At 36.8% G+C, this 515,893-nt stretch overlaps 4 protein-coding genes across 30 annotated transcripts; 2 read left to right on the top strand and 2 right to left on the bottom strand.

Annotated features, from left to right (window-relative positions):
- Positions 1-5,107: 5,107 nt before the first annotated feature.
- RBL2 (RB transcriptional corepressor like 2) lies at positions 5,108-29,453 on the top strand. 4 transcript variants are annotated; one of them, XM_072871771.1, is made up of 22 exons: positions 5,108-5,392; positions 7,130-7,260; positions 8,458-8,658; positions 11,276-11,340; positions 15,329-15,457; positions 16,368-16,528; positions 16,634-16,698; positions 17,434-17,620; positions 19,562-19,728; positions 20,397-20,506; positions 21,445-21,548; positions 21,904-22,041; positions 22,544-22,708; positions 23,263-23,374; positions 24,011-24,283; positions 24,802-25,076; positions 25,640-25,816; positions 25,991-26,062; positions 26,467-26,584; positions 27,692-27,894; positions 28,334-28,501; positions 29,283-29,453. In XM_072871771.1, exons 1-22 carry the CDS (start codon positions 5,198-5,200, stop codon positions 29,451-29,453), a joined length of 3,387 nt encoding a protein of 1,128 aa, XP_072727872.1. In that variant the 5' UTR covers positions 5,108-5,197. The 4 variants fall into 4 exon arrangements, with proteins under 4 accessions (XP_072727872.1, XP_072727870.1, XP_072727873.1 ...); XM_072871769.1 differs by having other exon boundaries at positions 11,192-11,340; XM_072871772.1 differs by having other exon boundaries at positions 5,109-5,392; positions 28,337-28,501.
- An 8,267-nt stretch (positions 29,454-37,720) lies between these two features.
- AKTIP (AKT interacting protein) lies at positions 37,721-52,177 on the bottom strand. 2 transcript variants are annotated; one of them, XM_072871773.1, is made up of 10 exons: positions 52,073-52,177; positions 47,340-47,455; positions 45,800-46,005; positions 43,723-43,787; positions 43,532-43,632; positions 42,126-42,214; positions 41,956-42,054; positions 41,627-41,734; positions 40,874-40,934; positions 37,721-38,648 (listed from the first exon to the last, which is right to left on the bottom strand). In XM_072871773.1, exons 2-10 carry the CDS (start codon positions 47,379-47,381, stop codon positions 38,538-38,540), a joined length of 882 nt encoding a protein of 293 aa, XP_072727874.1. In that variant the 5' UTR covers positions 47,382-47,455; positions 52,073-52,177; the 3' UTR covers positions 37,721-38,537. The 2 variants fall into 2 exon arrangements, with proteins under 2 accessions (XP_072727874.1, XP_072727875.1); XM_072871774.1 differs by having other exon boundaries at positions 37,721-38,645.
- A 46,972-nt stretch (positions 52,178-99,149) lies between these two features.
- On the bottom strand, positions 99,150-181,372 carry RPGRIP1L (RPGRIP1 like). Of its 16 annotated transcripts, none has more exons than XM_072871889.1 (28): positions 180,460-180,581; positions 177,791-177,977; positions 177,015-177,065; positions 176,045-176,136; positions 175,124-175,268; positions 172,506-172,804; positions 169,517-169,616; positions 167,191-167,334; positions 160,780-160,885; positions 156,887-157,033; positions 155,602-155,675; positions 151,369-151,508; positions 146,104-146,210; positions 145,822-145,872; positions 144,425-144,604; positions 143,671-143,788; positions 142,162-142,614; positions 140,406-140,557; positions 137,717-138,083; positions 133,978-134,192; positions 132,702-132,785; positions 130,889-130,960; positions 129,097-129,274; positions 127,882-127,976; positions 118,096-118,279; positions 112,063-112,147; positions 105,240-105,373; positions 99,150-101,367 (listed from the first exon to the last, which is right to left on the bottom strand). In XM_072871889.1, the coding sequence occupies exons 4-28, from the start codon at positions 176,127-176,129 to the stop codon at positions 101,264-101,266; spliced, it is 3,819 nt and encodes a 1,272-aa protein (XP_072727990.1). In that variant the 5' UTR covers positions 176,130-176,136; positions 177,015-177,065; positions 177,791-177,977; positions 180,460-180,581; the 3' UTR covers positions 99,150-101,263. The 16 variants fall into 16 exon arrangements, with proteins under 16 accessions (XP_072727990.1, XP_072727991.1, XP_072727994.1 ...); XM_072871890.1 differs by lacking the exon at positions 177,015-177,065 and adding an exon at positions 176,687-176,807; XM_072871893.1 differs by lacking the exon at positions 177,015-177,065 and having other exon boundaries at positions 142,180-142,614; positions 180,460-180,582.
- Positions 180,672-447,831, top strand: FTO (FTO alpha-ketoglutarate dependent dioxygenase). Of its 8 annotated transcripts, XM_072871906.1 has the most exons (11): positions 180,793-180,835; positions 218,953-219,026; positions 219,667-219,765; positions 232,341-232,418; positions 237,922-238,582; positions 246,975-247,118; positions 256,499-256,578; positions 258,365-258,508; positions 265,796-265,915; positions 300,618-300,742; positions 440,976-441,175. In XM_072871906.1, the coding sequence occupies exons 5-11, from the start codon at positions 237,988-237,990 to the stop codon at positions 441,124-441,126; spliced, it is 1,359 nt and encodes a 452-aa protein (XP_072728007.1). In that variant the 5' UTR covers positions 180,793-180,835; positions 218,953-219,026; positions 219,667-219,765; positions 232,341-232,418; positions 237,922-237,987; the 3' UTR covers positions 441,127-441,175. The 8 variants fall into 8 exon arrangements, with proteins under 8 accessions (XP_072728003.1, XP_072728002.1, XP_072728006.1 ...); XM_072871902.1 differs by lacking the exons at positions 218,953-219,026; positions 219,667-219,765 and adding an exon at positions 445,282-447,831 and having other exon boundaries at positions 180,672-180,835; positions 440,976-441,129; XM_072871903.1 differs by lacking the exon at positions 219,667-219,765 and having other exon boundaries at positions 180,705-180,835.
- The last annotated feature ends 68,062 nt before the right edge of the window (positions 447,832-515,893 follow it).

Here is a 515,893-nt window from a genome sequence, read left to right as displayed (position 1 = left end):
CTTCTTGGTTTAACCTGTCATTGCACTTGAATGATTCGGTGGTACCCTTATGTATTCCAGTCTGAATTTTGTCTTCAGATCATGATCATCCTTTCTGAGCTTCTGCTTTCTCAGATCTGTACACAGGTGATAAAAATGCACATATGCATATGAGCTCTGTTCTCATGTTCGCCCTTCTTTTTTCCTTGGAAGTCCTGCAGAATCCCTAATAGTATTTTTTAAATTTATTTTTAGCAGGTCTATTAGAAAACTGTCACAGATTTAAAAAAAGAAAAAAAAAAGGGAAAAAATGTCTTGTAATTTTACAATCCAATCCTCTTAGTCTGTAAATTAAAATAGATCTATTTTTCAATGAAACTATTTCCATGGAACAGATATTTAGGCACAGTATTGGTGTTTAATTTTTGCACTCCTTTGAACTTTTTTGAAACAGTAATCTGGATATGATGATTAGGTATCCCAGGCAAATTTCTCTCCTATTTGTTCTATCTTGCCTCTGAGAAAATTATTTCTGCCATGTTCTTTAGTAATATATTTTTCATGTATTGCTCTGTATGACAGTACTGATACACCATCAAAATGAATGTTTACTTCTTAATGCCTGCCTTTAAGCTGTAGTGAGATGAAGGGTGCTTGGTGTACACGGTTAATATAAAGGGATCTGCAGTGTAGCATTACATGAAATTATTTGTGGTGTGACAGTTACTAACAGTTGTATAAACAGTTTCTGATCTAGTTCTAGTACACCTATAATTATCTTCAACATAAGCAAGCTGTATCAGTGTATTTACACTGTATCAGGGATTTACACTGCTGTAGTTGACCAACACTTCAAATTTTACTTCTGTACATTGTTGGGACATCAGGGTTATGCTGGTGTCTGCAGAGGAGACTAATTATACTAGTGTAGCCACGGGAGTTTACAAAATAACTCTCCTGGCTTATCTAAATGGCCCTAATGTTATACAGACAGGCAGTATCATTTCTTTGTCACATTTAGAGGAAAAGGAAATAAAGATAATAGCTTTCCATAACTCAACAGTAAGAAAATCCTGATCACTTTATTTTTAACTAATGATTTGTAAAATGAAATTTTTCTGTTAAAAGATACAGCAAGGGCTTCTGATGGTTAAGTGTCTCTGCTGTCAAAGGTAAGTTTCAGTTAACATTTCCCTGAGGAAAACTGTTCTTTTAGGAGAAAACCTGTTCTAGCTTTTAGTAATTAAGTACATGTGAGATAAGTCTTTGAAAATATTGACAATATACACAGAGGAACGATGTTGAAATGCATTGTAACTCTAGTGGTGTCAGTAAATTACATCATTCACTACTGCTAAAAGTTCCAGCTTGCCAGAAATGATAAACAATATTTTGATTGTTATATTTCAATTTTTAACCCAGCATTTTAGGAACTCTGTTCACTGAGAAATAAATAAAAAGAATTAGGGATGATTTTCCACAAAACAGCGTGGGCTGATGTCTTGAAATGGAGAAGTACATACAGTATATTCAGAATAGTTATGACCGCAAAACACTTTGACTTGCATAATTTGAATTTTAGCTTCAATTTACAATATTTTATACTCTAGCTAGCTAACATTCAGATTGCTTTAAAAAAAAAAAACAAAAAACAAAAAACCCCAAACTACTTAGCATTAATCAAACCCTAGCATTTCTCTACTTAAAAGGAGCCAGGGACATTTTCAAATTAGACAAATTAAGGCTATGATTATTTTTTTTTAATACTGCCTCCTTTCAGGTTCTCACACAGGGAAGGAAAGTGCCATTCCCAAGATCCTGGTGTAAAGTTTCTCTGCAAAATGAGGACCTCTTTCTCCTGCCTCTTGTCTGCTTCAACCATGAACGGGACCTAAGAGTGCAAAATTCTCATTGGTGTTCAGGTAAGGTCTCTTGTGCCTAACCCTTTTACAGTCTCTTCTGCATATAAGGGAGGCTGGTTGGGGAAATTCTGGGGATCCTAATGTCAGATATGGTATCATCTCTCTTTTTCACCAGTGCTCACCAAAACTGATGGTATGTCCTCAAGCTCTTTTCTGTTCTCAGAACAGCTTTTGATTTGGGAACTACTGTGTCTGCTCCTCTGCCTCCTGCTGTTTGATCTCTGCTCAGGTTCTCAAAGCAGGTGGTAGGAGCTTGGCTTTTTGCTCCTGTGAGGCAGAGTTTTTAACTCCTAGTCCCTAAATAAGGTAAGTGTACACTGCTTCATTTTTTTAATGCAGCAGCAATTCTAACCTAAATAAACTGATTTTTTTTTTTTTTTGCTTTTTAGTATTATGAATGTTTCTCAGAGTCTTGAGATGAAGAAACATTCTCCTTTTCAAAAGACAGGTGAAATCTTCATGTAATTATTGGTCTTCATCAGCTGAGGCTTAAGGTAAAATACCAGATGTTGGAAGATTCCTGATGAAGTCATGCACATTGACAAAATAGCATCAGAAGTATCAGAAGACTGGCTGTGTTGGGAAGGTTCCAGGGAGAATACTGAAGAAAGGTTTCTGTGGTATGTTTTTATCTTTACACAAATACTTCCAAGAGTTGGTCACCTTGGACTTTCCTTATTAGGAGATCAGACTTTACCTGGTATGTAGCTGGCCTTACCTAGGAGGCCACTTGATTTCCCTGCAGGTAGACAACATTAACCACCATTTCAAAAATTTGTCAGTCCGTCTTCACTGCTTGGGGCCAGTACAGTCAGGGCCTGTGCTATGACTGTGCAGTATTTGTTTGGCCTCAAGATTTGGTACCTGTTTCTTGTATTTTGCAAGGAAACTACAGTTTATTATCAAAGTCACCAGGACAGAAAGAATTTGAGGCCATTTGCCTTATTTTTGTGCAACCATATTTTGAAAAGGTTCACTAGTTGTTCTGTGAGCTACCAACAGTACCTGTGTCTCTGGAGTGCCACCTGCCTGAAGAGCTCAGCTTGCCATGGCTGTGTTCCCCACTGTGACATGGGGGGGGGGGGGGGCACAAAACAGAGAAATACGTATGCCTGAAGCCCTTTGCTCTGAGTACCATCTGTAGTTCATGCAGAAGTCCATTTCATAGCACATTCATAACCTAAGTTTCTGAAACTTCAAAACAGTAAAAAATGTATTTTATTGTAGGATAGCCTAGCAGCTGTCAAGGGCCCAGAGTGACAACAATGTGTGTGGTTATCCCCATTAGAGTTTTGCATTGGTGGTAACACCTAGTGGCTGTAACTTATTCTTACGATATTGGTAGATACAATACGGAATCCACTAGTGGAAATTATTCAAGTAATTAACATGCCAAATGAGGATATCTCTTTGTTTCAGTGTTCATGGTGAACATTGCTATTTTCTTGAATAAAGTTCTTGCTTCTTTGTAAGGGGAAAAAAGGGGGAGAAGCAAAGTGGAGGAACAAGTGAAGATAAGTCCTCAGGGATGAAAAAGATTTCAGTGTGTGCATTGTGTCTAAAATGTTTCTTTTCTAAGTTTTCAGTAGACCATTAAATTAAAAATGATGTTTTTTAAAGTCTTCTACACAAGAGCAGTCAAGTTAAACCATTTATTTACAAAGTGAAAGCTTAAAAACATTGGGAAGTATGCAGGTGTAATCACAGCATAATAACCCTACCTTTAATGTAGGCTTTGTTTATCTTTTAATACTGTGGTGGGTTTGTTACTATTTTTTTTTTTAATCCAAAGGATTTTGAAAGAGTAGATTAATGTTCTCAGTAAAAAGTAAAATACTGTAATAAGTTATTGCTGCTTTCTGCTTTAACAAATACTGTAAATCTAGCTTAACGGAAAAGCCATACAGTATTATATACAGACTTCTGGGTGGCAGAGAGCATCCCATCAATGCCCTGTATACCTCAAAGCAGCTGCTGCCTCAGGGCAAAGTTCACAGCTCCTCCGTGTTAAAAAAAGAGGTGTAAGACATTAGATACAGCTTAGCCATTACTTTTTAATGTTACAGTGAAATGGGCAAGTCCCCCAAGTTGTCTTGGCAGGCTGGGGGGCCGCAGGCGCGGGGAGACCCCGCTGCCATTGCCATCTTCCAGCACCAGCTCGGGCTTTCTGCTGCTGCTGGTGCTCTCACCGCTGGGTAAAAATGCATGCTCATGTCCTGGAAAACATCTCACGTTAGCCAAATCATCTTTTCTTGACATTTCTTTTTTCCCCTGAAGCTTTCATTGTTGTTAGCTTTGAAATGTTAGTAGTACAAAAGCAAACAGGCACAGCCAATAAATCTCGTTTAATAAAGTACAGTCTGTTCTATTGATCTCTTAATTCATATGTACCCCCTCTAGGACTGACCTCTCCTTGAGGCTTATCTTTGGGAGTCCCTTTGCAATAGGAGCTCTCGCTGTAGCTTTCCAAGGCGTTGCTGTTTATCCTTTGAAAATTGAAATTACCTGACTCACTTCCAGTTATTGGGACAGCCATTTAAAAGTTTTGACTTAAAAGTGAATCTTTGTTATTTTGTGGCCTTGAAGTTGGTTTTTTCCTCATAATCGTCTAGAACTCTTTGGATGAAGAGCTGTATGTCACTGTTTGTACTTGGTTGTATAAAAGCTCTGCACAGCTGCCTTTAACCGAATTCGAGTTCATTGTCGTTTGGGTTTGTTTAACCGTCTCTTTAATGGTAGTTAATCGGTAATCTTTTTGTTTTGCTCATGAAGATCTCACGCTCTTTTGTGTAATGATTCTGCACTAGCATCAGAGAGACCATCATCAGTTACGCATTGCCACGGACGCAAGGCAGGCGCTTCTACCCCTGCCCCTGTGGGCGAACCCTCCTCCCTCCTGGCCTTCCACCGCCACGTAACACCGCCCCGGGCCTTCCTGCTGTGTAATGGGGGGGCCGGGGCGCTGCTGCCCGTGACGTGTACGCGGTGACGACAGCGAGCGCGCAGTGTTCCCTCCCGCTGCATTCTGGGAGCAGGGGCAGGGCGCGCTGCCGCCCTGCGTGGTGGGAGGGGAAGGCTGTGGCGGCGCCGGGGCGCGGAGCGCCTGCGCACAGCGAGGACGCGGACGGGTAGGAGGCTCGCCCGCCGCCCAATGAGAGGCCGCGGCGCGGCGGAGGGCGGGGGCGGGGCCCGGCGCCGGGGCGTTTGGATTCGAATGCGCGTCGCGACCCCGAGGGGCGGCGGCGCAAGCGCAGTGTGCGGCAGGGCGGCGCTGCCCCCTAGCGCCGGGGTGCGGGATGCCGGGCGAGGAGGAGGACGACGCCGAGTCGGGGGCCGGGGCGGGCGCCGCCGCCGCCCCCTCCCCGCCGGCCGAGGAGGGGGACACCCGGCAGCGCTACGAGGAGCTTTGCAGCAGCCTCAACATGGACGAGCGCGCCCGCTCCGAGGCCTGGCTCAGCTACCAGAGCATGAAGCGCAACTACACCCTGGAGGTGGGGGGCGACAGGGCCGGAGGGCCGCGCTGAGGCGGCGGGTGGGGGGGAGCGGCCGCGCTGAGGCCTCCGGCCCTGGGCGGACAGCCCGGCGGGAGGGAGAGGGTTAAGTGGGGGGGGAGGGAAGGGGACGGCCCTTGAGGCGCGACGGCCTCTCCCTCACACCGCCCGGCGCCGAGGCGCCGCCCGGGCTTTAGCTCGCAGCCGAGCGAGGGCACATTCCGCCCCCCTCCGCCCACGCAGCGCGGCCTCGGCCCGTCCCGTCAGCCCTCGACGCGCTCGGGGATCGCGCCTCAGCCGCGGGAAGCGCCGCTGAGGGACATGCCCCCCGCGCCCCCCGCGACGTGATCGCGGCCTCGGCCCTCACGCCCGCCAGGGAGCGGGGCTGCCGCCGGCCGCGGGCCCAGCCCGCCGTCGCGCACAGAGGGCGCCCGCTGCCGGGGGTGCGCCGGCGAGCGGCCGCGCAGCCGTGCTCTCCAGCTCTAAAATGGGAAAAAACATCATAATCCCGGGTCATAGCAGTGAAAAGGCGTTAAAAATAAAAGCGATCGTATCGCTCTAGTCTTTCTACTTTCAGCTGTGTAGATGACAAACGTAATATAGTTATCTCGGTGAACGTTTATCAGTAGCTGTGCAATTGCCCGTGTAGATGCTTTCAGCGCGATTATAATAAATCAGGTTTTGCGTGAACATGGCACAAAACTTCGTGGATGGTTAAAGGCGTGCAGGTTTTGTAACACCGTTCTTTAAAACGGTAACATAAAGTGACGCACCCGCTTTGTTTGGGATATGCCTTTTACTGGGTGGCTTTTAAAAAATAAAGGTGGCGCTTATGAGAAAAGCATGTCTGTCTAGAGTTGTTCGGAATTCTTCAGGGCTTCCCTTTCCATAACCAGGCAGCTCTCAGTGCAGAGCTAAAGGCGGCTTCGCACACGTGGAAGGTGGTTAGTCCTGCGGTGCCTGGAGCTGTGCGCGTCTGCCGGAGGAAGGAAGTGTTCTGGTCTGAAAGCACCTCTGTCACACACGCTGCTTGTCACCCCCAGAAACGGGCTGAGAAGCTCAAAAAGAAAACTTGCGTTTTCCCCGACGGTGTGTGCTCATCTGGCCCCATGATACCATGTAGCCCAAGAAACCCACAGCATCGAATTCAGTGTTCTGTGCCCCTTTTTTTCCCACTTTTTTTCCCATTAAAATGTTATTTTTTAATTGAAGAGGAAGAATAAGATTTGACAGGTTTTCCTTGGAATTAATTTCTGTCTTTAGATACCAGATTGAGTAATTGTTCTGTTGCGTAATACAGAGAAAAATGGAAACTATGTTTTTCTGTTCCCACTGTCTTTCAGGGCAGGAGTGTTCTGGTAGCAAGGAACTGTAGCTTTTATATTTTTTTCATCACACCAAGGCAGTACAAAATGTTATTATAGGAAAAGAGTAACACTAAAAATATATTGCTAAACTTTGGGTCAAATGTGACATTTATAAAAGTAACTATTAACAATGTAATTTTAGTTTTGACACAGTTCAATGTTAAGTATCTCTTTAACACCTGTTTTTCGGTAGTTAAAAACACAAAGTAGCTCAACAGAACTTTGAAACAATGGATCATCTTTGTCGTTGGTTGAACTTCCTGAGTTTAGGACACAGTTCTATCCTTTTTCTTGATGTTGGGTACGTAGCTGAAAAGTATGTTTTTCTTTTCAATGAAGTCTTTTAGATGCCTTATGTTTTAATTCACAGGGAAATGATCTGCATTGGCTAGCATGTGCCTTGTATGTGGCTTGCAGAAAAGCAGTTCCAACTGTGAGCAGAGGGACAGCTGAGGGAAATTATGTATCCTTAACCAGAATTTTGCGCTGTTCAGAACAAAGGTAACTTTTATTTTTGCTAATTTTAAACACAAAATCTCAATGACTGCTTATCAGCTTGTGAAATTTAGAAATTGAGAACAAAGGCTAAACATCTTTCTTGTTTCCTGCTTTTAAAGATAGAATTTATATCATCAGAATCTTTGTGTTATAGCTCCTTGTTACAGAAGTAGGACAGTTCTGTTTGGTCATTACTATGTTGTAAAAACACTGGTTTTCAAAATCAGAGATTGCCTTCCGTCCCTTCAAAGGAGAAAGAAAACAGTCCCTGAAGAATAGTCTATTTTTGAAGAGTGTGCAAAGTGTGAACTTCTCACATGAGAAACCATTTTTAATTGGCTCTGAAAATATTCACACAATTTATCTTCTTTTTTTGGTAAGAAGACTTCACTTTTCACATGTTCTTGCTTTATGAAACCAAAGTGATGTCAGAATCTGATAAACAAATTTGCATCAAATGTTTATGTCCATAAAGCAATGAAGAAAAACTTCCTGAAACAATTGACTTACTTTATTAGTGATCTGATTGTTTTGTAACAATTTAGAAGATTGGGGGAAAAAAAAAAGAATGTTCTTATGCACTTTTTCTCCCTATCTCCTTTACTGTTGGAGCATTGCTATTGGTTTAAACAATACAAAAGTGATCCTTTAAAAACTATTTTTTTTTTTTAATCAGACATTCAGGGAATTGAATGTGGATAAATTGTTTCTGTGATCTGGACCATCAAAGACTAATAACATTGAAAAAGTAGGTACAGATAAAGGAGTGAAAAATAAATGAAAGCCAAATTTATGAAGTGAAATTTATTGAAACGTAGGGTTTTTTCATACTTTGTATAATCTTCTTAACATTGTAGAACTCAGAGTTTGTTTTATGTAAGTTAATAAATTATTCAGAAAAATGAGAGAAATCTGATTTTAGAGTAATCTGACTGTTGGATCTGATTGTGTCTTTGTGAGGAAAAGACAAGAACTGTGAATATATAGTTAACATGGTCATCAACCAAGGATATATTTGCAAACTGTCTGAGCTCATCCTTGTTTATGGGTGAAGGACTGGCTCTGAGTACGTTGTCATGTTTGCAATTCCACCATTTTATCAGTAGTTTGGGAAGTAGAAATTGCACTTTTGTTGAAAATGTATAGTATATTTCTGAAAAAAAACCCTACTTTCAGACCTAACTCGTTTGGTATTTTCAGCTTGATAGAGTTTTTTAACAAGATGAAAAAGTGGGAAGACATGGCAAATCTACCCTCCCAATTCAGAGAACGAACTGAGAGATTAGAGAGAAACTTTACAGTTTCGGCAGTAATTTTTAAGAAGTATGAGCCCATTTTTCAGGATATTTTCAGATATCCTCAAGAAGATCAACCCCGTCAACAGAGAGGAAGAAAACAGAGGTATGTTTCTGCTATTTCCAGACTGATTTTAGAGCATTACTCTTACAGAAATATAATGAAGTTGCTCAGTTGTTTTAGTTGTCTTTTTGACTGCATTTTCATAGTAGTTCTTTATAATATCGGAGTTGGTCTGTCTGTCCTTGCTCACAGTAATTTTTTAATCTTTTTTTCAGTTTGTTGGATCTGACAGGGTGCAGGAAATCCCAAAGCTACTAAGTTTTTATGATTTGGGGGGCAGGGGAAAGGGTAGAGATTAAAATCAGTCGTAGACAAGAGAAGTATTAGTATTTCTAAGATGGGAAAGGCTGAAAGATCATTGTACAATCTGTATAGCCTCCATAGCTCATAGACCAACTCAGCCTGTTTCACTGCCTGGTAATTCCCATAGTTTTCTTCATAGATGCAGATCTTCTGGATGTTTTACTTTATAGTAGAAGCTTTATTTCTTTGTTACTGTTTGTATTAGGAGAGCTGTGAAAATTAAGTGCTAGCCTTCTTTTTTGGTTATTCTGATCTTAACAAGATTTTATCTGTTTGTGCCAGCACTTAGCATGACCTGTGATTTCACCTGGTAGTTAGCAGAGATTGATTTATTCCCTTTCATTATTTCTTTCATCTTCACTATTGTGAAGTGCCATTGTTTGGTTGCTTTTAGAGGGGGTAAGGAGGTGGGGTTTAATTTTCTTTTACTTTTTCTAATATTTACAGGCTATTTCTCAGTTGGGGTTTGGGGCGCCTTTTTTTTCCCCCTTGATATTCTTTTGAGCATCACTTAGTGGCATTTGTAACCAAATGTATTTCAATCTATAAAAAAAGACAGGATTGTGCCTAAATTATTTTGTTGGAGAATGTAAAAGGTGAGTAAATGGGAATTGGACTACAGATGGAATAGAGTTATGTGAGATTAATATTTGCATAAAATATTTAAATTAAAATATACTGCATATATAATTCTATGATTAGAAGAGTAAACCCTGCTAGTTGGTTAGCTTGGATGGCAAGGTGTGAAGTAATTTTGAAGATTAAGTTGGAAGATGATACTTAGTAATTTTTGTGTGAAATGTATGTTAATTTTGACGTTTAAAACCAGTCTTTACATAACATGATGGAATAACTAAATAAGAAAACAAAAGATTAAGGCTGAACAAACTACTGGAGAAATGGAAAAGAATGTGGCCTCACCAATTAATTTGGCCTGAATGAAAGAATTTCCAACTTAAATACATAATACCGAATGAAATAAATAACATTAAATACAGCCTTACAGAGCAAGCAATGCTTCTAGAAATAGAGAAAACCTGGTAAAGACTATTTACATTGTGCAAATACTGCTTGGTTTTCAGACTCATGTGCCTATTTTACAATCTAAATTACACAACTATACTTAAAAAAAAACCTAGAAGGGATGTGATAATATTGGACAAAGCATATCTCTATGCCACCTTCTTTGCTGCTCTAATGTTCTGTCCTGGGGATGAGCTGCAATATATGAAATAGCACTTCCAGTGCTATGCTATATGAAAACAAGGAATGATGCTGTGGAGTTATAAAAGTTGGTGTGTGGGGAGGTTGCTGGGTTTGGTTTTGTTTGTTTTTTTTTGTGTTTTTTTTTTTTTAATCCACACAGTAAATACTTTATCATAGTTTCTGATTTGGGAGGGGGGGGTTATAAAAAAATTTGGATGAGTTGATTCCTTTGTCAAGACTTTTATGTTACCAAGAACACAAACTGAACTTACTAGCCAGAAATGTGAAAGTAGGAAGGAGATTTAGGAAAACTGTCCAGTATGGTACATGTGGCAGTATTAAGAAATAACAAATCCTCAATAGCTGCAAAACTTTTGATTTAAGAAGGGGCCTCATGAATGAGTTATATTTTGTTTGGAAGCATTTTAAACAAAGACCATCAGAGGAACTTGGTTCTGATAAACATTTAATATATTTCAAAATTCTGTATAATATATAGAATCCTATACAAAATGCTTTACATTAGTACATAGATGACACTCTTGTGAACACACAGTTCTGAAAGTCTTGCCTGTCCTGAGTATATTAATATCAACATGCTGTGTAATGTGTTCCTCCAAGAACATGTATACATGCTTATATTGCTCAGAATGCTTATGAAGAAGGAATTTCAGCTCTGGCTCTCAAATTATTTCAATTGACTGTATGTACGATTTGTTGTATGAAAAAGCAGAAATAACATTTTCTGTAGATTTTAAATTCAGATATTTACCTGTTCGTTGGAACTAAGATCATAATTTTGCCTTAAAAGAAAACATTTAGGCCAGCCATGTTTAACATTAAATTTACAGTGATTTTCTGCTCAAGTCTTGGCCTATTTGTAAAGGAATCTGCTGTGTTGGACTGCCATAGTGACATTGGAATCATTACATGCAGACTGAGACTGGTGTTCCACTTGTGTCTGCACTAAACCAGTGTGCGCCTTGCTTTATTTCCTTTAGTCAGGTTTTTGTGGGAAGGGTTTAAGATTTTGGCCACACTATAGTAAAGCTTCATTTTCTTTTAGAATGACTGAATGTTGTATGATGTTCTATCAGTCTGCATTCATTGAGCTTATTGGGTGTCTTCTTGCTGTATTTTTCCCCAAAAGACGACAACCATGTACTGTGACTGAAGTTTTCCAGTTTTGTTGGGTGCTGTTTGTTCATGCAAAAGGTAAGAGATTGGAAAGGGATTAAATACTGCAAACCTGTTTTTTGTAGTCATTATGTTATATCAGTTCTTGAACACTGAATAGGTGCAGGCATTTCTGAATTCAGAATACATATGTTTATATACATATGTTTACTAGGAACAAAGAATATTTAAATTCCTCCTAAGTTTCCCGCAACACTGAAAATAATTTATGAATAATTTAATGATTTTTTTCCTACAACCTAGTAAAAATTTTTCTAGGCATGACTATTTTCACGCTAGTATCACAGATAGCTTTCTAATTCTTTTGATAGCCTTTTTGCCCCCCTACCGTTTTAAAAAATGAGCACACAGCCAACTGTATCAAATAACCATATGCATTACTAAATAGGTCTGCATATGCCTGTCTTGCAAGGGTGACTTTCTCTTGCATTTTGGACATAGCAGTGTATATATATAAACAGCTGACAGTCTTGAAGACTCAGCTTCCTTTGGAACGTGTAAGGGGATCCTGTGTTAACATGCATCTGTAGAAATAATGCAATGAACAGACAATATATTGCAATGTATATATAACCTTTATCATAAGAGCAGCCTTAAAGCTAATAAGAATAGCAGAGGATTTCAGCAGTTTTTCTTGGTAATAACTGATGTTATCAAGAGCCACAGGAGGGAACAGGATTAAATCCTTATTTTAGGCTTAAGTTGTTCAGTCATATCACATATAGTCTAAAGTCTTTCCTCACCAAACCTGCATCTTAAAGAATTTCTGCATACCTAGGGCTTTATTCAAGCACTGCTTGGATGAGTGTTCACTGAGAATTCTCTATAAGTAAGACAGTGTTTTCAGGAAAATAAAGACAAGATTTATATTCCTCACTGAAAGAACATCTTTGTAGATTCAGGTCCATTGATAATTTCCAGAGACTTTTTATATTTTTTCAGAAGATAATTTCTAGTAGAAGAAAACTAATAGTTTAATTTCTACAAGGAAAGGGATAAAATTAATTTTGTTTTGTTTTGGGGGTGTGTGGTGGGGTAGTTTTTTCCAATTTAAAAGTGAATCAGTGTTAAGATTCCTGCAGCATGCTGTGATTTCCTTAATTGGCTGCTTTTGAGGATAGGACAGAGTAGGCTGTCACAATATTGAATTATATGGCACTAATTTTGTTCAATACAGATTAGCCTTTCTTTCTACACTGTGCCACACTGCAGAGGGTTGACAGCAGCTCCCTTTTGGAAAAGTTACTGGCAATATTACTGGACCCTCACCATCACTCCTTTGTACAAAGATCAAGAAGGGTGTGGTATTGCACGAGTGCTGTACTGAACACTGTATCTTATGTAGAAGATGCCTTTTTCCAATAGGCTGCAAATTCCACTTTGCTGGGGAACAGAAATTTTCCCTAAACAAGTACGTTGCTTGCAACCCTGAAACACAGTATGATTTTCATCTTTTTTTTTTTTCAGTCCAGAATAGCTCTCTCAAGTAGTAAGAAACACCTATTCATAGTCCGCTGAGTCCAGAGGAGAGTTAGTACTGTACTCAGTCACTCAGGACTTTGCTTCTTTAGCACAGTTAGGCAGCTGAGAGAGTAAGCAGGTCAGTCTGAAAAATCACAGATTTTTCTTTTCTCTTCTATAAAATCCCCACTTCTGTGGGTAGATTGGACAAGTTGACAAGGTGCAAAGGGACTTTGTGAGTCTTCCTGTTGCTAAATTATTGGTTAATATGTTTGAGTAACTACATCATCAATTAACTACATGTTAATTAGCGAGCAGTTTCAGACATACAAATTAACTTCGTAGAGAATACCATCTTGATAACAGAGCCAATTAAATTTTACAAGAAAAAGAAAAATGTACAGTAATTATAAACTGTAAAATTAGTAAGTGACTAGCGGTAAGTTTATTAAAGTGTGGCAGCACAAAAATGAAAACTAAATGTTGACCATTTAAGGCATTAAATATTCATGTTAAGTTTTGTTCACTGTGTTTTGAGGGTTGGCAGTAATCCTTATCATGGCAACCGCACATCAGTGGCAAGTTCAGGCTTGTCTCTGTGATATTTCTGCAAGCCTGAAGATCATTGCGTTCAGTTTCACAGATGCAGAAAGTACAGGTCTTGTTCGTACCTTTGGTATACACTGCAAAGTAAGATAGCGACTTTGTTTAGTGATACTGCAATTCTTGCGTACTATTTGTAATAATTTATCTTTAAACTCTCTATGTTGACTTTTTTTCTTTCTTTAAAATGGAAATGAAAAAATATATCTGCTGCACTGAGATAACTTTCTTATTATTTGGTACTAGGTTGTGAAAGGAAGTAGTAAGCTATTGTTTGAAATGTCATTGACAAATCATTTGTATGAAACTACTGGTACTGTAAAATTAGATTTATTTTTGACTATGCTGACAGTAATGATTGCCATGCTAGACTTCATGGTTATGAAAGTGAACCTATGTTACAAGAGTTACTTCTTTAAGATTTTTATTGATTAACATTTTGCTATTGTATTTAGGACTTTCATTGTTTTGCTGTGAACCTTTAATGATTTGGAAACAACTGATAAATGTGTACAGTTAATTCAAATTTCATGTAGGCTTCATTATTTTACATAGTTCCAGTTATCTGCGTTGAAATTATTTTTCTTTTAACAAACATGGAATCAGAAAATTGAATATAAATTTGAACAAACTGGTATGTTACTGGTAGAAAAGTAACAGCACAATTTAAATAAATACCTTAATCATATATACATTTTGATGTGTTCTAAGTGAGTTTATTACTATATGATAGATTTCTTCAAGGATTTAAACCTGTTCTTCATGGTGGGCTCAGCTAAGTGGTTTGGAGCTTACCTGAAAAAAATAAGAGTAGAAGAGTTATTAGTATTGAAAGAGTGATTGAAAATCATGCTGTGCATATAAATTAATGGAATTGTAAATTATGGTATTAGTCAATGGTATAGTTTATTTTACAAGACTGTTTTTAGCTATGGCTATTCCTCTAAAGGATCATCATAACCCTAAATGAGTTCAGTAGAGAGTAATGAATCTGAATATAATCTTTGTGAAAGGTGATAAAAGAGTGAAGAGGTTACAAGGATTATTTTCTACAGGAAGATGATAAATAAAAAATACTTTAGAGATATATGAAATAAAGCTACATTGTAAACCAGATCAGAGATACACATTTTAACTCTTTTGCAAAGCACAAGAGAAATAAAGTTAAATTTATTACTATTTATAATGATCATGCCCCCAACAAAATTTTTGTGAAGAAAACAGATTGGTAAAGAAAAATAATCTCCTGACTTTGAGTTGAATATAGATTCATTCTGGAGAATGGGGGGGAATGGAAGGAGGGGGCGGTGCTTGCTTTTTCTAGGACATCTGAACATTTGGGTCTAGCCTAGCAAAAGCTACAGTTCTTTGCAACACTTTACAGCAATGCAAAATTGGGGGAAAGGACAGTCTCAGTCAGAACCCATTCTTCCCCCTTATACGCCTTTAGAACAAGATTCTGCTTCAGGCAGACGGAGTAAGAATCTGTTGAAGGACGTAACACTGCCAGACAGTGGGGCTTGTGTTGCCAGAGTTAGGGTAACAAATTCTTCTTTCTTGAGGCAGCTTGCATTATACAGTTCATGCTGCTTCAAGTTATTTATGCACTGATTAATCAGATTACTGTGAATGAGGGAGCTTGCAATATCATGTTTATCAACATTTTGGTAAGGTTTGTTTTCAAAACAGCACAACATATTTGAGTTCCTACACAATTGCTGCTGTTCCTGAAACCATATTTTACTATTATATTTGCTATATTTTATTAAGTGTGTGTCTGTTTTACTACCTGCATTTCTAACCAGATATTTATCGTCACCAAAGTCTGTGTTTCTAAGACTCCATTATTGATTGTAATACCAATTTCAACAGTTTATTGGTTAAAAGAATTTTAAATCAATGCTAATTTTAATTAATGTCTTATGTCTTTCTAATATTGAAGGTAATTTTCCTATGATCAGCGATGACTTGGTCAATTCCTACCATCTCTTGTTATGTGCTTTGGATCTAGTGTATGGAAATGCTCTCCAGTGTCCTAACCGTAAAGAACTTCTGAATCCTAATTTTAAAGGTATGTTGAAAAAAAAAATCTATCTTTATCCAAAATCTGCAAGAATTTCTAAGGCTATTGAAACCAGTATGAGTCTATGTGGCAGAGAATAAGTTGGATAATATTGATTTGAAATATGTGGGAATTAGTATTTTCTGTATCTGGCTACACAGTTAGATTTCTATTGATGTAGTATGTAATAACAGACTACTGAATTTTGTCAATAACATAAGTAAGTCAAGAATTTAATTTACTCTGGAAATACCATTGAAGGAAGTTCCAAAGTAAAGATTTAAGTTAATGACATTTTAATGTCAGTGAAAGTGCATAGTGACCAGTCGTTATTGGACACAGTCAGACTGGAGAGTTCCCGTGAGGCAGCAGTTTGGAAAGATCCAGTGCTCAAATATGAGAGTGGCAACTTGATTGTTTCTCTCTCATTCCTGGGTTGCTGCTGTTCTCCTGAAGAAATTCAGTTCAAATTCAGTTCAGAAGAAATTCTGTTCTTCAGAAATGGAAGCTTCTATTGAATTTCTGATGTAATGCTTTTCAGACTTACACTTCATTTTCAGTGCTGTACAGTATTCGCATTTACTTTGTAGTGGTTTGGATGTGAACTGGGACCATTATCTCAAATTTGAATGAGTATTGTAGTTCACAAGTGTTTGATCAATTTTCTATTAATTAGAACTGATATTTTTAATTTTTATCACTCAATATCTAATTTTTTTAAACCTCTGACTCAAAATTGACTTTTAATAACATTATCAAATTGAGTGGGCATTATATAATTAGTCGTCCTTTCACGGGCACTAATTAGTTTACCCTTTTAATTTCACACTACCTAGACTACACAGCATAGAACTTAAGTTTAATAAGAAAACAGGATATGGATTTGCAAAATGAAATAATATAGTATTCTTAATTGTAGGTTTACCTGAAGACTTTCTTAGTAAGGATTATAAAGTATCATCTGATCCTCCCTGCATCATTGAAAAACTGTGTTCATTACATTATGGATTAGTTTTAGAAGCAAAAGGCATAAAGGAACATTTTTGGAAGCCATATATTCGGAAACTTTTTGACAAAAAGGTTGGTCAATAAACTTGTAATGTAGAAAAATTTCTCCTTACTCATTGTTTTCAAAACCTTTTTAAGAACAAAAATGTCCATCCTTTGTTCTTAACTGTCTTACAGCTTTTAAAAGGAAAAGATGAAAATCTGACCGGATTTCTAGATCCTGGGAACTTTGGAGATAGCTTGTGAGTCACTGTATTCGTGGTTTGGTTTGCATTAGTATCCCTCTCTAATACAATTGCACTTGCATTATTATCTGTATCTTAACAGTAATACTAGCTAGTTGACCTGCGTATTTAGTAAAGTTTATACATTACATTGTGTTTCAGTTCCTTTTCTTTGAGGTCTGAGGCATATTTGAAAGAGGAATGATTCTTCAGGATGGTGTTATTTGATGTCTGCTTTTATTCTTATGTTTCTATGTTTCCTCAATTTTTTTTTTTGGTAGATAACTAAAAGTATTAGTATGAAAAAGATGTGGGAGCACATTGAATGAGTGGGAAGTGGGAGGGGAAAATGGGGTTTGGTGGTATTTTCTTTATAATCCTTGAGATGCTTATGAGTAGGACTTACTTTCTTTTAAATGGTATGAAAATGGTAAGCGTAGTTTATGATGATGTGATGCTGCATAAGTTTTGGGGAGTTTCCAGCTAAATATGAGTTCTCAGTGTTTTATTATGTCCCTTCCGCAGCTATACTAAATGGCAAGCCATCCGATATAATGGAACAATAATGCCCTTGCCAGTGTCATGTTTAAGATATTGTAGATTTTAAAGGAGCTCCAATGCTGGAGCCGGGGTTAAAAGAAGTTCTGAAGTAGACTTCCAACAGGCCAGAACTGTGTTCATTCAGTAAGCAGGTGAACAAAGCACTGTCTGAATAAAGGGGGTTTTGTATCTGTCTTTTCCTTTCTGCTGTAGCAAAGCCATCAACAAGGCCTACGAAGAGTATGTTTTGTCAGTAGGAAATCTTGATGAGCGAATATTTCTTGGGGAGGACGCAGATGAAGAAATTGGAACTCTCACAAGGTGCTTGAATACAACTTCAGGAATGGAAACAGCTGAAAGAGTACAAGTGAAGCATAATTTGCAGCAGCACTTTGACAGGGTGAGTATGACATGGTCTCTGTTGCTGTTTTTATATGGAGAATGTGTTGAGTTAGTCTATGTCTGACGAAGAGAAGCAGCTACTAAAAAATTACCATCTTTATTGTTTAAGGTGATCTGGGAGTGTACACAGCATAGCTGAGTTAGATTTTGTAATTGATTAGATATATTGTTTACTTTTGGGGTTTTTGGACAGAATTTCTCCATGCATTTGGGTTTTCTTTGATTAAATAAATCCAGTGTAGAGAATATTTAGGTAATTACCTGAAGAGGTATCTTTAGGTAGAGATTTTCAAGCACAACAGAACAGGCAATTCTCCGTGGTTGTTTGGCAGGTGTTGAATTGTCCTGCAGCTGTTGGGGCCCTCCGGACCTGCCTGTCCAACTTCCCCTTCCCTCACATCTCTGTCCTATATGCAGGTTTTTGTTTAACATATACAAAGCTGCTCAACGCTTTGCTCTATGCATTTTTTTTTGTTTCCTTTTAACAGATATGCTTCAGGTGTCAATATTACATGTTTACAGCTTTAGTTAAATCACTAGGAGGGAATGGTTTTCACCTTGCTTGCCTAAAAGCATGATACATAGATATGTCTTTGTATATGACTAACAAAATAGCATAGAATATGGTCTTTGAGAGGATAAAGAAAACTACATGTTTCAGAACAATAAAGTGAAGAAGAAGGAGCTATAAAATTATCAGGGCCTTTGTGTGACTAGAGTAGCTTTTGGAAAACTGGCACTGGCTTTGAATGCGGACATATATACCTATGGTTACAGAATATCAAAATGTTCCTGAAGATGGAAAAGATATCTTAAAGGAGGAAGGATAAAAGACAGGCAAATAAAGAAGGATATAAGCTGTATTAGCACCATTAAAATACAGAGAGCAAAAGGGTAAAACAGTCTAGATGACTGAAATAGTTATGTGATCTTTTTCCAGAGTGAGAGTTGGTTAATGGCTTTCAACTTTCTTGAGAGAAAAGATGAAGATAACCTTATCTGCAAAATCAGTGCGAGTACTTAATCTTCACTTCTGATCTACTTAAAGAAATAATCAACCACTGTTTTGCTGGCATAGTTCTGGGTGCATAACTCTTGTAGGTTTCTGTAGGGATGAAACAGTGTGGCCTGTCAGACAGCAGCTTGCAGCTGCAATGCTTGTGCTGTTGGATGCTCCAGGGAGCCCAAGGCAGGGCTGGGGGAACCATCTTTCCTGGTAGGGTATGGAGACAGAAATAAAACACTTAGGATTGGCGGGGGAGGAATGGGAGGAGTATTGAAAGCTGGACTCCATGGTGAAAACACTGCAAAATGTAATGTGTTCATTACAATAAGGAAAACATTTCTTGGTTAAGTAATTGTGTGCTTAGATAATTAGAAATGCATCATTTTTGCTGAACATTAATTGAAGGAACATCCTTCATGTTAAATTATTTTCATATGAAGGATTGATCTGATGCAAATGAATTAAAATGCTAATTGTTACATTCAGGAGGGCTTTTCATGTAAGAGTGAAACTTGCTGAAAGGAAACGCTGGCTCAGTACACTTTTCCTATGAGCTACAGCTGCCTTTGGTACTCAAGGGATAGGAGGGGACTGCTGGGGATTTTTTGGGTTCTGGTTTTGGGGTTTTTTTGGTTTTTTTTAGATTGGCCTTCACTCCCAGTATCTGCATTTCAGCGTGAGGTCACATCCTCTCTGTTTATACATATATACAGTACTATTTGACACAAACATCCAAATGACACAGATCAATCTTTCATTGCTGACTTTCATCTGAGACATGAACTAGTTTGGGCTGTTTGATTTCTGCTCTTTTTTTCCAGGCACATATCATAACACAGGCTAAGAAAGCATTCTACAGATGCTTCAAGGTTATGACCTGTATCTAAGTTTTATAATAATGTACAGTTATATGCTTATTTTTTGTCTTTTTAGTCCAAAACACTTAGGATTACAACCCCACTTACTGGCCGCAAGTATATTAAAGAGAGCAACCCATATGTAACACCTGTGTCCATAGCAACATACAGTTTGAGCCGCCTGCATACGATGCTGGCAGGACTGAAAAATGCCCCCAGTGAAAATCTGGAGCAAATACTCAGGTAAGTTTGGTGCTTGGCTAACCAAATAATTCTATTTTTTAAATAGTTTTAATAACAAATGTTAATGCTAAACAGTGTAATTTAAAATGTGAGTCAGTCTTGAAAGGTTCTGGAGGAAAACAGGACCCAGAAAGACACTGAAATTTCAAAAGACTTTGTTCTCTTTATTTAGACACCTTTGTCCTTAAGAGATTATTGGCTATAAGAACATACAACACTTTAAACCCAACAGTTCTGAGCTTCTCTAACAGCCAACTGCTAATAAAAAATTTTCAAGACTTTTCTTTTTCCTACTTAGCAAATCTCACTACCTAGCAAATGACTCCATGCTGTAGGAGATTCAAAATAACATTTACGCTCCATGTAGATAAACTGTTGCCTCAGGTACAATATATTTTTAAAACAATTTTTATATCACATGGAAAATGCTGTTTATTCCCAATCATGAAAAGATGTGCCTACTTACTGCACTATATACAATAATAATAATATGCTGTGGACACTTTACAGTGCATACACAGTTAGGCACATATGGGTGTGTTTTTATTGCTATCTAAGATATTTAGAGTTTCATGCTTTAATCATATGATAAAAATAGTTGCCGGGTTTTTTTTTTTTTTGGTCTTAGTAGGATTAGTATGTTGAAAATGTTTAGTTTTTATTTTCAGGGCATGTTCCAGAGATCCTTCTCAATCTATTGCAAACAGAGTAAAAGAAATGTATGAAGTATACTGCCAGAGCATGCAGACTGAAGGAGAATTCAGTAATTTTTCCAAAGGTGGGAAACATTCGACTTATACAGATAAGAATTAAAATGCTTGTAAACACATTTATCTCACTTATAAGTAACTTACAGTTTTACTTACAGGTTATGCTTTAGCACAGGAGTCTTTTCTATTACTTTTTACTTTTCCTGGTATTCTTAAAGCATGGCAAATTTCAACCCTGCATACAATTTTATAATCAACCTTAGCTTACATCACTGGAATTTGATGATAATTCTGGTTCTACAGAAGTAAAACGAAAAGGACTCTTAAGGGTACCACTTTCCCCACAAATACACGAATAGCGATGGCATGGATTTCTGTGACAGTAATGAAAAATCTGCCTAACTGTAGTCCTTAAAAGTCCTACAGCAATTTTGGCTTAAATACAAGGATGGGTTAGTACAGATATTATTAAAATCCTGCCCGTATAAACACAAAGTATTATTTGCAAAGTTGTCAAGATTTGTGAAGCGCATGAAAGACAGATTAAAAATCAGGAAGATGCTCTTGACCTTCCTGTTTCTTACTAGGGCCTTACTTTGTTATTTGTTCTTGTCAACATAGTTGTTTCAGTGTTTTCTGTTGCACAGTGCAAGTTGGATCCATATAGGTATAGTTTTCAAACAATGTACTTTCTGAACTTGAAATAGGTATATTATATTATAGCAATTTAAAGATTGTTCTTATATATGGTGTTTCCATCAAAATCTGGGTTCAGTAATAAGTTGTTGTGCTCTGCATTCACAAGTCAGTGCAGCATAGGAGAGGGATTCCTAAGTTAACTTCAAATTAACTTCAAATTAACTGATTTAGTCCTGAAAGCATTGTAGCCACAGCAGCAGAGAAATCCACACAAGCTATTAAATTGTTGTATCTCTATAGCTTAAGATAAAGAATGTAATTTTTATATTGCATTTCACAGTATTGTTTCTATTTAAAATTCCTGCAGATGTTGCTAGTAAGCATTTTCGTCGTGCTGAGGTGCTGTACTACAAGGTCTTGGAGTCAGTCATTGAGCAAGAGAGGAGGAGACTGGGAGACACTGACTTATCTGTAAGGAAAACTAATCAAATTGTGCCTCATTTTTAAAGCTGGAGCTACAAAAAAGGAAAACAGTTGTAGAGCAGAATAGACAGCTAATTAAAATGAGGGTAAATCTCTGAAAAGTAGCCTGCAAGTACACCTGAATGGAAGAAAAAGCATACAATAAATCATTTGTGTTTGCAAACACAAAGGTATATTAAATTTTTAATGAGTAAATATGTCTTATTTTGGATTCTGTTCTCTTACAAAGTAAGATCTCTTTTTATAAGCTTGATAATCTTGCTGTTGAGGTAGATTAGAAAGCCTTTTACTGTTCTATAGTTACATTGTAAATTAAGTATTAAAATTTGCAACTATCTTGCAGGCAATACTGGAGCAAGATGTGTTTCATAGATCTCTGCTGGCATGCTGCCTTGAGATAATTACCTTTACATATAAACCACCTGGAAACTTCCCATTCATCACCGAAATATTTGACATTCCAGTTTATCATTTTTATAAGGTAAAGTGTTTGATAGCCAGAAATGCTTATCAAGTCATGAGTACTCTATTGACTTATATTAAGTAATCTCTTTACCTAGATGGTAACTCACACATTAACCCTTCATTCTCAGTTTTGCCCCTTTTTGTACTGAAAAAATACTACCCAAATGTCTGTCATTCTGGGGTGTGTCTTGGGCATTTAAAAAATCAAAATACTTTTTGCAGTTTAACCCAGGAGCAGTAGCCAAGTGTCTATGTAGTAACTAACAGATTATCATTTTATCATGAGCTAGTGTTGCAGCTATTCTGCAACAGTGCTTGACATGTTTGTTTAGAAAGATGCAAATATCTGTCTTCTAATAAAACTGCAAGATAACATATGACTGAGTCATAGTAATGCAGCCTTACTATTTCTAATAGTCTCTTCTTCCTTGAAAATCAGGAATTAGAATTAGATCTTTCTGTAAGAAGAAATATGTGAAACAAGTACCTTAGGTTGATCATAATTATCCACCTTACAGGTAATTGAAGTTTTTATTAGAGCAGAGGATGGCCTTTGTCGGGAAGTAGTAAAACACCTTAATCATATTGAAGAACAGATCTTGGAAAGTATGGCATGGAAACAGGAATCTGTATTGTGGGACAGAATCAGAGATAATGAAAACAAAGTTCCTAGCTGTGAAGAGGTGAGCACTTCTTTGTATGTTTTACATAGTTTTCCTAATCAGACAGGATGGTAGAGAGTGGATCTTATACCGCAAAGGAGAGGCTTTACATGTCCAAATTTCAGTTTCACCCTACAAGCTAATCAGTGCAGAGAAAGTGGTAACTGTAGTGTGCTCTGGTCTGTTCATGGACATCTCTACAGAGACATCCAAAATGGAGACATGCAGCTGAGATGATTCGCACCCAGTATTTGCACAGCGTAGCAGAACAGTGAACAAAACAGACAAGCAGGGAAGGTGAAAAGACTACTAGACTTACATGTGAAAAGACTACTAGACAAGAAGTGTGGTAAAAAGACTTTAAATTGTAGTCACAGAAAGATTATTACAGTACTGTATCTTCTAGAGTAGTACAATCACTACAGAGCTTTAGTTAGGCTTATGGTAAGTTTTTCAGTGTTCTTGTTTTTATTTTTTTCCATCCAGTTTTGCAGTTCAAAATTTGTAGTGCAGAAGCTTTTGTTATGTAGTCAGTCTGCAATACTGACACTCTAATAAAAGTATAAATATTGTAGGTAATGCCACCTCACTATTTTGAGAGATCTGCTGGGAGCAGTGTTGTAGGTTCACCATTGACACCAAGACGAATAAACGAGGTTCGTGCTGAAACTGGAGGACTAGGAAAAGGTGAGACTTTTTTTAAGCATAACATACTTACACTTCTTAGATTTAAAAGTTAAAGCCATGGTCTAAGCAAGGAAGCTGCTTTAATGTCAATGTACAGCTAATTGCAAACACATTTGTAAATGGTATTTCTATTGCAACTTACACAGTTAAGTGGGATGTCTAAGACCGATGCATTCATTATTTCAGTGTGAACAAAATACTGTTCTGAGAGAGTGTTTTCAGGAGGTTATGTATTATGAACAGCATATATGTATGTATACCTACGTATATGTTAAATAATATTTATAGACATACACTACTTATGTTCTAATTGGTAGCACTTGACAGTTTGCTTTGTTGTTACACCAGAACAGAAGCTCCACTATATATTTAGTTATGTGAAGTCTCAAACTTTTTCTCTGGAAAAATAAAACATAATACATTACCTCAGAAAATGATTAAACACAGCATTATTTGAGATTAAGTCATCTCTAAAAGCAATCTGTAAGCCACAAATGTAGACGTAAGGAATTGTTAAAAATGTTTCCTGAAGAGCTTTGCATGACGTAATTTGGTTCTCATTAGATTTCTGTCACATATTTGTATAAGGGATTATACAACAGGAGTTCTATACATATGTGGTTTTTTGATCCACAGGCCTTTCATCCTCTCCAACTACCCTGTATGACAGATACAGTTCTCCTACAGCCAATCCTACAAGGAGAAGACTGTTTGTTGATAACGATAATGCCTCTGACAGTGGAACTCCAGTAAGAGTTTCCCAACAGCCTGTGGTAAATACAGTGCCTGTGCAGAACATGAGTCCTGAAGCCATGTCAGTAACTCCAGTGCCCGGCCAGACGCTGGTTACGGTGGCAACTGCCACCGTAACAGCCAATAATGGGCAAACTGTCACAATACCAGTGCAAGGTGAGAGAAAAGCTACTGTAGAACTATTCAGGCTTGTTCCCATCAGAGTATTAGCACACAGTAAGGGGGAGAGGGGGGAACAGTACACCAGTGGAGAAAAAAGTACGTTTGAGGATTCATAATTGGAAAGAATTGTATGAATAGATGAACAGAATTTAGAGACAGAACACGTACAGCACAAAGATGTTCTGACTGCCAACATCTACTTTATAAAAATGTTATTTTAGTACACCTTCATTCCTGAACTAGCACGGGATGAAAGTTGCATTAGTATTAAAAGCTTAGTTCAAGTTCATTACCTTCTTGTCTCCTTATGATGAAAAGTCCAAAGTATTTTGATGAAACAATTTCATATATAATATACTAAATATACAGTTATAGTGATAAGCAACTAATAAAAGAATTACTGAATTCTTTAAAAAAAAAAAAACCACCACCAAAACCACAACGAACCATAAACACACACACCCCCACCACAACTTGCTCTTATTTCAGACTCTTTTTTTCTTGAATTACAGGTATTGCCAATGAAAATGGGGGAATAACTTTCTTCCCAGTCCAAGTAAATGTAGGTACCCAGCCTCAAGCTGTCTCTGGTGCCATTCAGCCTCTCAGTGCCCAGACTCTTGCTGGTACCCTGAACACTCAGATGACTGGGGCAACACTGCAGTTACCAGGCCAGTTAACTGTTCAGCAGATCTCTCCTGGAGAGCAAAGACAAACCCAGCAATTTATCACTGCCACATCCATCAGGCCTCGGAAGATGGGCTCACTTTCACTCTTCTTTAGAAAGGTACTTTTCAGTCTAATGTGTGCTTTGCTGAGTTTGTATTTTGGTAAGTCTTCAGTGATTTTTAAAATATGTACTTATTATTAGTAATAATAATAGAATATTCAATTTCAAAGTTAATCTATAGCCTTTGTCTATTCATGGACATACCTGAAGAATAGTTTTCTTATGTAGGCAACTTCTCACTAGCAAAGGTGTAGACCTTCACCACAGCCACCACGAGTTGTGAAGTAGATCATGTACTTGTCCAGCAGGTACTTAAAGGTGTCCATTTTCTTTAAGGCTCTTTTAAAGAGAGAAATTCACCTTTGAGACATTCTGGTTTATTCAATACAGTGGTTTCTACAGGCTATGCACTGCCCTTCCTGCGCTTGGGATAATTCACATGTTTTCTTAGCATCCATACCAGTACAGGGAATGTCTATGTCTTGTAAGCAAAGAAGTTAAATTTAGTTTTTCTTCTTGTGGCTGATCATTTGCACAAGTTCTACAGGGTCTGAACTACCCTTAGCTGGGTAAGAAAAGCAGTATTGCTGTGGCCCTAAGCACAGTCTCCATTTCACCAGGTGTATCATTTAGCTAGCGTTCGTCTGCGAGATCTCTGTGTCAAACTCGATATATCTGACGAGCTGCGGAAAAAGATCTGGACATGTTTTGAGTATTCCTTGATGCACTGCCCTGAAATCATGATGGATAGACATTTGGATCAGCTGCTGATGTGTGCCATCTACGTAATGGCTAAGGTAAGGTGTGAATAAAGAAAAAAACAACTTCTTGAAGACTTAATATTCGAAAGATTACAATCCCTCAAAAAAACCCACCAAAAACAAAACCCAACCAAACAACAGACACAACAACCCCCAAACAAACCAACCCACAGAAAAAACTATTAACCTTTTCTGTTTGTCTACTTGTAGGTTACTAAGGAAGACAGATCATTTCAGAATATTATGCGCTGCTACCGGACACAACCACAAGCCAAGAGTCATGTAAGTACAGGTAGTATTAAACAATGCGGTATCCAGTTTATTAAATGCCTTCATTCTATTTTAGGAATGGATCGCTTTTTAAAGTAACATTTAGTATTAAACGAATGCAGTCTGTCAGCCACTCTCCTCAAAAGACAGCAGTCATATCCAAAATCCTGCACTACTGAAAGCTTTTTATGCTAAACTATACCTAAAATAGAAAGTATCTTTACTTAAAGCCTAAGGAGGCAGTGCCTATTGGATAACATTCTGCTTAGGAGGCTGTATTTTCCCCTGTAAGAAGCAGTTTGATACCCCAAGGAAGTTTCTAAAAAGCAGATATATCATGCAGACTATTGCTTCCTGACTATGTAACTGCACATCTGATCATCCTTCCTTTGTTATGCTCTTCTTTTTCCCTGCAGGTATATCGGAGTGTCCTGATAAAAGGCAGGAGACGACGGCGACACTCTGGCAGCAGCGACAGCAGTAGCCAGCAGAACTCGCCTACAGACAGAAGTAAAGAGAGAAACAGAGAAAGAAGTGAGTGATTCCAGATTGCAGATGTTTGGTTTTAATTCCATTTCCAAAACGGTGTGCATAAAGTAAGAGTTGGATTTTGTATCGCCCCACCCCAAGCAGTTCCTTCTTTGGTAAACTTGGACACAACTGAGAATATGTTGGTAACATTTAAGCATTGCTATAACTCAAGCTCACTATTACACCCACTTTGACAGTTTTGAATCCATCACCACATGAGCTTACCTTAAGAGTTTACCATGACAGCTGGCCTGAACTCTGAGTTCAGTTTGTACACCAAAGAACATCTTGGCAGAACAAAAGGAAGTCAGTGCTAGCCCATGTTCACAGTTACTCTTCTACTTATCGGAGTCATAGAGCTGCAGCAGTTTCTTTTGCAGTAGCTGGCTGTCCTCAGCGATAGGAACAAGCCAGCCACCCACAGCATCTATTTTAGCATATTGGACATCTCTGAAGATTCTTTCCCTGATATTTGAACTGACACATTTTCCTTGAATTAACTTTTGTAAAGGAAAGCAACTAAGTGATGCTGTATATTCCTGCCACCACTTTTCAAGATATTTAATAGATGAGGCTATAAACTGTAGGTATTAATGTTTTCTGTCACAGAGAGATGGCAGGGAGACGGGGGAAATTATATCTGTTTTGCAACTTCCCACATTAATACTCCCAGCAGGAAGTATTACCAAGCCAAATATTTCTACTGCTAGCTGAAAAGACTGCTGTTCCTTATTTGAAATTGTGCCAGCTGGCAACAAGAAAGAGCCACTGTTAAAAGTATATCACAAATGCCTGAAAAATGAAGTTTTAGCTCTGCTTATATTGTGATGAAACTCAGCTTACACAGAAAAGCTACTTGCAGCTTATCCAGTAAGAAGTTAGAAATCAAATGTGTTTCTGTACATGGACTCAGCAGCTTTTTTGTAAGGAAAGGTGCTAAGGGAACAAAATTAGCACTGCTGATATTGACACCAGATTCAGAGTCACTATACTGTAATTTAAACATCTGGAACGCAGTTTTTGTGTGCAGCTGAATGTCTGGGATTAAAGTGATTGAAGTGCATTAAACAGCTGAGGCTGAATAAGGAGAGGTTGCTCTCACCTTTACAGCTAGCAGAGACTCCAGCCCAGTAATGCGATCCAGCAGCACCCTGCCCGTACCACACCCCAACAGCGCTCCCCCTACTCCAACCCGACTGACAGGTGCCAACAGTGACACTGAGGAGGAAGAGCGAGGGGACCTTATACAATTCTATAACAACATCTACATCGAGCAGATTAAAGAATTTGCCCTGAAGTATACTTCAAATGCAGTAAGTTGAAGTCTGTGCTTTTCACTAGTAAGTAGATCTTTTTTTACCGTACATGCAGTGAAGTACTCTTCGCTAACCTCACTGTAAGCAAATTCAAGGGATTGTGGGTTTTTTATGACCATAATTTCACTTCAAGGACATACTCTGCTGCTGAAATATTAAGTACTTTTGATGGCTGTTTGCTGTTTCCTCCTGTATGAAATACACAGCACTGAGCAATGTCATCTGCCAGCCTCAGATAGCGTTAGAGAAGTAAATTTAAAACATACTAATCTGGCCTGATAACATGACAAAACTTCCATCTGTTCTATGTATGTATGGTACAACATTAGTGGAAACAAACTAAACTGTGTTTAAGGTGACAAACTTACAAAAGCCTTACTGCAGTAACACCTGAGATCAGATACCAACTCTTGAGTGATTTTCGTTTTCTCTTGAGCAGACTGATTCTCCTCCACTCTCGCCCTACCCCTTTGTAAGGATTGGCTCCCCTCGCAGAATACAGCTGTCCCAGAATCACCCAGTGTACATCTCGCCGCACAAAACCGAGTCTACTCTCTCTCCTCGAGAGAAAATATTCTATTATTTCAGCAGCAGCCCATCTAAGGTGAGACTAACAGGTTTTAGTTTGCTTTTATAAATCCTTAATTCTACCGTTCCTTTTGGTAGCGAGAGACGATTGTGCAATGCACCCTCCCATTTACATTGTTTAACATGTACCTTCTCACCTAACACTCTTCAAACTGTCAGTTTGGGTATCTCAGAAGCTGTAAAGCAATCAGGTGTCCAAGCCACTTGTGTACTTTTAAAAGTTACTCTTTGTACTGGTACACATGAAAGACTCGGGAGGCACAGCAATAGTACCCTTTGTTTTCAGGTAACGGATGGGTTACTTGGTATGGAGACTGTTCAAAGAGCAGAACATTAAGTACAATCACATGCACTTATCGACCTAGCAGGGGAAGAAAACCCCAACACGCAGCTCTTAACATGCAAAGACTCACCAGGTGAATATGTGGTAGGCTGAATCCTGTCATCTCTGGTCACCAAGAATGAAGTAGAAATCTTCCCTGAGAGGCATCTTCATTCTAGGGGTTGCTGCGTCTGTGGTGTACGGTAACAGTCGTAACTATGGATGGAAGGCCTTTCAGCTCTACGTGCCTTGAAACAACAAGCTTGCTTGAGTCTGTGTAAGACTCTAGCACACAGTAATGGAAAGACCAGTAGAGTGATTAAAAAGGTTGGTCTGTCACAGGAAGCACAGCGTAGATCTCCAGAAGCAGAGCATATGTAATCCCATCATAATGCAATTAACAAAAGTTCACTTTATATTTTGCTGGTCACAATAATGAGAGATAATTCTACTTTTTTCCCCCTCCTCTCTCCAGAGGCTAAAGGAAATTAACAGCATGGTTAGAACTGGAGAAACTCCAACAAAGAAGAGAGGCATTCTCTTAGAAGATGGTACTGAAGCACCAGCTAAGCGAATCTGTCAGGAGAATCACACTGCTCTGTTAAGACGACTACAAGACGTAGCAAATGACCGAGGGTCTCACTGAGTCCGGTGTTCCAGCACAGATATTCCCTCTCTGCTGCTCCACTGGGCCGGGCTGCTTAGTGCATCACATGGACTCACCAGGGCTCTGCAAGTGTCTTCAGGCAGGCTGTCCTCTTCCCACCTCACTGCCCTGGCCGTGACCCGTCTCCTGCCAGACTGCGCTGAGCCTTTGTACTTGTCAGGAAGGGGCAGTAGGAGAGTCTCCTGCAACACCCGGGACAGCAAGGAGGCACGTCATACCCTGTGACCCAGCCTCACCCCATGGTTAAGCTAATCATCGGCAAGTGATCCATCTCCAGGCCCTGGCTTCGGAAAGCAGCTGAAGAGCTTTTTGGTGCTTGGAGACCCCATCCCTAGTACAGCTTTGCTACGCTTTCTACCCTGCAACAGGTATTTAAATCCATTTCCTCTACCCAGTCCACTCGCACTGTTTTTATCAGTGCTTTACCATTTTCACCTTTGGACTAGGAAGTGATACATGCATCAGACATGGGAGCACTGCACCAAGGTAACCATATTTAGCGGTGTCTTGGTTTTTACAGTAACGGCCTCCACAAAAATAATGACTTAGAAGTGATATTCTAGCAAAGTCCAGTTCTGCTTGGAAAGGGAAGATGGGAATAATCTTTTGGGCTTACCCCAAAGGAAGCTGTCTAAATGGATCCTTTCCATATTCAGGATGTTTCATGTGCCCTGAAAACCATCATGTTGTTTTGCTTTACTGTTTGGGCACCTTGTTGTATAAAGGTAGATAATTTCGTTTATGCATTGTTTTTAGCTGTGCAATGTTTTAAAGTGAACTCATGTTCAAGAGGTGGCACTTTTGATAGGGCTGTGAAGCGTCATTTTTAAGGCAGGTTAGTTTTGCTGTATATTTGCAATGGCACTTTCTAAATGTGAATATTTTTTTCAAAGGCTGACTTCAGCTGTCTTTCTGTATTGAAGCAATTTGACTTTTGTATTTATTTTCAAATTGACATCCCACAGCTCCCCTCTTCAGCAAATGACATTAAGAATTCATTTTAACTTGATGTATATGCAGGAAGCTAGGGATGGTTGCTTTTTTCAAGGAATTTTGTACGCTTGTTTCTTCAGATCTCTTTTCTTGAGAGTCAGGAACTGGCCACCTTGCTTACGCAGTAGACGGACAGTGGTGTCCATCTGTTAAAACATATACTTAGCTTTTTTGTTTGTTTTTAAAGGACAGGGCTGGGGGGGTGTTGGTTTTTTTTAATGGACTAAAATCAGGCTGCCTGGGAGAAATCTCTCCCCGACTAACAGGATAAGAAAGTGGTACATATATTAGACTTACTAGTTGTTTTCATTTAAAATAGTTCTAAAATACCAGACTTATTAGGAAAGCATTAAACATACTAACAACCAGTACAGTTACCATTTTACTCCTTTTCAGTGACATAACTGGGGACAGTGGTGTTGTTAATGTAAAATGTCACACACTCGGATTCTCCAAGTTTTTATAAGGAAGCAAAAGTTAAAAGCTCTGTGTTTTCACTCATTCCTGCTCCTCTGAATAATGGGACGATTTAGGACTTAATTCCACTGTAAATTCAGTTAGAGTAAAATAAAAGCATCTTTCATTCTTACCTGCATAATGAAAAGGCTGAAGTTGAGAAATTGTGTAGATGTTTCTGTAAAAATATTTATGGAATTGTCAGACAATTCTTGTTACTCTGTACCATTTATGTTACTTTGTATGAAAATATTGCAAGTGTATTTTTCAATAAAGAACTTATAAACTCACAATTGTATGTTCTTGTATGGAAAAAGCACCATATGTGCAAAGCTAAAAATAGCCTGCAGCTCTCAAACACTCGGTTTGACCAGTTGGTGCACAAAGAAAATATCAACACAATCATATAGCTGGGGTATACAAGGCACACAACAGACTTGAGAGTGCAAGAACTTCAGTCAAACATTGCAATTAATGGTTTAACAAAAAAAAAAATAAAAGAATCACACTTAGGAGTCACACAACAAGGAAAAGGATTTACTCTTGCCCCAGTTTAGTCATCGTGTTTGTTCTAAATGCGTTTCCCCCTGTTGCTCTGCCAGAGCTTGGCACCACAGAGCTTGCAGAGGGACCATGCCAAGGCCCACCTTTACTGGGGAGCCTCTCCACACCCAGCCAGGGGCTCATGGTGCTGCTCCTCTTCACCAAGGAGGAGGAGGAGGGCAGCTGTCCAGGCTCCACAGCGGAAGAGGACCCTAGTGCAAAAACCAGCTGGTACATCTTCCTTGCAGGAGCTTTTAATACAGGATCTCACATTTTAATCCAATGAAAGCAGAATTATTTTCATACATACAAGCCTACATACTCATGTTTGAACTAAATTAGGGAAATTTCTAAGAATTCTTAATTAAGTTGTCAAGAACTGTTTTGGGCAGTGGCAGCCAGGTACTGTATTTTTACAACTAAGTATGTACTGGTTTGTCCCTGCATTTTTACCCAGTGGCCCCGGCACTAAGTTTCATCAGCTTCTGTTGGGTTTATCCCTTTCTGAAACTACGTTGTTTAGTAACCTGCAGCTGTAAATAATAATAGATGTACAATTTGTAGCTTATGCTCTGAAACAAAGGCTAAAAAAAGCTACTTCAACAGAGGTGTTCTGGGGGTTGCAAATAAATCTAGTATGTAAACCCGATTAAAACAAAAAACCTCAAGTAGCTTTGGAACATTTCTTTGAAGACTTAGAATAGAATAGTGCAGTTGGAAGGGACCTACAATGGTCATCTAGTCCAACTGCAACTTAACTGTTTAAGACTGCTAGAGCAGTACTTGTATTTCTCTTTCTGAAATGCTCTTTACAGAGCTCAGAAGTGCAAAGACGATATTCAGAAATGCCACTTTATTGAAGTATTGGCAGGGACTTAAATTTAGTTTTTCATTAAACAATATACCTGTAAGTAGGAAAGGCCACAGCTAAGTTCAGGAGAAGGGATTTGATTTCAATACTCATTCACCTACCTTGCTCCTGGAACAGCTTCTTTTAATACACAAATTCGATCACAGAAGACAGTCAGTGTTCTCTCCCCTTTCTCATCCTATAAAAAAAAAAAAAAAAAAAGAGAAGACTATTCATTCTAAGCTAAACAAAATTCAGCATTCTTTAAGTAAATAAACTTATTTTCTTTTCAGCAAACTGCTATTAGCATGGATTTAGCTTGGAGCAGACCTACACCAGATCTCACCAGACCTACAGTGGTCCATAACAGCTCAAAGACAAACAAAACTTACTCAGCCATGATTTTTACTACATCATTCTATCATTCTGCCTTGCCATTGTTTTCACTGATCTTTAACTGTGGTGTTTTCTAAACCCCAGCAACAATCGGACAAATAAGCCAACATCACCAGCAGCCACATCTCTGAACTGACATTAGGTGACAGTTACCAGGATTTGCTCCACATTTAACTCCCCCCCCACCCCATCAGCAAGTGTGGGGATATGGTTGCTTTTCTGCTTTGCGCAGCACTAGGAATTAAGTCCTGTGTCCACCCTGCTGCAGCTGAGATGAAAGAGCATCCCATGATTAGAAGGGATTAAACCTCTATGCATGTCCTTCACCTCAGTGGCTTAGGGAATCTGCAAGTCAGTGATTTATTACAAAGGCTTCTGAACAATCATAAAAATAAAGAGAGAGGAACCATCACATTCCAATTTAACACTCTAGTTCTGTCTCCCTGCCCAGCTGGTACATGGTGCTCAGGCACAATGCTAGGCCCATTTTCTGCTTCTTACGAGAGTCCTTCAACTAAACTTTTCTCATGCTAAATCTGAAGCATTTAAATTTCAATTTCAGCCTTCCCAAGAAATAACAGCAGCAACAGAATTAACGTTCACAGCATTTTAGTAGCTACACTCCAGGCCAGCACACTAGCCCTCAAAAAACTTTTCCCACATGCTTTCCTTGGAAAAAACCACATCACCGCTTTCCAGGCAATACAAGCTCAGCTTTCAGATCAGTTCCTCCATTTTTGTTTTCTATTGCAAACTCACAACAGGCACCCGACAATTCCGAGGCACTTGCAATTCCTCATAATCTGCCAGATGTCAGAAATACACAGGCTAACAGGGGCATTAATGCCACACAGAAGAGAAAGCTGACCAAGGGAAGTGGCACAGAGCCACCTCTTTTTCTTCTGTAGTGGGTTACAAGGAAGCTGGCCGTTTCTCTCACAAGTTTTTACAAGTCCAACACCCTGTTAAAGCCCACTTCAACTACGCTGTACCCCATTCTAGAGACTTCCCTAGCAGAAAAGGGCTACTGAAAGCAAGCTGCTCGATAGCAGGGTCATGCTGGACTAAAAACCATGTATTTGTTAGAAAGGATAACGACCAGTGGCACATGACATGGAGGATGGAGTGAAACTGAACAAATGCATATTTAGGATTAGCAAAAATCTGTTCCCTAGAATGCAAATAACAGAAGTCAGAAACACTATGAAGCATTTTTTTTTTAAGTAGCAAATCAGCTGCACAATCAGCAAGAAAAAGGTAAGAGAGCAACAAAAGAAACCTTTTCCAAATATTAAGCTAGTTGTCAAGCAGTTGTCAGCCACCCCACACTCACAGAAATAGTTTGATTTAGGCATGAGACATCAGCCATGGCTGCTGCAAGCGCTCCGCTGTATGTTGTGCCACACATCCACCCCTTTCCATGGGCATAAAAGTGGTGGGGAAGGTGCAAGCTGGATGCGAGTTACTTCCTGCACATACCCTTCCTACCAATACAAATTGCAAGGCACAGCACTAAATAAGAGCTATTAAGATATCTAAAAAGCATTCGAGGGCTCGAAACCGGAGTGAGAACAGCCGAACTCCTGCCCAAGCTATGCAGAGAAGGCTGCTCCCCATGTGTGCTGCCTTCAGGTCTGCGAAACTGCAAGCATGAAAAACACCAAAACGTGCCCAACAAGCTAAGCACACTCTTGAGAACAAAAGGTCTTCAGACAGTTGCCTTCTTAAACCCCAGTCTATATGCACAAGCACTCAAGGCCTTTGCTTCTATGATACAGCAGTCCAGCAGCCTTTGCTTCTAGCCAGTATTTCACAAGTACTTGAGGAAGAAAACAACTGAGGTCCCACACTACAGCCACTGTTACAGCCCTGTCCTGCATGACCTACAAGCTTTTTTTCTGGTACAAGAGGAGGGAGGCTGAGCAAGACACTGCCACCTCCCACTCTCCCTCCCTCCCTCTCAAAGGGGCAGATCAGCAGCAAGATCACTCACCCTTTTCCACAAGGGGTGGACATGGTCTTCGATCACTTCAGCAAAGATCCCAGGGAGAAGCGACCACATCCATGCTGGGAGATGGAGCCAGGAGCTCTCTGCAGAGCTGCGTGGGGCCCATAGAGCTGCATATGACCACACTGGCCCAGAAGATGCCACAGGTGCTGCCAGCACACACTTACCATGCATGCCACCTCAGACAACACATTGCACCTGAGAGTGGGCACTCACAGCCTCCCAGCCCACAGGATTTCCCTCTCACCAATGGAGGTGGGCCAGCCAGCTTCTGCAGTTGGCAATACAGGGTAAAAATGACATTCTTTGCTTTGAAAGACTAAAAAATTAAGTTTCAAACCCCTATTTTTACACTGGCAGTAGTTTCCTAAAGATCACTGAATCCGGAGGACTGGAGCAGAAAAGCGCTATGAGCCGTTACTCATTCCTTTGCTCACACAGGAGGAAAACCACATGCACGCACACACACGCACACACTCTCTAGCACTGTTACTCACTAGCTTTTCAAGAAATGGCTGTGGCACTAAGCAACTGCTCCAGAAGGTTTCTGCTTCCTTTTGCTTTCCCATGGTGGGTAAGGAAGAGAAGGAAGGACAGAAAGTCTTTCTGCACATCATCAGAGCTGACAACAGGAACAGCAGAGAGAATTGCTTGCCTTCTTCCAAGATCCACAGGTTTTTGCTTCTTTTCTACACCGACACACAGAAAAAAATTATAAAAGGGTTACAGCTATCTGCTAAGTCCTGTTCTCACAAAATTACTAACTTTAGCATGCGAGATAAAGAATACAAAAACAACTTTAGAAAAAATATCTTCAAATAAAGAGGTAGAATGTTCCTACTATAGGAAAGAGTACACAAACCAAAGTGCCAATTCAGAATTTTGCAGTCTCCTCAAAGTTTTTGATCTGAAGACAGGACTTAACAGTTAATGTAAGTAATGCCTTTTTTTTAAAAAAAAAAAAAGCTTAAGAGTAAGAGCAAAGTTCTTGCAAGTCCTAAGCCTTCTCCCACTCCTTCCTTCCCAAGGGGTAGGAATGGGAGAAGAGAGAAACCACCACAAAAATCTCAAATCCATTATTTGCATAGGTTTATTTCGAGGTTTGGAGTTGAATATTTTGCTCCAACAAGCCACCACTACTAGCAAGAAAGCAACATTTACTTTGATGTTATCCTGCTGGTGCTGGTTTCTAGTATCACTGTAGAAACAGATACAGTGCTTCTCCTAACAGTAGCAAAGACTGTTTCAAGACTCAAACAGCAAAACATCCTACACCAAGTCTGTTGGCTTTGCTCTAGTTACCAATATATCAAAGTACTAGATTGTTTGTGATGAGCTTCTCTGGGGAGGACATGGCAATAGTGATCTAAGTGGAAATACACAGAAGTATTCTAGTAATGACTTTGCAATTGTTGAAAGCATATCAGCAGCAACCTTCAGAGAGCCACTAAAGACTGCAGATTTGCTCTATCCATTTTTAAATACCACTGCCTTAACACATCATCTTCTCAGCCTCATAAGAAAGTTGGCTTGAGCTCTGAGCTAGAGATTTGTGTCGAAGATAGCAGAAACTGAGTTTACTCTGAGTTAATTGCCCTACTAAAATCATACCAAGTCACAGACATCTCACCCAGCGAGTGACTCACCTTGGCAAAAATATCCTTTTGGAAGATTTGCACTCAACCACCACTTTCAAGACAGCTTACAATAAAAAAAACAGTGCATTTAAAGCCATTAAATATGTTTAAATCTGCTGTACTAATTCACATGACCAGAGCCTGCCAGAGCCTTCAGTTTACACAGGCCCATACCTCACATATACAGAGTTAGCAAGAGCTTTCAGAAAGCTGAAGGCAATAGTTCCTCTGCAAATACCTTGTTCAGAAGCACCCGCTTGGTAACTTATGCTTAGAAATCCTCTTACTTAAACCTTGAATTAGTTTAGGAAGGAGCCACTCTACATTATGTTTCTCTTATTACACCGAGTATAAATGGATATACTAAGGTTTAGAAAGAACATTTTAGCATTTAGTCAAGAACCTAGGTCCTGTAAGAGACCCTCTGTAAGATGAGGGGAGTTAAAGAGGAAGGAGTAGCCCCAAGAAATGCACCTTTGGATGCACTTCCTTCTCTGCCTTAAAGAGGATCCTTGCTCTCTACATACCCTCTGCATTCTTCTGCCTAAAGAGGAATTCCAGCAGTACTGGAGACACTCCAGGCAGCCCCAGGAAACCGCTGCATCTCAAAGGCAGAAGCTTTAAAAGGTTTAAAGCAACATCATGCATTAACATTTCAACATTACCTAAAACAGAGTAAGTACTTAACTTATACAATGTTAAGTGCTCCATAGAAACCACTCAAGTCATCCTTAACAGTACATTAAATTAATCATTTGGTATATGATAGCATATTACTTGTGAAGTCTTTGTCTACTTCCTCAAGAGCTAAGAAGTTGTTCCCAAAGGGAACAGGGAAAGGTTGTTACATGACAAGTGGATTCAGCTTGTCAGATAAAAACAAAAGACAAGAAAACCCCACAAAAACCAAAACACACACCACGCCACTCCCCACCCTCCCCAAACACCACATCACATTTATATATGAAGTCACTAGTACTTGTTACTAGAAAGTAGGGTTTGCATTAATGCCATCAGTACAGGTATGAGGAGCCAAAGAAAAAGCAGCCCAGCTGTAAAGGGTTAACGTTACAGGTTTTGATAGGAAAATCCTGTTAGGCAAGAATAAGGCATTATGCTAGGCTACGACACTAGGAAGACTCTTGTGAAAAGTAAAAGATTCTGTCTTGAGCTCACACATGCTTTAGAAAGGTTTTCCTGTATGTGGAACAAGACTGTATTTAACCAGTCTCTTCAGCACATCCTGTCACCCCATTAACATCCTGAATACATATACAGGCAAGTACATAGGCAGCCAGGTGCTTCCATCCTGGTTCCAGTCTTTGCTAAATGCCTACAATATAGACAAACAGAGGGACAAAAGCTAGATCATGGTTTCTTTTTATTTTAAGATGTCACTATTAACACACATTAGTCAAGCTATCCTAAGTAATCCCCTAGACATCTAGGGAATCTAAAATCCTCTAAGATTTTATTAGCTCAAGAGACCACCATTAAAAGCTTTGATTTTAGTGTTTATGTAATAAAAGTCTAACAAGGCTGACATTCTGCTTTCACCCTGTCAGACTAATGTGCGCTTTAGTGACAATATCCATTTACAAATCAATAATACATCATACATCATCCCCGGTTTTACCTCTGGAAAGTGCTAAATGGAGTCAATGAACCGTCTATTTACAACTTCAAATCCTAATATATTTACAATAGAAACCAAAGTATTTAAAACCATTAAATATAGTGTTTAACTCTGCTATATTAGTTTACATGAACACAGCTTACCTCTGGCATCATATTTCCAATGCTAATATTTCTGCCAGTAATTTAAGATTTTTTTAAAAAAATTGCTATTCCTGGAGGGAAAAAAAATAAAAGCTTAAAAACCAACCCAAAACCTCCAGGCATTTCAGAGCCCTGAGGAACTACCCACCCTAGACAGTCTTCAGGTAGAAGTACTGCAGTGTTCAAGAGAGACTTCCAAACTTCAGGCAAGCCTTTAAAACCTAATGCATATGTAAAACATTAAGAGTCAGTAATCCATTGAACAGGTTTACTGGAGTCACTGCTACTACTCAGTTTTTACTAATCCGTAGTCAAGAAGGAAACTGCTGCTTTGCTGTTTCTCCGTCCGTTACATTCCCTCCACCCACAGAAAGTGTTTTGTGCACCATAGTCCAGAAGAGCTAAGTAGGCATCGTCTTCTCTTCTTTGCTGAAAGGCTGAACTGAGCCAGGCTTTACCCATGACAGGCCAGAAACATGCATGCTTTTGCAGTGCTGATCTTCTGGCTTCTTCTAGGTAGAAGAAAGTTGCAGTCAGAATTATTAGATACCATAAACCCTCCTAAGTCCCTCCCCATCCATTTTACCTTTGGCAAATACAAGCATAAAAGAGGCTAGCATTGTTTCCTCTCCTCAAAGAGGAACAGTAAAATGGCTATTGGTTTAATTTCTGTGAATGCATCTGGCATCTGTAGAACCACGCTGACATTACAGGAGAGTTTTAATGACTTGGTTCATGTACTACTACCCCATCATACCATAACGATTAAAAGATACTCTTTGAATAGTGCCTTTTGCTTGAAGGCCATGGCCCAGCACCACTGCACCGCTATTTGCCAAATTTCTCAGTTCCACAGAAAGAAGCGTCAATCCAAATCAAAACATTTCTGTCTAATCCTGATGTTTTAACTGTAACATACTACCTTGTGATGCTGGGCGTACTGTGGAGGAGTACTCCATCCCACTGAAGGCTTCTGAACACTAATTAACATAGCAAAGTAGCAACTGACACCGTTGCTATATCATGGAGTTTCCTTGGATAGTCCTTCCCTTCCCTAAGCATTTATCACAGTTAAATGCTTGAACAGTAACTATTTCTACCCAACACAATGCAACGAACATTTGAGACTGACTGTTGCAATTTAGAAGACAAAAAAAAAGCTTCAAGTTGAGGGAGAAAGGTGCAACTTCAAGCATCTGTAGATTTAAAGTAGTTCAAGAAGATTAGTAAATTAGATACCTACTCTAGCAGGTCAAAGAAACAGAATAGCTTGCAGGTTTTTTGCATGCCAGGAACTAGCCCTGCCTCCACACTGCCATAGGCTCATCAAATCATCTGGTATGCCAACTATATCAAACCTGGAATGATGCATCAAGTTCTAGAAAGGGATAATTATGTGAGTAGACTTTGTCATACTATGGGAAGCCTTTTGCCTGATAAAGTAAATCAAGTCAGCAAGAAAACTGAACCTGTGCTGCTTCTGTCCCTCCCCACATTTTGTGTAAAAGTGACACTGCATGACAGAATTGCCACAACACATCAGACAACAGCAAACAACAGAGATCAGTTAGGCTTGACCCTGGCAGAGTAGCACCTGCCTATTACATGCTGCACACAGGACATCATCTACCAGAAGCCATGTGCTCAGCAGGGAACTGGGACATCACAGCCTTTCCTGGGCTACAGTTCTAGAATGCCCTAGTTGTTTCCCAAGGCACAGGAATTACAAGGGTAATGAACAAGGATTCAGGGTTGCAGAAGAAAGGAAAGAGAGGATGCACAATTAGGGACAAGAACATGAGTTAAAGCTTGCAGCGAGGAAAACTGAAGTTTGGACTGACAAAAAACCCACATTTTTTTAATTACAAAAAAAGCAGCAAACCACACCACAGCTCTAGCGCAAGGAGCCCAAGTCAGTAACTAAAACATTCAGAGCGCATTTCCTTGTCAGTCCAGCAAAGATACCAGCCACCATTTCAGAATTCCTAGGCACTGCAAGTGGATTGACTTGTCATGCCACTCAGTGCAGACTCCGAATTGCTGTGTGCCAGCTCTTGTCAAGTGCAAAGAAATAATGAAAAAAACCCAAACCCCAAACAAACAGGAAAAAAACCCCACATACCACAAAACCCCCCAAAACCAAAAGTGTTGCTCAGGTGAAAGCTATTTGATCCAACACATTCTTGCTGTATCAGTAGGAGTGCTTTGTGACAGAAGTACCTCTAAGCATCCTTCGATTAGCTGTCTTATCAGAAATCAGTAGTGTTAGAGATGTGAGCAAGGTACTCACTCCGTGCTGCTTCAAAAAGTTTGGAATGAGAAGAAAGCCCTGAAGCTTTGATTCAGTAATGAAAGATCTCTCAACAGAAGAGAACAAAGTTGGGGACTGTCAGGTTATGCAGAAGTACTAATAGTCATGACAGGTGCATGACAAGGTAATAGGCAGTCTGCAAATCTCTTCTTTCCCCTTCTTCCCTAAACAAAAAAAAATCTGCCAAGTGTGCCAACAATTGTACTAACAAAGCGTTCTAGCTGGCTAAATGATTAATTGCTTAACACACTACAGTTAGAACAGTGACATAACTGCTTATTTGTGAGACCAAATCAGTTTCAGCACACCTGCTGATCCAAAAGAGGGGTGGAATAAGGTCTGTCTAGTACATGTTCATCACAAAGAACCTTTTTTCCCTTATCAGGCAATAAACCCTTGTAGCGAGAATCTGGACTTTGCACATACCTTCTGAGTCAACATCTTCTCTCTAGCTTCATCATGTATAGCTGGATTCCATGGAGAAAAACTATGGAGAAAGTATAGTTATCTCTTACTTTGCATTTTTGCAAACTACAGCATAGACAGAGCAGAAAGCAGCAATTTTCCTTGGCTTAGTTTGTTGAATTTCAAGCAAACCACAAGTCTGAGTTTTCAGTGTTAAAACATACAGTTACGAACTAAATTCACACTGTCATGGATCTTTTCAACAAGAAATATTTAGGTTTTCATTTTAGTTTGCAATGAGAATTCAGCAATTCAGCCAGCATTACGTGAAACACTACTCATATTCGCTATGGAGCTAACTGTTCCATCCACCATGCAGTCAAGCTTAAATGCATTTTAAAAGTATGGCCAAAGCTACAGTCATGCAAATTGAGTTCAAGAAAGCCCAAAAGCAATATTTACTCCATGGTTATCTCTGCTTGAGGGAGGTGGGGTGGTTTGGGGGCTTTTGTTTGTTTGGTTTGGGGTTTTGTTGAGTTTTTTTTTTAAAGTCTTGGTTGCTTAGTGAAAAACCAGTAAAAACAAGTGTCTGATTATATTTAAGATTCACTCAATACTAAACAGAAGGAGATGAGGGTAGGAATATTCGAAGTATTGCTATAAATGTAAGAAAAAACAGGTCAGTCTTTGGCAGAGAAAGGCTTCAAATCAACAACTATACCAAAACTTGCTCTTGAAACATTAGGACATGGTGAATTTGCTCATGGTACTTACATGATTGCATAGGGATCTTCTATTTTAGGCTGATCAAATAAATGACTACTGCATAGTTTGACACTGTCCACCACTTTACTTTTGAACAGCTGAATATCTTTTTCATACCTGCAAGAGAGAAGTAAGTAATGTTAAGTAACTGCAAGGAGGCACATGTTTGCTCTAGAAGCACAGACAGACTTGGTAAAGCCTCAACTTAGTTCCTAGTGCAACCAGCTCTAGAGGTAGAGACCAGGAACTGATAAACAGTTTTACAAATCTCTTGTTTCTGCAAGCCTGTGCAAAAAATCCCTTAAGAGACCACGTCTATATGCATGGAAGCTACTTACAGCACTGCAGCCTCGGGGTTCAGAGGACTAGTTGTATCAATCTTGTAGAAGACTCTGCGAGCGTACATTAATACTTGCCATATGTGATTATGATTTCGCCTAAAAAGAACAAAACACGATGAAGAAAGGAACAAACTTCTTTCAAATTACGCATCAATGTTACCACTAACCTCCATTTTGCAAATGCTCTTTTCACATCCAGTTCACCAGATAAAGGATCTACTAGGGGATGGAAGACAGGCAGATCGAAAACCAAGCGCTGCATTAGAAAAAACAAAATTCATTATGACAACTTCAATCCTAATGTTAAAACTATTGTATGAAGGTCAGTCAGATGTTGCTTCCAAATACTAATTAATTGTTACTGTATTAAAAGAAAGCAACCTGAAGTGACTTACACCAGCTGTGAAACTGTAACCAACACAGCCATGTTACATGCAGGGTCTTGTCCTCTCTCACATGCTTATCACCAAATCAGGAAACTAATCCAGCTAACTGCACAAGCACTAGTGCCAACACAGGTAATAATGTCAGATAAGATCAGATTAAAGGAGTTTTTCTGGTTTAGCTATTTGTGACCAAAAGCTTTTTACATACTTCAGCTACAATCAGTATTTTTTTTACCCTACACATTTTTAAGTAAACAGTGCAGTGACACCATGGTGTCTTCAGTTCCGTACAGCTAGTTTCCTCTGGTGTTCGTGCATTCTTCCAAAAAGAAAACTTAGTTTCAACAGGAAGGTTTTAAAGCCCTATGCTAGCAAAAGAATGATGGCTGTATGAGAGATACTAAATCCTAATCTTTGAAAGAAACTGTTCTGTCCTTGTAAAGATGATAGCTTTACACAAAACTTGGCACCAAGCAGACAGCTTCCTGACACAGCAACTCATTCTCAGCTATAGCAGTTACATACACCTGTCCCCCAGTCCTCCTCTTAAAGAAATTTGGCCAAGAGGGCCGGCTGCCCTGCTCTGGAGAGTCAGATTGCCACAAGATTTTTTTTTTTTTTTTAATTTGTTTTTTAACTGATGTCATAACTTGGATACTTTTCCCTAAAGAGAAAAAGAGAAAGCAGCGATGAAAGGTACTACCACACTATCTCCCTCTCCCTTTGTTTCACCAACTTGCTCCTCAAGTCCTTTTAGTTCTCTGTTTCAATGTAACTTAGACAGACAAGAAATCCTGCAGTACTACAGAAAGCACAGCACAGGTGCCTGGATTTTATGTCCCATTATATCGCTACTCAGAATCTGGATACTTCTTTAAGCATTTCAACATCAACTTCCTTGCCAAGGAAGTAGCAAATAAAGAGTTGAGGTAAAGAACTGGTTACTTACTTAATACTCTAATGCATCTAACCTCAGGAAGTTCACTCTACACCAGCCTTGGTAATCAAAGTAACATGATTCCTCCACAGATGTTAGGAAATATGTACAAGACATTGCAAATGAGCCCAGCTAACTGAACAAAACTAGTTCAAGGAAATGAGAAGCTAAATGGTATATTAGCTTTAACAAAAAGCATACTTAAAGCACCAGAAAACAAGAAAAACCCAAGACACACACAGCCACTTACCGGGCAGTCTCCATCTGGGTAATTATCAGGAATATAGACAGTAAATTTAAACACGCCATCCTGGTAGAGCCCATGTCTTATGAATATTACACCAAACCACACTGCAAGTGAGAAAGTTTGCTTGAGTGAAAGACTTTTTAAAAAAATAAATATATATATATAAACACTTTAAAAGTTAAGTTTAAACTTACTTAATGCTGATCGGTAAGATGGCTGCACGTAGACACCTGGCAATTTCTGCTTTACAACCAAGGTACTGCAATTAGAATCAGTATTTAGAACAGCTCCACAACTACACTAAATCTATAGCAAGCTGACAACAGTAAACCCAGAGCGTACTACCAATTGCTTAACAGGGGGCTTCTTCACAAGCTTACAATCAATTCCCAAGGGCAGATTACTCACAGAAGGAGGTGGCAGAAAACTAGTGAAACGATATTCTTTCACTCTTGCTTTTCCTACCCCTCCACTTAAAGAGTTACTAACAGGAAACATTACTTCTCCTGATAAAACTGTAAGTAGAGAAATAGAAATAAATTCTTCCCCCAGCAGATGCATTTAATGCATGTCAGTACTGAAACATCCACTGATCTACTGAATCCCCAGTTTCAAAGTAAAGGAGAAGAAGAAAAGAAATGCAATTAAGTAACTTTGAATGCAGATTTGCAGTCACTTGTAGTTAATTCTGAAATGTGACTGAAGCTTTAACTTCAATTTAAACAAGTAGTTTTCCAGTTTTAGATGAGACTATGCTGCAGGTCAAACAAATTACACTGCCAACTGACAAAACAAAGTGACAGAGAATAAAAAGGACAGTCAAGAAGCAGGGTATGTGAGAGATCTGGATCGAGTGATTCCAGGCATCTCATTAACAGGATGGACCAAGTCATTTTCCCAGACTTGAACTTATTTGCTATTTCACTTCTTGTGATGATAATCCAGTCATGATCTTTGGTCATCGGTGACCAGTGCATTATGAAAAGGGTTTCTCCCTTTGCCTTTTAGGAAAGTCCATTTGATAATCAACAGTACTACTGGGGCAAAATGTGCTATTTTTACTATTTTTCAAATCAATGAACACAAGAAGTTGCTAGTAAGTTTAACCAACTGCAGTTGTATGGTATGCAGATTCTACTGAACACTATAAATGATAAACCAAATTATTTACTTCATAGGTTTTCCAGTTACTTGGCATATAGGCCCATTAAATTGAACTCCACATGCTTGCACAAATAAACAATAATCTTAAAGCAAAATATTAACAGTTTTCCACTTATGATTTCCATAATATTCATTATTATTTCCCTAATAATTAATTTGTTAAACTAGAGGAGTTTACATTATGATATCAATATACTTTTGCATGCAGCAGAAGAAAAACATCTTTCTTGAATTAAGTAGTCAGGGTCAGTTCCCTGGAAAAAAAAAAGATTAACGTTTTGAGAGTTCTCACTTTCCATTTAATGGTTAAATGCAAGAACTGAGACTTAATGTTGCATAAGGACTCCAGGGATTTCATTCCAAAAGGCACTACATACTTGAGAATCCAGTATGTCTACTACAGAGGAAGTCCCTTCAGCTTTGTAGCACAAAACAGTTTATGTAACTTTACATAACTACAAAGTTTTGCAAACCAATAGAGATTTGTATGCTCCCAGAGCAGTCTACATATCACTAGATTGGATCAAATGCAACTGATCCAAAGAAAGCTATGTAAATCGCACTAACGCCTCCCTCATAAATTTCATGGTAAATATTACTGAAAGACAGGAAAGAATATAGTCTTCCTAATATCCATTTAATAAGCCATATCAGGCAGCACTCAAATGTTCCATGTAACAACTGAAGGAAGCTTCCTTCTCCATTAGACAGTACCATACATTCATAACCATCTTCCCACTAGACATCTGCTTGCTTCTATTTTAATACTTGTTTCAAAAACTCAGTATTTCTGACCAAAAAGCTACTAGGATAACTAGTCAGGATGCCTAAACTCAAAATCTGTTTACTTGGAGACTGAGAAATGTAATAATTCAGAGAATCACATCTAAACATACCCCTTAAAATCTCATCTCATTTTCCTCTCCCCTGCTACCTCAAGAAACTGAGGCTGCTGCTCCAGAAAAAGAATTTTGTGGAACTTAAGTTTTACTGCCTTCTTCAAGGACTAAGGCAAAGACACCATGCAAGAACTAGATCCCTACATGTTTTTTCCCCACTGAATCATAAGCCCAGTGACCTAAAAAAAGAAAAAAAATGAAAACCTACAATTCTGCAAGGAGGGAATACTCCAAATAAAAAGGCCCATAAGAAGCATGTGTTCCGTTTGTTGACTGGGATGACGTGGCAGGTGAAGCAGGCTTGGTTATTGGCACAGCATTCTTTGGAATAGAAGGCAACTGTTTCTTTGTAGAGGCTCGTAGAGGACTGGTTCGCAGCTCTCCACTCAAAGTTTTCTCTTCGGCTTCAGGTCTCTGTTAGATTAAAAAGAGAACCATGAGATTACAGGCCATATTTCAAAAACATTTAACATATGAACACATTTTAGCACAGGTTTAAACCCAACCTTGTTAATTACAAGTTTGGCTAATGAAACCTATCTTGGGTTTCGGTGTTCTATTGCTTGGGGGTGGGGGTGGTGTCTCTTTGGATTTTGTTTTTAAATAGACTTTTATTCAGTCAAACCTAGCCTACAAGTACAAAAATAATCAATGCTGGATAGGAAATCTGCAGATTAGGACAAATGCTTAAGGAGGCTTACATTTATTTAGAAACTGGAACCAGATAGTATGTAACACCAGCTTAGAAGTCAATCTATTTCTAGCACACAGTGCATCAAGATAAATCATTTCCACTGAGAAGCACTCTCACATTCTAGACTTCAAAGAGTCTTTAGAAGTAGTGTAGTAAAGCTGAGATGAAATAAGAACTTCCTACAGAAAACTTCATGTATTTCACTTCCTGCCTGTGCTTAAGACACCACCATCCCACACGGAGCTGATCATATAGCCCATTCCTGCTGTGGGAGAATCACCGTTTGACAGTGATATCAAGCCCAGTTTAAATAGTTTTGCTATAGCAACCTTTTTATGCCTATGCTGTCTTTTATTAAAAAAGAAAAAAACAAACAAAAAACTTCTCTACTTAATTGGTCACTGCTACACTGCTAGAGCAGACTGTATTATGTACAGACCTCAAAATCATTCTATAGATTGCCAAGACAAAACTGCAGGCTACTGACTTGCGATTAGGCTAGATGTGGTGACTAAAGGTATGATTTAGGCTATAGTGTTTCAAAGAGCTTGAGACTTGGACTAGTAACAATACCTACATCACAGGCATCATCAACAAATTTATATAATTTGCCCTAGCACTGAACACCTGAGAAGCGATTAACCCTAGAATGATCATGCTTTTATACACACAATCTAAAGTAGCAATAGCATTATGGAGGTGCAGTTTTGTCCACGCTTGCTCCAATACCTGGCTAAGGTCTATATAAGACAGTAAACAAATGTCCTAAGAAACAAGCGTTTCAACCATTTGAACAAGTTTGTTTCATCTTTCCTGCTTAAAGATGCTTCAGATAAGAAAAGTCAACAAGTTCTGGAGTAGACTCCATCCACAGTCACATTCCAGTTAATGCAGCTCAAAGCTAGCTTACACTTTAATTGAAGATGATCACAATCCTTGGGATAAAACACACACTCCAACTGTATTTGTAGATCATCTGATGGTCTTTTCCAGAACCGCTACTGTCCCTCAATGCATGTTAACACCTTATGGCATCCATTCATTAAATATCTACCTTGCGCACAGAACTTGTAGACATGCTCCAGAAAGGGTTCATAACGTGTATTCCAAATAAAGTACTGCAACTTTTCAGTGTCTTCAGAGTGTCCTCAGGCCTCTCTGGTTTATACCCTAAAAATACACAGAATGAATATGCATTCTAACAGATAAACAGGACTCTATATATAAATAGGATTCAGATCTAATTCTGCAGCCAGCTTTACATTTCTGTAACTTCAGAAGAAAACTTCTTGTAGTTAAGACTGACAATAGTTAAAACTGCCAAAGCTCTATTATTTATTAAACTCCAGGACAGTAATACAGTTGTCCATGAAATAATTTTTGCTTGTGAATCCCTGCCTTCTTTCTGCTAGAAAGACACTCTAGATTCTGCATTCCATGTTTTGTCTTGCCAACTGGAAAAAAAGACCATCTATTGGCTCAGCACACTCAAGAAAGATCTTCTACACAGGCAAATATTAAGAGGTTATCACTTCACCATTCAAGTCCAGCACCGGACAGTACTACAATGGCTTACTCTTGTAGTTATGGTTAAGTGCTGCCCCTCGCATACACTGCTGACTTTGCATGTTTCTGAAGCGCTCCAGTTTGAAAAAAATCTCTGCCATTCCTGGTGAAACAGATGATCCTCCCATTGAGTTTGGATCATGTATGTGTCATTTTGTTTTCATCTGCATTGGAACACCACCAGGAATAGACAAAGCCACAGAATACAGAAGTTTTTCTGTAGCTTATTTAATGGTTTCATTATGAGCACTAAGGCTTAGTGCTCTTTAGATTAGCAGTTCAATAATAAGGACTTCAGCAGTATTTGGAGTTTCAATGTGTCACCTACTGTATACATCCTTAGTTTTCTCCCTCTCTCTTCCCCCCCCCCAAAGTCTTGCTATTGTTTGTGCAAGAACTCTCATCTACAGCACCTCTTGTCTGGCATAGCCTATTTCCTCCACTCTTTTTTTTTCCCCTCCAGTTCTCCCAGTTTCCCTTCCCCTCCCCACTCCATTTCTGGCTACATTAAGAAAGATTTTGAGGCAATTCATGTTACTCAATTCCTTTAATAGGAATTTGTACAACATTGACCAAGGCAACTCATAGGATGTCAGAGAAATAGAGAGAATGGCACAGGCTTCTATTGTGGTCAACACTAAGTTTCTCTACAGTAAGGAAGGTGCCACCTGTTCATCCATTGCTTTGATTAGTTTATAGAGAAAATGGTAACATTACGATCAAAAATCTTCTTAAAAGGAAAATAAATGCCAATCTCGTCAAAAGAAAAAAAAGCCAGACAATTTATCCAAAGAAAGTCTAGCAATGGTAAATTTTTAAAAGAAACATTGATATCAAATCACAGGTATCCTTCTAAACTATATAACAGCCAAGCATTCAAAAAAATGCAAGCACCATTCAGAAAAGTGATTAAAATTAATTAATTTCCCCACCCCAAAATAATCTCAAACATTCCAGTACACATGATTTCTCCAGATATTTTTCCTCTTCAGCAGCAAGAGAGTCTCACATCATTCTGAGCCACTGAAAACAAAGTCAAAGCATGGCTACTGCACTGGGGCATGCCCTGTGATAGCAGTGAGAAGATGTTTTCACTTATTCCCATCTCCTGTCTGGAAAGCAGGGCCATGCCAAAGGGCTATGCCACCAGCCTTTTCTCTTCCATGAAACGCAGCCAAACAACTAAGACAGCAAGACACTAGGCTAGGAAGGTCCAAGACATTTCCTCGGGAAATTTCAGCATAACCAGAGGGAGGAGGAACTGACGCACAAAGAGAGCACCTGAGTGCTACGGCTTTGACAAGAGAGAAGAGTGCTGGAAGCTGAGGTACAGGTTGGAAGACAATTAGCTGGAATCTGGAGTGATTATGGGGTTTGGGTGGGATTTTTTTCTTTCTTTGGTTGGTTTGGGCTGGTGGTTTTTTAAGACTAGGTAATATAAATTGCATTATTCTGGAACCAGAAATATGAGATACAGGAGTTGAACAGGACAAAGAATGAGGTATGTACATAAAAAACAGCCTAACCTATCACCAATGGAACAGGGAACTGATCTAGAAGCTTGATAACTGGTGCTAGATGGAGTTCAGTCACTGACTCCATGTTTCAGAAAGCAGCTATGCATCTCAGTACACTTCCAGCTTTGTTGAAAAGCTTTTCGTTATAGAAATGCCTATTTACAGGCTATTAAGAATGGTTTATATTTCCAAATAAAACTTTATTTTAGCTCTAGTTAAACTACAGAGATTCTTCTGCACAAAGATCTTTTATCCTGTTGCCTGCCAGTAATAAGTGATGCATGGTGTTGTCAGAAGCTTATTGTTAAACTGTCTCCAGTCTCATTCACCTGTTAAAATATTATTTATGGTGGAGAACTAATAACCTCAGAGTATCAGCTTCCCAGAGGAGGATCATTTAAAAAGCCTTTCAAGGTGTTTTTAGAGTTTGTTTATTTCAAGTCACACTCAATCCTTCTAGCTATGCTACATGGGAGTGGAGAATGATTTCAGTACAGGAAACTTATCTGCAACTGCTTATGCTCTCTAGTGCCTTCACCTCACAATTTACTACCCCACATCAATCACAAGAATAATTTTTTTAAAATTAAAAAAAAATAATCAAGTAACAGCACATTTAAGTCAGACTGTTTATCCTACTTCTCACTACACAGAAGGTCTGCAGCAGACGAGGAGAGCTAAGTCCCAATATCATTAAGTGGAATTTCTAGGCAGTTTAGTCATTCAATCTTACATGGGGCTACAGTATCTACTACAAGGTACCTACCATTACAGCAGCTTACGGTGCTGTAACTACTGAAACCACCAGCTTCCCAAAAGAACCCAATACACTCTCCTCATTTTATGAAAAGGGAATAAATACACTCAAGATCATCACCCTGTCTCCTTTTACATTGTCATCATTCAGAGTGCCTCACTCAAGAGGTTTGTGTGCCGCTCAGTAATACGTTCTATTAATTTCTACTACTTCAAGAATAGAAAGTAACAGCAACCCTTCTAAGCAGTCTTCCTCCCATGGGCTTTTTATAGATATATTTTTCTCTAGTGTTTTTCTTCTAGTACAACAGCAATTAAGAAAACCCACAACACAAACTCGTGAAGAAACATTATTTCAAATGCTGCGTCTTGGAAAGGCCTTCTAATGTCTACACAGCACTGCATTACTAAGGTTCCATCACACCTGGGCCAAGAAAGCCACCTACCACCAGGCATAGCCTTATGTCGATATTCACCAGCACTGAGGTGCACAACACATGACAGCAGTCAGAGCAAGTGCAAACTCATGCAGTACTTCATCACTCTAAAATACTTCAAAAACCCCAAAGTTATCACTAATGAAAACTAAAATTTTAGTACATTGCTTCTGCACCTTTTCCTTCTCTACACTAAATAGTCTCATTAATGATTACTTTTATTATTTACACCTACTGTCATATAATGTATCACACTTTTTCCCTGTCATCAGCAGAGTCATTAAGTTAAATACAACACCAAAGCAATTCAACAGAAACTTCATCTGCCTGGAACAGAGCACTTTTCTAAATATTTTCTGGAAACATAAACAATTCCTCAAGAAGAAAACAAGCCTTCAGACAAATGTATATTTATAATGCATATAAATTTATATATCTTTTTGTATGCAGTTTGTTCCCCATACAAAAGGGAATAGAACCACTCCTGCACCCAAGAATAAACACAATTGATTAGGCAGAGCACTAAAGAACAACAATATTACACGTTTGTCCAGCAACTCTAACAGCCAGTTCACACCAGAACTGATTTCTTCTCAGCAAACTTATACGTGATCTCCTTAGGACCCAAGGACCTCACTAGCCCACACCTTAACCTACTGGACAACAAGGCAGCCGCTGAAGGAATGCTGGCAGTGAGCAGGAACAATGACCAGTCAAGCCTGTTTGCCAACTCTTCCTCCACAGATGGATGACACTTTTCATACCAACACCTGCTGCTATGACTTCAATCCTCTAACACACTTCTCAAGGAAAGCATAATCTACACCAACGAAACCAGCTCTTATACAACAGCTAACAGTTGCTAAGTTTCACAGCACAGCTAGGTTGCCAGAGGGGGCTGTCAGCCGAAGGAGAACTGGTGGGTCACAGAAGGAAAAAAAAAAATAGTTCTGCGGTGTCCTGAGCGGGGCAAAGCCTCCCCTGTCAGTCCCCGGCGGTATTTCACGTCGAGGCCAAGGCTGTGCTTGGCACCGCAGAGCGACGCCGTTTGGCAGGGCGTGGAGGGAGGCCCGCCGGGCCCCAGCCCCGCTGGCAGCCGCCCCAGGGCCCGGAGCAGCCGCCCCGATCCCTGGCGCTCGCCCCCGCCGCACGGTCCCTGGAGGAAAGGGGTCGCGGAGCGCCTCACGTGGCGGGGGCGCCGGGCCGGTTCCCCCGTGAGGGACAGGGCTGTCCGGCCGGCACCCTGCGCGGCGGCGGCAGCTCCTCACGGGGAGAACGGGCGGGCACCGCCCGCGCCGGCCCAGCCCCCTCCGACGACAGGTGGCGGCCCCGCGGGGCGCAGACAGGCGACCCGCCACCGAAGCCTCCCCTCAGCGCGGCCGGGGCTGTCCGCCGCCCTCCTGTGCCGGCGGGGACTGTCTCCCCGCGACCACCGCTGGCGTTACGCCCGGGAAGGCAGAGCTGGGCCGGGCCCGGCGCCGTCGTGCCGCCGCACTCAGGCGCTCGCTCACCCGCGCCAAGGCTCCCGCCGCTCCACTTCACGCACGGCCCAGGCACCACCGCCGCCGCCGCCACCACCACCAAGCCGCCGCCGCCGCTCCCCCTCTACCCCCGCCACTGCCCCATTTAAAGCCCGCCCCTCGGCATCGCACATCCGGACCCGGCCTTCCCCTCGGCCAATCGCCGTCCGGTTCTTCCGGGAAGGCTCCGCGGGGCGGGGCGGTGGCGGCGAAGCCAGCCAATCACAGCCTCCGCCCTCTCCGTGATGCAATAAGGCGGACTCTTCTCCTGTCACGGCGCGGGGCGGGCAGCCGCCGAGGCTTCCTCCCTGGGGACGGGGACTGGCCCGAGCGCCTGTCCGTCTCGGGGCGGGCGGACCAATGGGGCAGTGGTGACGCACCTGTCACTCTCTCCGCAGGAGGAAAGCGCCGGGGCTGGACCTTAGAGAAACGAATCTCTCTCATTGGCCGGCGGTGGGGAGCGGGGAGGCGTGCGATTGGCCGGCGGGCAGGGGCCGGGAGAGGGGGCGGGCATTAGCTGGCGGCGTGCGGGCGGGCCGCAGCCCGCCGGGGGGCGGTGGGGGCAGCGCGGAGTGGGCCCGGCCTGGGCGCGGCGGGCCCGAGCGGCCGCGCGGGGAGGGGCGGCGCTGCCGCAGAACCGCCCCCGGGCCCCGAGCGGGGACGGCGGCTCGGCCGTCACCGTCACGGCGCGGACCCTGTCAGCCGCGGCGGCGCCTGCCCGTCCCTGCCCGTCTGTCCGAGCAGAAACTGCCGCGGCTGTGCGGCGCAGAGGGAGAGGCCAGGCTGCCGGACGGTCGGCGCCTGACCTGAAACAGAGCTGAAAAAGGCAGACGGCAGAGCGCGGGGTAGTGGCCGTAATCCGCAGCAGCCGTAATCCGCAGCAGCCGTCAGGACCGCTCCCCGGCGAAGCGGTGAGGGTGAGCTTCCCCGCCCTACGGCGCCTCGGCCCCCCCGGGACGGCCGCAGCGGCGGCCCGGCGGCAGAGGCGGTGCGGGGCTGCCCGGGCGGCAGCGCGCGTGGGGCGGGAGCGCTTCCATGCGGGAGCGGGGGCTGCGCCTGCCGGAGCTACCGGGGAAAGCTGCGGGAGGAGAACAGTCCGAGCAGCAGCCGGCTCCGGCCCTCTCAAATGTGGCTAGCGATGCACGTACAAGCCAAGAACGCCAGCCTCTTGCTAGTGATGACTTCGTCAGTCACGGACTTTGCCACTTGTTTTTAGCAGGCTTCTAGAAAGTGACGTTTTACAGAACACAGTTTAGCTGGATTTTTTTCCTTACTTAAGTTAATAGTAGATATCAGCTTCTGATACTATCGCCGAGCAGGAATACATACGTACGCACACATAGTGTTAATTTATAGTTAACTATACATGCGCATACATACAAAATTTAGCTCTAAAAAGCTGCTGAAGGAACAAAATAAGAACAAAACTCAGGAGTTAGGTTTTGTTTCTCATTAGACTTTTTCTGAGCCCAGTAAAACAACCACAAAAATGCTATACCAAAACTACAGTAATTTGTCAAGGTTTGGAAGACAACAGAAAAATCCATGCTATCTCAAGTATGACAGTTACAGAGAAAATTAAAAATCAGTGAATACAGGGTGGACTTTTTAAATAAAAAATAGCCTAAGTTATGAGCAAAAATACTGTGCTAAGGTTATCACTTTGTCTCAATTATGGTAACCTTCTCCTATCTTACTGTCCTCAAAATGCCACTTTAAAATCTTCAGTCAGCTAATAATGTTATTATTGTGGCCAAACCACTGTCTCAGTTTCTAAAACTCTTTTGCAATTTCCCGTTCTTCAGTGTTTCAAATGCAAACTCTTTGCCCTGAAGTGCTGTACAGCTGCCGTTTAGGGTCACACCCTACATTATCTACCTTCCACTGCTCCGTGCAGTAGCAGCCACCTGTTACCTCCTTTTCTTTCTTAATCTCTTTCCTGCTATAAGTATTTTCTTTTTACTGCTCTAAATCTTTTCCTACCACCTCTCCTTTGAAGGTTACGTTTCCAGACATCTTTTTTACATGGTTACCTTCATCAGTAGGCTTTTCAGACCTCACCATTCCTCGAAGTGTCTTGCCTGTATTAGGTCCTGGTCTTGCTAAGGAATGCAAGTTGCTAAGGAATGCAACACAATGCTGTTAATCCTCCAAACCCCACTATAGTCCAAAGTTTCCTATTTTGCCAAGTACAGAAATAATACTTTGAGAAAAAAGAAACTATTTTTTGTCTAATACATTTTCTTAAATGCTTTTTTTCTGAACCACTGATAAGGAAAACACTTTTTCTATCATTTTTACTAGAACCACCTCTAAATAATGTACAGATCTACAACATCATCATTTGTGTGAATACAGAAACAGTTATCTGTTTGCAATGTGGATGCAAGGTCATCACTTCAAATAGTATCTCTGTGCTCAAATGATGCTAAATGTTTTCCTAAAATATCACAGTGCTCTGGTTTAGGTCCCTGGATTTGTTGCATCATTTTGCCCTGTGTATGATCAAGTGAGGAAATCTGAAAACACGGCTTTCAGTAAAATGGGATAGTAAATCTTTGGGCGCATGCATAAACCTCACTTGGCAGTACTGATTGCACAACTGCAGTGTAATAAAATTTATTCCCTCTTTTGCTTCTAAAACCCAAAGTCCATCGAAATAGATGTCCTCAGGTGAGCTTTACACATCAGGAAAGTTAAATGAATACATAGTTTACACACTGGTAAATCAGTAACACCAGAATAACTAAGCTTAAATATAATGGCTTTGGAGAGGAATGCAGAAAGTTGACATGCAAGCTGAATTAAAATACAGAAGCCTCAAAAAATTATGTGGTAGACTAGATTCCCTTCTTAGTCATACCAGATCTGAATGAATTCTACTTAACAAAATCTTTGTATTTTGACAGATATAAGAGAATAATCTGGCCTAGAATGCTTTTTGTATATTGCTTACCTTACGAAAGGTTTCTTTCCCTATGGCTTGGTACCTGTATAAGATGAATACAAGTCTAAAATAACCTTTAGACACAAAGTAACTAAAGGTAGGGGAAAAAAGTATCTGTTTCACCCCAAAGTCTAAATACAGTGAGGAATTTAATTTAAAACAATGTTTTTAGGCTAGCGTAGGAAAAAAAGTGTTGGCCAAGATTCTCCACAATACGTATGTTCATACCCCCAAACCATATATACTCATAATCCAAAACCTAAAATTGCCAACCACCTACCTGTATCTCTGTGGAAGAAGGAAGAGTGCGATGGCCGTATTGTTTAAGGCATATTCAATATTCTGTTTAATTGTTCAGCATGCAAAGACTTTGGATAGTTCTGACTGACTTAATCTGGGCCAGAATTTCACCTTGCGGTGGCAGCAGTTTTGAGAAGTAATCTGAACTAAAGAGGTATGAGGAAAGTGAAACCGTCTTTAATTAGTTTGAGGGAATACTGGGCACCACTAGGTGGTGATCTGCAGCTGTTCTATTCGCATATTGTAATCCAGAAGCAGATGAGTGGCAAATACACTTTATTGACTGAAACACCATATATGCTGTATGACAAAAAGAAATTATCGGGCCTAGTGCTCCTAGCTGCGAACAAGTATGTATGCTTATCTCCCACTGAAGTCCCCAGTAGTTCTATAGTGAGACTAATAAAAGAATTTTGCAAAATAACCTGTATAACCGCACAGAACATTGCCTTACTTGATAACTATCAGTATTAACATGACTTTCTCTCTAAAAATGCAAAGGTGAAAGATGGTATTTTCTCTTTTTCAAAGCTAAAAAGCAGAATGACAAACATGGTTAAAAACCTGAACCCCTGAACATCTTTTTTGTACTTTCAAGTGCAATTCCTTTGTGATTTGTGTACTACAAGAACATACTATCAACACTCTATAGAAAAATCTAAGTAAAAATAAAAGCAGTCAAGTATTCAATTTAGATCTTTTTTTTTTTTTTTTACCTTTGTGAAAATGGTGTTCTCTGATACAGGAATTATTTTAAATTTCTCCATGCTGGTCTCTGTTTGCATAATTACTGAATGGTGAATGTGGAATTGCTGATAACAGGACATATCCTTTCAGTAAACCAAGAGAGAGAAATTATCAGATCCTTAAAATATGTGATAAACATACAAGAGTATTTAAAAATGGCTGTTTTCATTTTAAATACATCTATGAAGCAGTGAATGGAAGGAGGTTATTTCACAGTGCACAACAATAGAAGTTGTTCGCAAGGAGGAATACAGTTCTCTCATCATTCTGAAGGACAGTAGTACACACAATATCAGAGTAAACTGTTTGGAATAGATATTTTCTGATAAGGCTAGAGGTATTGAATATCTCTGGCCCTTCTTGCTAGGTAATGCCAGGTATATGCCAGAAAGGTATTTGATCTGGGAAGGCCTTCCTGAAACATATTACCCGAAATGCTAGTTCCCATCCAAGCCCTCAGAGCTTGACAGAAAATGCTGTCCAGATCCATGGTTCCCATAACATGTGCTGGGGTATGGGTCTCTTGAGCTGCTTTGGCACGCTGCTCCATTTGGATTTGAAAGTACTGTTTTTCCCAGTTTCACCCAGATTTACCTTAGCACAAGACAAGCCTGTTAACAAGGTATAAGAAAGAAAAGATCAAAATTAGTAAAGATTAATTAGAAGGTCATTTTTTTTAGGAACAAGATTGGAAACAAACAGCAAATCAAATACAAACCCTGCTGCTAGCTTACACTTAACAGTGTGATATTTCTCTAGTTTCTTAAAACCAAGCATAAGCTGGAAACTTTTTCTTATAGTACTGTCAGTTAAAGATGTTGTACTTATTTTTCCTAATGTTTTTATTACAATGAAATTGCTAGAATGGATGTAGCTATAGATGCACCAACATAAAAATGCCTTTGACTGCATATTTTCTCTGTGGAAGAGAGAAGACGAAACAGGGCTAACTGCATCATAAAAATTTGTTAGTTAGTTCTTAGGGTAGAATCGCAGGATCTGCTGTTGGTCTCTGCTCAGTCAGCAGCAAAAGGGTACATCTTCAACTGCAAACTCAGTATTATAACAGAGGGGCAGAAATATTAAATTTATTTATTCCCCATAGGAAGCTTCCTATCTTCCTAGACTCACTTCATATAAAAAAGAATATGTATGTATATAATATTCAGACACTTTTATATTTGCATGGCTGTCAATGTATTTAACAACATGAGTTGTTATTGTATTAATGGTTCTGTTATTGTATTAATGGTTCCTGTATTAACGGTTCCTGAATAGCAGAAGCTATCAATGACTAATTAAAGATCATGTCATAGCCTTCAAACTATGCTTTCTTCAGTATGTCTCACATTTTGGAAAAACTACATTAAACATTTAAATCTGAATGTATTTCAGATTCCTTACTTTATGAGCTGGAAGCCTTAATTATTGTGAGTCCAACTGTGCAGAATTCAGAATAATGAAACTTCTAAACCTGATTTAGAGTACTTTTTTAATTCCTTTTTTATTTGCTTACCTAGTAGCTCTTATTTGAATGGTGAGAATTACAGTTCTAAGATGAGTTTTGATTCTGCACAGTATGATTTTGGAAGTAATTCCTCATTTTGAGGAGAGGAAGGAGTATTTAATCAATAAATTTAAAATAAAAGTTGGATACTTGAGTCTGACTACAGGCTTATAATGTCAGAATAGATCCCATGAAAGAAGTCTTAGATCCCAATTGCACTGTTTTTCCACTTATGGGAATACTTGCTTATATGGTAAAATATCCCAGAAAAGATAAGTGATTGAGAGCCACTCAATTTGTTTGTCACACGTTTCGAAAATGTGTTCCATGGGTATCAAAATGATATGAATCCTCTGCCTTGTAAATGCTAACATGTAAAATTAATCTAAAAACTACAAATCCATACAACTTACTTCATATACAAGACATTTTCAGGATAAGAGCCTATATTTAATTCTTACCTACGTATGTCTACTGATGAATTAAAATTCCTCATTTTAGATTTTTTACAGCCATTCTTTGATGATTTTTCATAAGCTATTAATTAGACTTACAGCTGTAATTACTATTTCCTTATTAATAAGATTTATTTTTTTTTGCAATACCTTCCTTTCATGGAACATTTTGAATCATAATCATGTAAAACATACTTTCAAACAAATATGTATGTAATCTCACACTCTCAAGAATAACTAAGATTACAGAGTAATCAGATTAAAGAATCGTTTTGAAAAATCAGTTTTGCAGAGAATAGTCATTAAAGTGCATCTGTATGAGACAACTTTGGCAAATCAGTGAACACATTCCGTGTAAACAACCTTTGATCAGCAGTTTCCACAATATCATTATGAACTCCGTTTTTTGCTGTAATGGTATGATATGATGAGTGAAAGGCAGACCAAAACCAATTCACAACTGTGATTTTCCATCTGAAAATTAATTTGTTGACTGAAAAATACCTACATAATTTCAGAGATAGTAAGACATAATAAAGTAGGACTATTTTTTTTCTCCACTCACACCTTGAGCCAGATTTCTACACAAAAGTCACTTTCCTCCTTTCATCTTCTTATTACTCTCCTGGTAAAGTGACATACTAAGCAGGTATGTAAGTGGTTGGTAATTTTAAAAAGCTGCATATTTAAAAAACTTAGGGTATGACTGATCAAAGAACTGAATATGAAGAGTAAAGGCTGGAGAGAGAAGGTGAATATGCAAACGAAGCTATCACATTTAATGGGAAACAACTATGAAAAGCTACCAAAGATTGTGCCTGCCTAGCTCAACTAATACAGTTCCAAATACAGATGATTTCGGGCTCTCTAGTCCGGAACACACCAGTAAGAATTAGCAAGATCTGATACTTAGAGTAATAATGCAGAATGTCCTCTCTATGTGAGAAAGAGTATCACATCAAACCAGTTAAACCTCACAGCTCAAATATGAGACTTTAAAAGTTTACCCGCTCTATCACTCTTCAGCTAAAAAAACCAAACACATCTCAACCATATGAAACAGTACTGAGCTCCTTGCTTCAAAGGCAGAAAGAAAAAGCAGGATATGAATATGTCATCTAGTAAACCCCCATGCAGAAAGAAATGTGCTTAAATAAATGGCATGCCACTTAGCAGCACCTTATATCTCACGCTTCCAATCCATGCCGTAACATCCTGTCTTTAGGGCACATCCAGTCCCTCGGTGAGCCAATCTCGATTACTAGCTGCCCTGTCAGGCAGTCTAACATGTGAGGCTGGTGACTGCAGTATTCCAATAAATGAAAAGTTTGCGAGAAAGATTGTTTCTCTTCCCTCCATCCCTCCAAATAGAAACTATAGCCAATGCTACCTTCTCTATCCCGAGTTATAAACTCTGAGTACATACTCAGAGTTTATAACTCGGGACAGAGGAGATAGATATGTTTGCAAACATAAAGGACTGAATGAAAACTCAGAAAAACCCTTCTCGTCCCCCAGTTTTTTGGGAGTTCTGTATTCTGTATATATATTTCTGGCTTAAACTAAACAGAAATACTATAGACAGCATATAAAGAAAACAATTACTACATTTAGCTCTTTCTAAAGCTAGACTGAACACAAAGAGAAATAAAAGACTAACCAGCCTAGCATCTTCCCACAGCCTGCACATCCTGGGATTTGCAGTAGATGTGGTACAGTCATTCTTCCACTGGAAACAGGCATGTAGGAGCTGGTTATGTCTCAGATTTGTTCTCAAATTTTTAGCCAACACAAGCTGAGCTGATGGGTGGTGCGGGAAAATAGAGTAACATTTCGGTTCCACTGCAAATGGATCCCTTGCAATAAGCAAGATAGAAGCAAGGAGAACACTGACTCAGATGACTGACTATCTTGGAAATGTAGTTGGATCCAGGATCTGGCTATCTTCAGTTACAGCTGAAAAGCCTCAGACAAACAAACATTGGTAGATGGAAAATCAAATATCTGCTCAGTAGGAAGTGATTTAAAGTCAAATAAAGTTATTGTTAGCTTCTACTGCATCACAACAAAGATACAGAAACATAGGTCTGCCTCCCAATTCTGACTATTCACAACCAAGTTGACTAGTCACAAATTAATGTTTTAGGGACATTACAGACCAATTAAAAATATTGACAAAATTCCTGTTAACTTCAACAAGATTTCAGTTGAGAGACTTCATCTGTGAATAAGAACTTATGTTGGCATGAATAAGAACTTATGTTGGCAAAAAAATCTTCAATAGAACACCTCTGTACACATCTGTTTCAAGTGTTATATTTTTTGGCTGAATTTTGGTAGCTTTTCTATGCCACCTGCAACCTTTTCTTTGTAGGTTAGCATAAGTTTGTACCTCCCATTCAGTTCTTCCTCTTTCCTCAAGGTACTGTGATTCTCATTTCATTCAGTCCTATCTTCTATCCATTTGACAGTTACCAAAACCACAAGATGTTGTGAAGTTTAATTTTTCTTCTTTTTTAAGGCACACAAGTAGTGTCTCTGCAGTTTCAAAATGTGGCTTGGCTGTTTGTCATTTCCCTTTATTACATAGTATTTCATTCTAAAAAGCAAGAGTGTGAACAGAGATTAGATTTAAACTGAGTATTTCCAAACATCATGAGAATTCCTCTATCAAATAAAACTTTCACCTTAATTATCCTTAATAATTTCCACTTTGCAAATATAAGGTCCCTTAATGCCTTTGGAAAATGAAGATTATGAGAGACTATACGAAGATAATCATGTCTCATTTTGCAGAATTTTAAACACCTTCTTTCAGATAGTAAATCTAATGTTAATTAATAGCAGGGTATAATATTAGATTTCTCTCTCTTATGAAAATCCTGGATAGAACATTCCCTGATGCAGTATTTTCTGTGTTATTTTATACATTGGTTCCAATTTATAGCAGAGCATATTGCTGAAAAATGTCAAGTAACTTATTCAGTAGCCAAGCAAAGAGCTACTGTCACAATTGAATTAGTTTTCATTATTTCAGTACAGACTGTGTAATTATAAATTAATTTTTCTTTTCAGTACTTCTGAAAATCCTGCCTACCAAAGTTTTGAACACAGACAGGTGCTTTGGGTATGTGGGCTAGAGGGAAATTCCCCATCTTCTTTAAGTTATGACAACCTCAGTCTGTGTGTGTGTGTGCATGCGTATGCACAAGTCTGTGTATACAAATGCATACACTGTGTATACAAATGTATACAAATGCATACAATACAAATGCTAATCCAAACCCACCAATACCTTATTTAAGTAATTGTGGCAGCTGCACACCAAGCTCAGCACTGTATTTTTAGAAAAATTCATATTATTTTCATTTTCTGTAATACACAATTCACTATCCTACCGACTTCTAAAAACAATTTGTCTGAAACTAAGATATGTCTACAAAAAATATAGGCAACAATTTCTTTTTAAGACTGTTGCTACTTTCCATGGTAAATTGCATAAGCATGCTCTTAAAAAGGAACATGCAATGGATTGTATACAAAAAGGAGAAAGTGAGACAACATTAAAACAATAGTAACACAACAGCTGTACTTCCATGTGAGAAAACCATTAAGCATACAATAGTTAACATTTCTTGCAAACACTCATTACATTTCATAAAGCCAAATCAGCCACCATGGCAAAATAAGCGTATTTAGAATTAAGATCTTTTTAATATTAGAGATTAGAAAGGATCAACAACCACTATAAGGACAGGAAAATGTAACTCTCCTTCCTTCCTCTCTGTTTGTTTTTGTGATTAATCCGAAGTAAAGATTTTGTTTCAAAACAGTCTTTAGGGCTTGGTGTTGAAGTTTTCTGTGGCTGGCCTCTTTAGAAACCTGGTTTAAAACCTACCTACCATGTAATTAGCAGAAAATATTTTGAATCTGCGCCTATTGACTAAAATGGCATGGAATTGGTCAGGCCTAAAATTAGCTAAGTAGATCTGTATTTTTTAACACCCCTCCCCTCCCCCCCCCCCCAAACCCCGAAACAGAAACAACAAAAAAACCACAACAACACAAAACAAAAAATCCAAACCCAGAAACTACAAAACCAGGCGATCAGGCAAAATAAAGTTCTTTACAACTGGTAATGCAGATTAATATTTTGATCTCACTATAAAATTATTCCTTACCAAACTATGACAGTAAATAATATTATATCTTTATATCCTTTATATAAAGAACTTTTACAAGTCATATGGCACTTCTGCATCCTTGAACTACAGAAAGGATGACGTGGGAAGGGTCCTCTGGAGATTGTCTGGTCCAACCCCCCTGCTCAGAGCAGGGTCAGCTGGAGCAGATTGCTCAGGACCACATCCAGCTGGGTTTTGAATATCTCCAAAGATGGAGAGACGCTGCAACCTTTCTGAGCAACCTGTTCCACTACTTGATCACCCTCACAAGACCTTCAGTTTCATGATCTGTCTATATAGGCTACTGTGTAGTAGTAGCAACAGCTGGTCTGTAGGGAACTCCTGTTTGGGTCAGAACACAATACGGAAGCAAATGTAAATTATGGAAGAGGACAGGATGAGGAAGTGTATTCTACAGAAAAAAATGCCATGTAAACTGTAACAGCCATGCAGGCTGGTGAAAAGATCTTTAGTAGTCTCAAACTTAAAAGAAAGCCTCTCATCTCCATTTCCTACTCACTAGATCTCCATCTATGGGTGTTTAACTACCTGAAGGAAGTTTATATGCTTTTACCAGTTTCCTTGGATGAACATTTTATTATTCAGGAAGGATAATGAGAGTTCTGAGTTAGAATAAATCTACACTGCTATGTGTAATGTAGAAGAGGAGTACCCAAGATCATTCATGAAGTAGAAGCAGCCTAGGCACGTAACGTTGTGGCTTCACAATCTAGCTAGAGTGTGCTTCTGATACCTACACCCCACATTTCATGTTCGGGTATCTCTATACTACACTGCAGCACATAGCTCAGTTGAACTCCACTGCACAGACTGTCAGATTTAGAATGTTTTATATCATAACCTATCTTAGTATGAGAGATCCCAGTGCTGGGTTGATAACAGACCTAATACATTTTTCCCTAGGAAATAAAAGTTACAAGCATACTTGGATAATACAAATGTTCGATCCACTCCACAGTGGTAAATAATGATCAGGATTCATAGTCAAAGGGTGATCACAACTGCTTCATAGCTATGCTCATTCAAACAAAAATGCAAACTAAATACTAAATGATACAGCAAAGAAAAAAAGAAACACAGTCCTTTCTTATATTTCCGAAACAATATAAAACTAAAATCTCAATATTAGCTGCCCATTACAACTGCTATGCCTCCCTGCCCCCCAAAATAAATATTAATGTTATACCAAACACTACTCAGATACCTGATGTCATTACTTACTTGTGATAAAAACAAAAAGCCATGTACACATAAAAAGCTGGTGAAATGCCATGTGAAGGGATATGTTAATTTTGCTAAAAGCTACTGAGAAAGAACTCAATTACAAGACAAAAGAAAACAGAGAGAAAATGCTAGGAGATAAGTATCTTTTTAATCTAGTGTGGAAAGCCATAACAAGAACCAATTTCAAACAAGACATTCAGTAAATATTTTAATAGTGAGAGTGATTAACCACTTAATCTCACTACTGAAAGGAGTTATTTTATATTTCTTTATTTCTTCAAAGTGATTTTGAAAATCTCACAGTATAAATTTGTTTTATCAAGCTGCTGGGTTCAATATCACATTGACTGGATGAAACGTAATGGCCTACCACAAAGGCTGGATGTGACTTATTAGTCCTTTTTTGGACTTCTGTGAGTTAATGGGCTCTTCTATTTAAATGTGGACTTTCTGAATTCAGGCAGCTAAAGAAAGTGTCCCCATGTTGATATTATGACTAATCACTCTCTCTTTCTATATCTGAACAATATTAGATCGAGTTTATACAAATAGAAAAGATGTCCTCAAGTTCAACTGCCTTAAAATATTAGTACTTCCTCTGACCTACCAACAGAGTCCCAGTTAAGCTCAATACAGGACTTCGAATAAAAAGAGGGAAGCTGAACATAGACATATTCTTTCATAGGCAATTTTAGCCGGGTTTTAAATTTTCTTTAAAATAAACCATTAAGTACTCGGTGTTTGGAATACATTTAAAAATACAAGTATTTTAGGCTCCTAATGAGTATGCCACTGAGATGGAATCACCTCCAAAATACAGCATCATGATTATTATCACATGGCAGTTGCTGCTATATTAACTGTGCAGTGAAGGAGCTAAGGTTTGTGTTACACAGATAGATTCCTCATTTTTACTTCCACCATCCGTTATAGTAGAATCTAGTGGAAAATGGAGTACAAAGCATTCACGAATTTACAACAGTAAGTTCAGCTAGTTCTGTGCTATATCATTTCTGGAAGTGAATACCTTTGTTTTGTGCCCTAAGGGCTGCTCATATGCATAAATAGCCCTCTTTTTTCTGTTTCTGAATCACAGTGTCCAGCCAATACAAAAAAGATTATGAAGTATGAAAACTGCACATCTCTCCACCACAGAACAATAACAAGATCTATACTTTGATTTCCTGGGAAATAAAAATTGTAGCTATACTTCCTGTCAGCCCATTCCTTTGAACATGTTCTCTTCATAATTTGGATTCTGAATCGAGTTTAAATGGCAGTTAAAAATCGTATGTGGCAGTACACAATGAAATTTAGCTTGACAGCTTGGACATCAAAACTAAAAATAAATGACTTCACATCCAAATAATAAGTAATAACAATGTTAGCCTGCATAAGAATAGCAGGACTGGATTCAAATACAATATTAATTTTAGGGATATGAGTGACTAGGGAGAGACAGAGGCAAAGAAACAAATCCTTCATATAGCAATAGTCTCTTCTTATCCCCCAGGCAACTGGCTGCCTTTCACCTCAGCGGCAGAGCAATTATGTGGCATAATGACTGCAGTGCAAATAAGCAGAGAGATTTTATTAAACCAAATGAGCAAATCATCTGCGTATTATTGCGATTTGATTGACAGTGACAAGTGTCGAGCAGACACGGATGTGAATATGATAAAGAAGCTTGCAGGAAAGCTCTTGATAATGTTACTCTTGATAAAGTTGCTCGGCAAACCTCTCTAAGTAAATAAAGGGGAAAGAATATGATGCATATTAATTCGCATAGTTTGCAACCTGCCACAGGACTAGAGGAAAAGTTGCAATAGGTTCAGCACATGGCATTTCATATGAATTCTAAAATTGCATTTATGAGTCTCATAGACTTTACAATAATATATTAATATTAAAAGTAAAGGTCATTCCACATAACAGTTAAGCTGCCTGAGCTTCAACCTTTATATCAATAACAGACTCGGGCTGGGGGCAAGAGGAGGAGGAAAACAAGGGGAATGATCTGAATAATGTAAAATGTTACTTTGAAAGATTGCTGCCTTTTGCTGGGGTGTCCATTTACACATTTGTGCTTTCAGTGGACAATTACATTTCTGACAGGCCTGCCATCAGAATGATTAAATCAATACCTTTCATATGGGAATGTGATTAATTGGGATGGGCCTTCAGGCCTCCATATAAGCCACTCTAACATTAATGACACCCTTATGACATCATAGCTGCACAGATTCCAAAGTTTCACATCTTTGCAGTCAGTGTCAAACTTAGGATAATTACTTTTGGCACGTGGAATGAATTAACCAAGGGGACTGGGAACATTGGACAGCAATGGCCATGGAAGAAAAGCAGCAGGGATAAAACTACCTGTGCTGTAACGGCACTAACATCATGAATAAATTTGGGCTTACAAGTTGGAACTGTTTTAGTGGATAAACCATGTGATAAATACTTCTCTTTCCTCCACTCCTTCATTTTTAAAATTATTTTAAATTTGAATGTGGACAAGCAACAGCATTATGCCACACTTCAGTTAACATTCTTTTGCCATCAAGCACCATCAAGTTGAAGATTTTCATGCTTTGAAAAAGAATTATATCAGAGAGGAAATGTTCTTGTCATATGAAGTACATTGTAAAATGTGGAAAGCATTTCTGATTTATGTTGTAATACTGATTTGAATATCTATTTGGTCATATTTCAAAGAGACCAGCTTTCCAAGGTTCTGCATACTTTGAGATGATTCCTACAAATTTTGTGCTTAACTTTAACTACGCAAGTAAACTTCAGCAGAGGCATTCAAGAGCTGACATGCTCAGAATAACTGAGGCTTGCTAAAAAAATACTTAATCCTTCTATAACTTAGATGAAAGATATCACAGATACATTTTCCACAATGTGAGCCCTCCAAACTCTGATGAGCAGTCCAAAGGGTATGAACTAAGAATCCCCCCCAATAAAACATTTAGTACAAAATCCTTTTGTTATAACATTTGTTATAATTTGTTGTATAATCCATTTGTTACAATAAAAATTGTACTTACACAAATATTATCATTTATCATTTAAAAGTATGTCCATTTATAATTTAAAAGTATGTCACATTAATTCCACAAAAAGGAACTAGAGTATTCAGTAAAATAGGTTACTGTAATACCCTGGTCCAGTTGTTGGAAATTAAGAGTAATTTGTTGTTTATATGAAAATCAGAATGAAATTTCATACAGATGCAGGTTTTTCACTGTTTTGGAGTAAAATGTAGCAAAAGTATAGACAGCACTATCTACACACCAGGAAAAAATTGTCAGCATAAGAATTTCCTGTGCTTTAAAATTGCTGGTTGTGCATTTGCGTTTTTTTTTTAAATACTTTGAATATAATTTTAACTTTTTTTTTTCTTTCTGGTAAACAGGTTTAAGAAATAGTACAACCTAGACAATTTTAGAGTGCCTAATATTCTTCAAAGTATATCTAAGTTGATGCACTCTGGTCATTAAATATAAAAGTAAATACTCTGGTTACCAGATTTTGATCTTCAAAACCTAATTACTGATATGCAGCATTTTTTACCACAAAGCAGCTAAACAAATATCTAAAGTCAATTGAAGTCCAAACCATCTCATTCTAAAAAAATTAATTTTCCTCTAGGAGAAAGTCTGAAATTTTACAAAATTTACAAAATTAATTTTTAGACTTTAAATAAGATTTAAATAAGAAGTAAACTATTTTATATTTAAACTAAATATTAACTACTTAAAACAGTTTTATGAGTTTTCTTAAAGCCCTTGTGGGCCTTCTGGTGTAAATTATAATCACATAATTACTGCCACTTCAAAAATAGTGCATATTATGAACTAAAATGCAAAATTTCTTTTAAGAGACAATTTAGAACCTATAACCATTAGAAACAAAAATATTAACCACATATTCAAAGTTAACTGACACAGTGACTTTTTCTGAGACTACAGAGAGTGGACTTGAGAAAATAGTGTTAATCTCTGTTCATTTTACTGAGATGCTATTAACAGTATGCCAAAAAAAAATTACTTAAAGTTATTATAGGAAATTAAAGAAGTATGGAAATTTATTTAAAAAAATCATACTAATATGTTCTCCTGTTGCCATCACAATGTGGAGAGATATTAAGCTGGAGTACTAAACAGTTTCAAGACTTTGCCAACCATTGCAAAAAAAAAAAAAAAAAATCAAATCTTTTGTATTAAAATTGTCACTTCTGTCACACTTAAAATAGAAATGAAAATAAAGAATTCCTCTTCTTAAAAGAACTAAATTTGTTAAGAGTGGTGAAGCACTACCTTCCACTTTTAGTGTATGGCTAGAACTTCACATGTCCGTCCTTAAGCTTCAGGCTCCTTTAACAATGTCAATGAAATGGTAGGTGTGCATATCTTCAATTTAAGTTTTAATTAATGCACACACACAGAAAGATATTATTTTTCTGAAAATTTAGAAAAGAAAACAACCCCAAAGTTTTTACGACCGGGGAAATAGGACTGAGAGGATGAATGAATGCTATATAAGTCTTATTTCTTTGTAAAATTATGATGATCCCCTTTCAAAAAAGAAGAATGTCTATGCTTATAGTGGAAACCTGAAAATTTTGCAGAAGACAACATTAATCTCTTCACTGTAAGGAAACAATTCAATTTTATTTTAAAAAAAGCATATGTCTGTATATTCTATGCAAAATGAGTATGGATATGCAAGTGTGTAAGTTGAGCAAAACCAGACATTAACCTAGTCACCATTACTGGGCAGATTAAAAGGTTGACTCACTTTGTATCCCTAATTTTCAGGGTATGCAAATATTAGGTAGTCCTTTGGGGATACAGTCTTAATTCCTTGCATTTGTGGAATTGGAATTGATTCTAATGTGTAGTAAGGCTGGGCCTCCTGGAAGGAAAGAAAAGAAAATTCAATCAAACAAACAAACAGAAGACAGATTTTAGACCCTAATCTGAGAGACTCAAGTTCTTGAAATGAAGGGTGCAGCAAGTAGCGTTCACTGACCCTACATTTTTTGTATCATTAAAATCTTATCTTACTATTTTAACACAATATTTATGAGGAAGAAAAATTTGCTAGTAGTCCAGTACTGGAAAAGAAATATTCCCAGAGCTAAAATATAAGAAAAACATTTTACACTTATTTTCTAAAATATTACTTCTTAATTACTTTCAGGGATCCTTTGAGGGAGATAACCAGATGTTATGATAACCACTATCATAATGTTTCTTCAAAATAACACTTCAAACCAGAATTGCAACCTAAGCAATGCTTAAACAATCATGCCAAGCCTAATTAATTTTTTATTAAATGTCAAACAGCAAGCATCTTCAGATATTCCATTTTTTTTCTGAAATATTAAACTTATTTGCTTAAGAAGTAATTTTAATTAGGGACTTACCTTAAGAAAACATTAACATTGGTGTTAATTTTCACATTCAGTATTCCCACATTTATTCAGTGAAATGTTTAAGCACATATTGAAGAGTAAACATATGCTAAGTGTTATTTCAAACTTCTGCTGTTCTAGGAAGCCTGGAGGATACGACCTATTGAAGGCTAAACCAAAGCATGTTGTGGGCTATATGTTTGTATAAACTAATTGATGGCTATAGAGATAAAAAGCATGTATCACTGCACATCTCAGTAAACATGCAGCAAAAAACAACCATGAGTTGCCAATGCATCTGGCCCTACATTCTTGATCTTCTAATTAGGCAAAAGCTTTCATTGTTCTGGAGTTCTTACAAAGCTTATTGAGAATCCCTAGCAATCAATGCACTATTATTGGCCTTTGCTATTGCTGTTAATATAACTGACAATGCTAGATATGGGCCTTACCACACTTCTCTATTCTCATGTTATCTTTCAAAAACGGAAGATGATAAATTAGATGTGAACTGAAGTCCGCAAGTTTACTCTTAAAACCAAAAATATTAAAGATAACTGTTAAGAGTGTTTTGGTATACCACAAAATTTATATTGATATTAGATATTTAACTTAGGATGAACATGTTATGAGAAGCAGTCTACCTTTAAGACTAAAAAATACCTCTTCTTCCACCCTAAAGATATCACTGCATCAGATAGCTCATTTTGTTACAACAAGCCAAATTTTCTTGGTTCTTAAATCCAGGTATCAAATGCCTATTCAGCTAAATAGGTTGCATCAAAAATAACTTATTTTTAATCAAAAAATCTGAAACAAAGTGCAGTGACAAAAGAAGCACTCAATTGTTGTTAGAGAAAACTACATGTTGAAGTGGATCTGGCCACTAAATCCTAAACTGAAATGGATTTAGTTTCTCTGGCAATATCAAAGCAGTACAGTATATAACATAGTTTTAACAGTAGACAGAAGAACTTAACTACTGTTATGTAGTTAAGATGGTTAGATACCAAAGTAATTTTTGAATGGGCTTCTTTCTTACCATGCAGGCTGAGGCTGTTCTAATTCATAATTTGAGGACCGATCCTGGTCAGAAGAAGATGGAAATATAAATACATTTGAAGTCATTTTTGCATCATACTATCCAAGCTTAGGATCACATGCTATCAGTTATAATCTGCATTATATATGACAGTCTGTCACCTTACTATATTCATTGTAAGAACTAAGTATTATGTCTATAGTAACAAGTGCCAAATAAAAATTTGCCATTTAAAAAATAACATAGAAGTGTTCAAACCAAATGGTTCCACTGCACTTCAGAAATAATGATATATTACATATCAGAGGAGGCACTGATACGAATCCCTCTTTGGGGAGGATCATAGCATTTGTTAAATTAGGCAACATTTTAGAATTAAAAAAGAAAAAAATCAGTTAAATTACAGGACACTTCGGGCAAGTATTGTTCATCTGTTCTGTGAACTGTAGCTCCACCTCAGCTCCAGATAGTCCAGTAATAACTCTAATGATGAGAAGTCATGATTAGTTTCTGTTTTACATGAAAAACTGAAAAACTAAAAGCAAAGTGCTAGGTCAGGGGTTCCCTGCTAGCTCAGAGGGTAAAGTGATGCCTCCTTATGGGTATCCCATTCATTACTCATCTCGCATGACCTGTTAGCTTATGAACTCTGACAAGATCACTGCCCGAGGTAACATGGTATGGCTGGAGGCCATAACAAAATGTGTGAGCAGTACATGCATCCCAGCTAGGCTACAAATTCTCAATGATGTCCGTAAGAAAGAGCACCTTTCTGAAACAGCTAATGCAGAGGTCACAGACAATTTGTAAATTTAATCAATTTGAAATACATCCTGCACAACACAGAACAGTTTGTAAAAACTAAAGGCAATCATGAAACAGAACATTGGATTTTGTCTCAACCCTTTCATCCTTTCCAATTAAAAGCACCTTTGATGTAGGAATCACCATTAAAAAAAAGTGAACCAAACCCAAATACATTAGTCTCTCTACTAGAAACTCTCAGTTATTTTGGTACATTCTGTGATACCGACGCTAATGAACTTTAATAGAGATAAGAGGGTTTTTTTTAATTTTAGAAAAGAAAATACAAGGTTATTACACAGAATATTTGAGAGAGTAAGAAAGCTAAGAACTCATACTGCACAAAATCTAAAACACAACTACCTCTTTTTTAAATTAAGTTTTAAACATTTGGGGGAAAGCTAGAGAAACAAAAGGATGAATATGTGGCTCAAAGTGGTGTAAAAAAGTACATAGAGTCACAGAATGGACATTTACTATCCATATTCTACCTCCAACAAAAAAGGGGGAATATTCTGAGATAGGAGAAAGCAAAATGAGTAAAATGATTGTGTCTAAATCTCAGCATTGCCTTTGTATCCAACTGGGACACAGGTAGGGTCCATGCTACATCTCTCAGTCCCAGTCATGCCCCCTGCCCCACCTGATACACTCCTTCCCAAGTTGTCCAGACTGTGGGATGACGACTTAGACAAGTTAATCCTATTTAGATAATTTCATGTCAACATGTTAAACTTGTGTTCTCTACCAAAACCCTTAACTATTACCAGTAATATCTCAAAAGAACTGAAGTAGGTGGTTGACAATAACAGTAAAAGGGAATTTTTTTTCTTCATTTAATTCAAACAGTCAGAGGGAGAAAAACATGCCTCCAAACCAATGAACATCCAATTCTACTAAACCCAGCATATGCTTAGCCAGTGGATGCATTTCTGTTGCTCAGGGTGGCACCAGAAGTTACTTATTATATTTTTCATTCTCTCCAGTGGTAATTTCTTGGTCATTTACCTCCTCAATAATAATGTTTAGCTGAGTAAAATAATGCTTTAGGCTTTAAGTCTTAAAGGTTCTTCCCCCTTTGCCCCCCTCAGTAGGATGACTGATTTCAGCCCTTTAGAAAAATAAGCTTACTTATGAGACATTAGTGGCATTATTGCCTCCTTTAATATTCGTGACAGTCTCCAGCAAATGTATCACAAGTTGGCATTTATTAGTGCTAGGCACAAGTAAGGGGCATGTTATTTGATTTGAATAACAGCTTGGAGCTACAGTTTGAGTCCAGAAATATATTAGTCAGAAACAATCTCATTTAATAACACAGAAACTAATAAAAGAAAAGTATTCCAACTGATTCAAAATTGAATTTATGAATATTGCTTAGCAGGATTAATGATCAAAAACTGAACCTGTTTGTCATGTTATAACAGACTTTTCGATTTAAATGCAAAACTAGAAGTCAACGAGTCCAATGGATTGTATATTGCTTTGAAGAAAACCAGTTCATTTTACACATAAGCTTTGAAATTGGCAATAAACTTTAATTACAGGGTCAGATAATCAAATTATAATCAAATAGCCTCACATAAAATCTGTGTTTGAAATTAATGAGATACAATTCTACTAGTCTGTAATATTGTACCTCTGAAACTTACTAAAAGACATTTCATTTTCATTTAAAAGTCACCTTAAGGACTTTTCCCTCAATTTCTTCTGCATAGCTCAATTTTATTTGGAAATGTCTCATTTGTAGACCACACAGTTCTAAAGATTTTTGCATATGGAAAAATCATTTGTTATTCCACAGATTTTTTTTATTGATAATAAGAATTTTAATATAGCAGTATTAGAAATTTTTCAAGTAGATGTGTATTTATGCATTTTTAGAGAAAGCCACAGTTCAGATAATAAAGCTGTATAGTTGTTCAAATGCACATACTTATTAAAATTTTCATTTAAGATGAAATTTTTGATGACTGATCTTAACTTGCAAGTGCAAACATATATGCTAATGTACGCTGCTGCATAATCTATTTCTTTTCTGGGGTGTACAACCATGATGATTTCTCCCTACATGTCTTATCTTATTTGAAAGAAGAAATATATCTTATATTTAAAACAAAAGATAGAAAGAATAAATCCAAACCTGCTCTGGCTTTCTTAAAGATTTGCTGTGTGGCTTCAGGCAAGTCACATTATATTTTATAGCTAAGCTTTCTCAAGTAAAAAGGCAGTTACAGCTTAGTACAACTTCAGTAAACTTCATTGGGTTTATCATGGGACCTTATTAATTGTACTATGATTATCAAAATGAAGATGCAACATTGTTGGATAGATAATGTCAGACCTCATTAAACATGCAACCATAAAAGTACAGAAAAAGTCAAATACGTATAAAGCTATCATTCTGCTCAATGGCAATGTACGTGCTTGGTAGCACACAAAGTAATTTTTAAAAACCTATGCCAAAATTAACAAACCTAACAAACCAGAAGTACAATTGTAAAATTTTACTACTAAGCAAAATATTTGTACTTTTAAAAATCAAGTTACTCCAAGTTAAAAACAACAGTTGACAAAAACAACTATTTAACACAACTAGTCATCTACTTAGATGGACTACAACAAGGAAAATTAGATCTGTTGCACAAGGAAATCACTACTTAGTAAATTTGGGTATGACCTTACAAAAAAGTAGTTACTTACCACATCTCGGTTAGGCCCCAACAGGGCACTGTAGTCTCCCTAAGCTAGAAAATCCATGGAGAGAGTGGCTCCGCCAGACCTCAGGTGAACTAGGTCTGGACCTGGCTCCCTGCCAAATACCTGTACTACATGCCAAACACAATACACTGAGTGGAGTTAATAAGCAATTGCGATGCACGTGTTTGTAAAGGACTCCTCCGAACAGCGCCTTGCTAAACGATGCATTCCTCAGCTGCAGACTCATACCTGCAACCTCTCTCATAGTCCACAGTCCCATGCCGGACAGCTCTCCTGTATCAGTAGAGGGCAAATGACCTTTTGTGTCTCACACATGGAGTTTAAAGAAGAAAGACAGCACTGCTGCTATGCAATAACATGAGCTGCAAAGGAAGCTGACTGGCAGATCTATAGGTGTGGGGTAGCTTAAATATCTTCTGGTAAGTAGCAAATTACTTCCATTTACCAAGAACTAAGACCATACACACAGCTTCTTAGTGTACAGCAGCATCTGTTCATATGTCCATGCCCTAAAACTCTCTTAATACTGACATTTTTTTGGAGAACGCAAATGAACCTTTAGAAAGTTAAGGGAATATTACAATTCCCATTGATTCTTCCAGTGTAAGAAGCAACAAAGTCATATCATTTGAATCGCAACAGAGATTTTTAAGAAGTAATTGGCACTAGTATAATTGCTCAAAATTGTTAATATCCCTGATTATTACAGGTCATACTGTGAAATGTTAAGTACTGAGATGGGGTAGGAGCCTTTGTTATTCATAGTTCAGCCTTTTTGTCTGTCCCAGATTATGCTTGAGAACATGCATCACATTTGGAATAGTTTTAAAAACACTTAAGCAGTGGCGATTCCCTAACCTCATTTGTGAAATTAATCTATAACCTTACACATCTCACCATTATAAAGTTTCTTATCTTTCAGGGTGATTTACTTTCTGTCAGTCTCACCACTTCATAGCAACGTAAATCAACATCATCTTTGATGTTTACACAATTCAAATATTAGCTCCTTTCTACTCTACCACATACAGCTATCATTTAGGCAAGTTATGCAGGCTAATACATTCAAGCCAACCAAAAACCAACCACAAAACAAGAGATAGAATATGTATAGTTAAAAGCAGAACTTTCTTCTGTTTGCTGATAAGCAAGGTTGAAAATGTTCACATTTTACATGGAATCTCTGCCTGCCACGGATACAGATGTCCCATGGTCATAATAAACCTGTGTTTTGACCTCTTCATTTCCTGTATATATATATATATATATATATATATATATACACACACACAAATATATTATATATAAGTATATACAATACATATATTTAACCAGAAAAGATAAATTACAATTAAACTTCTGTCTATAATACATTTGACTGGAAAAGAGTGATAAACACATATGTATGCTAAAATTATGCTTCCACTATGGTATCAGTATAAATTCAAAGTAAAAATATCAAGCACAAGCAGGCAACCACTTTAATTCTGATTGAAGTCTGTACATTGTAATGTATTTCCCCCCCTCTCCCCTGTAATATTTTAAAGCTATATAAGTTCCCCCCATCTCTATCTGTTTCTGAGTGTTTTATATCCTTGCAGAGGACAAGAGCCAATAAGGGCAAATACAACTTACCTAGTAAACATCTAGAAAGCTGCAGACAACTTTAATTGAGCTTGACATGTTAGCACTTTAAGGCAACGGGTCATGAGAGCAGATGAAAGAAGAGACAAAGTCAAGGATTGACCTTGCTCATGAGACTTCTATGAATACATTTGTACAGCAGCAGTTTGCTGGATGCTTTGCAGAGTGGAGAGAAGGTCCAGTCAAAGACATACATGTCAAGGCCTTAAGCATTCTCTTCAGATGGATGCTTTGCACTCTGATGGTGACAAGGTAGATTGATTTAAATCATGCTGGTTAAAGTGTGAATTTTGATGGTGATTAAAATCAGCAAGATACCTCAAGGAATAGAAGTTTTCCTACTTTTTCAACTCCAACATCTCAATTTTCAGTGAGCATTAAAATTAACTAACTTGGTGGCATAGTTTAGCATTAAAGTCAGAGTTACTACAAGCAGAACATTAACAACAGTTTAGGGCATGTAGAATTTTCACAGAAATAAAGCTGGAGCAGAAACGAATTGTGAAGATCTCACCTGTCTCAGTGATCAGGTGAAACTGCAGCTCTATGCAGTGATTGTCACACGGTGTAAGAACAGCGTAGAGGTTACAGGCAGCTCACTGTTTGCCAGTTGAAGCATACTGACATGTTCATTTTGTACAAAATTTCTATAGCTTCAAAGTTTTGAGGGGTTTTTTCACCCCTTCTGACTTTTACAGAAAAACATATGTTTTGGATAGGAATCCAAATTCTTTCTCTATGAATGCAACACCAAGTTGTTACTATTGGACATATTATTACCCCATTTTTTTAACCTGAGTTTTGAAAAAACAAACAAGAACCACCCCCCTCCCCCCGCCCCAAGACCACTCCAACAGCCAAAAGCTTACTAACCCTAATTTGTTTCCATTTGAAAAGAAACAGATGCTGAAATCAGGTGGTTTTTTTTCCTCTAATCCTCTGTATTTATAAAGAATAGACAACATTTTTGAACAGATGGAAATTGTTTCTTTGCTTCTTGCTGCAAAGTCTTTGTTAGTCAGCACATCATACAATCATTATATTGAGGCAATTTTACTGAAATCCTTGTTATGACATCATCTATTAACAACTCTGAATAAAGTCTTGGGACCCAGTGTATCCTATTCATTACTTCTTATATATGTATCAGTATTTTATTTGATCCCTCAAAGGATTCCTGCTTTTCTTTCTCCTAGGATTGTAAAATCATGCTTGGAGACATTATCAAAAGTACAGCTAAGTGTCCTTATCTGCTAGAGTGTTTTAATTTTTGCAGAAATAAAGGTGATTTTTGTCTACAGGTTTTCTACTTCATCCAAATTATTTTTTTTCCTTTTTAGGAACTTCATCCATGAGAATAATATTTTTTTCAGTTCACTACCAAACACTGTATGAAATCCTTTGAGGGTATTTACAAAGGTTATGCTTAACCTAGTGGTCTAAGCTTTCTTGATTTCTTCTCTCTGGTAAGAAATTATTCCACCCAAAAGGTGGTCCATCAAGGTTTGGTTAAGTTCCTGATCTGAGTCACTTTGCAAACAACTTGTCTTTCTCTACAGACTAGCGAGCTTGACAAACTTACTAAAACAACTTAAGTCTTTAACCTCAGCCCAAGTGCAACCAGCTTCTCCTTGGTTTCTGATAGGTCATTTTGTGAAAATGTCCAGTTGCTAGACTGCAAGAACCTCGCTCAGATTCAAGCATAATGTGCAAAATGCCAAGGTTCTTGCAGTCCAGCAGTTTAAAAATCATGGTGTTATCTCCTTTTTCTCAAAAAATTAGTACAGTCTGATGTTACAGATACCGATCACTGGAAAGGCCCAACCAGCATAATTAAAATAAGCCCACAGAGAGGCCAGATTCTGTTCATCTTTCCAGATGTCCTGTGATCTGACATAGCAACCACATTTATCTGTGCACATCAATGCCCCGTCCTTGCCATCATCAACTGTTTTTCATCTCCTGTAGAATACTTCATATTTCACATTGTGAACAATAAGCTTTTATTGTGATAGGTCAAAAAGATACTTTCCCAAGTAAGCAGTTTATCAACTGCTTGTTCATATATAGCACAAATTTCAAGATTCTACTTTCACTTTCAGCAATTCATGGGTCTAGAATAGAAAAGGCTTTTTTTTTTTTTTTTTTTTTTTTTTAAGTTCAGTCATTCCTGTTTATGGAAATACTTGCAACTAGCAATCAAAATGCCATATGAATGCAACAGTAGCATTGCCATGATTGTGTTCAAGTCTGAGGCACAGTGTGGTAGATCTGTAGCTGCTTGGCAAGTTTCCCTCAGAATACGTGAATCTACGGAATCATTGAATGAGATGCATGGTCTATCCCGATCATAAATTTCCAACCAAGAAAATAATCTTTAACCGTAGTCATGAGTTACTTTTGCAATAATTTGTCTTTGGAAAACTCCTACCTCCGCACGTCCTCCCCCTGACCTCCTACCCTGGTAATAAGCTAGCAATATCTCAACCCCTTTGTGTTCCTGTGTCAACAGTATCCCCGAACTGTAAGTGTTAGCAGCTGTGCACAATATGAAAGGGTTTTTGAAACACAGGGAGACTAAAACAGGAGCAATCACAAGAGCCTCTTTGACTCTCAAAATGCTAAATCACACACTGCTGATCACTGAAATGGTTTCCTTTCTTAACCCAACTTATGTAGTGGTTTTGCTGTTCTGGCCAACCTACAAATGAACTTTTTGTAATAGGAGGCCTAAAAACTCTGAACATATGTGAGCATCCAACGAGTTGGCAAGTTTTGGACAGCCTCAGCTTTCTTTTCATTGTGAAAATTTCTCCTCACTGATTGTATACTCAAAATAATTTACTTGTTTTAAAAACTGTTCACATTTCTTTTGATTAAATTTTAAATTCATACTGTAAGGTTACTGTGTTTATAAATGTATTGGTTCCTGCTCAGCAAAATTTTGCATGCATCAAAATACAATTTAGGTAGGCTGAAAAAAAAAAGAGTGCAACAATGTTTTGTAAGCCTGTAAAACATGGTGACACTTACAACAACACAAGACAAAAAGCCATCACTTTAAATGACCACAGACCTTGTCCTTCTCTGTAAGCAGGCTGTTTCTTGTCTTCCACATTTTCTTCTATCTGCTGGTATCTTTTTTACAATCCACTCTAGAAGAACAGCAGAAACCTGCCACAGTCCTAAGGGTTATCTACTCATGATTTAAAAGAACCAAAATTCAACACACAAACCCTTCAAAATTATTTTATTGAACTTCCTATAGTTTGCCAAATATCTGGTACTGCAAGCATTTTCTTTAGTTGAGCTGCAAGCGCTTTTTATGCCTCTAAGAATTGTAAAGAAATTTCCCTTCCCCCTGCTGGCAAATGGCGAGATAACTGCACTAACAACTGTTTCTCCTGTATTTTCAAACTTGCCTTAGCTCAGTCTTGTTTATTTGGAGCACTATTCCGGATTTTTAACCAGATAGTTTCTTTAATAATTTTGCTGTTCCTCATTTAAGTGGAGAGCACTGCAATGAAACTAGTCTAGAGAGATATTTTTTGTGCCAACATCCAACTCTTTTCTTTACAATATTTTCCTATTGCAGTATCTGCTAGAGCTGCTTGTTCTCATTTTGCAGCTCTTGTTTCTTTCCTTAATAGTTCTTATTTGTCACAAACATTCAGGAAACAGACGCACATCCAGTCCAGTTTCAGATCCACAAGAAAATTAGCAAATAATAGTTTTGACATGCAGGTTACCAGAGGGTACCATCATCTGCTCCACAGTAATCATGTGTGCATTCTCTTACTGTACACTACCCTCCAGTAAGTAGGAAGGTAATGTACCTCATGGCTCTTGAGGTACTGGAAGTAAGCAACTTAAATTTAGCCTCAGTAGACAGCTATTGCTAAGACTTTTGCAACTGCATGGAGGACTGCTGCAAATTGATACAGAGAAAGCATTCACTTTGTGTGAGCTTTATTTTAGAAGAAAATTAAGAACTGGATTTTTTTGTGTGCTATTTATTAAACAGTTCTTAACTATTAACCCCCCCTAAATAATTATTTGTTTAGCCATTATGTCAATTACTCAGTCTTCCTTTTCTAATTAGGAAGTCCAATGCTCAACCTTAGTTATTAGACAATTGTCACATTCTTTAACAACACTCTTTTTAGATTCTTACAACTTTTTAACGTGCTGGGTCATGCTCAAGCAAATGCCTACTATTCCATGCATTTCTTGGCTACTATTACACAGTCGGTAGCTAAACTCTCATTAGTACAGATTAACTGTTCATATACAAAACTGTGAGATCTCTACGCTTTGTCCTATCAACTTCATCTGTCTATTTGCTTAAGTGTGAGACTTTCAGTAAACCGTGTCAATGCTTTTAGCTCTCCTTTTTATTGCCATTTTTTATATTTAACTATTTCCCCTAATTTACTACCTACTTCTACTTGATTTATAAGTGAAGAACAAGATTTGAGTATTTTTGTTTGCTTCTTTTTACTTATATAAGATTAATTATTCAATACATTAGCATACAGACAGTAGTAGAGAAATACACATACTTGCACTTTTGTATGACTCTGCTTCCATTTTCCTCACAAGTGACTGTTTTCTCTTCTGGTTGGCTGTTCCAAAGAAATGGAAGACCTAAGTCAAATTCCAATTCATATGTGGATGGCAAAAAGTACCAAATAGAAGAGCACTATTTCAGTTGTTTAGTTACATTAAGTACTATAACTGTTTCTAAATGTTATCTTAAATTGGGGATGAGGATTACATCCAATCTATTTTAACTCAAGGTCAATAGTGGCTTAAAATCCAGAGGATACAAGAAGCCCATTAATACATTTAGATTGAAAGTACTGGAATGGTGCTCATCATCTGAGGAATGATGTTCTTGAAGAGCCTCTCAAACTGAAACACTGAGGGGGCAAAAATCCTAACAATTTTAAAAATTGAACTTGATAAATGTAAGTGAGATTATATGATAAGATTCTCTGTGCCTGCTAGCCTTTTGATAATAAAACTACTTGAAATTTAAGCCAACCCTACCACAATACTGGCATATAAAGAAATGGTCAATATAACCTTATTTGCTGCTTTACTGGAAATAATTAGAAATCAGATACTTTAACTGTGGCTGCAAATCAGCTTGAAGTATGCTGACCCAAATAAAAGGAGAGACTTTATTACGTTAATCTTGGTGAATCAGTGAAGCCCCAGAAGCAGAGACAGCTAGCTATCAGTGGTAAGGTTTTCTTCCTCATGACTGTAGGTGGAGCCCTAACATAAGTAAATACCCTCTTGGCAATACAAGTTCGGAATTTTGTAGAATATATTTAGAGGCTTTTCAGCATTTTTGCATTATTGAGGTTTTAATTTTCAGGACAAACAATGTGAGAAGCCCACTGTTTTCCTGGTTTCTCAATATGCTGAAATTATTCAGTTCTCCTCAAAAATCCAGAAAGAAAGAGAAACAGTTGTTCAACTATTCTGTCCTGCAATTATCACCTAATCTAACCTTCTCTAACAATTTCTCTGCTTAAGGGCACCTCTAGGGCTGTCAGTCCAGCTGAATTAATTTAGAAAATAAAATCCAAACCTGACTATTCTTATTCATCCCCTACACCCATTATTCCTTTCGTAATTTTATGCTACTGTACTAAAAGGCAAAGCAACAGCACATTTTGTGGATTTTGTTGTATTACGTATAAAACATACTGCTGAAATATGGATTGTAGGAATCTTAGTGAGGAAGGAGGGATCTTAGGACCATCTGACTGAAAGATGTTAGATAAAAGAGGAGCTATTTATAGGAGTAAAATATGTCTACAGTTATCACTCTGGCTAATACAGGGTTCAGGAGTATAATTAATCCTTTCCTTCCTACAACTCACTTGTTCAAAAAACAAAGTATTTCTTGATTCCTTGCAGCAAAACAAACATAAACTTCCACAAAACAAATAAGCAGAAATATCAAAACAATACCTTCTTTCATATTTTTCAAGATACTTCGTCTGTTTCAAACTCTAAGAAACAAGTGGTATCACTAATGTTCTGGAAGTCAAAACATATATGCAGGGACTATCTGTATTGGATTGGTATTTGGAATCAGGGTCTGAACATGGAGAGCTGTAACAACCAGAGATACTTTTAGAATACTACTACAACTACTAGCTATTATTATTATTATTTTACAAAGTTAATGAAAACCTTTATTTTATATTATGGTTGGCAAATCTCTCTGGTTCTAAAAGCTGCATACCAAAAAATTCACATGGCCAAAGGTCACTTTCAAGAGAGAAAGAGAGATAATAGGGAAGGAACAGCATGGCATACAGGTAGAAAGGAGAAATAGGTGGGATGCACTGTGGGATGGGATTGGGCCTCTTCACTGCCTCTCAAAGTCCACAGTTTAAGGTAATTACAAGCCCATGTATTGCCTTCTATATTCACATGACATGGCTTCTTGACAAACGCTCAAATACATATGAACCACAGGTGATTTAAAAGATAGCAATGTATTGCAAATGCTTTATATCCCTTAATTTATGTGAAACAAACAAGTACATGAGTTTATTTTGAGACCGAGGTTAACTTCTGGTAAACATCTGTGAAACTCACAGTTTTACACACACTAATTGTCGAAAAATATTATTTTTAGTACATGTTCATGAAAGTAAATTTCTGATTGTACAGTAAAGTTGTACAATTATCAGTTCATGTTACATTACTTAATGATGGGACAGGTATCTCAGTTTGAACTAGCCAGTACATCCAGGTTCAATACATTTACATTAAATAGAGACACAGAAGTTGAATAGAAACTAGAATTCAAACTACTGTTTAGTTGGGTCAAATACACACCCAATGCATTTCATATAAATTGTATATTTAATATCAGTAATTGCCATGAAGATGATTTTCAGATTGAAAATTCTTTGCTGATTCAATTAACATGTTATGTTAATAATAAAAGCACTTGGGAAATCTAGGTTTATTGCATGGTAATGGATTCTCAAAAGAGAAATATGATATATCCTATTTATTATAAATTGTTTCTTTCAGTTGGACTTGGACTATAAAGGTACTTAAGGTTAAGAATATACTATACTGATTTGCAGCTTGATTTTATTAATTTACCTCATTTCGGAATCAATTATTTTGTAGTTATTTATAAAATGACTGCACCCTCAGCAAGTTTGCAGATGACACCGAGCTGAGTGGTGCAGCTGACACGCCAGAAGGACGGGATGTCATCCAGAGGGACCTGGACAAGCTGGAGAAGTGGGCCTGTGTGAACCTCATGAGGTTCAACGAGGCCAAGTGCAGGGTCCTACACCTGGATCAGGGCGATCCTCAGTTTCAGTACAGGCTGGGGGATGACGTGATTGCGAGCAGCCCTGCGGAAAAGGACTTGGGGGTACAGATGGACGAAAAGCTGGACACGAGCCGACAATGCGCACTCGCAGCCCAGAAGGCCAACCGTATCCTGGGCTGCACCAAAAGAAGCGTGGCCAGTAGGTCAAGGGAGGTGATTCTGCCCCTCTGCTCTGGTGAGACCCCACCTGGAGTACTGCGTCCAGCTCTGGAGCCCTCAGCACAAGAAGGACGTGGAGCTGTTGGAGCGAGTCCAGAGGAGGGCCATGAAAATGATCTGAGGGCTGGAGCACCTCTCCTACGAGGACAGGCTGAGAGAGCTGGGGTTGTTCAGCCTGGAGAAGAGAAGGCTGCGGGAGACCTTATAGCAGCTTTCCAGTACTTAAAGGGGGCGTACAGGAAAGACAGGGACAGACTTTTTAGCAAGGCCTGTTGTGACAGGACAAGGAGCAATGGTTTTAAACTAAGGGAGGGCAGATTTAGACTGGATTTAAGAAAGAAGTTTTTTACAATGAGGGTGGTGAGGCACTGGAACAGTTGCCCAGAGAGGTAGTGGAGGCCCCATCCCTGGAAACATTCAAGGTCAGGTTGGATGGGGCTCTGAGCAACCTGATCTAGTTAAAGATGTCCCTGCTCTTGCAGGGGGGTTGGACTGGATGACCTGTAAAGGTCCCTTCCAATCCAAAGCATTCTATGATTCTATGAAAATACAAAATTGTCTATAGGGGAGATTAATTTTTTTAAACCAATGAGCTAACAGTTATCTTCTCATCACTCAGAAAATTTCCCTAAATGACTGATAATAACCCTCCTCAGCTACTTTAATTTCTTTATTCAGTCATAAGACAGATATATCTGGTAATTTTTACACATTTTTTTTTAACTCAAGGAAAAGCAGTCCGTACAGATGAATGACATTAAATTTAGTCTATCCAGATGCTGAAATGTCATTCAAGTTATATTGTATGCAATATCATAGATGTCCGTGTGTTCTATTTAAATACAATTTTTCAGATTCTACCTAACTAAAATATAATTAAGTTGCTTTTAAAAGCTAACCTGTCCAAAAGATGCCCAATAAATTCTTATGTGAGCTAGTTATTGTTTTAATCTGTAATCATTTATACAATACTGTCTAATAGATGTAGACACTGTATAACATCAAGAGATCTATTTAACTCTCTCTCTTTATAAAGATAAATAAAGAAATGAGAAGAGAGAAAATGAAGAAAATAGGTCAGTTCTGTCCTACGGTGACAGAATCAATATATTTAAACCAGCACAACATAGTTCAGAGAACTCCCCTTAGAGCTCCAGTGTTTGAAAGCACTTATTTGAGCTTCTACTTCACGACTTGGATTGCATCTGAAAAGTAAGGAAACTGGATTTAAGTGCAGCATCTTTGGGTACCTGTTGACCCACAGACTGAATCATGTATCTGCAGCTCCTAAACCCTGGAGCAAGTATGTTACATAATTAGGTGTAACAAGATAATCTCATATTTCAAGAAATTCATTACCCAAATAAAAGAATCCTTTAACTAAAACAGTTATAGCAATTAGTTTTATTAAGATCAATGTGTTACATTATTTATTTATTTCATAACTCTGCTAAGGCCTTTTTTAATATATGACAGTAGAATTTGTTTTCTGGTGTTCTGGCTTACATTAAAAAACCATTTTTGGATTTTATGCAAGACATATGGAAAAATTCATCACTGATTTACTGCACATTTCCACACACAGTCAAACTAATATCTGATCACTATTGAAGAAGCAAAACCCTGCTGGGCAGTGAATACATAAGCAAATTTCCAAACACATGGATGTGTGCAGCCTTGTGCAAGAAAGCCTCTGATAGTCGAAATAGAAACCAATACACTGCAGCATTTACTGGGAAAAGATAATGGAAAATTTAAATTGGCATTTATTTTCATTTCAGAAACTACTGCAACAGAAACAATTGCAATAAAATCAAATAAAAATATTGCAATATCTATCTCCAATACTTTGTATAATAGGTTTTGTGTTTTATAATTTCTCTATATGATAACACCCTGGGAACTTTTTCTTATTTTTAATAACTCTAGAAGATGGCAGTTTTGAATGTTAGTCATGAAGATGAATCTTTGGTTACCAATGAAATGTTTTTAATGCCATTAATTTTTTTGGGTGACAATTTGCAGTTACCTGTACTGCTGCTTCCAGGTATAAAAGGTGAATACAGTACCTCAGGATTGTTTTCAACTTTCTCTCCTAAACTACTTTTTTGTGAATTTCAGTTAGGCCAACAAGGCTGGTTTTAGTATCGCCACAGCAGGTGGAATGACCTTTACGCCATTCCTATTTTACAATGTGTTTTGTGAGAGTCTTGTCAAGTTATTTATTTCAGAGCCTATTATGAACAATGTACTGTAGGAGTTACTGTCTTCTAAAAGTAAGATTTAATTATTTTCACATTCCATTACAGACAAAACTAATAATTAGAAGGTGTCATTTCAGTTAATCAGAAATCCATCCTCTGTTTAAGGACTCATGCATTTTTTTCCTTGAGAAAAAAACCCAACAAAACAAAACAGTGACCACTAATCCTGATTTGGGAAGTATTTAACTGCAGGGCACGGTTCACAGATATTTTTGCATCCTCAATAGCTTTATGGACAAGATAGTTAACTTTGATGATACGAAAATGTCAAGAAGAATTATCAGGGAGAAAAAACTCAAAAAGTTTTCTGAGGTTAAATGGCAGTAAGGAGCCATCTTTCTTCAAGAAGTAGAAGCAAGTATAACCCATTTTTTATGAGCAGATGGCCTCCTTGAACAAAAGGAGAAGGAGTCCACTGGAATAGAGTATTTGAGAAGCAAAATCATGCCTCTTGCTAGATATTTTCTGTCATGTGTACATAATAGTTAATCCATTTTTTAGCAAGATTAGCTGTCAGATTAACACATTATCCATGTGAATCACAGTTAGTCTAAACCAAGGATGTGCCTGAAGAATGATGTGCACCCACATGAAGGAAGGTTTACAGAGGCTGACTTACAACACCACTGTGGAATGCAAACCCTGCTTTTTTTTTTTTTGCTAATGCTGGCCAGAGCTCTACAAACAGCCATTCTCAATTGCTGTATCATGCTGAGTTGATACAAGGCTTGATGTGGATTTGAACATCCATAAGCAGGCCTTGCATCTGCCACACACATCCATGTATTATCTCCAGGGCATATATGCCTCTATTGTTCTGGACAATATATATTAAGACGTTAAAGAATTTACTTACTCAAAATGCTCTTTAAATACAGTGTTTTTATCCATTCAAGAGCATTTGACTTCTGGAAAGCCAAGTTTAAGTCAATTCAATTTTTGTAATAGAACAACAGGATACGATCTGCAAACAGTGTATTTTCTTATGAATCAAGGGAGCATAGATGGAAGTTTTCACAAGCAGCTGATAGGTGTCAATATCCCATTTAAAAAACACACCCTGAGTATATGTACCTATTGTTATATCTCTCGGACACCAGGTAAAGAAATATAATAGGAGTAATTTCATCTCAATTCAGTGATGGCCCATTTGGAATAATTCGCTTCTGGAGACATCACCTCACAAAAGATTGCACTATAACATATGACTGCAGCTCAGAGTTAAAGACTGTTCCCCACCAACATTTCATTTCACAGCATTATTTTACTCTCCACTCTTACTCAATCTGTGGCTTTACTTTTCACCCTTCAGCAGGCCAACAAAGCCCCTTTTTTGCACAGCCTGTATCTGTATCTTTTTATAATCTTCCAAAGTTAATAACCAAGCTAAATGAAAGCAAAGCCTGCTCTGAAACAAGCTTTGTTCCAATACAGGAAGATTTGGCAAGAAAACGAAGCCTTCCTATGGAAGCTTCTTAGAAGACAAGTCACAGCCAAACATTCCAAGTGGTGTCTGAAGGATCTGAGGCTTTTGTGCATAGTCAATGTTTGCTATCTATAGGAGCAGCTAAAAGTAAAGAAATAAGCTTTCATTTTCTTGCCTTTGGCTCTCTGTATTTGGTCATGAACTGTCTAAACAGTCCTGGCTTATCTTGCAGGCACATGGGCCAGCTGGTCTCTATAGGCAACCCCACATATGCAACGGAGCACAGATCAGAATATGAACGTTATATGTTTATGATCTAAGGACACTCAACTGCCATTTGAGTATGATTCACAGCTACTTGTAATTACAAAATCTGTAGAATTCAGCAGATTTAACTCTAAAAAGCAACAACAACAAAAAACAACCCAAAACTTTGTATGTACAACTGTATTAAGGAATTGAATTCACTCGGAAATGAGCAAGCATCAGATTTTAGACCAAAGACATTAGACACAGAACAGATGATTTCATGCAGTCTTTTGTATCAAAATGAGCTTGTTTAAGACAATTTACCAATTCAGGTCAGAAAAGATTCTAAAATTAGATTAAAAAAAATTGAGGCAAAGAGCATCTTAAATAGCAATTTGGAGAAGATAAAAGTATTTTCAAGTGACGCATCTAGTCTTGCTTTTAAAGCCAAGTACATAATATGAATGCAACATGAAATATTCTTTATCAAAGCAATGCAATTTCTGATTGCATGAGAGTTAGCTTCAAGTCTTAAGTCTCTTCAAATGTCATTAAAAAACTTTATAGGAAGAAGCAAAGGAAATTCCAATCAAGTACTCTTCCAATCATCCACATCCAGTGCACTGTAATAAGGAAACAGTGAGGTAACTGTCAGAGGCTGAGTACTTACAATCTTACTAATAATGGGTCATTCAATATATTCAGCTAATTAATGCAGATGTCCCACCTATTTAACATTCTCTCCAACTCTAAGTAGCAACATTGCAGAGTCAATAAATTCAAAAGTAATAACAGAAGCAGCAAACAGGGACAGAACTTACGTGTGAAGATTTCCTGAATTCACCAGGAAACTAGAATCCATGTTAAGATCAAGCTGAGATTCAGTATTGCCCTGTAACTTAAGATGTTCAACTGACTCGTAGCTCCTGCATCAAGCATTTATCTCCACAGAGAGAAACAATAACTACTAATTCTTTTCATTCTTTGTTCTAAAAATGAATTATTGACATAAATACTATCCCAGTGCAAATGCTGATGTTATTTCATGTTGATAAATAAAGGTAGTTCCTGCCCCTTTATTTTATCTCCAAAGCACCAGTGTAGAAGTGGGGAATCATCTGATTTAATGTAGATGATAATGAAATAGTAGAACAACAGATGAGTAATGAAAACCGACAGGTTTTGTATGTGTTTGAGGTAAGGGATTTTTTTTTTGTCCAGTAGAAATGTTGTTTGAATTGTTTCCCCTTATTTCATTCTACATTTCAAAACAACATTATTTTCTAAGTATACAATAGGAACCACGCAAGAAACTGCATTAAATAAATCTCTAAAAATCTTTCTAACGGGTTTCAGGCTATGCTATACTTTTTCTTTCAAATATTTCCATGTAAAATCAGATGTTAACTCTCTGAGTGAACCCATGTGCAAACTCTTTATTCATCAGATTAATGGCTGTGGAGCAACAGGCAACTGAACACATTTTCACTCACATAAGGTATTCATGACTTTCCAGAAAACTTCACATTATTGCAACTACTTTTCAGTCAAATATGTTGCATCTAGTGAAGAAGGAAATAAATTGCAACAAGGTTTAATGGGAAACTACAGTAAATGTATTGACACAAGGAGGAATTTGTTTCTTTAAACAGGCCCTTGCTGTTAATTTGACAGATGGATTTTTGCCTTGCTATACATTTGAAAACAAAACAAAAACCAGCCTTTGCCCTAGGATACTTCAGATTGCCCAGTGCAATATCTCTCTTTGTTGCTGCTTTTATGCTGATCCAAGGCACAATCAATAGAATAATTCAGCCAGCTTCTGTGCTATACCAGCTAAGGAATATGTTAAGATTGATAACCTATAGGGTGAAAATATAGAGGAAAATACAAAAAGTCAATATTCTATATCACATTTGCATTTATACTGCATATTAGTACATGCATTTAAATTTATACAACATATTATCTCAAATATACACAGCTATATACACAACTAATGGTAGGGTTTCACTTCTGGTCACTTTGATCAGCAGGAACATGGTAGAGATAGACAAGATAAAACATGCTGGTAATGATGCTTCTGCCACAAGAAGAGCAATGAACTCTGTAACATTTGATGTAAAGGTGACAATATAAAAGTGAAATTAAGGAGTGACTCAACATTCATACCTATGATAAAATCTGAACTACAATAGTAAATGTCAAAAAGCAAACCCCTGGAACTTTGGAAAAATCTCCTCTTCAAATATCTGGTCAACCTTTCTTTAAGTTTCTGGGATTAAAATACTTCACTGTTTTTTTTTCTCCTGAAAAAGACATCTGTAATATTGCCAGATGCCTGCTTTTTAGGTTGATTATTCTACACCATTTCAGAAATACTGAATCAGATCTGTTACTTTGTCCGACCCTGTTTGTGAATGCTTACAAATATGATTGTTATGCTGCTGTTTTTGTTTTTAATTTAATGCAGATGAATTTACAGTGTATGTTTGGGTTACAGTGAAACCTTGTTAAACTGAACATTTTGGGACCACATCATAGTTCAGATGAGAGGAAGTTCAAACTTGTGCAACGCAGTGGTTGCTTGTTCAAGTATGTCTTTTCACATACACTAATGACTTCAAAGCATATGTACTAAACCCTAAATTCTTGAAATGATAATAGTGGCTGGAAGAACAGAGATAGTGGCAAGTCAGCAAACCACAGACTGATAATTTGATTACTGGGTTACAGAATAGTTAAGTTCCACTGTGACCCCAAATTTAAAACTGTGTACAGTTCACGACCTCTGGCATGTAAGGGATTCAAGAAAAAAGAACCTGAACAATTAGAGTACGTGACCTGTATTGTGCTTCAGCTTTCATAATGTCAGTTCCCGATTGCTTTTTGTTCTCTTCCCAGTTTAAAAGCATCTGCTATACTGTTGTCCCAAGCAGGACTATGCTGAACGCAGTATACTCTTGAAGAGCTCTTTTGAGCAACAAAGTAGAAAGCCTAACAACCAAAAGGCTAAAATATAAGGCTTAATTTCATGTTCCAGTATAAATGACTTGAAATTTATATTGTGGAGTCAGATCAAAGGTGCATCTAGCTGATTATCCTGATTGCTGCAATGTCTAAGAGTGCCTAAATAATAACAACAGGAAAAGACTATATAACACATCCTCCTAACATTCTCTCACCGTCTACCTGTTTTCAGCTCAGGGCATTTCTGAGCCACAAGTGGTTTCCTAAGTATTTAGTAAGCCTCCATGGATATCTATTCCTTAAACTTGTCCTCTTGTCCCCTGCAGGCATGCAAAGCTTAACATTTAGAGCAACAACCAAGGAGAAGCTGCCACTCCTGCGTGATATCTCCCCAACAGTGCCAAAGAATCCTCAAAAAGAGAAACGGGTCTTCTACAGATATAAAGTAGCATGGGCAGGAGCAACAGGTACTAGGACTGAGAGGAAAAGAATGCGTGTTGCCTTCAATCCAATTGTCTGTCCTTGCAATCTCAGTCCTTTTACAGTTGCGTTGCCACTTTGCCATTGACATATCCTCAATTCCCACCAACTGCCTCCAGACATTTTTTTCCCTACTTTTCCTCTTTTCAAAATAATTTCTATGATGTGCTACACGGTTCATAAAATGCTTTAAGAATTATTTGTTGGAAACTGCAAATCAAAGATTGGATTTGAAAATACTGTTATTTCATAAAAATATCTAACAAAAATGGTATCTAAATCTTAATAATAACAATGTAATAAATCTTAATAATATCAATGTGATATCAGTTGTCATCTGCTACAATGTTGTTTGGCATTTATCACTGAATCATTTAAGATCCTTACATGCAAATTGTTCTGACAGACATAATTTGAAAGCATAAACATTGGCAATTGTTTTGTTACCACTGCAGCTGATTTCAAGTACCACTTGTGCACTACAAATAAGAACACCTACTCACATTGTGACTAGGACAATGCTTTACAAGCTTCCCCGAAGTTTGGCATTTGTGATTAATTTCTCCTCAGTCTTTAAATTATTTATGCATGTAATGATTTTGAGCTGCTAACTCACATTGCTGACAAATTCTCAGTAAGCATCCATAGGTAGTTAAGCTGAACTAACTACTACAATTTAAGGGATAAACAAAAAGTTAATTTACAGTATTCTGAAAAGGTGTGTTTTAAAAATTTAAAAGCTTGTATATTTGTTTCTTTCTTAATGTCCACAACGATTTGAACAAACAAAAAAATTACTCAAATTAACAATGTGTGGTTGGTATATCATAGAAGGATGCTCTATGATTATTGTATGATTGAAATAAAAGGTCAGAAAGGGGTAATCTGCAGCAACTAACTAGACACTGAAAATGAATATTTTAAACCAAATCCCTTTAAAGGTTCGTAACACCCAGCATGGATACAGACTCCCTCAAAATTACGTTTTTTTTAACTCCAAGTCTTATATATATGGAATGAAACACCGATCAATATCTCAATAACATTTTTGTTAGTTACACATTTATTTCCTTGTGTCTGTAATCTCTGTTTTCCCCTCTTAAACTGTCTTTTCACCTTTTATCTAACGTTGTATGCATTGAATGGTAGAGTCACACTGTGTAGAAACCCAAGAAATTTCCATTGCAATAAACAAGTAGGAAAAACAATAAGGTCATTTCAATTTAATTCCTCCAATTTTATATATATATATATACAGACACACATATATATATATAAAATGCCAAATCTGCTTCACATTCAGGTACAGGCCTAAATAAAACTAAACAGATCACTTAATTTTAGTAATTAATCTGTCCAGTGCTACCTGTTGACTTTCACTGGTGCACTCTTTGACCTCACTTGCTGCCTGTAACATCTGATCTTGTATGTACCATACATCCATAGGAAATTCTAAAATTTAAATTAAAATATGCTCTTAAAGAAACAGTAGACAAATTAATCTCAAATTTTGTGAATTACTATTCTGTATGCAAATGTCACATCAGACAGTAGGGGGCAACTTTCACCCACAAGTCATACTTTATGCATTCTGACATATAATATAATGACATGAAGTGGGCAGTTTCAGTACTTACCTAAGTTTATTGTGTGATCTATATCAATTTTGTAAAATGGAAGGTTTCAGTTTTAAAATCCCATTTTGTTCTCCAGGCAGTGTGCTGAGGAAATGTCTGGTTTATATACTAGAAAAGTGCTGCAAGATAAAATAACGAACTACAATCTCAAAGCTGTTGAGAACTGAAAGAGAAGGACAATTATATTCCTCTAGTTTACTGTGATAGGATTTGTGAGAAACAATCTCAAAAAGATTATTCTTCCACACTTACATTTTGATAAATAATTCTTCCTTAAATAAGCACTTTATAAAAGCCATAATTTAACACCCTAAAAAAAAGAGCAGGGACTAACATAAAAGTTGTTATAAATAGCAAAATATTAATTAATGATATTGACATGCATAATTAGACTATGTTTAACAATAAATCCATATTTAAGAATAAATTTATGTTCTATATTGCGTGTCAAATTTTGTATCACTTGAAAATTGAAAGTTTTGCCATGAATTTCCCCTGACAGCCAATGCTAAAAACAGGCATGGCATCAAAGGATAAAAACAGTCAGACATAAAGTAATATTTTTTCCAAGTGTACTTAACTATATTATACAACTATGATTTGTGGATTAAAAGATTATATAATTTATGGAATTTGATATGCAACTAATTGATTTCCCTTTAAAATTTATATTTAATTTTTGAAACGATCAGACTGGTGAAAGTAAAGAAGTAGGGTAGCACTGAAAGTATTTTCACATCAAACCTAGTGCAGTAGAGCAACAATACTTGTAATAAACCCACAAAACTAGGGCTAGTCTTGCTATAGGGTTCATGGAATGAAGTGGTTAGGCCTAGGGTGAGTTTTTAGCAAATTTGGGCACAATCATGATTTCAAGTGAAGGATGTCAAATACCAAATCATACAAAACTTCATGCTCCATTTAAGCTTCAAACTTGAGAGTAAAATACACTGGATGTCAAACTGCAGTAACAAAGTGAGAAACTAAGTGCAGACCTTTCTTCTAAAGTGTCCTGAGATCCTTCAATAGTTCAGGTAGGTAACTAAATGCAACAGCCTTTGTTAGGGGGTCAGAATAAGTTATTATGAATGTCTTGTCTGGCTTTAAACCCAAAGAAAATGCTCTATGTATTTGTTTTTCTCAGTAATGTAGCTAACAATTATTTCCATAAACATAACCCCACCTTAAAATATAAATCTCCCTTTTCAGTTAGTGCACTTAAACTGTATTTTACTTAATAGACAGAGCATAACATAAACGAGGACTATAAAATCTGAAAAACATCCACTCTCCAGCAGTTCCTGAAATGAACTTACATTTTCATGTTAATACTCAAAGAGCACGTGTGTAACTGGTAACAACAGTAGTACTTTACAAACAAAGCTAATAAAAAGCATGGTAAAAAAGCCAGAGCAGACATTTTACCACAAGATATTGTTTAAGATTACCTCATGATCCCATAATTTGTGCTGTTTTACAAATTACTGGGTGGGGGGGTTTTGTTGTTTGGTTGTTTTTGTGGTCTTTTAACCTATGACTGAGAAGCATCTTGCTGTTTTATTACTGTGTTTTGACAGGACTGAACTCCAGGTGAAACCAAACAGTTGATTTCCATTCCCTTTTTCTCCACCTGATGATTTTCTCTCCGAGTGCCCTTTCATGAGTTGATGTGCCAGGACTGAACTTCCAGTTCATTTGCCTCCTCAGCTTGTATCCAGGGTTTGATTTCAGATGGGCAGTAGGAGACGTGGTTCCTCAGGCTGAGGAGAGTCATCCTGGAGGGACAGCCAAAGAGACTATGAAGTTCAGTTGTGTCCTTTCTCTTCCCTTGGTATGAAATCACCTATACATGACAGATGTTTCTGTTAAAACCCTGGTAAGTGAGCCCCAAAGGCAAAAAAGCTGCAAATGTTTATGGAACCCTCCTTTTTCCTAATGTAAAAGCTTCAGGAAAACAGGCTCAATGCTAAAACAGGCAAATGAACAAAGACAAAACCAGACTCACACCATCCCCTGCCTGCTGTCCCTCCAGGATCCCCTCCAGTGTAAATACCTGTGGCTCTCCCTCTCCTCTGCATCTGAAACCAGCCCTGGTTACACGCGTTGAGGAGAAGCTCAGTATGAAAGCTCATTTTGTACAGGAAACCGACTTCTTTACAACGTTTACTTCTCGCTCCATTTTCTTTTTCCTCATCCTATTTTTTCTCCTTCCTTGTCTCCCAGGGTATCTCCCATGTGACTTCCTCTACCTCAGACCCATCTTTTCCCTCCATTTCCTCACTGACATACAGCAATCCCAAGGAGCCCATGTTCCTCAGGCATTCAAAAATTACCACATCCTTTGCAGCCACTTAACTTACTCTAGGTAGACATAACTCGTAAATCTCACAGGTCCTACCTCCACTTTCTTCTTCACCATCTGCTACAGCAGCAGCCAGGCTGCTTCCTGCGATCTCCTGACACGGGCCGGTGAGGGCAGGGCAGTGGGCAGCAGTGGCACGGCACAGCGGCTGCGCTGACAGTGCCCGGTGTGCCTCTGCTCAAGGAGGACTGCAGTTACAGGGCTTTTCCTCAAACAGCCTGAGCCGAAGCTGGAAAGGTTATGAAAGATTGCTAGCCTGTTCTGCTTTCTCCCAGCTGACAGGCACTGACGTATAGAATTAGCTTAAATACAACAAAAGAGTCGCAAGTAGTTATGTTTCTTCTCTCATTAATTGTAAAGCCTCATTTCCTCCCAGGGTAAGCATAAAGATAGAAGGGAAGCTTCCAGAAAATGGCTAATTCATTTCCTCTCTCATTTGAATAAAAGCCTCTATTTCACCAATATCCCAAATGCTTTTATTTGGCACCTTTTCAAGGATTTTTTCTGTTGGGAGGAAACGGGGGAATGGTGGGGTTGGACAAGGTAACCTCCAGAGGTCCTCTCCAGCCTCAACCTTTCTGTGATCCTGCGATTTTTGAGGCAGTGCCCTCTGGTTACAAAGAAGATATCTGAAGTCCGTTGAGAGTGCAACAGGAAAGAAACTCTAACAGACAATACCCACAGTTACAACGTGGAAATATCCCAATCTGTTGCCCTCTTAACTACAAACTAATTCTGTACCCCAAGAGCTTAATCTCTTTGCTCTACATATTTCTGCACTCTATTTTTTTCTGTCGCCATTGCAACCTGCCGAAAGTTCATCAAAATTCACAATCAACCAAGGGCAAGAATTAAGGTTATGGGCCTGACAGGATGTGAACTTCCTACTTACTGAAGTGCAAGTCAAACACAAAATGTATTTTGATTTATAGCATCTAAGGAGTTCTTGTCAATTTTTCCCAAAGCCTTTCTATACGTTGATTTTAAATACAAAACTCACCTTTAGTAGAAAAGTCTGCCTTCCACTTATCTGCTGTAGGGAGACTCTCCCCCAGAGAATGATAAAAATGGAAAAACAGCATGTCTCACACCCTACAGACTTCATAATAGTCAACTTCTGTGCTCTTCCTAAACAGGCCAACTCAGAAGATACTGACGAGAGATTTAGCAAAGCTACAGTAATTAATGCTTTCTACAACATGTATGCTGTTGTAGGATCCATTTAGAGCTGTACAGGGGCTATGTTACAGGCCCCTATCCTATTTGTCTGATGTTGTGGGTGGAAGTGTAATCCCTCATTAATCTTACAAACTGCTGTGAAAAGCTCTGTTACTAAAGACTGAGTAGATAACTGTAAATTCCATTTTAAAATAAATTACAAGTTTCACTAACTTGTTTGACTTAAATATAGATAGGCTACAAAACCCCCCACATATATTCTTGCTCAGATTATATTTACTGATGATACACAACTGATCCTGCTTTATAAATAGTTCCATTTTTGTGTATTTCATCTAAGATGTAAATTATTTGACATTGCCAACCTATTGGAAAATTTCCAAATGGGTCTGGGTTTGGTATACTACAATAACTACTTATTACAGAGAAAAGAAGGCTAAAGAATGTTTTCAAAATGTAGGAAGATTTTCTGTATGTTCTCTTCTTAAGTTTGCTGTGTTTTATTTACTATTCGTGTACTGCATGTTTGGAGTCAGATGCTGATTAGTTTCCTTCTTTCATTTCTCTGGGAAAATTGCCCTACATATGGTAAAACATTTTCAGTTTTTCATTATCATTGAAGTCAAAGGCTATCAGCTATTGTAGCTATTTATACTTATGAGCAGGTAATCAGAATAATCACTGGTTGCATGATAGTTCTTCAAACAAAAGAAACTTCACTGTATTGATTTTTTTTTTTTTTTGGTAGTAGAAGGACCACATTTTCCAATGGTTTTTCAAGGATAGTTCATTCTTGCAGCTTTAATGCATAAGGAAACAATTTTGCATTCAACAAGAATGACAGTTTGTCTAAATAGAAAATAGATTATTTTCCAAATCCACAAAAATGTTAAACGAATCATTGCTAGATCATGTGCAAGACCTGTCTTGCACTGTTGCAGCTATTGTCGTTGGACTACTGAAGTAAGACATATTTTGATACAGAGAATGGGTGTGGACAGAGGTTCCAGGCTTATATCCACGTTTCTCACAGCTCACGGAACACAGTTTCTTTGTAAACCTAAAATGTGTTAAGAATTCATGAATGAAGGTCATGAAGAGTATAATTTCAATGTGAGCCTGGTCTTGTTTGATTTATCTGTTTGTTTTCTTACTCTTAAAATAATCTAAGCCTAATGTAACAAAACCAGGAATAAACCACAGTGAATTGGAAAACATGTTACTACTGAAATCTACAGAAAAATTATCTGAGCAAACAACATTGTTAACAATAACATAGCTAGTTTTTGTCAATTGCTTCACAAAACTGGATGGAAATTTGATGGCATACTACAAGGCAGTAGGCATGAAAGTCAACACTAAAATGCCTAGTTATTTGTATTTCTGTGCAAAATGTTAAATGGCTGAAACAAATGACAAACAAGGTCATGCTTATGCCATCCACAGAATTAAAAAAAAAAAATTAGAATTAGGTGATTAGATGGTATATTAAGTGCAAAAGCTGTTTTCACGTGCTTAGATCTAGATTGGGCTTCAGTTTGGATTGGAGTAATGTTTAGAAATGTATCTCCTTTTTTCACCATGAGGACAGTCAGGCATTGGAACAGGTTGCTCAGAGAAATAACTTATGCAGTCTCCATCCTTGGAGGTTTTCAAGACCTGATTGGATAGAGCCCTGAGCAACGTGGTCTAACACTATAGCTAATCCTGCAGCAGGTTGGACTAGAGACCACCTGAAGTCCCTTCTAACCTGAATGATCCTATCCTGATATAGTATTGTGGTAGAACTGCTACTATTAAGAACCTATAGCATTTATGTTTGAAGGTTCGTAATTGCTTATTTTCTCAGACAAAATATCCTCAACTGGTATCTGATTATTTACAAGCAGCTTTCGTTTGAAATGAAACTTTGCTAGGACTGAGTTAGACCTTGATCCCATGAAGTGTTGAGAGCTTGAAGTATGATTCAGCAAGGACCTTAGAAATAAGAAGAGCTTTTAAATACCTCTAAAGCTCACAGATGCAAGATTTAGGAGGAGTTTGGTGCTTACAAATTAAGACCGAAGTCTCTATGTTATATGTGACTGTCAAGGTCATGTTCTGTGAGTGCTAAGATTATACTATAATCAGAAAAAAAACATAGGTCAAATTCTTCCCTTGAGAAATTATTCTGATGAAATCAAGTCTTTCAAAAGTTACCTCATCCCATTTTAAAAGATGCAAAGAGAATTAAAATTTGTCAGCAATACCAAAAAGGAACTAATGAAAAGCACAGAGCAGTACACCTGTGGCATATTGTGCCAAAAGCAAATTTTATCACATGCATACAAAGGTATCAACTTGAACTTATGTTCTGCAATTAATTTAATACAGGCAACATAATGCATTTGATTCAGTATTAGTTGCAGGACTGGGATCTAGTCCAATTACTAAGACCTATATCATAAACAGTAATGTTAAGGAAGTCTTATAAAAAATATTTATTCTCTTGTGGAATATCTCAAAAAACTGATGCATAAATCATTATCATCACCTGCAAAAAGACCTGTCTGTCTAACTGCAACATAAAATATTTCTCTGGCTCTGAAACATGCAATAAAGTTTGCTGCACAATTTCAAGTCTGTATTTGAATTTATTTCTCAGTTCTAATACAAAATGAGAAAATGAAATTTAACAGCTAATATTTAGTCTTGATATCTTTGGTGACTTCTTGAGTTATGATAATGTTTCACTATGCCTTTAAATAATAAAAAGCATTTTAAAGCAATATTACTATTAACTTAAATACTGATCTTCAGTTGTAGAAGTTCTGTGAGGCAAGTTATTATAATTTTCTGTCATGTTATATCTATTCTTATAAGCATATAATTAGATAAGCTGTGACTTACTGTACAGCAAAATTGATTGAGTTCACATAGATGTTACCTTGGTTCATGATGTTTTTGCTCTTATAACTTCCATTCCTAGGTTAAGGTTATATAACAGGTTAAAAGCAACATTTAAAAAAAAGGTATTTTGAGCTAAACTTAAGTTTCCATCTTGATAAACATACCTGGGACACCTGGAGAATAGCAGCTATTATATCACATAAGAAGATACCATAGCAAAGCTGTCAGCTGTAACCATTAATGGGAAAAGATATAAAATTACAAAACTGATCATCTGATCCCGCCCAATTCATCTTATGCAGGACCACTGTTGCATCCAAGTTACACCATAGAAAAAGTTTATCTATTCCACAAAAATTAATTTTAATTAAGTAACATTTTGAAGTATGGTAGTACCCAGCATTAATAAGGCTCCTTTTTTAAAATGCAAAAAGGATTGTGCTTACTAACATATTGCACACAAAAAAAGGATACTTTTTGCCTTAGGCTAGAGAGTACATAGATGTAAGTTTTCTGCAAGCTATTCATAGCTAAAATCTGGACAAAAATAATACTAGTTTACATTTTCTACTTTCCCTACACAGTGCAGCATTTAGACTTAGAATTTAAGAGCATGTTGGAAATACAGACTACTTAATGCAAGAACAAAACTTTCTAGTATGTTCATATGTTTATGTTGCATAAGATAATACAATCCATCTGTTGGAAAAATCATCACTGAATATTATATCTGTCTTAGTAGTAAACATGAATAGAAATCAAGATTATTTTTTTTAAATCCAAAACTGAGTAATAGTGAGCCTTACAAAGAAATATATTTAGGAACCTGAGGCAAATTATACATGTTAATGTTGGAGTCACTGAGAACAGTTAACACAATGTAACCAAATGTCAACTGGAAATTTTTGCAGTAACTTACCGAAGAGGTCTGTGTTTAATGAATATATGAACACTTGGTGTCTAAGTTTTCAACTTCAGATGGCGAAGATTAAGTGCTAAGGGTGTTACTGTAAATGTTTAAGTGAGATGAACATCACTGATTTTCTAATTTTACCACATGGTTTATTTCAGAAGGAAACAGGCACCAGTTACATAGTTCTCCTGCAAGTCAGTAAACAGTCACACATGAAAACTCAATACAGTTTGCTTCTTTGTTTATGTGCAGGATATTTAGTTTGGTTTGCAAAGTATTAGAAGAATAATAAGAACCTCCTGACAGAATACCGCAACTAAATTTCTAAAAAGCCACTCAGTTAATCTCAATGTTGAATCTAGCTGTTTCAAATTATTGTAACGTATAATAACAGTCTTATTGACAATATAGATGCACAGAGCCAAAAAAAGCTAGAAATAGTGGCCAAAATGATGAACTAAGCGCCAGCCCAAATCACAACAAACATATGGCCATTAACTGAAGAATGGAGGGGTTTAGGAATGCAGCTGTCTGTGGCCTCCTAAACGTTCCAGGGGAATGAAATGCTGTGAGGATTGGCAAAGTCTGGATGAGAAGTACTACTGAAGATGGTAGGTCCTAAAATGGAGTCAACCATCGGTTCATGTTGGAATTCAGAGATTTCTGTGGTCAGAATATATTCATTCCATTGGCCTCATAATGTACATCAACAAATTAATATTGTATGGATGTCATTTCAAAGCCTACTGAAGACGAAGAGCCATTATTGAAGCCATTAGAGCACAGATGGTTCAAACTATATGCAGATATTCATAGTTGCATTTCTGCATTATAGCTGTTTTTTTTTTTTTTTCTGTTGAACTGTAATGAATTGTCTCATAATCTATTCCATCTTCTTGCCATTAGCAGGCTTTGAATGTTCACAAATAGGAGCAAAGAACTCATTTTCCAGAGCTTTAATCACACAAAGAGGGAATGCCTAATTCTCTAAATGAAATGGTCTGTGATCACTGAAGCAGAGATTTAATATATCACGGCAAATTAGGTAGATTTTAATAAATTACTTATCTCTCTGAATACTTTACATATGCTTATGAAGAAACATAGCCTGTTTGCAAACAGTGGAAATCCACAGCCTATAAAATCCTTTGAAGAAAATGACAAATAAAAAAGTAAATTAAAAAATGAAATGTATTATATCCTCGTTCTCGAGAGACAATCCTTTTGCAGCATTGATTCACAGCTGCATTAAAAATATCAATTAAATCCTTCACTGAGATTGGTTAAAAGCTGGAAAATTAACTTTCCAAGCTAGACACTGGTTATTCAGATACAACAATTCATTGTATATGTTTGATGTAAGTTCTAAAAGTGACAAAAAACAAAGGAAAACACAGTTGCCTGCCCCTACAGCTCAAACCAGGTGAAGCAAAATCTGATACTTTTCATGCCAGAAGCATGGCTTCTTTTTCTGCTTTGACAGATGTTGGCTGAAAGTAAATCTTCTACTGTACAGAAAAATGATTGTGCCTGACCTCCCCCTACTTCAAATCATGATAATCATAAACAGCTGATTATAATGTTAGCAGAAGGGTAAAAGTTATTTTAAAAAAGGCTGCAGTAATTTAATAAGTCCTGCAACTAGCCTCATTTTTTATATTTAATTGATAGGAACTGCATGCATCAAAGAAAACACATACTGAGATTTAATGTGCATAAAATGGATATTAGCATTTTAAAAAGGCAGATTAACACATTAATCCAAGTAATTTTCATATATTGCTTTTAATAAAATCTTCACAGTATAAAATTCTTAATGAGGCTAATCACAGGCATTCCATTTAGTGGGGTGATTAGGGATAACATAAAAGTATTTTTAATCAGTTTTCCAAGGCTTATGGGTTTTTTATTAAAAATTAAAAATTTGACTTGAATTTTTATTACTGTTTTATGTAGGAGAAAATCTTGAAAATGCAAATAAAGCACATCATTCAATCATGTAGGTATTAATTATTTACAAGATGTTGTCCATTGTGGAGCGATTCTTAGCCTTAGGGGGGAAATATAAAAACAAACAGACTGAAAAGTATACAAAACTTTACAACTACAAATCAAGCGTCCTTTTCATATAAATTATACATTAAATATACTGTAAGAATTACAAAGATCTCATCTTTGAAGCACTATCAAGCATTTATTTACACTGGGAGAAGGAACAGTTCTGTAGGCAAACTTCCCTTTCATGCCTCCTAGTCATCTCTGCATTCCTCATAGACTGAACGCAACGCGTGGAGGGCTTCCACTGTTACTTTGAGCTTTCCAATTACTGCACTATCATCTTGTGAATCGAAAACTAGAAAGGAAACATCAGAAAACAGCATTAGCAATTTCATTTAAGGTTTTGCTTTTGTTCTGATAATTTTCCTTAGCATTTGGACAGATTAAAAGGCACCTAGCATATGCTTAAAAAAAGAGGGAGGGGGGAAAAAAAAAAAAAAAAGAAATTTTCCAGGTCAGGCATTCAGCCTTCTAGAAATTGAGCACTCTAAGAACTAGAATGTACATCAATAAAAGTATCAGTGTTGGAATTAACTCTGAAATAAAGAAAATTACCTGTATGATAATTGCCTATATAAATCAAGTGTTTTTCACAATATGTAAATATAGATGTTCAAAACTCTATTAAAGACATATATGCATACTCATAAATAGTTTTAAGTAAAAAATATACCAATTAATGCATTTTCTACACTGCGTGTATGACTGGTCCCAAATCAGCCTAGACAGTTATTAGTATTTAAATAGTAAATTGTTTTTTCCAGTTGGTGCAATGCAAAATTATTTTAATACCAGGCTTCTATGTGTTGTAAAATAGCATAGACAAAGATGGTATTTCCCCTAGACTAAACTATTTAACTACCTTTATCTTTGTGTATGTGGGTATGTTAAAGTAGTATTTAAAATTTCTATTTTACAGAAATTAGCCAACATGATTTAAAATTGCAGTCTTTTACAATATCTAAGTAAGCCCAGAGGGCCACAATCTCTGCTGTGGTGATTAAAAACATGCTGCTAACAGTCAAAAATGAGGCTCTTTCCCAATCCTGCATAAAAAGCAGTGAGGCTGCCTAACATGACTCTAGAAGGAATTTGAATAAAAACAAATAATCTTGACAGCACATCTTTTCAAAGCAAATTATGCAGCAGACAAATGGCAAGGTTACGTATTTACTAAATAAACTGGGATAAGTACTCTGTGACATGCAATGATACTGCATGCTACAACTTCTAGGCCGCTGGAACAGCTCAGAAAAGGTTTGGAGAAGGAAAAACATGGGATAAACCTTCCATCATTTACTTTGTTGAAAGAGCTATTATAGGACAGATTGGATGCTATTCTCAGAGATCCAAACCATTTTGTATATCCAAACCACTCAGTGAACTGCCAATTTAAAGAGCAGACTTCAGGGGACATTATTCTTTGTACTTATAAGAATGCTAGGATAACTGTAATTAATGATATCAGGAGATAACATTAATCGTATTTTCTCAGTTTTAATATTGTCATATTATCTCTGAGACATACTGTTATATGTCTTGTCTATACTCTTTTTCATCCAGCCTCTTGCTTAGCCATTCACTTAATTGCTTCAAATTTCACATAGGCCACTGTCACACAGTCAGCAATGGAAGGAACAAGAGATATATATGCTTGTAGTCCTCAAAAAGAATGAAGGAAGTTTATGGTATCTAAATTAAGAATGATTAGATCTTCATGTGGTAGCGTCCTATGAATTTCCCTGTGTCCAGGTTTATTGTTTTTCCCTCAAACCAATATCCACCTCAGAGAATGTGTACAATATTATTTAGGAGTTCTATTTATTGTGCCATTACATTTAATTGAAGCCTGTGTCCAGATCTTAAGAACAGATCCTTTTACAATGACTTCGTCCAAGAAAATATACTGACTTATTCTACTTTTGCCATGATCTGACATATATTAATGTAAAATTCATTTCAATTCTCTGAAAGTTCTAAATTTTCAGAAAATATGGTTATGGATGCAATAAAAAAAAATCTAACCTGTACAGCATCTGCAGGGAAGGCGAGAAGTGTGGATAAGAATAAGAATTTCTATCTATTAATATCACTTCCATACATATAATGTACATAAAGTAAAAATTATTTCAAATGTCTAATGATTCAGGGAAGAAATGCTCCTCACAATATTGAAGTAGTTGTCATTACATAGTAACAATTACTTTTTGACAGAACAACAACTAGTAACAAAAAACAGGCCTTCCTGTCATAATTATTATCTCAGATGATGATTAGGAGTTTTAAGAGTTTTGTGAAAGGTGACCTTGAAGGGTACAAAATTATATTTATATCACTAATCAATCCTACCAAATGGGAATTATGACAAAATGGGAATTATGGCCATCAAATCCAGAACAAAAACAATTTTCCAGTGAAAGACTATGAAATACCTTTTTGGAGGAGATGTGCTTTCGTACAAGTACTTGGAGAAAAACTACTGGTGGAGAAAGATTGAGTGGTTCAGCTACAGTAAGGAGTGCATCAAATCTGTATATTATTTTTCCAGGGTATGGAAATTTGATTCTTCTTAGAATTTTCCTTATCGTGTTCCTGGAACTTTGATGCATACTTTGAGTATTTTAGCTACAGCATGGATGCAAATCACGCATGATAATGGAAATGGATAAGCAAGCCTATTTCTTTCCCTCACTACTCGGCTCCCCATCACTCAAGGTATGGTAATTAGACACAGCAGTGGAAGCAGCAAAGTCACATTAGCTTGGCATTCTACTAGGGCTAACCAGAATTCTTGCTATTGCAAAAAGTACCTTTGTGAACATGAGTGCACTGCATCTAGTAATCAAGCTGGTTCACTTACCGTTATAGGAGAGTAACTGTTTTATAACGGATACTCTCAGCTTCTTCCCTGAACTTTACCACCGGGTAGCCTTTGAGTCTTCTTATCCGCGTTATAAAAATGCTGTCATAAGACCCCAGGAAATGGAAGATTCCACACCTCCTACTCACCTCACCTTGCTTTAATGAGTCACAGTGAAAGTTCAGTCACAGTGTTACAGAAGGCTGCTTACTCTAAACTGATACCTAACCAAAGCCACCAGTATTTCATATTGTTTTAGATACAGGCTTCATATGGACTGTGCTGGTTTTGGCTGGGATAGAGTTAATTTTCTTCATAGTAGCTAGTATGGGGCTATGTTTTGAATTTGTGCTGAAAACACTGTTGATAACACAGGGATGTTTTAGTTACTGCTGAGCAGTGCTTACACACAGTCAAGGCCTCTTCTGCTCCTCACCCCACCCCACCAGCGAGTGGGCTGGGAGTGCAGAAGAAGTTGCGGGTGGACACAGCCAGGACAGCTGACCCCAATTGCCCAAAGGGATATTCCAGACCATATGACACCATGCTCAGCATATACAGTTGGGGGAAGAAGAAGGAAGGAGGGGACATTCAGAGTGATGGCATTTGTCTTCCCAAGTAACTGTCACGAGTGATGGAGCCCTGCTTTCCTGGAGATGGCTGAACACCTGCCTGCCGATGGGAAGGAGTGAACGAATTCCTTGTTTTGCTTTGCTTGCGTGCGCAGCTTTTGCTTTACCTATTAAACTGTCTTTGTCTCAACCCATGAGTTTTCTCACTTTTAGTCTTCTGATTCTCTCCCCCATCCCACCGGGGGGGAGTAAGCAAGTGGCTGTGTGGGGCTTAGTTGCTGGCTGGGGTTAAACCATGACAAGGACACAAGCTTGAGGTACTCTGGGGGTTATAACATAATTTCAAATAAGATACAGACCTTAGCAGTACAGAATTACTGACATAAATTTTAACAACAAAATATATATTTATAGTCTTACTAGCATGAAACATGTTGTACAAAATAGAGAAGTATAGTAAGTGGATATGTCCTGCAAGTTCTTATAAACTAATTACTATGAGCTGGGAATGCTTTTTTTTTAAAAAAAAACAGATTTTAAGGAATAAACAAGAGTACAGAGTTTCTGCAGACTTTTGCAAACAAATGTGGAAGCCATTAGTTAATATTAAAGAATTTCTTATTGAAACAATGTCAAACGATTACTTGCACTATAAAGCTTGCAGAGAAAAGCAGAAATTCAACAAATAATTTTTAGGTTACAAAAGGTTACAAGAAAGTAATCTCTAAAACTTACCATCAATATCTTGCTCAATGATATCTCTTTGCTTCCGGAGTATCTCTCTCAAACTGACATAAGTGAAACCAATATCTTCACATTCAAGATCCTGTTCATCTTCTGGGGGATCACTGACCACTGTAAATCGTAGGCTAAGCATAACAAAACAAAACAAAAACAAAACAAAAAATAAAAACCAAAGATATTTTACCTTCAAAAAGAGTTGAAAGTTAACTCAAAAACCAGAAAAAAAAAGGCAAAACCCACACTATTTTACCAGTTAAGCATAAACCAGAATTCTTCATCAATTATATTCAACATTTTCCATGACAAGAATAGTCTGAGACCATTTCTTTTAAATCTTCCCTCCTTCTTTAGCACTATTTAGCAGTACTAGAAGGACAGAGAGGTTGTAACCACAGATCTGCAGGCTTATAGAATTATTTCCTTTTTCTCCCCCCTCCCCACCACCCTGTGGCACAATTCTTGTTCATATGGCAGTGACAGGCAGAACAGTCTAAGGATTAAAGACTTTTTCACATTTGAAACTAGTAAGTTTGTTTAGCTCAGCTGATGAATCAACTGTTCAAGTCACATAATTTATGTTTACCCCCCATAGGTAAAAATCAAGATTATATCTATGTACTTTGAAGCTTTTACAGCAAAACTAATTTATATAAAATATCTAAAAATATAGCTAGAAGTTTTTTTGGTGGGTTTTTTGTTTGTTTGTTTTTAATTTTTTTTTTTTTACTGCAAATTATTTGATATGAAGAAATAAAAACAAATTCATAAGCAATAATGGAAGGTTTAGATTAAATTTAATAATGTTTTGTTCGTTAAAACCTTTTAATACCATAAACTTGTCAAAAAAGTTCAACTACTTTAATTCAGTCAGGCCACATAAGATGAACCCGTATGATTATTTCAGCTTTGATGTGGAGCATGCTTATGAAGTAAAACTTCTCAGTTGTCCCCAGTTATGGTGCTTTATTTGCACAGTAGTCTTGGAACATGTTAATTGGATTCCTGTTGGACTGGACTAAACTAAACTGAAGATGTGCTCCAGGAGTACCTACCCCTAATGCACTCCACTGCAATAGACATTCAGTCAGTAGGATAAACTAGTATTCTGAATTCTCAAAATAATCCTAAAAACATATGTACTGTGAATATCAGATCATTAGCAACAACTGCTTTGCTAGAGATTCTCTGGTCTGCACCATTTGATAATTTAGATCTAGCCTTAGTAAATTTTAAGCCATGCATTTTCTTGGCTTTACATTGAGTGGTGTGGGAGACGAGATAAATAATTGAGAAAGATGAACCATATCAAACATTTTCCTGATATCAGAAATACTAGCCATATTCAATGAAACAAGTATTTCCAAACACCAAGTGTAAAATATTTAGCTGAAAGTTATTGAGAATTTTCACACTTCATTTAGACACTTGGAGAGCATATTCTAGCCAAGAACACATTCCACAAGAATAACAGGAACCTAAAGGCAGTTCTCTCAAAATAGTATCTTTCTAATGTCTTGTGTATTCTTTATTTAAAGTTGGACTTTACACAGCAATTTGTCCTGCACTTGTTCCTTCTGACGAATACATCTCATATTTTATCTTCATTATTCTGTTCCTGTTTTACACATAAAAAACTACTTGTGAGTACAGCCTGGTCACAAAGGCCTTTGAGTATTTACCATGCTGTCTGAACACAGCCCGTTTGTCCTTCCCAAATGTCTAAGCCCAACAACTATACAAAATATTTGCATTTCTTCTGTGAACCTAAATTACACTCATTGCATTCAAGTATGGCTTTTCTTTTAAAGACATAATTCCAGTACTGTGCTGGAGCTGACTTGAGTTAGTGGCTTGTGTTGGGGCCAAAAACACCGAGACTGACAAAACGAGAGGAATTCAGAGCTAACTACTTTTTTGGTATGTCTTGGCAATGTTGTTTAAACTGTGAACGCTTGTAAGCTTTACAGCCTAAAAATGTTACAATAAGCGTAATTCCAAATTAGTAACAATCAAGTTGCATAAAATCCAAGTCTACAGGAAAGGATATCTTAGACAAAATATAATCAAATCTTCCTAAAAGACTTTAAACATAACAACAACTACAATATGCTTTTATAGTAGTTTATTTTTGTGCTTGGCTCTTACTATCAAATATTATAGAAAACATATACATAAATATTTGTTTGTCACTAAAACGAGAATTGAAATTTGAAAATTGAAAATGTGTCTTAAAAAAAAATTTCTGGAGGCAAAAAAGGAAAAATATCACCGCTATTTCCAACAGCAGGTGGCTTGATTGAGTATAATGGATCTAATTTAAGATTTTGGCACAGAGCTAAGCAGCAGCAAAACTGCCAAAGCTCAATCAAAAAGAAAGAAATACTTAGATATGTTAGATAAATATTAAATTAAATAAAAACAAATTAAAAATTCTAAGAATAAATTATAAAACTGTTGGGTATTGGGAACAGATCTGTTTTATTACGATTCAGTGTCAATGTTAAATGAAATCAATTGGAGAAACCAGCTTAGCAGTTAAGACAGTGATAGGAGAAGATTAGTGCTGGATTAGTTTTATCACTTAAGGGTACCAACTACTACTAAAATTTTCACTAAAGCATAAACTAAAAGCAGGCCTAGTAACATTTGGGACAGTACCTTTATAGGCAAAGTCGAGTCATTCAGACTGGTCCCCTTTCTGGGTCAGATCATATTCAAGTATTTTACATGAATAGAGCAAGCTTCAATAAAACAGATCAAAAGAACTGCACCTCTAACACCTTATAGTTCCAATATGCCTAAAAGATCATGATATTAGATTAAGTCTTTGCTGCTAATCAGGAAGGAGGAGATTTGAAGTCTGGATCCCATGGGAATACTCCAACTAGTAGACTGCAAGAATGGTACCACAATCACTTTGACTTTTGTACTTTTTAAAAATATTACAAATGCTTTAAGTTTAGAAAATATTTAAATATGATATTCAGTATGCTTTAACTTGCTTTCTTCATTTACCAAAAATTGCAAGAGTTTTGTTTTCAGGTTGAACTGGCTAAAAAGACACAGTTTACATTGCCTTGGAGCATACTGCACATGAACAGCCTCCTCACTCTGCTTCAGCACAGTATGCACAAATGTGCAGCTAGTGTTCCATCTTACCTTAATAGTGCCTCAGTTATGTAAGAAACTTTGATGGAAGTTGGAATATCAAATCATACTAGGATTTCTTACATAAATAAAGCTATGTATAGCATTCCTCTCCTATATGTCTCTCTAGGATCCTAGACTTTCTCTCTAGCTCATTTCCACATTTCTTTTCTATAACACGAGGTATCAGTACTCACTTCCTTGTGGGAATCCCATGCCTACTGACAGAATAAGAAGAAATCTTGACATCCTGTTAAAAGTACTGTGTGGGAAGATATTTGCTAACCACTGCAAGAAAGACTAGAGAACTAAATGAAATTCGTCTGCTAATAAAGGGTCAAAAGAAAAGTAAAAAATAATAATTGCCTCAAGCTTATAATGCGCTTTACAATGAAGCAGAAAAACCTGGAAAAAATATTTCTTGTTGTTGTTATGATAACACTTACAGGTATTATCACCAGCAGGGAATTTAGAGTGCCTGGACAAAGCTGTGATGTAGGCAAATTTGAGTCTAATTCTTTATTCCAGAGATCAGTCATTTTTAAGCAGCAAGGAGAACACCTTGTGTGTTAATACAGTATATTAATGTGAAGCTAACACGGTACACATGCTCTATACTCCTATAACATGGATGCATAGATTTTGCTACTTTGGAGAACAGTGACTTCACATAGTCAGTTTCTTGGAGTAACAATCATTTCCTACCAAGAAATGATGCACCTGTCAGGATCAGCCTGGAAACCTCTTGCATAAACCTGTTCACTCTTGTTATCACAGCAGGGTGACTGTTAGAAGAATGGATTCCTCCATTCTTCACATATGTCTCTTTTGACACTTGTCAGAAGAGCATATACTCTATCGCCAGGTCTGCAAGCACTGCAAGTACAATCTGGCATGAGGAATCAGGTAAGTTTCTCTACATGACCCAAATTTCTACACTCTTAAAACGCTGAAAGGCAACAGTGGAATACAAACAGGATGAAGAATAAAAGATAACTATGAGACAGTTACAATAAGTTAAATGGACTGCCAGAAATGCCTCCTGTTATTAACCAGTTTAAAGACTTGAACATGTAAGTAAATAACTATTGGGTTCAGATGATAAAATAAAAATAATAATTTTGTATCTTTTTTTCTTTTTTCGAAGTTTTACAAATATTAGTAAGTATAGCTTCCTAACATAAATAAAAAATGTAATTTGAATCCCTATTATACAGAAAAAGAAACAAAACAAAAAGGCTACCCATGTCACACAATACAGCTATAAGAAAAAGCAAGTATTTTGACAAAATTTTCATATTAATGATAGAGACATTATCTGTCTGAAAATGTAGATAAAGACAAAAATGCTTGTCAAAAGAGAAGAACCATCTTTGTGGTATGCAACAATTACTAACCTAAATAGGATTTCAAACAGTCTTCCTAGTCTCCTTACTACCTCGTGCTCATATATTTTAGATTTTATATAAATCAACATTTCTAATAAACACTTACAATGATTCCATATCAAGAAATGAAATTGAAAGAAAAGAAAAATCAACTTTGTTTTGAAATCTTACCTTTTAATGAACAGTAAACCCCACTCCCAACAAATAAACATAGTTTTCCATATAAGTGCCATGTCAATCTACATTTATTTATTTGTAAGTATAAACTAAAAGGGTATAAAGCTGTGAAATTCATTATTTTTAGGGCCAAGTTGGCTCCTGTTTCAACTATAGGATTAGCCTATAGTTGCAACTTTGGCTTAGCAGTAATTTTATGTATTATATTAATATCTCTTTTAACACCTGAGAATATTTATCTTTTCCAAGGGACATTCATTAAAGTGACTCTCCTTTTGGAAGACAAAAATAGCATGTGATGTATCTATTTATTTATGTTCTAATGTGGGCCTAATCATTATGAGTATCATTTCTAACAACATTAATTGTGACAGGGAGAAAGTTCACCTGAAAGCTTAATACACCTTTGCCACTCTCACTTAATACACCTCACAATATACATAAAACACTATCTATGCTCCTATAATCTAGCATAGCACAAACAGCAATAAAGTGTCAGGCTAAACCAACCATGTGCAGGCAATTTTCAATGATATTTATATTCTGATAATTTGGTTTCCTAAGCTTTAAGGCATTAGTTTAGTTCAGTTCCTGTTTCAGCTGAAAAATCTCTGATATTAGTTTGTAAGGCTTGTGATAGAAAACATGTGTTGAAGATATAACTAGGCCAGGTTTAAAATGCATAGAGTTGGTGTATAGGCAGAATCTTTCCATAAATTTTCTTTCTTGGTGGTCCTCTTGCTAGGCTAAAGTGGGGAATTGGACTACTGATGAACTTCTTGCATTGCTATTTAGTCAAGACAGAATTGAAATTTCACCACAGACCAAACTAGGCACACTGATAAATGCAGAAAACGACCTACCTAGTAACGCAGAGGTCAGTACCATGATGGCACACGTAAAAGATGAATGCTTCTGTTCTGGGAAAAAGCTCGCTGCTGTTATTTTACCTTATTTTAACCTTAGGTTTGTTAAATATTTTGTATAGATATCTAAGTATTTAGAGATGAAACTGAAGCCTACAGACTAGCTATTTTCCTTTGCTGAATTATCCCTCAGGAAAAAAAGAATATTTTGTCCTCAGTATTGTTAAATTCTTAGTAGAACATGTTATCCACTTTCCTAATCTATATGGTAAAGTCAGTCTTCTGCTTTCTTATTAAGTGAAGACTTTTTTTTTTTTTTTTTTAAATCTCCAAACCTAAGAATGTTTTGGTATGATATTTCCATCCCAACAAGTAATCATTTCATGGTGTTCCCTGCTCCATTCCAGTAAAACCTGTTTTCTGGCCAAGACATGAAACTCAGCTTTAGAAGGGAAATAGAATGAAGAGAGATCACTCTCTTACTGCAGAGTGAATCTGTGATTTGTGAATAAATACGTATTTAAAAGATTTACAAGTAACTCCTACACTTCAAATACAATCAGCAGTATTCTACTCTTCTGCAAATTAAATGAATCTTTAAATTAATAATTGTTCCATTTTAATGAAGATTGACTTTCAAGAGGAAACAGAATCAAAGTATGTCATTCATTCTCTCTAAGTAATGTGCATGCTAGCTCAAAAAATTTGTATAAGAACAAATTTATTATTATGAGTTTGGACAAGACTAATTCATACTCTCTCTCATGTGTATACATATAATAGCTGCCTGCTACATCTATCTATCTATATATGGTTTTGGAAATTGTAGGGCCAAGGAACACTTTCTGAAGCTGTTACACTCCTTTTAGTACTCTGAATTCAGAAAGAAACAAACTCTACCATCAGGTAGATACGTGCTTTTCAAATGAATTATTGATAGAATCTCTCTTTTGCAAAATGAGGTTTAAAAAAAAACAAAACCAAAACACAGCACTAAAACAACATTAAGAGAGGTTCCAATATTCCATGCCACACAAAGCTACTCAGGGAAGAAATGGAGATCAATCACCACATCAGAATATAGGTATCATTCCTAGCTGAAACAAAATTTTCTCTAGTTAGTTAGTCATGTATTAACTACTCAGGGATACCTCCTCAATAAAGTCAAACAACAAGGCAAACCATAAGCATTATTTACAAAGACTTTTTATAGAGTTTTTTGGCACTAATATGTACCTGTCAGTATGTAGATCTGGCTTTAGAAGCATAGACTTGAGATACTCTCTTCTTGCATGATTATTTGCCTTATCCACATGTATCACTGCAAAGCAAATCGGAATTAATATAATTACTTATCAATTGTTTTCATCTTTTAGAAGAAAGAGTATGAAGAACAAAGAAAAATAAACATTTTTTCCCTTGTCTTTCCTAAGGAAAAGCAACAATATTAGAATCAAAATTGAAAGGTCATGTGATCTAATGGCATGTCACTGGCAGGTTTATGTGCACACTGTCAAAAAAGATACAAGCAGCATCTAAGCATGCCACATAGCTGTCATTTTCTGTTAATGGCAATAGCAGTCATGATTTTAAAAGCCAGTGGTCTTTATTGCTTTGTATTTGAAGTGATTTACTGCATTTTCTTCCACTGAGGAAGCTAGTGATAATGATAACGTATGGCAGAGTGCTTGTCCTTTTTGACAGCCTCAGTAATTTAATCCTCCTTTCCTGCCACAATATTTCAATAAGAGAAGCATCTAGACCAATGGACTGGAGAAAATCCACAGCCTGGGGAGTGTGTGTGAGTGCTCTGAAAGCCTTTTATTATTGTAATTTAAAATACAAACACAAGGACCAGCTTTTAATTTTTGTACTATTAATATGACCCACAGTGAAAAATAGCCTTGGTTTGGAAAAAACAATAAAAGAATGAGAAACAGGTTTTTAGGAAATTCTTTCAGAAGTTTTTGGGCATCTTATATTAAGAAAGTAGCTGCTTTCTTGCAAATGGTATCAGCCTACAAGTATCAGTAAACTACTGTGAAAGATTATAAAAATTCAGGATGCAAAAATTGAAAAACAGGGTTAAAGGAATGACTTTTTTTTTTTTTTGAAGTAAGAAATGCAGCTGAAAAAATTTTGCTGGGACAGAACTAGAATGAATATACCCTCTCAGAAACAAACATAGCTCTTCAGAACATTTTTCATTTGTTTTTGAGGGCAGGAGGAGGAGCTAGAAATTTGTCTGTCTTTAATATTCACTCTCTTCTACTTTATTCTGCCACTGTACTCAAAAAAAGCTCTTTTTCACTCTCCACATCACATTAAGGTTTCCTTTTCCTGTGTGCTGACAGAAATCTTTAACGTATTTCATACTGTCTTCTACTATCCAAAATAAATTTATCCATATAAACAGAAATTACCAATTCTACCAAGGAGCAGAGAGTATTGGAATACAGGAGTACAAAAGAGAGATAAGAAGGCTCATAATTAACTCCTTGAAGAGGGATTTATTGAGGGACATATCTCTACAAAAGTCCTTCTAGGAAGCACACCTTCCAGAGCTACTGGTTCTCCAGTTTTCTCTGAAGCTGCTCCTCAGCTCTGACCTAGCCAGAAGAATCGCTATTAGAAATTAGTTACTTTCAGAAAACAGCCATTACAATTGCTATCTGAATCATTCAATCAAAGGAATCTGCAATTTAACACCTTTTTCTCTACTAACAGAAAGCAAAGCATTGGTGCTCTATCTTGGCATCCTTAGTTTCTACCCACAATATTCTTACTTTCTTAGACAGGTTAAAAGAAGCTGTTACTGCCATCTGCTATTCTTTTGGGCATGTGGATGACTTCCCACATGTGCTACTCTCATGGCCAAGTGCTCCTGGGGCCACCACAGGAAGTGATGGGGAGGCAGCAGGGAGACAGATGGACAGCCAAAGAACTTCAAAGGAGCTGCCACATCAACAGATTCTTCTCTTTGCCATAAGCATCCCAAATGGAATTTCCTAAGTTTACTACTTCTGTATCTAAAACCGTTTTAAATGGAAATTATTTACAAACCTAAAGACTTCGAATTCATTTCACTCAATGGAAAAATTCAGACTAGCAAGTAAAACATTCAGTACAAGAACTCCATTCAAGTCTGGGGAAAATGATTAACCATAGTGAAAATATATTTTTAGATCCTGATGAATAACATGCTTTCATATCACCCCTTAGTACTGCCTTGAACTTAGAACATTGCTCCAAGGCACAGAACATCTCATATTTCTCTCCAATTAATTGTAAAAATCATTCAAAGTTAACTTGTGACAGTTTGCACCTAAAATTATAATTTTAAAGTTTGTCCTAAAGAAGCACTAAAACCTGAAGATTACTATGACCCTGGAATCTCGCTAAAAATCACTGCAATTCCAAACATTAACATAGCTAGTTCTGTTATAGCATATTTTTTTCATAGTTCACTTTCTACAAAACTAAATGACTACGTGATGAAGCAGAGTTTCATCACAATGATGAAGAAGAAAATGCCTCACCGCGTTGAGCTTTAATGGAGAAAAGGAATAAACACAAAGACTTACAACAATGTTTTCTGATGCAAGGCCTTAACATTTTCTTTTGAGTTATACTGAGGAATCCACCTTTTAGAATCCACCTTCAGAAGTTTATTTTTAATAAAAAATAAACCCCATCATCTTTCTGCCACCTCCCCTTCCTTTGGTCTACTTACACTTGTACTTCAAGTTGTTCAAATAACCACCTGTTCACTTAAGAGAGAAAGCTTTCCAATTAAATGTCATATAAAATCTTTGTTTGCAAAATTTTGTAAAACTTCTACTTCTGCTGCCTGTTCTCTAGAACCATTGTATACAGTGATAAGGACACATTTCAGACCTTCTATCAATCTTACTTTCTAGTAACTTTCTTGCCATCTCAGCATTTTTATAGTTAAGTCTTCATATTTAATAAAATATTAATGTTTTTTGTTAACAACATTTATGAACTAACCTTAGCTTTGTAATTTAAGTAATTGTGGCCTTGACAAGAAAAATGTTTATTTTACTGAAATTAAGAGTCAAATATGCATTTATATGTGAGGGAGACTGGGCTTTGTTTGCTTGGAGCAACATGTTTCCCTATGTTTTTCTGACAGTGAAACTGCCATTATGTTCACTTTAAAGCATATATTGTGACATGACTGGAAATAAATAATTTCTGGCACACAATTTTAAACTGCATTAAAAAGTTAAAATATTAATTCATTGCTTACTATGATCTGTAACACACCCTAACATCAAAACCAAACCATACCAAAACAAACCCCATCAAAAAATCAGAATCCTTCCTTTTTTTACCAAATTACAGGAGAGAGTCATGGTGTGAGCACAATTTGGCAAGTTCTACTTTTCTTTGAATTTCTGGGACTGTAGTGTTTGGAAGCATTCCTGGATATTCTAATAACTCTTTCCACCACTAATGAACACAACAGCTCCTCTCCTCAGTCAGTATGGCCATCAGCAGATATAACACTTAATGTCATGGGAAATCAAGAGTTATGCGGTATAACCCTAGAGTGTACAAACCTCCCATTCAAGTTTCTGTTCCAAGACTTCAGAAGAAAGAAAATTATCTTCTAACCGTTCCTAGTCAAAAAGTCATAGTCAAAATAAACAATTAATGTCGAGTTACATGCTCTAACCACTTGTGAAAAAGGAAATTCATAGGATCTTGTATGTCCAGATCAGTGGAGTTCTACTATATTGTTTTTCAATACGATTCCGTTAATCTGGTATCTTACATGTCAAGCAATGACAGTGAAGGATGTGCAAAAGGTATGGAAAAACTTCAAGTGCTCTTTAAGCAATGAATCTCATGGAGCCTTCTGTATCAGTTAAGATGTTTTTAAAAACAGTCAAGCTGTTCCAGTTATAAATAATATGAAATGTTTTATTTATAAGAATTAATGATTTTTTAGATTACTTATGGATTTACCCTGATTTTCTCCATGCAAAAAATCTAGAAGACCATTAGTTTCCTTCTAAGCTCAAAGTAAATTTCTTCCTACCCATGCAAATCTCATTTTTATTAAAGAAAATATTCAATTAACCTCAAATATTCAACATACTCAAATCTAATTAGACATGAATAAGAAATACAGTAAACCTATAGTAAACACACATGCAGATTTCATTACTATTATCTTACTGGCTTTCCAACTGACATTATCAAAAAGCAGACTCATTAGGGTTTTTTTCCCCTACATGCAAAGCTAATCTTGAGTAGCAATTATTAGATGACCAATTATCTGAGCAAAACTCTGCAAATAACGACCACATTATATTACGCTGCAGAACACAGTCCTAAAGCAATTAAGACCAAAACCACCTTTTGATATTGATTCATTAGGATATTTTAAAATTTAAACAGTTCTTTATTTGATACTTAAGCAGCAAATAGAAAAATCAAAGTTATGAAGCCAGGTTTTGACTAGCAGAAATAATATGATACAGCACTACCAGATTGGAAAGCCTTATGAATTACAGTCTTTACAAAGCATAATACTATTTTCAAATATCACAGCTTGAAATATATTTAAGTTTCATAATTGTCTTAAGAGTCTGCAATTTCATTCTGTGTTCATCATAACTTTCCTGTGTTTTGCTAGTTTAACTTTGCAGAGTCAATACTTAAAAAAATAATATTATGCTTAGACCATATCCAAAATACATAGGAATCAAAATATTGTGTAAGAATTTTTATACCTTTAGAATGCTTCTTATATTCAAAGCAATGAGAATTCAAGAAGCAAGAGAAATTAAAAGTATTAAATAGCTTTTATTGGCTTATGGTATTATTTCAATGAGGTTTTAAAAAATTTATTTCAATTATGTCTGCCTATCTAGAACATTTGGAAAAGTGTTTACAGCAGCAAGATGAATATTGTTCAGCTCATAAAAAGAGTTCTCACTTATCTGATGTCTCATTTAGTATATGATGCCAGAAATCCCATTTGTTTGAATGGAAGTAAGCCGCAGTGAATGAAAGAGTTTGCAGTGCTATTAGTTTTTGTGGTTTTGTTTTTTTTCCTAAAGCCTTACAAAGATTACTGTCTTTCTCAGTCACAGAAGTTAACACATTGTACCCTGTCCTCCATATTCTCTCTCAAATGAGCAGTCCCACTATAGCGATGGTTGATGTGACATCTACGAGGGATTTCAGTCTTCAACTATGGGGTAATCCAACAGTTTATGAGTACTAGGAGGATATAAATGAGTAAATACTTCGGCAAGTCTCCTTCTAAAATCAGGTTTCTAGATGGTAGCAGTTTTAAAGATCTGACTGTGACATCACTTTTGCAAAGCCAATTTTACAAAATTATGTTTAGAAGTATGCTTAATTTGAATGTCTGTATTAATGGTGTGTCACAAATAGCAAACTGATTCACTTGCTCCAGGATACTCTCAGCTACAAATGCCATACTTGAAGTCCAAGACAACATGAAGCACTCAGACTGAATCTTAAATGAAATAGACTTTAACAGAAAAGTTAACGAATAATTGAAATACTATGAAATAGCTGGGAAAATAATTAACAAGAGAATTATCAATTATTACAATAGTTCTGTGGATGCTATTAGTGTAAATTACATTGTGTATTGACATAAAGTATTTTCAAATGTTCATTTCTTAGAGAATAGCATACGGAACATGCAGGATTATGTACTATGAAGTAAATAGCAATGTATTAGTATTAAACATGGCTGAATAATTTCCTATTTCAAAAAGTTCTTGTTAAAGGAACACTGAGTATTCCCAAGTGATGATTAAGTCCAATTACATATTTTCTCTTTTCAACTGTATTTTACTTGTACATGGTTACATGGAATGTTTTTCTTTTGCTGTATCATCATGTACCAATAGAGAAATCAGTTCATCATGTTCTTTTTAAAAGAATACATAAATTTTAGTTTTGTATAGCCTAATTTTAAAATGTATGTGCTAGCAACATAAATATATTGCAATGTTATGATTTCATACACAAATCTACTTCAAAAATTCATTTTATACTTGATAATTGCATCCTTACCTCATTTCTTAAAAAACACCTTTAATATTTCCCAAAATATTTGGGAAATAGACAAATACAATCAGTACACAGATAAATGCAACTATAATATATAGAGGAAGTAGGCTTTATTGGCAGGCATTTTCATGAGGCAGAATTTAAGAGAAGAAACAAGCCTGCTCAGGGATACATCACACTTACCATTGCTATAGTTATAGTGAATCCTCTGACCACTTGTTGGTTTTGGAAGAGACAGTGGGGTCTCCTCTGCAAGGAAATTGGATAATCTGCATTCTATAAACAGCTGCTGTATTGTTTCATCTGATGCAATTCGTGACTCAGTAAGACCAAGCGATATAATTTCAATCCGGATTTTTTCAGTTGCCTATTTAAAAACAAAGCACAAACATAAAACAAATGAGTTTGTGTTTCTGGAAGTGTTGACACAAAACAAACAAACATACATGTAAATCATTGGCTATTTTGTATGGTTAACACTGATTGATTGATTTTGACATAGACACAATGAGATTCTAAAGCCCTAGGGTTTGTAGTTAACAGTTAATATTGTTGCAACAGATACTGATTTACATTCAGTGTTGAAAATATTTTTGCAATAGTCATACTCTGCTGGAGAAGATTAGGGTAAAGTTATCTTCATGTACAAATGATATCTGAACCACAAATTTCAGTTGCCATTATTTTTAGCTACACAGCAAAGCAATTTGTGTCTTGATCCTGTAACTGCTTGAAATAGTCTCAGTAATATTAGGTACCAAAGCTTTCCAAATGCAAGAGAGTTGTTACTCAGTGCCTACTGCAGACTATACTACAAATAGTTCAATAAAAATCCATCAAGTCACAAACTAGTTAGGCATGTAAAGTAACACTGTATTTATACAGAATTCAACTTCATATACTGAACTTTTCTATTTAAATCAAATACACATTTAAAAGTTAATTTTAACAATACGATAATAAAAGTAATATCCCAATTGTTCTTCACCAGAGTATTTTCTTATTATTTTTAACTAAAATAACGTTTTTCTGTCGCTTATATGAAATTGTTTCATACTGTTCAGCAAAGTCTATATTATTTGCGTACAGATAAACTTTAATCAGCTTTATGTATTTAAGTGGGAATGTCAGACTTGACAGAAAGAGTCACAAATATTTCCCTAGGTAACTCTGTAATTCAAAGAAAGAAAAGCCACTGTGGTTTCGAAATTGGAGTACATAAGTGAGCATTCAAAGATGAGATTCTTCAAAGAGCAAACAGAACACGCTGGAGTTCAGAAGTGTCAAAAAAATTTTTTTACTTCTTTCTTTTCAAGTTCATAACTTTATTAAAAATATTTTCCCTATATGGAAATATTTTAGACAAATTTTGATTGTAAACTTAAATCACTTGCAGTAATAAACTGTATTCAAATGATTAGCTTTCTAGATTCCGTGTTAGAACTGCAAGTCAATATTCTAATTTATTATGGAGATAGCTTATATTTTTCTAAGCAAATTATAGAATTAATCAAACTGAAAAGCAGGTGTATCCTATTGTAAAATTATCCATCATATAGAACAATTTCCATTGCTGTCAAGCCCTTTCAATATTTGATGAAGTAATTTTACCCCCTCCTTTCAAAAGACATTTCCTTTTATTATGTATCCTCAGACACTTTAACTAAAACCCCAAATCTTAATATTTCAATAAGGTTGTTTTATTATTCAGTAGATTCATGGAAATTTTACTAGGATAACAGAAAATTCCACACCATTCTGTCTCCACTAATACAGGTACACGGCTTCAGCTGGCAATATTACTGGGATTAGCATAGAATGATGAAATATTTAAAGGAATTTTTTTTTTCTAAAATCTAATAAATCAAATGACTGCCAAATGTCATTAAAGTGATGGTCTTTGACTTGAATATGCTTTTCATATTCAAATTCGAAAAGAAAGAGATGAAAGCCTGGAAAGGTTACTCAGTTTCAACTAATAACCTCAAGCACTCTACATTCACATGCATTAAAAATGAAATTGGCTCTATTGTCTAATTTTACTTCAGAAACAACTCTTTTCTTCTTGCACTGAACAGATGTATTAGCATCTGTATTTAAAGTGATATACTGAGTGGTTTTGTTTGCCCCAAAGTATTTAGCAGCTATGTCAGACTAGTTTGTACACAGACGGTAGTTTATGAATCAAGTCCAAATACAATATCCTGTATTATAAAGTATTCCTTTTACATATCTTAAAATTTGTTTGACATATTTAACACTTGTAATTGCATGCTGTAGGCAAAGAATATTAGTTTTTCAAGGATAGCAGGGTAAATCCAGGTATTCTGCTTTCTAACTTATAAGGAAGCAAATAACTGAGTCATACTATTAGAAAATTGTAAGAAAAAATAATAAATTACTTTAGAGCTTAACAGTCAAGAATATTTTAAGGCCTGGTTTTATTAATATGAAACATGAATACAGCATATACAAAGGAGAACACAACCTGATTAAAAAAGATATTTACAAATAAAAAACATATGACATGCTGGCTATGCTGTTCTTAAGCAGTCCCATTTCACTACTAATACAAAAACGTTCGTATTATGTAGCCATGCTGAAAATATATGTAGCATCCAAAATATGACAGGAATTAAATTTTAAACAACCATTTATATTTCTATGATGCAGAGTGAAGTATGTTATTTAAATCTTTTACTAAGTTGTTTTTTTTAAGCCTCAGTCTCATTTATTAGGTACTATTCAAGTGAAAAATGGACAGTTTGCATGACCAATTACTTCCCACAAATCATTCTACTTTGATGGGAATAAAATTAGTCTTTAAATTTAATATTTAAAACAAAATATGAAATTTTCTCTAACAGAGAGAATGGACACATGTATTAAAATAAAGAATACTAAATGCTTTCAAAGACTACCTCTGAGAAACTGGTTCAGTGCTTTCATTTCAAGTGAGGAAAACAAAACATGGGCAAGATACTTAGTCTATGTCAATATTCTTTCTTTACCATTTAATATTGACTCTTTGTAATTAGCACTACCCAGAGATTTGGAAGAATCACTGAACTCCTTCAAAAAGCTTTAGGATTAGGTTAAGTACTAAATGCATTGGACATTACATCAGAATTTGAAGTTTCAACATAATTTTTCTCATCTTTCTGATTTCTGAGATTAAAAAAATCTTTTTTTAATTCCATAAAAAGTCTTGACTGACATCTTCAAGAAGCTGTATATTCCATATTTCGATTTCCTTTGTTGTCACAATAAAATGCTAAGACTTTGATGTGAATAATAACATTCCAATTGACTCAAATGGTCCACAATAGTATCCCACAGAATTAAGTGTTTTACAAAAAAAGAGTTTGTGCTTTCTGCATAGAACAGCAGCATTGAAAATGCCTTGCTTATAGGAACAATGTAAAAAATGTTCCTACTTTTTTACATCCACAGTTTTAACTAATATATTGCCCTTGAAAAACTCAAAATAAAGGAAACTTCTTAACTGCAAGATCAACTTGAATCCTATCTTTACCAATGCTCGAAAATATTTATGCTTTACTCCTTAATATTTTATGTATTTGTTTCACAGTCCACTTATACACTTGTTCCCTTCTATTTCATGCAGAGAGCACATCAGATAAACTATAAGCTGTTGTCCAATAATCACAAGTAATCATCCATTTGCTATCAATACTTTAATCACTATCAATATTACTTGATTGAAAAATATATTTATTGAATGAGAAATCATCCTCTTCCTCTATCAAGTGCCAAATTCCTGTCATCATCCTATTAACAATGTCAGAACAGAGCTGCAAAGGAATGCTACCACAGGAACATCAATCTAATTTAACTGTTCAGACACACAAACATTACTCATTAAGTCATTATGATTAACAGGTCAACATCTTACATATACACATAAAAATACATATTACAAAAAATTATTCTAGTCCTTAAGTGTATTCAGTGACTTTTCATGTTAGGAAAAATATTTTATATTTTTAGATTTTCCCCACAATGGTGTAGGTGGGAGAATAGAAAGAGGGATATGGAAATGCTCCCTGTTCCTTCTCCAAATGGATGGGACTTACAACAGTGCATGCACTTTAGACTCTCCATAAGACCCGGGGCAAAGAGATCTCTCCTTGTTCAATAGCTCTTTTGGAGTCGGATTTACTGTGAAGGAGGGAAAGGCACATAGAATCTTCCCCCAGCATCACTGTTTTTGCCATGTGCTAGGAGAAGAATACAATGGCACAAGGTTAGCACCATAATAAGGTTCGATGCAATCCCTTCAGCTCTGTCAAGAATTAAGAACACACTACACAAAAAAAAAAAATCTGTTGGTGACAATGAGTACGTCTCTGGTTGCTGCCATTTTATCTAGTGCAGAGTCCAAATTCATCATTTTCAGAGCATGAATTCATCTTTAGTATCTTCAAAGGCATGAACTACTTGCTACAGCTTGAGACAATTTTATTAAATATTGCCTCTTCTATGCAAATCTGTAACATACACATCAACTCATTGATTTTTTTCAGAAAAGACAATTTCTAATTCAATATAAAACACAAAACATTTTAGAAAATACTAAGTTCTTGAGGGATATGAAGCTTTCCCACCATGACCATGACAACTATACATCTGAACTTAAAGTCACATTTGCTCTTTCCTCATCATACAACTTTTGATCACTTGAATAATATACTTTCTTCCCTTCAAATGGCTGGCATCCCCCACGCTTTCTGAAGAATAAACATAAAATTGTTCAATGTTTCTCGTGAAGTTGAATTGTTTTTAAAGATTCAGTTTTGCAACTTGCCTGTGGCACTGCCACAACTAACAGCTTTTAACCATAAACTGTTTCTAGGGATGAATAAATACAAAAAAGTAGATATATCTGGAGGTGTTTGACTGGTGAGACACAAACTTCCTTAACTCTGAGTTTTATTTTCTCCCCAAGAAGTGGGGAAAGCTGCATAAGCAATATTGTTACAGTCCTGAACTAAGCTACACCCGTCTCTACTGCAGACTACCTCAAAGAGGAAACTTCATTTTTTTCAGTGTTTAAACAGTCACCATTGATTATACCACCAGATAAAATAAAAACCAAATACCAACTTTATCAAATCTCAAAGTCAGTTAGCTACATCAGTACCAGGTAGTCACACAATTAAGTAATTCAAAAGCTCTATAAACTTACAATTACCTTTAATTTCAAAAGGAAGCAGGATCCTTAAGTATGAAAGACAGAAAATTCCTCGATAAAAAGAGGTCTTACTCTGTACATTTTCAGTATGCTAATACACATCAACATTTAAGTTACCAAAATAAGATGAAATAAGTAGCAGTACTATGCAAAAAACTAAACAAAGACAAATATAATAGGATTTCTGCTTTTATATATGTATCTACGCATGTATTTTTCTATATGTAGATCATAGACTTCTGGTTTGATATAAAAAATAAATTAAATTTTAAAAAATCTGTATTTGAAAGTTAATCCATTTAGAAAAAAACCCTTAGTATGGGAAGAAAGCAGAAGTATCAGTATAGCACTGTCATTTGTTAAGAGTGCATCTGTAGTGAAAAAAAAAAAATCAAATTGCACATTAATACAGCTGTTCTTTTCATTTAGAGCTTTAATACTTAACATTTGATACTGTGTCGCCCCTCCACCCCTGCCATTATAGTATTGTATGGGGACAATATAGACATGCAAAAATGAAAGGAATTTGATTCTCTCTCATATTACCCACAGTGTGAAAAAAATTATGCTTGGTGATATATATTACAGCTAATCAAAACTCAAATTTAGTTTCAAATCCCATCCTTTGCTTTTTAGAACTCCAGTTAGAAAAATACTCCTTTCTACTTGTAAACTCACCATAACTTACTTCCATGTCAATGAGCTCTAATAAATATAGTCTCTGAAGTAAGCACCTGAAGAGCATTCATGTTCATAACCACAAAAAATCTTACCAGCTAGGTTAAAAAATGGCTCCTGTGGATGCTTTTCCTGTGGGCTTATACACTCAGCCTTAAATCTGACTTTCTACTTAATTTAATATTCTGACTAATTAGTTTTATTTGTTACCTAAAAAGTAATGGGTTACCTAATGACTTAAGATTCTGTTGTTTTGAATCATTTTAAAAACTGGTGTTTGGGGTTTTTTGGTATTATTTCTCCCCCTTCCTTCAGTTCTTCCATCAAGAAGAATGACTTCTGCTACATCCTTCTAATTATTACTTCAAAGTATATTTGAGAAGCGCTAGAAGTTGTAAATCCATCATTTCAGTGTACTGCCTATTCAAACTACTGTCATCTCAAACTTTATCAGTGGCAAAAGACAACTTTCATCTTTCTGGGATTCTTCAAACTTTCTCTCTTTTACTTTAGCTCCTGTCTAATAGTGACCATAATAGCAAACAATCACCTTAAAGATGGAGAATGTCAAATGCTCCTTTTTAGTCTTAGACCCATCAGTATCTTTGAAAATACTGATTATAACACTTTAATATGTTACTTTTGTCTTACTCTGATAAGATACTTCTGTTTCATGAATTTTATTTCTTGTTTTATTAAATATGCTGATGCAGCACTTTTACTTCCCCAGTTCCTTACAGAAGAAAAGCACAAAGCAACTAAGGTTAGATCTAGACAAGACTAAAAGAACACAAAGGATTTGTGGCACAGTAGAATTAAACAAACTCAGCAACACGGGGTAATACTAAAAACCTAAAATTTTAGTTCTCTAAATTCAGATTAGATATTCACAGAACAAGCCAGTTTAAGAGCATTAAGCACTCAGAAATCTCCCTGAAGTACACCAAAGGTACTCAAGCCCTGCAGAAAATAAATATAAAGAGAGATTAAGACAGCCAAAATTTAAGATTGCAATACAATGCACAAATCACTTTCGTTTTTTCAATGAATGCAGATATCTCATAGGAGGAAATGCACTATTCAAGTAATTGTACAAAAAAGGCATAAGGAAAAGTATTTAGTGCTTTCCTATACATGAGCTTTATGCTTTACATCTTCCCACCTTTGCACAAACATGTTTCACTGACCAGCAGAACCGCAAGCAATTGGTACTGTTTTTTAATGGTGTTTAAGAGAGATTTTCATGTCAAAATTAATTAGACCCTGAGATCTTAATTTACAGGAACTGATAATGACTGTTTTCAATAAACTGCTATTAGCGCATGATAATACACTCACAGTATCTGCAACAAAAGAGAGATGTAAACACACCTATAGAAAAAAAATGAGACCACCACTGAATAAATTGGTTTTGCCATTATTTGCCTTATGGGCACATTTTAAGAAAACTTGGAAGCTGACAGCAGTAAATTTTATTGTGATAACTGAATGCTATACTATGTCCAGTAAGGATAAAGTGTAGACATGGGGGTGAAAGGGAAGAGGGGATGGAAGAAAAAAGATTTTTTTATTTTTTTTTAATATAAAGACCATGCCAAAGAAAATGCAAATTCCCAGTTTTGATGTCTATTTTGAGGATCTGAAACAAGTCTTTTAATCAATGTATTATACATCAAATTGATAATGTTAACTTCTGATTATTCAAATGTATGAAATATTCATAGAGAACTGTCCAAACTTTTACATTTCTCAGACTTCTTTTCTCTATTAATTATCATGCCTGGAAGCTTTTTAGTAAAAGCAGCAGCCATCAGCCTGACTGAACCTGACAAGCTAGCAAGGCCCAATTACACTGGTACTCTGTGGCACTTTGATGTACTGGAAACGAAAAGAGATAGGGGCAAATTGTATAGCACATTATGTTAATGACTTGATTTAATCCAGCCACTAAACTTTATGTAGCCTGTTAAAAAAGATGCTAACACTAATTACGCCACTTTGGAAAGGAAAGAAGGGGACAAGCATTTCATACCGACAAAGTGAAGCTCATAAATGTTGTAAATGAAATGAAACAAAATGAAGTAATCTATGATTAATTATACATCATAGACAAGAAGAAAAGAGAAAGAAGCAAGCGGTACAGCTAAGTACTGGAAAATCTGTTAGATACTCTTTATGATCAACATATCTAAGAAATAACCATGAACTGTCTCATTTGCAACATGCAAAAGAGAAACAGTATGATCTTAAATGGCTTAAACAATTTGGCATACAACTCAGATTTATAGGATAATTAGCATAACGATCTCTAAAAATCACAAGTTTTATTTACAGTGTTTGATTACCAGCAGGATATTTATCTCAAAAGATAAAAGGCAGTGATTTTTAATCTTAAAAAAGTCCAAATTCAATCACAATTTTCACATGTGGTATTCTATAATTAACCCAAGATTTCAAATATACCAATGCCTATTTTAAAAATCCAATTTGTATCAAACACGTTGCCTTAATAGTTTATAGCTTTTGTTGTCTTATCTACCATTCTTGAACATGCACTTTGTCACCAGAGGAACAGATCAATGGAGAGAGGTAGAAATTAATGAACCTGAAATGAATCTACACTCAAAATCCTCTCAGAAGTGGTAATTAATTTTGATAAAATAAAATACAGGATGACTAGAAATGTATAGATCAACCGGATTACAGTTTGACTTAATGGTGATGAGTAGCAGTCATTTTAGCAGTTCTCAAAATTACAAGTGAAACAATTTTTTAATGTTTTACATATAAACAATGCAATTCTGTCTTCAAAAGTACTTCTGTATCTTTCTGCAGCATATATATGTGATAGCATTTCTAAATCTCTTCTACAACTTAAAAAAAAAAAGCAATATTTCTCTTATGAAGTATTGCTTCTTTTGCTAGTTACTTTGTCAGATGTCATGCAGCCTTGAAAAAAGGATTAAAAAAAAAAATAATCAAACTACCTCTAGGTTATCACATTGCAGAACATTAAAAAAAGTTAAGACTGATAGGAGGTAACAGTACACCCCTGGTCCTTTAAAAGAAGGCTAAGACAGACCAGAGAAGTATTAACTTTTAGAAATATTATAATCAATTTTAAGTGCTAGTTTTATATTTTCTAAGATTGTTCAGTCAATGTTAGATCTAAAAGAATGAAATATTCTTATTTTTTTAGAGAGCTATACTATTGAAATACTGGTGAAAGTAAATTTTACAAATTTGTATTATGCGGTGTTATTTTGTATATATGATTTTATGCTCATTAATTGCTGGTTTTAAGAACAAGTCAAGAGAATATCATTACTATACATGCCCAGAAATAGTAAAAGAAGTACACTAAAGTGATTGGATATTGTACATGTACAAACTTTATTGAACACCGATGTTCAGTTCTAAAACTGTTGGGAAGTCAGGAACACAAAGGAATCTACGTGGATGAACTAGAAAATATATGCCAGGTTTGCATGTTATTAACAACCTCAAGCTTATGCAATTGCCATTTCAACAAAATTCAATCAAGTCAACATATTGGGATGAAACAGAGTGGGTAGCTAAGCATTGTAGATTTACTACAGGCCTTGACAAGTGAAATTATCCTCCCCTTCCTCAGAAAGCACTGGAAGAAGCAGAAAAGCACATTTTCCCAGATAAAGGCAACAGGTAGGACTGAACAAGATGACTAAGTTCTTTAGACATTCACATTACAATAGTTATCTTTCATTAGGGAGATTTTGTGCGGGACTAAAATTTGAATTCAGATTGAAACTACTCAGAAATGTCTATTGTCATATACACTTAAAAGTAATGGAAAAGATGACAACGAATTTCCCCATTAAAAAAACACCTATAAATCACATGCACAATACAGTCAAGTTAACTTCTCTTTTTCCCTGTGAAAAGGTGTCTATTTGAACTGGAAACAGGAAAACATAGGTTCGTTGAAAATGCCTTATAATCTGACCTTAGATATAGCAAAGCTACTTTTAGAGGACATTAGCTTAAAATATTTTTCTTAGACTTACCAAGTATTTGCCATAAATACTCTGACTCACCTGTTTAATATTCTTGGATACTGGACTTGAAACAATACAGTCATCGCTGTCAGTTATTGATTCAATGGCATCATTTTCTTGTTTATCATCTCGACCTGGGAAAAAAAAAATAAAAATCAATGTAGTTAAAACCCCCTGTATTTGTAGTCCACCTGAGACTTGCCGAGAAACCTGATAGCAATATATTTGCTTTTCTAATAAATAAAGTGTAAGTGCCAGGTAAATCTTCTCTTCCTTGCAGAAGATTAACACTGGCAAATCAATGACCTTTAAAGTCATCTAAACTGTGTTTTTTTTCTGATGTGCTAAAAAAATAGTAATGTTTCCCAGATGAAAGTTGATGAGTGGAATGATATAAGTCCTGTGATGAACTGAAATATGAACAACAGTTAGCTTTATAAGAATGTGGCCTGAATTTGTGTATTTCCTCTGACTACGTTTAACACCATGCACATGTAAAGAAGAATGTACTTTTTTTTTTTTTTTTTTTAAAGTAGTTCTGTATGCAGGTGGATTATTTTCTAAAGCATTCAGGTCTTTTTTTCTCTGGAGCAAATTACTTAAACACAACAGGGATTCACCATCACGTTTTTCCAATTTTTCTCATGAATTCCTACGCAGAAGCTGCAAACAACTGAACATAAAATTTTAGAATCCTGCTCGTGTTTTTACTTTAGACTTGGTATTGTGGACTTGGTTTATTTCAATGATAAACAGTTTAAGCTCAGAGGTGGAACAGGATGACCCGGCTTTTATAATCTTTAAATAAATCTGCCTCTAACAACTTCATGTCACAGATGTGATAAGACATACTACCCCTCTCGCTGTCTGAAAGGATTTCCGATATCAACATTGGCTGTTATCTGCAGACAAAAGGAGCCTACTCATTAAAATAGTCTTTAGAACAGCATAGTTCTAAGGGAGAATATAAAGACATTTAAAATAGAAGCCAGGTTTCCTTTAATATTTTATGAATCTAGGTCAGATACCAGATTTTTGCATTCAATTACAATACAGTTTCCATTTGAGAAGAAAGTAACACCACCAGATCCACCACCCAGCTTCAGCTATAAAGTACACCAGAATATCATTTCTGTCATGAAGCTTCTCATAATGAGGCAGCTCCCACTGCTAGTAAGAAATGCTTAAGAAAATGGAAAGAGACATAGATTTATTAAGAAAATACAGTTACTTATTCATAAAAATGAATTCTACCTTCTGGTTCCAATTCTTCAGTTATTTCTGTCTCATCTCCAGAGGTAACTGAGCTTTGGTTGGTCAACTGCCCCTCTGACAGATGTGAGAGGTCTTCTTTTTCCTGTTGAATTTCTTCAGTCATCTCCTTCACTTTATCATCTGCTAGCCTTTCTTGTTTAACCTCATGTACCACATGCTATATAAAAATAGATAATCTTACAGTCTTTATAATGCTCCTTGAATAGTAAAAGTTACTAAAGTTCAAAACTTGAAGAGTTATGGCTCACATTCATTATACATAGCCTTTAAACAATTATATTGCTTATGCAGTGCAGGAAACAATGAGAAGTTGTCAACTGCAGTAACAAATAATTGATAGAGTAGAAAGACAATTCTCTAACGATGTACATTTGTGAAAACATAACTATTATAATCATTTGGTACCTGTCAACATATATACAGCCTGTTATATTTCCAGATTCATTTATAGTTCAGCTCTTTCAGTTCTACAAGACTCCATTTAAAAAAACAAAAAACAACAACAAAAAAAACAAACCCCAAACCAAACAAACAAAACCATCATCACCTTATCCAGCTGGCAATTTTATAACTTAAATTATACAATATTTTCTGTTTCAAAAGCAAACTAAAATCATATAAAAAAGAACCAGCTTTGCTACAAAATACAAACATGTTATCTAAGGTAAAATATCTTTAGTGCATAACTTACTCTGAAGTAATCTTATTCCCTTCTTTCTCTTTCAGTACAATTACATAGAATAATACCTCATCAATGGATATAACATTACAGATATGGCACCTTCCATGGAAATTTGCTGGAGACCTATGCATTATTTATTATCCAACAATTCTCCTCTAGGACTGAATTTTCCACAGAGACACTGATGCCTCACCTCTCACCCTCAGAATCCATGAGAGATAAGTTTCAGCTGTCCACTAAATATCCAGGTTTTCCAAAACTGTACCTGAAGAGTTATTTCTATTCTAACACATTTGGAGCCACACAAAGCAAAGCAATGTTAACAAACACTTAAGAGCCTTATTCTATAAATAAAGGTTATCCTCGAAGTTTTCAACTCATAGAAAACTGACTTTATGTCTCTTATGCTCCTCCTTGGCATAGATGATGTGTCATAACCACTGTGTTTTAAACAATGTTTGGCCATTCTCTTTAATTCCTTCAGTGACAGAGTTGCATTTTGTGGATAAAACTTTCAGAGAGAGAATACTTTTTGATTATTCTACTTGACCAATACCACCTAATGTGGTGGAAGGGAGACTTAACTTCTCAATCAAAGCCCCAGATGAGCTTTGATGAGAAGTAGAAATGTGAAAGGAAGATACGAGCCAATGATTAAATGTTATGTTACACTACTAGAAACTACAGTTTGCCAATATGCCACAACGCACTTTCACAACCAAGTGGACCATTACAAATTACAATATTTAATACTTTTCTTCTCTTTGGAATGCTACATACTTAGCAATATTCCAAAGTTATTCCATTTCTGCTTCATTTCCCCCCCGCTATATAATGGTAATTTTTAGAGGGAAGACAAAATAAACTTCATCCAAACGTAGAAGGAAATAAGCAGAGATATTCTTCCCTTTCTAATGGCCAAAAAAAGAAGATTGTCATCACAAGGAATCACTCTCTTCATGTTTCAGAGAAGTTTTTGAGATCTTACTTTACTGTAGTTTGATTTTTGATGCCTGACTCTAAAGAAATACACATGGAATTCAAATGCAATTTATTATATAAAACCGCAAAACCTGAGTAACCTCATACCTCTGAAACACTTGGAACACTTGAAGCCTTCATCTTCTGTGCAAGTTCCATGTTCTTTTCAACAACAGAGCCCTAAGTTATGGGTAAAATAAGGGGAAGAATTTAATATATAGTAGACAAGTAACACACAAAAGTAGGTATAAATTTACTGGTGTAGAAGCATTTGGACAGGAAATTATGTCCTTCTTTGCTTCCCTGCATTAGCATTACTGCTTTTATCTTCTGCTATAGCTTTTACCTATGAGGCTGGACAACTCTTAGAAATAGTTTGGGCGAGTCAAACCATTCATCCTACTTTTTAGTGAGTCTCCTTTTCCGAAAACAACTATTTGCTTTGGCATGTGTGACATTAATATTCAAGAGCCAGATTCTCTGCTATTCAGAAAATGAACAGGAAAATGAAACAGACTGTTCCTGTACAGTTTTAATCTGTTCTAATTCTCTTGAACTTCTAATTCTCTAATTCTCTTGAACTTCTAATTCTCTAATTCTCTTGAACTTCTAATTCTCTGAACTTCTAATTCTCTTGCATGGATACTCTTGCCATTTCACCACAAGATTTAGACATCAGAAAAGCCCCAGCTATTTCATTATTTAGTTCTAACAGTACTTTTGTCTCTAACAAGACAGTGAGGCTTGGATTTTTAAAACAGTTAGGGGAGCTGCCAACCCAGTAACGAAGACTTCTGATGGAGACCGAGCAGCTGTCTCCCTTAGAAAATCCTAGTTTGTGAGAAATTGTCAAACTTTGAGAAGTTACTGTTTGGACAGCTGAAGATATGTTGTGCGTGTAACTATATTGCTAACATTTCAGTTTTCCATATCTAAGCTCTCAAAAGATTTGATTTCACCAACATTTGACTTGTATTTATTAACTTAAAAAAAAAAAAGAGGTCAACTTAATTCTTATTTCTAGTCTATACTGTATGGCTCAAAACAAAGTTCTAGTAATGGTAAACTAAACAATAGCAGAAGAACCTGTGAGTTGAAAAGTGATGTTAACACTTCAAAAAGTAAATTCCATCAAGGCATTTACAAATGAAAAAAAAATGATGACAGCTAGTTTTTAATTAATTAATGTGACATAGTATTATTAACTAATAATAACACTTATAACCTTTTATTATTAGCTGTTAAAGAACCTACCTTAACTTACTGGATTTAATTCAAAGAGTAAATACAGCCTATTCTTAGTTCTCTGAAGGCAGATTATTTAAGATCAATTGAAAATTTACACCATACAGCAGATATGTTTGAGTTAGTTCCATGCAGACTCTCCTAGAGTCTGGAAGGATGTACACATGATAGTGCACCCCAAGTTCAGAAGTGTAATAGTTTTCACAGTGGTGTAATCTCAGCTGATAAACCTCATTTAAGAGGTGACTCTGAACTGTGTCAGACTGTGCATCTCATTAGCACCACACTCAGCATCTGTTTGGATCAAGCTGGTTTCTGTAGAGCCATTTATATGTCTGTGCAAGTGGTACACTGTACAAAGACATTTTAACCAATAACCCAGACAGATGAGAAACACAGTGCAGAGACAAGTGATTGGTCCTCTTAGAATCTGCCCCAAGTCTATGAAAGCTGAAGCTTGTAAACTGTGGAGGATAGCAAGCAATTCTGAGGGACTCACACAAATATCCCTGTATTGTATCTCCCACCTATATGCAGTACTGTGTGTGGGACATGCCAGTCTTGTGCTGCTAAAATAATTGAGTGTTCTCGATTATTAGTTCTACAAATTGTCCGTACTGAGACATAAGTAGCCTTTCTTGCTTCAACATGCACGAGCAAAATACTTAAAACTTACTGCCAACTGTATTGTACTAAGATCCAGAAAAGATACTTTCTTGTCTGCTTGAGCTGCACGCTGCCTTGGTTTGGGTGTTGGTTTCTGTAATAAAACAAATACAGTTGAAGACCATTTATTGCCATATTCTAACCATCTTATTTTACAGTACATTTTGAGGGACCCTAATTTTTCTCAAAGCCAAATCTAACTGCACTAAATTCAATTCTAAACAGGCAAGATGATGTAAATGATGTTTGAATTAGCAGACCCCCCCAAATGCAGATACCTTTCAGAATTCAGCCACAAACAGGTATAAAACTCTACAGAACATCTATGGAATGCAATGTGGGTTCCAGGTGAGAAATAATTCTAGGACTGAAGTCAGTAGTATCATATATGTGGCAGAATGATTTATTACTATCATTTATGGAGTGCTTGATTTATTTTCTTGTTCTGTAGCTTACCATATCTTTGACATGTTTCCTCATGCCACTCCCTTTGGAGAATTTTAACACAGAAACAGAAGACAGACTGGTAATAGTTGCAAAATTAACAAAATGATCCAGAAATATTTCTGTCATGATGTTATAATACAAAAGACAAAAAATAATAAAGAAAAAGTGGTTTATTACTCTTTGTGCTTTACTTTCTTGATGAAGGTAAAATGATCCTTCATTTCCACTGATTTTTATACACAAAAAAAATCCTTACACTACCTTTAATTTATGAGTGATTTTTAAGAAGCTATTGGGTACCTTAGCACCATGCTCCAGGCATCAGAATAACAAAAAGGGTGGTGCAGGTACACCTGCATATCTGTACATACGGCTTGGGTCTGGCTGCTTGAGAATTCTTTTGGCTCAAAGCTATCCCAAATGACTGTGTTCTGTCTGAGTTTCTAAGAGACCACAGAAGTGATAGCTGATTTCATGACTCTCACAAATTTCAATTGTAGTCCTGAAGTTGCACAAGTATGTGACTACATTTTATGTAGGACATCTACATTGGAAAAAGAATTAATAAGCACTGAATTTATAGGGAAAACATTTAATGTTTGTTATTTCTCATGCCTTTTCTCCCTGCCCTTTTGCTAACCAGTTATCTACCATTATAAAAGACTTTAAAAACTTTTGGACACAAGAAAGATTTCACTTTCCAAAGGAAGTCCAAGATGGTGGTTATATGAAGTATTTGTACTACGCACTATTTTACAGTCATCAAGGAAGAACTAAATGACCTGCTGTAATAGGTCTTTTGCATCTCTTAACTTATGTGAGTTTCTTAAATTACTTACTGTCCCTGATGAAGTAAAAGAAGGAGACAGGGCTGTAGTCTGCATTTTTTCCTCTGCTAGTAATTTAGTTGCCACTGACTTCTCATTTTGAATGTAATTCACTAAGTCTGCAGCCACTGTTGATCCACTTGGTGGCAGGTAGACACACTTCCATTTTAATTCAACTGTGATGGTACCAGTAGCACGTCTTTCAGAATCTGTTAGTTCAAAAGTACCTGAAAGCAAAATGCAAATCTTGTTTAAGTTATCTTATTCTATACATATACAAAAAAACACAATGCAAAACTGAATGGGATTCAGGAATTAAGTAACTTAGTCTTCATTTTAGAAGCTAAATAGTGTCAAAATATTGTGTTTTGTAGATCCAAATATATCCAATATAACGCAGTGATTGTTCAAAAATACAGGATTTAGAAGGGACTGGATTACTGTGTTCAATTCAAGATGTCCTGTAGGTTTCCCAGATAATCCAATACCAGATAACTAATTCTTACTGACATCTTTCAAAAGATCTAACTAAAAAATTTCCATGTTTTACTAATGCTAACTTTTGTTAAAAAAAATACAAGAGTTTTAAAAATCTGCAAGTTGCTAAATCTTTATTGAAGAAGAAACACCCTAAATTCACTTGCAAATTCTCTCCTGTTATCCATTTATATGGGATAATTATAGTATCATATTTTAAAATTTTCATGAATGTCTTATAGTTGACAATGACATAATCATTAAGCAGCTTTTATAATATAAACACCATAGTAAATTTGTAACTGATATCAACTTGTAGGGAGCAGTTGATGCACTGAAGGCAGGGCTGCTATTCACACAGTAGAAAAATGGGCTGATGGAAACCTCTTGAAGTTCAACAAAAGCAAATGCAAAGTCCTGCATCGGCCCAGGAATAGCCCCAAGTAGCAGTACGGGCTGGGGGTTGACTGGCCACAAGCAGCCTTGCTGAAAAAGAGCTGGTCCTGTTTGACAAAAATAATATAAGCCAGTCAAGCTGTGTCTTTGCAGCAAAGAATGCCAACTGCACCCTGGCCTGTATTAGCAAGAATGCAGTCAAGCAGGTCCAGGGAAGTCTCATACCTTCTCTATTCAACACCTATGAGATGGCATATAGAATACTGTGTCCAGTTTTGGCCTCTCCAGCACAAGACAGACATTGATATTCTGGAGCAGGTCCAGTGGAGGGCTACAAAGAGCTTCAGGGCATTGGAGCACATGACATGAAAGAGGCTGAAAGAAGTGATTTGTTCAACCTTCAGAAGAGGAGGCTCAGAGGGGATCTTATTGCCACCTAATAGAAGGGTGTGGAAAAGACAGAACCAGAGGTGCATGGCAGAAGGAGGACAGCCCACAGACACAAGTTGGAACATGGGAAATCCCAGCTCTGTAAGGAAAAAGTTTTTATTATGAGGGTGATCAAACATTGGAACAGGTTGACCAGACAGGTACTAGATCTCTGTCCTTTGAGATATTCAAAATTTAACTTGGGAAAGTCCTGAGCAACTTGCTCTAACTGGGTCAGGAGGTTGGACTAGGTCATATCAGGAGTTCCAGTCAACAATGATGCTAAGATTCCAAGTGTAGCTCTTGATCTGTTTTTTTCCCCAAAGAGGCTGATTTCTCATGTCAATTTTCTAATTTATTTTAAGTCTATGTTAGCCAAAGCTAGAAAAGGAAACTAAAGAGAAAAAAAAATAAAGCCATGCAGAGAAAGAAACCATGGTTTAAATTAGCATATCAGTCCTGAAAAAAAGAAGTAGCAACACCAGAAGGAGGTGCGAGAAAGTATGTATATGCCAGAAAACATTTTGTATCATTAGAACATAAAAAAGGACCACTAAAAGAAGATATCAAATATTTCCAGGTTACTTTAGAACCAGAGAGAAACACTTCATGTTTTTTTTTCAAGAGTTATTTCAAGACACCTACTATTTTTGTTCACAGATATCTTGTCAGCTATGAAAGCAGTACATTTTGAAAGTCAGGTTTGAGCCACCCTTTCCCACCTGATGTTAAGACTAACAGGATCTTTCTACCTAATAATGAAAGATACTTATCATATAGTAGTGTGAGAAATATAACTGGTAAATCTGGTAGGCCTCTCAAGGCAAAAAAAAAAAAGTAGTAAAAGACAGATGCAAACAGATTATTAAAATGCTAACAAAAAAGAAAACATCAATAATTGATTAGCAATTAAATTTAGTCAGTGCTAGAGCGACACATCATTCCAATTATAATTATTTATCAAATCATAACTATTCCATACCTGGGCCAGTATAGAGAACAAAAAAGGATTTAAAAAGACTTTTCATCCTTGTTAGGACCATGATAAATGAATATTTGGACACCAGGTTCCTTTGATTTTTATTTTTTTTTTAATTTGTGGATTTAAAAGAAAATATTTACTTCTTTATCTTATATGTCAGAAAATGTTATGAGTGGAAAAAAAATCCTATTATTGCAATCCACCCTCTAAGGTACAGGCATCCTGTTCAGATTCATTGCAGTTGATGGATAATCACAAAAATAAACATCACTTTAAAATTTGAGTTAAAATGCAACAATGCTGGAACATTTTGTTAGTACTGTCTTAGTAAACAAAAGAGATATTCAAAACTTTTTCTCCATTGCTCTTTTCTTTGTCTTCTGTTTGAAGTTTAATGTTTATATTAAAAAAGAAAATAATCATCCATTGGTTTCAAAGCTCTGACACAGACTTTTCACTAGCCATGACTTAAGATACACTGAGATGCAAAATTTCTTTCCAGGATTTCATTGGAGTTTAAAATTCTGTCAGGCAAGAACAGTAGATGAATGATATGTGGTTTTAGAATCATAGAATCATTTAGGTTGGAAAAGACCTTTGAGATCATCAAGTCCAACCGTTAACCTAGCCCTGCCAGGTCCACCACTAAACCATGTCGCTAACCACCACGTCTACACGTCTTTTAAATACCTCCAGGGATGGGGACTCCACCACTTCCCTGGGCAGCCTGTTCCAATGCTTGACAACCCTTTCAGTGAAGACATTTTTCCTAATATCCAATCTAAACCTCCCCTGGTGCAACTTGAGGCCATTTCCTCTTATCTTATGGCTTCTTACTTGGGAGGAGAGACTGACACCCACCTCGCTACAACCTCCTTTCAGGTAGTTGTAGAGAGCAATACGGTCTCCCCTCAGCCTTCTTTTATCCAGGCTAAACAACCCCAGTTCCCTCAGCCGCTCCTCATAAGACTTGTGCTCTAGGCCCTTCACCAGCTTCATTGCCCTTCTTTGGATGTGTTCCAGCACCTCAATGTCTCTCTTGTAGTGAGGGGCCCAAAACTGAACACAGTATTCGAGATGTGGCCTCACCAGTGCTGAGTACAGGGGCACAATCACTCCCCTAGTCCTGCTGGCCACACTAGTTCTGATACAAGCCAGGATGCTGTTGGCCTTCTTGGCCACCTGGGCACACTGCCGACTTATATTCAGCCAGCTGTCAACCAACACCTTCAGGTCCTTCTCTGCTGGGCAGCTTTCCAGCCACTCTTCCCCAAACCTGTAGTGTTGCATGGGATTGTTGTGACCCAAGTGCAGGACCCGGCACTTAGCCTTGTTGCATCTCATACAATTGGCCCTGGCCCGTCAATCCAGCCTGTCCAGATCCCTCTGAAGAGGGATCTTAAAGAGATTTAAAGAGATATGAAACATGAAGTGAAGATTTTAAGTTTAAAGAGGTCTAATTCTTACCTGAGATAGATCTGTCATGTGCTAAAGAAATAAGAGGCACATTGGCTTTCCCTACATAAGCACCTTCTTCCGTTTCATCATCATCAAATACATAAAAGTTTAAGGATTCTGATTTTAGGTATCGGTCTAAATCTGCATTCATTGGCACTTGGAAACACATATGGTCATCTATTTGTGGGTTGTTGCTGCTAGGAATCAGGGGAGTATCATGGTCTGCAAAATCAAAGAACTTGTAGACAACATAAGGATTTGGCTGAAGATGTTTTTTTCGGGATTGTAGATTGTTACAACATTTTATTGTAATGTGGAGTTCATTTAAATTGCCATCTGTTGAAGTGCTGACTTGGGCAGTTCTGAGTATCTGCTGCTTTAAATGAAAGAGAAGTTAAATTAAAAACATTAGAATTCTTATGTTGGCAAAGTCTAAGAACTAGATAAATAGAACAAATAACTGATTATTTCAATGACACTCCAACTAGTGTTTAATTTTATATGTCAAAATATTACTTGTTCTATAAATACAATGACATCTCTCTTGGGTTGTTGGTATAAGGAAATAAGAGGTTAATCCTTTCAGGTCTGTGATTGTTTGCTTTATTCTTCTAAAGTTTTATGATCTGCTTGTCATTTGATTATCTACAAAGCAGTGAAGATCACAGTTTTAAGAGTGATTCATATCTAGTGCCACTTTAAAGTTAAGGATTCTGATCTTGACAGCTATTCTGTGTCAACAAATTTTTATAACTGTAGTCCCTTTTATATATGTACTTTTCAATAATTAAAATTGCACTGCAGATTCCTCCAAAACCTTTACCTAAATAAACAATTTACAAAAACTAGAAATCAGCATGTGAAGAACAATAATAAATGTTTGAAATAAATGAAAAAATTAAATGATATCACAATTTTTTAAATTATCTATCAGCATGGCTTGTACATACTGTGGAACCCATAGTTGGCAAACTAGGAAATTAATTTTAATAAAAATTAAATAATAATAAGAAAACAAATAACATTACTACCTTAAATGAGTAATCCCCATCTATATTGATCTCCTTTTTTACTGTAAGATGTCACAGCTATTTTCATTAATTGTACGTAATTATCTTACTTGTGGAAGCCAGAGTTCTGTCTTCTGGTATATGGGGAAACATGTATCAATTTGATTTTGTGTGATAAAATGTTAAATATTTTGATTAAATAATCCACACTGAAATAGTTAATGAGAAAACCAAATGTGACAGTTTAAGTCCTTAATATGCAACCTTAAGACTATTATTGCTGGCTACATACAGAACTGTGAAAAAAAAAAAAAAATAGAAGTTTATGTACAGTTCATGTTTCCATGATTTTTGCTGCTATATAGGACAGAAAATCTTATATGTATGTTTAACTAGTGAAAGCTTAAATTTTTTGAATGCACAACTGAAGCTACTTTTGCAGCTGCAGATTGACAGAACCCTTAACATAATGTAACATCCGCTATAGCTATATGACTTCTAGTTTCTGCCATGAAACATTTCTGAAAACTGCAGTGTTTCAAACAGGTTTATAGAAGCTGTTCTTAATTTCTGCCATTTTTCCTATTTTATTTTCTCCCGTATAATCAGTATATTTCAGTTGCCATGTTTGAATTTGCAATTTTACAATAATTACAACAAAATGCTCTGTTCCACATGCCTTACCTTTCAACTGTGTTTGGATTGGTAACACAGCTAGAAATAACATAATCAAAAATAGACAAGACTAAATAACAGATTTTGTCATTTAACAATGGTCAGGTTTCGTGAGTTAGTCAAAAATACCTTTGATTCTTTAAAAAAAAAAAATCAGATTTAAAGCAAAAGTTACAATGTTATCAAACATGAAGTTATTCTGAAAATGCCTACACTGACCTTTAATAGAATTCATACAGTAAACATACTTCTCAGATTACATCATGGAATCCACTGAGATTCTAGTATAATATAAATTTACATTATGGAATAATGTAAAACATTAAATTACTGTAAATCTGGAGTAACTTTAAACAGCTATTGATAAAAAAAAATTGCCCATTAGAAACTCTAAGGTGTTTTAATTTATACATTTCAACCTGATTGTTTTTATTTCTTAGACAATTGTTAAAGATGTTTGAAAGTCCCTTCTTTTTCTGTGACCCTTATTTAAACGTGATTCTAAGTGCAATATATTATCAAAATTCTCTTTCATTATCCAGCTAAAAAAACTCAACCAACCAAACAAAACAACATGAAATAATCTCAGTCTCATAATACTCAAACATTAAGAACTTTGAGACCTTTCCAAATAACCGCTTCACCTGTTATACTGATCTGACACCCAGTTGGTTTAACATTCCTGAATATGGTACTAGAACAAAATGTTAACAAAATCTGGCACTTACAGGTTAAGAAAATTTAATAATTTCAAATATTCTATTGACAATTTCAGTAAAAATAAATCACTGAAGTTTAAGACTTAATCTCTTCAGGAAAGCTATAATTCAACTGGTTCTTTATCTCTTCATTGAAAAACATGTCATTCAACTGCTAAAGATATTTTCCAGTTCAAGAACCTTTAACGTTGTTAACCTTGAACATATCAAGACTTGAAGTAAACTATTTGAACTGAAAAAGTAATTTTGAACAGTTTATTATATCAAAACTATGAAGGACAAACCCAAACATACCTGGGACGGTTGTTTGCATTCCCTAAAATTGGATGTTATATACCCCAGAGCCTTTGACCTCTCTTTGTAGAGACTAATAGCTTGATCCATAGGAACTCGTAATCTGATCCAGTATTCTACAGTACCATAATTTTGAATGTTTTCTTTGATTCCTAAGGAATAAATACATACAGGGTTGCATTAATTTTCTTTTCAACATTAAAGTACTTAAGTCAAAAGCTAGGAAATGCCACAAATTAAAGATTAGTTATCTTGTGACTATGCATTATGACAGTGTTAGTGACATGAGATGTGCAGTTCATGTTAGAAACAGAAAAAACAACTCCTCTGGCTCTACATGTATGATCCAAAACTGAAACATGACCATTTTTTCATATTGTAATCTGCAATATTTACTGTCCAAGCTATAGAGTCAAGTCAAGTTCATTATTTTAATCTCTTTAAGGCAAATAAAGCTTAAGACAGTTTTGTATGTCAAGAGTTGGAAATGTCCCATAAAGTGGAATGCAGTTTAAATTACTGGCAAAAATACTACTTTATAACAGCTTATTAAACCAGATTTTTGACAAAAGTGGGCAGTTAGAGGTCTCTGAATATAATGATCTGACAAAATACTTCTAAAAGAAAAAGTAAGCACCATAGAATATTAAGTACGTCTTAAAAAAGGCTTGTCCAGGATATCTTAAAAGTATTTTAACACAATGAATTAAATTAAAAGGAAAAAAATGCACAAAACCTAAACCAACACCCCCATAGATTATGTTACTGTGTGAAATATTATTAACTGTAATCACCATCATTTGGACCTTTTTGATGCCTTACGACTATTATATGAAGATATCTGACTTACTAGTTTAAATTACAACCACTGTAATCATTTCTTTCTTTCTTTATTGATAAGGAAAGAGGGGATATATTTATGACATTTGGGCCAGATATAAAGCACTGATGTTTGATAGCCTTATAATGCAGAAATGTTTTTGTTTTTAACATATATTCTGCCAAACAGAGAAACTGCATATGCAAAAGTAGAATAATTTAATTTCATTTAAATATATTACAAGACTTCACTGAAATTACTGTATGTTTCACAATTGAAGTAAGTAGGGCCCCCTTGTATCAATAACAGTCTCAGAGGATGAAAGAAACTTGCATTAAACAACTAAAACACAGTTAACAACATATAAAATAAAGCAAAATGAAAAAGAATATCAGTGTTATTTTAAAATATCTTCTCTACAATATTCATAGAGAAATTCTAACATAGGAATAGTACTACAATGCAGTCAAGTACACTGCTCTACTAACTACTTTTGTCCATGTTGTTTTTGTATAATTCTGTTGAGTAAGGTGATACTATACTTTATTAAAATTATTTACATATGTAGTAGTAACACTTTGCAAGTAGCCTTTATACAAGACAAAGAATCACTTGCTGTTTTCAGAAAAGATTCTCTAATGCCATTTCCAGCATGTCACATACTCCTAATGTCACATACTTCAGGACCACTATATTAACAACACTTTTGTCCTCAGCCATTATGGGCGAAATCGCACCTGCCAGAGCTTTCCCACAACTGTTGGTAGAATCACCAGAACATGCTGCACATCCACAGGAAATATCATGTTCTGTAAACCTTTTTTTTTTTTTTTCTCTTTTGAAATAGTAATATACGAATTCATTGTTGGCCAAATACACATTACTTAATTGTCACAATACTGCATCAGACAGAATACTTTTTGACATGTTAATTACCAACTAAATTTGCCGTACTGTAGATCTTCCCATTGTTTTCCAAGATTTCATGGAACTTCAGTTGACATGCAGCAACTGTTTCATAATCTGTGCCATATGCATGATGAACCTCAAGCGTGATACTGTTTTGCTGTATATAGTGCAAGAAGCAGTCATCAGCCTGCACAAGATACTGAGAAGTGAAGTCATATGATGGGGTACGCCCATAAACTACTGGGGTTGTCTGAAGTTCGAAGTCATAGAATGCATAAGTACAAAAAGTTGCAGGTTCATGGTCACCAAAAGCGTGCATAGCTACAGAAGAGAAGATCACTTTGCTGATATGTATTTCAAAAAGGTTCTCTCCTCTTTCTAAATGTAAAGTTTCATCAAATTCATCCACTGGATCACCTGGCAATACTTCTGGTCTGGATTTATGAGGTTTTGTACCATAGACAATATCTCTTAGCTGGGCTGCAACAAATAAAATAAAATAGAGCTACGATATAACAGCCTTGTTTAAAAATCAAATATAATTAATGACTGAGTAGAGAGGAAAAAAAGCATAATTCAATTATATTAACAGTGTTACTTTCTTAAAGGTGTTGCCAAAAAAGAAATCACACCTTTAAAATCATACATCTACTGCTCATTTAGCACACTGACAACAATCAAGAATACCTCCACAATGGAGCTGCTTCAATATACATAGACACAGGCCCCTAACATTAATAAGAGATTACAAGGGAGTTAACAAGCAAAAATTCAAAAATCTTGAGCAATAATCAAAATAAGAATCACTATGCAAATGTAGCAGAGACTTAAGATACATATTCTTGGAGGGTTGAACTAAATTTGCTAGGGAAAGAAAGAATACATCTGACTTTTAATCTCTGTAATATCTTGAGTGGACAGAACTATCAGCAAAGACCTTTATATGTTGCCTGGCCTCACAGGTGGTAAATGGTGCAAAAATGCTTACAGAATTAAGTTATAAATCATCACGCAGTCCTTCAGTACAGGGGATGCAACTTGGAGACAGAACATGAAAACTGTTGTGACACTAGGGTTTGTAAGGTATCCTATTTCAGGCTTTCTATGCACCTTTTACACACTGAAGCTGTTAACATTTTAAATTCATCAAATTGAAATATTCCATAGGTATATTATACCATGACTTTGGGATATTTAGCAACACATAAAATGAATATGTAATGATAGGACAGCAAAATAAAAGATTGACCATAAATGCACGATTTATTTAAAAAAAAAAAAAAAAATCTAAGTTTGGCAGTTTTATTCTTATTCTACAATAGCTGCAGCATAAACTGCTTTGTTGAATTTTGTTTGATTAATAACTTCATCATTTAAGTTAATGAAACAGCAGACAAGTAATTTTCCATTAAAGAACTGACCTTTCTACTAGTTTTAGGAATGGAAAAGTGTTTCAAATGAAGAACAAATTTACAACAATAATTTGCAAGAGATAAAATATAAAAAAAGTTAGAGAAGAATATACTTTAAAGATACCTTCTAGTTTTCTGATGCGTGCAGCTCTAATATCGAGAAGATGGACATACTGTTCCAGTTTTAACTCATAGTCTTTCTGTAGACTTTCCATCTTTTGTGTCACTGCTTCTACTTCAGTCTGAAAAAAATTTGCATGTAAAAAGGACTTTTGAGGCTTGTCTGCACTGATGCTGCACGTGCTTTTGGCTACAAATTAAAATACAGTTAGATTTGAAGAAAGAACATTTAGAGTACACAAAAATAGCAGCAATTTTTAATTCAGCAATACAGTAATCAGTTTGAATTTCAGCAAAATCTAAAACCATTATTACGAAAAAACAGACTACTTATTCTTTCAGGACAATATTCCTAATAGTTTCTTTAATGATTTTGTTATTTTAAACTTAAATTAATTGAATGAAAATTCAAAATATGATCTGCAATAATCCAGCACAAGTGTTGTGGAAAGGAAGCTTATTTGATAAGTACATTTACTGTTTTTCCTGTGAGGACCTGATAAGAGCTCAGAGATAATCCCAAGAAGGCATGGTTTGAGGGCTCTGATCAGGGTGACTTAAAAGACTGAAGTTATAGTCATTTGGATCTCACGCTTTTTAAACAATACTTTCAACAACAGCAAAACTTATGTTAGGTTACCTATAAACAGACTGGCTTTGTTGCTGAATTTGCAAGCCTTAATTATGACACTTTCCAGTGCTACAAATGTTAAAATGTTATTATCAGGTTATTTTCCACTGTGAGTAGAGTTTAGTACCTGGTAATCTTTGTTAATTTTGTGCTGCACAATTAACATATTCCTTGTCTTTTCAAGTTCTTGCACTGTTTCCGCATGTGTTAATTGCAGCTCCTGCATGGAGCGTTCTAAATCTTTATGGATATCATCATCTACTTTTTCCAAAAACGTGAGGTTCCCATTCTTCTGCTGCTTTTGAACCTGGAGCAAATTTGAAAAATTACTGGAACAAACTTTGGTAAAATATTTGGATGTATTTGTGCCTGGTTAAATGTAACACTGGGATATATTTTGGAACAACAATAAGACAGTAAGCATAACTTCGTAAATTTTGAGCATGTGGTAACACAAAAACCAGGAATGAGGTAGACCAGTGTCAGGATTGTATTCAGTAATGTAATCTCATGATTATCAGGAACAATTAAAATGTATGAGATATTCAGAAGCAATCACTTTTGTCTATCCAATGAAAATACAAAACCCTTAATATATTTGCCTTTTATATAATTAATAATCCTGCTTCAGTGAATGTACAAAACCTGAATTATTATTCTCAAGTCTACATTGCTTCTGTTATTAATATTGGGGTTTTAATTTTCGTCTAGGTTTTTTTTCTTTCTTTTTTCATTATTGTTACAGAATTACTATTTGCATTTCAGTAGCAGAAAAAGATTTTATTTACAGTAAACACATCCTCAAGGAAATAAAACATAAGCCACGGGAACCGTGGAAACAATGCAAACTTATTTTTTCACCGATTTCTTCTCCCCATCCTCACTTCATTTTCAATTTCACTGTAAACAATAAAATTACAACTTATGTGCAAGAGAAAAAAATATAACATTTTCTGCATATTTTTGTTTTTCTGCTTTAATAAACAAAGAGAAGTTGCTAAGCATCGCTGTATTGCATTTTAGAACTTCCATGCTTACAGTACACTCCCATAAATTACAGAATTAATAAACAATTTTTTTTAAAATAAACATTATAGGAAGAACAAGATGGAGTGATAAGTAATTTAACTGAGAAGAAGTAAGTTTTTTTTAAAAAGTGCTTGTGAATCTGGTTTAATTCACTTTTGATGTTATAATGAATTATCTACATAACTCTAGATTTCATCCTGACAATTTTTCCATCTTCCCTTCTGCTTCACTGTAACTGAAAAATGAGAAGAGTACACATATGAGCTTAAAGTGAAGATTAACTACTAAAAGATGCACAAATAATTCAGCCCTTGAAAACTGCAGGCATTGTATAGAAAACACGTAATGGTCAACCAAGGGTTTAAAAAAAAAAAAGAAAAAAGAAAAAAAAAGAATAAACGCAAAATATATAGAATCATAGAATGGTTTGGATTGGAAGGGACCTTAAAGATCATCTAGTTCCAACCCCCCATATGCCCATTCTTTGTAAGTTACCTTTATAAGCAAGAGAGCTTCACTGAGTTCTGCCACATCAATATCACTTTCCTGAAACAGAAATACTTAATGAAAAGGTGTTATCAGATGTGAATGAATATTGAAGAAATACATTCAGAATAACAAGATGTATTCTCACTAGACATGACATTTTGTTTGATATCACGAATAAATAAACACCGTTATATTTCTGTATTCTTTTACTTTCGAGAAGTATTTGCACTATGCATAAAACATAGAATGGGATTTTTTGCTCATACTCTAAACAGAAATAGAGTTCACCTTGGTCAAAAACTTCATGTGATTTTTCAGTTCATCTAGCTGTTGCTTATGTTCCAGGTAGCATAACTGCAGGTCTTTGTTCTCTTGCATCAGCTTTTCCTTTTGTTCTTAACAGAAAAAGAACAAAATATTCTACTTAATTCAACATAATTATAAAAATTATAAACTTGCTTTTTATATTAACTTATGCATGAACATTTCATTTTAAAATGTAGAAACTAATTTATTTTGTATAGGGAAATCTTTGGTATTAACAAACAGAAAGAGAGGGTTAGAAAACTACTCCTCTTTGATCTGGTACAGGTGTATGGATTAAAAAAGTCAAAACATTCTTGCTTTCATTAAAAGGGAACCTACAGCATCAAAAATCTACACCTTGTGTATTTCTAAATAGAAAGATATGCCCAAGTAAGTACAGCTTTCTGGTTTGTGGGGAGGGAGGGAAGAGGGGAATAGAGAGGATATAAAACTCCTTGTCAATCTGAATGACTAAACACCATTAAACTTATCAGTATAAGGTTACACTAATTTTACACAAATACCCACTAATGCATAGCTACATTCACAATGATTTCTCAACAAGATGTGAGAAAAAAAACTTAAGGATTAGGCAAAATAATTTAGTTGTAACAACATACTTTCTTTCACAAGGAAAAGTTTTAAAAAGCGAGCTTCTCTCAAAATCATCGAGGTTTCTAAGGAACAAAAGTACTCTATCGCTCTCCTTCCCTGGCCAAACTCCTTATTCTCTTGATAACAATGTTTTTTCTCCTTCTATTTTTTCTGTGGTTTTTGAAAATCCCAAAGTTATATTCTCATACCATGTACTTAAATACTATGAATTCATATTTTAGGTCAGAATGGTATAAATGTTAACCGTCAGCCTGACATGCAAGTATTAGCCTTTGTGATTCCCATCTGCACTCGTGGGAGTTGACTGGTAAAACGTTACATACTTAGTTGAGAATATATTCTACTGCTTTCAACAAAATAGTCCATGATATCTTTTTAATGCTGGAATCTTTTCTGTTGACCCTCAGGGCATGATGCACAACTTAATTTTTTTTACAAAACAGCTTTTCAGTTTAGAGGCTTGAACTCAGCAGCAAACAGGTGGCTGAGATGCTAGTCTCAAGGGTTTTGAAATGTTTCAAACACTGACATCAGGTTAGTTTTAATTTTGCAGAGTTTATAAATCAAATGACATCTTTACTAAAAATTAATCCTCTGTAATGCCATTGCTCTTATACACAGTAGCCTGACTCATACATGTGTTGGGACTCCACAAGAGTCACTTTCAATTCAAACATACAATCACCAGTAAGGTTTTAATTCTCTGCAGTTATGATGAAAATGTAATGCATTTGTGCAATTGAGAAGAAAATATAATTAGAAACATTAAGGGCTAAAAATTAGAAAGCAAGTAAGAAAGCAATTAAAATAAGCCTTGTGAATGGGCAGAGAAGGCAGGCCTTCATAAAAGCTGGTGAAACACTTATCAACAATTGAGTCTTTTGGAGTCTCCCAAACAATATACCTGAAAGACTGATATGTGTTGGGAAGTGTCCCACAGAGAAAAAGGGCCCCTCATGCTGATGTTGCTTCTTTTGCCTACAATATAAAATGAGATCTGAACTGGCACTTTTTCAAGGGATAAGGAGAAAAGATATCCCTCCTCAAGTACTTCTATCTCACTGGCATGAATTTTCTGACAAGAACAGCAAGCTCAGTCCACTCTTTTTCTAACACGAATCCCAGTGAAGTTTTTGTACACATTTTTAATATTCATTCACACTTGCTGCTTAAAAAGTTAACTTCAAAACTGTAAATGGTATATAGAAAGGAAACTAGCTTTTGTTCAAATTTCAACGGCTTGTTGAACCAAAACAGGCCAATCTGTCAATAGCACAGTTCAGTCTATCTTAGCACTGTCCATGTTGCCTCTTCAGATTCTCAACAGGCTGTGTTTCTATGATCCCAACCAAAGATAAAAATGCAGGACACACAGGAAAAGAGGCAGGAGGAAAGGGAATACTTCCACAATAGCCTTTAGGGAACAGAAGTGACAGGAGGGTCCTGCCATTCAGTTTTCCCATATAACTACACTGTTTTTCATCAGGAGCCACTCAAACTCTCTATTGGTTGTTTCCACTTGTAATACTATCAGCACTGATTGGAGCACACTTGGATCAGGGTTGGTGCTGCATGCTGCCTGCTGCTTAGCTTGCTTCCCCTAATTTAACCCAAAAGCTGCAACTGAAGGGGAAGACGACCGGGGGAGAGAAGAGGCGATTCTCACACCATTGGTGACCACATCCCACAAGAACACATCATCACAACAATATAAGGGTTTTCAGTAGCAAGGCTATGACAGTAACAGCACAAGAAAGAGGGAAAAACACTGCCCTGGAGGCTTTGGAAAACACTGCCACAGCAGCTTGTGTAAAAGGCTGCAGAGCCACAAGCAGAAGCAGACTACAGAGTTGCAGACAGCCCTCTGTGTTGATAATGGCCTTATAAGACACCTAAGGGACTGTGCAATAATACTCTTCTCAGTTGTAATCAAAATACATATTGTGCCAATATATGCAATCCTATTCAAAATCAGAATTTGAATAAACTTACACAGGTGTCTTCCACATTAAATATTTGTACATATTTGCAAAACATGAAAGTAATTAGAATCTGAATCAGCAAAAGCCTCCACATTTGTTCACCTCCTACATAAATTCACAGAAAGAGTTCTTATAGACCAGCCAGTACCAACCAGGTAGCAGGGGAGAAGAAAAGAAAACCATCACTGTCTTTCCCTGTAAATAAAAAGTACATGCTTCCAAGACAACTGAAATCTGTTTTGCTTACTATCCCATAATCTACCTACCATCATGTACAAGAGCATCTATCTTCCCCCTCTTCCTTGCCAAATCCTCTATTTGTCTAGGTCCAATCTAGAGCAACAGGACTGCCTTCTTTGTTAGTCCATGGAATAAAACTGGAACTGTATTTATGCTGTTTTGGTAGTTTTATGGACAGAAGAACAATACTTAGGGAATTAAATATAATTTTTACTCATATGACATTTCACATGTCAGCCTTTCCTGAGACAGAATAAATACTTGTCCATTAAGGCAACTGTAAAAAAACTTCAGCTAGTAAATAGTGTACTCTGTGTAAAACGGTACTATAACTATAAACAACAAATGTAGCAAGACATGAGATTACATTAATGAAAAATAAAAATTATTTAGACATAAATATTACCAAGTAAAGACATACACTGTATGATTTTGAGCTAAGTGACAGCAATCCTTGCTATAGTAATTGTTTCAGCTTAGATTTTGTATTAGCTTATCTCAGCCTTTTGAGACTTGCATGAAACAACACTGTCAGGAAGATACAATGAACATGAACCAAAGAGCTATTGCAATTTATGGCTGAGAATCTGGGAGATACTGAAAAGACAAGACACACAAGAATAAATGACTAAGGGAAACGGAGCAGGGGGAAGTGTGATAAAGCATCTGCAAATACCATATTCTAAAAAAAAAGTTAAAGGAAATAAGTTATTCTGTTCTCTGTCTAATTGTATTTCTTTTAAGTATTACAAAACACATTATGAAGTTATGGACAGAAAAATACTACTAAGAAATTCAGGTCCAAATTACATGATCACTCCAAAAGAGAAATACTGAAGGAGGACATGGAAAAAGGCAAGATGATGTTAGTCTCCTGTAGCGTTAAGAATTTTCAAGACTTCATTTATTTTAACGTCTCTCTCAGTCCTGGAAAAGAAGTTTTGAAAAAAAAGATTCATACGCCAAACTACAAAGGGTAGAAAAGACACTATTTCTACACTAGTTCCAGGCAGTAGGTTAAGACAAACAGTACTTCAGTTCTCCTGCTGAACTTAAAGCGATGTGCAGCAAAGGCAGATACTCTGAAGTATGTGATTAAAGAAACTTATACTGCCTAAGTTTTGTAATCAAACCCTAGATACATAAGCCTTGAAGGGTATTACAATATCTATTCAAGCTGCAGCAAATTCAATTCAATAGAAATTGAAAGTGTAGTAACCTGGTGATCCAGTTTAAGAGTACAACAAGCTATTAAGTGCCAGTCTGGGGAAGGGGTGGTAAAGACTTGCCACTGAAACATAATGTCCACAGGAAGGACAGGAGATGAAAGGTGTTGCTTGATCTTCCACATTCAACTTAACCAAATAATAGTATGGCCTATAAACATTTTCATGCTCTTAATATCACTTTAAATTTTGCATTGCATAATCAAACTGCCATTAACAACTGTCTCTAACTGTCAATATGTCATAACTTCCTATTATTGTCACTTACGGCATCTTATTTATTTTAGCATTGCTTAAGGCTAATTTTGCAAACACTTGCTGTCGTCAAATAAAATGTTTAAATATTTAATCTGGTATTTGAAGTCAGTAGAGCTACTCAGAATCTTAATGGTAAGCACATGGTGAACTCAAGCCATAGTCATAAGAAGAATTATTCACAACAAGCTGGCCCACTTCATTCCATTAGATTGTTCACAGAAATACACCTTTTAAAAATACACATTTGAAGAATCAACTCTAAAAGTATTTCGTTTACTTCCTGCCTGTGCTCTTGTTTTGTAAACTTTATGTTGCCACAGTATATCATAGTATTGATATAACAAAAGAAAAGATTGCAAGGTCTTAGAGATTCACTGAGCAGTTGTCCTACAGCATGGGAAAAACACATATGAAATAATCTGTTCAGCAGATTAGAAGAAAACTGTATTATTGTAAATGTACATAGCTGTAAATAAAAATTAGTATATACTGAAAATATTAAAAAATTCTGAATTCACAAAGTTGAAAGACAATGAACCATCTTCAGTGGCCTATATAGGCTTCATGTAACTTTGTACAGTAAATAAAATTACAATAGAGGTTTATAATTTGAGAGGGACTGTCAGACGGTCCTCTTTTCCATAAGAATTTTCAATGTAGAGGAGAGGAGAAATAGAGAATAAAGAGTAAATATTAACCCAACAGATGAAGAATGAAGGCAGCTGGAGTGATATGATCCTCATTCAGCACATAACCTGCATTTGTAAATTTTTGCACTTAACAGCTAGTCTTGTTCGAATGTACACTTAAATGGCAGCTCTGAAATCACCAACAACAGAAACTACACTTTTCTGGGCAATATACCTGAACTCCAACACAGGACAATCTCGCATCATGAGAAAATGATAGTTATTTCAGAAAGATACCTCTTTCTACTTTGATCTTGTCAAGGATTTCATTTTTGTCTGCTAAATCAGATTTGATAGCAGTCTCTAGTTTAGCGATTTGCAGTTTCAGTTGCTGTTCCTTTAATATCCATTGCTGTTCATGGGTCATACTGAAGACACTGCAATAAAACATGTGGCATGTGAAAAACTTTTAGAAATCAGCTTCAACAGAAAATAATAAAGAAAAAAGCTTTTAGTGGCACAGAGACCACTGTCATCATGTCTTAGGAATTAAGTAAACATATGCTGGTCTGCTGCTGTTGAAACCAAGGCGCCTTTCTCAGGCTGCGGTTAAAAAACATGAAAGAGTCTGTGGGATAAGCAAAGGAACTGGCCTTAATTTAGAGCTCCGAAGTCAGAAAAGTTGGCAGCATGCAACGTTTGTGGGACTAGAAAAGGAATTCAGATGCATATCCCAGAGTAATCCACAACTCCAAACCTCAGCAACTGACAACTGACAAAACCATTCTTTCCGCATACAAAACCTCTTAATGTAGAGAACTGGGATCACCCACCTGATTTCTTTTAAATCTGTGAAACATGCAGAGCCTAAAGTCAGTTGCCCATTCAAAGAAATGTTGACCACAAAGTTACAACAGTTTTCTCATACTGTAAAACAACAATTCTGATACTGATTAAGAAGCACATATAAAGTAATCTTTCTCCTACTTTAAGAAATAAAAAACAGAGGTGGGCAAAGAAATTAGAATAACTATTTTGCCTGTAACACATTATTTACTTGTAAACTACCAATCTATGTGCAATGAGGATTGCATGGACACAGAATCAGAACTGCTGAAACCACAACAAAATGTGTAACTCAGACTGAGACAAAATTAAGTACATTATATAATTTACAGTATAATTCCCGGTAGGTAAAAAGACAAAACAATGCAATGTGCTTTCATATAATTTAAACAGCGAGTACTATGGTCTTCATATTATTATTATTCAATACTTGCATTCTTGTTGACTGGAAAAAATGCCCTTCATCTTAAGCAATCATAAATCAGTGTACTCACTTTTGTATTCTGTGAAAAATCAGAAATGGTAGAGTTTGGGTTTTTTTGGGGGGTTTTTCTTTGACTTTTTTTTTTAAAAAGTCTGTTCCTCAACTCTTCACTTTGGTGAAGCTCACCAGTTAAAAAAGTTATTTTTAACATATATAAATGTATAAAAAAATCTTCTGATATCTATCTATTTATCATTCTGTCTCTCCCAGAGACTGACGTAACAAAAGCCTCAACCAAAAAAAACCAGAGAGGAGAAGAAAGAAATGTCACAGAAGGGACAGCCCACATAGCTTCCAAGACCATACATGCTGACTGAAAGAGAATTGCCTATTTTGATGGCTATGACTACACAAAGTGGTTCTGGTACACACAAATGCATTTATACTTAATATATTTGAAGAATGACCTTAAGATTAAAGAAAAAAAAATTATAGCATGAATTGTGGAATCTAAAGTATATGGCAAGAGCTTATATTCTTGATTTGTGATCTTTATAAAAACAGTTCTATTTCTCTGTATTTTGTCTTTTATTCATACTATATTTATCTCACCTATTTATACAGTTCTCTAGGCTTATACCATCTTATAGTGTGATAGAATGTCTTTTATAGCATGCATGAACTTAAGCAATGCTTCTAAGTCCTATAGTAATACATACTTCACTCTGCTATAATTTTCAAGATAATATGCAGTGAATATAATGCACAGAACCCACAATCATTCCCATAATACTTCATAGGTACAGAAGAGACACAGTGTGTTTTGTAATTGCTTAGATTTACCACTCTACAAAGTTTGATTGGCTCCTGTAAGGAAAGAATAAATCTTAGCAAGAAAAGATATCAAATACCCTTAGTTTTCACACTTCTGAAAATGCTTTCAGGTTTTAATAACCATGATATCTCATTATATGTGCATTTGTTATCTTTAGGTACAGTTACTTCACATAAAGATATAGCTACACATTATTTCAGTTTTTCAAAAGACTATGCTGGCAGAAAAATCATTAACAGTTACTATGATAGTAGTTCAGAATTTAGATGTTTAAATGAAGAACAATTTAGAAGACAGGTTTTATCCAAGCCTATATAATGCTAATGTTTATGTTATTTTGAATTGAGTCTACTTCTTTCGCTTTCTTCCTTCAAATTTTAAGATTACTGTTACTTGAATTCATGTGGAATTTCTTTCACATTTACTGTATTTCACTGGAGTCGGAGCCATCTGGGTAACTATAAATGGTCAACCACATCTGGCACCGTTTCCTTTGGACGGAGTTTAAGCATTGCTAGATTTGCATTACAAGGTCATATGAAAACAATTCCTCCAAACCTTTTATCCAAACCAATTGTTTTCTTGGATACTGACTAAATAATAAGAATCAACTAACAAATTCATACTTGTTCTTTATAAACTTTTCAGATCCAGTTCTGCAGTCCTGGCTTTGGCAAAATTCCCATCAACTTCGAATGAATTTCCAAAAAAATAACATTAGCAAAGAATGGGTTTATGCCTCTTTTCCTCCATTAAAAAGAGATGGAAATCTTATTAATTATCTGGCACCTGTGGACACTGGCCTATCCACTGCTAGCAACACGTAAGCTGTAGTAAAGTTGCATTGTTCAAATGGGCAACAGAAGAAGTTGGCTATTAAACAGCAGTTATAGTGAAATGATCCATTTCTCTTTCTAATTTCTTGTTACCTATATAGTAACATGGAATGATGAACCATGAATCAAAGTTTAAATGGGAGTATATGAAAAGACAGTTCATTTTAGGGAAAAGAAAAGCCATACTGTAGATTACTGGGTTATTAGAGAACCACATTTAAATTTATCTAGTTAAACATCTTTTTAAGTTATCCCACTATGATTTAAATAGAACAGAAAATTTCAAAACAAGATTGTAAGTTGATTTGTTAGTAAGAGTTATTTCTCTACATAATGATAGAATAGAAAAAAAATCATAATCAGAAATATTTGTAACTTGATCAGACTTTGGAGGGATCTACAATGAACTTAAGTGAGAGACAACTGACCTACTGTCCCTATACAAAACTCTAAATATTGTGATTATACAACTGTTACATCTCATATGTAAAAAAAAAAGTTTTAACACGTTTGTACTCACAGTTTTTTACTACAATTTTTAATTTCACTGTAGAAAGTACAAAAAAGTATAGTAAATATTGTATGAATACTATAAACATAATTTGACATCACTCACATTGTGTTTACTCATTGGTATTTTTTTGACAGACATCACACTGACAAACAAACAAACTGTAAGAGGATAAATAATTTTGATATGAGAAAGACTTCAAGTATTTTACCTACTTTCTGAGGCAATTATTAGCTCTAGGAAATTTCTCTTATTTTCTAACCCTCTTCAGTGTAAAAGACCACATGGTTTCACAATAAAGGAAAAGTTAATTTGAAGGTCATTTTTTCCTTTAATATGCTTGTGTCAATTGACTATAATTACTTCTTTTCTGTACCAGAGAATTTCTGAATCATATCTGGCAATGTATTTTCATCTTCATTGTAGGCACTGCTGATCCAATTTATACAACTTATTATGTACAGGAACCTTTGCAATAACTTACATGAGCCTATACAAAAACTTCAAGCAGAACCAGTACAAGTAAAATGGTAGCTATTACCGAACAAACAAACCACTCCTCAAAAGTAAACAATGGAGAAGCTGTCAAATATCAGACTTTATATAGGTCCACCAAGAAGTGCTGGAAGAACTTGTACAAAAAGTTCAAATACCACTTTTCCCCAAATAAAACAAAACGAACCCAAAGGAATATACGTCTACCTACGTGTATTCTTCTTTCAACAATAACCCTAAAAAAAAAATTATTAGAAATTCAAATAAGAACTTTTTGCGTTGATGTTCAAAATAAAGTGACTTCTTATTTTTTAACCAGATTTTTAAAAAGAAGTAATCTACTATTACAAGAATATTAGAACAAGTATGGAAGCTGCTCTGTTTCAAAAGAACAGATGAAATACTGACAAAACACCATAAAAGTTTCCATATACACTTACTGATATGATGAACTATAGCATGAATATATTTACATGTGTGCACAAACACACAATACGCACAGGCACATTCAAGCACACAGTATATGAAGACCTATTAAACAGGACAGGAATCAGGTTTTTTATATACAGAAACCATAACTTACCTGCAATACAGCTTATCATAGTTTTCCCTCATAAGTTCCTTCTCTTTTTCTAGATCATTTATTCTTTCCTGTAACTAAAATGAAGAAGGAAGTTTAAAGCAATGCACAGCACAAAAGGAAACTACAACGAATGTGTAAAGACAATTAGTTAATAATTTGTAGGCATTGTCAGGCTTTTATTTGTTCTTTTTATACAACAGCCTCTTAGCTTCAAAATAACAGCTATACAACAGCTTCAAAATTACACTTTTTTTTCACCACAAGGATTTACATTTGGCCCAGTCTTTTTAAAGTTGTTTATATGAAGCTGAGACTAACATGTCACAGCTGAACAACAGTATCTAATCACATTCTGCCTTATGCAAAAAAAAAAAAAAAAAAAAATCTCTAGCATTACACATTTTTATTTCCATTTTGGTGAGTATTAGTATTAGCTAGTTAATGGGTCCTGTAAATATTTTTTTTATTGACCTTATAGAAACAACAAGTCCTTGCTTTCAAAATACTCACTAAAGCAGGACATGGTTTTAAAGATACAAGATTCTTTAACCCAGAAGATATACCCTACATGCATTACAATAGTTTAAAGGTTTGGAGGAAATATCTATGAGGTAATCTTGGTAAACTTGGTTCATGTAAAATACATTCAAAATGGGTAAACCAGGTGGTAAAACTAAACTTAAGTTGCTACAAAATGAAAGAAAAAACAAATAAGTTTGTAGGCTCTTACTCCTCATATATTGAGGATAACGAGGAATAAAACACTTGATTTTTAGCCCTATATCTGGGTGACTCTTAGTGATGATACTCATCTCTGAGAGCCACTAGACAAAGAAATAGAAGTGACTGATTTGAACTGATGAGTAAGATGTAATACTACATTGTACTGTAATTAAATCAGGTTGAAATCATACTAAAAAACTCGCAATAAGTGATCAATAAATCAAGCATTATGATTTTTTTCTGGTTAACAAACCACTTGTTAGTATCAGAACTGACATGAAATCCTATGCTTTAACCACCAACCTTAAATATTGTCCAAATGCTGGTGCGGTGATTATGTGGCATGGGGACTAGGTATGGTTCATGATTCTATGAAATGCAAGCAGCAGCCACAGGATTTTCTTTTTAATGGGATAAAAGTATATATATTCTTTTATCCTTCTAAATGTGTTTGAAAGGTCTATTCACGTCTCTACAATTAAAAGGTATCCCATCATTAACTTTTCCCTTATCTATGTGTACTACCTAAAGCAGATTCTAGGTCTCTTGAACACAATCTCACCTCCTCTGTCCTTAGGTTTGAAATAGTCACTGATTGCAGTTCTTTTTCAAGATGGAGGCACTTTAGCCGCTCCTCTTTAAGCTGTACATTCAGTTCATCACCTTTTGCTATTAAAGCATCATGGCTCGTCTTCAAGTTTCTTTGGTTCTATGAAAAGGAAGGAAGAAAAATCCAGAAAAAAAATAAAAGAAATCACACTTAGTAGAATGTTACAGCACTCTCATATTCAACCAGTGGTCTCTCATGGCAGTGTTCAATATATATTCTCAATGTGGTCAACAGGAGACACTCTTGAACTGAGTAACTGAAAGCAACTTTCATTACACATGGCCAGGAGAAGGTGGCATTCTTGTTGCTCTCATGAACATTAAACCCTCAGTTCAGTCATGATGAAAACAACCAAGAAATACATCTGTCAAGCAATTAAAAGATTTTGCTGTGGTTACAGTGGTTAGACATGCTGACCAAGACCACTGCAGTAGCAAGCAAAAATGAATGTTGACCACAGTTATGTTAATCACAGAACTTGCCACAGCTCTGTTAACCCTTAATTGTAGATATATAATTGTTTCACAGTCCTAATGCATTCAGTTCTATTTCCCTGATAGCAGTAATTTAACGAGGGACTTATGATTTCTTTTACATTTTAATTTACTCCAATGGATTATATTAAGGCACGTTTGACCAATTTTAATATTAAATGGAGGATGCTGATAGAACCTCTGTTTCCAGAATATTAGTTAATATTATACTCCCTACATTCCACAATGCTTTAATAAAGCCTCATTCATTAAGAATTTCAGTGTAAACCACATTCAAAGTATGACTTGCAACAAAACAGCCCAAAAGCCAATCTCCTGTTTAATAAAATGATTATATGAAAATTTATGTCAAATACATGTATGAGTATAGATAATGTTTCATGATTGTAGACAGAAAAAGTTAGCTTTGTGTTTTCCATATAATATTCCTACAAAGTAGTTAAATGAAGAAGCTGAATGTGAATCCTGTACAAATTGTTTAGGTTCACATACAGTCTGAATATCCTAGAAACAGACAAAAAACCCACAGAAACCCCAATCACCAGCCAGATCTTCAGCCTCTCATATCTCATTTCTCCATAAGAAAAATACTATAGAGAATAAATATTAGCAGTCAGTCTTATTTCAGAGAGATAATGAAGTATATTACTCATCAATTTTTAACAGTCTGTCTTCAGTGCTCCTCTTGCTCTGTCCTATATCTGTGAACTGTATTTCAATAACTTCAAAAAGTGACACCTAGAAAATAATTCTTTTACGCTCTTAATTTCTCTCCAAATTTCTTTCCTTTCTCCTCAAAATCAGAATCCTTACAGTCTCTAACCCTTCGAACTGTCCAAGTGAACTCATCTTTTCTTTCCCATCTCTCAGCTTCAATTTTTTCCTGAAGTTCTCTTCCATTTCAATAACTTGTGTCACTTCAGCCCACTATATATGAAGAGAAAAAACCCCCACCTTGGCAAAGCTGTCTTTCATAGACCATTTCACCCCTATCTCTTCCCTTAATTTCCAAAACAGTTGAAAACAAATTCAACAATCGTATTTATTCTACTGAACCATCTCATTAAAAGCACTAAAAACATCCTCCTGAAAAATCTCCTTGCTTCAACTGCATTCTAATCCTTCAGTGCCTCTGGTACTCTTCTGACCATTTTGGATTAACTTTCCTCATTAACTTTAAAGGGACCATGACTTCACCTTCATTTTTTTTTATTTTTTTTTTTCCCCAAATGCATTCTTTACCTGGATATTCTTCTATATCCGAGTGTTCTGTCAGCACTTTTTTTCCATTATGCCTGAACTGTTTTCTATCCTGCTCTCCCTGGAGTATCCCAAGACTTGGGTCATGGCAACAATTGGGATGATGAATTTAGTTTAATATTTCTAGTCTGGAATTTTATTTCTTTGGGAAACATGCCTTGATATTGTTGTCAATTAGAAATAACCCATTTAAAGAAAATGGATATATACCTCCTAGAAATATTGCACAAATTAACATACTGCTCTCAATTAAAATTCTGAAATTGTTGTACTGATTGTTCAAGAGAAGAATTAACCCTCTATAGCATTTTAGATTGCAGTTGCACAGGTTAGCATATTTCATATTACAAATCATGAAATCCTGAATGTTCAGTCTGTAATTAAAGCAAATAAATATACCAATGGGATCAAATACATAATCCAAACAGTTCCAGGGTCCTTTTTTCTTCTAAGCAGATTGCACAATTCCTTCATTCAACTGGCAACATTAAAATTCTTTATCAACAAAACTGTCCTGTGAATGTTTGGTAGGAAGTTCAACTTCAATATCATTAGATGGAGTAGGATTATAGGCTCTTATAATTTTGCGGTTTCACATTTTTGGCTGACTCAAGTTCAAAGATGAACATGGAGGAATTATATGGGTTTCAATTGGTAGAAGCTGAAAGTAAATCATAATGAACTCAATAGTTGTAAAAATCATCAAGATAAACATAAAAAAATTCTAAAAACTGCTCTGTTGATAAGTATTGTATGTGACGTCTAAACTAGAAATTTTGGATTTTACAGTTATTCACATTTAGTAGACACGTTTCAAACATTCAAATGATTGGAAATGGGAAAACCATTGTATCCATTATCTTGTTAAAAAAAAAAAAAAGAGACAGAAAACACACTCATCCCTTTCAAAAATGTAGCTTTCACTGTGAATATTAGAAACAACGTCTTCAAATACCAGTTTGAATCCTAGGCATGTGTTTCTATTCAGCTGCTGCCAAGATAGAGGCATAAATACTTGACATTTGCTGTAAATTACCAAAAAGTCGCATATGATTTAAAATGGAACAGTTTACTTATTGCTTTCTATTTAAGAACACAAAAAGCCACGTGAAAACTGTCTCCCCTGGAATTTACATTCTACATAGCTCACCCTGAGAAAAATTAGATTTGAGTTACTAAGAGCAGAGCTGCTTTGGCAGAGAAGATACAGGTATTACACCAAGGTGGGGGAAGGAAGCAAAGCAAAGCAAAACGTAGAAGCAGAAAAACCCAGGAAAAAAGGAACAGAACAAAAATCTAACAGCACAAGTGTTATTTAGCATGCTAAAATAACAAGAAGCAGGCAGCAGTAAGAATTTACAAGGATATCTAGTGCTTCCACCTCATAAGGCTAGGATACTTTATAAAGCTCTATTGCATGTAGGATTCCTGCTCACAGGAACTCTCCCATTTCTAAGCTATTATCATATTGCCACTGTCTGTATACACATGTGGTTCTCCAAATACATATGGGAAGAAGCAGAAAAATGCTGTATAACTAAAAACTGTAAGGAATCTACCATGCAGTTCCATGTTCTGGTGATATTTTCATAAAACTTATCTTTTTATAACAAAAATCTATTACTTACAGTAGCCCTCTAAAATAATTTCCATGAATTTAGGAATACAAGTTAGGTCCTAATGTCAGAACTCTGAACAGCCAAACCTCCCCAGCTTTATCAAAGACTGATAAAATGAGGAGGGGTCTGGTACCCCTTCTTTAGTAAATCAGTACATTTAAGTCAAACCCCTCTTTTTAAATGATCAAGAATCTCTTTAGACAGCCAGACAACTTGGTTCATTCTCCACAATCTGCCTGGGATGGCTTTGCAGGTAAAATCTTTAAGACCTGCTAGACCCTTCTGAAAAAAACCCATAATTTTAAGACTAAAAACCCTACACATTTGGAGCAGCTTGGGTGCAATGTATTATGTGGTTCATTTTCATGTACTCAGCATTGACTCAGAATCAAGAACTGTGTATATTTATTTTCCATTTACGCATGCTTATGTGACAAGAGTAAAGGAATGTTACTGACCAAATTGCAATTACCTCTTGAAGCTGGAGAAATTTTCCTTCCATTGCTGAAAGAGCATTGCTTTTCTCAACCAGCTGTTTATGGACCTTGATCATTTCCACATTGTCCCGAATGTTTAGCCTTCAAAATAGTATTAAAAAAAGAAAAAAAGCATCATGAGCTTAAAGATACAAAATAAATTATCTTATCATTTTTGTCTTGAAAAGCTGAAATCCTTTGCAAACCTGCAGCTTTCTGCAACACATTTGGGAGAAGATTTAGTGTGTAATACCCAAATTAATTTCTTCTATAACCCATATTACAGAATTTAGGTAAATAAACATTCTATCGCATGATGACATAGCAGCTTCATTCAATACATACACATCTTTGTTTATCGTATCAAACTACATATGACAGTAAGAGAAAACAATCCTATATCTAAAGAGATAATTTGTTTTCTGTTCACTTCTTTTCCACCCTCCAAAGTATTTGGTGCCAGTAGATTACCATTTTATGGAGTTTCCTCCTAGAGTTTAAACCAATAAATACTGCTAAGAAAAAGTGACTTAGCAATTTATGCTGTAACACCTTAAGGCTGGCATTCAAACAAGCTGCAGGTGTGTCTTAACTACATGAAAATCACTTAATATCCATGTAGATGTTCTATATTGTTACAATTCTAAGATTAATTTGAGAGCATACTGTTTAATAGAAAGGATGTTTAAAATAATTCAAAATTTAAATAAATATTTATTTCTGATGTTTTCCCTTACTTCAAACAGTGAAACTAAACTCCAATATTTTCACAGCTTCTTCAATTATGGGAAGAGAAACCAATTCTGATTTGTATTAATATAAATTATGATAAAATCAGAATAAATCTTTAGCATTTGAAAAGGTAATTTCTCTTCCAATATTTATCTATTTTAGACATATTGGAGGAATTGTCACAATGCCATGCTGGAGCAAGAAAATGGACTACAAAGCTTACACATCTGTAAACCAGCTGAGTACGTGAAATACTTTCCTTTTAATCTGCAAAATATCAAAGCCTATTGTGTTTTGGCATTGCCCAGTTAATTGTCCTTACACAGAAGATAAACACACTCACAAACCTGAGATCTTCTGCAAGAAACAGCCCTAACGCAATGCTAAAACTATCATGTGTCTAAAACATGTTATCTACATAAATTAAAGTTGTGGTGAGTATAGACAGCAGCACTGTCTCATGCTAGCTATTTAAAAGCTAATGTAGTGGCACATTTTTATTAATCTTGTTCCACACATCAAACAAAAGGCTCTGATGCCTTCAAAGGCTTTTTCTTTTTCTTTTTTTTTTCCCCTTCTTTTTTAAGCAGGGGGCTTTTTTTTTTTCCTTTTTAAGTAGAAAAAGGAGCAGATGATAGTGAAATTTATGATGTACAGATGTAAACCCCACGGCTCCTGACAATCAACATTAACTATTTTTTCAACAGCGAATGAAACAGCATTTGATTTAAACAGGTTTGGGGTACTGATATTATGAAGTAAATTATTCAAATTCAGAAGTGAAAAACTACTTTTTATTGGGATCATTTAAATTCTTACAATTTTAACAGTATTTATCTCATGAAGTTTCTAGCTACAGAAAGCATGTGCCATTAATTTCTTATTAGCGCATTACATTGATCACAATCTCAGCTCTCATTATAGGCTAGAGCAACAAAATTATTTCTCTACAGTACTTCTACAGTATTTTATTTATTTATTTAAATAAAATATGTCTAAGAAATGTCCAATGTATCTAGGTACATGACAAGGAGCTTGCTGTTGAAGAACAAAATCATTTCAGATTTTGTGGGCAAGGCAAAGTTAACTGAGGAAGATTCTGTTGGGAAGATTCATTTTTCTATAAATGAAGTCACAAAACAGTAGAATAGAACAGAAATTGATTATTTACACAGCTTTTTCCCTCCCAGGTAGTTGATGTGTTCTGTTCCCAGAACATCTGTCCAGGTATTCTGATATAACTTAAAAACAGGGGTTATATACAGATTTGATATAAAAGTCAATGCTACCTTTCACTTATATAGATAATATTTTGCTCAAAGAATAACAAAATAATATATAAGATTAAAGCTGTACTAAGATAGCTCATTCAGTATTTTCTCTATTGCCAAAAAAGCCAAAAATTCTGCCACAGAACCTGAAGACATGGAGGTAGACCTGGAGCAGAAGTTAGAAAAAGAAAAGGAACTCTCATCCCTTTTTAGGCAGTAACCTGAATTAATGGGCATACTCTAGCACACCTTCTACCACAAGTGCAGAAATAAGGAACATGAACTCTGTCCTTCCACTCTAAACCTCATCTTAAAGCTGGATTAAAAAGTCTGAAATTGTAAATGAAGTTAGGAGAAAGTGACTCTTTGAAAAACTAAGAATTATGTTTGGGGTTAATGTCTGGAGTACACCAGAGATAATCTCTTTTCCAGACCTCTTATCATTTGGATTAAAAGCATACAGAGTGGGGTCCCAATAACAGGCTGGGGACCAGCTGTGTGGGTATGGAGGACTGATAGCAACCTATGCCAGAAGGAAGTGATTAAAGAAAGGATCTTGACCTGCACTGTACAAATTTATGCCAGTAACTCCCAGATGGCTAAGCTAATAAAATTGAGGTCTAATTAAACCACATCCCTTGCATCTTGTCTTTACTTCCATATGAGCAGGACATGGATAAAATACTGAGACTTCTCTTAGAGAGTCGTACCTATTGTATCAACTGGACCTGTGGCTCAGAAACCTTCCCCATTCACATTCAGAACAAGAAAAACAAGCAAGTAAAAAAAAATCTCACCACCATACTTCTCAGGATCAGTTACCCTCTGTCTGGCAAAATAAACAAAAGGTTTCTAGGCTAATGGTTCTCAATGACAAATGCATCAATGGCCAAGATATATACACAGACTGCCAAGTAGAGAAGTAAAGAATAGAACATAAATGTGCAATAATCTTCTAATTTTACAATGCTTAGGAACTAACAGGATTATACGTTGATACACATTATGTTCTTTCCTTTACCTCTTATTCCTTATAGGAAGTCAAATATAAAAGGGGAAAAAAAACCCCTCAACAATGTTTACCTTCTAGTAGCACCTTTATGTTATAATTGAATTGATAGTATATTTGCAATAAGCAAAACATTAACATTGCATCAATAGCTCTAGAGATGCTAGAGCTTAATAAGAGCTTAATAATCTTAATAATTTACTAAATTATTAAGATTATTTAAATACCAATATAAAATTCTGTATTTGTTTGCCCAGCTAAAGAGCTATCTACAAATGAAAAAAAGTCATGAGCTTTAGGGAAACTGGATAAAAATGAAAAATCAGATATGGAAATGCAACTACAGGGTTTTTTTTTATACTAGACATGATTTAGCAAATTCGTATACATGCTGTAGTCTCTCAAAACCCTTTAGATAATGCATTGTGACTAACATGTTCCACATTTTAATCTAGGTTTGCAATGCTACAATGCAAACACAGAAGTCACGAGTGCGTCAGATATGATACTCCTGTCCAAAAACCCACACTTTTAATAGGTCTAATTCCAAAGTCATGTTGCAGCAAAAAATTCCAAAGGAATTAAAAACTGACTGGCAAATAAACTTTTTCATTATAAAAACAACCAAACAAAACACAAAAACCCCACACAAACATGCAAAAACCAGGTACCTGTTTCATAAATGCATTTTGGGGTAGCTTTAGAAATGTTTTTGGAAAGTACGATGAGCAATTAAGTTATTTGAAACTAGCTGCTAGCAAAATGTGATTGTTTAGACTTAATGTTTTAACTTGCGCGCTGTGTATCATAGACATCAAACCATGAGGTTATTATGGTTTTGGCCATCTTTAAATTAAAAACAGTCAAGCTAAATGCAGTTAAATTTTGTACTTAAGAAAATGTGTTTAGTCTAACAACCCACAGGCCAAGTTTCTCGCTTAAGTTAGAATTCAGTCAGAATTATATATTCCTGAAACAATCCCCAAACAACCTCTAATGAAATATTGAAAAAACATTGATTGCAGCCATCTTACAATAATCATCTCGAGGAGTACACTGCATATGAACTCAGCTCTGTTATGTAGCTCTTGTGTTGTTACACGGAAACTGTAGTGAAGCTGCAAAGGCAGCTTTAAAATATAACTGGATTTTTTGTGGGTATAGGACTCAGGATAACTAATATCTTCCTTCCTTACTGCTGATGGATCAATGATTATTAACTGTGCCTGCTTCACCACTTGGAAACTACAGTTATTTCAATCACAGGAATTTCTTAATCATGTAGCAAAATAAAGAATATTTTCCTAAAGGTTGAAAGTAACCTAATTTTAGTAACACCAGGCTGAGCTCAAATAGTACTACAACATGAAAATTGGTGGAAGCACACTTCTTATGTCCTTTTAGCACCATACAGTTCCTAAATAATTTCAACAGATTAACTGTCTTTGGGTAGTAAGGTAACTAGATGACAGCCAAGTGTATTCTTACAAAACACAAGAAAAAGCTGCCAATTGTACCAAAATTCAAAGACATAAGCTACAAAGACAAAATAAGATGACCTTATCAGTCACCCAAACTTCCAATTTTTCCTCCAGTATTCCAGTATTGACAATTTCTTCTCTGCTGATGCAAAGATTAAAAATAAGAATTACACAGAACCTATAAACCTATCTGTGTAATAAAACAACGAATACAGACTGTTCTAGACAGCAGTTACAAGACTTCAAGAAAGCAAGCTAATGAAAATCTCCTACAGGTAATATGTATAGGTACCTATGGTTACAGTTAAACCTGAAGAGAATAGTATGCCTCTAAGTTCTGGCTCTGGTTCATTCAGCATAAAAAAAAAATATAGAGAACTTGAAAAACATGGGGATTAACAGTCTTCCATAAAGTATTCTAGTGGCAAAATTACAGAACTTGCACTATGCTGAACATGTACTAGTGGACATTTTTCAACTTCTTTCCCAATGTCTTCAACCAAACACAGTTACTCTTAAATACTTAACGTATCTTTTATCTGGTACAAAACAAGACTATAGACTATAGAATAGACTATAAAGGAAGTAATTCCAGAACTTCAAACATGAATTCACAGATCATAACTTAGGTCAAGTATCATGGATTGTATACAACTAATTTGATAAACATAAATAAATAAGGATCTGCACTACTTTTTATAGCCTGACTTTATTTAAGGATTTTTTTAGCTAAATTTGACATGTATCTTTACTTTAAAACTCCTTAAAAGTTTCACAGAAACACGGTAGCTGACACTGAATTTGGAAGTTATGTTCAATTTCTGACTGCTGTCCTTAAAGAACAGTTTTTATCTACAGAAAAATGAAGCGCAGAAGTTCTTTAAGATTTGTATCCGATTATTTTCAAATAATGAAAAAAATCTTTTAAATATTTTCTGAATTCACTGTAGGCACAGACTGAGAAATTATTTATGATAACAACTTCTTTAACCTATTTAAACTATATAAAGGAAATTCTGAATAGGGGAGACTTATGACTTCGTGAATAATTTAATAGCAAACATTATGATGTATTATTTATGTAGTGCCACTGATGCACAAAAGAATGCTCACACATAATAACGGGGTCCCTCTCTTGAAAGGCAGTTAAAGAACTGACCACATATTTCTCATCCAAGTAGAACTTTCATTGAAATCAAATGAGTAAGCAATGCAGGATCATGCCATATTAGATCTTTAATACAATTAAAAGTAACAGGCTGAAATGGAAACAGTTAAAAGAGGGAAAATATATGCAAAGTTGTATAATTTTGCGTATATTTTTGCAAAAGTGAAAGAAGAAAGAAGAAAGAGAAAGAAAAGAGATTAAACTAATAGAGGCTGTACTGTGAAACACATTCCACAAGCATGTTTGTCTGGCTTTGTTTCACTGCACAGCTATACCATATTCCCTCAAAAATTTGCTAATCTATCCTTACAGGGCCATTATTTTTCTACTATTTGTAGACTCCAAATTATCAATGAGTATTAATGAACATTAAATTATCCACTATGAACCTATATCTAAAATTTTTTAAGAATTATATTGAAGAAACAATAGATTATTAAAATTTAATGAGTTGAACTTCAATTTAATCTGAATCAGCTGGAAATGAATTCTCTAAAATGGTAATTATGAACCTCTTTGTTTATTTGTGAAAAAACATAATAACCTATTATCATAACACTCTCCTTGCTTAGAATTATCCATGGCTATTTGGTAAAACATTTTATGACTTAGTTTCACCAAAGGGGAAAAAAAAGAACAAAGCACGTATTTCTTAACAGAACAAGTAATTTTCACAGCTATATATAAACATTGTGACATAGCTCTTCTAATGCTTCCACCATGGAGATTTCTATTTTTCACAATACCTTTGGCTTGTTGTTTCTTGCTCTTTCAGCCGTAAGATGGATTCTTCAATTTCCTTTTCTTTCCTTCTTAGCTGACTCACAAGTATCTCTCTGGCATGTTCTAGTTCTTCAATGTGTTCCTTTTGGGACTCAATCACAGTCTCCCTGCAAGTACAAGAATCTTATGTTCCAAAACCAGGTAAGTATTTAATAAAAGAAAAAAATTAAATGAATACTTAAGGGAGCAAAAGTTTTAAAAGTGTTCAGCAAAATTTGTATTTCTTAATGACATACATCGCAACAGAGGTTTAAGAGTTCAACTTGCTATGAAAATAATTGGAGGTCACCACATGAGAAGATGTAAATAGTACAACAAATAGATAAATAATTCAAACACATTATCAAATACAACACAAACAACACAATACTCTTAAAATAAATGTTTATGTGGACTGAATAATGTTTAGCAGAACCTAGCTGAAAATGTCATTTATGGTTTCTTATACTCTATATTAAACATACCCTCCTCCTAATCCATTAGTATCAAGTGTTTTCTGAAAAGGAAAACACCATTACTAGCTAACAAAAGAATATGAGATCTTCAATGGATGGAGCAGTGAAAGTAATTTTTAAGCTTTTATTCTGAGTTAGGTAACTTTACACACCAAAAAAACCAGATTATGCGTCTTTAACAGTGGAATTTATCCAGTAAATCCAATTAAAAAGAGAAAGGCAGAAACCTATAGAGATCAGAGTCTGAATATTTTTTAGTAGGCCACAACTTTGCTATTTTGATTTTCTTGACAAGTTAATCTCAGATATCTTTTCCAATAACATTTTTCCTAATAAGAATAAGCAACAATTTATCTACAATTTTTTCCACTCAAAAGCTTCTGATGCATAAACTACAGTTCTTCTTTACTTCATACACCTATTGTAGACTAAAAGTACCCTGAGATTTTTGGCCATGTGTTCGCTTTTGTACCTGAGTGCACCATCCTGAGCAACTGTGGTTATTTTTGCACCTTTGTGAGAACTGAAATCTCTGAAAAAAACACTATTTGAATGTTTTCTGCATTATAACACAATGGTTTTGATCAGTCTTAGGAGAAAAGCTATCGTGAACACCAAGACTCATGGCAGTCTTCATGGATAGCTCTTATTTTCTAGTCTTCAAACGTGATAGGTATAGGAGAAATAGCCCTTTCTAGACCCATCATTATAAAATTACTAAAGATTTTTTTTTTCAGTAACAACATTATATTATAATGCAAATTACTTTAAAAAAATTGTACCTGTTCAGTAAGGGTTAAATTCAGACAGGATGCTAGCCAGAGTGCAATTTAAACATTGTTAAATAATGTAAATTTATTTATTAAAATAATTTATAAGAATATTTCTGTAAAATTATTTCCTACGATCCCACTAAATCTTGGTGTTCACACAACGTCAAGCACAAAATACATAATTGCACATTAATTCATGTATTTGTATAATTAGCTTGCCCATTTATTGAAAATTTAGCATTTACAGATATTGTAGTAAATATTATTTAGGTAAATCATTATGGAAAGAAACACACATACTGAAAGTATCTTTTAGCAAACCAGATGTCTAAAAAGCATAATAGGTTCCGATACACTTCGGAGAAGAAAAATGTTCTAATCAGACCTCAATATCTTTAAATCAGATGTTAACTATCTTTTCTTCACCCTTTGTAACACCTCTCTGTTCTCATGCAGTCTCTACACTAAGGATGTTATCAAGAGTTTCCTGTGCTTCAATTTCAGTTAAAATGTGCAACTGGACTACAACCAACTTTGAAAAGGCAGAAGTGAATCAAAATCATTTTACATTACTATCCCATACTGCACTTTTTGCAACTTATCCATAAAATCTGACCACCTCTAGAAATGAAGCTTAAATGCTTCAGTGTAACACATTCAGTACAGTCACCACTTGCCTGGGTTATCCTACACATTTTAGGAGTTGTGCTGGTAATAATTTTGCAGCTAAGGTTCTTACTGCTTTTGTCAGTTTTGTCCAGCAATAAGCTAGGCAGCATTGCATCCTAGCAAGAAGAGATTCTCACCATTGAAGATCAATTTTAACTTCCAGCCAAATTTTTATGTACCTACATTTTGCATTCTCAATTCCTGATCCTGTTTTCCTTATCATAAAACACTTCTGCATTGTTACCAGTGTTACTGTTGTCAGATCCAACAACTTCACTTCACTTTCTGAAGTAAAAACTTCTGAAAAATGTTGTTTGTTTTTTTTTTTCTTCAAGAAAACCACAAGTTTTAACAATTATAGTGACAAAAATTAAGAAATATGAAAATCATACAAATTTCTTATTTCAGCCCTTGGATCCTCAAGCAGACTCTGTCCATATCTTGGGAGCACAAGGTTAGGTGATCTCACTTCTAAATCCTGAAATCTCATTCCTGAAAACAAAGAAAATATAAATTTTTGTCATGCTGAATGAAAAAGCATTTAAGAAGACAACAATCTCTATACAGTACAAACACTTACCACTCCTATATAGATGCCATAAAAAGTATTTTTTACATCAAATTCAGATGGAAAGAGATAATCAGAGTATCTACAACATAGCTGCTGTAAAATTTGAACTATGGGCAATACAGCATGCACTCTTAAAGAGAAGTGTTAAAATGTGTCTTGAAATGTTTTTCTTAGAAGATTTTACTTTTAAAGACAGAGAACAGAGATGGTATCTTCAAAGAACAATATCAATATTATTAAACAGGAACATGGGCTTGTAATCACTTTTTCTCTGATAGCCCTTTCTTTACAAAACCATGAGTGTCATTTACCTAGACAAGCAACTACAGGACCATTTTTAGCAGCAGTGCAAATAATTTCCTGATGTTCTTTAGAAGCATACTAAGTCCCTGGTGAAGAAGAAAAGTAAGAAATTACTTAAGGAGGAATTGTTAGTTCAGGAGTAAAAGTAATGGTTTCTCCAAATCTTTCTCCTTCTTCTCTTTCTTCAGCAAGAAGAAATTAATGAAGTTTTGAGGTGGGACCAAACTATACATTAAATTTCAAATATAGCATTAAGGCTGCCATCCCTCAGTCCCCAAAACTGAGTCATTTAGGTTCAAGGTAAAACAATACCAGCAGGTTCACAAAATTACTGAAAAAAATGTACCTACTTTGCATTTGTGCTGAGTTAACTTCATTTACTTATGTATTTTGAATTTTGATCTGTAAGTATTATTTTATGGTATTGGTAATTGTGCTATATACATATGTGTATATATATGCCTAGAGTATATATTTTTTATTTATTTTTCTTCCAGTCATGATATATTTTAGATAGTTGTACTCAATAAAGAAAGTAATGAGAGAAGCCAGTGAGTATTTAGTGAACATTCATACCTGACCACATCTTTTGGATCGACTTGCTATGGTATTTGTAAACCAGCCAAACACAAAGCAGATACAGTAAGGTGCGTTTATTATTTGTGGATTCTTCTTGCCTTTTCATACCCTGGACACAGCTAAGCTCTCCTGAATTTTTCCAGGCACTCATTTTATTTTTGGAGAATTGCTCTGAATATTTTCTGATCGGCACTAAAAATGTTTTGAGATTCAGCCTCATGGTTCCACAGAGCAATCTAAGAGTCCAGCAGTCTTTAAACATAGGAGGCACATACCCGACACCAGACTGCTACGTTTATCATCATTAATCAAAAGGGCAGGATGAGCAAACATGCAAGAAAAAAACATGAAACATCCTATGCTAATGAATACTACAGAAAATATTCTCTGACCTTCTGGAAGACAACACTACTGTGTCTAAGTTCTGAGTATTGGTTACTAGATTTCTAATAATAGTCTTCACCTTAGAAAAGGTGTGTTCAAGAAACTGCATATTCATAGCACTCAAATTATCAGAATCCCTTCTAGTCTGGACAAAGTCTTAGAACTGAGATAGGCACACTAGATCTTCTGTGAAATTTCTGAACGTTATTATCTGGACTGGATGTCTGCTGACAACTTTTCCTTTTTTTTTTTTTTTTTTTCTTCATGTGGTTCTCTTCAGTTTAAGAACCACTGCCTCAATCAACATGGCCCCAGTCCTAGTTCTGCACAGGACATCTTTGATCTGGATCTGTTCTTATACCAAGAGAAGTCCTCACAGCATGCCATATCAACATTTGATCTCTAATCCTTGAACCAAGTTGCCCTTTTCTCTCTGCTAGCACTGGGCCTGAATAAATTTATTGTATTTCTACCCTATTTTTGCATTGTTAAAACAAAAAACCAAAATATTGATTTTGGGAATAAAACTGCCTAATTCATGACACAAAGTGTGAAAATGTAGGTGTATTTAAAATGTCAAAACTTGCACTATATTCAAACTAAAGAAGCAAAGTGGTAGAGCCAATTGCTTTTTATTGTCTGTCTAAAAACATGAGAATTGTTTCTCTTTTCATATAACTGAATAACCAACATAACCAAAATAAAGACTGGTGGGAGGGTGAAAGGGAGAAAAAACACAATACAACTGGCCATCAGCCTGATCCATAGCTTGTAGAAGTTAAGGAGACAATTGTGCTGACTCAATTTTGAATTAGGGCCAATGTAGCCGTCTTTTTTTTTTTTTTTTTTTTTTTGAAACGCATTATCTGTATAGTATATAAGTTAACTGAGTACAACTACTTCTACAAATGTTCATAGGAAAATAGAAAGGTTTTAAAGTGTAATTTCCAAATGTAGCTACCATAAATAAGCACTGAGAGTGAGACTGCCTTAAGCAGTAAGTCTTGACAGTAAGAAGCATCATTAAAGATGGCTGCATTGTGGTATTTGCTTTCAAAAGTCCACACATGTAATAGATTTTTCAAGTCTGCAGTGTTGTGCACACATGTATCAAGAGACTAGAACAAAACCTGAAATTAAAAAAGGAAAAACATGTGCAAATAAACTACAGATGTAAAACTTTGTTATAACATGATAATGCTAAACTTTTTCATATACTTCTTTTATAAGCCTTTAACATGTAGAGAAGTTATACTAAGAAAGTCCCATGATTTTAACTATTAGAAAATTTGCTTGATAATTACTTTATTTTCAAATCTGTACTTTTGTTTTACCCCTACCACTGTGGATTCTCAAAATAAGCACTTCAAAGGCAGTTATCATGACTGCTATAAATAAATACAATAAAAAGCAGAAAGAACAATCTTTCTGCCTACAGGTACTATTGCCCACTGATGAACAGAAAAGAGTACGTACTTGCTACAGTGAAGCAATAATTAGTGGTACCTATATAAACCACTATTTTTAATAAAGGAGAATTATACCTTTCTTTGCGTGCTCCGGCATGCCAGCAGCCTCACTCACTTTTTTGAGACCAGTGTTAATACGAGATTGAACATAGCGGTATGGACAAGGCCTATGGCCTTGAATCTGGAGCTGCTGTTTAGTTGAAATGAGTTTGCTGCGGAGGCTCTCGTTTTGTTTCTCAAGCTCACGAACTCTCTCTTGCAAATGCTCAATCATTTCTTCCAGCTCCACGGCCTGACCCAGCCGCTTGGGGCCGCCACCAACTTGTTCAGACCTTTTTTTATCATTAACAAGCCGTATTAACTTGGTGGCCATTCTGGGGAAAATAATAAAAAAAGATGAAAAAGAATGTGAAAAGTCAGCATAAAAAGCATTCTGTTGAAAGGAACATAATCACTGTGAAGACTTCAGCATAGAACCCGAATAATAAATTTCAGGTTTTGATATAACTATTACTGCCTGTGAAGAACTCTTTGAAGATAATTGAAACCACTGTGCAGCAATCTGCTTTATAGCACTGACAAATAACAGTTTCCTAAGGCTTATCATTTAACGTTAGTAAAGGGAGGACACATATTTACTCCATATGCTGCTTAAATGTCATTTTTAACGCATGACCTTATATAGGAACCTCTGCATGTTGTTAAGTAAAGTTACAGATTTGGGATGTGGTGGGGCAAACTATAAAAGCTACAATTCCACAAAACATTCAACACTCAACTATTGAAAGAATGCTAATAATATGCAACATTCCAATGATATACCATTTCTAGTATTTTAGGATTTAAATATATATTTCAGTTTTAAAGTGGCTAAAATCTGTAGGTGGAGATATTTAAGAAGGTACTCTGGAAAAAGAGACTTAATTCTCATTACCATACTCAATTTTATACTTGGTAAATATTACCAATGTGCTTCAGAGAAGGAACAGTTAGCTGAAGAATATAATTAGATACAGAGGGTATGGTTTTCATCTATCTTTAAAAGGATACAAATTTTGCTTTTGGCATCTTAAGAGTTGTACCTTTGATTTCCTTTAGTTTTGGTAAACATTGGTAAGCTAGAACAAAAGGCAGAGAGGGCACGTGGAGGTGATGTAATATACAAGAACAGAAAACATACCCAGCAGTGAATGGAAAAAACTTGGCATATAAAGAAAGAAAAGGTGCCTTTGGATAAGAGAGCCAAGTTCAAGACTTTACAAAATTGGTCGCACATCTTCAAGACCTGTATCTAGTTTACAGGGAATCTATTTTTGCAGGCCCAGAAAGATAACTGAAAATAAGGACACACTTAATTTGTTTAAAGGGGCTTGTTTTATTTTTGTATACTTGTGGGCAGAAGCTTCTACTTAAAAGAATAAGAGTGAAACAAAAAAAATCTGTAATAACTTCAGGATGTCACAGAACATTACTTGCCTGTGAGCAGGTTTTTTGTTTATTTGTTTTTTTCAATGTACTTCTACTGCAAATTCATTCCAATCTTTTAGTTACAAGGGGTTTGGCATGAGGGATGCTGGGAAAGAAATTTAGCTTGAGGACTTAAGATTTTTCTCTGGCAATCTAGACAAATACTGTATTTTATATTTTCTGTGCCTTAAAATATTAATTCAGGTATTCCAATTTGGACATTCTGTGTAATTTTACCTAAATGGATGATGAGTGCATTTGATAAGTCATCTAACAGAAACACAGGAAATGCCATTTGGAATAAGCAAACAATTCATTTGTTCCACCATCTTGTATTTGACAGTAGCCTGACAGAAAAGATGGAAGTTATGTCATGCTGGTCAATTTGATCCTGACTCACTGAATACTGAGTCAAAAGGAAAGAATGTTTTGGACTTTAGAAAAGTATGAAATAGTGCCATCTACAGAGGCAGTATCTTCACATGTCCTTACATGAATTGGTTAGCTTCTGACCAGAAGCTAGCTTAGATGCAGCAAGATTTTATTAGCTTAAGTACAGCACAATGTGAACACAGAGTCACAGTGCTTTTGGATTAATTAGCCCTCCTAGAATACAGTAATACCGTGAACAGTTCTGCTGAGTCCAGATTAGTTTACCAGCACAGCACTAAGTTTAATAACAAATAATAACTAAAGTTGCTTGCATATGTTTGGTGTACGTACACTGGGTAGTGTGCTCTCTATGCAACTTGGGACTTCTCCAATGAAGTTATCTATTACCCTGAATATAGGAGAGCTGATCATAATTATAAAGATATTTTAGGGTTAACTAGACTATTAAAAAGTTAGATGCTAGTCAGCTTCTTGGAGGACAGAGAAGGACAACAAAAGGGGCAGAATCTCTCTCTATAGGCCATTTTGATTCTAGGACAAAATTCCTGATGAATACTTAGGCTTCTATAGCCTCTTCTTCAGTTCCCAGAAGACCTGTTATATTTGCACTCAGACAGCATAACTATGAACCCAAAGTACCAACTCTGAAGTGGTGGATAGCAGTGTACCTGTCTACATGGAGATCTAATACTGTCCACTGCAAAAAACATCCCACATACCTACTGCTTTAAAAAGTCCTCTGAAAGAAATCAGCATGATTTTTAATTTGTTGATAATGCTTTAAAGGGCAAAAATGTTATTGTGAGCTAAAATAAAAACATTAAAAGCCGTACCTTTTAATTTTCTCCTCTTGCTTATTCGCATGCTGTTTAAGTAAGATGTTCTCATCACGTAAACGAAGAAATCTGTCTTCCAGTTCCTCTCGACTGATTCGTGACACAGCTTGTCGAGCTTTTACATTCTGTGTAGTTGATGATTCTACCCAAACCAAGACAACTGTAAATTACCTTCAATACATTCAACAACATGTAATCCAAAGTCTAAGTCATCTTGAAATATTGAAAAAAAAATATGAAAGTTTAAGTAATTTGATATTTTACATTTGTACGAGTCTGTTGATTAATTTTTTCAAATTTATTAGCATATTAATAACTTCCTTCTTCCTCCCTCTCGCAGATAAAAAAAGTAATTCAAACGATATACCAAACTGATTACCTACTAGACAATACAAAGGAAATAGTTTAGCAAGTAACAAAGTACTGTCGAACATACTACTTAAGATGATCATTACCACAGAGATGCTTTCTAATCTGTTTCGAAGTTAACGTACTCTCTTGAAGCTTGAAAAGATTAACTCATAATTGTGTAAATTTACTCAGATACAAGACTAAGCCCAGTAGTTCTGTTCTAATAGCAGCTGAGTAACATATCAGAATTGCATAGTACTTTTGGTTCCCATTTTGTTAAATGGGTCCGGCCTTGTCTTCAATTTAGCAAAAGCGCCCTGTTTTCTGTGGCAGGATGAACTTTATAGCTCAATGAGATTTCCAGTTTTTAGCATCTCACAGCAACTCGCCTCTTATAACAAGCAACATGAACACAGAATGCATAGTATCTTTCAGAATTTAACCCAGATTTTAAATGTTATTTGAACTTCATTTTGTGAGTGGGAATGTCAGAAACATTTTTAGAAAGAAACTAAAGAAGCCACTGATCAAGGTCTGTAACTGTAATAAATAGCAGCTGGTACAAACCTTGTAATCCTCCAATTCCAGCTAGAGTTAGACCTACATCTCTCACAGGCAGGTCCCCCACAGTTTCATCAACTGGAACAGACATGGCTTATCTATGGATAACAAAATTCAAATGAAATTCTTCTCCATCTGTAACTTAAACTGTGAGACTAGAATGAACTACAATACATCATATAAAATGAAGGAAAAAGTAATGACAGATTCACTGAAATGACAGACTCATACATTACTGTAAATGCTCCTATCTCAATTGTATTGCTCAGAGGACAATCTAAACTTTCAACTTTAACATTATGATGGTTTTAATCCGTGCACAAAATATGGCTTTTTACGCAATAGCTCCAATTTTATTTAATGTATGTAGAACTAGCTTTTTAAAGTTCTAGTTCTGTTGTCTTCAGCAACCTTTAAGCTAAGGCCATATTTCTAAATGCTTGTGGGAGGGGGACCTGTGGGGGTTGGGGTTTTTTCGGTTTGTTTGTTTGTTTTGGTTTTTTTATTGTTTGTTCGTTTGTTCTTTTTAAGACCGGTCAAAGCTTAAGGCATCAACTGGTAGATGAATACTGCCATCTTCCACATTTTGAATGGGACTCTTTGAAACAGAGGTACTGGGGGTTATGAATTAATTTCAGTGTTGCCTACCATTCTCTTAGTCTTCTTTCAATCATTGCCATAAGAGAAATTACTTTCTAAGATAGAGACTCTCCTATGAATGATTCTCATAAATCCGAACACGTCTTTCTTGAGGCAACAGAAAGCTTAGCTACGTGATAAAGTGAGATTAGGAAAGTATTAATGTGAGAAAGTAGTACATTTGTTTCAGTGTAATATATGAAGATACTTGTTAACAACTACTGTTTCTTTCTTCTCTTCCAGTGCAGAAAATTAGATGTTGGCCATAGAGTCAAGTAAGGCTGAAATAGTATGAAAAGAGAGACATGAAGTCCTTTGGACAGTCTTTTTTTCCCACCTATTGTTACACTCTTCAGGTGATATAAATCCTTAGTGAATCCAAAAACATCTAGGAAAGCATGGGGAAATTAACAGTGATGTTACTAAAGACCTGCATCAGAGGACAAAAGTGACACAGTATAACCCAGAGACATTCCATAAAGCATCTGTTAATCCTCTCATAATCAAAACTGCTGCTAAAGATGCACCTTTCTTCTACCAGTAAAGTCTTCCATCATAAAAAAGCCTCCTTATGGCTTTGTCCAAAAGGAATGAAAAGGATTAATGGAAGTTTAGTTTCAAACAAGTCAATCTTGCTTTCAATCTTTTGTTTTTTCATCATTAAAATTTAGGATAAAGTATTATTTCCAGCTTTCACTGTTGATAACAACCTGAACACATTTTTCTTTGGTGTGGAACAAATGTTTCTTTGTCATGACTGTTGAAATGCCTGAACTGATCTACACTTGTAGATTAGCAATAAGGTTGCAGTTTCCATGCCCTCAAGTCACAGAAACAGAGTGATGTTGAGGTCCGTGGCATGCAACCATTGTAACCAATGGCACAATTCTAACGACAGATACGTATCAACTGGAATCCAGCTCCTCAGTGTTCTCAGCTCTTTTTGTGTTATTCAGACAAATCCCTCAAAACTTTTTTGTAATTTGTTAAATTAGCGCTATCTGCAGTCATTGACTTCACTCAGGTCTAAGTTCATTATTGCAGTCATTATTATATGTCACTGTATCAATATCACTACAGCAACTGAGATTAAAGTGAAACAGAAACCTTTACCTCTAGATGATCAATCCAAATTTGGTTCATGATGGCAGCAAGGAGAAGATGCTACCATTATATGTCTTCCTAGAACGTGGTTGTCTTCATCTTCACAAATCAAAAATGACAGGGGTTTTTGGCAAACTTCTGAGAGGTCAAGAGCTAAACAAATATTTTACCAGCACGACTCTGCAATGTTTGTGATCTAAGAAAATCAAGTTTCAAAAACTCTAGCTTAATAATAGGCACGGGCAAACATTACTGTTTTTCACTATTTGCCACTTGCTAAAGAAACTTTGCTATGGATATCTACCTGTTATTTTAACTGTGAAAGAAATCCATTCATTTAAAAAACAAAGACAAAACAACACATGCTTGTCCCTCAAATAAGCAATCAGACCCCCCTTTTGTTAGTAGTAGTCCATTACTGGCTGCAGGAAAAACACAATAATATTTAAGTTGTAAGCAAACAAACATAGCAGGGCTGTACATGAAAGCCAGTTTTTATTGGCAATATGACATGACTTGAAGACAAGTGACAAAATAAAGCTGCTATAAATCTAAAGTCCCCAAAACTTAGAAAGGTGAAATTTTCAAAAGTAAAAGGAAGAATTAGTTGTTTCATTACAAAGTGATGGAAATTAAGTATTCAGCTTTCTTTTCTGTCCTGAGCCACAGGAAAAGAAAAAACCAAATTAACTGTTTTTATGACAATAAGTGGTTTTAGATAGAAATAGTACACCTGCCTCCTGGTTTTAGGGAGGCAAAATATAATTACAGATTTAGAATTTGGCCTGGCAATTTATTTGCCTCATTAGTAACATAAGAACGACCTATGTCTTTAATAATCACTAACAACCATCATTTATGCTTCTCTGAGAGGACAGTTCAAACAGCAAATCATGTGTTACATAGGTGTTACATATGTTACAGTTACTTTTTGAATACTACCTCAGTGTCAATCACAAACACTTAAACAAAATTACATTCCTTGTAGTCAACAGTTCCAGCATAATTTCTAAAAGCATATGAGATTTCTTCACAGAGTTCCATATTACTTCTTTGGAAAGCATTTCCAAAGCAATTGAATCTGACAAAATTGTACAGCAACACTGCTACAAAAGCGATTGTACTTAAGAGTCCAGCATTTCCTAAAATAATGCATAATAAAGGAAGAGAGATATAAAATCATATTTGCATCTGGACAGATCCACATGCCATGCTGAACCTCAACAACTTAAAACAGTTTTTATTTCCAAGAAAGTTTACACTACAGTCACTTCAGCACTTGTTCCTAAAAAATATGAAAAAATAACTTCACATACAAAGAGAGTAAAATTTTCCATATCTCTGGGATTAACCTATAAGAATTTCAAGTTTGATATAAGCAAGAATGTTAGATATAGTTACGGAAATTAAAGAAACCGTAACTTTCTTATACATTGCACTACTTACAAAAGTAGTGCTATCACCACCTGTATCTGACCAATTACTACAAAAAACTGCATAAAAGTTTGCAGTGTTATGCAAGACCAGACAGTAATGAGCATGAATACTGGAAGTGTCAAAGCTCATGCTTTAGGTCCAAATTCTTATATAACTCACGAAAGCTATTGTTCTCGCAACATCATTCGAATGTAGCAAAAGTGAGGAGGAATTACTTAAATTTCCAAAAGTTCTCAGCCAGTGGGGCTAGAAGGGACAGTTTCTAGTGAAATCTTAAAAATTACGACACTTACTTAATTGTTTCAACATGGATTTAGAATTTCATGAGTCTTGGCCATGGCCAACATGATGCTTTTCTTACAAAATCCTACCCCACTTCTCTGGTAGAGAAAGAAAAAAGAAGGAAAAAAAAAAAAAAAAAAGAGAGACAGACCACCCACCTATCTCAGACTATCACAAAGTATTTCCAGCCTACATTCTTCCTCTATTGATTCCTTAAAGATAAATGTTTGCACTCTATTGGGCTTGTCATCTAAAATAATCTCATTTATTACTTGGTAGGAGTATACACACATATCATCTTTCAAACATCATCTGTTGCAGTGTTGTGAGTTTTAGGAGGTGGAAAGGAAAAAAGAGAGAAGATATGGAAGATATTAGGAAACGAGATCACCACATCCTGCTGTAGTCTGAGGGAAGAAACATCTCTCAGATCTGTAAGTCCTACTGCAAAACAGAAAAATCAAAACAACCGTGTCTTGCCTTCAACATATTTTACAAGTGCTTTCCAAATTTTTCCTCAGCTCCGTCAGTTCTGACAATAACTTACACAACTGGAGGGGGCAGGGAGGAAAGGTAGCGTTTGCCTCATGAAGGAACGCCTACACTCCCCGTTTTTTCCCGCCCTCGGGCACAGGGACACAACTCCTGCTTGATTCCTTCAGCCTTTTTACGTGCATAATAGAGACGACAACTGAGGAGGGCTATAGGGCTACTTTTAAAAAATGGTGAGGCACCCTGCCTTTTCCCACGGCACTAAGCTGCGAGCGAGGGAGCCTCTCAGGTCTGGAACAACCGCTTCAGGAGCCCAGCCCCAGGCCGCGCTCCCCCTCAGCGCGGGAGGGCACCGACCCTCACCAGCCCCGCTCCGGGACATGGCACCACATCCCCCTGAATAGCTCTAGTATCGCTGTCCTCCCCCCACCGGGCCCCAGAGGAGGAAAACCTTCCCCCGTACTCACAGCTCCCTGCCAGCCCTATGTCTTCTCTCAGCATTCTGTTAGCAACTGCTTGTTGCTAACCGAACCCTTCCACTTCCGGGAACCGCGGGTGCCCGCTGCCTGCTGGTAGTTGTAGTTCGGGAAGGGGTCGAGCACCACCTCCGTGTCACGCGCGGGACTACAGCCTATTTTCGCCACCTGCTTCCCGCGCCTGTGCTGCGGTGCGTGCTGGGAGTTGTAGTCGCCCTGCAAACTGGGTGTCAGGCTGGCGCCAGCGGGAGCTGCTCGGAGCAGCTGGGGGAGCACGGTTCCCGCCGCGTGCTGCTTCAGCCGGCCGGCGGGCGGCTGAGGCGGCGCCATGAAGAGGAGAGCAGGGGAGCGGGAGAAAGAATTGAAGGTACCTTCTCTTTGCTTCCTGCTCCCCTTCAGCCCTGAGGAGTGTGCCCATGGCGACCTCTCTTTCCCGCGGCTGCTGCGCGGCTTGCAGGGCTGCAAGGGGCAGAGCGGGCCCGCCTGGGCTCCGGCAGCTCCAGTGCTGGAGCGGAAGCCGCGTGAGGGGACTCCGAGGCTGCCGTGAAGTTTATTGTGAAAGGGAAGTAGCCCAAGCGCCGAGCGACCTGCCGCGGTTGCACAGCCGGGGGCTACCGGCGGCTGCCTTCCTGCGCCGCCTGGGAGGACTGCTGCTGCTGCGCTGGCAACGCTCGCCTCGTCCCCGAGTCTGCAGCGGCTTCGCCAGGCCGACGGCAGCACCTCCCCAGGCCGGAGCCCTTGCAGGGGACGGCCCGGCTTCCAAGCCGCTTTGCTTAAGCGCGCCCTGCGTGTGAAGTAATGCCGCGTGCCTCCGGGGATGCGGCCTGGAGGAAGGGTTGTGAGCTCGGTGCACGAGGGCTGGTGGGAGTTCCGGCGTAGCTGCTGTCTGTCTGTCTGCCTGCCTGCGGCCAGGCTGGCGTGGCAGCGGTGCTCTAATTAACCCGGAAATCTTAGCATTCCCCTCTCCCTTCAAAGAGGGGAACCTAGTACAGCTTTAACAGTAGCTAATAATAAAGTTTTTTTACCATCTGGGCTTGGATATTTTAATTTGAAAGGGAGTTCTACAGTGTTATGTGAGAAAATCATAGAAGTAAATATATGCTTGGTTTTGTCAGTCATTCTCAGTGAGATGATGTGTTATGTAATTGCACTATTTTTCAAATTTAAAAATACTCTTGCTCTACGCCAGGCTTAACCTAAATAAAACATTTTTAATAACGTTTTTTCTTGATAATGTGTTCAGATGCAATGCTGTTACATGCTTACATTGAAGAAGTAATTACAGTGTTTGTGTAAGCAAACAGCATTGCTGAATGTTTTGCTGTTTCAGGTGCCTTCAAAGGGCTTGATTCTACCACACTGTACAATATTTGACTGCAACTCTTGATGGTGGTTGTACCTCTGCTAATTTTGTTTGCAAAATAGTAGTACAGAGAAGCAGTAAGTTGCTTGTTTGAAAGCATAATGCTGATTTTAGTGATGTTAATGAAAGGAAGGCTAATTCCATTATAAATTTAGAAAAAGCTTTCTAAGATGGTAATCTGGTTCACCTGTCTTTGCATACAGAACATACTGGTTTTGGTATTGCTATTAATTTACTATTTAACATTAAAAGTTATTTCACTATAAGGGCAGGGAGAAGGTCTGACCAAAGTTTGTAACTAAATATTTTAAGAGAAAAATAACTTTAAAGCCTGCTCATGGTAGTAAGATTCTTAACAACTCTTTAAGGCCAACCTGGTCATTTTGAAATTAGTCTTTCTGCTATCCCTCATTGCTGAAGGACAGTAACTTCAGTGTTTCCCTTGTGTTCTGCTCTTTCTAGATATGTGAAAACACGTGCAGATGTAAGCTGTCCCATCCAATCCAATGTAATTACGTTGCAGAAGAAAAACCAACCCATACCTTTTTTAGCCTGTACATTTGTGCTATCCATCCAAGGGCTTTTGTCTTTGCAATATAGCTGAAACATATTTGGGAATCATTTGCATTAGAAGACTAATTGCCTTTGATAAGATAATCATTCAAGGGTATGTGTTAGGGAGTAAGAGGATGGAACTGTGAACTACACTGGCAAAGGTTGTAGGAGGACAAGGCACTTGAAGAGGTGTCAGAGGAGCAATGTGTAAGAAAAACTCAAGGAAGCTAGAGTGAAAGAGTAGTGCCTTAGACACACCTAGATGTTGTAGGTGCACAAACAGAGAAAGATGAAAATTAAGAAGAGATCCTTATAGAGAATTTAAAGGTGTGGATACTTACAGGATGCCTTAGGGGGGTGTTGTAAGTTGGGTACTGCTTGAGAGAAGCTTTGAGTGTATTGAAAGTGAAACAAAAGGAGCCTTTAGAATGTCTTAGAATAAAGGATGCCAAAGTAGAAGGCAGCGGTGGGAAGAGGAGGGGTTATACAAGAAGAAATGTATGCTTTCTTTTCACAGGAGCATCCTTATACTGGTATTATTTTATACAACTTAATTAGAAATGTAATATTTGGGCTCCTGGCACTATGCCAGTTCACTATTCAGTCCCTAGGTTTAACCATTGTTCGCTTATGTTGCTCACCTAAGAAATGCTGAAGGCAAAGGAAGTGTGTATTTATTGTAGTAGTTCTGCCAAGACTTCCATTTAGGTCCTGATCAAAATATTTCATAGCAAACCAAATATTAGTGAGGTTAACCTGACCTCTTCTGGAGAGTAAGATTTATGAGGCCTACTAATGAGAGGGAAGTGGTTGGATAGAGAAGCTGGTTTGGATTATGTATCTCCTGGCAATGTCTCTGTTCTGGAGAATTATATCCTGAATAAAAGTTCTTGTTTTGCTATAATTGCACACAGTTAAATGCTATCTATCAGAAGCTCAGTGATTGGCTTTTGCTTTGTAATTATGCAGTATGTTTCTTATGTGTGATAAGCTGTTCTCTCTCTCTAAAATTTTCATGTGTATAGTAAGTTTTGATTTATGCTGTTATAGAAGAACATTTCTGTTCCAAGTACATGTGGTAGAAATTCTTTAGAGTGCAGTGCTGTCATACAGCAGTTTCTACTTTGCAGATCACTCAATTGGATTAAGTAAGATTATGTAGCAGAAATGAAATTGTTTATGCTAGTATTTGGTGTTCCAAGCCCAAGAGGAGGAGGAGACAAATTCATTCCTGGGAAGAGGGTCTGAAAAAAGTTAGGAAACAATAGCCAGAAGTTAATTACTCAGCTGTCTTAAACACCATGTTGGAGATGCTAGTGTCCTGTGGAATATTTCTCCGAGTCTTAAGTGGACAGCGAAACGTGATTATTCTTAAGTTTCTAAAGACATCTTTAGAGATGTTGCATGCCATCAGCTTCTCTGGTCTTCCCCATAGCAAATATTACTTCTGTGCATAAAACGAGAGCTGTTAGAGTAGGTGTTGCTCATTAGCTGGAAAGGCATTTTAATGAAACTGTCCATTGGGGGTGTGTTTTGTTTGTTTAACTTAGAATTCAGTTTTACTTAGTATAGTTTATGGTTATTTTGATTCTTTTTTCTGTACACTTTTGATCAGAGTTTTGGTGAGCTTGCAGTAGACTTCCTTTTGCTGGGTGAAGAAAAGGTACCACATAAAGTAAAACCAAACATAAACCTCTTATTTGGTAGTCCACTTAGACTATTTTCTCCTTTTAAACTTGGGAAGAAAGCTGTTTTGCTTTTAGAATGTTTATTAACTTGATTAATATTCACAGGTTAGTAAAAAGTTCATCTTTAATGTAAGACTGTTCTCAAGACTTACTTAGTCGAAGTTTTTTTTAAGTAAGTTTCAGTGTGACAGATGGCAAGTTCTAGTAACTACCTTTTTATGCTTCCTCTTCCCACTCTTTGCATATTAAGACCCTATGTCATTACCGTGTGAAAGATAAGATGCACAGCTAGTCTGGAGTATTATTTTCTTTTACTTTAAAGGGATTACATTGATGGGTCTTTGGAATAGGCCGCTAAGCCCAGTTCACAATTACCTTATGTAGCTGTTTATGCTAATTCACATTACTATGAAACCAGAACTGACTACAGAGAATGTATTCCACAGACATTACTGTTACGTTTGTACAGCTCCCAGCACAGCTGGGACCCCAATCCAATAAAGTTATTGCTATACAAATAATAAATGCATCAATATGCACATATCTGAATATTCACGAGGGCTTTTACAAATATATTCATGGCAATTTCACATTTGTGAGACATGTTAGACAAAGTGGCAAGGAAATATAAAGCTTTAAATAACACAAAGCTTTGCATGTATTTTATTTACAAGGAGGAAAAGGGAATATACAATGTTTTGGCTGAGATTTCAATAAAAAGTCTTATTTCCTGCATCATCCTCATTTTTGCTGGCTGGAAAATAATATATATTTACAAGATAAAATAGGTTGCTTCAACATACTAATACTCAGGGGCAAATAGGCAAGTATTCTCAGAGCGCTTAAGAGCAGGGGAATGATTTTTAGGGTTTATGCTGAAAAATGTCACCCATACCATGCAACAAAGTATATAGACTTTAACATTGTCTTATCATAGTTTGTTCAAATATTACGTTAATTTCTTGTTTCCTGTTATTGTTCTGCCTCTTAAGATATAAAACCATACAAAATTTTCTAATTGACAGATTAAATAGATTATTTTAGAAGTTGTATTTAGGAAAATTAAAGTTAATGAAGCAGCTTACATGCAGTTAAATAAGCTTCTTGTCATGTCATATTTCTGCTTAGGTAAATGGTGTGCAGGTTTTAGCAGAATCAGCAGCCAATATGCCAGTAGCAATTTTTGTGGCAATCACATTATTGGCCCTTCCCATTATTAATGAGACAATAATTAAGAAATAGTGTTGATAGTCACATAACACATGATTTGTGTATTGGAAATGGTCAGGTAGAAGCCTTGCATATGCAGAATAAAATGCAAGAAAGAATGAGTGGCAAATGTTCCTTGCTTTTAAATTCATCACATTCCTGCTGCTTAAATTGCCTCAGCTGCTAATGCTGGAACCATTACAGTAATGGACTCAGCAAATGAAGGAGAACCAAGACATACACACTTTATTACTGGAGGGGTAATTTTCTCTTCATCTGTAATAGCAGCAGTGCCTAGTATTGATCAGACCATCAAGATACTAATCCTCTGTAAAATTACTTGTTATGACTGAAAATGTGTTAATCCAAATCAGTCTGTGTCCTGACTTTCTACTTACTATTGAATACAGACTATTATATGGTTTATTTTTTGTGATTTAAAGCCTTTATGTTGATAATAGTAGGAGCTTCCTTTGCAAGAACGCGTGCTTAATCTTCGCTGTGGCCCAGGGTTGTCTTTTTGTTTTAACTAGAACATCACCCACTTAATTAAGAAGTGCATGTCTATCTTGCTGCCCTGAATTATATTAGTACTTTAGGCTCTGCAGATTTATTAAACATGTTGTTTTACATTCAGTCTCTTGTTTTTGCTGTAAATAAGAACAGATCTATGCTTCACATATTAGAATCTTCTAAGATCTTGGAGCTAAGGATGTGAGGAGCATGGATACTGAAAACACTAATTCATGTTTTGTTGATTGTGGCCTGTAAGGCTATTGTGTATGAGAGTAATATAAGAGAAGTCAAATGCCAGGGGTTTAAAGGTCTTCAGTTTACTTTGATCCTAGTGATCCACTGCATGAGACAGTGGTATGGGATCTGGGCATATTCCATATCTGAATATGCACTCTTGGTAAGGCGTCTCCTGTTTCTCACCACCGCCAGATCCACACCCCCCCCCGCCCTGTCCCCATCTATTATTTTCTGGTTGTTTTGAAATTAGTCTTTCTGCTATTCCTCATCGCTGAAGGACAGTAACTTCAGTGTTTCCCTTGTGTTCTGCTCTTTCTAGATATGTGAAAACACATGCAGATGTAAGCTGTCCAGTCCAATGTAATTACGTTGCAGAAGAAAAACTAACCCATACCTTTTTTAGCCTGTACATTTGTGCTATCCATCCAAGGGTTAAGATTGTAAGCTCATGTCTGTTACTTGTATAGCCTCTAGCCAACTAAAATTTTGGCTCGGTTGCGTGCCACAAGTATAATAGCTGTTACACGTATACAATACCTCGTAGGACATGGCTGCATGAAATGCTTCCATTAACCCTGACCTTTCATTAGACTTACTAATATGGGTTCCTACCACATGACAGCCATTGGTATCTTGCCACAAGAAGTGTCCTAGAAGTGGGACAAGATGGAGAACTGGTTGCTTATTTTAAAGAATCTGGTAGTATTCCATGCATTTTAGGACATTTTTTTTGTTGTAGTAGTATCAATTAGATTTTTGCTCTGGCAAAATGAACAGCATGTTTATTTACCTAATTACCCCTCTGCTTTCTTTTTTTTGTCATAATTTAACTGATTCAACTTGTATAATTTAGAGAGACTTCACATTTCCTAAAAGGTATTGGAGTACCAGTACCTTTAACAGGGATTCCGATTCCTTGTCTGCCTCAGAACAATACATTTTCTTCCCCTTCTAATAAAATGAACAGAGCATATGTTGCTTGCTTAACCCCAATTTCCTTGTTGAACAGCCTCTTTACTATAATTTTCAAGACAGCAGACTAGAAATGCGTGCAGCAAAGCATCTTTTGATGATGTGGTGATTTGGGGGAGTTCACTTATTCAGCTGAAAGCTACGCTGCCAAATGTAAGATGAACTTTAAAGTTTTCTGTTATCTTAGTAAATTTGCAACTAGACTGTTATGAAACATGAGTATGTTCTTAAACAGCAACACTGAGACAAAGAAAACAATAATTTATAAATCCAGTGTTAGACATGCAGTGTCTAAAAATGTGATGATAGTTGTTTACATTCTTTTTCAAATATTTCTATAACTTGTGGCATTCAGGAAAATTAGACTTACCCAAAAACCCAAGGGAAAGTACATTGTGGAAATCCTTCCTGTTTTCTGTAGAAAATAAAAGCTCGTGTGGATTGGATTTTTTGTTTTGAATGAACATCTTTCTGAAGAGAAATCTTTTGGAAGTTGTTAGCAGGTGATTCAATTTCAGAAAGCTGGGTAGTCTCAGATGCAGGTCACCCAGACCCTGTTGTCTTCTGATTCTGAACTTAGCTTATAATCTTAGAAGTTTCAGATGGAAAATGGCATTTTTGAAATGAAACTATAGTGAAATGTCCCTGCTGGAGGTGCAGTACTGGGCCTACTTTCACTTTTATTTATAGATTTGGAAAATACTTAGTGAATAATTATTATACTTTTCCCTTTTACAGCAGGTAGGATTCAGTTTCATCTGACCCAGGTTAGTGAAAACTAGGCAGGCCAAACAGTGAATGCCTAAAGCTTGTTTCTGTTCCCAGTGCAGTTGGTGATAGAACTTATGCAGCCTTCAGCTGAAGCAGGATTGGGCTTTCATGCTTTTAATAATTCATCCATTTCTTATATTATTTAATTAACCTTTAATGACCAAGAGCATCCAAAATATCAGATGATCCTCTTCCTTTCTTTGTAACTAAAAAGCACTATAGTGTATTACTGTATTCTATTAGGTTCACTAGTGAAGTGCAAAACATGGTTATGAATATTTATTGGCATTTAAAGTATGGGACAGATTAAAAATATCTTTGAAGCCTTTGGGATAGAAAATGATAGTGCTGTAATTTCAAAGCACTTTTTTTAGTTACTGGGGTCTTAATATGGGAGGAAACTGCTCTACCTTATTTAGCTTAACAGTTTTTTGCCTTTGTACACATGCTTCACCACTTTCTAAAAAAATTACGTCTTTGTCTCCTAAAACTTGTTCAGTTTCATTTTGCCCTTTTATCTGCTGCTCATCCCACCATTTTTATTTAAGACTGTAAAGTTACTTTAGTGTAACTGCTATTGTCACCTTTGCCCTCAGCTAATCAAATAGTTTACCTTGAGGGAAGCATTTATCTCCCACTTTCATTATTATTATTTTCGTAGCTGTAAAGATATATATTTTATGTCTCCAGAAGGCTGTAACAGTGAAACGAGGTATTGATCTGCTGTATTTGGCAATTTCTTTCCACCTTGCCATCGATATCATGTCAGCTTCTGTCTGTACTGTGGTTGACCTCACAAATAGCTCTTTATGTTCCCATTGGATTCAAATGATATACTATGCTCAAAACTAAATCAATGAATGATTATAAAGTTTTTAGTATTATTTCATAACCCCCAGGCAACTGGTACTTCATGCATGAATACTTGAAAAGGTACCCGATTAAAATATGTTGCTGATTCTGTTCTAAGGTTTAAAATTGTATTGAAATCAAACATCCCATAATATTAAATTCAGGGTCTGATTTGCATATTTCTGTACAGATACTAAAATTACTGAAACTTCTGCCTGTAATTCACTGGAGAGACTCCAGTCTATAATGGCAAAAGATTTTACTTAAAGCAAAACCTCCCAGTTCTGATGCGTGCTGTGTCCTCTGTTTTGAGTGCAAAAATTTCACGCACTGGATCTTGCCAGTGAAAGACGACGAATGTTACACTGTACGTGCTTTTAGGGGAAAAAATGGAGGTAAAGATCAGATAAGGTTTTCATCTCCAAAAAGTGAACAGTAAGTTTAAGTAACTTTTGGATTGGAAAACATTGCTATTACTGCTCTGTAGAATCATACACCTTAGGTATATTTCTAACAGCTTAACTGGTAAAATTCATGTTCAAATACACATTTAATAGATTTTTCTTTTTTTTTTTTTGGAACCTCTGAATGGCAGTAGGTAGGATTTTCACATGCATTTAAAGGACTTTAGAAGTCCAATCCTATTGATATTGAATGTGCACTTGAGTTGGGCAAAAAACTTAAAAAAATCTAACTGTTGTCTCAAAGCATTAGGCCTCTTGAAAGGTACATCTGTATTTGGAAAGGACTGACTGAAGATTGCATACAAAAGGATAGGTTTATGCAAATTAATTAAACAACAGCTTGTAGATCTGGAAACAACTTGTATTTGGCTGTATTCTCTTCCGATTTTCTTCTACATTTACTTCTAACGTAAATGATGTCATTTACGTTAGAGTAAATGACAGGTAAGAGAGCAGGTAAGGATGCTCTTGTGCTCAAAGGAAATGCTTTATTGTCTGGTATCTAAATCATGTCATGGCAAACAACTGCAGATGGCAAAATAGTGAACAGTGCACTATGGTGCATATGTATGTACCTAATAACAGAATGAAAACAGAACAAATCATTTAATCCAAAGAAACTATGTAGGAGACAGTTATTTGGGGCCTTCATCATAAACAGTGCATATAAACAGCAGTGAAATGACCATCTATCTTTCTGGGTTGGAAAGCTTATTTAGAATCAGAGTTTAGATAGAAATTTCTAATAAACTTTTTTAAAGAAAATGAGCATTTGTCAAATGTAACACTTTTGCAAGACATTTACGCAGAAAAATTATGGAAAGGTGTTCCAATGAGATAGATTTAGAGTGGAGTATTTCAATTATGTATTCTGAGACCATGTAAGTGGCATATTTTAGTATGCAATATAAACACTAGAAATTATACCAAACCTCTGATCAGTTTGAAACTGTTTTTGTAAGCCTGGAGTTTTTCTGAAATGTAGAAGAAAAATTTTTTATGTACTGCAGCTATTATGAAATTAAAAAAAAACACTTCTGTCTTCTATCCAGATAGGAGCCAAAAAGTAATTTTTACTAAATTTACTTCAGATTTCGTATATGCTGAGTATAATGGAACTGACCTGATAGGAGGTAAGATCAAAAGGCAGTTCCATTGCCCACTTTCCAGCCATTCCCTTGTCAATAAGAACTCCCTTTAGAATAAGATGGGTTGAATCAGTTGTGGATAATTAAAAATATGCCTAAAAAGGGATAATCACCTTTAGAAAAAAGGGATAATCACCTTTAGAATAAGATGGCTTGAACCAGTTGTGTGGCTCCTTGCATCTTTGGTAATAGGGAAGAGAAACTGTTTTGTTTTGTTTTGGGTTTTTTACTGTGATGACTAGTTCAGTAGGCAGTTTTCTTTTATGGATGTGCAGTGCTCTGGTTTTTGCCTCTGGCATGTGAAATGTAAAAAGTGTACCGTATTGGTGGTTTTGTTTCTTTTCAAACTGCATGAAGATGGTGGTAGTTGAACTTTTCAAGAGGAAAAGTACAGGGACAAATGTTAGTTTGCATAGACTTCTCCCATTCCTTAAAACAGAAGCTATTAAGTTTCTGCATTGTCAAGCTTGGAAGCCTTCTGGTATGCGCTGTCTTTCATTTCTTGAACTTCTGTCACTGGTGTCTGAAAAATAGTCCTGTGATATAGTCATATGGACACTATCAATCTTGGTTCAATGGAAAGTGTTTATGGAAAGCATTTATACATAGGCAAAAATAGGATAAAAGCAGATCGTGTGTACTGCCAATGTTTTGTTTCCTAGCCTTATATTTCACTTTTAAAAGACTTCAAAAGTCTTGTACTTGCATTAGTAAAAACTCATATTCCTGAGTGCCTTCCTCTTTAACCAATTTTGCTTGAATGTGTCATGGGGAATTTCTGTATATTTGGGAATAGAGCTGTTTTGTATTGTGTATTATGTCTATCTATATGATATACTGCGCACTCCTTAGATAACAGTAACCGACAGGTAATGTAGCAGGAGATCTAACACACTGTTTGGTTCTCTCTCTTACTTTGTTTTGTCTTTTATCTAGGCCGTATTGCCTTCTCCCAGTGTTTAAAAAAAAAAATTGTATTTTTTAAAAAAAAAGCTTTGTTGTTTTTCTGGGTTTCTTTGCATTATTAGTATTCATATTTTCAAGTTACATTCCATAAGCTTTTCTCCAGTATTGTTGCAAATAAGAGTTGAAACTCGTGTGAAATTTCCTGACTCCAGGAACTGATACTTTAGAAAACTTCTCATAATCACTTGTCTGTTGCAAGTTGTGGTGCTTGATAACAGTATATAACAGAGTTCTTAGTGGTGTTCTAACCTAAATTCTTATAATAAACTAGCTATTGGTCAGTCTTCCCTGAACTGTTTTAACAATGTCTTCTGTTACTGAAGTATTTGTATTATACAGTGTATTTACCCATGGCTCCTTAGTGTATCTTCTCATCTCATATTATTTCATAAGTTTATCCTCACAAAACATCTCTGTAGTAGGGAGGTATTTTTCCCTCTTCTACAAATGGAAATTAAAGTGCAGACAAACTTTAACTTCCACATTATCACAAATAAATTGATAGTGTATGATAGGCATCAGATACACTGCTTACATCCCTTGTGACTGAGTGGTGTCTGTGCAGTAAGTCTGGTTCATTTGGATAGGGGCTGACTACCTGAAATAGCTAGTGTGTGTGTGCACGTGTGCACTGTGCAGCTCATGATGAAAGAGTCGGGAAGTGCAGTATGTGTACAGTAGCATTATGCGCATCAACAACAAAGAGTGAAGTCAGGACATACAGAATTTAAGATGTGGAAATCTCAGACAAATACAGAAGTGCTTCTGAATTGATTTGGACCTCATGATAAGACAGAAAGATAGGAAGAAACTAGGGAAAATGGACGTGTAACCAAGCAAGTCCTCTAACAATTAAAGCATGCTTTTTTCTTTCTTCCATCCTCATAGGGTGTAAAAGACGTTGATGAGCTATCCACAAATTTATAATTTCTTCTATAGATAAGACCCTCTTGCCTATGTAGAAAAGCCTTGAAATTTGTCTTTCAGTCCAAAATAAGTTGAATTATGATTTTATGCTTCTGGCTTCCTGAAATCTATTCATCGTGATCAGGTTGGTAGGTTGATCATTATCTATGATTTGAAAAGTGTTGATAGTATGACTTGTGGAATAAAACATATGAATATAGTTCCCGCCTTAAAAAGTTTGTGCCGCGTGTGTGTGTCTGTGTACGTGACAGACAAGTCGTTTTATGCTTCACGATCCAAACGTATTCCTCATAACTAATGACAATTCATTTTTTCTTTAGTTTGCAAAGCGCAGTTTGCGAATAGGGTCTTTAATGTGTTGGTATCATGACACAAATTGGTACAAAGCAGTAATGTCATAAGCGGGATGATACCGGTGACCCAGCAAAAAGAAACAAGCACTTTGCATGTTGATCTCTATAGTTAAAGGGCAATATTTGGCCCTGTAAGTGCAGGAGAGATGGACTGTTCATGAAAAGGGCATAAAGAGCTAACCTGTATGATCCTTTGTCAGCCTGATTAAATTTAGTGTCAAGCATTCATTCACATGAAAGATGAGCGGCATCACTGTTTATCTAATAAAAAAAAGTATTTCTATTTTTCCTGAAGTCTTTTATATGTTAATAGAGGCAAACGTGAATATGATCACATAATTTAAGTGTGTAAGTAAAAAATATACATCTTTACTGGCAATGGGTTAAAAGTAAGATGTATATGTTTTATGCAAAATAATGCAATTTCATTGTTAATCGTGCTGTTCAAGCCATAACTCCACACAAAACAGTGCTTTTAAACAAATAGAAAATACTGTTATTGTACCATTTATAACAGAAATGCTTAGGATATTTAGAGACTGATGCAAAATATTTATTTGCATGCTTTAATGTATGCTCCTATTGCAATATTAATATACAAATGCAGAACTAAAATTCCAGGTGATTGTATTAGCCCTAATTATAAGGTGTTAGGCTCTGCTTTTTAATACTGGAAGAAACCCCAGTATTTAGAAAAAGGAGTATAACAGATGTAATTTTGGAAATAAATGCATGCCATTACAAGAAAATCGAGGAATTCCTTGTGAAATAGTTGAACTTCTCCTAAATATTAAAAGAAAGAGAACGGAAAAAGTTTAGATGTCTTTCCCCTTACCCTTCCTGCCCTGCCAAATCTGGCTTGTTTAAAACAACTGCTGAGAGTTCTGTTTAACATTATACTTTGCATGCATTTGTGATTTCAAATAAAAAAAAAAGTCAAATTTGAGAGAGACAGTTTGAATGGCATGCTGTCAGTTTGGCTCTTCATGAATTGGCAGTGGTCTCATTTAGGACCTTCAAATATGTGTCTGCCTGGACAGAATGAGAACATTTTGCATGTTCTTCAGAAGACAACCACTCCTTGCTGCCTCACAGTATTCAGTGGTGCATGACAGTTGCCCTTCATTGCTGTCTTCTTCGAACTTAACCTTTGACCGTCCACTTAGTCGCTGCGCAACGGTTGGAGTAGGCCAAGATGTTCATGAATGACGGGCATCAGCCTGCAACGTGCTTGTCATTATTTGACTGTCAAAAGTAGCCTGCCGTTGGGCTCCATCAAGGTTTAAAACCTATGTGCAGCAGTCCATATTACTTAACTTCCAAGACTGTCAACAGAACGATCAAATGTGCATAAAAAATGTGTGTTGAATATGTCTTTGATCATAATATAGGGAGATATTTTTTGTGTGTGCTAAATGTATTCATATGACTTTCACAGGGCCAAGAGGTTGAATCTGCTGCCATGGTAAAAAGTGAACTGTTGTCTCCTGTGGTCTAAGTTTCAAATAGCACAATTTAGATTTGAACAGCTCTGCCAGTTAAACTCTCAGCTTGTCTTGCGTATCCTATCAGCTTTTCAGCCAGCAGTATAAGCAGCAAGATACTAGACCAGTGGTGCCTGAGGTTAGCTGTCAAACTGGAATGTTATTTTGGATCTTGCTGTAATGTAGTATTATAGAAGGAGGTCAGGCTGTGTGATTTGTAAAGCAGTTGTGCAAACTTAAAATGACTGAAATGTTGTTTATTTCAGGTACTTTTTTTTTCTCTTGAAAGAGTTGAAGAGAAGATAGAATTTATCATAAAGTAAGAAACCTAAGGCAATGTAAAATGGTCATTTTTCTCTCAAGTACAGAATACAGTGCATAAAGGAGCATCAAAATTCAATGTGAAGAGTCAGTAAGGCTGAAATTCACTAAGTAATAAATGCTTGACATTGAAAATATTTAACAGGCAGACATATTTGTATCTTCTGATAATGAATGCTGAAGACATTCAGGGCTGAACCTCATACTTAATTTAACGAATGGGAATTGTACCCTGGGTTAATTAGGAACGTAAGCTTGGTGTGTAGGTAAATCACTTATGCAAACTATCATATATTAACAAATACTTTGAATTGCTTCATGCTTGGAAGAGTCATATCCTGCTTTAGTGTAATATTCGCTATTCACTTGGGCAAAAGCCATCTGTAACTGCAATTTATTTTATTGAATTTCAAACATGTCTGTTTTCTTCTCTCAAAATATCCCAGTTCCTTTGCAATTGAAATGGCATATCAAAACGGCATCACAAAATATAAATATCAGCTTAAAAAAACGGAGATTCACTAGAGCTTGTTCATAATGACTTCTATCCAAAGCATAAAAATAGCATTACCTTGCTAACTGGCTATAAAATTATTTTTTTTCTTCATGTTTCAAAACATCTTCATGATAATTTAGTAAAAACAATAAAATCATAGAAAGTCGCTAGAGGTTAGATTGCTTAGAAACAAAAGAGTGGTTTTTTGTAATATTTTTGCCCTATGTGTATTTTCCAAACCAGGTTTTATTTTTTTCTGCTTACTATGTCATTTGCAAGAGACCTCAGTTCAGATGCACTGATCTAAAAACTTAGATTGTGTCATGGAGATCTCTTAGTCTTTGGTCGTCTTGCTCTTAATCTTAAATGCTGTTGCTGTTTAATAACAGTCTAACTCTTTGATTTCAGTCTTTGCTAATGCATTAATAGGTGCCTAGTCTGCAATGGACTATAAAATGCATGCATTCAGATGTGTGTTTGCATACATATATGTATATTTGCATGCCATAAATTTTCAAAATTCTTTGGCAAATAAAGTGGTCTGTTATTAAATGTTAAAATCACGTTCTTCTAAACACTTTATTGTGGTCACGAAGTTACTGTTACTAAGTTTTGATATATGTTTCCCTCTTCTTCAGTAATGTATACCTATGCAATACGTTTTGGTGGAGGACTGAATTTTGAAAGTGTTTACATGTGTTAAGTGCATTTAAGTACACAAATAAATAATGAACACTTAAATAATGAGCCATTGTGTTTGTTGATATGGTCTCTGAACTCAGAACTGCTTTCTTGGCCTCCACGGTTTAAAAAAATGTTACCAAAATGAATTGAAAAATTGACCAGACTGTTTTCAAAATAAAGGAATGCTATCTTCCATTTCAGAACGATGTTGCTCTCTTAACTGTACAAATGAAAGTTTAATTTCTAGTGGGAGTTAATAATACCATTTGTAGTTGTGTTCCTGAGAAAAAAAATTTTAGAATCTTCAAGCACAAATTTATTATTTCACTTAAAGTATGGAACACCTGTTCTTCCTCTAACCAGAGGCTGCTCTTTTGCCCATTTTGAAGTAACATTTTACACTTATATGCAGAAGAAACTGAGCATCATTATGTAGTTTATTGCAAGTGTGTTCATATCTTTACATTTTCCCAAATAGAAAAAGTCATTTTGTGAATGCTGTCCAGTCTGTGTAATAACCAAGCAGTTTGTGTTGATGTTGTTGCTCTTGTCCTGCAGATCTTTTTAACTTATCACTATTTTAAAAGGATGTGGAGAAACCAGTTCATTAACAGAAAATGCAATAAAACATAAGTTCTCATGTACAGATGGTTATGTATTAACAATTAGGAGGTGGTGTCTTTTCCTGTTGTCTTAAAAGATATAAGGAACATTGCCATAAAAGTGTTCTCCAACTTTCTTTAGACATTAGAATCAAATGTTTGAAAGTGAAAAAACAGTTAATAAAGACTACGGCAGTTAAGTGTCATTATTTTGGTTTGTGTTCTGAATTAAGACTATCCTGACTGAAAGCAAAATGTTTTAATCAGGCAAAGAAACTTCTGAAGTTGTTTTCATGATGGCAGGAGGTGTACATGTGCTTTTTATTTCAACTTCCAAAAGTGTTCAAAAACTGCATACATGTACTTGAGAGGTTAAACATCTATGATCCCCTATAGTGTTATAGGGGAAAAATAAATCCTATTACCCAAAATAAGAGAGGTAGATGCCTTAAGGTAAGTGCTTTGTTGTCACCTATACTCTGTGCAGTACAAATATCAGCTTGTCACAAAGGTTGAGACCTTTGTAGTGCATTCTTTCAGGGTACAAATCTGTCTCTCTTCTGGCTTTAATACAATTGCTGTGAAATATCTGTATTAGGTAAAATAGAGGTTAAGGCACCTTAAGGGCACTGAATTCTTATCTCTTTTTACTAGCAGTGGTGTCAACATGTACTAAAATGTGATGACCTACTCTCCTCTTTGATAAAAAGGAAAATGACCTGTCTACTGTGGATGGTGATAGAGTTGCCTGGGGCAGATTATATTGTCACCTTCTTTAGTATTGGTGTGTAGAAAAATAAAAAAGGCCAGGATATTTCTGTTTACCATAGAAGTGTTTGACATTTCTAGCTACTGATAAAATATACTGAGGGGTAGAAAGAAGGAACTGGTTTATGCTACTGAACAAGGTTGTGAAGAAATACAGAGATTCTTTATTCTGTGAGCCCTTGGTATCACAGGACACATGATACGTATCAAGAGATTCCTTCTGACCACTTCAGATGCTCAGGGTTCAAGTTCTGCATTTAACCCTTCTTTCTACTTGTCTGTGGCCTTTTGGTACACAAAAAGCTGACATCTCTTGAGTCATGTCTTGAAATTCTGATGTACGTGTGTACTGTGCAACTTAGAGAGTTTTTTAATCATGCACTTAGGTAATAAAAGTACCAATATTTCTTATATTCTGGAAATAATTGGTGTCCTATTCAAGATGCTTTCTCTGTAGCATTCCAAAGCATTTATAGTTTTGTAACAATTAATTTAGCAGTCACTATGGTTAGTCATTTACTATAACTGTGAGTGATGAAATATATAAATAACTTCGAGAGTTGATTTAAACTGGAGAGCTGGAACATCTCAAACTGTTAAATGTACTTTAAGCTATTAGTAATATTTCTATGGCATTCTGTAAATTAAATGAAGGTGCTCTTTGTGCTAATCAAACTGGACTTAAAGATGAAGGAAAGATTTCTGTTATGCTCTTTATCAGTATTTAAGAACAGGGTGTGTTTCAGCATTCGTTCACACTTTGCAAGATGGTCATGAAATGCAGAATATGCTGCTTGTATGAGTTCCTTGCATAATAATTTTGTCTTTGGTTTGAAAGCTCAAAGATTTCTTTCTGAGGTGTGATGAAACAGGCCCATAAGTTTGATTTGTTTACAGCATCCTCTTAGAAGATAAGTGCAGTATCTTTTCTTTTACCAGTGCTTTACTGGGAGCTTTATGGGCCTTATGCCTGAATCAGTCACTTTTATCATTTATTCCTTATCAGTTAAAAAAGCCTGAGAATGAATCAATAGTTTGTTGAAGTAATGAAAATGCATAAAGCTACCTTTATATAGTGTAACTTTTGAAAATTGAAAAATAAATGATTAATTTAAAATCTGGCCCCTTCAATGGGCTAATTTGGTGCTTGCTGAATAGTGTTCAAATTAAAAAAAAAAAAAAAAAGTTTTGTTGTTATAGGAATGAGACTCCAGGGGATAGGAAATTGACTTCCTATTGCCAAACTGATACTTTTTTTTTTTACACTAAAGTCTATGGCCAAAATGTGCACTTTTTTGATGAGTAAAGTGAAGCTATGATATCCATAAAAGAAAGTGAAAAAGGTTCTTTAAAAGGCATGGAAGCCTTTTAAAGAAAACCTAAAAAGCATAAACTTTAGTGTAGTTTCTCCCGTTTGCAAATGAAACTCATTAAACTATTTGTATCCTAAAGCTCTAAGTATTCATAAAGAATGTAGAAATCTGTTGGTATTGGGTTGAATTACAGTAGAATAAGATGAAACTAGAAAGTCAATGTTAACTCATTTAAATCAGATCAATGAAGTGTGTCTTCTTAGATCCTGAAAATTCTGGCATTATATTCTTCTTCTGAAGTCTAAACAGTTTAGCTTTCGTTTTCCTTAATCATTTAGAAATTTTTTTGTAAAGCATGGAAGAGAGGAGATAGCTGTCAGACCATCCTGAAAAAGGACTTTAAGCAGACAGTTCTTTTCAACATGTTGAAATGGTACTTATGCTGGGAGAATTTTGCCTCAAAAGTCTGCAGTTTCCTTAAAGTTGGTGCTATGCCATGGTATCAAGTGCTATAAAGTTGACTTCTGCTTGAAAGAATTTTGAGCATGACGAGCTGATGAATTAAATCAAGTTTACTTTAAACTATTTAAAATATAGCAATATCTGTGGAAATACCAATTTAATCCTTATATCTTTTGGTATGGTTAGGAACCGATATATGGATTAAATAGTGAAAGAACAGTTAAGTCCCAAGAAGTTCGATTTATCAAGTGTTGTAGAATGTTTCTGATGATATCCTAGAAAGGTAGTAGCTAGATATAAAGTTAAAGCTTATTGCTTTACAAAACTTTCCTCTTTCAAATTCTAAGTGTATACAGAATTCAGTATTACATTGGCTTATACTTGACTGGCCCTCATTTTGCATGAGTTTATCATTTAAAGAGTGTTTAGAAATTTGCATTAACAAGCCCACTTGTTTATCATCTTTTTTGTTTGTTTCATAATTGAGGGGGGGTTTATTTTTTCTTTTAAATACTTTTATTCCAAGGAATTTAAGTCAAGAACTGGAGATAATCCAGTTCTTAAGAAAAATAAATTAGAGAATGAAGTCAGTAGTGGAGGCAGGCAATGAGCAATGAAGGAACAAAATAAGAACTCAGCAAACAGGGACTTGCTGGAAGATGGTAAAATGTTAAGGAAATGTGATATTTTTGGGGGAAGATTAAATAAGCAGAAAAATGATACAAAATGGAGTGATGGAGAATCAATAAAATGTGAATTAAAAAGCCAGACACCTAGTGGATTCCAGTGTAATATCCTAGCATTTATTTCACTGGAATGTAATCAGTGACTGTTATGTAAAGTATATATAAATGAATTTACATATGTGTGTTTCTGTTTAAAATATTTACTGTCATTTGCTGAAAAGGAGCTATTACTGTAAGGACATGTGAAGGACTAAGACTATCCAACTCTTACACTAACATCGCTGGAGAGAGTAGGTTGTGACTGCTATGCCAAATAGAGTAGGAGGAACAAGTCTCTTGCAAACCCAGCAGCCTGATCAGGAGGAGGACACTTTTGCTCCTTTCCTCCTCCTTTCCTTCACCTTAAGTGACACTGGACCTGAATTTTAGAAAAAGAAGGTTGTGGTTATGCTATTTTTGTATTCAAATGAATTCAGGTGAGGCTGTTTGGCATCAAATTTTTTTAAAGGCAAGTAATTTTTTCACTGGGGCATCTGCTAATTCTTGTTTTATGAAAAGTAGTGAGCAAAAGTAATTAATGGACACTGAGGGAAAAAAAAGGGAAGGTTTTTTTAAGCATGGAATGTTAACATAGCTACAATTAAAAAAAAAATCCAAACAAATAGTTGGGGAGAACATGCAGCCTGCTCATGCATAAGTACTCATACCTGCTGGGACTTGGCCATTGAGTCCTTTAGAGAGGTACCTGGCTGAAAAAGTCTGAACTACTCTGTCGGAGGAGAGAATGTTTAGGACTCTTCACTTATTTTCAGAAAATCTCCTTTGCATCTGGAATCTTCTCTATTCTTGTGACCCTGGGCCTAATCTTCTCTCCCCTCTAATTTAGTTTTGGAATTCTTTGTTTGAGAATTCCAGATTTCATCTGTGTGTGCAAAATGGCAGAACTTTGCATGCATAATAAAAGCTCAGTGACTTCTTGACAGTGCCAGTGGCATGATTAATTCCCATGCATAATATATTCAGTCATCCTGTGCATATGCAGTGACAATATAAGCAAAAGGGAATGAAGGATCCCTATGGATGATGTCTGGGACAAAGCTCTTGTCTTGCTGTCAAATATGTTTGCCTCTCCCTAACTCCCCACAGATCTCTTTCTCCTTGGGCTCTATGCCAATTGCAGCATCTTCCCCATCTGGTCAGTATCATGAAGCTGGACCACACCTCAACCTCTTTCATCTCTAGCTGGCAAGTTTGTGTGACTCCTGGTAAAGAGACAGAAAATGCAAGATAGATGGCATTTTCTGAAGGAGCCTTTATATAATAATCCCTGGTGTTTGCCACATTTCCTGTTAATAAATTAGCACTGTTTACAGAAAATCATACCTGGTGTTTTGACTGCAGCAATTTTGTATCGGATGACTTAGTGCCTCATATCCCAAATATTAGGGGTTTTACTGTGATCATTCTTAGAAATGAACCAGACTTTTCTTGGCTAACCTTACAGTGTTACTCAATTGTGTTTGTAGTATGCCATATGGTTTTTTGTGCTTCTACAGATAATTTCTAGGCATTATTACATGTACAGTAGTAAAAATGTTAACATATTGGAGGTAATTAAAAGATTTTTGACTAAGACCACCAAAGCTCTCAAACTAGAAAATTACCTCCATCTCTTTTCTGACATGAGCAGTTGCTCTTGCAGGCTTTAAACTGGGATCACGTGGTGCCTGTAAATGTTAACAAGAAGCCTTGAAGAACTTCTACTGACAAGCCAGTATAGCTTTATGACATTATGCTGGCAAAACTGTGTATGTCACATTTGTAGCTACATACGTGGAAAGGTATAGCACGTTTTGCTAACTGTAGTTTTTAGGCAGGTATAGTGATTTGATGTCATGCTGCACATATCTCTGTATCATAGTAAACAAAATATTTATTGTCTCTATCTCATTAAATTAATAAATCAAGTAGGTTTTGCAGCTGTGTTTTAGACAGTAACTGGATAAAGTATAATCTGAATTCTGGCTGGTTACCAATGTTTATCAGTGATGAAAAATTACAGATTAGTCTGTGTTTCTATAATCAGAATATTTACACAATGGATATATTGTTACGGTTGTCGTTTTAGTTCTGATTATTACTCAGTATGTCTGTTGCAATTTTCTCATTTACAGCTGTTATTGAGCTCCATGTGTAATAGATGGCATTACTTTGTCCACCATTTATTTTATGAATAGCCTACAGAAACATTAGTGTTAATAATATTATCCACTTAATGTACACAACAGTTTATAATATGGATAGATGAATAATGTGTTGCATTATTTAAATTTTATTGGAATGAGATAAATAGATCTAGTGCATTTTTGTTGGTAAATGCAGTGTTAAAGTCATCTGGTGGATTAAAAAAAGTCAGTTCTAAGCAAAGTGATTGCAACTACTCTGTTATCAGTATATGAATAAAATAATTTAGACTTAAAACTGTTTTGTCCTGGGTTGGTTTGTTTGTTTGTTTGTTTGGTTTTTTTTGAACCAAGAAGAAAATTTCCTTATTAAAAAGAAAGAAGTGAGTATCAGCTGTTCAAGTTTTTTTTTTTTTTAAAGGGGTGTGTTCTGCTAATAAAGGGAACTAGGTGGGAAAACTTCAGCAATTTGGTTTCTTTGCCCAGTCGCAAGAAAGTGTACATGAGATGCATATCTTATATTAAACATAGCTAAACTAAGTTTACCAGTTTGGTAAATATGACATACAGCTCAGCTTAAGTAGGAAGCAATTATATATTAAGCTCTGCTTAAATAGGAAGCAAAATAGCAGCCTGTATAGGAGGCAAAGTAAGGCCTTGTCCAGGAATTTTGTCTAGGAATTTTGACAGTTTCTTACTTTTGTCTCATTTTTCACTTCATACATATACAGATTTGAGGAGCTTGCACAGCAGTGCTGATTCTTTTTCACAGTTGTTGTGTTAACTAATTGTTTGCTTTTTTCCCACTACTGCTAATTCATGGTATTAGGATTGTGTACTTCAAGATGAGAGGGAGACTGGACTGCCCCTCTAAAGCAGCAATTGAAGATTTCCGTAGGGAAATGTATTGGATTGTAAAATTCTGTTTTATGCTTGGATTGTCTAGTTGCCATTATTACTAGAGGAAGGTAGTAAATAAGCAGCTTTGGGACTCCACCTGTTTACATACAGGATTTGTCCATTTGCCTCCAGCCTTTGATTCACCACCTGTTTTGTTTTCTAAGAGTAAAAAATATTTGTATGTTATTGAAGCACAAGTTACTTTTGCTTCTGATTAATCTCTTGCATCAGAAGGTGAGCATTAATCAAATTTTGGCTAAATGGAAATGACTTTTAGGTAGTCAGGTTCCTAGCTCTTCTTGTTCTTTATCTGCTCCTTTGGCTTAGATCAACATAGGAAGGCTTGGTTTTGTAAGCCTAAGAGGAAAATTATCTTTCTCTTTTTTTTTTCTTTTCTAGTTTTGTGTAATTCTGATTGTATGAAGGAGAAACTCCTTAGCCTGTTTTGTCTGATTAAGTAGGGCTTCTCTAAGTCGACTCTTTAAGATACTGTTTTTGAAAATGTCATTGTATTGCAGGTAGTAAGGATATGCTTTGGTTTCATGAAAATGCATTGGAATATTAATTCAGTACATAGAGGAACCATAATTAATAACTGAAATTGAGGTGTTTTTTAGTTATTTTTTTCAGAATAGATAGACACTTAAACAGAAAATCTCCAATTAATGTTATGTAGAAGTTACACTGTTTGAGTCAGAGAAAATGAAGTTCAAGTTTCTGACAGTGGTATTTAAGTATGTAATGTAAGAATAGCAGTTCTGATATTTTCCTTGCTGTGTTAAGACAAGTTTGATAGGTAGAGGTAATATGTATTAGGCCAACTTGTAAGGTTATAAAAGTTAGACAAGGCTGAAGAAGGGCTTGTGTGCCCTAAAGCTAGTCTGACTTTGCCTAGTGATTCTGGGTGATCTAATAAAAGACATACCTACCGCTATTACCTTGCCTCCAACTGTCATGGCTACCATAGCGCAATGTATTTTGGGTTAATTCCCAATGTGTACTTTATAACAGACAAGCTGTGCTATGCAGACCAGTTAGTCTTTGTTGCTGAAGCTACACAATTCATCTGTTGTTTAACTCCACAGATCTCAAAAGAACTCTGAGAGATGTTTTGGCATATTCAGTCTTGAATTGTTAATGAATTTTTTAATGACATTTTTAACTATGTGTTAAATGGTTTAACTGAGTGTGTACATGAAACTGTCTGTACACTTATGTACATCTAGTGGATTCTTCTACTAAATAAAATACCTATCCAGTCTTCCTGCCGTAAGGGGTATGTCTTCATAGGTGTGTATTCACAAATTTCTTAACATTAGTGATACTTTGTCATTTATACTGTCCATTCTGAGCTACATTGTAGTGCAGGGATTCATAACAAGCAGTGATCTACTAGAATTTTAGGACCACCAGAAAACTGCAGAGAGCTGTCTGGTATTTTGCCTCTAGTCCCAAAAGTACCTGATGTTTCAGTGAAAGGTAAAATGTGTGCACCACATACACATGCTTTGCTTCCATCCAGTTGTCATTTTCTTTCTTCAGAGACCATGTTACCTGTTACTTGTTTGAGGCCATCTATAATTCTATTGCAATGTAAAGTTAATTTACTTCCAGCTTTTATGTGATTGTTTTCTCAAGAACATAGAGCTTTTTAGAAGTTATGTAACATATAAAATGAAGAATAGCACAAAACTGATATTTTAGCAGAATAATTTTGGTATCTTCAATGTTTTCTTTGGTTACTCTATCAGTTCTTTTCACAGATTTATTTTTCTTTGCTTACTACAGAAAAATTACATCAAATGTAGGATAACAGAACACTGTCAAACTAAGAAGGTTTTATATGGACAGCATTAGACAGGAGCAGAAAGATCCAGTGCACTAATAGGCACGCTCACATGAGCTACGTAGTCCATTGACAGTTTTTTCCTTTGTTCTCCCTCTCGACCCACTTTCTGCCAGTGATTTGTGACATATTTTGTAAGAGATCAAATAAGCCCTTGACACCTGATTGCAGTGTAGTGCTTGTTTACAGTTGCATTTTTGAAGGACCTCTAGACAAGATGGAAGGTTTAACTTAACGTAATTAAATTTGCATCTGCTCTGTGACAGGAATTTTCTTATGTATGCATCCTGTTGAGCAACTTTTACTGTAATTGGCCATGAAGTACCAAAAGAAAGATGCAGGTAGACAAAATCATTGTTGCCTATTACTAAAATCTGTCATTGTATTTCATAAGGACTGGCTTGTACCTGAGTTTGTGCCTGGTTCTTTGAAATACAGGAATGCCTACTTTTATTTGGAGGGGGGAAGGGAGAGATTTCCAAAGCATTGGACCTTTCTCTGGGTCCTTTCACACTGCTTGAGTGAGGCTAGATGTCTAAAATGCCTGTAGTTACATTAATCTCTCTTTCAGAATTACTTTTCTTTTCCTGAACGTTAGTTACTATTTGTTTTGCAGTTATCTGCCTTTTTTTTGGCATGTCTACCTTTGTCCTTGGGCAGATCCCTGAGCTGTTTGATAGTTGTATTGCTAGGCACTGAACCTACTTTCTTTCATCGTCTTGATTTTCTTGATCATTTAAGGTAGATCTGATGCGAGGTGATGTAGCTGTGCTGAAGTTGCTGGCATTGTACTCCCTTCGGTTGGATCCAAATTTAACTAGATGCTATCACTTCTACTTACATCTGCAGATATTATTTTACAATAGACAGTTTTAGTTTGTATGCTAGTTTAGGGACAAAATGAATATTTGATTGAAATTATTAATGTGATAGTTTCTTGATGTTTTTTAAGTCTTGAAACAATCTTGGAGGAAGATAGAGGACTGAAGAGATAAGCCTTAGGAAAACTGATTGGTATGGTCTTATGCAAAGCAAAATTAGGAAATTAGAACTGGAAATTGAATAAAAGGTTCTTCTGACTCCAGGTCTGTTCTAACAGCTTATCCTACTGGTTAGTACTTTATAATAATAGTAGCAATGACACCCCTCCCAGAAAAAAAGCTTTAGGCAATCTAGGCTATCACTACAAAAATACAATGGAAAGTGTTTTTAGTTTTGGGGGGTCGTTTTGTTGGGTTTTTTGCCTCTCTCTCCAGCCATCTGTTAGCAGTGCATTAAATGTTTAGTTGTCTTTTCAGAGGTTTCAGTAGAAGATTTGTAATGGGCTTTGGTAAGAATTGTCTATAACTTTTAAGTATGTAATTGGCTTACTAGTTGACCAGTAGATTAAAAAAAAAGAAGCACGGAAGTTTCAGTTAGCGTCCCACAGTATTCTTCACCTTACAGTAGCTCTCAGAGGCCCTAAGTGAGATAGGAATCTCTGTTGTTCTATATAGAAGGCACATGGTCTCTCCCAGTTATATGTAAAATGCTGATGTGATTAAATGTGGCATAGAATTTTTGTGTTGCCCAACCCAAAACTTCTGTGGTTTTGGGATTTTTTTGTTGTTGTTTTTTTTTGTTTTTTTCCCTCTGTTATCACTTAGCTATTTAGTTCAGATGAATAGGCACTAGGTTGCTGTTAGTTGGCAGAACTCTCAGGCAGTATTTAAGTTCACTTTATTCTAGAAACATCTGTACATGACATGCTCAGTAGAATATTATTTTAGTTGCGGAAATACTACTTTTTCTGTATCCAGTTCATCACAAATTTGTTAGTAGCCTGGTCATTGTCAACAAGCTTTTCTTAACATGTAATTTTGAAGTAAGTATCTGTTCTCCAGACAGTACTTACAACTATCATTGAGTTAACAAGTTTGATTTTTTTTACTGAGCTGCTGTTTAGTAATGTGTGATTCCCAGGATCCTCATGTTCCCTACCAACACAAGAGTCTTTTTTTTCTTTTAATGTGATAAAGGTCAGCGTTCATTCCTGTAAGTCGGAAGGCAACCAAGACACACTAAGTAGACTGAAGATAAGTAAGGTTCGTTTCTTCATATATTGTTGTAAATGTGGACCCTGATTTGAAAGATAAATTAAGCTGAACTTGATGAATAGCATTTTCTATTCGCATTTTAAAAGCTAAAGAACTATTTTATAGTTGCTTTGAATTTCCCATGATTAATTCTTATCCATTCTTTGTGGTATATTATGGCCAAATGCAGCTGATATGACGTAGCATAATGTACAATTGATATTGTTGAGATTCCTTCTGTCAGTGAGATTTGAACAGGCCATGATGTTCACCTAATACCATTGAAGTGGTTTTATGAGGACTAAGGATTATTTGTGTCTTGCATGACCTGTCCTTATTGCTACTTTTGAGTACAACATAGGTTAGAAGAAGTAATTATTTTCAGCCTACTGACTACAAGCGAGATTAATAGCTTTTGAAAGGGCTGTAATGAAAGGCTGACCCAACTGGCTTTTGTATTATACCTTGTTTATCCTGCTCTCATCTCTATCACCTTTGGGCTACAACAAAATGTAATTTATGTTAGTAGTGCTTCATAGAGGGTGAAAGGTCATATTTTTAATGAGGGTAACCCTGATTGGGATTCAGGTTTTAAAGTGTTGTGTGGTAGAGTACAGTCAACAAAGTCCATGTAAACAAAGTGATTGCAGAAAGGGGCAAGAAAACCTATTATTTGACAGAAAATAAGACTGCTTTCTTTTGCTAGGCATTAGTAAAGTTCAATTAGCAGAAGTTAAATATCTAGAAAAAGGGATTTAACAAAATACCAGCATTGTGATGGTCGAGTGTAATAAACCTCTATAGTTTCAGTGGAGTGTTGGGTTCTTTGTACTGAAAAAAATATTTTTCAGATAATCAATTTCCTCTTTCTTATTTTGATGCCGTTTGCCATAAACAACTTTATCTATGTCTATCTTGTCTTTGACTTAAGGAGGGCAGAAATGAAATGACCACCTCTGCTTGTTCCAGGGAGAAATGTGCTGGACAGTGCAACTGAACTTGCCCATATTTGGAAAGGTTAACCAAAGTATTCAATTGGTTTTGAGTTTTCCCTTTAGAAGGAAAAGTTGCATTATGTCAAGTACAGTTTGTGAGATTGAGCAATGGTGTCTATTAGTGGTGTTTTCACTTCAGTAAAACTGAACTTTTGAGAGTGGTACGCTTTAGTGATAGAAAATGCTGCTGGATTTATTTGTTGAATGTTGTTAATATTAGAATTCACTATGTTACTTACATAACCGGTTTTCACAGAACATGCTGCATCTTCATAGAAGCCAACATTTTTTGAAGTAGGTTATAACTTCAAGAGAATTCTACTCAAAAGAAATTTAGCAGTTGCAGGGCGAAGTTTTAGGGTGTAAGAGAGGAAGGTAAAGATTTCAACTCAAAATCTTTGAAAGAAGTTCTTGGATTTGGGTTTTCAGCATTCAAATGCATACTGTGTATGACTGCTGCTTCCCATGAAAGCTCACGCTTGTCTTTCATTCGTGTACGTTTTTCACAAGTGAGAAATTGCTTCAGTTATGTTCCAGAAAGGAATGGGAAACACTTCAGAGATTCTGAATTTCATTACTGTTTGTGGAAACAACTTCTAACCTGGGTTTAGTTCAAGGTTTGCATAGAGAAGAATGGTGGAGTGAGCCCCTTCAGTTACTTACAGCCTTTCATGGAGATACAAATTATTAAAATATGAGCTTTTATATGTTGTTTTTTTACCACGTAAAAAGTTCTGTGTTAGAGAATAATTGTTAGCTTTCCCATAGGACAGAATGGTAACTGGTGGTAAATGTAGACTGCTTAACAGTAATGACTATGTGCAAAATCGTAACGCATGTAGGATTCACTTTGTGTGGGATTTCATAATGAAAGTTTGAGGGGACAGCAGGTTAGATTACGTAAGAGCTGCAAGACTTTGGAGAGGTATTGTGCTGATGTCAGATGCTTTTTTTTTCCTGATTTTGCATTATTTTCTGTGTATCATGTTGCATCATAATTAAATATTGGATCGTGCTGCTATATGACATGAAGTTTTTATTTCGTGGTGATATGTGAAGCAATATATTGAAACCCTGTTCTAGCAGTTTGAACATTGGCTTTCTTCTCTCCAGCACTCCCCCCCTCCTGCAGTCGTACTTGACTGCCTTTTTAACCTAGGTCAGCCTTGCTATGCTGTCCTCCTGCAATGCCATTCCATGCTGCTGTCTCCCTTCTTCCCTACCGCAGCACTCCCCTGTGTCTTTGGGCTCCTGCTGTCTGTTGGCAAGGAACAGAATCACACATTACTTTAAAGCAACATAATGTTGGGATTCCCCTTCTTTTCTTCAGTGTCAATAGGTCTTGAACTATTAATGCAAATCTTCAAAATGATTCTTTTAAATTTACACTTGTTTTACATTATTTTATAATTAAGTTTTAGTGTTTAAAGAGAAGAAACGAATGGAAGTTTTTCAAGTGATTAAATATTAATTTTATTCACATTTAACCCTAATTTACATTAAGGATGTTAACTGAAAGGCAGATCTTTTGAATTCAACATTTTCATTTCCTTCTAGCCTCATTGATGAATAGCTGGATCTTGTCATATGTTCATAAAGGGTGATGGTCCACTGGGATAGAAGGAATAATTGTGCTGTCTTGCACTTTCTAGGATGGTCTGTTTGTGATGCTTACTGTTTCCTAAAAAAAAAAAAAAAAAAAAAAAAAAGAAATTCCTTTTTGTCTAAACTAAAACTGAGATTTGAAACAAAAACTTGTTTCAGACCATTAGAGAGACCGTCCTGCTTCTAATATAGCTAATTATTTTTCTTTTATTTCAACAACATTCTCCTTAAAAATTATGACAGTATTATATTTCAAATGTCTTCTTATTAAAGGCTTCTCATTTGTTCTTTTGAATGAGACTTTTATGAGCTCTCCCTGCTTAGGTGCTTCTGCTTAAGTCTTAAAAGATTGAACAAACAGACCAGCCTTAAGCACCTTGAAAACCCAGTCACTCCTGTATTGTCCTCATTTGACATTTTGTATGCAGGTGAAATTAAGGCTATAGATTATGAAATATATAAAATGAAGCACAATATTTCATATCCAGATTTCTCAGTTACATACAAACTGAGAAACTGATTTGAAGAGACCTGTTTAATCCTAGGCAAGCCTTTTGAGGACTCCGGCAATTTGTCTTGTCTGTCTTAACAGGACTTCAGTGTTTTGGAAATCTGATTTCTAAGGTATTTTATTGGAAGGTGTATCAAGTGATAATATTGATGATAAAATCTTGTATTACACATGTGATATATCTATTGCATACAGTACTATGAATTTAGGTAAATACAAAAATGTTGTGATGCATGCAACTACAACTAGGGGTAAACCTGACCACTGATGTTTGTTGTGATTTGTTTTCAGAGAATTATGTTAACTAAAATGCACTCAGTATACTCCTATTAAAATTTGTATTTCTTACCTGGGAGTTCTGGTAACATAAAATTTATCTCTGTAATTTAAATTGCTTACAGAACCCTGAGTAAAAGTACAGTCTTGGTATTGTATAAACTGCTGATGCCTATTCCATGCATTCAGTGCATACACTTGCAAAAGTAAAATCCTAGTTTTGCATACTCTACAGTTAGGTGTTTTTGCAAATGATACAGACCTTTGTGCACAGTGTTTAATAAATTATTGAACTTTGAAGAACCTTTGAGAAATAGGGCCTGCATGTGACTGAGCAGTAGACATGAATAAATGTTATCCTCAAGTGTATCTAGCAGACAGTAATAGATGCTTGATCAGACAATATGAGCCCTGAGTGAATGATGGTAATAACATTAAATATTTACATATAGCAAAAGCATCTTGACAGCAGAAAAGAGACTGTCTCTGCAGTAAGGTGGATAAAACCCAGTGTAATATAGTATACCTTTCTATAGGACAACTTTCTGTTAATAACTAGCAGCATTTCTCTGTAAGATGCATATTATAAAAGTAGTTGTTTGGGACTCACAACTACTGTATTTCAGTCTACCTATTTTATACGACATTTTAAAATCTGTGAGTCTTTACTGTCATACAAGACTATTTTCAAGACTTCATCGGTATAATCTCCTGGTGTTGATATCACTCCATACCTACTATAATGTAAAAAAGATTGCTAAGTTCAAGAATAAGAATTAATAATTGGATAATAATCAAGTGTTTTCATATTAACCAAAAGTACATTTTGACCTGTATGTTACTAGAAGCTCAGAGTCACTCTGCTTTACTTTACCTTAGTTTTACATTGGATTTTCTAACATAGGAGCTGTCTTGAGAATTGTGTCCAAAAGAAAGTTGTACTGTGGCTATACTCAAAAGGATTCATGAAAGCAAGAAGCAATATCCTTCTCCCTCCTGCCCTCTCCACTGCTGAGCGGTTTCATGGGAGTAAATCCATTTTATTGATGTCCAGAGTCCTTGAAGTGCATGATACTTGTTTATGTGCTCTTGTTTTGTTTTTTTGGGGGGAACCTGCAAATTATGCTTGGAGAACAGTTGGTATTGCTTGCACTGCACTTTTAAAAATAGGTCACGCTTGATTTTTCCACATAATTTTAAAACGAAATTACTGTATCAGAAGCATAGGATAACAACTTAATTTTTATACTGAAGAGTAGATGATTTTGTTAGAGGTTCTTATGCTTTTTAATGCATTTCAAATAGCTTTCAGTTATAGGAAAGAAATAAAACAAAGGTGGCAGTAAGTTGAATTTTTTTAAAATACTCTATGAAGCTTGTATTACTATGGTGAACCTGTTTGCATTTAATGATCTGTCGTGTCACGTAATTAAAACAAATTAATATTGAGAATGAAGTAAAATGGAGTACTATCGAGCCACTTTTTCATATATTCATTTTCTTGTAATAGCAAAAAGAGAACATAGAACACAATTTTAGAATTTGTTGCTTTAAGTCATCACTGAGGTTGTTTTTTGTTTTGTTTAGTTTTAATATTTTGTGACAAAGATAATTCCTCGGAAGCGGAAACTGGAAACTTTGTTTTACTTTTTTGCTTAGAATTCTTCCTCTGCTTACTGCTTTTGTTGGAAAGATGCTTAGCAATTCATTTCTTAGAGATGGCTTCAGCATGGGTAGCCATTCAGTGTTAGTAAGTAATTATCCTTGAGTAAGTATCCTGTAAGTATCCTTGAGAACATGAATGATTATGAACATGGAATGTCTAAGGCATATGACTAGTTGAGCATTGGTCAGTCAAGCCTTTCTTGAGGTATAAGGGCAAATACATTTTTCCAGCTGTTAAGGAAAGAATCTTAATCCTGTCGAGGAAAGGGCTGGTATACTGCAAGGGGGGAAAATGTCATATTCCTGCAAATGTGTGAATGATATGTTTTACAAAAGGAATGTGACAGAAATTTAATGTGACATGTTCTCTTCTTGGATGAGTTTTACTTTGAAGTAAAAAGTTTTGCAGGTGATAGCTGTTCTGAGAAGCATTCCTCTGTGGCTGTAAAATTGATGTGGACTACAGAGCTAGAATGTTGATAGCTTGATGCTAGCGAATGTGAGCAGAGATGTTTTGAAAGGGCACTGAACTAAAGAGAAGCCCAAGTGGGCTCATTCTACTGTCCAGAATTTGCCCCATATTCCTTTTTTGCTTCTTGGATGTCAAGAATTGGAAATTATGCAGCACTTAACTTTAAGATTGCGTCTGGAATCTAGTAAAGTAGCATACCCCTGGCTTTCAGAGGGCTGTGCATCTCAGGATCCTTAAGAAAAAATACCTATTTGGGGCTAGAAGATCTACATGTATTTCTTGAGGCAACTAGTAGTTTGGTATCTTTTTGGATGAAAACTTCTAACATGCTGATCAGGAGTTACTTTAGTTTAAATCCTCTTTCTTTCTAATACAACTGCTGGTAGATGAAATGATGTATTCTTGTAAAAGCAATAAAATATGACAGATTCTTAAAAGCTTGGACAATAATAATATAATTCAGTGATCATCAAACTTTGAACTTTTTTTTTCATTATTGCTATGGTAAAGAGGATGTTACAGTTGGTTTTTGCTGGTAATACTACTTGCTTTCTCTTGTGGACTCTACAGGTCCTTAACTGTCATACCATTGTTCCTTGCTTTGTATCAGCACATCTTTCCTCCAGTCTCCTCATTTAAGCTTTCCAAGATGAGATAGCAGTGAAAGTACTTCAGGAAGTACAAATACTTTCTCTGAAGCTGGAAGTGTAATTTGAGAAGCCATGAGTAGAATTCTATATGACATGTGAGGAACAAGATTATCTTCCTTTTTTATTTGCTATTTAAAGTAGGGACAATATTGATTTTTGTGGCAGCAGGTTAGGTCCTAAGGCAGGGTATAGATTAAAACATCTAAAGCATGAGGTTTCCAAACTTAGTTACAGTGTGCTGCCCACTCACTGAGTGAAGCTTTTCCCAGTTGGGTTTCTAAGGGCTTTTCAGTCCTGTAGTATCTAGGCACTTCACATCACAACTATTTGCCTAATACAATAGGTTTAATCCACAAGGCTGGGTTGTCTTCGTCTAACCATCAAGGTGAGAATTTTAACTTGAGAATCTTCTTTCATTGCACATCATTTCAGTGGTTTTTGTTGTGGTTTTTTTTTAATGCAGGTGCATAAATGAAGAAGATTCTTTGTTCATCATATAATCTTCAAGGTCTAGACCCTGTAACAGTCAGGGCCTGAGCACATGCAAAACCTTGCTAAAATCTTATGTTTTGATTTCACTGAGTGTGGGGTAGGGAAATTATGTTAGATAAACTCTTTCTGCAAGTATAGTTCTGTTGCAGCCTGTATAATGTTTTCATGAGCAATGTTTTAAAAGCCATTATTCCTCCTCTTCATTCTTCCCCCTCACGCTTCTCCTTGCTGCTTCAGAATTTGGAGAGATTATTTTAAAAGCAATCTCTAAGCATCTTTCTTTAAATTTTGTGATAGAGGTTATATTTCAATCAGAACAGGCATTTAGTGTCCTCCTGTAGTTTGCCTTGTGGGGATTTTAGATTTTTTCAGATTTTATTTCCTTGTTCTGTAGTATGCAGTTCAAAAATGTACCCTAAAATATATTAGTTTCATTTAGCTTAATGAAGCTGAAAACACGAAATTTAGAGTCATGAGGCTCTTGAAGTGGCTGTTTAATGCCTGTAATAGGAAGCAGCTTTGTTGAGAGTGATTTTTCTACTGAAATTAGTGCTATAAAGTATTAATATGTTGCTGTCCATTTCATGATGATAGATGTGGGGTTCAGATGCAGAATTTTTAATTTATTCATCTATATGTAAAATGTCCATAAATAAATGGTGTCCATGTGCTAAATGGCTAGTGAACATAAAGACTTTTACTTCCCTTTTCCTGTAAAAATCTTGTGAAATAAAAATACAGAGACTAATGTCAGGGATTGTATTAACATCTTTTTTGCAATCTGTGCTTTTAACTTGATCTAAGCATGTAAGTTTATAATTTTTTTGCATTGGTAGACAATTGTGCTGGTATTCAATACACACATTTATATTCAGCATAAAATATATTTCAGCCTCTTCACAGCTTTTCTTGGGCTAGGTTGCACTGCAAAGTTTAGTTAGTTTGCATCAACCTAAGCATTCAACTGCGGTACTAATCAGCAGAAGCACAACAGGATGGTGGAGATGTGAAATGGCTGTAACCTGCATTGAAGCAATAATAAATAGGGTGGCAGAAGTATACAAAGTGTCAAAATGCAAACAAGGAATGAATGTGCAAAGTTTACGGTTTCTAAAGCACCTTCTTAAGCTGTGAAAGCACTCCAGATAAAAATAATAATAAATAAAGTCCATTCAAACAGGGGAAAAAAATCATTTTGAAAATGATTAAGTCTATGGAATGTTTTCCTAAAATCAATTTCATAAAATATCCAAGCTATGTAAACCTTCTTGTGCATAGTATAGGCTTTAAAATATACCAGGTTTTGTCCTGTTCTGCAAGGCTTTTCTCTTTTTTTTGACTGTAAGAACAGGTTGTAATAAAACTGTATGTAACGCTTTATCAGCTATTTAAGGATGTGTATGTTTTAGTTAGAAAGGGGAGGAGTTTGTCTCATCATGACCTCTCTTTGTCTGTCTTTTCTTGGCAAAGAGTGAGGCTTCTCTTCGGTACTGTGCGGACTCCACACTTGAGCCGAATTAGCTTTTGAACTTTTCATGTACTATAAATCTTAAGAGACAATAAAGTTAAAGTGCACGTCACTAGGTGGCACTGAAACATCGTTGTATGCCAAGTACAGTCTTGAGCTCTTCATCTGCGCTACTAGAGCTGCCTGGATTTGTAAGTGTCAGGGAAATTGTTTTATTGTTAAAGGGCATAGTGTAATATATTCATCTCCATCCAAGGCAGCCATTTAATGCCCTGAAACATGCCCTCTCACAGCTCTGGCCTGTTGACTATGCTTATTTGGTGTAATAATTAGCAGAATTTCTCACTAACAGCGGTACTTACTAACACCTCACATTTTCCTCTGTGTTTTTGTACGTGATGGATTGTGCATTCTGTGAATAAAGTTAAGTGGGTCACAGCCTAAGCCCTGTACAACACAGCTATTTTCTGCACGATAGTTTTGAATAGATATATATTAACTCCTTTTTAATTCCTGTGGTGTGTAATGCAAACAAATTTGAGCCTTTTTGTAATAGGCTATTGGAAACTTGTAAGCACAGGACAGTTAACTTGTCAACTCAAAGAACAAAAGAAACGGAACAAGGAGCTATCGAAATTAGAGTACACTGTCTTTTAACAGTGGCATGATCTAGAAGCCTGTTGTAATGCTTTATGAAGTTTGATACAGATTGCTGTACTTTATTCTAGAGGAACAATTCTCATATGCGTGTTGAAGGTGATCCTTATGCTGTCATGATGTTCAAAGAGTTACACTGCTTAGTATGAAAACAGAAGTGGGAAGCCTGAGTTAAACATCTCTTGCTTTTTTTGCACTTTATTAGCTGGAAATGAGGGAGTATGTTGAAAATTGTTGTGATGGAAATAAAAGGTCCTTGAATAAATGCTGTGGTAGGGATCCCTGTCATGTTTCTTTCCAAATGCAGTGGCTAGGACAGGCAGAGTTAAGGCTTCCCAAAATTATGAGGTAAAGGTAGTCTTTTTTAGTTAAACCTCTAAGTAAAAATCTAATGAAATACCTATATAATGAATTAATTCAAATAACAGTGATTTGAGGCATTTGTCATGTGGAAGCTCAGCTCTGCATGGAGACCATCAAAGCTTTGTCACTTCTATTTTAGATGGGTATTGCAGCATACGTAGTGTTAAATGTTGGTCATAAGCTCTTGCAGTTGTCTCATATTATGTAATTTTAAAATAATCCCTTCCAATATATCTTTTTTTATCCTACATTGTTCATTCTTTTTTCACCTAGCCCTTCTTGAATTCTAGTTACTGCTGAAGCAATGCCATTGTAGAAGGGGAAGTAATACAGCATGTTAAGCCAGCAAATAAGAACAAAGGTGGCTCTGGCAGCTTTCTTTTAATGTCAGTTCCTTGCCCTCAGCCTCCCTTATTAATGCATCTGAGCTGCTGTCACTCGCATGGTTTTAACACAGACATGCATACTATGTGTCAAAAAGGGTGGCCTAGATTTTTTTAATTTCAGGTTGAGAGTACCCCAACATATAAAACCACTGTATCAAATTATAGGATGGTTGACTCAAGTCCTTGTAGACATTCTGAGGGAAATGAAATTTATTTATTCTTGTCTTTGACATATACTCTAAGGAAGCAGGAGAGTTTAGGACTTTAAGGTGTCCACAATATTTTCATTTGGACAGAGACTTGCCTGCGTGACTTTAAAAATAATTTTGTGATAGTTCAGAACAATCCTTCTCTTTGTCAAGTTGTACTTCCATATTAAGATTTTTTTGTGTGTTTGTGCTTATCTCTTTTTATAAAGGGATTTTATCTCTCCTCACCATCCCTGTTCCTTCCCTTGTACTAATTTACCTGTGGGCTTGTTGATTATGTTCTTATACAACACATACAAATATTTACTTAAAAATACAGTTAGAGACTATTTGGTGCTTTTTCTTTATTGGATCATTTCATGGATTCAATTTTGAATGTTACCACGCAGCTGATTAAACATGTCTGTATTTTCCTATCAACCTGGTACAGCTTTAGTATCTGTTACGGATCAGTATGGCTGCCTCTCTTCTTTCTTTGTTTAGAGAACGTATCCAAACCATTCTAGAATGAGTTAGTACTCTTTGTAGGAATTGTTTGGTTATTAAATTTCGCAGTAGGAATATGCAGTAGTATAAGTCTAGGACTCTTTTTCAGCAGAAGGGAGGAAATAGGACAAAGGAGAGTTGTGGTGAAATCTGGAAGAGTCCTCTCTCTGCCAGCCTCTATCTTTTTCACCTTCAGAAATCCAGCCTGTGTTTGAGAATAGCATGGAGAAGGGAAGAGATGATTTTTAAAAAGACTTGTCACTACTGTACTACTTCACACTCACAAAGTACAGACAGTGATAGCAGCAGGACTGTCTAGACTCTTAGACCAGTTAGGAATGTAAGTGTATGGGGAGAAAGGACAGACAAAAGTTTCCCTAAACAAATGTACACAGAAGACTTAAGAAATAATTTTTGTGCATGTCCCTTTTAGTTGAGTACTGCTGCTCTGCAAAATTACACCTGATCATTGCAAGTGAGGGGAAAAGTTAACAAGAAATAAGGTCTGTATATGCAAGTAATAAAAATGAAAACTGGAAATTAAGTTTTAGCCTTTGCAAGAGCTAGGATTGCTTTATTAAAACATCATTATTTTAAAAAGTAACAGTTCTTAAGTTTGCTCAACAAATGTATTCTTAAGCAAAATGTTGATTTGCATTATGAAATTTGCCTTGGTTTGGCACAAAGCAAATGGCTTAACAGATCTACTTCTTTCATAGCAGATCAGTGCTCTCTTGTGTTTTACCTCTTAGTATACCCTAAGCTTATTCTTTAAATTATGCAAAGTCAGTTTAAGAATAAAATGTGAAAGAAAATTGAATAGTCCTTCCTTTAGCTGTAGTTCTTTAACCTTATGATAGTACTGTAAATGTTCCAAGTACTATGAAATATGGATCCCGGCAAACTCTTGTCTAAGTTTGTATGAGTTGTGAGGCAGAAGAAAATTTCTAACACCAGCTTTAGAACTTCAGTAAAATATATTCTTACAGAAGTAATCCTGATTCACTGACCACTGGTGACTGGCAAAGTGATGAATCAAAACCAAACTGAGGAATAAGATGCATCAAACTTTCAGTCAGTGTGGCTCTACTGCCTCCAGTTTATTTGGTTAGGCTGTATGTTCAGAACTTCTTAAGGAAATATGGATGATTCATTGCAGTCTGCTGGTCTAAACAGTTTTGGAACCACTGAACTAAAATGTATCATTTAGAAAAACATCCAAACTTGATATAAAAAAGAATTCCCATGAGGGTGAACTCATCTCACACAGTGGTGATCTGCTCCAATGGTTAATTATCCTTTCTTTTAAATTGTGCTCCCTGTTTCTGGTCTGAACTTGCCTAACCTTCTTTCAGACCCTGAATTTTGCTAATCTTTGTCTGCCAACTTAAATGTTAAATGTTAGCTTTCTGTTCCACATGTGGCTTATTCCAGAGGCTGTGAAAAAAACCCAAAGCCTTCAAACTAAAAATTAACTAAGTTTGAATTTTTCACTACGTTTGCATTGTTCACTATGAGGTTTTTTCTTTAATTTTTGTTACCAAAAAAGCCCCTCTTCGGTCAGCAAACCCCATATAGCAATATCCTTCTTGCACTTATATGCCATAATTCAACAGTGTTTCATTAATAGTTGTCTTATTATGAAGTTGAGGCAACAACTGCACTTTATAGGTTTTCTAAGTGAGTGCTGTTATCATCATTTGAGCAATGGCGTAGTTTATGCAAAAATAGGAAATTACTATCTTATACAAAACAATGTTTGTGCATTTATTACACAGGTTACTCTTATAAATGTATAAAATGTTACAAATTGCACTTTTTGCCACTGAATACTCTTGTACAAATATTGATTCATAAATTACATTTATGTATGTAATGTGATCTGTAATTTTTATGTCCTTGAAAATAATTTGTAAAAAAAGATGCAACTGTATTAACATTGTACTCCTGTGCAGTTTCAAAAATAACATCTCGGTGGTTGTGCTGTCTTGGAAATATGCTGACAATTTGTATGACACCAAATTTGTTGTAACCATGATAACAAATCAGTGTTGGTTGTCTTTAAATTATTTTGGGGACAGGAGAGGGAATTGCACAAAGCTTCTGCTCAAAGGCTCCTCTAGTGTGAGAAATGTTTGAAGGAAAATCTGTGTTTATCATGTCCTTGAAAAGGACAAATCGCAAAGACTGAAGAGCAGAGGCAGGATGCAGGGTGCTGCTTCTGCAGCTGAACCTCAGGGGACCTAGCATATCCCTTCCTTCTGTGTATTCTGTCTGCAGTGATTTTGTTAATTGTGGCATATACTCTCAAGAATTACCTTGTAAATACCTCCTTTAAAATACATCAGCTCTGTACCTGGTGAAATGTGACTAACACAAAAGAAATTCTTCTTGTCTTTTTATTCCAGAGTGAAGAATACAGTTAAATAATCAAATATGATGTCTTGGAAGGCTGTAAATGTCTTCAAATTTCACCAAGTTTGTGAGTGCTTTTATACTTTCATAGTGCTTCTTGTGCTAATAAAATCTCTGGAAAATAATTTTAGTTCTGTAAAAATATCAAGAGTCAACAATTTTATAATGGCCTACGAAGATGTTAAAATACTATGTAATGGGCATGACAGTTACAGTATGTGAAATTTAATGCTCTAGCTCCTTATTGATCTTCCTTGTAGCCGATTGCACGGCACAAGCATTTGCACTTAGCACCTGCTCTTTCTACATTAACGCTATCTTCAGCAGTGTTATCCAGGGGACTTTGGAAACCACACTTGATGCTACACTTAAGTATTTAAGGAAATATCTACTTTTTTTTCAAGTATCCATTTTATTTTCACTTTACTTTTGACTGCTGTTTGTTCTGGGTGATGTTTTAACACTTAAAATCCTCTTCCCCCCTCCCCCCCCAAGTATCCTTAATACACATTGGATACTTCGACCATTACCTATCAAAATATATATAGACCAGAAATCCTGCAAGGCTCAGTATTTTCTGGAAATGATGAAAAGCTGCAAGAAAATTTATTGCATCTTTGACCTTGCTGGTGGTTCTGGAAAACTCTGTTAGTGTGACCTGCTTGTGGGTGTGTTTTTGAAAATTCTTTGTCTGTCTACATCCACAGAAGTTAGAAGCCTGTCGCAAAGGTTCTGAATCTGTATCTCAAGCTGTGTCAGCCCCTGGTTTTCATTCTGGAGGTCCTTGATTCATTCGCTGGTTGTTGGTCAGTGTGTTTGCTCTTAATTTGCTACACTAATTTGGTATTATACCCGAGTGAAGGTTGTACAATTCCACATTGCAGACATGCAATGCTTCCCAAAATGTTGTGGTGATTCTTAATGGTTCTTTCCGTTTCCTTGGGCCATTCAAGGAGAAACAGCACCATGTCAGTATATTTCCCATTCATAAGCATAGTATGCACCTTCTAAGGCTATATAGCTCTAGCGCCCTACATTCTGGTAATAGACTTCAGTAGAAGTTAGGCAACATCAGTAGCTTCTTAGTGTCATTAGAACATGAGAGGTCTACAGCCAGCAATGCCAAATGTATCCTTGTTTCAACATTAAGCCTTGTTATAATCTGTGGTTTTATTTTATCTGTTTTAATCTTTATTGAATCTTTTCTCTGTTCAAGGATTGGTGCTTAGTATTTCACAACTGGTCAAACCCCCTTGGTTTCTTGGGACGGGGTGTATAGGGGTATTGTCACTACATCATGCTGAATCGATTGTTGGTGACAGTCACTAAGGTTTCTGTCTGCTGATTCTTTGGAGGTGAGCTGGTTAAGAACTGCTTGATTAAGAAATCTGGTTTCTCGGCAACTGTTGGCTATTTCTCAGTGAAACTATGCAAAGAATGGCATGCAGAAATGGCCCAGTGTCCTTATCTATTTCTTGTGATTCACAAACACATTGATCTAAAATGTTTAAAACAGTGGATACTTTTCTTAGGTACATGTATGTTCCTGTGTCCATATGTATAAGAAGAAAACTGAAGAACTGGAGATCTGATTGAAACTTGATCATTATTTTCAAACAAAGTTTGAATGTTCTTACCTCTCACCTAATACAGCTGATCCATTTACCAACTGGTACCTGCTGGAAGAGGATGAACAAATGATAGAGGGAAAAAGAAATGGATGATGGTGTCAAGATGCTTGCAGTGATGGTAGAAGTTTGTTGACAGGTATACTGAGGAGGCTTAGGGGCATTTTGTCAGCAAAAAAGTGGCTGTGTTTGAACAATTTATAATTTCAAATTTGTATTATGGTTACTTAAAGTGCTAATCCATGTGTGACAAATCTACACTCAGCTGGGTAAGAAAATTGCCAGTTCTGTTCCGTTAACAGCCGCTGGCCAAAGGAACAATGTTCCTGTAGGTTAAAACAACAATTAAGGGGCCCTTAACATGTCAAGGTGTGGGGAGAGAGGGGATACTGGTAGCAAAGACATTTTTCACACATTGCTAACCTGCTTCAATGCATAAATTAACTCTTAGTTCAGTTATATCAGTCAAGTATGTTGTGCATATGCATGACTGGTCCGCGTGTCTGTGTGTGAACCAAAATCTGGGCCTGTTGATTTATGAGAAAGGGTAAGAGAGGTTGAAATTAGTAAGCAAAGCCAAACAGTACCTTTGCAGGAAAGAATAGCAAACAGTCTTTTAGACAGCTGCTCAGTTACAAAGACAGGTGTTAGACCTGAGGTCTTTGCATTACAGTAGATTGTTCGTTGTGTAATTTTTTTCATGACCAGATCACTTGAACTGCATCCTACTACTTCTGTAACTGGACTGGTTTGTTCAGTGGGAGAGCGAGATACACAATGGTTATATTAAATAACCAGCATATTTTATTGTAGTATAGTTAGGAAATGGATTTATAGGCTACTAAATATTGTTAGAGAGTCATAGATAATTTTGATGTGAGTTTATATAGAAGAATAATAATGCAAAGTTTTGTCCTTCATATGAAAATGATTTTGGCATATAGTATTGGGGGGGGAGCTGTAGTATGCAAAGTGTGATACAGTATGGTCATATGTCTACCAGTATTTTTGACAATCTGGATTATAGAAAGAATGTAGCACAGACAAGGCTTTTGGTAAGACTTGAGTGTAATGAAGTGTAACCTGGAAATATAACTTCTTCATGTGAGTAAATGGTGCTGTAAAATTGGTCAGTCCCTTAAGATCTTTTAATGAGTGGAGTTTACAGAAATAATTTGAAGAAAAAAATTTTTGAAATCTAATATATATGCGATAATGGAGAAATAAAAGCTGTAATAGTGCATTTAGAATGTATTTTTTTATTACTCTAGGTTAATTTCTGACCTAACTGGTTTTAGTGAGCCACTTGAATGATCTTGGTTGCTATGAAGTTTTAATAGCTAACACTTGGAAGGCCTTGTAGTTTAAACAAATGTCAACTTCAAAATCACATTCCTGCCTTAAGAAACTATCCAAATTTGGTGTGTGGTGGTTTTTTGTTTTTGTTTTTAAATTTTTTACTTTTTCAAAACATGTGAAAGAATGTTAGGAGGTACGGTTGTGGAAGTTCCTGTAAAGTGGTGGCTTTTTTCTAGATGGGGTCTTAGTATTGTGTCACAAAATTTTTACTTTATAAAGTATTTAATCTTCGTCCTTTATAAAGCCATTGAGCTCTCACTTCAGAGCCCTATCCGTTTTCTTCATGCATGACTTGAAAGAAATCCACATTTTATTATAGTTGATTTAAAAAAGAAAAAAGGATTAAAGAGAAACACAGGCCCCAGTGTACATTCTTACGTGGGGAAAAAGCTAATAGGAAGGAGGGATTTTTGGAAAACCAAAGGTTTGCATCTGAACTTGTGATTCAGATCTTTCTTTCGTGACAATATGCATTCTCAGAGTGCCTTGCTAAACCTGATAACCTTTTGGAAAACAAAAAACTATTGGGAAAAACAGTGTTGGAGGTGGAGATGATACTTTCTTATGCTTTGAATAGAGGCCCTTTTTTTAGGAGCTGCCCCAGAAATTTCTGCAAACACATTGGATTGCATTGAAAACAAAAAGACTTAAGTGCCTGTGTTTTACTAATTCTGGTCCCGAGTCAGTATTCTTAAAAGTATAAAAACTGCAGCGGGCAGTTGGCAAAACTTTTTAGGGTGAAAAAATTGGCCAATGTTTTAAGAACTTCTAATGAAAGGAGTTAAAGCAGAAGGGCTTTTGTAGGCTGTGAGTGGAGACGATGTTTCAAAGCTACTAGGCCTTCCTTTTGCACTCTCACCTCTAGCAGTATATTGTTCACCTCTAGCAGTATATTGTTCCCTCCTCTAGCCCCAGTAAGACTATTTGTCAGATCTAGACACGAGATAGGTAAAATTCAGCCTAGGTAAAATGTTCAGCTTTCTTTTACCTCTCTTTGCTGTAAGATTGCTGGGGGTGGAGGGGAGTAAAAATGAGGAGCATTTTCAATCTTTGCTTTATTTAAAAAAAAAAAATAAAAAATCATTGACCTGATGAAACTAAGGCAACATTAGGTGAGACTTTAGGTCACTGTAACATGAGTCAGGTAGTGAATCAGAAAATTCAATTATTTTGCAGGGAAGAGTATATATGAGTACATAGAACTGTTTTGCTGCTTGTGCTGTTTTCTCTGCATCAGGGAAGCATCAGTTTGCACCAGCTTGCCTGAAAGGTAGATCGAAGAGTCCAGCCAGTTTTCAGCCATCTGCAGAGTATTGAAAATGGTTATTCCCTAGTATGATGTGTACATGAAATATTTGTAAATAATAAATACCTAAGAATTCTTAAAAGAAAATAGGAAGTTAAATGCAACAGTGAGATACTCAGTTTTTGTTTGAATTGTCTTCTTTCATGTATCTTTTCCATAGCATGATTCATCTTTTGCCTCATTCTGCATAATGGTGATTGTAAGGTGAAAGTAAGTAATCAATGGCTGAAAAAAAGGTTGCTTGCATCCCCTCAGAGGTCAGGAATGTGCCTGTTAGAAGTTTCAAAATACCATATTTTCTGAAAAAATCTTTTTTTAGGGAATAATGAGGTGGGCTTTTCCAGAATAGTGAGTAACAGTCATGTTTTTTGGCAGTCTACTAGTTTGAATAAAGTATATCGTTTGAATAAAGTATATCTTTTTAACTGCTTATCAGAGTGAGTTCATGCTGTATAAGTAAAAACTAACATCCTTAAGTGTTTCATAGGCACTGTTGTATCTGTCCATGTCTTGGACTTATGTGACTGACTTCTTACACCCATATGGGATGCTGCTCCAGGTCCAGAGCAGTTACTTAGAATCATAGAATCGTTTAGGTTGGAAAAGACCTTTGAGATCATCGAGTCCAACCGTTAACCTAGCCCTGCCAGGTCCACCACTAAACCATGTCGCTAACCACCATATCTACACGTCTTTTAAATACCTCCAGGGATGGTGACTCCACCACCTCTCTGGGCAGCCTGTTCCAACGCTTGACAACCCTTTAAGTGAAGAAATTTTTCCTAATATCCAGTCTAAACCTCCCCTGGTGCAACTTGAGGCCATTTCCTCTCATCCTATCACTTGTTACCTGGGAGAAGAGACTGACACCCACCTCGCTAGCACCTCCTATCAGGTAGTTGTAGAGAGCAATAAGGTCTCCCCTGAGCTTCCTTTTCTCTAGTATAAACAACCCCAGTTCCTTCAGCCGCTCCTCATAAGACTTCTGCTCTAGACCCTTCACCAGCTTCGTTGAGGTGCTGGAGCGTGTCCAGAGAAGGGCAATGTCTTTCTTGTAGTGAGGGGCCCAAAACTGAACACAGTATTTGAGGTGCGGCCTCACCAGTGCTGAGTACAGGGGCACAATCACTCCCCTAGTCCTGCTGGCCACACTATTTTTGATACAAGCCAGGATGCTGTTGGCCTTCTTGGCCACCTGGGCACACTGCCGACTTATATTCAGCCAGCTATCAACCAACACCCCCAGGTCCTTCTCTGCTGGGCAGCTTTCCAGCCATTCTTCCCCAAGCCTGTAGCGTTGCACGGGGTTGCTGTGGCCCAAGTGCAGGACCCAGCACTTCGCCTTGTTGCATCTCATACAATTGGCCTTGGCCCATCAATCCAGCCTGTCCAGATCCCTCTGCAGAGCCTTCCTCCCCTCAAGCAGATCAACACTCCCGCACAACTTGTGTTGTCTGCAAACTTACTGAGGGTGTACTCAATCCCCTCGTCCAGATCATTGATAAAGATATTAAACAGAACTGGCCCCAACACAGAGCCCTGGGGGACACCACTTGTGACCGGCCGCCAACTGGATTTAACTCCATTCACTACCACTCTTTGGGGCCAGCCATCCAGCCAGGTTTTTTACCCAGCAAAGAGTACACCCATCCAAGCCATGAGCAGCCAGTTTCTCCAGGAGAATGCTGTAGGAAACAGTGTCAAAGGCTTTACTGAAGTCAAGGTAGACACCATCCACAACCTTCCCCTCATCCACTAGGCGGGTCACCTTGTCGTAGAAGGAGATCAGGTTGGTCAAGCAGGACCTGCCTTTCATAAACCTGTACTGACTGGGCCCGATCACCTGATTGTCCTGTATGTGCCGTGTGATAGCACTCAAGATGATCTGCTCCATCAGCTTCCCCAGTACCGAGGTCAGACTGACAGGCCTGTAGTTCCTCAGATCCTCCTTCCGGCCCTTCTTGTAGATGGCTGTCACATTCGCTAATCTCCAGTCAGCTGGGACCTCCCCGGTTAGACAGGACTGCTGATAAAGGATTGAAAGTGGCTTGGTGAGCACTTCTGCCAGCTCCCTCAGTACTCTTGGGTGGATCCTATCCGGCCCCATAGACTTGTGAGTGTCTAAGTGGTGTAACAGGTCACTAACCATTTCCCTTATTATGGGGGCTCCATTCTGCTCCCCATCCCTGTCTTCCAGTTTAGGGGGCTGGATACCCCAAGAACAATTGGCCCTACTATTAAAGACTGAGGCAAAGAAGGCATTAAGTACCTCAGCCTTTTCCTCAGCCTTTGTCACTATGTTTTCCCCCATGTTCATTAAAGGATGGAGATTCTCCTTAGCCCTCCTTTTGTTGCTAATGTATTTATAGAAACATTTCTTATTGTCTTTTACGGCAGTAGCCAGATTAAGTTCTAGCTCAGCTTTGGCCGTTCTAATTTTCTCCCTGCATAACCTCATGACATCCTTGTAGTCCTCCTGAGTTGCCTGCCCCTTCTTCCAAAGGTCATAAACTCTCCTTTTTTTCCTGAGTCCCAGCCAAAGCTCTCTTGTTCAGCCAGACCGGTCTTCTTCCTCGCTGGCTCGTCTTTTAGCACATGGGGATGACCTGCTCCTGTGCCTTTAGGACTTCCTCCTTAAAGAATGTCCAGCCTTCCTGGACTCCTTTGCCCCTCAGAACTGCCTCCCAAGGTACTTTGTCAACCAGTCTCCTAAACAGGCTAAAGCCTGCCTTCCAGAACTCCAGGGTAGCAGTTCTGCTGGCCCCCCTCCTTACTGTTCCAAGAATTGAAAACTATCATTTTGTGATCGCTATGCCCAAGACAGCCTCTAACCATCACATCACCCACAAGTCCTTCTCTGTTCACAAACAACAGGTCCAGCGGGGTGCCTTCCCTAGTTGGCTCACACACGAGCTGTGTCAGGAAGTTACTTGATGTAGTGAAGCTGACATTTTCCCCGAATTCAGGAGAAATGCAGGGCAGCACACAGTTATCTTTTTAGAGGTGAATACTACTTGCATTGACTTAAGTCTCCTTGTGTGAACAAATACAATTTCTTCAATAAAGTCTTCAGTACATTTTATGCTAAGTACTGGGGGAAAACCCCAAACTTTTGCTTCTTAATGTTTTCAGTGTTTTTACGTGTTAGAAGTTGTTGCAATATTGCAGCCTTAAATTTGTTGTCAGAACTAATTTCAATAATATTTCAATGTGATTTCAATAAAATTAGTTTTTATAATACATGGTTTCAGCCAAGGCAATGATCCGTAAATTGGAAAATGGCTATTGTCTTCTGACTTGTTTGATGATGAAACTAAGTGGGAATTCTATGTTTGAAACACGAAGGCCTTCACAAGCCTTTATAGCCTAGATATTGAACTTTTGTCTTACAATTAAGAGAGAAATGAAACCTTTTGAGAATGGTCTTGACACCCTTCAGGGAAATATGTCAGCTGCAAAAATTTTAACACTGTCATGCTTCCTGGCCAGAAAATGTCATTAAGTGCCATCTTTCCCTTATAACACTTAATCTGAAAATAACAAACCATGGGTGTGTAACATAACTGCATTTTGGCCTGTGACTTTGATGTATATTAGCTGTATTTCTATTATTTCTCCTGCTCTGTAATATACAACGCATTACTTCTATTGCCATGAAGAAACTTAGGGGGGAAAAAAAAAATGGTATGTATAGTGATTGAGAGATTCCAATTATTACTATTCCGCTTGCTGAATTTTACAGCCAACCATCTCATTAATAAACCTGTTTATTAGTAGTAAATGAGCAGAAATTGTTAATATCTGCAGGGAGTTCATCACACACTCTGAAATTGGGCATTAGTGCTTCTGATATTCATTCCAGTTATCAGTGTCAGGTGTAATAGATCCATTAACACTCAGAGCAGCCTACAAAATAGGACATTTTCTCCTTTCTGAAGGCCCAGGTACAACACTTACAAGGTTTCTTGAGCAGTGCAGAGTGTATGATTACATTATAGGGATGGTGCATATAAGATTCTTTCACGTATTGGTATCACTAATGTATATATAAAAATCACATTGGTTGTTAAAGTGTAAGAAACATAATACTGGTACCTGAATAAACTGTTACACTGTTAATAATTTTTAAAATGTAAAAATCAGATTTACAAAAATGCTTTTTAAGATGTCTGATACCTTCAAGTAAAGGCAGGGTTTTTTTAATTTTATTTAGGAGTTTATGTGTTGGAAGATCGTATGAGCAATGCTTATGTACCAGTGCTTAGACTTACACATCAGCCAGCTGGTATAGCCAGATCTTCAGTTTTTCTCTTTTTTTACTTTTTTGAGGTATTTGTGAGCAGCTTGATGTTTTTGACATCCGTGTGACAGCTTCTTGCATAAGAGATGATCAGCTCTGTGTATTAGTGTGTACATCAAGCTGAAGAGCGGCACTTAGCCAGATCTGACAATCAAATGTGAACTAATACTACCTATACACAAGAGTGCATTTCAGCGTTGTGTGCTTTTTGGCAAGAGGCAGGTACTTGACAAAGAAATTGTCAGAATCTCTCTTCTTCCCACCTCTTTTTTTTTTTTCCCCCAGATGTGAGTCCATGTAGAAATATATGATTTTTTTTTAATGCAGTTTAATATGGTTTATCTTACAGATAACAAAGCCAATCTAATGTTTTCAGTGATTTCATGTAATAAAACTGTAGCAAGCTTTTTGTAATAGAGAAGTGTTAATGTTTTAGAATATGCAGCGAATTAGCAGTCATTTTTTGTGAACTTAATCTGAAGTTACATTACGCTTGGTTTCACCAATGACTTCATGTCAACATACCAACAACCTGTCCCCAAAGAAAACTAGAGACCTAGAGAAATTATGTTGCTAGTTCATAAATTTCAGTGCTGCTCTTCTCAGTCTAGTTAAGAGTCAGTGATCAGCAGAGTGTGAGTGTGGAGATGAGTGAGAGCTACCTGCTCTTATTTTAGTTTGACTGATCCGTTAGCTATAAACCTTAAAATCTTCTGCACTTCCTCATGATTTTAAGCCTCAGTCATCTTCTTTGATGCTTAAATTTGAATAAATGAAATTCACTGTCACAGAATAAAATACACAATAACACTCTTCATAGTTCAGCTTTCCTTGTTTATGTGTTTGCTATAAGCCAGGAGTTAGTGACTACATGTAATATTTCTTTCTTCATTTTTTTAAATAGGATTGCCAGAATAGGGAAGATGTGTTTTGACCTGTATATGCAACTCAAAAAGATTATGAAAAGAGGAATTTACAAGAAAAAAAAATAATTTTTTTTTAACAATTAATTCTCTTGTCTATGGAATAAGCAATTTGCAGTGACATCTAGGTGATGAAATATGTAGTTGTTCCCTTATAACTTGGTTCGACGGAAGTGTTAGTGATACTCTTTTTTAACTTATCTGTGTTTTCCTTTGTAGTACACCCTTCTCATTCTTTTAAAAACTGTATTCCATTTCCATCTGGTCTTGCTCTTACAACATAAAAGTATTGAGTGAGCTGCAACTTCAATTACTTCTTGTGATAGTGTTTAAGTAGTTGAAAATATTACAATAAAAATGAGAATTTGAATCCTGTTATCTGACATATTCAAGCATTATGGCAGATGTAGTTTTATGATCTTTGAGTTGCGTTTTTATTAGTAAATATTTGTTACTGATCAAAGTTTGTAAAGAAACCATCCTTGCAAGCTAAAAGGTAGAAGAAATAAAGGAAACTATTAATTTTCTAGGCCAATACTTCCACTGTAACAATGTTTACACTGTTGTTAATCTGTACTTATGTTGAGTTGTACTTATGTTCTGTACTTATGTTGAGAAGGACTTGTGAGCCATGTGATAGTTGGAGGCCGTCTTGGGCAGAGTGATCACGAAATGACAGAGTTTTTGATACGTGGAGAAGCGGCGAGGGGGGTCAGCAAAACTGCCACCTTAGACTTCTGGAGGGCAGACTTCGGCCTGTTTAGGAGACTGGTCGACAGAGTCCCCTGGGAGGCAGCCCTAATGGGCAAAGGAGCCCAGGAAGGCTGGACATTCTTTAAGGAGGAAGTCCTAAAGGCACAAGAGCGGGCTGTCCCCAGGTGCCGAAAGACGAGCCGGTGGGGAAGAAGACCGGCCTGGCTGACTAGAGAGCTCTGGCTCGAACTCAGGAAAAAGAGGAGAGTCTATGACCTCTGGAAGAAGGGGCAGGCAACTCAGGAGGACTACAAAGGTGTAGCAAGGCTGTGCAGGGAGAAAATTAGAAGGGCCAAAGCTGAGCTAGAGCTCAATCTGGCTGCTGCTGTAAAAGACAACAAAAAATACTTCTTCAAATACATTAGCAGCAAAAGGAGAGCTAAGGAGAATCTCCAGCCCCTAGTAGATGGGGGAGGGAACACAGTGACCAAGGCTGAGGAAAAGGCTGAGGTACTTAATGCCTTCTTTGCCTCAGTCTTTAATAGCAGGGCCAATAGTTCTCTGGGTATCCAGCCCCCAGAGTTGGAAGATAGGGATGGGGACCAGAATGAAGTCCCCATAATCCAGGGGGAAATGGTTAGTGACCTGCTGCACCACTTAGACACTCACAAGTCTATGGGGCCTGATGAGATCCACCCGAGAGTACTGAAGGAACTGGCAGATGTGCTCACCAAGCCCCTTTCCATCATTTACCAGCAGTCCTGGCTAACTGGGGAGGTCCCTGCTGACTGGAGATCAGCTAATGTGACGCCCATCTTCAAGAAGGGTCGGAAGGAGGACCCAGGGAACTACAGGCCTGTCAGCCTGACCTCGGTGCTGGGGAAGCTGATGGAGCAGATCATCCTGAGTGCTATCACACGGCATGTAGAGGATAACCAAGGGATCAAGCCCAGCCAGTATGGGTTCAGGAAAGGCAGGTCCTGCTTGACCAACCTGATCTCCTTCTACGACAAGGTGACCTGCCTAGTAGATGAGGGAAAGGCTGTGGATGGTGTCTACCTTGACTTCAGTAAAGCCTTTGACACTGTTTCCTACAGCATTCTCCTGGAGAAACTGGCTGCTCATGGCTTGGGTGGGTGTCCTCTTCGCTGGGTAAAGAACTGGCTGGATGGCTGGCCCCAAAGAGTGGTGGTGAATGGAGTTAAATCCAGTTGGCGGCCGGTCACAAGTGGTGTCCCCCAGGGCTCTGTGTTGGGGCCAGTTCTGTTTAATATCTTTATCAATGATCTAGATGAAGGGATCGAGTGAACCCTCAGTAAGTTTGCAGATGACACCAAGTTGTGCGGGAGTGTTGATCTGCTTGAGGGGAGGAAGGCTCTGCAGAGGGATCTGGACAGGCTGGATCGATGGGCCGAGGTCAATTGTATGGGGTTTAACAAGGCCAAGTGCAAGGTCCTGCACTTGGGCCACAGCAACCCCATGCAACGCTACAGGCTCGGGGAAGAGTGGCTGGAAAGCTGCCCGGTGGAAAAGGACCTGGGGGTGTTGGTCGACAGCCGGCTGAATATGAGCCAGTAGTGTGCCCAGGTGGCCAAGAAAGCCAACGGCATCCTGGCTTGTATCAAAAATAGTGTGGCCAGCAGGAGTAGGGAAGTGATTGTGCCCCTGTACTCGGCACTGGTGAGGCCGCACCTCGAATACTGTGTTCAGTTTTGGGCCCCCCACTACAAGAGAGACATTGAGGTGCTGGAGCATGTCCAGAGAAGGGCAATGAAGCTGGTGAAGGGTCTAGAGCAGAAGTCTTATGAGGAGCGGCTGAGGGAACTGGGGTTGTTTAGCCTGGAGAAAAGGAGGCTGAGGGGAGACCTTATTGCTCTCTACAAGTACCTGAAAGGAGGTTGTAGAGAGGTGGGGGTTGGTCTCTTCTCCCAGGTAACAAGTGATAGGACAAGAGGAAATGGCCTCAAGTTGCACCAGAGGAGGTTTAGACTGGATATTAGGAAATTTTACTTCACTGAAAGGGTTATCAAGCATTGGAACAGGCTGCCCAGGGAAGTGGTTAAGTCGCCATCCCTGGAGGTATTTAAAAGATGTTTGGATGAGGTGCTTAGGGACATGGTGTAGTGGTGGACTTGGTAGTGTTAGGTTAACGGTTGGACTCGATGATCTTAAAGGTCTTTTCCAACCTATACGATTCTGTGATTCTGTGAGTTAGTGTTGAATTAGACTGCGGTTAGATAAATGTGGATGGACTTGTCATGGATTGGGATTGTTTGATTCCAAAAACCTGATGGCATGTTTCAAGCTTATCTTGCCTTCCTAAATCTTTAGCTGCACAATTAATTGTATAATGCATACAAAAATTCTATTTTTATTAATAAAAACCTGGAAAATGCAGTTTGGGGAAAAACAGGCTTTTATCTTAGCAATTTCTTAGTGGTCGTATTGACTAAATGTTGGTGGAGATAGTCTGTCTAAAACAGAATTAAAAAGGGAGTTAAGAGAACAAGGGGGACAGAGAAAACCTGCTCTTCACAGTCAGCTGGTTTTTAGTGCACTCCTAACATCAAACCAGATTTGTGGCTGTCTGCTGGAATGGCAAGTCTTGAGTATGGCATTTTAAATATTGTCAGGTTGTAGGGGCTTTGGTGTGCAGTAGATGATGTTTTCTTTTTCCTTCATACACCCATTTCAGGGAACATTTTAGAGTATGCCCAACATTGAGGCCCATTGTTTTAATAAAGTATATTATTGTGCCATTTAATGGAATATGAGCTTTGTACCCATTGGATCCACAAATTGAAGGAGAAAATAAAATGAAAAAGAAATAAGAAATTAGTATCAAGGTACAAAGTAGGTATAGTTCTGAAGAACATTAGACCAAGATGGATTTTCATCAGTGTAATAAGGACTGATTATCTAAAAAAGAATTTAGGAGGAAAAATACTCACGTGCTCTGAAACTACTTAACCTGAATTACTGCTTTGTAAGTGGAAAAGCTCCACTGATTTTTTGCATCCATTTTTCCTTATTTAATTTTCCAGAATTGAACATAGTAAGAGAAATAATTGCACATGTTTGTGTCTTTTTAATACAACTAGTTTTATACTTGGCTGTTTTTATCTTGGTCTTTAGTCTAATTTTCTGTTTCAATTTTACCCCTCCAAAACAGAAAAAAAAACTTCTTGAAGAACTTGGAGAGAATAGACTTCCATATGTGACACCAGCTGATGCTGATTTCCATCAATTGGTAATGTATTTCTTTTAACTGTACTTGTTTTAAACTAAAATGGCTGTTTGCACTGAACAACAAATACATTTTTTTTCAAAGAAACACTGTGAAATCCGATGTGAAAAAGGTATCCTGATGGCTGATAATGGACTTTCAGGTCATACAAAATAAGACCTCTAGAACTGGGATATTCAAGAATGAAAAATTTGTGAACTTAATTTATTTTTAGGATTTTGCCCTGAGTATCAGTACCTGAGTACCAGGTAACACGTGTAACAATTAATCACAGTTTGTTATGCTTTGTTAAAATAAAATACATGTCACCATTGTTTTAAGGTTTTTTGGGTTTTGCTTTTTTTTTTCCCCTGAGTTGTGAAGAGTACTATTCTTTATAGCTCAGGGTTGGCAAAATAGGGAAAATATTAACATAGAAATTTCAAAATTTTTGGCTTAATTCCATTTTCAAACAATAAGTAATCCTTAAGACTTTGCTTACAAAATGAACTGTGGAAACTGGAATGCATGCCTTAAATGAAACCAAATAAAAGTAAAAACAGGCCCAGTAGCCACAGGAGTAATAAACCAAATGAGTGTATGGAAGAGTATCATGAAATTAATAAAATATTCTGCATCTATCTTGGATCTTTTTAGGTCAGCTACAAAACATATGGCAAGAATTGTAGGTTCAATCAGATCAAATCGGAACATGGTAAGATGAAAAGCATAAGAAAGAATCTTGTAGTTTGAACAGCTACAGCAAGTGTGCTTACATTACAGGCATGTCACCTTTTTTGTATTGACATATGGCTCAAAGATGTATATGGCAGCATAAAAATACGTCTGAGTCTTTTCTTGCAAGGATGAATTTCTCCTTTGCAGGATTCCAAGGCCAAGAAAAGTTTAGCACACACCACACTATAGAAAAGGAAAGATACATTTATGGGTCAGGTACTGGACTGCAACTCAGAAGCATGAAGTGAAACTCCCGTTTTGCCACGGGATTACAATGTGATATTGAGCAATCTGTATACTTCCCTCACCTTTCTTGTTCATTTAAGTTGTAGGATGCTTAGGGAAAGCATGGTTTTCTCTGTATTCTTACTGTGCTGAACATAGTGGAAGTAAGCTCTCGATTGGTATCTTTAACAGCTGTAAGGATAATAATATGAAAACACATAACTTGCTGTTAACAATAAAAACACTTCTGTGGGTAAGGGCAAGGAAAAGTGTAGAAGAACTGGAAAAGTGTAGAAGAGCTTAACAGAATGATGATTTTTTTTTCTTTACAAAAAAACCAACCTCAAACACATTCTTTTCAGTCTTAAACTAATGTTCAAGAAGAAGTTCTTCCCCATTTTAAGACTCAGGCAGCTTACTGTTTTTTCCTTCCTAGTCTTGTTACATCCCCTCCTGTTTGTTCTCTTCTTTTATATCTGTTGCTGCCAAGAACTGCTATGCCCAGCATCCTTTTCTTTTTTCTGTCTTTGTAAATCCATAGTCTTGTGGAGCTGATGTGAAAAGAAGATGGAGCCAACGTTGCCCAAGTGGCATCTCATTTGCTCAATATCAGTAACCCATAAATACAGAAGACAATGGGAACAAGATAAGCAATGAAATCAGACCTGGTCAAGCCTTAATAGATTTTAGATACATTATTTTTGCATCATATAGAATTAGACTTTTTGTGTAGTGTTTGTGTGCATGCTAGGTATTTTTAAGTATATGTGATAATCATAAGCATCACCAGTGCCTTTTAAATTCTTATGGTGGTTATGAAATGTTACTTTAATCACAGCTGTAGATATAACAAGTTCCATGATGGTTAAATGTACTACAGATGGAGAGGAAAAGATGGGTGAGAGCTTGAAGACAACAATTGGCAAAATAAAATATCACATACAGTTTAGTTTTATAGTCTGTCTTTTCTGGAGAGACTTGCCTTACTCCTTTAAGGATCCACCCCTTATAAAGTAGTATTCTTTGAATGTGTTGGAAAGGTTAGGTAGGATGCAAGTAAAAAAATATAGTATCCTATCAGGTACAGAAATGTACAGTCTGAACAAAACTAAGAAATTCCATCACAGGCAAACACTGACATCCTCTTTCAATGTGTCTTGCCTGATGAAGGATTTTAGAAATGGGCTCCAAACCATAAGCTGAAACAAGGTAATGTTTAAAGCCAGTTATGAACAAGAAAAAGTCTGTTAACAAGGCAATTCACAAATATCTGAAGTACAAACTATCATGTCATGATTTAAGTGGCAATTTGCTTATCAAGGGTCCTTATTGCTGATTTCTAACTTTATTCTATCACTTGAGTCATCCCGTAGGGTGATTCTCTGTGTTGAGTACCACCAGTAGAAGTGAAAGTATGTGTATATTTAAAATCACATGTGTAATACGCATATGAAGAATTGAGCATCAAATGTGCTTTTTTTTTTGTCCTGTAGTTGCCAGTAACATACCTACTTCTTTCAGAGTGAACAGTGAATTGACCTTTAATACTTACTGTCAGAGTTACAGCGCAAGAGTACATCATTACTCCCACTTCCCCATGCCCCCAAAACAACAAGGTGTCCAGTGTGAACCCAGCATTCACCCTGTGTTCTGATCCTTTAATGCTTTCCTTATGTAGGACATAGCACAATGATGGGTTGGAAATTTAAAGAAGACCAAACTGTTCTCATGTGATGTGTCGGAAATGTGTTTCCACTTCCTGATTTCTTCTGAGATATCAGCGTGGGTTTTTTTTAAGGTAGAATCCTAGGTATACCGTGTAAAACTTAATGATAAAATATTTCTTAAGCATGTAATCTTAAAACACAATCCAAAGGTGTCATGCCTCTGACTTGGCTGGCAATAAAATGTGGAAGACGTTACCTCTGCAGTTCGGGAGGGGAATACAGTGTTGTTATCTTTGTAGAATCTGTTTGCTTCCTTTCTGATGCATGTTTTCAGGATTTAGTTGCTTTGCACCATATTGTTATTTCCCTCCTTCTGTTTGTAATAATTGTTTGGAATTTCAGGTGTGCAATTCAAGTCAGAAATTCAGTATATTAAATGGTTTAAAAATATGTAGTACTAATGACTTTTTAAATATGCCTTAATATCATATGTAATGTGGCAGTTGGTTAATCTGACCTGAGTATGTCCATATACAGAATTATTTAAAGAAATGCTGGGACACTGCTACAGAACTGTTAGTGCTCTTTCTTTTATACATATCATTTGCATAATGAAACAAATCATGCAGTAATATTCTTTATATGTCACAACATATTCTGTCATTATTAAGTATCATTGTGAAAGAATACTTACAATTCCCATCAACCTATACCCACACATGTGACTGTAGCCTATAGCTGTAAATCCTTAGAATTTGCAGTTACTGATTTCAGTAGTTATTCTTTATAATGATTTTTTCACTGTACTGTTCAAAGGCTACAGATAAAAAGCACTGATTGAAACAAAAGGGACAGTTCAGGACCTCTAAAGGAATCGTTTCAGGCTTTTGGCAAGCTCAGGTGAATTGCGTTTATCAAGTTTATATTCAGTTCTTTTAATGAAAGCTGGGATCCAGTGTTCTGCACTGGGGATTGTAGAGGCACCTTCAAATAGGTATCTGGAACTATTTTCAAGCTTTGATATTTAAAGTATAGCATGTAAATACAGTTGTCAGAAATTATTATCTGTAGATACTGTTACGGGTTTTTCTCCTCTCTCTAGGAAGCTAATTTTTGGAAACTGTAAGAATGTGTAAAGAAAGGGAGTTAGCTTCACTGTAAGAATTCACAAGAAATGGTGGCAAGGTTTATAGATAAACCATGATTTATTATGTGTAATCATTATGTTTAAAATAGACTTCCTCTTATATTCTCCTTTTTAGTAGAAACAAATGATCCTATAAAGCCACCTCTTCAGTGTTGTAGGATAACAACATGTTATGATGCAAAAGTCTAACTGTTTTCTTGCAGTAGAAAATGTGCATACTGACATACTGCCTGGTTGGTATTTTTTAAAGGCACCTTTTCTGGATTAATTTCCTGAAATTAATCCAGAATTTTCCTGAAATTAATCCTGAATTTTCTGGATTAATTTCCTGAAAGGCAGGTTCAAATCTGACTTGGAAGTAGATAGTTCTAGTAAAGTGGTTTTGAGTTGTACCAGAAGGAGCCCACAGATGGTTTATAGGTCAGTGTGATGCTTTTGTGCTGATGGCTTTTGTTTTCTGAAAGCGCTTTGAACATAAGCTATTACGTTAGTGAAAGTTTTGATAGATCAGTTTTGTGCATTCATGTGCTCTTGCCCCATTGCCTAATGGCTTCTGATTTCAGTTTACCTTAATTTTTTTTCCCACAACACCATCAGTATCTACCTTTTCCCCAGACTAGTGACTAACTTCTGGACAAAAGGAAATGCTAATTGACACTTGATAGGCTCACATTACAGCCTTTCCCTTACTGAGGGCACTAGTTTGCATCTGTTGCATCTCCTCTTTTTATTTATCTGTTAATTTTAATGAAATACACAGGAACTTAGTCTATTTAAGGACTTATTCTCTAGCCTTTGTCCAGCTTGCCAAACAGTCTCAGCAGTAGTTAAAGCAGATTTACAGGCAACCAATAAAAGCTGTGATTACATGATACTCACTTTCTTAGAAAACCAGATTAACAAAATAAAATTATCCAAGCCTTCGTGGAGTGGGAAGCAGTATTTTGCATACAAAGCAAGATACTGCTGATTAGCAGCATCATATCTTGCTGGGAGTTGTCACCTCCACAAACTACTGGATTCTGAACTCCAGCTGATACCAGACCTGGTGTGGTGGGGAGATGGGGAGGAAAATAAGTTTGGGAATTTCTTTTTATCTAAAAGGGGGACTTTTATGTAAAACAGGAGAGCTAATTGGCATGCACTGAGGAACATGAAAATAGAAAGGACCAGTATGTCAAGGACTATTTTGAAGATAGAGGTGCAGTGCAGCAGGATGTTGGCCTTTTTTGAAAATTTACATTTTCATTTTGTTATTTTTGCCCTAAAAATTGTTGTTATATAAAACTATTTCAGTTTATTATTTGGCCCTCTAGAATTCTGTACATCACAATGAGACAGAACAGTCTTTGCAAACATCACAAAAAGAGGAGTCGCTTTGTTACTGCTCGATATTCCATTGTTTACATACTTAAAGGTAGCATTATCTACAGATTCATTCATTCATTTATACGTTCTATTGATTTCTGCCAGAAGCCTCAGATTTATTTATTTTTTTAGAGATTTGCCCTGGTGATACTCTCTGGTTACAGGCCACTGGTACATATCCACAGTTTGTGTGATATATTGGAATATGAAAATAAAGTAACAAATACTGGCATCTATTTCTTCACCACATTCTAGACTCATGCTTGATAACTTGTCAACTTAGCCTTGTCCATTCTTGAATATATGAAATACTTTGGTTCCTGTAAAAAGAATAATTCTTTTGCTGTTTTTCTTGGTTTTGTTTTTTTTTTCCCTCCTTTAGTGGAAGACCAAATATTCCAAGCTGATTTTCAGAAAATCTGATACAGTACCTGAAGAGCTCCATCAAATGGTACAAGAAGGCTTTCTGACCTTGCGAAAACATGATTGTTTCTTTCAAGATCTTGTAAGGATCAAAGGAAAAGATTTTGTTACTCCAGTGTCTCGTATATTAATTGGAAACCCAGGATGCACTTACAAGTACTTGAACACAAGATTATTTACAGTTCCTTGGCCTACTGAAGGTTACGATATAAAATATTGCAGTCCTCAAATACATGATGCTTGTAAAGCATTAATCAGACTTAATGACTACTTGCATATTGAAGCAGTCAAGGCATTACAAAGACAAAATTTGTTTGAGACCAAAGAAATTAAAGATACTACTGTAATAGATAGGGAACAAAATTTTGCTACTTCTCTTACGGTGAAAGGGTCTGTTTCAAAAGATCAAAGCAGTTGTTGTGTACCAGAGGATGATTACATAAGTCTAAAGAACAGAACATCTTATAACTTGACTTTATTAAATTATATGGATCCACTACAAATGCTGTACTTGAAACAAGAACCTTATTTTGGAATGGGGAACATGGCAGTGAGCTGGCACCATGACGAGAATCTAGTTGAAAGGTCAACGGTTGCTGTGTACAGTTACAGCTGTGAAGGTGAGTGATGGGAGGTATGAGTTGACTAGTGATATAAATACCTTAAATCCCTGAAGCTCTTTTATGTTTCCTTGTGTGTATGTACATAAGCACACCTGCATGCTAGCCTAGATTTGTCACGTGCTTCTGAGTACATTATGTTACTTTTTGTATTTAAGCCCTATCTTTATTTCTACTAAAACCTGCACAAAATATATCTGTGTTTACTGCAGCTGGCTTATCAGTTGTTCTCTGAGTAGATTTAAAAATTGGTATGATTAACTTCCTGACGAAGAGCCAAGAAATAAAAATCTGTCAAATACTTATTTCAGGTTAACACATGTGCATGTTTTCTATCCTGTAAAATGTTTCATTGTAGTTGAGATCACTGTCTTTATTGTGTTATTTATCACATACAGACTTGCTTCTGCTTTACGCTGATTTTACTACTCTGCTTTCTTTGGGAAGATCATTTTAAGTTGGTTTTGTATAAAAGTATTACTGTATTTACATGGAAGTATATACATTTTGTCTAGGCATGCTGTAGTGCTAATGCACGTTTTGCAGAGGACTTGCCAACGTTTCTGTAGTTGGGAAAGGTAGAAGTTTTCCATTAAAAGACTACTTGTCTGACAGGCTTTGCAGGCTCTTCGTTATTTAAAAACCATTTAAATGCAGTGTTTGGGGGAAAAATGTGTAGTTGAAGAGTCATTATATAATGTCATTTTTAGTTTAAAGTACCTTTCCCATCTTTGTCTTTATTTAAAAACAGACATGAAGATTTTTGTTTATTTTTTTCCTAACAATTTTTGAGTAAAGCTTGGATTTTTTTTAATGGCTTCCAGTTTTGCAAACATAAGATTAGAATTTAGACACTTGATTTGAATTTGCAAATGCTCCCTTATGTTTGATAATTCACAACTGATTTTTGGTCCTTCCAAAAATCCTTTGATGTTTGCTTCAAAACATGGGAAGAATTCACGTTGACTTTGGTAGGCTTTGGCTAAAGACCATCATGTAAAAATAATAGCTTATACTTTCATGTGCACTCTGTTGTTAGTTTTGTTATTAGTTTTGAAACTATGGGTCACATTGTTATTTAAGGTTCAGCTGAAATCATCGTATTTACATTTTCCTGGACATAAAACATCAGCTGGCATAGCAAACGGAAGAGATTCCCTGACCAATAGAAGTGTCACTTTGTTAATGAACTTTTTTCTGTCCTATTTGCCAAAGATGTTGATGTTTTATGTCCAGTAAATATATTTTTTTTCAGTGGTACTGTAGATAACTTAAAATGTTACTGAAAAAATATTTAAAGAAACATAAGCATGAACTTGTAATACTAATAGTGTGTGTGAGGATTTATTGTAATATGCTTGAAAATTTTTGCTTTAACATAAAACTTGCTTGTGGAGGGGAAAAAATAAGTCCCTTTAAGTTCAGAGAGCTATAAATTAACAAAACAGAAAGCTGCTAATTTTATTCATAACTTGTCGCTTGATTTTGTTTCTTCAAGTTCAGCAAGTTAGGTAAAAATTATGCTGTTTTAAAACCACTGCAAATTCTATGCAAGATTTGATTGACGAGGGTAGAAAGAAATATTTGATATATTTAGACCAAAAGTTATTTTGATATCTACATGTAATTAATGTTTTTGCCACATACAAGGTTTTTTCATAAATACACTTAAAAGTTTATATTTTTTTCCTGAAGGATTTAAAAACAGACATGAAAGCTCAACAAAGCTAAGAGCTTTCCAGTGAATAAATTGATCGTTCTATCACATTTACAAAAAAAATATTAAAAATTGCTACTTCAAATTTTTGTATTTTTGCAATGATTCCAGAAGTTTTTGATCAAATTGAAATTTGATTATGCATTGGGGAGGGAATCTCTTGGCAGGAGGTGGCGATATTAAAACCTCTGTGTAGCCGGAGGTAGTGTAAAAGCCACTTTTTTTGGAAGAAAATAATTTATGAAGTCAGATCTAAATCTGAACAAGTTTGAATTCAACTTGATAGCTCTTGAGTATGGCTCAAGTTGGTTTCATGAACTTTAGAGGGAATTTAAGGCTCCTGAGCATCATGAGGAAATGTCCTGTAGTATACCTTTATGTGAAAACAGTTCACTCACATCTGTCTGTATTCAGGTTGTGGTTGTCATTGTATATCCCTAAAGTGAAGCCGTGTTTATAGTTGGCCTACTTATTCATAAATTGGAGGAAATGGAACCTGTTTATAGTTTATGAATACGGCATTGTAATTAAAGTGACAGTAAATACTTGTGTGTGTTGAAGTTTTCTACCTAGCGCATCCAAAAGGAGTAATGAGTCTACTTGATTTTAGAGAAATAAATAGATGGTCTTTTTGCTCTTCTGATTTCCTGTTTGTAGCTTTCAAATGCTGGTGGTTATAGATTTATCAGTGCTTATAACATTATTGTTTCCAGTTCCATATCACTTCAATGTGTTGGTAGTTTCTGCAGTTCACAGAGACTGTCGATATTTACTATATCTCTTATCAAGCTCTCCATAACTGTGAAGCATGAAGAAGCTCCACATCTTTTTGAAGATTGTTGTTAAATCTTTGTAGAATTGTATCTTGGCTCCTCTTCCCATTTTCCATAAATATCTTTGCTTTTTATGCCAGTATCTTTTATTAATATGTACTCCATTAATTCATTTAGTATTGAGTTAGCATTGAATTCTCACTGTAGTGTATAAAGACTATCACAGAATCATTGTAGAATACATAATAAGAAGTAGAGGTCATCAGAAATTTTTTGATGGAACAATTTTTCCTTAGAAGATGTCGATTAGATGGACTAGTAATTTTCTGGGAGAAAACACTGATTCTGCGGGAAATTAAAACATAATTAAGCATGCCGATTTTTGTTAAAACTAGCTTGATTCTCTTTTCTGCTAGGCCCTGCACATTTTTTTGTCAGCTCTCTCTTCCTCAGATTCCCACTGGTCTCTGTGATACTCCAAACACTGAGGATCTGTGGCAGCCCCTTAGCATGGGGAAGCTAGGGCTTCCACAGCTTCATGGCTAGTACCAATCTATCCTGCCACAAATGCAGAATGCCCAGGTTTTCAGGTTTTGAACAGCAGGAGCCCTAGGAGTCAAGCAATCTTACTGCGTTATGGCAGCTGTTTGTCGGACTGTTTAGAGATGTACAACTCAGGTTATATGGTTTTCTTTTTACTTTAATTTGCATTTTTATATCATTATTTGTTTGATGCCTACTTATTTGATTAAATAGTATTAAAACAGATACTACTGTAATTGAAACATCTTCAGTTTCTTGTTCGCTTGTTCAGTGTTTGATGCCATAATGAAAACTTGATGTTTTAAACTTTGATCATTATTAATTGGAGTAGAAGCAGTTTTTAATATGCCAGAAAATAAATTTGAGAGCCAACATAAAGATACTGGAACAAGCTGATATTCTAATTAGTATCACTGTTTATTTTCTTGTTTCCAGTGTCAAACTCTTTCAAAGCAACTTCAAATGAGGTATATGTCTAACAACAAAACAAGACAGACGTTTTGCTTAATGCTCATCTGAATAGTATTTGCTTTTATTTACATTAAAATAAAATGCATTACATTACGCTAGGTTAAAAGTAGGTTATCAAGTGATAAGAATAGACCCTCACAAAAATTTGAGAAATTTCATTTTAATGTGTATACTGCATGAAAGTGCATGAGTGGTAGTCATGGTGCATATGCAGAACTGAATACATTACAGAATGTGTGTTCAATTATACTGTCACTGACACTATTCAGAATTAATTTACTTTTCAGTATTTACCATGGAACAGGAATTCCAAATTTTGACCAATTTAGGATTTTTAATAACACATTAGCTTACAAATATCCTATCACATGAGAGCATTAACGTAAAAACTTATTCAGAATTTTAATATAGTAAGCTAATAACCCGGTTTTATTTCCTACTCTATTTATAAAAGTTAATTGCAATCCAAATACTGGTGGAATAAGGGCATTTTCAAAAATTGGATGTTATCCATGAAAATTTCCTAATGAACAGTTTTCCCTCAGGTCTTTGTAAGTTTTGTAGGAAGTTTTATTGCTTAGCAGAGCACTAGTTGGTTCTAAAGATGTTCTTTGAAGTAGAGACTTCTTTCAGTTACCAACTTAAAGGAGATGGAAAATAATGTAGTCACTGGAAGTGTCCATCTTTCTCTTACCTGGATTTCCCACAAACTATGTTTGAGGTTAGATCAGTAGTTTTCTCTAGATTCTTTACAGTATCTTGTTTGTCATCTTGCTGTAAGGCCTACTTGCTGTATAAATCTCTTGAAATACTAAGCAACTGGCTCTGCTGACAAGGTAATGTTGAAAGGTTTAACAAACTTACAGTTAGTTGCAGTAATGACTGATTTTGAAGGAGCTGTTATGCTTGTTTCTTTTGTAAATTCCTGTTTGTATTTTTTCACACTGCGATGTTAGAAGCAATATCCTAGCACTAAACCTAATGACTGCTATTTCATTTCTACAGTAATTATGAATAAAAATAATTGAGATTCACTACAGATGTTTGTTTCCTCACTCAGTTAAAAAAAAAAATCCTGAAACTATGAAAGTTGTTCAGAATTGAAGTCAATCTAAATTTGTAGTTGAGTAATAATCCTCTTTATGTACTGCTTAATGGATAAAAGTCATGGAGTAGACATTTGTACAGGATGAGAACAATTATATTAAATGGTTTCTAATGTCAGTAATGTAGGAGAAATATTGCTTGTTGAAAGAATAGAAATGGTATGTAGAAAAATACATATTACTTCTTAAGAAATGAATATTTAAGTGAAATGATCACATCTCTAACTTGTAGATTCTGGCCAGTTGGAATTATTTTCTGAGAGAATCGCAAATTTTTAATGATCCAATTAATCTTATAATAATAGATTTGAATCCCTGTTTTCTAAAAAGAACTCATCACTTGAATTAACTGTTGTGGGTTTTTTGTTTTGTTTTGTTTTGTTTTTTAACCATGCTCTCACTGATTTGATCAAATAAAGTCGCTCCTTGAAGAATGAAGGCATGACAAAATATTCTTTGCTCTTATTTTAGTGCTTTTGTTCTTTATATATTTGGACACAGTATTCCAAATATGAATTGATAAGAACAGTGTTGGCAAATCTTCTGATTTTTGTTTTTGTGAGTGTCAGTTGCAAGCAAAAGTTAAAATGTTAGTACAGTTTAATTAACCTTTTATGCTATGGCTTTTTAGTAATAAGGTAGAAGAGATAACTCTGGGTAGATACTCATTCTTTCCCACCAGCTGCTGAAAAGCAACACATGCTCTGCTTTTTTCACTTCTTGCACATAACATATATAAATTGCTATGGTAGACTAATAATGTATATATTTCATTAATTGCTGAACACGTGCCCAAGTTCTTTTAAGTTCTGCAAAAATCAATCAATCTGTAAAAAAATAATTCTTTTTTCTGTATCTGTGTAACAATGGTCAGTTGGATTTAATGACAAAGTAGATGTTTACAGTCCTGCTTGGTTTTAGCAATGTGTTGGCAGTGATTCTGTTGCCTAAGAAATCATGTTTGATTTAAGATTACATTTAGGGTGTAGTTTGGCATTACAATTTGACTTGAATAATCCTCTTCAGGTTTCAGAGTGTCAAAAAACTTTTAAACTCTTCCTGAACATTTTGGTGCCGAATAGCAAAGAAACGTTTCAAGGCTACTTTTGCTTTCTGTGTTGTGGAACAATAACCAAACTAGATCCAGGCAAACAAGTTTCATGTTGTTCTGAACCTAAGCAGGACCCAAACCTGATAAGATCAGGTCTTAGAGCTGGAACATCTCTGAAATTTGAGCTGTCTAGTTAGAAGCATAATGTTGTGGCCAATTTTCTGCAGCTACATTCTCTCTTTCATGGTTCTACCTTAATTACAGCTTTGATGAGGTATTGTTGTTATGTTGTGGTAAGCTTGTTACCTGGTTGCACCATTTTGTTTGGGATGCAAGCGTAAAGGTTTCTTGCAGACCAAATTCTATACATCTTTAATGAACAGAATTCAAATTTGCAGATAGTTTTATATTTCCATTAAATACTGCTACATTTGACCATTTCTGTATGGCCTACTCCAAAATAAATACATGTTCTTACGGTGCTGTGTATGTGCAAGATCCGTGTGATTTACTCTCAAATACCTATGGTTTAGATGCATCCAAATGTTTTCACTTAAATGGGAACTGTAATTGTATCAATGAATATACAGCATTCAGTCATGCTTGAGGTGTGACATACAGAATTTAATAACAACTTATTGTTATGTAAAAGTTTGTCAGTGCTACCTAGAGATATACCACAAATGTTAAGGTGTCTTTTTTTTTTCCTTGCTCTTACTTTCAAAATAGCTTGCATTTAAAAGCTAGTAGCAGCTTGCTTCCATTTGTTACCAAAATAACATGGTAGGAGCAATCAGTTTCAATTGCTGCTGATAATTATAAGGTGCAATAATTGAGAATATAGAGAAAAGGAGTCTGTGAGCTACATTTGAACTCTGTACTTAAGCAATAAAAAATTTATCAAACTGCAAAAAATAAGTCATTTTAACGAGCACATTCCAAAGGTGCTGGATTTATGAGGAGACCCCAGGAAACTTTGATTGAAATTGCTGTCTCTGATTGTAGTTCTATATTTTATTGGTGCCATATTGTGAACAGTGCTGCTGCCAAAGTGAATGGGAAAGCAGCATAACAGAGAGAGTTAACCCAGAAAGGTTACCTCTTTTTATAATATCCATGATGTATTGCATTAAAAATGCCTTGAAAGCCATCCTATTTGCAGTTTTCAGAAAACATTTTTCTTAAATTAAGTTACGATTTATCTGAACAGGGCAGAAAATATGAAAGCCCCTTGAAGACTTTAGTATTGATTTTTCTGAGTATTTGCTAGCTCTTGTTTTCTCATTTATGTGCTCCTTGATAGGAAGGCCTAGAGCTGGTCCTGAGCCAAAGCTTCAGCTGGATGAGAAGTGCAGCAGTGGAGGGGGGAATATAGGGACTGAATTTACAGTAGGAGTTTTAACTAAGAACTTTAGATTGGCTTTTTAAAACGTTTTGGCTCTCTGCTTCCTGAATTTAGGCAATATTTAATTGGCATAGAAAATTAAGACAATTTTTTAATTATTAAAGGTACTCCCAACTAAACAAACATTGCAGTAACCACGGGAGACGAATGACTCAAATATTTTGAAAGTGAGAGTTCAAGGTCACTTTTTATATGTGCATATTATAATAAGAGTTATAAATCTTTATTTTAGTATTTTTATTCTAGAAGTAAATGAAGACAAGATTTTTGAAAATTATTACATGAAAGCACATTTGAAATGGACAGTGAAATGGACACACACAGTTACTAACTTATAAGCAATAATTAGGCATGCTACATAGTTGATGATTTCTAACTGTTCACTGTGCCAATTGCTTATGAAAACTTCATCCTCCCTCTGTCAAAATGCTCTGTTACTTTAGCCATAAATCTGTTATACCATAGCTCCCAAATACCTTGTTATAAATGCTGACTGTATCTTTCAATTTATACTGCAGTGAAGTAAGCTTATGAAAATAGTTCTGAGGGATTAAGCTCTAAATACTATTTCTGTGCAGTGGATTATTTTTTTCCCCAAGCTCAACACATTCATGTTGCTTAATGATAAGAAAAACGTTGTGACAAAAGTATTGAAGCTTTGTTGGCTCTTGCACGTGTCATCTAGCATGTTTGACTAATAATTTTGAGAAAAGAATGACAGATACGATTCCAAGATTCACTCAACTTTGTTGGTCTAGACTGTGTTTTGTGCCCATTATTTCACCTTACTTTGCCTCAGTTTATGATTTGGTGAAATTGCAAGTACGTAAACAAATGAAATTGTTCATAAAATGCTTTGGCAGTTTATGACTTGAAATTCTTTCAGAAGTTATGTATTTTTATATTAGTGTTGCTGCATTTTTTTCTTTTTTCTTCTATGCTTATAGTTTTACTCATGTAAAAAACAAAAAAATAAGAGTGAAGATTAACTAAAACTCTTATTACATGTACTTGAGAACTTCAGAAAAACTTGAGTCCATTACAAACTTTGCCTTGATTTGCCTTTACTTTGTAGTTAACGTGAAGTCTTCATCTTAGTAAAGTTGGTTGCAAAAAATTCTTCAACTGTTTTTTTTATTTACTTATTACGTACTTTTGAATTTGGAGATGGTGATTATACCAAATGGAGATTATAGAAAGTTTAAGCCTATTAAGATTGTACCAATGTGGAATATCTTTAAGTCTGTATTGTTAGACCAGATTTTGTATTTTATGGTTCTCACCTTGTCTGTTTTCTCTGGTGTTTTTCCCTCTCTCTCTTTAAAGATTCAGCCATGGAGGAAAGTAATGAACAAAAACTGAAGGGAAGAGACCCAGCTGTTTGGCACGTAGGATTGAAGGTGGCATGGGACATAGAGACACCTGGATTAGCAATACCACTTCACCAAGGAGACTTCTACTTGATGCTTGGTAATTTTCAAGGGCTAAGAAGGTGAACTTTCTGTTGAAAACAGAGAAGATGACACTTATTTTAATATAGATTATCATACCTTCCTTTCACTTAGGACTTTCCTTATTTAGAAAGACATGAGATCTGGCTAGAATATCTAATAAATTCCTCCTACCCTGCCCACTTCCAGTGTATTTTGGGAAACTTTTTTTTCCTAATGTTTCTTTCACTTCGCAGCTAAGAAAGGAAATATTCTTTTTGAGCCTTTTCTTTCTGTTGTGCAGTCAGAATTGCTAGTCCAATCAGGCTTCAGTCCATAAGCAGAATTTCCCCAGATCTTGTGAGAAGTTGAGCTGTATCTGTCCCATCCTTGTATTTGTAGATGCTGATTCCTTTTTCTATTCTTAATGCAGTTTTACTGAGTAACTGTGAGCATCTGCATCTGTTATGTTCAACAAAAAAAAATTCCTGTTCTTCAGTTTGGCTTATAGAGTGGCTACGTATTATGTAAGCTGTGACTGTAGCAGTCTTAAAGTTTTCTGGTACCATGGTTCTTGAAATTTCAACCATTATGCCAATCTGTGGATGTTTTATTGGTCACTAGTTTTAGACATGACACTTCTCTCCTGCTACACTTTTCCATTTGTATATTCAAACATACTATTTTCTAGTAGTGGGATTATACTAAGATCATAATGAACAGAGCTGTCGTACTCCAAGAGTGAGTCTCAATGTCTCAAGTGTACAGGATTAAAAAAAGAAAAGTAAATTGAGTTCATTTACTTGAGCAGCTGAGCTCATGCACTAAGGCTTTGTCATTGAAAGAAATGAGGCAAGAACTGTGGCTAAGGTTTGTTGACACAAAATCTGTTGCTTTCTCTTTTGGCTTGTGTTTCTCTTATTTATCATTTTTGTTTAAACAAATTCAGTTATAAATCACACAACTCAAAACGTGAACAATGCTTCTGACATCACCATGCTTGCCTGTTTAGTAACTTGGCTTGACAGACATCATCTTCGAAGAGTGAGAGCACTTGAAGTGTTCCCTGATTATGTGTTTGTGACTTGGAAGGTAGACACCATGGAACGTCCCTAGAATGACCTGTCGCACTGCCAACTTTTTGGGCTGAACAGTCTTTTCACTTTTACCTTTCACGTTTTATCTTCCAACAAATATGAAAAGTTTACTTACTACAAGCAATACGTTTGTGGGCAATCTTAAAAAACATATACCATTCCTTGTTCTTAGTTACCTCATCAAATCCCATGTACTGTCATCAATGAAGTATCTTGTGTAAAAGAACTGGACTATCTGCTCTTAAGTATGTTTAGACATGAACAGCTCAAGTGTTAAGATGTGAGATCCTTTGGCACAGTGGTGTGGATGTGCATCCCTTTTCTGTATTTGTGAGGATATAGAGTAGCAGCCTGGAGGGAAACTGAGACATTTCTTATATGAAAGTGAAGTTTAAGTGGCAGCTAAACATTTATAGAAAGGGAATTATTAATCCATTTTTGTGCAATAGCAGTTTGGGCATCAAGTAAACTTCTTATCTAATCCTTCCTGACTGGAAAGTTTATGCATACACAGCTTTGCTGGGCAACAGATTCAGAAGGCAAGTAATAAAAGAAGGGGTCTAACTTCAGTATTTTTATTGCAAAATACTGTAGATTGTAGTTGACTGAGTTACCAGACCATAAGGACATTTTTTATTCCCCAACAGAATTTATATAGAGTAAAGTATTATCAGGGATGCTATATGAAGGGTGGGTCAGAAAGTTAGTTTATTTTACACATAACATCATGATCATGTTTAGATGGAAACAAAGGATATATTAAACATTCTTTTGAAGATGATGTGTAAATCACTTTCTTATTAATGCTTTGTGGAGAGCTACAGATTTGAGCTCTGTAGGCCAGGTGTTTGATAATCTCTTCTGCATTTCCATAGCCTTTGTATTTTTTTTCTCAATTACTTTAAAAAAAATGATTATTTTATACAGTCAGAGAGAGTATTCTCAAACTGGCCCTTTTATTAGGTTTCTATGTACAGCAGAACTACCTTTATCATTTTCACTTGAAGTTAAAGTATTGGATGGAAGTAAGTGGATGTATACAGTTTTAGTGTATTTTTTGCTGTTCAGATTTTTTTAAACTGACTTTTACAAGGAGGCATCTTGAGGATGCCATCTAAAAGATAAAACATGAAAACTTATTATAAAAAGTAACTTGACAATAAAGAAGCCAATTTTAGATTCATGTATCTTGTGCCTTTATACATCATACTTTCTAGAAACTCATTTCAGTAAGCAGAGTCTTCTTGCTGGCATTATTTTAAAAGCAGTGGCAGCAGTATGCAAGGCGTCTAGAAAATATAATGTTAAGATAAGAGTACTGCAGCTAGTAGTAGCTGTTGATATACAGGGACTGATTGGTAGGACTGTGTACTATTTCTGACTACCGTTGGCTCACCCAACTCCAGCAAAAAACTTAGCAACTGTGTAGGTCTGTTCTTCCAACTGTTGAAATGGTATAGTGCTTACTGCTTTATATGAATGTTGTAAAATACTGAAATGTCAAATTCAGTGTGTTGCTTATAATTAAGAAGTCAGGTCCTATCAATTCCTGTACCTGTAATACTTCAGCTATTTCCTAATATTGTACACACAAATCTTAGATAAGAAAATGTGGTAACTTAATATTCCAAATAGTAATGTGCAATTACAGTAACTTGTAAATCCTGATCAATGGGTATATCAAAGTAACAAAAAGATTGGGGTTTGTTTTTAGCATTGCTAGTAGACATTTAATAATGTTTCTGTTCCTCTCTTCATTGGCTCTATAAAATGTTTTTTGTTATTCTGGGTAGAATTTTAGTAAAGTGCAGTTTTAAAATATAAATTTACACCTGCATTCTCAGCAGTCCTCTTCAGATGAAATCATAAGCCATAATTTAAATGTATGTTAGTATTAAACATTAGGTGATTAAATCCATCCTTCAAGTAAGCTATTACAATAATATAAATGTATTTTGTTTAAACAAAACCAAACAAAATCAAAAATTGCTTTCAGTAAGACAGATTTTTTTTTTTTTTAAAGGCTTACTTTTCCTAATATGAAGAAACAAGATCTGGTGAATGACTGCAAATCTGCTGCCTAAAAACTCAAATCTGAACTTTATATCACTCATAAAACGGAAACACTTTAGCTCAATTTAGAATAATATATTGGTCTGCAGAGGAAGTGCATACTGAACCCTGCTGTCTCAAGTACACAGTCAAGGGGTGTCTAATATGAAACGTGTTGGGTGCATGCAATAAATCCAAAACGCGTGGAGGTGAGCAAAGGGCCCCATCTGCTCTGTCCTAGAGCATGCTTAACTAGGGTTGTCATGGTCTTACTATTAAATTGGAATCTTTCCCCTAATCTTTGAGGTAGACATGACCAGATTTGCAAGCAGATTTACAATTTTCACTAATTTTCCTACCATGACTTCAAAACGTACTTAACAAAAATACATTCTGGACTTTTTCAAAGGGAGATTTACTTTTCTGCAGCTGTTTCCCATAGATCAAGCTCTTGCTTGAAGGTTAGGGTTTTAAAACAGCATGAAGATGAACTTGGAATCTTATACCCCTCCCCACCCCCAGCAAATTATAGTTCAAGAAGCATCAAAAAATTATTTTCATAACCAATCAGAAGTAGGGTGCACACATGCAGAGGTTGGCTTGTGGTTAAAGATAAGTATTTAATGGAAACACTTCCACATGTATATAGTGTCTCATTAAACTATTTCTAGATATTTAATCTGCTTTTATTTCTACAGACTAACTTGAACCCTCTTTGCTCTCTAGCATCTTGAATGTGTTGGAGTTTTTTAACCCTTTCTTTTTTTTCTTGAGTCCACATTTAATCCAAATGCTATCTTCCTTGATTATTAAAACTTCAAATCCCAGAAACTGATTTGTCATTACCAAACTTTGATTATGAAGTTTGGCAAATCCCAGACATCTTAGGTTTTGGTTGGTTTTTTTTTTAGTTCAGCCTTTTAATTTATTCTGTGTTTTATTTGTGCATACTTTTCTTGTTTAAAAACTAAAAATATTTCTTAATTAGGGACAGATCATCCCTCTAGCTTTCTGTTATCAATGCAGTATTCCATTGACCCATAATTTCTTGGGAAGGAGACATACCTTCCTGGTGCTTTTTGTTGACATACCTACAGTAAAATTAGTTTGGTTAGGTTTTCTTCTGTTGAAGCACTGTGTGCAGTTGGATACAAGTAGAATTGGAAATGTTGGAAAAGCATTTTAGTGCTTTTGAAAATTGCGCTGTAATATCGTTAAAAAGAAAATTCTTTATTTGTTTATGGTAGTTTAAAAAACTAATAGCGCAAATCTATTTCACTTTTGTTGTAAATATTTGTGGTGTTAAGAATATCGAAGCTTTTGCCAGTGCTTTAAACCCCACTGTACCTTTTATCTGCTTTATGAAGTAGATGACAAAAAGACAACTGTCTAAAACGTTCAGGAAGAACACTTGAAAGAAGATAGAAAAGTCCATATAAACCCCTGTTGCTAATTCTGAGAGCAATTTCCATTGTGGTTCCTGTTTTCCTGGGAAGTCCTTTACCTAGAAGTAATAAGTTTTGGGCTTTTAGTCCCTACTACTTTCAGTAAGGATTGGCTAAGAATTAATTTCCTTTCTTTCTACCTTGTATTTATTATGTCTTAATAGTCTGCAGTGACATGGGTATACAGTCATTGTTTCTCTCTTGAGTGCTTTGGCTCCTCACCTCACTGGTGCTCTGATAATTAGTTAAATAGTAGAATTAGTTAAGCATACATACGTTAGTTAAGTGTATATATATACACGTATCCATTAGTCTGTTCTTTTGACAAAGGCTATATAAGCACAGGGCTTTCAGTGTTTCTGCTGTTGCTGTCGAGGTAATTCAGCTGTCTAGAAGAAAGCATACAGTGAGGTGTGGATAGAGCAGGGACAGGGACTGAGAAGAACAGGATCAGAGAGAAAAGAGAGGAACTGGCAGTAGTTTCAAGCGGTGGAGAGGATTGTGCTGAGATTCTGTGCTGAGAGGGATGTATCTGAGAAAAGAACAGGATGGCAGAAGTCTGTACAGGTGAGGGACAGAAAGATCTACGGCATGAACTTGCTCCCACAATTTAAAATAGAATATGCAGCATCCAAATTCCAAAATCTATCTGCTGTCTGTAAATAGCAGGAAATCACTGAGAAGCTTGTCTAATAAGAGGGTTCGCATAGAGAATAATAGTCTGCATCTGATAATAGAAGGGTGGTCAGGTGTTAAAACAATAGCATTAGTTTTAGGCGCTGTAAGCCTGCTTCTCTCACAGAATACCCATGCAAACTTTGGCAAGTCCCTTAACCTCTCTTTACCCTTAGGATTTTCTGTGTCAGTTACCAACTTTACAGAGGCCTTGCATGGATAAATGTATTAAAAGCACCAAGTACCTTGGATGGTTTTGTGTCGTTTGGGTTTTTATTTTTCTTTTTCCTGCAGGTGTGAGGAATAGGGATCTGTATTAAATAAAAACTCCATTTTGTAACTGTTTTACACAAGGTGTGTTATCTGAAGTTTCTGTAGCTGGAGATTCTGTGTCAAATAATTGTGTGCATTTGCAACTCATCAGATCATCTGCTAAACATTCTTATGACTTCTTAGTACTTCATCTGTGAAGTCAAAATCTGACTTCCAAATTATTTAAACAGACTTCAAGTTGATAACTTTGTTTTCCAAGGGGGCTTTGGCCACCTGTACACAATCATACATGTGATTAATTTCTTTTAATAAATCTTGCCTCAGCTATAGTAGCCCTATAATGGGATCTGGCTGTAAGGTGGCAGATGATTCATTGGGAAGTGGCAGGCAGAAAGGAGTAGAAATAAAAGAATAAAGCAATCCATAAAAGAAATACGGATTTTGCCATATACTTGTATGCAGGAAATAGTCTCCTTGTTTCTTAGGTGCTCCACCTCAGCCAGAAAAATGAAGTTGTTTTTTTCCAGTATTCAAACACCAAGTGCCTGTTACCAACCAAGTTGTGCTCCTTTGAATGCAAACAAGCCCTTTACAATATTGTCAATAGTTTGGGGAAACTGATTTAGGCATTATATTGCCTGAAGAGCAAGTAATCATCCACATTTGCACAGTGACTGGTGGCACAATGGTATCCTGTTAATACAGGTAAATATGAATAGGTGTAATGTGTGTGATTAGGCTTTGATTGAGAAAATTCTCTTTGGTCAGGATAGCACTCTAGCATATGTTAGACTACATTAGTTTTTCTTGATTGTTTTGTAGAATTACTATTTTAAATTTGGATAATTTGTAGTGTTTTCAAATTTATAAACAAGCAAAAAGCCTGATCAGACTTCAGAAAAATAGTCTGTGCAAGTGACAGCATTTTTCATAGACGTGGGAAAGCTTTGGGAGAGGAACAGTCATGTAAGCAGAAAACCATAGTCCAAGTCTCAAAACTTCTTTCTTACCTAGCAGTTAGTTAATTGGCATATGCATCCCGTAAGCATCCATATGGAAGGCAAGACTGTTTTAAGAAGGAGAAGGGATTGTGTGACAGTTCTTGAAACTACTAAATACATTGCTAAGTTGCTGTTAATGGTGATTTAATATAAAAGGTCACTTCTCATATGCATTATACAGTTCACATAAGTTTTGTGGGGTTTTGTTTTTGTAATAGGTATTGAAATGAGATGTCCCTGCCATAGTTGTCCTGAATTTGTGGCAAGATAAGGGCCCACTGTTTCACGGCAGAAAAGATGCCATGTTGGCATCTTTTTCCTCACCACAAATTCAGAACTGTCTGACAAATAACTTGCCTGCATGCAGGTTTCTAAGGCAGGACTGATATGTATATTCCTACTTTTATATGCATTAGTATGGAACGCATAATACTGGAGAGGCTGTGTTTTGGTTTTCCAAACCTCACCAATCGGTGTTTAGTCATGTAAAACTGATGTTAACTCCATATATATTGTATTTTACCTAAAACCACGAGAGTGCTATGGTAGTTTTGACATGGGTGTCCAAGGAAGGTAACAGTTTTGATTTGGCTCTAAAACCAAAACAGTAATCTGGATGTAGTGTTCTGTATCTGAATAAAACCTTTGCTGCCAAATGGACAATGGCCAATTTAACAGAGTGCTTTTTCTTTTCAATTAATATATTTTTAGAAGAAAAAGAAAAGCAAATCTTTACTGTAATCTTTTAAGACCTAGAATGCATTTTTCAAATATCCTTTGAGACATGCAATCCGTGGAGCTTCAACTATTTTTGTACAATTACAGTTTTAGATAAATTATAAATTCTTAAATTAAAATTAGAGGCTTCTTTCTAAGAGTCATAGAGGATTAGAGAGACTTGGAAGCAATTTCAAGGGGGAGCTCTACAATGAAAGATTTGCCAAGGGTTTGAATAAAGGTGCAAATCAAAATGTAATACTTTTAATGCTGTATTTGCTACATAAAACACACCACAATGAATGGACACTGAATGGGGTGGTGGAAGTGTTTAGGTTTGTTTTCTGTCGCAATTCTTCTTGAAAGTGATGGTGATATTTAAATATTGGAATGTCCAGAGATAATATTGTTCTGTGGCCCTTGCAAGACTTGGGTCTATGCGATTTAACCCCCATATGTTTATGTAGGAAATCGCATTTTCCTATGTTCTTTTTGTTTTGGAGCATTTTTTTCAAGCTCTTCAACTTCACCTGTCTGCAAACCTCATGCAAATAGAAAATAAACCTCCCATCTAAACTTTCTCAGTGGGAATTCAGTTCTGTTTCATAACACTTGTCTGCCTATTCCTTATAGAAATTGTTTTTCTGATTTTTATTTTTTTGTGTTCAAGTTTGTGATGCTATCTGCTGTCTTGGGTATGAACCTCGTTAATAGTTGCTTATAAAATTCATAAAAAGAAGATACTGTTATTACAACTAGGATAAATTCAGTCATTTTTCTGAATTCTTATTCATTAGATTTTTCTCAGTTTTAAAGTTTCAGACTTATTGCAAGGTAAAGTAAGAGTTTAGAGCATATCTTTTTTCAGTAATAAAGAGAATACCATTAAACCTCACACACAGTGTTCTTTTCAGTCTGTTAATCTGTCATTATGGTCAAAAGAGCATTTTCAAAAATTAGTAGGAATTTAGGATATCAGGTTTCAGGTGTGCAAATATTGATCTCTTAAAGAGAAATTGTATTTATGTGATGGAAGGATGAAGCTTGATAATTTCTCATCATGGTGTATTAAGATGACTGAAGCTAAATTCCCTGAAAGAATAGATATTGTTGAAAATACAGACTCCAAGTTAACTACCATATTGTAGGGCTCTATTCCTGTTCTCTTCTAATTTTGTCTATGGCTTTTTTTGCTTGGCGACACTTCAGGCCACCTAGTTTTGTATGGTTTTTTAGTCTCTTTCTACTAACTTACAAAACTATAACCCAGGAGTGATTTTACAGAAATTTTTAATAGATTTTCCTGAATATCTTGTTAAGGTTGAGAGGGCAGCATAATTTTAACACCAAAACAGTTTAAATTGAAAGCACTTAATGAATGGTTTTCAATGTAACAGTGGGTGTTGTTACTAGATTTAGTCTGAACTTTTCCAGAGGAATAAGATTCCTCTAAAAAGTACTAATTTGTCAGAATTCAAGCATTCTTCACTTATGATAATTTTGACGAAACTCTGATGGCAACCAAGTAGATTCCATCTACAGAGGTTTGTGGGGTTGTTTCCCAGTTTGTGAACTCAAGTCCATGACAGCCCTCTGGCAGGCTACAAGAAAGTCACAAATGAAATGCTTTGGAGACAGGTCTTTGAGCAGATTGTGCTTTCTGGGTTCCCAGTTTCTTGTTTCTGAGCCGAAGGGAGAACTTCAGATAAGTTTCAAATAAAAATATGAAATAATATGTCTTTGACTTTTTTCTTTGTCTTTCTTTGTTTCTTTTTTCAAGAAATGTCAGTATTATTTAGTCATTTTTGAGACAAGAGATTGTAATTTCTGAGTAGTCTGCTGTTTATAGTGATCTTCAGCTTTGAAAGAATTAATTTGTTTGGTTGAACTTTTCCCGTAAGAGGTGGGAAAATGCCACTTCTAAACTGTATAAACTGGGAGAAAACCAATATGAAGAGAGATCTTTGTAACAGTAGGACAGTGAATAGTTATCGTGCTCTGCTAAACATTAGAGCCCTGTGAAGATAGTACTATCTGACTGAATTCTCTATGCTTTTCTTTAAATGTTTAATGTAGTGTCTTTAACTCATATTCAACCAGAATAAGTTTTATTAAGTACAATTTTTTCCCTGTACTTAAGGTTTTCTAATCTGTCCTTAGATGATCTCAATATGACACATCAGCACTGTGTTCTGGCGGGTTTTTCACCTCGATTCAGCTCAACTCACAGAGTGGCAGATGTAAGTATCAAAAACAGTTTGCTGTTTGGTCATTTGTAAAACTAATATTCTGGTACCGTATATGTAGCATCATGTTGTCTTATCCAGAACTGTAGTTCACAGTTATGCTTATGACTCAGACTGTTTTCCTGAACAACTGCTATTTGTTTATTTTTGGATGAGGTACACTTGTTTCTATATTGGTAGTTTGACTAAACTCACAGTCAGGCATATAAGATATGAATTAAGAATGTGCTACACCACACCTCATGGATTACTGATGAAATGCAGAAACAACTGTATTTTTACCTGAAATGTTTTAAAACTTTTTTGCTGTGTTCATATCTCAGTCCTAGTTGAAAGGCAATATTCATGATGAGATAGAAATACTCAAAACACGTCATCAGTGTCTACTGGCAAAAATGGCCTTTAGGAGGTCAGAACAACTAAGAGCAGTCATGAGTATGCTTTAAAATTGGATCCTTCTGTGCATCTGAGGATTGAAGAAGCAGAAAAGTGATACAGAGTCCCTTGTCTCAGAGTCATTCTGAGATAAAAAGGCTTCAGCCTGATATTCCCAACTGCTAAGACACCTTTTTTTTTTTTTTTTAACTAGACCTCTCCTCCCTATTTCTTTCCATGGTGTTATTGGTAGTTTTGTTTATGTAGTATTCTAATGGAAAGGATAAAAAAAAATAGACTGTATTGTAAAAGGTATTTTAAAAAATTACAGTTACCACTTTCTTCTTTCAGCAAGGCAAAATATGCCACTATTGAAGCAAGAGAGATACATGTATCCATATACTTCTTTTTCTCCCCATTACTCTTCTAATTTGTGGTGGAATGGAAATGAAGCAATAGCACCAAACATGGACATATACATTGTAATATATAAAAAAAGTGCTTTTATTTCCCAGACAAACATACACTCTGCTTGATTGAACTGGAATTTAATATAAAGTTAAAGTACACTGTACATTTAAAAACAAATAATTCTGTATTTTTCATCTCTCATTTTAAGAGTGCTCTGATGTACTGCTCCTGTCTCTGTGTTACTTTTGCAGGAAAATGCACACTTATTTTCACAGTATGAAAAGCTTCTCTATTAAGTGATTATGCTTTTTTTTTTAAACTGTTGTGACTTCAAGTTGTGGAGTATGGAAATTTTTTTACAAAGAATATGAGACCAGGGGGTCCTTATTCAAGATTATTCCTGGAAATTTAACTGAAGGTACAGATAATTAATTGAAAATAATTAAAAGATGTAGATGTCTTCTTTCTTTTGTTTCAAAAGGATTTTTAAAGATTTCCTACTCATTTTGAGGGAAATTAAATGAAAACAAAATAAAAGGAGCGGAAGTGCAAATTTATTTTGTTCATATTCTACATACATTGTAAGCAAACAGCTCTCAGACTGGATATGGGACTCCATTTTAGTGTTACTGGCAGCCCACAGAACCGGGCAAATACAGCTCATTCTGAAATACTGTGAAAAGTGGCCAGGAAGCAATGGAAAGTGTGGTCATGTTTTTGTATGCCATATTTTTAAAGTAAATTTAAAATGAATTCTTTTCTTTCTCCTTTCAATCTATGCTGTACTGGTTGGCTAGATGTCTGATGGATTAGACTTTTGCATAATTTATATCAGTAACTATATAGACAATCCAGGAGGCACTACGCTTTTGTTTAAAAGATCATGAAATAAAGTTAGAGAAATACATCCCTTCTGCTCCTTCACTTTGATTATTTCAGAAGCAAATAGTTCAGTGAAGTGGCTATATATAAATTTTTTATTGTATCTTTACAGTGTTCAAGAGGAACACTGGAATACATACTTGGACAATGTGAACTGGCACTCCAGAATTTACAGACTGATTCTGATTCAATGGCTTTATCTTTGAAATCACTGGAAACTGAAGTTGTAAAGCAAGTAGAAGAAATACATAATGAGGTGAGATGATCTGCACTGAAAATACTTCAGCCAGATTCTGAGAGGTGCAGTCTGCTCATGGAGTTAATGGCAATTAAGTGTGTTCAGCTGCTTACAAGGCATTGCTCTGTATAAGTTTAAAATGTGTTTTTTATTACTTTTTTACTTGGGTACAGTAATTGGGATTAACTTGGATTGATACTTTCACTCCCATTAAGTTTTCATTCATCCTTCTTAAGATCCCTCTGCTGGTAGAGTAAAAGAGTAGTTTCAGTAAAATTACACCAAATCTGATAGTGTGGTGGGCAAACCAAACTTCTCTAGCACCTCTCTAACAAAAAGGGAGAGAAAAAAAATTAGAGGGAAGGAGCAGGTAAAATTCTTCAATTGTTTGTCAGGTGTTGAGCCAGGTTTTTATAGAATGCCAGGTGTGACACAGTTGTGAGTGTGTGCTTTATTCTGAAGAAAATACAGTGGAAATAATTGTGAGGAACATATTTAAATAGGTTGTTCTGTGCTACAAAATATGCAAGTGTAACAGTGCACTTTCACAGGATTCCACTGAATCTGGCAGTGCTTTCTTGTATGAAGTACAGATCTGGAGTCTTAACAAACACAGTGATTTGACAAATGAACTGAAAATATCAGACAATATTTTGGGAAACTGCAGAAACAGGTAATTTTTCCTGTGCTATAAAAGGTAGGCAGTTATCACAAAAAATGTAATTTGGCTTATTAGTGGATAGAGTCAGGAATGTGACACAATGGACTGGGTCTTCTTACAAGGGTAGTGTTTCTGAAGAATGTAAATTTAAGTCTTCTTTTTTTTCTTTTTTTTTTTTAAAGTTACGGAAAATGTAGTCAAAGCTATGTATTGGAAGTTTAAAATGACAGATTGTTTAGCTGCTCTGGAAAGCTGTCCTCCTACCTGAAACAAAGCTTTCAGCTGTTCCTAACTGTAAAGCACTGATGATCATCTCTCTTTAAAAACAGCTATAGCAACCAGTTAATACAAAATTGTGAACCACTTTTTGCTTAAATATTAGTGTTTTTTTACAATACTCCTATATTCAGACATTTTGACGGAGCTGTTCTGTATTTCTGCTAAGATAAGTATGATCACTATTAGGAGCTGTATAGTACATAGATAATTTTCACTCAAATTATAATTGGTGTAAACTGTTTAAATTGCTATCTGCTGAGGAATATAATATTGTGTATTGTTACTAAAACTTCATGGAACACATTTTTATCTGTATTGTGTTTACAGTTGGTAAAATTGAGTATAGTGATGGCAAAAGATTTGCACCCTTGACTTTTAGCAAAACAGCTCCTAGAGCAATTTAAAGAAGTCTGATGCATGCAGGGTTTTACAAAACATTAATCAAGCTCAGTCCATAAAACTATACGCATATGTGGTTTGCACAGCTAGGGTCACATGCACAGCTGGTGTAAATTTGCACGGGTCCTTTAACATCAAAGACATGTGCCGTTTACACCAGGTGAGAGACTAGCCCCTGGTGTTTGCAGTCACCTGAATAATTTTGCTGTGTGACATACAGGGATGTTTCCTGTTATGCATATGGGATATACTGTAACAGAAATCATTGTTTAACTTGTACATATTGCACACTTAGACTTAGTAGACACAATGGATCTATATTTCATTTGAAAAGAGAATACCCACTCACCTCTTTTTTTTTTTTTAATTCTTTTTTCCCAAGTCCACCTCTTCACTTGAAGGATAAATTCCGTATGTTAAAGTGCTATTTAAATTTCATTTATTTGCTGCACAAGTAGACAAAATTACTAGTGGCTTATCACTGTGGTAAATGCACGTTTCTTTTTCGAACATCACTGAAGTGAAAACGTACGGCTCTGTGAGGCTAATTCAACTTTTTTTGCATGTAAAACTTCCCACCTTCTTTCACTCACTGAATGATAAATCTTTGTATTTTCAGGCACTAATACAGGTTTTAGGTTCAAATTTTCTCAGGCAGGTAAAGAACAAGAACGTTTTGTTTCTTTAAAGAATCAAACTGTTTACTGATGAAAATGAGTCTTCCATTTGATCAATGTAGTCAGGATTTGGTCACTGTGTTTTTTTTTTGTTAGTATTTTTAAATACAAAAGACAAAATTGCACAAAAAGACAAAATTGCACAAAAAGCCAAACATAGAATTAGTGAAGAACTGGCACCCAATTTTTCCTGGGTATTTCTGTTCTGATGTACAGCTTTCTGTGCTAGTTCTAAACCTCCTTGTGAATTGTTTTTCTGTTCTTCTGGATCAGAGATCATAAGCTTGAAATTAGGTAGTATTCCCATGTCTAGAGGAGGTGGTATGGTTGTATTTTACTTTCAAATATTATCATAACTGAAGTTCTTCACAGGGTTTAACTCAAATAAATAGGTGCAGCCATTGTTCTAGATTCTTTATCTTCCTGAAATGCTATGGGTTTGGTTTTTTTTACCCCTCTTGCTGGCATCTCTGAAGTAGTCATCAGGGATCATTAACTGGAACAGAACCATCACAGTACCACGAGGCTATCTGTGACTAACCTAAAGTATAGGAGTTTAGCACAGATTCACAGTCTGCACTGAAATTAACTGCTCTGCCAAATGAGGTCTGGATGAATTATCTGTGTCTGCTAGAGGGAAAAAACCTAAGAGCAAGTCTGAAAGAATGAGGTATGATTCTGTGCCTTCACTTCTGTATTCCTGGACAGGAAAATTGACTTGCTGTGCTGATAAAGTGGGTTTGAACTGAAGATCTGAAGCATAGCTGGAGACTTAGTTTTTTCCATTTTTGTGGTGGGCAGAGAAACCTCTAAAAGAGGTATGGGTGAGTATCTGGGGGACGTCTTTACCGATGTTAGATTTCCCAGAGTTCATTTGTCAGAGCCCTGTCTTGGATGTCTTGACAGAGGTCTTCCTGTCAAAAAAGTAAGATGCTAAACTGAGGAGGTTTTTAGCATCTCTAGTGGGCAGCCAGGTAGAAGTTTAATATTTCTTTAAGCTTAGCTTTGTTGTCATGGTCTCCCTCACTAAAACAGCCTTCAAAGGAATATCTGAGTAATTGCGAGGTATGTGCTGTTTGTTAGATGTGTGAGTCACTTCACTCCCAGTATGTACTTTGTAGTTGTAAGTAAAGATAACCTTAATTAAGGGTGTTCACGTGCTGCTTGTCTGAGTAGCTTATGGGCTTGAAGTCTGAGCAAATACTTCAATGGCAGGGTATCCAGTGAACAGAGTGTAGCAGGGTGAACAGAAGTAATTACCTGGACAGCTGTGAAGTGCAATAGCCTAACAACACACACATAGTGTTAGAAATTGAAGTTAGTTTAAGCAATCGGCTTGCTGTTTGGCCAGTAATAATTTATCCTGAAATAAATGATCTTGCAGAGTTCACTGAATGTGAACCTCTTGCCCCTGCTGAATCACACTTGGCTTTCCAAAATATATACAGCTGCTGGGCATGTCCCAAACAGAGCTACAGGGGACTTGGGGAAACCCATTGGCAAGTAAATGCTTTTTAAAGTAATAAAGCACTGCTGGACAGGTGATGTAAATGCTCATACATACAAAAATAAATCTGCAGAAAAGATCATTGGCAGCCTATTCTTCACATTTCAAGGAAAATTTGTTTTCCTTGCTCTGAGTAATGCAAAATCTGGTAATAGTTCATGTTGCGTGAGGTAGTTTCAAGGCTTCTTTATTTGCCAACGCCAAACTAACAATAGGATGTTCTGTGTGAAGTAAAACACTAGAGAAAGTTTTCTTAGCATCTGGGGATTGTGTTGAAAATGTAGCAGGTTTCAAAGTAAGTACTCAAGTTTGAAAAGGTAGGGTTTTGTTCTCATCAGGGTTTTTGCTCAGCCGTCATTATCAAATCCTGATTACCATGATTAAAACTTGAGACTGAATTGGTGGCTGTGTTGCTTGTGAGGTACAGTCACTTTTGCCTACAGCAAATCTATTTTTATGGCAGCAGTAGCTGAATTTTAGTGTGGTGAATGCACAGGGATGTAGAAAAGCCTGGGCTAGCTAAGTCGAAGGTATATGGTGTTAGGCACTAAGGTCACTGCTGAGAAAGGGTAGCGGTGTACGTGGCCAAAGGAAGGTTAATATGTTTTAGCACATCACAGTGAGCTGATAGCATGGTTGGTGGCTGGCTAGTACGGCAGAGAAAAAATATAGGTCACCTACATGTGTGGCATTTAATAACCGATACTTTTAAATAATTGACTGAGGAGCACTGCCTCACAAAATGTCAAATGCTACTGTTGGCCTTTTACTACCCAGTATTGACTGTAACCTAAAATTGGCCTTTAATCATTGTTTGAAAGACAACTTGAAAATATGTTGAGGTTAGACATATGAGGCCTCACTCTGAGTTTACTTGCCCAGATGTAAGTCATAAGTGAAAATGAATTAGGAGATGAAAATTGTTCCTCAAACACTCAGCATATATATTTTTATATATTAGTATGTTTAAGCTTTGTCCTGTTCAGTCATGTAAAATGCTTTCTAATGATAACTAAAGTTAGCTCTGATATATGGGAGTCTCCAAATTAAAACTCTGACAAAATCCTTGGCAAGAGCCATTAACCTGAGAGTTTTGTCACAGAAGATGAATGTTCTATAACTTCAGTTCCACTAAGGCTAGAATTGAGCTTTTTGTCTCTCTCCAGTATTGACTGTTGTGGTTTTTCTTTCTGGTACAGCTCCTCCTGTTTGTGGAAGGAGGCAAGCCAATAGGAGCGCCTTCCTGCTACAGCACAGATTCTAACTTTCACTGAATAGACTGCAGTGAAAGCAAGAGGACATACAGCTTTTAAGAGAACTTGGAAAGCAGATAGCATATGTTCTTGTTAAAACATGCACTTAGTAATGGATGTGCTGTAAAAAGTGTTCATGTGTTAATTAAAAACACCAAACAAACTTAGCATAACTGGAATCTCTGGAGATTTTTAGCAAAACTAAGTGTTTATGCTTGCATATATCTAAAACAAGGATAGAGTGATAGAGAAATCATGTCACCATTGCCTCACCAAGATTATTTTCTCTTTTTTTTTTCCAGAATCAACAGTTACGTGTTCAGAGGTGATAGTTCAGAGCAGTCACTTGTCAGGCAGCCTGATGGCTGAGTTGGTGGGTGAAACATTGTTTTTCTCCCCAACCCCCATTTTATTAACTCAGTTTAGAGCTAAATGGAGACATTGTGAGATGAATGTGGACCTGAGTTTGAGAGCCCTAGTAAATGGTAGTCCACATCATTAAACAGCCACATGTTGCAATTTGGTACGCTGACCTCTGATGAGACCAGCTAATCCTGCAGAAAATTAACTAGCCTGTTGCTAAACTTTACCTCTTGCACCTAAAAAGCAGCTCTGCTGTGTCGAGTTATATATTCTATATAGGATCAAGATACCTTTAAAATTTGGCCAAGATGCTAGACTTGAATTAGACTGAAATTACATAAATTAATGTAACAAATCAATATGACTAGTCAAAAATCAGATTGACTGAAATAGATTCTTGTCATGATGAGCCATATTGTAACATTGATTTCAATTTTTTAAAAGATTTTTTTCCTTGATTAATGGCCTCATGTGACTCATTTCATGAAACATGTTTGCCAGACATCATGTGTTACAGCCCTTTCGTGGTAGAGGCCAGCAAAACCAAAAAGAAGTGGGGGGAGAAAAAAGTATTGAGTGCTTAAAACTCTAGTTGAACTGTCGATATGCTCAGCTTTCCCAAAACTGTGTATACTGATTTTTTTTTTAACAAACCATAACTTGATCCTTCATACCTCGTTACTGTAGAGGAAGCAAACTGTCCTTCAGCTTTTTTTAGGAAGGATGTCATCAAACTTCTGTGCTAAAAAGTCACTAGGCTAGCAATCAGGTTTTTTGAAAATATTTTAAGATCTATGTCTGCCAGCTAATCATGTTGTTATATTTTACCCACAAAGTTGCTTTAATATTTTTTTATACACCTCAAATTTAAGTGTCTTTACTGTAATCTTTAACATATATTGACCAAACATTTAACTAATGTTAACTGGGACACTTTCAGATTTCTGTAGCCATTCCGTTCACCCTTGCAGGAAAGAAAGCGTTAGGTGACAGCTTTGGGCAGTTTTCTTTATTCTCTCACCTTGGCAGGTTGTCTTTGTTTGCAGCATCGGAGCTGAGCAGGGATAAACAAAAACTTCTTTGTGGTACAAATAACGATTAAAGCAGCTTTGAACTCAGTGTGAAACATAACTACCCCAACAAAGATAAACACAGAATTCTAAAGACCAGAGCTATGGATTACTGCTAAAGGAAAAAAGGCTCAGTGGAAATCAGGATAAATGGAATTATTTTGCTTAAAGAATATTTGATGAGTTATATATTTATCTGGTGTTTTAGTACCCTAGTATTTCTCTTGTCTTGAAGTTGACGGGCCGTCCATATAGGAAATGTTGTAGAAGACCCCAGCTAGTAAAGCATGACATCATTTGCTGCGTTTCATCTTCTAAATAAAAGCATTAGCTTGCTCCTGGTGGAGTTCTTCTTGCTTCAGGGGGGGATTTGTCGTCTTTGTGGAGCACGGCTTCCACACGAGCTTCGTCCTAGAGAAACCTCTTCCTTCCGGCGCCCCGCAGCGCTGCCACCCGCTTTGTCACTCCCGCCGCGTGCGCGCGGCCCGGCCCGGGGCGTGGGGTGACGGCAGAGCCAGCAGAGGGCGCAGGGGCGGTTTCCGCACGGCCCCGCCCCCAGGGCGGGGCGCCCGCGGGCGGCGCTTGCCCGGCTCCTCTGGAGGCCCGCGGGCTGCGGGAGCCGCGTGGGGAGGGCGGGAGAAGCTGTCCTCGTCCTGAAGCCACGCTCTCATCCCGCGGCAATTGGCTGGGCCGCGCTCTAGCAGACTGATCGCTGCACGTTTTTTCAGTCTTTTGTGTGGCTGAAGTATTTTCAAACCCACGACGTAGGTCGCGCAAAGCCAGAGCCGGTACGTATTGGACTGAACTGTGAGTAAACCCGAACTTGTAACGTTCTTTGCACAGGTACCGCATGTAAAGAAAAGAGTTGGGTTTTGCGCCTCTCTAGGTTTGAAGGGAGTAGCTCAGGTCACAAATTCACATGAAATAGAAATAAGACAAACAACTGGGTGTAAGGGCGCATTTAGAAATGAGTCCTTCAGTAACCTTCTCCTTTTCTGTGGGATTGTTCAGGTATAGCTGGATTCATGCATTACCCCATTCCTGCCCCAAATAATGAACGTAGATGTTTATGCTACCATATGTTTTTATCTTGCAGGTTGAATTTGAGTGGCTTAGGCAGTTTTGGTTTCAAGGCAAGCGGTATTTGAAGTGCACTGATTGGTGGCTTAAGCCTATGGCTAAATTGGAAGAATTTTGGAGACAAATGGAGATTATGGTAAGTACTGGTTTTATAGTCTAAAGCCTCTAGAGCTTAATTCTGAAAGTACTCACAATTATGTTTTTAATTGTACTGTAGTGACAGGATTTAAACTTTATTCAGAACATACGAAAAGTAGAATCAATGTCAGCCTTCTGCTGCCTCCTCTTATTTTTCTCCCCCAGTAGCCAGAAGAAATGTGAGCAAAATAAGATCCAAAAAACCAAGAGATTTTAGTTATTTCCTGACTTTGCTTGGTTTTAAAGTTTGCCAGCCTCATAAGATGACAATAATATATTACATCACACCAATTGGTATATGAAACTGTGCATTGTCAACTTTTTTGTACAACACCAAGATAGACAACTCTGCCAATGGCAGCAATGGAGAATGCATCTGAGGAAAGTTGAGAGTAAAATCTGATGATCTGGAGGTACAACTATCTGTCTGTAGTCCACCTGCACACTTACACCATAGCTACAACCAACAAGAGGAGATTAGTTTATTGAATAATTGTAGTGATACTGGTTCCTGTATACTTGAAAGTACATCCCTGCTTTCCTTGAAAACGGACTCGGTGACAAGCACTGTTAGCCTGCTTGCTGTTGCTGTCCAAGCAGAGACTCAGTTGGGAGACTTTGCTAATGTTAAGTGTTTGATACAATTGCCAGCATGCCTGCTTCTAGATTTGTACACAGAAGGAACTACATTGACAAACATGCCTTGCTCATACCCTTATGTCTGCATTAGAAGCTTCTCAGTTATTTCTGCTGGTCACAGCATAAGCTTCAATTTGCTTGTAGCTGAGCTGGAAATGTTTGTAATATAGCTGAGGATAGTGAATAGATTTGTAGTAGAGGTGTTTTTGAATCTCTGGAGGTGCGGTGCAACAAGAATATGCTCTTGAGTTTTGAGGGAAATGTTGTGACTCACTAACCTGCTCAAACATGTAAGTTTTTCCAGCAGTGGCTGGTTTCAGACTTGGAAAATGAGTGTGGAAAAGTGGAACTTTCATTTGTGAAATCAGTTGCCGCAAGGAATCGGTGAACATTAAACTTTCCTACAAAAGTAGAGAAATTATTTATAACTTGTTTATGTGGGTTTTTTCCCTCATTTTTGTGTTCTTATGTGCTCACATTCTTGAATGACCTTTATAATTTAAAAAAAATCTTTTGGTTTGTTTTTCTTTCAAATGACAACTTACTCCCTTGTAACACAGGCTTAGATGAGGTAGAGACAAGAATGTTTGATTGTTATTTTATATCCATTGTGTGTTGGAAAAACAGCAAACTCAGGAATTCTCAAGGGTTAGGTTTTCTGCAATTGGTGTGACATTACCATGTGTCTCTAATTAGAAACGTGGTGGCGTCAGTGTATCTCCTTTCAACAGGCCTCAGGATGATATTTATCAGCAAACTGAAGGTTGGGCCAAGACAGAAGCTGCTTCTAATTTAAATTTTAAAAATTGCTTTAATGTTTTATGACTTATAACATATTAATCACAATTAATTTCAGCTATTGAAAGAGACAGAACAGAATGTTAATTGAGAATGTCTGTTTTGTTGAGTCTCTAAGTAAATTTGATGTTACTGTATTTGGGACTGGAGGTAGGGTGGGTTTTTTTGGGTTTAACCTACATTTTGTCCTTTAGTGTTTCACAAGATGACAGTAGGGGGCAATGTTGAGCCGCAGTTTTAATGCAACAACAGTCACTGACTTAATAAAAATACATAGAAATGTAGCATTAACATCAAGAATTATCCCTGTTGCTTCAAGTTAGCTGTAATCTCTAAGATTCCATAACACAGGAAATCAATTGTGGGTTAACAAATTCAACAGCAATTTAACATAAAAAGTGCAGTGTTTTGGTGCATGCTTAGCTTCCACAGTATTAAGTTAAATCAAAAAGGTATTTCTGAAGGTACCCAGTAGTCTCAACATTCAATGTTTTTTCTCCAAATTTATAATTTTAGCTGGATGATTCTTAAAAAAAGAAATTGTGGCAAAATGCTTAAATTAAAAATGTCTTGAGTTGTTGATTTTGTCTCAGTAGATTATTATTGCTTAAAATGAATTATTTCTTAAAAGAAAATACTTAAGCAATGTATTTTTTCACATTTGTGTGTGAGCTGAACAACTCTTGACTTACGTTTTTTTATATATGTGCCTAGAGTGATACAAAAGTCAGTCTTGGGTTCCCTGCGAGCCTTTCCCCCCCCCCCCCCCCCCCCTTGTTTAGTAATGCAGTCTTAATGAAGACAAAGTTTTCCAAACTAATTTCTGATCCTGCTAATTGTAATTGCTCCCATGTCACAGCCAAGTATGATACTGCAGGAAGTTTAACCCAGTGTCTTCAAACCTTTAGGCTTTATTTAATATTTTTGTACATTATAGCAAGCACACAATTTTATCATAATGTTTATTCCTGGCATTTCTTTCCCTGAGGATAGTTTTACTTAGAGCTCGCTCTTGTGATGTAAATGTTAAACCTTTCATTTGAATGACATTCTGATAAAACATCACATTTCCCACAATATTACCTCATGAATTTATGAACCATTAAATCCAAAGCAGTTTAACCAATCTTCTTCTCTTTTTCCCCCTCCCTTGAAAATATGAAGGCTATTCAAATGTTTGAGGGTTTTTTTTAAAAGTCATCCAAGATTAACACATTATCATCTGCAACATCAGGATAAATGCTTGCTGAATTCAAAGGGAGAGTTACCATTTGAAAAAAGGCTGTACAAGCTTTGCTTTCTGGGTAAAGAGAAGTCTGAAAAGCTGAAATCTCATGTGATGTGCGGAAGTCTTGCTGTAGCTGTCCTGAGATTCAGTGGAGAGACAATTTGTCTCTCAGGGTCTGATATCATGCAGACCTTGCAATCTGACATTTATTTTAGCTATGAAAATCTTCTAACACCATTCCAAATCAGTAATAACTGCAGAAGTCCTACAGTCTTTTTTGTTTATTTTGTTTTAGGCTGATTCACATTTGAATAACTAAAATGTAAATCAATGAAACGGTTTTTGTTTGTGGAATGAAAAGTAAACATATATGATTATACTTAAATATTGAATCTTTAAAGACTTTTTTTAACATATCTAGTGTTCCTTTAAAAAAAATAAATGAAGACTCTAGTAGTGCTATATGGTGTGAATTTTATTTCCTGCTTTGACAGTCCATTTAGCAATGTAGCAATGTATTTATATGGCAGTTGGCCTTAATAACCTTTATTGACTTTAGTGGGTAAGAGCCAAGAGTGGGATTATTAAAATGTATCAGTGTCATTGCAGTATAAAATCACAACATATATAATTATGTTAGGTAGGCTAGGCTCCATTTAATCCCACCTATTTATGCAGGAATTTGGCAAGATTAAAAAAATTGTAGAACTAAAAAGTAGAGAAAAGGATGACTGATTTGGAGTTATATTTAACAGCCTAACTGTTTGCCTACTATAAAGGGTCTACTTAAAGGAATTAAACATAGATCTTAAAGAACTGATTTTTAATGGTACAACTGAAAGACAAGTAATTGTTATATCATTTCTTTAACTTTTTGGCATCCTAAAATACAGCTAATGATAATGAAATGCAGCACACCTTTTAGTTTATAAATGTAATGTAAAAGCAGAAGTGTGCACACTCCGTAGTTATAATGAGTAAAGTGTCACTTCATGCAAACATATCTTTCTGTGCAACTTTCATCTTGATTTGTAAAACTTTTCAAAACTATATTTACTAGTCATGTTATTATTACTGTTATTCTCAATAGCATGCTTTTATCAGTTTATACAACTAAATTGAAATCAGAGAGCAAGGCTATTTTCTTGTAAAATTATTTTTCTTTCCTTTTTGAGGTCTATTTCATTATTTGCTACGATTGCTATATATGAAGTATGTCATAGTTTCTGCTATAAGCCACTATTATCAGGGGTTTACAGCCTGACAGTTAGAATTGAGTCTAGGCTGAAACTTGAGCTACAAAATCTCAGCCCAGGGCCATAATATATTTCTTTTTTTTTTTTTTCCAAATTAAAACAAGGGTTTAAATATGTGTTTAAATTGGAGTATTTCAGTTCCAGAATAGCCATGAAAAGCTATAAGACAAAATATGCTTTTAAAAGGAATCCTCCTAGCTTTTGTCGACTTTGGCATTTTAAACAGCTAACCAATTATATTTAAAAAAATAGATAATGGGATCACAAACGGGCTGGTTGGTTGTTTAGCTTTTTTCAGAAAGTGCAGAGCAACTTAAGCAACTTAACTGACGTTTGAATTAGTTTGACCTTGTCAGCCAAAATTCAAGAAATTCTGAGGTATGATTTTAATTTCTTGTTTAGCTTTCCCGTTATGCCTAGATATTGCAGTGTCACACTCCTTTATTGGAGGGCCATGCAGTGATGGGGATCGGGTGATCGTATTTGCCTAATGAGCTGTGAAATGTAGGCACAACATGGCAGCTCAAAGACCCCAGTTTTAGCCATATTTCTTGTCTTTTGGGGCTGCTCTTATCTGTTTAGGCCAGACCCTTTAAATAAATGTATTTTTGGCAGGTTATATTTTATGTACACTAGGAGTCAGATGTTTCTGGAATTGTACCTTTTATCTTAAACAACAACAAAACCTGATCCTGAAGACTTGTTTTTCTTTTCTTTTTTTTTTTTTTTGACACTAATTTCCTTGACCCCAATATTTTTAGCTGTCAGAAATGGGCAAAAGGATTCAGCATTGTGTGTAGTAGAATCACTACCAATCTTTTTTTTAAAAAAAAAAAAAGTGGTATTGCACATCTTTCAGAAAAAAAAATATTTACAATTCTGAGGGAATTCAGACTTAAGCTTCCAAAACAAAGTGTGTGCTGAAAGCACAAAGGACTGTGTTTATGATTCTCTTTGAAGTGTTTTTGCAACAGGATAAGGAAAATTTTAGAAACTGTCTGATAGTGTTCAGGGTAAATACTTAAACCCCTTTAGAGAATTTCACACACAGATACTGTGCAGCAGAAAAAAGGATACTTATGTTTCCGAAAGCTGCTACAGCCTACAGCTTTGTACTTAAAGACAGAGGTGTTGAATAGAATTCTACTGAGGATACATCCAGTGACAATATCTACAGGAACATCAGAGCAAACCAGTGGATAGCACTTTCTATTTTTAACCCTTCTGTGAGCTGGTTGAGATCTAAGCTGTGTTGATATGAACCACTATAACATTTCTATTATACACTGGAATTGTTAAAAGGGCAGTCTTCCAACTTATACAGCATACTGTGAGAATTATGCTGAATACATTAAGGTTATAATGTAAACTGGCATAAGCCAGGAAAAATTTAGGACAATTTATGTCCTATGGGAAAGTGAGATGTGTTTCTGACAGCACAAATGGGAGGACCATGGGTGGCTTGTGCAGCTGTGCATGTCATGTGGCTGGTAGTGTGTGCTGCACCAGATGGTGCAAAGGAGGTGGGCATGCTGTCCCATTTTTGCGTTCCCTTCTAGGTGGATTTGCACCTGAGTTACAAGTTTAATGTTTGTAGGTGTTCTTGTGCACACAACTGTATCTTGGTGAGCTTCGGTTTTGGATGACTAGAATTCTGTTGTCTTGTGCTTAACTCTTACTGTAACAGGGCTTCTTTCTGTCATCTTCACTATATTTTTATACTATTGGATGTATATGATATGTATATATGTATACATATACATATGTATATGTGGTATATACATGTACTTGCACATAAAATGTGATGAGCTATGTGTTAGTACAGAAAACATAAATACATATAACACACAATCAGCAGAAATCAAAATTGTGCTATAGGTTATGCCCCAATCTTGTATTTGAATGGTGTAAACGGATCTCTGTGTCTGAGCTGAGCACTGTGGCTTAAACAGGATTCTCCATCGCATGGAAAAGTTTTCTCATAGTGGATAGACTACCAGAGCTGGTCCACAGTGTGACTGTGTGTGTATGTATACACCTCTACACACAAATATATATGCTGGCATGTTGGAGTTTTTAACTGTAATGATCTTCTAATTAACTTCGTTATGTAACTTCTGAATAATATGAAGTTATATTTAGAGAAAAAGCGTTTATAGGGAATGAGCACTGGTGGCAACTGCTTGCACTTCTCGGCAGCAGGAACAACATAGGAAAAGAGTTTAAAGAGCATTAGACTACATTTGGTAGTCTAACTGCAAGTCACCCAGTGTGTGGCAGAGAGGGAAAAGCTCAGAACGTAGCTTCTGCTGCATCCCTGTGAATCCAGTGTCAGTCTGGGAAGGATATTTTAGAACCTTTAGAACCTTTTATTGTTAATGGGAACTATGTGATCGATTTCAGTGAATCAGAATCGGTATGATTGGGCTACTGTAGGATGCATAAAATTGTGTGCTGTTTCCACCATTTTTCCCCAGAACTTTGGGTGGACATATACGGGAATAATAAAAGATCTTTTTATCAACAGTGTGTTTATCGAGGCTTATTATTTGCTGTGGAAATAGCGAAGCAGTAGTATTGTGCTATTGTTTTACTAGCCCAATTATTCTTTGCAAAGCCTTTTATGTTCTTAGAAATCCATTTCCTAGTAGAAAAACTGAATAAAAGACCATATTTGAACACTGAGAATAATATTTCTTGAAAAGAAATTCTTCTGTATTTTTGAAATTTATGTATCTATATGTTATATAAAACTTGATTATTAACTGTAGTTAAAGTGGTTTTTAGTTCTCATCTATGCAATCATAGAAGTGATCAGATATAGAGCTTATGGATTTGTACATTTGTATATGTATGTTTATGGACATGCTACATAGATACAAAAAAAAAAGATTTGTTTGGTGTTAAAACCGTGAATTACAGTGGTTTGGCAGGAATAATTTTTACTGTGATTGCTATAAACTAGGGGAAGTTGTGATTTCGAATGAAAGTGCAAGCAAATGGCAGTATAACTAAAATGTCACCATCTACATGGCTGTATATATATTTTTTTTTTTTTAGAGTACAACTAGTATTGCTAAACATGGTTTTATTGCTCTTGTATTTTAGCAGCTATGTAACCACTATAAAATAGAATACAGCTGTTTTACTTTCCAAGTGGCTTTTGTAAGCAAAGGAGGTGACATCTTCCAAAAAGCTGCCATTGCTGCATTGATACTTTTTCTTTCGTATCTGATCATCAGTCCTTCTAATTCCTAACAAGATCATGGGTGAATAGTGTTCTTCCAATGTATTTTTTAACAGTTACTTCATCTTTGATCGAAATTACAGCTCTCATTTTATATATAAATAAAAAAAAATTGGCTTCAGTACTTGCCATGGAAAGCATTATGGTCTGATAGATTAGGTGCTAATTCTTTCACTGACCCTCTGTTTAACTTGTGCAAGTTACTTAAGTGTGGTTTTCAAAATCAGTGTGGAGATCAAAACGTTGAGGTCTTACTTTGGTGTTAGATTGCAGACTATTTCTGATCTTAAATTCCTCATCAATAAAATGAGGCTATGATTTTTACTGTAACTGAAAAAGAGTTACTTATTGGCTATGTCTTAGGGAGAGAACATTCTGCAGCTGAAGGAACCCAACAAATTTCTGCCTCTCCCCTACCGTGATTGGAAAATGTAGAATTTGGGCCACATCTAAGATGGATTATTTTTTTTTTCAGATGGGCAAGTTCTATTCATTTAAGTATGACAGAAGGAGCTTACTGTGTTTTGGCTGACCCCAATCGTCTCCTGGCAGTTCCCAGTTCTAGCTCTCGGGAGCTTTTGAGTGAATCTTTTTTGCACTTTTCATTTCTTACTACACATGCTTCTGCTTAATAATCCTGAAGCTGTAGACATAATATAATGTTTACTATTCTGCAGTAAGAAGATAATTACTGGCTTTTCTTGAATGTCTCTAGTTAGCATCAGGTTTTGGCAGTTCTTCTTCAACTGCTAGTGAATCTGAACCCTATATAATTCTCAAAGTAGAGGCTCTAATATAAAGTTTAAGTGTAGCAAATCTTGTAAATTATTCCTGTAAAATAATGTGATTGTTTATCACAATCAGAATAATGGCATCTCTTTTCGTAGGACTCATTTTGAATTTCTGTAATACAATAGAATGATTAAGGGAACGGTGAGAACAGGCCAGATTCTTGCTTGTGAATAGGAATGGCGTCAGTGGAGCTATGTTCAAGATGAATCCAACTTCATGCTTAGCATGCGCTATTCTGCAAAGTGCACTGTTAATAGCTGGGAATAGCGCATTGGGTCATGTTGTCTAGCTGCCTAGGGATCAATATAATTGTGTAATATACTGAAGTGATTATTATATTTTTATATGTGTGTGTGCGTATATATGTATGCATATATACACTGCTAATAATTATATTTTAGCCTGATCTTCAAGCTGCATGCTACATGCTAATGCATTAAAGCTTCACTAGCTAGCTAGAAGGTCAATTGTTTTGTCAATGTTGTGGTGGGACTCAGCTTGGATAAGTGAATTATAAGACTTTTCTTGTAATTCAGACACATGGCAGAGTAAGTTTACTCATTGTCATCATTTACTGGTTGTTCTCATATTCTGTCCAATGTCATGCTTCCATTTAATGAAATAGGAGTTTCTGTGCTGAAATAATTTGCAGTAGTAGGACTACAGAATTCACTCCTTTGCTCAAAACTATTGATTTGTTATGTTGCTGATGGAAGATTTGGATATAAATCATTTTAAGATTAGCCTGTACAAACCAATTTATGCTGATGCTGTGTAGTACCACAGTACACAAAGGCTGTACTTCCCAGAATTCTTTGAGGTGATAGAGTATCTGAAAATCTTTCAGCAGTTAAGCTTTATACTTCTGTATTCTCTTATGGGGAAGAGGAAAGAGCACCATGGTATTACATGTGCAATGGTAATACATCTATCCCCAAGGAAGCAGGGATGAAGTAACATGAAATTAATTCTATATTGTGTTTATGTAGATGCTCAATGCAAAGGCCAATACACGGCCTGGCTGTATCTTAGTCTGAAATGTTATGATGCTTTTAAAAGGATTAAAAATATACAGAATTAGGATTATTAATATTTCTCACTTTTAAAAGTCTTCTCCTCTAGGTTGTATATTCATTAATGCAACCTTACAGTGACTGACTTTGTCTCTCAGAGGAGTGACAGTAGAGAAAGGAAAGGTTGCCATGCAATTATATTTTTACAGTCAAGGCTTTTCAGACCATTATTCTGTTACTGATCTTTTGTTGGCTTTCATGTAGGACATACTTGATACACGTGTTTATAAAACATGTATACATTCATGGGTCAATTCCACTGGTGGTGATTATACTAAAGGAATTGTGAATTTACAGTATCAAAACTTAGGAATCTACCGGGGAAGGGAAAAGGTGGGTGAGACAACAGATGAATCAGTCTTGAAAACTCATAAAATTTGCAAAAATATTGAAAAAAAGTCCCACTGGTTTCTTTAAGAAATCCTACTGTTAAAAAACAGGATACTGGACTGTTTTCTCAACTTTTTTCTTTGCTTTTCATCTTCTACATTTTCTTGTTAAATATAAAATACTGTAATTGAATCACAGCATTAGCTGGCTTCTTCCAACAAAACAGCAGATTTAGGCTTTTTGCTGCTAGTTTCAAAAGTAATATATATATAGAGAGAGCGCGAAGACAAAAATTGAGCACATAGATGTATAATCCCAAAGGAATAAACTGACTTCTACTAGACAAGCTGAAAGCTGATTAAAATATTTCTCATCCTTTGGGTATGCAACAGCTTTTGATGATGGAGAGTGTATTAATATTCAGCTTAGCTGCTTGTCGACACTTCAGACAGGTCCCAGGAAAGACTCTGATACTGACCAGGTTTTCTCACTCTGCCAGAAATCTTTATGAGACACAGAGCAGCATCCTTGTACCAGCAAAAGCCAAGATAAGAATAATGTTATTTAGCTATGTCTTTATTTTAGAAATTGCTTTTAGACATTTTGAAATTATTGAAAATTTTAAAGAATTATTTTAATGATACAAACTCATTTAGATACAACAAAGGAGAAAGATTAATCTTAATTGTTTTAAAATAAGGCTGCTGCAATCTATTCAATTTTAAATCCCTTTGTTTGAGTTATTTGTAAACATACAAAGATCCCAGTAATAATATCAGTGACTGAGATTTTCTGAGAATGTTTGTACTGCAATTATTTTATAACAGTCAGATCGGAGGTGTTGGGGTAATGTTCTCTTAGCTTCATAGATTCCCTTGTAATGTAATACCTACCTTACAGACAAGAGTGAGATGTAAACAGCTGCTTTATCAGCTGATACTTCTTCTGTTCTTTTGTTGGCACGCTGACATATGGGGTGTTTGCTTTTTCCCCTTCTGCAGTGACTAAATATATACAGTATCTCTGGAAAACATGTCATATGCTGTGTGAGGTGCCTTTAGGATGGCTCCAGGGCTAAATACTTCCTGTAATAGGTGAAAGAGCATGGCTTAATCAGCTTAGTTAACTTAATTAAGCTGTGCTTTTTGTCATGGTACAGCCTTAAAGTGTATTTAATTTAGAAACTATGTTTCATAGTTGTGGAATGACACAAGGTTGGAGAAATCCTGTGGGTTTTTATAGTGGGCTTGAAAAAGGTAAAATGTGCTAGTTATTCTGCAATGTGAAGAAGTGAATTAAAGGAGTGTGTCTTTTTACTGAAGATTTAAAGGAGAAATTCTAATGCAGTTTAGATTGTAAAGGCTTCTCAGACTGAGAAAGTCTACTTTTCTTTTCCCCCCTCCCATCTAATTTTCATATTTTTATACATGGCAAGAGCTGTTCATCCCAACCTCGCCTTGCCTGCTTGCAGATGTGTCACCAGATTCTGTGACGCTACCTTCTTTTATCATTCTTTGGAAGAAGGTAAACTAGTGTGGTGTGATTGTGAGGATGTGGATCTTCTCTCTCCTGATCTCTGGGTCACAGCAGAAAATATGATTACAAATTAAAGTAATTTGAACTGAGTTGTTCTTCCTTAAGATGAGTGGCTCTTTATGCTCTTCATGAGGTACGCCGCGTTAAAGAAAAGGTCTGATTTTCCTCTTGGGGAAACGTTGGGATCCTGGTCCTAGTGGAACCCTCCTTTCTGGGAGGTTAGGGGAGAAGATTGATTAGGAAGGCACAGGCACAGCTGGAAACAGTAAGTGCTGAGCGAGTTCTACTTCCCATCTCATTTGGTTCATCTAGTATATTAATGTTTACTTATTTACTTACCTATACAGGTTTTTGAAAGAATAAGGTGTGGGGGAAAAAAGCAAGCAGGACATCAGACTGCAGGTTGCAGTTGGCCAAGGAGAGAGTGGCAGCAGGTGCCAGTAGCCAGTGAAAACATGGGAAAGGGGTTAGGAGCTGATCTGTTGACAGAGTAACAGGACCAAAGGCAATATAAGTGAGGACTCCTGGGACAGGACTTTTGAAGTGCTGTAGTGGTTGGAAAACTTGAAACTGGATGCGTAGGTGGAATGGACCTTTGGGTACAGTGGGAATAGAAAACAAGCTTGGCAGAAAAAGCTTTGGAGATTGAGAAAGAGTAGGAAAAGATGGCAAAGGCTCGCAGGCAAAAAGGAGTAGTGTGGTTTGAGAGAAAATAGGATAGGGGAAGCTTTGCAATGGGGGAAGTGGTTACGGAGAAGATGGCAGAAGGTAAGGTAGCTGTGTGTCTCCTTCAAAGCGGAATATTGTGGGTAGCGATTTCTTTGATTATTATTTTTCCATCCCTTTAAAAAAGTTTGTGTTTTGATAGAAATTTCTTCATTGATGCTTTTGTGCAGTAATAAGACTACATTTAATATGCTACTGGGTTATACTACAGAACCAAATAAGGGAGAAATAGTCCTTGTTTAAGCAAAAAATAATTACATCAAATGCATAAAGTTACTTAAAGGATGCTAAACAGTATTTGATTTTAATGCAACAAACATATAAAACTACCCAGAAAAAAAAAATCAGGGAGATTACATATGTGTAGATTTTTAACAATTTAAAAAATGCATGTAATTTTTAAAATGTGTAAATTATTTGTTTGTGTGTTTATATACATAAACATGTGGGCTGTTTAAGTACTGAGCTGTTCTCCATAATGCTTGAAGTTGCAGAATCCTGTTAGTTCTCATCTTAGTACCTCCCACTGCTTGGGCATAATTCTATGGTAGACTTCAGTGTTTCTTGATTATATGGGGTGTTATAATTTCCTGATGACTGGTTATGTTATTTATAATGCAGAGGGTGTTAATCCTTTGGTGATTAACACTCTATTTGAATTACTAGAGGTCAAAGGTACATTCTTTTATTTGGGGGGTTTTTTTGCAGTGTTTCTTCCTTTGATTTTTTTTTTTTTTTTTACTAAAGGTTTTGTGTTCTCTGTTTTATCTGAAAATTACTTTGAGGTAATTTGGGGTAGAGGGAGGAGAGGAGCATCCTTCTTCCTTAGGGGCCCAAGTCTGTAGAAGCTGTAGTCATTAGAACATAAATTCTCTTTGCTATAAATAGGTCCTCCAGAAATCTTCTATTTAAAAATAGTGAAAATCTCTTAACTGAAAGAAGCATAGTCAAAAGCATGTAGAAGAAGGCATTTCCTACTTAGCCTCTAAAAGAGTAGATACCTACCTGTGCCTCACTCTAAGCCATTTTGGAGAGATTTATTAAAGAAAAGATTATATATATGTGTGTGTATAGATATGTATATATAAAATTGTGCATATGTATACATATACACACACTTTATAATGTATAAATATATATGGCTGTCATTTCAGATGATTTGGAGATACTGTAGAGATTCTTGTCCAGCTGCTAGCTGTCTCCCAATTACTGTGTTTTCAGAATTGAGGAGCTGTATTAAAAGCCTTCAATTCTTTCAAAGGTTGTGGCTGCACAGAAGTTGCCCTTACCCTAATATTTCAAGCCTTTCTCTAAATACCGTGGTCTTTTTTGTGTTTTGCTGAGCTCGAGGGCTGGAGCTGGTGAGAGGAAAGCAGCAAAGGCTTTTTGCCGTTTTGTTTTTCACACAGTCATGGGATTGTGTAACTGTTCATACATCTCCAAGAGAATTCAGTTATATGTCCAAGTTTTCTGAGTTGCTGTGTCAAACTACAAAGATTTTCCAGTGGTCTACAGCAATCGTCAGGGTTTACTGAAGTATGCTGTGACACTGGGTTTGCTCCCTTCTCTAAAGATGACCATAACACGTTCCTTGACTGCAAATGCAGAGGTAGATGTTCCACCTGGAGGTTTCTTCATGCTATAGGAGTTCCACCTACTCCAAATCTGGAAAAGCATGGGGATGGCAGAAGACCTGCAAGAGTTCCCTCACTGGCATTTTTCCACTCTAAAACCTCTCTGGTAGTACCTGCAACTGCTAGAAGCCAGTTACAGGAGAATTGTGTTGATACACGGTAGCCCTCTGCAATGTTTAGGACTTGCATATTGCATACAGACAAAGAAGGTGGTCAAAGAGCAAGGAAGGAAACATTAATGCTAGGAAGCCAAAAATGAAACGAGAGAAGCTCATCTGGTGGGGTCAGTATTTCAAGCTTCAGATTGTAGTATGTTCTCAGCTTAAATGATGCTAATCTTGGAAACTGCAAAGCAATATGATAGCCTGCCTCTGCATTTTCCAGTAGAGGCATAACTGATCTTGACTTGGCATTTTAAGAAAACTCAGCATCAGACTAGGTTGATCAAGTATTAACAATATATATTTTGCAGAGCTGGAACATGACTTCACTGGTGTATACAAGCTCTGTTTTAACTCAGTTACCAGCTATGGGCTTAATGCCTGAACTGCTGGATGAAGTCATTCAATCTGTCAGAAAATTGAAACATATTATAATAATCTACGTATAATCTACATACCAAATCTGTGGGTGTTTTAATGTTGTTCTACAGCAGATAGGATGACTATTAAGTAAGTGGAAGCACAGAGGCAAGATGCTCCTGTCCAGCTACTCATTTGATGATTTTGTTTTACTGTCTGTTGTGTGCTAGCTTTCTCTCTGCTTTTGTCTCTGGTGTTTTGCTCAGAGCTCTGTGAGGTGCTAAGATTAGTGCCTGTTTGCTTTTGTCATAATCTTTCATGTTTGCTGTGACAGATAGGTGAAAAAGTAGTATTTGTTCTGCTCCAGCATGCAAGGAATCCAGCTCAGACACTGAGGACAATTAGTCCTATGTTGTGGGATAAAAAGCAGACATGCTAAAATTTTAGGGAGACTTTTTTTCCTGTACATGCTCCAGGGGGAACTCTGCGTATAGCACTGTGGCTTCCTACATGACTTTTCTGTTTAAGATTGTTTAACTGCTGTCTGCCATTCGATTGCTGGCCTGTGCTTAGCTTTATTTTTCTTGTACAAATACTAAACACTACACTGGCATCATTCTTTCTTTTTTTGTTCTTTTAGTGTTTCACTTATATTTTAATAGTTTTGTTTGTGCTTAGAAATGTTTTTTCTACTTCTGCAGACTGTGAGATTGTGAGTAGTGTGGCACCACAAAATATATGGAAAGCATAAGAACTTGAAGGAGGGTTCAGTAGGAGGCAGAATTAAAGGCCAAGGTGGTTTTCTGAGTGAAGCAGAGAGAGAAATTGGGAGGAAATAAGTTGCAGGAAAGAGGGAGGAACAGGGAAGGGAAACAATTGTAAGAAGGAAGAGAGTATAACAAAGTGAGAGAAGGGTTAAAAAATATAGACAAATGGGAATAACATAATGGAAGTATAAAGAATCTTGGAAGTGCAAGAGAGAGTGTAACAGGAAAGAGAATAGTAATAAATTAGAAAGTGTACTTTTTAAACTTTATTTGTAGTCAGCATAATGAAGTTAATGTGAAAGTTGATGCCTCATTTTTCAAAATTATTTTTCTTTTCCTTCCTGTTACTCCTTTGAGTTAGAAATACCACAGTAAGTGATAGAACAGGAAAGAGGAACTAGACAGATATTTGCTTTCATGGATCAAAAGAACGGCAAGGTATTAATATGAAGATTTGAATTTTCATGTCTTTAACTTGTTGGCTGTAGCATTTAATATGGTCTTGCTCTGGGAAAATTAAATATGTAAACTACTGATAACAAATGATCCAACTAGCTAAAAATGTGACTTTTGTGTGAAAGTATTATTTCACTTTATATGTCAAAAATAGGGTTTTGTCTGCTGACATATTTCTGAATCGACTTTCTTGAAAGAGTTGTTGTAGTTATGGCCTTACTGTAGCAGAACCTTCAGCCTGAAAGTCTGCAGATACAACATTTGCAATAGTGTGTATGTGTGAAATTTTAAGTGATGAGCTGCTTGATTAAAACCAGAACATATTTTTTAGTAAAACTTGTTATCAGTTTTGTGTAAATCCATTTTTACTACTGCAAGGGGAAAAAAAAAAGAAGTGGGGAGGGAAAGGAATTAGGGGGTAGCAAGAAAAGACTGGAAGAACATACAATTGAAGGTGCAACTTAAACTTATATAAACATCAACACGTTAAATGTGAATAATCGGATCCAGCTTGGTAACTAAGATTTGCTTTGGGAAAGATGGAGCAAGTTGTTTGCTGATTTGGCTGGTATAACTAGAACAGTGTACTTAGCAGTGTTTGTATTGAAGATTATGTTGTAAATAAATATATATTATATTATAGTTTTGCTAGTCCTGTTTCAAAGTCTGCTGAAATCTGCTTGACTCCATTTTACATCTGTCATAAACAATTATTTATTTTCTTGGGTTGAACCATAAATGTTTGCAGAAGTACTGTAATCTTTTTTTTCAAAACAACCATTTGAAAAGTTTGCATGATGGACTTAAGTAAATAACATGACTCACTAGGGCTATGAATCTGTTACTTGTGATGCTCTTTTTTGGTGACTCTTTCCATAAGTCAAATTTGTACAATTAAATTTTCTACTAGACATTCAAAGTATGCTACTTGAAATAAGCTTCGAGATGTACATCAGAAATATTAAGTGTTTGTATCCTCTTTTCGTTTTACTGTCGTATCTCCTTTTGTCTTACATTTGTACTAAGCCAGTCAATAAGCATGTGTGAACCATGTCAACTTTTGCTGTTTCAAGAACTAATTGCATTTTTCAAATATATTTTAATCAAAAACCATTTTACTGCTTATTTGCACAGTACAACTTCTAAATCTAAGACATCACCGGGGTCAGAAGATAGTAGGTAGCCTATACGGTGTTTGAACTGGTACTCCCATTCCTGGTTTCCTGAGGATAAATGTGATTGCTCCAATATAAATGTTCTAGGTCACAGTGACAGCTGTGGAAATTAAACATAGCCAGCAAAATCTATTTTCTGTCTAGCTAAGTAAAGGAGAGGACAGATGAAAAAATTCCCTGGGTGAATGAATTCTTATGAACAGTGATGAATCTTTTCCTCTTGCTATATTAATTTTATTGTGTTCTCCAAAAAAAAGTACAACTTGAGTTTCTTTATACGTTCTTCATATTCAAGTTTATCATTTAAAGGTGAAAAATTTAGACTATCATTCCTAGGCCATGTTGCAGAACACATTGCAAACACTTCTCTAAACACAGGGAAAATTTGCCCTTTAGGACAGTTTTCAGAGAGTTGCAACGGTCTGTGAATGGAATAGGCTTTAAAATTCTATTAAAATCTGGGGTTTGGGGAGAGGAAAAGGATTTCCAATTTCCCAGGAATTTTGTTTCTCCTAATTTATTATAAACAGTGTTGTGTTTTCAGAGACTTCAGCAATATTAACCATTACCTTATTCTGCTTTAAAATATCTTAAAATGTTGAGTCTTCTACAGAGAATTCTCTTTTTTAAATCATAAGTTTTGATACCTGCTTCAGAGGCTACTAAGCTAGCAGAAAAATGCAGAATTCTGCAGAAAAATGCAGAATTTTCTCATGTAGACTATGTAGCAGTTTTGCACTGAGAAAGAATAAGCAGAGAGAGACCACCCTGCCAAAAGTTAAATCTTTGAGTAATATTCTTCACAATTGTATTTTTTTCCTGAGGTACTTTCCTGGCTTCTGCAGTTCTGGAGGATTCATCTTCCATTCTAGCATCTCCTCAGGCTCTACCTGCATCTTCACCAAACCTGCTCAGTCTTGACAACTGGTTTGAGTCCACTATTTGCACTCGTCAGAGGAGACTAAACCACTCTGCCTTTTCAGGCAGTTCTTTCAGTTAAGGCTTGGAGCACTTGAGCATGCTGTTGTTAATAAGCTTACACTACTCCTCTCTGGGCCAATTCTTTCTTGTTTCCACGGCAACTTCTTAAGTAACTCCATCTAGCAAAGTATGCTTTGTAGCAATTCGCTATTAGAAGTAATTTGATAGTCCTTTTCGTGAACCGTACCAGTGACTCGGTATTTGTTTGGGCTGAAGACTCAAAATGAGCTATGGAGTGTTCAGTTGTTGTATCTGTTGTGATTTTTTTTTTTTTTTCCTGACGTGGGGGTATTAATGTAGGTCGTAGCTCATGGGATATTATTTGTGTACTTTAAAAAATCAATATATTGTGATCCTTAAGATATAGACTTCTTTTGTGGGAAAAAAGCTCTCTTAAAAAGTTTATTGCAAAGTAAATGGTTAAAACAGAGTTGCAGTTACTTGAAAGAGACAAATATACATTCATTATTTCCTGAGTATGTTGTTTTTATGGGAAAGCAAAGGAAGCAATGGCTGGGTGTCATTAAGGAGTAGCTAGTGGAAAGCGGTGAAATGAGCAATGAGACTTGTAAAGTGTCATGAAAACTGAAACACCAGGGTACAAAGTACCGCTTATCCTCACAGATATGGATACCATATGGCAACATGAAGGGAAATGGAGAGTAGGAGACAAGAATCCTATTATTCCTCACATTTTCATTTGCTTGCTATTTGCTTTGGGCAAATGACTTAAGAAGTTGTGCATGAACCTTCTTCTGGCACAGTATTTATTGACAAGACACCTGTCTTCCCTGTCAGGCTCCTTGAAGTTTCTTTGGTGTCGTTCCAGCTTTGGCACTTCTGATTATAATTTTATTGTTGGTTTTCTAATAGTTCTACAATAATCTTTTCTTGACTGTTCCTAGGCTGAAATCTATATTCATTTTCTGGTACTATAACCCTTTCTTCTCCTACAGCATTTCACTTATTTTCCTTGAGAAAGGCAATTCGCTATGATTGTGTTATTGCTGTCCCTGAAATCTCTGCCTTCTCTTTTTTCCTTTATCTGCAAGTTACCGTCTCTGGACAACTTCTCGCATCTCTCTTCTATATATCTTTGGAATTGAATGGACTGATTGAGAATACTTTAACACCAGACGTTGAAAAGATTTGGCTTCTGGAAAGATGGCTATGTGGTCCATGTGCCTTTGAAATGATACACAGGGGGAGAGCCTTTATCAGCTCCATAGGGGCTGCTACAGCTGTGAAAAGATTTTTGTCACCTCCTCAGCTGCTTCCTCCTTCCCACCTCCTAAACTACACACCTATCTACTGGCCAGAGTTTTCTTCACTTATAACTGTTTTGTATTAGTTTCATATTTCTCTGAAATTAACAGATCTTCCTTAAAAATTGTTAAAGTAAGTCTACCAATATTCAATACAGTTATCTTCACTGTAATAGTTGTTTAAAATGTCAATTCTAGCATTTTTCACCTTTGCTCTTCTGACGTCAGTGTTTGTGAAACTATACTTGAAAATTTCCTCTTCTGATGTTGTTCCCCAAAGTTAATGGTTGGTTGTTAAGACCAAAGCAAGAGTGTTGTACAACATGCAAAACCAGAGAGAGCATGCTTACCTGCTCTCTTTCATTGTTACTTACAGTGAAACTTTCAGCTATTTTGCCTCACACCATCTGAGGGGATCATTAGTGTATATGGTTTTGCCCTCACCTAAGGTTGTGGAAATGAGCAGCTATTTGACTGTGTTACAGCAAGATAATGTGATTTTAAGTGTAGGTCCTTTTGTCACAGCGATGGGTGCTATATCAAGAGAGAACAAGAAAAGCTGCACAAAAAGGTTGTATGGGGGGGCAAGGAAATCGTGCAGAATTTAACAAAAGATGTTATAAAGGGAGCCCCTGATGCATAAGGTTTATGCTTTGTATGTTGTAATTCTGAAAATTAATGTTTCGTGTGTTATATCAGGCTGTTGTGGGCATGTAGTGGTGAAATTACAGATAATAAATTACTACTCTTCCTCCTGAAGCTATATAACCTTCTCCTAATTTTAGCACCACAAAGAAATGCAATTTAGTGGTTTTCTATGGTGTAGAGTTTAGTGCAAATATTTGAACTTTCCTGTGGCCTAGGAAGGCTGGCATTTTAAGAAGTATTTCATAGTTACAAAGATTACCATTACACCACTATAATGATTTTGCAGTGCTTTGCTCAGTGGAACACTAGCCTATTTGTGGGGAAAAAATGTCCAAAGGACATCCTAACTTCTGTTCTCTAAAGAAGTGCTCAGTATGACACAGCATTGAGGAATAGAATCAGCCCAATATATTCTCAGTTTCAGAAACAGGGAAAAAAATTAAATACGAAGCTATTCCCACTAGACATGTAAATCTTACAAAATATATAAGCTTTCCTCTTTGACATACATCAAAGGCATAAAACTTGGGAGATTAAAATATGTTTTGAATCTTGGTTTGATGAGCAAAACTTTCACTGTAATATTTATTATGAGAGGCTCTACTTGTGTTGCCTCTTCCCTTTGTTCTGTTTATATATGACTTCCTTTCTTCCAAAAAAGTAGGAAGTATCGCTTTCACAAAGCTGAAGGATATTGCAGTGGGTTTGTTCATTTAAGCTGAATCGTAGGCCCACGTGGCAGACACAAACTTTTCTTTTATTGTCCTGGGTCCCAGAGGGAGAGCAATGCTTTCTGATGGCTTCCCATGAATGCCTTTCATTTGTGGAGGAGTTTCAGTGGCTTATGCTGACTGTACAAAGATCAAACAGGCAGGAAAATTGTGGTTTTGAGCAACTTAGACAAGATCTTTGTTATTTTCTCAGAAGTTTTTCTTCTCTAACCCTATTAAGGACAATATTAGGACAATTAGTTGTAGTGGCTGATGGAAAAAAGCTCGTTCTATAATTTTCTCTTTAAAATTTAAGTATTTTCTTAGTTATTAGAAAATTTATAGGCATGTATAAAGAAAACACTAACCATAATTGCAGTCTGTCTTTATTGCATTTGGAATCAATGGTATCCAAAATTAAGCTTAAAAAAATGTTGTGGCTGCTTGGTCCTGCAATTTGATCTATATTGGGACACTGTGCCTGCAGAGTTTTGCTGAAATCACCCATGTTTTTTTGCCTGGGCACAAAGGTCTGTCAAACAGATTTGATTATGGGATTTGACCTGTTGAGGTCTCTTTTGTTTCAGGAACAGTTTTTTTTCTCAACGGGTTTTCTTAGCGTTCTTCATAAAGATTTCCTTTTTGCTGTTAGTAAACTTCTGTATTGGAAAGAGATGTGCAGACCACAACATCTTTTTAACTGCAGTGATGGCATGCTTTGCCAGCAATACACAATTTTCATTGTGTTACTCGTATAAAACCTCATGTTTGTCACACAAATTCAGTTCTTGCTGAAGGATTATTTTAATAAAACTAAAATGGCTTAAGTTTTCTGAAGTAAAACGTGTAGCATCTTTAGAGGTCAGATGTAGCTGAAACTTGAACAGCTGTACAACATGCATCCTAGATTGTTTTTAATTGTCTTCCCTTTCTCTAACAGCAGTAATTCTTGTTTATATTGTCAAGAACCTTTCCACTGAGCACAGGCGCACCATACTTTAAGGTCACATGCTTAACCCCACTGCATGGTTACAATGTAAATGGGCCCCCTTTGTTTTCATTAATGTGTGAGGGGTGGGTGCAAGGCAAGGCTGTTCACAAGGCTTAAATAACTTATTGTAAAAGTGTCTTAAAGAAAGCATATCTTGTCTCCATACCACAGTTGTTTAGCATTACTCTTGTGCATCCAACCGACAGCCAGTTTGGCAATGGATTTTTGTGTGTCATTTTGTTCTTTTGACCTGTGATACTTTTTTCTTTCTTTTTTTAACTGAGCCAGTGGATTCACCTCAAATAATACAAAACGAAGAAGCTTTTCCTCTTTCCTTTCCTAATATCCTAAAAGTAGTAAACAAAGTTGGAACTGCTCTTTTCCATCCAAAACCCTTTAAATAACAATTTACCAGTTGCTGTTTGTGTGTTGATGTAGGCATTTAAGACTTTCTAAAAATGTCAAATTAAATTAGTATGCTCAGTGCTTTTAATCAGTTTAAAAATGAACAAAGTATAGCCTTTTTAAATGGTTTCAGGATTTTTAAGTAAGTCTTGTGCTTTTCTACCTGTAGTCATTGATGTATGGAGGAAGGATACCGTTGAAATCTTATGAGGTTTTTTGGTTTTGATTATCTAGAATTGGCCCTGAGTCCCAAGATTTTAGGTGATTTCAAACCCAATGCTGATTGTAATCTGTGGCTGGCATCTGTAGTTGGTTTTGTAGGCCAAAAAAGTTGAAGTCATGCTCATAAGTGCTGCACTGGGTCAAAAATTGAGCCCTCTTTTGGGGATATCTCCGTTCCAGGTTGTTTGCTTTTTTTAAAATTTGGTTATAATTTTGGACCACTAATACAATTTGATTCATGTCTGGTTTTGAGGCACATAGATTTATACCAGCACATGAAAAGAATATATACATGTGGCTGTGATCCATCCGATGTGATGAATTTGATCTAAGAGGGCTGTATGCAACAGATTCTGTGTGTGTACTAAATGTATAAGCACTGAATGAACAAGGCAAGGGGAAACTATTATCTCTAGAAGGTGAAGCAATAATACATGCTTACCAAAGCAGAACACTGTTCTGAATACGGCAAGTTGTAGCTTAGTAGTAATAGTACTTTGTAGGTTTTCAAATTGTGTTAATCAAGATAGAAAATTGGTTTTTCTTTGCCAACTTGCAGTTGAGACAAAAATAGGGACTTTGCTGAGGTGAAAACTCTTCAGTGTGAGCTTAAGTTCATAGTATTTGGTTGCTGTATTTTAAAACCAACATGTTGTGACAATAACATGTTTTCACAAATGATTATCAAAATATAATTTTTCCTCATAATAACTGCTATGCTCTTAAGCTTCGGACACAGAAATTTTATGTCTTGGGTTTTAATTTTCTTACAATTCATCTAAACTTTCTGCATTCTTTTTCATAGGTATTATATATAGAGCAACTTACTATATCTAGTGACCTCTCCAGTATGAGAATAACTGATTGGACTAGTCATAGAAGTTTAAATGGGATGATATCTGCCAGCCTTGAAAGATTATTTTGCACTCAAGAACATAACAAAATTTTAACTTTAGGGTAGTTCTGTCTGTTAATAAAAAATTAAGAAAAGTTTTTGTGAAACAGAAAAAATAAATGTATAGCATTTTAAGACTGTAAATAAGTAGTACAACAAATGTAAGTCTTCCAGCATGCACTCTTCTTGACAACAGAGTTGTTGATGAATATGAAAAAATAATCAAATATTGTTAAAAGGCAGTCCGTATCCTAATGAAAATGTTTTAGCTTATTTTTTCCTGAATGAATCTAAAATTATCCCTGAAAATTAATTTGGTATATATAAAAAGGTTGCATAATAACATCTTAAATAAAAATTTTAAGAAGAGAAATATTTATATGTACGACATTAACAGTTTGGATGATTGTTCACATAGACTATACCTCTTATGTGTGGACTCTGAATGCTGTGAAGTATGATTTGCCCTATAATGTTGTGTTAAAGCGGAATGTGAAGTAGATAGACAGTAACGTTAAATTGAGATTTAGAGCTCTAGTATAGCTCGGCATGATGTATCTTTAAGGGCAGAAGTTTTTGTATGAGAGAACACAAGTCAAACCCTTCTCCACAAATTGCTGTTTTTCATTTCTGCAGCAACCCAGAAGATCCAAAAGATTGGTTTATCTAGGTTAGTGGAGAACATCTCCATTGTGGCATGTACTCACTATGTGTCTGCTAAGGACGCTTGGCCAGTTTATGTTAACACATCCTTGACATTGCTTTAACTGACTAGTGGATTAACTGATCCTTCTCGAAGAGTGCAGAGGTGATTAGTCACCCACCTTTGACCTCTCTCTTAAGTTGGACTTTGCAGCTGAACTTGAGAACCCATATCTTATTTCGCCTATAGAAGGAAACATTAGCAAATGGTAAGGCAGGACCTGTGAATGTTGCAGTGCAGTGTAAGAGAATGTATTGTTAAGGGGTGTCACAGAGTGTTTTCTGTTTGCCAAATTGTATTGCCATAGTTTGTGAGCACATCATGCAAAAGTCACATGTGTTGAATTGCCAGAATCTTCAGCATGTGGCTTTAGCTCAGAGAGTAATTGACATGCATATATTTGCAGTGAATCTGTTGACCACACTGTTTGTTTGTTTTCTTTATTAGGCACATGAATCATATGATAGAAGTTTATTTTCCCTGACTGAATGCTTTGTCATTAATGAAAACTGTCTATTTAATGACTTTCGATATAGTGAAATTTTCAAGTAGTTGGCCATTCAAGCTTTAAATTCTTTCTCAAGTATTCATCTATAAATACTTGAATGTTTATCGAAAATGAATATGACAAATTGACAACATTTAGAACTTGATTAGACTCTAAATAAAAATATTCCCAGAAGAAGTTTTTTTTAAATGCACTAGTAGGTGACAGAAAGTAAATTTTAAAATTTTCTGAACTGATTTATTTTGCCCTGAGCTACTTCCTTGTTCTCTCCTTGTGTGTACTTTTAATTGTTGGGTTAATTAGTTGATAATTTTCCTTTTAAGGATGAAAAATGAATCTTTTATTTTCTTTCTCCTGAGGAGATAAACCAATTACTGAGAGCTTTATTGCTCCCTTCCTAAGAGTGTGAAACAGAGCAAAAATCCTTTTCCAAAATCACAATAAAGTGAAAACAAACCCATATGGGATATCATGGAATATTAATGGGAGACAAGCGCTACTTTGATAGCATGGACTATTAACATGTTGATATTTGTCATATCCATATAGCCATAACATTAGATCTCTCTGATGAAAGGAAAACATGGGCAGAATCCAAATCTAAAGTCCAGGAAATGCAGTGTATAGCATGGTCTTTTACTGGAACACAACTCTATCAGAAGAGAATAATCAATAACTGGCTATAGTCTGCATTAACAGGTTTATAAAGTGTAGGTGTTACAGATATATTGCATTCAGGAGAACAATAAATAGCAAGAAATGTTACTGATTTCCTGTCATGATAGAGGTAGACGGCTGAGTGTCACAAGAGGATGAGAACCTCTGTGGAAAGTGTCCTGTCCTCGGAAGGGCTGGAGGTCTGCCTGCATGTACTGTGGATTAATGCTCCAACTCCATGATGGCACACTGCAGTTAAGCAGGATGCGACAAAAACTGTGACTGCAGGTGTGCTATCTGTGTTGTACCCTGGTCTGTGTATATCTGTATAAAGAGTATACAGGCATACACATAGAGGATGAGGCAGAGTTTACTTTCAGTTTAAGTTACTTTAATTTAGGACAAAGGTTGGTTTTGTTCTGGAAAAAAGTGTAAGTTTCTTTTGAGCCTACAGGTTTGTAAGTTTGAGCAGATGTATTAATTACAATGAAGCATTGCCTTATTTAGCATTGTAGGTGTACCTGGACTACTGAATTCATTTTGCAATTGTCTTTTTTCTTGTAAGTGTAAAATTTGTGTAATTACTGTATATACTAGTAAGACATATTCCCCTTTATCACTCATAATGGGAAATTAGTATCCATATATTGGTGGCATATACATATATAACAGGATTATGTAGCTTTAAGCTCTAATAAGTCAGGATGACATGCAAAACTTTGTTCCTAAACATACTCTGAATGCAAGAGAAGTAAAAATAAGTAATTGCCTGCCCCCCCCAAAGGAATCTATATTTACCGTAAGTACTGCATCTGAAATAGTGACTGTACATATTATGGGTGACTGTTTGATGAGTTAAATCAGTAGACTTCTCTGCACATTCTCCTTTGTCAGTCCCCCATTTTTAAAATTTCATCATGTATTACGTTTATGTATACACTTACACTGGACACCCTCAATGGCCGGTCATCACCATTTGCATGGCCCATATATGAAGTGCCTAGCACATGTTTTTATGTAAAAATATAGTTACGTACTATAACAAAACTGGAGGAGGAGATGGCACTGAAATCAGATTGCCTACTTTTTAGTTAAGGAACAAGGATCATAGCTTGCAAAGAAGTTTATTTCCAAATGCTGTTTTAATCATCAACCTCTAGTAGTGGGTGGTGGTGTCCTCCTTGCTGCTTGACAATGCCATATTCTCCATATATTAAATACATATAATATATCAGGTTCCTATGCTCTCCCCAGGGCTGTGCTCTAAATTCTTTTTCTGTCCCTTTTGCCATGACAGCTAGCATTACTACTGCACTTACACGATTATGAATTTTAAATCTACATAGAGGTGCACCATGGTGTCACTGGGGGTAATGAAGCTGTTACTTGAGCCAAATGTGACAAAACTTCATTTCTGAAACAACATGGTGAGTGTCCCATTCTCACAGGGATATCCACAGACCTGGTGCATTTATAGTACCGTGAGAATGATAAAGGCATTGAAACCCTTATGTCATTCAACAATATGATTCAGCTGTATGTGGTTATCTTGCATATGTACTAAGTTGCTATTCTGCTATGGCATGCATCTTAGAGCACTTCTGGATGTAAGTGGCTTGCTATTTCATTTGATTGTGGCTTGCAGCTTCTTCTTTCTGCTGTGTTTAATCCATTCTGTAACTTGGCTTTTTGTGTTTTAAATTATTTCAATAAAACCAATGACATTGGGAATACATCCCAAATTATTGTGCAGCTGTATTTTTACTAGACATTGTGCTAGAAAGTATTGTGGCTAAGGCAATAAGTGGCTTGATGGCAACAGGTAGTGGCTGCAGTGATGGGAGGAAAATGTTGGTGTTCTAGGCTTTTCCATACTAAATAGATACTAAGATGTGCTTTTCAAGGAAATCAGTAATATGATGTAATTAAACACTAAAAAGTGGTCACAAATAAAAATGCAATAATTAATTCAGAATCTAGCACTCCCTGTTTTCCATCTTTCTTCATGTTTTGGGGATGGTTAAAAATAATTTTTTGGATGACCAATAATACTAAGTTTAGTGATTCCAGTTTGTATTTTGAGTGCTACAAGGACTGGGTGTCTAGGTTGGAGATTTTGGTATAAGTTTTCATCTGTAAATATTTTAAGAGAAGCTTGTATGTAGCTTAGCATATTAGGGCTTCAGTATAAGTTAGATGAGTCAAAGCAAAGCCTTGCTTACATGTGGAATTATCTCATTAGAGTCAGTAAAATTATATGAGTATTTAATTCAAACTAGAGTTCATTTCAGTGTTTGTGAGGTGGTGTTACCTACTTCTGGCTTTGGAGCCCATCATTTTTTTCCTCTCCTCCCTCCCTCCCTAAATTATTCATAATATCTGATGATGTTAATTTTGATATGCTAAGAAAATTATAGGGTACTCTTTTGAGGTCTTTTTGAACGCATAAGATCATTTGTTGTATTATTCTTCAGTGCTTATTAGAACTGCACATAGTTGTTGATGATGAAAATTCTGTCTGCTGGCAAAGTGAACTTGTGCAGGTTGTACGTGGCATGATTCAGTATTGCAAAATGTAAGCTGTCCAGAGTGCACATTGGTGAAGTGAGTCTTGTATTGCATCTTAGCTCAACTGATTTCAGCAATAGTAAATAGTCACTGAAGCATACACTGCTGTGCAGTCCTTCAGAACTTAAGTGTTCAGCGTAACTACTGTTTGCATGTGACCAAAATGGGAAAAGGGAGGTGTATACAAAGGAGTGAATTATAACAAAGAACACTTTCTGCTTCAGTTCTTGTTCAGAAAACATATGTTCAGCCATGCAGGCAACAGTTGGGGTAAGGACACACTGTAGGTTTGGAAACAAAAGGCATGCTCTTTTCTTGCATTCACAATGTTTTCAAACATATTCACTTGTTAGGGACTAGCCTGTCAGCTGGGTCTTCTTGCAAGCATGATTTCTTTTTCCTGACTTCTTTCAAAAGCTTTTTCCCCACAATGTTTTACACTTCATATAATCCACTATGCATGGTAGGCCTGCTTCAGTCTTTGTGCTATTGATGGTTCAGAGGTGGAGGGGCCATGCTCTGGGAGAATGTGGCTAAAGGGTAACCTTTCACTCACCCATACATCTGAAGATGCTAAGCCACTCTTACTCCAAATATCGAGTGGTTTGGTTGCTCTTGATGAGACGGGTTATACTTCACCTTTAGAACATTGCCAAACCGATTAGCGCAGCAAAAATATTTTGAAAGTGTTGATCTTTATACTTCTTTTTTCTTTGTAACTAAGTATTGAAAATCTTTCAGAGACCTATCATAACTGCATTGAATCATCCAGTAAAAAAGACTTTTTTTTCCTCCACTGGAAATTCATTCAGTTTTGGCATGTCAGAGTGACCAAAAACTACTTGGTCATTACTTCTGTTTGTATTCCTTTTTCCTAAATATATGGTTCAAGTATAGTATAGTAGTATACTAGTATAAAAACACTTATATAGGCATAAAGGTAATGGTTATTTCCAAATAAGCTGTGCCTGGTTTGATTCATGACCTTTAAACTCATATAGCTAGAAAATGTACTGCTTTAGCTCCCCAGGTATAGTTAAATGGTACAACTTTCTAGTGTAGACAAGACCTAAAGTTTCTTTGGAAATATCTAAGTGATCTACTGTCTGTAGGTCTGTAGTTTTTTCTAGGTTGGACTGCTCATCTATCAAGTCAGGTATTCATCCTTTGTTGTCAGCAGTGAATACCTCAAAGAGAGGCAGGGCTCCCTACATTTTAATGCATATAGACTTGTATATAGAGCTTAAGTGTATGTCTAACTTTAAGCATTCTACTCTATAATTGGGTTATGTACTTGCTTGGTTTAGATGTGCACCATTGAATATAATGGTAGGGGAGAATATATCATCTTTGTGGCAATGGTTTCACACCAGGAACTTGAGCCTCCATTCGTTTTACCCTACAAAAATACAAAAATTACATGTCTTTCATAAAAATCTCTATTCCTTTATATTTTCTTTAAATACAGACACAATATTTGACTCGGACAAACTGTTTTAATGTTGGCAGAATGGTTATGGAGTGTTATGTTGACTTGTGGATTATTCATGTATTCTGTTGGAGTATTAATAGTGTTAGCTGAATTCAGTAGCCTGGGAAATTACCACTGATGAATGTCCAATGATTAGGATTTCCCACATAAGGCCCTGCAGACCATGAGGATCATTTAGACAACTAGAAAATCCACAGACAAGAAAACTCCATGTAAATATTTTCTAATGGAAGGTGCCAGCAAATACATCCTTGCCAACATATGTCAAAACTGCCAGAAGATCTGTGAGGATGGAGATTAACTTTTAGCACTGTCATCTTAAGAGCCTGACAGGGAAACATTATTTAAACATTTTTCTTTGACTGCATATGACTGAAAAGATGTTAACGGTAGATAAAACTAATATAAAGCAGTTAATGATACTGACATATATTCCAAGTCTGCACCTTTTTCTTTTCATTGAGCTCTGTGTCAGACATCCTTGAGAATACTACAGCTTTAAAATAAATTGTCCTTCCTTCTCAAATGAAATTTGATGATTTGTCTCCAGTCTGATGAAAGAAAGCACGCGCTAGTATATTGCTTCTTTTCAGGAATTTTTTGTTTTGCTTTATAGGGTCTTTAAAAGTAAATTATGTTTAGATTTTGCAGTGACTTCTCTGACTCTCAGGAAGAAAACAGAAAACAGTTCAGGAAGAAAAGTTAATAATAATTTCTTTCCTTTCAGCTCCCATGAGCCTGCCTTCATTGTACAGTTTGCATATAACAGCTAGTAAGAGTAGAATGTAGTGAACCTTAAACAAATCTATTAGGATCACCATGGCAAGAAACTGGGAAAATGGCAGGAAAAACGAACAATGATTCTGTAAACCCTCCAAAGGTCAGAAAAAGGCTTTCAGTAAGCATGCAGAGGCTAGAAATCAAATCCCATTTCCTATCATAAGAAACCAGTTGTTTTAGCAGCAGTGGTTAATGTACTGTATGTGAAAGATTTAAGACTAGTTGGAAAGCTTTGCTTCTGTTTTATTAGGCTGCTATTGAAAAGCCAACAGCATAACTTCAACTAGGTGCTTTGAGATTTCTTAATGGGCTGTCAAGGGCAAGACACCAGGTCTGTGCTATACTAGCTCTTTCCTGTACATTAAAACAACAGGGGCCAAATGATCATATACAGAAGTATGAATTACTTGATGCTTTCTCTGTTCCATATGGTCAGCCATGTCTTTGGCAATTAATCATGTACAGAATCAGTTGAGTGCTCTCTGAAGCATTGAAGTCAACATTTAGTTGTACCTGTGCCAGTGGGGGCAGTGGGGGTTGCGAGCGTAAAATAGCAGGATGAAGAGCTGCTGGCGCCGAAGCCAGAGCAGCTGGCTTCTATAAACAACGCTTTTTTCCTCTTTACCTTTTTTTTACTTTCTTTGACAAACATGAGCCATTTTTCAATATCATCCAAAACATGAGGGTTGCTGAGTGAAACTGTGATATCTGGCATAGTGGATTAATAAACAAAAGGCAGAGAATTGGGTTTAATGTGCCCAAATTATTGGGTGATAACTTAAACCATACTGGCTGCTTCCATTGTATCAATGAAAATGGGTGTGTTTGCTCATATTTTAAGTAAAAATTTTAAAAGTAAAGAAGAAATGAGCAGTGGTTTGTAAGCAATTACTAGCTTTTTTTATCACATGGAAGTTATGACATGTTAAATTAACATGGCTTAATAGATTTCAGGTTCTTTTTTTTTTTTCCCTTCTAAAAGGCACGGTGTCCTAGTTTTACAGAATTTCATCAGGATACTTTCTGCAGTAAGAGCAAAATAAATTCACAAAAATAACAAGGAAGATACAGAACAACACTTAAAATTTTAGCCCTGCCTACAGATTTTACACTTTATGTTTTTCCTTTCTGTATTAGTTACTGATTATTGAGAGATGACTGCTATATTAAAGTAGAAGTGGTTAGTAAAGCTTCAGAAGCTTATCCTATTTAAACTGGTGGTGACTAAATTAAATCTTAACTCAGAATGAAAAATCCGATTTGTTGACCCAATAAAGTGGGACCAAGAGACAAACTGTCCCAAGTGCCACTTTAGTTCAGACTGAAGGCTAATTTGTTTGACAGAATACTAGGCTTCATGTCTCCAGCTATACAATGTTTCTAACCTTAAGTCTGGCTCCTCGAGAGGTCTGTATTGAAGGAAGGAAAATCTAGCTTCAAAAGACCAAAAATGTGCCAGTGGGGGTTTTGGAGAGTTTGCTTCTTTTTCCTTGTTTGTAAGCATGTCATGTTATTCACCCAGGATACGTACAGTTAAGCATGGTAGTGGCCTATTGATGTTGAAACATAGTTTCTTCTGTTGTGTATCTAAGAAAAAAGATATTATTGTAATCCTGTTACAATACCTAGGTTAGCTTTGTTAAGACTCAAAAGGTATCTAATTTTGAGTGTGTATCCTGGGTGAATAGTAAGACTTGGTTATTAACAGTTTCTATTCAGTCCTGTATCACTGGTATATCTTGTCAATGGGTATGAGAGGAATATTATATTGGTCTCTTAAAATCTTATCTTAGTACCTTTCTTTCTGAAATAATAAGAGAAGATGCTCTAATGGCTGTGCCTGGTATGTTAGTATAGCACTAGATTTAGTTTTGCTGCTGTAGCAGGAGGAAGGTAAAGGGTATAATTTCCTAAATACTATCCTTAACACAGAAAACTGGGTTTGCAACTGCTATGTATATATGCGTATATAGCTTTGGACTTTTTTGATAGGTGGGTTGTGTGTTTGTTTTTAAGACCATGCCGTTTGGGATTTACAAGGAAATGCATTAATAGATCTGTAAGGAGAAATGGGGAAGATTTGCTGGAAATATTAACAGTAGTACTTAATAAAGAGACATGCTGGCCAATGAGACAAGAAGTTGCTTCCCCCAAGTGATAAGCAATTTGTGTAATCTCGTTGCTTATGTTGTCCAGGATATGTTTTTGCTAGCTCAGGAAGCAGAAGAAAGAAAGTTTCAACAATTTGTAAACATTACCACCCTCAAGAATCTCTGTGAACACAAAGATGAGATAAGACAGGCTGTAGGCTGGTTACGTTGTTTATTTACTCTACTGTCCTGTGGTCCCAAGGGTGCTGAAAAACACTGAGTCAGTGTTGAGTCCAGTTCAGAAATGTGAAGGCTTCACTCGGCATTGGGCAAAGGGGGCCTCTGCAGACAATTATCTGTCATTAAAGAACATTAAAAGAATTGAGACACAAGGTTGGATTTTCTTTGATGGGATGTGCAACTATAGTGATGTTCAAAAGAAGGTCACTCCTGCCCTTTAGAGCAGGGGTGGTATCGGCTGGGTTTCTGATGGATTTTTATCAGTGTTGATGTGAGGAAATGGCTTTCCCAGCTGATAACATCTTTGACCGAGTTTCTTGAACCCTTGACCTTTATCAGTCGAGTTATATATTGAATCCCCTTGTTAAAAATAAATCCCCAAACAAGTTACATAGAAAAGAAAACTTTCAAAGGAACTTGTTTTATAATATTGTTTTACCCAGGATGCTGCTTTATTTGTTACAATTTGGGATTTTTATTGAGATGATAAGAATAGCAAGTTATTAAGAAATGCCTTTATAAAAGCTACATATCAAGCCCTGCACTCGCATTCCGGGTAACCTTACTGCCCTCAGCTCTCTTAGAAAAGAAGTAAATCAGTTAAATTGCTATGTATTGTTGTTGTATGTTGCTTAGTAGTACTATTTCACCCTCCAGGTAGCTGCAACTGTACTCATATGGCTCAGTAAAGAAGCGTTTATGATGTCAGTGTCAAACTATGAGTTTGACTTGAACTGTGTACATCACCACATAAATGAAAGGTGTTAACAGAAGGCTGGGGCAATATAATTGTTCTCTCACTAAAAATTAAACTATGTTCAGTTTCCAGAATTATTATGTTCCTGTCGATGGAGGGGACTTTAGGTAGTGGAACTCAGTACCAAAGTTGCAATTTGGCCAGGCCATCAGAATTTATACAAAAGCATTATGTGATTGTGAATACTTGGAGAAGTGGTCACCCATTTTCTCTGACTGATAATACTCTAATCACATCCTCTTTTCATCAGATTTTAACTGAAAATTCTTTAGGAACTATCAGTTCTCAATGTTCTACACTTTGGGAATCACTTATTTAGGGAATCTTGAAGTTTGTTGCCTGCAAATAGCTATACTTTCAGCTTTGTGAGGCATAGCATCATTAAACTTGGGGCTTTTCTGCAGTCTTGGAGAGAAGTAGACTTCTACACTATCACCAGTGGATTTCCCTATCCCATTGTGATTAATAAGGCCATCCAAGGATTCTGAAAGGGAAATCTTGGTGCGCTGTGACCTAGCTGTATGGCTACAGTTTGATCATCCTATAATACAGAGATAAGCTTTAGTTATAGGGCTGTGTCAAGTCTTGCACATGGTAAATATAAAAGTTAAAGCCTTAATAGGCGTATTTATTCTGAATGACGAGGCCTGTTAATTTACATCAGTTAAAGAATGTATATCTCTTAATCTCATGTATGTTCTCATATGCTGAAGTTCTTTATCAAATCCTGCTTTAAACTGTGCAGTTGCTGGAAGTGAGGCTGTAAGATCAGCATTGTTGAAGTTGGTGGATATTAGAGTTTGTGGAAAAGATGTTGTAGGTCAGTGCAAGGGAAACCCATGTTAGGGAATCCTTATCTGAAAATACTCTCTAGCTTTTTGTTTGCTTTGTAATGTCAAAGCAGGGTCAAGAATGTGATGTGTATAGACAGAGTTTTGAACATTTTGGGTTTTTACAAGAAAATGTTATTTTTGATGTGTAAATCCCGTATTACGGGGTAATGCCTTTTGGTAGGCCAATTAATAGAGCTGGGAGATGGGGATGAAGGTGCTTTTTGGTCTTTGTCATCTGATATTGGTGTAATAAAATTATGTTCTGTCTCTATGAACCCTGTCATGCTTGTCTCTTGGAACCACCATGGCAGTAGCAATGTCACTGCTTCCTTTACATAGATTAAGAAGTGTATAAACTGCATATTATTCTTTCTTGTGGAAAAAAAAACCTGTCAGACCAAGGATAGATCTTCCTGTTTTCACAAACTGAAGATAATAACAACCATTTATCTCACAGAATCCCCAGAGGAATTTTAGTGGTTGTACATTTGGGCAGGGCAGAATGTAATGGGTATGTGATGTTGAGGAGGAGGCAATATGCCATGTCTTTTTGTCATGTTGTTCCTATAAGAAAGACCATGCTGGGGGCATGGTCATTGCAGCTCTTGGTGATATTTGAGTTCTGTTTTCAAACTCAATTCCACAACTGCTCAGGTTAGAAACATTTTTTGGCCTCCTTTTCTGTGAAAAAATGAGGTTTGTGCAAGCATTCTGGCCATTCAGTCATCCTTCCCAAAACCATTTTAGATACTTCAATACGTTTGCAGAACGTGTGGCCAAAGGTTAGAATAGCAAAGATGATCAAGTGAAAATCAGTGGCTGGTTAAGGCAAGAAAGGCAAATACAATATTTTCACTGAAGGAAAAGACTGCAGCATCAAGTCTAGATCTCTGTGTTGTGGTTGGACTACTGCACGTTAAGTCAGCAGATGTACACTGGTCGACTTACATGTTAGTAGCATGACCATCAGCATGTGCCATTTCTTTTCCCAGCATGTACCATAGGGGAAGGAAGAGGAGAAAATGGTGGGCGAGTTAGTAGTTGAAGGTAAAGATGGAGTGAGGGAGCTGGAGGTAGCTTGATGCGTGGATGAAGGGACGGTAAGAAGATCTGCAGTCTCATTACATCAACATTAACTGTCAACACAACATTTGGGAAGGCCAGTAACTTTTGGTCTGCAGAGACTGAGTGTGATCCTACTGCACAATAACTTAAATCCTTTGCGTGTATGTATATGTGTGTGTATATTAACAATTTTTAATTTATTCCATAAATGAAAAAAGGTAGAGTTTTACTACTTGTTTACTTGAAATATGTCATGATAAAGAGAGCATGGGTACATCATCAGAAATTCCTTTCAGAAGATACAATACAAACATGTATTTTCTACTTTAGCTTCACCAAGGGTCAAAGGGGAGGGGGAAATCCCCCAAACAAATGCTGTATTGAGGGAAACATTTCTGATATGATTTGATACAAGAAAATATTTAGAAAAGAATTATGTCTCAAGAAAATGAGAGCTACAATGCACGATGTCTTGTGTTACTTAAAGCAATGAGATTTTAAGGTTTACCTTATGTGCCATGTACATTGATTAAATACCAAATATATGGTGGCCATTTCTAACCATCATTTACTGTATTGATTTGTCAGCAGTGGAACTGTAATAAAAAAAGCTATTGATTTACTGTCCTTATTTGCTTATGGGCTTTTTATTAATTTTACACATTGTTTCCTATTTCTAGATTATAATTTTTCTGTGTTTTTTCCCTTTAAGACAAGCCTGGTCCTCTCTGAAGTTGGAAAAGAGGAACAAATTGAGGAACAAAGGAAAGAAACCATCAGCTGCTTCTTGCTAGTTCTTACTGAGCGACAAAGGCTGCGTAAAGAATGGACAGCAAGGTGAGAAATTTGAGAAAAATAGTAAGATAATAAACTTAGAAACAAGAATATCAAATATACTCCTATAAATCCACCGGGGGGGGGGGGGGGGGGGGGCAAGTTGACATTAAAAAAAAAAATCAAAATTTTTTACTGTTCAAATAGTATTTTTACTTGAATGGAATAGTCCATGTTTCTGCTTCTGATTTCAGAGTTACTTTGAGCGGTAGAATGCTCCCTTATTGTGCTTATATAGTGCAATCTATTGATAACAGCTTGATAGGCAGCATACATATTTGAGGACTGGTATCACCTTAAGTGCCCTAAGGTTTTCCTTATACTGCTAACAATATGAGCAATAGTCCTTGCTGGCATGCCATGCTAATAGATACCCTTCTTGTCTGCTTTCTTCATGATCCTCACATTTTCTCATGGTGTCCTACTGCTGTTAGCTGGGTTCTATTGGGTGAGATTGGCATAAATGTACATATTGCTAGAGTTCGTGTCATGTGACTGTTTTATTATACTTGAGTTCTTAAATTGAATGTATTGCCATGGTAATAAATCAGGTGATGTTGTTAACAATTTTTAAAAGTTGTTTATGTTTTTGTTGGAAAAAGTTTATCTTCCTGGAATGTAGTCAGATGAATGCATTTCAGAAACTACAGATACATCATACTCCTAGTTCTTTCAGAAATATGTGAATTCAGAAAAGAATTTCCACTGTATGCCACCTTGTGTCCTTCTCTTTAGCTGCTAAATGAGGTGATGTCACCTTTTTTCACATCTATTTCTAAAAGCTATAGATTTATATTCATTTAGTAATCTCTTTTTTTCTTATTTATGATATTTACATAAAATAGCTAACAGTCTATGACATTCTTCTACCAAATGTACAGTTTTCCTTTAAAACCAGGAGATGTCCTGTGCTTACAATTACATACAGTTTTTAGTCAAAAGATTTTTTTTAAATGAGATTCTGTTAATCAAAATTAGCACTTAATGGGCATGATTTTTTTTAGCTGCACGAAATGTTCCAGTTAAGGGAGTTCTCCTGTGTTTTGTTAGTGTGTAATTTTGGAAAGTTCCTGAAAATTCTGTGAGTTTGACTTTAAAAAGTTAATTGTCGATATTGGATCTGACACTTGAGTGGCTTTGCTGTTCCCAATAATTACAGTGAGTGGACTTGAAACATTTTAGAAGCTTTAGATAAAAATGAAACATTATTACATAGTAGCAATTATTATTACAAGTTAGAGGCTGTTTTTTATAAGTCTGTGTTCTTATGAGTATGGAATGTTTATTTGTATACTAATCAGTCAAGATCTCAGAGTGGAAAAGAGCTTAGTAAGGTGGGTCTACAGTATTGTTCGTATTATCATGTGGTTTTTGTTTCTTCCTTTTTGAGGAATTTAAAGGATTTTTGTGGGGGGTTTTTTTGCCTTCCATCACCATGCTTACTAAAAAATGCAAATGGTTTGGCTACATTGGGAACAGAGGAAGTCACTTAAGGTTTTTCCATGGGACACATGCATCTTTGTTGTGAACCAGAATAGAAACCTTCGTAGAGATAGGAAAAGGCTAAACAATTCTAATGAGTGGAGTATCTTTTTAGTGTTCTTTTAGTTTAACAATGCTTTCCTAATATACAAAGTCATCAGGAATCATGGCAATCAGGACTCATTTAAAAGTAGTGTGGTTACAGCATTTCTGGCCTCTGCTCACAATGTAATCAGAGGCTGGAGCCAGTGTTGCAGCTGTAGACATAGTCTAGTCTCTGACACGGAAACGCTGAAGTTCTTGGGTGGGGGTAGGGAGAGGCACAAGCAGACAAAGTGCAGGCCTCCTTAGAACTAAACACCTGAAAGAAAATTTCAAGAGCATTGTGCCTTGAAAGTTCAGAAAGAAAGTGTCCTTTGAGTATTAAATATCCATAATCCTTTTTCTTTCCATTTGATGTTTCCCATCCCAGTGACCTATCTGAGAGTCTCATCCATATGATCTGCATAAACAGACTGTTACCATACACCTCACTTTACTTCATCAAAGCTTCAGCTAGATGTCTGAAATGAAGCACTGAGTGTGGTAGCCATCAAGCATACGGTGGTGAAAGTTATAAAACGTCCGTCGTGGTACTAGCAGGGCTGCCCATGTTTTAGAGATCAGTCTATTGTGTACTTTGGAATTACATGAGAAAAATGTGCTTGGACAGGAAATAATTAGCACTTGTCAAAGGGCAGGCAATAGGTTACAGTATTTTACTTTCAACAGGCTATCAGGGGATCAGCTAGATTAGATAATAGAATTTTTTTCCTCTGGAAGTTAAATACAGATGACTCTAATTACCTTACATTGTGCATTAGAGAGCACATTATGAACAGTACAACTTCAAGAAATTTAGGTCAATGAAAGGAGGGCAGCTGGCAAAAACTTTACTCTGCACGTGGTCTTTGTAGAGTTATATAGGGATTTTGTTCTTTCATGGGTTTTATTTGTGCCATTGACACATTAAATAAAAAAAAAAAAAAACATGCAGGGAACCGTTCATACAAACTGATTCAACTTTTAGAAATTTAGCCTTTCTCAGAGAAAGGCATCTGAACTGTTTTGATATGTGTATGTATCTACTTGGTTAAAGCATGTCCTTGCATTATTTAAGTTGTACCAGTATTTCTGCATATTAACCAACTGAAATTACCCTTTAAGTTTTTATTTCAGCTCCATAGTCCAAAACACATGGTAGTGCACTTAGCCTTATGGCTCGCCATTTCATATACTTTTGACTCAAAGATGTCATCAGTATCTTAACTATCTGGGCAGGTCTTCTAGGGATTCAAGTTGTTCTATGTTGAGTGGTAGTGATCCGAAATACTTCAGGTAGGACTCAGTGAATGTCCTCTAAGTGTTAACAGAAATGGTCCAGAGTTTCTAAAGCCCCAGATTTGTTTATACTGCATGATAGTGCCTGATGGACAGGTTGTTATAGCTGTTAAAGAGCTGCTCTAGCCCTTTGAACTGACCCCTTCTTGACCTCTGCTCATAGAAGGTCACCGTTCAGCTTATAAAGTAAGGAGAACCCTAGATTCTACTGTAACAAATAGAGGGTAAAGGGAACAGCTGTGAATTTTGGACTAACCATGCAAACCTGTGTAGACTTTTTAGGGTCACTGTATGATAATGAAAATTGTTACCAAATTATATGGAAATTTAACAGCAATAGTGGGAAAGAGAGGGTGGAGTCTAATGCATTGGGTTTGATAAATGAAGTGTGAAGTTACCCATCTGGCTCTAGACAGCCCTCTTTTTCTCTACGAAAGGGAAACATTTAAAAATAACCATGGTACATCTAGAATCAATGACCCATACAGAGAGCTGGAATAGATCAAGATTTAATGGTAGCTGTGGAAGAAATTATCATTTGAAAAGTGAGACAAAAGATGAAAAAGTACAGTTCAATATCTGCACCTGATTCATTTTCAAAAAAGGCCTTATATTTTTAGCCCATTGATGATGCTATTGACATTTTTTATTTTACTTTTTAACTGGAACCAGAAAAGTTGTTATATCATAAAGAAACAGTTTGGAATTTAAAAAAAAAAAAAGAGAGAGAGAGAGAGAGAGAGAGAATGTTGCCGTTTTCCTGATCAGTAAATGCCCCAGAGAACTGGACAGTATAGTTCAATAAAAATTGCATCTCTTATTCCTCCTAATAGAACTTGTATCATGTTATAAGAATATTGTCTTTAAGGCTTGCATAACATACTCTGCTTAATTGCTACTAGTTTTTTGCTATATTTTTCATATAGATGAATTTACTACCAAACTAATTTGTCATCAAGAAATCAACAATAGATTAATTTAAAGGATAATGTTTACCTACATTGAAATCATTAACGGCTAGGAAAAAATGTGGTTAGTTAAATCATTACTAAGATAAGTCTTTTACATGCAAAAATTTTATTAGTCCAAAATCGCTTTATTATGACGCAGACTTTGAGGTCCATTTTGCTATTTCCCTGAGTGAAATTGCACTGTTTCCCTTAGAGGAAATTCAGACAGGTAATGGAAAATGTAAAGTTTTGGAGAAAGTGTAAAGCTTGCTAGGAAAAATAAAATTATTTATGGTGGTTGTATTTTCATAGTTGTGCTACTTAGTCAAATTCTGAAATCTTAAGAGTTGTCTCTAAGCCATCATGTAATGACAAATTGACATAATGAAAACAGAATAAACACTCAATAAATAATTTGGACCAAAGTAAACACAAAATTCTTCTGGTTCATGAGATAAACAGCAGAAAAGTGTTAATTGATTATATCTTGTAAGAATCAATAGCTTAAAACCTTGGCTTATTGAAATAATACAATGAAAAAATCTATTTTATGAGGTCATTCTACAACCCATAACATTTTGTAGATCAGATCACTGTGTATTTTTAGAATTGTTATATTATTCCATCTTTGTACAACACTTCAAAAAAGAACCTCTTACTTATGGCAAACCGTATAAGTTTCAGGTTTCAAGTCAAACTTCAGCTATAATTCCTTAGTGTTTTTTGCCTTTGTCAAACCCCTTCTTAGATCTCACAATTTTGACATAACAATGTGAAGGTAGGTATTTTTTTCTAGCTACAGTGAACGGTTATCATACTACTGAGATAGTCTTAACCTCTCAGCACTGAAATCTGGATTATTATGTGGATATTTATATGGGACTTTAAATTATAAGTACATAATGTGACAATTGAGTCCTAATCTGTGATAATGCTGTTAGGTTCTGTAATAAGAACAATGAAGAATATGAGAGTGGAATCCTAAAATAGTACGCATGTTAAATGAGATACAAACAGGAAGATTTTAGATATTTTAGTTTTTGTTTTGAAGAAAAAGTTAATTTTTTTTCCTATGCCTTACCTCTTTATACCTTGGAATTTTAGATCATATCTAAGAAGGTAATTGAGGTAGATTTTACTCTTTTTAGCTCCAGTAGGAGAAAGTGGTGCTGACGTAAAGAAGGGACATATTTCCTTCTGTAACAGAAGAAAAGTCCATGGGTTAAGAAGTTAGCATGGGCTTTGGGAAAATTGGAACAGTTTTTTTCCTTCTGTCACAGACTTTGTGTATTTTTCAGGAACTCACTAAATGATAGTTTTTAAATGAAATGTGGTAATACCGGTTGAAAGACTCGTTGACAAATACTGAAATGTTTTACACTCTCACAGGCCTGCCAAGATGATAAATATATGAAATATTGTGAACTCTTCAGAAACTACTGCAATGGGAGCTACACTGGTTCCAAAGATTTAAAAGACAAATTGCAGAGGTATCAAAGTCTGACAGAGAGTGGGGGAAGGTTTTGGGTTGTTTAAAACTTTTTTGGTTGTTTTGTGTAACGTTAGAATGAGAGATTTTTTTTTTTTTTTTTTCATGTTGAGGAATCCAGCGCCGTGTTTCTGAAATTAGTAAGAATCTCACTACACACAGCTGTGTGATCTCTAGTGGGTTTTTTGTAACAGTTGTCCTCTCTGGACAATGTGTGTGTCAGCTGGAATAGATACTCAGTAAGTTACCAACAAGCATAGACAAAAATTTTGATTCATCATTTTGGAAATCACAGGGGGGGGAAAAAGAAGATTATATTTGGATTCTTTGATATTCATATTTTGTGTGTGTGCATGTGTATGCTCTTTAAAAGAAGAAAATTAAACTGTTCAGCACCCAGTATGTAACCTAAAACAGTTTTTCAGAAAGTAAATGTACATTGTGACTTAGATGGTGACGCTGAATACTGTATGTTAATCAGGAAGATGCTTTGAGGCAGACTGAAAACCAGTCTTGCAGCTTTCAAATGAATGGAGAAAACACCGCGCCTCCAATGAAGTTGTCAGGTCTCCTGCTGTAGTTATGCTTAGATATCAGCTGCCTTGATTGACCTTTGACTTTTCTCCAGTTGCTTATTACCAGACTTCTTTTGCTTCTCGTGACCCTTCCTGTTTTCCGCCTCTGTCTTTCACCTGTGTTTCTTGTATTGAGGAGTCTTTGAAGCAGTCAAGCTTGGGATCAATAGGTACAAGTACTCTACAGAACAATGAAAATACTGCTTGATTAAATGCTGCTGTTTAACCACCGCTATTATTTCCTTTGAAACTGTCTTGACCCTTTACCCTTGAAAAGACTTTATGTTTACAAGCTGTGGCTACTTACACAAAATGCTGCTTCTTACCTTGTGATGTCACTATATACACAACAAATATGGTGTAAAAAATGTTACTTGATGTAGGGACTTAAAACAAAGGGTATTATAGGGCAGTCTGGTAAAAGTTGCAGAACTTCAGCTCTGTGTGTGGCTTTTGTGTGTGTCAGACTTTTTCATTAGGCATTTTATAGGGATTGTTTACTCTGAGGGTTTACTTTATCATTTTAGTTTAGTTTTAATGCTCCACTTCGGAAAACCATAAAGAGATGTATCATCCCATACCCAAATAACGACTAAATCAAAATTCTTTGACATTTCCCTTTTTTGATTTCATGCTTTTCTTCTTGTTATGTTAGATGGATTTTTCAAAAGATGATTCAGTGACACTTCCAAAACTGACAAATTACATACATTTAGTCCTTATTTGTACTGCAATTAAAGTTTTCAAAACAAAAAATTATAAAGAATTTTCCCACTCTATCAGAGTGCATTTGATGATTTTTATTTATTTATTTATTAAGCTAAATTTGTTAGAGGTTTGACTTTATTTCACCTGGACAGGATTTTAAAGTCAGCATGGGTGACATTTCCTTATTTATGTAAGCTTTTGTGATTGCAGTACAAGAAAGATAGTTAGTGTTGTTTTTCCAGTGGTTTGACAATGATTTGCTCACTACCACTGGGAGATCTGAATGCTGGAAATGGAGATTATTGTGTTTCCAGGCTGCAGGATACTGGAGATTGAATAGAACACAGAGGTGACAAATTTATAATCTGTGGAGACAAAGTGTTAGCCACATCATCAGACGGTTGAACCACAAAGTAGCATTAGCATCAGCTGTCATCATTCCTGTAAGAGAGAATGGTGTCTGCCAGAGGCAGGGGAAAAGGAGAAAAGCCGTGAGAATTCAGTGTTGTGTACAGTGCTCCGTAGCTGCCCATATTAGCTAAAGACCTGGTGTTATAAACTAGGGATAAAGTGTGACTGGTCCAGAGAATGAAAACTTATCATAGATTTATTTTGCTTTATCCACTGAGGTTTCTTTCTTCTGCAATATCAATCCATATTTTCCTTTGCATTCAGCAAAATGTGCTAATGTCTTGGTATGTATCATCCATAAAACTACTCACAAACTTAGTATGAACTAAAACTTTGTCTAAAACTAGACATTTAAAATTAAATGAGTCTAAAGATAGAATTCTCCCTTCTGTAAAATAATAGAAGCCTTATCCAAACAGGACTTTAGTGTTGTTAGTACAGTTATTGTTCTTACAGCTTTATCTGTCATAAAGCTGAAGTAAATAAATTTAATTTGGAGGATCTGTGTTAAATAATCTGTATATATTACGAATAGAGAAAAAACAGTGGGTAACTTAAAGGGTTTACCTAGCCAAATACTGTGCTTATCATGTCATAGCATGAGGCATGAGTGAGCAGATGCTTACATAAGTTCATGACTTAAGTCTTAAATGCTGTCAGCCTTATGTTATTGAAGTTTTTCCACATATATGGAACTTGATGGCTCCAGGGATTGGTAATGAAATACAAAGCCTTTTGTTTTCAGGTCAGTGGTTCAAATATGGTTCAGGTAGATAGTGCCAAAGATTATTCCCATTGGGTATCTCTGTTTGATGGCCTATGTAAAATGCATTGGTTCTTCAGTCCTACTAGGCAGGTGTGTATATCACATAAAGCAACTGTTACAGCTGACACTAATTGGTACCCTTGCCGGCATTTTTGGAGCAGCCAAAAATTAAATGGATGTAGAAACTGAGCAAGATGCTGTCAATGCTCTAAGCAGTCTAGACCATGGTTGTGAGGTAGTGATAAGGCAATGAATATCATGGTTGACTGTGGGCAAAAAAAGAATGTCAGGCTGTTGAATTGCTCTACCCTTTTAGTGCAAGCTTGCTTGCACTAAAAGTTACCGTAACTTACACAGATAATCATATGCTGGTGAGGGAGCCATGGTAAATTACTGGATGATGTCAACAGCATTGGACAAGAGGGAAGTGCTGTCCGCTGGGATGTCAAAGAATGGGTTTGAGATGTATCAACTAATCAGAGAAACTAAGATGAATTGGAGAATAGAATTAGATTTACTTGCTTATTTTCACTACTAATGAAATCTTTTGGGCATCTTAACAGTTTAATTTGGCTGTATTATTTGTGCTGTTTGTTTTGTCTGAATTTTCAATTCTTAATGTATCATTGCTGTGGAATTATTAAATTATAAACTATCATGATGTTTAAAATAGCTAAAAAAGGAAGTTGGCATTTCTTATGCTTATGATGTTCTGTAAAAACAGAGAACTTGGGAACCTGTTACATAACATGCATTGTTTTCATTTGCTTTGTCTTATTTTGGTAAATGACAACAGCCCCAGATGGGAACAGTGCTTAAAGCATATGTAGTAGTAGCAGAAGAAAATCCTACTATGACTGAGAACACTTCTGGAGGTATGCAACATCCCAATTTACTGGTAATTCACAATACTCATTTATATTTCCATATTGCTGTATTCTAGAGATTATCTACCCTGGGTTGGTGGTGGAGCAGATAAGACTCATGGGTGAGAAGTGTGTTAAAGTAACATCAGTGATATAATTAGAAATTGAGAGAAATAATTGAAACAAAAAGGTATCTTGAGATGTACCTAAAAGATTAACTGAGTAACAGGCACTCAAAGTGCAGGGTATGTGGGAGAAGCTAAGAAAAGGCTATGGAGTATTAAAGTAAAAGCAGTAATACTAGGAGAAAAGAGTATTCTGTTGGAAAAGAAGAGTTCTGAGAATATTAAGAGCTACTAATAAGAAGATGTTCCACTCTTTGTACAAGGGTAAGCTGAATGGATCTATCCGTTATGCCTGTGGATGTGCTAGAGTTACATTTTACAAGTTAGATGTACAAGTTTAGACAACAGTCTCAAAAACTTTGCCAGTTGTTTTTGAGCAAGTTGACATTTTCTCATTTTTATTTTCTCATATTTAGTAATGTCAACATTTGGCCTTTCTGAGTTCTGAAAAATATTCTTATCAGAATTATTTTTGACCACCTAGTAAAGGAGGATTTGAACAAGTGCTCAGGAGATGTAAGGTAATCAGTGTATCCACTCCAGCGTAGATTACTTGCTGACTGTACAGCATGTTTATTGTAAGGCATATTAGGTCTAATTATTTTATATTAGGCCATCCTGAAAGAGTTTTAGGTATTTGCCCTTCTTTTTATATTTGGAGATATGGATAAACCCAAAATCCAGATGTGTGTGTTAGGGATTGAGGGGGAGGTTGGATGAGGAGAAAGGAGGGGAGTAAAGAGATTTGAGAGGGAAGAGGGTGCAATGTTGGATAAGGTTTTTAACTGTTTTGCTTGCCTGTAGGTGACACTGTTGCATCATTTATCTGTACATTTTCACATATCTTGTCCAGGGACAAAAAAAAAAAGTTTCATTAAAATAATTTGAGAGAGATTCAAATAAATACATTACACTAATGATTCCTTAAGCTTTGGCTAGAGAGTAGAGTCTTAGATACAGGTAGATGAATTGCATGTTCTCCTTCCCAAAGATGGCAGCAGTTTATAATATTATTTCTGATTAACTAGCTCACTAGCATTGCATCTTCAGTTCAGTATTCCCTTGACAGGCAAGATGCTAAAAGGATTGCTCTGCATGTTTCTAAGGACTAATGTAATAAACCAAGATGATAATACACTGATGGAAAAAAAGAATCTTAATTTGCTGCTGAGTTATGGCAATGTAAAGTTAAAATGTTTTTCTTTGCTCAAGTCATTTAAATTAATAATGTGTGCCATTAAGTGAAATCTCACAGAGGATTTTTCCTTCTTTGCCATTAAGTATGCTGGCTACAGAGAAAATGAAATATTCCATGAGGCTTGAGCAATCATCTATCTCTAAGCTACAGTGTGCCTGCTGCCAGATGTTCAGGTGCTGGTGCTGCTGCTTTGACATGTATATCTCTTCCAGGCAAAAAACCAATATATACATCAGTCCAGGTGCAAGGTGGCCTTGCCAGCAAACCTGCCTCCTCCTAGCTGTGACACTCATCCACTCCCCGTCAGAATGTGTACGTTAGAAGAGGATTGTAATTAACCCCTGGAAAGCATAGTTTTCACTGAAGTGATGTGCACAGTAATGATATTGTTAGCTTCCTTAATTTCCAGTTTCACCATCAATTATGCCATGTGTTTCATCCAGTTGGTGCTACCCTCCCAGTGTTAATTATAACCTACAAGACTGTTACAGTTAATTTTATGGCAAGCATATTGTCTCTTCAAGGCTCCACAGCAGCTCATAAATTATCTTGAAGGTAAAATGTAACTTGGGGAACTAGTTATGAAAATTCCATCCATCTCGCTTAGGAGGTGCAGCTGCTACTGTCAGCTGCCTCACTGCTGCATTGTGAAGGAATTATGGTGGGTCAGGTTTAAGAGGCTAGGCCCAGGCTGTCACTGAGGAGAAAGGCTGTCCTGGCCCTGTCAGACAAGTACCTTCTGCCAATCCCTTGTGGTTTCACTTTGCAGGCAGTAAAAGGCAGGCAGTGCAGGTGGATAGTCCCCAAGCTGTCTCTATTCATTACTTTACAGAAACTTGTTTTAGGTAGGCAGGTACGGAGACCTTTTCACTGTTGTCATAATGTTAGGCATCATCTGCAAAGTGCAAGATAGATAACTCTATAAATAACTCGCTGTTCTGTTGGGCTGAGGTAGTGGAGAAAAGATGATTAGCACCGTAGACGCACATGAAATAGCTCGCTGGTTTGTAAAATGACTGTTGGTTTAATTGTAGCAATAGCTTGGTTTGGAAGAGCACATCTGTTCGCTTTTCTTTCGCATACACAATGCGAGGAGGTGCAATTTCACTGCTAAGTAATTTGTGTTGGAGTTTCACATTAAATAAATTAGCATGAGTTTATATTGGAATTATTTATGACATCTGTGTGCGCGTGTCCTGTTTTTTTGCTGAAGGAATTGCAATCACTTGTTTTCTTTGGGCGGGGGGGGAACGGACAAGAAGCAACCCACTACTCAGAACAATGAGCTTGGCATTCAGTGCTATTTATATTTTTGTAGTATACTTGTATTATTACTATAATGCCTTATTCTGCTCTTTGTAGTAAAAATACAAGACTACCATAAAAGTATAATGCCTTATTCTGTTGTCTCTTCCTTTAATAATTTGTATTTCAATAGTTTGAAATGCTGTCAAGCTTTGGGTGTTCCTTTAAGAATGAAACATAAGTACAAATAAAATTTCCTGAGAGGCTTTTTTTTCCCCACTATTTTACCTTTCGAAAGGACTTCTGTGTTTACAGTGTTGTTTCCTAACCTCATTTACAGCTGGGAGGGCATATGAGAAGGAACACTGAAAGCTGATACTTAACCTATTTCCATAGGCAACCGCTGTGCAGATGTGAATGTACAGACCCATTGTGAATGAGTAAATGTTGTGAATTCAATTGAGGAGAAAATGAACAAACACAATAATGAAAACCAGCAAGAATAATGCATCTAGATATATATTGTTCATTTGTTTTGACAGTCTTCATTCAGTTTTAATTATTTGTGATCATTCATTATACAGGCAAGTAAAATTTTTCAAAATAATGCTGACTTTGTAAATTGGACCTTTTATGTTTACAAAGGGGGGTAAAAAGGCTGATTAGAGAGTGCAAATTAGTATACTTCTAATGTATGTTCATTCTTGCTTTTCCCTTGGAATTTACAGTAAATGTGCCTTGTGATATCTTTTAGAGGTTCATTCTTTTCCCAGAGTCAACAATACACATTTCAGTGTATTCAGAGAAGAAACTCCTAAGTTTCAACTGACCAGAATCCTGTATTTCTATTTGTGTAGTTTATTCAGAGGGAAGCTGTGCATTAGGCACAGCCTTGGGCAAAATGAGGTGTAAAAACAGGATTGCCTCAAGAGTGGACCCAGAGGCATTGCTTCTCAGAAGCAGAGTTCCTTCTTGGCTTCATCCTTTCCTTTTCTCTCACAGAAAAGATAGGGGGGAAATGGTAGCTGTTGCTAGCATATATCATTTAATGCGGGGCTGCTTCACCTGGTCTTCTATGTCATTATCTCTTACACTGTAGGATGTCAATTACTATACAAAGATTATCCATCAGTATTGCCAAAGCAATTCCTCCGTTGTGGGGTACTTCCCAGTTATGATTCTGCATCAGAAGGTATCTGCAGATTGCTGCAGTGCAGTTCTCGCTAAATTTTTGATGAAAGTGCATAGGTAGAGAAGGTTGGGGACAGAACCCAAGGTTCTGGTGGAAGAAGTCTGAGAATTTTCATGCCCCATACTGGTTTCTAAAGGGATAAGATGTCTGCTGAGTATCCAAAAATGTAACATTTATTTTGCTTAAAATCATTGGAAAGTATCTGGATTATCGTGGTCATCATCATCTCTTCTCAGATTGATTTTACACCATTGCAATATCACTGAGTTCAAGCGAGTTACTCTTGATTTAAGTTAGACTGAGAAGAGAATCAGGGCACAGGTCCTGGTAAATATCCTTCACATTTTCTTATGATGGAATCTCAGACTTTTATTATGACACTGCTGTGAAAAGACGCATCTGATTGGAAAAGTCTTTATGGTTTGTAATTTGGCACGTAAAATGGTCATTACCAAAGTAATTCCCTTTTAAATATAAGAAATCTTTTTTGTGCAATTGAATAAGAAAACCTTTTTCAGAATAAAGTGCCTTTGTTTCTTGGCTCTTGGCCAACTTCAGTAGGAAAATCTGCATTTGGAAAGCGATTGAACTATGTAGTACTGTGAACTTGTTTTTTAGGAAGATGGATTAAAGTAGCTGTAGAACAACGGGAGAGAGGACAGCTTAAGAGTTGGATCCTGACCACTCAGTTGTCACAGGCAACACATTTAAAAAAAAATGTTGCTGTTTCTTGCTTAACATGACTTAATATGTTCTTTTATATCCTCAATCTAAGAAGAAAATGAATTTTCAAAATAGCCTCAGTTTTAGATAACCATTAGATTCCAAAAAGCATTTGGAAAAAATAGGGGTTTTTTACGGATTTAGTCTTATTTATGACACACAGAATTTAGATTTTTTTGTTGTAAAAGAAGTTATTTAAAAGAACACAAGCTCAAATGAAATATGTTTTCCAATTAAGGCACTGTCAGCCAGATGAATTTCTAAGAATAAAAATAATTTTGTAGCTCAAATATATGTAAATATCAAAGGGATTTAAATCAGTGATAGTTTGTGCAGATCAGTGTTGAAGCTTGGTGCTTCAAAATGTATAAAGAGAAGAAATAATAATTTTTAATATTGTTGTAATAGAAAAAAATATTTTTTGAGTTTTCTGCTTGTTAAGTTGATTATAAGTTCCAGTAACATGGGAAGACCCCTGTGCATGTTGAACCTTGTGAAATCAATGGAGCGCTGCATGCAGTTGACCATTTGCTCATTCAGTTCACCCATGAAAGCAAGTTATCACTACTGCTTATCTCCCTTATTGTGTTCTAATATAGTACATTTTGATGTGAAATAATTTGTTTCTTTTATTTCACAATATTCCCACACCTTTCTCTTTTTTTACTCTGAGATGGAAAATCACTGTTCTTCACTGCCACTTTAGAGCCTTCTGATCTATTTGCTGTCAATGTGTAAGATAGCCATTTTATAATTTACCTTGGGTGAGAAATTTAAAACTTTCTAAGTAGGATTGCTAGACTACCAAAATACTATGCAAATTTAATTGTGTAATTAAAGTTACATGATTAAGAAGCAAAAACATGATACGTATTTGGTTCCTGGCTCAACAGATGCATTAAATAACATAATTTCAAGAATTTGTGTAGTCTCTTTGAAGGAATATAGCTTGCAACAAAGTAAATAGAATCACTTACGTGTTTAAATTTTCACATGTTCGAAGCAAGCTACTTTAAGTATATGTCTGACTTCTAGCATGAATTTAGGTCCTCTTGTCATTAGTCCTTCCGTTTAACTATGCATACAGAAGTACTTTCTTGAAAAGACATCTGCTTGGTTTCATAGATTTGGACTATATTTAGGGATTTCTCTCTCTCCACGATGTCCTTCTGTAAAAGGAAATCCTCTTGGTCTCTCTTCAGAGTGTTTTAAAACAAACAAACAAACAAAACAAAACAAACAAAAAATCCCCAAAAACAAAACCAGAAAAAACCCCTTGAACTTTATAAAGTATCTACATTTATGAAATACTTAACTTGCCTTTTTTCTCATTAGAACCTATAAGCATATGCATTAGGATGCTAACGTAGTTGCTGATCTTGAAATGTGCTGACTGACTTTTTCTGCTCACTCTTAATTGCTAACTGATACAGAAAATACTAATCCTTCAACTTTTACTAATTTTTATTTTTATCCTACAAAAGAAACTGTAAGAAAACAGCATACTGTCAAATATCACCCAAAAAAGGGTTTCATTTTTATGTTTAAGTGTACAACTTTTTAAAATGTATCAGTTATTATGAGGTGTAATTGATGATGAATACAGAAAAATAATTTTGTTTGCCTGCTCATTTTTTTGCTCGAAGTCTGACCCTTATTTAAGCATATTATTTTTCTGTGTCACACAAAAAAAACCCCTACAAGATTTATTGGCGTTTGTATGGAAAAAATGAAAGGATTTTCATGTTTTGTAAGAAACTTAATACACTCTCACAGATGGCCCAGCTCAGGTGTGATTTTAATTATGAGATAAAACAAAGCCCAACACAGTAGGAAGTAGTCTTAATAAACGGCCTGAAGCTTTTGTCTTCATGTGTCAAAAAGCCTTTTTATTGCATGATGAAAATTTTTTTTTTTACTAGCTGTTTCTAAAAATGCTTGGAAAAAATACAAGGGCTTCCAAAGTTCAAGTGAATTATTTTGGTCAAGTAAAAAATAAGAAATTTTTTTTCCATTTCTTTTTTCTTCCCTACAAGGTTAGATTTCTGCTGACAAATGATAGAAAAAATGCTTTAACAATAATTAAACCTGCAAGGACACAAATGCTTTATTTACAAATAAAATAATTTTCTAATTAGGTGTTGTCATTGTTTGTTGGTGTATCACATTGCTTAGCAGTAACAAAGCCTGAGAATTTGTTAAGCCTGGCTTAAACTGTACCATCAGAAACTAATAATAATTTAAACTCTGCTATAGTATTCAGCCTTCATTACTACAACACAAATAGTATGATCCTGTTGTTAAATATTACTAATATATTATAATAATGTTGTACTGTCTTTCCCTTAGTGGGGAATTATGAGGACCTCATGTTAGGACCTCAGTGTCCTGACATAGTTAATTATCCATAGATAATGGTTTTCAGCAGTAGCAGTTCTGAACATCACAACCTTGCTGTTAAGGGCTTAATAAATATTTGCAGACTCAGGTGCAGAGCACCTATGCATTTCTCTACAGAAACAAACAGCTGTGGTTTCTTTCCTGCGCTATACATCACATACAATGTCTCATTTATTGTGGCAAACCTAATGGTGCAAATGGCAAGCTTTATGTCCTGTGTTATACTGTGGTAATATGTTTGTTGCAGGTATGTTAACTTATCTTTCATGAGTCATCTGTCTTTTCTAACACAAAAATACCTTAGAAAGCTGAAACTTCTGGGGTTCATTACTTGAATGCTGTGTATGTTGATAAAATTATTTTAAACTGCATTTTAGCGTGTATAACCACTATCACCACCGATGCTGGAAGATGGAAAACTAAAACCAGATGGTTCACAATTGAATTCTGTATCCATGAGCTTACTTTTAGGGGACAGTTATTTGTAATAATTATTTCAATTATAGGACAGTGAAGAGCATGAACATAATGAGCTTTTATAAGTAATACAGGTTAGGGATTTTTTTTTTCTGTGTGGTTGAATACATCTCATGGGAGGAAGTACCTGTAAACTTCAGGTAGCTGTGCATCACCTTAAATCGTGGCTTGGAATATTGGGCAATTCTTATATAACATCCCATCTTTAATTGCTGTTGAATAACGGAGTGAAAGGAGGAAATGCTAGGTTTATGTACGTGGAACTAAGCCACATTCAGCATGAGGCATTCTAGCAGTGGTATAACTTTTATGATCTTTGAAGATAAGTAGTCAGTAAGCCTCTCTGTCTAACCGGAGAGGGATAACAATTTCACATACTTAAGGACAGAGTTCCTAATAGGAGCTCAGACTTGTGATGTTTGAAGGAAGTGAACAGTGGTAGGGACAGTGATAGTGTCATTAACAGTTTTATCTCAAGTCTGTTAGTATTTCATATTTTCCTCAGAGCATTAGCTCTTAAGGACCTGTGTTTATGTGTCTCAGCTTTCATTTATTACAAAGCTGCTAAGAAAGGCTTCATAACCTTCCCTATAAAAGCATATAAATATATATATATATATGTGCTTTATATATGTATTTATAAACACACACATATATGCTCGTGGCTTCTGGAACCTGACTGACAGCTTTTGCAGGCTTGGGATTGTCAGCTGCAGAAATGCAATGGAAAAGCTCCAGCAATTAATAATGGGATTTTTATTAATAGGTTTGTAAACTAGGAATATGTTGTGTTACAGTACTGTGTTTTCAGTATAGAAACTTCTTTTTTTTTCCTCATGGAAAAACTATGTATGCTAATGGTATTTAAAAATGTCGGGAGATTTGGCCTCTCTTCTGCACTGCTCTTGTAATCTTGTTCAAACTTTTGGATGCATTTAGTTTTAGATAAGAAGCTTCATTGTACACTGATGCAGTTGTTTATATTTGTTTATTCTGAATGTTAATATACCCCTAAATATTGAGTGGGGGGAAATTCCATCTTAACTGGAGAATAAAAATAATGTTACATCATTACATCACAGTCTGTAATAATACATAAATAGTATACCTTAGTTTAGAAAATAGACTGATCTCCTTATCTATTTGTATTATATTTTAGAAACAAAACCTGTAATTTCTAACTATTGTATGAAATAGCTATAGAAAGTATTTTGATTGGCTGACATGACACAATAGTAGTAGTACTTTAAATGTTACTCAGCAAATTGTTTTAGTACTCAGTCCCCCCCAAAAAAATTAACTTCTTCATATTTTTCCCATAGATTTAAATGCTTTCAACAAGGGCCTCAGGGGGAAGTTTGTTTTTGTTCCCCCCCCCCCGAAATTTTCCATTCTCTGCTTCCCCCCTTGCCCTGCCATCCATGCATCCTTGGTCCTAATTCTTTTCCATTTTTGGATTTTAAGGATTATATTGTATTAATTCATCTCTTTTCTAGTCATATTCATCATGTATTATGAGAAAAGGTATAATAGAAACAGTAATCTATAATAAATTAATAACGGTGTATTTTAAGCTCTTGATCATGTGCTGACTGTGGGAGGATTTGGAAGAATAGTGTATGGTCCATATTCTGTAGAATTTATTAGTCCAGTTTAGGCAGGAAAATGATCCTTGTCTGTCTTGTCCTGTGTGCATCATCCACTGGGATTCTTGGCTTATGTAATGCCGAATGCTTTATCAATGATTTATCTTTCCTAAGATTTACATAGTTGCCTTGATGGGTGGGTGCCTTGACTTGCACGGATTGCCATGAAGCATGCATCCTCAGCACTGATTCGCTTGGTCTCTGAGACACTTCTAACTGGTTTCTGGTTGTCAAACATACAAATTTTATTATACTCGCCACCCGGCAAACTGTGTCCTGGCTGTAGGAAGCTTTGTATATCAGTGTTAATATTACTGTGAGCATTATGTTTCAATTGAAATTATGATGTTGCTTATTCAGATACCAGTTATGGCTTTGGTACAAACCTTGAGGAAGGAGTTTTCATTCTGATGTGCATCCTGACTCAAAGTGAAACAAAAGCTGGGAATACAGGTCTGGCTTACTCCCACAGATGCTGCATTCTGCTTCTGTGCTGGATTTGAGTAGTGATGATGGCTAGCATGTCACTAACATGGCCTGGCTATCTGACCAAGAAGTCATTAATGTCAGATAAAAAACCAAAGTAAACAAAGGGTGCTGTTTTTAAGTGGTGATAGACTGTCAGTCCTAAGTGTTATGTCTCCCCATCAAACAGAAGACACAATGGCAGAGCTTGCTTCCCTTAATTTGTAATGGTACAAACGTAAAAGTTACTTGAAAACAAACACATCACTAGGATTAAAATTCAGCATTAGATTAATTTAACTGCAGTTATATACCTTTTTAATTGAGTGCACTTGAAAATTCTGCTGGTAACCATCCTATTGGTAACCTATGCCCCTTTGAGTCATTAACAAAATGTAACTGATCCTGATCTGGGGTTGGGGGCCGGGGGGGAGGGGTTAATCTTCAATATAATCAAGGCAAGAAGCTTTTGGCTCATGAAAGTAAATGTTTTCGATCCTTTGTTGTCAAATCCCACAATTTTCTCTACAGCAGACTTAGATGAAACAGAAAACTGATATACTGAGCCACTGGAATTGCAATCTTGTAATTTAGAAATATCCATTATATCCCTTATAATTTCTTCACTAAGATTCTTCAGTCTGAATCTGATATAGGTAGGAGCCAAGACAAACAGTAACCATTTATAGTCGTTCAGACCAGTTTGGATTTCACTAGAATGTAAAGCCAAAGAGTTCTTGGCTTTGTTTCATGTATCTTACAAGGATAGAAAGTGCATTTAAATTGTAGTACTCAGTGTAACCGCATGTTTCTGTAACATCTGCAAGCTTTTATTTTCAACATTATAAAGACGTGAAAATACTTTTGCAGTAAACTCTCTCAATTTACCAGCTGACGTGCATGATGGAAGGTCCTTTAACTTTCTAGAAATAATGTATACAAAAAGCTATCTCCAGTCCTTCAAGCAGGAACTAGAATGCAATGATAGCAGCGATGCCATACATGTGCTTATATAAAGGAAAGGGCAGGTGAGCGTCTGTTCTGTGTGGGGCATGGCCCTTAGAGTGCTGACATGTATTAAGAGTTTTGATCCTTCAAAACGCTTCTGAATGCACAGCTAACTTGCTGTGGTTTTAAAGAGCAAGTGCTGCAGCAGATAGTATTTGCAGGACCAAAGCATAAAATTGCTTTCATAATTTACTTGCGTACTTCTTCTAGAGATATTTGCCAAATAGCTGGAATAGCTTACAGTAAGTGTTCCAGTTGCATAGACAAAAACATGGAAATATATTTATTTTGTTCCAGGAGTCTTAGTCATAGAATTATAAAAACTATCAAAATAGGCTCTTCCCCTCATTTTAGTATGTTATTTCCCTACCACCCAACATGCATGTGCATGCTTACCTGATTTCCTGATGTGTATACTGAATTGATACATGATGAGTTCTTCTAGTAAGCAGAGTTTGCCAGAATATCATTCAGAATTTGTCTTGTCTTGCCCTGTCCTCCTGCATTATAAATAACTTGAGATGCAGAGCAGTGGTTTAATTGCTCTGTACCTCCAGAAAGGTCTTTTTAATATAGCTTAGACTATTTATTCTCCCTTATAAACACTTTGAAATTCCTGGATGAAATTGCTATGTAGTATATATAACAATGAAAAAGAGAGAAACCTCATGGTTTCAAAATAATCACACTGAGAAAGCAGTATGGCAAAAACATTGTAGTACCAAGTTCTTTAAAGTTGAAAGTTGTGAAAGAGTTTCAAATGTTACTATCTGTTGCTGAATACCTTTGAAATAGATGTATGTAATCTACAGAAAAATGCCGTGGCAAACCGCGTGTAGAGAATGTGTCCCCCACCAGACTGTACATATGAGGATGGGACCCTCCTTGTGTGTAATTAGTTTTGAATCAAAATAGATGATATAACAATCAGTAACATCTAGTTTGAATGCATGTCACAAAAACACACATTGCATATTTTTCTCTCTGTCAAAGACTGTAGTACTTATTTCTTTGTGCAGTAGATTATTATCTAGTTTTCTCTCTCCTGCTTCTCGTAAAGAACATGTTTGCTATGAATTTCAACTCCCGGTCGCTGAATGGAGTTCAAAGACCAAAATACTACTGACTTTCAGTACTTTGAAAATCCACAGCAGTCCTTTATCCATATAAATGACATAGGCCATGGAAGTATTTGCCTCAGTAGAAAGATACCTTGTGTGGAGAAAATTGTAAAGCAGATATTCCATGAAATAGCTTAAAAACACATAATGTTTTTAGAAGGCCATTAATACCAGTTATTAAAGCAGCTGGCCTAAAATGCACATTTCTAGAGTCAGGATGAAGATGACATTTGAATTTGTAGTCCATCAAAACCTGATTTTTTCACAATGTCACTGCCTAATAAATCTTAGCTTTTTAAAATGTTAATTGGCATGTGTGCTCCACTCCCATATTTAAAGGTAATACTGTCTAGAAAATTATATTTTGAGTTAGAATTTAGTTCTTTGTTCTCTGTTTAAGGTTAACTCTGAGGAAAGCAGCTAATCAATAAATAAACAGTTTAATGGACTAGATCAAATAACTGCATTCTGGATAACTAAATTTGGAAATGGTTTCACAAAAATCTCTCCGAAATGCGCAAAAAAAAAAAAAAAATCAGAAAGAGTTTTGAAAGACTATAGATATTGTCTTGTATTGTCTTGTGAGCTTAGAGCACTCTAATTCTATATAGAAGTAATCAAATGGATTATAAACTAAAGAATTAATAAAGAACCTTTTAGTTACTGTACACATTTCACTCTGGGGATAGATAACCTTAAGATGACCTTTCCACATCTGGGGTCAAGTGCTAGCAAAAGTTGTCTTATTCTTCGACTTCATCTGGGCTGGCATTTCTGACAGACGTGTAAACAGATGCAAGCATTGTTGCTAATGACAGGTGATTATAAGTGGCATGGGTGCCAAGGTAATTAAACCATGCCTTGACAGGAACATTTGGTGAAATGGTATTTCAGCATTAGAAAAATTGTTGCAACACATTTTTCCCTGCTAGGCTATAGACCTGAATATCATTCATTTTGATTCTTTGGCTATAGTACTCCAAAATCTGCTCACTGCTTTAAGTGTAAGTCAGTGTAGAGCAATGGGCAAAAATAGCTAGTTGAATAGAGCAGGTACATATGAGTAAGGTTTTGGAGCTTTGAACTGAAGCATCTGCTTCTGAGAAGGTTTTTAGCCTATAAATACAGTATAAGAATCGGGCATGGAGTGATTGGAGATGTATTATCTTACTTTATGACAAGATAATGGTTATTGTGCCAGATTTATTAATGGCTGAATTATTGTGCTGTTCTTTGTCATGTATTTCTTAGTGGACATCTTAACTGCTTTTACTGCTGCAAATTGTAGTTTCTAAATCTATTTAAGACTTTTTTGTGTGTGAATGTACTTCACAATGAAATACATATTATTCTCAAAGTAAAAATAATGGTTGCTTTAGAAATAATGTACTTGACTTAACATTAGAACTTTTATGAACTTCAGGCAATACATTCTCAGATCTTCATGGAGCAATTTCATAGTTTAAGATGACTTTGCCATTCAAATTTCTTTTGACAATAGTGAATAATGCTAAAGTTCCTTATTGATCTTGGAATTCCTAGCAACTCCTTATTTAAAATTAATCACTCATATATTGTGTGGGAGCTGTGGAAAAATTTGGTTTAATCCTATAAATTAATCAAAATTGATTTTATGAAATGTGAGTTCTCTAGTTTACGGATATTTTTCTGTTATTCTTTGTGAAATTCATTGTAATCCTAGGATGGAAGCTAACTGTTCACACTATCGATGTTCCTTTGGTATTTGCCTCAGCCTTGAAACTATGATTGTTTAATATAATAATCTCAGCTAAAATTCTGGACTTCCACCAAATTTGGGAGAACAACTTAATCCTGTTTATTTTTGATTCAGGGCACTCAGAATGGAAATAAATTATTTCTCTCCACTGGTTGGTCTGGACATGGCTAAAGCAGTACAAGAAACTGCCACAAATAGTAGATTGTAGCTAATACAATCTTAATATTTGGACTGGGTACCTAGCAAAGGGTCCTGGGAATCTAGTAACTCTTTTAGTTTAAAGCTGGTTCTTAGAAATGAAGTTTTAAATATGGTGAAATCAATTTTCAGTTACTTGAAGAGATTCAGTTAAATGACTTGTTAGATACCTTGTTTCCACATTCTTATGAAAAAAAGGTAAAATTGAGTTAAAGACATTAAGATCACAATGAAATTTTCAATGTCTTTTGTTGTGTGTGTGTCCCCCCCTGCCCCATCTCACCATCCAAGTCTCTCAGGTTTCCATCCACAGTTTCTTCTAATGAATGTGCTAACAGAATGTTACTGTGCAGTTAATACATTTGTAGAATTTTAAGTCCCTGGACTGAGGCAGATTCTGGCAAAAATTTATATGGTCCAAGGAAGCTGGCTTGAATATATCTGATGAAGTCAAGTGTGGTGGTGGTAAGTGGTGTGCCTGTCAAACACAGCAGAGGTGACCCTAGCAAAGTGTAGTAATGCCTCTATCGAAAACATAAATTAGGGGATCACTTGTAAGGATTATAAAGCTGAAAAGTGGGAGGTTAACTTTGGCATTTTTGCATTTAGAATTTCTATGTACAGGAGCATTTCAGAGGTTTTAAAAAGCTAGGGTGTTTTCCCTTGTCTTCAGCATATCAGAGGGTATGCAAATTATACTTCTTGTTACTGTTTGCAGTTTATAAGTAAAGAAACTGTAGAAGAAAGAAGAGGATTTGGATGTCCTATACGTAAAGGAAGTGTAATATTTCTAAAGCCTATCAGAAATAAAATCAGTATCATATTTAGGTCCAGTATTAAGTGTGTGTGTTTATACGCATAGTGGAGCATATAACTTTTTCTAAGGGTTTTAATGTTATGTGCAAGTAACCTTGAAGCTGCCAGTTTGTTTTATTTCTGATGTTGCCTACTAGTCCCTGAAGCAGATAAACTATGGATTTTTTTTTTTTTTTTTTGATCTTCCATTTGCTAGACTTTCGTTATATTGTGGTTACAGTCACAATGTCAGCACATAAAATGTTAAACATCACTGGTCTGAAAGAAGCTTCCATTGTCTTCTACTTCTGGTGCCTGGGGATTCTTTCTAGTCTTGCAGTGGTGGTTCTGTCAGTGTAATATGTCATGAAGCATTTCTCAGTAATGACAGACATTGAATATGAGTGACAGGAACTCTGACCGAGTGAAATGGGTTCAATTACCAGAGATGTAGGGTTACCTGAGATAAAACCAAATGGTTCAATTGTGCTCGGTTTTGACCCTTTGACTCCCAACTACCCAGCAGCAAAGACAAATGGCTGATTAACCATCCCCTAACCCTCCTTTTCTGTGATAACTTGTTTGGATTTCCTTGTCTGAATAAAAATCTAAGTGTGGCATGTTTCTAAAAGGAAATATGATAGGAAAACAATGGGTACTGGTGCTAGTCATTTTCTTCTCTTACCGACACAAAACAGAAAGCTGTCATTCTATCTTGGAATGTATCTAGGACACAGTGTCCAGAAATCAATACAAGATAAATGATTGCTCTCTTAACCTCACCTTTCTTCTGCTGCAGCAGTTATGTTGCTCCTGTTCACCTGTAGCCAACCTGACGCCAGAATAAATGAGAGAACCTGCCATGAAAAGTATCTTCTTGGGGTTTTTTTGTGTTGGAGGGTTTCTGTTGGGTGGGGGGGGGCAGGGGTTGCTAGTCAGTATTGAGTGCCATTTTACACTTGTTCTAGTCCAGTGCCTACAGCTCCCAGATAGAGTTATAGCAAGCTCCCTAATTAAACTGTCGCTGTCTGCCCTCACTTGACTGCCTTTACAAAGTCATTTAACTAACAGACATTCCTGACTATTAAAGCTAGGAGCAGCATGTCTCCAGCACTGGAGATAAAATGAATGAAATTAGTTAATCTCCACTGACACTTGATCCTAGATGTTGAACTAATGCTGTTGCACCTGAACTTTTTCTTTATTGTAATTACTTCTCATGTTATTATTTCATATAATAAATTGGAGGGAAATTTCAACAGGTATTAAATTATTCAAGTTGATTTATGGATGCTGAGTGAATATGACATTCATCTTCTGCATTCTTCAAAAGCACATTTCAGTGGACATTCAGAGCTGCATTCAAGGATTGCACTAATAGAATACTATAGTAAGAGCATGTATTTCCTTCATCTGAAAGGAATGCCATTTTTAAGTCTATACCCTTTAGTAATGAAGATAAATTTTGCCTTTGTGATTTTATCCACTCTTAATTTGAACAAATACTTTGAATGAAAATTTAATACATTTTCAAGTAGCACATCAAAAGAATTGCATGCCATTGGTAAAATTAAGAGGGCTCAAATTAGAGAGTAGAATTCAGTTCTATTTAAGGAACAAACTTTTAAAAAAAAGATTTGTAGTTTATTTTCCATCTCCTGTATTTGTTCTGTGTTCTTTTTCTGTGATTCACAGAGTTTAAGGCCAGAAGGGACCATTAGATCATCTAGTTTGACCTCCTGTATATCATAAGACATTACATCTCACTTGGCTGTTCCTGTATTGAGTCCAGTGATTTGTCTTTGGGTTTAAATGCATCTTTCAGAATGGTGTCCACTGGTCTGAAGACAATGGGAAATTGAGAATCTACCATTTCTCTGGAATTTAATTCAATTGTTAATCAGCCTCACAATTTAAAAGTTCTATTTTCTATTTGAATGCTTGGCTTCAGGAATCTTTCAGTCTCTAGTCCTTACTATAATTTTATCTGCTAGACAGGAAAAAAACCATTAGTGTCCAGTACTTTCTGTCTACAGATGTATAAACAACAGTCATTTCACTTGTCTCTCTTGTTTCTGAACAACTTGGCAGACTGAGATTTATAAGGGTATTTACCTCATATAGTAAGGTTGCATGCAGAGCTGCTGTCTTGGGTTCAAGAAGCTGTAAACCCTAAATGTGATGTTAGCTCAAGGCTTTGCACCACCTTCTGTTGCATACTTTTAGGCCTGTACTTCCAGTATTGTGAAGTTTCTATGGGATGTTAGTGTTTATCAGCTAAAAGTGAACAGCAAGACAAAAAAAAAAAATCTTCTCTTCCTGCTTTTTAGGAACTCTCAGATACCTAGTTATATGGTTCATTTTAAAAGCTTATACTTAACAGGTGATGATTTATAATGCTTTTGATTCCTAGTGAACTTCTACAAGTTCATCACCATCTTCATCACTAGGTTGTGCTCCTTATTTCCAGGTCTGAGAGGTATGTTTTGATAATTTCTGACTTTTCTGTACAGTGTACTAATAAGGATATAAATACTAGGAGGCCCAATTGACCCTAGGAGCTATATTTCAGCATAATTTTTCTTGCAGGTTTGGAAGGAAGATGTTTTCTTAAAATGCCTAAACACTCTCTCTGTTCTACTCTACAGATACTTTCTTTAACTACTTCTGCTAAAGCAAGTAATAATGCCACTAGAGCCTGACACTGCAATTTGAGCTAAATCAATGGATGTGATTTCCGAACTCAGGACATTTGGGTGATGATATAACTGGTTAATCATAGCTGGTTAAAGATCATTTATTTTCTGTGAAAAAGGTTTTTTTAAAAAAGTTCAAGCTGAGTTCCTTTCCAGATAGATCAGCAGTAGAAGTATTATTACGTTGTCTCTAAGTGATACCTGAAAGCTGTAGTATAAACTTCCTTATACGATGGAGTATTTTTAAGCTTGCTTATAATGGCTTCTTGCATCTGCTGGATGAAACAGTACTGTGATTAATTTTTAATCCTGGAAGTAGTGGGTAACCATAAATTACTTCATTCACATCTTTTCTGTATGACTGGTAGTGTATCTGAAGCAGTTTATTTTGCTTTATAAAATTGCTCATTGTTTTTCTGTTCACAAATACTATTCCTACCACATATAAATAGAGTTCTAGAGAACTTCTGCTGATTGCTAGGTGTTATCTGCCCTCTGTTTTTAGGGTTTGTCCTTTACAGCTAATAGCAGCTAACAAAAATACTGTCTGTTTTCTTTTTGAAATAGGATTTTGGTCATATAGGGTTGGACTTCTTGAAATAGATGGGTCATGACCAATTTTAATTCTGTTTGTACCAGAAAAAGCTTGGATATGGCTCTTTTTTCTGTTATATTTTTGCAAGAGAGATTAATATTGAACTTCAGAGTGACTCCGCAAAAAGCTATCTGCCTATCTACACAATATGCAGAAGAAGAGACCTACATCTCCAGGAAGGTCTTAAAATCTTTCACCTTGTCATAATACTTTCTTAATTCCTCACATCTTTTAATGCCTATGAATTTGCATACCCAGCGCAACTTTTGTGTCCTCATTGTGCCCAGCAAAGCAGTGGTCTTCCAGTTGAATGATGTGGGGCTGTAAAAGTAAAGTGCAGTAGGTTTAGTGGAGTGTATTCAGAAATTCGTACTGTTTATTATTCAAAGAAATAAACTATCAGTTTGTTTTGTCTAGTTAGTGCAAAATCTGCCTTATGTTGCGTAGAATTAACTCTGTTTTAAGCAGACATTGTAGCCAGATCTTTACGGCTATTCATAGAAATAGAATATTGTACAAATTAGTGTTCACAGCACCAAGGTATTGGACACCAGTGGCAACAGCCAGAGGAAGACGAAGGAGAAAAATACATGCATCCTCATTTATAAATCTAAAGAAAATACATATCCATATAACTAGTAATCCAAACTTCTATACAGTAAGCAATATTTTCTAAAAACAAGAAATATTTAACTAGCATTTAAGTATGAAAGAAAGTAGATAGTTATCTGCCAGTCATAAATTTACATTTATTTCCTTAATGTTAATTCTATGTTGTGATAATATTCCTACCACATCCTTCCTCTGCCTCCCCTTTCCGATTTTGACCCTTTATTCATATCAATTATAATCTATCATTGTAATCTACAAGAATAAGTTCTTTGAAAACTATTTCTTTGGTTCATATACGTGCATTTTTACCCTGAAATTCCACAGCATGTTTGACAAAATCCATATCAATGCATAGTGGACTCCAGTCCCATGCTTACCAGTGCACCTATCCAATAAAAATGCCTTCCACAGCTGCCAGGATGAAACTTTGCAGTAAACCAGCCATTGCATCCCAGTTGGAGCACTGTTTCCACATTACAACCCAGAGCCTGACGGGCCAAAGTTAACAGCGTGAGTGTTGATAATACACAGTTCCATGCTTCTGTAGCACCTTATCCTAAGGCAGACTTTTTCACCAGCTCAGGTCACGGCTCTATGCCATGAGAAGTTTGGAAAAAAAGAACTGATATTTTGGTATTCAGCAGATTTAGGAAGATTATGTGGGTTGAATTTTTTTACGCTGTTATGTAAAGAGTGGCAGGTGTGGAGATAAAAGTATGTAGTACCATGTTTTGAAAAAAAAAAAAGTGGATGTTGCTGATGGTATAGTCTCAAGACATAAATGCGAGCTAGCAAGATCATCCTTCCATTGCTTATGTGTCAATTATACTTTTGGAAGGGTAGTTTGCATATTGTGGTGTATTTGCTATTTTGGTTTTGGGGGTTTTTTTACCTGTTGGTCTTCACTTTAATATTTGCAACAACTCTTGTATGAAGTTCAGTGTTCTAAGGTAGTTGGAATCTATTTCACAAGTATAAAAATATGTATAGGGCAGGATTTTCTCTCACCTTTTAGGGGTCTGTATTTAAAACCAAACCAAACAACCAAAACAAGCAAAAAACCCACCACCCTCTGTTATTTCTTAAACTACATGAAAAAAATCATGCCACAAGATCTGCAAAAGAAAGCACCACTTAATGCGAGTATCGGGAACGCAGGGCATTTACTACATTACTGTAAAAGGTACAGTGTATAGTCCCTTGTGTGGCTGCCTAAGTCTACTAGTCTTTATGTGTGTCTCAGGAGAATGGCCTGAAACTGTGGAATGAAATTTTTTTTTAGATTTGTTGCACTGAAAAGCTGAATTTTTTTGCAGTCCTTTAAATGGTCATCTACCTGCAAAGTTAGATGACCTCTTGGGTCTTTCACTCCATCTTCCTATAGAGAGGCTGCCGCAGTCAGGTCCATACGTTTGAAAACACGATTCACAAAAATATCAGAAAAAGAATTTGTTAATATATTTTCTGGTTCAAATAATAAAATGAGAAAAGAAGAACATCTGTGATGATAGGGAAGTGAAAAAAATCATGAAGGAAAAATGCTTCCATATTTTGTGAGAGGGAGACCAAATCAGAAAATTCCTGAAGTAAAGCAACAGTACAGTTAACTTAATAGGTAGGACTTGGGTAGGAATACAAATGTTTCTGTTTGGGAGGGGAGTTCTTTCATCTGTGAATTCATGCCGACAGTAACATTTCAGAACAGAATCCAAAGCTAACTTCATGTATTTCCTTAATGCAGTCATACATCTTCACCCAAGAAGCCTTGAACCCAGAATAACCTTAGAATGCAATAAATGAAACTATCTGAATTTAAATCTCTCATAAAGTAAGTAAATTTCCAGTGAGTCATATTTGCTTGTAAATATTTGCATTCAATCTTTCAGAACCATCCTCAGGACACCAATTCTATACTGATATTGCTGATATGGCGAGGAGGCCTTTCGATGCTTTTATTAAGGCCCAAAAGGCCTTAATCAGCAGATCCAGGAGGAGGATTGCATGCACATACATCTATGTAAAGATTAGTCTTGTATAGTCCCTATTCTAGCACAACAGAAACCCTAAGTTATAAATAACATTATTTATTCCCAGACTGCGTTAGTAGCTTGATGTCATCTGAATCAGAGTAACCCTTTTTCCAGTTTTGGCTTTGGTCATGTTGCTGCTGTAGTTTTTGCGTGGAAAGGGGAATACCAATACTGAGCAATAAGTATATGCAAGAATTAGTAAACCCTTGTAATATTTCCACGTAAAGTTCGACAACCATTCCATGATTTTTTTGGTTCTGCAAAGCGTCAGATGCTAACCTGTGTCTTAGTAGGCAAGTTGCATCCTATTTAATAGGTTTCAGGGCTGAGCATTAAAATGTAAAAATAACAGACATTTTTTTTCTGCGCTAAAACAGGATTGTTACCTTCTATCAAGTGCAGTCTTCTGAATTCAGCTAAATTTTTCTGCCTCTTATTGATGAAAATTGTTATGTGTTCTAAAGAATTCTCCTTAATAGGTTTATATTAAAAGATAGTAACTGTAATCCTTGGTTTAAATGTGAGGTACCCTATACCAGTTGATTTTTATAATTCTTTTATATAAAGTGCTTGAAAGGGAAAAAATGTCTAATTAAGCTCTGTGCAAGTTGTTATATTTGGGTTCTGCCCTGTAAACTTATGTCAATAAGGTTGACTAATCTGGAACTATTTTCAAGAGATACCTGTACCCTCATTCGCAGAGCATTAAGATTTCTCGTTGGTGGCTTATCCTTGTTGTTTTAAATGGTATGCAGCCAGTTTTTGCAGGCTTAGTTTTGTTCCCAGTGAAGTCAGTGGCAAAAATTCTTTGACTCTTGTGAAAGTAGAGGGTCCATCATGTAAAAGTTTAAACACGGAGATAAGATTGAAGGAGTATTAAACTGCTGGAGTAGATATCTTTTTATATAAATATCATATTATGCTAGTTTATCAAATGCATATTTGAGAAGGATGCAATTTAGAAATGAAATTAACTATTAGGTAGAACTACCTAGCTTTATGAAGGGAATAGATACCTTGGTTTTTGGAGTAACCCAAAATATTTTTTTAACTATTGTAAGCTATTCTGGAAATTTGTTAATTAAAATTTACTGAATGTCAGTGCATACGTAATATTTCTAGAAAGTAAAGATATATTTGCATATAGTAAACTTTTGTTAAACATAGTATGAAGTCCCTCTTTTGGAAACTAATTGACATAATTTTGATATTAATATTCTTTGAATTAGTAGAAAATAATCTCTACATTTCCTTAGCACATTTAGTAAGAGTGAGGTTTCATTTCACAGATTCTAAAAGTCATGTAGTCGTAGTAAAAGTATGTGCTTTATTAGCACTTCTGTAAAGTTGAATTCATTTCATTAGGAGAATACAACTTTTTCTGTGTTGTAAATATTTTCCGTATAACCATCAGGCTCGGATAGGACAGGTGGGTATTTTCCCTCACGGAGACTTTGATCTTTGTAGGTCTGCAAGCTAAAAGAGTGTAACTTGTTCTGTGGGTATCCACAAGCACATGTAATTCTGTTAATTTTAAAATTCTGTTGCTTTAAGTCTGCAGCTCTTGTATTTCATCTCTATAAATAAAGCTCCTCCTGCAAGCCAGCCAGGAAAACATATGATACCATTTGCGATTGCAGAATGCGGCATGCTGTTCTTCTGTAATTATAATGGCCTGAGCAGTGTGGGGTTGGTTAGCCTTCCTTAACAATCATTAATCTATCGAGTCTTAGTTACAGTGGCCCATCTTGGAGAACAGCAGTCCTTGGCGTGAGGCACCTTGGGCTGTGAGTTTGTTTTGAGCAAGGGATAGCCTTGTTTGTTACATGCTGCTGCTCACTGGTCCCTCAGGAGTCTGGGAAGAGTTTTTTTTTCCTTGTCTTGATTGCTGCTTGCCCTCTCCCTCACTCTCTAGCTTGTCCCTTTATTTCTCCTTGTTGTGAAAGTTTCTTTCTGTGTGACTGGGAGTCTGTTTAGCAGACCATATTGCAAGTGAAGGTGCATCGTTTGTTGCCTGATTTTGGCAACGCTGGGCAGTCAGCTGGGATGTAATTAAGACTCTGAGAACAGGCTGTCTTCTCCACAGGAAGGGCATGTTAGATGTTGCTGGGATTTGGGGCTGTCAGTTTGGCCAAGGCTGGAAACTGAGAGCTAGGGACAGTGATCTTTTCTTTCATTTATAATCCCTTTATGTACAGTGTATGCACTTGGCAAAGTTTACGTATAACCTAGTGGCTGGAGCTTACAAGCCAGTGCGGCTAAATTAGCATATGTTACATGTATATTTTAGTAATGTTTTAAAGCAAGTGCAAATTTCCAAAGTGAATTATGCATGTATGACAGAAATAGGGTTGTGTTGCATTGGGTGTCAAATCCCACAACTTTTTGTCAAGACCATGGATTTTACATTAAAAAGGCAGAGAGACTAAACGAGGTAAAACAGTTTTAATTTTTAACAGTTTGGTCCAGCCCAAGGAACTGCTCTCTGACAGTTATAACTGACATTTGAATAATTGGATTAATTCAGAGAGGGGCAAATCCTGTATTGATGGCTGTGCTTGTTCTATATATTTTTTAACTTGGGCATGGAGCAGAATCATTTAATTATTTAAAAGGCACTTCGTGCAATATAAAATACTGCTGTTTTGAAACTTTGGTCTAAATTGAAGGAGGAAAAATATTTGCATTATTTCATTCTTTACATTTAAAGGCTTAAGGAAAAAATTATGAAACTTATTGTTTTGTGCTTTTTAAGCCAGTGTAAAGAAAACTGGGAGAGATGGAAATTATCATTTGTGGCCCAGAGCACCAGAAATGGAGATGAGCATGATTTAGTCGACTAGATTCCAATCTCTTTTAGAGAAGTGTAAACACTCAGTAATAATCATGTTATTCTGCAATTGCAGAATATTCAGTTAATGCTATTGCAAGAAGTATCTCTTCCAGTTTTCTTAAACCAATATTAAACTCTTTTTTATTCAGACTTTTTTTTCCATGAGAAATTTAATATTTACAAAAGTAAATGGTTTTACTGTGCTGAAAACCAAGGGTAGGAAGGCTAACTATTGTCACAGACAGTTTAGAACACCAGTTTGGTTCTGGCTGTTTACCCAGCAGGACATTAATAGTATTAACACTCAAGGAGAAAGTGTTGATTCACAGCTTACAATATTAACACCCTGTAAGTGAAGTATGAAACATGCCTATGAAATGCCACATGCATCTGTGGATGCATGTATGATTTTAGACAAGTAGAAGTGCTTTTTTAAAGGATTATGAAGTCTGCATTGGTTTTATTAGTTTATTGAAATGTTTTTATGTTGCAAAACAAGCAAATAACATCTTTCCTAAGCATTCCTACCTGCCATGCTGCATTTACCTATTACATCATCATAAATTCCGCTAACATAATTTTGTTTCCAAAAAGGTTTGTTTCAACAGATTTATCTATAAAGAACCAAGTGAAATTTGAAAGTGTGTGAATGAATTCTAAATTTGTATGATTAGATGACAAGGAAACATATTCTTTAAGTTAATTTTGTACATTGTCATCCAAAGGAGTTTCTGTACATTCCTGAAATGTTTTATCATTTGCTTTGCAAACAATGCAGTCCAGCTTGCCTGTATCCAGACTAGCATTCCTTTGGGAATTCTCAAAGCCTTTTAAAATTATGGGGGTTTTGGTGTTGGTTTTGTTTTGGTGTGGGTTGTTGGGTTTTTTTCTGGGGCAGCCTAAGGAAGTCCCAGGAGTGAAGTTGCCATCTGTCCTCTATATTAAAAGAATCTTCTATATTATATACCTGATGTTGTTGTCCCAGAGATAAATGTTGATAGTAAAAAGGACAGCATTTGTCCTTTATTCTGAATAAAAATTCTTTCTTATAAACTGTTACAAAACTTATGAACAATTTTTAGGTTCTTTAAGCTTGTATTTTCTAGTCTGTGTGTCCCTTTTTTTTCAGTCCAGAGTTTTGATAAGTATTGGCGAGTAAATTGAATAGTTTATATTAATCTAAGCATGTGCATGTATGATTTAAGGAAGGCTTCAGCAAGGCTGAATACGGTAGAGTTGTAGATAAATTATTGTTACAGATAAGTCTGTCTTGTGGTAGAGAGGAGGGAAGGCAACAGGTTGAGAATAAAAGAGATTTATTTGAGCCAGACACCTATTTTGGGATTGTTTCCTCCAAAAAAATTGCAAGTTAGAGACTCCAGCTTCCCCCTTCAGGAAAGCAACCTACTTCATTGTATGAACTTCCTTCCCCAGCACACATTTGCCCAGGAAGAATTCTGCATCTTTACACTTCAGCTGTAGCTCATTAGTGTCCATAGTTGCTCCCAGTGGTCCCTCTGTTCAGTGAATATCATAGTGCATGCATGTTCTGAATACCAAGTACCTATATTCTGAATATCATATTTATGCAAGTCAAGATTAACAATTTGTAAGTAGCTTCCTTGTTTGTTGTTTTAATACTATCTCATTTCGTGGTTTTAATACAATAATGTAAAGAAGAATGTGTCTATCAAGAAGAAGAGTGGAAAAAAGAGTGCTGAGGTGTTGCTATAATAATCTATTGTGCTGCCCTCCTGCCCCCATGGTAAGCAGCACCATGCCAGGTCAGACCAAAGATCTTTCTAGCTCAGTGTCATATAATGCTGGACAATAGCAGATAGAAAACAACAACAACAACAAACAAACAAACAAAAACAAGAATAAGGGAAGTATATAGTGATTCTCTCTCTGGATATTGATCTAGCTCCACTAATTTGTGGCTAACAATTTCTGATGCAAAGGTGATTATATCTTTGCATTTAATGGTCCTGCATAGATACTTCTTTTCAGTGAATTTATGCAATCGTTTTTTATTTAAGTAGACTTTTAATAGCCTCAATATTCTGTTCTGAGCAGTTGCGCTACGTACTAAAGGTTATGACCACACCCCACACCACCCCCCAAAAAGAAACCCCAAACCAAAACACCCAAACCAAAAATCCCTCCAAACCAAAAATCCCATCTGCTTTTGCTCCTTTGTTTCTTTTATTAGCAAATAATGAAAAGCAATTACCTAGGTAAGTTTGGGGTTGTTTTTTTGTTCATTCATGATTTTATCAAGTTCCATTGCATCTCCCATTTGTGATCACTTTTCTAGGCTGAACGGTCTTACTCTGTTTAATCATTCTTCATACAGAGTCCTTTCCATATCACCCTTCTTTATGTCTTTCTTAATTGTAGCGTACCTGCTTTGAGGAGGGGAACCAAAACTGTTTAGTTCTTCATGCTTTGGCATCTAATCATATACAAACATCACCATATTCATATAAGTGAGTTCGTTTTTCTTCCTAGTGTGAATGTTTTTTACTTCTAATTTGTCTAAAAGAGCCTGTGTATTTTTTGTGACGTGAAATGTAGAAATTGACATAAACATGATTAATAATTATTATTTTCATAACACAATAGATGTCTAGCATCTACTATTCAGATATAAAATTGTGTCTTCATTTAATTGTGTGATCATTAAACATACAAGGTGGAACTGAAGTCAGATCAGAGTTTATTCACCTGCCTTGGGTAAAACAACGAAGACATTTATGATCTCTTTGCTACGCAGAATACTGGTATTAAGGTATGAGTGTACATGTTAAAGGCACTTCACAAGTATCTGTTCTAACCTCAGGTTATATTCCATCTGGAAGTACCTTGGATATAGAAAACTTATGCAGAAGTTAAATTCAGGAGCTGTGCTAGCAAGACTCCTCCTGATAAATAGGCCATTGAAGAGGTATATAGATCTTTATATTAACATTTAGTTCAGAAGGCTTGTTTGCATACAGCGACTATAATTTCATTTTAGTGCCAGACCATCAGTAATCAGTAGTTTCATAATGACTCTCAAAAACTTCTCCTGTGCAGCAGTTCTGTGTATTTCTGTCACAAGCAAAGCCTTTTGTTAAGATAGCAACTATTAAGTTTTAGCAACTAAAGATTTCCTTTCAGTAAATGTCTTTTTTTTTTTTTTTAATTATATACTAAAAATGTTGGTGATTTGTAAGGCATGGAAATGTGTTAACATTCATTGGTGCTTTCTTATTTGCTCTGATCGCCATATGTAGTCAGTTACTAAATTTTCAGTTAATCACTTTATATTTTATATGAAGACAAAATATTTTGCATGGTCTGTAATGGCATAATAACGGTCAAATGTATGCTGTATATAGATCCAGCTATTCAAAAGGAAAGTGATTGGCAGACAGTATGTTTAAAATTCCTTAGGCCTGTGCCACCTGACAAAGAATGCAACATATCACATGTGCCAGCCTGCACCTTCTTTATACAGGTAGGGCAAGAAATAAAAAACCTAACCTACTAAGATTACAGAGGAAGCTACATACACTGTGCAGCATAATTCAAGCTGGATGTTGGACAGGACTTGGGGTTTGTAAAAAGTTCCATGGGATTTTTGAAGACCTTGGGATATGATTTTTTTTTTGTTAGGCCAAATCTTTGGTCATTTGGGGAACCATAAGTGAAGGCTAGTCTGGTATGCGCCATTGAATAGAAATGCCTTAAAATGACTCTGCATGATTTTTATGACTTTTAAACTTAAATACTCTTCTCAGAAATTTTGAATTTCAAAGTTGATTTTTGCATTATTCCTGCTCTGGGTTAAGGAGAGACAAAGAACCTAGACACCTAGTTTTACAAATGTGGATCTATTTAATTCCTTTTAAGTATCTTCATTTATATGTGTCTGTGCCCTCTGGTGGTACAGCACAGCTATAAATCCAGGGATATGGATGGCTCAATGGTAGGTACCCTGTCACTACCCAGGTCATGTTGAAGCCTTCATAAAAGCCTTGATGGAACATTATAGGAGAAAAGGCAAGCATCTGTATGCTGAGTTACTTTAGGATTATTTGTAGATCCATCTCCACCACCTGTCCTTCAAGTCAGTAACATCTAAATTAATCTTTGAAGCTCATTTAGACACGCAGGTTTGAGATTGATTTTGAATATCCTACAATGGTTTTGCAGTTTACATCCTGGCGCCCAGCATGCAAAATTTGTCAGTGATGGTCTTCCATTTTTCTTTGCCTGAATTTGGTCTCATCTGTACCCACCTTCTCCCCCTCTACTGCTAGGGAGAGAAGTCAAGTCTTGAAAGAGGAACTAGTAATAGGTGAACTGGTTCTTAGAAGGTCTCAGGTTGAAGAGGACTTAATGATCAAGTCTTAATGTTTGTGTGGATCTACCTGCAACTAAAAATTTTGAGGTTACTTCCCTCCTGAGATATGAAAATTGTAGGAGGGAAATAAGACAGTTGTGCACAGAAAGTAAAAAGAGCCTATATGTAAAGTTTAAAAGCCACTGGAAAAAAAAAAAAGGTATTTGTATGAAAAAATGTATATAGTAGTTCGTTTGTGGATTAAGACAAATAACAAACATAAAAACTTATCATCCAATAGAAAGACGTGTCTGACAAGTCAGATGTGTGTTTTAGAAGATATTGCTAACAATTGCATAAAAACATGATGAATTCAAATACGGGACACAACTACAGGATACAGCATAACACACCTGATAATTGCTTCATTTCCATAGATGATGCTGCCTAGCAATTTTGGGTGCAGCAAGTTTGCTACTGACATTATACGTACAAGAGGCATGTATTAGGTGGTGATAAGTGGATTATTTCAAATGTCATTCTTCAGCTTCTTAAGAGTTGCTTGTTCAACTTGTGATATCAAGTTGTTGGTTACTGTATGTAAGGTAACAATCCCTAATGATGAATGACCTTCCAGACCGTATACAGAATTGTTAGGCTCCTTCTTCTTAAACTCATCCTTTGCAGATTTTCTTTTATACAATATGTGTCTATCTGATGCTATAATCTGTCTGATTATAGAAAACTTAATAAAGAAAAATCCTGTTCCCCAATAGCTACTAATGCACTAGGTTTTGTTACCTTAACATTTTTCTTTCATTAATATTGATTAAACTGCAGAAGGTTTCATTGCTGTTAATAGGGGGCACATTTTAAATTTTAGATCATTAACATTTAAATAGATTTTAATTGTTAAATGTAACAAATTTATGCAGGTAAAGATTCAATTTCTTCAATTAATTTACATTTACATGTTCAGAGATCTTTCGCTAAGGCTATTCTCATAAAACTTTAAGGGTCCCAGAAGGATCTCTCTTTACTTTTATTCTTTTCATTTTATCCCTGCTACTCTCTCCATATTATGTCTTTGAAATTGCTAGGCTTTTTTCCATGTGCTATTTAATAAAATAACATTTCTTTTAGCCTTTTAGGCAGAGGTTTGTTTCAACAGATTTATCTATAAAGAACCCATTGAATTTTAAGTGTGTGACTGAATTCTAAATTTGTTTTACAAGTTTAGGAATTGATCATCTTCTCCATTATGCACACATGGGAAAAATAAGTATTTGCTTGTTTGATGTAACAGGCAAATCAGTCAAAGAAACAATTCCGGGGAGTACTTTTCCATCCCTACAGGTTCCAGAAGCCCAAAAGTAAATAGGTAAAGTTTGTTTGGTATTTCATCTCATCCTGTAGAGGAAAACTCAGAAAGATTGTATTCTTGATCTGCGTCTGGCATTTCTCTGGAAGTATATTATCTTGGATGTAGCTGCTTTATATCTACATAGCATAGAATATATAGGATAAGTTTCTAACAGCTCAGTAAAAAGTTACATGTTTTACTTTATCAAACTAATTAGTTAATATTGACTTGCATGATGTCAAGATAAAACACAGTATAGAGCAAGGACAAGAAAGGCGGAGGTGAGGAACATCTCTGCCTTATGAACAAGAGGAGGAATATGTCTTGCAATATTAAATTTCACAAAGGAGACAAATTTCTTAATTTCCTTTGAAACAGACTGATCAGCTCATAATTGCATATGTATGCTCCCAAATAAATTATTAGTAAAGATTATGTGTAACACATTTTATGTTATTGTATGTTCATTGTGTTCAATTTTCTGAATTGCTTAACCCAACGTGCAAAAACAGGGACCCAAGGGATTGTAGAAGATGGACCAGTTATTTAAAGTTTTTAAGTTGATAAGAAATTCACCAAGAAGTGTCAGGGACATGATGCAAGTTTGACAGTGGGGTCAAGTCAATAGACAGCAAAGGGTTTAGTATGTTGGAAAGGAAAAGTTAATAAACTCCCTATGAAAGAACTGGTTATTTGAAGAGATGAGTGGACCAAGAATGGCTCGTGGGAGGAAAAGGACCTGCTAGAAGACATGTGGAAGGGAATATCAAATCAATCTTAAATGCTCAGACACAAACAGATTTCAAGGATTGTGGGCACAGCAAGATTAAGGGCAATAAAGATGTAAAGGAGAATGGAAATGGAAAAGGCTCTAAAAATTTTCAAGGAAAGTATTACAACATTTAGTGGAAGCCATTTCTGTGAGCAAAAGGTGGACCAAGCTGAGGTGATCAGAAAGGAAGCTGAGAGGAACTTGAAACAATGGTAGTAAATTGACATTCAATGCATATTGGAGGAATAAAAGTTGAAGTAAAGATTGAAGAGGAAGTGGAGATCTAAAATACTGTGGTTTTTTTCTCATGATAATAAACATCAGTGTTTTGGGAGGGCTTTGCCAATAAAGAGTGAAAAGATGAGTGAGAGAAAAGAGAAAAAAAGATGGGGAAAAAAAGGGCTTGAACATGAAGGGGTAGGTTAGTAGTTACTTGACACAAAATACGATCAAAAGGACACACTTGCTGGAGCATACTGACCGTTAAGGAACAAAAGTGTATACATATCTTGAGGGTAACTTGACTTGTTCTTGTGTTATGAAAGGCAGCTCATGTCAGGAAATGGAGTGGTTTCCTTGGTAGTGATTTATCCTGTCAGACAGTATTGATTTTAATTGTGTAGAAGGTATTACAGAAAAAAATGGGAGCTCCACTATGCTGGCACTTACCGATTCACGGTTAACAGATGCATAGATGCAGAACTGTTGACTTCAGTGCTGGCAGTGTTCAGAAGTGTAATTATTGTTTGTGAGGGAGAGAAATTCACTTGGAAGTGTGATGACTTGGTAATTGAAAAAACAAAAAAAATCTTCACTGGGTCAGTTTCTTGACTTTCTGATAATCATAGTCTTCTATATGTCCCCCTCCAAAAAAAGGAGAAAAAGTTACAGAGCTATATATTAATAGAAGAAATAGAGTTAAGTTGGAAAGTGATGTAAATTATCTCAAAACATAAAAACAACAATTCAAAACAAAGGATATTTCCCCCACAGAGACAAGAATGTAAAGAAGTTTTTATTCAGCATTTCAGTGAAGGATTTGCATTTCCATGTTTATCATTCTACATCTGTCCATCACCAAATGCACACATGATTTTATGCCTGTGATTCTGAGTTTAAGACAGAAGACAATCTGATTTCCGAGAAGGAAAGTCTTTCATATTAGAGCATCAGGTTAGTCTTGGGCTTCTGCTAATGTGAAAATAAGAATATTTACTGCTGCAGGACTGAGATCCACACATAAAATATCTATGAAATAAATAAATATTTTAAAATGCAAGCACTGAAGTTGTATTGGCACTTCAAAATAGGGTCAGGGGCTGGTTCCTCCTTCAGAAGTGTCAGTGTTCTAATACGTATTACTGCATACACTGAACCTTTCATGATAAAGTAAATACTGTTTCTTTTTTCCAATGGAAAAAAAAAACAGTTCTTTTTTATTTCAAAAGATCACAAGATTTCTATAAATAGTAATATAGGGCTTCAGTATTATGCGAAAATGGAAGTTTTCAGAAAGATGATTTATTCTATCCAGACCGCACAGAAGAAACCACCAGAATAACATCTGCCTGGCAAGTTAATTCATGTTTCTTTTAATTAAGATAATTTCTTTAAAACGAGCAAAGAAAAAGTCATGCTTCTGCAAGATAAATGTATCTTTTTTCCAGTTCATCCATGTCTAACACCAGAACATGTGAAAATGTACTTCAGCCTGTATGTACTTAGCCTTAGTGCACAAAAGGAGAGGTGTGCAACATTACATATTTGGAAGCCAGGAATTTCTGCAATCTCAGCAACTTGCTATCATCAGCTAAGACTCCTGTTTGTTCTAGGTAGCATAAAGGATGCAGAAGGAGACCAAACCTTTTCTTCAAAACCTTCTTGCACCTACTGTTGGTGATGTTGTTTGATCTATCTTTTTAAGGTAGACTACTAACAATAGGACTTTCCAGGAGTCCTATTTCCTTCCGATGTACAATGGCAACAGGGAGCACTCGGATCTACTTCCTGACTTTGCATATTCCCCCAAATAGGTTTGTGCCTTAACTGTAGAATATGTTTTGGTTTCAACTTTTGGTTTCAAGGACATATTTTTCAGAATTAAAGTGTATATTATGCATTAAGTAATTGTCTGCAAATATTAAACCTCTGCTAGTGATGTCTGGATGCATAAAACCAAGGGAAGAGTAGACTATTAATAAAACAGAAATGAAGGCATATAGATTTTGAGGACCATAAATGGGAATTTCACTTGGGTCCTGAGCTCAACACATGCTGAGTACCTGTAATTAAATGCTGAGCAATCTGAACTTCTGTTGACCTGCTTGGGAACTGAAGTTGTTTCAAATGTGCCTCCTATCACTTTAACAACCCCCAAGTTTCTGTTGCAAGTTACATATGGTTTTGTGTAAGTGGGAAGGTTAAATAGCTTGTGCTCTTTACTTGTTCTCCTGCCTTCAAACTGCTGGTAGATGAAACACATGTTCAGCTGTGCTATTCCGTAGAATTTGCTATAATTCAAGATTAAAATTCCAAGACAAATAATGAGAGGACAAGAGGTGTGGTTTATCAGGGAGCAGCCACCTCAAGTCAAACTGGAATCTGGTTAGACTGCTGCTGCTTGTGGTGTCAACAAAACAATCTCATAGAAAAAAGCAATTTCTAGATGGAATTTGGATGTTTGTAGGTATTCTTTTTAAGCAAATAATAACTTTAGAGAACACATGTGTGTGCATATGCAGAACAAACTGTCTGGGTTGCAAAAGCTGGGGCCTGAATTTCCTACTGAAATGTTTTAAGGGGATTTGTTAGGGTCTGCCAGATTAGGGGAAAACAGAATCATAAATTCAGGTGTTTTATAACTAATTATCTAAGAGGCAACTAAATAAAATTGTCACGAAAAGTGCAAATAATGTGAATTTGAATATTTCAGTAAGTTACTTGGTGACAAAGAACTGCTACCTCTATCACTTCGTTGTGCAGAAGAGTCATGTGTGTGAGTGTCATTGTCTTTTCTTTTTTTAACAAAGCAGCAAGCGCACATTGTTCTCGCCCCAGTGTGTTTCTAAACAGGACAAAGTTTAATTCAAGTCAGCCAGTAGTAAGTGACCTACAGGTACTGAAGGCATCAGTTTAACTTCAATGTTTACGTCGGCATTATTCTGAAAAAATATTAAATAGTATCCTTAACTGTTTATTTAATATAAAAGTAATTTGTTAGAAAAAGTTAACATGCTTTTGCATGTTCCTACAAAGCTCTGCTTAGCAGCTTGTTGAACCTTCATTGGTCATATGCAACCTAACAAGTAAACAGAAATGTAATAGGATCCAAAGAACAGTCTCTAGCAAAGTGTAGTGTACACACAAAACCTACATAATAGCTGCTTCATGACAGTAGATATTAATTTCACTATCTTATATCCACCTACAAAAGTCTGTACAATTGGCTTGGAAAGACAAGCATGCAGAAGGCAAACTGTATAAAATACAAAGTGTGAACAAATAAGGTAATTAAAAGATAGGATTTATTGCAGACCAAAATGTATGATTGCTTTTTCCCTAAAGTGGTACTCTAATAGAAGTCACAGCTATTTGCATCTAATGGAAATGATACCACTATCTTAAGTTCCTGAGAGTGGCAGTAGGAATAAGGAATCCTGCATTTGTACTTCCTTTTCCTGACTATCTCACATACGCTTAAATATGCCTTACTGATGCAAGTCATCCTTTTGTATTTGTGTCCAGGCTTTGAAATTTTAGCCCTTTCTGGTAAATATGTTTGAATGAAAATTAGATTTATTTTCCCTTCTTTAAAGACCCAGGAGAGTTGATTCTAGTCTTTCCACTGTACTCACTATATTTTGATTAGTCCCCCAAATTTAGGTCTAGTGAACATATGTTTGCATAGAGGAAAATAGAAATAAATATGGTATCTCTTCTGAAGACTGCAGTTCTCTGCTAAAAATAAAAAAAGCACATTCTGATTGCACTGTTAGGACATGATTTCTGAGTCCAGCCAGTTCAGACAGGTCTGCCTAAAACTATAATCAAGTTGATTGTATTGCATTGGTATTCTCATTTCCAATTTGGGATTTTGCTACATAATCTCTAGTAGAGTATGTCTAATCTTTATGAGACCCAAAGTCTTTGTATAAACTCTCTGAATTTTCCTCCATGTGTCTCTGCTAAACTGAGATGTGTCTTCTGGCTGAGTTGTAGAGACATTAAATTACTGAGTAAATCAATACAGCGCTGTTATGTCACTGTATCTTTTTCAAAGACCAGCTCAAATTTTGTATGCTGTAGCTTTGATCCCTTTCATTTAATTCTAAGTACACTTGTTATTATAGTAACTGTTGTTTGTATGTTATTTTAGCTTTTTACTTAAGTAGCTATTTAGCAATTTAAATGAAAATGTAATTAGGTTACATCTGTTTTACATGCATGTAATACCACGCAGATGTAAACTTATATTGAAACCATATTTTCTTTTTGGCAAAAAGACATAAGAATAAAATTGTAGCAATCATGCAATACATCTTTTTTTTTTTTTTTTTTTTTTTTTTAAATAGTGTACACAAGATGTATTCCAGTGTTTATGTTGTGATGGTAACAGCCCTTTCTATTTTATGAGAGACAGCACAGGGAGCTAACTGGTATAGCCTTTTATTTTAGTTGTACAAGGATAAGTACACTGTTATGCTGGTGTAAATCCAAAGGAACTCCATTGAAGTTAGTTAAAGTTCCTTACCAAACTCATCAGTTTCAATAACTGACTCTTTTTGGAGCCAAATTCCACTCTAAGAATCTGAAATAAAGAATTCTTTGTGGGTTTACGCCATTATGAATGACAGTAATATTTGGCTTTCAATAACTTTATTTTAAAGAAAGATGAACTTCTTGCTGGACTGATCTTATGAAGTGCTGAGTGCCCTCAGCTATTGATGACTTTGATAGGGTTTTTTTCTATGCTCTGGAAAGAGAGATAAGAGGTGTGGATTTAATTTCAACTTTCCCTTAGTCTTTGTATAGGTACTTAGGGAAGGTACTTGATGTCTCTGTACTCTTGTAATCATAACACAGAATTTCTCCTACCTTATTTGTCCGTTTCTTTTTTTGACTGTAGGCTCTTCATGGCTGATTACTACTCCTTGTTTATATGGTGTCTAGCACAATATCAGGGTTGTGAGTAGTGTCCATTGATACAGGTATAAATCAAGTCCTAAGTGAAATATATGAATGAATTATGGTACCTGGCAGTTCCCTAAAGATGACTAGTATCTTTTAAGACTTTGGAATTTCTTTGGAATAGCTAATTTGTCTATCAGTAGGCCAAAAATATTAAGCATTAATATGTTTATTCTGTAGTGTAGCGCACAACTTTTTAATAATATAATGCCTTGAAACCTGCGTTAATAAGGTAAGACTTCTTACTCGTTTAGTTTTACTTATATAAGCATAAGTTCAAAATAAACTATGTGTATTTTACTTGGAGCATGGTTGTATTTTAGTAGACTTTTATTGTTTCAATATATATTTCTGTTCAATAACTCTGCCTTTTTAGAGAATAATTGTGAAGGACACGTAAGAAAACTGTTGCATGTTTTTCTTCTTACTTTTTTCCTATGAACATTTAAGCCCCTGATTCTGCAACTGTGAACATAAGCATATGAGACCATATGGAGACAGAATCAGGATATAAATTTAAATTTATCCAGTTCCTCATTATTAAATACTTTAGGGCTAAATCTTGCTACTCTTAAGTGTGAATTTGACCCAAAAAAGGACTTCAAGATTGTCTCTGGAAAGTAAACAGGTAATTTAATGCAAAAATGATAGGAAGCCACGGAGAGTCAGTATTATGGTATTGTTTCTGTCGTGCCTGATAGCTCTGCCACATTTTACGTTTGTTACAAGGTTTGTATTTCAGGAGTGTGGAACTTAATTATTTTGAACGATCTGTAATGACCCACTCAAAACAATTTTCTCCAAATCCATAATTTATTTGTTTTTCCTAATTTGTTTAAATTAACTAAGACTGGGACTCATCCATGAAAAATCCACAATCCGAGTCTTGGTTAAAAATTATTACTAAGTAGTTTTGTAAATATTTTCAAATCTTAATATATTTGTAAGCATATAGAGTTATTTCGAACATCTAATTTTAAAGTACTTTTTCCACATATACTGTGCAACTCCAAGCTCTGTCATTTCATATAATTTATCTGTTGCTTTTGTGTTAACCGAGCTGGTCCAGTTAACTTTGCTGTATAAAGTACTCCAAATTTTCTTCATTACTTTGCCAGAGAAATTGATGGATGCAGAAACCTTTACTTTCCACACACAGAATTCAGTTGATTGGTTGGCTGTTAGGCAGGGTTATATATATGATATGTACATAGGATGGTAATATTAACCATAATGTACGTAGGATGGTAATGGAAAGAAGAAACACAAAGGTTTTTTTCTCAATATTATCAGGCAAAGACTGAAAGCTGGGGTGCTGAACGTATTTCCCCCTTCTCTTCCTTTCTGTGTGGAAATATTTTTTTACCCTTTTGGGAAATCAGTGCCATTGTCCTTTCCTGTGGACTGGGCTGTGAAGTACTTGCCCTCATGTTGAGATAATGATTGAGAGAGAGAGAAAGAGAGATGTAAAATATATATAGAGAGATGTATATATACATATTTAAAACCTCCTGAGTTTTAAGAATTTTTGTGTCGCCCAAAGCCATGCACTCAGTACTTTAAGAACTGTCTCGGTTTCCAGACTGCTGGTGCCCAGTATACCCCAGCTGCCACTGCTGAGTATAACTCAGCTTTCTGCACCTCTCTCAGTATTTGCAGATTGTGCAGGTAAACTTTGCAGAGAATGATTCAGTGTTAAATTACATGATGACTGGCTGTATGATTTATGGTGACTTTCGGTAGGAACATACTATGTACAGTGAATTCTTTCTATTTCTGTCTCCTTCTGGACAGACGTATCTCCCTTTATTGCAAGTAAAATGTAACTGCCTGTAGCTGGCAAGGAAAGCCCTCTCAAGGATGTGATGGTGAGGCTTATAACTCTTAAGTACTTTGTCCTGAATCCACAACTGGTCCAGCCCTGCTACTCAAGTGTTCCTTCCTCTCTTGGCAGTGCAATGGAACATGCTGTTCATTGTCCCTAACCTGTCCTTTTATTTCAGTATGATGTAATGCTTGTGGTAAATAAAATCATTGTAGTTGAGCTATGATTCAACTTTGATTATTGACACCTCTAATTGACTAAGACAGCTTTCTGATTATTAGTATTTTAATAGTTCAAAAATAGTCTTACAAACCAAAGATACTGAATATATTTTAAATTCAAAATACTGTGTGGAGGGGCAGAACATAGCTACAAGATTAATAAGAATTATTAAAGCACTTCATGTAGCGTGTAGCATCTTTCCCTTTATGTTATGGCAGCTTTCTTTGCCGAAGAGGTAAATGAGTGTCTATTATGACTGCCAGAGTGAGGAAAGAGCATTGAAACCTGGACTCAGTATCAGATCATGTTTCACTAACAGAACAAGATTGATTTATTGTGTTACATCAGGGTTAGATGGACCTAGTACTGCTTCACCACATGCTATTTCATTCCCTTGTCTACTACGTATGCAAGTACAAACAGCTTTAACACAATTCTTTACCTAGAAACAAGCCTGAGGCTTCTTCCAAATACTTTTAACATATGAAAATTGAGCTGCTTTGAACTTGTATGTTTTTGATAACTGCTTGGTATGCTTCCTGGAGGATCACCTGTAGGCTTTTCTTTCCAAATCCTAATCCCTTTGATTAAGTGCCAGGACAGATAGCTTGCATTGAATAACTGCAGTCTCATAATTCTTCCTTCATTCAGAGTTGAAAGAGAGCTGCTCAAGCTTCAATAGGTAAATCCTCAGATTTAGTTAAAGTAATTCAGACACTTAGAAACTGAAATTGTTTTGTTCTGAAACAGGGTTCAGATGGGCTACTGAACATTTACATACCACCTGCTGCCAGAAGCTGTAGGATGAAAAAACAAAACAAATTTTTTCGCAAGAAGGATTAAGAGTAAGAAAACTTTGAGAACCAGACATTAAAAGACAACCTGGCATGGAAATTTAGACCCAGAAATAGGAACATAGTTACTTTACTTGACTGCTCTTGTTTTCTTTTTCTGCAAGATCAGACCATGGTGCAGGGCTAAACATTCCATTCCTTCCTTAGCCCTTCTTCTCATTAACAACTACCAAAATAGGGAGTAAGTAGGGGAAAAAAAAATCTTATTCTTTTTATCTTTACAAGTATGCCTGCTGGGAACAAACCCGAGCCAGTTCAAGATTCTTCTATTTAAAAGTGTTTGTGGCAGGAGAGTATGACGAGGAATTAGAAATAAACCTGTTAGCTTCTGATATCTCGGGGTAATAGAGATATCTATTGCATATACATTTTTGCACACGTCATTTTGTGTATGTGCATAATGAAGCAGTTTTCTCTGTGGAGGACCTACTGGTCACCTAGGAAATAAGAATATTTCCACATGACTAATTTGCCTTGGTTAATTCTAGTAAAACCAGAAATGGAGCAGAACAGTTAGAGAAACTACACTCAGTTCATGTGACACAGATTTTCATAGCTCCTTCAGCCTGAAAATTTGTTATCTTTAGCAGAATGCAACCTGCCAAAATAGTACATAAAACTGAGTATTGTAGCACAGTACTAAACTAGCCCATTCTGTGAACAAGAGGTGGTGCTTCCATGGCTATAACCACAGTTTCTCATTAGACTTCAGCAAAAACCATTGGGTGACTGTGCACCTTGCCAGCAGTAGACTTTCAGTCAAGTCTTTTTGCCTCTTTGCTACCAGATTGTTCCAAAATATTCATGTAGACTTAAGCTTGTAGAAAAAGTTGTTTTGTTTTTCTTTTTTACCCTTCCCGTCTCCCTTATTTGTTGTTGCCATGGTACCAGTAGTGTTATTTCTGCAGCTCTTTGGCAGGTAAATCATGCTAGCAATTTGAAGACATGGCTTTACCATTAAAATAAACCACCTTTGGAATTAGACCTCAAAAACTACAAGAGTAGACTAAAAATTAGGAAAAATTTAAAGAAAGCTAGCCCACACAAATCTGGGGTAGCTCTGACTGTTCAGATCACTTTCCACTGTGACAATAAAGTTTAACTTGATTTTTTTCTTTTAAGACTGTTTTTTCAAATCATACCCTCAATATCAAGAAATTTGTAATTGAGTTGCAGCTCAGCTACATCAATACAATTAAGTTTGGAAATAAAATGCAATGGTATCCAGCTGCAACTAATAAGCAAAAGCAAGTAGGCAAGATGGCATAAATGAGCTAGAATTTTTAAGGACACAAGTGCTAATTTCCTTGATCTAGAAAATATTTACATATCTTCAGTGATTAGGATTTCAGTCTTTTCTGACAGATCTTGCTGCAAACAGCATAGCAGTCTTGAATCAGCACTAACTCATTATTACATACGGATGAGGTCATCTTTGTCTAATATCGTGAGGTTTTATAAGTTCTTAGCTCTATCTTATTATTTGATTCCTTAACTAATTTGATAAATGAATCCAGTAGGTCTTTGAATTATTATTAGGGCAATGACAACTTAAGGGTTCTGGTTAATAAGATAATAACAAAAGTAGTTTGGTTAAATAAACTTTGAAGCAGAAAGCCTGAAGGCCTCTTGTTATTACCTCATTAACAAGAAATGCCATTAGGTTATTATTATTATCCTGTAATGGTTCTCCTCCTTATCACTCTTGCATTCTGATCAGCAAGGATGTTTAATGAAATAGCAATAAACTTTAAGAAATTACATGTACCCAAACAAGACTATAAACTAAAAATGAAAACAGAAAGATTTAATATTTGAACATACACTTTTGAAATGGAGAAAAATTTCACGTGTTCTTACGACAAAGCTTTGGAATGAAAGCAAAAGTTTATGACACATTTTATTACACCCGTAAATCTGAAAGCTTAGCTATAGTTTTTAATTTTTATTTTGCCTCTATAACTATTTTTATACCCTTTTTATAGTTGACTGGTCCAAGGTTTAAAATAAGTTCTGCTGGGAGTCTATGCCCCATTAGTCTTCTATAATAAAATGTGAACCTGGCTAAAATAAAACATGATGCCTTAAGAGCAATTAAGAATGGTCTTTTGTAGATAACTGTAACATGAAATATAATCACTGTTTTTATTAATGGATTTGGGAAAAGGAGCTCAATGATTTATAGCAGAAGAGTGGGTTATTTTACATTTTTATTTATTTTATGTCTCACTCATCAAAAACCCTTTTAAGACTCCTGAAATAATCAAATTCTGTGTTTCAAATGTTTATCATGTTAACATGAACCTCAGTATCTGTTTTATTTAGCTAGTGCTATGATGTCAGCTAAGAAGGTGTCCTTTTTTGCTGTTACTCCAATCCAAAAAAAGTGTTATTTTTGAAAGAAAATCTTGTTGAATGTTTTATAAGAGTGATAAAATTTAAAAGCTGTGCTTTGTACTTTATAATGGCAGGATTTGTAGGACACAGACATAATCTACTGGGCATTGTCTGAGCACAAAGCATAGCATCTAATTAACGCATAGTTTCTTAAAAACTATAAACACAGTTGACAGATGTTTCTCTAATAGTATAATAATAGTTTCTTTGTGATTATTAGATTAAGCTTCTAATAACGTGAAGTCTTGAAGATCGGTGTTTAATATGGTTGGAAATGGAATCTGTGCTGTTAAACTTGGAGAGGTTGTAGTTCTTATGTTTGAAACATTTAGAAAGACTTCGAGGACAACTCTCTCCTACTTGGATTTTAATTGGACTTAATATTCTGCTTGCAAGCAAAAAGTGTAAATTTGGTGTTATTGTGAATGAGGGAGAAAGGACAGGGAAGTGAAAGGAAAGGCTAAAATGACCAATATCTTTTCTCATCTCCTTGAGATCGTAAACGCTGTCAGTAATATGTGGGGTATGTACTCCTTTGGAAGCCCTGTTTTCCAAAAGGCCTGAAACCACCTTCTGGGTTTCTGCTGACACGTCAGTTAGCTAGAGGGGTATTATACACATGCCATTTACATCTCAATATCTGTCCGTGGGGACTCGCAAAATCTTGAGGCAGTACAATCTTGGTTACACAAATTCAGAAGCATGTTTTCTAGACTTTGTACTAGTATATTTATATCTCAAATAAGAAATCGATTAGTATCCTAGTAAGTGCAAGAAAATGTTTGAATAAAGGTAGCTCATTGTGTCTTTCAAACCTGTTTTTCCACAGCAGAGCTGTGTATAGCTTGAAAAGCCATTAGCATGTACAGAGAAGGGCCAGAGCAATATTCCACACAAGGTGACTGCTGGCATTTAGCACATGCAGGATCAAGGTAGACAGAATATGTGCCTGGTAAATGGCACACTTTACACTCCTCTAGGCTAGGTAAGTTGGGAAGCCTGAATTCTAACTGATAAAACTGAACAAAAATTCATGTCCTATATTGACATTTGGAAAAGCAATCAAAATCACATTAGCTAAGCTTGTCTTAAACTATATAGTGTTTATGTACATACATGTGTATGTGTCTGTATATATGTATTTTATATATGTATATGGGGGAGGGGGTATTTTAGTGTAGAAGAGGCTCTTTACACTTCTGAAGGGTAGTATGAGTATTGTCACTGGCCTCATTTTGCTTTTTGTTTCACCTGCCACGAGAAAGATCACGTTTTAAATGAAGTTTCTTCTACAGGAAATACTGCTTCCACAGCTATGTTGAAATATACACTAAAAATCAGTAGCCTAATGCTTATGCACTTACAGTAAAGTGTAGTTGCAAGTGAAACAATGTATTTGATTCATAAGCACATTTGCAAATGTTTTGACAGCCTTCTAGTTTACACCACAAATTTTGTGGTAGCAATAAAATCTGGGGTTAAACCTTCTGGCCCAAAACCAAGGGGTGGTCTTAACTGTCTTTGAATGCTTGGCCATAAGTATTATTTGGTAGAGACAAATAGTAGCTGACACTGTGCTAGTAATATCCTCTGTCTGCTGTAACCAAATCCTTCCGTAGCCAATGCAGTGCCCTATTTTCGGAATGTGCTGGCTGGCGGTACAAAGTGGGCAGTTAGTCCCCTTGAATTCCACCCACTTGACTTTCAGTCCCCAGGGACTCGGCTCCATGCTCAGTGCTAGCTGCTGTTGGCACAGGCCCTGGAGTCAGTCAAAATTCTGGTCATTCTTCAAGATCAGATCTGAAATAAATCTTCCTTTTGAAAATTTGTATTGTTGCTATAGGCATAAGAATTCAGCCTTCATTTAAAATGAGCAGCATATCAGAGTCACTACCTGTATCTTTCAGAAAACGTTATGTGGATTTTTCTGGAGATTCATAGTCTAGAGAATGAGGAGCTGGGACGTGGATTTCCTTAGCTTAGCCTACTTCAGAAAGGTAGCAAAGAAATGTCAAAGACTAAGTCAAGCAGTTTCAAAGGTGGGGGGAGAATCTAGTGTGTAGATTCTCTTTACAAATGATAGTATTTGTGCTCTGAACTCATCTAGTACAGCTCTGCAATGTACCACGGAAAGTCTAACAGGGCTGAAGGGTAAAGTAGCCTGAGGAAAAAAGGCTGTATTGAGAGACTCAGCAATCCACCTGTGCAAATCCATATACTCCAAATCCACCTCCAGAAGAGACAAATGAAAATCAGAATTGCTAAAAGGTGTTCTGTAAACTTCCAGAAATGTCTTCCTGCTCTCTGGGATAGTTCTGTAGGAGCAAAGGGGTTGTCAAATAGTGCTGCATGATCTGGGGTATTTAGCAATGAAGATCTCAGTTCTGTCTCTGGCAAATCTAAATTTAATGGCTTTAATCTAGATGATATACACAGAATGATCCCTACCAAATTCACACAGTGATAGAAGATTTAAAGAAAAATATTCATTTTGGCATCATGCTACAAGAGTATGAATTTACTATGTTATTGGTTTACAAAAGTTGTATGTTAGATAATTTTCTTCTCTCTGTATGGTTCTGAAATAATCATTAAAATGAATGATAACTGTCACTCTGCTATAGCACTTTATCTTGTATTAAGTTAATGTTTTTACTCAGCTTTCGCTGCTAGTATCAATATGGCCAATTTCCAAGGGTTTGTTCGTGGTTTACTCTATGGTGTGAAAGTGTACTTTAATGTGATGTTTCTCTTACTGAAACTGTCAACACGGTTGGGAGATCTGCGTGATAATTTAATTATCACGGTTTTTTTCACATTAAAGCAATTAAAAGCAACTTGCAGAACCAGTCAGTTAACTATGCCCATACAGGCTAAAAAGAATTCTCAGAGACAAATAGTTCATATGTCAGAGACGGGAGTGGTTGTGGTTGAAGGGAGTGTATGATTACTGGTCATCACCGAAAATTTTTCTTTTTCTGTTTTTTCCTCTTTGCTAATATACTTATTAAATAGTTTTTATAAATGCAATAATTAGTCTTTTTTAGGTTTTAGAATTTTAAAACACTTCAGACTTTCTTGAGGGACAGTATGCGGTGGAAATATGGTGGATTGTATTAAACAAAATGGATGCTCTGGTGTCATCTTAGTAATATTGACTTCAGAGTGAATAATAATGAGATTTAAGATACACAAATCCATTCAGGGCCTTTGCTGAGGGATTTGTGATGCTGCATTTCCCCATGTAGTTTGTTCACTCTCCCTAGCTCCTACTCAGCCTTTTACCTTCAGAACAGGCAATATGATTCAGACAGTAGCCCTGTATTTTAGTCTTCATTTGAACTTGCCATTTTTATTCATATTTTGCATCATTTAAGTTTCCTAATATAAAGAAATACAGGGCCACGTTGATGTCTGTGAGAACTTTGCTATTAACGACAGCAGACCCAGGAATTTGATCAGAGATTTTGCTTGTTTCAGGTGCAGAGCCACAAATAGTGTCTAGGATTGTAGAGAGCGTATGTATCACATTTCTGAGAAAGTGACCTAATAATCTTATGGAAAATTAGATGCAAGCTAGGGATTAATTCTGTAGAAATAGATGTTGGTAGTCTTCTGGTTTCAGATTAGAATTCTAGATGCTTGGTTTCATTGATAAATTGTCAACAAAAACTGTTCTCAACAAAAACCATGCATTCTTGGGATTTCTGCTGGCATTTATATTCTTTGTATTTATTCTGTTTGTGATGTGTAAATATTTATTATAGTATCCAGAATTATTTTTTTAAGCTAACAGAACAAAATGGAGGAGCATAGGAAGAAATAATGTTACTATTTGGAAACAATACTTATATTTGTATACTCATTGGTTTTAGTTACTATATTTTTAATTCTGTTGTTAAGAGATGTTAGCAGACATTTCTGTTCTGAAGACATTTTTTAATCCTCCTTATATGCAGACAATAGGTAAGCAAAGCTTAGTTTGACTGATTTGTAGGGCTCATCATTGACACTCATCACTCATGCCTTCAGCTCCCGTTTTATGTACAATAGATGTTCAGTTAACACTGTGCTAATTTGCACATCTGCAGGAGCTTTATCTTCAGCCTACTGTATTACAACTCAACTCTATATACAACTGTTGGGATGCATACTGTTTTAAATATTTGCAAGTATAGAGTATTAGGGGTAAAGCTGAATTATTAGAAGTCTTAAGTTAAAATGGTTCATAAGAGACCTATACTTTCATATAGAAAACTGAAAATACACATTTTCTTATCCACTTAGTTGTTGAGTATAAGTAGCACAAAAATAATTTTTAATCAACTTGTTTCAAGTGTTTCTGTTCTCTGCGAGGAAATCCTTTAGCTTCTTTGTAGTTCACAGAAGTTACCTTGGTGCTTGTATGTGCCAATGTTTGTGACATTCAATTCTGTGCCGATTGTACTGAGACACCTAATGGTGTTGATGTTTTGCTCTTAAATACCATAAGTGATATGAAATATGCACAAAGGACTTCCATAGAGAGATAAATACTTCTTTAAAATTTAGTTTACACAATCTGGGTATGAAGCAACCCACAAAGTGGTTGCTGAGATCACATAGACAGACAGTTGTGCTTTCCGTAATTTTTAATTGCTTCTTTTTTAATTTATTTTAAATTATGGACTAGAAGCTGTTTGATGCATTGAAGAAGTCTGAGTCTTTGTGGTTCATGCTTTAGTTTGGGGGCTCGGGCTGAAATTTCGTAGTCCTTTCAAGAAATTCCCCCCATGCGTTTGGATTAGTCTCTTCGTGAAATGTGAGAAAGCATTAGTTAGCTAACTGCAAAGAGCAGCTTGTACAGACAGGAGAATAGATGTCTCCAGCCTCTATTAATAAGGTATATTTAAAATCACATTTACTCACAAGCTAAATGATATGTTTGCACTACACTAGCATATTACGTTTAAAGGATTCTGGGAACAACACTAATAATCAAAAGAGTTTTAGTGAAATGTGTTAGTGCATTGAGGCTGGCTTAAGATACTCTGTTATGAATGTCCTTTCAGCAGGAGGTATTAAACTTGCTTGTGTTCTTCATTTAAGGACAAATGTCAGATCATCTTTCAGTAATGCTGGATCCTTTTCTTTTTTTTGCTAGAGCAGGTAATGTTGTGACAGTGTTTCAATGCTGTTGATTTTTCCCGTAAGTTACATAATGAATGAAAACATTTCAAAGGCATAAACTGTTTACTATAGAGGTGTATTTACTCTGCTTACCTAAATCCTCCTATTTCCCTTGCAAAATTTCTTTGAAAGTCTGTAAAATCATTTTGTGTATCATCTGTAGACTATGAAGAAAAAAGGTATCATGTTTGCACAGAAGAGGGAAAAAAAAGAGCATTTCAGTTACGTAATAAATAGAAATGCTTATGTCCTTTTTGTCAAAAAAAATCATCTCTGTATATTTTAGAGCATATTAACAGTGTGGCACACTCAGAGGTTTTCTGCACAAGGATTAATTTAATCTTTGTGTTTTCTTGGACACTGCCTACACTGGTTTTGAAAACTGTTTTTTGAGAATATAGTTGCTTCAGGTCAGATGAAAAGGGTACTAAGAATGCAGTAATGTTGGTAAAATTGACTTCTTGGGAACACTGCATTATCCCTGCTTGTGAACTTTTAGTATTTTGATTTTCAATCAGAATAAACAAGGGCTGAAAGATGACTAGTTCCTACTGATTTTGTGCAAAACTTATCACTCAGCTATTACCATCTGAAGTCTCGTGTAAACAATTGTACTGCAGGGGACGTTCTCTAAATCGTGAGGTCTTCCTGGTGTGCCACCACAGAAGATTGACTGCAAGTCAATCTTTGTCAGCTCATGTTAAAACAGACCCAGTGCCTATGTTAAGTCATGTATTAGAGATACATCTCTCTTCTAAATCAAATTAAGCTTTTTCTGGGCATCTGCTTTTTATACCAAGATTTCTAAACTGCTAAGACTCGTTACCATGAACAGAGAAAGTCATCTTGCTGGAGCACTAAGTAACTGCATATGGGTTTTATAGGCTTATGGACATGATACTTCCATGCTGCATCTACGTGGCTTTGAGGAAGGAGGCTGTTGATCTGCTTAGGCTCATGTTTGTATAATTACTGCAGATGCTTTTAAGAAGTAAAATTTGCTTCTGATCTTCCCTTAAATTTTGAAGTTAAGGAGACTTCTCTGCCCCAGTTGTAAAATTTACTGTGAGATCTACCTGCTGAAAGTGCTGAGCAGGACTGGCAGAGAAAGCTACAAGAAAGCATAGTCTTGTCTGTTCTCCTCAGACCCTGTGGAAAACCTATTGGAAAAGAATTTATGTAGTGAAGTAAAGGTCAGTGTTGTTCTTAAGAAATATAAAGGCAAGTTTAAATACATTATATAGAAGTTAGAGTAGGTAAAAAAAAATCAGTGTAAGGAAATGAATAAAAACTGGGGTTTATATTTGAATCATTCTGGTTTAAAATAAATATGTAAAAATCAACATGACAGTGTTAATGTACAGACTTCTTAAGATCACTGAAACCAATTTGTATTATGACAATAATCAAGCAGCACACTTGTTTACAGCTGTAGTTTTAAAGAAAGTCTGAAAGACTGAAAGAGTTAAACACCTGGAGCAAGTCTGCTAAAGTGCAAAGCTGGCTTTTGGCAGCAGTAGCAGCATGCAGAGAGAGTTTTTCCTCCATTATGGTTTAGTTCAGTGACTAATTCATTCAAAGCTGAGAAACCAATTGAGAGTTGAAAACGCAGGAAAGCTTATTTTCCTATTCTAATCTTTAAATAAATTGATATATAAGAGGACTTGAGCAACAAGTTTTAAATGCTTGCTGGACATCAAAAGCAAAAATAAAAGAATGTGGTTTTTTTGTAATATATCCAATGCACTAACTTTGTTTTTATTTTAATTAAAAAACAACTATTCAAAAAATTATCATCTTGTACATTTTCAATTCTTTTCCAAATGTGGACCTAAATCACACTGTTTGTCATTTTTACTAAATATTTAAATAATTAGTAATTATTTCCAAAGTACTAAAGTGTATAAATTGGCTAAATAAATAAGTATAATATAGAATTGACAAAAATATCTGTCTATCAGTTGTTGTAGTTATTGTACTGAGTTGTAAAACAACTTTTTTTAATAGTTACTAGTCAATTAGCAATATTTTTGTAAGAAAACAACTGGAAGTTGTAATTAGTACTTCTCAGCTTCTTACAAAGAATCCCTTCCTTTGGTGGTTCCACTTCTGTTTACTTAGTTGATGTTGTTCCTCTGAGCTAAAGCTGTTCTTCCATGACAAAATAAAAGGTTCACGTGTCAGATCTTGGGCATTTACAGATAGCAATAGCTGATCTATAAAAGTATCTCAGGTTTGCCTATATAAAAATAAATACTTCTTTAAAAAGGCTAGAGGTCATATATGTTTTGATAAATTATATTCTTTAACCAGATCTTTTGTATTTTTCCTATACTTGTAAAGACAAGTTTAGAAAGGAAGAAGGCCTGTGTATATTCTCAAAATAAACATGATATAAGCCCACTTCCTAATTTGCTGAATAGGTTTGGGAAGTTTGGAATAGAGGTTTAGATAAACAGATGGACTTACAGAGAATTGAATTACAGGAAATACTCGGTTTGAAGTTTTAATTTTAGTTTTTCCTCACCTTTTGCTTCTAGAAGTCAGACATAAGTTAGAATATTTTTAATCTATTATCTATTGTTGGCCATGATCTTATAGTTACCTAAACAAAGTCTTAAAGCAGTGTTCACAAGAACACATCAAGTACTGGTTGAATAAGATTTCAAAGGAATTTTTTTTTTAAGAGAATTGCAATTGTAGATAATTTTTTCTAGTTTGTTAAGTTCTGTTTCATCCCTCTTTAATTTCAAGTTTCATAACCTTTTCCCTCTTATTTCAAGAGATATTTTGAATATGAAAATATCACATCAAAACTTAGCTCAACCCTTCATCAGGCTTTTTAAAACCAAAGTTAGAATTCTGTTTCTAAGATAAACAGATTTGGATCAGAAAGATTTTCAACTAGCTAGTATTCATTTTGGCTGAGAGTTCAAGCAATGTCTTTAATCATATTTTTGTTGATTATTTATTAGTTTCTGTGGGAAATCAAAGGACAGACAACCTAAAATATGTCTTCTATAAAATACATCATGAGTCAGAAGCTGTAGCAAAGAATTTCTAGGAAGTATCTTTCATGTACCGATATGAACTGATTGAGAGATAAAATATACATCTTTAGTGTGTGTATAACATGCAAATGATGGCTGACCCAAAAATGGAAGACTCCACTATCTGGCTGGAGTGGAATTTGTAATGCATTATTAGAATAAGAAAATCTGTTGTGAGAGAAAAGAGTATTTCTGTTCTATTCCATGTAATCTGAAGGATGATGGTTAAAACTAATTCAGAACATAAAAGAAAATTGGCATAAAACTGCACGTTAAGAATATGTTCGCTACCTTTGGAAACTTTGCAAAATATGTGTTTCCATAATTGGCATGTACTTGTATGGGGTAGTAATAAAATCTGCTATCATCCAGATATAGTTATGAAATCCCAATGTACTTTTAGCAGTCACAGTATATTCTTTTGAATGATGATAGCCAAAGCCTAGCTTTAGTACTGACACTAACTGGGAGAAAATAGTATCTTATTGTAGGAAGGTAAAATATGCCGTGCATTTTATTGCAGAAATCAGCAGTAGGAAAAACAAAATAGTTATTTGAAAATGTAAAACTAATTCTGGATTTTGAATCTGCTGCTGGAGAAGTACCATTCTAAGACTTTTACAACTTCAGTAACCCATATTTCATTCAGGAAGCTCTGTAGCCAATGAGAAGCACCATTAGCTGACATTAGGAATAAGAAGCATTTAGCTGGTTTCTAGCTGACAATTCATGTCTCTGAGTGAGCTTTTCTAGCTTCTTCAGCTTGCAGGGAATTTGCATCTGCTTCTCCCTTCATTCCCTTCCCCAGTCCTTCTGCATGCATATTATCTAGGTTTCCTTTACATATATCAGTGTGGGAGTAGAATATATCGTTCTATTCTCTCCCCCCCTCCCCCCGAAAACCAGAAGACAAATATAACATTTTTATAAATAAAATAACATTTTCTTTATTTTGGCTTGCAAAGCAATCAAATATCTTGTAAGAAGAATATCTTTCTTCTGAAAAATATATTGAGGATTTTTTTCAAAAAGCCATTGTATATAGGGGAAAAAACAATTAATTTGTTTAATTCTTTAGCATTTCCTTTTGAAGATTTCTGAAGGGCAGAGTCTGCTGGAGTATTAAAACAGAGGTTTAGTCCTGTATTTGGAACTGGGTGGTATTTGGCAGTCTAAATATCAGTGCTGCCAAATATAACATGATTCACACACCACTAATAGTTTCTACTTAGCCATATGTGAGATTTTGTAAATGTCTATGGAAATTGTGCAATACTCATTTTTTTGGGATTATCTAAATATGCAAACACAAACTGTGTCCTCATTCTGTGTCCTAAGGCAAGATCTCCAAATAAGAGAAAGTACAAGCCACTAGCCAAAATACAGCATAGTTTTCATTTTGAGAACCAGTATCATCTTCAGCCAAAATACGGCATAGTTTTTAGTTTGAGACCAGTATCATCTTCAGTGTAGAAGGGCTGTCTATCCAAACAGTGAACTCCATTACCTTGTGCTCTATTTTCATCCAATGAGCCAAATGCTTGAGGAAAGCATCAACTGTTTATTATTGTCTTTACTAGAAATAAATTAGATGCAGACTTTCAAATTAGTTTGTCCACGCAGCCCTAGATTTGCGTGCCTTTGTCAAGAAGGCAAGAGATGTTACTGCAGTTTTTCACTTGCATCTCAAAGTTAGAGCAAAACCTGTTGTTGTGTTTTCCCCTAACCTTTTCATAAATACTTCTTTTTTTCTTTATTGAAGTTAAGTGATTTAAGGACACTTGGGAGCAAGGATTTTTATTTTTTTTAATAGTCATTATTTAGTTTCTAGATGTATTGGTGAGGAAACAAAGATTACCTTGTTCATAAGGGAATTGGTGCCCCAGGTTAATGTCCAGGTGTTCTTTCAACTGTTGTGTGAGACTAATTTCTTCCTGGCCCTCTGGTAACCAGCTGAAGCAGGAGACCAGCTGGTATATCTTCACTCTTGCATACCAACATCTTTCACTGATTCACAGATTTCCTTATATCCTCGGTACTTCCTCTGCTGCTTAACAATCTTTGAACAGTAGTTTGACGATAACTGCTGTTGTGCTTTGCAATGCCTATATCCGAATCAAGGAATGAATGATTTTTCAAAAAAAAAAAAGACCTCATAATGATTCTCATAAACTCCATTTGTCAAAAGGTCATAAATTTAAGAACCCATTAAAGGTTTGCTAAAGAAATGCTTAACACTGAATATTATCTGGTTTGAATGTTATGAATTTGGATGGCATTTCAGCAGGTAATGCTACAACGAACAGTTCCTAATATATTTAATTCAAAGGTTCAATTTCTTGAACACAAGAACACACACACTCCCAATTTCAGTTACTTTCTGCCTGCTGCATACAGACATCAACTATGTCAATCTAAAAATACACTGAGCGGTAGAGGCATCTGATGTTTCTTTACTGCATTCTGAACTTTTATGATGCATATATTGTGTATTTATTTTTTAAACTTCCATGCAAAGTTTACAGACCTCTTGTATTTCACCATTTGGTGTAAGATCCATTTGAATAAGGGAGGTAGTAAACATAAGATGGAAGCAGGTGAGGGGACAGCAAAGGGGCAGCCATCAATTTCAGCTGCATCTTAGTAAAGAATTTACTTACCCTGAGGGTACATGGAAAGTGGAAGCTTGAAAGTTAGAGTTTTTTGTGGGAAAAGATGACAAAGTGATCGTTGCAGGTGCTGTTGACCTGTGAAGTAGGAAAATTCACTCTATATGTGGTGGAAAATGTTAGGTGGGAGTACACAGTATAGAGAAAAGGAAATTTAACCTCATATAGTACACACCAGTTTGAGGAAATAGACCCTGAAGACCATTATCAGGAAAAAACAGCGGAGTCACGAGGGATTCATTGAAATGCTTGTCTGAATTAAAATAGCTTCAGACTTTTCATATAAGCAAGGATAAAACGTCACCGTTCAAAGTGCTCCTTATTACTACAGCAGATGTATTGGTCATGTTACTTGTTTGTATATAACTGAATCATACTCTGAGAAAACAGATTAAGTACATTTGGATGTTTAGACTAAATAATTGAATTCAGAGCAAGTAACACGTAACTGTATTAGTTATGAAGGACTGGTAATTAAGATGTGGAAAGAGAAGGAACTTATTCACCAGAATGTCCATATAACTCTATCTCTGCTTTCACTGTAGTTCAGACTTTTCCGTCCCTGTCAGCACTACAAACATTTAAATCACTATTAGCAACTATGGAACAGAAAAGGTGGAAGCTACTTACAATGGTTTGTATAAAGGATTGTCATTTGAACAGCTCTTTTAAGAAAACCTCCTTTGGTATTGTCTGTAAAAACTAAAGTGGAGGTCGCTGAGTTATGTTAATTATCTCATGTATGTGTTCAGTATCTTCTGGGGTTTCTTCAGTTCCACAAGGACCTTCACAGCATAACTACATGTTCTAATTATATAATTACACACTTATACCACTTATGTCATTAAGTATAATTGCACTAGCTATGTGAACATGCCATGATAGAGCAAAAATTACTGTGAGAAAAATGATACAACAGAATCTTAATTGAAAGGCCATTAAGTATGTAGGACATGCTTACCAAAATATACTATGTACTAAAGGCTAAAAACTCCCCTGATGCACAAGTGTTTGCAAAGTCTTAGTGTTTCCTTATGCATACGCTTGTGAGACCTTTGCCTTAATTTCCATTCGGGTGCAATTTTCGTTGTGTATTAAACTTGTCTAATGTCTGTGCTACGTAGAAATAATACTAGTAGTTGAGAACTGTAGTTCTGGATATAGTCAAATAAACCTTTGTGTATGAATTTCACCATGATATTTAGCTAAGGAAATACGAGCAAGCTGATTTGATAGTTTTACAAGAATGCATTGCAGAAAAACTTGGTGCTGAGTTAGTGTGTGGCATAAGTCTGCAGTTGGCACTCTTCTGTTCCTGTCGTGGTATTATCAGTGGAGAGGTATTTGCATGAATCCTAGGACATTGGTGGAACAACAATATTTTGGATGAGACAAAGTTCTGCCTTCGAGGTATTGTGAGAATTCCTAGCATGGGTTCTACAAGCACTCTAGTGAAGAGCAAAGGGCTATGCAGATAGCTGTATTCTGACTTAGTTCCCCAGACTATTTCATTTGGACTCTGATTTATCTTTCCCTAAAGTGTTGATCTGTGTTAAACAGCTGCTGCCTTTTATTCAGACTTGGCTGGAGTTCAGTGATTTATCTTAAGTTGTGAAGCTAGTCTGAGACAACTCATGAAAGGCTCAACAAAAACAGTTTCTTAATGGGAAGTAATTTCCCAATCACCATATAACAGAACTGTAGTAATATATTGGAGTATCCTTTGATGTAGCTTAAGACATATGGTTGCCTAATAAGAATGCCTAATTGTATAGGTTTCATTGTATCTAGCTGAGGAACAATTTTGACTAGCTTCTAAGGTGTTATGAGATACTTTTGACTGAAATTTAAATTCAAGATGATATGATATATAATGAAAACGGAGACATGCAGCGTTAGCATAATTATATCTCTCTAGTTTAAAATATTTATATAACAATACTGCAAAGACCAAATATAGTTATGTGCTTTTATTCCAGTTGGTCCAAACATTCAAGAAAAACTAGTTCTTCAGCAGTTCTAGGAATAGTTTATTTGTCAAGTTATAAATAAGCTTTTAGAGGATTCAAGCTCACCTTTCTAACAGATTTTTTTCTTATTTATTAGTTTCAAATACTTCACTCTTGGGTTTTTTTGTTATGGTATCCCATGAAATTTCTTGTGCTTTTAAAAAGAAAAAAAGCCACTTTTATGTGAAAGTTTCTGTTGGAAAACATGCTTTTAAAACTCACCTGTACCTTTCTTTTAAATTAAAGGCCTGAGGAAGGGACATTGTCTGCTAGATATCTCTCTTAACATATGGGCTGAATTACTCAGCAAAGAATTGAACCACACTGTTTTGGATTGGTTACGGTAGTAAAAACTGCCTTGCGCTGCTCTGCAGAAGAGGGATGGATAAAATGCTCTTTGAACAGTCAAGATTTTTTAAAAATGTCAGTGCAGAGGGCTTGCATTTGTATTTGGCTTTCTAGACCTGCCTCTTGACCTTCTAATTACTTTATTTGAAACAGCACTGAGGGTATAATAAAACTGGAGGTTGTCTCTCGTTTGCTTTATCATAAATTAAAGCTGTTAGTTTGGTGAGGTGAAAGTAGAGGCAGAGTGTTCATTACTGCTCAAGTGACGGCTTGTCAATAGCACTGCCTTTTAGTTTGTTCTAGTCAGCACTTGCTGTGCATTTTGTTGGACCACTGGGAAATAAATACAACAAGATTATACATTTGGAATACCACAAGAGTTCATGAAGGGAAAAAAAAAAAAAACAAATGATAAATTATACACTTGGTAGAAAGTGGCATGCTATCTTGTGCTATTAACAACCAGAGATAATTGCAGCGAATTGTAATTGCAGTTTGCAACTTACAGTACAGTGTGTCCAACATCAATCTTAATAGTGAACGAAGCAATTTATATTAAAAGTTAATTCACTTGGTAAGTTTCTGCTGTATACAAGGGAGCTAACAGATGTAGCTTTTCAGAAAGTTCAAAGGCATTTGGAACATGGAGAGAAATGCTAATGTAGTAAGCCTTAGAGAAATATTGCGTTACTACTTGTAATGAAAACAAATGTATGCCATTATATCCCAGTTTGTGTTTATTTAATAAACTATACAGTTTTGTACATTGAAGAAATTGTGTTTCTGAATGTAACAAAACCAGATTTTTACTCACAGATTACACAAGAATAGCAATTATATATGTATAGAGTAAATGGGGTCTAGATTTCCATGTATTTGCGTCTGTATTCAATTTTAACTTAATCCTTTTATGAGACAGTATTAAAATGATTGGGGTATGTGTTTATATTTATACATACGTATTATTGGAATTTTTAAATCTAGGGCTTTATTCTGGAATTGTTTACTAGTGCCCAGGGTATTTTGCAAGGTTGCCTGGTTATAATTATTCTAGATTTTGAGTGATATCTTTAATCTGGTTTAATTAAAATGAAACTTTATTTTATGAAAGCCTAACATCCCTTCTAATGGAGACGATAATCTTACTTTCACTGACCACCTAGTGGTGCCCTAATGTCTGGAAGAGATTCTGCATACCACTGACTTCTGTTATGTGGGCTGCATCACTTCACATTTACTTTAACAGGTATTACCATTGTCTCAGTGTTGTGGTCAGTCCTTGGTGTTCATCAAATGACAGAGAATTCCCTGAACTGCAGAGTCATGACCTAAACACTTACTGTTCTGCTGTGGGATTGACTGCATATTTGTGGGTGACCATCAATACAGTTTGAAAATGCAGGGTGAAAGTGCTGCCTTTTTGGATAGTTATTTAGCCAAGTATGAAAATCTCCAAATTAAAACATACTTAGATTTGCCTAATTGAATAATTGGTACCTTTTTTAGAATGGGGAAAAGACTGGGGGGGAAGGGGGTTGAGGAGGAGGTTTTACTTACTATATCGCCTTACATATCCAGACCTCATTCAGGGGATTCATCCAACACAGTAAGGAGTATCATTCTGCATTTTGTACCATCATGCATTTTCATAAACATCTTATTCTTATGAGAGACCAGAGTTAGTTCATATATAAATCTTGGGTAGATTCTCACCTCGTGTGAACTACTATAGTTCTACTGAATTCAGTGGAACAAAGGCATTTAACACTAGCTAACGATTGAACCTTACGGGAGTTTTGGGAGTAGCTGAAAAACTGGACTGAGGCTATTCTTCTTCTTTATGACACTGTTTTCATTGGGTAGGTAAGAATGTGCATTTCAGAACCAACAAATTTGCTTAAATGTATGGCATGGATCTTTACTTGTCTCTGGTGAAGGAGATCCAGAGTTGCACTAAACTTCCTACCTCTTATACAATATACACATGTGCTTCAGCCAGGGTTTTGGTCTGGGCTTCAGTAAAGATTTATCCTATTAAAAAGTACAATCTTAAATTATTTGATCATTAGCATTATAATGCAGAGGTAAATATTTAGTAGCAGGCTTTTAAATTTGATGGTAAATACTTGGCTGGAATTTTTAGAATGGGATATAGAAAATAAAAAAACCTTCACTTTCTTTCTGGTAATGAATTTTCTCCTGTAAAACAATGTACTGTATCTGACATAAATTGTCAGGAAAGGTAATTTGAGAAACTCTCAGTTTAGAAATGTTATGTATAGTTTTCCATTTGTTTTAGCAAAAGCTGTCTATAAATCTAAGGGGCATTTTGACAGCCAGTCATTCTGGATGTACAGTATTCAATTAAAATTATATTTATTTTGTTTACTTTTCCATAGGTAAAAGCGGAATTATTAAAAATATATAAAGTTATCTTATATTTTACTTGTTTTTATCAGGAGCAAGCCTCTCTGCATATGTGAATATACTAGTGTAACTCATTTTACAGAGAAGGGCATGTGGTGCTTCCTGCTTCCATTTATTTTATATGGCATAATAGGAATTGAGTTCTTTCCCTGTTTTTCTCTTTAGCTTTGTGACTATCAGTGCCTGTTCCATGCATTACTCTGTTAACAGAACACCTATCCAAAAAAACCCCAAGCCACATTAATCCTAAAATTGACTAGTCTGTAACCCACTTTACACTGCTGCAGAAGAATAGAGGGCAGTTGGACATGGCGATGTGTAGCATCACTGCTCCTGGCGGTGGGGAGCATCTGCCTTTCAGAGGTGGGTAGGGGGACCTGGAGATAAACATGGGAATAGTGGTATTAGTTCAGACCAAGGATCCACCAAACTCTACCTGTTCAGTCTCCAAGAGTGGCCGTAAGCAGACACCTAGGGAATAAGAAAAGGGCGGTTATAAATGGTACTTTACTCAGCCTCTAAGCATGAATGAAGGGGATTCTTATCTGTTATGCCAAGTGCCCCGATGTATGCAATGCCGTACCTATGCTGGTGTCTCAGATGGGTGTGCTGAAGTAGCCTTGTAATGGTTAACTCTTTCATTGCGGCAGTGTGGAGACATGGCTGGAAAGCGGCTTGCTTTCGCTCTCTTCCAGATAACGCTAGCGATACAGTAGCGGTGCGTGAGGCTGGGTAGCAGTGTCACAATCTGGTATGGAGTGAGACTGTCTTACAGGAGAAAGAATTGGAAAATAGAAAGATCCAAATTTTTAAAAAGCTCAGAAATTAACACCTTCCATTTAACAATCTCATTAAGGGAGACAGGTTTTCACAGGACTTCAAGTACCATGTATATATTTACTCTGCTTATATATACATTCCATAAAAAGGTGTGCCTATCTTTTGCTTCAGGCACTCTTTGAGAAATGTCAAAAGTGCAATTATACAAATAGACTACTTGGGACCCTCCATTCACTCAGTAATTAACATAAATCATGATCTGGCAACAAACCTTATTCCTAGCCTTTATTGTCTCCCACCAGAACAGTCAAATGGCCAGAAATCCAAATTATTGAGCTGTTAATAACTCTCCACCTGAAACAGAATTTTTTTTTTTTACAGATGTATAACTATAGAAGAAAAATTTCTGAATATTCATCTCATGAATTGGATGTGACTTAGTATTACCCTTTCTTTACGTAAATGATGTCACTTTGTCAGTTAATGAGTATGTTTAGCATTAATTTGTAGTATATTTAGCACCTACTACAGAGAAAAAGTTGCAAAGAATTAACAAAAGAAACCCAGTGTCAGGAATTTATTAATAATGAAAATGAGCGATATGAGAAAAGCCTGAAGAATTCTACCAGATACTGTAATGGAGCATGCCATGAAATACCTTTTAATGTAATTGAAATTGAAATAATTTACAGTATTCCTGAAACAGAAAAATGTAAGTAACAGAAGGGTCCAGTATGGTATCCTCAGGACTTCTTCAAAACTGGAATATATTAGGGATAAGGAGAGGAACAGAAAGCAGAAGACATATAACAAAGGTTAAACTGAAGACTTACAGAAAAAGGATGAAGGTCATAAAAACACACATGCAGGATGATCTACTTCTAGGAAAGAGGACTAGAGAAAAAAAATCTTTTAAAAGATCTTTGTACAAAAGAAATGTTAATAAAACTGTAAAGCCACTGATGTATAAAACTGGAGAAAAGAGTAAGAATCTAAGGAGCTTCACATTCATCAACACATTTTGAAAAATCACTTCATTCTTTACATTTTTTTCCTTATTTCTTAACAGAGCCACAGTAAAAGCTGTATGTTAAATGGCTGTGAGACAATACTTGAATTACTTGAACATGTGAAAATAATCAGATCTGGATGACATGTATTTGTAATCAGGAAGGATTTGACTACTAACTCCTTTTTAAATATTAGGGTACTAGAACTAGATGTACTTATTTAGAGTGTAGTTTGGAAATGAAAGCAACAAGTTTAGATAGTTGTAAATTCTAAGTTCATATTATTTCTTTGCAACATTCAGAGAATTTGTGTGCATTCAGGGAAATACTTGTACATTTTGGTACAAATTCAGTACCTTCTAAAACATAGTTTCATATTTGTATTTTGTGTTCACTAATACAAACGTCATTATGTTAGTCCGTAGTACTTTTTGGCAGTAGATCTCTGAATAATTTACAAAGTGGTAAACAATATTATCCTTCAGGAAACTGATGAACAGAGAAATGCAATAACTTATCCAAAGTGACTTTGAAGTAGCAAGGTGAAGTATCATAGTTTATTTAACATTTTTAAATTATTCTTTCAAGCAGTAAAACCAACCATCTAATATTTGGATAGCATGCCATGTAACATAAATAAAAAATACAGGCAATACAAGAAACAAGTTTACAGAAACCATTGTCTGAAAACAATTTTTCAAAAGCATTTAGGCCATTGTCGCAAAATAAGGGTGCATTAAAAAAAAATTGAGATTCCTGTAAAGAATTTTTATAAGATCCTCTTCAAACTTGAACCTAATTCTTGCAGGCAGAGGAGAAGAGAGTGAGAATCTGTTTCTGTTGGAGAATTTATTTTATTTTGGTGAAATAATTGTTGAAGATGTATTTCCAGTTCTTGGGACTTTTGGAGGGGAGAACAAGTCTAGGTCTGGTTACATCAAGACAAATGAAACCAGGCCAGGAAATCCAGCTCCTCCACCGCTATAATCTGTGAAAACAAGATCCAGCCTGAATACTTGGTGTGGTGTCTGTTCTAAGAAGCAGCATGAAAAATTCTGGTAAAGTAGTGAAAACAGGAATTTTGGTTTGTTTTTTTGCTTTTGTGAAATATGTAAAACTTATTGAGAGCTAGATATTTACTGCAGTGCATTTGTTTTTCAGGATCGTGAGTAGCTCTCTGATTTCAGGTATTATAAGAGAGATGTCTATGGGGATTTTTTTTCAAAGTAAACATACAAGTAGCAGGATTAAACAAAGAAAAGTTTAGGTTATTAAATAAAGTTCCAACAGTTCTTACTTGCTCAAAATATTTGCAGCAAGTTCTATGAAGTAGAAAATGAAGGGAATGTGCCATGCAATTTTTCTTTAGCCTTTTTGCAATGCAACAGGGCAATCGATACAAATCTTTGCAGTAATCATATATTGATTTTCCTAGAATATAACTCCATTTAAAGCATTTTTATCCCCAGGAGTGAAAGCATTGGGGGCTATCAAAGGAGGAAGTAGCTTTCCTTGACCCCATCTGCAGTTCACATTGATTAACAGAGGCTAGGTAAAATAAATAAATATGTGTGAGAGAGAAGAAAGAAAAAAGAGTCACTGAAAGGTTAATACTGGCTGGGGAGAAACATAATTATAGTGCATTAGGGTTTTTGTAAAATTATTAGGTCAGGATAAGCTAACAAGTGACTTGGGGAAGGTGGATTCTTCATTAAGTCAGAACCAAATATTACAATACCTATTTTTCACTGACTGTGCTGCAAATTCACATAGTGGGGAGCTTTCTAATGATCTACCCGTGTGCACATGCAGGTATCAGGATAGCAAAACTGAGTTGAAACTGGTAGGTTTTCACTTTAGCCTGTAAGGGAAGGTCTGTTATAATATACTGAGTCTGGGACAAATTCATAGTGAGTGTGCAGAGGTGACATTGAAAGAAGTTTGATGATTCCATGATACTGCATTTTCATTAATTGTAAAAATGCTGTTGTTGTAGATAGTTTTTAAAAGCTGCAGAAACATGATAGATTTGTTTTATTTATTATCGAATTTTATGACAAATTATAAACAATGCAAGATATTCTTTTAATGTCATTTTAGTAACACTGAAGCAAGTCCCTTCTAGTGTAATGTATTAAAGACAATTTTCCATTTTTAACCACTTGCGTCATTCACTGGAAGCGCAAAGTAGATGATATCACATCTCATGCAAGTGTTATGTTCTGTAGTGTATTACTCCTACACGAGACAGTAAAACCAAGATGGAGGCCATATGCCATAATTTTGGTATCCAGTTTTTCCTCAAAGCCAGGGGTAGTTTGGATTTCCTGATTCATCCTAGATGCCCTAAAAGTCCCTACAGCCAATCCTGTGTAGCTTTCAGCTCTGTACAGTCTGGCAGTTTTACCTCCTCTCCTTCCATTCATTTCTGTGATTTCCTGGCCCTTATCCTCCATTTCCTATGTTTTTGTGGCTGAAGCCAGGTTCTCATAGATCAGCCTTTATTAAATTAAAAGGTGCATGTAGCCTCATTATCCTTCTTGGTGCGTTGTAGTTGATACTGTTTATTTTACCAGCAGCCTCGGAGCTTTTTTGCTTCAGGCAAAGCAACTACTACACATTGTCAGGTGAAGTACCTTATCTGTCAGCAGCACTCTTGTGAATTAATCATAATTCAATAGGTTTACTAATCAAGATTTGAGATGAATGTTTTGATAGAGCAATCAGATTTGTCTAATCTATCATTACTTGACAGTTGCTTTAGGCAGAGTGCTAACTTGGCATTAGTACCTGGTTTTGATCAGTTTGGCATGGCCCCACCAGTTAGTAGCATCAGTTATTGCAGCAACTGACTTCTGCATAGATGCTAATTATAGTTCTTTCTCAGTTTCAAGAGCGACTGGAGTGAAGCTGAGATCAGGCAGCTCCCACCTATGCTGTAACGCATTATCAAAACATTTTTGAACCAGGAGTTTACTTTGTCATTTTCACAAATAACAAAAGTACTCCGAGCTTGTTGACAAATCTGAGACATGATTAATGGTAGCATATGCAAACATTGCTCAGAACTGAAAGGGTCACTGGAATAGAAAGGAGATAAACGTAATATATTGTTAAGTGTTGCTAATTATGAATCCAGTCACGTCTGATGTCACTAAAATTTGTTCTCTATTTTGCCCAGTTAAACATTCTTGGGGTTAATTTACAACATAGCTTGCAGCATTTTCCTCAATTTGAAAGCATAAATGAAAGCTTTCATTGTCTATTGACATATTTTTATTGTTAAGCAATGTTTAAAGTACTGATACAAGGTGCTGTAATAGTGGGTTAGACTGCAACTGCAAGTTTGGTACATTGTAGTCAATAATGCATTAGAGTGGGAAAATAAGGAAAGAATTGCTGGTTGGATTGTTTGGGGTTGTTTTTGACATGGGTGGAGTCTTGTCTCCAAGTAGAAGAAGAAAAAACACCTTCAAGCATCAATGGATAAATATAGACCTTTATTCCCATTTAATTTAATTTTAGGGTCAGTAGTATGAACACAATATATGTGTGGACCTCTAGTTTCATCATCAACTCAACATCTACTCTTTCTGTCATGCTAATCTTATGGTACTTGTGATATTTGGGATCAGATAGCATTTACATGTAAATGTGATGAGAAGTCTGCTGTGAACTGTCCACTGTACAGACAGTGGTTAAAGGTGATGCTTGCTCTTGTGCAGCAGGCTACCATGAGAATTATCTACCATTTAAATTCTGTTGCAGCCCTTAACACAGAGCTAAAACCAATCCCTTACCAGCAGGATATAAACTCTTCTGCCTATGTACAGTTTCTCTGTTAATCATTTGAAAATTTGAAATACATTAGGTAAAAGAAGCAGCCAGAAAGTACCAGTTCTCATATAGATATTCATCCCTAAGCCCAGAAAACAAGTTATATAGCAGAAATTAGTGTCCAAATACCTTTACTGTTCCGGTTATGAAGGAGTTTAGTACAGTGTAGTGGCAACTTGAAGTGCTAATATTTTGGTAACAACAAGATGGGATAGGAAACAGACTACCATTTCGTGATGAGCTCAGAAGACCATAGTATAAATATTTGTATTCACTTGAGGTTACATAAGCAATCACAATGGTAGATCTTTGCGGCCATGCTTTAGTAGCTTTCCTACAGTAATCTATGAGCTCAAAAGCTCACTAACTTCCAATATGCCTGCACAGATGCCTTCTGAAGTCCTAGTGTGAATACTTCTTGGAAACTGCTGTGGAGTAAGGACGCCAGTAGCACTAAGCACTCGAGGGTATTAGCGGGCGAACTGAGTCAGTGTCTAATGCTCATCCGATCTGTGTTGAATCTATTGCAGACAGTGAGAACAATAACTCCTCTCAGTAATGATCAATGAGATACTTTCCTGGTTAACTTCAACACAGGAGAAATGCATTCAATATCTGCTGCACATCAGAGAGAACTTTACTGTCCCTGTAATGCAACACTTACTAGTAAAAAAAACAGAAGTGATACTCAGGTGCAAAGAAAAATGTACTTCTAATTGTACCTTTTTGGGTTTTTTAGCATAGTCTGGCAAATTAAAAAAAAAACAAACACCTTTTTATGACTTTTGTTTTAAAAATAATTTTTCTATTTTTGCCAGGCACTACTCTGCTAAAAGCCAAAGTGAATATTATTTGCACTCAGTGCTCATAAAATACCATAGGCCTCTTTCTATGGAATGATGAGAATTACATTGACTTTGCCACCACAGGATTCCCTCTAATATCCTGTCAACAGTCTCATGCCCTGCATTTACTGCTGTGCTCAAATCCCATCTCTCCATAACATTTAAAAGGAACAATGAAAGGGCATCCTTTCCAATATCAAACTACTCTATTGTTTCATTTGTGCACTGAACTGCTGTTGATTACTTTGCAAGTTCCCTCTACCAGTATACTGGGCAAGATTTTCTCTGTACAAATTTAGATGAGGAAAGCTTTTTGATGATCAATGAAGTACCGTGTATGTAAAGTGGTTGATTACATTTCCTTGCTTCCTCCATCAAATTCTGTAAGTTAAAAATCCCATTCTGAGGTTCTCACTCAAAACCCTGCTGCCTTGACAGCCACCTTTGACTTATTTTCTTCTTGATAAAATCTATCATGACACGCAAGAGTGCCTTGCTCATATGTGAGATGAATGATGGTCCTGCATGCTTACTACAATAACATGAGATTAACATAGATCAAAGATTTGCTAGAGTTATTAAGAGTAGGCAGCCTCCACATACTTAATTCATCTGGATTTTTTCCCTTTTGCTAGTTAACATATCAAACTAATAAATAGCAATGAGTCATTCTGTTTTTTTTCTTTAGAGTGCTAATAAATGTATTTGAGTTGACAGTTTTATAATAGTGAGAAGATAAAAAATGTTCTTGGTAAAAAGATGCTCCATGTGAATACTTGTATGCATTTCTGTTCACATGGTCATATATATAACACCTGTGTGATCCCTCAGGCAATTCAGTCACTCATTTTTCCTGCCAATTTGCTTGCTTCATTTTGATCTATGTTTGCTATCATTTGTCAACTGACACCTTTAGCATGTTTTTACATCAGTTGTTTTGAGAACATGAATGCTAATAATTACATCAGTACTGCCCCATTACAGGAGGATAGACGACACAGTCACCTGGGACTGTTTTTTAACAGTTACTTAACAGTTATTAATTTCTGATTTTCATGTGTTGCAAAATTGCTGGTTGCTTATCCGTTTTTCTCATTGCAGATTTGTAGGCAGTAACTAGAACTCCTTCATTAAGCGCATGTCCTCATGGCTTCAGTATTGGAGCTTGGTGGTTGGGTGTTTTCCCCAGTTGTATATGTCTTGCCTCCTGTCATACAGATGTCAAAGACCTAATTCCTGTGTCTCAGTTAGTCTCAACTTCCTTAGCTTAGAACAGAATTCCCCACAGTTTGTGCATGCACATGACCACCATCTCTGCATTGCCAAATTTCCATGAAAGAATAGTCTTACCTTTATCATGACTTACTGAGGTTCCTTAAGGGCTTCACTGAAATATTCTTTATAGTGTGAGGCATTCCTTATCATTTCTGCGTTTTTCTCATTACCATGATAGTTTCATCATCTGGATCCAGCTGCTGGTTGTTCTTTCTTCCTGTGAGGGCAGTCTTCTCTCTAGCACTCACTTTTACAAAGGAGCGTAGGTGAGATCTAGACAGTAATTGTGGTTCCTGTTCATATACGGCTTTGCACAAAGGTGGTATCCCAGAAGACTCTTCGCTAAAGTTAATTTTCATTTTAGTCAACTAATTCACCTAGTTTTCTTCCCCAAACCTCACGCTTTGAGAATGGAAGCATTTGATGCAAGGAGTAACTTGTCTTTCTGTGTACATGGGACTAAACATTTCATCCAACTGTTATCTTTTTATTTAGACAAAGATCTAAAGACATCACGAAATAAGCCAGAAACTCATTGAAACAAAATCATGTCATCTTAACAGAAACACATTTCATATCTGTAACCACTAGGTGAAGCTCCATAACACAAGTCTTAAATAAAACAAGAATTGTTCCAGTAGCATTAAACAGTGCTACTGGTTTAAGAGAGACTTACCCCAAAGGGCTTATTACCACAATTTTCCAAGTCTTTAATTTATTACACGCTCCATGTTTTACTACCTTTCCCAGATTTTAGTTATCTCAGCCCCACTTTTGAGTGCTGAAAGGTCAAAAGGTACACTGCAAAGGCTGTGAGCGTAAAGGCACATCAAATGCTAAAATGTTTAGACTATTTGAAATCAAAGAATAAAATATAAAGCTGTTTATTTCTGAAGTGCTTGTGCATATTTTAGAATCCAGCATAAAACCTCTTTAAACGTTATAGTGCATAATTAACATTTAACTTTTTATCTATGAATTTTTTCATAAATGTCTAGAACAGGATTTACTGGAAGCTCAATATGAGTGTTATAGCAAAAGATCTGTCAGGTTTTCAGCCTGAAATCTGAATGTGTGGTGTGGGTTTTTGTTTTTATTTTTGGTTTTGTTTTTTTTTTAACTAAAATTTCTTTTTTAGTGTGTCTCCCACAAGGAAACAAAGTGATGAGGTATTCACAACAAAAATGCAGCTACTTGTGCAGTCTGCAAACGTCTAGATGTACGTGTGTTATAAGGAAGGCAAAATTTTGTTGTTTAAAAATATACATCTTACATTTATGTAGCACCTTTTATCCCCAAGGATCCCAAAGTACTTTAGAAAACTCTTAACATATGTTGGATCATCTAGCATACCACTAGAGTATTGGCACCTGTGGTACAGAACACAGTGGGCTTTTAAAGAAGTAAAATTCTTTTTAAAAATATAGATACAAAAGACAGTAAGCATCCAGGTCAACTGCCACTAAAGTCTTTCCATTGATTTTGATGGGAGGTACACAAGAAAAAATCAGGAAATGTCACCATTTTATTTGGCAGATTAAAAAAGAAAACCACTTTCCATTTTTTTTCCCCAAAAAAGCTGTAATTTTACAGAATCACTTGTGTACTGCTTATGATTTCAGGTCCTAAAGAGACTTTTTAAGCCATTTCAGTTTAACTTCAGCTGCACATACTTAAATTCAATAATATTTTCCATTGTAAATGAGTAGGACTTTAGTTAGTGAAGAAACTGGAGTTTGACTAGGGGTAGAATGGATGCTGTTATTTTGAAGAAAAATATGACTATAATATTAAGACCCAATCTTGCTTGCATTGGCAGTGAATAGAAATTATGGTGGTGACTTTGGGCTTTGAATAAATAAAAAAAAATTTAACATATGTTAAAATACATTAAGTTTATCTTTCTACCTATCTTTCTCTGTATAGGTGTAATCCATGGTGATATGCATAAGAAATGCTTCCAAGACTTTTAGAGGGAAATAAAGTGGAAATAGTTTTCCTCTTCCATATTAACCTAGGCAGTTTCCTTTATTTCAATTCTGGGTGCTAAGGGTTCTGGACAAGTCCTAGTTAGACTTTTTTTTTTTTTTTTTTTTTCCTTCTGTTGCTATTTTTGGATTGATCTAACTTTCAAAAAGACAGATGCCCAAGGCTGTATGCCTGAATGCACATGAAAACAACTGTAGCAAGGTGTATGAATCTAAAATTCACCTGTATGACTTAACAGCTGCTGGTTTTCATCTGAAAGCAGAGATGCCTGGTGGTGTTAGTGCAGCCAGGGAAAACTGACAGTCTCAGTTGCAGGTCGTGCCATTTTGCATGGAAATTGCTCTGAAACCAAAACCATGGTCTTTTAAAAAAATCTGCCCCTCAAGTTTTTGTTTATGCTGTCCAGCTCCTGCATCTGAGTAAGTGATAGGCACTCCAGGATTTGTGTTAGAGGTGCTCTTGGCACAAGGAGGCATAAAGTGGAGTTGCTGCTGCTGGTTGGTTACTGCTGCCGTCAAGAAAGGGGCTGTAACTGAAATGGCAGCACTAGGCTTGTCCAGACATAGAAGTGGTTGGCTATGGCTTCAAGCCACCGGTACCAATTTTACACTGCCAGTACTGGCTGTGCTTCAATTAGGAGCCTGAGTCAGACCAAAGTCTTTTTGTCTTTCTTACATGTATTCTGTGCCACCTTAGCAGCTAGGGTAATCTCACAGGCCCTGCTAAACTGGGAATGGTACCAAAACCAGCGAATGGGGTTTTTTTGTTTGTTTAGTATATTAATATTTGCAATCACGGTTGCTGTGTGTAAAATATTTCATAATTCTGAGTCATAATAAGTACTGGTATATGTTGTGGTAGATCAAAAAATCATCCTTAGCACTATCACTCAATGGTAATACAAGCAGTGTTAACTCTTTTCTAGAAAAAAACGTGTGCTTATATCCTTTATCAAGAACATATAATCTTGATGAAAAATTCTGATAATATATAATACACTATCATTCTTAAAAACACATTTCACTTCAATTATTTTTCATAATAACCATTTCTTGGAAGGCACCTGAAAAATACTCTTCTCAGAGTTCAGGGGGTTTATCTTAGCTTTGAGAAACTTGGCACACACAGCAACAGTAGCCAGCCCATGCACATTTTTAGCTCCTGGGCAACATCTCAGTGAAAGAGCTTTTTAATTTCTGATGTAAAGTTTTTGGTTAAGAAGCATCACTTTCTTTTTTTAGCAATTGCATTAACTAGTTTAATTTTTATAATCAGAATACTTTGATTAATTTGTTTCATTTGACTAAAAATGTCAACAACATTGATTACATTTAGACCTCTTTCAGTCTAAAGTAAGTGGTAGATATTTTTGTAAATTAATTCATCTGTTGTTAAGTGAACATACAAATGTAAAAGAAAGCAGAGTTAATTTTTTTCTCACCCCATTGACTGTCTTGCTAATAGTCACCGTCACTTTGTAGCATGAGTCACAAAGTATCTCGGGACTTTAAGTCTGGAAAGCCATGTTGGCATTCTAGTATGATCTTTTTAAATAAGTGTTTGGCTTGGGAATGTTTCTCAGCTTCCACGCCCAACATCCCTTCCTCAAAAATCTCCTCCAAAGAGAAGAAGTTTTAAATCATGATTAGTCTTTACGGTTTAATGTGTTTTAATTGCCTTTGCAGCCCCTGGATGTGTTAACAGGGTGAGGTGGAAGTAGAATAATTATTTAATGTTATTATATAGAATGTAAAGAAACAGAACAGGAAAAGTTGTGATTCTTTTTTTCTATATCCTACTCCTTACAAAAGCAGAGGGGGGAAAAAAAGGCAGCCATTGCTCTGGTAAATAATTTGAGAAATTTCCATAATTATGCTTTATCCATTTCATTAATTTCATGCAAACTAATGGCTTTGTGTGTATGTTTTTAGTAAGGCTGGATGGGCCTCGCAAGAAATTAATATGCTTTGGAAAATGTCCAAAACTTAGATAATGCCTTTTTTTTTTTTAATACCAGTTAATAAATATTCTATGGTTAAAATAGGTAGCAGCTGAGTGTTGATTAGGGTAGGATAAATCAGAACAAATATTAATAACTTGCTTGTGTTCTGCATGGGCAAAATTTCAAGTCAATAATAAAATATTGTTAATCAGTGGATTGATTTGACCATAAAGCAGTTGTATATTGATGCAACTGAAGCATTAAATTTGAACATTGTAATCTCTGGTTGTGTCAGATCTGAAGGCTACATTGCAAGCTATGAATTCCCCAGTATTGATAGTAATCAGAGAAGGGGATTTTTAAAGGAGATATCCACGCTCTACAGAATGGAAAGGGTAAAAAGTTCTCTAATGAATATGATGCAAGATGATCAAAGCACATCATCAAAGTATGCAGTAGCTACTGTACCAGCCATATCTTTACTAATGGCTCTTGCTGTCTGCCTGCCATTGAACTGTAGAGAGGGGAAGGGGAAAAGTAGTTCAGAGGACAAAGTAACATGGTGGGGAGGTTATTTTCCCAGACACATTCATGATATTTGAGTCCCTGGGTCATATCTGACATCATAGGCTGGAGTATTATGCTGTAATTTGGATGTATGGCTTTTACTCAGCTAGAAGTTGTAGTTCAGGAGGTACGCTGAGGTCCAGGTTTCATTCTCCTGGAGGTACTACTTGGCATAATGTTTGGTGCATTGATATTAGCCATACATTGATTCAGAACCAAAAGCTCTGTCAGTCATTGTGAACAGCTGATCTTTTCTTCTTAGCAGTGGGTTTTCATCAAGTGATCTTTTATGATGAAGAAACTGAACTGAGTTTAGAGGAGTAATTTTTAATTTCAAAATAAAAGGACATTTGAGATTGGGCACAAGGGAAGATGTCTTCTCTTTGCCTCTTTAGCACCACTCAAATTCATTGGAATATGTTTATTAGTTCTCTGAGGACTGAAAAGGCTTCAAATTGCCAGTGGCATGTGTACTTACACACAAAAATCTGAGAGAAGCTGAAACTTTTTTTTTGTTTTGACTGGCACTTGCAAGACATCAGCTAACTAAAATGCAGTATATAATGCAGTATGTAGCTGTGAACAATTTCCTCTTCCTTTTTTGTGTTCATATTTTATTTATTATGTCTTGCTCTCAGTACTCCAAATAATCTTAAAATAAATCTGATCCTACTTGATAAGAAGACCAACAGTTTCTTCCCTTCCTCTCTCTTCCAATCAAATCAAATGCCTTATCAACCTAAAAATAATCAGAGCACGTCTCTTGAGAATTCCCCACAGCCATTACCTGACTTTGCCCAGAATGCTTGCTTAACTCTTAGGGAGAAGGGAATGCCAGGGTAGAAAAAAAAATGCCAATAATCTGGCTTCAAATAAAGAGATCTCACTCACTCTCCAGTGTTGCTTCTCTTAGGTATTTCTTCTGTGTGCAGTTGCAGAAGTTGCTACTGCGGGCAGATGAAAAAGAGCGAAAGGGTATTTGGACAGGTAATTTCCCCCAAGTTTTAGAAATTTACAGGACAAACTGCATTTTAAAATGTGCTTAGAAGACAGCAGTAAATATAAATTTCCATTGCAAAGCTTTGCAATGTTTAGAGAACCATCGCTTAACAAACAAATTGCACACTGGCTGCCATTTCCCAAATAGACTTATTATAGATATGAAACATTATGGAACTGTCATTGCCATGTTTTCTGTGGTAAATGAAGTAATCATTCAGCAGAAAACAAAACCAAACCAAAGCAGGTGGTGTGGTGTCCGTTGCTAGCTAGGAAACAATTATGAAGCATGCCAGAGCAGCTTCAATAAGCAGAAAAGTTCTGTGATATCTTAACCCAGTGATGTTGTATTGCATGGTTACACATCTCAAATTAAGTCAGAACTATTAAAGATTGAAAGACTGTTTTTTAAACTTTTTTTAAATCTATGCCCATTATAATAACATATAGAACTCCATCTCTAATTGGGGTAACATTGTATATGGTGATGAACAGATGCCTAAGTGCCTGAAATTAAATGAAATGAATGGCCCCTTCTGTAGTCGCAAACCATAAAGAAAAGACAGAGACTTCCTCAAGGCCATATAGTGAGTTCCTGGCAATGCCAAGGTGAAGCGTTACCATCTTCTGAATCCCAATCCAGAGCTCTGTCTGCAAGAGCTCACTGCCTACCTTCTATGGAGAGATGCTCCAGCTTCCTACAGGCCAGCATTTTGATTTATGAACTCTGAAAATATTTGAATGGTACTGTAGATGTGAGATGTGAATTCTTACATTTTGCTTTTATAAAATACAACTCACTGAAAGACATGAACTGAATGTGAAAGCTAGCCATTTTATTCATGAGTGCTTATTTCCTGTTTTGGGCTCGGTAAAAACAACAGTGAGGGCCAAGTGATTTGATCACCATTAAGTGTAGTAATTTGTCTGAAATTATTTTCTCATTGTGATTCTGAAAACATGACAGAATAGAAAGAGAGGACAATTTACACCTGCTTTTAATAATTCATTTTAACATTGACACGTGAAAGAAAATCTCCATTTGAGCTCAGAGGCTGAAAGCTATTTCATAACAAAAGGAAGCGACTTGTTTGCACTGGTTTCTCACTACAGAATATTTAAAGCAGCAGAAACTAAATTAATAAAACTGCATGAAATAAATAGAAATGTGTTGAAGGGATTTAGAAGATGCAATTTGTGAATGAGTCTATATGAGGACAGAAATGAGATCTTTAGTATTTGAGTAGAAATTGTTCCGTAGGCTGCAAGCTGCTTTTAGGTCCGTATGCTTTCTCATCCACATGTACAAAGTCTGTGCAGGGGAGGAGAGAAATGTGGCCCTTTACGATTAGTGGATTGAGAGCTTGAGTACACATAAACACTGTACTATTAGCACAGCCCAAGAAAGGTATTGCAAATTAATTGAGAAAAAAAAATTGTGTACAGTTGGTGTATCTGTTCTTGCATGAATCAGAAGGAAGAGATGGGTAGAGATCCTTTTAGGAAGAAAAGAAAAACATATGTTAGTTATTGTATTGAGAGGATGTTTTTATGAGAAAAGGGGATGCTGCTTCATTAATAACTCTGACATGTCACACCAATTCTGGTAGGTCTGATAGATTAAACATGAACGTCTCATTATTCAAGCAGCTGAAATGTATTGGCTGCTTTACCCACCTAATATTTATTCCTTGCACAGTATAACTACAAAATTGACATCTTCTTTTAAAATTGTTTGGCTGTAATAAATATAAAACTTTCACCACTGATGTAAAGCATTGCTAGCTGGCATCATTTCCTATCCCTTTTTAATTATTCTTGACACTGTGGAGAAACATCTAATATAAATCTGTAATGTGCTCTGATGACAAACTACACGGTTGGAAGACCATGTAATCTCTCCACAATTAATTAAAGTGCACAGAGCTTCCCCCCCCCCGCTTTTTTTTCTTTTTTTTCTTTTTTCCACCCCCCCCCCCCAGCAACCAGATGCCACTGACTCGCTCAAATAACATTGCTGTCAACTGTAAAAAATTAAGATCCAAACCCTAAGAAAGGTACTTAAATAAAGAAACCAGATGCCAGGTTATTTTTTGATATTATGGCATACATCTTGGTGGAAGGCACTATTGTTCAACATCTGTACCTTTACATACTTAATTACTCACATAACTTAGCAAATCTGTCGGCAGTTTATTTCCACAAGTATCTGTCACTTCAGCAAATCCTTTATTAAAAATTGAACGATGCCAATCAGTGTGAATAGTTCACTAGCACTCCTAGAGCAACTAAATTAAGGAGGATTTGGCTGTTGTTTGTTCAATGGGCATATTCTTTTGTTCTAGAATGGGTGTGAATCTGCGTGAGAGGAGCTTCAGCTCCATGCTAGAAACAGTTAGCAATGCCGTTAGGCTCATAGGACACACGGAGTTGATCAAATGCAAATTAATAACAATTTTTAGGCAACATAAGAATGTTGTTGTAACATTTACTGACTGTAATAATACTGTGGATAGAAGACAGGTTAATAAAAGGTGTTTATTAAATATTACTGTACCACCATATGACTTTTGGTGGTGAAGTCTATAGCCACAGGAAACTGCAGGTGCAGGTTAATTTGCAAGACAGCAGCAAAAGTTCAGATACTGTTAATTAAAGTTAACAAGAAAAAATTGCATAAGCACACTCTAATTTGTCATTGACATTACAGTATGAAAAAAATCCCCTCAATGTTATTATTTAACATGGGTATTTTTGTAGAAATGTTTGAAATGTGTTAATGTATTTTCTGCTGTTTCTCTAAAAATAGAACGAAACGCATGGTATGCTAGTGTCAGTGGTTTTCCTACCCGCCTCGCAAGTGTATTTAGATCAATAAAGTAAAATGTTTTGGGGTTACAGTTGTTTGGAAAAACTCCATTATGCTTCATTATTTCTCAGTTAGGATTGTTTTATTACTTAAAAAGAGGTTTTTCAAGCATCATAAAATAAATTACGGCTGTTGTTAGTGGGGCCTTTTGCGGGTGGAACGTGCAACTGCTGTGACAAGCGGGGAGTGTTTCCATCTCCTACACATCTGCTACGTGCAATGCAGCCTTGTTCTTTGTGCCACTCTATGCACAGTACCAACTGTAGGGCAGATGTCATGACGATTGATCTCTTCAGGATTAGGAGCATTGTATAATAAGTATGTAGTCATGGAAATAATAATAAAGATGTAATGGAACTATCTCAGTTGATTCTGTAGTACTGATGGTTTAGGATGCAGTGGAAGGTCTGTGGTCTGTCGTGTTTTGGAGAGGTTTTGTTTTATGAAATAACATTAGTGTTTGTAAACTATTCTCTAACTCAGTAACTGGTTCACATTTCACTTTATGCAACCATTCACTCCTCATGGATAATAGAAATCAATAGGTTTACAGTACCTTTCCTTGCTCCATGGCATATTTCTTAAAAGAATTTTACTACTACTGCTAGAGATGGTGGATTTTTTTCTCCTGCTACTAGACAGTTGGCACAACTAGAACCTAAACTATGCTGTACTGTTAACGCTCTTGGAGGGAAATCTCCTCCTTCTTAGCAAAAAGTACTGACTCATCAGCTTTGTAAGCATTCTGATTGAGCGTACAGTGCTTCCACTGAAACTTTTTAAAAATATAACAGTCAAAACTACAGAGGAATTAATAAATGGACAATATGGATGCAATGTGGTGGTTTAAATCCATATAAAACTGATACAAACAATGTATAAGCTTTTCTGTGCTGATTATTTTTGCTGTGTTTTTTAACATACTTCATGTTCTGTCAAGGGGTTTAGTGTATTCTCAATGATTACATTTTTTGAATCATTTTATTTGGGGTTATATACAACACAATCATGTTATTTATACTTGCATTATAGTTGAGGGATTTGAAACTGTGTTACAAACTATGGATCAAATTTCGCTATCAAGTACCTCCAAGAAATCCCATTAGTTTCACCCATTTTAATGGGCTGTAACTGAGAAAGCATGTAGAGATCCATATGAATGCGTTTGCATGCAAGACACTTCTTGAAGCCGTTTGAACGACAGCCACTCCTATGGCAGAACATAGCAAGGTTGCAGTGGGCTGGCTCAGCACTGAACAGCGTAGAGCAGGCAGGGGAGTTCTCTCTAAAGAAAATGCACAAGGAATAAAGATAGGTGGCATAAAACTTGTGTATTACAAACATTCCAGTTTGGGCAAAATCAACATTCTAGGGTACAGTAAGCGCCAGGGGATTTTAGTGACCACAAATGGTTAGGAACTTGGTTTTACATCTCATCTGACCAATAGTTTATGACGTGCTGTGGTTTTTGCTTTTCTGTAACAACATGTTTCTTGGATCGTTTAAAGTATTTGGCTTGCAACACCTCCAAGGCATGGGTTAGCTCGCAGTAATGCATACTTTGATGTGTCTTATTGTTAAATTATATAGTGCATACAATATCTCATTTTATTTAATACAAATCATTTTTATTTACTTAAAAGGAGCAAGCTGTCTTATTATATGTGTTTGGCTTAGAAACAAAGGAATTATATTCTTTTAAGAGGTGTTTTATGTTTTATGGTTACTGAGAGAATACATGGCCTTTTAATAGGCATTTATATAAGTGGGATCCATGTCTCCACTCTATTATATATTTTCAAATAATTAAAAGTGCTATACAAATGCCATATGATAGCCTTACAAAAAAGAGGGAAAACCCATGTGGTTTAAGATGTCAGGAAAAAAAATCCTATTTCTTGGGGAGGGGAGGAGGCAGAAAGGTTTATTAGGGTAATTTAATTTCTACTGATGCTACAAACATGCATGGGATAAGGATGTGGGAGTTCAAATGTAGACGCTGCTTGTACTGTTCCCTATAGTGACCTGTTCTTCATTGAGACAGTCAATTGACACAGACGCCAGTGCATTTATTACTGAGTCTACTGTAAATGAGGCTTTCAGTCTTGCCAGGGATAGATATTTTTCCTGTGTTCACCACTATCACACATCACGTTCGAGGGAGGGGGAAAGGAACTTTTAAAACAATAATATCAAACAACTTGGAAAAAATGTTAAATATTACCATATGAAGAACTGATTAAATTTGTATGGTTTTCTTTCAGTAAAAATTGATATGTGATGAAACACAGTGCAGCTGGATAACTTGTTTTGGCTAACATTCCAGCGTTCTCTGATCTCTTTACCCAGCTATATATAAAAAAAGAAACCGTATCAGTGTTCTTGTTCCTATTGTACAAGCTCTGACATAAATGCCCCCTTTTCATTTACCTCTTACCATCTGGACTGTAAAAAACTTAACATGAGTTTGCCAGTGAGGTAGTTTATCTACGTATCTTCTTCATATTTGGACCTACTCTCAAATATCATTTTTGTAAGTCTACTATTGCAGTTTTCATGCATTTAATTTGAAAAACTACTGTACCTGGGTATTTCCAATTCAGCAATGTTAGAGAACTGATGAGCAGACATTGCTCATGTTTCCTTTTTGGTGTAGCCCAGAGGCAAGTATGTTCTGACAGCTGGGAACCCAAGACTAGGTCTCATATTTAGAAGTTGTCTTGTTCTGTCCTTCAGATTCCATGGGGTCTTATACACAGTCATTAATTAGTGAAAATGCCACAATGTTTAGGTACTCATCTTCCTGTTTTATTGCAATACTTCGTTTGTTTGTGTATATACTGGTTTATGATCGTGGTATTTTTTGTGTGTTGAAGAAACTGAGGAGCAGTTCTTCCATGAGGATAACATTTTCAAACAATCAACTAATTTTTAAAAAGCATAAAAGCTCTGTCAAAGTCATAAACTTATGCTTGTCAATATCAGAGGTGATTTTAAAACTTGTATTCCTTATGAATATTCCTCAGTACCTTAAATGCAGGAGTGTGAATTTAGGCTAGTTTGCTTATTTTAAATTCCTTTCTTCAGCCAAATGTCCTTATATTGCAGGCTTTTTGGCTGGCACAGGAAGATCAGACTTCCTGCTCATTGATGTAGATAGAATTTTTCTTTTATTTTGGGAGTGGCAGGGGGTTGCTACAAAGTTTAATTTTCCATTTTGTTAACTAAGAACATATGCCAAGGGTCTTGGACTCTCTGAAGTACTGACTGACATAAAATATAATGGCAATCCAGCATGGGCTGGGGCTGGAGAATCTTGGATATTGTCCCACTAGATACTGGAAAACTGCAGATTTTTTTAGCTGGGATAGATAGCATGGGTAATTTGCTCTTCACTTTGGCACACTCTGTTTAATTGCAACTACAGCAGAGCAAAACCATCTGCTAAAGTGATCAAGGTCGGAGTTTTTGAGTTATGAACGTTAGAGAAAGTCATAGAGACAGTTCTTCTTGTCATTTCTTGTGGTGGAACCCCACAGAGATATACCTCATTCTTGGTATATAGTGGTTGTCTCTGTTGTTTGATAAGTGCCAGCCATGTGTTCCATCCTACTGCCAGTCCTGTAGTACTGCAGCTGCTAGCACACTGTGCTGCTTCTGCTTGCTCTGTTTGTCAGTGTTGTTCCTAACTCTTCCATATTTTTCAAGGGTGTTTGATGCAACACTGTGTTGGAAAATAGGAAAAAACTAAGAAAAGTTTCATGACCATTGTAGGCTCTAGTTAGGGACTGCACAAACTGGACCATCTAGAGCTGTGAGATTTTCCATACTTTGTAACAACAAAGCTCTATTTTAGCCCTTTTAGTCAGCTTTTGCTGCTATCAGATAGAACGTATTTTTCTTATGACAAGTTTGTGCCTGTGGAATCCTTGGGCCATCAGTGAGGCCTGCGGAAGGAATGATGCCTCTCGTCTTGTGTTTGCCACTGTGCATCACTCTGTGATGACATCCAAACCGTTCTTCATTCTAAAACATAAGCTTGCCCTGCAAACATCTGCACAGATTTTTTTTTTTTTTTCCTATTTAGAATACTACACTTTTATGGAAAAGAACACACCTTTCCTAAAAAAAAAATAAAAATCTATAAGCCCCCCAATAGAGAATTAAATAAGAATAGGGATTTATATCCCTGCAAGAATTATCTAGATTATAAAGGAAATACCTGCAGTTAATATACTATTAATACTCTAATTCTACAGCAGCCTTTCCAATCCTATTAATTTACTTCTCAATAAATTCTAATGAACTTTTATATTAAAATAGATAATTTTCCTGCTTCAAGTGAAGAAGGGTTATTATTGTTTATTGAATGGCAGGACAGGAAAGATTTCAATGTGCATTTTATCCCCAAAATACTAATGGCAGAATTCTGACATTCTGCCGACATTCTCATGTTTAGCCTTCCTGAATGTGATTGTTATATAAGGATATTATACCTCCTTTTTGTCACTGCTAGTACTGCACAATTATACACATATGGCTTTTTACTCTCAGACTTCATACCATAAAACTCAGAAGTACTACAGAACCTACTTTTCTTGTCCAAACCCTTAACCATGAAAATGAAGGCTGATATTGTAAAAGGAGCAGTCAATAACTTCTTCTACTCTTTCAACAAAATTCTGATCCAATTGTAGGCATTTTCTGTACACATAAAGAAAGATCATGGCCTTTTATGCCCTTTAAAACTTGCTTGTTTCATTTTTCTCTCTTATCATTGCTACCATAGCTCTCTTTCTGTTCATATCAGTTAATGTCACATTTGTGTTGCCACCTTAACTTTCTAGGGTAAAGAGTATCTTTGTCATAAGAATGTAAAAACTGCTGTGAAAGTTCAGGTGAAAGGTCCACCTAATTCAGTAATCTAATCTGAGCTGTGCCCGGTTTTGAAAGCTTAGAGAAAGAGTGGAGAGAGATGATGGGGGAAGACAAAAACTGGTTTTCCACATCTCAACCTTACTGGACATATATGTGAAGAAGATCTGGTGTAACTAAGTGGGAGTTAAATTTGTTGAAATACAATAGAACATTGTAAAAATCACTTAAAAATTCACATACAATTCTGTGCCCATAATTTAATTCACATGTGCATGTATTAATTCTGATTTCAGCATGGCCTGATATATGTGCTAAGTTCTGACTGACAGCCTAAAATTAGAATTTCAGTTTGTACAAATAAAAACAAATTATTTAATAGATGTACAGAACTGAGTATATATGTTCTGTGATACCTTTGTTCACCCAAGAGGAATGCTATATCATGTTCTCTATACTAAGGTTCACTCTTTAGATTCATAGGATAAGAAACGGACTTCATAAAGTCAATAATTTTTGCAAGGCTCAATAGCTTCTTTCTGTAAGAGCATTGTCTGCTCTGTAAACTGTAGATTGTAAAAGAAAAAAAAAATCCTCAGAATTGCTGCCACCCCCAAAAATACGCTGTTGCCCTAAAACCCAGCCAAGCGAAGTACTGTATGCATGTGTATATGGAATGTATGTTATCATTGGAAAAGAAAAAGCATTCAATTTTTAGACTCTTTTAGAATACCTTTTATATTTTTTCCTTTAAATAACATCAGTCCCTAAGTGTAACTCATAGAAAGGAACATTTTTTAAAATGGTATCTATGTGGAGCTTAACTTCTGAGAAGGGGCTACTGCCTAAGCTTTGTGGCTACTACCTTTTTTTATTCTAAAATACTGATTCTGACATGATACAGAGCAGAAGTGACCTGGAGAAGGTATGAATCAGCTAAAACAAAGGAAAGCAAGTGCAAGGAAATAGTAAAAGAAGTATTCTTCTATCAGTTCAAAGTCATGTCCATCTGCTCTTAATTTATCATCGTGCAGAGGTTGGATCTTTCACTGCTGTTAGGCCACGCAATGAATCAAATCCTGTTTCCTGATTTCCACCATTCTAAGTTATGGTACTAGGAAATGGAATTCTGCAGTTTCTTGCCTCTCTTCATGACAGCTGGAGGAAAGCAAGGAGGTGAAGAGAGGAAGGTGGCAGTGTAGACCTTTCACTTGGAACCTACCAAGGTCCCTAACTTGGGCTTGCAAAAGCATTGACTTGTACGTCTTTGTCAGCCTTTAGGTAAGGTCTTTATGTGGCCATTGTGTACTGTCTTTATTTGTATATAACTGTGAAGAATTTGTCTTATTTATGCTAGATGCTATCCAATATTTTAATGGTATTTCATAGAAATTAAGGTGAAAATGTTCTGTGGTGGAATGAAAGAGAAAACCCAGATGGCTTGCTTCATGCGTTACTTAGCTGGCCTCTTCCAACAAAGTCAAAATTATATGAAAACCTCGGAGTATCACTTCTCAGATTTTATTTGATTATTTCAATGTGCCTGATTTCTTTATTTAGATGTTGTTGAATTTAAAATATATACAGTTGGGTAGGAATTTAAAATAAAGTTTGGGTTCAAAAAGTCTCCAAACCAAGTTCACAGAGCTGCTTGAAGATTAACTGCTTCTCATAAGATGGGAGAGGAGTTTGGTATGAAGTGACAAAAGTAGGTATTAGGACTGTTCTAAAGGTAAGGAGCCTGATTCACTGCTCTGTTGTGTTCTCCAGGTGTCAGTATATCAGAATATCAATTGCAGCAAAATTAGAACGCTGATATTTCACATGTGCTTACTAGGCAATGTGCAAATAAAAATAATACAGACTTAAGTCATTTCTGGGATGACAGAGCAAGGGAGGTTTTGGCAGATAGTATTCGGGTCTGGTTGGAGTGCCTGTGTATGGTATGTGATTCCATGAAGAGTATGTGATGCATATGTTTGGTTTCAGCCTATAATTACTTGATGAGGTCAATATCTGATATCTTTAGTTTCAACAACTGTGTTTTAAAATACAGATAGCTTGATGGGCCAAATTCTGGACCACATGTCACCACAACCCAACCCAATGTGAAGGAAAATAAAGGCTGCACAACAAGAAAAGTCTTTGAGCCCTTGTGTTATGTATTGCAGTAAAGTATCACCTATTGTGAAATTACCTTTGTTTATTGTTTTGAATGTCTGTGGGAGACTTCCTTTCCCCAAAAAGCATGTTGAGAAGACACAGTTGTCTCCACCCTCAGAAGCTTTCCAAATTAATTTTTAAAATTTAAGTAATTAATTTACTTATTACATTAAATTCATGTAAGCTGTTAAATGTAAATGCGTCACTTTCAAGGGGAACCTAAATCATTTGTACCTTGTGGTGCAATCCTTTTCTATTAGAATCAGAAGTGTTTACAACGAGGCATGGCTTTCTCCCACACAGAGTCAGTATGCAGCCCCTTTTCTTACATATCCTGGTGTGGGTTTTTCCATGAACACTTTTTGCTCTTTAGTTATTTGTTGTAATTATCAAGTTCATTTTTCTCTAATAGATGTGATTAAGTATATTTAGCACTGTGTAATGAGTTTTCTGCCTGGTTGCATTCTGGCTAATAAGGAATTCCTCAGAGTCTCTTCTGACAGCTGCTGTGGATCCCAGGTTTGTACTGCCACAAGAGACCTCTTCCATGAATTGCTAACATTAGAGAAATTAACTCAGTTAGACTAACCATAAAATCTGGGCTGAAATTTGATTACTAATAGATCTCGTGTGAGCTTTCAGCAGCATAGATATTGTGGTGTTCTTTTGCGCAGAAGGACCCACAAAAAATCATCAGAATTCAAAAATACTTTTGCATTCACACATAGTATGTAAAGTTCTTTGTGGAGGTTGTACTGATAAAAAAAACGGAATGAAAATGCTACTAGCAATAATTGTTCGATGTTATTGTTATAGTAGTCTCTTTTTTAGTTCTTATGATCCATCTGCTAACTTACCAGTCTATGGATAATACTTTTGCGTTATCTATACTACTTCCTATTATTATACCAGCCCCCAAATTTGTGAGGCTGAAAATGATGGGAAAAATCTGTAATTGGTGATGCAGTGCTGTGGTGTAGTTGCTTAGCAACAGTCGCTGCAGCCTCTTCGCTGAGTCTCCGGAAGGGGGATACAGAGACAGGAAGATGAAATAAATATAGTTTCAGCGTCGCTGACTTTGTAAGAAAATGATAAAGGTTGTAAGTTATTTTTCTGCTAAGTGCCAGTGACTGTGGGAAAAGTCTTCTGTAAACAGATCCTGTGAAAAAGGAAAAAAATAGAAACTGGTCACTTGACTTTCTGAATTACTACAACGGAATGAAAATATAGCAGTTAATATGTTTTCTTGCTAACTGTGAGCCTGCGTTGTATTATGAGATATTTTCTGTTGTGGTGCGTAATCGCTATAGAAAATGCATAATCATAACCATGTGTCTTCTATTTATCACTACAATTGAGTACCAAATTCATGGAGAATAGGGATTGAAAATTAATGCCAAGTACCTCTTAAATTCCCTGCTGGTATGTTAATTACATAAAGACTGTTCATAATAGGGTTAGTGGTAATGTAATAATTATGGATGGGTCTACAATTTTAAATTCTTTTGAGATCTGAACAACTCTACATTTCGGATCACATAGTATTAATTGCTAGGAACTATATTTCAATCCTGTTCTGTTTTATCCGGTGAAATATTTTACAAAGACTTGTGTGATTACTAAAGTATCACAGTGTTATTTTCAGTACCATATATCCCACACCTTTGGAAGCCTTTGGAAATCTGCTGTGCTTGAAGCCTCTCCATAGAGTGATGTATCATACTTTGCTACGTCGTTTAGTACAAAATCTCAGCCTGTAGAAAGCATAAAATGTAAAAAGCAGTAGCAAGTAAGCTGATGCAGATATATCCAACTTTGTTAAGGGGCTCTTATCTGCAGTAACCAGCAACACGCAGGATTTTTCCAAGTGCTAGTTATTACTGCTAGTCAGTGCTGCTTTGCAATTAGTGTTGGAGCACCTAGATAAGGGGGATATATAGGAACTAAGAACAGATAACATAAATGCAAACAAAGAAATTTAAACCTTTTGACCTCCTTTGTACTTGTTTATTTCTGAACTAATTCTTAAGCAAAAGAGCAAAAAGAGGTTGCATTTCAGTATGGTTCCTTTTGGGGAAAAATACGTTTAGAAATTTAGAAAGAAAGACATAATTATTTAAGAGTTTGTATTGCTTCAGTTTTACATTGTCAAATTTTGCAAACAATGCTGCACTCATCATAAGCCTGGTCCTAAAATTAATCATAAATAAGACAGTGTATATCATAAAAGCAAAGAGGTTTTTGATCTAAGTGGGAGTCTGCTGGTTCATTTTTAGAAGGTCAGACTGATAGACAATATCTCACAGTTGAGATAGTGACTCTATCAAACTAATTCTTAAACACATAGTAGTACAATGAATTATTCCTGTCTTGGAAGTATGGTTTATGACCTTTCTGCCCCAGGTATTATTGCTGATTATTATCTGAGAATGGGTAGTAGCATGCTTTTTGTTTCATTGGTTTTTGTGGTTTTTTTTTATTTTAACTCAAGCTGTTTTTTAAGCAAATATGTTTTATGAACCATTTAATACAGCAGATTTCTGATAAAATAAATTTCTCTTACAGCATGGTAATAAAGAACCGCTCTTCACCTTTCTTTTCTCCTGGAGTTTATTGTTTAAACTAATATCTCAGGTTGTGCAGATAAATATTTGTGACCTTTTGTTTTCTGTTTTTTTCACACTGATTTGCAGAAAAGTGCGAGCATTTTAGAATATTTTAATTTATTTTGCAAAATCTGCACTTGCTAATTGCCAGCTTTTCAAAACCAAAATGGTAGAATTCTTCATATGAGGCTGCATAAAATATGGACCTATTTTGTATATAGAATATTGCCTGTCCTTTAGATCTATGTGTTTTGCTTATGGAATAAACCAAAGTAGGAGAGATAAACTAATATTTTGTATAAGCTCAGCCAGACAATACACATGATAAAGATGTTTCATCTTCTTATGTATGCAGAAAATATGAAAAATTGTAGTTTACACATATTTTCTCAATTCAAGTGTAAAATTGGGCCCCCAGATTGCCCTGGGCCACGGTGGTTGTGTTAAAGAAGCACTATTTACCTAGCAGCTGAGTGAAAAATGATCAGAATATTAGACTCATCTAGGCCACATTAAGGAGCCATTGCATTTCCCGACAATTTTATGCTATCTCAATATGAAAACAGAGCAATTTCAGCTCATATCAGGTTATGATCGGCAATTACAGTTGCATAATTCACCTAGTCGTCTCTTTTCAGGGCCTTTATTTTCCCTCTTGGTGACATTCCTGAGAAAGTACCTGATAAAAATGTCATATATCATCCTGGCTTTAAAACTCGTAAGGGGGTAATCTGCTATGCCTTGCTGAGCCTATATTCATCACTAGATTTTTGACTTGGAGGGGTCATGACACTCATAATTTCCTTTTTGATATTGTCCTCACTAGATATGACAAGGGGCTGTAAAAGCTCAGTTGTATGCTGTGGTTAAGAGCCATTCCAGTGGGGCTCATCACTAGCAATAACAGTGCATTACTGTGGATCGTGCAGTAGTTGGCCGTTTCGAAGATAATTAGATTTGATGTCAACATTTCTTTATCACCTGCATCCTTTTGTGCATCTGCGTGTCAAGTTGTTATTTCCGGATTTATTAGCACCCTCAGAGCTACTATCTATCTGTCAGCCTGTGTGGTGTTTGTGTTGACAGTTGTAAAGTTAATTACTAGTACTAATGAGCATCGGGCTTTTGGTGGACATGGCATTTTGGGCATTTAAAACTGTAATTAGATTTTTTTTCCTTTGTGTACAGCCAGAGGAAAAATGCATAAAAAGAAAAAGAAACCCAAACCAAGCACCCTGACCTCAAATCTCTATCTCCAGTTTGACATTGTTTACAGTATCTCTAATTCAAAAAACTCAAAAAGGCAGCTTTGTTTTTTACTATTTTTTCTTCTCATCATTAACTCCATGAATATCTGTTTTATCATGTCATTCAAACTAAGATCTTAAAAAAAAAGTTTTATTTTCAGATGACTTTGTAAAAACCATGTCCAGATAGTGTATGTATCAGTCATTCCCTTTTCTGTAAAAGTATTTGTATTTTAGCACACAGTCAATAAAAGTATTGTGTTTAAAAATAAATTTGTAAGGACAGCAAAATTAGCCCATCTGCTGATCCCTCTCATTTTAATACAATAATGTATTAAACCCAGTGAACACAGATACACTTACTGTTTGTTATACAATTGTAAATCCAGAGTAATTTCAGTGAAGTGGGATTAACACAGGTGTAACAGAAAGCAGAATTTTGGTACTTATTTGCTTTGCATACATGCTAAATTCCCTATCCTGTAAATCATATTACCAGATCTTTTATGTGATGTTCCAAGTAACATATAACTCATAGGATTTAGAATAATGGCACTTATATGTGACACATACTTTATGTAAGTATATTGTTTATTCTACTGCTGCAACTAAGAACCACTCCCTTGCTGCTGTTTCTATTTACTTTCTATTTATCATTATCTGCCATTTTGTTAAACAACTACCCTTCCCAGACATAAATCATCTGTAAAAATACTCTGGCTCAGAGAAAATTTCACCCTGGCACTGAAATGATGAGATAACCATTTTCATCTCTTGTTGAAGCATTGAGATTTATTGGGCTTTGATGGGCTACAGACCAGACATCATTCTCTGCTAAACAGACTCCCACTTGCATTTATTCTTATTGCATCTAGCAATTCAAAATGGAGCTCCCTAAGTCCCTGCAGAGCCCCTTCCCAGCTTAGGTGGGGCACGGGACGTCAGTGTTATTACTTTATATTAGATAAGGAAGGGACACACACTGAAGCATGTGGTGATTCAGATGATTTTTTATTTCCGTTTAGCAGTGATGACAGAATGTCATAGTGAAATGACTTCAAAAGTCATTTTTCCCTCTGCCCTGGTTCTGCAGCCTTGTCCCTCGAGGGCACTTCCATTGTACAGTTATATTAATTCTGCTAACTTTCAGACTTCATTGCTGACAATAGGCCTTTTGGCTTTCTCAGACTATTACATTAAATTTCCCATCAAACCATGTCAGCCTCTGAGGTCAGAGATTCCAGGAGAAGCTTTAGATATTTTGCCTTTTGACTTCATGGGCAGGTATTTCTAAATTGCTTTTAGGTTTGTTTTTCCAGTGTCAGAAATCATATTGAACCTATCTGAAAACTCAGACAATGAGTGCTCATCAGGTGAAGGACAAATGGTCTGAGGGGTGGGGAGGGTGTGCGTGGACACCCAAACACATGTTTGCTGGAACACTTCTGTCCTCAGTCGTGCCAGTGTTAACGAGGATCAGCCACCCTTAGTCCAGCTGCATTTCTCAAGGTAGCAGAATTTGACCAGACATTTCACGCACACCCCCGGTCGTTCTTTAAAGGTTCATCTTCCGAACAAAAGGCTTTTATTTTATCTCGGTGTACATCTAATGTTAACTAGTTATACTACTGTGCAGTTTGTTCGGCATCTTTATAAAAAATAGGTATAACATTCTTCAGTTCACAGTTAGGGAAACTGAGGCACGGAGAGGTGACCTGTTTTAGGAAGGTGATGGAAACACGAAAACACAGAGGACTCTCCTTCATGGAGTCCTGTCAGCTGGCATTGCCTGGAAACAGTTACCTTGAAGGCATTTTGAAGAATTGAAGTACAGTGAACTTAAACAAAGCAAAACTTACTTACACAAAACATGGTTCATGTAAGAATCATCGAAATCCTAGATTGTACTATGTGACCATGAAATAGTTTTTAGATTATTGAGCAAGCTTTGCTGCTGAAGCATTCTTTTTCTATATATTCATCAAGATTCTCAGCCTTCTCCAAATAACATATAAATTGTTTTAACTTGATGGATTTTTTTTTCTCCTTGGAATGATTTTACGGGGGGGGACAATATTTAAACCAGCCCTTGTTGAATAAGATTTTTAATTTATCACAGATTCACACCCAGCGTTGAACTGGAGAAAATGTTATTTTAAAAAAGGTGTTACTGCATGCAGAATACAATTAAGTAAAAAACGCAACAAAATTATAGGAAGAAAGAAACAGGCTTTGCATGACAGAAACACATCAATAAACTAAGAGCTTGGATGGCGTATAGAATTCAACAAAATTCAGTATGTACAGCTATCTTAGCCACTATTTAGAATTTGTAATCATGGTTTCTCTATTTAGAAAACAGGAATTCTGTAGAATTTGAGGGAAGAAAAACAGAAAATTCTGTTTTCTTCCCCCAAAACTCTATTACTTAAAAATAAGGGAGAGGAACAGACTTTTCAGAGAAAAAGCTTTCACCCTGGAAACAACCTCTGCTCATTTTTCGTGGTAATTTTAAAGGACCAGAATTAGAACTGCCTTAATTCTTAACTGAGAATTACATACGTATAGGGGAATGTGTGCATGTGTGTACAGAATAATGGGCAGGTGGCAGGACTGGAGAAAGATGAGCTTAGAAAGGCAGTGTCGATGTGTTACTACCTGCTTGCAGCCATAAGGCTAGGGAATCATTTGTGACACTCTGGGGACAATTTTGTCACCCTGACAGTAATGCTGTTATGCACCAACTTGACACACAGGAAGAATCCATAAAGACAGATAAGTAACTGTGAAAGCGGCTGGGGATCAGCCTGAGTGCTACCACTCACCTGCAGTGACAAATAGATAGTCATGAAGGATTGAAAATCCTGCCCAACACAGAGATATGTCAGTCCAAAGCTCGAATACTGCATGGTTACATGAAGGTTGTAGTAAAAATACACATAAGGCACGCGCACAGAAGAGCCCCAGGTGTAAGTATGAGAAGGTTAACTTCAAAGTATATTAGTTCTTCTTTGTAGCATTTTTTTTTTTAGAAGAATACTTGATGTCTTTCACAATTGGGCCAAATTCTTATATTAATTACATTTGATTGGGACGATTTCTGCGATTTTAATTGAAATCGGTATAGGTTAACATTGACGTCATGAAAATAAGAATTTGGCCGATGTGATTTTCGTGGGAGCCAACAGGTCTGTTTCTAGGTGTCATTTTTTTAGTAATTATTTTATACCAATAGAGGTCCCCATCTGCAAATCAAATGAAGAAACTTGTGACTTAACAAATACATTCTGCTTTTAAAAATGTTGTACTTTAGCTGTTGCAGTCAACCATAGGTGCTAAAAATCAGTACCAAACCTTTGCTGTTTATTATGTTCAAGAATGTGTTAATTCCCACTGCAAATGCATTTCTTTTTGTAAGAAAAATAGTGACTTGCAGTTTTTAAAATATTCTTTAGAAACTTAATTATAGTTTTAGTGCTTTTTTGTTTGTTTAAGACAAAGGGATGTAATCTAACCTTGAAGACCACTTCTGAATTCAGTCACTCTTCGTGGCCTTGTTTTCATTAATCATATTTGATAATTTGAAGTTTATTTCTCAGGAAAGGCATTAGTTACAGCCAAAGGCAGATGATGTGCTTGGGTTTTTATTTTGTTTAGTTTATAATCGCTATTGTCCCCCCTTCTTCTCAGCCTGGCTACTGGCTTTCACTTTGGAAGCAAGCTCTGAAGTCATTTTGATCCCTGGAATAGAGAGCAAAAAGAACTGCCACCCTTACATTTCCTCACATCCCACATGCTCAGGATTATTTTTTCCATGTTTTTTTCTTTTTTTCTTCCAAACTGGAAGTTCATTGTTGTGTCCTCAATTCCCTTCCACACCACCAGCTTCTGAGTAACTTCTGCAGTGGGCTGAAATGGTACCTATTCCCTTCACTCAAATACCTTGACCTAGCTGCAAAGCAGCAGGGTGCGGTGGGTCTGATGCTCAGTGCCAAGTGCCAATCCCAATTTCCTTGCTGAGCACTTGTATACATCACATACAAACCCTATTTAAGTATTAATTTCATACTCTACTAGTTTCTTTTTTATTCTTTGCTTCTTTGGTTTAGCGTTGGGCGCAGGTTTTCTGGATGATATGTGCAAGGTGGGACATGGTGGTACAGTTGGCCCTCCTCCCCACCTGATCTGCACTGACCTTCCTCTAGTCACCCTCTCCCTGAGCTGCTGTGGCATGAACATTTTCTTTTCCCGAGGATGCCCTCCTCTGGAGGTCCTGAAGAATATGAGTTTGGGTTACCTCAGGAACCAGTCCCAGTAATGACAAGCCGTATAATGAGCTTTTGTGCAGTAAGATGCACTGGTCTTCATTATCAGCACTTTCAAACTGTTTAGCAATGTCTAGCTTGCTTCTCCTTTGCCATATCTTACTTGAAGCACAGAGCAAACCCTAATAAAGAGATTTTGAAACCTATTTTCTGCCTTGCCCCTCCCTGTCTCAAGTTCCTCATCACAGAATGCTTTTTAGGCTTAAGTCAAAATATCTGTAGCCCCCAGGATCTTCCCCCTTACATTCCTGCTCTGCTTTAGCCTTTTCTGTTAGTTTTGTTCTTTTTTTTTTCTTATCCTTTGCAGTAGAGTCCCCATTCAGACAAGCCTTCCATTGCTTGCAGGTCTTCTTTTGCTATCTACCAGCCTATATGAGTGGGTTCTTTTTCTTGATCTGCTTGCTTCTCCTTGTCCAAGGCTGTAACACGTTTTGCCTTTATCAAGAATAATTTGTAGCCATTTTAGCCTAGTGTAAGTTTGTTTTTCTGATTCTTTCTGGTTGTTACAGCACTTTACGGAGTACTTAAGAGAACAGTTTTACAGTAAAAAAAAGTCTCAGGAGAAAAACAAAGGTAGATATTTATAAATTTAGGTTAAATATACATCAGTTTATCTCACAAGTGTTAAAGATGATGCCCCCCCCAATCATTATTAACATACATTTTTAGATTCTAAAAGAGCATTTCTAATGGGTCTTCAGCTTCTATTTTTGAGCAGGTAGGGTTTGTATTTCTGTTGCAATCTTGAACAGTAAAGCCTTTTTAAAGCAGAGGTTAAGAGCCATGTGTTATTCATGTCCAAGAATTTCTTATGTAATAAAGATGCAGCAAATATTGTGAAATATTTATAAGTGATAGGAATTAGCAAGGCAGTATAACTCTTCCTATTTTACCATATTTTTGCTGCGATACAATTATTTGAGCTAATCAAAATTAAGGTCAAATGCTTTTTCACCAAAAAGTGCATTTTTTACAAAGCTAAAGCCTTCCATAGTAAATATCTCTGTTTTATTAAAACAAAAATTGTTTAATTTTTTATGAGTTTGATCTGAAGTGTAATAGTTCAGGTTTCTGATTATTCAAAACCATTTCATTTTGTGTCATTTGAAATTGTCTTCTAGAAGTGTAGATTAAACTCCCATTTTGTTCTGTTTGTTCAGCTTCTTGGCAAAAATAGTATATCTTTGATGTATTTTGGACTTTGTAAGATGAAGCCATGTAATGGCCTGTAGGAGTTAAATGACTGCTGAATAAATTATAGGAAATGCAGTCTCCCATAAGGGATGTTGGCTATAGTGTCAATGTGAACATCAGGCTCACCTGCCACAACTCCCGTCAAGCTATATGTCGCTGTGAAGAATACAGTTCAATACTTTACTGACTAAAAACCAAGTGTTTCAGCTCAGTTCTACCAATCAGAGTGAACATTGCAATTTGGCATTATATGGGCATTATTTGATAAAAAAAAATGCAATATATGAAAAAGCAATGGAAAAATTCAAAACTTCCTCTGGCACAGAGATTTGCGTTTTCACTCAGCTTACGTGCAATATGCCATTGGCAAAGCAATTCTCTTCTATAGTCAATCGCTCTTGTTGGTTGAACTGAATGCTAATGGAGGAGCTTTTATCTCATTCAAAACATATTAGTCAGAACCCAGAGAGCAAGAGGATACTGCCAAAAGGTGTCTTGCATTGACAGCAAAACTTCTAGCTCTAGAGCTCACCTCTCCCATTTCCATTCTAATCTTGGCTCTGAGTTGGGGAAGGAAAATACAGTTATTTCCTGTCACTGCTTAGAAATATTTAAAAAAAAAATAATGTTTGTTTCCCATTTTCCTTCTCTTTTTGTAGTGCCTTTACCCAGAAGGTACATAATGACTGCAATTCTTGTGCTTTGAATGGTGCTAAAGCACTAGTTGTGCTTTACTGCCTCATGGATTTGCAAAGGGGATTGGAAGACATTTTTTATACTTTTATACTCTCTTCCATACACTCATGAAAAATTGCATATAATGATTCAACATATTAGAAACATATTATAATAGACTTTAGAAAACTGATAATGCAATATCTGTGTTTCTAATACTCACATTTCTTTAGATAATGTTCGTTTTGCCTAGGTGTTGTGAATGTTTTCAGTTTACATTTCCATATCTTTCCCATGAAAAGAATTTTGAAGCTATGTTGACCTGTCCCTGCTTGATGTATAAGCTATGCGTATATAAAATATGTGCGTGATATACAATATAAACATTGCTAATAATGAATGACCTGTGTTTTTAAATGTATGTAATCTTTGTGCACTCTGGTGTCATAGAAACTTTTAAAAGACTTTAGGAGTGGTGTTCTTGAATTGATCTTAGTTAACCCTACAGATTTTGCTAGTAAATACATTTTGCATTCAAGACTTACATTTTTAGCCTGAGTGTTTGATGATGCAAAGCTAAAGCCATAGTCTGACCCAACCTGCTTCTGCAATCTGAGGTCCAGCACTATTTTTATAGCCTACAAAATTAATATTTTGTTTAGCCAAGATCTTTTTATTAATAAAGTATGAATCTCTCAATGAATACCTCTTCAGATTGGGCTGGAAATAAGTAGAACGATGTGGTCATTTGTCATCAGGAGATTGAAAATGATAGGTTTAGATAACCTGAAATTGAGTATGTATGGTGATTACTACACCTCCCTTTGTTAACTGTGATTATCATGCATTTTCTTGGTGATTGCAAGCAGGTTACTTCTAGTTTTGTTGTATTTTCTTCTTCAAAAAAAATGGTATGTCTTCTCCTTTTTAGAGAAGGTCCATGCTAAACTCATAGGTCCAGTGCTTTGGCTGGTACACATTCTTCAGGCAAAGTGTAAGTTGGGCTGATGGGAAAACTGAGTACAGTCCAGGAAAAGAACTTCATCTTTAACTGACTTGATCCCAACTGGTGAATGTTTACTGCGTTCCACTGACTGCCATGCCACTATGTGAATTTATGTAATTTTACTGTCACTTTTGAGGTTACTATAAAATCTAATTGGAAAAAAATGTAGATTCTGCCCCTGCCCTACCCCACGCCCTCCCCCCCCCCCAAAAGGCAACGTATTAGTAATTTTGTGGCAGGAGACCTACAAGGCTAAATAGTTTTCCATAACACACCAGATTTTTGTCTTTATACATAAGGAAATAATACCTTGAGCTGTTACACTTAGTCATCTGCTGCAAAGCTCAATATCCAAATTTTTTCCTGGGCATTCCAATCTAGGGTTCTCCCAAAGAAAGGGAAGAAGCATAATTTGGAATCAGTAAAGTCTGGATTATATTTACTTCTAAACTTCTGATCATTTGATCGTTCAAGCTGCTGCATCAACCATCTTATTAAACATTTTCTGATAGACACCTCAAATCATAATTTCTTAGTTGGTTAGGTCTGTAGGCATTGTGTACAGAAAGTACTAATGGGGTCACAAGTAGCAAATGTAGCAGATTTTTTTAAAAAAAAACAGCTAATTTGATATGTCAACTCTTGTAGGCCTTTGCGGTAACAGTTCATGATTAGTAAAGTAGTTATCTGCGGAAAGTTTCTACTAAGAATGCCCATGTAGAGCCAGTACTTGTAATTGTATTATATCTGGGTATGACACTTCAGTAAGTCAAGTGTTTCTGCATCAGGATGATATCAAGTTAAAATATTTTTCCATTGCACAAAAGTACAGATACGTGTAGAGGAAGTATAAGGATCCATCTGACTGAGTATCCCTCTCCAGCAGCAACCACAAGCAGATGTGTAGGGAAAAGTAATATAGGACAGTTATTTATTATATTATTGTTTATGATATTTATTCCCTCAAGTATCCTCCCTAATAACTGTACAGTTACATTCTTCCCTTTCCTACAAATCTTCAGCCTGGTACACCATACACTGTACTCTTCACTAGACTGTTACCCCAGCTGAGGCCTCTGCTCTCTTAGAATCATATAGGTGTAGGTATGGGGCGGGGGGGTGTGCAAACATGGCCCTTATCATGAGATGGTGAAGTGGAAATTCTCTGAGAAGCATTGGGCAACAATGAGTAACTTAGATAAGGGGGAGAATGGTGAATTCTGGAATAGGCCACCTAGCTGAAAACCCTGGTTAAATTTACAATAGAGTAATCTTTTAGTAAATTAATTGCTGGAAAGAAATGGGCTCTTCCTGCTACCAGTCTCAAGAGGTTGAGCGTTCACTTCGAAAACCTGTGACAAGTCCCATCGTATATGGTACCAACAAAAACCCTAGGAATGGCTGCTGTGAACACATCTGTGTTCCTTTCAGCTGAGCCCCAGCAAGGAGAGCTTTGGCCTGCTTAAGAACTTGGGCCGTGGGATTCTCTCTGTTTGCCTTATGTAGGTACTAGAAAGGGCAGAATCCCCCTCTGTTCTTTAGGAGTGATGATATTGAGTGTCCGTGTAGTACCTAAGCTGAGAATGTATAATTTTGTCCAGGGGGAGGGAATGGAAAGAAAATTGGCTTTGTGGGTGTTTGGTTAGAGAGACCCACAGTGTTTCCAGCCAGTTAGAACATGGAGTGGCTGAAAATACAGGAAAAGTGCTTTCCACTGAGTAAGCAGTGTGGACACAAGGAATTGTTTCGCAGCAATTATTAATAGGAATTGAGGTAACGAGACACCATAGGTATTCTTCTACAGAGAAGCCTTGGGTTGTGCACAAAAGGAGGAAAGTCACAGTGTTACTAGAAGGGCTCACAAAGGTCAAACCCTCAATTACAAACTGAATAGACTGTAAATAATACACGTAGGTCACAGACATATCTCTTTTTCCTATGATTAATTATGCAAATCTGGTATTCTGTCTCAGGTCAGACCTATGACCATAAAGTCTGTTCCTTTTTTGTGGAAAATTTCTGTGTTCTACTCCCACCTCCCAAAAAGGAGCTAATAGTAGAGTTTCATAACTTCCAAACTGCGTTTCTTGCTAATTTATTTCAAGCAAAGTGCATTTTATGGGCTTATCTACTAATTCTTTTGATTAAAACACAAGCAAAACTCAACCAACTTGAACAGGTTGAATACCACATCTGTGCAGAAGATATCAGCGCACTTATTTATGGCTCAAAGAAACAGAGTCTAAATTAAAGCAGCTATTGCTATAGAGTGGATAAGCGGCCATTATGAATTATCCTTAATTATAGCGATTTCCTAAACTAATAAACCTGCTAAATCTTTATTGCAAAGGTTAGTTTACACAGTGCATATAAAATCCGCATGTGCTACGCATCAACCACCAGCTGTCTGACAGTGTGTTGCTATTGCAGTGAGTGTTCACATAAATTTTATGTTGGTTATATTAACAGTCAGTCCATATCACTACCCACAGATGCCAGTAGACATAAAAATTGCTCTCCAGTGAGCCTAAATATCCCTAGAAGCTAGTTGTGTCTAATGTTCCATGTAGTATTTGTACGTGAAAGCAGCAGATTGAAAAGTTATTTACAGATGAATATTTCAATGCAGTTAGTTCATATTGGCCTACTTAGGCTTCTTTGCTGGTTTATTTGTATGCTAAATAATTCACTAAAGGTTGTTGTTTACTTTCAAAAGTAGTTTCTATGAAATGCAAACAACAGAACCAACTTTAGGTGCTCAAAAGGCTATACAGCCCTGTTTTAAATGCAGGTCAGAGCTACAGACAGCATCTTGCAGATGGGCTGTCACTCACAGTTTTACCCTTTTAGTTGCTGGGTTTTTAAAGAATTTACTGAGATTTGATGTTTACATATACATTTTTGGCAAGAATGGGTTATTTTTTTCTTAATCTATCCTTTTTCACGGACAAATGTGAAGTCCTTCAGGGTCTTCCCATTAAGCAGACAGCACTGGCAGCACACAGCATGTTGTGGGCTATTAGATGGGTTCTTGACAGAGCAGGTGCAGTAGATATGTGATTCCTCCTGCTGTAGGACATAAATACGTTTTTGTATGAATTTCTATGGTACAATGTTTGCATACCATTTGTTGTATACTTTGGTTTCTTGATTAATCAGAGCACTGGACAAATTCAGCCAATGTCGGTTCCTTTACTGAGATCCAGGAACTTAGGAACACTCCTAACACAGCACTGTCTAGATCACAGAGTTCATTTATGTGCTAACTTTTTATTTTATAATATTGATTTTATCATTTTTACTGTTTGTAGTAGGTTGCTTTATTGATATTTACTCAACCCCTCTTTGTGCAAATGCTGTAGAATACTTTGTTGCAAGTATTGACATACATCTGCTGGTTGCTCACCACCATCAGCTTATTTCACCCAAATGGTATTCAGATGCTGTAATTGTTTCTTGCTATCGATTTTAGATTGCATTTATAGCATGCTTCTGAAGACCATAGCACACATGCTGTGTCTGGCTAGAGTTTCAATTCAACCTTTTCAACAAGAATACGAATCACATATACTAAAATTGCAACAGCATAATATTTTAAGTCTAGATTTTCTTTGCAAAGATCTCTCAAGAAAGATTGAGACCAGTCAGTTCTTGAGAGATTGTGAAGGCGTATCTTAATGCTTCCTAAAGAATAGTTGGTTATTTTTGCAGGCATTCTGAGCTATTAATGAATATTCCAGCATAATACTAGGGATGCTATACTGTCAATGGCGACCTATTTTTGTACAAATATGTAGTTGCTCCGGCTTAGGTTCACAAAGACATTTAAGAGCCAGTTACTTCATTGCCTGCATGCCCTACCATTTGTAAAATGAGGACTTTTGGGCAAGTTTCATCTTCAACAATTGCTAGAGATGGGTGTATAGTGGAAAATACCTTCTGCAAGTGTTTCTTTAAAGAATGAGTGATTTCACTTGGTTTATGCTCAAGTCTCATTCAGTCTTTCCATAGAAGTTTTTATGAATAAGTTAACCTGCCAAAGTGCCATGGAGGCATATGCCTTTAGTGGCATCCCCCAGAGAATGAAAACTCTGAATGTAAAATTAAAATACTTGCACTAGGAAATACCCAAGGATGAAGTAGAAGCCTTGATATCACCTAGTAAAATTAACCAGTAGAACATGTATAACATATCTATTGACTTTTATCAATTAGATTTTTATTTAGTTTTTCAACAGCAGTAGACCATAATCTTTATCCTCAGTTTACATAACGTTTGGAAACCTGACATAACCTTCCAAAAAAATCGGAGTAAATTAGGTGCTATAAAGTGTAGGAAGATTTCTTCTCTTGTGCTGCTAAAATGTGAGCTAACTTCTGAATTAGTACTTATTTGACTGGTGATGCATTTTGCACAGCAAATTCTGTGTTACCATGCTGGTTATAGAATTAGATATCTATAGGAGATATCTCTTTGAAGAACCGAATAGCAGTTTTTCAAATTAATTTGCATGCTTATTTTTGAAAACTGAGTGGCATTCTGTTTAACAAAAGAAGGGTGGCAAACTAAATACAATTAAATACAGAATTCCTAAAGTTAATGGGGGTTTGCACCAAAAGTGTTCGGGCAGTTTTGAAAATTTCACTTGCATTAAGAAAAATAAAAAAATTTAGAATAGTTCATAAACATGCAAGAGTGTATGTTTATGTGGAGGGCAACTTCATTCCACAGGGAATGAGTTTTCACAAAAGGAGATGAGTTGAATGTTGTTAGTATTAAAATGCAAAACCCAGCTACATTTGCCAAAATATCAGCAAATTCAGTCCTCATGTGATTACATCAAGTAGAAAACTTGGCCCCACAGTGTTAGTTGTGAGTAAAGACAAATCAGCAGTACTTCTACAACAGACAAGCAAAGAAAAAAAGCTATTATGAAATATTAGTGTACGTGTTGTGAGACATCAGCATTTTGCAGAAGCTATCCCGTTTGTCAGTGCTGCCCTAGTTGCCTTAGAATACCATATTTAAGGAAATTTTTCTGTGTAATTTTTATGTGAAGAAAAAAAAATCTGAATTCATTCCAACTCATGTAGCACTGAGAAACACAAAGTTTATGAAGGGAGTTAAATTACATGCTTTGTATTTTGATAAGACAATGTAAATGTCTTGCAAGTCTACTAAATATTTGGAAGGTAGCATTTTACAATGGAGAAATCGTGGCATCTTCAGACTGATTCTCAGGTTCCTGCTTCCTGAGGACTTTTCCTGAATTCAGGGAAGGTCTCCTCTGTGCGAGGAGCTCAGGACTGGGCTCCAGCATTGTCAGTTAATTGGGCAGAAATCTGGCAATGGAAACGTTTGAAAGAAGCATATGAATGAAGGCAGACAGGCATCCTGCAACAACTAATTCACCCACATAACACATCTTTGAACTGTCTAAGGCATACCTAACTGTTTACATGCTACCAACAAGAGTAAATACTCTGAACAGAAGGAAGAGACAGAGTTGCTGTGAATAAAGAAAAAAGATTACAAGACAGCCCATCTGCTAGAGAGTACCTGTCACCTCCAGTTACAAGCCGGAGGCAGCCCTACCTCGTAGCGACTAGAGAGACCAGTTTATTATTCAAACAGGAGAGAGGAAGAAGCTAACTTAGACCTCCACTTTCAGTCTGATACGGTGTCAAAACATCAGTTTCAGGGAATCTTGTGGACAGAATAGCAAGGATAAGTTGAGTCGAAACACTAACAAGAAAGTAGCTAAAAGAATCTACAGCTTCAGCGAAGCTAAATGGCTATCCTTGCTAATAGCTGTGAAAGGGATTGAACACACTGGCTGTGGGGTGTAGACAAGAATTCTGCCAAGGAAAGTATTACTGGCAACGGGGATGAGAATTATATTAATAGCTAAGGTAATCTTGTTATCCTTAAGAATCCTGATTATAGTAATTTAAAAAACAACCTGTTTGTCATTGTACTGTAAGGCTGACAAAGGCACTTTTAGAGGGCCTTAAATTAAGCCACCACATTTTCTTTTCTCTTTGGAATACCTGTTGTTTATACATATATATTAGTAGGTATTGGAATACCTATTGTCTTTGGAAACCTATTGTTTATGCCTACAGCCAGGTCAAGTTTCACTCCTTCCGTTAACATCTTCAAGGTCAGGTAAGATGGTCACAGTCAGTTTTCACTGCTCGTATAATGTTTTTGTTTTATCTAGTATCCCTTGGAGAACAGACAAATTGGGTGCATACATGTAGCAGGCCATCTTGACATTGATTTTTGAAGGTTCATTAGATAAACGCTGACATCATAGATTGATGTCTCTTTAAAACAGTGCCTAGCATAGAACCATTGGGGGAATCAAAAATATCGACTTACCATGTTTGTGCAGAAGGCGCACTGGAGATCTCCTGCATTAATGGGTCCATCAATTTAGGTGTTCTTTAATTATTCTAATTGTACACCTTGCAGCTGGAAACTGACTTTATTAGGACTTCTGGCTATGTAGTCACACCTTTCGCAGAGAAGAAATAGCAGTGGATAATAGTGACTTTTATCTACTTTGTCGTCACATCTTGAATTGTTCAGTGATTCTTTTTTTCTTTTTTTTTTTTTTTCTTTATTATGGGCTAATTTGCCTGTGTAATGTGGTGGTAAAAATGAATAGGGATGCAGTGATGGGCCAATGCAGAGGCCAAGAAGCTATATGGTACTTTAGAGAAATACATGCTGGTAAAATAAAGTTGATGGTTTTGTTCGTGTTTAACCCCTCACCCTGGTACCATCAATAGATTGAAGACATCATTTGTATCTGCAAGTGTTTGTTTAATTAAGACCTCCTAAAAATCTTTGCTATTGATTCATTCCATTATCTTATTGATTAACTGCACTGGATCATGTACTTGCTCTTTAGTGGAAGGCAACAGTTTCAGCCTGCTGTCATTTACCCACAGATGTGAACAGTAAGCAATGTTCAGCATCCATGTCTGCCAAAGTGTCTTGTGTTTTAATGAAGCACTGGCTGCAATTCCCTGTATTACATGAGAAAAGCCAGTTGTCTCCTGCTGGTGGTGTGACGAAGCATAAAGGTTTTCTTCCAGTTATTCATAAAGCAGCTGCTTACCAGGGAATGTTAGAAAGTTGTGCTTTGCATTTCTATGTTAAAATCTAGAGGTTTGAGTCAGAGCAGCAAATTAACACAGATGACCTGCATATTTCATTTCCACGGTTTTGTATTTTGTTTTTTTTCCATACTGGAAAATAATGTAAACCAGGATATTTTTATAATATGATGTCATTTTTGTACCTTGCAGCTTCACCTTGTGGAATTTGCTGCGTGACCTAGTATTAATATATATGTATATCTGATAAAAGCATCCCACCACTGCCTCTCTGAAGATTTTTCTCAGGAAAATAATTCAGTAACAACATTCTGACTGCTCAAGAATTGGACTGTCTGGCTACATTTGTGCCAGCCGCATGTGCCCTTTTTTGTCAGCTCTTTGTCATCTTCTTTGTAGAGAAAAGTCCCTTCCTTATACCAGTGTGATAGCAATGTGGCATGTAGTACCTTATTTTACAATTCCAGAAATGAGTTTCTGTGTTGGAAGTGGGAATCTGACAACTCAGACCTGTGGGGACCAGCTGCCACAAGGTCACACAAGTGTAATGTACCCGTCTGCTTGCCCACCCCTAGGTAGGCTGAGTGCTGGTTTTAGAAATGCTCATGCCGCCTCTCATATTTTAGGGGCTACCATTAGTAGCAAGAAAGAGGTGGTGACTGACAGTAAAATTATGGGTAAGTTTAAAGCAAAGGAAAAAACCTAGCCCGGCATTTTTCTCCTTCTGTCCTGACATTTGAGTGACAATCCAGATTGGTCCAGAGTAACTGCCAATATTTCAGTGGAAAATTTTAAAACATTATGCATGCCATATTGAAGTGTTTCATAGGAAATAGGGCATATATTCTTTATTTTCACATGCAGCTCTTTCTTGACATTTCCAATGTACTATATGTACTGTGGGTGGTCTCCTAGTGAATGCCAGCGGGTTCTTTGTTGCCATTGTGAAGGGAGGGTTCAGAAACTCCCCCCATGACAAAATCGCTACTTTTTTCCTCCTCCTTTTTATATAAAAGGAAAACTTCTCCACTTGGGCTGCTTTAAAATTCTAGCTCAATTGAGACTCTTGTGTTTAGTTAAGTTTATATATCTGCTGGCATGCTCTGTTAATTTAAGCCAAACCCTCAACTTTACCTTGGCAGAGACACTGATTTTGTTGGGTTCCCTGCACCCTGTTAAATGAGCTAGTACCAAAACAACATGCAAAGGACAAATGACTGTGTTCTGATTGCTTTTCAGGGTCTTTGATGGCAGCAGTAAGTCCTGACTCAGCCTTTATGATACCTTAGCATGGCAATTTTGAATGCCTCGGGTTATTTGTAACTGCATAAATGCTAAAATTAAATCACAAAGAAAAAGTTCTTTAAGTACTTGTTGTTTAAGCCATCTCTGAGAGCATATCATACAACCTTTTTTTTCCCAGAATCTGTTTATGTGCAAATAGTAGGTTCTTCTGTTTGCTATCATGAGTAATTGTAATATTTATGATGTAAATATGTAATATGTATCGTATATGAGAAGTTATAGCCAAATTCTGGAATTGTGCGGGACAGGGTAGAAAGGACTACCTTGTTGCAGGAATCTCCTTCTCTTCCCTTCTGAATTTCTTCTGTTTATTTAAACCCAATGACTTCATCACTTCGGGGTTGCTGTTGTGGGAGATCCTGGGAATCTCCCAGGTGGCTGGTAATATCCTAGAAGGGTTTGTCTCAGAAAAGACCTAGAACAGAATTTTGTATTTCGTGGGGAATCAGAGTAGGAACAGAAATACTTGCCTAGCAGGTCCATGGAAGACTGAATGACTAAGGCAGAACACTGCTATAGGTTTTAGCAGCAGACTGGGGGGTGGGACAGGACAGGACTTGTTCCTTAGCTCGATAGGGCTTTCTCAATTACACAGTCTTGGCATCTATGTGATATTCTTTCTCTTCCATGTCTGGCTTGGATTTTTTGCTTAGCTTCAGTCTGCTCCTTTTCTTAGGTTCTGAGCACTTACTGTGATTAGAGAACAGAGCAAATACTCAGCCAGAATGGGTTTTGTCCAGTTCTTTACCAGTAATTGAAATGATGGGAGAAAAGCTCCATGTGTCCCTTCTTATTTCATCTACAGATGGGGTGATTGGACCCACTGCTTGTAAATTACGGTGCAGCGCTGTAAATTCACTTTAGATAGTCATACCCTGGATGGCTTTAAATTGACTGCAATTGGGTGCTGGCAAAGCATAGCTATATAGTGCTGATCACCTTGTTGAGGTCCCAGTTTACTTTCTAAGATCAAAGACATACACTATGTACTGCTCGCTGTTTCCTAAACTGTTAAGTGTGTCCTGGCTAGCTCAGGGATGCTTAGAGGAACTGGATCACACCTTTGGATTGTGATTTAGGCTCTAGTAGTTTATATTCACAGAAGTGAAGAACAATACAGTTTCAGCATGTTACTGGAAAACAGACTGGTTTTGTTTCTCACTGTTCTAAAATCCAATTACTTTGTAATCTTAAGTAATTCACCTATATGTCTACACGAAAATGTAGATAGTAGTAATCAATATTGACATAAAGGGTAGATATGAGTCTCAGGAAAAATATCAACATTTTAGATGTTTTCTATAAGGACAAAAAGTCAAATTCTTAAAAAGTTACTGTAACCATCAATTCAAAAGACACTTTAGCACAGGCTAGTGAAAGTATTTTATGTTCCCAAAACATATATGAGTTTTGAGAGGTCTTTTGGATATATTTAGCTGAAATTTCCAAATGGAAGTAACTTGTTTTGAATATGTTAAAATGAGATTTTTTTTACAATTTGGAAATGTCTTTCCAAAATATATTTTAAATGTTTAATAAATTGAAACGGACCTTTTCCACCAACTTTTACAGTTTCAAGAAATTAGGATTTTCTGGGGAAAACAAGTTGTATTGAAAAGATCCAGCTAAATCTATTGAAGATTTATTATTTATCATGGACCAAATCTTGCTTTCTGTACCTACATAAATAGTTAATGAAAGTGCTTCCAAGCATAAAGCATGAACTATTTGGACCAATGTTATAAAGTGCTTTGAGCTGGGAGAAATAGAAGCTGGAACATGGAAGTTACATTATAAGCAGAGTTATTTTTGTTCTGTAGAAAAACTTTTAATTGTCAAAGACTTTAGAAAGTCTCTTTCTTTCCCTTTTGAATCCTATAAGAGTTAACTTCAATACACATTACTAACATTTTATTGCAGTTGTCAAAAACTCAACACTATTGATTTGGTTACTGAGATTTAGGCAGGGATCAATTGAACAATTAAAATCTCCAAATAAAATTTCATGCATTATCAAACTGATCATGAGGCCCCAGTGGAAAGGACTTATTTTTTAAAGTTGAAGTTTTGGTGCATAATGTCTTTACCAGTTTACAGCTTTGCTGACTGGAGCGTAGAAAAGTATTCCACAAAGCATGACATCTTGGTCTTTTATGGATGGTGAACTTACTACATTCATAGAATAGATGTCTGAACTCATGTATCATTATGTAACATCAATTAAAATAGGTTATTTTAGAAGAAAATAACACTTGTAATTGCTGAAACTAGCACAAGTGTCTGGAGTTACTTTGAAATCTGAATAGAAAGAAAAGAACACTTTGAAGTAAGGTCTACATTGAAAAGCAATGGTAATCCAATATTTTGGGGAAAAAAAGTATAGAGTTTATCTTGCTGGCATATTGATGTAATTTCTCCAAAAATTTGCTGTTTACCCTTTGAAATAGATTAATTCTGAACATGCTTCCTATATAATACTAAACACTATATCAAAGTGAATGGGAGTCTTGTCTGAGTAAGAACAGCAGAATAAGAGTATACATTAATATGAGGCATTGCAAACTGAAAGAAGTATGTTTGGAAAAAGTAAACTAAAGCTTCATGAAACTTTCTTGTTAACTAGATCTAGTGGAAACACATACAAGACAGCTTTCTCAATAGATAGGGACCACTGGTAGTAAAAGTAATTGGGCAAAATGTGTCTAAGAGCCTCAGTGCTTGGGAAGTAATTCTATGCTGAGTCCTTGGCTGCTGCCAGTATATTAGCAATTTCCAGGTTAATTTTCATGTGGAATACTGCAGAATAGAGCTATCCTATAATAAATACTTCATATACACCCATTCCTTGACTTCCTATAAACCTGTACAGTTCAAATACAAACTATGACTATCCTTGTATCTAGCATGTTAGCCAAAAAATTATACAGAGAACTTTTCTGCAAATAAGATGATAGTCAGATTTTTCACTGATGTGAGTAGGTTTTTGTTATTCGCTTGTATTTGCTTATATTATTGGTGAACTTGTCTTCCAGCAGACAGTTTGGTAGGGCATTCCACACCAATGAGGAAAAAAGTGCACAATAGCTGTCCTGGTTTCAGCTGAGATAGAGTTAGTTTTCTTTATAGTGGCTGGTATGGGGCTATGTTTTGGATTTGTGCTGAAAACAGTGTTGATAACACACTGATGTTTTAGTTGTTGCTGCACCAGTCAAGGACTTTTCAGCTTCCCGTGCTCTGCCAGGTGCAGAAGAAGCTGGGAGGGGACACAGCCAGGACAGTTGATCCAAACTGCCCAAAGGGCTATTCCATACCACATGACGTCATGCTCAGTATATAAAGCTGGGGAAGAAGAAGGAAGGGGGGACATTCGAAGTGATGGCGTTTGTCTTCCCAAGTAACCATTACACGTGATGGAGCCCTGCTTTCCTGGAGATGGCTGAACACCTGCCTGCCCCTGGGAAGTAGTGAATGAATTCCTTGCTTTGCTTTGCTTGCGTGCGCGGCTTTTGCTTTACCTATTAAACTGTCTTTATCTCAACCCTCGAGTTTTCTCACTTTTACTCTTCTGATTCTCTCCCCCATCCCACCAGGGGGGAGTGAGCGAGCGGCTGCGTGGTGCTTAGTTGCCAGCTGGGGCTAAACCACGACAATAGTACAGTCTAAAAGTAAATAAACAAAAAGCTCTGTGGAATTTCTGCTCCATAAAACATTGTCTTGTGAAGATTTCTTTTTAACTTCTTTTTTTTGCCCTCCATCTGAGTCCAGATATATGCCCATTAGGATTTGTTGGAGGCTGTAGCAGGCTAAAACAATCCCTGCTGTGATTGCTGGTATGCACATGTTGGTTCTGTCCCTTTTTTCCTACAGACAGTAGTGTAGATTTTTCTGAGTTTTTGGCCAGGGCTACCCCGGCAGCCTTCTGTAAATGGGAGATACTTACTCTGGAAGAAGGATCCAAAGGCATGGAAATGCATGTTGATTTTCACTCACCCCGAAAGACTGGACTATCTGTGTTTTTCCCCTTGCAATTACCCCATCTCTGTAGGTAGGCAGATATCTTTTCACCTGGAAATGCAACAATGAGCAAACTTGTATGAATTGCTTTTGTTTCCTGACCACATATTGCTAAAACACTGAAGTTTACTTTTAATCTTGTCTATACTTTTACAAAATCCCTTGGGAAAAGGAGATGATTTATGTACAGCTTAGCCTGAAGCACTTGCGTCACTGTACAATTTTGTATTGCTTGCTTAATAGACCACAAAAGTCAACATCTCTTTGGAAGAACAATTTGTGCTTAAAGTAGTCACAAATTCCAAGAGATCCTGTTAAGTCAGGATGTTGTGAGAAACTCAGAGTTGGAACAAAAACTCTTGTTTCCTAATTATAATGTTAATACTTGGGAAACCTTAAGCCACTCGGTCTTGGTTTATGTCAATAAAGGTTTGGTTTTTCTTCTTTCTTTCTTGCCCATCCTGCTTTGGGAAGTTGGAAGTAAGTCAACATTTTTAGCTGCAACATAAGAAGGTTTCAGTTGGCTATTATTATGGAAGCAGATGCTCGATTACATCTCAGAAAAGAGACAGACAATCTGCATTTAAAATATCTTTAATAAAATGAGGTCAAAAACTTCACCAGTTTATAAGGTAAGTGAGGTTGGAAGGGACTTCAGGAGTTCTCTAGGCCAACCTCCTGCTCGAAGCATTATGATTGGTGAGGTCAGATCAGATTGCTCAAGGCTTTAAGCAGTCGGAGCTTGAAAACCTCCAAGTATGGAGACTGTGCAACTTCTTTGGGCAACTTGTTTCACTACTTGGCTGTCCTCATGGGAAGAAAGTTTTTTCTTGTATCTGGTCAGAATCTCTCTCGTTTCAGTTTATGTCTGTTCTCTCTTGTCCTCTTCCTGTGCAGCACTCTTAAGAGCCTGACTCCGACATTTTTGCTAACCTCCTCATAGATACTAGGAAGCTGCTGTTAAGTCTCCTTAAAACTGCTACTTCTCCAGGCTGAACAAGCCCCATGCCCTCATCCTCTTCTTACAGGGCAGGTGCTCCAGCCTCCAAACATCTTAGCCCTCTGTTGAACTTGCTTCAGTTGATCAACATCTGTCTTGTATTGGAAGATCTCAAACTGGATACAGTATCTAGATGTGACATAAAATTGTTGAGTAGAGGGGGAAGATTACTTCCCTTGATTTGCTGGCCATGCTTCCGTGCACTGGCTCATGTGCAGCTTGCTGTCTACCAAGACCTCCAGTCCTTTTCAGCAGAGCTATACCCCAGCCAGTCCTATATCATTATTCCTTCCCACGTGCAGGGCTTTGCATTTTTCTGTGTTGAATTTCATAAGGTTTCTGTTGACCCATTCCTCCAATCTGTATGGGAGCCCTGCCCTTGAGCATATTGACTAGTAGTCATGTTCCCCCCACAGTTTGATGTCATCTACCGACTTGATGAGCATGCAGTCCTTTACCTGCTCCAGATCACTGATGAAGCCATTAAACGAGAGGTCCTACCGCAAACCTCTATGGTACTTCGCTTGCTTACTGACATCCAGGTGGAGTGCAAACCATTAACCGCTATGCTCTGAGCCCCCAGTCATCAAAGCAATTTTTTTTTTACCTTTCTAGGTGTCCATTCAACCTGGGATGATCTTTTTTCCTGCAACGGTTGTTTGTAGATGCCTACATCAGACAAATCCTGCATTTGGTCACACGCACAAAAATTTTGGTTGTTCAGTGTCTTAATTAGGTTCTATGTAGGTGAAATACAATTAAATCATTAGTCTTACAGGAGCATAAAAGTGATGTATAGCCATATTCACACCAAGTTTTAACTAGCACTTTAAAGTTTTCATATTTGAAAGATTAAAATAATAGCAATTCTACATTGCATCCGTATAGTTTGCAGCATGAGCTCACTTACAATAATCACTATTAAGAGCCTGCCAATGTATATTTTACATCAGTCTAGATTCAATGTTCCACAGATCTGGAGTAGGAGTTTTGTTAGATTCAGTTCTGCATAGGCTTATTTAATATGAGGGATGAAAATTTTTTTTCCTTAAAATAGACATTAGTTACACAAAAGAGGTATGGCATAACATTGCTCATCTTGATCACTTTATTCATGTAAACTTCACTAATTTTCATAGGATGCAGCATGTAGTATATGTTCTTACAGAAGTGCACAGTATACATTTACACAGGAAATTAAGCACTGAAGCTAATATAAGATTGATGAGAAAAAGCATGTTATAGTATGGCAAGCTGTATCAGATTCATGTGTCCAGCATTAGGTTTAGAGGAAGTGCATGAAAACCAATGTATAGTTGCCTGGTTTCTTCTTGAACTATCAAATACAAAGCCACACATGAGCAGTTTTAAGAGATGAATATAACCCCCCTGATAATATCAAACTCTTGAGTTCTTCTGACAGCCACTGATAAAGCCAGCTGATTTGTAGAATAACACATTGTCCATTCCTTCAAAAAACTGAAATTACTGTCCTCACCTGGTCATATTGAAATGATTTAATTTTATTTCTGGAAAATCCATTTCTAACAACATACAGATTTTTAGCAGTTTCTGTTGCGATGGATAATTTTACTGGTTTCAGGCAGCAACTAGAGCTAACCACCTCCTACAGAAGTCATGAATTGTTCTATGTATACATTCATGTCAATATTACCTGTGTGTTTCATTCCGCAGATCGCTAAACATTCCAGGTGTACTTATGCAGGCTGTATGGATCTCTGTGTAAGAGAATCAGTAATTCTGTTGAGACCCATGTCTGAAGATGAGTGCATGTTGAATGACTTTGTTGAGTCAGAACCAGAGTATACAAAATTTTGTGGGATTGAGTTAACAGTTTATTGAGGTTCAGGGTCAATAAAATACTTCAGTATGCCTAAGTAAAATGTATTGATTTTATTTTAATCTTGAATTTTCCATCAAAAAATATTTCTGTAATTGTTCTTTCACTGTTTTCGAAGGGGAAAAGAAATACCAGCTTTTAAAAGACAGCATGACCCAGTATCTTAATGTATAGGTATAAATGGTCTAGGCAGCTTGTCTGTTCAGCTGTTTGTTGTGGAAAATCTACATGTTGCCATCTTCCTAGAAGACAGCAATCTGAGCTGCAGGTAATCCGCTAGATTTTTGCTGTAATCAATATTACTATAGTGTCTTGAAATGAGAAGTGTATGGTTAATCTGATTGACATTAACCCCCTTCTGCACATACTTAATACCTTTTGACTATTCTTAATGTAAATATATAACATTCTTCATATACCTTATATTTGATGAAAATATTTTTTTTTAAATTGTCTTGTTGATGTTGGTTTTGCACTGTTTCTTTTTCTGTATTAGCATCACCATCATACAGGTTAATTTGAACATTCTGCTTTGGACGACTATCATGTATCAATTTAACTTCTTCATTAAATTTAGCAGAATTTGTATATTGTTCTTTAGCAGAATGTGTATTTTGATGAAGTTAGTGCTGTGATGTTTTCCTTTTATTCTCCAATAGCAAATCTGTTCACTGATGATTACCAAACTAATAATTGCTGAGTATATAGTGTCACTTACCATTTCCTACCTTGGAGTCTCTCCTCCACTGTAAAAGAGAGTGGATTTGCTAATACAGTGTCCTGTTTCCCAGCCATTTTGTGTCTTGCAAGACAGTGATGTTTGTATATAACAATTCTCCTGTCATTCCCTCAATTTAGCAAGGATGTCTGATCAGCATAAGCTCAAACTATGTAGTGTTTCCAGTCTTGGTGAAAGTAAAGTGCTGAATGAAACAGATTCAACATAAACTCTTTGATGAATATAAAGTACAGAGAAGAACATTGGATAGCAATTAAGAACAGGTTTGAGAGTCTGAAAAATTATTGTCTGAAGATTAAAAAGAGTGAGTGGTAGATAATCAGAGATAAAAAGAGGTAAAAGAGAATAACTGCAACAGTGAAGAACAAAACATGGCATGATGCAGACCAGGGGGAAGCAGCTGAGGTCAAGCATTCAGTAATGGTTGCAAGTATTCAGAACTTTAGAAGTATCAGCATCACAGTGACAAACATGAAAGTGACAAGTTAAATACTAATGTACCCTGCTTGAGAGATACAACCAGACAGAGAAAATAATTTTGTAACAAATACTCTACAAGAGATTGTGTTTGTATACCATACAAAAAGTGCAAAAAGGATGAAGACAAAAACCTTAATTATAGAAGTTATAGTTAAAGTCTAGTTATAGAAAGACAAAAATGGTGCTTTAATGAGCTGCCTGATGCTGAGATTATTACAGGTGACTAAACCCCCACCACTTTCAAGACAACTGAGCAAATCATGAAGAAATCCAAGGGGTGCTGAAAGTGCTCAGGTACAGCAAAGCACCAAGTGTTGAAAACATTTCTGCTGAATTATTAAAAGTAGCAAAGAGTAAGTTTTGTTTGAAGACTGTAAGTGGAGGTATGAAGACTTTCAAAGGTATAATTTGGAGATCTAAAATAAATTTAAACAGATGAAAATTGGGTTGTAATTAAAAAAAGAAGGGCATGTAGAGTACCACTGCATCTCAGTCCTTATTACAGCCTGTAGGATTCTATCTTTGATACTAATCTGTAAGCTTGCTTACTATTTGGCAGAAATAATAAGGAAATATTGGCAAGTCTATTAAAAAACAACTACATCTACTATGAATAAAGTCTTTTTGTTATTTCATATCAGTGTGGGGCTTGGAAAAAGCATACACAAATGACCTCCACCAACTTTTGGACAGCTTATGATGATGTTATTTTAAACAGATGTGGGCAGGCAAAAATGGCAAGAAAAATGTCATCCAAATCGGTAAAAATGAAACTAGTTTTATCATGTAAGGCAACATAAGCACTCAGACAAGCTTACAAACAGTTCGCAGCGACAATCATGCTATATAGTTTATGTACCTAGAAGCATTAATTACTAATAACAACTTAAGGAGAAGAAAATAAGGCACAATCCAAGCAGCAATGTGCATTTGCCTCTCACTTTTATCTGTTGAGAATGTTTAGTTTTAATTACCATGGTAAAACAAGCTGAAGATGTGCAAAGCTAATTAAAAAGAAAACAAAAAACCTGTTGGTTTGCATCTGTTTGAGGCCTCGGCACTTATGGTAAAGGAAATTGAGTGATCCTGTGGATTAAAATATTAAAGCACATTTTTTGGGTGGACCAGAGAATGATTGATGTACTAAAATGGAATAAGGAACTGTGGGAGGTTGGTAAAGAAGTAAGGGTATGGACATGAAACCAAGCATGTTCAAGGCCAGAAGAGATAGCAAAAAGGTCAAAGAGACCAGCTAAGTGTCGTTTGGAAGCTCATTCTTTTGGGGCTTGATCTCTTGCCAACCAAAGAGAAGAGGGAGAGCAATAATAGTTGAATGAGTCCTAAGATACTTAATATGAATTACAGCAATAGACAAAAGATACTGCTGACATGAAATGGGGCAAATTATGAGTGCAGCTGAGGACCTTTAGGGTTCATAGGGCCTAGCAGATTTTTTTTATTTCTGGTAATTCCTATAACAACAAGCAAAATTTTTATTATGGATCATATATAGTAACTGTTTTTTCAGCAACAATTAATTAAATCCATTATCTACACTATTATAGGGTACATGGAAGGGGGGAATTTATAGAGGACTTTATAGCAGGTATGACTTATTTGGTCATTCCAAGAATCTGGGATCAAATTTGAAAGCAGTATCCTGCTCAAATTTCTCTTCTAGGCTGCTGTGCTCAAGCCCCTGGAAGGCTGCCTGTTATTTCCTACCCATTTGTTATAGTATCCTGTTCTTGGCAATATGCCTACTATTTAAGGTTACGTTCATTAATCAGCCATAAGTTAATTTCTTTGCAGGCAGAATCTCTGATCTCATTATGTTGTCTTTAAAGCTGAAGGCCTCAGGTGTTTTTGTTTTACTTTGATATCACTGTAAAAAGATATTCTTAAGTTAAAGGACTGTGTCTCTGGAGACTCATTTGGTAGTCTTTGAAAAAGTGACAGTTTGGGCAATCATAAAGCAATATTCACATTTTTATTTAAAAGTTACAAAATTCAGTAACTGATGCAGCTGTGGAATGTGGATCATGTCCTTAAAATAACCTGTGCTCCATGGATTGCCTTGCAATGGTACATAGAAAAATTATTCTCACAAGCTGCCTGGTCTTAGGGCTAAACACACAATCAAGTCAGTGATAACATGACAAAATCATTTTTCCTGCCCTGTGACATGCAATTCTTTTTCTAGGGGTTATGTGCATATTTTAGCTAATGGCTATGACTCTCCTTGTACTCCTTTCTGATTTTTTTATAGCAGCCACACGTTTAGAAGTTTATATACTGATCCATGACTCCTGTGTAGTACATTTGTGCTTTGAGATGTTTCTTTTCAGAACAGGCTGATCACTTTTTTCTTTTTACCTTTTTTTTTTTTTTTTTTAAGATAGATGGCCATTACCAGTACATGGGAACAATAGTCAAACTTGATATGTTGCATATACTATGAGTTTAATGTTTTTTCCATTGCATGTCATTTCCCTAATGCTACCTGAGGTATTTCGAGACATATGCATCCCTGTCTTCTGTCTTTCAGAGTTAACTTCAACTTGAGCAATAAAATCTGGGTGCTTTTTAGAGCATTAAATCTGGCGAGTGGAAATTTGTCATTATGTCTTTCAGGACCACCAGGTGTATGTCAGAGAGCGGGAAAGTTGCTCCACAGGTAACTCAAATCTCTGTGAGCAAGCCTAGTACATGAAGAAGCCATTTGTATCCCACTGAGTACCGTAATGTTGAGCACATTGCTGAGATTTACACAAGTCCAATCTATGCAACTGATAAGATGGCTGCAGCAGGGATGACCTGAATCCCTGCTTCTTATGCCTCAGCGGCTGTGGTACTAGTGGGGGTTTTAGTTTTTTATTTGTTTTGGTTTTAGCTGGGTCAAAGCTACCGTGAAGGGTGCATTTTATTAAACTAGGCAGCTGGAAAGCAGTTAGGTGGAAGAGCTCAGGAAAGGAAGCCACGTTGCCTCTTGGGCACAGAGTGGAAACACTGGGTCAAAGGTAATACATTGGCAAAGGCCCTGAATGTCTGTTTCCCTATCTTGCTTAGGATTGCCCCAATGCTTTTAGACAGAATTATTGTCAATGGTATTGATCAGATGTTCTGATAATCTAGCAAGCTTCCTGATGTGTTATATTTCCTTCTTTCACATGGCATTAAGTGTGGAAGAAGTATATGTAACTGCAGAAGTAACTCTCAGTGGACACCACCAAAGTATGACTGCTTGCCATCAATTGTGCTGTGCATGCCAATTCCAATTAGTCATTTTCCAGTCACTTTTAACACTTTCTAGCAATTCTGTGTACCCCTACTAATACACTATGTACTTCTAGAGTTTCAATTTATGTTTTTATCAGAAGAGATTACACAAAAAGTTTTATTTTCATCAGATATAAAAAAAGCCTGAATTAAATTTCTGCTTCACTTACAACATGTATTCTTAAAAGTGTATATTCAGACTCAGAAGTGGGAAAAGAAAATATGGACTCTGGGATAGCAAAATTTTGTATTTAAAGCAGTTTGTCAGGACAAGAGCAAATGTAACATTTTAACTTAGACGTTAAAATTTGAAATGCATCTTGGAAGAAAACCTAACTTCACTTAAGCTTCTGATTTCTTTTGCATAGCTGTTTGATAGTTGTTTTATGGACAAATTCTTACTATGGAAAATATTATCAAGTTTTCAATCTACTTTAGCTTGTGCAGTTACAATGTGAGAGGAAGGGTGTGGTTTCCAAGACCTCTTCCTTTTTATTGGTGTGCACGCATGTACAGTAACAACTTCCAGATTTCCCATTTTCCATCACCATGAACACAGAAGAGCTGTTACTGCAGACAAGATCAGATGTCATTGCTAGTTTTGTCTAAAGGGTCTTGTGTGACATCCCACCTAATCAACAGCTCCTCCCTTGCTGCCGTAATGGAGAACGGTGGTAGGGCAGCCTGTTAGGCTTGTTGCAGCCCACGAAACAGTGCCCAATATTCCCGTCAGTCAAAATAAGATCTATTACAGCAAGAAATGGGTTAATGATTGCATCTCTACTTCAGCAAATGCACAATAAAGAGCTAGATTAGTAGAGATGAAAAATTTATTGCAAAACTGCCACAGTATTATGAAAAACAAAATGGTTTCATTGAGCAGTAGTTCTGTTGCCATAATCCTAATGATAAACTCCGTTACAATAATAATAGGAGAAAAACTAATTGCAGCGAGGACAGGACAAATCTTTTTTAATCCTCGTTGTCATCTCAACTAAATCCAAACCTATTTGTATTAACCTTTGCTGACAGAGTCACATGATGGACATAATTTCTTGTAATTTACCAGCAGTAGATCTAACCTTTCTTTATCAAATATTCATAAAGGCATGATTCTCAATGATTTTCTGTCTCTTTTCATATTTACAGCTTGTTGTCTTCTTCCTTTTTACTATAATTTGAACACAATTGAAGTCAGATGGAATTAAAGTTAAATTGCTTTAGTGGCTACAGTACCTGAAAGCAAAGAATAACTAATTAAAATTTCTTACAAGTAGAGATCATGCTGTACTCTGATGTGACTGCATTAAACAGTCCAAATGTCCTTGCCTTTTGAGGGGAAAAAAACCAACCCGGATTAAATGGCATCAGTTCTTGTCACTTGCATAACTGTTTAAAGTGTGTGTCATGTATCTGCATAAAAACACACATGGAATTGAAAGTATGCAGCTTTACTGAATCCTTGGACAATGTATTTGAGTGGGCTTGATTCCTTATTTAGGTGTAAAAAAGAATAACCGTTGAACTCAGTTCAATTATGCTAGTGTAAAACTGATATAGAAGGTTGAAGATAAATCAATTTGATTAAGGCAGTGTAGAACTGGTATGAGACTTGGACTATGCATCTTTTTCCATCTAAGAAGTTTAAATCTGAAATATAATTATATACTAGCTGTAGAATGATGACACTTCCCAGTGGATTTTTTTCAATGAGGAAATAAGACTCTTTTAATGCAAATATAAGGTATAATGGCAAATATTAAACAGAAATTCATATACTTAAAATATTCTAATGTGAGATTCTCAGAAATACTTTAGACTGGTATATTTGAATTTAAGATGACTAGGTAATTGTTGTAAACATTCTTTGCATCGTACTATGAACAGAAACTATGCCTGTGAGTAACTCTAATAGACAATTTGGTATCACCGTGCTCACTCTCTCAGAATAGATTGTGGATAAGTGGAAACAATATAAATTATTTAAAATAAGCATAGCTTGAAAATGCAATGCTTTTTAAGTAAGCATAAAATGCGTAGGCTTTTTTTTTTTTTAATGTAATGCTTTTTAAGTAAGCATAAAATGCAATGCTTACTTTGTCTTCATCACTTTGTTGTCCAATTCTGGGTGCACGCCAGCCAGTAACTGAGCTGTTAGGACCTTGCTTAACACTTTTCAGGTATGGCTATCATTCTTTTTATGAGCAATCCCTACTGTCTAATGCGATGAGCTGCTGCGAGCCATCAACTCCCATTTTCATCACTGAGAACTGAATGTTCAGCACCTTCTAGCTTTAAATCTCTAGAGAACAGAGGGTTCTAGCAGCTCCGAAGTAGTGAGATATTGCTGAAAATTAATGAAGAAAACGTCTTAAAGATACATTTGTCGTAACTTTTATTTTTGTGGAAAAGTAGAGAGGATTCTGTTGTTTGTGCCAGGTTCCTGTACAGCGATGATCAGATAAGGATTACTGATGAAAAACACTTGTTTCTTTCCTCAAACCAGTTGTCATCTATGAAGGAGTGGATGAAGGGGAATTAACTGACAGACCACTTTCTGAACTTTGAAGGAAGTGTTTTAAAATTGTTTCATCACAGAATTCCATTTCTGGAACTTTTGCAGGTATGCTAAGCACACCTGTAATCTGTATTTCCTTTGGCTTTTCATTGTGCTTTTGTCTTTGCCCATGGCATCCTTTGTAGGGCTGGATTCTGATTTGAAAGTGCATGGCCTGTTACTGCCAAACTAAGAGAGCTAATTGAATGGTGAGAAGAAGGAAGTAGTAGTAGTCTGATGGGAAGGAAGCTTGTCCAGTGGATTAGGCACCATACTAAGATTGGTGAAGTTAAGTCAGTTCTTGACTAGTTCAAGCACTGATTTCCCATGCATTGAGAGCACATTGTCATGACACCAGAAGGGAGGTGTGAGGTGTTCAGATGGAGTAGTGATGAGGGCATAGAAAGCAGTTAAATATGCACTAGAAGCAGATGACCTTACAGGTAAATACCATATACTGAAGCAGTTCATACGTTTTTATTACAACATGAAGTCTTTGTTTTTAAATTTAGTACATTTGAAGGTAGAGGGTTTAAAGAATTTCTTAACTGAAACCAAATGAAGTGCTATGGAGAAAAATGCAAGAAAGCTGTCTTGGAAGTAGAATGAGTTATTAAAAAGGCATAGAGAATTAAAGAAAGTTGTTACTTCATTTCAACTTTGCAGAGAATTGGAGCAAATAGTATGTGTGACTTTGATTATTCTAGCCTTAGTCAAAGAAAAGCACTATCTATATCCATAATAATGATGAAATTAAGGGGAATTATTCCTATTATATACATGCATATTTGAAGATTTGTATTATAATTACTAATTCACAGAAATAAAATTTTAAAATTACCAAAATGAAGAGCTATCTAAATTCTCCACTGTTTTAGGATAATGCTGAATTAAGTACACTTATTTGTATATAATTAGAACTTTAAATTAATTGTATAGGGCTTTAAATAAAACAATTTTATAGTAATTTGTAAAACTGCATTTCCTTTCTGGTGACAGCTTTAAGCATTACAGAGAAAATGTTTATAAACCCCATAAGTAGTATAAATGGCATTTTCAGGTCTCTCCTAATATTGGTTCTCATTGTCTGAACTCACAGCTCGGTTATCTTTAGAGGTATATCCAGCTGAACATTTTAAAGTGGAGACAGCTTTAAAGAACAGAAAGCCAAACAATTAAACATAACTAGCATCCTTTCATCAGTTTTTGGTATGGAACTATGGTTTATTCTTTACAGCTCAGAAGACTGCAGCAACATAAAGTTAGATGAGATGCCCCAGGTGATACTCAAATTTGGGGACAGATTCAGGAGTTACACAGAAAGTCCATAAAAGGGTGTGTGTGCTCTCTCACCATTATTCAGAATTTGCTTCAGTCTCGCAAATAAAAAAAAAAAGAAAAATTGTAATATAAACCACACCAATTTATTCATTGAGTGTGCCCACATTTGTAGAATTCTACTGAGAAAATGATGGTAAAAATACCATATTTTTACTATGACCAACATAGGAGGAAAATCACAGGACTTTTCATAGATTCATGACAAACAAACATAATATCTTCAAAGGGCTTAATGGCAGATACAGAAAGAACCTAGTCCTGTTCATTCACCAGTACGCGGGATGTAATAAAGAGAATCTGAAACCAAATATGTATGTGTGGAAGAAATGGTTACAGCCTAGAGATTCCCCCCCCCCCTTTTCCTTATCACCTTATTTTATGAGGTTCCCCCAGTCTACAAGTTTAATATAATCTGTTGTTGATGCAGTGAAACGTTCTCCAGCATTCTAATGTAGCTGGTTACTCAAACATAATAAAGATATAGAAGGAAACTGCCCTGGGTTCTCACACATTTCATATTATATATGTAATTTGTTTATTGTAGTGAGCTGGTTATGTTTTAATAGGTCAAACTGCTTGCTCTTACGGGAATATGATGGAGGATTCTGTACAGGGAAAACACAGAGTTCATAACTCATGCACATATTGAAAGCATGGGTTTAGTCTATTTGTACTCTAAAGAGAGTGCTTAAAAGTGTGTTGCATGTGGTTACAGGTTATTTGCAAGAAAACTTACTTCCTGGTGATGTGTTCCTATTGCCTGATTTATGACAGTCAAAAGGAACAAGACAATTAAAGTTACGATGTACTATGCCAAAGTTACACTCTTCTTTAGCAGACATGAGTCTTGACATAAACTTTGAGTTTAGACTGTCTTTGTATTCAGAGAATTTGTGATTATCAACATAATTATAATGCTACTGTCTTTGTATTCAGAGAATTTGTGATTATCAACATAATTATAATGCTCACAGTAATTCCAACAGACAGTAGTGAACACTGTACAGTAATTGAAACTAAGTGCTTTAGATGAATCTCAGACACTTTAGCTTGTATAACTGCATCTAAAAAGCATGAACACCAAGTTAGCAGTCTGCTGAAAAACTTGACTTTCCATCAGTCCCTCGGCAAGGGCAGGAGGTTATTGGGACTAATCAAGTTGGTCTTGTGGGTAGCCGGTGAGGCCTTATGGTTTCCCAGGTGACCTTGGCCCTGTAATGTACTGTAAAGGACTGACTTTCTCCATTAATAGTTTGTTTGTGAGAGCTGGAAACGTGACTTGTAATACAGCTGCTTTTTCCTGATTCTTCCATAATGACATTTTGAACAAGCAGATGATGTCCTTTGATTCAGTGTGACCTTGTATGTTTTGGTGATTCCAGGATGCTTTAAGAGAAATGAAGTAAATGAGATTATAAACATGCTGTTTACTTACTTTTTCATATCTTGAATATTTTTCATAATTACATGACAAATTGTAGTATTAATTAAATATGTGTGTGTGTATGTACCTTTTGGACAATTCTCTTTTTAGGTAAACCAATGTATATTAAAAAGTTAGACTTATACCTGTCTATAACAAGTGCAAAAGAATGGAGAATATGGATGCTTCTAAAGGTTTTTATTCTCTGCATCAGGGTTTTTCTCTCCGTACTGGTATTGGGTTCAAAGGCTAAGCTGATACTTTTGGGACTTGGACAATAGAAGTCTTCTGTCTTCTTTCATTCTCCTGGAGTATCCATTCCAATTAGAATGCATAATTTTACAGCAAGTTGTATTACAAGGAATTTTTAAAGTCTTACTCAAAGTAAGCTTGTTAAAGAATGGTTGTGTAAAAGGTTGAGCATCACTGTATTTAGGATTTTTATGTCAGCTGTTTTGACTTCTATCACAAGTTACTAAATTTTATCCTTTTATCCCTGTGCTAGCTGTGTAACTGCATGGTTTCCAGACAGGAATCTTTTCTTGATTTGAAGATGTCAGAAATGAAGAATATTCTGTTCCTTTAATAGTTTGTCCCAGTGTGTGATTGACTTCATTGTAAAAAACAGGCATATTTGAATTTCTCTGGGTTCTTTTTCAAATTCCAGCTTCCTCTGCTAGACAAGAGAGCTCTTTCATACAAGATATTTTCCTTCAATCCATCAGTTTTAAATCTGATAAGTGAAGCAAATTGAGTTAATCATTATCACGTATTTTCCACCTGTCTTCACAGTCTCTTTTCTCTGCTCTCCTCAACGTACTTCTAAAAAGCTGGAAGCAAGGTTATTCCATGTTACTCTCATATTTGTCTACCTAGTGAAATACAGAAGGATTAGGTACTATACTGGGAATTCATTTTGAGTTGTCCGGGATAGTATCTCCATTGTTTTCAGATGCAGTGGTTTTGAGCACAAACTCATCAATTTTCCAGTCATCCTTCTCCCTATCATTGCATATAGTTCCATAACGCACTTGGTCCTGATCATTAAGTGACCTGGCAGGGCTAAGTCCTGTCCACATGTTTTTTAACCATACCACTCTCTGTGCTATCTGCAAAAATTGTCAAGTAGCTGATCATTGCCATTTACTTTCAGAATACTGATGAAAATGTGACTAATACTGGCCACCAAATTGGTCTCTAGAGGAATCCCTTATGAGGGTTACCATTCAGTAGTGATTCCCCGTTGATGTTTATCATGATGTTACTTGATAGCCATTACTTACTTGTGGTGTATGTTCTGTTGACATTCAGTGCTACTTGGGAAAAAAAAAATCATTCACTAGCTAGCATAAAGCAATTCATCCTATTCCTCCACAGTTTATTCTAGTAACTGAACTTGTCGTCTTGAAGGGTTTGTCCAACAAGATTTGTTTTCCAGAAAAAACATACTGATTGGCATGCTTTATATATCCGTATTATCTGTCAAATGAATCTTGTACCAGCTTTTCTACTGCCTAATGATATGCTACAGGGCCTGTAGATACCTGGATCACTCCATTTCCTTTGTCATGATAGTAGCACTCTAACAGTCTTTACAATTTCCAGAATTCAAATCAACATTATTGGGCCACAGAGTTCTTCAGCCTGTTATAAGTTAATAACACAGCATAGTGCCAGACATTAACATTTCTAAGAGGGCTGGCCGTATGCAAAGATGGATACTGTTCTTTTTTGTGTGTGTTCTGGAACAAGTTGAGAAAAAAATTGATCTGAACACTGCTAAAAGCTTCCTGGCACAGCCCTAGCTGACTTCTACCAAGAGGGTTTTTTACATTGGTAGATTATTTGATTCCTAAAATCCAGAGATGCGGAGAATAACACCCTTCGTTGTTTCTCAGTAAAAAATACAAAAGGCAGATGACAAACAAGATTTTTTAAGCCCCAAAGCTTTCATAATGCAAAGGTGTTCTCTTGAAGGTATTCTAAACTTTCCAATTGGAAAGGTCACAAATATCTCTAGAAGATTGGTACCTGGTTTAAATTATGAGACAAATGTAAATGAACATTATTTTTCTAATATCTTGTCAGAAGGAAAAAAAAAAGAGGAAGGAGTGCATGGAGCAGTCCTCAAGGACTTGAAAAGAACCTGTGGTTACAGTATGATTTCACCAGTGTTTCACTCTGGCTAGACGGACAAGCCAACATTAAGTAAACTAAGCCTGGTAAAGTCATTAAGGCTTGGAAAAGGGAGATCAAATTGGTGTCTGTTAACAGAAAGTAGCTAACCCAGGCCTGTTACTGTTTGGGCAGGCAACAGTGTTCTATGTGCTCAGTAGTGGTGAAATTCTAGAAAAGCTGAAGTGAAAGCAGAAAGGACAAACTCTGTGGGAGAAGGTCTAAGAAAATGGGTTTCTCGTCTTGCTGAGGAATGTCATTAACTTCCCTAGATGCTCTTACTGGCACTTCAATAAATAGGAGAGCATGTGAAATTTCCCTGTAGAACTGCACATATCCAAGAAATATAAACTACAAATTAATAACTCCTCAGGAGTACTTAAGAAAGGAAAAAAGATGAAAGGACACCTCCTGTTTGCACCAAAAAGAGGAGGATTATGTAGCTATTGCCAAAACCCTTAAAGTTTACATTAATTCCTTGGCATTAAGACAGGTTGGAGTAATAGCATTTCAGCAAAGAAAAAGGTGAATGCATACTTTGCATTTTAGATTAATATAATCACAATATTATTTGAAAAAGCAAACTAAGTAGGAGGGATATTAGGTCTGTTATATGCTCAGGGAAGTAGTGTTTCTTGTAACACAGGAAGAGAAGAAATTTCGTCAGCAGTTCATTGAAAGGAATGACTAACGTAGCTCAGCTGGCAAGCAATAAACTAGGAAAAACGAGGTCTGAAATACAACATTCATAGACAAAATAAAACATATGGAAGGCCAAGACCATCCACTTTTCATAAAGTTTAAATAACTGTTCTTTAGCAGACACAGAACGAAGGAAGACAAAACAGTAGGTCTCTTGTGAGAGTAATGAAATAGATACTTTTCATTACGTATATCCTGTTTTCCTATGAATCTGCACAAAGTACGGAGGGATGGACAGCTTATGGCACCCAACAAGAGAAGATTTCTGTTTCCTCAAGCTCAAAAAATTACACCATTATCTACAGAATTTGAACCTAACGATGTGGCTACTATGTAGGTTACTTGTCAGAAATCCCTGAAAAGTGCTGTTAGTACATTATTGTAGTCCTGCATTACTGCAGATAACACGTGGAAGATTCATGCCTCTTGCATAATGAATTAGAGAGAACCAGGTCAGTGCAGTACAGGGACTAGAGACTAAATGTGAGGATAGGGACTGGAGTAGAGATAGGATGGCTACCTCAAGTTCTCAGGAAAAGTTGCGGTTAATCATGTATATATATACGGCTGTGCATTGAGCAGTGATGTAGAGATCATGTCTAGGGACTCTACGCAGTGAAGCTTTTAAGCCTGTGCTGAACTTGAAATATATTTGAAAGTTCCACTGAGCTAAATGAGATTTAACTATGTGACTATGCATTTTGCTCAAACCTGATAGAAGGTTGAATCGGGTCCTTAATTAACTAATGTAAGAGGTCTTTGGAATTCTGATGTGATGTTTTAAGAGGAATTATATGACAGAGTAACGTGATAGTACCATTGCAGGTCAATCAGCACAGCAGATGTCAGCTTCTCTCATTAACAAACATCAGGTTTTGTAGCCATTTTATAATAAAGAATTAGTCAAGAGAAAGCACATAAATGTTTGAGAATGGTAGTAATTGCAAGGCACAATTCAAATTCAAAATAACCCATCTAAACTGCTGTTAAGGCATCTTCACCATATACTTTATTATCATTAGAGTGTTCGTATGGCAATAGCTTCATCCAAGAAGAATTTCAAGACTAGTTGCATTATCTATTGAAAAGCAATTTTTTACTTTCTATTGAGGCAAGATAGTTTTACGAATAACTCTGAAGTTTACTCCAAAGGCCATTTCAATCGTCCATAGATCTTATGATATTATGTTACCTTCTTTCGTTTCAAATTCACAGCATAAGAAAGAAAAAGAATGACATAAATTGGATGTTAGAAGAGTTCTGAAGATAGACATCAGAAGAATTCAAGAGTAGGAAGAGAACTCAGCATTATTTGTTATTTTCCATCCTAAAGTAAAAAGAGAACAAAGCATCAAAAGCATCGGTAGTGAGAGATAGCTCAAAGCAAGGACTATATATCATAGCATATAAAACAAGTGAGTTGGCACCACCGAAAGGTCTAAAGTCTTAGTCTGTGGTTTAAAGTCATTGATATTGCAGTCAGAAAGATTCTTTACACCATGGAAAATAATATGAAGAGCTATATGCATTTGTTGCAATTGATGTTTTAGGTTTTACCTGCTAGTAGCATTTTGGTACTCACTTGGGTGAATAAGTCTTCATGGTACTGAGAGAATTCAAGTCCACGGATAGAATGTTATAGATCGGGATCTTGCACTTTTTTTAAGCACCCATGGACATAATGTCTGTGAAAGTAGGGCAGGATCAGATGCATATAGTTTATCGTATGTTTAAATTGATTGAATGCAGTCATATTCCATAAAGGAAAGTGTATTCCTGTCTGATAACTTTAAATCATCATTCTGTACTGGAATTTTAGTTGGTATTAAAAATACTGGAGAATTACATTAATTGCAAAATTTTGAGGTGTAGTGATGCTGAACTTTCACACAGAGTTTCTTCCCTTAATGCAGTTGAGAATAAGTAAAGAAATGCGTTTATTCACATTGTATTTGGGCGATGGTAACTATTTGCAAGTTAAAGTAGAAAAGGATATTTAACATCTCTATATAATGTTTTCAGTTATTTGAAATGCAAACGGTAAATAGAAGAAATTCTGAGGTTTTATTTGGTAATCAGAAAGATTTACTCCTCTTATAGAAGTAGAGAAGCATCATACGGAGCATATTGTTGCCATATGATTTTTATTTGTGCCTGGATGTACTGTAGTATTTCCTGGGACATCAAGTCTATTTCTCTGCCAGCATTGAAATTTTTTTGGTGGCATATTTTTATAGTGATTTATCCATGAAGTATCACTGAATAAAGCAGCAGCCATGGAGAAATTCTGCAGTGATTGGAATGTGATTAGTTACATGAGGCTTTCTTTTTTATTCCTAAACTTCTTTTTCCTCTTTTTGAGCCTCTCTGCCTTTCTTGTATCTGTTTTCTCATTTCCCTATTATTTGTTCCTTCCTGCTTCTGTTTGACCTCATGTTGACCTAAAGGAAACTGTGTTTTAGTCCATAGGATTGCATTGCTCTTATAGTATTAGTTCCAATATATGTTATAAACATTCTGGTTGCAGGCTACAGCCGAGGTGCACAACACAGGGAAGACAATGTAGTTCTGCAGCACAATAAACCATTTTTTTTTTTCGTTCCCTAAGCCACATAGGAGTTCAAGGCCATATCTCTTGATAGAAAACGTGGTGTAAGCTCCTCTTATATGTATGTGAGTATATATGTATCTGTGTATACAGAGAGAGATGTATATATGTACATATACATATTTATATCACAAGTTATAGTGATAAGCAATTCCTTAATTTCAGTCTGCAGAGAGTTAGTCTTGTGGTTGTTTGGCTTTCCCATATGGCGCTTGCTATCAGTCTATCATAGTTTCCTTTTGGCTAATGAAACATGCAAATTCATTGAAATGGACCAAAGCTAGTGAGAGCTGCATTTTAGTAAGAGTCTGAGAGCAGCAGGACAACATGGTTCCTGGGGCAGGATCTCCATTTGGTGTCACTCTCCCTAATAAACTTACGTGAACAAAGAACTGTTCCGTGTAAAATCATATGCGGAGTCCTTCTTCCACAGTAGTTACTACAAATATCTAAGCTCTGCGGTTCCATTCTGCTCCCAAGTGCCGCCCCTTCTGTGTCACCCTCGCTTTGGTCCTGATGGAAGTTGTGGAATTTTGAGGATGGGTTGTATTAGCAGCTTGCAGGAGTGACGCAAGAAGCACTTTGGGCTGAAAGGATTACATAGCTTTGATGCTGAAAAGATATAGCCCATTTCTGTCCAGTCTGATTTAAGGATCAAGTAGTATGGTTACTGTTAGTTGCATTCAGTCATGTTTCTTTTGGTTTTACTTTCCACATATAACAAATAGGAATTTGTCACACAGCAGTTGATTTTTATTAATGTGAAAAGTTGTCCCATGGAAAAATACACACTCAACAAGGAAAATGTTTTAGCTTTCTTGCAGAAGGACAGAGCCTGCAAACCCTGAAGTTCTTTGGAAAATGAGATTGCTTACTTGAAATGAGGGGGCATTAAATGGAAGGGCCATCCTCCTGCACTGTCATCTAAAACCACCCTATGTTTACATTTTTCCTTGTCTATATGACATCCACATAAAAGGAGTACAAAATATAATGTGGAACAGTAAATGATGCTGGAAGAATCATTAACTTTTCGGGTGGCATTCTTTTGGAAAATACAGTGTTGTTTGAAAAATATGCCATATGCATGGCTCAACCCCAAATCTTCCAGCAGTCTAATACTGGCAAGGGAGGGCATCTGTACCCCCCTGGGAAGCAGGCTGTGGAGGTTTTTCTTTTCTCCTCTTTGTTGGTTTTTATTTCCATTTCCTTTTCCTTTCTTTTTCTCAGTCATTTAACGCCGTTCTGCACAACAGAGGGGAGCATCTGGCCCCAAGTAAACACCCAATAAAATAAGTGGGGGAAGTTCACAGCTCCCTTGGTGCTATTGCGTCTGTCTGTCTGGTTGTGGACTCAACAAGATAACCATGCATCAATTTACATTGTCCAGGCTATCTTCACAACCAGAAGTGCTTGAAACCTTATTTTAATAGAAGCTTAGATTCTGGAGAATACTGTAAAATCTCTCCAAAGGCTCCAAATCAGCAATTCCATCTGTGTTTCTGGAAATGTAGAGGAACAATGCCCCAGCTGATTATGCAAACAGAATGAAAATAGTTATTTTAAAAGTGCATAAAATCAATACTTTGGGGAAAACAAGTCAGCTGTGTTTATAGTCAGCGTATAGCAGACATTTTGTTTCTTTGTCTGAAAAAATCATAGGAAAGCAAGGATCGCAAGTGAAATAAAACAGCTGATCATACAGTGCAACAGAGGGGACTGGAACATCAGATGCCTCGGCAAAGGCTTAGAGCATTTTTAGGTTCCTTTTGAGAGAATATAAATTATATTGAGGTTGATATATTTCTATGTTGTTTGAAGTCAAAGCCAAATATTCTTAGCACAGAGGGATAACTCACATCCCATTCTGATCATGAAAAGTATATAACTAAATCCATGTCTGTGGTGCTGAAAATTTCCCCTAAATGCTGTCTCTTTTGGACTGATGGGATTTTTTGCAAATATTGGTATGAAGGGGTGTGTATATAGATATGTATAAACGTGCTTCTCATACAGTCAGGATACATTGCTTGTATACATATTAATTCTAAAAACAAGAAACAAAAGCATCTGAGAAACAGGGCTGAAAGGGAACAATTTGTAGACCTATAGGTTAAATTGGATTAAACTTCATCTTTCAGCAAATGCCGTGTTATTTATTCAGTGTTTCTCTGGGGGATTTCCCTACCCCCTACACTTTATAGAGAGTAGTGATGTTTCTTAATTAAAAAATCAAACAAACATGGAATGGAGGCTGCCCCACACAGCCGTTCTCTTGTGGGAATAGGAGGCGCACTGATTTTCTCATGGACAGTTTCTAGGTCTGTTGGACAGAGACCACAAAGCAGAGGAAAAGCTCTGTCTGGGGAGGTCAAGTTTACATCACACATCCGATGCCAGCACTCTTCTCCGTGGCATTACAATTGCTGCAGTGCCATCTACTAGGTATTCCCCTTTGGTAGGGTGGAGTTGGTGGACATGGTGAGGAAGGTCATTGATAATCTCATCAGAAGTATCTTCTGGGTAGATTTCTGCTTATTAATTCACCCACAGTAGAGATTAGTATATCAGGGAAAGGTGCTTCTTGTGTCCTCTTTTCTTCCGTTCTTTCCACCCAGAGCTGGAAGGTTTCTGAGGTTTGGGGGCTTTGTTTTACAATCCCCACTCTGTAGCTGAAGATACTGTGCAGCAAATCTTTATCCTTTCCCATAGTTTGTCAGCTAAATAGTTTAGAAAGACTGAAGCATATTTTTACAGATTTTAATTAATATTGTAGCCAAAAAAAGTTGAAAATGTATTTTAATTTCTCTACAGTTAAGGCAAAGCAAAACATTATTTAAAAATAGTTTTGTGAGTTTTTCATATATTTCTGCAAATACTTGTGAAACACGTTGGTACACCACTTGAAAACTCTTTACAGTTGGACTCCACCAATGCTTTGGTTGCTGTTATGTCAACATTTGGAGGGTATTAACAATCTAAGTTTTTCTCATATTTACCTGATTTACAATTTGAGTAATAATAGGAACTCTGGCATTTTCAAGTTCATGCAACTGTCACTTAAACCTCTTTAGTGTCAGGTTCATTGATCTCTCTCCTACCTCTGGTGGAACAGCAAATGCGCCCTGCAGGCCAGTGTTAAAAGATGGATTCTGCTATAGATCCACTTTGTAGAAGTACACACAAGGATAATGCTGGCTGTTTTCAGGCTATCCTGCTATGTCACTAGTGATGCCTCAGCATATTTTAGCAGCGTCCTCATTTCCAATGGAATGGCTGACTTTGGAGGCATAAAGCTCTTGGGGTCAGTGACTGTAAACGTTGGTTCTCTAGTAAGGGCCAAATGCATCAGTGACACAAGTCATTATCCACTTTTGAAAGAAGCAGACAGGAAAGATCTTCTAACATGCCATCATGTGTATTTGTACTTGCATATTTGTGCAGCTGATACATGTTTTTTTCTTGGATTAAAATTTAACTGATACTGCCTCTATCCCTTCCTAAATCTGGCATTCTCTTTTCAGTTTTCTTACCTGGAAACAAACTCATTTTGTCCCTTCTATAAATGCAGTCCTGGTCTCAGCCATTACTTATGGCTGGGCACACTCTAGTTACAGCACATGAAAGAACATCAGCAGTGACTTAATGTAAATGGGACAGACTCCTTGGGAATACACTGGGGATTAGATGTTCAAAAGAACGAAGCACTGCTCTCTTTCCATCTGGCCACTTCATTTCACTGCCTATTTGGGACCAGTACTTCTGAAATCTGGTTTGCAAAGTCAAATATTGATGTAAGCTGTTTTGTTCTTAAAAGGCAGAGTAAACCTGGGAAGGTTTTAGTTGTGCAGAGTCACAGTAGGGACAAGCATGGAACAACTGAAAGAAATACTCTCTGCCAAGGTTGACAACTTTATGATTGGTTAATTTAAAAAGCTAAGAAGATCTTCGGTTTAAGGTTGAGATTGAACTCAATAACTTTCAAAATTCCAGTTTTGGCATGAAAAAATACAATTTTGTTGGTGATAAAGACAAAGCATTTACAGCCATATGAAGAAAACATCTTTCATATTGTTGTATTTCAATATATTTTCTCCATCCTTTGTTTTTTCAGTAAACAGTGTTTAGGGTACAAATTATGAAAGTTAATACCAAGTGAAGGATTTGTAAATTATTGGCTTGATTATCTTTTACAGAGTTGAAACAAAGAGATCAGAAAACATTCCACCCTAACCCTGTGTCATGATGGGGCATTAATTAGCCCCCATTTTCCAAACACCCTTCAATTTTGGTGAAGTTCCAGCTGAAATGCTGATTTTGTATATGTTATTTCCTCTAAAATAAGCCAAACCAGAAGTCAAGATTTCAACATTTTTTAACTATAAACAAGTTTAGCTCCAGCTCCCTATGTAAATCTCATGTCTTGGATTATGTCTCCAGAAAAAGTACTCCCGGGAGAGCATAGGAATGGTTTCCCTCTGATAGAGCTGGTCCAGGCTGGAGCTCTGTCCATGCAGGATGAGGGCACCAGTGACATAATGGCTGTTGCACGTTTTGCTCCCAATGGAAGAGTTGCCATTTCTTCACCTGTGTTTGTTTCCATTGTTCTCTGAGAACAAAGTGTCCATTCTCCCGAATGGCAAGGAAAGCTACCTTATACCTCTGTGAAACCATGCACCTTTTGTTTTGTACATTTCTACAGTTGTCTCAGCTTTGTGCTGTGCTCTGGAATTTGATTCTGGGTACGCTAAAGCTCTAGCAGGGTTGCCTGAGATGTGACATATATAATCACCCTTGCCATTGGACCCCCGTATTGTTCCACGTGGCCAGGTAGGAGCAATGCAGGCTTCAGGTGCCCCCCTCCAGTGACTGATGTCAGAGGTCAGCAGCTTCTAGCTGGTCAGCTGGCAAAGTGTCCCATTCATCACCACTGGTATGTAATGGGCATGCTGACAAATAGATCTAGGTATAAAATTGTTCTCAGCAGTCTACCTGATGGTCTTAAACCTTAATCAGTGGTTGGAAATTTTCACTGGTTACCAGCTACTGTGACCAAACAGGTGCCTGGAATAGAAGAAAACTTAAAATTAGGCATATTGTAATTTCTGAAATTGCTAATGCTGGAATGGGCACCCAACTGGAAAGCAGCTGCTTTTCAGATTTCTCACCCCCATTCCATTTTATCATGAATTACATTTATCCCTTCCACCTTTTAATTTTTCATGAAGATAAATGAAAGTTCAGTTCTTCAAATAACAGGGGTGACTTTTCCAATCCTTTTTAGGGACTTTATCCCAATATCCTATCCATGTCCAAAGGTGAAGGGGAATGTGTATTTGAGGTTTTTTGAGCATCAATTTGAGTTTTTACTTTAGAGATTTTCTGTGCTTTACTGAGAATTCAGTTTGATAAAACAGATATTTTTTCTTTCTGTGGCAACTTTGAAGTTACAGAATATCACATCTTATTACTCAACATTGTATTAGCTGACTTACAATGCCAATAATTTAACCACCGTTGTAAATGGATAAAAAATTTTAAATTGAGTATCCCTTGCTAAATTTCTCTTTGAGAAACTATATTCAGCCTATTTCATTCCTTCCATAGTTTCTTTTGGATGGTTTTTATTATTATGCTTACTAGCTCATGTCTATTGTGAATTGTTTCTGGAAAAGCATTTGAACTGAAATCTTGGCCTTGTTGAAATCACTGGAAGTTTCAACTTTGACTCAAGTGGTATCAGGTTTTAATTGTGATGTATTCAGCAGCAGAAGTAAATTTGTCATACCTGTCAATGAGATACACTATTGAGAAAAAAGAAAAATCAAGGTTAACTTATTTGAGTAATTGTTCTCATGTATGTAATCTCATATTTTCTCTGTGCTTTGCATAACAATTCAGATAGCTGAGAACACACTGTATTCTCTTGTATATGCTCTGGCAACTAAGAATGTCAGCTTGAAATGACATGGGATAATCCTAACACTGAGATTAGAGTAACTACACGTAGTTTGCATAATAATTTCCAGGCAGAGGAAAGGTTTGAAGGACAAGGATGAAAAAATCCAAACTGGCAAGCAAAGCTATATGTACCAGGTACTGCTACTATTAGGATTTGTGTTCACACAGCAGAGCTCTGTGTTGGAACAATAATAACCCATACTTGATCAGACCCAAATTTGCAAAGTCATTGTGAATCTTAAGAATGGAAGATGCTGTCTAAAGAAGCTACTGCTGTGACTCTTACTTAGAACAGCATCCATGTTAGCAGTGTTATATCTTTTTAACCAATGTCAGTAAGGGTTTAATGAGTGCATTTGTCTTAGTAGGGTGATCTGAACACTGTTTTTACCTGGGCCGTTGTTTTAAAAGATACTCTGAAGTTCTGAATAACAGCTCAGTAACACCTCTATTCTAGCTTGAATGGAGGGAAGAAATAACTCCCATATAAAACATAATAATTTCAGGAACGCTGGAGTAAGCATGTATGGGTGAGCGTGTACTTACGTACATGCAGAGCAAATATCCCATCCTCCCTTTCTGACCATATCAGTACATGGGGAAGATGGCCAGACCCATGTTCCTTGACTTACCTTATGAATTTCCACGTGATCTCCATTGGTCTTTGAACTGCCAGGCATAGGCAGCTAAATTAGTACCATCTAGGAAACTGGACTATTCATATAATCTCACTCTTGACATGCGTGTGCAGTCTGAGCCACAAATTGACCCCTATTGATCTGATTTGACTACACTTCTGTGGAGCAGACAAACAATGCACTAGAATCCAGGGACCCTAATTCACAGTACCTTATTCCAGTTCCTAGGTAATAATTCTTATTTGCATTAATCACATTCATCAGCAGAACCCAAGGCTGCCTCCTGGCTTATATGCAATTCCTGTTCCTGACAACAGAACAAAAAAGTATCTGCTCTGAAAAAAAGAGTGGTTTAAGTTTATTGATACTTAATAGTTGCAAAACTTAACTGTTAGAAAGAAGACTGTTTTTCAAATCAATGGCTCACACATTACTGTAAAATATATCGATTAAAAACAAAGCATAATGTTAGTCATTTAGTCAGTAGAGTGATGCAATACTGAAATAAATTTATCCTTTGACTTTTGCATTAACCTTTTATTGACTGCTTGCATACTCATAATTAACACACACTTTAGCTAGCTTGGTTAATTTTAGCATCGCGATCAGTGTCCTCTAATGTAGCTGACACCCTGATCATCAAAATGTCAGTGCAGCCCAGGGGACCATGACCAGGCAACTGTCTGTCTCAGTGAATGTATACCTGCCCATGGTGATATTAACCACCTTCCAAGGGACAGCATCATATATTGTCATACAAATAGTCATACAGTCATACAAATGTTTGTCATGACTAAGTTGAACTTATATTAATATTCAGCTATTGGTAAATATTAATGAGCAAAGTCCATTTGGCAAAAATAAACAAAAAGGGGATCAAAAATCTGTGAAGTTTACAGGGGAGAGGTAGTGACAATGTGCACCGCAATGGTAAATTGAAACTGGCACAGGTCTTGATTGTTTTAGCAAGAAAGTAGGGACCATGGAGTTTTGTGCATTCCGCACATCTTTAGAGAAATCATCCTTTCTATAGTATGTTGGTGAACATGTATCATCAAGGTGTTGGAGCTAAATTGCTCTGAAATATATCATGGCAGTTTTTCTGTTCTCCTTTCATAAGGTATGAAAGATGCCTCTTGATTTGGCATCTGTTCTCCATCTCAGAGCATGTGTTATTTCCACTCTTAGCACATTTTGTGCATACAATATACACAGATTAGAGCTACTCTCTTTTGGAGATTTGACTTTATTAACTGAAAGAATGGGTTTTAATTGAGATATAATATTTTAATTAACTTATAATATTATAAATTTTGGTACTTTCCCACTACCACTGTACTTCAGTGTTTGCAGTGGAGCCTCATAAATTCTTTTGGAGCCACATGGAGCCTCATAAATTCTTTTGTGTCTGTGAAAAGATAGAATTTCTGTTTATCCTGAGTTATCATTGCTAACTTATGTTAGCTATCTTTTCCCACATACAAAGGAATTTTAAATAATTCTGTGCAATTATTTAAGTGCCTTTGATTGTTCTGATTCAGTTAAAAATGTTGCTGTCCTTTTGCAGGATCTCCAGGTCTGTTACTCTGCTACAAATTAAAGACCATTGTAGGAACAATTTCTCCTACAGAAATGTATTAAAATCAATAGTAATATACTCATCTGGAAAGGACTGTTCTTGCACCCTAACTCTAAGTCAGAAAGCAAGTATTTGGATGACTGCATTCAAGCTTGTGGATGCCATTCAGGTGAATTGCTTAATGAATTGCCAGGTGCAGCAATGACTGCTTAGAACCCAGCTCTGTATCTTTAAATATGAGCAACTTGAGTTGACTTTGATGTCAGCAGATCCAGCACAGGGATTATAATTTTGGTCAAAAGAGGTGACTCACAAAATGTAAAAATGTAACGTTCACTGCTGGTTTTGCTAGTGATACAAAGCAAAGCAATAGAAATCCTGGACAGAAAGACAAAGGAGCTATGGGATTGCAGAACTTGGAATTATGGCACTGCTTTCTCCTTTTTTATTCTTTTGCAGTACACTGATGCATTTCTGTCATCAGATTTGCACAGGAAGTCCAAGGACCTGACACACTTCCATTCCTCTAATCCCTCACATGGAATATGATATGGCTAAAACTTCCCAAGTGCATGATTGCCTGAAAGTTAATGCACATGCTTAGTTGTGGGGTGACCTTTCAGAGATGGCTCTGCTGGTAAGAAAAATAGAGAAGGGAAAGTAGCAACTAGAATAGTTGCTCATGGGTTGTCCAGTCATAGCATCACTGTGACTGCTGCCACATTTACAGCAACACAGATGCCTAAACCCCAAATGTGAGGGAAAAGCTGGTCAATGCATTTGTGTGAGAGAGCAAGGGAAAAAAGAGGAATTAAAGGTAAAAAAAGGGCACTGAAATGGTGAAGAACCTAAAAGTTGGTATGTTTTTCCTCTCAATGAAAATTCTGTTGTTAATAGCAGATGTGTGAGAGAGAGAATGTTTATTATTACAAGTTAACTTTTGCAGACCACATAATATGCCTGCAGTATTTACCGGCTGAGCTTCTTGATTTGTCATCTGCAATAATCTCTACATGATTAATTTACCCACTTTTAGATTGAAATGCTTCAACTGGAATATCTTATACTACCCAGCAAATTGAGCGTATTATTTTGTGCCAAGACAGAAAATAAAGCAAGATTTTAAAAGCCTTATAGAGTTATGCTGTAATTAGTTTCAGCTTCCCCTGCATATTAATTTTCTCCTGTTCCTTTATATAATTTGGAAAATGTCTTCAGAACATGATGGCACAATCAGTTAAGTACCTCTCAGAACTCATACACTAAACTGCATTTGCTCTAACCACTATTATAAAGCAGCCAGCAAAACAAATCCTCTGTTATTCTGTACAGTGCGGCTTATCAATGCAAACAGTTTAATATTTATGCTAAGAGGATTGTCACAAGTAGCTTCTGTTCCTTTAATTCTTGTTTTAAATAAATAATGAGAACATTTAAACACATTACTCTTCCCAGGGCCCTGAGGTCGGCTAATCTTATTATTTATGAAGTGATGTGCTACATAATAGTACTTAGTGCATGTTAACAGATGCTATTATCAGGGGCTGATGTGGAGAGCTGAAGATATATTGGAATGTTATGTGTTAATACTGTCCTTGTAGTGTAATGTACGATGGATTGAGTGCCCAGGATGCTGGTGCGGCAATTAACCACACACCAACATGGGTGTAAAGCTGAAGTATGTTTTCTCATGGGGATTACACTGCCATTAATAATTCCCAAGAGAAGGCGGCATCTTTCATTTGGAAAAAGTCTCTTCCAGAAGGCCAATGGTATAGACAAGGAAGTTGTGGGTGTCAGTATTTTTAGAGTTCATTTTACAGAGATGAAAGACGCATATATGTTTAAAAAAACTTTAAAATTGTTACGACAATTATGTGCTTTATAGAACATGAATTTTAGAAAACATCTTACAAGGGATAAAAGTGTATTTCTACAATTTGCTTTTTATCTCTTTGAAGAACTACGTAGACCTGCAGTATATACCAAAATTATAGTAATGCTTAGCATTTTTCTTTGTCTTGCCCCATTGCAAACATTAACTAATTAATCAGCAACATGCAAATTGTTTGAGGGGAGGGGAAAAGAGAGGGGGAGAAATCCTCCTTGAACTGTGACAATTTTTTTGATGCAGCATGTTGTATTACAGCCTAATCTTAAGAGATGTGATGGTTGCCACTTATAAAACTTCCCTCTGCAGGCTGCAGTTCAGCTGAATATTATAATTAGACTTCACTAGTATTGATGAATAATCCATTTAATAAAAAACACTGTAATTTAAACATTTTCTCTGGGGACTAACATACACTAACCTCTTAATTTAATTTTATTGAAGTTTTGCCCACCTATTCATCATTGGAAGTTGTTATTAACCTCCATTTCCATTTATCTTTGTAGAATTTTCTCTTTTTATATTGCCTTTTTCAGAGCTAAGCAGGTTGATACACTTGTAAATCTCCAGAATCTACAAAGCTAGTCTGGCTTCTTTAATATTGTTTAATCTATCCCCCCTGACCTTAATGCAGTAAATTCAGTTTAATCTTTCTCAATAATCTAGTAATACATTGGAAACCAGCAAACATTTAAATCTGATAATGGTTTAATCACATACTTTAAGTAACAGCTGAGATAATGAAAAAATAATTCACCATATAAAGGTACACTAACTGAGTTTTCTCTGTGATTGGCTTTTTGAGAAATCCCTATGGAAAATACAAAGCCTACAACAGGAATCAACTTCACTGTAAATGAACAATCCATTTGGTCAGAAGATGTGGTATTTCATTTTTATTATAATCTTTCTCTTTAAATTAATGCGCAAATGTATCCTCACTGAGTATTCAGTTTCTTGATACAGTTTTACTTAAGTAGCTCATCTTCTTACCTTTCTTTTCAGATGCCAGTCAGAAGCAGCAGAGAGCTTGCCAGAAGACCAAAAACCAGAATGCCATCCTTTCTGGACAGATGATGAATGTAATATGCCTCTGCCATATGATCTTGAAGAAATAATTGCTAATCTACAAAATCTTGTTCAGTGGGGAGAATAACAGGTGACCTTCCAGCCTAGAATTATAGATGTTCATCATTTGGAGAGAAGCCTTTTAGTTTAACATAAATATTTTCAGCTTTATGATTCCTTGATCGTGTGTTATTTTATGTGTCAATGCAGATTTTACTCGTCTTCACACAGTACCTTAGTTACGGTCTCGTAATGAAAAAGACCGGGCTCCAAATCTACAGAAACAGGTAGCTTTTAAGACCTGAAGTCCAGAACACCAGCCTCAGTTCTTTCCTCCTCCACTCTAATTCCCATTGACCCTACAGCCCATGGATATCTGTGTTTCTGCAAGTTCCCTTGATGCCTAAATTTCAGCTTCTATGAGTGCCTAGAACTGCCTCAGGCTTGGCAGGTTTGAGCAACATAAGGTGTAGCTCACACCTGCGACAAAGCTGCTGCATGATCTGGGCATCCTAATGAGAGGCCAGCTTGGGGTGAGCCTGCTGGATATCTCCAGGATAGAGCTGTGCACACAATATGGTGACTTCTTCATCCACTAAAATAGACAGAGGTACAGGAGATGGTGGAGAAAGTCCTTTATGCGATGGCTCCTTGTTTCAGGACATTTTTTCAGATGAGGAACTCTGGAGGAGCATCCTGACATAGATCCCAAGACTTTCTTGCTGTTTTTCATCATGGCAATTGAGTAGTACTGGGAGAGGTTTCCAATGTGAATCTATACCTCCTGGACTCCCTGGAACTCAGAATTTGGTTCCTAACCATTGCTTTGTTTCTGCATGTTGTGAATCCTATTCCGAGGCCAGGTTTCCTAGTGCATTGTCTAAAGAGCTGATGGACCTAAGTAAGGATTTTCATTTGGGGTGTCAGGTCCCCTGACAGATTAGATTTAGGTTGTGTGATACCAGGCACTGCAGCATCTGTGTTGATCTAGTGAGATCTATGAGAACAAAACCAGAAGACTATGAGAAATTAAGCTGTTTGTGATCTGTTTTGTAATAACATGCTATAAAAGGAACAATTCTATGTTGGACAATACCGGGCACTCCTGAATGAGAGAGAGATTTTTCATTTGGTTAAGTTGCTATTTTAACTTGAGCTGGTGTACGCCTTTTCCTTTGCCATAAAAAGCAGAAGAAAATCATATTATGGTGAAACAGCACTCAGTCTGTATTACCACTCCAAAAGAAACCAGTAGGACTCAGAGCTTGACGTTGCCACCAAGAAATGAATACGCCTCCTGTGTTAATCTTCTGTTTAAAATCACTGTTGAGGCCAGGCTTACCCAGAGCATACCAGTATACTGTATTGGCAAAGCACTCTTTGTGTGGATGAGGCTTGCACTGCTGAAAATTGTACTTTTGACAGTATAACATATGCCAGACCTCCCTGGAGCTAAAGAAGCTGTGCCAGCAAAAATTCAGTTTTAGTGGTATAAAACTGTGTCCACACCTACCAGCTTTTGCCAGGACAATCATATCAAGTAGAGATTGTACTTCTTAACACCTTTGACGTAGCTATGCCAGCAAAAGTATGAAGACCTGCATCAAGCATTTTCATTGTAGTCCTGGACTTCTGTGAAAACTGTTAGCCACCCTGTAGAATGTAGAATTCTCTCTGAAGAATAAATTGATATTTAAAGTAGGTTTGATTATATTATAAACTTGATCCATACATTTATCTATTGTCTCTTGTGCCACAGATTTCTTAACATTTTGAAATACTATGTTATGGGCATAGCTTTTTCTTTCCTGCACTAGCTAAAGTTGGCTTTACCAGTGGGCAAATAGCATATATTTGGATTAATGCCACACTAAATACTGTTTACTTTGGAGATCACTTAGAGAAAAGCTAGCTGAAGATGTGGGAATTCTGCTTTTGAAAAGGCAGTTCTCACAGAAACAGATATTACTTTGAAAATGAGCGAGATGAATTCAAACAAGCTAATGATGTAACACTGTTAACACAGCGTTTAAGGGGATGGATTGTTTGTTTATGCTGTTACTTTATGATTATTTTGTGTTTAATTAAGCGCTGCTAGAAACCATGGGGATCACAGTATTGAAATGAATCTGACAGCCATAAAGGGTAGAGAAGGCACATCAGTGTTGTAGTTTGTAGCTGAAGTGGAGGCATAGCTGTTAAAAAATGATTGGCAAATAATTATTTCCAGCAGTAGTGCAAAAAAAACACTGATTTTTTTCTTGTATTAGGAGACTGCTGGCAGCAATAATATAATTTTTTAAAAATACATGATTCTAGGTCTTGTCTGTGCTGAAGATTTAAGCTAGTGAATTAGCTGAACTAGTACTAGCCTCAGTGCAGTCAGATAGCACTCATTTAAGCCATGGATGGCAACGACATAGACAAATTAACACCTTGGAATGGATAAGACCTAAGATTCAGTGGCGAAATACCAATAATCAAGTGGTTAAAGAGGATTAATGCTCTGTGTTGCATTCCAGTGTCACATAACCTGAATCAGTAACTTGATTGAGTTCAGTTGAAATACAGAAGTATAAGATTTCATATCTGCAAAGCCCACAGGAGTTGATAGCAAAGACGTGAATAAGGTTGATGGAACTGTTTGAAGCATGTAGTAATGCCAAAGGGTACCCCAAGAGGTGAACATGGTTAAAGGTAAATATCTATTAAAAAATTGAGAGATCAACTGTAAATTATTGCTGTGTTTGGATTATGTACTAGAAACAGACAAATACTTCAAAGTTTTCTTTATTTTATTCAAATAGTTATAATTTAGCTCATGTTGCAATGATACTTTAGCAATCCAGCATTAGATAACCCATTTCCATTTTGGAAGAGCAGAAAGACACAGGCTCTAATGGATGTTCTGTGTATAGGAACTGCTTGCCAAGTCTGGATGCTCTAGAGGCAGGAGGACCAAGGTCAGCTTTTTTCAGGGAAGACGTGAGAGCATAAATTAGCTTCTAACATTAGATTCAGTGATTCTTTTTAAATGGTGAAGTTCACAACTTTGCTTACATTTACTTTTCATCAGCCATGAAAGAATTAAGGTAAAATAGTTCACTTGAATGTGTGCGTCAGGCTAAATGGATTACAGAAGATACAGATCTGTTTGCCTGTCTGCACTTGCCTTTAGACAATATTCATCAGTTTTACAAAAGCTACTGACTAAACATGGAACCAATACAAATGAAATGCTCGAGGCAAGGGCTTTCTTTAAAAAATCTGATACAGAGTTGGTTTTACACTGATAGAAAGAAAATGTTGGCAGAAAATTAAAAACTTTTATTGTTTCTCTAATTTGGGGGATGAAAGGTAAAGGCTGTTTTTAAGTATTTGATAGAAAACTGCTGTGTTATGCAGTGTAATTAGAAATGCTTTTATAATGCTTTATTCATATCTCCGTATATGAAAATATTTTATCCAGTAGGTCCTTTCTTCTTGTTAAAAGGTTATGTAAATAAAAAATATTAATCTCAATACAGTAGATTTAAAAGGTATCTTTAAAAGCTTATGCTCTGAGCTTTACAGCAGATTCTGATTATCTAAAGTGTAAGTAAGAATGCCATGAGTAATCACCGACTGGAAACTGTCCAGGATGGGTAACATGCAGCATAATAAATATCCAAATCAGTTGTCTTCTTATCGTCCAGCTATAGTTTTAGTTTCACTGGTAATGATGCAAGATGCACTTCAAAATCATGCTGGACTTCTTAATGCTGTGGGACAGATTCAGGGATTCCAGTGCCATAACAGGAAAAAAAGAAATGAAAAGAATACTAAAATCTATTATGAAAGATGGCTAAAATATTGTAGTGTGTTAAGAGTGGGCATTGCTCCTTTCTCAGTTATTGTAATGCCGTTCCATTAGTCCTGTGTCATGCAGTGGAATTTGGGCTAATGTAACAGAGATTAAACTAGCCCAGGAGCTGATGTCTAAGCTGGGATGAGAGGACGGGAAGACAGATGAGATGAGTTGCACATGAGATGCAAGGGATGTGCTTTCTCAAGGCCACAACTTTATTAACTGAACTCATATGGGAGTCATTGAGCAGTAACTTGTACAGTGCAGGTCAGGATCTCTCCCTTAATTGTTACCACCTGATGCAAAGTTAATGTTGACTCCTTAACCCGCCTCATGCCCCCGACAGCTGGTCCTCAGCTTTTTTCTAGGAGCTGACCACTGTCTTCTTGCACCAAGGTTACAGAGTTGGGAAGAGTTGTTGTGCCACTGTAGCAACAGGCATGAGAAACCCTGATTCCCAGCTTCAGCCTCCACCTGTCCTGCTACACCTCCATGGACTGAGTACCTCCACTCAACATCTGTTTCCCATTTGAGATTCAAGTTGCTGCAGCTCATCTTCTGAACTATCCCATCAGGATGGTGAGCTGCTATGGGGAAGGGTCAGACAAACAAACAGAATGCTGTTCACAGTGAGGTTCCTCATCCAAAAAAAGACAACCACCGCACTCCCCACAGCAGAGTGAAAAGCTCAGCCCTACACTAATGTAGCATTAGAGGGTGGGAGCTGTTAGGTAGTGATGAAAGACTCAAGCAAAACCACCAACATTCAATGTTTCTGAGGACTCCCAACCTGCCTGCTTCTGGCTGTCACCTCACCCCACCTGTAAGGGCAGAGGCAATCCTGAATAGAACCACTGTTCACCGCTCTCTCCAGTCCAAACTAAGACTCATCACTTTCAGCGTGGCTGGGCTTGCATCTTAATTTACATTCATCTGTCCCCTTCACCTGAGCCTGGGGGCATTCATTGAACAAGAGAAGATAACTTGTACAACTGCAAAAAGACTGTACTTAGTGAGGCTGCAGAATTGGCTGAATGAACATGACAAATAAAAGCCAACAAATAACTGATAAAATTATCACATTCAAATGCTGATGTTTGGGTGTGAGCACTTCACACATGACATGAAAACTATGGTTTATCTTCTTGTTGCTTTGGAGACTGCATTCATAATTCACATGATGAATCAGAATTTGGTCACAAAAGTTGTTCTCCTCCCCCTCCGTATCGTCAAATACTTGCTTTCATGCCAACACATCTTGGTCTGATTAGTCCTCTTGATTAGAGGCTAAAGTAAAAAGTCAGGTGTATAGCATTCCCATTATCCTTTATTTCACTGCTTCTAAGAACAGGTCAGATAGAGTTATTTCAGTGAAAATGTGAACAATCAACTTCTGTTTACCATTAACCTTCAGTTTTCTTTTCTTAAAATCAAATCAGGGCTTGGTAGGCAGTTATTTTCATACATGTCCCTTGATCAGTGGAACAATCTGTCAAAAGCCATTAAAGCCTCTATTAGGTTGAATTGCATTCAAAGCTAAACTATCCAATCATTTAAAGGGCTGTGATGATTGTTTTTAATATAGTATACATTTATTTCTCTCTCTGAGTAGTAACATAACTTTGAAACTAAGCATGTATGACTAGGGCTTTTTGCTATCCAGCATGTCCTGAGAAGCTTGGTTTCTTGTCGAAGATGAATGTCTACATAAAAAAAGGAAAAAACAAATGCAGTGAAATCACCTGTATATCCTCAGAAGCTTTTCTTCTGTTTTTTGCTATTTCATTGTATCCATCAAAGTGTAACATATATGGTCTGGGAAGACATTTTCCAAGGTCCTCTGCTCAAAAGCTTCACTGAAAAATTTAACATCTAATTGTAGTAATATTTCAAAGTAGTTTTTTATCTTGAGATCTCAGGATGCTTTACACAGAGAAACTGAGGCAGAGGTCAAAAGTGCAGCTGTGTTCTGACTGCTAACACAGGAACTGAGCATACCTAACCTTCCATCGCTGGCATGTCTCGATTGCTTCCAGTTAATCAGCTCAGTTTACAGATTAAAGATGCTCTCCTAGAATATTTTTCCTCCAAAGATATATCTGAAAGTGGAGCTGGAATCTGTCCTCTTCATATCATATTTAATGTATTATTTAATTGCATAACATACAATAATACATCTCATGGAATAGAGATCTTTTAGGCCTCCTAATGTTTGATTAAACTTGCCGGTGAATCTTTTAGTTTCATTCCAAGTCCCTGAGCTCTCAATGGGAAAGGTAAATTTTATTGGAACTATTAAATTATTCCATGGAGAATATGCAGATATGCAGTATATGTACAATATAATACAATACATTCTACACTTTTATAGCTATATTTTAGATATGTTCACTGGACAGCCCCGCAAGGTGGTATAACTGCTCTACTAGGAAACTCTTAAGAAAATACCCTGGCGGTATTTGGGTGCTATTTATCAAGGTGAAGATGCATTACTGGAACAAACTGGAATGCTGGTTATGCACCTGTTAGCACTTTTTGTCTGGTACCTATTTGGTAGTCTGGTAGTACTTTACTGAGAGCACTACTTTTCTAGTTATTTTGATGAACATCCTAATAATTTATTACCCAAACATTATCAAAGCATTCCACAATTCTTTCATTGCTGTTCTTTCTCTTCTATCCACCAATGCCTTTTCTTTCCCTTTTTTCTCAGTATTACACAGTAATGTTATATAAAAAGGAAGAAGTCATGTTCTTTTTTAGGCTGACGTGACTTTAAAGTGAGAAAACTTTAAAACTATGTATCAGATAGCATTCTCTCAAGTACATTTATTTTCAAACCAATTTATTAGGGTATTTTTGCTCCTTGCTTATGTGGTACTGCTACATGTAGTTTTTATTAAGGACTGTTTATATAACACCACGAGATGTACAGTGATATTTAAGTTTGTGTTATGTATTTGCTAATTTACTGACATTTATAAAATAAATCACTTAAAGAATCTGTTTGTCTATCATTTGTCCTCCAGAAAGTGTTAGGTCTTGTCTTTAATACCTTGTGTAATAACTGCAGTGACTGGAAGAAGAGGATTGTATTTTTCACACCATCTAACTTCAGGTGCCTACACAAGAAAATTAATTTCTGTAAGCTTCCTTTATGCTGAATAGTGAGAAGTGAGCTTCTTCAAAGCAGCAAACTCAAAGGTGCTCTGAATCTACTCTTCAGTGGGGCATCTCTCTCTACCTGAACTGTATTGCAAGTCCAAGTTAGGTGGCATCCTCATCTGCTTATGCTGACAATTTAATAATGGTAAGTAGATAAAAGAGATAATGGAGATAATGGGGAATTTGTTGTTATTCTTTAAGTTAATAGAATTAAATTCTGGTTATATTGCGTATCTTCTAGTAAGGAAGGCAGATTAATTTCTGTTACTTTGGTAAAACTCATACCGTAAATGGACATGACTGACTTCTACCCCCTGTAACAGTGTTTCCTTCAGCAAAAATGTATGGCTCTACTACTAGGTTTAGAAGATATTCTTCTGGCTGTGCAACCTCACACTTCCCATATTTGACACAACTCTTACATTATGTGAGTGGTAGGAACTCAGTGTCTGATAGCACTGCATCAACCTGAGTGTCTAACTGTTCTATGTTTGTTGCAGTAGAGTTTGCAATTTAAAACATATGTAGTTATGTTAAACAAGGCAGTATCAAAAAAATGTGTCTTGCACAAAGAGTAAAAGGTGGTCACGTTTGTGATGTCCGTTGTTTCTAGGGACCTTCATTTCACAGTTTTATCTCCCACTCACAGCAGAGTTTGTGGAGGGTTCTACTGTGTCAAAGGAACAGTTATCATCAATCGTCTCCATCTCAGGGCTGTGGATAGCCTAAAGTCCAAGCTACCCCAGATTTGGGTCACAGAGCAAGGCAAGGACCAATATGGCAAATTTCCTTTCATACTCTGAAGAGTGCCATTGTAGGGTACAGCAGAATGATTTCATGTGCACATGCCCATGTGGCTGAGATGCACTGCAGTGTTCTGTATTACTTGGAGTTCCCTTAATGCCAAAGGCTGTGTGCCCAAGTTACTCTGCATTACTAGATTCCAGCCAAGAGGTGATGAAAGTGTGAATAACAGAGGCCAGGTCATTCCCTGCCAGGATGGAAAGGAGTCTCCAAGCCAAAAAGAGTTGACAGCATTATTCACAGATACTCCAGCTTAGAGTCAGCAAGGCATCCAAGAGGTAAGAAATTTGAATTCTTAGCCTAGAACATTCTTTCCTTGGCTTTAGAAAAAGTTTAATTGATTTAACCAGAAGTCAGTATACAGCCAACTGGATGGAGACCTGTGTGCAAAACCAGTATTATTCTGAAACATTTCTTACAATTCATTGTAACATATATTACATGTATCTAGAAAGACCAAGATGAGCATCCCTGGGATCTAGAGTACCTTAAGCTGTTTGGTTTCTTCTGGTTCTGTCAGAGCCAAAGATTCCCTAGATTTTCCTGTTCCTTAACTTTTCATAAAAATGGTTAAAACACATGGCAGTAGTGACCTTTCAGAAAAAAGATGCAACCATCAGGGGGCCTTTTCTGGAGGGATACAGGCACAAGGAGACTTCACTCCTCTTTACTCGAGAGTAGGCATCTTCTGGGGGAGTTATGGCACTCTTCCAGTCTCTGCACTCAAGAGCAGCTTGTCTTAAATGAGGTAGAGACTAATCAGGATGCATTGCTTGTTGAATTTTGAATTTTACCCTAATTCCATCCTTTCTATAGAAAATCTGTCACGAGAACCTAAATTCTCTTTGAGGAGAGGGACTTGTAGTTGTTCTTTCCTCATAAAGACTCTAGCACTCTGTTACCACAAATAGGAGTTTCACAAAGGTTATACACCCTGCTATAGCTAAAAGATATTCTCCTTTCCTTTTGGTGATAGGACTTCGTTTCTGAACTAAAAGGTCTCAAGTTATATTGCTGGAGTTGCAGGTGTACAATTTATCTGCCAGCCAGAGTTTCTTTATTTTGCAGTCATACAGTCATAACTAGAAGTGGTTTTTACTAAACATTTTCTAAAGTGCTGGAGTTTTTATTCCAAGATCGTTCAAATTAAAGAACCATCATCTCAAAACAGAAGAACCACACTGAGTTTGTAAATAGGTAAAAAGAAGTAAAGAAAGTTTGTATCACTCTGGATGCTTGCTTTTTCAGTGAGTAAAGAGTACGATTTTAGAGTTTGTAACTGAATCATCTTATCTACTAAAGATAGCATACATGCAAGTTTTTGTCTAATCTATCTGATATCCTCTTTGCACAATTATATTTCAGCAGGTATGTGTGAAACTTGTTGCATAAGTATCACTAAGATTTTGGAACTGACGGCACTTCATAAATTAGGCTTCTGTTATTATCCTGTTCCTAGTTGCATCTTAATTATTAGGGTGAAAATAAAGAGCACTCTTTTATAAGACTTCATATTTTCTGTTTACAAGGATTTGACTAACATCTAATAAATTTAATGACCTCTAAAAACAAGAGGAAGTGAAATCCTACTTAGCAAATTCATAGCTTTTCAATGTATCTTGTGGCTTTATGGCATTCCAAACTGTAGGAATGTAAAAGCTGTTTAAGGAGCTGTTGCTGGGTTCAACTAGCTGCAGAAATTGTTAAGTTATTTTTGTTTCTCTTTTATTGCTTAACCTCTGGGGCCTAACTCTGGGCTACCCGATAAAGCAGTCGTTCAGGAACTTTAAACCATACAAGCTTTGACTTGATAGACATAGAACAAGGTCTTGTATTAAACATACATTTTAAAAACATAATTTCAAATCTGGAAATTGATTGTGGCTTGACCTACTTATTTTGAAGAGCTTACTGTTCCTTACTTTCTTTGCTTTGCTGATATTATTAGATCTATTGTTCTTTTACCAGAACTCCCAGATGATAGAAGAAAAATCAATGTAGTGCAAAGCTTGTTGGGCAACAGCACTTTCATTAGAGTCAGGGCCACAATTAACTAACTAAGACTAAGTTATGACATTTCCACTTTTAAAGGTTACAGACGCTTGTATTATGCAGCTTCTGGTATTCTCAGAGGGCCAGAATCAAACATGCATGAAGCAAGCTGGGAACAGAGCACTCTTTTAAAAAAATTCCATATTACACACTAATTTTTAGTACATGCCAATATGAGAATTATAAATCATGCAGAATTTCTTTCCAGTGCTGATTTTTAAACAAAGCTTATGTCCAAAGTAACACTTCTCAGGATTTTTTATTTATCTGCATACCCTTATGTTCACTCATTTCAATCATCTTTTGGGCATACTGATCTCTAAGGTGCCCATTGCAAAGTGCATTTGGCACTTGCCCATATGGTACAGAGCGGCATGCAAAGGCATCTCTGAGGATGCATCCCTTCTAGACACGGTAGCCTGAGCTAGCTCATCTTGGATTGAGGACGCTCAGAGGTCTGTAGTTCAAGCACACATCTGCCCAGCTAATGGGGTCAGAACATCTTCTTCCAATAATGGATTGGTTCTCTCTTGGGTAAAGTGCCTCTAAGAGAAATTGAGAGGAGATCCATCCTTAAATAAGATTTGCTGCAGCCCAGGAGAATGACAATTACAGCTTTTACTAACACTATTCCTTAGGCAAAGTCATGCTTTGTAGGAAACAGGATGATGGAGTACTCAGGGAGCTTTTTTAGTATAGTGACTAGTAGATAGGTCCATGCTACAGAAAAGGTCTGAGAGAGAGAAAATGAAGCTCTCTTAAGTGGCTTTTCTGTTGGAGACAGTGAGAAGTGTCCCTGTGTGGGTCACCTTGGTAAAGTCTGAGTTATTTTCTTCTTGTGCTAAGTGCAGCTGCTGATGGCAACAGATATTTTTATCCAGCAGGTGAAAAACACAAGAGCCAACGTAGGGGTTAAAGTTCAGGGAGGCAGCCGAGATGTACAGTAAAAGGTGCTCAGAAGGGGCTTCCAAAATCAAGTGAGGACTGCAACTAGAATTGACACTTGAGCAGTCCTTTGCTGAGGCTTAGCATGTCCCATGGCATAAGTCTCAGCCAGGGGGCTGGGGTAGGGCTGGGCACAGGTGGTTATAGTGGAGACGGTGGGCTCCATCTCCACCTGAACTTTATCACTGTCATACTCATAGGTATTATTTCCCCCTGTGCTGTTGCATGGACTGTGCACATGGTAGCAGGAAAGCTGCCTCACAACTCACCAGCACAGGGAGAACACCGTTCCTGGGCAGTAGCCCTCAGTGGCAGGGAAGGGAGATCCCACCAGGTAGAGAGCTTCAGAGCCACCACTGAGCCTATGTGTATCTGAACAAAAGCAGGGTTGGATTGCTTGCCGCTCTGAGGTTACTGATTCCCAGAAAGTCCAAGGCATCCTGGAATTTTCACCCATTGTTCTTCAATTCAAAGCCTGATTTCCATGGCAGGTCAGTGGCTGAAATATAAATTGGAGATGTGGGCAGTAGCTGAGAACTCACCTGTCTCTGACCACTTAGTTCTCAGCTTTGTAATCCCACAGCCTCCTGCACACGCCAGTTTTCCATGTAAGATGTAACAGTAGGGTCTCCAGTCATTGCTCCTAGCTTAACTGACATCAGTCATCCATTTTGGGTACCCAGGAGACTTGCATTAATACTCCTGGCCCAGACTCCTACGTTAGCACTAGTTTGTCAAAAGATCAAGTTGCATGGTGGCCTCACAGACGCTTCAGAGACGTGGCTGCAGCCCTGTCACTCTCACCTTCCTGCTGTCACCCAGTGTGGGAGATGGCACAGTCCTCCCTTTTACCCTCTTTGTCTCACTCCCTGTTTTTTCATAGGTACTTGCACTCACTGCTGGCCTCTGCTATATGGTGAGGGACCCTTTCCTTGAAGACACGTAACTCAGCTGTGTGCTGTTTGTGCTTACCATGACAGCTGTGTCTTGAGATTGCTGATGAGACTCACCTCTCTCCTCCACTCACGTCCTGCAGTCTGACTTGCCTCTAAACATACTCTGCGTAATACCTACTGGCTTCAGCTATATCAGTGTCCTCTCCTGTTTTCCCCCTGGTTGAGTGTTTACTTAACCTAAAGCACAGCGCGCGGTTACGGCAGCAGCAGAGCAGTGGGTGCGGTGGCAGAGGCTGCTGGGCAGGCAGACGGGCAGCAGTGCTCGGGGCGTTGTTGCTGGCATGTTGCCTTTACCTCGGGAATAGACATGAAAAGACATCTCGACGTCAGGGCTGTCTTTGTGAAATGATTTGACACAACGTGGCATGTTGAACTGGAGATAATGTTTTAGGGCGCTTTTTCCTCTTTGAGAGCAAACATGTAGCTCCTTATTAATGGCTAACGAACAGGAAGAGAAAAGTCTCTCCAATTACACACGCAAAAGTTTGCATTCTGTAGCCAAGGAAGGAGTTAAATGTACAGGGATCTAACATGGGCGTAAAAAGGTTACAAAGACCTGCATAAGCAGATGAATGTGTATGTGGCTCTTTACCCCCTCCAAACCCCAAAACAAAGCAAAAGGGGGCTGATTTGAAAACAGTTGCAGGCTGGGATTTTAACATACCTGTAGAGTACCTGCCCTGCCTCTGCCAGTCTGCCATTGCCTCTGCTGTTTGTGTTTAGTAGTTCTATAACGTAAATCCTCTATTCCCTTCAGTATTGCTGGGGGTAAATAGTGCTGAAGCAATAGCATTTACTTACCCAAGGCAACCCTCCGACTTTCCCCAGTAACCACCTGAGCAGTGTACAGTGATTACTGAAACGGCCACGTCATTCCTTCTTAATTCTTGTTTACTGTACATACCTTTCAGAGCCTCACGGGGTAAAAGATAAAAGAATACAGGCTCCTGTAGTGTAAATATATCCCAGTGTTAAGGAGTAATGAAAATACATTTCCTGAAATGTACTGCAGTATTTTCTATTATTTAGAAACACTGTACATTGTTATTTTACGGAGAAGTAAAATATGTAAAAACATTTCTGTACAGTTCTTTTCTAAAGCTAACAGACGCTTTTTTTTCCTTTCTTTTAAAGCAACCATTTAATAAAGTCTGACACTTAGCAATGTTTTGAAATAATTTTGCTGCTCTGCCAGCAGTTGGCTTTGCTGTGAATCTCTAAAGACAAATCCATCTACAGTGAATCTAGCAAAATTCAGCTCTGTGTTGTATGTCAGGGTTGAGGACTACTTGTCAGCTCTGGCACTGTCAGATTTTATCTTTAAATATGACAGGCAATTTGTTCAGGGAGCACTTCTGAATGACAAGATATAGTGGTGTTGTAAAACATGGCACCTGTGTGGTATGCCCTGCCTTTGTGGACATCAGAGGCTATTGTTTCCTTTGCTATTAGACAGCCACAGTCACAAAATAAGGTCTGTAAAATGTTCACAGAAACCTTTTAAATAGAGTAGCAGGAAAGTAGATACCCTCCGGTCATTTAAGTCAGGCCATTTATCATTTTATCATATAAAACACAACATCCGCTAAAATATGATGTAAAGAGAAAACCAAATGCTCTGCTGAGCAACGCTGGTGCAAGCCGAGGGTTTGAACCAAGCTGTAATAAAAGGGTTTTATCTTTAAAGTGCCATGCAACAGAAAAATTAGGATTTTAATGCCTTCACAATCCGACAGGTAGCAAGAGCCGTTCAGAGAGCTGTTGTTGGCATATAGGATGAATAAGGTCCCACTGAAATACCCACTGTTTACTGTAGTGGGGCTTCCTGGAAAGGGGCAGTAAGAGCAGATGATGAAACAGTAATCCACCTAATATATTTAGTTTAAAAATAAATAAATAGAGGGTCATAGGGAGTAATGTTCTTACAATATAAACCAGATCAAACAGCAAAATTAAACCGGAGACATACCGTGGTATGCCACTGCCAGAGTCAATGGAGAGTTTTTCCACACTGCAAGACCCATGTTTTCATGGGAGTGGTAAGTAGTCTTCTTCAGAACATGAGTGTACAACTGAGTAAATCCAGAAAAATCTGATACTACAAAGACACTGTATGCGAGCATATCACAGTACGTCTGTTCTTGAGCAATGCTAATGCTCTTGCCCTGCTGACAGCAAGTGGTGACCATACTCTGGAGGAAGTAGGAGGGGGCCAACCAATTCTTTTAAAAGAAAAAAAAAAATCCCTTTAGACTCTGTTTTTGGTGTGGTTTTGTTACCTAAGTGGCCAAGGTATTGTTGACTGAATGCCTTCTGCTGCTGCAAGTGCATGTCAGCAAGGACTATGCTGTGCCTGTCCAGCGGAGCTGCTGTCCTGCTTGTAGCCTCTGCACACATGAACCAACCCCTTCCTGAACCCATCCCTTTAAAACCTGTACTACTGCCAATACCCCTTGCTGTCTTTGTTTATCTACAGACAAGTGAAACTGCTTTAAAGGTGGGGAGAGAAGAGCAGGTCTGCTCTTACAGATGAAAGAATGTATTTAATCTATGATGTGCATTTCAGTTCCTGTTAGTGGCCCAGGCAGGGACTAAGGCTCTAGCAGATCTGTGACATGGGCAGTCTGTATTAAGGCCATTCTGTGTAGATTTTCTAAATCCAAGAACAAGGAAAGTATCAAAAGATAGGGGTTTGATTTGCAGTAACACTGTGATCAAGTCATATTAGTGTCCTATTGTCAGTTTGAAGCCATGCAATATTTGGTATTTTACTTAAAGTCTCAAGTCCTGGAAATCAGTGATTCTGTAGGAACCTTGTTTTATGAACCTTGTTTTAGGAACCTTCATGTAAGAAGCAAATATCTGGACTTTGTTTACAGCTGAATGGAATAGAAGTGCACTCTGCAAACTCAAACACTAGGTGGCAAATACAGAGATCCCAATTAAAAACATATATTAGTTACAAAACTACAATCTCCATTGTTGCAGCCTGCCCCATTAATAGCATTTAGAGGTGGTAATACTGGGTGTGCGTGTAGCTTTAGCATGGTAGCTTGAACAAAAATAAATGTAATACAAGCTGATGGGTGATAGGATGGGATCAGTGGTTAAAAAGATGCAGCATATGTGCAATTGGACCCCTCATTGGAAGGATTTGGCATAGTTTAAATATACTTTTGTGTTTCTTATTATGAATAGAAACTAAGTACTGTCTTCTCACCTAGGTGTAACTACTTTAAAGGAAGTTCTGCAGGTGAAGAGAGGTAGCCTGTGCTCTTTCCTTTGTGAGAGACAAAACTATTTTTCATGTTCACTCTTAAGTATAATTTCCCCATCTTCAGCAGAAGGATACGATACGTTTGTTTTTAAAATAGCGTAATTGTGTGCAGATATTTATGAATTCCCCTCAGATATTTTTATCTGTTTCTTTTTTACATACAAGGTTGCCATAGTTTTAGAACCATGGGAAAAGTGTGCATTCATCTTATCTAAGTAAAGATCTTTTGACAATTAGGTCCATATTCTAAGGTGGGGTGGCCTTCATAACAAATGAAAAGCAAGAAGCAGCTCCAGAGGGTTAATCATTCCACCTGTTTTTGATATTCATTTCAGGTTAGGATGAACTGTCTGTGAAGAAGCCTATCTCTTCCCATTGACTCTAGGGAGAGCTAAGGTAACTTGCTTGTCTATCTTTCAGGTAGCTAAATTTGGCCGAGGAAAGTCATCTTTAGTCATCCAAGTCTCTTGACTTTCTCCCAGACATTGAAGCCTAGATAGATCACAAAAGTGTTTTTGAAGAATGTTTGCCTTCTCTGTGTTCACAAGCAATTGACCATCTGCGGTATCTTAACTCATAATGGAATCAAATTCAAAGGGCTTTTAAAAACAAGGAGAAAGATTTTATTGTAACTAATAGTGATGGATGATTGGTATGGTCACACAGAGCAACATAAATCTTTGTGCCATGCCCAATGCTAAAAAGCAGACAAACTCAATAGCTCAGAGCACTCATGTGTGTAAGCATAGGAAAGTCATACAGGGAAAAGTTTGCAGACCTTACGTCCATTAGGAGGGCAGATAAACACTCAGTGAAGTAATTTTGCCTGCTCATCGCCGAATAACGTACTCTGAATTGAGGGGCTGTACCACAGTTCCACCTCCTCAAAAGCCAGCACTTTTAGAGAGAATGTAATTGGAGAGAAGAAAACCCCTCAAACATTAATGAGGAAACCACATACCTCAAAATTAACTGCCCCAAATAATAGAAGCAGCTGTGTGCAATTATCAGTTATCTACCTGCTGATTTTCATTAGGAATTAGATACAAAATACTTACTGTATCTTTCAAATGTTGTGTATTCACTGTTGTGAGGTCTATGTTGTGCCATTGTCTAAAAAGTATTGGGATTAAGGAGCAGGAAGGATTTTTTTTAAAGGTGAAAATTGAAAATCTGGGATAGAAGTAAACTGATCAGCAGTGAAAGAAGACATAGGCCCATCTCACAAACTGTGCACCAGTGGTCAGTGTATAATCTTTTGCTGTTATAGTGGTTTATCCTCTAAAATACTGTAATTTGAATATTTCTATTACAGGGAAACTGAGATGTGCCAGCTAGAAAGGAGTAGGTTATCATATTATGCAGTCTACAAATGTAATGCACTGGTGAGCATGCTTTAGTAGTTCCTTCTATGTAGTTTCTTCTATAGATAGACCACAGATATAATTTAATGCTATCTGCAGTAAAAGTATTTCAGGTGTTTTTAGTGTAAATAGTAGTTTTTTGCTTTAGTGGGCTCCTTGTGTCCTCAATTTGCCTTGTGTAAGCCATGAAGGTGGTTATCACATAAGTGTGGGCTTATACAGGAATCAAAATAAGGCCCTTAAATACACAGGAATGACTTCCTTTGGCAGGGGAAAATTGCAATTCATTGATGTACAAGATGCCACCTCCCTCTGGGCCTGAAATGTGAAGGACGTGGTTATTCACAGCTATAGTAACTCTGAGATGACAGGAAATGGAAGCAAATATGCACGAGCTCCATTTACTTTCCCAGCAGCCCAGGAGGAAGCCTTGAGTCTGTGGCAGTGGAGTGAGTTAGAAATGTGATGGGAAGGAACTCAAAGAGGCTGGAAGAAGCTTGTGGACATGCTTAAAGGCAGAAAGGTGGGAGGCTTCTGCCACAGTTCTGAGTTTACTATGGTGTTTTGCAGAAAGTAGTGCTTTTAGTAGAGTAGGTAAGTTAACACTTTCTGTGATTAATAGAGAAATCAAATTCAGGCATGGAAATTTTTCAGCATGACTGTTCCATCTGTAGGAACAAGGCTTTGGTACCCCTGTGGACCAAGCTTGGCTTGGGAAGACAGGCTCTGTTGCTTGCTCTGATGCTTTTTAACTCTTTCTCCTAACTGGGAAGAAGCCTCTAAAGAAAGCATTTTCATCATGTGTCCATCTCTGAGTTATCCTAAAGACTTTTGAATTTATGGCCAGCTTTAATCAAATATGAAGTAGACATTCAAGTCTCAAAAATGAAATATCAGAAATTTTTGCGAAGTTTGGAACGTGGCAAAAGAACAGATGTATAGCAGTGTCTCTCCCAAGGAGGAACCAGCAGAACATGACCATCACTGTCCCTTTGCAGCAGCCAGCTGGTCAGTCAATCACAGCAAGGTCTGTGTCCTGGGTAGAGGAAACACTAAACAACATGGAGAGAGCGGGGCTATTGTGGTGAGGGGATAGGGGCAGGATTTTGGTGACAAAGAATTTGAATCCATGGGAAATTAGGCTTTATTAGTTCTGCTGCTCACAAAACAACTTCTTTCTGATAACCCTGGGAAAACCACAACTCTCTATGTTTTACACTTATAAATCAAGGGTGATGTTATTTAAAGTGCCTTGGCTGTATAAAAGCTAACATTTTTCAAGCTTCCAAGAATTATCCACAATGGGCACACTTTGAGTAGGATCGGGCTAGGTCTTGAGCTCTTCGGCCTCAAACCAGCAAAGCACTTGGGCATATATTTAGACTTAAGTTGCATGAGTTTCCCAGTTGAGAAAATGTCTAAGTGCTTTGCTGGATCAGGGCTGGTGCTTTGCACCTCAATTTTCTAACTCTTTGAGCAGAGGTTATTTCAGAAGAATGAATCATTTAACCTGGTTTCCTAAAGAAGTATGATGTTTGCAGTTGTGCTATGTGCTCATACATATATGTCTGTTAGTTCTGTACCCTAATCAACCAAGGACCTATTTAAACCAAATTTAATTGAAGGAGAGGGTAAGTTTCTGCAAGTTTCATGAAACTAGAAGAGAGGCATTATTAATACCGGTAAGGAAAAGGCTGTGTTGAGAACTCAGTCCTACTAGAAATCAGCTAACCTACACAGGTGTTAAATTATGAAACAGAGCTACATAGCAAGTAAGAATTCATGGGTCATATGGCTCAGGGAGCTACCTGTGGTTTTCACTGCGATAACGCTTTAAAAGCAAACACCATATTCAGAACAATTGTTCAGAATTTTTAACCCAAAGTGGAGATATTTTTCTTGCTAAGGGACACATGCGGCAGGCTGCACATTAATGCGGACCTTAGCATTATCCGGAAGCAACGCAAATGATTCCATGGCTGTGCAGATGTTAGGGAGTTCAGTTGCTGGCTGGCCACAGGCTCCTTCCCCTCTTCACCTTCCTAAACTCACCGAAGGGGAACAATTAAAAGAAAGGTGGCCCAGACACACTAATCTGAGTCCTAGGATGAAGAACAAATAGCTTGTCAAATCACAGTATTATGTGAGATAATGTTTCTGTTATTCCTACAAAGAGTTGGCAATTACATTGCAGCTTTATTTTGTTTTGCTTTTCTTTAAAATCAACTGAATATCAATCTACAATCAATAAAGAAAGTTGCCTATAGGCAGTTCTACCTTCAAATCTACTTCATGGATCAGCTGCTGGTAATTTATACACAGTCAATAAGACACATTTCAAAAGTGAGTTTTTTCTCCCAAAAGGCAAAACTGCTCTAATTTACAGCTGGATATGAACTGGGCAAACAACATACACCTGGAGTAAATGTAATTTCTAATTTACAAGAAACTCCAGTGAAAGATTAGATCTGATCTACTCTCTATGCAAGTAATCTATGGATATTTATATTATGATAACTGGAGAGCATAAATTGCTTTTGTTTTTCCTTTTGGGTATCTTTTTCATTTGTTTGTTTAGCAAAACCTGCAGGGAAAACTCGAACAGCTATAATTACAGTCACAGTTACAAGTTGTGGGTCTGTAGATAATAAGCTACAAGGCATTTTTATTGTGCTTTTTTATTATTTAGTTAAAGAATGCTTTTTTTCCCAAGACAATCCATCTGTATTTTGTAGGAGGAAGAATCAAAGCAATAGCTGTCAAATATCAGTGAGATAGCAGATTTACAAATTAATCCCATTGCTTGGTATTTCCACAAAGGTTAAAATCCATAATTGGTGCTAGAAACTATAATTAACTTATTAGAAGCACTCAGGCAGCTAGGTGTGCAAAATGGCAGCAGGTGTGTAATATCATTAGAAATACTCTGTATAAAAAGCACCTCTGAGTTTTATCCCTTTAGTTTCATGCTACCAGCTGCCAATTTGATTGGTTAAGTAGTTTTGGGCCATGCAATACTCTTTCTTTTGGATTGATGTGTTTATTACTTTTTATGACAGGGGATCCCAAGGCAGATGTTCAATAAAGAAACAAGCTGCTACAGACCAGAGTAAAGAGATAGGTGGTGTAGATGCAGGAAATTGGGAAAGTTATCATATGCGCTAAGTTGTTATTGAAGATTTTGCTCCCAGCATTTGTAGCAGTTGTGTTATATACTCTTCCACAGACAGTAATCTAACAGGGAATTATTGAAAGCCAAGTGCCAAGATTTCAAATTGCACTATATGATCTGGAGCTGCTGCTCAAACAGGGAGCTGGAGCTTTGAAATTATAAAGACGTGGCCGTGCCATTTTTAGGAGAACTGTATGTGAACTGTTAGAACTGCTTTGCTCATGCAGAGCCTTTTCTTACCAAGATGCACAGCTGAAGATCTGCTTTTCCTTTTCACCTTATGCAATCGTTTACATTAGTACAAAGTGAGTGAAAATCATTACTGAGAAGGAACATAGTTCAGAATTTGGATGAAGGGTGAACAAATTATGGTTGTATAGATCTGATTTGTGGATCAGTCAAAGCCAAATTCTGCTCTGGCCTCACCAGTGAAAATGCAGGATCATCACATTTAAGTGAATGGGAATATACAGATGGATGCATGGGGAAAACCAAGAAAAGAGACAGGTTTTCTAATTCCTGTAACTGTTCACAGCTTGGTTTGTGTTTTGCTTAGTCTTAAAGGGGAAAGAAAATACAAGTTTCATTGCTTTCAGAAACTTTTGAACACTCCTGTAGGGAAAAAGCAAATATTTTCTAGAGAGGATTCTTGGCATAAACCAGCATTTCTTTTTAAGTGTTTTAAAAGGAAGCAATAGAATGTGATTGACATAAAATTCTCCTTTTTAATTGATTTAGTATATTTTGCTGGTTTTGTGACTTTAATGTATTACAACCAGATATGAGGAGAGCTAGTAATTAATGAGAGATGTTATTTTCTAGTTAGATTTTTGTTAATGCCCCTAAAGCTTCTGCCCAGAAGCAGAAGCTGGCCAACAAATTTGAATTATATTGAGAGCAAACTGTTCTGCTCCGTCCGCATTCTTTGATCCACTGCTTTCCTTCCGTTTCTTGGTGGCAAGTATTAGTGTCATCCCTGAAATAGTATTCTTCTACCTGTGTTTTGAAGGGATGAGTATCTTGTTCTGCCTTTCACCACCTCTGAAACGCTTTCTGCCTTACCCCTGTAATCTCTTCTGACCTTTCTGAGGCTCAGCTGTTCAAACTCCACTGGGCACAAAGTGCTGCCCTGCCTTTCTCTTGCAAACAAGAAGGTGTGACTATGCCATCCCAAACCTTCCCACTCCCGTGTGTGTTGACAGTCACTTGAAACCTCCCTTCTTTGGTTATAAGACTGTGGCAGACTTGTTCCAGCCTGCCTCAATGGCAGTGCCTTTCTGTACCCTCTGCGTTTTCCTGCAGAGGATTTACCTAATTTGTAAATTATGGCATGGGCTACAAAGAAGAAGAAGGAAATGCGTAATGGTCTCTTGCTGTCTGCGGAGGGAAGTGCTGTTCAAATTCAAAAGTCCTCAAGGCTGCAGGACCTCTCATGGCCTGAAATGGCAAATTTCATGGGCTGGGACAAGTATTCCAGGTCACTTCCCAGCTCTTCCTTTCTCCTCTAAGTGGGCAGCTACTGAAGCCTTGAGGGGGGAAGAAAAAGCTGAAGAAGTTATCGGATTTAGGCTGATTATTAGACTTTTTATCAGACCAGGCTAACAACAAATTATATATGCTACTTAGAATTTCTGTTGATTGCAGTTCAATTAGCAGGTCAGTGAGACAGGTCAGTGAAGGCTAAGGCTGTGTGGAAACAATCAAGAGAAATGCCAAGGATGTGTTAAACATGTAAGGCAGAAAAGAAAGAGTTGTGACAATAAAGTTGTGTTAGAGCAAGGGGTGAACATAAAACTCGGGAGTACTTTCAGTAACGGGATGTGTTTCATCGGTGTGTCTCAAAGCACAAAGACAGTTGGAAGAGACAATACAGACCTTAAGAGCTGAGGAGCAGAGGAACAGGGGAGGAGAATCATGCTAAAAAGCAATATAAGCAGTTGTGAGAAATGACGTTTTTAAAACAAACCACTGTGGTTGCTGCATTGTACAAACCTAATAAGACATAGTGAAAAATATTGGATTTATTTTTACAAGTTAAAAGTGACCTTGTTGGCCTTATGAATGGATTCACTTCTCACAGTACCTCTTAAGGGCATTAGGGTTATGACTACCTCATAAAAATAAATCCAATATTTTCCCCTTGGCCATGTCATATCCAGTGTTGGAATTCAGCTGTGAGAACTGGTGGGGCTCTGACTTTCATTTAGTTTGACCTCCCATTATGAGAAGTACCTAGCTCTCAATCCTGATGGGCTGCAGCATAATTCCAACAGCGGTCATATCACATACCAAGTGGAAACAGAGAAAAAATCCAAGAAGGCCTAGAAAATAGAGGGTTGTGCAACACAGTATGTAACTGAAAAAAACATATGAAAGGAATAAGTGTTTCAAATAGTGACAGGGTTTTTTCCTTCCCTGTTTTTCATTTGACCTGCATAACAGATCAAGGCAGGACTGTCAGTTTAGTCACACACTGTATATGGGGGGGGAAAAAATCGAAGCTAATGACTTAGCTCGTACAGTTGTCCATTTCTGTTGGAGTCAAAGAAACTTTAAAAAATCCAGACAAGAAAATAACCAGAGAACAAGTGGTTTAAAAATGTAGTTGAGGGCTTTAAAGGTGATAGACACACCTATCTAGTATTTGTGATAGCACAAGACCTCTACTGAGCAATAACCTAGTCCAAAGCAGTAGGAAAAAATAGTAAAAACTGTTTTCAGCACCCATGGATGTCTAGAGCTACATATCTGAAGCTTTGTTCCTGCACCTTATTGGGCTCTGTTGATTACTGAAGGCCTGTATTGAGTCCATGCATACAGGTGACTTCAGTGTAAGGTAGACACGCTGTAGTCACTGTCATGTGTGGATGAGAAAATGTTCATTATAAGTGTATACCAGACGTGCTCTTTTTATAACCCATGTATTCTGTGTATCTGCTCTGCCCGATAACCATTCCCTTTCTAACAGGCTCAGATAGGTTCATCCTCCTTTTGGCTGAATAACTTTTAAAGGTCCAGTACGTGCATCTGGGCATGGTCCTGGGCAACCAGGACCAGGTAGCTCTGCTTGGGAAGGAAGGTTGGACCAGGTGACCTCCAGAGGTCCCTTCCAACCTCAACCGTTCAGTGATACTATCATCTTAAATCCAAGCAGTAACAGCACAGACCTCTGTATAGGCTAATTTACACTGTCAAGAAATGTAAAGTGGGCAGAAAACCAGTCAATGACATAGGAGTGATGGTGTTATGGGGTTAATGAGGTTTGCCAGTTACAATTAATTAGGCCAAGCTAAAATAGAAGCAGCATGAGAGTAAAGATTTCCTGCATTGCATCTGTCCTTGCAGGGGTAAACCCTTAACTACTGTAATTTGGGTCAAACACAAACTCCAGTGCAAAGAACGTGTGAATCCATTTATCTGTGTTTATCTGAAGCCAAGTTGGATTCCAGCCTTGGTTACTGCAAGGTTAATTTTGCCATTGTTCAGTGTTGCCCTTTGTCCCCACAAATTTTCTCCCAACAACTTGAGCAGCATGCTGAATTAAAAGTGTAGAAAATCATGAATGACATGCATATGCTGTAGGCATTTTTGAGGTTGCAGGGCTAACAGTAAATATTCACACTTAAAATATGGAATTTAGGTTTATATGCCATGGAAATGTTGAGTACCTTCTTTGCTTTGTTTCCTCTGCCTCTGCTTTTCCCATGATTCTTTTATTACACTGAACAAGTTCCGTATCTGTAACATCCAGAAGTTGTCGAGTTCTCATATTGCATTTCCTTATTTGCTCTGAAAAGTTTCAATGAGTATTAATTTACCTGCATCATTTTGGTGTCCAAAGTATTCCCATAGTCACATCAATCATGGGAAAATTTTCATTCCCCAGAAACATACAGGATCCAGAGATCGAGGTTCCCTAAGTCTGTGAGATTTCAGCCCTGCTCCGTGCTGCTCTGCTGTGCTCTGTAACAGTAGATGAACCCTTGACTTTCGCATGGAACACCCTGTGCACCTTAGTACTAACTTCACACCCCAGGCCAGTCAAATGCCATGCCCTGAGCATCATGGTGACTTCTGCAACAGCTACCGCACACTAAAAAGGTGTGTTGGCAAGTAAGCCATAACCACAGATTCAGCTTTCCTTTATGAGACAGCTTTGTCGGGATTTAAAGGTGTTTTTTTCCTAAACGTGACAAATAAGCCTGCTGAAGCAGCTAGGAACTCTTATTTATATAAACTGGCTCTGATGTTACATTGTGTAAAATATGTTTAATTTTAACCAATGCATATTTGAGTTACAGTTTCTATAAATATTTGTGAATACATTATGATAAAATCTAAAACCTTGGCAACAGTTAAGAGAAGAGAGTTTGCAGATAAAAATCAATATTGCCTGCAGTATCCCAAGAGATCATACTGCTAGTGAAGTTTAAATTAGCTTTGCCCTAAAATCTAAGACATTCCTGCAGCACACTTTAAAGCATCTTAAAGTGTGAAGGAGTTAAGCTAATTACTGTAGCATTTGAAGACAAGACATTTGTAAAATTAATGGGCTAAAGTCTGCAGTCTTTCATTCAGCAAAAATTCCTACTGCAATTGTGTATTTATTACGGAAGAGCTGCAGAACTTGCTGCCCTGCTTTTAAACAGTGGCATCTGTCAAGAAAACAGCCCAAATACTGGGGGCGTGTTGTGATTTCTGGTTACACAGTGAGAAGAGGGGGAAGTTGATAAAGTGATAAAGTTGATAATCCTGATAAACTAAGGATACCTGCAGTAGCTGTGACTGCCACTGGCACCAGGTAGTGTGGCTGCTCTGCAGTAATGCTGCTGGGGGTACAGTATCACCTACTTAAGAGTGCAGTGAAAGTAACAGGATCTCAGGCTCTGCTACTTTGCCTTTCCGTGGGAATCTGTTGAGATGTGATGTCCATATCCTGCACGGAAATGAGACTGGCAGAGCCCTTTGGAAAGGACATTGCTGCAAAGTTGCTCTGTCTCCCTGCGCACAGGAGAGACGAACAGAGCTCGCTGGTGTGAGGACAGGAATGACGTTTACCTTGGAGACATGAAGCCCTGTGTTTGGTTTAGGCATGAGCTCTGTTCAGCAGCTTTGTTCTTCCTCAGTGTTCAGTTCTCACACAGGGACATGACTACAGAATACAGATAAATAGGGAGGGATTCAGTTAACAGTTTCCTTTGTGAAGTGCTAGAAGGATGCAACCCTCTGTTAAAGTATTTATAGGGCACAGCACTGGTCCACTGCAATTCGTTGGCACTATTCACTGTGAGAAGCACTGACCTCTAAACTCAGGCTTAGGAAGGCAAATTGTTTGCTATTCAGGTTGATCCCAGCCTGTTTCTCCTCTAAACCAGTCCAAGTCAGTAGAAGACCGAAACAACTTGTGTCGCCCCCTTAACGACAAGTAGCCTTGTTCCTTCCAGGCTGCAGAGACATTTCTTCCACATCTGTTTTTTAACTGAAGATTTTTACAAGGCATTCACAAATGTGAAAAAAATTAGCATATTATGTGAACATTTGCCCAGCTGCATCTTGCCAGGCTTTATTTTGGCTATGGAAGCTGCTGGCTGGAAAAGGGTCAGTATAACTATAACAGACTTCTTGGTTCTTGTTTGACTGAGAGACTCCAGACTTCGCTCACCTTAAAAAAACCCCTTGCTTTGGTTTCCTGACTGAGGTAGGACTCAATTAATGGAAATTAACACTTGGTTTGAGATTGAGGGTGAGTGGCTGGGTGGGGGAGAGGATTGCTGCTTGAGAATTTACAGCACGGACTCTCTGTTGGAAAATGCTAAGGTATGTTTCACATTTTTATCTAAATATAATTGCATTACTGAGTGTTGGCCAGATGAAAAGAAACAGTGCACCAGATGCAATTTATACACACACACACACACACACACACACATATATGTATTTCACTGCCTTTGATCTTCATAGAAAAATATTTTCCTTCCAGTAGATTCATTTTCAGATGAGTTTGGTCTTTTTCCAATTCAAAGATGTAGTCAATAACTGAAGTTAGACTGGCAGAGATGGTACAGAAAATTGTTCAGACTCACAGGAAAAGTGCACTTTTTATAGCTATCATCCAATGCAATTCAGTTTCACTGGACCAGCAACTGCTAGTGTTTAGTTTCTTCCTAACTGCTATTTGAGGAAGTTTTTTAAAATAAAGTTTTCTAAGCATTCCTTAGCCTTTTGCAATGTTCTTATAGTTCGCTGCAATTTTGCAAGTAACAAGCCTTTGTTATTGCAAAACCTGCATTAGAAATGCTTATGTAGTAGCTATACATCTCATCAGCTTTTTGCAGGGCATCTTCTGTGCCTGCACACTTAGAAGTTTATTGATTTGAACCACATTCTGAATCTGTCCCCTGCCTTTAAATTCTTTTAGCATTTCTTGATGCATCATGGACCTGTGAGTCTTTTACCTTTTTTATTGCAGCTGCTCAGTGTCTCAAGCACCTTTTTGGTGTATAGTAGGAGCCTTCAAACTTACTCCTTTAGATGCTTGTCTGGAAGCTGGTAATAGTAAAGCCTTGTGAGGCCCAAGCCCTGGCAGGCAGGACTTTCCTGTTCATCCCCAGCTGCTCCCCTTGCAGAGCAGCCTGGAGAGCTCGCCATCTCCTTGACAGACTCCAGAATGTCCTTTCTGAATTGTTTCTTCCCTAGGGCAATCTGAAGGAATATGCTTCAGATGACCACATTCAAGCAAATCTCACCCTTGCGTTTCACTTTAGTCAATTTAAATCTCACACTTTATGCTGTAGCCAAAGCCATTAGCCCATGTCATCCTTCACTGTAATACAGATCTGCTCCTATCTCGTTACAGTGTGCTTCGCTCTACCACAGGGTCTGATATACACATACAGAGCTATACTGAATTATTAAGGGTTTCACTTAAACCAGCAAGACTCGGGAAGTTTTGAAACTCTGTCTTTAATGCGACCTGTAAGGTTTAAGTACTCGAGATGTCTCTCAACAGTTGATGTTTTTAATACACTCTGTGCAGCACTTCAGATCTGTATAATTACATGGTTTCAAGATAGATAGATGTATTCTGACTTTGGACTACTCTGGCTCTATTGCAGCTTGGCTGCAACAAAAACTAAAGACCTTTTCCTCTTCTGTACATAAACAATGAAATCCTTAAATCTTCCTTGTCAGATGAAAGCCTGGGCATTCCATAATAATATTTTTCATGTGCCTTACAGTAGGAATTATTTTGAGTGTTCAACTTTGCCTTAGTAGGCCAGAGATTATATTCTTTTTATACAGATCTTTAATATAAGCAATATTCTCTCTCACCCCTGACTCATAATACAGCAGTTTTCGTTCAAAGTGTAAATTAAAGTGAAGCCACAAAAGGGTCATTAATGGACTTAGTAGAGTCAATACTGAGGGTATCATGTACTGTCTATTTAATATTAAAAGCAAAGTCAATGGCAGTATGGCCTTAATATATGTGGGCTTTGTGAATACCAACGAGACAGAGCAGAAAGTTTAAACTTAGGAGTGTGCAGAGAGATGAAACAGCTTGCTATGAAGCACAGTATTGGGGTTCATTCCTGAAAACCCAGGAAAATATATGCCTGCAGCTAAAGGTGAGAAACTATTAGTGAGGATTAGCATGGCGTCATCCACTGTATTTCATACGTGGAATTTTTAAAAATTCTAGTGGAAGGAAAAGATTTGCAATTCGAGAGCCACCATTTAAACAGTAACGTCCAAATCATTGGCTAATCTTTTCCTTCAAAGTAATGAATGTAAAGGCCAGAACGCCATAGCAAAATCCTCTACAGAACATACTTTGTGAGAGAACTATTAAGACACACAGTATAACTTTATTCCACTTACAGTATGCGAGACTTTTAGAGGACTAATTAAAAGAGACTTAAAATGCAATTAAAGTAGAAATCACTTGGCAACAAGGCATTAGCTATCTCTCCAATCAGCACTGCATTAGCAAGCCTTTAGCAAGAGATTTGCTGGTGGATAAAATCTTTGTGAAGCATAACAGTGGGGCTGAGCTAAAGCAACTGATAGGAGGTTAGAGTGAAGCTGGCCTCCAGGGAAAGGCCTGGGACTGCCTGTTCTTCTTGCTATGCTGAGATGTAAATGGTGGCAAGTGATGGGAAAGAAAAGCAGCTTCTGAGAGATGGCTGCACTGGAGAACAGAGGGCGCAACCTGTGGGAGCTCTTTCACCCTTCTGATAAATGGTACTGCAGCGGGGAGCCCATCTGTTTCTACAACTGACAGTGCAGATTTCTTTTTAATACCCATCTCTTTCCTTGGGAGGAGGCAGGCAGTATTGCCATGACTCAGTGTTATCTCAGTGGATTCCTCACCAGAGGTGCAGGGGAACAGCTAGGTACAGACAGAGGCGCATCAATGCACCGTGGGCCAGCACGTGACTGGCTCTTATCCTTGAAGTGCACCTTTGTATTGGGAGAAGGTGATATTTCTGATATTACTTAAAGTTTCCGTATGTTGGAATCTGAGCCTGGGAGCCATAAAATAGAAAATTCTGCAGAAGGTAAGAAGAGCTGCTTGTACTAAGAAAATGTCAATGGCAGAAGAAAGGGGGGGTTTTTTTGAGGAACAAATCAGTAAGTAGCAGTTTTGTGTGTGTAAATCCAGAAAAAAGAACTTTCCGTAAAATTTACTTTGCAAAGTTAAGAATTGCAGCCACAGAGCTGAGTTTAAGACCTGCAGACCTGATCCAGGCAATGCTCCTTGCCTGTGGGAGGGACTACCTGCCCAGGGCCTTAGACTAAATGATGTCTAATATTCTCATTAATATTAGGTGATGAGTGCCACAAATGCGGCTATATCAATAGATGAGAAATGTCATTTTAAATATGTACATGCTGCTGGGGCATTTAAAGATATGAGATTTTTTTTGAAGATCAAAATACACGTGTGCGTGGGTGCTTTCGGGTACTCTATCTGCATTCAGTAACTTGTAGCCTGCCTTGTTCGGTCAGAGGTACTGCTCTGCTTGCGCAGCCCTGTGTCATACGTGTCTCTGCACAATGCAAAAATAGTTTTAATTGTCTGTAATGTATGGCAACGAGCCATGACAACAAACAGCTTCCAACTGTCTCATGCCAGATCTGTTCCCTGAACAGTTACAACTGACCATACTTCCTCCCCAGCACCAGGTCGTGCAATAACAAACCCCGTCACTGCCGCTACTGGTGAGTGGGAGCAGTGCCTGTGACAGGATTCGTATAAAAACAAGACATGAATTGAAAGTCTGAGTAACTGTTCTGTGTTACTTGCAGAAAGAAATCTTAGACAGGCAATCCCAGGATCTGTGCACCTCCTTTCTCCCTGTTAAGTAGCTGTTAGCCATGTGCTACTACTAATAATTTGCAGAAATGAACATTAATTCATTTATTTTTCCTTTTCCACTGCTGATTACATTTCAGACACAACTTGGGCATTTCTTAGCAAGATGGCTCCAGATTTGCATAATTACAACCATGATGCTTTTTCAAATTTTAATAGTGGATAATTAGATTATTTTTTTATGCAGGGAAATACCTTAAAAGAAGGCAAAGCAGAAGCTTGGCCGTTTTATTTTAAGCCACATTGCATGGACAATAAAGAATAATTAAATCATCCACACCTTATCTACAATGAAAGAAAGGATGTTTACTATTGCCTGCCCCTCAAAGCAGCAGTCCTGAAAGGCCACTTGTTTAACCAAAGCACTGCGGACCCCGAGCTGCGAAGCCTCACCGTGAAGCGTGGGGCTGACATTCTGATTTAGAAGCATCACGTAAAATCTTAATCAGTGCAACCAAATTAGCAGAGGGAAGATTTTACACCATGTTCATTGTTTACGCTTATCATTTTTAATAAATTTTAAATGCTTTTACAGGTGTGGAAATAGGCCTATTACCAAGACAATTTTCTTAATCATAGACATCTTAGACTGAGATGTGACATTCACCATAGTTCCCTTGCTCTATCTCATAGCTTTCTGAAAGCTGTCTAGGTTTCCAACACCATATCTGTGGTAGAAGTGGTCTCTTGACTGATGTATCTCCAAATAAGCCTTTGAATAGCTTTCCATATTGGCCTTGAAATAATTCAGATGTCAAATTACCTCTCGCCAGACTTCCTGACTCCACTGGGCCCCTTGAATATGTTTTTTAAAGTATTTAGGGGGAAAATATTAAATTTTTCTAAGCTGGGTCAGGGTTCATAGTATTTGCTAATAAAGAGGCAGGCGAGGAAGATGTTTACTTGGGGAAGGCTTTGAGTGTATTTTGTGCAACAGCTGCAGGTTGAGACAGCCTTTAGTTTGTGTTTCTGAGTTTGCACTCCTCCAGCTTTTGGTATATTTGCATTTTTCTCCTGTTTTCCTTTCAAGACAAATAAGGAAACAATTTTAGTCTTTTCACACCAAGCCTTTTAGCAAGGTCCACATATTCAAACTTCAGGTTGAACTGCAGCTCAGTTTGACAAGGAACATACTCCACCTTCTCATTTTGTTCTCTTTAAAATGCCCGTACAGCTGAAATGAACTGAGAAGCACAGAGCACTTACTTACTGTCCTGTGAATGCTGGTAGGCTTCCATCAGCCATGGCATCCTGCATGCTGTATTGCAGGTTTTTACCAGTTGCTCTTCAGAATGTTTGTGCGATGGAGCTAACCAGGAGAAATGATTCTTGCTGTTGCTTTCATGCGCAGAGACAGCTTTGTCTCCCAAAGCTGCTGAATAATTGTTTAAGGATTGTTGTAATTACTGGTTTGTCTCTCTCACTGGACATTGTTATAAATTCCCTGTTAACATTGTTCTGCCCAAGGGCCAAGTTGTGATATTGTACTGCCCAAGGGCCAAATTTTGGCCTTCAGCAAAAAATCCCGGGTATGTTTTCGGAGCACTTTGCAGTGGTGAGGGAAAATGAATTCTGCCTTTTTCTTTGGAGGATTAATGCAGTACCTCCTCAGTTATTCCTGCTGCTCATAGCCTGCTGCAAGGGCTCTTTGTAGAGTGGCTTTGTGTATCCACATCAGTCGAGTAACATGAGGTTAGTAGGGAACAGGGGCTAATTGGCCGCCTCCTGCTGTATTAAAAACTACCTCCAGAAATAAAAACTTTTTCACACAGGTCCTTGTGGATGGCCTCCCTGTGGTCGGTTCCCTTCCCAATCCAGCACAGGCACAGGGGTTTTCTGCCAAAGGACTTGGTGGAAAGCAGGGCTTTCCCTGATAATCACTCAGGAAGCTGTCTCAAAATGCTCCATCCTTTTGGGTTTTGTTGTTCTTATGCTGGAATAAGGTGATGAAACAAATCAGCTTTACAAGGACGTTGTTCTCCAGCTCAGTGGTGCCACTGATGAAATCTTGCAAGTGGGCATGCAAGCCAGGATGTAGAAAATGCAAATGAAATTCAACCCCAGTTTCATCTTTTCTGTATTAAGTTCATGACATTACAGATACTAGCAAATAAAACTTTATCAAAGGCTTAATTATCTAGAATGAACCTTTTATAGGAAGATGTAAACAAGGTTGCTAGTTGATTAAATATTTCAAATCTGGAAAGAAGCTTAAAGTTCCAAATATATTCTCCCTGCAACTTGGGATTGAGCTATGCTACACTCAGATGGAAGCTGCTGCCTATATTTTTAATGAAATGAAAATAAAAAAGTACCTCCAGTGCATTTTCTTCAAATAATGCACTAAAAACATGAAAGTGAAACAAAGGTAACATTGATTTAATTGCATGAAGTAGAGAGTAAAAAAAAAAATCATTTTTTTTTAAATTGCCCTGATTTTAATAATCTGCAGTGTAATTATACATGTGGAAGGAAATGTGCTTATTTGCTGTCTACATTATTAAATTGGGTATCCCCTTAATCAGGGCCTCTATCTAGTTTGCCCTGTGTGTTTCACTTCTACTGGTTGTTTCATATGCCAGCACCACTTGAAACAGCAGTCAGTTGCAGCTTATCACTATTAAGAACGTTTGCTGCAAGCATGTGATATTTGTCAGGTGGCACAGAATTTGTTGCAGAACCATCGACCTAAAATGCCCACAAGTATTGTTTCCTTTAAAATAATTTCTTTGCTTTAGCCTTATCTTACAATGTAGACTCAAGTAATCTGAAAGGTAAATAATCAAAGAAAAGTTATTACCCAAGACTGCTTACAGTGCTTTTAAATCCAAGTCTCTATGCAGTGTTAAAGATGCTGTAGTTAATTTTTGAAACAAGCATGTGACAATAGTTACACACTATCAAAAATGTTTAAATTCAATTATTATAATCAACAAGTAATTATACACTGCATTCAAAAGAGACAGTCCAATGCGTCTCAGAGATCAGTTACAACCAAGATCTGTGAATAGAAGCAGAGAGCTTGTATGACTGTCACGCAAAGCCCTACCAACTTACTATTCACTTCGATTAACTTTCAGTGACCGTGTCTATAGGCTGCTTGGTTAATGGTTTTCTGTCAATACTGTAAAAATGCTAACCTGTCTTTACATCCAATCAATTTTGAAATGGCTCTTTACATAAATGGTCTATTCCTTTTCTTCATTAAAAAAAGCAATCAAATAGGATTGAACTGAACAAGCAGTTGTAAAAAAATACAATAATTAATTTTGAGTCTGTGTATTTTGAAGTAGTTGTCCTTGAGTATTTTCTTCATCACCATTTTTTAAAGGGCATTGAAAATCAATGTTTCACTTTACTATCATCCATCTTTATATAGTAATAAATTAAGTGGAAAGTATTGATATTTTTGACTGAGCTTTTAAAATTTACATACTAATGACAATTGTACCCTTGTGACTTTTGATTTCTGTTGCTGTTTACTGACACTGACTAGAGGGAAATTTCAGTCACCTGGGGACCATTTTTCCTCTGAAGGAATAAGACAGTATCATCTCTCTGGTAATATTATGCTTAAGATCTTAGCTGTAGTATCTCTTGCTGGACTTCTTTTGAAAAACCAACTTAGGAAGTGAAAATGGTTGAAACGCTTATCATGTCGCTCTGTCTTTGTGTGCTCCAGCTAGAGCAATATACATTGAAAACACAGCTAATGGACCTGCAGGAAAATCGGTGAGTGCGGTGGGTAACTGCAAATAAACATGCTGTTGACAAAGTAGTCATGCCTTAGTGTGCCCTCAGTAATGCAGCTGGCCTTAGGAGGAACGGGATCACATCCTGACATGTATTTGGAAGGGGGATGGATGAATATGAAGCTAGGACTGTCAATCCAATCTTATCCTTTCTGGCTATTTTTCGTACGTATGCTAGTCTCATAAGCAATGTCTGGGTTGTATGATAGCTAAAAAAACCTAAATCCAGTGCATAAAGGAAGGAAGCCTTCATGGATTCTATGATCCTTTTAAAATATATTATTTAGAATATAGCCCACTATTACAGCAGGAAGTTAAGAGGGGTTATTTTTAGCGGTGTGTGAATACCTGAAAAAATTATTTGTGAGTGTTATTTCAAATGAAAGCTGCAAGTGACTTTGACAGTATTTGCGCCATTTTTGTTCACTTCCTGGGAACATTATGAGCCCTTTTCTGTGCACAAAAACATTTGTGGGAAGAACTTGTGTGATTATAAATTACTGGTGCCAAAAGTAGATGGTCGTCTTGTGTGTTCTTTGCTGGCATGAGAAGCCGCTAACCCAATACAGCAGGGAGAGAGGGAAAACGCCACGTGACTTAGGTGAGGAACTGCCGAGCACAAGTAGTTGATTGCGCAAAGAACATATATTCAAAATAATAGTTGTGGTGGAAAACCTGCCAGTAAAGCACTGGCAGCAGTTTGCTGGCATGACCCATTTGCTGAGTAATTCTAAATAGCAAATAGATACACAAGCTCACTCTCTGTTTGCAGATAATTTGCAAACAAGAAAAAGGAGGTACATTTGTTGAATAACTTGTTCATTGCACATATCTCAGTAATAGTTATTTTCTATTGTTTATCGTCTACAAAATAAATTCTTACAACATTTCTTCTGCTTACCGCATGATTTGTTTAGGCAGGCAATATTTATTTTCACTTTTGAACACCTTCTTTTTAACATGATGAGTATCAATGCTTAGTTTATTGACTACTAATGTCCACTACTGTGTTAGCTCTCCCATTTAATAACACACAGGCGGAAAACAAACTACTTTGCACTGAGCAATAAAACCAAATATTGACAGGGCAGCCTTGTTGGATTTTCTGCATGCAGCAATATGTAAGCAGGTCTGTTCATGTGAGTGTGTAAATACTGTACTGGAGTATGTTAAGTGAGTACAAAAGTTAATGACAAATAGTATGCCAAAGGCCAGATTCTCAAATGCTTTACAATGCATCTTATTCAAAAAATCACTCCTACTGAAGTAAAAGGCTTTCCTGTGAGGAAGTCGGCAAGGGTTTATAATTTGCATTGGAAGAGGTCTCGGGAGGTCTCTTCTCCAACCTCCTGCTGAAAGCAGTCAGCCGTGGGCTTTGAAGAGGTTGTTCAAGGCTTTTTCTTGTTGGGTCTTGAAAACCTCCAAGGATGGAGACTGCACAACCTCTCTGGGCAACATGTGCCCCTGCTTGGCTGGCCTCAGGCAGAAGTTTCTCCTGTTCTCCAGTCCGTACCTCTCTTGTGTCATCTTTTGCCCATTGCGTGTCATCCTCCCACCACGTAACCCCGTGAAGAGCCTGGCTCCACCTCCTCGTTGACCCCCTCGCAGGTTCTGGGGGCTGCCGTCTGGACCCCGAAGCCTTCTCTCCCTCAAAGCGCTGCTCCCTGCGTCTGTCCTCGCAGAGCAAGTGCTCCTGCCCCAGCCGTCTTGCGGGCCCTCCGCTCTAGTCCGTCAGGGCGCGGGCAGTCTGGCAGGGCAGAAGCAGGGACCTTCTCCACCTGCCGCTTTGGGGATGTGTCAAGCACTGAAAGCACCCACTGAGCCCTTCCGACAGCAGCAGCACCCCTGCCACAGCCACAAAGAAGGGTTCCTTGGCTTTCTGGGCTGCGAGCAAGCTCCTCTGGCTGAGAGGATAGGAGCAGGCTCCAGTGCAAAAACCTAAAAAATCAATTCTGTGTGCTTCATAGTGATGAGTAGCTCTCCAGGCCTGGTGGCACCCCTCCCTCAGGTCGATGCCAAACCCTCTGGAAAAGAACCCCAGGACACGAGTTAAGTTGCGGTGTGCTCACAGCAGCAATTTGTTAGGTGCACTGTACTCACGCCAGCTTTTTTTTTTTTCCTGTGAGCAAACAGTGTTTCAGTCATAAAGGCTAATTTGCACAGTAATATTGATTGCCTGCAACACGCTCAATTCTAGTTTAGATTCCACAGGATAAAGACACAGCAGCACTGATGTGTTTTTCCCTCTGGAACTTGAAGGGTGCTGGAAAAGACAAATACAAAAGAAATTGTGCACCAAGGTACAGGCAAACCATATGTTAGCTGCAGCTCTCCCCAGGGCAAGGTGCTAAGTTTTGTTTACATTTTGCCAAGACAGCAATAAATTGCTTGTTTACAGATGACAGGAAGAAATGGGATGTCTTTAAAAGCAAGCTATGCACGGGGATGCAAACAGCACACAGGCAGATGCACATCTTTGAGCAAAGTACAATTAATGCCCCCTTCCTGGACAGCCCCCCTCCTGCTTTTGGGGGGGAGAGGAGGGTTAGCGAATCCTGGGGGTCATTATGCAGGATTATAAAAATATTAAGGCTGCTGAAAGTTTGCCTTCTCCAATTTCCAACCGAATGGTGTACTACGCTATTAGATCCCACTGACCAGGATGTGCCTCGCAGCCCTGTCTATGCGCAGAGGACAGAAAATATGAGAGGTGTGGAGAAGGACTCACTTTCATCAAAGTATCAGTTTCCAGGATAGTTTGGAAGCCCACAGCATTATTGTATTACACATTGCACAGAAGCGTGCCTTGTTCATTTTTTTTAGCGTTTTAGAAATAAAAGACTTTTCTTCCAAATTGCGCTGGGAGGCAAATTCTTCAACAGTGTAATAGAAAATGTTAGACAATATTCCTTACTGGAGCTATTGACATTTTTGGTAGTCGTGACACTTTGATTTTTCTCAAAACATATGGATCAAGCCTGAGTGTGTTATTGGACAGGAAGACCTGATGAAAGGCCTTCCTTTATCTTTCTTTGTATTTTTTTTTCCCCTCTGTTTGTTCATGGCTTTCTCTCTGAATATAATCGCGGTTTTCTTATGCTGCCCAGGGAGTCGTTATTGCCTTACTAAATATTTTATAGTGCACAGTGCACCATACCTGCCAACTGGTTATTATTTGTTATATAAAAAAAAAAAAGGGGAAGCATGTGAAAAGGAGCATGTGTTAAAATTTCAAAACTACACACAGAATAATTTTAAACCCTTAAATTAGATATCAGGCTGGTTTTGGTTTTTGGATTTTTTTTATTTGCTTGAAAAAGGTCTGTTTATAGTTTGGGGGGTTTTTCCCCCCTCTCTTTTTGGTATGTGTCCTCTCTATGATTCCAAGCACTTGTTTCCTCACAGTTTCGTTTCCTATTTGTTCAAAAGGGAAAAGTTCAAAGCCACTCCAGCAGCTGAGGGAAAAGCTTGCTGAATACTAACCCTCAAGTGTCTGTCTTGTCCTGACCTTGAGAAAGTAGCAGTAAACTGTTCTATTGCAAACACCACATGTGTGTTTTGTTAGACCAGGTTAGGAGGGGTCAGAGCTCACCTGAGGCTTGGACTGCAGATTTAGACTGCTTTTCAGCAGCATAATGTATTTTTAAAAAGGGACATTCTCGCCTTTGTATGGGCCTAATATAGGCTCTGTTTAAAAACCTGTCAAAATCCCAAGCACACACTCCATAAAATATAAATAAGTACTTACTGTTTGCAGATGTTGCTTGTTTTTCATAATGTTTGTATTTGAAGTCCTGAATCCCCGCTTCCTGTCAGAGCCAGCCCTGTTGCTTTAGTCCATTTATTTCTGAAGGAACGGGAAGAACTTCAAAATGCAATTTCTCAATGAAGACACTTTCTGTCAAACCTGTCAGCGTTCGCAGCACAATTACCTTTTTTCAGACTAAGGCTTGCGTTTATGGCTTTGACTGTGTGCACAACCTCTCTTCTCCCCAGCTCAGCTAAAGCAGTTGCTGTTTTTTAAAAGACTCCCACTTGCCAGAAATTGTGGCTTTAGGTTCTTTCAAAGCAACAGGATAACTTAGCAGACCTTTCTCCTATTTGCATGTTTTAATTCATTTGATAATGGAGACAAAGAATATTGTAGGGAACAATTCTGTCCTGGGAAAAGGGATAGATCGGATTTTTTCACGTGCAATCTATCAAGCATCTCCTTCGGTAAGGTGAGCTCTGTCGAGCCATTTCTCAAAAGAGGAGAGAAAAGACAGGGAAAAAGAATTGTTTCAGAAACACGGCTACCAGCTCGCCTCAAAAGAACAACAGCTTTTTCTGACCTACTGTCTGTCTGAAGAGTAGATATAGATCATTTTTAGGGGATGATCAAAATTCCACTTAATCCAAAGAGAATTTTCTCAGATTTGGATTGAGCTTCTGTTCCACCCACATTATAAGAAATAACGCTTTTGGTGGATACCTTATCTGAGATTATTTAAGGTATTATTGGGGTTAGTTCTCATACCAAAAAAATGAAATCATCGGGACAGAGGACCTCACAAATACTACTTATACTCAAACCTTTTTTGTGTAGGGGAAAGTGTTTTCCACGTGCGATGGCATGCATGGGCTGATGAGAACAACACTACAGGTGATTCCTGGGCATCTCACTGCAGACTGAAACCACGCGCTGCTCAGCCTCCCTCCATAACCCCGGGGCGGCAGAAGTGTGTCTTATTTGTAATACGCATTTCCCCGTTAGGTGAGGAAGCCTTACCTTCATGTGCCTGCTTTAGTCGCCATCTTTGCAGGTTACGTTTCTTTTCTCTAACTCTCTCCTCTAGCAGTTTAACCTCTCCGCTAATGGCAGGCTCTTTAGTGTGCAATGCCACCGCACTGCTGGCAAGGAGAGGGGGAGAAGAAAAGCCTCTCCTTTGTATTACAAATTCAAAGGGTCATTATTCCATCGTTCCCTATGGACGAATGTGTGAAGATTATTGTGGGAAGTTAGTATTTATTCTGAAGCCCTAATATGATCCTCTTGAACATTTTAATAATGCATTCTCTGGGGTCCATGCTGCAAGTGTTTAAAAGGAAGCAATATGCGTTAGCTCTGGATGGCTGCTGCTTTGCTGAAATAGTCTAAGTTATGGGGTTGCTTTTGATCAGTCCCTGCTTAAAAAAAAAAAGCAAAAGTCCCTTTGCCCCCTTCCTCACCATCCTAGAGTTCTTTTATCAGTTACATTGATCTAGAAGCAAGGACAAGGCCCCAGTATTATATGTCCACATTTGTTACACTGATTTACGAGTTTCTTAATTCTAAAACCCTTACCTTATCAATGGCCTCAGGAAGTCCTAAATCCCTGATATTAAGCAGAGAAAGAAAACATTTAGAATCAAAATAGGTGGGGTTTTTTGGTGGAGACAAATACAGGATAAACAGCGCTCACTTGCAATTTGCTGCTTTCCCTGTAATTTTAAAGCTTCCCTAAGCATGCGTTGTTTCTGTAGGGTCTGATTATAAACATATGCGTGGGACAATGTGCATACATGCTTGGATCAGGTCAGTGGAGTTTTCTTCATCTTTAAAGCTCAAAAACCATAAATCAGATGAAAATACTCCAGCCAACAGCTTTACCAATTGATACAATTTTAAAATAGGCCGCTGCTAAGGCTTGGGGGAAAGCTGACATGATGACTTTTATAATAGCAGAACGTTTAAGGTTATAGAAATAAAAGGAAGAGGATGAAATCAGTCGCGTTGATCTTAGCCTGCAGGCTCTCTCAGCTAACTCGAAGCTCCAGCAATTATTTCTGCTCTGGCTTTTCCCCCTTTTCTCCAGCAGTCTGTTTGAAATGAAGCAGAACCAGGCATGGCAAGCTTATCAGTGTCGTTAGCTGACAGGGAGCACATCACACCTGCTTTTACTTGCTAGTTTTTCAGGCACTTTATGCCACAGAAGAATGTTGATTTTGTTCTTATAATGTGTAAAGATTCATTTATTTCACCTTTTGAACTTGGCAGAGCCACTCAATTTTGATGGGAGCTTGTTTTCATCCTGGCATTTGGAAAACCCTGGCAATTACTGGACTGTGGCCCAAGGCTACCTTGATGAAACGTAGAGATGATCAAACCCAACAGACTATGGATCTGGCCCAGCTGAAAAACCCAGCCTGCTGAAGCCCTGTGGGACTAAAGAGGGCTTGAGGGTGGCTGAGGCTCAGATATGCCGGTGTCACCTTGGTACAGCTGTTCTCAGAGAGAAGCGTCCCATGGATACTCACCAGGGCATCAGGCAACGGTCAGGGTTTGCAACCCTGCAGTACCACTGGAAGAGTCCGGGGTAGAAATGATAGCAAGGATAGGTCCAGAAAGCTCCTCTTCGTACTCGCTTGCCACCTTTGGGGGTTTTAGTCATACCTGAGTTATCTAATTTCTCCTTAGAGAAAACCATGAGCATTACAGTTATTGCCTGATGCATAGTTATTTTAGCAGCTCCTGCCCATCATGTTATGTAATTGGATAAGGAGGGTCATAATCCATAATAAGAGGTCTAACCCATCTTTTCCAAAAACCTGTTCCTGTCTGTGGTACAGATAGGTCATTCTTTCTGTGCCTTCCAGCTGGGCCCATCTAATCACACTGCTCAAGGAGCAAAGGAATTCATTCACCCAAAGTGTCCCATTACGAGATACTCCGTCATCTCCATTTTAAACCTGTGAAAGCCTTATTTTGAGTACCACTGCCAAATGTGATAACAGGAGTCTTGCACAGCTGAAGAGAGCTCAAGTATCTGGGATCTGTGCTATGTAATTGTTCTTATACAGACCTACTTTCAGTTGCACAGTGATGCTTGCAGGATTTGAGCTTGTAGCATTGAAAGCAGTGGGATCCTCTCTGCTAACTTTTAATGAGAACAGCTCAGTCCTTCACTAAAGCAGGCACTCAGGCAAAACATTTCAAATGTTTCTTGCAGCTATTGTTATTTTCTAGCCAAACAACCTACCAGTGACAATTTTATAACTATCAAATACTTGCATACCACTGGCTAATAGACAGACATATCATGTCTAAATTCCAGGTGCTCTTACAAAGCTAGTACTGTATCAGAGCTCTGCTTTCCAGACACAGGCGATCAGGTTTTGAATATATCCTGACTGTTGTGTTCCTTTTACATTTGGTCTTTGGGCATGATTCTCATAGGAGAAATTCAGAATAAATCTAGACCATGAGCCTATAATATGAACATACCAAATCACACACTCTAACTTTTGAAAAATAAAAGCCAGTGAAAGTGCCAGACGTAGAAGCATTTCTGGTAGTTGTTTACAGAGAGAACAGCTAAATATTAATATGCATATTAATTAATTTGGTGCACCAGAGATGGAATCCTTGGTGCAATATATGCTATTTTAATGAATTCCTGCAATCAAATCTAAATTACAAACCAAAGCACTCAGGTTATTCCTAGAAGTGAGGGGAACTGATCAAGGGCTGGACTGTGCCATTACCTGACAGCCTTGTGTCGCCCTTGAAGCAGACAAGGGGGAGCCTGGCTCCCTAAATTGCCTTTTCCTTCCTCCACTTTACTGGAGGTCTAGGCTGTGATAGACCCTGTTGCAAGGTATATTCTCCAGTGCCCTATAGGGCTATAGAGGGAAGAGGGAGAAGCCTGTAGGTACCCCTTGCACATCATCAGGCTTTGCTACATTGCATGCAATCCCTGTCCTCCTGGGCAAGGATGGAGAGAAAAGGAAGGCTTAGACCTTTATTTTGAGCTAGGTTTGTGGAATCATAGAAAATAGGGCTGGCAGTGACCTCAGAGAGGTGTCTATTGAAAAACCTCAGCTCCAGGGTGGGATGCCGGAAAGGGCTGTGGTCTGTGCGGGCAGGATTTGGCCCTTTCTCGTAATTTGAGGAGTGCCTGTGACTCCACCTAATGCTTATTTTCCTGAATCCAGTGATAAATATCTCGAAGAACTGTATAATAGACACGCAGCAGAAACGATTTAAGTGCTGCTTATAGTATCATGAAAGAAAACCAGATTCTCTACAAGCTGTTTCTTTTATCAGCTGTTCTGGGAGGATTTTCCTATGTTTTGAAATCCATTCCTGTTTGTTAAAGTGCCATACAAGCATTTTTAATGAACCTGGGTAATTTACTGTTTTATTTGGTTAATTGTCAGGATCATATTTAAAAAAAAAAAAAGACTTATTTTAACAGGTGATCATTCAGCAGTATTACTGAATTATTATTATTCAGCAGTATTACTGAATGAATTATTTTTCTGTTTGTGAGGTATTTTAAAGTGATTCGATCTGAAACAGTTAATGCAAGAATATTTGAAATTGCACCATTAAAGATGTGATTATGGATGAAACATGAAGTTTGAAAATGGGAATTCCAAGGTTGCTTTTTTTCCTGGGGCTTTGCCCATCCTCTTTAAAGAATGCCTTGCGAAAAGGACTGGGTTGAAAAGTGCACAGTTTTTACCCGCTCCTTCCCCAACAATTTATAAGGGTTCAGATTTTCTAGACTATGTGTAAGGGATAAAAAAACTGTAAATGTGCAAGAAAGCTTTATAAGACTGCTACTATTCCACGATCAGCTGTAACTGTCTAGCATAATATGTTACACACAGGCATAAAATATGCTCCTATGCGCCTTTATGGATTATGTGTTGATGAATATTTATTATGTCTCATTATTGCAAAATGTTCATGCAAAAGCCTCTGATTGACAATTATTTTATTGCTGTTTATCTGTTATCATTTTTGCTTTGGCAGGGGCTTAAAAACTGACATGCATTTTCCTATCTATATTTGGCTTTGGAAAGCTTCTGAAAATTGGTCGAAAATGTATAAATTAAAAAAAATTACCCAAAGCAAAGTAATCTTTGTTTGACCTTAGGTTATATTTTGTGGTATCCTAATACCACCTCCATTATTCTCTTTGGTCTTTAGTTTATACTAATGGGCTGATATTATGCTGGGCAACTTTAATTAGGGTGTCTATTGCTTAGTAGGCAGCATTTTCGCTTTCAGGCAAGTATGACATGCTGTACAGTAGAGACTTAATTCCTGTTTAGGGAAAAACCGCAATACATCTCAGTTGCCAAGTGCATAGTGAGCAACCACTCTTAGGGAAAAAAAAAAAAGGTATTCTTTCCTAGATACAAAACACCCATAATCCCATTAATGTAAATGAGTGATTACACATGTGCATATCACTGGGAGAATACATTGTCAGGAGATGCCAGAATTTTAGATGAGATAGAAATAGCATATAGTATACCATTTAATGAAGACCCCAAATCATATCCTTGTGAAGGAAGTTCTGTGTTACCGTCAAGTCTGAGTCTCTGGATTCTTATTTTTATTGTCTCATTAGAATTATAGGAAAAGTAATCTCTAAGGCTCTATTGCTATATTAATAATTTTTTTACCTTCAGCGTTCGTTTCGTAGCTTTTTAGATTTGCCTTGCAAATGCAAGCTCAGATTTACTGTAGATGACTAATGAAAGGTGAGTTTGTTAGATGACATTGTGGGTGCACATATATTTCTAGAGATATTTTGTTGAAATGTTAGCAGTCCCTAGGACACATCATACAATTCAATATCAGTGTTACTGACATATCTGTGAAAACAATCACAAAGATAAAGAAGGTGCTCCATCATGTGTTCATTTCCATCAAATTAATAATACATGAAGTTCATATAGTACAAAATGTCAATTATTTATTTTTTGTATATGCAAAACCCAAGAAGAACTGTGCAGGAAGAATTCTTGTCAGAAAATGAGAATGGTAATTGTTCCATTTTAAAATAATAATTATTATTTTTACAATACAGTAGAAGATACTATAAAAATATTTGTTTATACTACACTCAGTTGGACATTTTGTGAAAGCAGACTGAGATTTATACTTTAGTCCTTTCAGAATACACATTATAAAAAATTAAGGTATACATTACCATATTCCTAACCTTTATATGAAAGGAATAAAGACGGAATATTTCAGTAAAACCAACCAGTGATTTTTAAGTTATAGTAAGACATTAAGATTGGGGAAAACTCAGGTGAAAAGAAAAACACTGTAAACATAATGAAGTTATTGATTTTAATTTTCTGGCTTTCTCATTGAAGAATGAAGCATCTGTACAGGATAGCTGATACAGAAAAGTGAAGGAATTGGAAATCTAGAGCAGATCCAGCAGAGGAGATTTTTTTCAATAGCTTTAAGATAAATAAATTCCATTTTTTCATATGCTTGACTGGGAACAAAAAAACAACACACAGATAGCATTAACTTTGTTGTATTCCCACAAGTGTATGTGTTTGGATATATTTCTCACTGGTATTCAAGCATCTATATGTCAGTCAGTTTAGCCCATTAACCAGTGAAAATGAGTTATTCTGAAAATCCAGACTCCGTTCCCCAGTCACAAATGAAAGCAACCACACAAAAGCTCACACCTACAGAAAGTTGGGGGTTTTGGGGTAATTCAGTGACCATGCCCTATATTCCTATCTGATCCTAATCTTGCAAGTTATTTAGTATCCTCATGCCAGTAAAATAACAAATAATTTCTTGCCTGTAAGTAATTAGACTTGTTGTAAAGCTGGCTTTACTGAAGAAGCCATTATTTTTTACAATAAAGTCTTCAGCAAAATCATATTTTGCTTTGGTAGCTGTGTTGTCAAAACCAGAACTGGTCAAAATTGTTATATGGAAAATGCTGACCGAAACAGTTTATTTTGGATTGTAATAGGATTTTCTGTGGGAGTTTAGTATTCTGTGCAATCGAATATAAAAAGGTTTTTATAATACTGAAAATTTTCATTTCTGGCATATTAAAAAAAGCTACGAAAAAACTTAGAAGTCATATCAAAACAGAAAGCCTGAGCTGCAATACAGACATAAGAACATAGAGGAACTGGAAATTCTGGGGTGTTTTTTTTCCCTTTTTTGCTGTGCCTCTGACTTAAATAGCGATTTGCTTTATCTCTGTGCTTTCGTCTTCTATCTCTATAATAGCGCTGTGAAGATTAATCCATTAATGATTGTAAAGTGCTCATATTAGTAGTGGTGTTGTAGTCATGATAGTCTTAGAATAGAAGTGAGGCAAGATATTTAAGAAGATTCAGTATCTCTTATTAGTTATAGGCGTTATAGACGTTATAGCTATATTAGACATAATTATGGAGAAACAGATAAGTATTTGGGCACATAAGCCCATTTTTCAGGTCTGAAATACAAGCAGCAACCTTGATGCATTCAGATAAAATGTTCTGAAATTCATCTAGCTCCCACCCATCCGTCCAGCTCCTAACACAGCTTTCAGCCATGTAGGACCAGAGCTGCTGTGAAAAGCTGTGGGAACACACAGCATCCCTACTACCAGAAAGTTCACCAACCTTGGTGCAATATTCCTATTAGCATATGAGTAAGAAAAAGACAGCGGGCAGCATGTTAGGGGGCTTGTGCTACAGATTCCCATTGGAGTGAGAAGTTAGAGACTCACTCGCTAGGGATAGTCAGTGGAGAATATAGCTGAGGGTAGTTCCTGTTGCGGTATGCAGGAGGTATTGGTGCCAGCACTGACAAATATTTAAAACAATTCATTGCCAGCAAAAAAGAACGACTGTCTTAAGTCAAAATGTATGTACATTTCCATTGGTGTGGGAATCTGCTGTCGTGCTTCATGTTTTGAGAAATACTCTAAACTGGGATGCTCATAAGTAGGAAAAGAATATCCTCAAATGAAGATCACTTTTCTTCTCGTAAAATAAAGGAATGATATTTAGTGACTCTCTGGCAAAAGGGATTAAGGCAAGTTGTCATGTCTTATTTACAGTATTCTAGTGTCGAGGAGCTGTCGTTATGGACTAAAATGCTTCACTGGGCTCAAGAACGTCATTGTGCTTGGTGCTGTACAAACACATGGCGATAAGGCAGGTTAGTCCTATGAGCCAAGAAAACAGAAAGACGCAGACAGTGCTAAGGGTCAGAACAACAAGCAGAGGTTTTAGCACAGCTAAGCCACCGAGGAGCTGTCACATTCTGTATGGGTGCGATGGCAAAGAACAGCTTTGAGAAGGAATTTGATGGAGACCTCTGCTACCTTGTTTTTCTGAAGGCAAGCTGAGTGCTGTGTGGGTGAGGAATTTTTCGTGAGTGCCTAGCACCCTGTGATTGATGAGGTGCATTTGGGGCAGGGGGGTTGCACATCGGGGTCTGATGACAAAGGTACAGCATCTGCAGTGACAGGAAAGGGAGGACACGCTGCAGCAGGACAGCTGGCAAGCCTAGGGCAGGGAGAAAGCCACGTACGGACACTGCCTCCAGCTTCTCTGCCAGGTTCAGTTTTGGCTCTGGAGGTTTAAGGAGCTGATTCTATGGAAACATGATGGCCCTTTAGGTACCGAAGCAACTAAAATAACTCCTGGGTATGTATAGTTTATTCCCAGTACAGCCACAGGATCCAATCCTGCAATCTTTCCTCGCACAGCTAATCAGGGCTCCGTCCAATGGGTTCACAGTTGTGAGCAGGACCGCAGACTGGCCGCTCACTAGTCGGTTGAATGCTTGGTGCTTTTCGTCAAGTTTTTTGTGTGAAGGAGCATGGCACCATAACTTCAGGGATTTGTAATGCGGAGAGAGGGAGATAGCACAGGGTCACTGGCTATCTAAAATGCCCAGCTTCTTTGAGGCCAGACATCTCGGGAAGCTATGAGTCACTCTGAAAATAGGATTCATAAAGTTGTGATGGCATTTGAGATGGTTGAAAAGCTTTCAGTTGCCTGTTCTTGTGTACAGGCACCTAGCATAATGTATTAATGATGTGGAACTGCTTTTTCTTAATGAAGCAGCTCCTTGGTAGGACACAGCAATGCGGCTTGGGGTAGGTGTTGCAAAGGGCGGAGTTGCTGGGTAAGGCAGAGCCCTCTTGCAGCATCCGCACTAACTGTCATTACTGAAACAGTATTTCAGTAAGATATACAACATCCCATGAGACTTCTTTCATTATACAGTGAGTCTCATTTCCCTTCTTAAGTACTTTAGCTTGGCTGGAGCTGTATAACTGTGCTGTGGTTGAGGGAGGACCAGGCTTAATTCCTTACTCCATTCACGATGGATTTTCCACCTACTCATACCGTTCCTATACTGACGTGTCACCACTGATTTCTGTGAGTTTCTTCTCATTTGTACTGTTGGAAAAAAGAGAAACAAACCTATAAGCTGATACATCTGGAATAATTTTAAGGAACACCTCTTCTAGAAAGATTATCTGTATATATTCAGAAAATTTGTGTTCCTAGATTTTCAGATAAACCTAAATTAGAATGTATAAAATTTTTAGACTTCTAGTTATTTTGCTTTTTAAAAAAACCTCTTTTCATAAGCATTGTTATTGAGAACCAAACTGAAAATATAGTTGACCCCTCTTACAAATGTTTGCATGAAACTATAGGACTGAGAAAAATACCATTTTTTTCTGAATAAGCTACAATTTCTGTATGTCAGATTTCCCTTTTTTTTTCCCCTGCTCTCTGTCCTTGCTACTTGACACAAATTATCGGGGTCCATGATCTGTGGCCATTCTGATTCAATCCAAAGCACCCACCATTTGAAACACTGTAGTAGGCTGGCGCAGAGACGACCCGACAGCCGGCTGGAACGGACCCTCCAGCCCTTTGGGAGTGGACCTCAGGCACTCACTGTGACAAATCTTTCCAGCACAAGTGCCTGTGATCATTTGCTAGAGTCTCCATCTAGGAAAATCTTTTACACAGCAGTTCTTATTAACAATTCAGCCCCACAAGAAATGCATTTTAAATCTAATTTTTAAATCAAACTTTCATCCACACAAAATTGCCCAGTTTATCAGCAGGATAGGGACTTTCAAAGCTATTGATAGTTTTGAGTTATGAGTGGCTTAAAAACTATTAACAAGGAACAAAATGTTATGGATTCTTTTTATACACCTATGTGTTTCAAGTCTCTAAGGTCATATTTGCAAGCTCTTTATTCTACGTGTTTGGACAAGCTATGGTCTGGACTCAGATCATCAGATAACTTACATTTTCTCAGCTGCAGAGTTCTAATCTGAAAAACCTTTTTCTTAAATTAGAAGTTACAATTCTCACACAATCATGTGACTCCAGAAGTTCAACTGCAAGAACAACAAACATTGCAAGACCCTTGATAAAATGGTAAGATTTGCAATATCAGCTTAATCTCTTTGTTTGAAAACGTAACCTGGCTTGGTCATTCAGAGCAGTATATGTGCTCTGGATCCTGAGCTTTGCCTGAAGACTGCAAAGCAGCCCACCGTGGCTCCACGAGACCTGATAAAGTCAGGGTATGGATGGGAAGGCAGCTGTAATCTGGAGCATGCGTGCTGTTGAAGGGGGAGGGCAGCAGCAAGCTCAGGTAGTCCTATTTCTGTCCAGGATTTCCTGGACTGAAATATATGCTCATGTGTAGCACAGATGGTCTATGCATTTTCAGCAAATCTATGGTACACAAGACCTACCGCACGTGTCCTGTATGGGTACTCGTGCTGTACAGTTGATCTGTACTTGCTTGGGAGCCATTTGTTTGGCATTTCTGGATGTTCATCAGCTTGGCAGTAGTTACTGCTCTGACTGGGTTGCCAGAAATCCTGAAACAATGTCCAGGATCTTTAAATTAAGCCCAGGCAAAATTTCCAGGTGGAAAAAAGAGGACAAGTCCATGGCAACACCATCGTAGCCTGACATAAAATCTTCTAACACCTGGTAAATCTGTTCCTGCTTTTAATATATTATTAGTTTTATGGAGGCAAAAAAACCCACAGTGAATTTTGCAAAGATAGCCTCCTATGCGAAAGAAAAACAACTTTTTAACCTGAAGTGACCATGTAGAGTGATTGTATTTGTGCATTACCTGCTCTCAAGGGACAGTGTGCCAGGCTGTGGTGCATGCTCCACTCTAAATGCAGCCCTAGCAGTGATTTGGGGCATCTGACTTGAGAAATTGTTCTTTCTTTTTTTTTCCCAAAAAAAAAGTTTTCCTGTAATTTTGAGAGGATCTTTTCAATCCAGAATGAATGGGCCTTTCTGTAATACCACTAAATTGCCTCTGAGTGTCTCTATAGTTCATCTCCTCCTAGAAAGCAGCCAAGCAGGAATAATGCAAGAGAAATGAGTCACTGAAATTTATTGGTGTCAGCTTTGGTTTTGTATTCATAACATCTTTTACTGTTATTTTTAAGGATATTGTAGATTGAAACAAGGGAGGATCAAGTGTCCCAGTTGTGTTTAAAGGAAGTAAATCTTTAAGAAATTATTGTGGAACAGATGTTAAATAAATGATTTTGAGTTAGGATCTGTGACAGAGCAGTGTACCTAGGGAGACTCTTTAATAGCAAAAATCTTACTGTGACTTAGACCTATGGCTGATAAAGGGAAATCGGACTTTTTTAATTGTTATAACTACATAATGCAGTAATTTAACACAAAAGTAGAAAAATGGATTGTTGAGTCTCCAACATGAATATGATTTTAAGCCAATGATCACTTATTGTAAGAGAGCATCCTAATATCTGGCAGGCCTGTCAGGTGAAGAGGTACATTAAGGTTTTCAGGTTGGAATTTCAGTGGCTTTTGGTTATACACAGCACTGAGGTGGGTGTGTTGGTAACGGTGGGTAGAACTGGGAATTGTGCATACCTTTATCAGAGTGGAAAACACACTTTGAGGACAAGTATTCTATTTGCTATCTGGCTGTTGATGAGGCTTTAATACACACAATATCTATACAAAAAATAAAATATTGTGCATGTGTAATTTTCAGGAGTGACCTATATATATGATGGCACAGAGTAACATCTAATTGAAGTAAATGGCCTAATGAATAACCAAACTCCTTTGTAGAGGGAAAAAACCCCAAACGCATTAAGTAGGCGAGGCATACTAGTTTTTGTCTCAGGGTTGCACTAGTTCTTGTTAGTTCTAGTCCATAATACATATATCCACATACATGTAAGTGTTCACAGCTTCGAAACTGAAGTCTTGTTGATTTTCAGTCTTATATAAATAAGTTTATCGGGAAGACATTTCATGACCCTCCTGCTTCAGGGCAGTTCAGTACAAGGCAACATTAACGTTGTGAGCCTTACACGTACCTTACACCTTACAACTGAGCCGGCCATTCACAGGCATAGCAGCAAATCTTTTGTTTGTAGAGGCAACTGAAATATTAACAAAATGGAATTTCTTTTTATTGAAATGTTTTGTTGCTGCTGTATGACATATTGACTTACTTTTGTGTCATAAGTTGTATGCAAAGATCACTATGGAGAATAATGAAAGCTGAATTTGTGCTGCTTGGTCTGATGTTTACAGTAGAAATATTTCCCAGCCTCAAAAGCGAAGCCTCTCACGAACACAAAGAACAATTAATGCATTCATTAAAACTTGGAGATTGTAAATACTTTTGTTGTTAAAGCTAAATAAATAGTGTTATGGCATAAAGGGAAACACAAATCCAAAAGAGTTTACCTTTTGCATGGTGGTAACATTGGCTACAGTATATACCAAAAAGAGAGGGGAGAAGATGTAGCTTGTTTTATTCTGATAATGAAGGTTCAGGACTTTCAGATTATATGACAGGATAGCAAATCATTTTAAAAAAAAAACTACATATTCATTCCTCCCAAGGAGTCTTATGTACCCTTCAGTGAGGGAGGTAATTTGGCCTGTAGTATGTAAAAAGATACCTTGTTCTGCTCTTTGAAACAGCACTTGTGTTCATTACTTGAGGCAGGGATGCGTTCCTTCCATTGATAATAAATATTATGCATTGATAATAAATATTATGAGGTTAGACTGGTGCTAACAGTTTTATGTACTGGTCGTAATAAGAACAACAAGATGGCTGAAGGAAATGGGATTTTAGAGTCCTAGACCTTAGGAAATGATTTTGTTTTGCCCCTATTCTGCACCTAGTGCATCCCTGCATGTATGAGAACTTTGTGGCATTCTCAATGATCACAGAGTTTTGCCTATGGAGATCAAAATACAAGATTTTCTTGTATTAGACCTATCTCCCATCACATTGGACAACTCTTTACTCAACCAGATCACTTGGGGAACTCACCCAAGGCAGTAGGCAGGGTCGGCATATCCTCCTTCCTCTGATGTCCCACAAAGAGACTGCTGCAGGTCATCGGTGCTAGGGGACGGAATATCCCGAGGGGTTGAAGTTGTTACTTTTGCTTGTATAAACACATCTGCCTTGGCAATGGTCTCTGTTTCTGTCCCCAGCATAGATTACTTGTGCCTGGAGGAGAGAAAGGCAGCTCTGCAGCAGGCTTCTTGCAAGTGCAATTTCAGTAAATGCCCACTTCACTGCTGAGGTGTTTCTGTGTATTTTATGTGGGTGGCAAAGTCCTTCATCCTGGTCAGAACTGGGCTGGCTGGCTGACAATGAGTGATACCTCTCCATTGCTACTACTGAAGTATAGCTAGGCAAAACGTTACTTGCTCTGGGAAGTGCTCCCTGCTTACTTTAGACTGCAGAAACAACCAGGGCCATACTGCAGCCTGGCAGATGTACACGGTGACTTGCAGAACGGAGGGAAACTTCAGCACGAATCCATTGGAAGTATCATATGACAGCGCAGCAAAAATTAGTGTTGTAATATTGCGTGCATTTGAACTTTTCCAAATGTACTTGTGTGTATGGAAACAATAGCTCGCACACATCCTTTTCAGTGCAATTTGCCTAATGGAAACCTGTAGTTTGCAGACGACCAATCTCTTAGTCACCTGCACTGTGAAAAGAGTGGTGTGTGTACTTTTAGGTTGTGTAATGCAGGTACAAGACGTCGTGACTCAGGCATGGACTTGAAAAGGAGAAAAGTGAACTAAGAGTATCTGCCAGATGATAACTGCGTGTACATGTCTATTTGAAAAGAATTCCTGTGTTTTCAGAAGCCACCAGCTGTTGATCAACTCTGCTTAAAATCTATGCTAAGCATTTCTGAGACAGATTTGTAGAAGTCCTGAGTGCTAAGCTCTCCCACTGGAGTTGAAAATCGTTCTCTAATTTATTCTTTTGTGGGAAATATCCATGTGTGCAAATACTGAAAGTTCGTGAGCAGTATTTGTGAGAACTAAGTGGCAGGTTAGATGTTGAACTCCTTGACATGCACATGTGACCTGATGGCCCTGTCCTGCACAGTGCAGAGGACCTTTACATCCCAGCTTGAATGGTTGTTGAAAGCAATGGGAAATGTAATGGATAAGGGGCTTGGCACTTCAAAACAGGAGGCCTAATTTGTGCACACAATGGCAGTCATCCAAAAAATTAAGCAAACGTGTCAGAGATAAAATTTTCAAGATGCAAATTGTAAAATTGGAGAAAGACTTTCCAAGAGCACTTACGTATTCTACAAAGCAAAAAAAAAAAATTCAGGCCGACTAAAAAATTCATGCCATAATAATATAATTTATATTCTACTACATTATGAAGCATTCTATCTTTTTCTAAAAATGAAAAAAATACATACAAAATAAATCTGCAGAAGGAATTAATTACTTGCCAAATGTGAGGTTGGAAACACAAATCATTTGATTACAAAAGAGCACTTGAAGCCACTGATGTATCTTATTTGCTTTGCCTTTGCGTAATTTAAGAACCCAATTGACATTTCTTAATTTGGTATTTTATGAAGTTCCCTCCAGGGCCAAGCACTTTCTTTCCAGATTTCCTCCAAGTACAAATTTTTCTATGGCCAAGTTCTACGCTCTTGACACAAGTTTAACAATAGCAATACAAATATGTTACTATAAGAATCCCATTCCCTTTAATTTTTCCCTTTCATCACATTGCAAACCCAGACAGAAAACATGAGCCTCTCCATATGGGATTTTAAAGAGGCAAAGACAGAGCCACGTAGAAGAGATGCTGCCGAGGGCTGAGGCACTGGGACATCTTGGGGCCAGCATGTGCCACAGCTGTTTTGAGAAGTCACTTTAGGCCTATAAATTCCAAAACTTTTTTCCGTCTACATCTTTAAGTTTTGATTTTGTTCTTCAGATTTCCCCTTTAGATCTGAGCAAAAGGTGATGAGTTAGAAGCAGCAGATAATAATAGTGTTATTGTGTGAAAAAAGTATGAATCTTTGTATTTATAGCAATATTGCAACTGTCATTGGGATAGTCTTATTTATTTGGGCCTTGAAGAATTAGTTGTGGAGCCAGACCTCTTGTTATAGGTCTGTCTGAACACAGAACAAAAAGGAAGTTCCTAGAACGGAGACTTAGGAATGAGTGAGATGCTTTTTGCAAGATTACCTGCAGCTGGCTCTGCTACTGCCTTTTTTCATAATGTAATGCTTGCTCGCCATCTTACTTAACTGAAATTGGTATGCAAGAAAAGATGCATCAAAGTCAGCAATTAAAGTGATTTCATCTAACTTGTTCAGACAGTTGAAGTAACCGTGTTTGATTTTGCTTAGGAAATCATTAGCACCTTAACAGAAGGCAGGAAACTTTGATCAAGATGTGATAGATGCAGATCAATATAATGTGTAAAGATTTTATTTGGCTGTGGTATTGACACCTGGTAAAAGAACTGGTTTATGGCCAGTTCCCTCGGAAAGTTTGCATAATTGTTCAACACTGGCCTAGTGTTTTACATGGGAAATAACGCAAACAGCATTCAGGTTGTGTTTTATATTACTTTTTTTTTTTCCTGCAGAGACTGTTTATCTGTATTTCAAGGGATTATTTATGAGTAGGTACATAACCAGATCCAGTCAGTGGGATATCCCAGTGAGCATAGAACTGACCAGGGACATCTGGCTTAGGAAGATGAAAACAGCCAAGTTGTGCAATTCAGGGGACAGAGCTGGGCAGAGCCAGCTGCACCGTCCTGCCTGAGCTGAGCAGGGTTAGGAGGTTCAGGAGCTTCCCCCCCATGCACATACACTCGCCTTACTAAAGGTCACTGGCTGTCATATCTCCTGGCACAACAGTGCACGTTTCTCTGTTGTATTTTGTCAGGATTATCTGGTTTAATTTAAACACTTTTTATTTTCCTAAGTCAATGGCTTTGACAGAGCGGATGAGGGAGCAGCCAGAGGGCTTGGTGGTGGTGAGCAGCATGGGGGAAGACACCCATCACCTCCTAACCTGTCTCAGCTGCAGCCAGGGACCAGACACTAAAAGTGCTTTTTTTCTAGCTGGGCTTAGTTCAGTTGCCTTGCAATGCTATAGCAAATTAAATTCACATCCTACCTTAATCCACAATTAATTTGTTAGTTATGTTCAAGTTATTTCTATCAAGTTATTTTCAAGTCTATTTCAAGTTATATCTATCAAGTTATTTTCAGGTTTGAACACCAGACTGTGGACTGCGTTGCCTGGCTAAAGGATCAAACTGTCCACCCCTTGCTATCAGATGGGCACAGACCATTCCCAGTGGAAGTGCATAGCTTATTTCCTTTCCCCTGGACTGCAGAAGGAAAGCTTTGGGTGTCTTATAGCTGGGATAAAAGGGCTGGAGCTGTCAGGGCCCTGAGGGCACTCAATGGCCCTGACCAGCCCCACCTGGGTCCTCCCCAAACCCCCAGCCCAGGTGCTCAGGTTCAGCTCAGCCCTGGGCTGCCAGTCCTGCCTGAGCTTTGCTGCAGGAGTGCTGGGCTCCGGCTCAGCCATGCCCCTGCCTGGCCATGGAGCACTGATCCAGAACCCAACCACTCAACTGATTTCCTGGCCTGATCTCGGCTCTGCTTTGTCACCTTGTGCCATGGGATGGGCCCCATCCTTCAGGGAGCAACTGGCCTGCACGCTACTGGCCTGCACGCTCCACAACAGGTGCGTCGCGATGGCCCCTTCTTTTGGCCTGGACAACAGGCAGCCATACCACATGAGGACACTGCTGGCGAAGGGGCTTCCTCTTTGAGGTGATCTGCAAGTACCCTTGGGGGAATAAGCAGTAATTTTCTTTGTTTCAGGCTGGAGAGTCTCTGTGTTGATTTGGTTTGGATGAATATCTGACCAGTGCATCTGCACTTGGTGGTGGTGACCCCAGGCACCTATCTGCACCCAGACACACATTTTTAGCTCGGTACACCTGACTTTGCTTTTACCCTTCTGATGGAGCAGCTAATACAAGTATGCTGGCGTATATAAAGGGATTCTGCTGTCTCTAGCGTGGTAGCAGCAGTTTTGAAAGGTCCTACAGCGCTACATTATTCCTCAAATCTTTGGCTGGAGACCATACTTATGCAGTACCTCCATACCAATATGCTGAAAGTGTTAGTTCATCTTGAGGGTAATAAAAAGAATTTTCTGTTTCAAATGCACTTTAGAATTATTTAGGATGTTTGAAGACGGACAGGGGACTCTTGAATACCTCTCATTTTGTCCTATCTGTATTGCTTTAAACTGTTCTCTTTTGTCAGGATTCTGTTAATGTAGTTCCCCCACTGCACTGTCTCTGTACAGCATTTCCTTTGGAAGACAGGCATTTGCAATTCTTTATTTAACTTAAAGATACGGTCACATAAGAGTGTTTAGTGTTCTCAAGGGAAAGAAGGCTTAAAAGGAGGGTAGGTTTACGTGAATAAGCAGGTTGGCATGAATAACTATGGTATTTAATAGAAGAGAAACTTTAAACACCTTAGCAAATGTGTCAGTGTGTGAAGTTACACAGCAGTTCTGATGACTTGTTCGGTTTTGAATTTACATTAGGCTCAGCTCTGCAGAGCATCACAAGGGAGTGAAATTCTGGGCTCGCCGCAGTCAGCAGGAGTCAGAGACTGCACTGCTTGGCTCAGTAGTACACACGTCCCTTTCTGGATTTAGCCCGTTCCCACTACATGAAAATAATACTACTTAGTCAGGTGGATACTGCAGCGATCGCTTCACGATTACAATGCACTTTTAGAATGAAGATTCCAGCTTTGTCAACTTCTATGAGTTTCTCTATGTCTTATGACAGCTGACGCTTTTCTTGGACACCAGCTTTAAGATCTCATTTAAAATACACAAAAATTTTTAGCCTACCTGATTGTGGAGAAAAATGCAAAATAATTTAAGTGTAACAAAGTTAGCATCAGAGAAAAAGAAAAAAAATCCAGAATGCATTTATTTTTTCAGAAAGTTTGTGGGTTGTATGGCAATGATTAAAGGAAGGATAGTGGTGTTGCAATCAACAGAACCTGGATACTGCAATGAGTATTGCTTAATATAGAGGATCCGTATACTTAAAGACTAGCTAGTACTTATTTTGAAAGCATACTCAAAGGAGCAGAAAAGCTCAGTAATTCAGTAAGCCTGACACCTCAAAGAGGCTAGGAGTAAGCTGAATCCCTCTTCTGTAGTAACTGAAGGAGGGCTTATATGCATATATACTGCATCTTTTCAAAGCATATTACAGCTCCAGCTATGATGTGAGCAGCCTGACCCCTGAAAAGGGAATAAGGATACATCCACACCTCCTACTGGTGATACCTCCCCTCCTGCTGCCCAGAACAGGGAGGCTTTCAGAGCCAGAGAAGAGAGCCCTCAGCTACCCCAAATCCAGTATCCTAATAATGAGAGTTAACCACCACTTGGAGTGAGAGTAGTCCCGTTGCTTCCAAATCTATGTGCATTGGCTTTTCAACCTGAGTAAGACCCAAGGCTCAGATGGAATGAGTCGGAGAATGAAAGAAAGACCAGAAGTACATGAATTACGCCCCCTCCCCCGTTTTTCTCCTGTTCCTGATTCACATCCTTTGAAGTATTCCACTTTTTCTCCCTTCCCATAAAAAACACTGGGGACAGAGGAAGAGCAATAAAGTATTCCCAAATAACCCCTCACAGCTACAAATAATAAATATTTCATATTTTGAGTTATTTATGTTTTGGGTGTTCCCAAATAGCATTTATTTTCTTCCTTTCTTCCCCTCCTTTAGCTGTAATTAAGTCTCATTCCTTGCTTGTCAAACTTTGGTGCCCCCTTTGTAACAGCTTGCATCCAGGTGAGTTTTCCTGGGCCCTTGGTTTTTTGGTTTTTTGTGTTTTAAGAGATTCAGCCCTTGGTTTTTTGTGTTTTAAGAGATTCTTGGTAAGACTGTCTCTGTAGTCCAGCTCTGACCAAGTGATTAACAATGAATTTCCACTTAGTGCTTCTCCCTGACTCACAAAATTGAGCTGGTACAGAATAAAGTAAAATAAATAAGAAGCAAGCCAAATAATTCAGAAGAGGAATCCGTTTGTCTTAAGTGTCATCTGCCTTGTATCTGCTATTAAAATGGTAGGTGTAAATTCCAGCTTTAATGTGCAGGCTTCCCATGCACTGATTTTTATTCCTCTGTAACGCATCTGTCGTTTGACAACAGGTTCATGTCGAGTGCTGAGCCCGCTCCTTGAGCTGGAGCGGCGTGTGATCAGCGTCTCTGCAGCTGGTCGGAGCTGTTGTGGCTCAGGGTCCTCCCAGTTCCTTTGCTATCTCTGCAAACTTCCCACCCTTCATTATAGAGTGAGTTTGGATTTGCCCTGCTTTGCATGATGGTACAAGCCAATAATCTGTACTCATCTTAGAGTATTACGTTAAGTGTATATCAGAAGGCACTGAATAAAATGACAACCAAATTTTTGTTCTGTGTACTCTGCAGTTGAGAGACAAATTTTTCTTATGCAGTAGCTACTCCCGTTAACTTGATATCTCCACGGAGTCTTTGGACTCAGGTCCTCGCTGGTGTCAGTGAGTTCTCAGCAGTAGGACAGATGTAACTGTACATAGGAAATACGGGGCTTTGAACTAGAGTAAGCCAGATATTTCCATGGGGAAAAAAAATGCTATATGTAAAAATACAGTGGCTTGTACTGTAACTGTGCTCCAATTCAAAGTCTTTCTTTAATCCTAGGTGGACAGTTCTGTTTCAGATTGGTTCTACCCAGTCTGCCCACTGCGCTGCAGCATGCTGATGCTGTGCAGCCTCTTCCTTACTATCTTTTATGAGCTTTTTAAAATATGTATCAGCCAATTCAGACCTGCTGAAGGAAGGTCCCAGTTTCTGATCCCGCAGGTACGTGAGGGGAGCGGGAGCAGGGGGAGAACATAGCAGGGATGGAAATTGTTGACTAAAATTCCTTTTATCTTCCATCTCCACGTGTTTCAACTAATTTGGGTCCCAAAGTCCCCCTTGTTCAGAGCCACTGTTGGGCATAGTCTCCTGTTAACAAATGTGTGTCACAAGTGGCTCCTGGAGGTAAAAGCTGATACGAACAGGCTGACTTGCATCTTCTCCATGCTCTGTTTATTCATTCCTCCTTGGGTGTTGCCACAAGTAACAGTCCAGTGAAGTGAACACATCTTTCACTCAAATATATTTTCTCACATATAAATGAAAGACTCCATGTTACAACTTGTGTCTTGAACAGGCCTGTCCAGGGTGAAAAAGTGTGTAGGATTGGGTCAAAAAAGGAGCAACCCATGGTGGGCTAGACCATAGATCTGAAAGTAGGAAGTATCATTTATATGACTCGCTGTTCTATATTGTGCATTATGTGCTACATTGCACATTAAGACTTCTTGGTATCTTTTTGTTGAAAACTCCCCCAGTATTTTTTCCTGATTAAGAGCTGCTGCTCTTCATCGCAAGCTCTTTATCGCAAGCTCTTTGTACCTCTAATAAAGCCTGCTTTCTCCCAGGCAATCTCGAGGCATGCTGGGACCACGCAGACGGCTGTGTCCTCTCACTCCAGCGCTGGCCTATGACCTTACAAGTAGGGTCAGTCAACATGCTACAAAGCTTTCCTTGCCGTTTATCAAATAACAAAGCAAACCAAATTACATAGTTTCTATAGCAGGCCACTACAGTATGTAAACTGCAGAGAGGGCTTACACCGCTTGCTCATTCTGCAGTGCCGACAACATGAAAGGCCCTTTCGTTCCAGTGCCCGGAGCCTGTATTTGCCTATCTCACCTATTACCAGGCAACAAAGGGGCTGCAGAGGTTGAGCAAGCAAATGGAAAATGAAAATGGAAGAAAAAACAATTGCCCGGCTTCGAAGAAATGTTTGTCTAAAATGTATGCAGACGTGTCTCGGGCAGTTTATAGGTGCTGAGGGCCCCTTTCTCCAGCTGGGAGCTGCTCTCCCTCTGCAGTAATAGAGTCAAAGAAAGGTTGAGGCAATGTCTCCTTTTAGTGTATAATGAGTTTATCCTCCTAACCGGTGAAATGCTTAATATGTCATGATTAATCAATTACATTAGTATTTCATCTCAGGCAGCCCCAGTCATGCATGTCACTACAGACATATTTTCAGAGATGTGGAGCAGTATTGCCAGTGCTGCCAAATTCACCTTCCCTGGTTTTGGAGTGATTGAGAACATATCATCAGGTGAAGTTTGTCATTATTCAGAAAGTCTTCTCAAAACTGCTAATGAGTTAAGCTGCAGAGAGACCTCCTCTTCAAAAACTAGCTGCTTCACTGAAAGAAGCTGCTGCTCCTGGAAGTGGATTCCCAGAACTTATCGCCTTTGCTGGTCTGCCGGGGCTTGGTTCACATCAGGTGAGTGCAGCTGCATAGGCATAGACCAGTCATGTAAACTGTGTAAGCTAGTTCTGTTCATTTTGCTTGAGCTCTATCAAGTGCCTGTACCCTCTGCTAGAGGAGTGGTCACAGGCATGTAGGGTTAGTCATCAGTCTGCTAATGGAGCTGGCCTTGGAAGGAAATGTGTGCTCACAGCCTAAGACTTGGGTGGTGTGCTGGCTTTTGTGAACGATAAACTTACTTTGCAAATGGTGGTAAGGACTTGTGTTCCCCCTCTGCTCAGCAGTGGTGAGACCACATCTGGAGTGCTGTGTCCGGGTCTGGACTTCCCTGTGCAAGAGATGTGGGCATATTGAAGTGAGTCCAGCAAAAGGCCACAAAGATGATGAAGGGTTTGGAGCATCTGTCATATGAGGAGAGCCTGAGAGAGCTGGGGTTGTTTAGCCTTGAGAAAAGAAGGCTCAGGGGGACCTCATCAATGTGAATAAATGCCTGATGGCATGGGGAGTAAAGAAGATGGAGAGCCAGGCTCTTCACAGTGGTGTCCAGTGAAAAGACAAGAGACGATGGGCATAGACTGGACAAACAGGACATTCTGTTTAAACATAAGAAAACCTTTTTTACCATAAGGGTGATCAAACACTGGAACAGGTTGTCCAGGGAAGTTGTGGAGTCTTCACCCTTGGAGATATTCAAAAACCGGCTGGACACAGTTCTGGGCACCCTGCTACAGCTGACCCTGCTTGAACAAGGGGTTGGACTAGACAATTTCCAGAGGTCCCTTCCCACCTTGTCTGTTCTGAGTGATTCTGTGATTCAGCAATTGCAAAGGGGCACACCGTGAGCATGGAATCTCCTCTGAATCTGAATTTCACTGCGGTTGGAGAGCTTCCAAGGATGGAAGAGATGGAAGGTACATGTGGAGGACAAACATCCTCCCTTTGAAAAGGAGCTAGTATGTAGTGGTACGAGGATAACTTTTCTGACTTAGTTTTTTCGAATCAGCAAAATGGTTGTTTTAACGGAAGGAGCTTATCTAGGCAGAAAGTAGAGAATCCTTCCCAAGGAAACAGAAGGAAGGGGTGAGTGCAGCAGGATGAATGGTGATTGCACAAGAGTTGGCAAATGCGACTATTTCCAAATATAATGGCATTAAGTGTTCATTGTGAAATTAGATCAGCTTTTTAAGAGCTGCAGGGTGAAAAAACACAGTATTCAGCTAATTAGACAAAGTTGAAAGATAATGTTAAACACTTTTCCTTCAAAAAGTATTTGTCTGCACTACCATGCATTTTAAAATAGAACTGCTTGAGATGGCAGTGTTATCAAGTGATCTGCCATTAAAGGAATTATAATTCAGGTCTTTTTAATTCCCTATTGTGGAAATCTTTAAATTAGAACATATCTAAACTGTACAAATCTGTAGTTCTAGAACAATGCTGACACAGTTCTCTGATGTTCATTAAAAATTTTTATGCCTTGATTTCTATATAATGAAACGTGAGGAAATTTGACTATACTTACTGGGTTTTGTGCCTGATCCAGCTCGTTAATAAAGCATCTGCCCAACTTTAAACATGTAAGTAGTTTAATCAAAGTTGGTAAGACTACTGACGTGCTTAGATGAACTGAAACTCTAGTTGCCATTCTTCATTTTGAGTGTCATGAGTCAAAGGCTATCTCCTTTAAGAATACAAGTCAAGTAGTTAGTCATCAAAAGTGTATCAAGTTGAGAATATTAACACTGACATCAAATGAATGGTTACTTTTGATAACTTACATCTGTGCATTTAAAACCAGGCCTTACTCTTGCATATGCTTATCGGCTGTTAAAAGTTCATTGCTCAGCAACTTTGGGGTTCTTTAATAGACTCTAGCAACAGGAAAGCTTGGTGATGAACCTCCTTTGCAATTAAAAAAACTATTAATCAGAGGCAAAAATGTTCTGTACTTTCAATAGATATTTTATAATCTTCCACTAACAAAGCAATTTGAATAAGATTTTCTTTTTTCTTAAGCCAAAGGAATGTAACATTAACTACTGTAAGACAAATAATGTTACTGAGTATATACTTCCATTCTGTTTGGCTTTTAACTTTTTTCTTTTTTTTTTGCTAAAGCTTTCTGAGATTGAAACAATTGGTGCAGGACCGGGGCATAATTTGAAACAGGCATTTGGTTAGTATTGGAAGTTTAATGTCTAGGGTTTTTTTTAGTTTGGATGAGATTTGCTGTCCTCCTCCTAAAGATATCACACATCCAAATTATTTATTTTGCTCTTCTTATTGCAGATTCTGGTTATACAAAAAAATCTAGTGATGTGCTTATCCTTAAGCATGTGCTTACATATACCCTTATGTAAGGATGTAAGCACGTACTGGTGCAGCTTGTTGAATTAAGGGCCAGAAGCATATAGTAATTTGATTATGAAATGTACTTGTCTATCCCTGGGGGCCATGGGCATGCTTTCAGTATTTAGTGTACTATTTTCAGTATTTGCTACAAACATAGCCACCACAAAACAAATCTGAAAATAATACCGCAACTCATGCCACGTGTCTGTGATTCCACGTGTAATCTGTGCATGGGGAAGCAATGAGCTGCTCCTCTCAGACCTTCTAGCATGGTAGTGCTCAGCCGTGGGGACAAATCCCTCTGTGGTCAGGGTCAGCCCGTGTTCAGGGCTTTGAAGAAGGTGCCTAACTGTCTCGCAATCTGTGTACCATAAGGAGCTACTGAGATGCATTTGTTCAGATAATTGGAAGTATGTTTTCAAGCAGTAATTGTGAGGTCATGCACTGCCATTCAAATATTTGATTTCATATAATTAAACAGTGTGTTACTGTTCCTTACAAATACATTCTATCTTAAGAATTTTATCTTATTGCTTTTATTTGGGACGTATCTGGAGAATATTGTGCCTGGCATGGAAGTTAGTTACAAGCTTACTAGAACTTTTTTTTTTTCCAGAGTTGTAAGGGGATTTTCTTAGCCTGTCTCAAATTAACAGAGTGCACTTGAAAGAAACTCACAGTTCTGTCTTTGTCTGCTGATGGAAAGACTCCCACGGGCTTCTGTAGAAGCTAGTCTGGGTGTAGAGATGAAAAAGATGTTGTTAATGCTGTGGGAAACCTTGCATATATGGAAAAAATTGAAGAACTGTCTTTGTAAAGGATCTGCCCAATGCACTCCTGACTAAATTGGTCCAAACGTAAGTAATATTACTAGTCAACAGCATCCCAAAGCAATTGTTTGCCAATATTTTTGTATTATTTTCTATCTCAGAACAACTGCACAATAATTTTCCAATCTGTTTACATATCAGAAAAAAGGGATGGAGGATAAAGCTTTCTTTATGAATTTTTTATGTTTATCCGATATAATCTTTAATGGAATTATACAGTATTTTATGAAGTAAAAAAACCAAACATGTCCTAGACAAATGGTACTTGCTTTGGGACTGTTTTTGTTGTTATTAAAATAACAAGTAAACAGAACCAATGCTCCACGAAGTTTCAGTTGGAAACAAAAGAAATTATAAGAATTTGCCTTTTTACTAAGGCTAGATTCTATCAAACTGGAAATGGTTTCTGATAATGCGAAAACAGCATAATGCAAACTTGTACAGTGTGTAAATAACACTTTATCAAGTTCCTTTTTTCCTTTTTAAAGTATCTTGTCTTGGACAGAAGGGCAAACTCTACCAAGTGGAACTACTTTCACCTTTGCATGATATGGATGTAATTTAAAGTAGCCCTAAGTGTTCTTCTTGTGCTATTTATTTAAAGTATTTATACAAGAATAAAAGCCATTGAGACGAAACATCACATATCTAGAGTAGCCTGTCTGCAGTAAGAATATTGATTGCTGTGGCAGAAAACTGTGATGCCAGGTCACCTTCCAGCCATTGATTGTTGATTGTCTTCTTCCAACCTGCCAATGATGTCTGCATTAATTGTGCTGCTGAACTTAGCAATTTCTTATGTTTTTTGCTATTTTACCTCCATCCATTTTCCTCAAATGATTGAAATCATAATAGCCATTAAAAAAGGTTTGAAATAGGAGCTAGAGGAGTTTAGAAGTAAAATGTTTTTTAAATGCTGATTGACAACATCAAATAAAATTAGTGTAATTACATTTCCCTTGGCAAGACTTAGCCAAATTTGAGACCATGGACAGAAAAATACAGGAAGAAATGTAATGGGCTGCTAGGGAAAGACTTCTGGAACATGGCAAAAAAAAAAAAAAAAAAAAAAGGAGTTGGTCTGCAGCCCTATGTTAAATGTTTTATTTTGGCAGTTTGTTTCAGTTAAGGTAGGGCTTGCTGACATTTACCTGTCCTTACTGCATATGTACTTACATGTTTACACACCTGCTCTATTTAATCTGTTTTTATTTACACACACACACATGTGGATACACACATACATAAAATGGATGACACCATCACAATCTGTGACTAAAAGATTATGTTTTTTCAGTTCCTGGAATAATAATGATAAATGAAAGACTGTACGTTCTTTCACAGTTTGCAACAAAACCATTTTCACAGCAGGGAGATATGGCTGGGGTTCTTAGAATCCGATTGTATCCAAATTTTTGATAGTGTTTCCTTAAAACATGTATTAAAGAATAAGGCTTTTCAGATTCCCAAATCTTAGGTTCTTTTATGGGTTTTAAATTTGGATTATAACAGTTGAGCATGAGTGTCAGCATGTGGAATGGTTTTCCAAAGAATTATGATGAAGGTGGTCTCCCAGAGCTTTCTCAAGGTTTGCTTAAACCCAGTGCCCAACTATCAGAGTACTTGTGTCTTTTCCTCAAACCCTTCTCACCAAATGGAATTGCAGTATGCTACTTCAGGGCTAGGAATGATCTTTAGTCACACATATCACAGTCCACTGTTGGCAGTATTTATTTTCTAATGAAGCATAAATGTGCTGTAAGAAGACAACATCTATTCGTCTGATGTCAAAGCATGCATTGGCAAAATTGTAATGAAAAGCGTTATTCACAGGATATGCCCATTTCTGTCATTTTCTTGCTTCTGAAGGTCTAAACAATAAATGAAGGACAGAATCCTCCTTTGAAAAGATTTCTTGTACCACTGGCCTTCAGGTAGCACAACGGGGCACAAAATATGGGACCTGGATTTGCAAATGTCCTTTTAACTCCTATGTCTGCTCAGGGCTGTAGGGAGGGAGGACATGGCATGGTTTGTCTCCAGGAATGAGTACACGTAACACGTTATGCTTCTTTTCTGGTGATGGAAACTCCCATTCTTACGCAAGTGATGCGACATAACCCATCTTGTCCAAAAAAGCTCTCAAAGTTGGATTGTGTAGAAACTGGCCTGCTATATCTGAAGTGGATAAAAAGGAAGAAAAGAACATAAACAGTCATAATTTTAAGTAGTGGGCCACAATGGTCCTAGGAGGGAGAGGAAATGAGATAATTTATATCCAAGCATTTCCTTTTGAGCTCTGTATCCCTAGTTCTGTTTAGGATAGATTTACCTCAATAAGCATGGGGACACAGAAGAAGGATTTAATGGCAAATACATGGAGCGATTAGATGGAAACACTTAAATGCACAACATGGCTGTGCAAAGCTCTGTTACTGAAAGATTTGTTTCTACCTCCTTGTATTAATTGCAGCAATTCATGCTTAATAGAAGTACCAATGAAATGGATGGTAAACAAAAACTTTGCAGGCGTTTACCTTTCCTTTGTGAAAACAGTTGTGAAGTTCAATGAATAAAACAGCCCCAGCACAGAGTGCCATGGCACACCTGGCCTTTGTGAAGAGCTGGATGCTCCATATGCATGTCAAAAAGCAGGGCAGGCATCACAAAACAATTCATAAATTACAAAATCGAATGTAATTACAAAATAGAAGGCTAAAGAGCTATGTGGAGGCATGAGACTTGCAGGCTGAGATCCTCAGTGAGCTCTTCCTCAATGAAAAGAAAGGATGTTATTTTACCTGGGCTGGTGACTCCTGAGTGCTTTAACATGGCCTGGGTGGTTCACTGCATCCACAGTCGGTATAGTTACAGTTCTCTTGCTTCTAATGCCAAACTGCAGTGTCCTTGAAATTCTGCTATAGCAGGGGATTGGAGTGATCAGATCCCTCAGGAAAGTGAGTTTTAACTGAGTACATTTCTATGGTAAACATAGCAATTTCCAGAAGGGGCAAATTGAGCCTTCTCTAAATGTTTGTTTGTTTGTTGAGCACCTGGTGAATGATTTAGAGCAACCTTCTCATTTCCAAACTTAAGAATTGAATCAAGAGTGTTGTTAGGTACTCTCTAGATAATTGTGAAGGTTCCAGTTGCTGTTCTGCTATTTCATTTATTTATTTTTTACTTTTAAACATACATGAACAAGAAGATATACAAATATGTGACTCCATTTGTGGTCTTTGTGTGACTATATAGTGAACATTCACATGCTACTGAACTAAGTAATGTACTCAACCTGTGATAACACCCAAATAGCCCAGCTGTGATAACAGTCGTATTGTACCATGTTGTATGCGTATATTCAGAGGTGCCTAAATTCTAGCTTAAGATACAATGAGAAGCTGTAATTATGGGCAAGGGGAAAGGAAAAGAAAAGGTTGCTTGACCGTTTTCAGCAATATAGCCCATCCACGCGTCCCTACAAACGCACGTATGGATTGTATGTATGGGCAGCACTGCAGAGCAGAAACCTCTCCTCAGTCTGGAAGAGTGCCATGGAGGAAAGGCATTGAGTTCTCAACTAAGGAAAAGCTGGAACACAGCAAGGCTCCAGGAGATATCAGAGAAAAGGTTTGTTCACCCTTATCTTACCATCCTGAGTCCTAACATTGGCAGTTTATATGCTCAAATCAAGGCATTTGTCTGGCGCTGCGCTTTTAAAGCCTGAATCATCAAGTGCCGAAGAAGCCACCGATAGCTGGTTTATAGCCATTTTCTGCTCCCCTTCTCCAGCTCGTCTGCAGCACTGCACTTGTTCCACTGTCCTCAAATGAATATCACCTCCCCTAAAAAATCTGGAAACTAGACCTTTGTCTTTATTCCTCTTTCAAATTCTCAGCTCATTTCAGCTGCAATAAAAGCTGGTTCCCAAAACAAACAAGTACTATTAGATAGCAGCAACACTGACAAAATATCTCATTTGAAAACATCGAGGCATTCATGATTCCATGCAGCAAAATAAAATCCTGAATTTCTTCAGCTATTGGTTTTACTGAATTATGTACAATATAATATTGATGTTGCTTGTTACCCAGGTTCTTAATGTAGGAGCATTTGACATACATTTTGTAATACTAAATGTGCTAATATGTTTGTTTGATTCTTAATATATTGAATGGTTTGCAAAATAAGGCGGATAGAAAGTATTAGTTTTTCTTTTTAAATGTACTCTTATGTAGAGGCCAGGCAAGATTTCAAACAGAGCTTGCAATGCTAATAGCATAAATCCAAGCACCTTACACATGCCAGAAGAAAGAGCATCTGTAAGTTTCAAAGGCCTGGAGAGGCATGTGGAAACTGCCTCTGATACTACAGCTGACAAATTAACAGTTTCTGGTATGAGGCTGCTTCTTTTCTTTTTCTTTTTAGCAAACGTCTGGCCACATGGATTTTGGACATGTGGAAAAAGTAGAGTTAAAGAGCTGATAATTCAGGCTGTTGCAATAACAGTTCCAAGACCCAGTTTAAAAAGCCACCTCCCCCTTAAATGGCTTGAAATGCGATACCTTTCATAAATACAGTGGGAAAGAAGCAGCTCTCCTCATCCCTGCCTTTGATGACTAGGTGGAATATTCCTTGGGGAAATTTGTCCAGTGAGGCTGGTTTCCAGGTTGGTGCTATAGGCCAGATATATCTGGTATATTGACATCTTTTTCATTGTCTTTTCTTCATCGATCATAAACCAAATGTTAGCACCTTTGTATCTATCCTTCCTACAGACAGCTGCAGCTTTGGTACGATGTCTTGTCTAGGTACGGTAACAGCTGCCCAAGTGTTACAATTTGCCTATTCCTTCAAATTATACACACTCTACTCAGAAACCATTCTTTTCTTTTTTTTTGACAGAGGATTTATTAAATAAAAATGAGGACGGTAGTATTGTTATCTGAGAAGATCAGATGTGTCATGTAAGCTGTAGAGTCGGGCACCTGCATCCATCAAATATTTAAGAGAACATCTTAAGATAAAATGTAGCATAATTTTTTAATTTTAAAATCCTTTCCTACAGTACAAAAACCATCCTCATAGATATTTAGTTTATATAGGAAAGGAGACTTAAAATTAAATTTAATAATCAAATTTCTCCACCTATGTCCTTGCTCCTTAAATGTATATTTAAAAATAAGCAATAATGCTTTCCCCAAACTTCAGTAGATTTCTTACCTTTATAAGATTTTTTTTTCAACACTACTCAACCACTCTCTATTCCTTGAAATTTTTACAGCCAATAATTTTGTACATGGATAAAGTACTAAACAAGTGTCATTATAGTGTTGTACATAATGCTTTATGGAAGCATAAATTCAGAATTAACATCATACTAAAGAGAAGCTGAATGCATTTTAATAAATGTCCCCAATGACTTCAGTGTCTAGTAGCCAGACAGAAACAAAATGCATACGCATTACAAGATGTTATGAACCTTTCCATCAAAAGTAATAAATGGAGTTGTTTGCTAAGGTGGTTGGCTTACGTTTTTTTACTCAGAAATCTGCAAAACAGATTAGACTGGGGAGAAAATTATTCAATAGTCCTGTTCAATAATGTCTATCTCCTAATTGCAGCCAGTTAGGAAGAAGTAAAAGATCTGGCTCTGTTTCATCCCATTTTGTAAAAGCAGCAAAAGTGGTGCATGATTTTGATCTAGAAGGACATCTGTAAATGAAGAGAGGTTTACTGAAGTATTTCATTTCAGTAGCAGTAAAAAGAAACTACTGCTCAAATCATTAACTGGCTAAAAATCTAGCATTCTTTTCGAAGACTTTACAAGTTTACATTAAGCATGCTTTCAGTTGTCAGGCTCCTGTTGTGACATATTGTTTGAGTCAGATTTCATCAATCTACAAAGCATTACTTGAGGTCTGATGGCATGTGCATACACCCAATATACTATGTACAAATGGAAGTGGTACAGGATTCTGTAATTACTACATTTCTTTTTAACCCATAAATATTTGGTACGTTAAATTTCTGCTCTGAATTTTTCAGAAAGCAATTAGCTGGTTGCTTTATCCGCACAAAGCAGATAAAATATCATGGTATTGATGATTTTTCGTGTGCAGATGTTTTGCTTTTAGCACATCTGTATGCAATAAATCTATTTTCTGTGTAGGAATGGTATTTTATTATATGATTTAATATGGAATCTTGAATAAATAATTTAAATCAAAATTCTTTCTTTGGGAGCACACCAGAATTATTTGCAATAGCTGAGCATACCGCATATATCCTTTTTTGCACATAAATACATTAGCCAATTGCTTTATAAAAGCAACAGTTTTACTAATATCACTTTACGCATAAATGGATAAATGTAAAAAATTATCTTATGTGTAGTCTGCCTGGATTTTAGTTGTTTCTTATGTTTCTCTTATTACAGATGTGCTAGCCTAGCAGATTGGGTTTGCAGTTAGATTGTGGCATTGGCTGTAAGGAATAGAAATGAGGGTGCACAGAGGGCAGAGTGGGAATGTTGGCTTCCTTCTGTCCGTCTGTCTTCTGTCAGTAATCTGTGAGCCAGGGCATGGGTGGGGCAAGGCAAATGCAAAGCAAAGCCTCCTATATTATAAAACCTATGTAAATTAGTCTCTAAGGACAAATTGTGTACATTTGCCTATACATGGATTTCTGTAGAGTGGAGGAAGCGGTGTACATTCCCCAGGCAGGACATTGGATTAGTGAGGAAAGTGGTTAATCCACAACCTGATAGTTCACCCAGGAGTAACCAAGAATGGGTTTTGATTAGTTCTTCACTGTAATTGTAAGTACCAAATACAGTGAGATTAAGTCATTAGGCCGATGCAGGAGGTGAAGGGTGTGGGGGCAGCGCGGCCCCTGGGGCGGCACAGAAGACAGTGGGTCCCATTCTCCTGTAGAGTCTCACTTCACAGAAGGTCTGGGAGAACGTAACTCCTGCAACATTTTCGGTTCAGCTCCCAGAGCCATTACCCAAGCAATGCTAAAGCAACCGCATGAGGGACCTTCCTCAGCAGCAAAATCACAGGGTCTGTTATCTAATTCTCCACATTGAAAAGAGAGCCGCTCTTTCTGGCAAGGGAATCTGGCTGTAACGATGGATCCACGTGAAAGAAGGTACCCTCTCCTCTGCCAGTCCTTGCCGTTCTGTCCACAAGAAAGCAGGACAGGCAAACAGCAAGTATTTTCCTTTCTTCAGTGATTTTTGTTTTCCATTTTAAATAGCTAAATGGACAATGTGGCTTTTTTTGTGATATCTATGGTCAGTGGACAACAAATTGTTGCCTGACCATGTGACTGTCCAGCAGGTAGCTACATGACTGTTGTGTGGGGGTTTTTTTGGTTTTGTTGTTTTTTCTGTAGTCAGCTGCCAAATCTCAGCAGCCAACTAGTTAACCTTATTAACAGAGCACTTTTGTATGAATATGGATAGTTCAGAGGCTTTGGCACTTTTCTCCCATTGGTCCACCCAGATTTGAGGATTATTGGGCAATAGCGCAAAGGTTTTCTATCCTTTATCTGTTTGCCTGTGAGGGGTCATCATCGGTTGTCTACATATATAAATATATGTATGTATATAAACAAATGTATTCAGAGCTGTTTGTTTGCTGGGAGTTTATTTCAGCTCATACCAGGGGTCAGGTGTTTTCTGAAATATTTTATACATAATGTCTGTGTCTTGGTGCAGCCATATTGAACATATATTATATATTGCAAATATCTATTTCTAGACACTATTCCAATTTTTTAAGTAATGTCCTAAATCCTTGTAAACTGATCTCTAGTAATGTATGCAGTAGTAACCCTAGGCATCAAAAGGCTTTTTTAAAAAAATTGCTGGTTTAAAACAGAAACATGTGCTGCTTTCCAAGCGTATGGTGTTACCTAGTGCTATCAACACGACCATCCTGGCTTTTATTCTGTATGGCGTGAGTCCATGTATCCATCTGTATGTTCTGCCTACCCTGAGAAGCGCTGTCTGTGGATCTGACCAATTCCTCAGCTGAGCCACAATAGAAAGCAAGTGCTATTTTTGGTCATTTCTGAGTGATCCTACGCTATGGTCAGTGCAGCATGTCCCAGGGCCAGAGCACAGAAACCATCAGTGCTGGTTGTGCTTCCAGCCTTGAAGGCTGGGGTTTTGTAGGATTTGGGGGTTTCTTCTCCAGTCTTTGCCCCTGTGACCAGTCTGGGACTGGGCAATAGAAACTGGGAAGCCAGGGGTTAGGAACTTTCATGTGTTATGCAGCAGGAGTAATGTGTGGCCTGGCACCGGTGAGGTCTTCTGGCTTGTGATCCCAAATGTAGAAGGAAACTTCACTGGGTGTGCAGGACATAGCATTTGCTAATATCAAGTGCAAGAGAAGCTTTAAACTGTTTTAAGAGAGATATAATGGTCTAGTAGGTAAGGAGCAAGGTAAGTCAGCGTTCTTGGTTTCTATCCCTGGCTCTGCCAGCTGCTTGTTGTGTGACCTTGGGTGAAAGACTTATTCTCTCAGTGTCTCAGTTTACGCATTAGTGAAATGAGAGTAATGATACTTACCTATCTTGCTGGGGCTTTTTGAGGCTTAATTAATTGATGTTTGTAAATCACTTTGCAATCCTCTAGTGAAAGTTGTTCAAGAACTGCCAAGTATTTATCCTCTCTGTTTTTTTTTTTCCTCCTGCTAGTCTGCACTCATCCATCTAATATCTAAAAGCATGCTCACAGATACCAACAGATACTAGCCAAATTGCTCTTAATAGGAGATGTACGGAAGCTTTTACAAAATTACTTTTGCAAATTACCATGCTTTTTGAAGTACCATGTGCGGGGATGCAATGAAACACAGTGCAGACAAGCATCTGTGCTGCTCGCTGAACTGACTGTGGTTGTAATTTCTCATGGAATATCTTTCAGTGCGTCCAAATGTGTAGGGTTGTTTTGAATTTCAAATGTACCATTCTTTTAATTGATTTGCCTTTGGAAAATTCTTTGGGGGTCCTAAATTTTTTTCATATGTTTTTGATTTCAGGTAGACTTGTCAGTAATTGGAATGTATGTCTCTTAGACTGGGGCAGCCGATGAGCATGCAGATTTATTACCATTACTTATTTTGCAGTTTCCTCTCAATCTGGGAGGAGCTTACAGACTGTGTCCTGCAAGAGGTTTAGGTTGGGCAGACCCTTCAAGTGTTATAAAGCCTTGTGGAAGTACATGGCTGCATCCTTATAGGTACAGCATCATCATAAATTCAAATCCTCATTTGCTTTGCCAGTGTAAAGGAACTGTATTCTGCCCTGGTAACAGAACCGAAAATGCAAATGTGAGGAAATGCAATCCATCCCTACTCAAAATTGCCTTTTCAGAAGCAGGAGCATTTCTCCACCGCTGCTGTGAGTGGGCTGTGCTGTGCCTGGAGACCTGGCAGAGTGCAGGTCTGAGTGCAAGGGCAAGAGGTTATCGCTGATGTGAGAAACTACTGCTCAAAGTGGTGGAACCGGGCATCAGAAAGTGCATCTGAGGAGCCTTCAAGGAATTTGAATATTAGATGTTGCAATAAGATGGGAAGTGATCAAATTTAAACATAAACTAAAATTCTTAGCCTTCGTACTTCTTGTGGACATCAGTGCCAGTGTTAAGGGAGGATATCACTTTTGCCTCTAGAAATACTGTGCCTGTTTAGCAAAAGAAAGTGCGTGTTGCTGCATTATGTTGATAATGTATGTTCTCATGTGGAAGTATAAGGACAGGCTCTGACAGGAGTGAGGAGGAAAAACCCTGCTCTGCCCTTGCACCGGGTGGCCTGGGGAAGCCTGCAAGCCAGGCTGTTGCTCATCCAGTCCCCTTCCTGCGCTCCTCCTTTTGCCCTAGCCCACTGCATGCTCCTGGTATGACTCTCCATTTCTTCTTTCGCTCATGAGGTCTTGTTGTGGAGCCAGGCCTTGGGGAGGACTTGGACCACAGTGCCTGGGCTGTGAGCAGTGCCTATGTTCATCAAGGGAGGGCAGGAAGGGTACAGAGCTCCTGATACACCAGTCGTACCATACAAATGTGTGCTTACCAGTGAGTGTAAAACAGAAAGGAGCTGTCCCAGGGTCAGCCATAATGCCATATAGCATCTTTATGCCTGTTTAGCTCAGCACATACTAGTATCATGAGGGGAAAAAGCTCAATGACACTGAAATAGGAAAATGTGTAAAAATGGAAGAAAAACCCCATCCCCAAAGCTCTGAGTGAAGGCCAGACCTTTACAAGCCTGCTGAGCCTCTGAAAACTTCCTTTCCCAGTGGTACAGCTCATCTCCTGGTGGTTTTCTTTTTCAGTAGCTACAGCTGGAGGAAACGGGAACATGCTAAGGGTTTTATTTCTCGCTGGAATTAAATGTAGAGATATTGATATTTCCTGTTAGAAATAAGTTTAGAGAAATCAGATCAACACAATGTTCCCAAAATGAATGGGACGGCTCAGCTACCCCAGCTTCAAGTCGCTTCTTGGCCTTCCTGTGGCAGCAGGAAGCCCCTAGCTCATGGCTGCCTTGGGGGCATGTTTCTCCTGAATTTGAAGCAGCTGAGGGCTGAACACACTGACAGGTATCCTTGAGTCCTGTGTATTGCACATGGCATTGAGCAAGAGCCCAAAATTTCATGTTCCCTACCCTCTCTGAGGCCTCCCCACCTCCTGTGCCATACAGGTGGTAGAGCTGTCCTGGAGCAGGGATGTCCTCAGTGCCGGGCCCCAGAGCACACTGCATGGCCTGTGGTGGACGTGGAAAGTTTGAGTTCCTCCTATTTTAAAATCTATATGCTTCCACAGAACATTTCTTTTTCTGCCAGTTGGTGTTTTCTCATGAAAGACATCTCATTGGAAAAGTCTTGGCCAGTGGTAGCACGCGGGCCCATCACTCCACTGTTTCTTTCTCATGTTTCAGGAGCATCTCGGCACTTATCAGCTGAAAATCAGCCTTAATTTCTAGCAGTATTAAAGATGCTCATTACAGCCAACGTGTAGGAAGGAATGCAGAGAAGCCTAGTAGGGGATTACTTCTGGTTTTATTCATTATTTAGCACTAGGTAAAACAACAGTTCTGGTTACAATATGGAAGTATAGATTATCTTTGTTATTATTACAGGTGAATATAATCAGTGTGAGAATTAAAACAATCTGATTTTACTCAAAACTGCATCAAATTAAAGGGTCAGCAGAGTTCTCGTAAATGGCATCTATTATCTAATACTGTCTATGCTGTCCTGTCCTTTCCTCCATGCTAATCTTTCCTTTCTGTTTGTTCACTTTTCTTTCGTGTTGTTGTTCGAAGCTTCCTCCCCTTCCTGCTTTGAATCCCCTTTACGCAGGAGTGCGTTCATAGATCTGCATCTTGCTGTTGCTTGCATGTGCCAGCTGAGCCCCTTTCACGTGGATCCCTTCAGAAAACCTGATCATCGCTGATCACCAGCTGATGACATCACCACTGCTGATGTTAGCAAGGCATGTAGGGTGTCAGTATGTTTCACATTTTAGGTCCCAGTATGTTTCCGGTGGCGGCAAAATGCTTGTTTTTTTAACTTGAATTGTTTCAGTGATGCAGCTTTGGCCTCAGCACCATGTATGGATGAGTTTTGCAAATGAGCTGTTGCCCAGGGTGGGAGTGATCAGCTCGGGAGTGATGGGAACTCCTTAAGTTGGCTTTGCTGCTGCTGGAAATCCATTTGCAATTACTCTCTCAGTAAACTGTACATAGAATTAAGTACTGCTATGGACAACTGAGCTGTCAGAAGCTTTTTTTTCTTTTTTTTTAACCACTGCTGGTATTGCACTGGATAGACTGGAGACTGGAACATGCACGGAAGGCCTAGTGGATGGATTAATTACCCAGTGGATGGATTAATTTTGAATACTTCTAGAGTCTGGGGAATAATATCTTCCAGTGACTGTTAACGACAATGGGAAGAGCACAAAAGCCACCCAGATAATACAACATAGTAAGAATGCTATTATCTGTTGTGTACAAATACTCTTGCCACTGTTGGTTGCACCAAAATATAGTGCAAGTTGGAGGAGTTCCCAGGCAAGTCTAGAGCAGGTAAATCATGTGCAACATTTTAATTTTCCGATGCTAAACAAATGGCCTTCAGATGAGTAAACAGAAATGGAAATAGCAATCTGGTAGCAATTTGGTGATTGATTTTTAACTTTGACTCTAAGCATACACTTTTGGAAATTTATACTTTATTTTTATGAAAGTCTTTTATGGTAGGTGCAGTTTATTGGCCTTCTTAATGATGGCTGGTTTCATCGCAGAGAAGAAACAAAAGCTTGAGCTTGAGCTGCTCTGGAAAATAACTGGAAGGTAGGAATGCACAAGAGAAATAAAAAGTCCTCAGATCCTAAATAAATGATAATGCATGCATTACTGAATTATTACCTCCATTTAGAAAGGGACAGAATGCAGAACATTCAAAACAAGCCCTCCAAAGCTGAGCATACTGAGGTATAGTCAAAACTTAGACTGTGCAAAGTAATGGGGGAAACATACCCATGTTTCCTACCCTGTTTTATAGGTAGTTCCGCTGGTTTCAGTTGCTTTAGTTGTCTGGTTTATAGTAACTCCTTGTCGCATGGTCCAATAGCAGAGTATACCCTAAGTTTATTTTTCCTCTGTATTATTTCTTCAGTAATAGCCTTGTTACATACTGCTTGTGTCACCATTAGTCATATTTTGTAGATGGTGTTTTGTTGGGTTTTTTTAATCGGTGGAAAGATGGTAATGAAGAATGCTTGGGATAGGAAATAAGAGTTCACTTTGTGGTCCACCCATGTGGTTGGACCACTCCATGTGGAGAACTCCCAACCACCTGATTAGCCATTTCCTGGTGAGAAGATAAGGGACTGACTCTCCTCGGGAGATGCTCATATCCTGCGTTGGACCTGCACCTTTGTGCATCCAAGCGAAATTTCCATACTTCACAAAGGGAGATGCTTTGTGCGTGCATGTGTGTTTGCACACACAATGGTATTAAATACCATACAAAACTTTCCACAAAGAGATCTCAAAAAGGGCATCCCAAAGTATCCCATGTTATGGGAATGTTTCACATCAGATTTGATAGTCAGGAGAAGCCTATGAGGGAAGGGCAAGGATAAGAGTATTCAGTGAATTAGGCTTAGACATAGATAGACCATGGACAATCACTCAAATAAAAGAGCCCCTCTCTTCAGATTTCTTTCTTGTCCCCAAGTATTTCTGCATCTTGATACTCTTTGCTCACAGAAAAGTCATGATGGGGTCTGAGCTCATGAACCTGACTGCAGGACTGAAGCCCAATCTTGGCTAGGGCCAGTCAGGTACTCAGCAAATATCTGTTGTTGTCGTATCTGGCCCAGTATCTAGTTATAACGT

Source organism: Ciconia boyciana, chromosome 9 (assembly GCF_034638445.1).
Source record: "Ciconia boyciana chromosome 9, ASM3463844v1, whole genome shotgun sequence".
Lineage (NCBI taxonomy): Eukaryota > Metazoa > Chordata > Aves > Ciconiiformes > Ciconiidae > Ciconia > Ciconia boyciana.
Note: the sequence above shows the minus strand (reverse complement) of the source record. Positions and strands in the feature narration are given on the sequence as shown.

Excerpts from the sequence above, each read along its gene's own strand:
- RBL2 (XM_072871769.1), top strand. The coding sequence starts at position 5,198 with ATGCCGGGCGAGGAGGAGGACGACGCCGAGTCGGGGGCCGGGGCGGGC. Across the intron at positions 19,729-20,396 it reads AATCTGGAGCAAATACTCAG|GGCATGTTCCAGAGATCCTT; the intron begins GTAAGTTTGGTG and ends TTTTATTTTCAG. Across the intron at positions 22,709-23,262 it reads AAGTTCCTAGCTGTGAAGAG|GTAATGCCACCTCACTATTT; the intron begins GTGAGCACTTCT and ends TAAATATTGTAG.
- AKTIP (XM_072871773.1), bottom strand. The coding sequence starts at position 47,381 with ATGAACCCTTTCTGGAGCATGTCTACAAGTTCTGTGCGCAAG. Across the intron at positions 42,215-43,531 it reads ACCCAGATGGAGACTGCCCG|CGCTTGGTTTTCGATCTGCC; the intron begins GTAAGTGGCTGT and ends TTTCTAATGCAG. Across the intron at positions 40,935-41,626 it reads GAAGATCCCTATGCAATCAT|TTTTTCTCCATGGAATCCAG; the intron begins GTAAGTACCATG and ends CTTTCTCCATAG.
- RPGRIP1L (XM_072871888.1), bottom strand. The coding sequence starts at position 176,129 with ATGTCTGTTCCAGTTGATGAAACTGTGGGGGACCTGCCTGTGAGAGAT. Across the intron at positions 146,211-151,368 it reads CAAGATCAAAGTAGAAAGAG|AACAAAAGGAAAAGCTGATG; the intron begins GTATCTTTCTGA and ends TTTTCTGTTAAG. Across the intron at positions 144,605-145,821 it reads AAGCTCTCTTGCTTATAAAG|GTTCAAAAGCAGCAGAAGAA; the intron begins GTAACTTACAAA and ends AATTTGCTCCAG.
- FTO (XM_072871902.1), top strand. The coding sequence starts at position 180,797 with ATGAAGAGGAGAGCAGGGGAGCGGGAGAAAGAATTGAAG. Across the intron at positions 180,836-232,340 it reads AGCGGGAGAAAGAATTGAAG|AAAAAAAAACTTCTTGAAGA; the intron begins GTACCTTCTCTT and ends CCTCCAAAACAG. Across the intron at positions 232,419-237,921 it reads ATGCTGATTTCCATCAATTG|TGGAAGACCAAATATTCCAA; the intron begins GTAATGTATTTC and ends TCCCTCCTTTAG.